The sequence below is a fragment of the Notamacropus eugenii genome, chromosome 5 (assembly GCF_028372415.1).
Source record: "Notamacropus eugenii isolate mMacEug1 chromosome 5, mMacEug1.pri_v2, whole genome shotgun sequence".
NCBI classification, from domain to species: domain Eukaryota; kingdom Metazoa; phylum Chordata; class Mammalia; order Diprotodontia; family Macropodidae; genus Notamacropus; species Notamacropus eugenii.
The window spans coordinates 269,905,153-270,481,868 of NC_092876.1; the positions used below are offsets into that span (position 1 = coordinate 269,905,153).

General features: G+C 37.0%; 1 protein-coding gene across 1 annotated transcript; it reads right to left on the minus strand.

Annotated features, from left to right (window-relative positions):
- Positions 1 to 171,093: 171,093 nt before the first annotated feature.
- Positions 171,094 to 392,597, minus strand: SATB2 (SATB homeobox 2). Its single transcript, XM_072612809.1, has 11 exons — positions 391,722 to 392,597; positions 390,191 to 390,418; positions 366,514 to 366,690; positions 305,027 to 305,153; positions 303,319 to 303,442; positions 291,662 to 291,764; positions 271,098 to 271,570; positions 246,776 to 246,988; positions 240,951 to 241,106; positions 214,022 to 214,219; positions 171,094 to 172,104 (listed from the first exon to the last, which is right to left on the minus strand). The coding sequence occupies exons 2-11, from the start codon at positions 390,357 to 390,359 to the stop codon at positions 171,643 to 171,645; spliced, it is 2,202 nt and encodes a 733-aa protein (XP_072468910.1). The 5' UTR covers positions 390,360 to 390,418; positions 391,722 to 392,597; the 3' UTR covers positions 171,094 to 171,642.
- Between the last annotated feature and the right edge of the window lie 184,119 nt (positions 392,598 to 576,716).

Genomic DNA, 576,716 nt, shown 5'->3' on the forward strand with positions numbered 1-576,716 from the left:
GTCCATATTAGAATGAAATAAGATCCTTTCAAGGAGAGCACACCTGTGCCATGGACAATTACCCTTATTCACATGTTATAAGTAGTCTACCAGATGTTCTGTCCCCATAAAGACTCACCTAAGTCAGAGCAATAAGAGAGGGCTCCTCAACCCAGAAGCCAACACGACTTTCATCTCTCATAAGTGATCATGCAATAGTCCATCTTAGTTACCAAGATCACAGAGCATGATGATGATTAATACATGTCAAGTATTTAATTCACAGAGAAATTCAGAGAGAAAGGGTATCCTGTAGCCATTATAAAGTAGAAATCTACATTAAGACTCTTAAAAGAGAAAGTACCTTCATTTCCCTCCCCGCCTCCTTTGTTCTTGCTAGTAATGAAGTTTGAAAATATGTCATTCCCAGGTGTTTTGGCAAAACCTCCAGATATAAAAACATTTCAATAAAATTAGATGAATAAATTAATCATTTTGATTGTAAAAATTAAAACAATTTTTGAAAGTTAGCATATCAAACCTATTTGAAGCTTCAGCCCACCAAAATGCTTCATCTAAATAACAATCTGACCAAAGAATTAAGTCAATCAAAAAAGATTTACTAAGCACCTACTACATACTCTACATTCAATCTGCCTGGTTCATAGAGGTAGATCTGGAAGAAACCACAGAGGCTAACTAGTCCAAGATATCATTTACAGATGAAAAAACTGAGGCCTTGTGAGACAAAGCCATTTGCCCAGGGTCATACAAGTGGTAAGCATGAAGGGTAGGATCTGAATGTAGGAAGAGCCAGAACTTTCTTCATTGTACCACATGGCCTCCATATAAGCGCTGGATGCCTGTTTGTAAGTATACTAGGAATTGTTGTTTTTCAGTCATTTTCAATCATATCTGACTCTTTGTGACCCCATTTAAGGTCTTCTTGGCAAAGATACTGAAGTGGTTTGTCATTTCCTTCTCCAGCTCACTTTATAGGTGAAGAAACTGAGGCAAACAGAGTTAGTGACTTGCACAGGGTCATGCAGTTAGTATAAGAGGCCAGATTTGAACTCAGGATAATAAGTCTTCCTGACTCCAGACTTGGCACTATATCCACTTCACCACCTAGATGCACTTGTTAGAGACAGGATAGTCCCAACTATGCCTAACTGGTATGGTGTTGTTTTGTGTTTTGTTTTTTTGTTTTCCCCAGGATACCTCAAAAGATTCAAAGTCATAACATAAGGAATGCTACACACTGGGCTAATCCAGCCTAACTCCATTCTGCCTATGATGGTGTCTCAAAGACATATTTTATGGGAAGGAATGGTCATGACCCATGATGTCATCCTATTTTTTAAGAAAGTGTTCTATATATTCTCAACATTAAATTTCCCTGATACCATTTTAAGTATTAAGGTGATCTAAACAAACTTCTAAAAATTTTTCTAATCTTTCCCAAAAGTAGGATTGAGTCATAAACAGGGCAACATCAGTTACATAGTCCTCCTGTCTTGATACTCAGTAACTGCAGAAGCTGGGTAGGGAAGATGCTCCCTGACTGCTACTTAAGCAGCTATCAGTGAGCTAAGGGATTGTACTAAGCATCCGCTACAGGGACTAGGTTTATCTTTATTAAAATAACTGTTTAATCAGCAGGTAGAGGAAACCTTGACAGATAATAGCAAAAGCATGAAGGACAACCTATATCATAGAGTAACTAGTGTCTCATAAAATACTGTAATTCATTTTCCCTGATTTCATCTGCCTCTTGTGGTAATGAGTTCTATACCTTCAGGGTCTGCCATGTGAATTAATATTTTTTTTTCTTATTCTAAAAGTTACCTGTAGTTCTAATGTTCTGAGAATCTGGAGAGAAAATCATTATTTATCTGTCTTTATCTGCCTTACCATTTAAAATTTTAAAAATTTCAAACATACTGTCTTTCAGGATTTATCTTTGGTAAGAACACTGGAATAGGAGCCAGAAGTCCAGGACTTGAGTTCTATTTGTAACTCTTGCTGACCATATAGCCTCAAACATATGGCAAAACCCCTCTCAAACTCCATTTTGTCATCTGTAAAATGGGGATAATATTACCTATACTATCTATAGAGTTATGAGAAAAACATTTTTCTCAACAAAAATGAATGATTAATGTCTTAATTACCTTTCAAAACTAGAAGAATTAGTGGTTGTGCTAGTAGATACGCTGCTAGCATTTGTTGTTGTAGCTGTTTATCTGTCCCTTTACTAATTAACTTGTCTTTCCCTAGAACATTTTGAGTTCTTTCTTGATGTGTTACCAAAATAGCACTCAAAAATCCAGTCATAGATAGAGTAAATCTAGAGTTGAAAGGAATATTAGGGGTCCTATAGTCCAATCAGGTTTCCTTATCTTATGGATAAGGAACCTGAGATGATTTCAAATTATGTATCCAGTGTCAGACCACAAGTTACTGGCAGAGTGAGACTAGAAGCCAAGTTTTCTGATACCCGTTGAATAGTGGGTTTCTAGCACACTCTGATATTTCTCCATCATATGACTAATCCTTTCTCCAGACTCCTTTAGAATTTCTGTACTGGTTCCTATTTAAATCCATGCTAGTAACATCACTGAGAAGAGAAATAGAAACAAAATAAAAACATTACAGTGCTTGTGAAGAAGGCAGTATCTATACTTGGGTATTTGAGTTCAGTTTTAGGCAAACCCACTAAGAAAAACAAAACTGGCTAGAACTCTACCTTATCTAATACAAATCTAATTGAATTATTAACGAGCTGGATGAATTTTATATAGATAGATATGTGTGGTATATATGCATATGTACAGATATATGTGTGTATGTATACATAGACATGTACATGTATAGCTACATATGTGTACAGATATACGTATATGCATGATGCATATATGAAAATGCATGCATAACAGTAAAAAGGGATAAGTCATGATCTTAAAAAAGAAATATTCAAACTAATACTAAAGTAGACATAGTGTCACTAGCTAGCTAATTGCTAACTAGCTGCTACATTGAGCAAGTCATAATGTTTTCCCATCTCCATTAATTTCTCTAATAATCACTAGCATTTATCTAACACTTTAAGATATATAAAGTGCATTACAAATACACTTTCATATGATCCTGGGTGCCATTATCATTGCATTTTACAAATGAGGAAACTGAGGCATATAAATCAAATGCCTTACCCAGTCATATAGCTAGTAAGTGTGGTAGAGTAGATAGAGTGCTGGTTTTGGAGTCAGGGAGACCAGAATTTAAATCTTTCAGTTGCTAACTATTTAACCCTGGGCAAGTCGCTTAAAACTCTCTCAGCATCTGTTTCCCCATCTACAAAATGGAAGTAATAACACCTGTCTAAAAAAGTTGTTGTGAGGACCAAATGAGGTAATTGTAAATACATTTCACCTGTAAAATGGGAATGATAATGATCTATCTCACAGAGTTCTACACATATTCTGCAAACTTTCAAGCACTCTATAAATACTAGATATTATTAATTATCACAGTATAACCCTAAATTGGGCAGCTAAGTGGTGCAGTGGAAAGAGTGCCAGGTCTAGAATCAGAAAGATTCATCTTCCTGAGTTCAAATCCAACATCTAACACTTACCAGGTGTATGATCCTGGGCAAGTCACTTAATACTGTTTGCCTCAGTTTCCTCAATTGTAAAATGAACTAGAGATGTAAATGGCAAACCATTCCAATATCTTTGACAATAAAATGTCTAAAGGGACAGGGAGAGTATGACATGACTGAAAACAGATGAACATGAATATGACCTTGAGTAGGTCACTTCATCTATTTAGGCTAATGTCAGAATGTATACAATTAAAAACTGGACTAGATGATCTTGAACATCTTTTGAAGCTTTGAATACTTTGAGCCTCAATAACACTACACTATTGGGAGCTTTGAATGCCAGGAAAAACAGTTTAGATTTGATGTATTAAAGATACTATGTGTTATTTTGAGTGAGGTAGCAGTATGCTGGAGCCAGTTAATCTGACAGCACTGAGCAAAATGGATTAGATAAGGGGAGAAACTGGAGGATGAGAAACTGGAAAAGGTGTTATGACAATCCAGTCAGTAGAGTGAGAGCAATGGGAAGAGAGAGCAAGGACAAATCCAGGAGATACAATATTTCAAAGGAACCATTGGTGGGAATTGACGACTGACTGGTTTTTGAGAAAAAATAGAGAAGAGTCATAGCTGACTCAAGGGTCTCTAGACTGAAAAACAGAAATGATGACAGAAAAAAGGAATCAGTTTGGGGTAAGAGGAAATGAGGAAATGATAAGTATGATATAGAATGAATGGGAAATACAGTAAGAAAACATCGGTGCCCACTACGTGTCTGTGATGTAAAATAGAAATCAGAATTATTAGAGGATCATCTTTGTCAAAGTCATATACATAAACACTTGATATACTGAGAAAACAAAGAGATTATTGCCAATTGAGGCATGGTTGAAAGTATATAGTTAAGGGGATCGTATCACAGAGCACAAAATTGAGGACATGGAGCAGAATGCAATTTTTAAATAATGGGAAAAGCTTTTCTGAAAAGATAAAATTTCCAGATGTCTCTGAATGATAAAAGAAAGGAACACTGATAAATTTGGGATTAGAGGGAATTGTAGATGAGGCCCAAGACAACAGAGAAGGCTCATAGGTGACAGGGACGAGAGTTGGTGGTGGAAAATCAGATAAAGGCATTGGAGCATAAGGTTTCCAAAGCACCTGTTGCTTTTATTTTTTAGAACTCGTGGATAAAATAAAAAAACATTGAAATCATGGACTCTTCCAGTTTCTACAGAAGGATTTATTTCTCCTTTATGGGTTTAGGTGCTTTTGGCAACTGAGAAAAAAACCATCCCTCATAGATCAATTTAAGTGAACCAATGTTTGAAAATGGCATTTTGAAAGGGATATATCTTCCCATTCAGTATCTTCCACTACTGGATCTTATAAAAATAAGTTAGCAGTGATTCTTTAATGCATTTGAAAACAGAAAGAAATTGATTCTGACGCTTTCGAGTACAGCTTACATTTTTAAATACTTGAACAAATTTCTCCCAAGAGCCTTGAGCTACATGACACTGAAGTAATCTGGAATGAAATCTTTCTTCTAAAAGGAGCTAATATTCTGAATGATTGTAAATTATTCCCGACAGTCAGTAGAAATCAAAGTGCTTTGGAAAGAGCTTCACACTGGTCCTCCAATATAATTGACTTTGCTAGTAATTTGCCATATAACCTTGGGTCAATGGAAGTAGAGGTGACTACTTCCCCAATCTGGTCCTCAGTTTCCTCGTATATAAAATGAAAGGTTAGATAAGAAGACCTTTAAGGTCACTTGAAGTTCTAAAACTATGTTCTTGAGATTTCTAGCTTCAGTTTCTGCATCAGTAAAACATAAGTTTTGAACTAGATTGGTGGTTTGCAAAGAGGAAGTGGGGACCCCTGAGAGGCAGGGATTATCCCCAAAGATACCATGACCTTACCCTCAAGACGTATGTGATAAGTGAGAGGGTGGCGAGAGAGGTTCTGTTTTACCTTACCAATGATAGCCAGGCCTGGAGCTTGTCTCCAACACAATATCTAGCCTTATTTCCCAACATTCCCCTAACTTCCGGCCAATGCCATGCAAATCTCATCCCTTCACATTGAGTCAGGTAGCAGACTCTCAAGGCAGTTATAGCCTATATACCACCTGAAAACTTTCAGCAGCCAGTGCACTGAGAGCCCCTACACACACACACACACACACACACACACACACACACGCACACACACACACACACACACTGCACCTTGTGGCTGAAGTAGGTGCCCTTAGATGGGTGTCATTGAGCTCAAAGGAAGTTATAACTGATTTTATATTTCCTTTTTGTCTGCAGTAGAACATAATGAATTTCATACAATGAGCATGATGGGTAACGATCTACATCTCAAACCTTATTACCTTATGTTTCCTGAGCATTCTATCAACCTTCGAGTCTCCCAGATTTAGGTGCTCACACTTAAAATCAAATATCCAATCAGTTGACAATTATATGGTTACTACCTCTATGCCATCTTTTTTCATCTGTTCCCTTCTATCAATTCACCACTCTCTTAGCTCAACTGTATCTATTGCCTTCTCTCTAATCACCACCCTGGTTCACCAACTCTTTACAATTTCAAAAGCCTCCTAATTAGCTCCAGTATCTCCTCTTTCTAATGGAGTCCTCCAAGGGCTCCATGAATAGATTTCAAGGGAGTCCATAAACTTGAATAAGATATTTTCGCTAACTTCTAGCTTTGATTTTGTAGGAAGACTCAACATTTATCAAGCATCGTTAGTGTGAAAGAGATCTAGGCACTGTGCTAAGACACAAAGATCAATACAGACAAATATCTAGTCCCTGAGAGGGCTAAAAGCCTAACATGAGTTTATGTAATGCAAAAATAAGATATAAAATAAAATTTATCATTTACTCAACTTATGAATTTTTGAAAAAAATTATTTTGAGAACAGATACGTAGGCTTCTCTAGATTTCCAAAGACGTCTAGGTTGCAAAAAATAAGGTTAAGAATTCCTGCATCTAATCCATTCTCCACACAGCTGCCCAAGTTATTTTCCTAAAGTTAAAGAATGATTATGTCACTTCACTAATTCAATAAAGTCCAGTGGTTTCCTATTGATTCTGGAATCAAATATTAGTTCACCTTTATCTCATCCATTTTAAATTTATATTTTGTACAAGCTTTTGGATATATATGAGTACTAGTACAGTTGTGCATTTATATAATTTATGAATAAATATCAACATATTAGAAATATGTGCTTTTATTTTTTTACTGACCACATGTGTGCTCAGAAAAGGTTTGGACAGGGGGGCGGAGCCAAGATGGCGTAGTAGAAAGACGCACATACACATAGCTCCGAACCCACAACCCATAGAACAACTACAAAGAAGTAACTCACGGCGAATTCTGCACCCAGAGGCCACAGAACATTGGAGCGAGGGAGATTTCTGTTCCGGAGAGACCTGCAAACCTCTCGTAAAAGGTCCTTCGTGCTACGGACTGGGCGCCGGGACTGGGAGCTGTGTACAGCCCTGCCGTGGCCGCGGCACCGAGAGGAACAGATCCGATTGGGCTTCAGGGACGGGATCTCCAGCGGCCGCACAAGTACCTCCACCCACAGGTGACGGGGGTCTGTGAGAGAGTCCCTTTGGTGGGTCGAGGGGGGAGTGGGGTGCCCCCATGGCTCGGGCCCCCTCGGGAGACAGAAGCTGAGGGGCAGCGGCAGACCAGGGCTCTCCAAGCAGGCAGGAGCCTGGATCCATTGTTGAAGGTCTGTGCATAAACTCCCTGAGGGAACTGAGCCTGAGAGGCAGCCCTGCCCTCACCTGAGCATCTGAATTTAATCTCACACTGAATAGCAGCCCTGCCCCCGCCCAAAGCCCTGAGGCTGGAAGCAGCATTTGAATCTCAGAGCCCAAACACGGGCTGGGAGGATCAGGAGGTGAGGTGGGTGTGAGGAAAATATTCAGAGGTCAAGTCACTGGCTGGGAAAATGCCCAGAAAAGGGAAAAGAAATAAGACTATAGAAGGTTACTTTCTTGGTGAACAGGCATTTCCTCCCTTCCTTTCTGATGAGGAAGAGCAATGCTTACCATCAGGCAAAGACACAGAAATCAAGGCTTCTGTGTCCCAGCCCACTCAATGGGCACAGGCCATGGAAGAGCTCAAAAAGAATTTTGAAAATCAAGTTAGAGAGGTGGAGGAAAAGCTGGGAAGAGAAATGAGAGACATGAAGTCAAAGCATGAACAGCAAATCAGCTCCCTGCTAAAGGAGACCCAAAAAAATGTTGAAGAAAATAACACCTTGAAAACTAGCCTAACTCAATTGGCAAAAGAGGTTCAAAAAGCCAATGAGGAGAAGAATGCTTTCAAAAGCAGAATTAGCCAAATGGAAAAGGAGATTCAAAAGCTCACTGAAGAAAATAGTTCTTTCAAAATTAGAATGGAACAGATGGAGGCTAATGACTTTATGAGAAACCAAGAAATCACAAAACAAAACCAAAAGAATGAAAAAATGGAAGATAATGTGAAATATCTCATTGGAAAAACAACTGACCTGGAAAATAGAGCCAGGAGAGACAATTTAAAAATTGTGGGCCTACCTGAAAGCCATGATCAGAAAAAGAGCCTAGACATCATCTTTCATGAAATTATCAATGAAAACTGCCCTGAGATTCTAGAACCAGAGGGCAAAATAAATATTCAAGGAATCCACAGAACACCGCCTGAAAGAGATCCAAAAAGAGAAACTCCTAGGAACATTGTGGCCAAATTCCAGAACTCCCAGGTGAAAGAGAAAATATTGCAAGCAGCTAGAAAAAAACAATTCAAGTATTGTGGAAATACAATCAGGATAACACAAGATCTAGCAGCTTCTACATTAAGGGATCGAAGGGCATGGAATAGGATATTCCAGAAGTCAAAGGAACTAGGACTAAAACCAAGAATCACCTACCCAGCAAAACTGAGTATAATACTTCAGGGGAAAAATTGGTCTTTCAATGAAATAGAGGATTTTCAAGCATTCTTGATGAAAAGACCAGAGCTGAAAAGAAAATTTGACTTCCAAACACAAGAATGAAGAGAAACATGAAAAGGTGAACAGCAAAGAGAAGTCATAAGGGACTTACTAAAGTTGAACTGTTTACATTCCTACATGGAAAGACAATATTTGTAACTCTTGAAACATTTCAGTATCTGGGTACTGGGTGGGATTACACACACACACATGCACACACGCACACACACATAGAGACAGAGTGCACAGAGTGAATTGAAGAGGATGGGATCATATCTTAAAAAAAAATGAAATCAAGCAGTGAGAGAGAAAGATATTGGGAGGAGAAAGGGAGAATTGAATGGGGCAAATTATCTCTCATAAAAGAGGCAAGCAAAAGACTCATTTAGTGGAGGGATAAAGAGGGGAGGTGAGAGAAAAACATGAAGTCTACTCTCATCACATTCCACTAAAGGAAAGAATAAAATGCCTACTCATTTTGGTATGAAAACCTATCTTACAATACAGGAAAGTGGAGGATAAGGGGATAAGCAGAGTGGGGGGGGATGATAGAAGGGAGGGCATGGGGAGGAGAGTGCAATTTGAGGTCAACACTCATGGGGAGGGATAGGATCAAAAGAGAATAGAAGTAATGGGGGACAGGATAGGATGGAGGGAAATATAGTTAGTCCTATACAACACAACTATTATGGAAGTCATTTGCAAAACTACACAGATTTGGCCTATATTGAATTGCTTGCCTTCCAAAGGGAAGGGGTGGAGAGGGAGGGAGCTAAAGAAGTTGGAACTCAAAGTGTTAGGACCAGCTGTAATGTTCTTACCACTAGGAAATAAGAAATACAGGTAAAGGGGTATAGAAAGCTATCTGGCCCTACAGGACAAAAGAGAAGACAGAGACAAGGGCAGAGAGGGATGATAGAAGAGAGAGCAGATTGGTCATAGGGGCAATTAGAATGCTTGGCGTTTGGGGGGGGAGGGGAGAAAAGGGGAAAAATTTGAAACCCAAAATTTTGTGAAAATGAATGTTAAAAGCTAAATAAAAAAAAAAAAAAGAAATGAATGGCTAGAAAACAAGAATGAGTCAAAAAAAATCAACTTAATGATAAAAAATTTAAATAATATTAAATTTTTTAAAAAATTAAATCTATCTAATTGAAAGAAAGTTAAGTAAATGAATTTAAATGAATTTTAAAAAAAATATTTAAAATATTTTTAAAAGCAATGAAATATTCATTTAAATATTTAAATTTAATATATAAATAAAATATTAAAAACTGACTAGCAAAAAAAAAAAAAAAAAAGAAAAGGTTTGGAGACCACTAGACTCTCTGACCTCAATTTTAAATACTACCATCCTATGACTCTGAGATTGTCAATTGTTCCTGCAAGTTTCTCCCTTCTCTGTAAGTAATGATGCTGAGCCCCATCTAACACCACCCCCAACCACCCAGCAATATCATGTCTTATAAACATTTAAGTCAGTTGAGAATAAGATATACTTATTGTTAACACAACCTGGGGAAAAGTTTCATTTTTGCTGCCTTGAAGCCTGAGAACTAATTGTAACGACTTCAGACCAACTAAAGATGATCTATCCCTGCAGAAACTAGCACACAAGACTTTAAGATACAGTAACCTAAATCAGATAATTTGATATTGAATCCATTGCCGAATTTAATTGTCTTTCAACATACAAGGTTAATGTAACTTTTTTTTTTACCTTCTGCTCTAGTTGACTTCCTCAAGGAACAATGTCTAAAACAGTGCCTAGAAAAAAGACCATCCAGGAATTGGGAAATGAGGTAAAATTCTTTGAAGTTACTCTTTGGCCCTAGAATTAGCATGAGAATTCATCGCTTGCTTTAAAAAAAGATGACTAGAGTTCAGAGGAGAGTCCTCAAGATCATTAAAGAGTGGGAAAATTTGATTTAGAAGGCAAAGTCAGAATTATTCAGCTTGGAGAGAAGAGTAAGGAGCTGTTTAATAATAGCTTTTAAGCTATGTTAAGAACTCTTACAGCTGGTCCCCATATCCAGTGATGACAGAATAGGGAAATAGGTTTAAACTGCATGAAGAATTTAGCTCTTGGAGGAAAAATAATGTCCTGACAACAAGTTGCTAAACAAGGTAAAGGAACACTGTTCATAAAGCCACAACTGAGCCTACACTCCACACAGGTCATTGTTTCAGACATTGTAGAGGAAGAGTCAAAGGGAACAGAAAATGATCCACAACTTCAAGACATTAATTTTCTAAAAGAAAAATGCCACAATAATAATTTATATTTGCATGAGGCTTTAAAGTTTCCAAGCACCTTTTTTATATGTGATCTTTGCAGCAAAGAGATTTATTTTTATTATTTCAGTTTTACAGATGACAAAAGTGAAGCACAGATAGGTTACTGCTTAGCCTATGGTTACACAGTAAGTATCTAAGATGGGCTTAGAACCCAGGTTTTCCTGATTGATTACAAGTTCAACATCCATCCATTAATATATGACAAGAACACCCAAGAAGAGTACATGTATACCAATACTGAAAAGAGCAGTGCACAATTTCTCTGAGGAGAGTCTCTTCTAGATGATGAGAGGTCAATTAGTCAGTAAAGGATCCTGAGTTAAGTGAGCTAACAAAGTGACCACTTTGCCAAGAGAAGAAAGAAAGAGTTTGCAATAAGGTAGAATGACATAGATGCAGAGGGAGGTCTTGCTTAGCCAGCTGGAGTGAAGGATTCAGCCAAAAGATGTATAGGAGAAAGAAGGCTGGAGCTGGAGACAGAAAACCTGGATTTATTAGTCTTGAAACCTGATTCAAGTAACAGAACTTCTCTGTCCCTCAGTTTCATTGATGGAAAAATGAGGCAGTTGTATCAGAGGAAAACTTCAGGTTAGAGTAAATCTGAAGAAATGATCATGTCTCTTCCCTTGCTTTCATGTAAAATTATGCTTTAAAACAGAGGTTCCCAAACTTATTTGCTCTACTGCCCCCTTTAAAAAAAATTACTCTTAGCCCCACTGGAAACTACTTTCTTTAACGCTTCAACATTTCATTTAAATTGTCATTGTTCCAAAAAATATATTTTAAATGATATCTTAAACTTAATAACTAGTTATAAGTTTGTGGGTTTTTCCTGCATTGAAATTTTGATGACACAATGTTGCATCATGTAACCATATAGTATACTGTAAAAAAGTCATTACCTGCACATATTCCTGCTGAGGCATGCTTTACTTCCCACCACTGAACTTCCCTATCAAAACTTGCTTGCTAAAACCTGTTGGTAGACTTGACCACTGATCAATTAGATTTACATTTTGTGTTTTTATTTTGAAAATAATGTCATTGCTATGACTTTAATTCTGTTGCACAACAGAGGAAACATGTGAGGTTTGCAAAATTTTCTTCTTTTCTTATGCTTCCATTTCCCCCTTATTTTCATTCAACACCCCTCAATTGCAAGCAAGGCTACGAACACATACACACACACACACACACACACACACGCACACACCCCCTACCTAACATTCTAGCACCCCCCAGGAGATGGTAACTTCACTTTGGGGAACCTATGCTTTAAAACAAGAATTTCCAACTTTTTTTTTTTTTTAACTATAGTAAGCTTACACAGTCTGGGATAGTCTATGGACCCCTTCTCAGAAGGTTTTTAAAAGCACAAAATAAAAGAGGGGGTTATGAAGATCTCTTTAAGTTTGAAATCCAATGATCCCCATGAACAGTATTCATATAGAAAGGGAATTAGATAATGAATAAATAATTGGGGAAGGGTTTTGAAATACACGCTAAAAATCATAGAATTTTAGAGTTAGAAAAGCACTTTAAAAGTATTCAGTCAATCTCACTCATTTGACTAACATACAAGTTGAGATCACCAAAGGGAATTGATTTCTCCAAGGTAACGCAGGTAGCAAGTAAAAGAACTGGAACTGGAACCTAAGTCTTTTGAATCCAGAACCAGAATTTTTTTCCCATTACACCATGCTGTCTTCTCCATAATAAGTCTCTACCCAAGAATTCAAAACAATATGGTGTAGTGGAAACAGCTCTAGATTTAGATTCAGAAGTTGTGAGCTTGAGTCATAGCAATCGTGTTACCTTTGCCTAGTGACCTAAATTCCCTGGGTTCCTTTTTTTTTCTTTTCTGTTATCTGAGTTTATAACTTGATAAAGGAGGTAGTTAGAAACTATGCCAAGTTTCTGAATAAGGTACATTGTAGAATTTCTGATTTGTAGAATGAGATGAGACTTAGAAGCAGATGAGAACCTATCTTTAAAGCAAAGGTTCTTACCTGATTCACAGGACTCCTCAGTTGTCCATAAATGGATTTGAGTGGATTTGTAAATTTTTATTGGGAAAAAATTAAATCTTTATTTCACTATAATTGGTTTCCATTTCAATCCCATGTATTTTCTTTTGCCCATTTAAAACACAGTTTTGAAAAGGGATCCAAATAGTTCACCAGGATAACAAAGGATGAGTTAGGGGATGGGAATCAACTGATCATTTCAATTTCTGTTTCCCTCCCCACCAAAGAACAAGAAATATGAGAAAAACGTATAACTCGCTGTTCATAATGGTTGATTCTGCAATACTATGTCAGTCTCCAGTCCTACTATCATATCCTCCTATTCAGAAAAAAAAAAAAATAAAGGATACCAGACTTCCTCCAGTGGCAATCCATTATGGAAATTAAGCAGAGGAAATTACCCTGAGCACTCTAGCTTAAAGGACCTCAGCTGCTTCTCCCACTCTCTGAGCCAAACAAATGAGTGAAAACTTTTGCTTTGCTTATAAATATCCTTGACACACCTTGCTTACAGGTTTACTATCTCTTCCTCCATCCCTTCATTCTGTTTCTATCACTACTCTCACATCTTTTTGCTACCTTGCTTTGCTCTCTCCTAGCACCAACTCTTTACCTTAATCCTCAACAAACTGAACATTTACCAAACACCAAAAAAGCTTCTGACCAGCCTTGATTGGCTGAGCTGCAACCCTAGTATCTATTATTTTGATCATCTTAGTTAGCATTCTAGAAGACTTTGGGCTTTACACATGATTTTTACCTTCAAATTATATGAAGCAAATTTTTGGACAAGTTTACTGATATATATCAATTCTCTGGTTGGTAGCAAGAATCAAAGGACCTGGGTTTGAATCTATTTTGCGAACTCCTAACTGGGTGAACTTTGGCAAATAATTTCACCTCTCTGAGCCTTGTGCTTCTTTATTCATATGATAAGGGGTTTGGGCTAATTACATAGTTATCTAGATGACTAGTTAAAGTCTACCCTAGATAACCTCTCCCCTTTCAGTTTTAAACCTATTTTCCTAATTTCCTGTGATAATAGGTGCAGTTAACAAAAGGTGGCACAGTGGAGACAGTGCTGGTTTTGAAGTCAGAAAGACCTAACTTCCTGAGTTCAAATCTGGCCTCAAACACTTACTAGCTGTGACCTTGTCACCCTGGACAAGTCACTTAGCATTGCTTGCTTCAGTTTCCTCATCTGTAAAATGAGCTGGAGAAGGAAAAGTCAAACCACCTCAGTATCTTTGCCCAGAAAATGCCAAATGGGATCATGAAGAGTCAAACAACTAAAATTACTGAAAAACAACAATCCTATTAGCTTTAGGAATTACTTGACAGAAAATTGCAAAAGTTCCTATGATTTTTTAGATCATGGTTTCAGGGTATCTAAAAACTTGAATAGGGAAGAAATATATCCTTATTTTCATTAACCTATAGTTGAAATTTAACATTTCCTTAGATCGTTTAAGAACATCATTCTGAGAAGGGGCCCATAGGCTTCACCTGATTGTCATATGGCTCCATGCCATATAACCCTTGTTCTACATAGATAGATAGACAGGAAGTACTGTTCCAATAACTGTCATTACATATAAAAGCAAACAAAAAAGTATCTGCCCTCAAACAAGTTACTTTTTTAATGGAGAAGCCGTGGGACTCTCATGACCAAGTTCTCTTTGCCTATCAACCCATCAAAGCCAAGTAACATACTAACAGAATGTGTTTAGCTCTCCAAAGCTGCCTAATTTAATGTGCCCTCAATACTGAAAGTCCTGCAGAGCTCACATCCACAAACAATTCACCTCACATCTATCAATCAAAGATAATAAATTTACATGGGAAGAATGAAGGTACATGCTATTTGCTGGTTTATCTACAAATGTTAAGGCTTAAGATTAGTGAAAGAAGGGCTGCTTGCTGACTTTCTATTTTGTAATTAGGAAATATGTCTGCTTGTTGATCTAATGGCAAAAAAATAAAAACCCTCCTCCACCCGTAAATGATTATACACACATGTAATTAGTGGCCCACATTCCAGAAAGAAGATGAAACTCATTAATAAATCATTAGACACTATGAATTTCTATTTTTTCCTTTTCCTTTTTACCACCCACACAGTGGTGAAGTAGAGCCTTTTGGCTGTTATTTTAAACACACAAATCTCATATTTTGAAAGATTCTGAATGCTTCTGACTCAGACACCTTACTTTTTATTTTTTATACCATAGTTCTATTGATAATTGGGTGATGCATAGGGGCTCCTTTTTGTATTATTTTGGTAAATTCATAAAATAAGAGCTTGGATAGCAAGTAATTATTAAGCCCTCATTTTGTACCAGGCACTGCATTAAGCATCAGGAATACATATATGAGAAAACTAGATGTTTCCTCCCCTCAAGGAGCTTGAAATCTAATAAGGGAAGACAATATAAAGGGGAGGTACTTAGGGAATAGGGGAAGCTGCTGAGGAGGTAGAAGACCTGGGGAATGAATTGAGCTAGAATTACACATGAAAGCAACCATATTGAAATCCACTTATCAACATACTGTTTTTAAATTCATGGATACCTTTGTCTCAAGCAGGGAAAAAGACACAGTGCTTAATTAAACATCTGAATAGAAACTCTATTGCTAAGGGTTATAAACTTTGATACTTTTCTTAATTTCCACATACCTTTCAGAAGGTTATGTCTTCTTGTCATTTGAATTAGAAACTCTTTTTTGTAGTTTTTTTTTTCTTATGTCAGGTGAAGTGGACTCTAAACCAGAAATAGCAGCATATGTTTGAAACTTCCATTTTAAAGGTCCACCAAAATGGTAAATGACAGGTGGAAAAACCCTCTCAGAATGTTCCTCTAAATCCTAGAATAATACTTCAGGCAGAGTATCTGTGTGAGTAAAGACCAAGAGTGTCTCTTAAATTTCTCCCTCTTGACCTGTTTCTAGTTCTTCTCCACCTCCCTCTAATCAGCCTGTCTACATCGCACTGCTTGTCATCGACTTCACACTGCACAGATGTTTCTCCCACGCTATTGCATGGTTACCTTTCAAGTGACTCCTTAGAGCAGATGTTCTCTGCTTCTTCCTTCCCCCATCCTCTGCATTGAAAGATTGCCTGTTACTGTCCTTTTGATCAAAAGAGGGGAAGAAGGAAAAAAAAACGTTGCCCCATCATGGTTTTCTCTTGATGTTGATAAGAATATAGATTAGATTCTCTTTTCCTCTTTTCTCTGCTATTTTCATGGAATTTTCTCCATTAATTATTATTTTTATTAAAACTTAGACTCCATCTTTGTCTGTCTATATGCTGCTGCTTAATACTTTCTCCCAGGGTCCTGTAGAATTACAGATTTATCACTGTGAAGATTTATCTTCTTACGGACAACACTGGTAAAGAATGCCAAAACTTTCCATTCTTCTGCCTTCACATTGAGGAAAACAAACAAACAAAAAACAAAAAGTTGTTCGTAACACTCAGGGTAACTTCCAGTCTGGAAAGATGTACTATTCATTAATATCCTTCTGAAACAAAATGAAACAAAACAAAAACCCAATATGCACCTAATATCAAGGGAAACTTTTGGAATCATTCTAAACACCTTTTTGTATAGTAATTAACAGTGTCAAGAAATTCACAAAACCCTAAAAAGAACACTATAAAGAGCCACCTCTTTTCATTTTGGAAGATGTTTTGTTCTGTGTTTTTTTCCTTTTGTTATTGTGAATAATCTTTCACTAATGTCCTTTTTGCATCATGGAATGAAGGTGACTGTAGCTTCTTCAGGGCTAAATCAGTAGAACACAAACCCTGACTAGTCCTATCAAGTTTGAGAGCATTCAAGTACAGATTCAGTTATAGGTTATGTATAAGTCCTTTGAGGATCAGCTGAGCCAAGCAGGAATAAAACCATCAGTAGAGACTTGGTTAGTATATTACAAATTGGGAGGAAGCAAATACAAAAACTCATAATATGATCCCCTAACGCACAGATGGATTTTGTGAATGGAAAGAGAAAGCACCCCCAATGAAATCATAGATCTTTTGGACTATGAGTGTTGGGAATAATGGATGAGTCACAGATCCAAAATGTCCCCAGATGTACAGCAATGAACTACAGAAGTAGAATGTTGCATATGTGGTAAGAATGATAATTTTATATGTTTTGCTTTACTTTTATTTTTCTTTGTTACAAGGATGAGATCGATGTGGAAAAGGGTTGTAATGGAATCTAGCTGTAGTATAAAAAAAGCATTAATAAAACCTAAAAAAATAAAAAAAACCAAAGAATGGTCCCATATGAACAAATTTCTTTTTTTGTTTCTTTTTAAAAAATAACTCTAAATAAATTGTTCCTGAATAATTCTATAACAGTTCAAAATTATAAAGTGGATCTTTTTCTTTCATTCTAGAAGAGATGATCTAGAAGTCCCTCCCCAAAAAAGTACTTTTCCCACTTAATAGTATTTTTTCCATTTACATGAAAAAATTGTTTTCAACATTCACTTTTTTACAGTACATAAAAAGTCCATATAAAACAATGCTGACCCATTATTTTTTCAACATTCACTTTTATAAGATTTTGAGATACAATGTTTCTCCCTCCCTCTTTCCCCTTCTCCTCCCCAAGACAAAAATAAATTTGATATGTTATACATGTACATTCATATTAATCATATTTCCACATTTGTTGTGTTGTGAAACAAGAATCAAGACAAAAGGGCAAAACCACAAGAAAAACAAAATGAACAAAAACATAAAAAGTGAAAATAATATACCTCAATCTGCATTCAGACTCCACAGTTCTTTCTCTGGATTTGAGTAGCATTTTCCACCATCACCCTTGGAATTGTCTTAGATCATTGTACTGCTGAGAAAAGTTAAGTCTATCATAGCTGATCATAGCATAATGTTTACTGTGTACAATCCTCTCATGGTTCTACTCATTTCACTCAGTATCAGTACATGTTTTTCTGAAATCCATTTGATCATCATTTCTTATAGAATACTATTCTATCACATGCAAATACCACAATTTGTTCAGCCACTCCCCAATTGATGAGCATCTCCTCAACGTCCATTTCTTGGTCATCACAAAAAGAGCTCCTATAAATATTTTTGAACATGTGTGTCTTTTTCCCCTTTTAATATCTCTTTTTTGATACGGTTCTAGTAGCTGTATTGCTGGATCAAAGAGTATGCACAGTTTTATGCCCCTTTAAACATAGTTCCAAATTGTTGGGTCAGGTTACAATTCCACCAACAACGTATTAGTGTTCCAATTTTCCCACATCTCCAACATTTATTACTTTCCTTTTCTGTCATATTAGCCAGTCTGATAAATGTGAGATGGTACCTCAGAGTTGTTTTAATTTGCATTTCTCTAATTAATAGTGAGTTAGATAATTTTTTCATAACTATAGATAGCTTTAATTTCTACATCTGAAAACTTCCTGTTCATATCTTTGACCATTTATCAATTGAGGAATGACTTGTATTCTTATAAATTTGACTCATTTCTCTATATAATTGAGATATGAAGCCTTTATAAGAAATACTGGCTATAAAAATTGCTTCCCAGTTTTCTGATTTCCTTTTGATCTTGGTTGCATTGGCTTCATTTTTGCAAAACCTTTTAACTTACTGTAATCAAAATTACCCATTTTGCATTTCATGATGTTCTCTATATCTTGTTTGGGTCATAAATCCTTCCCTTCTCTGTATATCTGACAGGTAAACTATTCCTTGTTCTCCTGATTTGCTTATGGCATCACCCTTTATATCTAAATCATGTAACCATTTTGACCTTATCTTGATTTATGGTATGACATGCTGATCTAAGTCTAGTTTCTGCCATATTATTTTTCAGTTTTCCCAACAGTTTTTGCCAAATAGTGAATTCTTATCCCAGGAGCTGAAGTCTTTGGGTTTATTAGATAATAGATTACTATAGTCATTGACTACTGTATCTTATGTACCTATCCTATTCCACTGATCCACCACCCTATTTCTTAGCCAGTACCAAATGGTTTTGATGATTGCCGAAAAGCACTTTTTATTATCCTATTTAATTTTGGAAGTGTTGAAGATCTATTACAATACAAAAAGTTTCTGAGATGGTAATCTGAAGTTAAAAAAAGCAGGGGCTGGGGGTGGGGGAAGAAATACCTCCAGCACAAGGAGTAGGACCTCAACAGAACATTTATGGATATGGAAAGAGTTACATGGGATGAGACAATATGGAGAGGTTCAGTACTTTGTTGACTAGAAGAGGACTTCACAGCAATGAAATTATAGATTATTCAAAGTGTCAAAGTTTATTTTATCTACATGTTACTGTCCTTTGCCTTTGACTCTGCTTTATTTCCTCCCTCGATATCCCATTTTTACAGTTTTTTTCAAGACCATTTCATTAATTGATGAAAATCTCATCTAATGTGAGCTTAGAAAAAAATAAAAAGGGGGCGGAGCCAAGATGGCGGAGTGAAAGCAACGACTCACCTAAGCTCCTGGAAAAACTCCTCTGGATATCTCTGGGGGGAGAGTCTGACCAGACTTTGGAGGTGTAAAATCCAGTGGGTGACGGACTTTGACGGATTCGGAGCCCAGGCTGGACCGGAGGGTCCACGGGAGGGATCTGTTCCGCGGGGGTAAGACCCCGGCACACAGCACAGCGCGGTCAGCGCGGCAGGGCGGAGGGGACCAGAGGAGCCCGAGAGTGGCGGGCGAGACCAGCGGAGCAGGAGATAAGCCAGGCCGAGCCGGTGAGAGCCGCTGAGTGCCAGACATCAGCGCAGCAGCCCTTAAAATCTTCAGCCTGAAGACGGACTTCGGTGGGTCACTACTTGAACTTCCAGGGACTGGGATGGCAGAGTGATCAGTAAGTGCTCTCTCCTCCCCCCTGATGACCCTGAGGGAACCATAAAATTCTTCCCCAGATTAATCCTGGATCAGCGGGAACAGCAGAAGGGGGCAGGTGGTCTCATAACACCAGAGGCTGGAAAAGTGGCAAAGGGGGATTCTTCCTACTGTGGTGGAGGCGATCTGGAGGGACAGACGACCCAGGGCAGAGAAAATTCGCACTGAGACCCAGGCAAGCCTCAGAGCCGGGAGACGAGCCTCAGGAGAGGTGGGAACACGCGTTAGCTTCTAGGCGTGCCACAGCCCTCCAGGGGAAAAGGGAAGACAATAGGGAAGCTGGGATTACCATCCCCTGACCCTGCCTTTGCCTCAAGTCAGCTGAGGAGATAGCCTGAGACCAGACCACACCTCCCACACACCTAACAAGCTAACCCCAGGGTTGATCTGGGAAACAAAAAACAAAAGCCTGCTTTTAGCCCAGACACACATCAGCTCAACTTAAAGATCTGTACCTTCTGACTGAAAGAACCAAAAGCTACAACACTCAGCCAACATCATGAATCGGAAAAAGCAGACGAAAAGTGAAAAAACCATAGAATCTTTCTATGGGGATAAGGACCAAAACACAAACACCAAAGAGGTTAGAACTGAGACTGTACTTCCATCTGAAACCTCAGATGGGACTATGAATTTCTCGCAAGCACAACTAGATTACCTGGAACGTCTGAAGAAGGATATAAAAGAAAAACTGGCCAATGATTTTAAAACCATAAAAAAAGAATTCACTGATGAGAACATCACCCTGAAAAAGAAAATTGAAGAAATGGAAAAGGAAGTTCAAAAATTAACTGGAGAGAATAATTCCCTAAAAGGAAGAGCTAATCAAATGGAAAAGGAAACCCAAAACCTAATTGGGAAAATTGATCAGATGGAAAAGGAAACCCAAAACCTAACTGGGAAAATTGGTCGATTGGAAAAAGAAGTACAAAAATTAAATGGAGAAAATAGCTCCTTAAAGGGAAAAATTGGTCAGATGGAAAAGGAGATGGAAAAGATAACTGAAGAAAACACTACGATGAAGATTAGAATTGGGCAAGTAGAAACTAATGACTCAATGAGGCAACAAGAATCAGTCAAACAAAATCTAAAGAATGAAAAGATAGAAGAAAATGTAAAATATTTAATTGGAAAAACAACTGACCTGGAAAATAGATCCAGGAGAGAAAATCTAAGAATTATTGGCCTGCCAGAAACCCATGATGAAGAAAAGAGTCTGGACAATATCTTCCAGGAAATCATCAAGGAAAACTGCCCAGAAGTACTAGACTCAGAGGGCAAAATAGTCATCAAAAGAATCCACCGTTCCCCTCCCGAAAGGGATCCCAAACTCAAAACCCCAAGAAATATAGTTGCCAAATTCCAGAGCTATCAAGTGAAGGAGAAAATACTACAAGCAGCCAGAAAGAAACAATTCAAATATCAAGGACACACAGTCAGGATCACACAGGACCTTGCAGCTTCTACATTAAAAGATCGAAAGAATTGGAACCCAATATTCTGTAAGGCAAAGGAGTTGGGACTTCAGCCAAGGATCAACTACCCAGCAAAGTTCAGCATAACATTTCAGGCAAGGAGAAAGTCATTCAACGAAATAAGGGATTTCCAGAGCTTCCTGACCAAAACATCAGAACTCAATAGACAATTTGATCTTCAAATGCAGGTCTCCAGAGAATCATAAAAAGGTAAACAGAGGGGAAAAAACAAAAACAAAAACTTGCTACTCAATTAGGGCAAACTGTTTACCTCCCTATAAGGGAAGATGATACCTGTTAATCTTGAGAACTGTGCAGCTATTATGATAAAAGGGATATATGTAGAGGGAACGGGCATAAAGTAAATGATGTCATGTCAAAAATAAGATTTAAGTATGAGAAGGGAATGTAATAGGAGGTGTGGAAAGTGGGAAGCAGAAAATGGCAAATTATATCACAGGAAGAAGTACAAAACTATAGTAGAGGGAAGGAGGGGAGGGAGATGAGCATTGTTTGAGAGGTACTCTCATCTGATTTGTTCAAAGGAGGGAACAATAATCTTAAGTAGATAAGCCTAACTAGCTCTATAGGTAGTAGGAGGGGAAGGGGGAAGAAAGGGGAGGGTGGCTAAAAGGGAGGAAAGAAGCAATAAGAGTAAAGGGAACTAAAAGGGAGGGGGGTCAAAAGAAGGAGGGGAAGGCTGCAGGAGGAGGGGGAGAAAAGTGAATACTATTGAGGAGGGGAAGGGAGACGGGAGAGCTAAAAGCACAAATGGTGGGAAAGAGGTTGGAGGGAAATACACAGATTGTAATCATAACTGTGAATGTGAATGGAATGAACTCTCTCATAAAACGGAGACGGATAGCAGAATGGATTAAAAGCCATAATCCAACAATATGCTGCTTACAAGAAACACATTTGAAACGGGGGGATACACATAGGATAAAGGTCAAAGGATGGAGCAGAATATATTGTGCTTCAGCTCATGTAAGAAAGGCAGGAGTAGCAATCCTAATCTCAGACAAAGCAAAAGCAAAAATAGATCTAATCAAAAGGGATAAGGATGGAAACTATATCCTGCTAAAAGGCACCATAGACAATGAAGCAATATCATTACTAAACATGTATGCTCCAAGTGGTATAGCATCCAGATTCTTAGAGGAGAGGTTGGGGGAGTTGAAGGAAGAAATTGATAGCAAAACTATACTAGTGGGGGACCTCAACCTCCCCCTCTCTGAACTCGATAAATCCAACCTCAAAATAAACAAGAAAGAGGTTAAGGAGGTAAATAAAACTCTGGATAAGGTAGATATGATAGATCTTTGGAGAAAATTAAATGGGAATAGAAAGGAATATACTTTTTTCTCAGTGGTACATGGAACATTTACAAAAATTGACCATGTACTAGGACATAAAAATCTCACAATCCAGTGCAGAAAGGTAGAGATAATCAGTGCATCCTTTTCAGATCATAATGCATTAAAAATTACATGTAATAAAAGGCCATGGAAAGAGAAACCAAAAATCAATTGGAAACTAAATAATCTAATTCTAAAGAAGGGTTGGGTTAAAGAAGAAATCATAGAAACAATCAACAATTTCATTCGAGAGAATGACAATAGTGAGACAACATACCAAAACTTATGGGATACTGCAAAAGCAGTTATTAGGGGAAGTTTTATATCTTTGAATGCTTACATAAATAAAATAGAGAAAGAAGAGATCAATGACTTAGGCTTGCAGTTGAAAAAGCTAGAAAAAGAACAAATTGAAAATCCCCAAGTAAATACCAAATTGGAAATACTGAAAACCAAAGGAGAGATTAATAAAATTGAAATTAAGAAAACTATTGAATTAATAAATAAAACCAATAGTTGGTTTTATGAAAAAACTAATAAAATTGATAAACCTTTCGTCAATCTGATTAAAAAAAAGAAAGAAGAAAACCAAATTACTAATATTAAAAATGAAAGGGGTGAACTCACCTCCAATGAGGAGGAAATTAAAACAATAATTAGAAACTACTTTGCCCAACTTTATGCCCACAAATTCGATAATCTAAATGAGATGGATGAATATTTTAAAAAATACAAATTGCCCAGATTAACAGAAGAGGAAGTTGAATACTTAAACAACCCCATCTCAGAAAAAGAAATTGAACAAGCCATCAATGAACTCCCTAGGAAAAAATCTCCAGGGCCAGATGGATTCACAAGTGAATTCTATCAAACATTTAAAGAACAGTTAATTCCAATACTACATACACTATTCTTGAAAATTGGGGAAGAAGGAGTCCTCCCAAATTCTTTCTATGATACAAATATGGTTTTGATACCCAAACCAGGAAGAGACAAAACAGAGAAAGAAAATTATAGACCAATTTCCCTAATGAATATAGATGCAAAAATTTTAAATAAGATTCTAGCAAAACGAATACAGCATCTTATCACGAGATTAATACATTATGATCAGGTAGGATTCATACCAGGACTACAGGGCTGGTTCAGTATTAGGAAAACTATTAGCATTATCGATCACATCAACAACAAAGCTAACAAAAACCACATGATTATCTCAATAGATGCAGAAAAAGCTTTTGACAAAATACAACATCCATTCCTACTAAAAACATTGGAGAATGTAGGAATAAAGGGAACTTTCCATAAAATAATAAGCAGTATCTATCTAAAACCTTCAGCAAGCATTATATGCAATGGGGATAAGCTAGATGCATTCCCAATAAGATCAGGGGTGAAACAAGGTTGTCCATTATCACCACTATTATTTAATATGGTACTAGAAATGTTAGCTGTAGCAATTAGACAAGATAAAGATATCCAAGGAATTAAAATAGCCAAAGAAGAAACTAAGTTATCACTCTTTGCAGATGATATGATGATTTACCTAGAGAATCCCAGAGATTCAAGTAAAAAATTACTAGAATTAATAAACAACTTTGGCAAAGTTGCAGGGTACAAAATAAACCCACACAAATCTTCTGCATTCCTATATATTAGCAACAAAGTCCAACAGCAAGAGATAGAAAGAGAAATCCCATTTAAAGTTAGGGTAGACAGTATAAAATACTTAGGAGTTTACCTGCCAAAACAAACCCAGGGATTATATGAACACAATTACAAGACACTTTTTGCACAAATAGTCAGATTTAAGTAAGTGGAAAAACATTAGTTGCTCATGGGTAGGCCGGGCTAATATAATAAAAATGACAATTCTACCCAAATTAATATACTTATTTAGTGCCATACCAATTAAACTATCAGACAATTACTTTCTAGAGCTGGACAAAATAATATCAAAATTCATTTGGAAAAACAAAAGGTCCAGAATATCAAAGGGACTAATGAAAAGAAATGCTTGGGAAGGTGGCCTAGCGCTACCAGACCTCAAACTGTACTATAAAGCAGCAATTATCAAAACCACTTGGTATTGGCTAAGAAACAGAGAGGTAGACAAGTGGAATAGACTTGGCACTCAAGATGCAGTAGGCAAGGAATATAGCAACCTTCTGTTTGATAAACCCAAGGACCCCAGCTTCTGGGATAAGAACTCATTGTTTGACAAAAATTGCTGGGAAAACTGGATAACAGTGTGGCGGAAATTAGGCATAGACCCATACCTGACACCGTACACAAGAATAAAGTCCAAATGGGTACATGATTTAGGTATAAAGATCGATACCATGAATAAACTGGAGAAGCAAGGAATAGTGTATTTATCAGATCTATGGAGAAGGGAAGAATTCTTTACTAAAGGAGAGATAGAAAGCATTATGAAATGCAAAATGGATAACTTTGATTACATTAAACTGAGAAGTTTTTGCACAACCAAACCCAATGCAACCAAAATCCGGAGGGATGTAGTAAATTGGGAAAGAATTTTTACAGCTAAGCTCAGGGATAAAGGCCTCATTTCTAGAATATATAGAGAACTGATCCAAATGTATAATCATACAAGTCATTCCCCAATTGATAAATGGTCAAAGGATATGAACAGGCAATTTTCAGAGGAAGAAATTAAAGCTATCTATAATCATATGAAAAAATGCTCTAAATCACTATTGGTTAGAGAGATGCAAATCAAAACAACTCTGAGGTACCACATCACACCTATAAGATTGGCAAACATGACAGAACAAGAAAATGATAAATGCTGGAGAGGATGTGGGAAAGTTGGAACACTAATTAATTGTTGGTGGAGCTGCGAGCGCATCCAACCATTCTGGAGAGCAATTTGGAACTATGCCGAAAGGGCTACAAAAATGTGCATACCCTTTGACCCAGCAATATCGCTACTAGGACTATATCCCCAAGAGATCATAAAAATGGGAAAGGGTCCCACATGTACAAAAATATTTATAGCAGCACTCTATGTAGTTGCCAAAAACTGGAAGTCAAGGGGATGTCCATCAATTGGGGAATGGCTGAATAAATTATGGTATATGAATGTAATGGAGTACTATTGTGCCATAAGAAATGATGAACAAGAAGACTTCAGAGAGGCCTGGAAGGACTTATATGACCTGATGCTGAGTGAAAGGAGCAGAACCAGGAGAACTTTATGCACAGCAACAACCACAGTGTGTGAGAGTTTTTTCTGGTAGACTTAGATTTTTGTAATAACACAAGAACTTCTTACCAAAAAAAAAAAAAATCCCAATGGAGGATCTCAAGGCAAAATGCCTGCCACACTCAGAGAGAGAAATATGGAAGTCACTCACATATTGTAGCAGATCATGTTTGTGTATGTGTATGTGTTTGTGTATCATGTTCTGATTTGTTATACGATTTCTTTCATTTATCTTAGTCTGACTACATAGCATGACTATAGTGAAAATATACTCAATAGGAAAGTATATGTAGAATCTATACAGAATTGTATGCAGTCGTGGGGAGGGAGGGGGGGAGTGGGGGGTAGGTGGGGGGGATAAAATCACAATTGTATGGCAGTGATTGTTAAACATTACAAAATAAAAAAATAAATAAAAAAGAAAAAAAAAAGAAAAAAAAGAAAAAAAGAAAAAGAAAAAGAAAAAAATAAAAAGTAAAGAGAATTAATTTAAAAGATTATTACTCCTGATTACAACTCTCAAACTGGAAAGCAAAAAGAGTCCAAAGAAAAACATGAGAAGAAAAAAATGATAGGAAGAAAATAATTATTGCCAACTATGTGCCAGATGCAGTGCTAAGTTTTTACAAATATTATGTCATTTGATCTTCACAACTATCCAGGGATGTATGTACTATTGTTATTCCAATTTTACAGATGAGGAAAGTGAAGCAGGCAGAAGTTAAGTGACTTGCCACAAGGTCATGTAGCTAATAAATCTCTGAGGCCATATTTGAAATCAGATCTTCTTAATTCCAGACATACTGCTTTACCAACTGTGTCACAAAGTTCCCTCAATCTTTGTAGTACTCTTTTCTTCCTTGAACAGTCAGTTCAAATTTCACCTTCTGAAGGAAATCTTTCTTAAGATAGATAGATAGATAGATGGATAGATAGATAGACAGACGGACGGACGGACGGACGGACGGACGGACAGACAGACAGACAGACAGACAGACAGACAGACAGACAGACAGACAGACAGACAGACAGACAGATAGATAGATAGATAGATAGATAGATAGATAGATAGATAGATAGATAGATAGATAGATAGATAGATAGATAGATAGATAGATACAGATGGATGGATGGATATCTCTTTCATGTGGCAGGGGTTAGGGGCATGGTGGTGCCACAATCTGGAAAATCCATGTAAAATGTTTGACCTTCCCTTTATATCAGAGAAAAAGTCTGAATTTTTTTCTCTTCCTCTTATGGAATGTTTACAGTACCTTATTGTAAAATTTACATTAAGTACTTGATCATAGGTTCTGTATCATCTGCTGGCCTTTGAGTGTCTTCCATGGCTTCCACAAAACATCCCCCAAATTCTCATTTAATTTCTTATGTCAAACTACAATATTTCAAAACCCTAGTGGGGAGAGTCAAAATGTAAAAGGAATAACTGTAGATGTATACATATATACATATGTACGTAAGTAAATAGATCCATGGACAGATGGACAAATATGAAGATGGAGAGAATTTGACTGAGCTATGGCCCATATTCTTTGCTATCTCTTTCTCTATTTTTTATTTATTGGGTATGTTTACCCTTGCTCTTTTCACCCAGTAGAAATCACAATGTTATATTGCTGCTGAAAAGAAATATATTAAACATAAAAGTAGTGGGTTTTTTTTTCATTTCCTCTATCTACTATTTTAAGCATTAAGAGGATGACTCCTCCTCATGTAATCACAACACTGTCTCTTGCTTCTTTTTGTATCTCCACTACTTAGCCCAATGTCTGGCTCATAGTAGGTGCTCAATAACTGTTAATTCATTGATTTATTGGTTAGGATTTCAACATACAGAGACAGGGAAGAAGGACATTTCAAGTATAAGAAGAAACTTGAACAAAGGAAAAACAGAATGAGAAGGCAGTATATTTCAGGATGCACAAAATTGTTCACTTTAGCTACGCTATAGGGTACATTGAGAATAAGAAGTGAAAAAATGGGAAACACTTTAAAATTGAGATGATGTGGGATAAAGTAGTATGAAGTTATGGCCTAGGGCTTTGAAAACCAAGCAAAACATTTGAACATAAGAGGTAATAAGGAGCCATCAAAGACTTTTGATAAACGTGTGATATGAACAAGTCAATGTATAAGAGTATCACTGGTATGAAACAACACTGAACTCCCCACAGAGAAAAAGAATGTATACTTTTTTTTAAATTTATTTATTTAACTTTTAACATTCATTTCCACAAAATTTTGGGTTCCAAATTTTCTCCCCATTTCTCCCCTCCCCCCACCCCCAAACTCCAAGCATTCTAATTGCCCCTATCACCAATCTGCCCTCTCTTCTAACATCCCTCCCTTCCCTTATCCCCATCTTCTCTTTTGTCCTGTAGGGCCAAATAACTTTCTATACCCCATTACCTATATTTCTTATTTCCTCGTAGCAAGAACAGAACTCGACAGTTGTTCCTAAAACTTTGAGTTCCAACTTCTCTTCATCCCTCCCTCCCCACCCATTCCCTTTGGGAAGGCAAGCAATTCAATATAGGCCATATCTGTAATTTTGCAAATGACTTCCATGATAGTCGTGTTGTGTAAGACTAACTATATTTCCCTCCATCCTATCCTGCCCCCCATTGCTTCTTTTCTCTCTTTTGATCCTGTCCCTCCCCAAGAGTGTTGACTTCAAATTCCTCCCTCCTCCCATTGCCCTCCCTTCCATCATCCCCCCCCACCCTGCTTATCCCCTTATAGCCTTATCTCTGCGAGCCAAAAAGGCTCTCTCACCAACCCTTAGCGCCTGTGGGTGGAGGGACCTGTGGGGCCGCTGGAGATTCCATCCCTGAAGCCTGCTTGGATCTGCTCCTCTTGGTGCCACGTAGCCAAGGCAGGGCTGGGCTCTGCTCTGGGTCTGGTGTGTGACAGACCTTTCGTGTCAGTTTTTCAGGTCTCTCTGGAACAGAAATCTCCTTCACCCTGTTGTTCTGTGGCTTCTGCAGCTCCAGAATTTGTTGGGAGTTCTTCTTTACAGGTATTTTATGGGCTGTGGGTTAGGAACTAGCATATGTGTATCTTTCTACTCCGCCATCTTGACTCCTCCCCCATGTATACTCTTTTTGATAACTGATTCTAATTTTAAATCATACTTACAGGAAATTCTCTGTTATAGTGCTTAATTCTGTCATATTGCATATTGCTCATTTATTCTTATCCTATTATCAACTGAGTATCATTTACCAAAAAGCAAAGGTTTTCTTCATATAATTAAACTCATAGTAACTTACTCTTTAGCTGTCTATACTTTCAACTGACTAATCCCATTTATAACAATTTTCCTTTTCTGTTTTTATTTGCCAATATTTTAAGCATCCCTGAAATTCATCTCTGAAATTTTCCAAGCTTTCCACACCTCTGACTAGATCTTAATACAGTAAAAATCTCATGTTTTCTGCATGAACACATTATCCTCCTTGCAGTTTTATTTTTGGTTAGGTGTTTTGGCTAGGGTTAAACATAGGTCATAGAAAAGAGGGGTGTTAAATATTAATTCTAAAATTATCCATGTTTATTCTACTTATTCTCCTTTAGATATCTGACATTATGTTTTCAGCCACATAACCTAATGTATATGTGCAGCTGATTTTTACTTTCCAATTGATCTATCCAACATTTATTGCCTATTCAGTATTTCTTCAGGGACTCTCCTTTCAACAGAGGAAGAAGAAAAGTAAAATAATGATATGAGGAGTAATGTTAGCCTTTGCTGTGTCTATTTAACCTTTTGTAATCTGTGATATTCTGGCATATCATGAAGGAGAGTTCCTTCAATTGAACTCAATCTTTAAAATCCAAAGCTTTTTTTCCCCCTAAATCTCAAATTGCAGCCTAAAAACCACATTTCAGGAAATTATACAAGAAAACTGCCCAGAAATTAATCAGAGATGAATCCTTATTTTAACTCAATCTGAAATGTAATCATCAAGTTCTAGAGCAGGAGTTCTTAAATTGAGGTCCATGAACTTTTAAAAATTTCATAACTGTATTTTGATATAGTTTATTTTCTTTATAATCCTGTACATTTTGTTTTATATATTTGAAGACATTATTCTGTGAAGGCATCCATAGGGTTTACCAAAGGCCAAAAAGGTACATGTTGCAAAAAAAAAGAAAAAATAAAGGTTTAGAACACCTGTTTGAAAGCCTCTGCTTCAGAAAAAGTCTTATAATATGCTAAGAGAAGGTATTTTGCGTATTTTAGGATCAGCTCAAATCACCCAGGATGATGCAATATTATGATAAATGAAAGGAAAACATATAGTAAATACCAAAAAAAAAACTGATTGGGAAACAATTTCCATTGAAAGATCAGTTATCTTTGGTAGTTGAGCAAAGAAAAAATGAACTTTTAACAAAATAAAAATCAAGTGCTTCTAATCATTCTTCTTGAGAAAGATAGCAATAACCATACTCTTTGAAATACAAACTCAAAAGATAATACCAAAAAAAGCCAGGGCATCTAGGTGGCACGGTGGATAAAATATTGGATGTCTGAGTTTGAATCCTTTCTCAGACACTTCCTAACTGTGTTACTCTGGGTAAGTTACTTAATCTTCCTCAATCTCAGTTTCCTCCTCTGGTAAATGTTATAACATTTATCTTTCAGGGTTATTGGATAGATGGAATGAGATACCAGATGTAAAGCACATTGTAAATCTTAAATACTATATAAATGCCACCTATTATTAATAAAAGTAAACAAGCCCATAGAGCATGTAAAGGTTAGTTAATGAGTAATTATTTATATACTTATAAGGAAGAGTCAACTCTATTGTCCTTAGAAGTCTTAACCTGTCCAAGAACCATTGAAGAAACAGAGAAATATTTTCTGGTATTCCTGTGAAAGGTGAATTTATAAAAATAAATGAGAGGAAGAAAAGATAGGAGGAGAAGGTGATCCGGTAATTAGTTTAAAAGGCACTACAGGTGAGTCATTCAAGCAGAACTTAGGAGGATGGTGGGAGTTGTGTGTATGTCTGGGTGTCTATGTATGACTATGTTGAAAGAGGTTCATCAAGCATATACTCATTTTCACTGAAAGAAAGAAGTATAAATAAAATTAATAGAAGCATATTTAAGGGATTCCAGGCTGATCTGAGCTGAAACAATGTGATAGAAAGGGTATGACTGTGTCTGATCATGGAGACTGGAATCAATTACTTCAAATTAAATAATTATAAGTACCTGGGATTAATTGTGTGGTGGTAGGGGTGGTGGTGGTGGTGGTGGTGGTTAAGGCAAAAATCAGGAATCTGAATATTTGCTAGGAGAAAGTAAATAGAGTGGATGGAAAACTGGATTAAAATTGTTTCAAGCAGAACAATTGAGGGGAGCAGAGCCAAGATGGTGGAGTAGAAGGATGGACCTGTGGAAGCTCCCCCCTGCCATAACCCATAAAATACCTGTAAAAAATGACCTAAACAAATTCTACAGCAGCAGAAGCCACAAAACAACAGAGTGAAAGAGATTTCCAGTCCAAAACAGCCTGGAAGGCCAACAGGAAAGGTCTTTCACACCAGGCATGGAGCAGAGCACAGTCCAGCCTTGGCCACCCAACGGGTAGGGACAGCACCAGAGCAGGCTTCAGGGCATCACCAGCAGCAGCAGTTCCCAGATTGCTCAACCTGCAAATGCTAAAAACAGCTTCAAAGGTCAGTGAGAAAGCTCTTTCACCTGGGTGAGAAGGGAACATCGTCTGGCCCCACCAGCATCAACCACTGTAGCTGCTGTGGCAGTGTGCATTTTTTGAGCCCTCAGCTTAAAGACCCTGGGGGAACTGAACAGCTGATCTGGGACTCAGCCCTCAAGGGGCTGTCCTGGGGTGAGGAGAAGTACTCACTAGTGGAGCTGGTGGAGGCTCTGGATGGATAATTCTAGTCACAGATCCTGAGCAGAAGACTGCTTGTGGTTGCTCTCAGACCAAAGTATGGACCAGGAAAGGAGTATACTCCTTGCCCTAGATTGTGCCAGTTTGGAGGAACTGAAAAATTACAGGTCCCCAAAGTATACCCTCCTCTTCACAAAGGACTCAAAAGTCAAGTAACTAGCTGGAAAAATGCCAAAAAAAAAAAAAAGAGAGAGAGAGAAAAATAAGACTATAGAAGGCTACTTTATTGGTGAACAGGTATTGTCTTCCATCTTTTCAGATGAGGAAGAACAATGCAAACCATCAGAGGAAGACCTAAAAGTCAAGGCTTCTGCATCCAAAACCTCCAAAATAAATATGTAATGGTCTCAGGCCATGGAAGAGCTCAAAAAGGATTTTGAAAATCAAGTAAAAGAGGTGAAGGAAAAACTGGGAAGAGAAATGCAAGTGATGAAAGAAAATCATGAAAAGTGAGTCAGCCGCTTGCTAGAGGAAAAACAAAGAAATGCTGAAGAAAATAGCACCTTTAAAAATAGGCTAACTCAATGGGCAAAAGAGGTCCAAAAAGCCAATGAGGAGAAGAATGCTTTAAAAAGCAGAGTTAGCCAAATGGAAAAGGAGAGTCAAAAGCTCACTGAAAAAAATAGTTCTTTAAAAATTAGAATGGAGCAGATGGAAGCTCCTGACTTTATGAGAAACCAAGAAATTACAAAACAAAACCAAAAGAATGAAAAAATAGAAGACAATGTGAAATATCTCATTGGAAAAACAACTGACCTGGAAAATAGATCCAGGAGAGGCAATTTAAAAATTATGGGACTACCTGAAAGCCATGATCAAAAAAAAAAAAAAAAAAAAGAGCTTAGACATCATCTTTCATGAAATTATCAAGGAAACTACCCTGATGTTCTAGAACCAGAGGGCAAAATAAATATTGAAAGAATCCACTGATCAGTTCCTTAAAGTGATCAAAAAAGAGAAACTCCTAGGAATATTGTAGCCAAATTCCATAGTTCCCAGGTCAAGGAGAAAATATTGCAAGCAGCTAGAAAGAAACAATTAAAGTATCATGGAAATATAATCAATCAAGATAACACAAGATCTAGCAGCTTCTATATTAAGGGACTGAAAGGCTTGGAATATGTTATTCCAGAAGTCAAAGGAACTAGAATTAAAACCAAGAACCACCTACCCAGCAAAACTGAGTATAATCCTTCAGGGGGAAAAATGATCATTCAATGAAATAGAGGACTTTCAAGCATTCTTCATGAAAAGACCAGAGCTGAATAGAAAATTTGACTTTCAAATGCAAGAATCAAAAGAAGCATAAAAAGGTAAACATGAAAGAGAAATCATAAAGGACTTACTAAAGTTGAACTGTTTACATTCCTACATGGAAAGACAATATTTGTAACTCTTGAAACTTTTCTCAGTATTTGGGTAGTTGGGAGGGATTATACACACACACACACACACACACACACACACACACACACATACACACACATACACACAGAGAGAGCACAGGATGAGTTGAATAAGAAGGCATGATATCTAAAAAAATAAAATTAAAGAGTAAGAGAAGAATATATTGGGAGGAGAAAGGGAGAAATGAAATAGGGCAAATCTCTCTCATAAAAGAGACAAGAAAATGCTTTTCCAATGGAAGGGAAAAGGGGGTAGGTGAGAGGAACAAAGTAAATCTTGCTCTCATCAGATTTGGCTTAAGGAGGGAATAGCATGAACATTCAATTTGGTATGAAAATCTATCTTACACTACGGGAAAACAGGGAAGAAGGGGATAAGCTGGGGTGCAGGGATGATAGAAGGGAGAGCAAATGGGAGGAGGGAGTAATTAGAAATAAACACTTTTGGGCAGGGACAAGGTCAAAAGAGAGAATAGAATAAATGGGGCCAGGATAGGATGAAGGAAAATAGAACTAGTCTTATACAACATAACTATTATGGAAGTCTCTTGCAAAACTACACATACATAGCCTACATGAAATTGCTTGCCTTCTCAGTGGGAATGGGTGGGGAGGGAGGAAGGGAGAGAAGTTGGAACTCAAAGTTTTAAGAATAAATGTTGAGAATTGTTGTTGCATGCAACTGGGAAATAAGAAATATAGGTAACGGAGTATAGAAATCTATCTTGCCCTACAAAAAATGAGAGAAGATGGGAATAAGGGAAAGAAGGGTTGTGATAGAAGGGAGGGCAGATTGGGGGAAGGGGTAATCAGAATGATGGCATTTTGGGGTGGGGGAGGGGAGAGATGGGAAGAAAATTTGGAACTCAAAATTTTGTGAAAATGAATGTTAAAAATGAAAAATATATAAATAAACATTTAAAAAAAACAATTAATAGGTACCAAGAATTTTTTTTTAGGTAAAATAACATTGTTGATAAAAGAGAAAATATGCTTAACAATTGCAACCTGCAATAAACTATATATCTCTAAAATGGGAAGGGGAGGGAATCATAAAAGGAATTGAAAAACAGAAACCAATATTTATTTTTGGTTATAAGAAACACTCCTAAAATAGAAGGAGTTATAAGGAATTAAAATGGGAGCTGGAATGAAATATATTACTTTTCAAGAAAAACTAAAATAATACAGGTGTGGCAAACATGATTTCAGATAAGATATCAGTAAAAATATACAATGGGAAATGGGAAATTTTGATATAAGGGTTCCCTAAAGAATAAAATATGATTATTATTTAAAATATGCCAAATGGCATAAAAGCTAAGTAATTAAAGGAAAAGTTAACTGCATTGCAAAAGGAAACTACAGAAAGAAATAACTCAAGATAATTTTAATATCCCTGCTTCATACCATGAATGAACCTGAATAAGACATTAGTAAAATTAACGGATAGAACTCTGAAAATATTGAATTAGAATCTTGAAGAAGTTTTTTCCTTTAGTTGAGGATTTTGTCTGTCTATCAGTTAATAAACATTTATTAGTAAACTCTATGCCAGTTACTCTCTGATGTAAAAAAAGAAGCAAAAGACAGTCCCTGACCTCATGGAGAAAAAATCTTATGGAGGAGACAGCATTCAAACAGATGTTTTTATACATACAAGAAATAATTAAAAGAGGGAAGGCATTAGAATTAAGATGGATGAGAAAAGGATTCTTGTACAAGGTAGGATTTTAGTTTGGACTTAAAGAAGCCAGGGCAGCTAAGAGGTACAGTGGATAGAGTGCTAGTCCTGGAGTCAGAAAGACTCCTCCTCCTGAATTCAAATCTGGCTTCTGATATTTAGTAGCTGTGTGACCCTGAGCAAATCGCTTAATCCTCCTTGCCTCCATTACCATCTGTAAAATTAACTGGAGAAGTCAGTGGCAAACTTCTTCAGCATCTTTGCCAAGAGAATCCCAAATGGGGTCACATGGAGTTGGACACAAGTGAAAAATGACTCAATAACACAAAGGAAGCCAGAGAAGCTAGTAGGCAAAGATGAGGATGAGAGTATCCAGACATCAGGGAGAACCAAAGAAAATATCCTGAGAGATGAAGTGTTTGTGGAAGTTAATGGAATAAATGAAGTAGTTTGTAGAACAGCTGGAGTCCAAGGGTATAGTAGTAGAAAGTAAGGTTTAAGAAGACTGGGGGAAAAAAAGAGCTACATGATGAAGGGCTTTGAACATTGAGGATTTTGTATCTGATCCTGAAAATAATAGGGAGAGTTTATTAAGTAGGGGAGTGACATGCACTTTAGGAAAAATGGTGGCTAAATGGAGGATGATAGATTGGAGGGGTAAGTAGCTTGAGATAGGCAGACCTACTAGCAAGCTATTGAAATGTCCAAGTGGTAGGTGGTAGGGGTCTATCAGAGTGGTGACTATAACAGAGAAAAGATCAGGGCATATTGGAGAAATGTTGCAAAAAACTAAATCAACAAGCATTGGAAACACATTTAATATGGAAAACAGGAGAACTCAATGATGATACTCAGTTTGGAGATGGGAAAGATGGTGGTAACATCAACAATAATAGGGAAATTTGGGACGAAAGGTTTGGGGAAAATATGAGTTCAATTTCAGACATGTTGAGTTTTAAATGTTTACTGGACATCAAGTTCAAGATATCTAAAAAACAGTTAAAGATGCAATATTGAAAATCAGCAAAAGGATTAGAGCAAGATAGGTAGATTTGAGAATCATTAGCATGAAATTAGTAATTAAATTCATGGGAGCTATTGAGATTACCAAGAGAAGTAGTATAAAGAAGAGAAGAGACCCCAGGACAAAAGCCTGTCCAATGGTTAGTGAGTACCTGTGGTTAGAAGGCATGATCTAGATAAGGATCAGGCAAAGGAGAATGAAAAGGAATAATCTGATAAGTAAAAGGAGATCAGAAAAGAGCAGTGTCCTGAAAACCGAGGGAGAATGAAGCATCAAGGAAAAGATGGTTATCATCTATGTCAATGACTTCAGAGAAGTTGGAGAGAATGAAGACTGAGAAAAGGCCATTGGTTTGGCAATTAAGAGATCATTGGTAACTTTTGATTGAGTAGTTTCAGTGGAATGATGAGATCAGAAGCCAGATTGTAAGGGACTAAGAAGAGCATGAAAAGAGAGAAAGTGGAGGTACTTATTAGAGATGACCTTTTTGAGGAGTTTAGCCTCATTAAAAAAAAAAAAAAACAGAAGAGATATAGAATGATAGTTAATTGGTTGGAATGATTAAGTAAGTGGTTTTTGAAAATGGGAAAGACATGAGCATATTTGTAGACAGTAGGGAAAGAACCATCAGAGCCCAAGAGATTAAAAATAAGTGATAGATTGGGGATGAAAGAGGAGACATGATAGAATGGGATTGAGAAGTAAAATTCCCTCTTCCTGTGAGATAGGAGTGAAGGAGGAAATAGTTGTAGAAGATTTATGGGTGATATGAGATGAGTAAGGGGGTAGAAGTGGGAGGAGAGTGTTTAAGTCTAACAATGTCATTTCCCTACTTAGCTAAGAGGGTGAAGAGGGGGAGGAAGGTTTGAGGAGATATTAAAAGGTTTAGAAGAGCTGCAGTGGAGAGTGGGATGATGAGTTATTAAGGGAAGTATAGAAGGATTGCCTAGCATCAGTGATAGTCAAGTCAAGTCCACATAACCTAGATTTTTAGTGGCTTTGTGATTTTTTCTCTGCTTTCACTCAGCAGCACATGTGTAGAAGCAAAGGCAATGGATCCATGACTGAGGCTATTCTGGGTATAACCTGCCATATAAGTGGGTTAGAAGCCCAAGAAAAGAATACAGTGTAGAATTGAACTGGTTCACCAATGGATCAAGATGAGGAAAAGAGAAGCTACTGGGTAGTACTAAAGTAATAACCTAGGAGAGAGCTGAGGTGCCAAGGAATTAGAGGTTTAGGTATGGATGAAGAATAAATTTTGTTAAGAGAAGGTAGAGGGAGAAGCAGAAAACCAATAGATTGTCATGGGGGGAGAAGTATTCAGAATTCTTAAATATGGAGGTGATGAATTTGTGGGTGATGGCAAGATCAAGAATATGACCATATTTTGTGTGACTGATGGGAAATAGAAGAATAGGTCATGGGGCATTAGGTTGAGAAACTGAATGGGTAGGGTATCTGAAAGAGTCAATATATATGTTGAAGTCCCCAAGTATGAGGGCAAGAGTTGAAGGAAAGAAAAAATTTCTGAATTAGGTACTGATTACAGAAAGAAGGGGAGTGATATGGAGGTCTATAGACAACAGTTGCCAGAATTTTGATTGGATAATAGATATAAATTACATGAACTTCAAAGAAGTAGAAGTTACTGAGTGATGGAGGCAGAAAAACCTGGAAGTGGCACTAGGAAGCAGAATATTACAATTCCCCAACCTTGATCAGTAAGCCAAGGTGAGTGAATAAAAGGACAGCCACTACTAGAAAGCATGGCCAGGGAGGCTGTGTCATTGGGGTTGGGGATGGAGAGAGAGAGGAAGGGCCAAATTTCAGTAATAGCTACAAGATGGAAGGAGTGGGAGAGATTTGGGATGAAGGAAAATTTGTTGCCATGACTCCTTTATTTAAAAACAATTGATCTCTCCTACAGACCTCAATGTGACAAAAAAATTTAATAAGTAACAGTTCCATTCATATTTCTGAAATGTAATCATTGACATCAATCAATAAAAATTTACCAAGTGCCTACTATGTGCCAGGTTTTGTGCTAGTCACTAGAGGTACAAAAAAAGGGAAAGGCAGTCTCTGATCTCAGGGAACTAATGGGAGAGACATTATGTAGACAAATATATATAAAGCAAGTTCAGGATAAATAGGAAACAAGAGAGGGAAGGCACTAGAATTAAGAAGGGTTGAAGAAGCCTTCCAGTAGAAGATGGGATCTAAAGGAAGCCAGGAAGATCAGTAGGAATAAATGGGGAAGGAAAGCACTCCAGATATGGGGGACAGCCAGAGAAGATGCCCCTGTTGATAGATTGAGTGTCTTTTCTGTGGAACAGCCAGAAGGTCAGAGTCACTGGACTGAAGAGTACATACTGAGAAGTAAAGTATAAGAAGACTGGAAAGGTAGGAGGGGGCTGGGCTATGAAGAACAATCAGAGACTAAATAACAATATCTTAATGAATGAGTCAAAGTAATCAGATAAATTATAGGTAATTAAATTGAGAACATTAAATGAAATATCAAAAATATGAGGTGCATTTTAAAGAATTCTCATTAGAAAAATCTGACCAAATTTATTAGCAAAAAGAAACTGAAAAGATGTCCTGCAATTGACGAATGACTAAATGAGATGTGGTATATTAATGTAATAAAATGGAGGGAGAACAAATAAACAGAACCAGAGCAATTCATACAACAACACTGTAATCAAAACAATGGCCATCTGTGTTAATTTCAGACAATGGATGATATGATATACTACTCACCTCCTGACAAATTTAGGAAGCAGGGTGGAATTTGTTTTGTTTGAATAGGCATATTTGTTACAAGAAATTTGTTTTCCTTTTTTTTTTTTAATTCTATGTGGTTGGATGTAAGAGGGAGAGAAAAAAGATTTCTTTCTTTTTAAAAAAAAGAGAAGTGGAGTACTACAGATGAGCAACGTTGCAGGCTCTTTCAGAAGAGGCGATATCGTTTGTTTCATTTATTTATTTTATTTTATTTATAGTGTTAAAATAAATTTGATTTATTCATTCTATTCTCACTATTACAAAGTGAGAATAATCTGTAAATGTCTGCGATATAAAAACAAAAAACAATAATAAAACAAAAAGAAAGGTCTCATAAATTCCACATTGAATTTTTAAAAAATAGAAAACTATCAAATTAATAAATCACCAATAAGCACAAAAATGGAAATGCCAAAACTTAAATGATAAATTTGAGAAGTTGCTAAATTATAAATAAAGCAAAAGGCTATTGTTGAAGAGACAAGCAAATTGATAAATCAATAACTAATATAATCAAAGAAATAGAAAAACTGGACTATTAAGATAAAAATTAGAAAGGAATTTTTAACTAGTGAACAGGAAACAAATGCAATTATCAGAAACTTCCATGCACCAATATGTGCCAACAAAACTGAAAAATTAAATGTACAGTTATGTTTTAAGCATATGATCTAAAAACAAAACAAAACAGGAAATAGAGAATCCAAACAAACCATCCTCATCAGGAGAAATTAAGCAAGCCATAAGTATATATTCCTAAGAGAAATAATGTTAATAACAACAACAATAGCAATGTTTCCCATAGATTTACAAATTAATCACGAGATATATTTAAAGAGATGAAAATCAAAGATTAGTACCTTCTAACCTCCCATGATACAAATTTGATCCTGATACTCAAATCAGGAAGAGATGAATTACAAAAAGAATTTTTAAAAATCAAGTTAAGTTTTAGTAGAGAGGGTACAAAAATATTAATTATGGTTGAGTTGAATGAATAATAGGAATGAAAAGATTCTTCAATCTTAAAACAACTACTAGTATCATTTTAATGACAAAAATAACAAATGTCTGATTATATCAATAGATATAGAAAAGGTCTTTAAGAAAATATGCTTATTTATATTAAAACATTTACAAAGAAAAGGAAATGAAATATTTAACATGATCAAAAGTATTTTTTTCTAAACTCAAGAGCTCACTTTATTTGTAAATAAATACTGTATTTCCTAACAATACAAAGGGTAAAGAAAGAATTGTCTGATGTCTCTGTCATTATTTGTTACAAAAGTGAATGTTTGTTATCATAATAATGTAAGAGAAAAACATAAAGAAATAAATGTTGGAGGAGAGAAGGCAGAAAGGTCTTGATTTGTGTACAATTTTAAGGTTTACTTGGAGAATCAACAAAGAAATTTTCTAAGACAATAGTTTCAATAAATTATAGCAGTATACAAAATAAATCCTCAAAAATTGTCAGTATCTCTATACATTACTAACAAAGAATAGTACACACAATGATTGCAAAATATAAAATAAGCATAACACTGATGGGCAATAAAACTCAGGTCAAATAAAACAGATGAAGGTAATATCAAACTATCAAAATCAAAGTGCACATCCATCCCAGATAATGGTAATTCTGTATCTCTTCTACCCTTCATGACAAAACTCCTAGAGAAAGCTATCAACAATAAGTGATTCTAATTTCTGTCTTCTCGTTCTCTTTCAAATTCTTGGAGTCTGGCTTCCATCATCGGATCTAATGACGTTTTTTCCCAATCCTGATCATTCTTGCCTCTCTGCAGTTTTTTATACTACAAATCATCTTCTTCCTCAGGTTACTTTATGCTTTAGGTTTTTGTGAAAATGCTTTCTCCTGGTTCTCTTCCTATGAGGCTGACTAATCTTTCTTAATCATCAATGAATCAGTCACCTTACTAAATTAAATTTAAATTATAACAGAGAAGATTCCATTTTATTCCACAAGCACCAATATTTAAGTGATTTTCATCCATGTTACGCCCAATAACTGTGGGACTCTCCCAAGGCTTTAGGCTTGCTGCACTTATTTTTTCATTCTATAGTTATCTCCTTCACATCACAGGATTAGGGTCATGTGATCCCATGATTTAGAAAATGCATATTTTTTACACATTCGTACCTCCCTTCATACCAGAGGAGTATGAATTTTTTCTTTTTCTTTTACAAAGTGTAACTTATTGTAAAATTTGGGTTGAACACTATACACATATTTCATGCATTTCTGAGTTTCTAAACTTTTTCTACACTGTCTACTGGCATAACTCCCAAAAAGTTCCCATTTAATTTTTTATTCTGGCCCACAATATATTGAAACCACAACAGGGAAAGTTGTGATGTGGAAGGGATAACTGTATATTAACTCACTTGGTGATCTCATTAGCTCCCATAGGTTCAATGATCACTTCTGTACAAATGATTCCCTGACCATATCCCCAGCTGTCTCTTGGACATCTCAGGCTGATTGTCTCATGGTCATCTTAAACCCAACATTTCCAATAAAGAAATCATTGTTTTCACTTAAAACACCCTCCCCCTTCTGAAATTCCTTCTCACTGTTGTGGACACCAATATCCTCCCAACTATCCAGGTCCAAAACCTCAGTGACATTCTCAGTTCCTCACTCTCACTCATCCCACATATCTGATATATTGACAAATCATTTTATTTCTGCCTTTACAGCAACTCTCTTGTGCGTCCCCTTCTCTCTTTTTATACAGTCATGACACTCATTCAGGCCCTCACTACCTGTTGTCTGGATTACTGCAATTACCTTCTAATTGATCCCTGTCTCAAGTCTCTCGTCACTATAATCCATCTTCCACTTGACTGCCAAAGTGATTTTTCTAACATACAGTCATAACCATACCATTCTCATGTTCAATGAGCTTTGGTTCTTTCTATCACTTTCAATATATATATATATATATATATATATATATATATATATATATATATATACACAAAAGCTCTTCTGTTGGTCTATATAGTAGGTAAACATTTATTAATCACCTACAATGTGCCAGGGCGTGTAGGATGTGTTCAAGGAGGACCAGTATCTTTGGTGTGATGGCTATCAAGCCCTTTTTGGGACTCTTTCCACCTGTGGGGGTTTACCTATTCCACCCAGCTCTCACCTATGGCTCCAAGAAGCTGCACCACACCCCGGGTAAATCATTTTGGCAGATCAGTCAAACCAGGTTGAGCATAACCAAGGGAACTCAAACCCATTGGTGAGTTGGGGGGGGGGGGGGTGTCTACCCCAAGCATGTGAAGACTTTCCTTGGTGGAATGGGCAGATGAGAATAATTTGTTCCAACGGCCATGAAGGCAGCTGAAGTAGGCAATGTGGCACCCTTAGAGCTTGGTTAAACACCTAAGAGGCCAAGGTCATCCACTGTATCCTGAGGCATCTCCAGTCTTCTTGATTCTGTCCTGCCACTGGACTGTGATGACTCTGTAGGAGACAGTGAGGCTGACAACTTGATGCAACTCTGTCTCACTTAAGTCTAATTTACACGTGAATCAAAGTACATCACCCATACCACAAAGGAAACGTAGGATGAGCAAATTTGGAGTAACCACCTCAAATATTCACACAGACTACCTGTGCTCATCTGTGGTAGAGCATTCTGAGCTCGTATTGGTCTGATCAGCCACAGTCATATACATTTAAACTCCACTTTATCATAGTGATGTCATTTTGGTCCTCTTTGAGAACGAAGGACAACAGCCAACCAGCAATGTGCCAGACACTGTGCTAAGTGCTAGAGATCCAAAGAAAGGCAAAAAACAAACTCCTTCACTTGAGGAGTGCAGAATTTAATGTGAGAGAAACATGCAATCAAGTTATATACAGAATGAAATATTTGGCATTTAAGTCTTTTCATAACCTATCGTTGCTGCCTTTCAAGTTTTCTGAAACTTTATTCCTTTCCATGTACTCTGTGATCCATCCTGTATCATAGTGGCTCTCTTGAAGTTCATAGAAAAGGCTATATCTCCCATCCCCATGTCTTTTCACTGGCTGTCCCCCATACCTGGAATGATCTTTCTCCTCATCTCTATCTCTTAACTTTCTTTAACTTAACTTCAAGGCCCAGTTAAAATTCTATCTTATGCAGAAGACCTTTTCTAGTTCTGTCAGTTCCTAGTGCCTTCCCTTTTCAGATTACCTTCCTATGCCTGTGTACTTCTACATCAATCACTACTATTTCGTTGTTGTCTCCTCCTCTATTGGCACATACTCCCCTAGGGAACAGGGACTGTGGGGTGTTTTGTTTTGTTTTTCTTCATTTTTACCTTGTTCTATACTATATACCTAGCACATAATAAGTACTTAATAAATGCTCGTTGACTGACTATGAATGATAGTCATTAAATCATGAAAGTGGGGTAAGGCATATTTGGTGACAATCACATATTAGGTGGTTCCAGTTAACTGTTTTATAGTTACTCTTGCTGGGTGAAGGGGGATGCCTGCTTGCGCATTAATTTGTAAAGATGCATTTTAACACAAAATTTATCAATAAAAATTCAATTAAAGTTTTAAAATATAACTGAGAGGGAATCTAATTTTATTTCATAGAGCAGAACTCAAAGCAGTTGTTAAGGGTTCCTTAAACCATTCAGAGTTTTGTTTTATTTTTTAATATTGTATATCAAACAGTTGAATCAGAGACAAAGTTGAAGCATTTGCCAACATAACCAACATCTACCTTTCATCCATTTGGATTCATGAATTCACAGCTTCAGAGATTTAATCATTTTGTAAGCAGAGACAGCATGTGCATAATAACTCAGCACACTGGTAGTTTTTGAACAACAAGTCTGCTCTGCATCATTCACCCATGTAAACATTGGGGTGTATCTCTTTTAAGCTTCAAGTAGGAGAGATTTTTTCCCCCAGAAATTCAAAACACCTTCAACAAGTCACATGATACTTGTTTCTCATAATGTGTGAAATTTTCACAGCTGTACTTAAAGACACATTAATCTAACTGCAAAAAAATGTAGTCCCTATAGGACTAAAGAAAGAACAGGAGAGAGAGGGAGAGAGAGGGGGGAGAGAAAGAGAGAAAGGGGGGGAAGGAGACAGGGAGAGAAGGAGAGAGGAAGAGGCAGAGAGAGCTCTTCAATTTCTTGAGCTATTATAGAAAGATTTGGAACAGAGTTGGATTCCTATCCATTGTTACTCAATGGGTACATGACATTCTGACCGTACGATAGAAAGACAAGCCATTTCACAGAAATATATAATTTCCTGCCAAACCCAACAATTAAAGCTGAAAAATTTAATTTTAAGTGCACAATTCTCACAATTTGTAACTCTGATTTTAAAAAACCATTTAACTGATAATTGGTATGTTAAAATAGTTGGTTCTATGCCAGGTTGATTTCCTGTTAGAAAAAATCTGGCTGTTAAGTCAGCCCCTGAGCACTTTGAAGGAAATACAAGGTGGAGGGGACAGCAAATTATTATAGAATTGGGGAAATAGACATTTGTTGGATTTTAAATCTATCTGCTTTACAAAACACATGTGTTCTACTGGATGTTTTCATTTCTAGCTTCTAAGTTAATCGGTCATTTAATACCTTATAAAACATCATCTCAACCTTTCAGAATTGTAAGGAATCTCACTTTCTTGTTACAAATTAAAGGTAAGCAACAATTAATAATGATTTCTATATTGAAATGGGAATGTAATAGAAATAACCTCCCAAATTATGTCAATTTGGAATAATTGCCAGTGTTTCTATTTGCTTGTTTACAGCTTCCTAGATTTCTGGTAGGATCATATGAGATTGTCATCCTGGTTAGAGTGCCAGACATGGAGTCAGGAAAACCTGGACTCATATATCTGACACTTTCTAACTGAGTAACCCTAGACCTGTCATTTGGCCTCCTTAAGACTCAATTTCCTAATCTGTAAAATTAACCTTATAATACATGTGGTACTTATCTTACAGAGTTATTGTGAGGTTCTAATGAAATAAAGCATATAAAAACTGAAAATCTTAATGTGATTATGAGGTAATTATGTCATAATAGAGTAAATCCTGCTTTTGTATGGATTTAAAGCAAATTATTATTTTTATAAATGGCAATTATTATTAGAATTCTCAATTCTAACTGAGTTCAGATTGACCTCAGACACTACAATTCTCAATTTATTCCATAGCACACTTGTAAATTCGAAGTTATTTTCTGCCTTAAAGAGAGAAGAAAAGAAAGACATACACTATTTAAAGTTGTCTTTTAGAAGGAGAAATGCAGCTATACTGACCAAATTTAAATAATTCACTTCACTCAACATTTATTAAGTAGCTTCTGTATGCCAGGTACTGTGCCAGGTGCTAAAAATACAAAGACCAGAGTAACACAGTCCTCCTTGCCCTAAAGGAGCTTTTGTTTTGCTACGGGAAGATGGGATGGTGTAACACAAGCATAACTTAAGGTAAATTGAAGAAGGAAGGATGTGCTAACAAGATCAAGGAAATGGCATCTGACCTAAGACTTGAAGGAAGACAAGGTTACTAGAAGGTAAAATTGAGGAGAGGATACATTTCAGGCACAGAAAACAGTCTATGTAAATTCATGGAGGTCAGAGATGGAGTGTTGAATTTAAGAATAACTAGTAATTCCATATGACTAGAATATAGAGTTCATAAAGGGCACCAATAGAGCAAAGCACAAGAAGAGGTCAAAGTTTACAAAAAATTCATTCAACTGCAATGAGAAAGAAGAAGGAACTAATATAAAAGGATTACAAGATTTGTCAAGTGCCCTGTGAAAATTATGACAACTAATCTGAGAAATCTTGCAGATTCGGTAGAGTTGTCAGAAGCCTGGAAAATCATTTTTTCTTACTTTTGAAAATAATAAAGAAAAAAAAGAAGATATTCAAAGTTATAGTCTTCCAAGTCTAGGGCAGCTAAATGGTAGATAGAGCAAAGTGGATAGAGTACCAATCTTGAAGAGAGGAAGACCTGAGTTCAAATGTGACCTCAGGCATGGGCTGTGTAACTCTGGGAAAGTCACTTGACCTTGCTTGCCTCAGTTTCCTCATCTCTAAAATGATCTAGAGAAGGAAATGGTAAACCACACCAGTATCTTCACCAAGAAAACCCCAAATGGGGTCGTGTAGAGTTAGACATGACTGAAATAACACAACAACAAAAAAAGTCTGTCAATCCTCCACAAATTTTTAGAATGTATTATTTTAACAGATTTTTTTTTGAACACTCCAAAAGGAAGGACTTGAAAGGTCTTCCTAACCCAATGGCTCACTCTCCATCCACTAAACCACATTGCCTTTCCTAGCACTCAGAAAGTATGTAATCACTAGGATTGAGCAAGGATTGGATAAGAGCCAGTCAGGTTACACCAGGCTAGAGTACATGAACTTTCTAATCTCTTCCAACTTTGAGTCTATGATTCCATAAGACAAGGGAAACTGAAGTTTACTTAGTTAATTTGACAATTCAATTCAATAAGCATTTGTTAAGTAAGTAGTTTGCTTAAAGCTCTGGGCTGGAAACAGTAATGAAAAGATGAAAATAAACAACAGTTCTTGTAAGACTGGTCCCTGACCCTGCCCCCTTCAGCACTGTCATGGTTTCCAACTGTGTCCTCTGGCTGGGTGCATTGGGATGAAAGAAGCCCACTCTCCCTTTCCACCTACTATAGAAGCTTTCTTCCAAAGGATCACATATTGAGTAAGCAATTTTCTCTTGTGGATGGGTTAGATTCCTCTTGATTCAGAGCTTTAGTCTCCAGTGTCATGTTATCTGGATTGAATTGAGCGGCTTTCTGTTTATATAATGGGCTCAAATTTCCCTTGTTCCAAGCTGTGCTCTTCATTGACAGAGCTTCCAGTGGGGGACTGGATCTTCCTTAGATAGCTGAGACAGCCTTAGATTTTAAAGGGGCACAGGACTAGAAGCATATGACCTTTTAAATTAGAGATAGTAGTTAGAACTTCTGGATGGAGGGCTTCTCTCTCTCTCTCTCTCTCTCTCTCTCTCTCTCTCTCTCTCTCTCTCTCTCCCTTTCTCTCTCTCTCTCTCTCTCTCTCTCTCTCTCTCTCTCTCTCTCTCCTTCTTTCTCCCTCTGTCTCTCTCTCCTAGAAACAGAAAAGTTTTCATAACCTTGTATTTAAGTTCCCCCACTGAGCCCAAGAGAAGGGATCTATTATAATCCTTTTTATAGGAATATTGTATGCTTTATATGTATATTTGGGTTATTGCTAAGGAGTCTCTTTTCCTTATACAAAAGGTCTATTCAATAAATTTATGTGCTTGTTATTTCATTAATAGTTTAATTTTCCATGTCCACAGCAATTATATATATATATGTATATATACATATATACATATGTGTGTGTCAGATTAATGTTAGTTATAGATTCAATTTCCCCTATAGTCTATTTGCTCACAGTTCTCAATAAATTTCTCTTTTCTTCAAGCAAAATCATGATTTTTTTTGTTTAACTTTTTAGCTGATCTAAGAACAAGGTCCATATTTCTCCCACAATTCCTGGCCTCCAACAGATGTAAGGCTATGTCAGAATTCACCTATAGTTGACAGAATTACAAAAGGAAAGTCTCGTTTTCCAATCAGCTGATTAGCAGTGTCCTCAAGGAACTTACACACTAACAGGATATAGACAACAGGGAAACAAGTAAATAAAATATAATTTGAAGAGATCACTAATAACAAAGGGGATCAGGAAAGGCTCCCTATGGAAGATAGGAAACTGAAGCTGAGGATTCTAAGACACAGACGTATGGAGGGTCCACATTCCAAGAAGGAGCATTTGTGCAAAGGCGAAGAGGTAACTGATGGAATGTTGATTTCAGAGTACAACAGTTGGTTGGAATGTAAAATGTGTGTGTGTCAGGGAAGGAAACAAGCATTTATTATGCACCTACTACACATGCCAGGCTCTGCTCTAAGTACTTAACAAGTATTATCTCACAAAGATAGCAATGTGAAACAAATGTGGAAAATTAGGCTGTAGCCAGATTGTGGAGAGCTTTAAATGCCAGGCTGGGAAGTTTGTACTTAATTTTAAAGCTACTGAAGATTTTTGTTCAGGGGAGAGACATGATTTCGGGAATATTAATTTGACAGCTATGCTAAAGAAAGATTAGAGAAGCGAGGGGATTGCAGGCAGGGAGGCTAATGAGGAGGTTAATCTAATAATCTAGAAAAGAAGTGATGGAAACTGAATCGGGGTAATGATCCTTTGGGTGAAAAGATCAGAATGAATGAATGGATATGAGTGATACTGTGGGGACAGAATCATTAAGAAATGGCAACTGATGAGGGATGAAGAGTCAGAGGAAAGAATGAAGGATAACCACAAGGATGTGACCCTGGGAAACTGGAGTGTAATGATGCTTTTGATATAAACAAGGACATTTTGGAGAATGTGTTACTTTATGGAGTAAAGATCTTAACTTCTGTTTTGGACATATGGAGATGTCTGTCTCAGATGACATACAGGTAGACTTTAGGGAACCACAGAAGTTCAACCATGCCTCACTTAAGTAACCAGATGACAGTGGAGGGAATGACATTGACTGAATAGAAAGAATAGGAAAAAAAGGACCCAGAAACTATCCAGGTGACATGAATTAAGCAGAAGTTGATGCTACATGGAAAGCCAAATATCAGTGAGGACTTTGTAACAGCCTGATACTCTGGAACAGAGGTGTCAAACACATGTGGCCCACAACACTCCTGAAGTGAAGTATTGCCTAAACAAGTTTAAAATGTAATTGGGAAATATTTAACAAAATAAGCAAAAATCCAATAAATTAGAGAGAATTCTATGTTTTAAAAACAAGTCACAAGGATCCTTATTTGTAGATACATGACCCCAGTTTCTATTTGAGTTTGACACCCATCTTCTGGAACCTCCTAGGAAGGACTGGACTAATATCTTGGCTTACATTAGGTTTGAATAGTAAGCACATGTCTGAAGAATAGCATAATTTAAGCACACTAACATTCTAGCCTAATATTTGGGTGGTCTTATAGCCAATCCAAAATTCCAATAATTCTCAGCAAACACTAATGCCTATTATTTGGTTATTCACTTACTGATGAATAACTATAAAATTCTTAATTGATGCTTCCATTTCCATTTCTACAAACACCAATAGACTTTGGGCACCTTGGTTTACTTTCAAATAAAGGTGAGTTACATTTAAAATAATATGAGGATAACACATTTGGGAAGTGAAACTTCATCCTAATGTTACATCTGCCACTTATTTCCCAGCTCCGTGCCAATACTTTCCCCTGAGGGCCTCTCCCTTTTCCTTTTATTCCCTCCCAATTTACAGACTTTCCTAAGGAAATATATAGCAAGGATTTCTCAAATGAGTATTTTTTTATGGCTGTCTGAGAAGGCCTGTGGCAATGGCTCACAGCCAGGGCATATTTCTGAGGGGAAAAAAAAAGATTTCTAGGCTCTTTATGGGGGACTTATGAAAAAACATAGGCAAGAATCTCCCAGGACAAGAAGGCACTGGAAGAGTTCAATTCAATTTAACAAACAGCCAAGAACCTACTTGTATGAAGATCATTATGTTAAATGTTGAGAGATACCTCAACAAAATTTAGATTGGGCAGGCTGGTTGCCCTCATGGAACTTAGAGTCTAACCGAAGAATTTGACAACAGAATGTGTAACCTTAACATATTCCAATTTCTGTAGAATTCATTCATTAATAGAATCTTGCACTCATAAAGGTATCAAAAAGCTCAGAGAATGTAGATATTCCTGGATATGCCCTACTTCCCAAAAAAACTTGCTCATAAACAAGGACCACCTGACATAACTTTGATCTATTTTTTTTATTGAGCCATAAGATCCAAATACAGGATGTGAGATACTATTTCATGAACAACTTCATGAAGAATTGGAAAATCCAAATTGAAAGTTGAAACATCAAATTCATGTAACTAGTCCATCTTCATCAGTTCAATTCAATTTTTAAAAAAGTTTTTAAAGTAACTGCTATGGACAAAGGCATTGTGCCAAGAGTTGGATATACAAAGACATGAACCAATGTCTATATTCATAGGACTTATTTTCTATTGTAAGATACAACATGTATATAAGTAAATGTGATATCATACAAGGCAGTTGAAGAGGAAGAACAAAGAGAAAATACTAGTAATGATTTTATTATCCTTATTAGATCAGTCCTGTATTGTCTTAACCAAACTCATGGGTTCTTGAGCAAATGAAGTTCTAAAAATTATGGATGTCCAAAACTAAAATGTACTGCCTCAGAAAGGAGCTAAGTTTTCCTATGAATGAAAGCTTTCTCAAGTCATCATGCATTGGGAGTGTAGTATAGGGGATTTCTCTTCAGGAATGTATTAGGTTGGATGACTTCTAAGGTCTCTTGCAATTTGGAAATGCCATGATTCTATGTCACTTTACTATTCTAAACTTCACCTTACCAGGAGTCTAAATGAGTCTGTTGGACTAGAGACTAAATGACCTCTACCAGCACTGATGTTCTGTGATGAAACTATCCCTTCTATGTAACTTTAAGGTATATAAAGTATTTTATTCAGAACAATCTTGTCAAATAAGCCAGAAAATGTTTGTTTACTTTTGGCATGAGCAAACATAGGGGAACAAGACTTAAACTTTAATCAATGTGGGGAAATCTCAGTGTGAAAACTCCATTCAGTGATACAAATCAGTATTTTATTCTTAAGTGTCTGAGACCATAACTGTTAAAAAGGGAAAAGAGGACCCTATCCACCTTATCTACCCTATCCCCCCTGAGAAATATCAGAGAGAGATTTCCACGATACATATTCCACAGAGTAATAGCAAAACTTGTCACTTTCTTTAAATTCTATTGAGTAGGTGGTTCTTCTGGATAAGTTGCCAGTCTAATTTTGATATATCTCCTTTCCCTTTCTGCTGTCAAAGCCCCAAGGGATTGACCACAATTGTGACTACTCAAAGATGGAAGGGATCACATATGTGCTCCCTGGGTGATTTTGAGATTGGACTTGGGGCCTCCAATCCTTCTTTTCCATTATATTTCTTTCCCTTAATATGTATGATCCAACAGTGATACAGAATTCATGAGTTTGAAAGGTCAGGAGAACTTGGATCCCTCAGTAAGAGCTGACTGGTGGCAAGAGTTTTCTGCAATTATTATCTTCTCAGAGAAGATGGCAGGAGGATGAGCCCAAGACTTGATCTGGTTTTCCAGAATACATAGACCTTGAGAGAGTTATTTGGATGGTGTAGACCTAAAATGAACATCAAGTGCCTAGTTAGGAATTCCATAACATATTTTGTTTTATTGTTTTAAATATCAACCTCCCAAGAGATATGGTTATTATTTTATTCATGATATAGGAAATAAGGTTATTGATTATGTTTTGTGTCTTTGTCAATGTACTCTTCAGGATTATTTGTATTTTAAGCATTTCTTTCATATGGCTGAGATAATTATCCATTCTATAGTATCTTCATTGTACATGGAGTATTTTTTCTACTCAGTTAAAGGTCTAGACAAATATGTGTACACACACACATGCATGTACACACATACACACCTATGTGCTATTTATAATATATATATTATATATATAGACACACATATGTATGTTATTATTGGTATTGTTTTGTTCTCATCCATATTGTTGATAAATGTTAGTTACTGTTACTATAGTTATATTCAACCATTTCCTGATTGCCATATATTTTAGATTGCTTGGGGCATTTGTTGCAGAGATGATACTGTCATAAAAATATTACTAATGGATTTAGAGTTAGAAAGAAGTTCAAAGGTCCTTGATTTTAATAAAAGGTAATAGCTGAGATATTTTACATAGCCCAGTCTAAATGGAATGAGAACATAGTTAAAAACTAATGACTCCCTAGATCTTCTCTTGATATGAACATCAATAGCCTCCTGGAAAAGACAAGTAACCTGATGAGTTTCCTCTAAAGAAATGAGGGAAAGACCACTTACCTGTCTTATGGGAGATTTTATTTCTGAATTTTAAAAAGAATTTTGAAGCAGAAAAGCACAGTAAATCTCAAATACTAAATGTGATTATTTCAGTTTATGAGATTTGGTCTTTGAGAAGAAGCATTACTGAGCTCTTTTGACAGAGCTGTTAGTGCCAAAAACCATCCACATAAAGTTCTCTTCTTCCTTCTTTCCCTCTTTTTTTTAATAGTTTGCATTCTATAAATAATCAACAATTTCAAACTTTTTAAAAATAAACTAATTTATTCCAGCAGTGAGTGGAAATTATTTTTATTAATATTAAATCCATTCTTCTCCCATGATAATAGCTGTTAAATAGACTAAGAATATCTTCATGTTTACTTGGTACATGGGAATTTCTGAGAAACATTAGGAGCCACTGGGAAGGGTTAGAAAGAAACCCAAGAATAGAGAAGGGAGAAACTATTTTGAACTTGTCCATTTTCCCATGTAGAATTAAAGACAAAGTCTAACTAATGTTGAAATAGTTATTATAGTTGAGGAGGAAAATATTTTTGATTAGATAGTTCAATCAAAAAAATTAAAATCTTATGGCCTTGCATAGAAATATTCTAGGAGTTCATGAACTTATCAAATTCTGGACTGATCAAATGTGAAATCTCATACCTTAAAATATTCTCCCTTTGATGATGGGGAAGAAAACTGAACATAAATAAAATCATAACTTCCAGTTCTCACATTGAAAAAATGTTTGAATGTTGAAGTGCTTCAACAATGTTTCAGCAAATGTTTGTTGTCTAAAAACAGTAGAATGATGAAGGGATCTTACCCCTCTCTTTGATAGATTCTCCTCCCCCCCCCCCCCCACCCCAGGACTGCTTTATACTTGCATTCCAGAAATTACGATATGTTGTCTCATCGTTGTCTTTCACTTAAATGTTGTTTTATTATTTGTTATTTGAACCAGTTTTATTTAGGATTTCATTATTAAATCTAAGGTCTTTTTTTTTTTTTTGCTTCTTCAATTTATTCTTGATAATATTTTTATCCAATAAAGAATGTATTTTGCATTTCTCTCTTTTTGTCTTAATTTGCAATTTCTTTTTTTCACTGAAACGTGGTTCAGATACTAAGAAATGTGTACACTCTTTAGTGGTCCCATTCAGAAGGTGCCAAAACTCAGCTTCAATTTTTTCATCAATCAGTTCAATTATGTCTCCCTTTCATTTATCTTTCTGTTAAATTTGTCCAACTTTGAGAGAAGGTAAAAATCTTCTTTTGTTATCATGCTACTATTGTTATCTCCTGCCACTCCAGTAAGTTTCCCTTTAGATACTGTACCATTTGAATCATACTGTTTGTCTGTGGCTCCTTTGAACCTAATGTAGTGGGGGTTTTTAATTGTTGATGATAACTTTTGTCTACATTGTGAATTTTTGCTTTTACTTTTGTCTGATAGTTATTGTGATTCCTGCTTTACAATTTAGCCTGATAAATAGTAAATGTTGCTCTGGCCTTTCATTTCTATTCTGTTGTCTTTGCTTTTTAGATATGATTCTTTTCAAAATTTGCACACTAATATTTTTTAGAATCTTTAATCTATTCTCATTTGAAGTTATTGAAGGTGCATTTACATTTTCTTCCATTTTTCTATCCAGTATAATTTTTTTTCTAAATTAGAATGTTTCCTTTGTTCCCCTTTCTCTTTTAAATCAGTACATTGTCCCTACAATTACTTTGATTAAACTATTTCTAATCTAATCTAATAACTGTCTTTCTCTTCTTTTTCTATTTTTTTCTAAGGATGGGGATAATTTATTTTGTTACTTAGTAGCTGTATTTTTGTATTTTCATATGTTCTGATCATTTCAAGTACTTCCAAATTGGATAATTTTTGTGCCTCTTTCTCGCTCTTAGAGGCCACTATCAGTTTTAACTATAGTCTAGTTAATGGTTCAAAATTTTAAAATCCCACAAATTGTTTAAACATTCATTTAAAGTTTTTCCAACATGTTTCCACATCTATATGCTACATTGTTAATTTTCAAGTTAACACTTAATAAGAATGGATTAATAAATAACTGACTAAAACCATGATGACTGCTTTGCTTTCTTTAGACAGTTCTATTAACCTTTGGTTTTCCCAAGAAGGCTCAAAAATTCCAGACATCTTCCCTTAAAACAAGAAAGTCCAAAGATCAAGGCAATGGGGGTTCTTCCTCTTTCTTCATGACTGTCTTCTTTATTCCAGGCTGTTTCTGAACCTCTCATTATGGGAGTTGTGACGTGTCAAAAGCGGTCCATTTGCTTATTTTCTATTCTCCAGGAGCACTGACTCCTGGTGGGAAACAAAAATTCAGTACAACTCAACAAGAAACATCGTGTGCTTGGGTTTCACCCCCAGTCTTCATGGGTAAACTTCAGTCTGCACCCAGTGTACCAGACAAGACACAAAATCAGAAATATAAGACATGTAACTGTATGGATTGTAGGAAAATAATTCAAGTTAAAAGAAAGTGGAATGCTTCACAGGGAGTTCCCCTGGATCTAGCATGGGTGGGGAACCTGCGTCCCTGAGACCATATGTGGCCCTCTAGGTCCTCAAAGTGCAGCCCTTTGACTGAATCCAAATTTCACAGAGCAAATTACCTTAATAAAAGGATCCATACTGTAAAACTTGAACTCAGTCAAAAGGCCGCACCCACAGGCCTAGTAGACCCCATGTGACCTTGAGGCCAAAGGTTCCCCACCATTGATAGAGGATATATACACCTACAAAACAAATTCATCTGACAAATTTTTTGTTCTGACATTGTGTATCCACATCCTGACTTCCCTGGCTTCCTTCACATATACATAATTGTTTTCATGTTGTCTCACCAGTTAGGATGTAAGATTCTTGAAAGAAGAATTTTTTTTTTGCCTTCCTTTGTATCCCTATAATTTAGCTTGTTAACTTGCCTTTATGTGTATACTTGCATGTTAATTTAAAAAATGTTATATTTGGAGAGTTTCTAAGAAATGTTATTTATAAACATTAGAGTAACCATATATAAATAACTATTTTGTAAATACTCAACAGAATGAGGACACCCTAGCAAGACTCTTTGTTCTCACAGAGTTTTATATAATCTCCCAAAGTTCTGCCAAGCACTCAAAGGCACCTGCAACTTGAGAGGGAAATTGTCATGTTTCTATCTGTTAGAGTCAGCTCTGGACTTACTTTCCAATACAGCCTTTTCTAGGTCATGTATTAATATCATCTTCAGAAAATTTGGAAGAAATATCCCTAGTTAGTTACAAAAAAAAACAGTTTTTCTTTTATTTCAAGAATAACAATGAAAAATATGTCATATAGTTGAAATAACTTAATCCTGAATTATTTAAACAAGTAACAGATGATCAAAAATGAGAAATGGACAACAGAAATAAGATTGATGTCATCTATAATAATTTAATCCAAAAGTTTCAGTAGTATACATTCATTACTACAACAAACTGAAAGAGCTCATTAAGCACCTTAGTCAACAAATATGACTTACTTGCCAAACAGTAAGAAATAGCTGCCAAAGACAACACTGACTTAGAACACCAACTCCTTTATAAACTCTTACGAAGAAAGTTGATTGCCAATTTTTTATGAGAATCATCTCATAAAGTGGAGAGAAGCAGTGGAGGGTAAAATCAGTTTAAAGAATGTTTGGGAAGATATCCAACCAAGAAAGGGCATTTAAGGATGAAAACAGAAAGAGGACAACAAACAGGAGAAAATGAAGAATATTTTTTAAAATAATTATAATAACTTATTTTCTTCATCAAGGAAGATTGAAATCATGATATGTGTACTCTAACATCACAAACCAGCATGCTCTTTTCAGTGACATAAAAATAGCACTGAAAGCAGCTAGATTGGACAAAGTATTTAAGAGAAGAGCTGGATATTGGAGGTGATACAATTATGAAAGTTTTTAAGATAATGAGAGATCTAAAGGAACAAAAGACAATAAAGGCATAGGGAAAAAAATCTCAGGCCTTATTAATATCCTACCCCCAAAATTGACTAAGACAACATCAGTAAGGGTTGGTCTTTAAGTCTACTCTCCCATCTAGACAAAATTTTTATAACATTTATGAATAAATTATAAGTGAATAAAATTATGAATAAATTATTCATTCTAATATAAAACTAGTGGTTTTTATAATGATGAAGTTGTAATCCATATTCAACAATGGTTCATGTCTTTATAATTTCAAACTTAATTGAGAGATACAGAGAACTTAAAATACTATTCTGATTATTTGTTATTTACAAAGTAAATGACTCAGTAGAACAATATTCTTTTATGGATTCTCTCTATTTCTATTCTATTCTTTCAATATTCTCTTCTATGGATACACCAATGTGTATCTTCTTGACATATTAAAATGCATTTGAACTTCCTTGTAACATATAACAACAAAAAGAAATTATCTTGTTCAATGACTCATTTATTATATATAACAGATCAGATGCACAAAACAAGGAGTTGTATGCTTACCAAAAATGTTTCTACAATATTGCAAGAGATCCAATACAGAATCCAAGTTAAATAGATAATCTTTACCCATAATAAAGTCCTCAAGATAGCTCTTCTTGTTTGTGAAAAAGCCTATGCTGATGTAAAGATTTTTTTACTAAACTAGAAGAGATCTATAATTACTCAGTGGAGACTGGCCTGACAACACTCACCAAAAAACCCAGCAGATGAAACATGTCCACTGTCTAGAATACAATGAATATTTGAATGGACAGCCTGTAGAGTTTGTCCATAAATATGACTATCTGGGACAGAAAATACAGACAGATAATGCATTTGGCCCCCAGTTTGAACAGGAAGAAGAGAGATACTGGATTTCCTTTGGAAAATTGCAAAATTTTTAATGTCCGTGAACTTCCCAAGAAAGTAAAGGTCCATTTTTCTAATACAAACCTAGTCACCCTGGAAGTTCACTCTACCCTTGGACTTCATACATTGGAAGTATCCTTTACCCCTGAGCATTGCTCCCTATGATTGGCTGGTTCTTCCTAGAACTTCCTTCATAAGGAGGCCTTGAAGGCTCACCTTATCTTCCTTCCTCTCTAGGTTGTCCTCCTAAATCTCTGGATTGTCTCTACCATTCCAGATAGCATCACCTCTTCCCATCTCTTCCCACCCCCACCCCACTGCACCCTGCTTTTCAGTTTCTTTATGTATCTTCCTTTATTAAAATGAAAGTTTCTTGAGGGCAGATAACTGTCTTTATGTCTGTATTTGTATTCTCAGCTCTTAGCTATGTGCCAAATGCGTAGTAAGCACTTAAATGCTTGATGAGTTATTGATTTGGTGTTGCGGTATGGCAATGACATATAGAAAAAACAGCCTCCGAAGAATTAAAAGTAAGTGTCACATGGGGGTAAGTGTCACATGACAGGCATTAGAAGATGGCAACATATAATCAATGAGAAATTCCGTAGAAGAACAAAAGTAAAAGATACCATCAAGGAATTTTACAATAGGAATAGATTACATGATCACATGATGAGGACAAAAGGATGTAGCTGAAGAATCAGAGTTCTCCGTTGGTTCTCTTATGATGTCAAGGAAAAGTGAGGAAGGAAAAGGGAAGATCTTCTACAATAACCTTAAGGTAGGATAAGAACAAGACTTACTGAGAATGGGTAGGAATGGATGCATTGCAATCTGAATAACTGAGGTGATAGAGATGACTTTCAAATTAATGAGATCACAAATCTATTACAGTAATTGAAACAGGGCAGGAGAAGGAGGGGGGAAACCAAGTCACAATAAAGAGAAATAATTTTATAGAGGCGAGTATAATAACACCTAGTAGAGTGAACTGTATAAAATATGCATATATATGTAAATACATATATATGCATATGTATGTATGTACATACATATGCATATGTATATATACATCCAACAGGTACTTAATAATTTGAAATTGATAGTGGAACAATAATTACCCAAAGACCATTAGGCTGTAATTCTGCAAGCTACTCGTAATAGTTAGCTACCCATCCTTAAGAAGGAAATTATTTTGATTGGGAAGGAAGAGGTATCCTATCCCTACTTTCCCTCAGGACCTGGGATGAGATCCCTAACTTCTCAACAAAAAGTCCTCCCTTCTTCATTTGTACAACTATTCTTTCTGGTACTGTGTGTCACTCAACATTACAATCTGTAAAATTGGTACTTTTGGTCCTCTCTCACTGCTAAGGCCCAGGATTGCTAAGAAGAAGGAAATCCTTACTACCACAACTTTCTATCCTGACCTGGATTTCAGTATGGAGAATGAAAGAGTAAGAATTTGACTTAAAACTTCCCAGGGCTAAGGCTCCCTTCACCTTCAGGCTAGATCCACCATAACAACAGAATAAGGATCAGGATTGGGATATTAAATGTATCAACTGGAAGCCATAGTATGTTGAGTGTTGTGTCTGCCTGCAACAAGATTCACTGTTGACTTTGGCCAAGTTTCTTAACCTTTCTGTAATGCAGTCCTTTATCAGCATAATAAGGGAGCAGAAGAAGATCCAAAAATCTATTTAACTCTGAGGATCTACATTTCTAGTGAACTCTAAGGTCACTTCTAGCACTGAAGTACTAGGAAGCCAATCTAGCTAATGTAAAATAATAAGAGAGAGAGAGAAAGAGAGAGACAGACAGAGAGAGAGAGAGACAGAGAGAGAGAGAGACAAAGAGACAGAGAAAGAGAGACAAAGAGACAGAGAGAGAGAGAGAGAGAGAGAGAGAGAGAGAAGATTCAAGAAAAGCTCAGAGGCAAAGAGGATTGGGGGAAAGGATAGCTATTGTAAGGATAAGTGCTAAATCCACAAAGGTAGAAATCCAGTGACAATGAACTCACTATCTGGAACTTCATGAACACTTTTTCTCTTGGGAGAGCTGAGAAATTCTAGGCACGTGTCAGCTGAGAAAGAAAAGAGCTCTAGGTAAATTAGTTATTAGTAAGTCAGTCAATAACATAGGATAATGGTAGATCAAGGTCCTAATGAAGCCAAGGTCATGCTGATCCCTGAATAGGCCAAGTTGAGTGATAAGGAAAAACATTGTTCTATAATCATGGGCTACACTCCTAACTCTCATCAATAACCTTTCAAATTTGTGCCACTGGTCACAATGAGGATGAGGCAAGGAAATATGAGTAGTTCTGTACAAATTCCTAGTTTATAGTACAGTAAATCAGTTGATCTATGATATGATCACTGTGAGTAATCCCTCCACCCATGCATATTGGAACACATGACTAACCCAAAAAATCTATCACTACTATCAGAAAATCCATGACTAATCCAAGAAAATACATAATTGCTACTATAAAACTCATTACTGCTATCAGGAAACTAACAGTTTACCAAGAAAGAAATCACTGCTACCAGAAAATCCATGATTACTACTAGAAACTGCTAATTACTTCTAAGAAACTCCAAAGATACTTTAAGAAAATCCATCACTAGGTTAAGAATACTAATCAATGCAATTAGTACTTTTCCTTAAGAACCATGCCCTATATTCAAATTACTCTGGCTCTCATAGATTGGCCAACCAAGCCCCATTAGGTAATTGTTTGGGCCCTAATAGATTCAGAGTGAATGTAAATAGCAATTGTTTCTATTTTGGTCAGAAACCCTGAGGCTCTTCCCCTCCCAGACTGATTTTTTAACTAGGTAAAAGTGACCATTCTCTACCTCATTTCTTGCCTACCCTTAATCACTGAATGGGCATTGCCTCAGTCAAAAAGACCTGTCAAAGATTTTAGTTTCAAAAGACCAAGGTCTCCCACTGCATCCAGGGTCATCTCCAGTCATCCTTATCTATATCTGGCCACTGAACTCAGATGGCTCCTGAGGATAGAGTACTCATCAATACCATTAGAAAATTAATTGGTGCCACTAAATGAATTATACACAACGAACTGAATTATATTGGAGCAGTAACAACACCTTTCCTTATTTCTAGTGGAATGAAATTGTTTTGGAGTTTGAAGACTAAAATCTAAATTTTGAGAATGAGGTGCAAACCACAAAACCATCAAGCAGGTAGATATGTAAAACTGGAGGACAGGAGAGAGGTTAAGGCATGAATATAACTTCATGGAACTTTTGTAAACCTTAGTCATTTCTATGAAGTAGAGATAATAGTCCTTGCATCACTTACCTATTTTAAGTGATCGTTATGGTGACGAAGAAAGACAATGTATATGAAAACATTTTTTTAAAAACAGATTATCAACATTTCCTAAGGAAGTAAATAAATTACCATGATCAAATTATCACCAGAAAATTCTTGACTTTTCTTTCTATTGCCTTTCATTCTTCCTCCATGAAAAACTCTTTTCATTTGTGGCATTATTCAAATTATTTTTCACATTTTTAAAGATTGCTATGTTATCTAATATTTAAATGAGGAGATTCATATTCAGTTTCTAAAAACTCCCATGGAGACTGGCCATAATTTGGAAACAACATCCAAGGACCCTCAGTTTTCCTATCTCTATACTAGGAAACATTTAGAATCTACCACCCCCAACATTTACCTCAAAGACAATTTTTCTATATATTTTCACATATCATTCTGTATAAGTTCTGTTTTTGTCTCCTAGTACAGAAAACCTTCCTTGCATATGAGAGGCACATGTTGTAAATAAAGGATTGGATTTAGAGTAAGGAAGCTCTGAGTTCAAATCCTGCTTCAAATACTTATTGGATATGTGACGTGGAGTAAGTCATTTCACCTCTCCTGACCTCAGTTTCCTCATCTGTAAAATACGGATAATAGTAGCACCTACATCACAAGGTTATAGTGAGGATAAATTAGATATTGTATGTCAACTGTCTTATAATAATTAAATTTATAATAATGAAAGAGATATATCAGTCAATAGATAAGAATGCGTTCATGCTTACAATGTTCCAGGAATTGTACTGAGTACAAACAACACAAAAAGAAAAACCTAAAACAGTCCATTGATTCAAGAAATTCACATTCTAATAGGGGAGACAGTCTGTATATAAGCAGTACATACAGAAAAGACAGAGGGAAACCTAGGAGGAGAAGGTGCTGCCCAATTGATGGGCTTGACATAAGTTAGAAAGGAAGCCAGAGATTCAAGGAGGCATAAGTGAAAAGGGGAGAGCATTCCAGACATGAGGGACAATGACATTGCAAAGGCACTAATGGAACATCCTGAGTGAGGAACAGCAGGTCAACTGGCATGTCTACACGTAGAGTTTGAGAAGGTAAGTAATGTCCTTAAATATTTCACGATATGGGAAAGGTTGAAAGAGGTCAGGTTGTAATGTTTTTTAATACCAAATGAAATCAAATCAGCAAGTCACAGCAAGTATTTATTAAGCACCTACTATGTACGCTGTACTAAGTGCTAGGAATGAAAATAAAGGCAAAAGATTGTCTCTGCTCTAAAGAAACTTATAGTCTAATGGAGGATTTAACGTGCAAACAATTATGTACAACAAGATATATACAAAATAAATTGAAGCTAAACGCAGTAAGAAGGCACTATTATTAAGTGGGATCAGGAAGGGATTCTTGTGGAAAATGGAATTTCAGCTGGAACTTGGAGGAAACCAGATGAAAGAGTTTATATTTAATCTGAGAGGTAATAGAAGGCTGATGGGGTATGGGCCATGGAAACCCACCCCACCCCCTGAACTTTCCTTGAACTTTCCCACATGATCAAGTCCCTGGCTTTCAACTGGGGCAACCAGCCCTTCCCAGATAGTTAACTGCCCTTTCATGGTGGCCCTCTTCCCCTGCATCTGTACCTACCCCAGACCACCACTCCTTAATTCCATCTAGACCCCTTCCATGTGGGCCAGGTCCCTGGCTTTGCCTGGGGCACCCTGACCTTCCAGGTCCTTCTCTGTTATCCCCAAGTCACCCCAGATTACTTGGCCATTCCTAGATCCTTCCCACAGTCTTTCTGTATATAAGGTCCGTTGTGCCTCCTGTTAAAATGCTCAGATTCCTTAAGTCTGGCTAATGTTCACATTCACTCTGGTGTGCTTGTCAATACAAAGGCATAATGGATTCTTAAAATCTCTCCCACCCTGACTAGTGTTCTAATAAACCTTGTCTTTGGCTGAAAGAAGTCTTGAGTCAAATTCATTCAAGGCAGGACCTACATTGCTTACCCTTGAATTTTGGGGTCCCAATACCCCTAGATCTCAACAAAGGCCACTGGAGAGGAGTGGGGAATATGGATAAAGTCACATCTGTTTTAGGAAAATGACTTTGGTAGCTGATAGAAGTGAGCATACATCAAAGAGCAGTATTATAAATCTATTGCCTTCTAGGCAAGAGATAAGGGGTGGAAGTTAGGCATTAATGAGCTAAGAGAATGAGGTGTATAGGAGAGACATTGTTGAGATAGAAATGACAAGACTTGATGACTGTTTAGAAATACAAAATGAATAAGAATGAATTAATGTAGTATTTACTAAGTACTTACTAGGTATAATGTACTTTACTAAGGTCTGGGGATACAATACAGAAAAAGTAGACAGCCCCCACTCTCAAAGAGTTCACATTTTAATTGAGGAGAGAATACACATGGAAGGTTTCATCTGCATGTCACATGGAAAGATTTCATAGTCCTTAGGGTACAGCAGTGAAGTAGACAGTAATGTCTCCTCTTTTATAACATTTCCACTGAAAAAGCCATATTACTTTCTGATGCTGAACTATTTGACAGTGCCAAGGACTTTGTTTTCTGGTTGTTCAATAGATGTGACTAAAGATTCTGCAGAGGCAGCTACCAGGTTATGGAGACTGAGCTGAGATAATTGTTATTCTCAAGGCAAGGGTCCTGGTCATATCCATCAACTTCTGAGGAGCCACTACAGCTCCAAAAGACTCATGATAGAAGATGCTATCCACACCCAGAAAAAAAAACAACGATGGTATCTGAATGCTCATCGAGGCACACTATTTGCTCTCTTTTTTGTTTATTTTATTTCTTCTTCTTGTGGTTCCTTCCATTGATTCTAATTCTTCTTTACAACATGACTATTGTTAAAATGTATTTAATATGAATGTATATGTAGAACCTATGTCAGATTGTTCATCATCTTGGGGAAACCAGAGGGGAGGGAGGAAGAGAAAATTTAGAACACAAAATCTTATGGAAATGGATGTTGAAAACAAAAAAATAAATAAATTAGTTCTTGTTAGTGGTAGGCTCCTTCTCCACAATGATTTTTTCCTCTTAGTGGTGACTGCAGGATCTAGGCTGGAAGCAGGTCTGGTCATCTGGTGAGATACTGATTATTTGCAAGCTCATGAGAACAGAGTCCTGGACTATCTCCATCATGGACTGAGGGAAAATAATGGTCAAAGTGGTGATAGTACTAGCCTCCTATGTCCCGTTCAGGGTGCCCTATTATTTCAGATAGCTTGTTTTGCTTATTGAACAGTCTAAGATGGCACCAAGGTTATAAATTTACCTTACTGAGAAGACGGTGTGAGAGATAAACGTTGAATATGTGGAGTCTTCTGTCCAAGACGACAAAGTACAGAATGGGACTCAGTTGAACTCTCCCAATGTTCCCCTCCAAGCAACTTTAAAATGACACCTCAAATCAAAAGTCTGAGCAATACAATCAACAAAATAGCATAAGGAAACATTTTTCAGTCCAAGACAACTTAAAAGGTCCATATGAGAGACCTGTAACACTGGGGTAGGTGAAGGCCTGGAGTGCAGCAGACCTGGAGTGGAAGCAGTCACAATAGCAGCAGCAGCTTTGGGAACTTTCAGCCCAGAGATTGTCAGGGGTAGGACAACTGGTCAGAAAAGAGATTACAGGAAACCTTTTCCTGGCTCTGGGTGCAACTGGTACTGATTGACAACTCTACTGACCATAAACAATTTTAGTCACAGTTCCAGGACAGTGAGAAGCACTTGTGGCTGCAGGAGACTACAGGTCCTTCCTGGATAAGGATCAGAGTATAGACCAGGAGAGCAATGACCCCACCTCTCCCAAGATATCAGCCTTTGGAAGCACCTCCACTAGCTCTGAAAAAAATCAGTATAAAAAAGCCTAAAACATGGGACAGTGCCTCCCTATTCCCGTGTGAGCAGAGCCCAACTTAAACACAAAGTTCAAAGTCAAGAAACAAGTTGGCAAAGTGAGCTAACAATCAAGTAAAAAAGACCTTGATCATGAAAATTTATTGCAGTGGCAGGGAAGAGTAAGACATAAACTTAGAAGACAACTATGCCAAAACAGTTATAAGCAAAGACTCAAAGAAAAATGCTAATTGGACCCAATGCCAGAAAAAATTCTGGGAGATTTAAAGAAAAAGATGAGTGGTAGAGAAAAAAAATGAGAAAAATGAGAGTGATGCAAGAATGTTATGAAAAGAATTAACAGTTTGGTAAATGAGGCACACACACACACACACACACACACACACACACAAACACACACACACAAAGTCCTGAACAAAATAACACTGTTTAAAAAAAAGAATTTGCCTAATGGTAAAAGAAACACAAAAATTTATGGGAAAATGATACTCATAAAAATTCATTAATACTCAGAAAAGCTCACAGAAGAAAATAATTTCTTAAAAATTATAATTGGACAAGTAAAAGCTAATGACTCCATAAAACATCACAAACCAATAAAACAAAGTCAAAAGAATAAAAAATAGAAGAAAATGTGGACAACGTTTTGGGATATAGATCCAAGAGAAATAATTTAGAGAATTATTGGACTATCTGAAAACCAGGATAAAAAAAAGAGCCTAGTCATCATATTTCTAGAAATTATTCAGAAATATTGCCCTGATATCTTAGATCCAGAGAGTAAAACAGAAATTGAAAGAATCAATCCACTGATTACCTCCAGAAAGAGATCCCAAAATGAAAGCTCCAAGGAGTACTGTTGCCAAATGCAAAGGTCTCAGATCAAAGAGAAAATATTCCAAACATCTAGAAAGTAATAATCAAAAGATCATGGAGCCACAGTCTGGATCACACAAAATTTATCAGCTTTCATGTTAAAGGATCAGAGGGCTAGAAATATGATATTCAGAGAGACAAAGAAGCTAGGACTATAAATAAGAATAACCTACCCAGTAAAATTTAGTAGCATCCTTCAGGAGGAAAAAAAGACATTTAATGAAAGAGAGGACTTCCAAGCATTCCTGATGAATGAGCTGACTAGAAAATTTGACATTCAAACAAAAGACTGAAGAGAACCTTAAAAAGGTAAATATGAAATAGTAATCATAAAGTACTTGATAAAGTTAAACTGTTTATATTCCTACATGGGATGATGATACAAAGAATTTTCTCAGTATTAGGTCAATTAGGAGTCTACATAGACAGAAGACATGAGTGTGAGTGAATTATGTTGGGATGATCTCCAAAAAAAAATGTAAGGGTGAGAAATCGGGATACACTTGGAAAAGGGAGGAAGGAAGAGGTAAAATGAGGAAATTTTTCTCACCTAAAAGAGGCATGCAAGGAAGAGTTTTTATAGCAAAAAAGAGAATGGCAGGGAGGGCAATGCTTGAACCTCACTCTCATTGGAATTGTTTTAAAGAGAGAAGAAATAAATAAATGTATACACTCAGATAGGAATAGAAATCTATCTTACCCGATAGGGGAAGGTAATAAGAGATATGACTGGGGGAAGGGTGTGATAAAAGGGAGAGTGGATTAAGGGAGACCATGATCAGAACCCAAAACAGACTTTTTAGGAGGGACAAGATAAAAAGAGAAAGAAAACATAAACAGAAGAAAATAGGGTGGAGAGAGAGATGTAGTTAATAATCATAACTCTGAATGGGATAAGCTAACTCATAATATGGAAGCAGATAGCAGAATGGATTAGAAATCAAAATCAAACAATATGTTATAAACAAGAGACACACTTGAAACAGAAACAAACATGCAGAATTAAAAAATAAATGACTGGAGTAGAATCTACTATGCTTCAACTGCAATAAAAAAGGCAGAAGAAGGAATCATGATCTCAGACAAAACAAAAGCAAAAACAGACCTAACTAAAAGAGATTCTTAAATATGTCTATGATTTTGTTTGTGTCATGTTTTCATTCACCAATAGTGATAAAAATCTTTCTATGGTTTCAAATTTTGTCCAATTCTTGTACATATCCTTTTATGTATTCTCCATAGAATATCTACACAGTAAGATGGAAACTTTCCTTTATGTCTTTTAATATTTCAAGTAGATCAAGTCTATTTAACAGAGAACCCATACAAAGCAGGCATTCACGTGTTGGTCAGAAGAAGCAATGCAAGGATACTCTCAAGGTCTTTCTGAAGAATTTTGGAATCAATTGCATGACATGGGAAACTCTGGCAAAGTGCCCAGCATGGCACGCCCCCATCAAAGAAGGTGCTGTGCTCAGTGAACAAAGCAGAATCACAGTACCTCAAAAAAAAAAAACATGAGATAAGCAACTTTAGAGACGTCTCCACTCCAAATGTTCATAAGAACTATTTGTGCCTGCCCTGTATGTGGTAGTGCCTTTCAAGAGTGTATTGATCTAATCTACCACAGTCAGACACACTGTACCTTGATTCTAACATACTGATGTCACTTTGGTCCTCCTCAACTAACCAGACCAACTCATCATTTGAACTGTCCATCTGCTATCCCTTGCTCTTGCAACATGGGCAGCCAATCTAATTTTCTGATTTTGAATGTCTTTCATTATGCCTTTTTGTGCTAATTGTATGCAAATCATCATTAGTAGGAAGCTGCAGCTTACGTACACCCATTATTCATCTTTCCTTGCCTTTTAGGTCACCCAAAACTTTAATTTAGGTGGGATCACTGTTTATGATGTTTCATGATATAGTCATATAGTATATATACACATATATATAGTCATATAGCATATATAGCTTATGTAGTCATATATCATATGTATGATAATACATAAGAAATGAAAAGACCATGGCTTTCAGACTATACAAAAGAGTCACATACACACAAGCTTTCTTTACAAGGGACTAGCATGAAAGAGTAAATACTGGAGGTAATATCTCATGGAAGTGAGTGAAGGAGGGGAAAAAGGAGAACTCTTAGCAAATGACCTCATTTTTGTTTTAGCAAAGTATGAGAAAATGTCCTCAACTAAGTGGGTGGGGGAGGTGCCATGGAAAGTAGAGTCTCTGTTTACATAAATTTGTAGTGTACCCAAACAAGTTTCCAGTTCATTCATTAGCATATGAATAGGAGTAAATGAGGTACACAGAAAGATAACACACGAATGGAGGTTGGCAAGGTAGTATCAGTAATAGCACAAGGGAGGAAGGAATTTGAGTGTAATAGTCAGTGGGAAGTGAAGTGATTTACTAAGGGGTTGAAATTGTGAAGGGAAGGTAATATAGCCAGAGTAATGATGGCCTGGGAAAATACTGAGAAGGCAAAGGCAACTAGATGGCATCATGGGTAGCGTGCTTGGCCTGAAGTCAGGAAGATATGAGTTCAAATATGTCTTCAGATAATTATTAGCTATGTGACCCTGGACAGGTCACTTAATCTCTGCCTGTTTAAGTCTCCACTACTATAAAGTGGTATAAAAACTCCAGGGTTGTTGTGAACATCAATTGAGATAATATTTATAAAATGCTTAGCACAGTGCTTGGAGCATATGAGGAGTTTAATAATACCAGTTTTCTTCTCTCTTTTTAGTTGTTATATGCTGGTTAATGTTTATAAATATCTCTACAGGAAAAATAAATGTATGCATGGTACACTTTTAAATTTAATCTGCACTATTAACATTTTCTTTATCATTTCATTAAGTCTAGACAATGAACAAAATAATAAAGAAAACCCTGTTTTATGATTTATGGATTTCTCAGGCATAAAATGCTCAAAGTGAAAATTTAACCATCAGCTCCAGCTCCAGATAAGTCCTGCCTTTCACTCTAGAGGATGTGAGTTTACAAATGGAAAACAATAACTTCAGTCATCTCAAAACTCAGAAAAACTTCCTACACCGTTGCTTCCTCTATGGCTGACAGCATCAACAGTATTTCTCTACAAGTAATGAGAAGTTATGTTTACCTCAGTCTTGCTAGTGGCCTAGTACATTTTTCTTCCCCAGTGAATATATAAATAATTCTGTAGTATTCTTTAGAAAGGAGATATAGGTAGATAAATGTAGAGCTAAAAGATAGAGATCGGTAGATATATACATATAGATATAGATGCAAAGATAGAAATAGGTAGATATATAGGTAAAGAAAGAGATAGGCAGAAGATAATAGAGATAGATGATAAATGGTCAGGAGAGACAGATGATAGAGACATAGATGACACATAAATGACAGATGACATATATAGATAGATGAAGATATAGGTAGATGATAGATATATAGATGATAGATATAGAAATAGCTATAGAGAGATGAAGGAATATAAAGATAGATGACAGAAAGATAGATAGCCATCTTTTTTTTTTTTACTTTTCTTTTAGTTTCACAGTATCACCTAGGTAGCCCTTTAGTTGTATATACTTGGAATTAGTTCCCTTGAAACATGGTATGGTTGAAAACTGACTGGTTTTAGAGCAAGAGGACCTAAGTTAAAATCTTGGTTGCTTCATTTTCTGCCTATTTGACCTTTATTTACCACTCGGTGATGAGAAAGTTCAATTAGATGGCATCTGTGGTTCCCTCCAGTTCTACATCCACAGTTCAAAGTATCACACTTGTCCTAAATGTACCAGCTGAATGGTTGTAAGCTCCTTGAAGGTAGGAATTAAGGCTGATTCATTGCTATATCCTCTATATCTCCTAGAATATTCCCTTGCAGTCAGGAAAATTTTGATGTTTTGATCAATAGATTTTTATTTACAGAGGATCCTAAGATTATACTCACTGTATTTGTCATGAATAAAACTCACAAAAGAAGCAATACTTGCTTGCATAATGGTGAAAATATTACTTAATGAACTTACTTTTTTTTTCAAACAGCCAAATTACAACACTAAAAATCATTTCTCCTAAATAGCTAATGCTCTCACATAAACCATATTAGAGGAAACTGGTGAATTCTGTGATAAAGTTATGGGTTCTGATTTTGGCTCTGTCACTAGCCAGCTGTGCAATCTTGGGCAAGTCATTTAGAGATTGTGAATTTAGAGCTAGAAGGAACCTTGGCAGTCATTTAGTCCAACGCCTTCATTTTAGAGATGAGGAAACTGAGCCCCAGAGAAGTACTGACTTGTCTAAGGGGAAACAGGTAGAAAATGATACAAGCAGGATTTGAGTCTAGGTCCCCTAGCTCCAAATTCAGCCAGTTTTCAACTGAAACTTCATCAGTGGGGCATCAGTGTTCATATCTATAAGAAAGAGAAGTAGTACTTTGAGGTGAAGTCAATCCACATTTCTCCACCAGGATTTCACAATGCTGATAAGAGCATAAATTCTGCTGTATGGGGAGTAGGGGGGAAGCAACTAGATTTTTATGGTCCTCTCAAGGGTCACCAATCTCTTAATCAAAATACTTCCTTTATGATTTAAAATAATTATATCCAAAGTGGGGACCTTGGCTAGACCCCCAGAGATATGGGATCAATATGATCAACCAATCAGAGAGTAGAAAGATGCCTCCCCACAATAGTCAATCATCAGTGAGTTTCATCTCCAACAATATGCCTACCCTTATCCTCTAACATTCCCTCAATCTACCCTCTTACTTTGCTTTTCAAATTTCCAACCTTTTCCCTTCTTACCCAGGGTGGAGCCCTAAGCAAAGTAATAACCTAACAAATAGCTACCTATGGTTGGTCAGGTGCAACTGGGAAAGTTCATTTTTCCAGTCATACAGGTTCATGATGACAACAATAACTGTAATATTTAATAGTAGTAGTGTTGAGGTTTGGGAACCATAATGATGAGGTCTGGGTTGCTTAGGACCCCAAAATACCACCACATCTGCCAAATGAATTTGACTCAAGCCTTGTTTCAGTCAAAGAAAAGCAAAGTTTATTAAAGGTTCACCTCATTGGATTGACTCTTAAGGAGCCTAAGCATTTGTGATGCTAAGCAGGTCAGATAGAATCTGAGCTAGTCAAGGTCAGAGTTGGATTGAACCTGAGTGCCTACCACCCTGGTTCAGGCCCTCATCACCTGTCCCTTCCTAATGGTTTTCCCTGCCTTAAGTTTCTCCCCTGTCTCTAATTCATCCTTCACATAGCTGCCAAAATGATTTTGTGAAGCACTAGTGTGAGACATGATTGTTAATAACCAATATCTTAGGGAGATTCAGAAGTCTTCCCTACTTAATTCCTCATTTTAAAAGAGCTTAGTTCTTTTGAAGGACATTACTGATACATATGTGAGTCCACTGTCATGATTGTCTCTAAGAGAGATAACCAAATGACCATCCTTTTATTAATAACCTGCTGGCCTCATTAATAAAGTAATTAGATTACCCAGAAACTATGTCTCTCAAACCTTTTTAAAACTCACACTAGTCTGACCATGTCACTCATCTATTCAATAAACTCCAGTGGCTTCTTATTGCCTCTAGGACTAAATATTATATCATCTTTATCTCATTCTTTTGTAATTTCTATTTTTTTTTTTGTCAAAGGCTTGTAATATACATAAACATTTGTATAGGGGTAGATAAACATAATTATTTTAAATTAAACAGACATATTAAGGGTGGATATTAAATGTTTTTTTGATAAGGACTCATAATGAAAAAAGTTTGGCGATCACTGGTTCCAGAATAATTGCTGTCTGCCCAGTTCACTGTTCATTCTTTCCATCCAATTTTCTTTCACTTGGCTAACCAGTGTCTCATGTATCCAAGTTCTCTGTTTCATCTTCCTCAATTGTAAAAGAGAATTTACAATTCTGACCTGGCTCACAGGAATGTTGGGAAGAACTATGGTAATTCAAGAAGTTGGTTAAGCCTCCAGCCTTTGAAAAAGCTGCATAATTGCTTAGCAAAACAATAACTGAGCCTAAAGTTGGCACTTGTTGGTGGAGCTTCAGTGCTTTTCATTATGAATTAATCAAGACGAAGAATACTGCCTGTGAACTGGTAAGACACTGCTTTTGGTTCTTGATGCCTCAATGTCTCCTTCCATAAAAGGGAGCAATAGTACGCCTAGCTTCCTTAAAATGCTTGAGGAAAATTAGGATGCCTTTGGAAACCACACTAACTCTTATAGTCTACTAGCAAAAAACAGTATACTTAAGAGTTAAAAGACATGCCTGCTGACCTGGTCCCACAACTTCTTGGCTATGGATAAAACAAGCTAACCTCTCTAAGCTTCACTTTTCTTTTTTGGAAACTAAGGAAAAGAAGTCTGTAAATCTTAGGACGTTATGCAAACGTGAGCTTTTAGGATTGGTATTCAATTACTCAATCTGAAAATATTAATTAAGTACCTGCTATGAGCTAGGCAATAGAGAAACATCTATATTATATAGATTTATCTACATAGATATGGATATAGATGTAGACATAAATAGACATAGACATAAATACAGATAATGAGATGTGGATAAATAAAGATACAGATATAGGTATATAGATAGATGTGTGGTACAATGGATAGAGCCCCAAACCTGGAATCAGGAAGACCTGATTTCAAACCTGGCTTCAGACAATAGCTATATGAACCTGGGCAAGTCACTTACTGTTTGCCTCACTTTCCTCATCTGTAAAATGAACTGGGGAAGGAAACTGCAAACCACTCCAGTATCTTTGCCAAGAAAACCCCAAATAGGGTTATGAAGAGTAGGACATGACTGAAACAACTGAATAACAAATATAGACAGATATAGTCTTAGACACAGGCATACATATTGATAAAGATATGCTAAGATCTGAGAGCACAAAGAAAGGTAAAACACAGTCTCTGCATTCAACAAAGCTTACATTCTAATGGAAGAAATAATAGGCAAACAACTACATAGATACAAATTAAGATATTTAGAGAGTAGGATGGAAGGTGCCCTGAGAAGGGAAGACAATTAGCAGTTTGCGAGACTAAGAAAGGCCTCCCTACAGGTGAGATTTGAGCTGACTTTTGAAGGAAGCCATGGAAGCCATGGAAGCCAGTAGTCAGAGGTAAGGAAGTAGAGAGAATAGCTATTGCCTTGAGTGCTCTGCCTTCGATTGTGACCAGTGTATCTGGATCATAGAATGAGGGGTGATGACTAAAGGCTAAGAAGACTGGAAAGATTGGAAAGGGACAGGTAATGAAAACTTTAAATGTCAAACTGTAGATAGGGAGCTATTGGAGGTCATTGAACATATCAGTCAGCATCATGGGCAGATCTGTGCTTTAGGAAAAATTACCTTGGCAGCTGAGTGATAGATGGTTAGAATGGGAAGAAACTTGAGGCAAGGAGACCTATTATAAGGTATTGCAATCATTCTGGGGGAGGTGAGAAGTACCTGAACTAGAGGAAAGGTTATATATATATGGAGAAGGGGGGGGAGTATTATTTGGAAGATAGAAAGGACAAGACTTGAAGATAGATTGATCAAGAAAAGCTTTATTTAATTCTCTGATGTAAAATGGGAGGTTCCTTCTCTAGTTTTGTTCTCTTCCACTTTTTTAAGTGACTGAATGAATGAATCATTCTTTCAAAGGTGTAGTCCTAGACAATAGTTTAAGATCAAGCTTTGGAAAATATAACAATGATATCTCAAACTCAACTAGTCCAACACAGAATTCACTATCTGTCCTCTTCCCTTCCCAATTGTCTTAATCTGACAAGGATACCATTGGTTTTCTAGTCACTCTGTTTTGTAGCATCAGAGTCATCCTAGACTTTTACTTTTCTCCCACTCTCCATACTTACTCAGTTGCCAAGTCTTGTCCATTCTCCTGCCACAACACTGATGCCAGTTGTTTCCTTTTCTCCATCCACATGACCCTCAGGCTAATGCAGGCCCTCATGCCTCTTCACCAGACCTTTCGCAATAGCTTTTCTCTCTTTCACTCTTTCCGTCTGTACACCATATTGCATGTAACTGCCAAAGTGGTATTTCTAAAGCACAGGGATAACTGTTACTATTCAAGAAGTTTCAGTGGTTTCTTCTTGCTTTTGGGATCAAATACAAGCCCTGGCATTTAGCTCTGCACAATCAGACTCCAGATTATCTTTCCAGACTCACATTACTCTGTCTCACACATTTTAATAGTCCTGACAAATCAGCCTACTTATGGTTGCAGATACCCACCTTTTCATTTCCTACTTCAATGCCTTTGCAGAGGCCATCCCATAAACCTAGTCTCTCTTTTATCACCTCTGCTTCATAGAATTCCTATTTTTTCTCAAAACTCACTTCAGGTATCCTGCCCCACACAGTGCTTGTCTTCATCAATCCACTTTCAAGTCTTGTCTTTTCCATCATCCCAATCACAATATAATCAACCAACTCATAACAAAACCCTTAATTTATTGAGGATCTTTGTTTGCTATGTCTATGGGTCACCGATCATATTTAATAGAAACAAGTTTAATTTTAAATGTTTCCCTTCTGCAAGATTACTGAGAGAAGATTAAAGAAAATACAGTAGTGTAAATACATGGACCCAGTGTAGGGAGGAAACTCTAGGTGAGGAAATTCTTCCTACCAAAGTAGATTTATAACTATCCTGTAATTTATAATTTTAGTGAATTGCCTAGGGCACTAAGAGGTCAAATGATTTGTCCAGGGCCCCATAGCTATGTGTCAGAGGTGAGACTTGAGTCCAGGAATTCTTTACTCTGAGGTCAATGCTATCTACCATGCCACCCCGCTACCTGAAGAGAAATTGTGTGTATTGAAAACCAAAGAAAGAATGCTTAAAACTAGACAAGTCCATCACTAAACACAAACTGAAGAAAATATATACAGGAAGCTTTTTCTCCTTTGTTACTAACTTTTCAGGTGTTTAATTTTTCAGAGCTGATGTTCATGCAAAATACAATTTTGTGAGTTAATGCATGCTTACGGACAAAAGTGATGCATATTTTAAATGAACTGTCAGTAGCCTCTTTGGGGTGAAGAACATAAATAAAAAGGATTTAATGAAATGTTACAATATGTATATGTTCCCCCAAAATAATGCTGCCTCACACAATATTGGCCTTGTTTGGTAAGAATGGCTAATTACCTACAATAACTTTTTCATGAATTCATTCCTTAAGTGCTTCTGACCAAGGCTAAAACAAGCTGTGGAAAGATCTAGAGGGTCTTCTCTATTGATTTTTTAAAAACCATTTTATTTATTAAAACACTAGAATAGAGATGAATTTGATCTGCATTCAAGTGGTAAGTGCCAGCACCTTGATTAATAGATTGAAAATATGCCTGCCTGATTTTATGGCTGTGTCACTAAGGATACTTTTCTTCTTTTAGAGATTTTCTGTTGTACTTTCTCAGAATGGGGTATTCATCCTAATGTATGAGCTGGAGACAGATTGCACTTGTCAGCTCCTTAAAGCCAGATTCCAAATCTAATAGGGCCCTCATTAGCAGAGGGAGTATGGGATAGTGGAAAAAGCACTGTGTCTAAAGGGCTCTAGTTCTGATCTCTGCTAATTACTATCTACCATTCATTCTGGCCCTAGTTTTGTGAGGAGATGATTGGTCTTTGTATGAAGGGTCAGTGGACTTACCCTTTCCCATTGTCTCTCCAGTGCTTTTCCCTAGTTAAGACACATTACTTTCCCTTAAACACTCCATATGAAAGAGCCTATTGCCATAACAACAACTACTGCTGCTGCTAATATTGATTCTTCATTTTAAAAGAGGAACAATGACATCATGATGTTGGGGTAAAATAAAATAAAATAGTACATGATGGGTAATATCTTGACTTGTATGTAAATTGGATTTGTTAGGCAAAGTTGGGCAAAGTTGTCAATCAGCCTCACTTTCTCTTCCAGAGTCATCGAAGTCCGTTGACAAGACAAAAGTCAAGATGATTGGTGATGGCCTGGGATGCAGTGATGACCTTGATGTCTTCAACATCCTGAGCGAGCTCTAATTGCTCCACAGAACCTCCTTCAGCTGCCTTCGCAGCCATTCAAACAAATTGTTCTCATCTACCCATTCCATGGGAGGAAGTCTTCACATGCTTGGGGGAGAACCCCCTCAATTCACCACATGGGTTTGAGGTCTGTCAGTTACCCTTAACTTGATTTAGCCTGACTACTGAGATGGTTTACTAGGATATGGCTACTACCATGCTACAACTTCTTGGAGATGCAGGTGAGAGTTAGGTGAAATAGGTGGATGACTAACCCTGAAAAGGACTCAGCCAACTCTCACACAAGAAGTGATAATCCTCCTTGAACACCCCATACACACCACTGCTACTACTACTGCTGCTGCTGCTGTTGCTACTGCTGCTGCTACTGTTGTTTCTACTACTACTACAAGTAATCATAATAATGTTATTTACAATGATTATCTTCAAAATGTTGAGAAAATCACTTTTCTTTGTGATGCAGATCCTTCCTCTACAAAATGAGAGGAATGACCTAGAGAACAGCAGGCAATAAATAAATACCTATCGATTAATCATATTACTACAGTACTAATCTTATAGTGCTTATGTATCATTCATTTGCTACTTCGTCATATATGACCTTTTATTATTCAGGTGTGTTTTTCTATGCGTATAAATATTATCTCTCCTATTAGACTATAACTTCCTGAGAGCAAGGACTAACTATGTCTTATACTTCTTTTTTTTGTCGCTCAAAAAAGCTAACTCAGAGCTAAGGACTTGATATGCACTTAATGAATATCTTCTGTATTGAATGATGGAGTCCCTGTTCATCACAAGAATTATTTTTGTTTTTAAAGATCTGGAGCTAAAAGCCCTGAGGGAAATAACCTATAACAGGAAATCAAGTGCCAGGAAAAAAAAGATATGCATGCAAGAATGAGCTTCCTCTAAAAGTCTAAGTCCTGAATTAATGGATAGATTAGTAGCAAGGTACTTGGAAGAAGGAATTAAATGTCAGAGATTCTTGTTATTTGAGGCAAAAGATCCACAAGTATAGGAATTTACTTCTTAAACTACAGATACCTGGTCTACTTCTTGCGTGAAAGTACCCTTCACACAGGCCTTGGTTGTATCAGTAGGGGCCCTATCTGAGATCTGAAGGGAATAGGCACACATCTATCTAAGATCTGAAGCAGGTCCATCAAAAATCTTGAGCCTGAGAGCATCAAGAACTTGTGCTTGTGAGGACCTCAGAAAGTGGGAGTCCAATCCACATGTGACTTTCAAGGTATATTCTGGATGTGCCTCTTCCCCTACTAAACTTGATATAAGGCTATATGGATTAGAACACCAGGTAATCACTGCTCAAGAATAGAATTCCCAGTTGCTACCATTCCCTGGCTTCTAATTTGGGGGAATGATAAGTCATGTAAAGAAGCAGTCAAGATGGCAGAGTGAGAGAAAGCAGTAGAGTTTAGTTTGACATCTTTCACCCCTACCTTCTCCCCCAAAAAACTTCCTCAGCAAAGATCTAGAGAGTTTACCAGACTAATTTCTGATCAGAAAAGCCAAGCAAAAGTCACAGTGAATCTTTATTTTTTGGTCCACAGAACTTGAGGAAGATAGATGAGAGATCTGTAGACACTAGGGAAAGGCCAGAAGGATACACAACAGAAAGTACTCCAAGACTTAGAGACTGAGAGGGGGCTAAGACTAGATCCAAGAACAAAAAGCACTGGGACAGAAAGAATTCCAAGGCATTCCTGATCTACTGCTGGATACAAGAACAGGTGCAACTCTGTGACCCATTATGGTTCTAGGTCATGGATAAGTGTGAAGAGGACCTACCTGTGTACTGAGAAGTTCAGGAAAGCACATAGTCCCTGGGGGTTTTAATCCCTGGACCACAGCGCAGCATCCTAAACCAAAGTACAGATGGCAATTCTGAATTGGCTCTGGACCTGCAGAACCTCCAGCAGAATAATAGTGGCTGAGTCAAACAGAAGTCCCCTGAAACTCCCAACCAGAAACAACTAAGAGACCCAAATATGGGTCAGGAACTTGTAGAAATCGGACCAAGAGGGCAGCAAACAGATGTCCTCCTCAGGTCACACCACTTTAGGAGCAGCCCCTTGGCATGATACGTGAAAGCAACGAAAGAATATAAGAGGACAGATGATCAGATCAGAAACCCTGTGTGAAAGACCTCAGAACCCTGCACTAACATATAGTCCAAAGCCAAAAAGGAGGCTAAAAGAAAGAGCAAGCAAAAATAAAATCCCATCACAGAGAGCTATTTGATCCCTCATGATATACATATTGTAGTATGTCTGGTCTGGGGACTTAAGAGTTCTGTATTTTAATCTTGGCTGTACCATAAAAGCACCATTTTATCTTAGGTTAGTCACATTAGTTCTCTCAGACTGTTTCTTGCTTTAATAGAGAGGTTGGACCCTACTATTTCTGAAGTGCCTTCCTCCTCTAAGAACTGTGACTATTTTGTGACTATAACCCATAGAGAAATGCAGATTCTATCCTTCCTCTCACTATATAAGAAGTCTAAATACTTGAGGCAAATTGTTGGGAGGGTATTAGATTAGTCAAAAGGGAGCCTTGATGAGAGAAGTTAGTAGGAAACACTCCTTATGTGCTAAGAACACTCCTAGGTAGTAGAAAGGTCATAAAAGGAAGAAAAAAGAAGCCAGATTTAGAAATAGTTAAGGAAAGAAAGAATAAATAAATGTAAAAGGGAAAATAAGAGAGAAAATGTAAATAATTTCTTGGAGCATGAGAATTAAAAAGTTCTCTGTACCAAAACTCAGCTTATTTGGTTACACAACTCCCCAGAGAAAAATAGTCTGTGACTTGAGCAAAGAATGGTAGTTAATCTATTAGCAAAGCTATCATTTAGATTTGCTCATCTTATATGGCTCTGTCTTTATGTCTGCATTTTCACAGCACAAGAAAGAAAGTGGCACATTTTATTGCCTTTTAGAATTCCTTATATATAAATGATGATTTAAAAATAATGAAAATGGACCAAATAGTCTCTAGAATACAGCATAAGCTCCTTTTGGTAGTCATTCAGTCATTGGTTGCTACCCAGTTTAACCTGATTAAGACTAAGGAGTTAATTTCCTAATTTTCTTCTCAATAAAAGGAAACCAACAATACTTTCGTCACCTACCGCATAGAGGTTGCCATAATATACAAAAATGAGAGAACAAAGATGAAGCATTTTACAAACTGTAATATTATATAAAGATGGGCCACCAATTATTATTGTTATACCAACAGCAAGACTTTCATAAGAATTATAATATTTCAGGCTGGAGGGGTAGCAAATTTAAATGACAGATTTCAGAAAGCAATTCAAGAGCCATTTCCTTATACTTATCTTCGGTGTCCTAAGTTTTTACATCTATAAAGCTATGTGCCAGAGTAGCCTGGAAATTAAAGAGAAGGAAAACCTTCTTTGCCCATCTTTGTAAATGTTCTATGTTTGTGTAGCATGCTTGTCAACATGCCCAGGTTTTCTGGTTGTAAGTACTGCATAATGCATGCATATTTCATTGGGGTAGGATGGATAAAGGGAAAGGAGAACAAGAAACAGAAACTGACTAAATGGCTGTGTCTATGGGACTCTGGAACAATCAGTCGATTCAGGGAAAATCCATCAAACCAGATGTTTAGCATCATGTAGACAAAACAATCCAGGGTTTAGCTATATGTATTTTTTAAACATTTTTAATTGGGGAGGGGAGGACAGAGGCAAGAAGGGTAGAAAATTTTCTGAGACATAAAACACCGGATAGTTCTATCCTGATACAGAGTCAGAATTGGACAGAGAAGAATATAGCATGAATATTGAATAGCTAGCCACAAGAAGAATGGAATGACCACATTAAGTAAAATAACATTAAAAAAAAACCTTCAAGCATCTAATAATAGGTCTGTGATTGATTTCTTTCATGCCTTAGCTCAATCCCTTAACTTCTTCCAATCACTTTTTTCCCTAGATATAAATAATAACACTGATCTGGTCCATTCAGCATTACCTTTCTAGACAAAACCAGGTAACTAGTGGAGCAATGGGAGCCTGAAGAAAAAAAAATTCCAAAAATTGAATTTTGGAGGAAAAGAAAGACTGCAGTAGAAGCAATCCCATAGCCAAAGACCATCAGAAAAGCTATTTCCTAAACACTTTCAAACAAATAAAACCTAATGAATGGCGTTTCGCAGTAAGATATGGTTTAGGATTGCCTTGTAAGACTCAAGATAGATTCAAGTCATATTTCAGAAAAGATTGCATTGTGATTATTTCAGATTTTGTTGTAAAAAATAAGTCATGATAGGTTCTTAGACTCATAGGCAAAAACTATTATTGGAGAAGGAAGTGGCAAATCATTTCAGTATCTTTGTCAAGAAAATACTCAGTGGAGTCATGAAGAGTCAGACATGCCTGAAATAAATGAACACTAATAACAATAAAGACTATTATGATGCAGGTATCCTAAGAGGAAAAATATTGTTTAATGTCAGAAATGTCTCCTAATCACCCAATCCAGCCGTCATTTCTAAATCTTGGGCTTTCTTCATTATTTGAATCAACTGATCACTACTAACGGAAATTTGCTCCTTGACTTCCAGGATGCCATACTATTCTGGTTTTTCTCCTACTTCTCTAACTGCATCTTCACTATCGCCTTCAATGACTTCTTATCCTAATCTAACCTAGGCTCTTAAGATTCTGTACTCGGTGATCTCAGATTTGTAAGAAGCGATTTGCCAAACTACATCTGCATGTGGTTGTCATACCAATATTTCCAATTCAAAATATCTAAAATTTCTAGATTAAAGTTCAAACAACTTTTTTTAAAACCTAGTATTCATTATCCCACTGTCTCTTGTTACCTTATCTTTCCAGGTTCTCCCATACAATTCTCCTCTATGATGTTCCCAGTTGGTTATATCTTTTCTCCTCTTGGCCCTCACATAAGACTTGACTGGACATTTCTTTATTTCCTAGGTACTTATCATGCATTACTTTGCATTATATTTATGAATTTTTATTAATGTTATGAATGTCATTTATTGAATATATCACATTCTTCTATTAGAACTTAAACTTTATAAGGCCAGGGACCATCCTTTATCTGTACTTTGCATTTTTCACAGTGCTCTACACATATTAGGTACTTAATAAATGTTTATTAAATTAAATTATTAAATTAAACTGAGTGCCATAAGATTGGCTAATATGAGAGAAAAATAAAATGACAATTCTGGAGAAGAGGGGGAAAGATAAGAACACTAGTGCATTTTAGGTAGAGTTTTGAGCTGGTCCTTCCATCCTGTAGAAAAATTTGGAACTATGCCCAAAGGAATATAAAACTCTCCATAGACTTTGACCCAACAATGAAACTACTAGGTCTATACCCAAATGACATCAAAAAAAAAAAGAAAAGAAAAGAAAAGAAAAAGACTCATATGTATAAACATATTTGTACCAGTTCTTTTTTGTGGTAGCAAAGATTTGGAAAGTCGGGAGATGACTATCAGTTTGGAGATGGCCAAATAAGACGTGGTATATGGCATATCACAACGATGGAATATTATCATGCTATAAGAAATGATGAAGGGGATGGTTTCAGAAAAACCTGAGAAGGTTCATATGAAGTATGGCAAAAGGAAGTGAGCAGAACCAGGAGAACGTTGTATACAGCAATAGCAACATTTTAATAATAATCAACAATGATCACAATAATAATAATAATCAACAGTGATCCACAACAAAACCAAAGGACACATGATGTAAAATGCTATCCACCCCCAGAGATAGAAGCAATGGTCTCTCACTACAGATTGAAGCATTTTTCTCTTTATTTTTCTGGCTTTTTTTGGCAATGTGGCAATGTTTTTCTGTGACTTCATTTGTAAATTGGGTATCATATTCCTTACCTTCTCAATGGATGAGGGAGGGGTGGACAGAAGGAGAAAATTTGGAACTGAAAATAAAATTTTTAAATTATAAAAGAAAAACATGAATTGAATGAAAATAATGATTTTTCTCTTTTTCAAATAAGGTTAAGAGGAGAATCACTACTCTGTTAGAAAATATAGGAAATAGTTACAGAATGGTAAGAAAGCTAGGGGATATAAAGTATGATGGATCCAAGCCCCAAAGTGAAGAATGAAGCAAAATTCAAACAAGTTAGACAATTTCAATATTATCAAGGAATAGAAAGCTGACTAGAAATTGTAAAATACAATGAGAAAAATCAGTATATTTCCTAGAACCTTAGGGAGAAAATTGAAATCTATTGTATGAGAAAAAAAATTTTTTAAAAGTTAAGAAAACATCTCCTGTGAGAACACAGTATGGTTATATTAAAGCATCGGTTGATATAATATAAAAGTAAAAAAAGTAAGACAAGAAGACATTCAAGTGGTCCCTCTGAATGACCAACAAACTGGACAATAGAAGAATCAAGCTACTCATTCCAGCCTTTTATGATCAGATTTGCTCAGCACTGCCAAGACATATGGTGATACTAGTCAGTGGATTTAGGATTTTTAAAAATTTGATCTAGAGTAGTGATTTCACTACTGCTAGAAACTCCTAATGGGAAAATTTCCTCCACCAGTCCAGCCTGACAATTTATAGTCTCAGGAGAATCACCTCAGATCACTGAAACAGACTTGGTCATGGTAAGGTAGTATGTGTCTAAGATAGGACTTACACCTCGGTTTTCCTGAATCCAAGGTCATCCTTCTATACATTATGCCCCGGTGTCTTAGGGAATGTTTCATTTTTGTCTTTTTATCTCCAGCACCTGACACAAAATTTTGTCCATTTTTAAAATCTTATATAGTATTTTTTTCAGTTGTATGTAAAAACAATTTTAACATTAATTTTTTCAAATTTTGAGTTCCAAATTCTCTCCCTCCCTCTCCCATTTAGAAGGCAAGAAATTTGACATAGGTTATTCATGCATAGGTATACAAAACACATTTCCATGTAAGTCATTCTGTGAAAGAAAACACAGACCAAAAAAAAGAAAAAGAAAGAGAAAGTATCTTTGACCTACATTCAGGCTCTTCCGGGTCCTTCTCTGGAGATGGATAGCATCTTGCTAGGTATTTAATAAATGATTGCTGGTTGATTGAGTGATTAACTATTGCTCTCCTAGCTCTGCTCTCTTCACTATTCTTCTCATATATCTCTGAATTCTTTATACTCATTGCATCCTAGGGCACACAGTAATATCATATTATATCATATGCATTGACCAAAATTTGTTCAAACATTCCCAGAAAGTGTTTTATTCATACACGATAAAGTATGAATACATTCATGTTCATATATGTCTTTACTGTTAAGTCTGAAAAAATTGAAATCATCAGTTCAAAACAATTTTTGTATTTCTATTATGTTATCTTTCATCTCTATTTCCTGCTCAATATGAATTTTTGAAAGTGATTAAGACAAAGGACATAACTAGCATATTTAAGTTTCCAGGAAAGTAGACTATCAATGGACACCAGAGTAATTGGCTAAGAGATCACTTATCACAGCTAGATCTGGCCAATCCAGCCAAGAGATTAAACCATATATACTTGGGTTTGCATAAAGTAGACTTTTTGTTTCTTCTCCTTTCTTTTGTGAGAGGTAGAAGATGGGAAATGAAAAGATTATTTTCTGCATGGAAGCTCTTGTAAGAGAAAACTTGGTAGTTTCACACAGAGGTGCTCCATTCATAATCAGAACACCTAACAATGAACTGGTTGTTCAGAGCTGCTTTAAATTCAAATAGGAAGATTAGAGAACATCTCTAAAGCTTTGCTAACTCCCAATCTTTTTAAAAAATCAATTGTTTCCAAAATCCTTCCTTATGTTTCTCTTGCAAACAGCTGCACAAAATAAACAAAGTGAACAGTCCTATAGTAAAGAAAAGATGTTCTGTGCATGAGTTTAAAGAAAGCACATTTTCCTTGCAACATTGGAGAATTCCTGCTGAAGCAATTTATCCCACAAGAGTGCAGGCAGAGAGAAAAGGATATGGGATAGATAGACACCATTAGATCCTAAAGAGCTGCACAAATGAAGGAAGTTTTCCACTAATCCTGATATCTTCACAGCCTCCTGATCCATGTAGCACAGCCATTTTGTACAAGCCTCCATTTTATACTGTGTATATTTTTACTAGTCATGCAAGGTATAACGTAATAAATTAGAGTAATTTAACTGCAATTGAGCGTAAATGGATACACAATTTCCTAATAAACTCAAATGAAGAGATAATTTCCTGATGCATTCTTTCTTTTTAAACCAGCAATATCAGGAACATATTCCTAATACATTCTAAATGAGGCATATTATTACAGTTGAATTATTACCAAAGACTTCTTTTCATGGAACCCTGCTGGCCCACGACAGCGGGTCACCTCAGCCTTGCTATTACATGCATGTTCACCACAGGTATTTTTATTTTTGCCAGGCTTCAAGGATTCTTCAGTTGCAAATGTCCTTTCCTTTAAAAAGTGGCTTCACACAGATACTGCAACAAACTTGGCCTAATCCATTATGAGTTTTATGCTGTATGTATCACACAGAGGATGCTATTTTCAAACTTTGAAAGGGAAAGAAATAACACCTGTTATGTGCCAGGCATGTGTCTAGGGTTTGTTGTTGTTGAATCATTTTCAATCATGTTTAACTCTTTGTGACCCCATTTGGGGTTTTCATGGCAAAGATACTGGAGTGGTTTACCATTTCCTTCTTCAGCTCATTTTACAGATGAGAAAACTGAGGCCAACAGGGTTAAGTGATTTGTCCACTGGATCTCAGAAAGATAAATTTTCTAGTCTCCATGCCTAACACTCCATCCACTGTGCCTAGCTGCCTGGCAGAAGTAAAACCATGCCTGCTCTCAGGGAGCCTACATTCTGCTGGGGCAAAACATGTAAACAGAGAAAGAAATGTAAAATGTATACAAGATGCAGTAAATGGGAGAAGGGCAGAGGTAGGGAACGCTAATGCCTGGAAGAAACAGGAAATGCCTTTGGTAAGAAGTGGCACCTCAGCTAAACCTAGAGGGGAACATGGACTTCTCCTATCCAAAGGAGCCTTGGGTTTTGGTTGCCTCAAATTTTAGATCTGCTACCTCTGGGTAAACCAGTCGCATGATTGAATAAGTCTAAGTTTGAGTTTTCTGCAGAGGGTTGATCCCTCAAGGACTCCTGAAACCTTGGAATCTTGTAACCACTCTGACACACCTAGCAGTTATGGAAAAATGTCTTCTAGCAATATTCATTTGCTAAAGAATGTGTCTACCCTATGAAAAAGCCCACTCAGAATGAGGAATATGTAGGTGGCTAGCAGTTGCTGATCGGCTCTTTCTTATATCTGCTCCCATTCTCTCCTCTGGAAAAACAGGCATGAGTGTTATTTATGGTGTCTTTCTCAAGATGGTACAAAATATATATATACATATATATACATATGTATATATATGAAAACTCTTCCTACTGGAAACCAATAACTTGTGTGTGCCACATTGGGTCCGATGTTAAACAATAGGTACAAATGTGTAGGGTCTGTATTCAGACCAAAGATGGCTTCAGGAAAAGAAGTGTTTAGTATTGTAACTGCTGCTTGTATTTGTATCCTCAGTGTTTACCATAGTTCATGGCACATAGTAAAGCATTAGAGAGGCTTGGTAATCTTACTGTCATATCAGGGCTGAGGCATAACATGCAGTGTGGACAAAAGAATAGCTAGACTTTGAGTAAAGACTCCTTAATAGTAATTATAACTAAAATGTATATGGGGCAGCTAGGTGGTGCAGTGGATAGAGCAGTGGACCTAGAATCAGAAAGAATCATTTTTCTGAGTTAAAATCTGGCCTCAGACACTTACCATGTGATCCTGGACAAGTCACTTAACTCTTTTGCCTCAGTTATCTCATCTGTAACATGAGCTGCAGAAGGAAATGGCAAACTACTCCAATATTTTTGCCAAGAAAACCCCAAACAGAGATACAAAAAGTCAGATACAGCCAAGAAACAACTAAACGACAACAACTATACATATACATATATCTTTAAAGTTTGCAGATATCTCATTTGATCCTCACAGCGATCAATCCTGGGAGGTAGATACTATTATTATCCCCATTTTACAAATGAAGAAATTGAGGCAGTAGAGGTTAATTGGCTTGCCCAGGGTCATGTGGATAAAAAAAAGTATTGGAGACAAGATTTGAACTCGGATCATTCTGATTCCAGGTTCAGCACTTACCATTATACCACCAGCTATCTCATTATTGTAATGTTGCAAACTATGTTGTCTTCCACTACATTTACCCACAAACCAAGTTTGAAGACAAAAATCTGGGACTATCTTTTCCATACATCTATGTTTGGGGCATACTGCATAGAATGCTGGACTTGATGGGCTTATTCTGCCTCAAATATTTATTGCCTACGTGACTCTGGATAAATCATTAATCTCTCTGAACCTCAGTTTCCTATTTGTATAAAAAGGATAATATTAGGACCTACCTCATAGAGTTGTTGAGAAGATGACATAACAAAATTTTTCTAACGTTTTGCAAATCCAAAAGTGCTATAAGAATGTACATAATGTAAGTGATGATGTGGAGAAGGAAGAGGAGGTTAAAAAAGATTAGCAGTAATGATAATTATTGTCATCCAAACTATTGCCTTTCTACTTATTCAGCAACCCCAGATTACCATTACCTAACTGTGAAAACTTTCTGCTTTGATATTTTATCTTTTTTTTCTTTTCTTCTCTGTGTCCCCCCACCTTTTCCCTAACCTCTTGGGACTACTATTACAACCCACTGGAATTCACAGGCTTGGCTTTGCACCCTTATCATGGCTAGAGAGGATTTTGGTCAAATCTTCTACTGCAATCCCCAAGAGGTGATGGTGAATTTGAAGCATTGTTCACTTTTTTTTTGGTAGGGGAGAGGTTAGATCTGTGGTTTCATTGAAGGCAGGGAATTTCTAGTGAGGAAACTCCTACTACAAGCAAATCAACAATGTCTCTAACATTTATATATTCTTGGAAAAGTTGTCTTGGACAATAAGAATAAGTGATTTCTCCAAGGTCATACATCAGGTGTATGTCAGAAGCAGGATTAGAACTCAGGTCTTGGAGACTCCATTATCATCTCTTGATTCTATCATATTTCTTCTTAACTAACTTCAACAATAAATATCATAATATATTCTTATTTATTTGCCTGCATACACACTGCTATGCAAGGTACTGCATAACTCTGCAGAGGCACCCAAGTACTCTTTTCTCTAATTTACCATTTGGGCAATAGGAAGTCTTCCCACCCTGAAACTCACTCATATGACTATGGGCAAGCTATTTATTTTTCAGTGCCTCAGGCAACTTCCTAAAATTAAAAGTTAGAGATGACAAGTTTCTGATCCACACCACTGGAGTTGAGTTTCCACTCTGGGAATTCCCCACATTGCTTAAATCATAGGTCTGGCCAGAAGAAATAAAGAAGATGGATAAAGTTTATTTGTTTTGTTTTGTTTTGTTTGTCTCCCCCATCCCAACCCACCCACTTCATAATGCTGACTCAAATTAAGTATACAGTCCATTAAAATCCCCATGTCTTTTTCATACAATCAATTTCACTCCCCCCTTCAACAGTTTTAGTCATGTCTTCCTCATCACCAACCTCATTTTAATCAATACCTTCAACCCAATTTTCTTCCTTCCATCTACTCATCAAACCTCTGCCCAGAGCTTTTAGAAGGTTTGATTTGAATCTCAAGCCCTTTCGTGTCCATCAGGATGTGATGAAGAATCATCTGTCCAAAAGATGATTGAAAAGCAAAAAGAGAACCCTCAAGCTTTTATATAATCAAGAGTTTGAGAATAATCACTTCTTGGTTAATCAAGAATAAGATGTTCTTACCTCACACAAATATTGTGAGAAATGAGGTAAAAGTTCTCTGGGAGAAAAGATTATATTGTTAAGGTTTTGTTTGTTTGTTTTTTATCAGATCTGTGATTTCATGGCTATAGTGAGCTCTGGAGAATAACTTTTTCAATCCATGAGATAGACATTTGTTCTGAAATTTATAGCCTTAGAAAGTTGCCTAGGCTACTGGAAGGGTAAGTGAGTTGGATAGGATCATACACACACACACACACACACCCTAGTGTAGGGTCTAGAATTCCACTACCTAGGGAACTCTGTATCCCACTCCCAAATAGTGGGGCAAGTTTGATGCCAAAGGTAGAGGTCAAGAAGCTCCAGATTGATTTTAGGTAGTAGTTTAATCAATCTGATATAATACAAAAGTTTAATTAAATTACTTGCATTGTGGCAGGATGATAAATCCCTGCTAAGAGTTTGATAGTCATTAGTCTAGGGCGATGGCCAGACTACAGGTTGGATCCCTGCAAAGACCCCAGAAAGTCCAGTGGTAATTGTTGAAATCAAATAAAGGGAGGTAGAGCTATAAAGCACATCACAACTGATTGGTGGATATTTTGGGTTTCTGCTTAGTAATGAGCTCATTTCCAAGCTTGGGTGTTAAGCCAATGTTATTGGGCAAATGTCCAAACACAGGTTTGTGTACCTGTCACAAACCAGTCACTGTGTCCACATAATGGTTATTGCCTGGTTATACAATGATATCTAAGTTGTGATTCAGTACCTGAATTATGATTTTTAACGGGTCACCATGTCCAGGCTTCCACCTTTCACAGAGTTTTAAGTTACGGCTGTCACTTCTTACTGTGTTTTATGGCCTTTTCCCCAATCAGGACCCCACACTAGTGTGGATCAGAGGCTGAGCTAGGCCTTCTCTCTATTTATACTTCTATTTATACACATTTTTCTGAAGCATGAGTCTAACTGTGTCAACCCCCACTCAACAGACTTTATAAGGAAGGAAGGAAATAAAACAAAGGAAGAAAAGGAAGGAAGAAAGGAAGAAGGAAGGAGGGAGGGAAGGAGGGCGGGAGGGAGGGAGAGAGAGAGGGAGGGAGAAAACAAGAGTTATTAAGTATCTACTATGTGCCAGGCACTAAGCTAAGCACTTTACAAGTATTATTTCATTTTCTTTTCACAACAAACCTGGGAGATATAGTGCTATTACTGTCCCCATCTTACAAAACAGAACACTGGGGCAGATAATTTGCAAAAGGTCAAACAGCTAATAAGTGCCTGAGTTCTGATTTGAACTCAGATCCCCCTGACTCCTGGTCTAGTGATCCATCCATGGTACCAGGGGTTTCCTACTTGCTCCAAGATCAAATATGACATCCTCTCTTTGACTTTTAAAGTCCTTCAAAACTTGAAGCCATCCTGCTTCTCAACTCTTCTTCACTTTACTCCCCTCCAAGGCTATACTGGCTTTCCAGCTGCTGCTCACATTTGACATTATATCTCTCCTCTCTGTATATTTTGCACTGGCTGGAACCCATCCCTGAAATGCTCAACCTCCTCACTCCTGACTCTTGGCTACCATTGCTTGCTTCAAGACTCAGCTCTAAACCTACCTTCTAGAGGAGAGCCTTTAGGTCTCTACCAACATCACCACCACCACCATCACCACTACTCTCCCCTCCTCTTGTTGGTCCTTTCCCTCTAAGATTGCCTTCCATTTATATTTATATATTTGGCCTCATTGATATGTAATTATTTGTCTCCCCCATTAAAATATGAGCTCCTTGAGAGAAATTACCATGTCTTAGCCTTTCTTTCTATTTTTAACACTTACACGGTGCCTGGTGGAGAGCAAATGCTGAAACAATGCATGTTGACTGATTAAATGACTACACTTGAACCCAGAGCTTCCCAATTGCTGGATCAACTCTGTCTAATGCTGTATTCCATAGCACACAGCTCTCTAAAGCAAACATGATTCTAAAAATGGTTCTATTTTTTTTCAATCAACTACCCAGTCAGTTCAATATGTGGGATGTAGTGATGGGGAGGGGGAAGTTGTAGTTGAGAAAGGATAGTAATTTATAGAGACGTTTAGAAAAAAAATTATTTTTGAACTTTTAAATCAGTTGTGTCATTGAAATATATATTGTGTTAATGAAAAAATGAGACAGCATCTGTATGATGTCAAGTACAATGACTTAGGAAACCTTCTTGTCCAAGTCTCTCATTTTACAGATGAAAAAACTGAGGCTCAGAATGGGGATGTACCTTAGCCAAGGTCGTAGAGTTCATTCCCAGTAGAACTGACATCTTTTGACCACTGATTTGACACTACTTCTACTAAATGATGCTATATCTTGGGCTTTTATCACATTACATCTCTGTTGCTTCAGTTTTATCATATTAGTGACAAAAATACTGTCAAGTGGATTGTTTTGGATCCTGTAAGGAAAATACCTGATATAATGACTAAAATTCTTATTTTTCAATTTTATGTTCCAAATCATACAGGTACAAATTAAAACTAGGATAAACTAGGTGGCACAGTGGATAGAACGCTTGGGATAAGGAAGATTAATTTTCCTGAGTTCAAACCTGACCTCAGACACTTACTAGCTGAGTGACCCTGGGCAAGTCACTTCACCCTATTTTCCTCAGTTTCCTCATCCATAAAACGAGCTGGAGAAGAAAATAGCAAGCCACTCCACTTATCTTAGCCAAGAAAATTCCAAATGGGGTCATAAAATATTGGACATAATTGAAAATAACAAAAACAAAGCATTTCAGACACCTATTGGGAGAAATTGCTGACAATTTCCTATTCAGATAGTTTGGAGAAATGAAGATCTATTCTACTGGACCCAATTTCCTCACTATTTTGTTAGTTTGCTACTTAATTTTTAATATGACAGAAATTGGAGATGATTCCCTCTAACAACCCAATACAATAGAAACAGAGATATTCTCCAGTAAAGTGTCATTTGAGTCTTAGAGGTAAAATGCCCTAAATGGAAAGCCTTTCATTAATTCATTCAGAGAAATAAAAATTCAGAAGTAAAGCAGCCCCTGTGCTCAAGGAGTTTATATTCTACTTGAAGGGAAAAGATGTTTGCTACCAAAGATGCCTCTGGCACACATACTACAGGCCTCTTTGCCTAAACCTTTTGTTCTTCGGCCATTATGGGGTCTTTCCCAAGCTGTTTGTTATCACTGGCATCATAGACAAGTGGTTAAAGTGCAGATTATGGAGTGGGGAAGACCTGAGTTCGGATCTTCCTTATTATATTTCCTAGGCAAGTTATTTATCCTTTCTCAGCCTCCCTATATGTAAATAGGGAAAATAATACCCATTTAATTAAATTAAGCAGAGCTTAAATGTGATTAAGTTTGTAAAGTGGTTTGAAAATGCATATTGTAATTAGGATCCTCATAATGTACTGTAAGGCATCTCTAATTCTAACCCTTTAAGGGACAAGTCTGCCTATATGTACAAATGCCAGTCATATGGTCCTTTTGTTTACGAGTACTAACTGCTTTGGAGGAGGCTGGGTGAAAAAAAAATCATCGTATGGGCACTAGCCTCTCTTAATCCTCTAAATTATCAGTGACCGCATGAGGTCATTGTTTGCCCGAGATTATTTAATTAGCTTGAACTCCACGTTCCAGATATAGTGTTAATAGGGTGTATACATCTTAGTGACTTTTTTTTCCTCCTCTACCTCTGTGTAAACTCTGGAATCTACAACTATTGTCTTGCTTTTTTATAAAAAAGGACCATGTTGTTCAACGCTTATAAAATATATTTTCATTCTGAAGACCAGAATGTCTGTGAATCTGTGAATCAATCTCTTCAAATATCCAAACTGAAATTCTTCCATGAATTCACAAGCTATTGACCATTATAATCCCATGAAAATCATATTGTTCTCCATGGCATGTTGCTAGAGAGGAACTAAGACAGAGCTAACTAAGGGGCCAGGGACATTGCTACGAATTTGTATATTTAACCTTGATTCAAGCAATAAGAGCATTGTGAGCATTTCTATGGAAGCTCAACCACCCAACATAAAGCCTAGTGGGATAATAATGAAAAACTCTTCCACCTGTACAGGCCTCTTAACATCTGCCATCCAGGGATTATTTCGGTGATACCCACCTCCCAGTTCCCATCTCCCATGCCTATTGTTCCTTATGACAAGGTCCATGAACTATTCAAGGACTTTACCCACCCTGTAGTATCCTGAACAACCTTAAGCTGTGCACAGCTGAGCCATGGAAACCTAAGGAAAGGGTTCAAAGTATAGGCATTTATGGTACAACAGTAAGATTCAATGTGAAGACCAAAGGACATAAAAGGAATGGAGATTCACAGAACAAAATGCTGGGGGTTTTATAGAGGGATTATTCAAAGAAAGGAGGATGATAAGACCACATGGTTGCCTGGGACTGCACTAAGAGACCTTACATGCTTGAAGGTGGTTTGAATGGCCTTAGTGATCCTAGGAATAGGTTGATTGCTCTAAGAACTTTACAAAGATTATGCAAAGAGCTACCTTTTCTATAGCTAAGAAATTTCTCAAGGAAATTGAAGACTTTGCAGAAATATACAAAAGGAATAATTTAAATCAATTACAACAAATAAATGCCTAATTGGTTTAAAAGCCTATGCTACGTACCCTGTAAAAAGTGAAAACTCTTATCAGTTCATTTTGGCTGAATGAAAATACGACAGAATCTCAGTGTTAGAAAAAACTAAAGATATACAGTCCAAACTGGTGCCTGACCAATAAAATAAAAAGTTGTAAAGGTGGGATTGTGGATTTAACATATGCATACACATGCATCATTTGACATAGTTTTGTGTGTGGCAATCATAGGGCAATGCAGGGATGTCAAACTCAAGGCTGCAGGCCTATGTGACCAGATTAAAATGTATCTGGGAAATATTTAAAGAAAAAAAGTTAAAATGTTAACTTGTGGTTTTCTAAGTCAATATGAAATTCATAAGGATCCATCCTATTTGAGTTTGACACTAGTGGTTTAGTGAAGAGAGTTTGCTTAGGATTTCAGGAAGATCTAGATTCAGATCCCTCCTCTGACACTCTCTGGCTATGTGACCATGAGCAAATCACCTAAATTCTATAAGGCAAGCTGTAGAACTTGAACTAGACTGAACTAATTGAACTACATTGGTAGAGGGTGTTTTCTCACTGGAAGTTCCCTATACCAATTGAATAAAAGGTCTGGTCCAGGGATGGAGGGAATATGTGCAGACACCTCTTGAATAAGAATTGAGAGCAGAACAAGCCACTTAATTATCTTCCTCCTCTACTAAGCAGGACATTCTCTTCTTTTCAGAAGCATGTTGGAAGGTTGTTCCTATAAAATAATGGATCACTATGTGATTCTCTGTTTTCTAGGAATTTGCTGAGATTTTGCAAATTTAAGAAATAAACTATTCATTTCTATTTATTTTTGTCTGTTTTTTTCTGTACTTCTTGTCTACTTCTTGGCTTCATATAGTTTTTGATATATTTTTGCTTGTGTTGGTAGCAATAATACCAAATTAAAGGCTCTGAGTGATTTTTATTGTCATATTGTGTTAGAAGAGTGATCTATGGAATTGGCAATAATAATGTGTTTCTGTGAAGGGTCCTCATTACAGTAATACCAACAAAACAAATGTCTGTGCAACACCAGGTATTCTAGCTCCTTCCCAAATCAACAGAGAGTCTTGAGCTTTTATACAGTTATGACTGAGTGACTGAATAGCTAACTATTCGCAGTCACGCAGTCTTCCTCTGTACCTTGCTCCTTAGAAGTGGCTACCTCAGCAAGCAATGAATTCCCTCTTACTAGATATCTACAAGGAAAGCTCGGATGGCTTGTCATATATAGTGTAGGCAGGATTCTTAGTCACGTATGGTTGGACTAGAGCAGGGGTGGGGATCCTGAGGCATACAGGCCACATCTGGCCTTCTAGGTCTTTGGTTGTGGCCTTTTGACTGAGTTCAAGTTTTACAGAACAAATCCTTTCATTAAGGGATTGTTGTTCTATGAAATTTGGATTCAGTCAAAGGGCTGCACTTGAGGACCTAGAGGGCTACATATGACCTCGAGGTCATAGGTTCCCCCATCCCTGGATTAAAATCTAGTAACTAGACAGACTCTGAGACACCTTCCAGCTTTGAGAGGCTTCAGTTCTCTTAAGTTTGATTAAACTGATCTTATGCCTTAGGTATTCAGAACCCTGACAAAGTTACCAAATCTAATGACCACTGTGATGAAAGACCTTCCTAAAACCTCATGAACCTTTCTTCTCCTAAACTTTCTTGCTGAGTGTCACTAGTTGTCTATTAGTATATACCTGTATTTTTGATTCCTTTTAATCTTTCATAATTGATTCCTAGCATGTAGCCCAAAAGCAGTGACTAGAAGGAGAGAAGTGGCCAGAACAAATATTTTAAATGGGAGGGAAGTACAAAGAGAAAAAATAGAGATGTTAGAATAAAGCAGACCACCAATAAAGCAGTCAAAGACCTCCACATATTTGTTTGATTTCATCCTACTTAACATGTTGGCTTTGGAATGAAGGTGACATATTGTAGGAAGACCAATCAAATTTAACTTTTTAATCTATTGATTCCTATTTCTTTCATTCCATCTGTTTCCTTGGCAATATGAAGGGGATAATGATCAATGTGAAGTGAGCTTCGCTCTGTCAGTTCAGATGATAGGAGCTGACAAACCAGGCTATAGCCTGGTTAAGGCCTTCCATGTGGGCGGCTTGGGGGTGGGGGGGTGGGGTTAGGAAGCCATGCCAGATGACATGACTCACATGGAGAGCCTGAAAAAATGCTGCAGACAATCAGGAAGCGTTTGATCTAGATTTCGTAGATAATAAGCAGGCACTTTTCAACGTGCACACTCATAGATATGAATTTTTCTGGTTAAGTACTTACCTCATCTCTGTACAGTACAGGAAGTAAATTATACTAAAGATGGCCATGTAAGCCAAAGAGTGAAATAAAGAACTAATTTTGAACCAAAGGAAAAATGCCTTACGATGAAACAAGATTTAAGGAACAACAAAAATGGCATAGGGTCACAGTACTTTAGACTGTCTCCTCAGTGCCTTTAAGAGGAAAAGATAGATGAGAACTTCAATGCAACAGGACTCCCTATGCAATGGGATTTTGTCATAACCCAGATCATCTTTGGAGACTTTTTGACGCATGTTCCTATCAAAAAGGTAGTTCTTATTCTAAAGCAGTTTCACCTAAAAAGTGATGGCCCTATGGTCATTATTTTAACATGATTTAATTATGTTGAGAAAGAACATGGCAGAGGGGATCTGCTACTGAACTTGGAGTTAAGAAGCTTGGATTAAAATTCCACCTTAGACTGAGTGTGGCTCTGGGCAGGTCACTTAATCTCACGGTATTATTCATCCATAAAATGAGGATATTAAAAGCCCTTAACTCAAAGGGTAGAGCACTTTGCAAACCTTGAAGTATTATGTAAATGACAGCCATGACTATTATTGAACTATTTTACACATTTGGGGCAGTAAGGTAGCATGGTGAATAGAAGGCCTGTCTTGGAATTAGGAGGACCTGGGTTTCAATCCAGCCTCAGGCACTTACTACCCGTATGACCTTGGACAAGTCATTCAACCCTATTTGCCTTGGTTCTTCATCTGCAATATGAATTGGAGAAGGAAATGGCAAACTAATCCAGTATCTTTGCCAAGATGATGACCCAAATGGGGTCACAGAGAATCAGACATTACTGAAACAACTCAACAACAACAATGAACCAGGTAAAGTTTACCTTTTGAGAGCCCAGGGCCATTTCTATGCCACAGTAAGACATGAGAATAGCATATTTTGGAGAAGACACTGGAGAACAGAATTTCACAAAATGAGAAGTCATGAATGGGTTATTGATATGCATCAAAGACAACAGTACTCACATTAATGACAAAGTAGGGGCATGTTAGTAGTACTAGTAGCATTAGTAGCAGTGACGGCAGTAATAGTAGTACACATTTTCAGAACCCTTTAAGGTTATAGTTAGCTTTCTTCCACTCAAATATTGCACAAATGCTATTATTCCCATTTCTCAAATGAGGAAATAGAAGCTCATGGAGGTTCAGTGACTTCTGTGTGATTATACAGAAAAAGTGACCAGAGTCAGGATGGGAACCTAGGCCTCCTAATTCCAAATCTAATGTTCTTTCCACCCCTGAAAGCTGCCTCTTGTCCGACTTGCATACCACCATCAGGATACTTTCCTAAAACAACATAGTCCTTAAAACCCTTCAGTAATTTCCCCCTGAATTCCTCCAAACTTAAGGCTCTTCAACCATCTAGACCCAGTTTACCTTCCTAACTTCACTTCTTATTTTCTCCCTATAAGTGTAAACCAAATTCATCTATTCAAATAGATGAATAAGCCTTGCAAATAAGCCTTACATTGTTTCCATGCCCATACTCTTATCCACCTCTCTTCTCTTGTGAAATCCCATTCATCCTGCAACTTCAACTCAAATCTCTCCTCCTCTGTGAAACCTTCTAGAAAATCCAGCCTTTCCCTCTTCTGAACTTGCATGGAACTTAATACATGATTTATATGACCCTTAATGCCTTCTATGATTATATTTTAGGTAGATAGATTTTATACACACACACACACACACACACACACACACACACACACACACACATATATTCCTATTTTGGCAACTAAGTTGTAGCACCTAGCATAGAATAACCAACACATATGTATTGATTGATTGAAGTAGGAAAGAAAGGAAAAGTTGTGTCTTAATGACCTGATTTTATAATTAAAGAATTAATACAAATACAAATAAGAGGTTAAATGATTTTTATCTGAGTTTAAAAGTGACAGATCTGGCTGCCCTTCTTTTGGGGGATAGTGGGTTCTCCATTAGACCACACACTAGTGCTTCCTGTTATCTTTTCTTATTACCCACTCAGGTGAGTCACGCACAGTGTTTCTCATGGAGGGGGAAAAAAACAAAAGCCTTACCTCTTTACAAAAGATGAAACATCAGCTAAAAACCCTGAAGTGGCACAGGCTAAACCCAGTGTATCCTAAGGCCCAGACCAAAGAAGGGGACAAATTTAAAGTTGTACAAACCAGAAGTGGGAGGATCATCTATACTTAGTGACTAGTCTGTCCGCGTGAAAACCTCAAGTGGGTTGTAAATACAGGGTTGATTCTCTGGGCTTTTTTGCTATTTGCTGATTCAGCTCTGACAGTTAAAGAGGCTTTGTTGTTGTTGTTCAGTTTGACTCAAGGCAGACTAACTCCACAGATTTCATGTTTATTCCTCATTTTTATTTCGCTTATCTCCGAGGAACTCTATTTTATGTGATGCTTTCACTCTCAACTGAACATGAGCATGTCTTTCTTTTCTTTCAGAAGTTATGTACCTAAATGCCTTTGTCTTTTATTCTTAATGTCCAAGACGTCATCATTTATGATGAACTGCAATTTCTTTGTGTTCTAAAAGTTCAACTGTTAGCACAGTGAGGTAGGCAATGCAGAGAGCAGAGCAGGTAGGATTATTTTGCTGAATAAGTGCATCATATCTCTACCCACATAAAAGCAATATTCAGTCATTAGTATTTAAGGGGGAAAAGTGATGCTACCCTAAAAATCATTGAGAATATTGGCAACACATTGAAACTAGCTCCCACCATGCTGCAAGTATAGAGCATTCTAGTTATAAATGTAAAGAAGAAAGAAGGAATTAGTATTTTAATTAGAGTGAATTTATTGGTGGTACCAGGTCCTTTGGGGTCTGATGTCCTCTCTTTGTGCTATGTTGGTGAACTCACTTAAGGAAGTTAGCCAGAGGAATACTATACATAGCTAAGTACTTATGTTTTTCCCAAAGAATCATCCTATTTGTGAGTATGAAATGTTGGTCCAAAATCTGAGCGACAGGAATGATTGTGCCTTCAAGTTCAGTAGAAAATTTGTACTTGTTGAATGTAATGTCAAACTAAAAGGCATGGACAAAACTTACTGGGAGGGGAGTGAGGAGTACTGAAGTGACTAATATAAAATAATAATACCTAGCCCATATAGAGCTCTTTAAGGTTTTCAAAGTACTCCACAAATATTTTCTTTGCTCCTCACAACCCTTTGATGTAGGTTTCCATTTTACAGATGAGGAAACTAAGCCACATAATGGATAGGTGACTTGCAATTAAATTTAGGTCTTCCTAACTCCTTGCCAATACCCTAACCACTTAACACAACCTCTAGTTGTGTTAAGACATGCAGAGTCGTTTGTTTGTTTGTTTGTTTGTTTTTTTATCCTTGTGGTACAGTGGAAAGAATGGTAGCTCAGAAGATCTGGATTCAAATACATGATACTCTTCATATTACATCTTGCAAAACACTTAACTTCCTTGGTTCTCATTTTCTCCATTCTTAAAATGAGTGTTGGATTAGATGGCCTCTGAAGTACTTTCTAGTTCTATAACTATGACTATTATAATCACTATTTAACATTCACAGACTTAGCTTTTTACTATAGTAAAATGTTTCACAAGTAAGGAAAAATGCTTCAAAAAAGCCCAACATCTTTTGTTACAACCCTTATAGAATTCTAATGTGAAGCTGTTTCATGTCTCTTTCTCTAGTTTGTTTTAATAAAAAAGTAAAAACTGTACAAATCACACTGGGCTCCTCCACTTCAGAAAACTCGGTTTGTCAAGTATTTGCTTCTAGGTGATGATTCTAAATGGAGAAATCAGTAAAATAAAATGATTCATTGAAACTTTTCCCAAGATGCAGAGCTGATTGAGTAAAATTCTTAAAAACCTTCCTCTTGGAGCTCCAAGATATGATGATTGGGCTCTCAGCAGGAATGACTAAGAGATCAGACAAAGGAATACAGTTGTCTCCCCTGTTTTAAAGCTTGAGACAAAAAAAACAAACAAAATGAAGCATTTATGTCTATCACATAATCACCCAATTCAATGAGTACTTTTTAAGCAGCTACTATGTGCCAGTAAAGCTATTATCCTTTCTGGACACTGATGTATTTCTGACCTGCCTGTTTTCCCAAATAATTATTTTCCAAGCCAGGGACTGCAACTGGTCAGAAGTCACCGTGTCTTTCTCAACTACGCATGCACGCATACATGTATACACACACACACACACACACACACATACACACACACACACACACACATACCACACCACACACCCACAGAGTTCTCTTCATGCTGTCTCATCTCTAATACGGGGGACGGTAGGGAGGAATAGGAGGCAGGGAGAGTAAAAACAGTAAGGAAAAAAAAACCTCTCCCATAAGTTTGATCTAAACAAAATGGTTATTCAAATAGGTCCCCTACTAATTTCACAAAGATGCGTGATAATGTCCACCATATGGTTCTAAGTATGTTTTTTAATATTAGAAATTGAATGCACATTTCAAGACATAAGTTTTGTTGATATGCTGTCGATAATACTAGAGAACTATTTCCCATTTGTTTTTAATTATTCTAAAGGCAGCCTAGGGATCATTTAGCCATAGTTGAGAGCTTTCAAGATAAGTTCACAGATGCGCCAGGGTGGTATACATGTCAGCTACTGCAGTGGGTTTCTTGGGGGTTGTTTAGACCATCTTCCTAAATTTAGTCCCACCAGACTTTATTCCTAAATACAGTCAGAATTTCAAAATAAAATGTTTCCTCTGCCAAAATGGCATACTATATGTAGCATGGATAAATTCATATGCAATAAATATTTCAAACTGATTGAAAAATGACATAAATTTCATTATAATATAATGTAAGCTTGTTGAGGGCAGGAATTTTTTTCCCCATTTGTTTATATGTAATGGGAATTAAAAATCTTTCCTATCCATTAATAGGCCTCAGGTAGAGCTATTAAGGGAAACTTGATTAGGAGAGGCTTGTTTTGCAGGAAGGCCCACATTTTTTGTTGATTGCTAATGAGGCACTGGGTCACAAGGGTCATGCCCTCCTGTTCTGAAAAATGTATATCTGTGCTCTGAGGTGAGGTTTTGCTTTGGGACGCAAATCATTGGAAGAGTGCTTGTGTGATTAGGCCAGACCAACCTCTGGGTAGCCGTTAAGGAGTCCCCCTCTCTTTGAAACCAAGATGTTGGTGTTTCTCTGTCTGGTAACGATGTAGATGTGTTGTCTATGGTCAGACAGTTGCAAGCCCTGTCTGTTGGTCTTTCTATCTGTAATTTCTCTGAAGTTTAGGGTGCTGACTTTTCCCCCTGAACTAAGTGAATGACATATGTGCTTGATTAAAGTCAGATTGTTTCTCCCTTTTAAGGTTGCTTTTCTTAGAAAAGCAGTTGTAAGAACCTGTGCGGCAGGCTTTTCTGTGTATGCTGGGGTGTTTGCTGTTACATTATATTACCACACCAAACCTTGTACTTAGTAGGTGCTTAATAACTGTCCATTAGATTAAAGAATATCAGGTTAAATGAGAGTTATTTAAACCATGAAGGCAGCTGGATGGTATACAGTGAATAGAGTGCTGGTCCTGGAGTCAGGAAGACTTACTTTCCTCAGTTCAAATCTGGCCTCCAGCACTTATTACCTGAATGACCCTGGGCAAGTCACTTAATCCTGTTTGCTTCAATTTCCTCACCTGTAAAATGAGCTGGAGATTTGATGTTGTCATTTTAGCTGTTTCTGACTCTCTGTGACCTCATTTGGGGTTTTCTTGGCAAAATGAATTGGAGAAGGAAATGGCAGCCATTTTAGTATCTTTGCCAAGAAAACCCCAAAGAGGGTAACAAAGAGTTGGACATCACTAAAAAATGACCGAACAATGGCCACAATGGAAACCACCCAAAGACTAGCCTAACCTCCCCAGGTCTCATTTCCATGCCTATACAAAGAGGAAAAAGATATCTCTATTACCTACCTCACAGGGTTTATAGAACTCACTAGATTTGGAAGGGACCTGAGAAGCCATCAAGTTCAAACCTCTTATTTTTCAAATGAGTAAAGTCAAGGTCAGGGGATAAATCATTTGACCAAGATCAAAAGTAAACATCAGAGGTGGGATTTTTATCCCAGGTCTCTGACTCTTTCCACTACATCATTGCTTCTTGCAAAGATTGTGGTTCGTAAAGCAAAAAAGCATTATATAAAATAGGGGATTCATATGAAAGAAAAAGCATTATAAAGCTGTTTTATACTAATGAAATTTACATAAAAATATGTACTCATCTCTATTCCAGGTATAGTATATCGTTCACAGTGGCTTCACTACCAATGCAGACTAAAGATTCCTGATACTGTCATAAAGACTGATTCTGAAGATCTGTGGCTATCATGGCTATGTATCACCCAATGGCTAAAGTAGTGATAGACCCCCTTAAGTTAGCTAAGTTATTCTTTAGATGACAGGCACAAAGTCTGTTTAGGGAACATATAAAGTCTTGAAATTCCAAATGGTGTTGTGCTGAAAGTGTGGAACTTGGAGTCAGGAAGTGGTTGTTCAGTCATTTTAGTTGTGTCTGATTCTTTGTGACCTCACTTAGGGTTTTCTTGGCAAAGAAAATGGAGTGGTTTGCTGTTCTTTTCTCCAGTTCATTTTACAAATGAGAAAACTGAGGCAAACAGGGTTAAGTGTCTTGCCCAGGGTCACATAGCTAGTAGGTGTCTGAGGCCAGATTTGAACTCAGGAAGGTGGGTCTTCCTGACTCCAGGACCAGAAGACATGGGTTCAAATGTTACCCCTCCACCTGACCACAGTAAGTCACAACTTCTTTGAGCCTATTTCCTAATCTACAAAATAAGGGGGTTGAACTGAGTAGCCAGTAGACCTTGAACTCTGTCACATCCTACCAAAATGCAGAGGCTTCAAAGGATGATCTGACAGTGGACCAAACCCCTGTTATCTGAGGATGAGGCTAGCTTAGTTTTGGAGCATTCATCCCCATAGGTTGAAAGAATATTTTTGGTAACAGCAATTCTTGAAACTGTCTGTAAAGGGGTAAAGAGAGTATGATCTGCATCTGTGGAGGGAGTTCTGACACTAATGAAATCTCAGCACTTCATGAAGCCTTGGTAAGTGTATACAGTATACATGAAATGATGAAAATTACTGTGCAAGATGATCATCCACCCTTGCCATCTTGCCATCCGTCTTGTTCCCATATCCCTCTCCCCACCAGAAACAAATCCTTTCAATAAATGGAGGAGGAAACTGAAGCTCCAAGTAACTTTCTTTGATGTCATGCCATTTGTAAACAGTAGTTAGGGTACCAGAAGTACTAGCACAATGAGAGCCACGACAGGGAAAGAAAACAAATTTGTATTAAAAGAGAGAAATATTATAGATGAAGTGGGATGTCACATTTCCAGCACTAAGGGTGAACCCTGGTAAAATTTCTGCTACTTAATACTTTTCTTCCTTGGGCAAGAAACTTATACTTTGACTATCAGTTTCTTTCTTTCTTTTTTTCTTTCTTCCTTCCTTCCTTCTTTCCTTCCTTCCTTCCTTTTTTTGACTAGCCCAGGGTCACACAGTTAGTAAGTTATCAGTTTCTTCATCTATAAAACAAGGATTTTAGACCAGAAGATTAGTTAAGGCACTTCTAAACATAAATTCCATAATCCAGGAGATTAGTCTACTTTCTACAGTTAAATTGTTCTAATAGACCCTGGTTCCTAGTGGTATAAACCAGTTGCTTCCTAACTACCTTCTTTTTCCCCTTAGTTAAGATGAACAGAAGCCTCTCCCAAGATACATCAAAGTGATCAGCCTGTGTAACTTCTTGAAAAATCAGAAGAGTTGAATACAACCTCCAATCAAGAACCAGAGCATGTGATTAATATTGCTGTTTTGGGAATGTAATGAAGAGATAGAAGCTGCCAGCTACCTGAAATTCTTATACACAGGTACTTTGGTTCTATTTTGAAATAAACAGGATAAAGGGCCCTGACAGAAGAGCGCTCTGCTCTTGAATATTTGTGGGACCCACGTGTTCATCAGGATAAGATCTATCCCTGCTTCTGTTTCATGGATGACTACAGCATTAGATAAGTTTTTGGAGCTATTGAAAGCACATTTCTTCCTGGCACTGTTAGTCACCATACAGAGATTTAACTTCCATTCTTTAAATCCACAGTCTGGTAACAGCACTGGGCCATGTATCACAGAACTATACTATGGGTTTCAATACTGAAATTTGGAGGATTTCCTAGATGACATGTTGTGAGGTCACTTTCTACAGAGTCCACAAGGAAGCTCTCCAGATTAGCCTTCCTAGTCTTCATCATTTGATGCCAAAAAGAACCCAGTAGTAGTCGGATTTCAGAAAAACCTGAAAGAACTTACATGAACTAATGAATTAAGTGAAGTGAGCAGAACCAGGAGAACATTGTAAATAGTAATAGAAACATTGTACAATGCTCAATTTTGATAAGTTTGGCTCTTCTCAACAATACAATGACAAATTGCATAGAAAGTCAGTTCCAAAAGTCTCATGATGGTTAATGCTAGACACCTCCAGAGAAAACTATGGAGTCTGAATGCAGATCAAAGCATATTAATTTCACTTTTTAATTGTTTTTCTTTTTCATGGTTTTCCCTTTTGTTCTGATTCTTCTTTCACAACATGTATGATTGTTTGTGTGTGTGCATGTGTGTGTGTGTGTGCGTGTGTGTGTGTGTGTGTGTGTGTGTGTGTGTGTGTGTGTGTGTATAAAACCTATGTCAGATTACTTGCTGTCTTGGGGAAGGAAGAAAGGTAAGGAGAGGGGAGGGGAGGGAGAAAAAAATTAGAACTCAAAATCTTATAAAAGTGAAGGTTGAAAAATATTTTTTAATTAAAAAATTCACATAAAAAGACCCATCTTAAAAAAGATTTTTTTTTATGTTTAAATGGCAGCTGAGCTGCTTCAAAGGAGAGTGAAACCCCTAGGATATGGAAGTGGTTGAGCCAATCACTCATTTGGATTTTAACTTCTAGGCTGAAGTCTAACTAAAGGATATCCTAGGTCCCTTCTGGCTCTTGAATTCTGGGATTCTGTGATGATTTCACAGGTCCCAATCCTGGCTTCAACTGGGAAATGAATCCGGAGTATTATACATTATAGCCCATTGGAAGTCTCTCTTATGTGTGAGTGTCCCCATCAATTTTGCAGGGGCTTTCAAACTATTATCCTATTACAGGTGGGCAGTTGTCACAAAGCATTAGATCTGAAAGAGTCTGACAGCATCACTGCAGGCTAGCTCCAGGCTCAACAGCAGACAGGGCACTTGAAGCTCAAAACCTCAAAGGCTGTGGGCCTCAAGTAGTCCAGCAGGCCCTAGGGCAAGTCACTTTGAGCAATTGCCCTTCATTGATGGTACACTAGAGGCCAGACTGTCTCAAAAAAGCACAATACAGATCTTGGCCAGTGGATCCAGTCCTCCATATGGCAACTATTTTAAGACCCAGCATTCTTCTCAAGAGGTATGAAAGCATCTCAAGAGTTATTTACTCATTGGTTCTCTATTTGGTCAGGAGTTACTCTATCCACACTTCCTCTCATAGATTGAAGACAGTTTCCTAGTCCATCAATTGCCTGATTCCCACAAATTCTTTTTCTCCTCTGCCCCAACAACTCTCTGTTACAGTTGGCGAGTCCCACCCTGCTACCACAGACCCACAACCTCCAGTTGAGGTAAATCCCATGCCAGCCATGCTTGTTTCTAACTTTGCTCTGCTATCCCCACCCCACTCCACTTCCAGGACTAATTCTTCACCTTGCGCCTTCCCCTTCCCCTTCCAGCTACCCTTAATTTGTTTTCTTCTTTCCCTAGAATGGAAGCTCCTTGAGGGCAGGTATGCTTTCTTTTTGCTTGTATTTGTACATCTTAGCACAATGCCTGGCATGGAATAGTCACTTAAACATTTTATCTGCTTTTTCTTCAATCATCTCACTCAGTGTGTCAATATGGGAAGGATTAGTCTAAAATAATACCAGAGAGTAAGTGGGGATAAGGGTGGTACGGTGAGGGAGAGACAGATTTATGAAGAGTTAGGAGTTGTCAGCTCCCTGAAATTACAGTGCACAGGTACTTTCCTTTTATATTGAAACAGACAAGTGTACATGCATAGTGGGGAGGGGGCCAAAGACTGGGGTGAGAAGAAAGGCAGACTGAGAGAGAGAAAAAGAAAGGGAAGCACAAAGACATAGAGATGAAAACAAGAAGTGAGAGACAGAAATGATTGTTCAGAATTCAAGGAAAAAAATCTCTCCTGAAGAGTTCACTCCTAGGTGAGAGTGGAGAGATCAAGTTACCCACTAGGCTCACAAAACTGGTTTTTGATTGAATGTAGAATCACTTTCTCCTCAATCTTCAAACCCTGGGTTGTAATCAAAAAAAGTCTAATGACTGCAACTGGAAGTGCTCAATGATTGAATACCCTCCTCACGGAGATGGTGGTAGCAGCAAGGACTGGAGATCTGGGGCAGTTATGGAGAGCAGACATGCAGAACCCTGCCCATCCAAGGCACTCTGACACTGTCTTTACCTTTCCAATGATAAAGTACTTCATGAGGCACTCCTGGAGTCCAAGTGTTCACAAGCTTCAGGTAGCACAAAAGTCAATCCCTTCAGCAAGCATTGTGCCCAAGCAGGTAACTCCTCACCTTCTAGAAGCTGCTATGTCAAAACAAAGGATATCCAGATGGACTGAGCACTGCTTTCCTATTAAAGGAATTCATTTAGTACCCATCTTCAGGGACCCTCTGGAAGACCCCAAAGCATACCATGACTATTTTCACCAAACATCCACCAAGCCCAGATATTGGTAGCAGATGAAAGAGGAATGTGAATCCTGAAAACAAGGGCTGGAATGAAGTCCAATGGGAGATCTGGCTGAATCTCCTCTAGTTAATTTTGTGTCTCCAGAGTTGTCCATCCCTGTTCAGAAATGGTGGCCAATGAGAGAAAAGTAAGGTAACCAATATGGACCTGATAATGCACCAGACAATTAACACAGAAGTCAATAGATCCTGGAAAATTTCCTATCTAACAGATATTAAATCTACTTAGGATTAACAAGAAGATAGAGAAAAATCATGAAATAACCTCAGAGATGCCCATCAGCCTATTTGCATTTTGAATTATCATAACTTTATCAGTTACTATTTCCAGTTCATTTCTGAGACAAAACGTATGACATAATTTAAAGTCAGTCTTGGGAGGAGCAGCACTCTCAGGGGTAACAGATGGGTTATATTTCATTTTTCAATTCTGGCAGACTACCTTGTATTTAATTACTCTGTAGTTATTAGTATTTATTCTCTTTGTATTTATTTGGTATATATTTACATATGTTTCTATCTCCCCCATTAAAGTTGAACTCCATGAAAGTAGGAATTGTTACCCTTGGATAAAAAAAGAGAAAAGACAAAAAAAGCCAACCACAGATATCTAAAATGTTTCTATTTAAAGCTCTCATTCTATTTGTTGAGTTTAGAGGTAACTGATTTCAAAATACAGATAGTGGTAATGGATTCATATAGTACTTTCACATTTGCCCAGCACTATGTATCCTTTGAGTTGAGTACAGATAAGGAAACTGAGATTCAGAGAGACTTGCATATACTTATACAACTAGCACATGTCAGGACTGGAGTTAGAACTCTGATTATCCTCACTCCAAGTCTGGCTCACTGTCCGCTAAATCACACTACCTCTCTTGATAAAGTCTACCTTAGTGCAAATATCTTGCATTATAAAAATTTATGAACTTTTTAAAGCATTATACACTTGACACCCAAACAGCAGCTCTACTAATTAAATGTGCAGGTACTATAATTCTGATTTTACAAATGAAGGAACAGAGACAGAAGTTTAAACGACCCCAGTGGCTGGGGTCTGGAGGCTGGTTATAGGATCTCTTACAAGATGCCAAAGGGTAAAGTTGTGGAGTCACGTAATTGGAAGGGGTCTAAGTGACCCCATCAATTTAATAGCATATACCTAAAATATAGCATATATAAGAAAAATTATTCCCCCCATAGCGTACCTCAAAATGTAGCCCTCTGTTTGGGGAACTTTAGTAAGGGTGAACCTACTATCCCCAAGGCAGCCCATTAAGTTTTTTTTTTTTTAATAACTGTAATTGTTTGGAAGAATTTGTGACATAAAAACTAAATTTGCTTTTTTGTTAATGATTACCTAGTAACAAGCACCCACCCAAGCACTAGGAGCAGAAAAGTGCCAGCATCCTCAGGTTCACTACTGGAACTAGACAGAATATTTTGGGGGAAAATTCTCCATTGTAACTGTTGTATCAATGATAAGTCTGTCTTAAAACCAATAGACTGGTCCGAGAACTAAAAGTGTCACTGTGAAGCTATTAGGAAAAAGTTTTACAAAGCAAAACAAACACTAAGCTTTTGAACTTGATTCAAGGCTAGTAGACAAATTCGCTAAAAGAGTACAAGACAGGTTCTTATGGAAATGGAAAGGTTTATCATTCCTAGTGACACATAGGAATATTTGCTTTATCAAATGGTATTGTTCAGTTGTTTCAGTCATATCCAACTCTTCATGACCACATTTGGGATTTTATTGGCAAAAATACTGGAGTAGGGAAACAGAGGCAAAACAGGTTAAGTGACTTGCCTGGGGTCACACATTTAGTAAGAATCTGAAGCAGAATTTGAATTTAGGTCTTCCTGACTCCAGACCTAGCACTCTATCCACTGTGCTACCTATCAGCTTTCTGTTTTCGTTTTTTAAGTATCACAAAATAAGCCTTTTTTAAAGTATGCTATCTTAATGCTTTGTAAAGGATTTACTTTCTATGTGGTTGTGGCACCAAAAGATAACTATCTTACAGAGTCTCTGTTAATACTCAAATACTATTGAGGTCTAGGGGTGTTGGGAATCCCAAATTCAGGGGCAAATGACATGGGTCCTGCCTTGAAATAATCTGACCCGAGCCTTCTTTCAGTCAGAGACAAGGTTTATTAAAATACTGGTTGGGGTGGGTGAGATTTCAAAAAACTGAATGTTTGTGATGCTTGTATTGATAAGCATGCCAGACTGAATATGAGCAAATTAATGAGGGGGCAAGATGGACCTTTTATACAGTCAGACTGTGGGAAGATGTGCATGTGATCTAGGAGTGGCCAAGTAGTCTGGGTGACTGGGAGGTAACAGTCCTGGGGGGTAACAGAGAAGGGGTCTAGAGGGAATCCAGGAATGGAGACCTAAGGTGGAGGTAGGTGCAGATGATGAAGGCCACAATAAAAGGGTAGTGAAAGGATTAACTAGGAAGGGCAGGGCACCTCAGGTGAACTCCAAGTACCTGGGCCATGTGGGAAAGTCTAAGACCTTTTAGGGCTCCTTCATTACTGCTCCATCAATACTGGCACATGTGACTTATCTAATGAAAAGTGAAAAGGATAGCACCAGATTTCTATCAGAAATTAAACCTTGTGTTAGGCTAAAATCGTTTAAGGCTCCACAAAGGCCTATGAATGTCCAACAATGGGATAGCCTAGTACGGTTATTTATTCTGTAAAGAAAAACAAGGCTCAACAGCACAAAGTCCAACTTGATTGTTTTGAAAGAAAAATCACCCAAAGTCAGTGGAGTCACCGGATGTGTGTTCAGATCCACATTCTTTTACCTATTATTTGTGTAGCCTTGGGCAAGTCACTTAACTACTCCTAGGCCTACATTTCTTCATCTGTAAGATGTGGAGGTTGGCCTAATTAAGCTCCAAAATCCCTCCCAGCTCTAAATCCTATTATTCAATGAGGTGATGAACTACCAGAGATCCCCTAACTTTTTAAGAGCACACCTAGAACCCAAATTTCTTAGCTTCTAGTTAAAGAACTTTCATCTGGGACTATGTAGATCTAAACAGACAAAAAAAGTAATTGCGTAGACTCATACCCAAAAGATAACTAGATTTAGAATGAAAGATCCCAAGCTCAAATCTCAGTTCTGCCACTTAATACTACTGTGAGTTTGGGCAACTTGTTTAATGTCTCTGGCCTCTATTAACTGATCAATGAAGGGTTTGGACTACATGATCTCTAAGGTCCTTTCTAGCTCTAAGTCTCTGATCCTAATTGACAGTTATTTGGAGACAAGAAAGGCAAATTTTATCCAAGGTTGGAAAAGAAATTATCTCTGCCTTTAGTCAATGATTCAAGAAACTTTTATTAAGTATTCACTGTATGCCAGGCTCTATGCTAAGAGATGGCAATATAAATAAAGACAAAAACATTCCCCACCTTCCAACAACCTACATTCTGAAGAGGAAGCAGCGGCCAATATGTAAGTAATTATACATGTATGGCCTCCCCACCCCAGTCTCTCTGTCTCTCTGTATATGTGTATACACAAACACACACAGAAGTACACACACACACACACACACACACACACACACACACACACACACTATTTTGTAGATGGACAAAATAAAATATGCTTCAGATGAAAACATTACCAGTATACGCAAAAAAGAAGCTAATGTCATTAGAATAAACATTTAATATAATTGAATGACATGAATATGATCATAATAACCCTAATATAGGATGAGATGTCAGAATGCCTGAATCTATATTATTTAATATAAAACATACAAGAGAAATAAAAAAAGTCAAAGTTACATCAGCTTTTTGTTGATGGTTAACAACTACAAAACCTAGAAGAGTTACAATGATAAAAACTGAGCATCTTCTAGATGTACAGACTGCAGAATGCAATCAGAAGCATACTTCTCTTAGCACGGAGGCCATTCACACCAAAGCTTCAGATTTATTTAAGGCAAGGAAAGAAAATGGAAAAGCAGTGGATAGTGAAGACACTTTTACTGCAAGAGTTAAGTATTCTGACCACTAAAAACTGAGTTAAGTCGTAAAACATTAAAGTTACCGGGGAGTGGGGGAGCGGTAAGATAAGGATGAAACAGCTAACTATCCTGACATTTTGAAGAAATACTTAAAGAACATGACACTGATCTGTGTGTGTGTGTGTGTGTGTGTGTGTGTGTGTGTGCGCGCCTGTGTGTGTATATGTGTTTAATGTAAATGAAACAGGCTTATTCTGGAAAAGGTAGTTGTTTCCAGAACTTATTCTATGAAAAAAACCCAACTGGATTTCAAGTGTCTGAGGATCACTTAGAGACTGCACCTAGGTGGTGCAATGGATGGAGTACAAGGCTTGGAGTCAGGAAGACCAGAGTTAAAATTTGGCTTTAGATACTTACCTCCCGTGTCACCCTGGGCAAGTCACTTAACCCTGTTGGCCTCAGTTTCTTCATCTGTAAAATGAGCTGGAGAAGGGAGCAAGCCACTCCAGTGGGCAGATATGGATCAGAACAACTGGAGATGGACCAGAATGCAAACCTTGGCCTTTTTTTAAAAAATTTATTTATTTAACTTTTAACATTCATTTTCACAAAATTTTGGGTTCCAAATTTTCTCCCCATTTGTCCCCTCTCCCCACCCCAAAACACTGAGCATTCTGATTGCCCCTATCACCAATCTGCCCTCTCTTCTATCATCCCTCTCTTCCCTTGTCCTCATTTTCTCTTTTGTCCTGTAGGGCCAGATAACTTTCTATACCCCTTTACCTGTATTTCTTATTTCCTAGTAGCAAGAACAGTACTCGACAGTTGTTCCTAAAACTTTGAGTTCCAACTTTTCTTCTTCTCTCCCTCCTCACCCCTTCCCTTTGGAAGGCAAACAATTCAATATAGGCTATATCTGTGTAGTTTTGCAAATGACTTCCATAATAGTCGTGTTCTGTAAGACTAACTATATTTCCCTCCATCCTATCCTGCCCCCCATTGCTTCTATTCTCTCTTTTGATTCTGTCCCTCCCCAAGAGTGTTGACTTCAAATTGCTCCCTCCTCCCATTGCCCTCCCTTCCATCATCCCCCCCAACCTGCTTAGCCCCTTCTCCCCCACTTTCCTGTATTGTAAATTAGGTTTTCATACCAAAATAAGTGTGCATTTTATTCCTTCCTTTAGTCGAATGTGATGAGAGTAAACTTCATGTTTTTCTCTCACCTCCGCTCTTTTTCCCTCCACTAAAGTCTTTTGCCTGTCTCTTTTATGAGAGATAATTTGCCCCATTCCATTTCTCCCTTTCTCCTCCTAATATATTTCTCTCACCCTTTAATTTCATTTTTTAAAGATATGATCCCATCCTATTCCATTCACTCTGTGCTCTCTGTCTCTGTGTGTGTGTGTGCATGTAATCCCACCAACTACCCAGATCCTGAAAAGTTTCAAGAGTTACAAATATTATCTTTCCATGTAGAAATGTAAACAGTTCAACTTTAGTAAAGTCCCTTATGATTTCTCTTTGCTGTTTACCTTTTCATGCTTCTCTTCATTCTTGTGTTTGAAAGTCAAATTTTCTTTTCAGCTCTGGTCTTTTCATCAAGAATGCTTGAAAGTCCTCCATTTCATTGAAAGACCATTTTTTCCCCTGAAGTATTATACTCAGTTTTTCTGGGTAGGTGATTCTTGGTTTTAGTCCTAGTTACTTTGACTTCTGGAATATTATATTCCAAGCCCTTCGATCCCTTAATGTAGAAGCTGCTAGATCTTGTGTTTTCCTGATTGTATTTCCACAATGCTTGAATTGTTTCTTTCTAGCTGCTTGCAATATTTTCTCCTTGACCAGGGAACTCTGAAATTTGGCCACAATGTTTCTAGGAGTTTCTCTTTTTGGATCTCTTTCAGGTGGTGATTAGTGGATTCCTTGAATACTTATTTTGCCCTCTGGTTCTAGAATATCAGGGCAGTTTTCCTTGATAATTTCATGAAAGATGATGTCTAGGCTCTTTTTTTGATCATGGCTTTCAGGTAGTCCCATAATTTTTAAATTGTGTCTCCTGGATCTATTTTCCAGGTCAGTTGTTTTTCCAATGAGATATTTCACATTATCTTCTATTTTTTTCATTCTTTTGGTTTTGTTTTGTGATTTCTTGGTTTCTCATAGTCATTAGCCTTCATCTGTTCCATTCTAATTTTGAAAGAACTATTTTCTTCAGTGAGCTTTTGAACCTCCTTTTCCATTTGGCTAATTCTGCTTTTGAAAGCATTCTTCTCCTCATTGGCTTTTTGAACCTCTTTTTCCAATTGAGTTAGCCTATTTTTCAAGGTATTATTTTCTTCAGCATTTTTTCGGGTCTTCTTTAGCAAAGTGTTGATCTGCTTTTCATGGATTTCTTGCATCTCTCTCATTTCTCTTCCCAGTTTTTCCTTCACCTCTCTAACTTGATTTTCAAAATCCTTTTTGAGCTCTTCCATGGCCTGAGCCTGTTGAATATTTATTTTGGATGTTTGGGATACAGAAGTCTTGATTTCTATGTCTTTCCCTGATGGTAAGCATTGCTCTTCCTCATCAGAAAGGATGGGAGGAGATATCTGTTCACCAAGAAAGTAACCTTCTATGGTCTTATTTTTTTTCCCTTTTCTGGGCATTTTCCCAGCCAGTGACTTGACTTCTGAGTGTCCTCTCCACACCCACCATGCCTCCAGATCCTCCCAGCTAGCACTTGAGGTCTGAGATTCAGATACTGCTTCCCAGCCTCAGGGCTTTTGGCGAGGGCTGCTATTCAGTGTGAGATTAAATTCAGGTGCTCAGGTTGGGGCAGAGCTGCCACTTGGGGCTCAGTTCCTTCAGGGGGTTTATGTGGAGACCTTCAACAATGGATCTGAGCTCCTGCCTGCTTTGGGAGTCCCTGTCTGCTGTTGCCTCCTGAGGGGGCCTGAGTTATGGGGACACCCCACTCCCCTCTCTGTGAGCCAAAAAGACTCTCTCACTGACCTTTGGGGCCTGTGGGTGGAGGGACCCCCGTGGCCTGCTGGAGATTCTGTCCCTGAAGCCTGCTCGGATCTGCTCCTCTCTGTGCCGGGGCCAAGGCAGGGCTGGGCTCTGCCCCAGGTGCGGTGCAGACCTTTCGGGTCAGTTTTTCAGGTCTCTCTGGAACAGAAATCTCCTCCACTCTGTTGTTCTGTGGCTTCTGCTGCTCCAGAATTTGTTGGGAGTTCTTCTTTACAGGTATTTCATGGTCTGTGGGTTTGGAGCTAGCATATGTGTATCTTTCTACTCCGCCATCTTGGGTCCTCCCCTCCCACCTTTTCAAACTAAGGTCTTTAACAGGTCTCAGTTTGACTGAGGCAGTTCCCATTCAGTAAATAAGACTTAGTAAGAAATGAGGCAAAGAATGACCTCTTAAAAAAAAAAAAGATATGGAATGGGAAGACCCTCAGGGTTTCTGGTCAAAACAGAAAAAATCTTGTTAGTTACATTCATTTTGAGTTAATCTGGGCCCAAGGACCAAGAGGGACTTGGACTGGAACCTATTGTTGACAAATGAATGACAGCCATAGTGATTTGGGGTTAAGGTTGGTCTTTAAGAGAAAACAAAAATCAGAGATTAAAATGTATGTTTTCTTCGAGCAGAGAGCACTGGTAGATAAAGATGTGATATCTTATGTGGAGAGAGGAGTGAGAGGAGAGAGAGAGGGGACAGAGAGGGGGGGGGAGGAGGGAGAGACAGAGAGAGAGAGAGAGAGAGAGAAGGAGGGAGGGAAGGAAGGAAAGAAGGAAGGAAGGAAGGAAGGAAGGAAGGAAGGAAGGAAGGAAGGAAGGAAGGAAGGAAGGAAGGAAGGAAGGAAGGAAGGAAGGAAGGAAGGAAAAGAAAGAGAAAAACGGTGTTGTCCAACTGGAAGAGGTGATGTCCTGACATGTAAATAAATTGGACTTAAGTGAGGAAAAGCTGTGCCTTTAAAGTCACCAGTCTCATTTTTCCTCCAGAGACATCTGGCCAGATTTGGATCAGGACAACTGGAAATAGCCCAGGATGCAGTGGTCTTTTCAAGCTAAGGTCTTTAACTGTTCTCAGTTTGATTGAAGCAGCTCCCATTCAGTGATTAAGTCTTAGTAAGAAGTGAAGCAAAGAATGGCCTCTTAAAAAAAATAGATCTGGGAGGAGAAGACCCTCAGATTTTTAATTGTTATTTACACGGATTCTGAGCCAATGGGGGGGGAAGCAAACAATGACCAAGTAAAGGTGGGGAAAGATGATTCCTTCAGGTGGGGGAGGGACAGAGGGAGAGGATAGAAAAGAAATGGCCCTTGAACTGTTCCCTTAAGGGTGAGAAAGATTTCTCAACAATCCTGGGATAAAAATAGTTGCTCACATTTGTATAAATTTAAGATTTTCAAAATCTTCTCCTCATAACCTCTCTGTGAGGTAGGTACTAGAGTCCAAATATCCCCAATACACACAACTGAGAACACTAAAAGACAGCATAGCCTGATGGAAATAACCATGGATTTGGAGTGAAAAGGCCCAGATTTGAATCTCACCTCTGCCCCTTACTATAAGTCACCTAAGTTCTCTGAGATCCTGTTTTCTCATGGAGCAGGACTTACTAGCTAATTGGTATAGAAGAAAGAGCACTGTCCACAGTCAAGGAAGTCTAGGTTAAAATCCTGGCCACACACATAGCACTGTGACCCTGAACACATGATTTAACCTGTCTGCCTCAGTTTCCTCTTCCATAAAATGGGGGTGATCATAGTACCTATCTCCCAGATGTTGTAAAGATTAAGATGGGATAATATTTTCAAAGTGCTTTGCAAACTTTAAAGCAATTATAATCATTATTATTGCTGTAATTATAGTAAGCAAAAACAATCTACTTGACCAAGGTAAGGAACTATCTGCTAAAAAGATACATCTGAGAAATGAATGAATTCTGCAACAGTATTGATGAGATATCCTCAGGGAGTGGAGCAAGAAGATATCAGTAGTCTCTTTCAACTTGTAGAAACAGCCAATAAATTGTTCTTTGCAGTGAGAGCAGGAAGGAAAGAAATAGCTCAAAGGGACCAGGAAATAATCAGCGTCTTCTGACTGATGGAGACGATGACACAGGTTCCAACTTTAAATAGGAAAGGTATTTGTGGATGGTTTGAAAGTTATTAACCACACCTGCTCATTTCCCTCAAACACAGCTGTGAAGGCAAACTTGCTTCAAAGACTGAAACCTGTCTCCTGTTCTCATTTAAACCTATGTACCATCAGTCCTTATTCCACCTTAGATGAAGAGGAGTTTCTAAGCTCCTTACCATTAAAAAGCGCATTTTAAAATGGTATTAAGAAACCTACAGCATGACAGCCCAAATTAGCTTTTGGATGTTTTAGAAATAGTCTGATTTTCCTCTATATCGGTTAGTTTTTGTTGATTTCTATTCCAGAGACACTGAGTTGTTTCTCTCTTTATCTCTCCTTTTCCCCTTTCACCCTTCTTCCCTCCTTTTTTCTCCTCTCACCCTTTCTCACTCTCATCTTGTATCTTTTCTTGTCATTTCTGCTCTTTCTTTTTCAATCTCTCTGTTCTCTCCTCCTCCTCCTCCTCCTCCTCCTCCTCCTCTTCCTCCTCCTCCTCCTCCTTCTTCTTCTTCTTTTTCTTCTTCTTCTTCTTCTCCTTCTTCTTCTTCTCCTTCTTCTTCTTCTCCTTCTTCTCCTTCTTCTTTCTCTCTCTCCCCCCATTGCCTTATTTCTTTTTCTCTTTTTCCTCATCACTTTCTCTTCTCTTTCTCTGTCTGCCTCTGTCTTTTTCAGAAACTTACTGAAATGGAAAGCCTAAAGGGATCATATGACAGAGAGTGGATTCTGAGGGAAAGGAAACTCTGCACTTAATTGTTAAATACTGAAGGTCAGCTGCAGACAGGGAGACAGCATGACCTAACCAAATTGGCAGTGACTAGTCGTAGATGGCACAAGTCAGGTAGCAAATTACTACATAATGGTAGGGGAGGAAGGGCTCCCTGGAGCCCTTCCCTGACTTTCAGGTTCAGGTTGCCTGCTATTTGTGGTACTTTTCAAGAGCCTATCCTGCGCAGGACCACCAACAACAAACATCCCAGCTCTGGTTTAGGGCTTGGTTTGAAGGCATTTTGATAGATGAATAATTGCCCAGGGATGTGGTTGGCTCTGGAAGAGTAAAGACTGTGTTTAAATGTCTGAAATTCCTGGTGACGCTATTAATTGTAACCTTGGCTTCAATAAAATGCACAAATAATGTTATTGAAATGTTTCCAATCACAAGGTATTATTTTTGGTCTAAAACAGAGGCAGCACTCAGTACTGAAAAGAAGGATGTCTGCATGGATTTGTCTGTTTCAAGAAAATATTGAACTGTTAGAACTTTGATCAAGTCTCTCAAAAAATAGCTGTTTCAGTTGCCCTTTGGCTAGTGTCCTGAACCTGGTTGCAAAGTTATAACTAGTACTTCTAGCATTATTGGAGGAATAGGGAAAATAAAGAGTCCCTGAGGGGGCCAAGTGTGCCCTTATTACCTGTGATCTAAGGCATTCTATGTGCCATGGGAATCCAAGCCAAAATGGACAATCCACCCTGGTTGGGTGTCATATTAATGTGGATTAATGCCAGGGAGAGGACATGAGGGTGACAAATTTAAGGGAACAGTCCCGTCAGGCACTGCAAGGCTTACATAGAAGTTCTATGGAGAGGGAGAATACCCTCTTCTAGATGTTGGTGCCCTGAGAAAAAGTCCTAGTTGTAGACTTCATAGCATGACCATTTTAATATATGTAATTGGAAGTAGCTGATCTAATCCTACCGTAAAACTCAACAAAGTGCCCCTTATCTATCTGAACCTTTACTGTTCCTTCTAACAGTTGTCATCATTCTTGACCCCACCTTCCATTCAAATTAAATCAGCAAACATACATCAAGCACCTATTATGTGCAAAGCACTGTCCTATACGGTGCACTCAAGGAGATTGTATTCTTTCAAGGGTACCTATGCCTTGTATGCTAACATGTATAATACAAGATAGGACATGTGGTGCACAAAGGCAATAATCTGATAAAATGGTATAGGAAAATTTGGAAAAGGGAAGAACACTGAGGAAATCAGGCACTTGAGATAAGGGTTAAGAAAAGAAAAAAATTGATAGGAATAGAGAAGGGGGAAGGAGATTCCATGCATAGAGGACAGGCTACATGAATTAATGTTGAGTTGAGGGAACAGCTAGTAATCTAGTTGGCTGCCACTAAGAACATAAAGGGAAATAATATCAAATTAAGCTGAAAAGATAGGCATACGTCACATTATGGAATACCTTAAATTTTGTTCCAAAAGAAATAAGTAGCCACTGAATGTTTTTGAGCAGAGGAGTACCATCTTTGGACTTATATATTGGGGGCACATATCTGCAACCTTTTAGAATATATCCTTAGGTAACGATCTTAAGAACTCTATCATCAAGATTTTATTCTCCCAAAATTCCATCATCTAGTGAATGAACTATCTAGAGTCACCCAGTTTTAGCCTAGTGTTTAAACACCATGAGTCTCTTCTGAATGAAAGCAAAACAAAACACACCCCCAAAAAAATTCCAGGCTGCTGCATTAGATTCTAGCAGGTGTTTGTGACTCAAAGTCAGTACAATTCTTTGAATGTAGGAGACATTCAAGCCGTCGTAGGGCCTACAAATTCAACAGGTTAGATGGCTACCTTTAAAGAAGGTTATCCCAAAAACATGTTCAGTCAATGCTTCAGAACATTAGCACAGATGCAGTTAGTTGCCATATTTCCAGAATATTTCATAGAGTCCTTGAATATACTAATAATGGTCTCCTAGGTACCTGTGGAAGGCATTTATTGTTTCATACACTAAGGCAAAAGGTGGGTTATTAACCAAAATCAATCAGGTTGGTGCCTTATCCAACAATCATTAGGAAAGACTTGAATCCAGGTTTTTCTGGCTATGTTTCAGCCTTTCTATAAAGAAACAGCTCCTATTGCTGGCAAAGCTAACTTCTTTAGGTACAGTAGTTCTTTCTCTGTGGCCAAAAATACACGTACAATCATGTTGCTGAAGTTAGCATCTTGTATGGGATGTATTAAAGAAAGATAAGGTATTCGACAATTGTAGGGAATTATAAAAAATTAGGAGTGAAGGAAAAGGAATTTCTCTCTTTTTTTTGAGTTAATCATAAACATTACTCCAGGAAATAAACAACTGAGACCATTGTCTCATTTCTAAAGATTGCCAGGGGGCAAGTAAAAAGCTAATTTCATTAGACACAATACATAGTACAAGGGTAGCTGTACACTCATTGCATGCATGTGGGTAAGACTGAGAAATAGCTTAAGGAATAGGAAGTCTCAAAGAGTTATTCCCTATCAGAATAAATGTAAAAACCAAGTAAACATGCTTTAAAAATCCTATCACTAGAACATTTAAGGAAGTTTTTCACACAGTGTTTAAATATAAAATATTGTGTAAATGTGGGCACTGGGCCATTATACAATCCATGTCAGATACCAGAGCAGATCTGACTTCCTGTTCAGCTTTAAATTCTGTTTTATAAAAAAAATAAGATCTAGATAACCTGTGAAAATTGCAGAGCATGTAAGGCAATCAAGTACAACTTAAGATAAGTCAAAAGCTTTTTGCTTTTTCCCCCCAGTGGTTCTATGGATGCTAAAAGAGATGGAATATCCACTGATATATAACTCCCTCCAAGGGTGTACGTTGCAAATCATCCATGACTTCTCATTCTGCAACTTCCAGGAAATACTCCACAGGGATAGCTGCCCACCATGCAAGGGGCTTCCTGTAGGTCTCATGACATTCATTGCATGGATATTCATAGAGCACGCAGGATTTTCAGCAGTTACATCATGTGCTTACTCCTTGACCAGTTCTCATCCTTTTCTAGTCAAATATGTCTTTATGTCACTTCTCCCATGCAATTCTTCATTAATAACAAGTTGCTCTGCTGTGTCTCATTATGTGCTTCTCCATTGCACTTTGAGTAACCCACAATTTTCATTCTTGGAAGATGGAGTGTCCTGTGATTCAGAACCACATAGCATCCTCATAAGAAACAGGGACGGGGGGATTGGAGCAGTCCACATATGTGATCTCATTGGTATAGGATCTTTTGATCTGGCAACTCCTTCTTTCAATGTAATTCAGCAACTGAACTTACCTGTAATTGTGTCTTACAAATTGTCTGAAGCACTTACAAGGTGAGTGACTGATTCACAGTCACACACAGAATAAAGGTCAGAAACAGGGCCAGATTCAGGTCTTCCTGACTACAGGCCCAGTACTCTCAACAATGACAGATTGTCTCTTCCATAAGAATATCATAATATGGTCAACTGGCATTCTTTATCCTCTTTTTGGATTTTTTTCCCTATGTAAAAAGTTAGGCTGAGCTTGTTTGTTTGATATTGGACCTCATTTAAAAGTCTTTGCAAAATTTCTGACCTTGCTGCAATCAGCAATATGCCATCTGCAAATAGGAGCATATCTAAAATGTTGCCAACTGTAAGAAAGGTAGAGATACTTAGGTGGCACAGTGAAGAGAATGCTGGACTTGGAGTCAAGAAGCTAGCTCAAATCCTGCTTGTCACTAAGAGAGGATAATAATGTCACCTCCCTATCAGAGTTATGAGGACCAAATGAGATTACATGTATATAAAGTGCTTTGCAAATTAATCCTAGCTATTATGTTGGAAAATAAACTACTGTTCTCTTCATACTGGTCCTATTTTAAATGCTTATCATGAGGATGGTGACAAGAGATGACCACATGCCCATGATGCTTATTATTGCCTTTAAATACATAATACAAGCAACTTTGTTTTTCTGTCTTGACCTCTCCAAGGCAAACCTGGGATGCATTCTCCCATTTAGCTGTCATCTGGTTTTGTTCAATATTGATATGATTCAATTCCTTCAGAAACATGTCCCCTTGTTGGATCCCATGTGTGGTACCACGAGTTGTCAGAGGTGTTCTAAATGTTTCATGATTCTTTGCATACTCTCCTCCTTTTCGTTTCCACCATTGTGGCAGAAACAGAAGTGTACCACACAATACTGAGGACCATTGTGGAGAGTGGGAGAGGTGAGAGTCATGAGTTGACGTATTCAAAAACTAATCACCAAATGGCCATCCTAAAGGTGATGAGTCTGTCTGTATTCAGTCAGGTTGGACATCCGATACCTAATAGTCTATGGTTGGAACGGTCTAAAACCTTTCCACTGTGAGAGAACCTGCCGGAGCCTATGCTCTATCGGCATACCTTCAAGAACCCCCAGTCATCCTCGAACCATGATGAGTTATGCCAGTAGAACTTTGTGGAGAATGAAAAGCTTAATAATATAAAAATAGCAAAATAACATTGAAGAAACTAGGATATGAAGAAGTGCCTGAGGTCTTTTCACAGTTATAAGAGAACTGAAAAGTGATGAGAAGTTATTAGTTTTTCACCTCCTAAGGGAATTAAGTGTTTATATAAAGCACTGACTGATACTACTGGAGATACACATTCCTTACATGTGTCTTTTAACCGATTGAAAGTTCAATAAGGGCAGAGATTCTGTCTTATTTATTCTTCTATTTCCCCCAGCACCAAGTTCAGCACGTAACACATCACTGTGTGCATAATAAATTATTTTCAAGTGTCATTGAATGAACTGATCCACAAGAAAGTTGAAGTATATACATATGCTACATCTGATTCTTTTTTGTTTGTTTGGTTGGGTTTTTGTTTTGTTTTTATGCTTTTTCATGTACTTCTTTTTTTTTAATTCTTTCCCAAAGATAGTTTATTTTTTTTAATTAATTTATTTGTTTTCAGTTTTCTATAATCACTTCCATATATCTTAGATTTTCCCCCTCTATCCCCGACCTTCCACCCTCCCTCCCTGAGACAATGTACAATCTTATATAGGTTCTACATACACATTCTTATTAAATACATTTTCACCTTAGTCATGTTGCATAGAAGAATTAAAATGAATGGGAGAAACCATGAACACAAAACAAAACATAACACAAGAGATAATGGTCTGCTTCATTCTGTGATCCAATTCCATAGTCCTTCCTCTGGATGGGGAAGGGATTTTGCCTCAAGAGTCCACTGGGAATTTTTTTAGGTCCTTGCATTGCTTTTACAGCTCTCTACCTGAAAAATTCCTCTCACACTGTGGTTGTTGCTGTGTACAAAGTTCTCCAACTGCCACTTCCTATTAGGGCTTTGAGGGGGAACATTAGCCATTGTCCTCTTTGCATCTCTTGGAATCCCCAGATTAGTTCAAGGCCCAACTCAAGTATCACCTGCTTCCTATAGAAAGTTTTTGGCAATTCCTCTGGATATTAACTTCCCTCAGCCATTTTGTATTTATAATATACATATATAGATATGTATGTGTATGTCTTTATGTATAAATGTGTTCATATATACACATTTATGTGTTATGTGTATATATACACATACATATGTCTATATATATATTTAGCTATATGTATATATGTATGTAGTCTACTTATCTGTGAGCATGTCATATCTCTCTCCTCCTGAAGAATGTAAGATTCTTGAGGGCAGGGACTGCCCTACTTTGATATTTCTGTCTCTAGGGATTAGAGTGCCTGGCCCATAGTAGGAGATTAATAAATGTTGTCTGACATGTAAACAGAAAAAAAATAAGAAAAAGAAATAACACTCTTCAATTGTGATGATTAAGTTTGACCCTAGAGAAGGAATCAAATAAAAATGCACATCTCTCCCTCTTTTCTTTTCCTCAAAAGTTGAGGACTCCAGGTGTAGAATATTGCATGTACTGTCAGATTGGTTTGCTTCACTGACTTATTTGTTTTCTTTGTCGTGAAGAATAGCTTATTAAAAGCAGAAGAGAGAGGGAAATATTCAGAAATGAAAGTAATACAACAACAAACAGTAATAATGAGTTCATTGAAATGTATACTGGTTGATTAAACTTTACAAGAAAAAATTCAAATATTACAATTAACATAAAATTCCATCATCAAAGAGGATGTACACTTCATCCATTCCCTTTCTAGTGAAAACTATCAACCTTGAATGCTGGAACCTCAGACTCAATTTGTCCAAAATCACACATTATTTTTCCTCCTAAAATTGTTGCTTTTCTGACTTCACTATTTTTGTTAACGTACTAGTATTTGCTCAGTTTTCTACCCTTGAAATCTTGGTTTTACTTTGGTTTTACTTCTCTCCTTCACTTCCACATTAAATTAGTTTTCAGCTTCGTAGAGTTTGTTTTTTAAATTGTTGCCCTCTGCTTTCATGTGGCATTCAGTTATGATTACCTTTCTCCTCCCTTCTATGGTGAGATTTCCCTTGTAACAATGACTTAAAAAAATTATTCAAACTAGCCAATACACTTGCCAAACCTTGTAGTAAAGATTAGTAATATTCCATGATAGTCTACTTTTCTAAATCTGCAGTAGTCTACTTTTTAATAAAGATAATGAAGGACATTTTTCTCAACTCTTTTCTAAAGACAAGCTTGATTATTATAATTTAATTATAAACATGACATTCAGTTTCACTATATTGTCATATGTCTTTATGCTTTCAGTCATTGTGTTTATTATTGTCCTGATTCTGTCTTCAATTCTTCTCTAAATCTTCAGTTTTCATTTTTTATTGTAATAAGAATCACTTCACTTCATTTCTTTTCTTCCTTTTTTTTTTGGAAGGAATTACTATACTAACAGAGCAGGAAAATATTGTAGAAATAATTTAACCTAAATTTTAGTAAAGCATTTGACACATTCTTTCATCCTTTTCTAGAAAATATCAAGAGATGTAGACTAGAGAATTAAGTGCATTCAGAACTAATTGAATGACTTTGCCTCCCAAACTTTATGCAGTGACATTAAAAGAAAAATATCACATTTCTCATCACTCTTTTCATAAAATAATCTATGAAAATCATTTTAGTTCATATTCTATAACATAAAAGTAAGAATTCATCATAATATAATAACCAGATTTTCAATATTATATAAATGGCATAACATATTTATAAAGATTGTTTTCATGCTTATAATAAAATTATAAATGAAAATAAGTTTTAAAAGTATTATCACACTATTAAGATAATGAAAGGTTTGCTTTATGGCTCAGCTTCTCAAAATATTGCATCATTAATTATATTGCTGTTCACAATTCTTTTCCAGCAATTAATTAAGGTCAATATTTTGCCTCATAACAACTGTAGCAAAAAATGTCATTGCATACAAACACAATATTATTAATATCTTATCGCATTACTTTTTTTAAAAAAGGGCACAGAATTCTATATTCATCTGTAGTCAAAAGATTTGTTGTTGTTACTGCTGCTGTTCTGATGCCTGTTTCAATATACTATCACAAAACTAGTTTATCAATCATTCTTGTTCAAATGAGGAGCAAAGTATCATATTATTCCCCAGAAAATGCCTTCTCTTTCTATTCAAATATAGAAATATTTAGGTCTTTAAAAGGAGATGTGAATTACCTCTGCAGATTGATTAATGAACAATCAGACCTTTAATTTTCAGAGCAGGTATTTTTTAAAAGGTATAGAATGTATGAAAATATTTTTAAAATGTGTTATTGTATTTCTATTTTTTTGTAAATGCTACCATTTTATCATTTTGAATCAGAATATGAATTTAAGGACCTTGTCTTAATTTTTTGTCAGAATATTCAGGGTTTTTTTTAAAAAGAATATCCATAAATTACGCATGTTTCAAGAGAAAGTATTTGTTATAAATTAACTTGCTTTATATTTCTTATCATTAAGAGGAACTGCTATTTGTTCCCTTCGCTCAAATACCCTTTAAAGCATTTTGGCATAATAGAACAGGGGTATTTCACAATAATATGGACAAAAGTAAATTTAATTGTTGAATATTTCAAATAACCATCAATCACCATTCTTGCGTTATTTCATTTTTTTAATGCAGATTTTAGGGAGAATCAATTTTGTTTTACTTATCAAAATGAATGATGTCGAGAAAAAGATGAAAGATATTATGGAACTTTTAACTTCTGTTTAGAGATTGCACACTGCACACTCACATGCAGCAAGCAGAAGAAAACACAATTCATTTCTGTTGTGAGCTGCCCTGACTGATGGTGGCAGTGGCAAACTGTATCCATATCAAGATTTCACATGTGTGCACATGCATACACACACACACATGCACACATACACACACACATTTGACCTTGTTTGCACAATGCATACTGAATAATCCCTGTCCTTCTAATTCTGGATATTTTTGACTTTCATTGAAGCTTTGTTTTCTTTGAAATGAATGCAAACTTCAATCACGTAATATTAGGCTCATATCTAATGAGATAGATTTTTTTAAATGGTCCAAAGTCATATTAACTCTGCCCTTGGAAATGTAGTTATGAAATGGCAAGTGATTATTCCTACTGTTAGAGAGCAAGACATTTCTGTAATGATGGGGGGGCGGGGGAGTAGGAGTGAGGAGGCTGTGCTAAAAAAAGTCACTTTTTTGCATGACATCCAGAGCTGTCCCACATGCTCAGGGTACAAACAAACAGCCACCATTGAAAGTGAAGATGGATCAACCACTGGTTTTTATGAGACATAAGACAAGTCTATCAAATGCAATATTTAACATGATTTTTTTAGAGGAGACAATCAGAAATAGATGTCTCTTGTACTAAGACAAAGAATAGGGGTAAAGACCACCAATTCCTTGCATTTTTTTTTTGTCTCAGAACTCTGAAAGGGGAACTCACAGTTTTAAGAACAAAAACAACAGTGAAAAACCATTATGTACCTGTGTGATTGTCTGCTTAGAGGTCGTCTCTGATGGTTTCTGGTAGACGTGTGGATCTAAAGAAGGGAAATACAGATATCACTATCCTCAAGGTCCTATTCCCGCTCCATGGGTCCTCAGGAAGCACTTCCACCTTCATCTTTTCATATTCTTGGATTCTTCCCTCTCTTCCAGAGAGCCTCAAAATTCCCCATGCTCTGAGGAAAATCCCACCTCCCCAATCTTGACCTTCTGTTAGGTGCCTCTCCTGTAAAACTGGGAAGAAATAAAACTCCCAGGGTCTTTGTGGACAGCTCAAACCTTGAGCAAAGGCTGTTACAGAAAAACAAAAAGAATTGCTTTATGTGAATGAGAGTTCCACTGAAAATATCCAGTATTTTAGGGTATACCTCACAGTTTTGGAAAGTGAATTGATGCTTCAGTACCACCTTAGAAAGAAGCCTTTAACACTTTTATTAACAACTTAGACAAAAGCATACATGTCATATCAAATTGTGAGACTACGGTCCTAGGAGTGATAGCTAATAATGAAGGACAATCTTGATGAGCTAGGAGGGTGAGTCAAATGGGATAATAAATAAGTGAAAATAATGTGAATAATCAGATGAATTCAGTAGTGATCAATATAGCACCTTACAAGAGGGTTTTTAAAGAAATGAGCTCAGTTCCACAAGTACAAGATGAAAGAGGTACAGCTAGACAATATTTCTTCTGAAAAAGATATCAGAGATTAGTAAATTGTGAACTAAAAAATGAGTCAGCCATGTGACATAACAGCCAGAAATGTACTTATTATTTTGAGCTGCAGTACAAAAAGCATAGCTCCCACGACCAAGGATGTAATAACCCCATTCTACTGTTCGACTCTGAACACACTTGTAGCACTTATTGTGTTTAGTTCTGGGGACCAGACTTTAAGAAGGTAATTGACAAGGTGGACAATATGCAGAGGAGGGCAATCCTGAATGCCTTCCTTCTACTCCGTAGATATTGTGTATAAACATAATTGTTTGAATACTGTCTCAGACTGAGAGCTCTTTAATTTGAAATGATGCCCCCAAAGTTACTAAAATGTGTATACCTTTTGGACTCAGCTAAGTCACTGTCAAAAGAACAAAGAAAGAAGAAATGGATCTATGTATACAAAAATGTTTGCAGTAGTTTTTATAGTAGTGAAAAGTTGGAAACTAAGGAACTGTATCTCTTTTGGGGAATAGTTAAACAGATTTATGTATGTGAATGTAATAGAATATTGTTGTGCCATAAAAATAATGAAAGCTTCAGAAGAAACTGGAAAGACTTCTCTCAAATGAGGGAGAGAGAAGTATGAAGAACTTGAACAATTTATACAACGATACCATAAAAGAAAAAAATAAAAATTTCAAATTCTGATCAATGCAATGAATATCCCAAGTCCAAAAGAATGAAGAAGATGCCACTCATCTTCTGCCAGAGAAGAGATGAACTTCAAAGGCAGAAATAGACACGTATTCAGACCTGGCCAATGTGGTCGTTGTTTTATTAAACAATGCGTATTTATGATAAGATTTTTTTGTTGTTGTGGCTGTTGTTCAGTTGAAAATGTGGTACGTAGAAAGGAGGGATGATATTTAAAATAATAATAATAATAATGTGAGCTCCTTTAGGGCAGGAATCATTGCTTTTATCTTTCCTTTCTTCATTTTCCCAGCACAGCACAGGCCCTAACATATAAAAATTACTTTTAAAGTATATGTTGACTAATCATGAAAAGATTTGATATTATATAAGAAAACTCATTGAAGGATATAGAAATACTCAGCATGGAAAAGGCAAGACTTAAGGGTAACCATAAAAAAAAAGTGTTTGAAGAGGAATTATACTTGTTCTTGGCCTGAAAAAGCAAAAATTGGAGTATATAGTTACGTTACAAAGAGGCAAATTTAGGCTTAAAATAAGGAAAAATTGCGTAACAACACTATTCAAAAGTGAATCTACTACCTCAGGAAAAGGCAAGCTTCCCCCTATCCCCACCACAGAGATCTGCAAGCAAAGGACAAAATACCATTTATGAGATATATGTAGAAAGGATTGTTTTTCATATATGGTAGGAATGGATGACCTCTGGGGTGCCTTCCAACTTTGAGATCTCTGATCCTCCTTTCGATTTGCTATAGGCTATTTGCTTTCTAACTGTTCCATCTTAAAGTCTTCCAGGAGATCCTGTGAGTTCTTTAAAGATTACACGAGGTAATAAATATCTCCAGAAGTGGCTAAAACGAGTGAGAATTCAGGTCCCCAAATAATAGTATCCAGGCTGCAAAGATTTTGACTTCAGACAAAGTGCCAAGACGGCCGGTACAATGTTGTTGTTTGTTTGCTGCTGTTTTCCCTGAGCCAGTAAAGAGTGTGCCAAAAGCTCAAAGACATTTTACAACTAATTCACAATGTCATCAACCACCTCTCCCTTCAAGGCCTAAATTCCAAGTTTAAGTCCCCTGATAACTCAGGATATCAGGATGGATCAGCACTAGCTATATTGGCCAAAAGAATTATTGCTTTTAGGATTATCGTGGATTTATAGGTGAGGCTTCAAAGGAGAACCAGCTGCTTGATGGACCAACATTGTAAACTGCCATGATAACCCGAGGTCCAGATAAGAGCCTTATCTAGTGACCTGAGTCCAGGACTGAGATCCCCTTGAAACCACAGCAGAACTCAGTCAGTGGCCTCTGACAAACTGCTAAAGAGCCTTTGTTGCCTCAGGCTTTGTCCTGACAGACAAAGTGAAGTGTGGAGTTAAGGTTAATTATCTTGACAAAAGCATCCTGCTGGGAAACAAGTGCCCTTTAAATTGAAGTAGATGGAGAAAACTGATCCACTTTCCACTTTATTGTGCCTACATAATCATCACATGATAGTCATAGAGTCTCTGTACTGACAAAAGCCTCTATGGTAAAATGGATGGAGTGTTCTGTGGATCTCCATTAAGGAAGATTTGGGATTAAAGCCAAATTTAGATATGCTCACCATAAGTCAGTCAATAAACGTTCACTTTATACAATATGATAAAGATTTATTGAGTGCCTACTATGTGCCAGACATTGTGTTAAGTGTTGAGGATAGAAATAAGAAAAAGACAGTTGCTGCCCTAATGAAACTTTACAAACCTAATGAGAAAAGACAATCCACAAAAGGAAGTTGAAAAGCACGGGAGAGTGTGAAGAAGGAACCCAGAGCATGGGCATAATGGTGTGGAATCAAATTCAGGGAGAACAGCTGGAAGAAAATGAAGAGTTGGCTGGGCTTCTGAGACCTATTTAAATGGAGGCTTTGGGAGGAATTTTTTGTTCTCCCTTTCCATCCTCCAATCAGAGGACCAGAGGCTGCTAAGGGCATCGATGAGGCATTAACAATAATAGCTTATAAGTACTTACTCTTGCTCCAGGCACTGGGCTGAGTGCTGGAAATACAAAAAAAGAAAAAAAAGAAAAAAAAAAGCGAAAATAGGGTCCCTGCCCACAAGGACTTCATATGAATAAATCATTTCAATTTCCTCTTCTGTAAAAGAAGGATGATAGCCCCTCCCCCCCATGTCACCAAGTTATTATAAGGGATTGAATGAGATTATATTTGTTAAACTGTTATTACTAAATATCACAGAAGCAACAATCTGAGGGATACTATTCAACCAAATCCTTTCGTTTGTGAGAAAAAACCATATCAGTCTCAATGTCTCTGAATCAAGTTAGCATAACTTAGAAAAGGCCTTTCCTAATTCTTCTAATTCATAGTCCTCTCCCTCCCTGCCCCACCTGAAATTATTGTTTTAGTGTGTAGGGGTGTGTGTGTGTGTGTGTGTGTGTGTGTGTGTGTGTGTGTGTGTGTGTGTGTGTGTGTGATCCACATTTCCCTCAAGTAGAACAGAAGTACATTGGGAGAAATGTTGCATTATTTTTATCTTTGTATTCTCCAGCACCTAGGACAGTGGATTTAGGGGTATGATAAATCAGACTAATTGCAACAGATTTTGTGCAAGTCCATTTTTTTGAAGAGGTAGCATATTGTAATGGAAAAGTCCAAATTATGGATTTAGAACTGAAAGAGACCTTAGAGGTCATTCAATCTAAACCCCTCATTTTTCAGAGGAGGGAACTGAGTCCCAGAGAAGTTAAGCAACCTCCCCAGATAGGAAGTAAGTAGCAAAAAATGAAATTTGAACCCTGGTCTTCAAATACCAAATCCTACAGACTTTCCACTGATCTACACTGAAGATCTAATACAGGTTCCATTACTTACCTGTTGGTGAAAGAATAATGAAATAATAGGAACTTTATTGTTATATATTTTATTATAACTAGCCTTTTTATATAGCACTTTAAGGTTTACAAATTGCTTTACAAATATTATCTCATTTTACCCTCATAGCAATTCGGGAGGTGGGTATTATCATCCTCATTTTATGAGGAAACTGAGATAGGGGTTAAGTGACTTATTGCCCAGGGTAACACAGCTACTAAGTATGTGAGGCTGAGTATGAATTAGAACTTTCTGACTTCAGGTCCAGTACTCTATGATACCCTTCTTTAAAGGCAGCCGAAGTCTCTGAAGTTCACTCCTAAGGAAGTGCTGAGGGAAGATGCCAAAGCAATTAATTCATCTTGGAATAGCTGCATTCACTGAGAATTAACCAAGAACTAATAAGGTATAAATGAACATATCTACACGCTCTTTAAAGAAGGGTATAGACAACCAAAAGTTGCAAACAAAGGTTTACTTCATTCCCATTTTACAGATGAGAAAAATAAGGCTCAGAGAATTTAAGTATTCAAAGTCCCAGAGTTATTATCAAAGTAAGGATTCAAACCCAGGTTTCTTGTATAGGATTCAAATCACTAATCCAAAGAGGAAGACTGAGCTCTGAGTTTGGTGTTGAATTAAAATTCCAATTTTCCAAATAATTCTGTTTAAGTTTAATTTCTACAAAAGATTTTTCAATTGTCAAAGCCATTCTAAAGCTACTGTACTAAAAATGGGGCTAATGTTTTCTCTACCTAGGAAAATTGGAATTGGATATAAAGAATAAAAATAGTTAACACAAAATTAAAATCCCAGATAAGAAAAAAGAAAGCATTTATCTTTGATGTATACATATAATAGAACCAGCAACACAATCATAAAATCCTAGAGGTTAAAGAGACCTCAAAGATTATCTAAGTTGTATGTGATCAAGATATCCCACCCCCTTACAATGTTGCTGAGCAGTGGTCAGCTTGAAGCCTTCCAGCAAAGGTGAATCCATCCACTCCTAAGGTGCTCCTTTTCTTTAACATACATCTCTAATTGTTAGGAAGGTTTTCTTTACATCAAGCCTAAACCTATCTTCCACTTTCAATCTTTGCTCCTGCTTCTGTCTTCTGGGGACCAGCCGAACAAGTATAAACCATTTCCACATGACAGCCCTTCACATGCTTTAAAATTGTTGTCATATACCCCGTCTTCTCTTCTTCTTAACTAAACATTTCCAGTTCCTTCAAAAGTTCCTTGGCATCCAATCCTTTCACTGTCCTGTCTGCCCTCTTCAGAATATATGCCTTCCTAAAATATGGTGACCTCAAACAAAAAGTGACTGTCGGATGAATTCTGAATAGCAGAACCAGCAACTGTCTTACTGGTGCTTAACACTGAGTTAGCATGGATTCGTTGTAAGGGCTCATATGAGAGTACCTATTTCTTTTTTGATCAAAAATATTTTAGTGACATTATTTGTAACAGCAAAATATTAGAAATAATCTTGGTGTCTAATGATTGGGCAATAGTTCAACAAATTGTCATACAAAGATAATGTGATTGTTATATTATGCATTTAGTTCAGGTTAATGCCATGGGTATGGTTGGTGACATTTTATGTGAAAGACATTTGACAAAGTTGCTCATGATAGATTTGTGGAAACTAGAATTAGCTGTGAAATAGCTGATAGTACTTAGGGAGACAGAATTAATTGAATGACCAAATCCAAAGATCTGAATCAATGTCCAGTTGGAGGAAAGATCCTTAATGAATCTGTAAGTATCTGTCCTTGCATCTATTTGGTTCAATAGTTTGATCACTGTCTTGGATAAAGGCATAGGCAATAAGCACAGAGCTTTTTTTTTTTTTTTTTCATATTTACACATGACATTAAACCAGGAGGATGAGCTAGTACATTGGATGGCAGAATTAGTAACTAAATAGATTTTGGCAGGTTAGAACAATGGGTTGAATTTAATGAGATGAAGTTTACTGTAACCAATTGTTAAGTCCTACTGTTAGGTTAAAAATTAAATTTACAATATATTTTATTACTAAAATTATCTTCTGAAGAAAGAGAAGGGATAGTAATCCAGCTTGATTCCTAGAATTCTCAGTTCACTGAATTTCTGGGATTCAGTTCAACCCAACAATTTATTAAATACCTACTACAAACTGGTGATAGATACTGGAGATAGTAAGAGGATGATCAGTATAGTTCTTACCCTTAAGGAGCTTACAAACTAATGGGAGAACTACATCATGTACACATATAAGTATAAGACAAAATGGAATTATTTTAATTTTTTAAATTTTTTTTAAAATTTATTTTCAGTGTTCTATAATCACTACCATACAACCTAGATTTTTTCTTTTCCTCCCTCCCCCCTTTCCCACCTACATACCCCCTACCTCCTTGAGAGGGCATACAATTTTATATAGGTTCTACACATACATTCTTATTAAACATATTTTCACCACAGTCATGTTGTATAGAAAAATTAAAACGAATGGGAGAAATCATATAACAGACTAAAATATAATGCAAAAGAAAATGATCTACTACAATCTGCAATTGAATTCCATAGTTCTTTCTCTGGATGTGGAAGGCATTTTGACTTAAAAAACTACTGGGAATTTTTTAGGTCCTTGCATTGCAATGAAGTTCTAAGTCTACCAGAAAAAATCCTCACACACTGTGGTTGTTGCTTTGTACAAAGTTCTCCTGGTTCTGCTCCTTTCTCTCAGCATCAGTTCATATAAGTCTTCCCAGGCCTCTCTGAAGTCTTCCTGTTCATCATTTCTTATAGAGGAATAGTACTCCAGAATGGAATTATTTTAAAGGAGAAATTTGAAGTGCTACAAGAAATGTTAGCAAAGAAATGACTTTTTTATCTAGCAAGATAAGGGAAAGCTTCATGGAGGAAAACTGAGCTGGATTTAGATGGAGGAAAAGATTTATTTTGTCAGGTAGACATGAAGTGACTCCAGTGTAGAGAATAAGATAGGGATAGAGACAGGGACTAGACCACGAATTTCCATGGTATGGGGAATATCCTCAATATGCCAGATCTAACTTTAGCAGCTCCCCTTCACCTTATAGAGTTGCCTTCAGTACTAAGAGATTAAATGACTTGCCTACTTAGTATATGACAGCAGCAAGACTTGAACCCAGGGTCTTCCCAACTCTAAAGCCAGCTCTCTATCCATTAAACCATGATGCCTCTCAAATTATAATTGTATAAAATATGGAAAAATGGATCAGATTCTAATTGTGGAGGCTCTTGAACATTAATTGTCTGTATCCTTCCATTTCCCATAATTTCTTCTTGTCTTCTGTGAAGCAGATAATTTGTTCTTTATAAATAAACTAGTTCTTTCATGTTCTAATGCATAATTTACAATTATAAGACTTAAAAATAAAGAATTTAAAATGATAATTTCTGTCTTTGTCGTTTTGTTTTCCCCTCCCTCTCTTCTTCTACGCAAATGAAGTTTAAATCTAGAAAAAAAATATGTTTTTGCCCAGATCTGGCTTGTTTAAAACCAAAACATAATCTTTTGTTCATTCAGTAGTAACCTGGGATCTATGGGTCAATTTCTAAGGGTCTTGAAAACTTGGATAGGAAAAAAATATACTTCTTATTTTCACTAACCTCTGATTTTTTTTTATTTCCTTCGATTGTATTTTTTTAAAAAACACATTATTCTGAGACAGCATCCATAAGCTTCATTAGACTGCCAAAAGAGTACGTACTATACAAGGTTAAGAACCTCTGCTTTAGTGGATACTTATATTTTCCCATCAAAAGTGTGTTAGTGGCACAATATGTATTAGCAGTAATAAGGTAAACCTGTTCATCTGTCCTTGTGTGTTGTAACAGCTATTTTCCAGAATTAGAGAACTGCCTAAATAAAATGTCACTACTTCAAATTTATATCACCAATCAATTAAATGTGTACTTTGTTCAAAGAATTGTTTATCCTTGTAGTGTTTATCCCTGAGAATGACACATCATTCAGATAAGGCCCAGTCCATCAATTAGTAGAAACTTCAGGCCTGGCTCTCATTGATTGGCCAACAATGGTTGTTATCAAGAGGACCAAAATGACATCACTATACTAGAGTCAAATTACAGTGTGTCTGATCAGACCAACATGAGCTTGGAATGCTCTACTACAAATAGGTCACTTGAACTTTTGGGGTATATTCTCTAAATTTGCACATATTACATTTCTTTTGAGCTACTTCAATTCTGCCTTGCTCAGTTAGTATTGCATCTGCTCTGATAAGGGCACACCTTGGGCCTAGGGCTAGGCCAGTGGTCCCATGTCACACAATCAATTTCAAGATTCTTAAGAGCAACCTTGAGAGTGTTCTTGTATCACTTCTTCTGTTCACCATGTGAACTCTTGCCCTGTGAGAGTTCTCCATAAAACAGTCTTTTGGGCAAGCCTATGTTTGGCATTCAAATAATGTGGCCAGCCCATTGGAGTGGCACTCTCTGAAATAGAGTTGAAATGCTTGACAATTCAGTTCAAGAAAGGACCTCAGTGTCTGGTATCTTATCCTGCCAGGTGATGTTCAGAATCTTCCCAAGACAATTTAAATTCAGTTTCCTGGCATGGTGCTGGTAGACTATCCAGGTTCACAATGAAGTTTGCACAATGGCTCTGGAGACCTTCAGTTTGGTAGTCAGCCTAATACTTGTGCTTTCCCACACTTTCCTTGGCCAACAATAGGTACTAGCACAAGTCTCATATGGTCATTGTTTGGGCTTTGAAGGCTCAGAGTGAGTATAAATAGCAATTGTTTCTGTTTTGTCTTCCCCTCCCACATTGTTTTTTGTTTGGGGACTTTATTTTTTTTTGATGAAAGAGGCCTGTTTGCCTCATTTCTTCTTACCTAGGCTTAATCACTTAACGGGTATTGCCTCAGACAAACTGAGACCTGGGAAAGACCTTACCTTAAAAAGTCCAAGGTCTCCCACTGCATCCAGAGCCATCTCCAGTCATCCCTATCTATATCTTGCCACTGGACTCAGATGATTCCTGAAGACAGAATGAGGCTAGTGACTTTGCACAGCCCTCCCTCACTAAATCCAATTCATTTGCAAGTCATGGTGTCATCTCCCTGATGTCACGGTCCTCTTCAAGAACAAAAGACATACAACAAGGAAGAAGAAGCTTCAGGAAGCTTTTATCAAGTCAAGAAAAAAAATTAGAGAAATTATAGAATTTTAGAGCCGAAGAGGATTGTAGAAGACATCTAATCCAATCTCGACTTATTGACTGAATGTCTCCTATAACATCAACGACAAATGGTCATGGTGCCTCTGATTTGATACCAACAGTAGTGAGGGACTCATGATCTCACATTAGGCCCCTTTGCTCCCTCAAGAAGGAGCTCATTCCATTTAGCTTTGGTTCTTATGAAATTCTTAATTATTTGTTATTCAGTCCTTTTCAGTCATGGCCATCTCTTGGTGACCACCGTTGGGGGTATTCTTGGCAAAGATACTGGAGTGGTTTGCCCTTTCCTTCTCCAGCTCATTTTATAGAAGAGGAAACTGAGGCAAACAAGGTTAAGTGACTTGCCCAAGGTCACATAGTAGCTAGTAAGTATCTGAAGCTAGATTTGAACTCAGGAAGTCTTTTTGACTCCAGGCCCAGTACTCTATCTACTATACCACCTAGCTTCCTTCTTCCTTATATTCAATCAAAATATTTCTCTATGCAATTCTCATTCATTGGCCCTAGTGTTCCCCTCTCAGTCATGAGGAATGGTACGAGATCATATTGCCATAGTGCCTTAAAGTTTACAAAGCACATTCTTCACAGCCATTTTGTGAGAGAGATAATACAAATATTATTATCTCATTATAAAAAGACTAAGGCTCAGAGAGGGTGTACGCCTTGTCCAAGGTCACAAAACTAGTAGGAAATGGAAGAATCAGAAAAGGCCTCAACCCAAAGCTTCAGATTACAAATCCAGTGTTCTTTCCATTATACCCATTATACAACCAATTCACATCTACTCCCATAGGCACTGTGCTAGATGCAAGAGATAACAAAAGTGAAAGAATGATTGACCTCAAGGAATTTACATTCTCTCGTAGGAGACACGTACATCTGGAATATATACAATATTTACTCAAAATATTGAGGTGGAGGGAGACGTGAAGAGCTGTTAGAGTTAGAAAAGTCCTCATGTGGAAGGCATCTCTTAAGCTGATTTCTGAAGAAAACTAGGGATTGTAAAAGGATCAGGAAATGAGGTGAGGGCTAGCCATGGAAAGGGCACCAGAGAGGCTGAAGATGCAGAGTCATAAATTCAGAAAAATAAAGCCATGAAAAATATTTTTTTAAATTCTACACACACTGACAGAGAGAGAGAGAGAGAGAGAGAGAGAGAGAAACCAAAAAAGAGGATTCTATATGAAAAGACAACTACTACTTACAGTATTTTTTTTCCTTTTAAATATCAAAGTTGTCCTGACATTCTGTGGTTGCTTCTGACCAAAAACAACCGATTTGCTTATATTGTAAAATATGAACAAGGTATCATATCAGAAGGCTGCACACATTTCTTACAAGTCCCCTTCATCACCACCACTAAAGTGGTGGGAAGGGGAGGAAACAGAAGAGGGGAGGAGAGAAAATAAATGCCTACCAGTTGAGAAAAAATTAATTGCAAATTTGAATAATAAATTGGAATCAGGTTATGAAGGTCTCTCATTTTTCCATATGACATTCCTTAAAGTGTTTGAGGGTACCCACTAATTCACCTTGTTTTTAGGCTAAACATTCCCAGTTCCTACAGTCACTCTTTCTGGGACAAGATTTTAAGTCTATTGGGAACCTATCTTCAATAGGTCTAAGTTGTCGATGTGCCTCTTAAAATGAGATTCTCAGGGCCAAACATAAAGCTGTAACAAAACAGAGCCAAATGGGGTTATTACTTCCTTGTATCTACACACTAATGATCCTACTAGTGCAGTTGAAAATTCCATTGATTTTCTTCATTCTTTTTTTTTTAATTTTTTTTTAATTTTTTAATGTTTAACAATCACTGCCATACAATTGAGATTTTATTCCCCCCACACCTACCCCCTACTACCCCCCTCCCTCCCCACGACTGCATATAATTCTGTATAGGTTCTACATATACTTTCCTATTGAGTATATTTTCACTATAGTCATGCTATGTAGTCAGAGTAAAATAAATGAAAGAAATCATAGAACAAATCAAAACATGATACACAAAAACATACACATACACAAACATGATCTGCTACATTTTGCGAATGACTTCCATATTTCTTTCTCTGAGTGTGGAAGGCATTTTGCCTTGAGAACCACCATTTGGATTTTTTTTTTTTTAAGAAGTTCTTGCGTTATTACGAAATTCCAAGTCTACCAGAAAAAACTCTCGCACACTGTGGTCGTTGCTGTGCATAAAGTTCTCCTGGTTCTGCTCCTTTCACTCAGCATCAGGTCATATAAGTCCTTCCAGGACTCTCTGAAGTCTTCTTGTTCATCATTTCTTATGGCACAATAGTACTCCATTACATTCATATACCATAATTTATTCAGCCATTCTCCAATTGATGGACATCCCTTCAATTTCCAGGTCTTGGCAACTACAAAGAGTGCTGCTATAAATATTTTTGTACATGTGGGACCCTTTCCCATTTTTATGATCTCTTGGGGATACAGTCCTAGTAGAGATATTGCTGGGTCTAAGGGTATGCACATTTTTGTAGCCCTGTGGGCATAGTTCCAAATTGCTCTCCAGAATGGCTGGATGCGCTCGCAGCTCCACCAACAATGAATTAGTGTTCCAACTCTCCCACATCCTCTCCAGCATTTATCATTTTCTTGTTCTGTCATGTTTGCCAATCTTATAGGTGTGATGTGGTACCTCAGAGTTGTTTTGATTTGCATCTCTCTAATCAATAGTGATTTAGAGCATTTTTTCATATGATTATAGATATCTTTCATTTCTTCTTCCGAAAATTGCCTGTTCATATCCTTTGACCATTTATCAATTGGGGAATGACTTGTATGATTATACGTTTGAGTCAGTTCTCTATATATTCTAGAAATGAGGCCTTTATCCCCGAGCTTAGTTGTAAAAATTCTTTCCCAATTTACTACATCCCTTTGGATTTTGGTTGCATTGGGTTTGGTTGTGCAAAAACTTCTCAGTTTAATGTAATCAAAGTTATCCATTTTCCATTTCATAATGCTTTCTATCTCTTCTTTAGTAAAAAATTCTTCCCTTCTCCATAAATCTGATAAATACACTATTCCTTGCTTCTCCAGTTTATTCATGGTATCAATCTTTATACCTAAATCATGTACCCATTTGGACTTTATTCTTGTGGACGGTGTCAGGTATGGGTCTATGCCTAATTTCCGCCACACTGTTATCCAGTTTTCCCAGCAATTTTTGTCAAACAGTGAGTTCTTATCCCAGAAGTTGGGGTCCTTGGGTTTATCAAACAGAAGGTTGCTATATTCCTTGCCTACTGCGTCTTGAGTGCCAAGTCTATTCCACTTGTCTACCTCTCTGTTTCTTAGCCAATACCAAGTGGTTTTGATAATTTCTGCCTTATAGTACAGTTTGAGGTCTGGTAGCGCAAGGCCACCTTCCCAAGCATTTCTTTTCATTAGTCCCTTTGATATTCTGGATCTTTTGTTTTTCCAAATGAATTTTGATATTATTTTATCCAGCTCTAGAAAATAATTGTCTGATAGTTTAATTGGTATGGCACTAAATAAGTAAATTAATTTAGGTAGAATTGTCATTTTTATTATATTAGCACAGCCTACCCATGAGCAACTAATGTTTTTCCACTTACTTAAATCTGACTTTATTTGTGCAAAAAGTGTCTTGTAATTGTGTTCATATAATCCCTGGGTTTGTTTTGGCAGGTAAACTCCTAAGTATTTTATACTGTCTACCCTAGCTTTAAATGGGATTTCTCTTTCTATCTCTTGCTGTTGGACTTTGTTGCTAATATATAGGAATGCAGAAGATTTGTGTGGGTTTATTTTGTAACCTGCAACTTTGCCAAAGTTGTTTATTATTTCAAGTAATTTTTTACTTGAATCTGGGATTCTCTAAGATCATCATATCATCTGCAAAGAGTGATAACTTAGTTTCTTCTTTGGCTATTCTTATTCCTTCAATATCTTTATCTTGTCTAATTGCTACAGCTAACATTTCTAGTACCATATTGAATAATAGTGGTGATAATGGACATCCTTGTTTCACCCCTGATCTTCTTGGGAATGCATCTAGCTTATCCCCATTGCATATAATGCTTGCTGAAGGTTTTAGATAGATACTGCTTATTATTTTATGGAAAGTTCCCTTTATTCCTATGTTCTCCAGTGTTTTTAGTAGGAATGGGTGTTGTATTTTGTCAAAAGCTTTTTCTGCATCTATTGAGATAATCATGTGGTATTTGTTAGCTTTGTTGTTGATGTGATTGATAATGCTAATAGTTTTCCTAATATTGAACCAGCCCTGTAATCCTGGTATGAATCCTACCTGATCATAATGTCTTAATCTCGTGATAAGATGCTGTATTCGTTTTGCTAAAATCTTATTTAAAATTTTTGCATCTATATTCATTAGGGAAATTGGTCTATAATTTTCTTTCTCTGTTTTTTCTCTTCCTGGTTTGGGTATCAAAACCATATTTGTATCATAGAAAGAATTTGGGAGGACTCCTTCTTCCCCAATTTTCAAAAATAGTCTATATAGTATTGGAATTAACTGTTCTTTAAATGTTTGATAGAATTCACTTGTGAATCCATCTGGCCCTGGAGATTTTTTCTTAGGGAGTTCATTGATGGTTTGTTCAATTTCTTATTCTGAGATGGGGTTGTTTAAGTATTCAACTTCCTCTTCTGTTAATCTGGGAAATTTGTATTTTTTAAAATATTCATCCATCTCGTTTAGATTATCGAATTTGTGGGCATAAAGTTGGGCAAAGTAGTTTCTAATTATTGTTTTAATTTCCTCCTCATTGGAGGTGAGTTCACCCCTTTCATTTTTAATATTAGTAATTTGATTTTCTTCTTTCTTTTTTTTAATCAGATTGACCAAAGGTTTATCAATTTTATTAGTTTTTTCATAAAACCAACTATTGGTTTTATTTATTAATTCAATAGTTTTCTTAATTTCAGTTTTATTAATCTCTCCTTTGGTTTTCAGTATTTCTAATTTGGTATTTACTTGGGGATTTTCAATTTGTTCTTTTTCTAGCTTTTTCAACTGCAAGCCCAAGTCATTGATCTCCTCTTTCTCTATTTTATTTATGTAAGCATTCAAAGATATAAAACTTCCCCTAATAACTGCTTCTGCAGTATCCCATAAGATTTGGTATGTTGTCTCACTATTGTCATTCTCTTGAATGAAATTGTTGATTGTTTCTATGATTTCTTCTTTAACCCAACCCTTCTTTAGAATTAGATTATTTAGTTTCCAATTGATTTTTGGTTTATCTTTCCAAGGCCTTTTATTACATGTAATTTTTAATGCATTATGATCTGAGAAGGATGCATTGATTATCTCTATCTTTCTGCACTGGATTGTGAGATTTTTATGTCCTAGTACATGGTCAATTTTTGTAAATGTTCCATGTACCGCTGAGAAAAAAGTATATTCCTTTCTATTCCCATTTAATTTTCTCCAAAGATCTATCATATCTACCTTATCCAGAGTTTTATTTACCTCCTTAACCTCTTTCTTGTTTATTTTGAGGTTAGATTTATTGAGTTCAGAGGGGGGAAGTTTGAGGTCCCCCACTAGTATAGTTTTGCTGTCAATTTCTTCCTTCAACTCCCCCAACCTCTCCTCTAAGAATCTGGATGCTATACCACTTGGAGCATACATGTTTAGTAATGATATTGCTTCATTGTCTATGGTGCCTTTTAGCAGGATATAGTTTCCATCCTTATCCCTTTTGATTAGATCCATTTCTGCTTTTGCTTTGTCTGAGATTAGGATTGCTACTCCTGCCTTTCTTACAGGAGCTGAAGCACAATATATTCTGCTCCATCCTTTGACCTTTATCCTATGTGTATCCCCCCCGTTTCAAATGTGTTTCTTGTAAGCAGCATATTGTTGCATTATGGCTTTTAATCCATTCTGCTATCCGTCTCTGTTTTATGGGAGAGTTCATTCCATTCACATTCACAGTTATGATTACAATCTGTGTATTTCCCTCCATCCTCTTTCCCACCATTTGTGCTTTTAGCTCTCCCGTCTCCCTTCCCCTCCTCAATAGTATTCACTTTTCTCCCCCTCCTCCTGCAGCCTTCCCCTCCTTCTTTTAGCCCCCCTCCCTTTTACTCCCCTTTACTCTTATTGCTTCTTCCCTCCCTTTTAGCCTCCCTCCCCTTTCTTCCCCCTTCCCCTCCTACTACCTATAGAGCTAGTTAGGATTATCTACTTAAGATTATTGTTCCTTCCTTTAAACAAATCAGATGAGAGTACCTCTCAAACAATGCTCATCTCCCTCCCTTCCTTCCCTCTACTATAGTTTTGTACTTCTTCCTGTGATGTAATTTGCCATTTTCTGCTTCCTCCTTTTCACACCTCCTATTACAATCCCTTCTCATACTTAAATCATATTTTTTGACATGACATCATTTACTTTATACCTGTTCCCTCTATGTATATCCCTTTTATCGTAATAGCTGCACAGTTCTCAAGATTAACAGGTATCATCTTCCCTTATAGGGAGGTAAACAGTTTGCCCTAATTGAGTAGCAAGTTTTTGTTTTTTGTTTTTTCCCCCATTTACCTTTTTATGATTCTCTTGAGACCTGCATTTGAAGATCAAATTGTCTATTGAGTTCTGGTGTTTTGGTCAGGAAGCTCTGGAAATCCCTTATTTCGTTGAATGACTTTCTCCTTGCCTGAAATGTTATGCTGAACTTTGCTGGGTAGTTGATCCTTGGTTGTAGTCCCAACTCCTTTGCCTTATGGAATATTGGGTTCCAATTCTTTTGATCTTTTAATGTAGAAGCTGCAAGGTCCTGTGTGATCCTGACTGTATGTCCTTGATATTTGAATTGTTTCTTTCTGGCTGCTTGTAGTATTTTCTCCTTCACTTGATAGCTCTGGAATTTGGCAACGATATTTCTTGGGGTTTTGAGTTTGGGATCCCTTTCGGGAGGGGAATGGTGGATTCTTTCGATGACTATTTTGCCCTCTGAGTCTAGTACTTCTGGGCAGTTTTCCTTGATGATTTCCTGGAAGATATTGTCCAGACTCTTTTCTTCATCATGGGTTTCTGGCAGGCCAACAATTCTTAAATTTTCTCTCTTGGATCTATTTTCCAGGTCAGTTGTTTTTCCAATTAAATATTTTACATTTTCTTCTATCTTTTCATTCTTTAGATTTTGTTTGACTGATTCTTGTTGCCTCATTGAGTCATTAGTTTCTACTTGCCCAATTCTAATCTTCATCGTATTGTTTTCTTCAGTTAACTTTTGCATCTCCTTTTCCATCTGACCAATTTTTACCTTTAAGAAGCTATTTTCTCCATTTAATTTTTGTACTTCTTTTTCCATTCGACCAATTTTCCCAGTTAGGTTTTGGGTTTCCTTTTCCATTTGATCAATTTTCCCAATTAGGTTTTGGGTTTCCTTTTCCGTTTGATTAACTCTTCCTTTTAGGGAATTATTTTCTCCAGTTAATTTTTGAACTTCCTTTTCCATTTGTTCAATTTTCCTTTTCAGAGTGATGTTCTCATCAGTGAATTCTTTTTTTATAATTTTAAAATCATTGGCCAGTTTTTCTTTTATTTCCTTCTCCAGCTGTTCCAGGAAAGCTAGTTGTGCTTGCGAGAAATTCATAGTCCCTTCTGAAGTTTCAGATGGAAGTACAGTCTCAGCTCTGCCCTCTTTGGTGTTTGTGTTTTGGTCCTTATCCCCATAGAAAGATTCTATGGTTTTTTCACTTTTCGTCTGCTTTTTCCGATTCATGATGTTGGCTGAGTGTTGTAGCTTCTGGTTCTTTCAGTCAGAAGGTACAGAACTTTGTGTTGAGCTGATGTGTGAAGAAGCTAAAAGCAGGTTTTTGTTTTTTGTTTCCCAGATCAACCCTGGGGTTAGCTTGTTAGGTGTGTGGGAGGAGGGGTCTGGTCACAGGAGATCTCCTCAGCTGACCTGAGGCAAAGGCAAGGTCAGGGGATGGTGATCCCAGCTTCCCTATTGTCTTCCCTTTTCCCCTGGAGGGCTGAGGCACACCTAGATGCTAATGTGTGTTCCCACCCCTCCTGGGGCTCCTCTCCTGGCCCTGAGGCTTGCCTAGGTCTCAGTGCGAATTTTCTCTGCCCTGGGTCCTCTGTCCTTCCAGATCGCCTCCGCCACAGTAGGAAGAATCCCCCTTTGCTATTTTCCTAGCCTCTGGTGTTATGAGACTATTTTCCCCCTTCTGCTGTTCCCGCTGATCCAGGATTTTTCTGGGGAAATATTTTATGGTTCTTTCATGGACATCACGGGGGAGGAGAGAGCATTTACTGATCACTCCGCCATCCTGGCTCCCGGAAGTTCAAGTAGGTGACTTACCGAAGTTTAGTCTTCGGGCTGAAGGTTTCAAGGGTTGCTGCGCTGATATCTGGCGCTCAGCGGCTCTCTGGTCTCCTGTTCCGCTGGTTCCACCCGCCACTCTCGGGCTTCTCAGGTCCCTTCCGCCCTGCTGCGCTGACCACGCTGCGCTGTGCGCTGGGGGCTCACCCCCGCAGAACAGATCCTTCCCGTGGACCTTCCAGTCTAACCTGGGCTCCGAATCCATCAAAGTCTGTCACCCACTGGATTCTGCACTTCCAAAGTTTGGTCAGATTATCCTTTCAGAGGTATCCAGAGGAATTTGTCCAGGAGCTTAGGTGAGTTGTTGCTTTCACTCCGCCATCTTGGCTCGTCTCTGATTTTCTTTACAGTCATGTCATGTTAACTAAAATTCATTCAACAAAACAAAACTGCCACATGATCTACTTTTAAGTCACTTCTCCCTTTCTCTGCTTGTACAATTTATTTTTTAATCCCTTGACAGGACTTTACATGTGTTCCTATTAAATTCTAACTGTTTTGTTTGACTCAGAGCTCGAAGGACCATAGATTTAGAGCTTGAAGGGACCTCAAAAAGTTGTATAATCCAATCCCTTCATTTTATAGAAGAGAGGCCCACAACTCTGTTGTTAGTTACTTCACCCAAAATCTCAGAGGAAGGAAAGCGTTCTGACCTCAAATTCAGATCCTTTAAGAGAAGCCACCATCTTAATTTCTCTTTGATATGATACTACAGGAGTCATAAATATGCTCCATATATGCTAGTATATACTACAAGAGTCAGGAGAACTGAGTTTGAATTTATTATTCAGTTTATAATTTTGTATCTTTGGGACCTTGGGCAAGCTGTATGACATCTCAGTGTTTTTAGCTGGGACCAATGAAATTGGTCCAGGAAATTTCTAACAAGGAAACTTCCTTTACTAAAAGAAATCACTCAAAAAAATTATTAAGAATATACTGTTCCAATCACTGGGGATATGCAGAAAGGCAATTACATGATCCTTGTCCTCAAAGAGCTTACAGGCTAACATGAGTGACAACAGGCAAGGGATACACACCAAAACATATATGCTATTAATAGGAGGTAAATGTAAGTAAGTTGGGTTATAAGCATCTGCTCTGCAACTTATAGTCTGAGAGAGTTGTCTGGTGCATTAAGAGAACAAGTGACTGGACATGTAGGGCTACATGTCCAGTAAGGTAGCTAGGTATCACAGCTGGGTCTGAAAACAGAAGATTCATCTTCCTGAGTTCAAATCTGGCCTCAGATACTTACAAACTGTGTGATCCTGGGCAAGTCACTTAAACCTTTTGCCTCAGTTAGATTATCTGTAAAATGAGATGAAGAAGGAAATGGCAAACCACTCCAGTATCTTTGCCAAGAAAACAGCTGACAAGAAGTGAGACTTGAATCCAAGCCTTCTCGACTGTTGCAAGGCTAGTTTTCTATCCACTATTCTTGCTGCTTCTTAAACCTCAGGTGCTTTATCTATAAAACAAGGCAACCAACTTAGATAATCTCCAAGTTCTTCCCAGCTCTTAAGCCTTTGATTGGAGCAGTCACATGAAAATAAGTCATTTTTCACCTTTTTGACATACTGGTAGCAAATCCAACATTTTCTACTACTCTCTACCATACTCTCTTCCTCTTATTTCCACCCTTCTTGTGGTATTCATCTCCTGAATTCTTTAAAGTGTAAGGATCTCAATATAACAGAACATTCCTAATTGTAACCTGCTCTTTCTTTTGCAGTAATGGACCTTTAATTAATGTAGAAACATCTTTCATCCAAATTCCCTCTCTTAACAGCTTCATGATGAGTTCATCTTGGCAATGAACATGACAGGCACATTTTAAAGATTTGAATACCCCTCTCATCTCAGTATTTTAGGGTTTAATGTCCAAATTAAACCCCAGAATATCCCCAGTGAGATTAAGAAGCTATCTAAGCAGATTCATTCTTTAAGTTCCTACCAGTGTGGGCTGAAGCTGGAGTGTGTGGTCCTGAATGCTCAACCTTAATTTGGAATTTCCTTGTTTGGTGGATTTAAGTCCTTAGCATTAATGCAATGCAGTTTTGTCTGTGTGGTTTATGTGCTTGAAATGTACATTTTTCACACAGATATGAATGTACCAGCAATTCATGCGCGTAATCCTGCCCAGCACAGTAGGAAATGATGTACATGTGCTCTTGCCAGATCTACAGAACAATGGGGGTACATTTACATGTAACATAATGCCTAGCAAAGGGGGTCTCTTACAAGCTCCTTATAAAACACCTTCAGGATAAATGGAAAAATACAAAAATGCATCAGAGGTAAGGGAGTAATAAAATCCTAGATCTATAAATGTTAAATCTTAAAGTCTGTCTAGGGGAGGGAGGAGAGTTACAAGTCATTAATCATGAAGAACTTGGATAAGGTCAATTTTTCTTTCTCCCCCTTCACTGCACAGAAGTAGAGTTAAATGGGTAATCTCAATATGTGAGCCATAGAAAAATGTTCCCATATTGTTATCAATGGCAAGAAGCCCTGTTACCCTAGTGTAAAGGACATTCTATAGTCTTCTCCCTCACCTTTTGCCACCAAATGGGCACTGGGGGTATATACAGAGGCATAAACAGTATTCAAACCCCAAAGACAGCCCTGAATTATCAAAAGGAAATGGAGTAAAGAGGTATAGTGGAAAGAATACTGAACTTGGAGTCAAGGGGAACTTTGGGTTTGAAATCCTCCTTCTGCCTCAGTTCTTTCCGATATAAAACTAAAAGTTTGGGACTAGATGACCTCATCTACCTAGTCACTTCCATCTCAAAATCTCTGATCTAGTGACTGTGAGTCCTGCCTCTGATACTTAAAAGCTCTCTGACCAAAATGCAAGTCTCTTAACCTAAAAGAACCTCAGATTACTCATCTGGAAAAATGGGTTTAATATCATGGGTAATACATATTTCACAAGATTATTGTGAGGATCAAGTGAGACAATATATGTTAAGTGTTTTGCCAGTAATAGAACAATACTTACCAACTATGATTAATTGCTAAACTTCCACAGATTAAAATTTCCTCCAAAAGTATGATATGTTTAGTTGAAATCTTCCCAGGGTAAAAGAGATGGCAGAATAAGAATAAAGACAAATTAATTGAATTTAGCATTAAATTAAGAGGCTCAGTCTCTATGTTACATCATAATCAAGAACAAATGCTATATAGTTTCTTACAATGAAAGGTGGATCTGTATGTGTGAAGTTCCAAATTGGGGGTGGGGGGAAATGGGATGACATAGCCTCTAAAGTATCTTCCAACTCTAAATCTGTGAGCAATCATATTATGATACCTGATTTTTAGGTAATTCAGGTCTGATGTATTAAGCTCTTGTGCTTCAATTTCTTTTTACCTCTCTGTGTAGATATGTCTTCAGCAAATTATTCTGTGGAGAATATGGGAATGAAAAAGGGGTTTGTAGGATGGGAATACCATTTAGAACCACTTAAGCTTTAAAATCTCCTTTGTTACTAGATGGTCATCCATGATGTCCGCTGGGTTCAGGGAGACTTGCAGCAAAGGACTTTATTCATAATCACTATCTCACACATTGATCTAAGCTCTCCTCTGTGATGGATCAATTTACATTAGGAGATCAGGATTCTCGTATAGCTGTTCATTATATTCAGTTACAGACCCAAATCAATTATTCCATTCTCTGTATTTTGCAACACTGAAATCAGCTATATAGCCTAACTTTATGCCAATTTTAGGTCAAATCCTTGGAAATATCTTACTCCTTCACTAACAAAAAGAATGATTTTACCCTCTTTAGTCACTTGTTCAAAGATTCTCATTATGTTGTTTTCTGTCACTCAATCCAATTGAATGATCTGTGCCTCCTTCAACATGAAAGAAATAAAGGACGTATGACACAGTTAGAATAAATGGAATCTTTGTGGCCCTACCCGTAAGCATAGTTCCTAAAGGCTAAACTGCACTTTTGTGAGGAAATCACCAATGCAACCTACTACTTCATCATTCTGTGATCCAAAGACCCTGGCCTCCTGGCCATTCCTCAAACAACACATTCCAAGGTCAGGCATTTTCATTGGCTATCCCCCTTACCTGGAATTCTCTCACTCCTCATCTCTGTTTTGGAGCTTTCTTCAAGTTTCAGCTAAAATTCTGCCTAAGAGACCTTTCCCTATTCCCCCTTAATGTTTTTGCCTCCCCTCTGTTGATTCTTTCCAATATATGCCACGTAAAGTTTATTTGTACATAGATGTTTGTGTTGCCTTCCCTACTAGACTGTGAGCTTCTTGAGAGCAAGGATTGTCTTTTTTCTTTTCTTTGTATCCCCAGCCCTTAACACGCTGCCTGGTATCTAGTAGCATTAAGTACCTAGTAGGTATTTATTAAATGTAGGTACTTATTAAAAGAGGGTGCTTAATAAATGTTTATTGACTGATAGGAGAAATGTCGATGACATTACAGTTGGGGGGTTCTGGGTTTTGTTTTGTTTTGTTTAGGGATAGAGACTGGACTTTTGATTTCATTGGTATAGGAAACCCCCTTGTGAGGAAATTCAAATCCTTGAAAGTCATCACCTTTTTTTGTAATATATATTCTTGGGGGATTGCCTAGACCATGGAGAGGGCAAATGACACTCTTGAGTGCCATCAAAAATAAATCAAAATGTAATTGGGAAATATTTAATGAAACAAAAGTACAATAAAACATAGGTATAAGTCAATATGTAGCCCTCAAGGATCCTTACATATGGATTAATGGATCTCATTTCTATTTGAGTTTATACCACTGGCCTAGAGCACTAAGGAGTTAAATGACTAGCTGTGGGTCTTACAGCTGCTATGAGTCAGAGGCAGGTTTTCCAGTCCCAAGTCTGACTCTTTATCTTCTATACCATGCTGCCTCTTTCCTGGGCTGTGTTATTACTTCAAAGTGACCTACAGTTTAGGCATTTTGTAACTGTGTCTGCAGTCCCTTGCCATGCTAATCTTGGGTCACTAAGGGAAAAAGAAATCTCAGTTAGCTCTGAGCTTTAAAATCTTTATTCTTTATTTCCTCTTGCGTCCCAAAGAGAAAGATGACTGAATCAGGGAAAGAAAAACACTGTAAATTCAATAAATGTCCCTCACCCTTCTTAGTCCCTAATAAAGTCTTATAAGAAACCACCAATTATTATATATATGGCTTTAAGAATTATCTTCATTTTAGCCATCTGGTTTACTCTAAATCAAGTGTATGTATGCATGGACTGCAAGAATAAGACAGAGGAGTGTATTGTTGTTATCTTGATCTATTTCAACATGTGAAAATAATTGCTTTTTGTGTTTGTAATACATATAAAACCCACACAATGCAACTTTAGGGCAAATTTTTTGTCCGAGATTTATATAGAAGAGTTTGACTCTGACATTCTGTTCTCCTTACACAAATAGAACTGACTAGACACTCTGAGACATTATAGGAAATAGTTTGTTGGGGTTTTTTTTTTTTGCCTCAGATCAAAACCATAAATGATAAAAGAACATGAGGGGAAGGATTAGATCAAATCCTATTGCATGTATAGCACTAAAGTTGTAGCTTGGGATAAAAAAAAAATGATGGGAGGGGTAGTAACTCTAAAGGGTGCTTCTTTTTTGGGAAAACTAGATAAGTGAATATATAGATTTAGATTTAACCAGAAACCAGAAATTATTTGCATAAACAAGGGAATTCTTCATTGAAAAAAAATTATCTCACTTCAAGTTTCCTTTAAAGAATGCCTTTTGTTAAAGAGATTTAAGTTTTTAAACCTTAGAATTTTAAACCTTAAAATTTCCTATTTAAATCCAAATTTACTGAACTCCAAAAACAGTTCAATTTCATGCTAAGAGACCTTATAGTATAGTAGTGGATCTGGGATCAGAAGATTTGGATTCAAATCAAGACTCTGTCAATTATTGCCCATTTGATTTTGGGGAGAAGAAAGTGAGGTTGGTGACCTTGCACAGCCCTCCCTCATTCAAATGAAAGACAACTGTAAGTCATGTCATCATCTTGATGTCATGGTCCTCTTTGAGAATGGAGGACAAATACAACAGTTTGATTTTGGGCAAATTTCTAACCTCTCTGGGGCTCAGTTTCCTCATTAGTAAAATAAGAAGGTTGGACTTCAATTACTCCTAAGATCACTTCTAGCTCTCAACCTACAGTCCTACCTCCTATCTTTAGAACCCTAGACAAGTAATTTAACCTCTCTGGGTCTCAATTTCCTCATTGTATACAAGGAAAGTTAAGCCAGATAATTTCCAAGGGTCCCTTCTAATTGTAAATCCTGAGATGTTGCATAAAACAAGACACATCGATATGGCATTTGAACTTCAAGCTATGGATAAAAACTCACATTTACTCTTACATTCATATATGCACACATAAGAGATTCCTTTTAAAAACTGCTTCATTGAATTCAGGATGGAGTTATCTATGAAATTGCTATTACTTCTTTAAGATCCAGTAAAAAGACATGTTAGTTGGTTGTTGGAGCACTGACATAAAGAGACAAAGTTAAAATAGGTGCTGTTGGTTCAGCTATTGACTTGGTTATTTAGAATATTAGAAACTAGAAAATATAAAAGGTGATTGCCATAGCTTCAAATTTCCCCCCTGAGTCTAGTGACTTCCTTTAAAGCAGTAGTGTCCAAAATGGGGTCCACTGCTTGATCCCAAATGGTGGATGATGAACCAGAAGGTAGGAGGATGGGTTATATCCCATCCTTCTCCCCTTAGTCATTAAAGAACTCTACATCAACCTCTTCAACACCCTGCTCAGTCCCATTGAGCAAAATAGGGGCACTGTGACTGTCAATATGACAGCTCCCTCTCAGGTTCCCTTGACAGACTTTCTCATAGGTATATAGGAGTACTTTACTGAATACAGCTCTAAGTAGTATGTGTAATTTTAAAATCATAATCTTCAAATATCTCTCTATAATGTTCAATCTGAGAGTTGGCCTCAGTGCTTTAGTTCCTACCCCTGACACATACTGACCTAGTCCTTCAGGCAACGGCAACAGGGAGTCTAATGGAATCCCAAGCTACATGATCAAGAGAGTTAGGAATTATTAACCCTTTGCAGCAGCTTTTCTTTTGAAGGACATCACTAGCATGCAATAATCTACATTCAAAATTATAGTAAGTTCATCTTTCTCTTACAGTTTCCTGAGTTTGTCCACTAATAGTTTTATTGTTTTTAACTACTGCTCAGTCAGATCATGGGACAGATGGAGATGAAATTCTTAAGAAATTAAGTAAATGGAAAATTAAAAGAATAGAAGTTATTAAGAAAAAAAGAAATTGAACTTTGTTTTTCTTTTAAGCTTAATAAAAAGAAAGGGGGAGGATTGGGTGGAACTTTTAATAAGTAAATCCATTCATCTAATTGGTTATTGGACCAAATCAGTGATTATATCCACCTAAGTTCCACCAGGTTCAGGAGTCTCTAATCTGGTCAAGTAACCTTTGACACCTGAAGCTTGAGTTCAAAAAGACAATTTAAAATAAAACTACTCTTCTTTCCTTTCCTGTTTTCTATACTGTGTTTCCATGTTATATAGGTGTTTACATCAACTCTCTCAGAGACATCCTAATAAAATATAGAATGAAGTTTGAATTCCCCATGTCCAGGAAGTATGATGTTAGGCAGCAGCCATTTGCTTTCTGGAGGACTATTGTTTAGGCATCAGTTTACCCCTTGGTAAATGGAGTTGAATAATGTATACCTACTACTCAGTAGTAAATGAATATTGAAGATCTTTGGATAAAGAGAGCTATGAATATGCAGGAGTACCAAAGACTGTAAATCAAGAATTCATGACTTAGTAAAAGCTCAATATGTTGATAAGGCTTGAATTTCTGCAAATGCTGCAATGTTTAGCTATTCTTTGAAATATGGAGTAGTCTGTGTTTGAGGTGCAGCCAATGAGGCTTTATGCAAAGGAGTCACACACATTTGAAAGTATGTACAGTAAAAGTTGTACATCTGGCATATTGGGAGAATGAGTGGAGACACCAAAGAGTCCAATGTTCTGTCCAAAAGGTAATTTACATTGCTCCAGGAGTCTGTCCCTACTAAGACCTATGAGCAGATGAAAAAGGCAATCGTTTTATTCCATTGTTTGTAAATTTCCTTTGAAAGAGTCATCTTACTTTCTCTCTAAAAGGAATACCAACAGTAAGTTTAAATGGCATAACCGAAACACAATTAACAATAATGTCACCACGGCTTTAGATATACTTTCCGCTTTGTCTGGAATGCATCTCCTACTTTAAGAATCCTGGCTTCCTTTGAGATACAACTCTAATCTCTGCTTCCCTACATCAGGCTTTTCCCAGTCTTCCATTTTTACTCTCTTCCTACTGACATGATATGCATATATTGTGTATTATTTACTTCTATATATGTTATTTCCTCTAGTAGACTGTAAGTTCTTCAAGAGCAGGCACCATTTGTGGTTTTCTGATCTTTTTATCCTTAGTGTCTAGCACTATGTTATGCAAAAAGGAGATTTAAAATCAGTTTAAAAGTTTAAACCAGTTTAAGAGTAAAATTAATTGCAGATTTTTAGCAAAAGAGAAATTCTCTACCAAGATAGATTTTCTCTGCATTGGGTCCAAAGAGTAACAACATGTCTATCTCCTAATACCCCACGCTGAGCCTAGCATCAAGGCCTTGACCTTGGGGGTCATTTTTTTTCACTTGGACAATATTTAGCTGGGCCATTTTTGCAATGATATTCGCCTGTCCAACCCAGCCAAAAGGGAGTGAGGCTCTTTCCTTAAAAGGATTCAGTTATAAAGTAAAGCAAAACAAACAAAAATCAGTTTCTGAAAAAAATAAGAGCCTAAATCAGGGCCAAAAAGCAGTGAAACCATCTGTAGAGCACTGGATCAAGAGATAAGGAGTTATTGAGACAGGCACACAATGTCAGACAATGTGCTTTACTCATCTGATCAGGCCTTGTCACTCTTGTGCATCGGAGGACTCTGCATGCCTCTCTCTTTCCACTTAGTGAGCCAGAGCTGCTTCTTATGCAGGCAGTAGTTATTCATCATTATCCAAATAGATAAGAATAATAGGGATACTATATTTGTAGGAATACAGATAGGAACATTGTACTTGAACCTATGCAAATGTATTCATGATTTAGAGCATATAATATAAAAAGTTATCCAAATGCTCCAAATTGGTCATTGTATATGTGCAAAACAGCACTTTGTCTTTAAGGAAAAAAAATATCCTGACAAAGGGAGGTTATATGATTTCCTTGGGAATAATGTATATTTTTCATAGTTCTTCCCCACCTAAGGAGATTCACTTACATTTTCTTGCCCCTTAGTTTCTCAATTTATAACATAAGGGAAATAGTTCAACATAATTAGTGGCTGCTTCGTGCAGGAAGACAAACATAGCACATACCCCACAAGTAACTGGAACAGTACCCTTAATGTCCTTACCTCTTCCATCTTAAGCAGAATTATAGTCCATTGTGGCTTCCTCTAGAAACCACCAGGGCAAACTGTAAGCCTGCCACACCTATTTGATGCTAAACTCCTGGTTGAACAGGAGCTTCTGGGAATGTTGCTTTTAAACCATTCTGGCCACTTCCCTCCCACTCACTGCTAACCTCTATTAAGTTGCTCAGTGTAAGTAATTAGTGATAATTTGTACCAACTAGGTGTCAAATCCAAGCTCCTTTAGTAAACACAGAGATCTCTGTAAGACTTTTAAAACATGTTTTTTGATTTGAAATGAATACTTCAATAGATCTATGATCTCATCAAGGGAGTTATTTCTTCTAATAGTAAAAATCACAACCCATACAAATCTTTTTATTTGATGCCATTCTTGTCTGTGTTCTCCCACAGATCCTCTACAGTCAGTCCATCCATTGTGCCAGATGCCTTCCTTTAAATCTTTTCATGTTTCATGGGTACCAGTGCAGTCCTTCTGTGGGTCATATGTTATCTTTTGCTCTCTACATGAGTGCTCCATCTCTTTTTCTAATCATCTTTCTTGAATGATATCCCTTATGTTGCTTCACAAACACAGGTTATCATTGGGTATATACTACACACTATTTGTGCATACCATGAATATGTTCATTGACCTTACCCCCATCTTTGATTCTTTTGAAAGTTGGTGTTTCAATATTCACAAGCCTCTAGTATCACCAAAAAAGAATCTTGGTATTTAAAATACAGACCTTTGTTTAATATATAAATAGAGAAGACAGAGAGAGAGAGAGAGAGAGAGAGAGAGAGAGAGAGAGAGAGAGAGAGAGGACCTGAGCAGGCCTTGGGGAAACTGACTCTCTCACACCTGTGGTGGTTTCCAGATTTCATGACCCCAAAATGCTGAGGATTAATTGGAAGGTCAGTCAGAAGTCAAAGGAGCTAGGATTAAAACCAAGAATCACCTACCCAGCAAAACTGAGTATAATACTTCAGGGGGAAAAATAGTCATTTAATGAAATAGAGGACTTTCAAGCATTCTTGATGAAAAGACCAGAGTTGAATAGAAAATTTGACTTTCAAACACAAGAATCAAGAGAAGCATGAAAAGGTAAACAGGAAAGCGAAAACATAAGGGACTTACTAAAATTGAACTGTTTACATTCCTACATGGAAAGATAATATCTGTAACTCTTGAGACTTTTCTCACTATTTGGATAGTTGAAGGGATTATATACATATAGACAGAGGGCACAGGGTAAGTGGAATAGGAAGAGATAATATCTAAAAAAATAAAATTAAGGGGTGAGAGCAGAATATATTGGGAGGAGAAAGGGAAAAATGGAATGGGAAAAATTATCTCTCATAAAAAAGGCAAGAAAAAGCTTTTTCAATGGAGGGGAAAGGGAGGAGGTGAGAAGGAATAAGTGAAGCTTACTCTCATCACGTTTGGCTTAAGGGGGGAATAACATGCACACTCAATTTGGTATGAAAATCTGTCTTACACTATAGGAAAGTAGGGGAGAAGGGGATATTTGGGGTGTGAGGGGGTTGATAGAAGGTGAGGGCAAATGGGAGGAGGGGTAATTAGAAGTAAACACTTTTAGGGAGGGACAAGGTCAAAAGAGAAAATAAAATAAATGGGGGGCAGGATAGGATGGAGGGAAATATAGTTAGTCATTCATAACATGACTTTTATGGAAGTCTTTTGCATAACTACACATGTATAACCTATATTGAATTGTTTGCCTTCTCAGTGGGGATGGGTGGGGAGGGAGAAAGGGAGAGAAGTTGGAACTCAAAGTTTTAACATGAATGGTAAAAATTGCTTTTACATGCAACTGGAAAATAAGAAATACAGATAATGGGGCATAGAAATCTATCTTTCCCTATAAGAAAATATATGAAGGGTAGGGATAAGGGAAGGGAGGGGTGTGATAGAAGGGTGGGCAGATTGGGAGAAGGGGTAATCAGAATGCATGGTATCTTGGGGTGGTGGAAGGGAGAGATGGGGAAAAATTGGGAACTCAAAATCTTGTGGAAATGAATGTTGAAAATTAAAAATAAATTAATTAATTTTAAAAAAATAATAAAGAACTTTGGATTTGACTGTGTGACATGGGAGACACTGGCACAGAACTGCTCAGTATGGCATGCTCACATCAGAAAAGGTGCTGTGCTCTATGAACAAAACAGAATTGATACAGCACAAAGGAAATGTAGGATGTGCAAATGTGGAGTAACCACTCCAAAAACTCACATGGACTCTCTGTGCCCAGTCTGTGATAGAACATTCTGATTGGTCTGATCAGCCACAGTTGGACACACTGAAACTTCACTTTATCATGCTAATGTCATTTTGGTCCTCTTCAAGAACGAACGACAACAGCCAACCAACCAACACCCAACCACTTCTTAGTTCAGGTAGTAGTGGTGTAAAGGAAAGAATAATGATTAGAGTCAGAGGACCTGAGTTCAAGTCTCAGTTCTGTCATTTATTATCTGTGTGATCTTGGGCAAGTCTTTTAACCTACTTAGTTCTCAGGTTCCTCAACTTTAACATGAGAGGTGAAGTGGATACCATGTAAAGTCCCTTCTAGCTCTAAATCTATGAGCTTGCCCCTGCTCAGGGTAGGAATTAAACTCTAAAATATCCATAGTATGTCCAAAAACAAGTTCTCTCCCATACAACCTGGCCTTCTTCCTAACTTGCTTATTTTTTTTTAATGGAACCACCAACCATCCTCCCAAATCACCCATGATCAAAAAAATCGGAGTCCTCTTCAACTCTCCTCTTCCACATCTAATCAATTACCAAATCCTATGGTCCAACATCCATAATATCTCTTAGAGCTATGACTTCCTTTACATTTCTACAGACATTGCCTTCATTGATTTCCATACTTCTGGCCTTCATTAATCAATTTATTGACCAGCGCAAGGCACTGGTCCAAGTGTTAGGGCTACAAAGAAAGGCAAAAACAGTCCCTACACTCATGGAGCTCACATTCTAATGAGGAAAAACAACATGTAATTAACTAAGTTCAAACAACATGGATGATGAGTAGATGGACGATAATATGAGAGGGGAGAGCATCTGGATGATTTTGATATTCTTCAAACTGTCTGCTCCACTTTTAACCTTTCTTTGCTCCAATCTCTCCTTCACAACCTGGCTGGAGGATTCTTCTTCCTCCTGATTATCTCCCATGGCTCCCAGAAGCCTACAGAATAGAATTCTAACTTGTTGACTTGATATTCAAAGAGCTCTACAATCTACTTCCATACTACTCTTCTAGTCTTATTTCAGATGATTCCCCTTTCACATACCATTCCCTGAACTCATCTTGCCCTATGTTATTTTCAAGTTTGCTCACACTCTCCCTTGTGCCTGGAAAGCACTCCACCACCACCACCACCCATGCTTCATGGACTAGCTCTGGTTCCAATTTATTTTGTGAATGAAGTCTTTCATGATCTTCATAAACAGAAATAATCTCTCCCTCCTCAGATCTCTCATTCAAAAAACATTTAGTTAGTCCCTGTTGTATACAGAGCACTCTGGCACCTGAGTAAGGTAAAAAGCTTAGAGAAAATATTACTTTCTGCTTTAAAAGACCTTAATTATTAGAGTTTAGAAAGTCATAAAAAAAAGTCATTTTAATTTGAAATGAAGGATTTAGATCTGGAGCCCTGGAAACTGTCTCCCATGTATAGGTCTGAGATAAAGCTTTTAATTTATAGGAAAAGTAGTTGAGGATTGGCTAGATTTTGGATTTTTTTATTATTGTTTCTCAATATGGTAGCACTGTTTTGTGTTTCTGATGTTTGTAGTAGGTAATTGTATTAAAATTAATTGGTTAGCTGTTCAACTTTGCTACTGGATTGGAATCTCTCCATTTTTGTATTTCCTTAATGCCTACCAAAGTGCCATAGATGGGGTGGGAGTAGGAGCAGGGCAAAATACAGACTTCTGCTGATGTCCTCCAACCAAAATAAAGGATAGAATCTAGGTCAAGTAGGTGGAGAACACTGACTATGTCTCATCAATCTTTTAAAAATATCTTATTCTCATTAACACCATTTTAAACATAACACATTAACATCCTTCCCTGTTATCCACTAATGAAGCTATTCCTTAAAAAAAAAAATTTAAGAAGCAGTTCAATAAAATTAACCAATACATCAATTATATCTGAATGGCATATTCCATATTCCATATCCATAGTTTTCACACCTCTGATATTAAGGGGAGAAGGTAAATTTTCTCAAATCTTTTCTGGGGCTATTTGATCATTATATTTATTCAGCATTCAGATTCAACTTGTTGTTATTGTTGCTCTTTCCACTTAAAATGTTAAAATCATTTTTTTCTGGTTCTGTTTACTTTATCAGTTCATATGAGTCTTCAAATGCATCTCTGAGTTCTTCATATAAGTCATTTCTTACAGTGCAGTAATAGTCTATTACCTTTATGTAGCTCGTTTTTTTTTTGGTCATTCCCTAATCAATGGGCATCTACTTTGTCCCAAGTTCCTTGCTACCACAAAAGGGCTAATTTGACTATTTAGTATTTACGGAACATGTATTTCTTTGTTTGACCTCCTTAAAACATAAGCCTCACATTGGAATTTCTGAGAGTTGTGGATATTTAGTCATTTCAGAAGAATTGGAATAATTTGCAGCATGTATTTTGTTCTGGCTCAAATTCATTCTCATGGCAAACCACAGAGGAGTTTGAGAATTTCTAGCGCTAAGTCAAATAGTATTCTGGACTGAAGGACTTAAGAAGAAACCTTAGCATTATTCTACCTGACTTTTGTTAGTTGGCCAAGATCTAGTTATGGCTAAAGAGATCATGCATTCATTCATCTGCTATTCATGGTTTTCAAAATAGATTCAACTTTCCATGGCATCTTAGGGAACCATAGGGTAGTGGAGAGGACACAGGACTTAGAATGAGAAATGCATGATTTCAAATCCTATCTCAGACACTTACTAGTATCACTATGTGATCCTAGGCAAGTTATTTAACACCTCTGGCCTCAGTTTACTTTTCTATAAAATAGAGGACTTAGACTCAGCATTTAAGGAACCTTCTACTTCTAAAATCTATGATCCTATGATCTGTACCTCTCTCCATCCAATGGAAGGACTGTGCACATTAAACAAACATGTTATCCCTAGTTAGCTCTTATCATTTCAATGAATGAATCATTGTAGACAGTGCATTTTTTTTATTTAGTCTTCTAAAAACTTAGCATTTTGCATGGACTCTACCTTCCACTCTTTTTTCCCCTATAAACTTTCCCGTGCATACCACAGTTCTCAAAGCAAGGGTTCAGTGAGGGGAATCAGAAGACCCTCAAGCTCACTCAAAATATACCTTATGAGAAACCAAAGGGACATATAAACTGGAGGCCAACCATATTCAGTTCAGTAAGGATCCCCAGAGCGTAGAGGACTAGATCTCACTGTCATATGTAAACTCTGCATCAGAGAACCATGAAATAAACCAACATATTGGACAATGGGGTCTTTTCTCATTATTCACATAGCAAGTATGATTGTCTTTCTCTTCATATGCCCTTAATTCCACAAACCCTTTTTTTTAATAGATTCATTTTTACCCCAAGCTATATTTCTCAACTCCTCAAGTCCACAACTACTAATTGAGATGGATCAGAAGAAGATAGCATGCAAGTATTCCTTGTGGAGATGGAGGGTACCTATGATACCTGGTGGAAGAACCCCAGGAGAGGGGAAGGTTAGAGGGCAAAATGACTGCTATCTTTGACTCTCTTTAGAGGGTATGATGTGTAAAGGGATTCAACTTACTCTTTACAATCCCAGAGATCAGGAGGAGTATGTGGATATGATAGGGAACCAGCTTTTGACCAATATAAGACAGGATTTTTTAATTAGTGCCCCCCAAGAATGAAATAGGCTGCTTTGTGAAATATTGACTTCTTTTTCATTGTTGGCTGGTTAGTTGCTGTCCTTCATTCTTGGAGATGACCAAAATGACATCACTATATTAGAGTCAAGTTACATTGGATCCAACTGCAACTGATCAAACCAATATGAGCTTGGAATGCTGTACCACAGGTTGGATAAAGTAGTCCATGTGAGCATTTGGAGTGGATTCTCCAAATTTATGCATTTTGAATTTCTTTTGAGCTATTTCAATTCTGCTTTGCTCACAGAGTACAGCACCTTTTCTGATGAGGGCATGCCATGCTAGGAGGTCCTGTACTGGCATCTCCCAAATCACATAATCAGTTCTAGTGTTCTTAAGAGAGACCTTGAGAGTATCCTTATTTCACTTTTTCTGTTCGCCATGTGAGTGCTTACCCTATGTGAGTTCTCCATAAAATGGTCTTTTTGGCAAGCCTATGTTTGGCATTTGAACAATGTGGCCAACCCATAAGAGCTGCACTCTCTGCAGTAGAGTTTGAACAGTTGGCAGTTTAGTTTGAGAAAGGACCTCAGTGTCTTGTATCTTATCCTGCCAGGTGATTTTCAGAATCTTCCTAAGACAGTTTAAATAGAAGGGATTCAGTTTCCTGGCATGGTACTGGCATGATGTCTAGGTTTCACAGGCATATAAAAATGAGTTCAGCACAATGGCTCTGTAGACCTTCAGTTTAGTAGTCAGTCTTCTCCCCCATACTTTCCTTCAGAGCCTCCCAAACACCAAGCTAGCTCTGGCAATTTTCAACCTCATGAGGCACATCCCTGGAAAGTACACTACCAAGGTAAGTGAATTCATCCACAGTATTCAAAACTTTTCCATTTGCTGTAACCAATGGTTCCACATATGAATGATGTGGTTTTGGCTGATGGAGCATTTGTGTTTTCTTGGTATTAAATGGCAGGCCAATATTAGCACAAGCAGCAGAGAATCAATCCATACCTTGTTGCATCTCAGCTTCGGAGGTTGCATTGAGTGTACAATCATCTTCAAACAAAAATCATGCACCAACACTCCCTCCATTTTAGCTTTGGCTTGTAGCCTTTTCAAGTTGAAGAATTTATGGTCAGTGACATAGCTGACTTTGATGCTATGTTCATCCTCATTGAAAGTGTTTGACAACATGGTTGAAAACATCATGCTAAAAAGCATGGGAACAAGCACATAGCTTTGTTTCAATCCATTGGTGACTGGGAAAACACGAGAGCATTGTCCATTATCTAGAACCTGGGCAAACATGCCATCATGAAATTTACATACACTACTGATTAATTTCTCTAGGCAACCAAAATTTGAAATGATTTTCCATAAGACCTCATGACTAACAGGATCAAAGTCAGATCTACAAAAGTTGTGTACAGACTTCTGTTCTCCTGGCATCTCTTCTGTAGTTGTATGGCAGCAAACACCATATCAGCCATTCCTTGACCCTCTCTGAAGCCACATTGGCTCTCAGGTATGTGACCATCTTCCAGGTGAAGGATCAGTCTATTAAGGAGGACTTTGGCAAGAATCTTGCCAGCATAACTAAGACAGAGAGATCCCCTGTGATTGACACAGGACAAACTATTTCCTTTACCTTTATAGCGATGGACAATCCCCTTTAGATAGATGGATTATCCCCTTTGAACTCCTCGGGAATAATCTCCTCCTGCCATGAAACTTGGAAAATTTCCATCAGCTTTTATATGAGCAACCTATCTTGTAAATCTCAGCTTGAATAGAATCAGCACCAGGTGCTTTGCCACATGAAAGGAGCCTAACGGCCCTCAAAATCTTCTTCAGTTGGTACTTCAGCTAGGGAGGAATTGACTTCAACTTGAGATAAATGGTCAATGGCTTCACCATTGATTTATGATGGTCAGTTGAGAACACTCTGGAAGTGTTCTTTCTCTAGGATCATGTTCTTATCACTAATCAATGTGGCTCCATCAGCATTGTGCGGTTGAGACACACCATAGGTCTTTGGTCCATAAATAGCCTTTAGGACATCATAAAAATGTTTTAAATTATTACTATCATCATTACATTGAATTTCATCTGCCCTCTTACTGAACCAAGAATCCTTCGTCTCTATAAGCTTCATTTTTACTTTACTTTTGATGGAATTAAATGTTTCCTTCTTAAAAGTGAATGAATAGTCCTGCTGGTAAATCCCATGGAGTTCTCATTTTTAATTGAGCAGTTTCTGAATTTCCCCATCATTATCATCAGATCAATCCTGATGTTTGTAAGTATTCTGACTCAACTGAGCAAATACAGTGCTGTACACCAAATCTCTGAAAGCTGACTACTTCTTTTCTGCTACACTGTTGCCAACTGTGTCTTGGCTCAATTTTCCCTTCAGGTTAGCAAAAAACTGTTCCCACGCAGAAAAACACTCTAATCTGTTTACATTAGTTCTTCTGGCAGTCATTTCGCTTTAGGACTGCCACTTTTGTTGAATGTGAATATTTAGCTTAGAGAGGATAAGTCTATGATCAGTCCAGTACTCTGTGCCATACATTACTTTCATCACTTTCACATTCTGTCTGTTTGTCCTCCTTACAATCAGATCATCTATTAAATGCCAGTGTTTGCTGTGAGCTTGTACCCATGAAGTTTGATTGTGTTTAGGTAAATGGAAGACAGTGTTGGTGATGAGAAGGTGATGAGATGTACAAGTCTTCAATAGTAAATGACCATTGTTGTTGGTGTTTCCAATTTCATTACTCCTTAGGACTCCCTGCCATGTCTGGTAATCTGAGCTTACGCTAGTATTAAAGTCAACCAGAATTATAAGCTTGTCCTCTTTTGTTACATTGATGATAAGGGTCTCCACGTCTTCATAAAATTTTTCTTTGATCTCATCAAGATTCACCATGGTGGAAACATAGGCACTGATGATGGTGGTGTGGCATTTTCTGCAAGTGGCAATTACATTATCCTAAACCTGTCATTCACATTTTTCAGTTAGGTATACAAGCTTGTGGACTAGATTAGTTTTGATTGTAAAACCTGCCCCAGCTTCATGGCACTCCCCTTCACTGTGGCCACTCCAGAAAAATATATATCTAGCTCCGACTTCAGTAATCTGGCTTTCATTTGCCAGCCTTGTTTCTCTCAGGGTTCTTTTTCAGATGTGATACCTGCTGAATTCTCTTGTAACAAAAGTTGTTCATCTTTCAGATCTATTGGATTTTGTGTTATCTATAAGTGTGCTCACATCTCATGTACTGATGGTAAGTGGAATTATCACTGCAAAAGTTTTTGTACTTTTTTTCATGTTTCAACCATGGCGAGAGATCCCTGCCTGCTGTGTAATCAGGCCAGGCTTGGGTAAGCAGACAATTTTTAGGGCACTTTTTCTAGCCCTTTCCTCATACCAGGAGGTGAGCATTGCCCTTAAAAGGTTGTTTAGAAACCCAGGGGGCTCCCAAATCTCACTGATGCTTCTAATGAGAAGACAACCTTATGTCCTGAGCCACATTTGTGCAGGGTTGTAACTGTAGTTCCCAATGTATCCACACCTGCTGCTTCATCACTTGCCTGTCACTACGGGACTTAGAGATAGGTAAACGGCAAATGGTAAAATAATGTGGGTGATGTCTTGATTTGTGTGTAAATTGGATTTAAGTGAGTAAGAGTTGCATGAAGTAATTAACCTCAATCTCTCTTCCAGAATTGTCACACTTCAGAGGCAGGACAGAGTCAAGGTGACTGGTGATGCAGTAGATGACCTTGGCTTCTTTGATGTCTAACCAAGTTCTAAACACTCCACAATGCCTGCCTGCTTCAGCTGCCTTCATGGATGTAGGAACAAATTGTTCTTTTCCACTCATTCCACCACAGGTATTCTTCACAGTTTGGAATAGACATTCCCCTAATTCACCAAGTGGTTTGAGATCCCTTGGTTACCATCGACCTGGTTTAGATCATCTGTTGAAATGCTTTAAGGAGGTGTGGAAGCTGTGCATACTACAGCTTCTTGGAGACATGGGTGAGAATTAGGGGGATCAGATGTACACCAAAGGTGGAAAGCAGCCCTAAAAAAAGCTCAGCAGCCCTCACACCTGAGGTATTAATCTTCCCTAAACACACCATACACCCCTTTTCCTTGTAAGTGTACAAACAGAGGGTCTGAACCATTGTAGAGGAGATTCTTCCAAGAGGTGAGAAGTTAGACAAAGTGACATCTAAGATCATTTCTCACATTGAGATCCAATGATTTTGTGATTCTACTTTTAGAGAAAGCAAATAACTGTGATATTAATAATGCCAGTCTTAAAATTCTAATGAAGACATATTTATTCAGATTCATATCCTAGGTGCCTCAGTTTGTTCTCCCCCCCCCTTTCTCTCTCATATGCACATACATACACACACACACACACACACACATACACATATATATTTCACAATTTCTGTCTTATTTTTTTTTCTGACCTCCACCAAAATCTAAGGTAGAAAGACTTGGAGTTGGATTATCATCTGGGGACCAGCTGAAATGAATGGATAAAAGATCATCTCCAGGAGGTTGACCACATAATGAATAAGAGTCACTCACAATTTCAGCTGAGGCAAGAGGATTCATAATCTTCACTGGGAATAACCATACCAATGAAATGAAAAATCTTTTAAGTATTGACATCCAGATGCTCTTGACTGCAGATTACATTGGGCTGATCATCGTAAACACCGGAATGCTGCAAAATGCTTTCCAAAAAATAATCACTCAAGAGTTCTGAATTAAATAACCCAGCTAGGAAGATTCAGGTGGATGAAGAACACTTATTCAACTTCATGTGTGTATATATACACAGATTTATATACATATATACACATATATTGTTTAAACATATGCATAAGGCAGGTACCGTGAACATGGGACATGAATCTCTGAATAAACGTGTCTCCACTAGAATTTTAAGACTGGCATTATTAATACCATCATCATTTGCTTTCTCTAAAAGTAGAATATATGTGTGTATGTATGTATGTATGTATATAATCAGTTAAGTGGCACAATGGCTAGAGAGATCTGGTCCTGCAGTCAGAAAGACCTGAGTTCAAATCCAGCCTGAGACAGGTACAAGCTGTATGATGCTGGAGAAGTCAGTGAACTACAGACTACCTCAGTTTCCTCAACTTTAAAACAGAGATGATAATAGCACCTACTTCATAGGGTTACCGTGAGCACCAATTAAGATCATATTTGTACAATGCTTAGTCCAATGCCTGGTACATAGAAAGATTATTATATATATGTGTGTATGTACAGACATAGATATAGATACACATACACATATTTACACCCTAGTTAGACCCTGCAGGTGAATGATGGGACAATGAGTTGGGTCCAGACTATTACAAGAGTAGAAGAGAAAACTATATTGTATTGTATTGGCACAACACTTTAATGCTACTCAGAAACAAAACAAAACCAAAAAAATCCCTTTTTTAACACCAAAGTTCTTCTGGTGATGCTATATGGCTTCAGATCTAGGAATTCCAAAATCTGCAAAGAATCACATTTGTAGACCACTCAAAGAACAATGGGGAGACTCATATTCGGCATTACTATACCATGGCAAAAACCCAGTAACAAATTGCACAAGAAAGTAGGAGAAAAGATATCTTCAGAAATGTATGTGGATGTGGACCAGTTAGGTTATAAGAAAGCCTGAGGGATTTCAAGTAGACAGTCTGTATACTCCAGTGGACCTTGAAGAAAATCTCCCAACATGTTGGATGAATCTTCAAGGGAAGTTTGGGAAGAGATTAGTGTGAGTTGAAATTATGTGCCCCCGTAGAAGGTAAACTTATGCCAATGGGATTGTATATAGAATGAAGCACTGGGGTGCTAGCATATTAGTTAGCTAAGGCAGTCAAAAAGTCCAAGGCTCCATTCACTACATATACCTCCTCAATTTTCTTCATTTCCGCAACTGTCATTTTCTAAAATTTTCAGATTGGAGCTGGCACAAACTTCTTGGCAGCAATTATGCTACTCTGAAATAACAGAAATGGCTACTATGCCATCTACCCCCTGGCAGAGAAGGTCCTTCCCTTCCTATATTCAGACTGAAATAGACAAAAACAAAGGGGTACATCTGGGAAGTAGAGAGAAAAAAATATCTTCTTTTCCTCCAGGGCAGGTTGCTATGGCTCTCCTAGACATGAAGTAAAGAATCAAGCTATATCTACAGGCAATTCTCCCATGGTTCACTTAATCCAAGCTATTTTGTGTTAAAATGGGTATATGCTTTTTAATGGGTAATGAATAAGTTATGGTTACATCTTTAATTAATCATTACTCTGCACTACCCATTACGGTGCTAATGGAGATATTTTTGTGATTATTTTTTCAACTTTCAAGATAACTTTTTTTGATCTTTGGAAAAGTCACCAAAGGAGTTACTTTAGTATAAAGCAAATTATAAAATTTAGAGATGATTCCTTGATTTTGGAAGTGAGGCCCATGGGCTTACAGTGCACAGATACCACATTGACCTTATAATAGGGACTGGCCCTGTGATTTAACTAACATAAGCAACAACCAGGTGAGGAAATCCCTTCTACCAATGTAGATCTCCAAAACTAAGGTCTCAGAGTTGTGTAACACAGCACTGAGTGGTTCAGTGACTTACTCAGGGTCACATAGCCAGCATGTTTCAAAGGCAGGACCTGAATACAGGCTTTTTTTGGTTTTGAGGCTGGCTCTGCATCCATCAGACCAAGCTACATCTCTTCAGGGTTATGTAAAGTCATCTCACATTGGACTTAAGTTTTTACTAAAATTCATTTTACTTGGACTTACTCAAAAAACTATCTCACACAAATGTAGTTGTGTTGTGATAGTCTAGCATTTTTTCCTCATCCTTCATCTATTCTTACTAGTCAAGGGAATCATTACCTTCTCTGTCCACACTGGACCTCACTACTACCTTTCTGTGTCCGTTATTATATGACAGCGACCCACTATCTTTCTCAGGCACTCAGTCTCCCCTTATCCTCAATACCTACACCAAACTCCCTAGTTCTCTAGTATTCTTGGCTTTGGAGAGTAAATCCCTTGGGAGTAGGGATTGTATTTACCTTTCTATGTATCGTTAGGACTAAACACAGTGTCTGGGAGTAAGTATTTAACAAATGCTTGACTGACCAGAGAATCCATTACATCTGTTTGTCCTAAACATTTCTAAATCAGAACAATGTCACTGCTTCTTCCCCCTATACTGATCAGATTTATAGGTCTTTACTTCCCTTTCCTGTTCTTGTCTGGCAGCCTCAGAAGGTAGCAAGAATAATGCGGTAAAATAAAAACAACAATTCAAAATAATTCAAAAATATTTGAGGTCCTATGTAAAATTGAGCCCAGTTATCAGATGCACTCCTCTTGCCAGACATGTGGTTTCTGAGTTTTGAAATCTTTTAAAGCTTTTTTTAGATCCTAATTTGTCCCATTAAGATAATTCCATTAGAACATTATTAAAGTCAGTGAATAAAATGCTTTATAAAATGCATAAAGCATCACTTGACATCTTTCAACTTATTTATTTCACCCTGCTTTCCTAAATATACTCTACATTTGTTAAATGCCTTTTCCAGCTTTGCCCAAACTTTCTCTGAAATGCTTTCTCCCTCTAGTCTCCACCAACTTAAATCCTACTCATTTTTCAAGGGCCAGTTCAGATGTCATTTCTTTCAAGGGAGCTTCGTGGATTACCTGTATTGATAATACACTTTTTTGTTTTAGTATAATCAAGTGCCTCTGATTGAATAATGTGATTAAAGAAGATCTTCCCCATCCATTAATGGGTCTAGGAAGATTTGTAGGAAGGCCCACACCTTTTGTTAATTAAGCACTGGTTCTCAAATGTTGCGATGCTGTCTACCTCTGAAAAATGTATAAGTACTCTGAGGTGAGCTTTTATTTTGGTGCTTACTCATTAGAAATGTTTGTTTGGCCAAAAGAGACTCTGGGCAGCCCCTAAGGATCCATCCAGCTTTGAAAACCCAGATGTGGGTGCTTCCCTCTCTGGTTACCATGCATGTATGGTCAGACAGCTGCATCTGTCTGTTGATCTATGATGTATGTATTGCTTATGTCAGGCAGCCTTGTCTGTTGATTTGGATTTCTCTGCATTTTCTCTGAAGTTCAGAGTGCTGACTTTTTCGCCTGAACTAAGTGAATGATAAATATGTTTGATTAGAGTGATTGTTGACCCCCTCAAAAGTCACTTTCCTTTTAGAAATGCAGAACTAAGAACCTGTGATAGCAGGTCCTCCTGTGTATGTCAGGTGTTTTCTGTTACATTATCCGAGTCAGAAGTGGTTTCTCTTCTCAAGCTGCGTACCTCTCTACTAAATAATTAAACTGAGCAATTTGTGTAAGACCCTGCTACTTGTTAGGAATATAAAAATTGGAAAAAAAACCAAACAGTCCCTGTCCCAAAGGAGATTGCATTCCACTAAAGGATTACACATAAGCAGAGAATACACAAACACAAAGAACATGCAAAGCCATGTAGAGAGAGAGACAGACTGAGGGAATGCAAACTGGAGGGACTCCAGTCCTTAGGAAAGGCCTCAGATAGAAGGTATCACCTGAGCCGAGCGCTGAAGGAAGCTAGAGATTCTAAAAGGTAAAGGAGAAAAAGAACATTTCAAACATGGAAGACTGCCTGTGCAAAAGTGAAGAGGCACATGGAACACTGAAGGTGAGGAACTACTGAAAAAGCAGTTTATCTTGAAGTGGAACAGTATGAAAGACTGGAAAGGTAGATGGGAAACAGATGGTGGATGGATTTAAAACTGAAGATTAAATACTTTTCCTAGAGGTGACAGCGAGCCACTAAAGATTGTTGAGAAGGGGATTGATATCATCAGATCTGTGCTTTTGGAAGATGATTTTGGCAACTGTGTGACAAATAGATGGAAGAGGGGAGATCCTGGAAGCAGGGAGACCAATAGAAGTCTTCTAGAACAATCTGGGCATAGGCAATAAAGGTCATAACTAAGGTAGGTGTATGAATGTAAAGCCATTGCGGTTGTTTCTGTTGCTTTTGAGTCACTTTTGTCATGTCCAACTCTGCGTTAACTCATTTGAGGTTTTTTTGCCAGAGATCCTGGGTTGGTTTGCCATTTGTTTCTCCAGCTCATTTTAAAAATGAGGAACTGAGGGAAACAAGGTTAAGTGACTTGCCCAAAGTCAAACAGCTAGTGAAGTGTCTGAGGTCAGACTTAGGAAGATTAATCTTCCTGACTTCAAGTCTGATGCTCTGTCCATTAGACTCCAACTTCCTTGAGGTAGTAGACTATTTTATTCATTTCTGAATTCCCCATTACTTTACACCATGTCTTCTACATGGCTGATCACAAATGTATGTCAAATGAATAAATTAACACTACTGTTATCTTACATTTTGTACAGCAGATTCACAAATATTATTGAATTCATTCCTCACTATAATCCTATAAGCTAACCAGGGCATGTGTTACTGTCCCCATTTTATGGATGAGAAAACCAAAGATCCAAGGGATGAGATGGCTTGGCCAGCAGTCCATGGAAGTAAATATGTGTTCATTCCATGGATTAGGAAGCTGGTGTTCAAAGAAAGGGGATGTCTTGCCAAAGTAAAATGGGAAGTACTAAAGAGCAAAGCTGAGATAACATCCCAGTCTTATGACCTACAAAATCTGGGGAGAGTTTCATTAGAAATGCCATTAAGGTAAAAATGAATATTTTCTTCCTGGACATAACATGTTCTCATTAAGGAAGAAGAATTTTGAGTCCCCCTTTCTGACTTAAAATTCTTTGCATCTCCCAAATCACCTAGCAAGATGCTCTGAATATAGTCCATGCTCAAAAATATGTATTGGTTGACAAATCATAGATTTAGAACTGGAAAGGACCTAACAGATCATTTAGTCCAGCCCACTCATTTTATAGATGAGGAACCAGAAGCCAGAGAGGACTGGCCCAAAGTCAGACAGGTTTTAAGTTGCAGAACCAGAATTTGAACCCAGTTCCTCTGAATTTAAAATTAGTGCTCTTTCAGTTATTTAGAACTTGGAATTTATTTTAGGACACATTTAAATAATTGGATAGAAAAAAGATTACAAAATACCTCCTCTGGATCAAGGATAGGAATTAATTCTAGAAACAGGTTCCCCAAATCTCCACATGGATTAGCACCAGGAAGATCCACCCCCATCACAGGAATTGTGCTCCTAAGCCTTCATTGGCCCCTCCCATCAGCTCACATGCATAAACTGGGGTGTATGAGGTGTTCAGGAGGACTAGTTCCTCTTGTATGAGTGCTGCCCATCCCTGAGCATTTGGTGTCTACCTATTTCACCCAGCTCTCACCTGTGACTCCCAAGAAGCTATAGCATGCTCAGCAACCACACCCAGGTAAATCATCTTGGCAAGACAGGTTACACTAGATTGAGGGTGAATGAGGGGTCTCGTACCCTTCAGTGATTCAGGGGGTTATACTCCAAGCATGTGAAGTCTTCCCTCAGCAGAATGGGCAGATGAGAAGAATTTGTTCCGAGGGACATGAAGGTGGCTGAAGCAGGTGCTGTGAAGTGCTTAGAGCTTGGTTAGACATTGAAGATGCCAAGGTCATCCACTGCATCCCAAGACATCTGCAGTTATCTCAACTTTTTTCTTGCTGCTGAGCTCTGATGACTCTGGAAATAGTGAAGCTGAAGACTTGGTGCAGTTCTGCCTCATTTAAATCCACTTTACTCATGAGTCAAAAGGCATTGCCTTACCATTTTAGTATTGCCCCAACCAAAGAAGGCACTGTCCTCTATGAGTAAAGCAGAATTTCAGGAGTTCAAAATCAGGCAGAAGGCAAGACAACCTCATGATGTCATTGGCCCTCTTTGAAAACGAAGGACAAACAGCATTGGAGAAGCTGAATTGTTTTGTAGACTGAACAGACAATGTCAGAGAGAGGAAGGTCTGACTTTGGATTAGTCTAACTCTAACCAGTAAATATGCTGAAGTGGGAATTAATTTTGCTATCTTGCTCTGCTTAGTCTAAATCATCCAAGCCAACCCACGTGTTCTAAACCTGATTATTATGTGAGGGCTAACTTCTTACAGCTTTATTTTGCTTAACTTTCCAATCAGTGTCAAAGTATGTTGACATTTCCACCAGCATTGAATGACTTTTAATATTCCTAGGGTTATTAACACAGATGGGCCTTAACCCATGATTTTATGTCCATGGGCTTGTCATAAAACAAAGGTTATTTTTTTGGTAGGGTGGCAGCAGGATGACAGGGAACTAGAGAATGCAGCAGATGGTTAATATGAAGTGTGACTGAGGTAGCAAGACCACTTCCATCTTTAGGTTAACCCAAAGTAATAAAATGGGCCAGGGAGAGAGGGAAATTTACATTATCAAAGAAAAACAAAATAAAGTTTTAATCTACTCTCTCTTTGTCCATTGTGAATCAGGCACTTGTTCCTATCATATTCACTTTAGTCTTCTGAGCAGGTTTTTCCATTGTAAGCACTTTTTAAAAAATCATTTTTACACATTTCTTGAGATACATCAATCCTTCCGGCATTCCTCCATGCACACATTATGATGCCCTGTCTATAAATATAAAAGACTTTTATTATGTCCATTAACCATGTACATATGTGTTCCAAAAGTTTCCTGACACGCAGTCATTTGTGGCTTTTTAATTATAAACAGAAAATATTCCCTAGAAAAATAAAGGAGAAAGCTCATAAATATATCTTTATACATTTGAGTTGGATTTGCATACTAAGGAATGATTGGCTAAACGGTCCTCTGAGCCCTGAGCCACAGGAAGTGTGCGTGCATGTGTTTATATACACAGAGACACATCTATGGACACACAAGCAATTAAATCCATGCATCCCATAGAACTTAAACATCTGTAAATGCTAATATGGTTGTCCTGATCATATTTTGTTTCTTAAATGAAAGAACTTCCCACCCCACCCCCACCCTCAGGTTTGCTCACTTGAAAAATTCAATAGCAATGAAAGCAAGGCCCAGTAAATTACTTGACAAATTAAGTCATATTTATTGAATGCGTTTTATTTCAACAACCAAAAAATTCTAACAGCCTAACAATGCACATAAGTTAAAAATTAATTATCACTTAGTGATAACAAAGATAAAGTTGATTTACATGGAAAAAAAAAGAACATTTACAATATGTTAATCCTTATTCACATTGTTGATACTGCAATAAAACACAATTTGTTTTTTTTTTATTTCACAAAAAAGGCGGAAAATTGTGCTTTGTCAAGAGGCACTACAAGAGAAAGTTTCTTTTTCCAAATAGATATTATATGACAGATATTGAATAAATAGACATATATGCATTGTAATTCGCAAAGTTCTGGCAAGACCACAGGCTAAAATGCCCACAGATTCACTTTGAACCACTGCCGACTTGGCAGTGAAATTAAAAATAAAAGGCAAGACTTAGCATTGAAAAATACCTAATAAATTTTTGGTTGAAGTGTAAAAGATACCAAATGCTGATGCCATCAATAGATGAACCACCTTGCAAGAGCTTGGCAAAAATCATTTTCCATTACATGTACATAGTGATTTCAGCAACAGTGTAAGAAGACAATTTTGAAGGAGTAACTCTGAGGAGAACGTAAAGCAGCAACCATTGGAACTTGGGATCAAAGCTGCAGCATACTACAGAAAAAGAAAGGATGAGCACTGGGGCTTCATAGCAAACAACCATCCTTTTGCAAAGGTATGTGACGTTCATGTTAAGATAAGTTCTAAACATTTTTATTTGAAAAAGTACAGGAAAATGTCCCTTTAAAAACTCCAGAGGTTACTGAGCAGCTAGAATTAGCTTGTATTGCAACATGTCTTCTCCCTGTATATTGTAAGTTCTGAGTAAATATCTACACATAGAGGTTTTTTTAATCCTACCTTTTATACCTTTCAAATATATAAATAGTATTAACAGTTATATTACAATGCTTGTGTAGTAAACAGAAAATAACTTTCAAAGTGATATTGCATGAGGTCTTTGACAAGGTTGCATGAGAACACAACTTAAAAAATCAAAGCACGAAGGATGACCATCTGCCCGCCACTTGAAAGCAAGGATTCCATTCATGTAGACTAGCATGGAAAGTGAAGTCTCCTCTTGGGTTTGTTATCAATGGAAGCTGGAATAATGTTACTGAGGTTTGGGGGTGGGGAGAAACAAAGCTCTAAAAGATCAGAAACACTAGGAGAATGGAGCTTGCCTGCTCATTCCACAGAAAGGCCAGTCAACCTGCAGAAGTCCTGTTGGCCTGAAGGAATCTCTGTGCTAGCTAGCTAGGTGACTTCGGGGTGGGGGACAGGGTAAAGTATTCACTGGTGACCAATAGATGACTCGACTGAAACGCCTTACTGTGTTTTTCTTTTCCCAGATCTGCACAATTGCTTAGCAAAAGGTTTCTCTCAGGAGGGCCAGTCAATGTTGGAAACGTGCTGCTGTGTGTGACAGTGACTAGAAATGTTGAGTTCCACTGACCAAAGGGGGCCCATGGTTACCCAGGAATAACTCTGAAGGAGAGAGAAACCAGGTCTCTGAGTAAGAAAGCCTTTCAACTGCACCAAATGTATTTTAACCAAATGTATTTCTCAGGCTGTAATTTTCTCACTTGCCATTCTACAGGGGGAAAAAAAATGATTTTTTTCCATTAAAAAAAAGAAAAGAAAACATTTTCAAATGATTAGATTTACTCATTTTAAGCTCTGAAGCTGAGAACAGGTAAATAAATACCATAATAAAACTTGGTTTTATAGTATGAACTCCATGCAGCCAATCTCAAAATGCTATTTTATCACGACCTCACTAGTGGACAAGCTTTTCCATACTGAAGTTCAGCTTTGCTTGTTTTGACTTCCACTAAAGTTCATCTGTTCACTACAGGAAGGACCAGTTGAGTAACGGAACATGTTGAATCATTTTAAGTGTGCATTGTGTCTTAAAAGTAATTGGACTTTGTCTTCTTAAGGTGCCCTGATTTTTTTTTCCGCTTCATTTTCTTTTCTCTCTCTTATTTTTGGCAGTGTTGATTTTTTGTGTTAAATAGATACCTCAATAATTAACCATCAAGCTGCCAGCTAGGAAGGTAGAGAATAATAAAAAAAAAATCAGGGACAAACATAGAAAATAAATAGGAATTCAAAAAATAGTCACCACACCCTGAGAGCAGGCGGCAGTTTATCAAAAAGCCAAAGCAACTCATTGTGAAGTGGTTTTAATACATAAACAAGTCTTGTCTTTAAGAACCCATTTCACAGTCTATTCTTTCAGATTGTAAAGTTCTCTGTCCCATGCAATTTTAATATATATATGTAAATATATATATATGTACATATACATATACACATACACTTGTAGTTTCCTTCATTTATTTTATAGATCTTTTCTTCCGAGAACTTGCTTTTCATTTCTTCCATAAGTGCAAGGTTAATGAAGGCATAGTTTTACGTGATTACAATTATTATTCCAGTCAAATGTAAAAGTGTAACACTCAAGTGTCTGTGTCAAGATGATGACTAATTCGGCAATACTGAACTCATTCAGTCTGCACGTGGATCCCGTGCAACAAAGAAATGTCAAAAAGGGGAAGAAATTTTTTTTAAAAAAATACGAAAAAACAAACCTAAAAACCAAAATAAAATAAAAAAGAAAATAGAAACAGAAAATCCTTGGACCAATGTCTTGCTTTCCATGTTGTGATTTCACATTATCTCTGGTCAATTTCTGGGGGAGCCGGCTTGTTTTTGTCAGCATTTTCTTCCTCAGCTTCCACTTTGTACATTTCCTCCGAGCCTTCTTCACTTTCATTTTCTTCTGATTCAGTCAGCAGCTCTTCATCCTTGTACTCAGCAACGTCAACCCCAGTGCCCAAATGCTCTTTTAATTTCCCATGGTGCTTCACATGGTACCGCTGGTTCTGGAAGAATTTGATGATGGTGTGTTTGGGGAGATCCAGCTGAGCAGAAAGGGTATGGATAGCCTCTTGGTCGGGATAGAGACCCACATCATGAATAAAGCTTTGAAGGATTCCCAGGGCCTCTAAGGAGATCTTGGTGCGAGACCTGGGCTTTTTGGCACAACTGTCCTCAGCAGGAGGAGGTGGAGGTGGGGCTTCTTCTCTAGGAGGGGAACTTTCCTTGGCTGGCTGAGACTGCTGTCTATGAAGAACCTAAAAAGAGATATTCACATTTAGTTTTCATCAGCATGCTTATTTCTAATAAAAAAAAAGACTTTAAAACTCTTGGACAATGACCTCTTAAAAATGCAGATAATAAGTATTGAAATTCATGTTGTTTTGGAATCTAGCTTCTGCTGAACTTAAATTCCATGTGTACAAAGAAGACTCTGAGAGAGTCCTTGAAGCAACACTGGTAGTGAAGCAGAAGAAAAAGCATATTACTGTTTTTATTTATTAGTTATAGTAATATAGTAATAATATTATATAAAAAAGGGGTTTAATTTTTTTTCTTAGCATGCAAGTTCTACAGACAAATTGTGATTCTGATATTCAGAAAGCATCAAATAGTTTGGTTAAGTAAGTGTTAAATCTTATACAAATATTTTTTGATTATAGCTCTAATCATTTGAACATGGTCATCATTTGTTATTATAAATACTTAAAAATAGCAAATATTTATGTGGCACTCGACAGTGTAGAAAGCACTCTTCTCAACAATAACCCTAGAACTCGTTTATGTTTTATGTGAACTTTAGAAGTCTGACTATGTAACTTAGCACTTTCTAGAGAAGAGGGGAAAATTCAATTTGCCTAAGTAGTAAGCAGTGCTTAATTATTAAAAACAAATATATAGATTTTTGCCTTCACTTTCCCCACCACATTTCCTAGCTAAAATATTACAACCTCCAAAACTGGTACTTCAATTAACCAACAAAAATTTTAAAAAGTAAATAAATAAAATAAAACTCATTCCCCAGTCCCAAGGCCACATGATAATAAAATGGGTTTCCACTAGAATAAAAATGAAAACCTTTTGTTGAGAATTAGATAAATTATTTAGTGCAAATTCAGAAAATCTCATTCCCTAAAAACAACACAACAAATAAAAGAGATTGAAACTCTCTGTATAACAACAAAATCAGCCTAAAAGATGTCAAAAACATATTTCCAATAATACGTTAATTGCTGATAGAACAGAGAATTCTACAATATTGAGTGATAAAACACTAGTGCTAAAAACCCATATGAGGTTGACCATTTGAAAGGAATGTTCCTGGCACTTTCTCTATATCACTTTCAACTAAGAGTAAATTCAAGTAGTTCACTCTTGCAAATTAGCATCAGGAAAAAAGTGAAAATTAGGGTACTTCAGCATTCTAATTATACTCAGCCGAAAAACTTTCAGCTTCATGTGAGGCTGTACTACTCAGAGAAAAGTCTTGGTAATATGCAGATATTCATACTTCTGATATAATCCATGGACCCGGAGAACATTCTAATAACTGAACCTCCATAACAAGTAAGAATTTTTTTTTTTGTGATAGAAATTTTAACATATACTTCTATACATGCACACTGTGTCAAATATATAGTCTGGAAACAAACAGTAAGCATGCTATTGGAAATTATGCTAATTTGAAAACTAAAGAGAATTTAAAATCTCTTTTTTTCTAAATTATATCTATCTTCCCAGTGAGGAATCAGCATAAATATTCCACTTAATTGAATAAGTAGACTGCTCTTTGGGATTTTTTTCCATTTTCTACGGGTTAGACTTAAAGAGATTTTATAAAACTAAATTTTGAGATTGATCTAACATTTGTATAATAGGGTTTATTCATCATAAGCCTAGATGACAGGAATATGTATTCTATTTTTTTTCCCCTTTCAACCTGAAATTAGTTATTTTTTTTTTAAAAAAAAGGAATTTAAAAAAGTTGATGGATTGTCTTCTGCTAGAGACTATGAACAAATGAGAGGATATATTTCAACAGCCCATGAAACTTCTGAACTGGGCCTAGCCTAGGCAGATGCTGCTGTAGTCAAAGCAGATATCAGAAAATAGGTGTGCTGGTCCTGTCGCCTATTTTTTCAAAACATAATCTTCCTAATAGAAACTAACTATATAGAAGCATATTAGGCATTTATTTGGTCAGTCAACAATTTTTTAAACCAGGATTAGACAGCATTTTAAGACACTTTGCCCAAGGATGACAATGTGATAAATCTACCATATTTGAGCAATTCAAAATTCCAAAAATATAGAATGACATTAACATAGAAATGATCTTTCTTGCTCTGATTAAAAGAGAAATCATTTATTCACAAAGAAATGAAAAAGGATTTTTTTTTAATATTTAGGTATCTTTCAACAGTCTGAAATCTTCTGAAATATCATAAAAACAGAAAAGGTCATTTCAACTTGCAAAATGAGTTATGTTCCCAAAGTACATTTGTAAATTTATTACTTAGTATTCACAATGTATTTTCCCATAGAAACATTATGAGATGTGGTATATATGTTTTCAGGCATGCCCACAATTGCCCATTAAATCTTGAATTATAACAGTTCATTAATAATAGGGCATAATATAATTACCATTACAAAATGCATTTAAAAGCTAATCAGTGATACCTAGTAAACATTTACTTGTTGCAGGTCTGGAAGGTAGACTTAACACTAGATCCCAGAGGATCAAGTCACTGACTGGGACTCTCAGGACTTAGGACAGATGTTCTAGCAAGAAAGGGGCTGAAGAGTAGAGATGAAGCAGAAATAAAGTATCTAGAAACTTAGGGGTAAAAAGTTATGGAAATGATGTCATCTAGGGACAGTTGGGTGCTAAAGCACCAAGCCCAGAGTCAGGAAGAACTGAGGTCAAATTGGGCCTCAGACACTTAACTGTGTGACCCTGAGCAAGTCACTTAACTCCTATATGCCTCAGTTCCTCATTGGTAAAATGAGGACACACTGGAGAAGGAAATGGCAAATCACTCCAGTATCTTTGCCAAGAAAGCCTCATGGACGAAGTCCATGCGGTTACATGGAGTTGGACACAACTAAATGACACCTGGTATGGCATGTTATCACTACTCCACAACACAAGCATATCACGTTTTCCTTCTACATATTCCAGCGATTGGCCTGGCTGTTTCTCCTTCTGCTAATATAATGTCTTGCACATTACAGGTGCTTAATAAATGCTTGTTGAAATGAATGCTTGAATTGGATATCTAGAATTCTTGTTTCCTTTCAATGAGCTAAAATCTGCTACTCTGAAACTTCAGACTATTAGTCCTAGTATCTTCCCTTGTGGGTTAAGTTGAAAAAGTCTAATCCTTCTTCCACATGACATTTTAATTATTACTTCCTAGTAAGTTTTCTATGAGAGGAATATGAGGTTAAAAAAAAGCTACAAGCATATTCAAAACACAATTTGAAACCTGCTTGCACTCAAACACCCCCCCTTACGTGCAGTTACACACTGTTTGCCTTTGGTACCAAGTGATTTTAAAAACAAAATGGACAAAAATGCTAATATGACCAAAGTTGACAAAAAAGATAAAGCAACTCTTCCTAAAGCCCTCAGTGCTCAAATATGTTTTCAAGGCCACAATGAAAACCAGCTGGGAGCCATGTGCAAAATATAATATAAGCCTTCAGGGGAGGAAGTAAGATATTAAATGATTAAGTTTAGGAAAATATATAATGTAGTGTACAATTTTGGGGGTACTCTGGATTACTTACAAGCAAAGGCTATGGCCTTTTTTAAAATATAAAGCAAGAAATTATAAAGCAAATGATTTGTGATGTTTAAAGTTGGGTAGGTGGGGACAAGGGTAGGGCCAGGTTATAATAATGTTACATAGGTAATTAGGGGAGCTAAGTGGCGCAGCAGATAGGGTGCTGGACCTGGAGTCATGAAAACCTGAGTTCAAATACAGCCTAAGACAATTAGCCGTGTGATCCTGGGTAAGTCATTTAAAGCTCCATTTGCCTCAGTTTCCTCATCTGGGGACAATACTAGCCCCCACTTCCCAAGTTGTTGTGAGGGTCAAATGAGATAATACGTATAAAGCACTTAGTACAGCTCCTGACATATAATAAGCATTATATAAATGTTAGCTATTAATTACATCTTATTGCTAAGAAAAAGCCCTTGGATGAGTAACTTGGATTCAGGTCAAGAACAGTAGTGTAAATCTATTCATAGACAATATGGACAAAATAGAATATAGATGGTCGTGATTGTTCCACTACGTTAGCATTCGGCACAACTCAATACCCCTATGACATTTATTTTCTACCATTCCCCCTCCCCTTTTTTTTCTAACTATAGAACTATTATGGTTAAACTCAAAGGAAAATATCCCTCATCTTTGTATTGCAGTAAGTGGGAAGAGTATCAGTCCAGTTGTCAGATAGCCTGGGTTTTAGATCTGGCTAATGTTGGTCAAACAATATTAAATAAACAATAAATCTTTAAAAATATTCTGTATTTCTCTAATGTTAGTAAGAAAACATTTACTTTGCAAGAAGCATTTGCTATGACTGCTCTATTTGAATATTTGTGGATATTGTTGAAAAATATTGAAAATGGGCTAATTATGACTTCCTTTTTGGGGGAATATATATTTTCCCATGTAAACTATAACAATGAATAGAAATCACTTGATGTAAGAATTGTTTTACCAAGTTTTTGGTACAATGGATTTTATTTCTTTTTTATTAAAAGCTATCTTCTTTCTTTCTCAAAAATTTCATTGTGCAAAAATATGCTGTGTGGAATTTAAATATCAATAGTTACATTGTCTTGTATCATTTTTTCTATTTCTTAAAATGGGAATTTTAAGAAAGAAGTGTGTTCTTTTTCTGTCTGCAAGGTGATAAATTCATGGTATGAATAAGAAATATCTTTTATGAATTAGTGACCCAGGTATTCGAAATTTCGCTACCATCTTTCTGAGAAGGGAAAAAAAGAACTTATGCTGAAGTAGAGGGAAAAATGTAACAAACAAAACCTGGACTTGGAGTCAGAAAACTGATCAAATTCAGGCTTTACTAGTTATGCGACCATGGACAAGAAGTCTCTTTACCTCCCTAAGCCTCAGTTTTTCCAGCTAAAAAATGGAAACAATAATTCTTGGCCCACCTATTTCACCAGGCTATTATAAAGAAAGTACAACATAAAAGTACAACATACTTTTCTAAGCCAGTAAAAAAATGTGAGGAACATTAAAACTAGATCAGACATCTATTACGATATCTTCTGTTTAGGAAATTTTCTAGGGAAACAACAACCAGGTCTTTTAAAAAATAGCAACATAGATGACAAGGAACATTAGCATCCTATTACATCATGTGTAAAATCCTATCATAATCTTCGGTCTCTCAAGTAACCATTTTATGAGGCAAAGCAACAAATCCCAGAAACGTTCTACGCTGATCACGACTGCAAATGGCCTGATGTTCCAAGACTATCATTCCTCATTCTACTCCACAGTATTCTTTAACAATCAAAACCAATCCTCAACATACTTGAATTTTTAAAGCTGACTTTTTGGAAGACGTCTCTCATAGTGCTATCTGATGCACAGCAACACCCTCCCCACAAAGGATAACAATGTTTTCCACCCAAAAACTCAACATAGAACCCAAGGGTAAAAACAAAAATCCCCATAAACTAAGCCGCTTCAGGAGGGAGTATAGGATTCATGCAGGTGAAATTGGATCACACATTACTATCTGCCCTGCTGCTTTTCGATTTAAAACGCTGTCACCTATAAAACATATTCACTCAGATAAATAGTTCAACACTAGTTCTAACTTCAATTGAATTATTTTCCTTGAGTTAATCCTTATGGTTGTAATTTCACATGCTGACATAATAAGACTGTATTAAAGATTGGTGTTTAGCTCTGTTGCCTAGGGATAGGGGGGAGGAGGTAGGAAACGGTGAGAGAAGAGGAAGGATTACACTGTATCCTAAGGTCAAAACTCAGGAAAATCTGTTATTAAAAAAAAAATCTATGAAGTGATGACAAATTGCAGACTACAGGTGTTAGATTACATTGTGACTTCAGGCAGGTTTAATATAAGTTGGTTTCCTTTTACAATTGCTCTTAGCAAATACTGCTATAGGTAGGGGATTAAAAAAAGACAGTACTCAATAAAAGAAGACCATGTCAAGAGAAATCGATACCAACGTGCAAAACGGTGGAAAGCTGGACATGGAAATGTGTGTTCAGTTTCATCCAACCTTAGCTTAGTCTGATTTTCCTTTAACATTGTAACTAAAATGCTACTGTCACATCTTTTTCAATGTAGCTTCATAACTTTCTGGAAATATACGCTGAGTGCAGAGAAGAGAAACGCGATAGCATACATTGTAATTAATGTATTGATCAAATTTTTAAAAAATGGTTTGACAAGTATGGTCTTTCACTTGTGTGAACTTTATATTTCAAGGACCTCGGGTTCTATAGCCAATATTTTCTCCATGGAAGAAGCTTGTCTCCACAAACTGGTATCAATTAAAAATCCATCACCTGATAGTGGACCTGGAGATGAGCCTCTTGAAGGTTAAAGAAGTTTATTCTCAAACAACAGACAAACTTTTGCTCAACGACACCTGACAAAGTTTGTTTCCTGACTTAAACAAGCTCAGTCCAACCCACACCATGAAGAAGCATCGAGTACAATTTTGATGGTGATTCCTTCTAATCATAATATAAATACCATCAACCAATGCAGATAAGCAACCTGTCTATAATTTATAATCTTAGAAAGTTTTCTAAGCCACTGGGAGGTTAATTCATGGCCACATAGTGTTTTTATTTTGTAGTAGAACTTATACTGAGACCAAGGTCTCTATAGGCTAAGCCACTCTGCTCCTGAAGGTACCAATATTTGAAGTTAAAGATAGCCATGGATAAGATAGGTAGGTAGATAGATAAACAGACAGACAGACAGACAGATAGAATATTTTCATCTGTGTTATATATTTTATTTATCTCTACAGATAAAAACACAAAACACATATATAACCATATATAAAATAAATACTCAAATATAAATTGCTTTGCTTTTTTTATTTTGTTTTGTTTTCAGGTGGAAGGCACCCACAACTGAGGAAACAGGAACCTTGAAACAAAGTAGGTATTCAGAATAACACGGTGAAGTTGGAGGAGTACATTTCAGGAATGGAGGTAGCAGAGGAGAAAGACTGTGAAAATGCGTAGGGCCAGGAGATACAACGTCATTCCTGAGGAACAAAAAGAAGGCCAGTTTGGTCATACTTCAGAATGATCTATTAATCTCCTGCTATGTGTAAGGCATGGTGTTAGGTGCTCAGGAAGGAAAGCAGATGAACAGAATCTCTCCTCTCAAGGGCTTAGATCTTTGCATGATGTCTCTAGAGTAAAATTCTATAAGCACCCGGACTCAGACCTACTTAAATTCTGCATGACCATCAGCACCTAGCATAATGTTCTATCTACAGATAAATAAGAACTTAATGATATATCATGGTCAACTAACTAATGCTATTGGGATCAAACTTGGGGACACTAGGAATGTGGTTATTTATGTTGTTTTTATCCTATACAGATAGCTATGATGAATGATGGTAGGTCTTTAAAAAAAAAAGGTTTACGATGAATAAATATGTCTCAACTGAAATGAGAATAAGGGCGACAAAAAAGGCCCCTCTAGACAGAATTTAGACATGTGGTAATTCACATATAAATATTTAATTTATTGTAATTATAGCCTCCCTTTCATTATCATGATCATCTAAACATTTTTACTGAGCTTTTTAGGGCCTTACATAGGTTGGCTGTTCTACCAAAACAAATAAAAATCCCATGGAAAATGCAGCTTTCTGATGATAAGGGAAGAGGAAATAACATAGGCATTGACAAAACTGGCTATAGCTAGAGGGATTCAGTTGTTTTTGTTTTTTTTCTTAACAGAATAACCCAAAACACAAGTCTTAGAGAGGTTGCTTTGTTTTTGCTTTTATGATGGAAAGTAGTACAGATCTGACACAGTGCCTTCAAATTAGTATGAAGGAATAAAGCGCCCATTTTGTAGTAGTGGTTGTGGTCCTATGACTTTATTGGTTTAGGGATCTCCTGGCATGAAAACACAATCAACCTATGCAGATGAGTAACCTGTCTGGAGTTTATAGTTTTAGAGTTTTCTGGGCCAGTAGGAGGTTAATTCATTTGTCGGTTATCACATAACCATTTTATCTTTGATAAAACTTAAAATGAGACCAGGGTCTCTACGGGCTGAGCCACTCTGCTCTTGAAGGTATCAATATTTGAAGTTAAAAATAACCACGGATGTATAGCTTTATGGATGGAGCTAAAAGCTGAAGAGTTAGAGTAGACTAGAAAAATGGTATGAGCAACGCATCAGCAAGCTGAAGCTTAAATTGCCTGAAATTTAAATGACCAAAGACATGTTTACCAAAGTATGCAAAATTTTGATTTTAAAGCAATGATCCTATTACACTCTTTTACTAATTAAACAATCAGTCAATTACTTGGTTTCAATAGATTTTTGGAAGGCCTACGTATAATTTCATTATCAGCACACCCAGAACATGTAAGCACCTTGAGAGTAAGAATTGTTTAATTCTTTGTATTTATGTCCTTAGCACCTAGGACAGTATCTATCACACAGAAGGCATCTAATAAATGCATGTTAGTTGCTCTTCACTGAATACCACTTATCAATGAATTAATGGAATCTGAATTCCTCAGTTTTTATTCTTAAATAAATAAAAAATAAAAGCAGGAAAAATATTTCTTTTAAATAATACTAGTAGAAGTAAAAAAAATTGCTTCAGAAAACTGATTTTTTTTATCCAATAGGTAAAAATGTTAGAACGAGGTTTAGGGTCTTTTTAACTTTTAAGTGGATGGGGTAGAGAATGGATGCAGTTTATTAAAACAGACTTCATAGGCCCAGCCAAATAGTATGTCAATGCAGACTTTGATAATGATCAGTTTGGATAAGTACCAAGGAGCCAGGATATTTATTCAAACCTCCTCCCAAACTTCTTGGATTTATTAACCCTATGTTGGAAACCTCCCAAGAAATGAAACTCATTTGTAAAAAGGTGATTTATATTTTTTTTTACATTCCCAAATACCAGGGTAATAAGGGTTTATGCCCCCTTTTAATCATATCTCACAAGCAACAAACAAGTCAAGCTAGAGGTGGAGCAATAATAACTATTTATGTTTTTTACTTCAAAATATCTTTATAAAATTTGAATTCTGATATTTTTCTCTTGTGAATATATTTAATGATGGAAATCCACAGTGGTATAACTATTAATTTGCAAAATTTCTTGCCATATTCTGTAGGTCTTGCTCTCTTTAAAACAACCCTACAGTGTGGATAGGCATTACTAACACTGTTCTGCATTCTACAGGAGCAGAAACCAAGGACAACTTTATGTTCTGATTTAAAATCATGGGGAAGGTTTTGATAGGGTCAGAATCAAGTGTAAATATCTACTAAACTATAACCTATGACACTTCTTCATAGAAACGTGCAAGAAAAAAGAGTGAAAAAAGTTCTGATTAGATGCAAGGTAAATTGTGTGGAAAGGTTCTGGGTTCTTAGTTAATCTGAAATGATTTACCTCACTTCCAATTAAAATTCAGGAATGACGATCCAAAGAACAGAGATTATTTATAAACTAAAAAGTTGCATCTTTGACTAATTAAATAATTGGATATTTTTAAAAAACTTAAAGAGGTTATACCCAAGTCCTCCTACAACTGCAAATGTCAGATTGAAGGGTTACATAAAATAGGGTTCTGTTGTTTGTTTCTTGTCTCTGCCAAACTAAGAAAAGCTGTTTTCCTGATTTTATCAGAAATTTGCTCAAAAACTAAATGAGAGCGTCCATGACTAAACTCTGGCAAGTAGGATATTTAAAGCAAAGACATGAGGTTCATAACTTTGATAACAAAAATGGCATCACCTTAAATGTGTAGTTTTCTAGCTACTCATATTAACTGAAGGGTTTGGATTATCTAAGAGAATATGTTTAAAGAAGGCATTTTATTTGAGGAGAGAAAAGACACTAAGTCTTAACACAGAGCTTTTTAGAGTCCCGGAAGAATCTAAGTTTTCCTTAATTACTTTTTTTTTTAACAGTGGGGGCACTCAGAAGTCAGAACAACCTGACTGTGATAGTTAAGGGAAGTGATAGATGTTCACCAATAAAGTATTACGTCATCAGAATTTATTTTTTGCTTTATAGCACCACCAGTGCACTTAATACAGGAACTTCAGAAAACTCTGTGTGAATCAAACATATAAAAGTATAAATCTTCCTTTTATAGAAAGCAAATCTCCAGAAGTACTTTATAATTAGCTACTATGGTTAAACACACATATGTATAATATATATATAACAATATATAATTACATATTAAGCTTTATTATACCCCTAAAGTCAAATTGAGTAAATAAAGTCAAATTATCAAAGAAGATTTTTCTCCATAGTAAATGAAACAAAGGATAGCAGTCTTTTGAGAGTAGAATAAAAACAATTCTTTATGGTTTAGCTCTTGAAAAGAGTGATGTCACAATGAAACATTACCTAATTTCATTAGTTCTTTTTTGTTTTCTTCACCATCTATTTCTCTGTTAGATTTAATGTGTTTGGCATGCTTGACTTTGTGGGGATGAAAGATATGTAAAATGGGGAAAAGTTGGCATTAATATGGACTTTCAATTTTGAGAGTGCCTACCACAATCAAACTATTTTTAAAATTCTAAATAACTTATTTCTATGTGAGAATTCTATTGTATCCCTTTAATGCTAGTGTTCTTCCAAATAAAACAAAGGTGCAGCAAACTAATTTATCCAGAATCTCCAAACCGTAGTCCTTAAATAACTTCAAAAAAATTATGTGTGCATTATTCACATCCCCTATCTCACCCCTATTTTTACAAACTTCTTGAAAGCAGGGACTAAGTTACTGTTTATCTTTGTACCTCCAGTGGCTAGCACAGTGTCTTGCACTTCGTGGATGCTTAATTAACGTATTTTTTATTTTAATTCTGCAATGTATTTTCATAAAACATACTAATATCAGAGCGTAAAATTAAATTTCAGAGGTACAGAATAAGCAGAGATTTAAATCAATCTCTAATTTATAGCTTAAAAATCTGCAGTACTATATAATAAGCAATGTTTATAATTCAGTGGGAGAACATAGCACATGTCTTCAAGATGCTTATAACAATGATGACTGTGATACACTCTGATATACTGCAAAACCCCAAAGGGTCTTGTGAGTCATCACAAATTAAACTGTGTTCCATAGAATTTCAGCATTAAATCTATTTTGGGGGTGTATTACAACAAATAAAGCTTCCAGGAGAAAAGAGATGATCACACTGCTGATCAAATCTGATCAAACCTTATGTTCAGTTATGGATGCTACATTTTAGAAAGGACATTTAAAAGCAAGAAAGTATTTAGAGAAGAGACACCAAGAACCCAAAGGGCTTAGCTCATGATGCATAAGGACCTGTTGAAGGGACTAGAAATATTTAAGGGAAGGGAAGGTGAAAAGTATTTATCAAGCACCTACTATGTGCCAGGCACTGTTCGTTGTAAACTCTTTATAGATATCTCATTGAGTCCTCAAAACAACCCTGTGAGGTAGGTGCTATTATGATTCCCATTTTACAGTCAAAGAAACTGAGGCAGACAAAGATTAAGTGACTTGCCCAGGGTCACACAGATAGGAAGTGTCTGAGACCACATTTGAACACAGGTCTTCCTGAATTCAAGTCTGGTGCCCTATTCACTGAGCCACTTTTCTACATAGAAGACTGAGAAATAATAGCTATCTTCAATTATGTGACATGCTTTCACTTGGAAGAAGATTAGACTTGTTCTACTTGGCCCCTAGGAATAACAGGTTGAAGATGTGAAGAGATAGATCTGGGTTAAATATAAGGACAAACTTCCTAAAAACCAAAGCTATCCCTCCCATCCCTTGGGAAGTTGTGAGTTCCTTCTCCTTGGAGGTCTTCAAACAAAGGTGAGATAACACTCAGTCACACTGTAAAGGGCATTTCTTTTCAGGACTTAATTGGATTAAGTTCCTTCCAACTCTGAAATGCTATGATTCTGTATATTTAATTTCATTCTAGCTCTAAATGTCCGTAACATATGTGACACATATAGTAACTCAATTAATCAGAAAATTAGAGTAATTAAAACACCATGCCCCAACCTTAAGTGGGAGTTTACCATAATCACTAAATCATAAGAATGGTTTAGAATTATAGAGTTGGAGAGCTAGAGTGGGCATTAGGGATGATCTAGTCCAACCCTCTAATTTACATGAAGAGACTCAGGCCCAGAGAAGTAAATTTACTCAATAAATCTCATACAGCTATTTAGGTCAGAGAAAGGTCTTCTCTCAATTTTTTTATCCACTGTTCCATATTGCTTCTCACTAATAAACAACCAAAGTGAAAACTATTAGTTATTACTTACTAGGAATTCAAATGATGAAAACACAATTATCAAGTATCTTGAATAAAATATAAAAATTACTAGACCATGTTTCTCTTATGACACTAATATATAATTTGCTGACCAATTTTTTTTCTTCTAAAAACAACACTATTTCTGACCAGTCAATGGAGGTTGAGCAGTGTGGCCAGAAGGCAGAATTAAGGCAGGATTCTAGAAGCTAAAAATCCTGTTTCTTCCCTTGATCTATACCACAGCACTCAGGTTAAGCCTTTTGGCTGTATCAGTAGAGAAGAGGCATTATGATGAGGAGGACCATGGTTTAAGTAAGAAGCTTTATATCATAAAGAAAAGAGGATTGGATTTAGAATTAGAGAACCTTGGTTTAAAACCCAGTTCTCCTGTGTGACCAAAAGAAGTCACTTCCTTTCTCTGGCCTCTTGTTTCCTGACCCAACAAAAGAGGATGTTGGCCTAAATTAGCTTTTAATAGCTGTAAATCCCATGGATACCTCCACCACAAGCTCAAGGTCTCACAGGAGGCAGTTATTTAAGTCCTTAGTCTCCTACATCTACCCATGATAAGATAACTGGGTTGTCAGATTCCTTTCTTCAGGTTATTAAGGCTCTAAGCTATAAGACCAGCTGCTAAACAATGCAAACGATTTGGTGCCCAGTTAAGTCAAAGTACTGTAATATATGAAGCATTCTTATGGGGTTCACAGTCCCTCACAGTCTTCAAGTAGAGACTCTGACTCTTTGGCAGTTCTAGGCAAATCTATTCACCTCATAAAAGTCTTCAAAAACTACAACTAGCCATTCTCCTTGCTTTCCAGAGTCACTTGACTACAACTAGGTTTGAAATCTGTTGTTTAAAACTCATTGCAAAGGCATGTGGCAAGCTAAAATGATCATAGGCCTATATTATGACCCCGCTAATGGTTAACTGTATAAAAGTTCAAGCTTTCTGAGAAACTTAAGCAATGTAGCTTTCCTGTTTAGTAGTATAATTATCTTATTCCCACTGAAGCTTACTGTGTTAACAACAGGGAGGAGAAAATGCATGAAAATTTTTAAGTTGAGATGTAAAATGAAAGCTTTAGTTCATGTGACCTCCTCAACCCTATATTGAATGGCAGTGCTTTTAAAATACTCCTTATGCTACTGAAAATAGCCGAATTTTAATGGAGCATAATAATTCTATATATGCTTCTGTTATACACATACACACACACACATATTAGCTAGCATTTGTATTGTGCTTTAATGTTTGCAAAAAACTTTACAAATATTAACTTATTTTATCCTCAAAAAACCCTGGAAACTAGGCGTTATTATCATCTCCATTTTACAGATGGGAAAATGGAGGCAAACAGGCTAAGTGAGCCCTCCAAGTTCACACAGCTAGTGACTTTCTCAGTCTGGATCTGTATTCAAGACTCCCACTTCTATAGGATTTTAAAATTCACAAAATCATGACAACCCTGTGAAATCAGTCATTCAACTATTATCATCCCCATTACAAGAATGAGGAATAGATGCCTTGAGAGAAGTTCCTCAGCCATTACTATAAACAAAGCTTATAAGTGCTGGAGGTAAGACTCACATGTTCTAATTCAAAGACTAATTCTCTTTCACCTATGCCAGAGAATCAGATACAATCTAAGATGAAGAGAGTAGAATTTACACAATCTAAAAGGACTGACTAACTGAAATCTGATTATTAAATAGAAAAAGATGAAAAGTGAAATGTAAATGAACATAAAATACTATGGGTGTACATCACCTATAAAAATCAGAAAAGGTCCAAACTTTAATTTAAACTGGAATGATGAAAGTCATCCTTCACGTATGTGTGCTATATAGGGCTATGCGGAGAAATGTTGAACGATTAGTAAGGAAAAATAATCTAAATTGTTCATTTTCTGATTTAACTTTAAAATAGGCTTCTCTACATTTACTGCTCCTCCCTTCCATCCCAATAGAGCAAAGCAGATTGTCTAAAGCTAGAGTCAAACTTCCCTTGGGCTTCCTGCTTGCCTGTCTATATAGTGTGACTGAGATTTTGTCAGGATGTGTAGTATATGTATAACTGTTCACTCCAAGGTTACTAGTGGTCTCTTAACTGCCAGATCCAATGGCCTCTGCTCATCCTCTCTGCTGCTCACTCTCTTCTCCTTGATATTGCCCTCTCTCTAGGTCTTGGTGATATTGCTCTCTCCTCCTGCCTGTCTGATCTCTTCTCATCACTATCCTTTGCTGAATTTTTTCCCAGGTCACATCTGCTAAGGGCTCTGTGCTGGGTTATCTTCTCTTTGCCTGCTACACTATTTCTCATGGTGACCTCTTCAGCTCATATGAATTCAATTATCATCTCTATGCAGATGATTCGCAGATATATTTATCCAGCTCTAATCTCTTTCCTTACCTTTCTCTCCTCTGACAGTGCCACCAACCTGAGCACAGTCAGTGTCTTATGGTCTCAGGTCTAGATTGCTGCAATATCATTTTTGTTGGTATTCCTGCCTTAAGTGTTTCCCTACTCTAGTACATCCTCCACTCAACTGTCAAATTGATCTTCTAAAGTTCAGACAGATCTGACCATGTCATCTATCCTATTCAATAGGCTCCATGGGTACCCTACCTTTAGGATGAAAATTGCAATCCTTTGTTTGGCTTTTAAAACCCTTAATACTGGGCCTTTCCTATCTTTCCAGTCTTATCACACCTTACTCCCCACCATGTATTCTATAATCCAGTGACATTTGGCTCAGGCTGTCCCCCATGCTTAAATATAGTGGCCTATTTGTCCTTCCCCACACAAGAAACTCCAGCTATCAAATCTGGACACCTTCACTGTCTATCCTCCATGCCTAGGACTCTGCCCTTATCTTTGCCTCCTTGCTTTCTTCAAGTCTCTGCTAAAGTCCCATCTTCTACAGGAAATCTTTCCCACTCTTCCTTAATCTTAGTGCCTTCCTTCTGAGAAAAATCCCCAAATTACCTTTGCTTTGTCTTGTTTGTACATAGTCATTTGCATTGCCTCCCCCATCAGACTGTGAGTACTTTGAGAGTACAGGTGTCTGTCTGTCCATCTTTCTCCTTTTTTCTTTCTTTCTTTCTTTCTTTCTTTCTTTCTTTCTTTCTTTCTTTCTTTCTTTCTTTCTTTCTTTCTTTCTTCCTTTCTTCATATCACTAATTCTTAGCATTGTGCCTGGCACATAGTAAGTATTTAATAAATGCATGTTGACTTCATTTGACTCATCTAATGTTTGAATTCTCCCTCTGTGTCCCTCACCAGCACAATATTCTAATGCCATAGGTGCATAACATCTGTTGAAATTTAAATTCCATTCAAATATTCAGTGAGCACCTAATAGAGTACTATATTCAATACTGGGAGAGATGCAAAATTATGTATGACATAGTCCCTGCCCCATGAAGCTTATCATGCATTGGGTATAAGACACAAACAAAGGTAATAGTAATGTGTAATATGAGATTAAAATATATACAAGAGTTTCAAAACAAAGTGCTATGCAAGGTCTGATGGGAAGGTAGCTACTGACCAGAGGAAACATGAAAGTATCCTTGACAGAGGAAGCATTTGTGCTGGCTTTAAAGGATGGGTAGCAATTGAACTGACTAAGGCAGATGGGGAAGGTTTGGAGGCAGGTGAAATATTTAAGCATGGGGAACAGACTGAGCCAAAGCATGGAGGCAGTATTAAAGGTAGTAATATTCATTAAGGTGCAAAGATAGAGTGGTGGTCATTTGGGGAGGGTCATGAATGCCAGACAAAGTAGTATGAACATGACTTAGGAGGCAGACGGCATCCCTAAAGATTTCTGAGCAGAGGAGTAACATGATTATATCGATGAAGAAAGAGTGCTCTGAAAGTGTAGTATATATGGACCAACTAGGAGGGAAAACTAGGGAATTCCAGATTTGGGGAACTCCAGCTTAGATTCCCAGTTAGGATCCTAATCCCAGTGTGGTTCCAGAGGCTAACAACTTTCCATAAGCATCTTCAAAAACTTTGCCTGAGAGAATAAGCATATGTCCCTTATTTGTGGCACAATACAGAGAGTGGCAAAGAGGGAATTAGGGGATTTGTAAAATATAGAGCTGGATGACCTTGGATCTCTTCCAGCTTTTCTAGTCAATGATTCCCCTACATCACATACACACACACACACAACACAAAAGCATTGTTGTATAGTAGGTATCAAGCAATCATCTAAAGAAATTTTGCAAGGCAATGTGGTCCTTCTGGTCTAAACTAAGGACAGTACTTCCTAAAGGAAACCTCTGAGGTCAACCAGCAATTAACTGAAAGGTTTTGATTGAAAATGCTATTGACTACTCCCCCATTCAACAGCTTCCTGTTTATTATACTTCACAGGCTGACTAGGTGCCAAGACATTAAGCTGTCAATAACGTATTAATACTGAGGCACAACCCTACTGCCCTCCCCCTTTGTCCCTTCAGGCAAATGTATTTAAGCTAAGGAGCTGTTGAGAGTCAATGCAAATTCTGTAGCCCTGGGATGGAAATTATTTCTTTACTTGGTTTCAGTTTGTATATGGTCATCAATGTTCACTGAGCATTGTAAAAATATGATTGCAAGTTACAAATGCTCACTTAGGTGAGGTTAACTAACATTTGCTTTTTAACAAACTGCTGAAATGATGGGTAACATGCCCTGAAAGCTGGCTCTCTTTCCCAAGCCATATTTAACAGTTTCTAAATTGAATTTAATAAACACTTTACAAAGAGAAATGAGAAGTTATTTAAAATGCAGTTTTATAGGTCCCTGCCATTCAGCATCTGGAAAGCAGTTGTACATTAAAAAAAACTTTTAATGAATTTAATAGAGAAAAGCACTTTAATTAAATGCTGTCAAAGAGGATTGTATTAATGACTGTACACTGAGGAATTTAAAGCAAGCCAAGTTTATTTAGCAAATAGAAACTGGTCTTTCAAAGGCTGCAACTATTTATTTTGCTTCACTCACTGTACAGCTAGGAGATGGTGGTGCCAACTAAAACCAGTTAAGTTATTAGATATGATTTTATTTATTGTGCATTATTAAAATCTCCAATTCCTTATGGGGATATAATCAGTACATTTCTTAAATGAAACAGATTGCAGAATATTCCACTTGTCCAGGAAGAGTTAATAAAAATTATTCTTATTTTAATATAACATTTTTTTCTATAAGATAAAATGAGTACTTCTCACCTTTTTGATCCTTGTGCCAAGAAAGTGAGGAGAACTTCTCCTCTGTTCATCTGGTGGAATGGCAACAGCTATACATTAAGCACTGAGTCACAGTGGCATATAAGTCATTAAGTATGTTTCCCCCATAACATGTTCTTTCCTCCTTTCACTCTCCTTTCTTCTACAGTTGCTATATGTTGCTACCAAGAGTAATTTATTCCATTGCACATTGAGTTGTTCTTTTTGAAAATGCCCAGGGTCCTTGAAAAATATCCTTTGGTACTGATTGTAACTTTTTTAGTCCAAAGCATGAGATGGCCAAATTCTGAATTCTACAGAGAACTATGTCAACTGCTGGATGGAATGTAGGGGTAATGAGAAAGATAGGCTTCCTTTTTGGTACCTGTTTTCAGGACTTTGAATACAAGACAAAACTACCATTAATCAAAAAACAAACGAACCAAAAACAAAGACCTAATGCATGAAAGCTGTAAAAGATTGGAAGACTGGTATGACTGAAAAACATGAGGTGTGTGTCAAAATGATTTTCTCTAGACTTCATAAAAATGCAGTTACCCCTGGGCTTCTAAGAGGGTGAAGGATTTAAAATAAGTCTTTGGGAAATGCAAGATCCTTCTTGGACCTGAGGCCATTGTGACTTCCCTGACATGACAAAGCAAAACATACATACATATACCCCATTCTATCTGTCTGTTTTTGGATTTTAATTCAAAACAGGAGGAGGAGGAGGGAAATAAAATGCAAAATCCGGTAACCTATTTCCTTTCAGTAATATAATGATCACAAATGGTGACTTTAAACTTTCCAAACAAATAATCTAATTTTTAATCCTCCCCTTCCCAAGTTATTTATTGAAGTCATATGTTTGAACTCTGTCTTTGTAGTTCTGTGACCACTAAGCAACTTATTCTCCCCATCTGTACCATGTCATTTCAGAACATTTGCAATGCTGCAAATGAAGATTATTAATAGAGAATAGGCATTGACTACATATAATTCTGGGCACAAAGAATGCTAAGATGTAAAGCAAACTAGACTGTGTATTCATATAGACCATACTGCATGCCTTTTTGATATGTTATAGCATTTATATTTAAATAAAGAAACTCTATGGAAAGCAGCCCATATATCTCCTAGCATACCTGAACCAGTAGATCTATACTGGTTTGGTTAATTGAATCTTGTGAATAAAATGTAGATAACAGCTGGTTAGTACTTTATATGTTGGGTCAACTAGGGGGTGCAGTGGATAGTGCAAAGCCTTGGATCAGGAATTCATCTCCCTGGGTTCAAATCTGACTTCAGACACTCACTAGCTGTATGACCTTGGACAAATAGCTTAATCCTATTTGCCTCAGTTTCCTCATCTGTAAAATGCTGGAGAAAGAAATGGCAAACCACTCTACCATCTTTGCCAAGAAAACTCCAATAGGATCACAAAGAATCAGACACAACTGAAAAATGACCTAACATTAATATATTATAATCTACCAAGGTACTATCAACTAGCTGATCATTTGAGTCAAATTATGTCTTATAAATGCTAAAAATGAACAAATTTGCTCTCTCTTTATGCAGCAGACAACTAAAGTACTCTCCTGTGCTGATATCAAATCAGTTTCTCATTTTTCAATTTTTTTACTACATCATTCACATATGTCCCCTTCTCTCCACTCATGTAACCACCAACCTAGCTCAGATAGACACAGACAGATACATAGATGATAGAATGCTTATGAAACGCTTATATGACAGTCACTATGCAGTTCAGGCCATCATCAACTCCTACCTGGATTACTGCAATAGTCTTCTGATACATCTTCTTACTTCATGTCTCTCCCTTTTCCAAACCATCCTCTACTCCAGCTGTCAAAGTGATTTTTCTAAAGTACAGGTTTGACTGCGTCATCCTCCTGCTCATTAAACTCCAGTGGCAACCCATTACTTCAAGGAACAAAGATGAGGTCCTTTGGCATTTGAAGTTCTCCACAACCCAGTTGCTTCACACTTCTCTAATTCTCCTCTTCTCTATGCATTCCACAATCTAGCCATATTGGCTGGCTTGCTGGTCCTTTCTCATGATATTCCATCTCCTCTCTCCATGCCTTTGTTCTAGCTGTTGCCCATAAAAGAAATACTCTTTTCCCCAACCTCTAACTTTTAGAACAAAGACTTAGATCAAACAGCACATCCTCTAGGAGATCACAGCAGCTAGTTCTGTTCTCTCTAGATTACTTTTCATTACTTCTGTATTTATCTTCTATGTTCTGATTTATGTTTTGTATCTTCCCCAATAAAATGTAAACTACTTGAAGGCAGGAATTGTGTTAGATTTTTCTTTATATCTCTAGCACAGGGCTTGGCACATAGTAAGCACTTAGTAAATGCTTGCTGATTGATTTTATCACCTTTCTAGGGCATAGTTTTTGGGGAGGATTTCTATTCTATTAAAAAAAAAACTCACTTAAGTTAGATTCTTTCTTTTCCTAGTAGCTCAAAATTAGTCCCACAGTTACAGTCATCAAATGTCAGCATAATTACAGTCCCAAGCGCCAATCTAGATACATACTAGAAGCCTGATTTACAGTGAAAAGAAATGAAAACTAAAACAGTATTCCAAACATTAATTGAATATGGTTATTGTACATGCTTTATAACCTGCTTATACTTAGACACTTTATTAAACTAAATTATCATAAATTCTGAGTATCCTATATATTAGTCCTTAAGAACCTACTTGTATCACAGGCTAGAAAGTCTCTAGATTTAGAACACTTACTAAGACTGTCAAGTTTTCTTTTTACTGAATCAATTAAAGCACCAAGTAATTGGGGGATGGCAGAATCAGTATGCTCCAGATTACTCAGTTTTGGTTTATACAGTTGGGGATAGCACACAAAATTACATAAACAGAAGCATCTCCTGAGTTCCATGAACAGGCACATGAACAAAATAAACATGAAAAAAAACCCCAAAACTGCAATACTTGAAATCATTTTTTAAAAAAAAATCTCCGGATAACCAATGAGAAATGACACTAACCAGTTTTTCAGGTCTTGAATTCCCAATGCTGGATGATTTTTATTGTATTTTTTTTAATATGAAATGGATGTTTCATGTATGACACTCCTATTGTCACAAAATGACGTTACTCAGTGGCTGCTGTAGAAAGGATAATCACTTAGCCCTTCTAGTGAATTTCATCCTGCACTAGGGGTTAGAGATGCCTAGATTTTGAGGAGTAAGGGACCTCAAAGATAAATCACCTAATATAATCTTTCGTTTTACAGATCATAGGATCTTTGGGTCGAAAGGACCTTAGAGGCTGTAGAGTCCAACTCCTTTATTTTTTGCTCTTACACTAGAGGAAAGTGAGGTTTTGAAAAGAGAAGTGACTTATTCAATATTACCCAGGTAGTAAATTAGGCTAGCTCTTTCCAATAGTCCTGAATTCCTATACCCTAATCGCAAATGGCTCTAAGAGGTTACTGTAGCCAAATTCCCCTAAGAGTCTATGGTTTAGCCTTATCCCATTTGAGTATATAATAATATCTGTATATTTTTCATCTTTATAATAAATTTCCTTACCAGCAGGGCCCCTCCCTCAAGTTGTCATTGTAATCTCAATGTACACAGTGTTTAGGGTAGAGTGTTATATCTACACACAAGTTGGAGTTTTGTGTCCTGGGACCTAAAATAACATATGGAAAAGTCACATGCACATTCTCACTCTGCCCCCCACTAGCTGTGTGATCTTGGACCAGATCAAACTTCTCTGAGCCTGAGTATCACAATTTGCAAAACAGGCAAAATAATAGAAACTACCTCAGAGAAATGTTTTAAGAATTAAATTTATATCCCCAGCACTAAGTGCTGTGACTACCATATAATACATGTTAAATAAATGCTTTTTCATTCATCCATTCATTCAAAATGAGATCATTTGAAAATGATATGTATTTAGAAAATGTCATATTCCATTTTCAGACCTACTTATACTGTGTAGCCAAGGAATTCTTAAACTGGAGTCTGTGGATAGATTTCAGGAGGTCCATGAACTTGGATAAGAAGAAATAAAAATCTTTATCTCATTTTTACATGATTGCACATGCATAACTAATATCTGATTGCTAACTGTCTCAGAGAGGGGGGAGGGGAAGGAGAAAGGGATAGAATTTGGAATTCAAAACTAAAAATAAATGTTAAAAATTGTTTTAACATGTAATCGGGAGGGAATACAATATGTTAAAAATAAGGCATGCTGAAATTTTAAAAAAATCTTTATTTCAACATAATTGACTTTCTTTGTAATTTTATGGATTTTATTTTATTCAAGTAAAAACTCTTCTGAGAAGAGGTCTGTACTCTTTACGGATTGCAAAAGAGGTCCACAACATATTAAAAAAGGTTAAGAACCCGAGTCTTGCTTGAACTAATGTAAGATTTGTATGCTATTCCCCCTCCCCCCCAACTCCCCCACCTCTCCTTAGTTCCCATGTTATCAGGATGACCCATGGAACAATTCAGTAAAGAGACTCAGTCTCAAAAAGTTCAGGGTCAAATGATTTGCAGAAGATTACATCTAGAATCTACTTGTGCAGAGACTGAACTTGTGACCTGGGAGCTGTCAAATCTATCTAGCTTGCTTGATCTCCCATCTCTAGGGTCAGATGGAATAATAATAAAATAAATTAATTTCAGAACTTTGGCAGGGCTCCTTTAATTGAAAGAGTGCTTTACTATCATTACAAGGGGGAGTTCCAGGCTTCAACTTAATACAAATCAGCAGCAGTTTTCAGCTACATTAGATTTCCACACTAAACAGAAACAGCTGAGAGGGCACAGTAGGTAGTTTTGGCTACAACAGTTAAACTCAGTGGCTTTCCACTGCAATTGTAATAACTATCCATCATAAGAAATTCAATTGGTTATCTCAGAGACTGATACTCAGAGTTCATTATTTGTTACTGTTTGTTGGCTTTTCTGAAATGCCCATTAGCTTCCATGGGGCAATATCTTTCAGATACTTTCTGGTTTTAGAAAAGAGTTTGCCTAGAGGGAAGCAAAAGAGAGAGAACTGGTCAAAATACTCACTGAAACAGAACCACCACCCAGCGTAGAGGCCACTTTTTTACGTTTTTTTTGTAAATGAAGGAATATTTGAATGGATAAAAATAAAATAGAATAAAAAAAATAAGTGGCTCTCACTGGGTAAAGCCTACTGCGTAAAAATTAAATTTGTTAGCCTGGCATTCAAGGCCTTCTGCTAAATGGCTGGACCCTACTTTGTCCAGCCTTATCTCCTACTATGAATTATCAAGTGATTTACAATTTACTATATATAGCTCCTCGCACTTGGATAACTCTTTTCCCCTCCAACATGGCTTGTACTTCTGCCTCATACTTTTCTTTGCCTAATATCTTCCCTTTGTTTCTTTGACTTTTGAAGTTCTACCCATCTTTTAAAGGCTAACTGAAATGCCACTCCCTGCAGGAAGCTATATAGCATATCATATTTCACTTCTATAGTCAATTCACTATGTAATACTTTGCATTGTAATTGTCTATATTTTCTTCTTATCCCCTTACTATATTGTAACCTCTGTGAAGCCATGGACTATGTCATACACATACACACACACACAAATATCTATATTTGTATCTCTCTCTCTATATATGTATGTATATAAACCTATATACACACATATCCTACTCTTGTTTCTAACACAGAGCTCTCAATTCCACAGCAGGTGCTTAATAAGTTTGTTGAATTTAAAAAAAAAATAATGCAAATACTAAAGAGGCAGCAACGATGTATAGGGGAAGTCCTACATAGTGGGGAATTGAAGATGTTGTCTCGTCAGTGAAATTTAAGCGAAGCCTAGACAATCATTTGAACTATATATAAATAAAACTATATAACATGCTCCTCGTTAGAATATTCATCATCAGTTCCTTAATCCAACTGCATGGGATAGCTCTGCTTCTCTTTTGTGTGTAACATATAGATATTGAAAAGCTGGAATGTTTCTCTCCTCTGAGTTTATCCAAGTTAAGGGTCATTATGATTTCTTCTTTTGTGTCTCCCATAATTTTGACATAGTGCTGGATACTCATTAGATATTTAACATGTATTGATATGACTAAAGAGATTTGTTCCTACATATAAGTTTGATTGTATCTATGTTTTTGGTGGATTTTGGCATGCTTAGAGAATTAACAAATAACAGAAATCCAAGAGAGTATTAAAAGAGGGTTATTTTTTTTTCATTTTTTAAAGTTAATAAAATATGATATTTAGCATCTTTTTGAGTACTAATGACATTTTACTGTCTTATGGGATTTGGTTCCACAAGAGGTAGAAAATGAATTTAGAGCCGCTATAGGTTCTCATTTACTTTTCCTGTGAAAAAACAGTGAAAAGAACACAGGATCACAGATCAGGAGATCTGGTGTCCTTTCCCAGCTCTCCAACTAACTTATTGTGTAACTTGAAGCAATTCTTTTGCCTTCTCTACATCTGTTTCCTTATCTGTCTAGAGTTGGTATTAGCCCATGTGCTGCTGAGATAAGCATTAGTGATGGCATGGGATGAGATGATCTCTAAGATTCCTCCCATTCTAAGAGTCCATGTAGTAATATCTTTATTTTTTTGAAACCCTGATAGATTAAGACCAAAGAAATGAGGCATTATGCAGTAATTACATATAATATGCACTATAGCACACTTTGGTCTGTGATTCTTATTAATTACAAATTCATAATTCATGTGCTAACATGGTTCTCGACTAAACTCTGAATTTTCCTTTGTAGAATTGGCTCTTATCTTTCATTTTAGGTGTACCAATATCAAAATTAAGTTACACTCAATTCCAAGCAAAGACACATTTTGATGAGCTCAAATTTTCCCACAACTGAGTTACTTAATTATTAAGTGGAATTACTATTTAAAAGATCTAGTCATTTTCACTTTTAGCATCTCAATTATTATGAGATTCCTACCTTTACTACCCAAAGGTATGCAATAGTTGTATTACTTTATATGGAGTAGAGATGTCAAGATTATGTTCTTTGTTAGTTATTATGTTAAACACACATGCATGCACACACTTAGAGTTCCCTGTATATGCTTTGTCATGAACCTCTAGCAAGTTGGAGGCATATTGGAGGAATGAGAGTTGTTGAACATGAACAAACACACACATACAGACACAGACACACACAGACACAGACACACACAGAGCCAAAACAGGCCTGCCGAGCAACCTCTGTGCCCTGTTCTAGTTACAAACATTTCCCAGATTTATGATCATCTTTAGTAGCTCAGTCTAAATCAAAGCACTTGAAATAAATATCTCTGTTCTGGCAAAAATCTAAACCCAAAATGAGAATAGCAGGGTTTGGAAAACCTGTTTCACCCTTACTCCCAGAATATGTATTTTTGTTTCTTTGATAGAGATATCAATTACTTTTGAATCCACATGTACCTATGAGCCAGAACAGATCTGCTAGATAACTTATGGAGAACACAAAAGGCAGGCTTTACTCGTTCTTTGAATAGCAGGTGCTTTCCTATACCAGTGGCTTCCTCCTCATGAGGATCAGTTTGTACAGTCTGATACACTGGGGACAACAGCTTGATTCAGCATAGTCCCAATTGAGGCAGATTTTTTCAGCCCAAGCAATTAACAATGAATTAGCCCCATATTAAAGTGCCAGGCAATAAGGAGAGGTCACCAAAAAAGTGAGAGGAAAATGAGGAATCAAGAAAGAGGAGGAGGTGAAGAAGAAAAAGGAGACAGGGGAGGAATATGAGGAGGAGGGGGAACACAATCAAAGAAAAAGAAGAGAAAAATATATTCACTGTTGACTCCCTACCACTTCTTTCTGAAAAATTCTGGTTAATCACTGATTAGCATGTTGTGAGGCTTTGTAGTATCATACACAGTGCTGTATCACTTTGGACACTATGAAGTAGGTTCAATAGCTCTGTGAGCTTTAATACCTTAAAATAGCAATGCATTTTAAGGTAATCTCAGCACACCACCGAGAAGCTCGACTCATTTTACAGACATTAGCCAATTCATCCTGAAAACATTCCAGTCTTGCATCTAGGAAAAACAGAACATGGAAAGGTTGAGGCTTGTACAAAAGTAGAGATAGAAACATACTAACATCCCACTAATTCCTAATTTAGCCCAGCAAACTAGTCAGCTAAAAAAAAAATCCCTCATTTGATACCTAAATGCAGTTTCAACCACCTAATGTAAAAACATCCCAAATACTTTTAAAAGTGATTGTAAAAATAATAATTTTGCTAACTTGCTTTTGCATGGTGCTTTGAAGGTTTCAATGTGTTTTCCTATCAATTATTTCATCTGAACCTCACAATGGCAGGGCAAATATCATTATGTCCATTTTACAAATGACGAAATTGAGGCTTGGAGAAGTGACTTGCCTGAGGGTCATCTGGCTAAGCGAGTGATGGAGTCGACTCAAATGAGAGGTTCCTGCTCCTAGTGCAGTGCTCTATTCACTCTCATGACACCTCTGGGTCTGTCAGTGAAAATACTCAAAAGAAGGATTCCCTATGCACTTCTCCCACTCAATCCAGCAATCCCTGTTGTTCAGGTTGGCTACCCCTCAAGATACCTATGACAGAACAAAGGTAAGCTCTGAATTCTCTCCTAGGATACATGATAAAACATGGTTCAGATTCTAATGCTGTTAGTAGGAGAAAAGATCAGTGGGCATATTCACATATTCCTTTTTAAAGGTTCTTTCATTTTCTAAATATGTTAACATTTTTCTCCATGTTCTTGCTCTCTCCCAACTTCTCATTCCCATGTGTTTTCTTAGCTTTGACCTGCTCCATATTCTCCATCTTTATTTATCTAAAGTGTTACTAGTCTTTGCACTAGATACTTGTTACACTCTAGATCCTTCCAAAAAAAAATAGTATTACCTAAAATACTAATAAAGCAGAATCAGTTTCAATTCTTGCTTCATTCTTCAAAAGAGATGCACAAAAATACAGAGAGCAATAGAGTAATGATGGATGTAATCTATGACAAGTACGACAGAAATAAGTGTGTCGGCAGAGTCTACCCTCTCTAGACAGTTCAACCACAGTAACTAACAGTGGAAGATAAAGAAAAAAGATTGGTTTGCTTGTTGCTGCTTTCAGTTGTTTTCGTCCTGCCTGACTCTCCATCTCATCATTTTTCACTATCTTGCCAAAGATACTGAAGTGGTTTGCCATTTCCTTCTCCAGATCATTTTACAGATGAAGAAACTGAGGCAAACAGCTAGTAAGCATCTGAGGTTACATTTGAACTCAAGAAAGTGAGTCTTCCTGACTCCAGGTCTAGCCCTCTCTCCATTGCAACACCTAGATGTCCCTATTATGCATTTATACACAAATGTAATCTTTAATCAAAACAAGTAATGACTATTCAGACAAAAGTTTAACTTTATAAATATCATTCCCTTTTGTATTATCACCAGAAGAAAAGTGACAAGAAAATGTACTGGTGGGGGGAAAAAAGATGTTTTGTTAATATCTTAACTACTAGATTGATTGTTGGAAACTTGGTCCCTGAATTCTGGTTTTGCGTCTGACTCAGAAACCCTGATTCACAGACTGTCACTAAAAGGAATAGACCTTCGTGATCTAACTCCCAAATTCTAATGGTAAAAAAAATGAGGTTAAGCATTAGCCAAATGGAGCTGGATCTCCTAACTCTGAATCTTGTGTTCTTACAATCACAGCAGCATGCTTTTTGGGCCAACAAAATATCTTGGGCTCCATTTTGTCATTTTTACTAATTGTGTTGGTCCATATATAGGTTATTTGTGGTTGTAGACCATATACTTAAAATCTTGCTGACTTTTAAAAACGGGAATGTAAAATAATTACACAAAATAACTGTACAAAAAAAAAAAGAGGTGGTATGTTGCAGTAGGACTTGGAGTAACAAGTCCAAGTTCAAATCCCAGTTATACCAGTTCCTACTGTGTGACACTGGGCAAGTAATACCTTCTCTGATCCTTATTTTCTTCATCTACAAAATGAAGACAACAGTATTTTTATTTCCTATTTCAGAGAGTTGTGAGGATAAAATACTATAACTCATATAAAACACATAAATATATAGGGAGTTGTGCAAGCGTAAGCTACTATTCCATATTTCTTTCCATTCAAATGACGATATTTTATTCTATCGATTCTATTCATTGATCATTTCATCTTTGCAAATACTTGGACTTCCCCAGCTCAGCTAAAACTGCACTTTTCCACGTTACCAAGAGCTCTCCCAATTGCCAGATCAGATGCCCATTTTTAAGTCCTCTTCCTTCTCAAACATCTGTTGTATTTCACAGTGCTGAACACCTTGTCGCCTGGAGACTTTCTCTTCTTTCAGCTCTTTCTCTGTCTCTCTCTCCCTTTCTTTGCTCTCCCCCTATCTGTCTGACCTTGCCTCCATCTCTTTTGATAGTTCATCATGGCCTCTAATTATAGGTACTGTCCAAGGATTTGTCTTAGGCCTCCTCCTCTTCTCCCTCAAGATTCTCAATAACATGAGCTCCACTGCATTTAATTATTTTCTCTAACCAGATGACTCATATATCTATACATCCAACCTATTTCTCTCCTGTATTTCAGTCCCACATCACTAATTGTCTATTGGACATTTCAAACTATATATTCTGGAGATTATCTTAATCAAATGGAAAAGTTATTGAACTTGAAATTGGGATCCTACGATTTGGCATTACCTCAACAAGCCCAAAAACTGGACTCCTTATCTTCCCCAAACCCTCCACCCCTCTGCTGAAGACACTGTTTTCCTTCTATTTTTCTAGGTTCAAAACCTCCTATTAACCTCAATTCTTTCTTTTCACCCTCACACATCCAGTCAGTTTAAAAATCTTGTAGTTTATGTTCCCACATCATCTCTTACAACCTATTCTACTTTTTTTCTCACAGAAATAACACCTTAGTACAGAGTTCTATCAGCTTTTGCCTATATTATTATAACAGCTTCCTAGTTAGTTTTGCTGACTCAGGTTTCTCAGCATTCCCATCCATCCTACACACTGTTGCCAAAATAATTTTCCTGAAGTTAAGACTTTATTGCCTACAGAGTCTTACTTCTTATTACCTCTAGGTAACATGAACTTTTCATTCTACCTTTTAAAGCCCTCTACAATTTGGTCCCAATATATCTTTCCAACCAAATTTGACATTGCTTATCTTCCTACATTCTGTGATCCAGTTAAACTGGACTTACTTCTGGTCATCCTCCAAGTCTCATCTCTATGCCTTTGCTTCAGCCATCTCCCATAACTTGAATTCAGTCTGTCATCAACTCCCCTTCACAAAGACCTCTTTCTTTCAAGTACCATTTTATTCTTGAAGCCTTTTCTGATCCCCTAAGTGGCAGTGCCCTCCCTCCCTAATTGCTTCGTATATAATTACTTGGCATTTATTTGTACTTATTCATTTTGAATTTATTCTACATAGACTTATATATGAACTTGTCTTTACCATTTGACTATCAGCTCCTTATGAATATGTATTTTTTTATTTTTTGTATTTGTATCTCCAATGTTTAGTGTAGTTCCTGGCACATAATACATGATGTTCAATAAATGTTTCTTGATTTTCATTGTAATTTTGTAACTAAGAACACAATTATAGGCCACACTCAGGTATTGTTAAAAACGAGGATCACAGATGTAAGGGCCAAAAGAGAACTTAGAGATCATTGAGTCCAATGCCCTTATTTTACAGAGAGATTAAATAAGTTGCCCAGGATCACAAAGTTAAGAAGTATGTGAGACACTATATGACCCCATATCTTCCTGACTCAGAAACCAGTACTCTATCCACTAAACCACATTTCCTCTCTTGAATCAGATTTGGAGCAAAAGTACTCCCTCAACTATTGTCAAAACAGTGACTTAAGGAGCATTTTACAATATGCCACAAGTTGAGATCTAGTGTAGGAATTTGTCAATAATGTAAAGTACCATGAGGCTATTTTAAACAAAACTGTATCACTTGCAGAAGGCCAAATTTTTAGGAAACCAAAGTTCTCTTTGCCCCATGTTATAGAAATACTTCTGGAAACAATAATATGAAGTCATCTGATACAATTTCAAACAGTGCACTGCATGTAGTAGTTAAATTTACAAATGACTCGATTTTGGGGGTGGGGTGTACAAGATAATTATTATAATAGTCAAAATAACAAAAACAATCCTGCATCTCTATTTGATAGAGGATGTTAAATGAATTGCCAAAAATCACATCAGTTAATAAGTGGCAGAGCTAGGATTATAAACAAGCGTAATAATGAAATTTAACCACCTGCAGGCAGAAGAAAACTAACTTTAACTAATAAAACTGATTTATCTTATGAAATGCTTTCTCAATTTAAGTGAAAAATCACAGTACATAATGTTCCTTGATCGTCAATAATTTCCTAGGTAGTCTATGCTAAATAAACATAATTATCTCCACAGTACAAATTAGTTTTCAATATAATATACATATTGATTCTAACAAGGCACAATGTTAAACTTTCAAATAGAACTTGAAATTGTTATCCTGCAACTTGGCATCATCTTATTTGTTCTCAGCATTGAACATAAAAAGAAAAAAAAAACCTTTTCAACTTTGCTTTGAGATGGAAATCTTAATATTATCCTTGATTTTTCAGTAAAAAAATCTGGAAACCCTAAGAAGGTGACTGAGTTAAAGATTTCCCCAATATAAAAGACAGAGACAGAGAGACAGAAACAAATAATAGAAGTGAAAAGCTCCCCAAACAGAACACTCCAATGATAAGAATAAGGTAAATAAAGGCCACCTGTCCAACTGAAAAATCAATGAAGACCAGCTCACAAGAAGTCCTATAACTTCAATCTTCTGCAATTTTAAGCACCCAACTGTTGGAATTAATAATTTCTAGGAGAAACTCTATTACGAGGAGAAGTTGAAGCTGACACTTCACAACAACTGCCTCAAGGTTGTAGTAGAATGAAAGGGGGCATCTGTTGGGGAAGACTAGAAATATATTACTGGTGAAAAATAATGATTAGTAATAGTAATAACAGTGTTTATATGATACTTTAAAGTCTGCAAAGCACTTTACATGTTATGTCATTTGATCTTCACTACATCTGAGGTAGGTGCTAATACTGTCCCCATATCACAGATAAAGAAACACACTGAAAAGTTAAGTGAGTGTCTAAGGCAGGATTTGAACTCTTCCTAATTCTTAGCCTAGCACCCTCTCCACAATCTCCATACCACAGGAAAAAAAATCTATAGCTAGTAAAAAGTAGGATTGATGAGTGGCAAAGAGAAGCAAAAGCAAAGACTTCCCAAAGGGCTCTCAACTCCTCTGTCCACTCTTTGAAACACTAGTGAAGACTTACATTGGGAGAAGTGTGGAAAAGGTAAAGATGGAGAGTAATGCCAGTTTGAGTGGTGACTCAAAGAACTGCTGTTCCATCTATGCATCTAATTCCACCCTCACTATTAAGGGACACAAACCCAATCCAATCCTGGTTGTCTCAGAGAACAGACTAGGAGAGTTTGGAGTAGGGAAGGAAAACAATAATAATAATACTGAGCCTCCTAGAGGAAAAAATTCTTAAAAAGTACTTTTTTTTTTTTTTTTGCAAATTTCCTATAGAAAAAGCAACTCAGTATTTAAGACAGACAAAAACCATATGAAGAGTATAAATTAATAAGCACTTGAAGAAAATAATCACCTTGTTGGAAAGTACTTTGAGAAGAAAAATGTGTCCAGTTCCCCTGAGGAAAGTGAAGTTATCAAAACAAATTTTGCAAGGCTACTTGAAATAATAATAGATCAACTTCAAGAACTTCAGGAATGATCCAGGAGAACAAACAAAGAATTAAGAGGAAATTTCAAAGAAAAAGGAGAAAAGTTAGAGTTCATAAGGAAGAAATCAAAAAGTCTAACAAGACACTATTGGGGGGGGGGGGGGTGAAGGAGCTCCACAGAGACATTCTATTAACAATACATTTTTTTCCCCAAAATAAAGAAGTAGAGTTAAAATACAAAAATACAGAAATAGAAGAACAAATAATGGAGCAAAATAAAAAAATACATTGGAAGACTCACTCACAGATGAAGAAGTTGGGTACATATCTGTAAGGCAGAATGCAGGTAGGGTAGAACAAGGGATTATACAAAGCATAATATCAAAATGAATAAGAGAAAAGGAAAAAAGATAGAGTAGCTCTGGGCAACCAGACTAGGGTTTAGAACATTTTTCTTTATATCCCAATAACTAGCATTCTCAAAAATTCTACAGAATCTTTGAAGGAAAAGAATAAGGGAAGGGACTGAAGGAAAACATCACTTTTCAAAAGGATCATTATAAATTAACCTCACTAAAACAGAAGAATGGATGGGGGGGGAGGAAGGATTAACTGTACTAAGAAAAGGAAGGGCAAAGAAAGCAAAAGAAAGAGAGAATAACAATAAAAGCAAACCCAAGGAGACTGGAATCGGGTAAGAGCTAAAGAGGTAGGAGAGCTTTGGGGAAGAGACTGATATCAGATCATTGTAAGCAAAATAAACAACACAAACTGAAACCGGTGAGATGTGTATTTTTCTATGTGATTAATGGAAGAGGATACAAACTTGAGTATCATAACCCTAAATATGAATGAATTAAATCCTCCAAGAAAAAAAGAGATAAGTGGATAAGAAACAAGCCCCAAGAATTTTCTGCAAAGAAGAAACATTTTCAAAACACTGATACATGCAGGAATAAATAATGGAAGAATAGAATAAAATCTGTTAAGCTTCAAGTGATACTGAAAAAGCATCATGATCTCCAAAGAGGCAGTAAATAAAAAGAGACAGTGAAACTATATTATGCTTTAATGCATCAGAGATGATTTTTTAAAAACTAGCCGTATCAAATGTATATGCACCAAATACCATAGTGTTGTATTCTTAAAAGAAAAACTAAGTGAATTACAACAAACATCTTTGATAGAAGCACAATTACAGGCAGTTGTTACTTTAATATTCTTCTCTTGGAGTTGAAAAAACCCATCAAAACAAAAAGGAAACTATAGAGCTGAACGAATCATTGGATAAGCTCAATTTAACTACAGCACAACTACTTCTTAATGGAAATATTAAAGAATATAAATATTCCTTGTCATCCTATAGTACTCTTATTAAAATAATCATTTGCTATGGTATAAAGGAATCATAAATAAAGATTAAAAAGGCATAATAATTACAATTTTATAAACCATAGCACAATTAGTAATGCTTAAAGTTATAATAAATAAGTATAGATAAGACATAATAAATTCATACCTTATAGATCAAATCATAATAAAACTAGCAATATGTAAAGGGAATATGAGAAAAAGACACAAATCTAAAGGCAAACTAAGTAATGACATTACAAATAATGATTCAGTCAGAGAACAAATGATCAAAACTCCAAATAATTATGTTAAAGATAACAATAAAACAACACATCAAAACTTTTGAAAGCTAACTAATAAACTTCTTGGAGAAAAGTTTCCGTCACTTATAACTTATATTACCAAATTAGAATAAAAGAGAATCAATGAACTTGGTGTGAAGTTAAACAGAACAGAAAAATAACAATCCTAAAAAAATTATAAAAATTCCAAAAAGGATATCTTAAAAATTAGTTAAAGAAAATAAAAAATGAAAAGATTATGAAATTGGAGGGAAAAAACCTAAAGGATATTAAAATAAAACTAATCAACAATTAGACAATCTAGTCAAGAAAAAGAGAGGAAAATAAATGTACCCAAATTTAAAAATGAATAAGGTGAATTTGTAAGACACAGAAGAAATTTTTAAAAAGAACTGTCAGAAAGTACAAAAGACAATAAAATGAGATTTAAGAAAACTGATTTATAAAAATGACAAAATACCTAAATCAACAAAACAAATAGAAATCTTCAACTTCCTGTTCTCAGAAAAAGAAATATAATATGCCATAAATGAATTCTTGAAGGGGGGAACTAAACAACCTGGATTAGAAGGATTTTCAAATTAATTTTCTGTAAGACATATAGAAATAATTAACATCTAAGATACAAAAAATTCTCAAAAACAGAGACAAAAGGTACTCTATCAAATTTCCATTTTGATACAGATTTAGTTGTAGGGATGAAACAAGGGAGAGAGAAAACTGAGAAAGAGTTCTTAGATCAATTTCACTAATGAATATTTATAAAAATTATTTTTTATAATTTTAAAATTATTTTTTAACAAATACTAATAAGTTGTCTACAGAAATAAAATCAGAATAAAATTCACTATAACCAAGTTAAATTCATGTCCAAATGTAAGGATGGTTCGGCATCAGAAAAACAATTAGCATAATTATTTTTTAAAATAATAAAGATATCAAAAATTATATTATTCTCTTAGACTGGAAAGATATCAAAAAGGCCTTTGATCAAATACAACTCAAGGAACCATATTTACTATGATTTTTAAAAATACATATTTTAAAACATTAGCTACCATTGTTTATAATAAGAAAAAAACACATAGGAATTTTTCTAGTATGAAAGGGCAAAGCAAGTATGTTCCCCCTCTTCACTAATTATTTCACATGATTCTAAAAATTCTAGCTATAACAATAAAATAAAAGCACAAACTCAAAGGTTATACCTATCATCAAAGAAGAGATAAAATGATCTCTATTTCATGTGGCATAATTGTATACTTAAACTACTCCAAGGAATCAGAAAAAAAAATTGTGATCAATAGTAGCTTCAGTAAGTTAGCAAGACACAAAATTAATTCACAAATGATGTGAATAATTTACACTGATAATTGAATTATCAGTGTTTATTTTTAGCACTAAACAAAAGTAGGAGGGTATGACAAGATAAACTCTATTTAAAAAGAAATACAAAATAAATAAATCATCTGGCAGTTAACCAACCAAAATGCACACCAGATTATATAAATACAACTTAAAAACACTGCTTACAAGAAAGGAAGCTATATAAATGAATATTTACTGCCAATTATTAACATTACCATACCAACAAAATAAAAACAACATTACCTAAATTAATTTACTGATTTTGTCCAATACTGATCAAATTTCTTGTAAGATATTTTAAAAAATAAAATAATAACAAAATATATTTGAAAGAATAAATGGTCTAAGATTTCAAGGGGCAGTATGAAAAAAGTTCAAATGGAACCAGGCTTCAAATTATATTGTAAAACAAGTCATCAAATGAATAGGTCCTGATTAAAAAAACAAAAAGGATGATGGTAGAATGAACTATATAAGCAAGGAACAAAAGAAATCAAAACAATAGTCCAGTGCCTGATAAATCAATAATGTGAATTACTGGAGAAAGAGATTCTTTTTAGACAAAAACTTAAGTAAAAACTGGAAATCATGTTAGCAGAAATTTCCTTTGGGGAAGCATCTTACATCATTTACCACAATAAGCTCAAAATGGACATAAAATCTGAATATAAAAACTCTGTATATAAAAAAGGAGAAAATAATTGGTTACCTTCTTCAGCTATAGCTAGGGGAAGAAGTCTTGAACATACAAACCATAAATTCAAAAGAAACAAAAAATATTGGACTATATAGCATTTAAAGATTTTTGCAAGAATAAAATCAATAGAGATTTAAAAAAGTAAAGTGGTGAAATATTTGCATCAAATGTTACTGATAAATTTTGAGATTCAAAACATATCCATATGAGACTTGAATATGTAAGACCAAGAACTCTTCTCTAAAAGATTAGTGAACAAATGACATGAACAGGCAGCTCTGTAAGACATTTCAAAGTATAAATGAGCATATGAAAATATGTTCGAAATCACTATCATTAAATTTCAAATTAAAATAGGTTCGTGGTTTCACTTGACATCATGAAAATTGACAAAAATGATGAAAGATGAGAAACACTAGTATTAAAGTGTCTGTGCATAAACCCAGTGTAAACACACTGATGTATCATTAGCAGAGCTATGAAGTGGTTTCAATTCATTACCAGATGTAAGGATGGTTCAGAATTAGAAAAAAAAAAAAGCATAATTAATTTTGAAAATAATAAAGATATCAAAAACTACATTAATATTCCCTTAGATGCAAAAAAATACAGCACTCATTTACACGTATTAAAAAAACTAAAAGCAAAGAGAGGGGAAAATCATGGAAAGGGCCATCTTTATTATGATCAAAAAACCTATATTTTAAAATACCAGCTAACATGTTTTTACAGTGAAAGGATAAATGTAAAAATTTTTCCAGTATGAATAGGACAAAGCAAATATGTTCCCTCTCTTCACTAATTATTTCACATGGTTCTACAAACGTTAGCTATAGCAATGAAATCTACAGAACAAAACGAGAAGTTATAACCATGAGGAAAGAAGAGACAAAATTATCTCTCTTTTCCTAGAGATAATAGGAGGAAAGAGAACAGGATCAGGAAGCTATTTCCTATTTGGTCAAATTTGGCCTAACATTAATTTCAAGTTAGAATTATGAAAAATCCTGATAAGTTGTCTAGAGAAGTATATTCCAAATATAATTCACTATGACCAAGTTAGATTCAAGTTAAGATTGGTTCTCCTATTTTTAAATAGCTTATCAACCCCTAGGGGCAGGGAGATCTGTTAGGAAACTACAACAATAGTCCAGGGGAGAGATTATGAAGGCCTTAGAAGCAGGAAGAGGGGGATGAGAACAAGAGACATTGTCGAGGGAGAACTGAATGGAAGGATGATTCTGTCCCCCACAGAAAGGCAAGTTCACAAGAGGTAAAGGTTTTGAGGAAGAGATAATGAGCATCATCACTAGAAAGGGTTCATTCTGGAAGATGAGAGAGTGAGACAAAAGTAAACAATAAAAGATTTTTTTTTTTTTTAACAATAAAAGATTTTAAAGGAGATCAAATTTCATAGAAATATGAAATGATTTGACCTAAGACACCTAGAAAAAAAATGAAAGCAAAAAGGAAAAAAAGGCAAATTTTTTGACTACTTATTCTAATTATTCTTCCTTCAAAATTTGGACATCAACAAATGAAGATATCCAGGAATGGCTCCTTTCTAATCTTTCCAGGTTGTTGTGAGGGAAAGGATTAGGATTAGCCCACCCAAGAATGTATCCCCTGATATTTCCCGAATCTCTGTGGTGGAATGACAGACAAATTTAAAACCTTGATCAAGTCAAGCAGACCAGATGCCCTGGGGGCAGGGGAGGGATGCTTTTTTAGTTTGAAAGAATTGATGTAGATTTTTGTTGTTGTTGTTGGAGGAGATGGGGCAAGAAGGATTGGGAGGATTTGGTCCTGTGATTTCATCATGTAAAGGACCGCCAGTTAGGCAACTCCCTCTCTTAGTGCAGATTTGCAACCGTTCTGAACCTTAGAGTCTAAGAAAAGTACGTGGAGCTCAGAGAAATTAAGTGACTTATCCAGTGTCACACAACTTGCATGTGTGAGGCAAAACTTGAATCCAGGTCTTCCTAAATCTGACTCTCTATCAACACAGAACTGAGTAAATATTCAGAAGTTAGTGTGGTCTGTCTTTGTTGGTCAGGCACTCCTCCAACCTCCCCAAATGAGAATAAAGCACCTGAACATAACTACTGCATTCATCCATTTAAAATAGCAAGTGTTCATTTGCATGTGTGCACTGGCCTGGAGCAGGATTTCCAAACCCTGGAGCCACATTCAAACAGCAGGCTTTGAACACAGAGCCTGGGATGAATCTAAGAAGGAAGAAATCTGTCTTCTAGTAACCAGGTGCCTGGATTTGCAAACTTCCTTTTCTCTTTATTCATTTATGTATTAGTAATTTGCCTTTCTTTTTTATGGTAACAATTAACAAAACAAGTTCTAAGACATGCTGGTGATGCAGGTAAGAATGATGGAAGCTTCAAGATGGTAATCTAAACGCAAAATGAATTTCAGGATCAGAATAACATTCTCATACTGAGGGTGGGTTTGATGCCAGCAGGATGCCAACTCACATGGACAAAAGTGAAAAATGCAATCATTCCAATTATTTAGTGTTAAAAAGGACACTGAATATACTTAACGAGTCCAGACATGGCTACGTTTTTTTTTTTAATTTGCTTTAGATGAATCACTAAAATCAATGCTGTTTTTTGTGGATATTGCCCCTTGCCATCCTTACAAATTGCTGTTATTTGACTACTTAAATACCTCTAATAAAATTAAAAGCAACTCTTATACCCTAGTTTTTTTTTTTTTTTTGATTGATCCTTGGATTTTATCAGTGTAGAAATCTTCTAATGAAGCATAGCCTCTAGGAAATTCAATTCAGTATACACTGTGTCACATAAAGGGTTGCCAGGAGGCACGTAGAGGTTAGGTGACCTGCCCACAGTCACACAGCCAGTAAGGATCAGGAGCAAGTCTTCCTAACTCCAAGACCAACTCTTAATCCACTATGTTATGCTGTCCTTCTACACAAATTATAAGAAATTTAAATGTGTGTTTTTAAATCCCTGAACAACTCAATTTGGTCAGTAAATATTAAGATAGGACAAACTCTACATGCTGGTAACTGTCACCAATGACATCCATTCTGTCCTCATTTAATATACAGAAAAGAACTTTAAGAAAAACTCTAGCTCTAAAACCATAGCAGCCGCAAGCTCAAGATGAACACGCTTACAAAATAACTCATGGGGAAAAAAAAACACTCTGGTGGAAACCTAATAAAGCAATAAGGCACAACGGGCGCAGGCACAATTTGGGCAGGGCCCCAAATCAAGCCTGTTCAGTGACCCATTCATACTGTGAACAATACCCTTTGCTTTCTACCACATTAAGAGAGAAACGTGGTCAAAGCACAGACTAGCAGCCAACACCTTTGGTTTTGCAGTCTCCAATCCTGACTTCAGGCAAGGTTTAATGTTTCTGCTCTAGTTTTCACAACTAGAGGTGGAGTTGCTAATAATGAATACTTTGACCCAATTGTTTTTTTTTTTTTTTGGTCACATCAAGGATATTCATTCGTTTCTGGGGCCTCAGGTTGTAATAACAACTGAAAACACAGTTATAGAACTATAACACCATAATACTTGAAATCACAAGTAATAATTAGGCCCCAGACCTGTTGGGATGAAAAAAAAAATTATTCTTTTCACTTGATGTTTGACTACATCTTATCACTTATACTGCCTAAAATGGAACTATAAACTCCCAGTGTAGAGATCATATCTACTTTACAAAGTATTTGTGATGCACTTTGTCCATGATAGAGGAAAGAAAAGTGATTCTTAACATTTTAGAGAGCTGAAAGCAATGTACCAGGGGGATATACTGAATTTGATACCATATATATAAAGAGGGTTTATTTCCAGCAATCGGTGGGTGAGTGCATGTGACATAAAAGCTTTATGTCACTCTACAGAGTGATTTCATGACTTGGAGGAACTCCCAAGAACTGTCTCATCACCTCAAGGAGGTGACATGGGATGAGGGAGGGAAGGAGCCTCGTGGCCTGCCTTGTGGAGCCAGACAGTGGAGGTATATATATGGCAAAGGTCTTTCAGAGAATAGTCCTCCTGCCCAGATCACGTGTGCTGGGCCAACTGTATTCAACAGTCTCAAGAGTTCTGCTATATTTACTTGCCAGCTGGTTCCACTCATTTTTCTTCATTTTTCATATTATGATTGCAATAAATAATTAATCCACAGCTTTGTAACTTGCTGACAAATACAAATGTAGCAGTGTCACTCAGAGACACTGTAAAAAAAAAAAAAAGGGTTTTTTTTTTTTCTTTTTAAGCAGGCTAAATTATCAAGGTCATCAGTTAAAAATAAAAATATAAAACCTTATCTGTAATCACTGTGAGGGCAAGATCTAGTTATCAATATCTAATTTATCAATTAATCACTGTTTAGTTTTACATGACTCTTTACAATTTACACAGTATTTGATCATAACCTCAGGAGCCAGAGCTCAAATGTTATTATCTTCCTTTGGCAGATGAGAAAACTGAGACTCAGAGAATTTAAATAACTCAGCCACAGGTATACATGAGTTGAAAAGAAATCAAAATAAATAAATTACCAAACAAATAAATTCCTGATGATTTTCTTAAGCATGTAAAATGCTTTTAGTTCTACGTTTAAAGGAGTCTATGAGTTCTGGCATACCATCAATAACATAGTCAAGCCCACAGATCCACCAGGCATCTATTGATACTATTTATTTCATGCAAGCAAAGCAACTTAAAAAATTTTTTTGGAAGCTCACAGTAACAAGAAACTGAGAATAATGAATAAGGTGAACAGGAATGGTTCAGGAGTCTTCGTCAAATTTATAATATCAATCCTCTCTGAACACTGAGTTTAATAGTTATTTTATAAAACACATGTTCACTGGTATCTAGAATAAGGTACTTTTCAGTTATTACCTATTCATTTCAGTCTGGATTATAATTGTGCCCTAGACTTGCTGTCCTCGAAGTACAGACTATCAATGTTCCCTTGATTTATCAAGCTACCAAGTAGCTTATTTAAAATTCTACGGTGAGATGTTCTGGTATTTGGGTGAGGCTCCTGTCTAGACCAGGAATGGAGAATAATGAATAGCCCTTAGCTCATGGATGCTAACTCTTATGACTACTTCAGTATTTGCCCATTGCTTTGGAGGCCACTGTGAAAAAAAATATATCGATACCTGGTAGGAAAGATTATTGCTTTTGGAATCAGTAATCCTGACCTCCAGTCCTAGTATCACTAGGACTAGACAAGTTTCATAACTTGAATAAGTTACTTCACATTGCTAGATCTGTTTTCCCATATATAAAATGAGTAGGTTGTGCTACATCTGGAGTTTTTAACCTTTTATTGTGTCACAGACCCCTTTGACAGCCTGCTGAAGCCTATGGATTCTTCAGAATGTTTTTTTTTAATTTCTTAAATAAAACAGGGTCAAAAAAGAAACAAACTGGTCTGAAATACCATTATCAAAATATCTTAAAAACCAATTACTAGACCACAAACCCTTGGGTTTGATGATCTCTAAAATCCCTTCCAGATTCAATGCCTACAATTCTAAGAGGGAGAACTATTTGCTCTGAGTTTTCTTTTGGGAATTCACAAACCATTGCCTGAAAACTCTAAGCAGAATAATACTCAGCTTGGCTAAGAAGGTATGCATGAGACCCACTTTGTTCTGGGCTCTTCACCAAGGTGAAGGTAGCCACCCCTGACAAAAGAGAAAAGGAAGCACTGAGAGAAGGGGAAGAATGGAAAGGAACTACATCTGATATCAACTGATGAGCCAAGTCATATCAGAAATTCCAGCATCCTTAGCTTTTCCTTCTTGTCTGGAGCCCAACAGTGTCTGCACCTGAAGCTACGCACTTCTTTTGTTTTCCCTCTCCTTAGTGGTTCAAAGAACCACGAGTTAAAGTGGGCCAAAAGGAGATGTCCCTAGAATTTCTTCTTCAGTGGTCGATGGTGGTTGGTGTTCTGCCAGATCTGTCTTCTAGAAGTATTGGTCTAAGAATAACCGACATGTTCTATCTGGGATAAATCAACTTATTTTAGAAATAAATGCCCTTTCTCTCAAAGAAGATGAAATTAAGAAACTAAAAACATCCAAACTATTTAAAAAATTGCTATTTCCTGATTTTGTATATAGACAAGTCCATTTGATTATGATATTGATAGAACATCAAAAACCTAGATATCAGATGACTTAAGTAGAACATTAATAAGTTAGGTTAAGACTCCTCTGGTAGCTACTTCCTTCCCCTGTCTTAGCTAAAACATTCCTTGAGGACATTTCTAAATTAATGAAAATCTACTGTTGGGATTAAAACCATCATCTATTATGCATAGATATGATGTTCCGTGTGAAGTGATTTTGCATGATGATATCATAGATAAAAATAACTCTAATTTGGCAGCGGTGTAATGAAAAGATGGCAGCAGTCAGGGTCAAGGGATCTATATTTGAATCCTGACTATATCATTCACCAAGGATGTGAATGGGTATCAATTAGCTTAGAATTAGCCCACTGACTAATTGATCTTTGAGATCTCTTCCTGCCCTAAATCTTCACATCACTATTTCTGTGCAACTGCACAAACAGGTGGGCATTCTCAAAACTCAGGATATCTGCCTTTGAAATGTGCATTAGTGTACCTACACACATTCTGCCAGACAGCCTACAAAACAGAAGGAAGCTGGAGCCTGGTTCTCCCTGGACCTTTTACAGCAGCTACAAACATAAACTCTCATTCACTAAGAAAGTTACTGCTCTGACCTGCACAGGCTCAGGAGTGAGCTGGACAACATGCTGCATGCGCTCACTGTGATGATGCCTGGACTCCTCCTCATAGATCACATCTCTTTCATGCTGAGGAAGGTTCAGGAAGCGGCGGATGGTGCACAGGTTTTCCCAGAGGGTGCGGTTTTCTGGACTTGGGTTTTCCTTCCAGCGGAGTAGCTCACACAGCCAGCCCTACAAAGAGAAGGTCACAGGAGTTAACTTCCAAAGGGCAGATGGATCAGATATATTCTTGATCTCAAAAGAAATGCAGGCTCTACTCAAGCATTTCTAAGTTCTTCCCCTCTACCTACATAGATAACTCATGTTATACTCTGAACTCTCTGAAAACCCAAAATCACAATTGCTTATTATGCACCATGGGTGAGGGATTTAATTATTTTTCTACATATCCTACAGAACTTCAGAAACCTTAAGTTTAAAGTAAGTGAAAAAAAGAGAAAAAAGATTATACTGACCCAAAATAATAATAATCCAGACACTCAAAACATACCCTTGGTGAACTATAGTTCAAAGACACATAAAAAATACATCAGTTGACTTTTCAATCATAAGAAAGGGGTAAAAACCAAATCTGTATTTCAAAAGGGCAAGTTCTGAAAAAAAGATACAACCAAATAAAGAATACTAAGAGAAATGGAGTTTTCTTGTAATTGCTATAAACACTATAAAATGAAAAATGGCACTCAAAAATGGGCTAAAAAACAGAATATTTTCTCAATAATTTTCTTTTTTTGATGACCACAGTCCAGTTGTTAGTGACTTTAGAGTCAAGAGCTGCTTAAGTGGTACCTTTCTCTAAGGATCATGACTTACATGAAGATGACCAAGATGGTTTCCTTCCTTGCTTTGGTTGGGGTGTTCTCTATCTATTGCAACTGCATAAGGAAGGAAGAGAGTGTAATGCAAATAATGATGGATTATATGAAAATAATAGAGAGGATGCTGTCAACATCGCTTACTGACTCATGTCAAAATATTTTACCTACTAGCTTTCTAGCCCATCATTTCCAAGCTATAGCTCTAATTTTTTTTTTTTAAATCAAGAAGTGCCCTTGTTGTTCTTGCTTTTCCAAAATAATAAAGCTTAAAATCAATTACCTTAGTATTCATGAAGTTATATTAACTTTTTTTAAGAAAAAAAAGGAAAGAAAAAATCCATCTCATAACTCATAAGCCAATGAAAGCTCATGACATGCATTATAAAAACTCCATATAATATCATAAGCCCTTGTTTGTCTAACTCTCCACTGTGTCTTCTGCCTTTACCCAAAAAAAAAAAAGGCAAGATTTGATTATCTCCGCTGCATCAGCCAAGACAGCAACACCAGCTGTTCTCATTGTGCAGCCTCTTCCTCATGGCCTACATGTTAATAACCTGATCATTCCATTTTCTCCTTCAACTGCCGGCTGCAGCACAGCAAAGAGACAAAAACCCAGGCCCATCTGCAGCAGCTGTAGGCACTGAACTGTGAAGCCACTGGGGATTTATAAACTAATCTGTAACACAACACTGCCTTGTTTTTACAAGTGAGAGGCCACATTTGCGCAGACCTGATCTTTTCTTGCAGTAAACTGGGAGCTGAGGGTGGTGAGAGGGTGAGGAAGAATGAAAAGGAGATATCTGATCATCTGCCTGGAATTTTTCACTCCCAAGTATTTTCATAGATATTTTGGCTCCCAAAGTCAGGTGATGACTGGCATTTGAAAAACATTATATGCTTACTAGTGTGTGTGTGTATACGTGTATGTGTCATATATATATATGTGTATATGTATATATACACATATACATTGTGTATATATGCACACACAACTATGTACACTTGCATATGTGTATCTGTGTACTCACATGTACATATGTGCATAAGAATAAGTGTTGTACATATATGTGTATGTCAATAAAAATTTAGAACTCCACAAGTTTTGTCCCTGCTAAAAAAAATTGGAATCCCAAAGTGTTTTCTTGGGGGCTTCTTTGTACAAGGGAAGGAATTTCTGAGATGAAAAATTAAACCATCTGTGGAAAAAATAAGCTCTCTTTCTCTATCTTTTCAGAGCTGAATAAGTCTCCAACTGAACTCTTTCAAATGTTTCAAACAGGTATGTTTAACATCTCCCAGGGGATGCTAGAGCATGAAGGCCAATCATTTAACAGAAAATAAAAACAAAAACCTACATCTGTTAAAAGATGAAGTTCTGAAAGACCCAGACCTTAAGGAAGACAGCACCTGCTGTTCTGATTGAGGCATGAATTGCATTGTGGGAAGCCTCAGCTTGAAATGAGACAGGTGACAGCTGAGTGGTATCTCCACTTATGAAACTTGGAATGTCTCACACAACAGTCATTGCGGCATTTGATTTATATGCACTGCTATAATCTGCACTCATTACAATCACTTAGAACAACACTACAGGCCTCATTATGGACTGTGTGCTCTCTGCCATTAGTCTTTAAGAAGTATAGTGCTCAATTTGCCCAGCAACATGCAAGGTCCTGACCTTGAAGCTATTAGGGAGCAGATTAGACACAAGTGTGACCATGTGTGCAGACATAAGCAAACCAAATTAATTTCTGGCACAGGGCAGTATCAGGCAAGACCCTGTCCTTAGGACACTGGAGAACTTTCTCAATTCCCGGATGGTACTACGCTAATGGCATGTTTAGGAGAACCCAGTTTTGAAGGTGAAGCACATCCGTGGTATTTAGAGGGTTATTAATCTAGTTTCCCCACAAAGTATTTGCTTGGCTGATCAGATTAAGGGATCTAGCCTTCAACAGCACACCCCCACCACAGCAGGCCCCAAGAAATCTGTGATACTTCACAGCCTCAGACATATTGCACCATGTGTACCCAGCTGCTACAATAATTAGCTTATGAATGTATCAGCTGGTTCTGTGATTTTTATAAATAATAACTAACCTACAGAGCAGAAAGATTTTCATGAGCCTAATATTAGCAAGAGATCGCAAGGTGGTCCTAACTCTAACTTGTCATTCTACTAAATGCCCGATTTACATTCCCATGTTTTGTACTAGTGGGTCTCCCTTTGATGCCACTTATAAATATTTATTTCATGTCTCAAACAGCAATTTATTTTTGTCAGTTTTCTTTATAACAGTCATTATTTGTCTCCCCCTCATTCTGATGTACCCTTTTTACTCTGTGTATTCCTCTATTTATCTTCAACAAATTTATCCATTCACCTCTTCTCTCATCCCTCCCTCCAGTTACTTATTCATATTGTCCTTCACCCCACTCATTTGAGATGCTTATCTGTCTTATACATAATGGCTATCATTAGCTGGCATAGTAGCTAATATGGGATGGGGGAAATGCCAGTACTGTTGCACTACCAAAAAAATAATACCTTTAGAATAGTTTGGAAACCCCCGCTAGAAGAAATGAAGTCCGCTGCATTGGCTTGGAGATTTTTTTCCCCCTTTTTTCATTTATATAATCTTTGCATGCCATCCAAGAAAGTTTTGCAGGATCAGGCAAAAAAAAAAGTGTAAATGTCAAATAAAACAGTGACAGATGACAGTATTCTCTATTGAATAGCACTGTTTCTGTCGTGCATGTTCAATGGGAACTCATGAATTATTAATAAACAAATCTCCTTTTTCTGTTAAAAATCTCAAGTAGTTTTTGTTGTTGTTGATACAGAGCATTCCAGGAGAATTGTTTTTCATGTCAGAAATGCTGACGCAGAAGTTCATCGAATGTCTGATCTCGGCCAGCTTGACGGGCCTTTCACCACAAGGTCTTCACCATAGGTCTGTGCAAATGTTCACAATGCTCTCTTCTCTGCTTGGGTTAGTTTGACATTATGCCCAAAGGTGAACTATACACTACATGTGGTCAAGCTAATTTTTTAATATTATACTTCTTTCAGACAATAAAATAAGCACACTTATGAGTGTTTAATAAGTGGCTAGTACTCAAAGCAGCATGCTAGCTCTTCAGTAGAAATACTAGATTCTTAGGATATGTATAGAAGTTAGAGGTAAGTAGGATCTTAGATCATCCAGTCCATGCCACGCCCTCTCCTCCCAACCCTGCCATTTTATATAATGAGGAAACTGAGATCCGGGAAGATGAAGAGATTTTTCCAAGATTGTACAAAGATAACATGGAAAGAGACTAAATATGGAGTCTGGGTTCAAATTTCACCTGTGTGGATTTAGGTAATCATTCAATCAAAAAGAATTTATAAGATACCTACTATGTGTCAGGTATTGTCTGACATTATAGATATCAAGAAAAAAATGAAACAGTCTGCTGTCAAAAAACTGACATTCTAATGTGATTGATGGAAAGTAGGAGGGGCAAATTAGTGGATATATGCAAAATAAGTACAAAGACCTTTAGAGAAAGAAGATATTAGCAGTTGAGGAACTCAGGAAAGGATTTTTAAAGAAGTTGGTGCTTGAGATGAGCCTTTAAGGTAAAGTAAGGGATTCTAAAAGGCAGAGAGAAAAACAGAGCAGACATGGGAAATGGCCATTGATGAAGCAGAGAGAAAGGAATGTGAGGAAAACAGCAAGATGTCCAGTTTATCTAGACAGTAGAGAATAATGTATAATAAAGCTAGTAGGATGAGGGCAAATTGTGAAGGTGATTAATAGTCAAACAGTTGAGTTTACATTTTATCCTAAAGGCAACAGAGAGCCACAGGAATTTACTGAGCAATACTGGGTTTATTGGGCAAGTCACCAAAACTCTCTAGGTCTCAGATTCCTTTTTAAAATGAGCAGGTTACACTAGATTTTCTCCAAAGACCCTCGCAGCTCTACAATCTATGAAACGCAGGTTCTAAGCAGCAGTGCTAAGGTTCCAACCAGGTCTTTGGACTCCAAATCTCAAGTGCTCTTTCCATTACAACATACTGAACCACTACCTCTAAAGTACCCTATTACCTTAATGGAAGCAAAGCATACAAAGAGAGCCATTCCTGGCTTACTATACAGGAGCACATACTAGGGACTGTCAAAGAGATCACAAATCTGAAATTTCACAAAAGCGATTAAAGATCTTGCTCCACTTCTAGTTCTAACCTAAATAGATTAATAGTACCCCAATATTCAGTTCATAAGCTAATAACGTCTATTATATACCATTTTCACCATTTCATTCCCTTAGACAAATATATCTACTAGCCTCTAAAGAAAACAATGCAATCATTGTTGCATTGTCAAACACATATAGAGTAGTACACATTTGTCCTATTAATGCTTGTTTGCAAGTGTATTCCACTCAAATAATCAAGGAATTCCTGAATAACAACATAGAAAGCTAATGTTCACAACTCAAATTGTATTTCACATTCACTAAGAGAGCTTGTTATTTAAAAGAACTTAGTGTAATCCTTCCACAAAGCTAATAATTAGCCTACAAGTCACTTTTTGTGTAAAGAAGCAGTTTCATATAAGGTCTAACTAAAGTGAAATACTTAAGTCTCACAATTCCAAAGCATTTTAAAAGAAATAGAAACTTCCCTCCCCTCCAACAGGTTCTAATTAATAATGACATGCATTGAAGTATCATTGCTCAAATGTGCTCCTTTCTCATTTCCCTTAGGCTTTTTTTAATGTAGAAAAGTCCGCTAGATCACATTATCAATACATAAAACCCTGAAAAAGTACTTTACTTTCTTTAGAAAAAACACAAAGTCCCAAAACAAGGCAAGCTAGTCACCATAAGGTGCACAGGTAACCCTTTTTTCCCTAAATCAAATATGAACTGCATCATATAAAAAGCTGCTGATTTAGAGATAGAGCTTTTTACTGGCTTCAAACCAAGTCACTTCCTCCTTTAGCCTTAGATCTTAATTTTCCATGAGAATCAGAATGTAAGGTCCTTGAGGAAAAGGAAACTTCATTTTGTTTCTGTACCTTTAGGATTTAGCACTGTACCTAAAACCTTTTTTTTTTTACCCTGTTCAAGACCTGTGATTCCATTGGTGTGGCAAACTCTCTGACAAGAAAATTTCTAACGAAGACCAGGAAGCATTCCATAGTTCATAGGCAGCGAGGCAGGGGGAGTCATAGTTTACTGTAGTCACTCTACCTCTGTGGGTTAGAGATGAGTTACAGATAGGATCTGAAATTTAGGTATTCTTGACTTTGAAGTCAATCAACTAACATTTGTTGAACACATATTATGTCTTTAGGCACTGTGAAAGGTGCTGGGAATATAAATGTAAGAATGAAACAATCCCTACTTTGAAGGAGTATAGAAGCAGACAACAAGGACATGTATAAACATATACAGAATAAATGTAAAGTGAATAAAAACAAATATATGTGCATATATAATATAGAACTGTACTATATATAACTAGATTTTAGCATATATATGTGTGTTGTGTTCATCCTTCGTTGCCAAAGAAGACCATGCCATTAGAGAAGTAATGACATGACTTGCACTTGACTTTGTTTTGAGTGAGGGAGGGCTGTGCAGGTCACCAGCCTCACTTCTCCTCCAGAGCCATCTGAATCCAGTGACCAGATATTCATCAGGATGACTGGAGATGACCCAGGATGAGGCATTTGGGGTTAAGTGACTTGCCCAAGGTCACACAGCTAGTGAGTGTCAAGTGTCTGAGGTAGATTTGAACTCAGGTCCTCCTGATTCCTGCACTGGTACTCTTTCCACTGCACCACCTAGCTGCCGTAAGCTAATATATGTACATATAAGCTATATGTATATCATCTATTTGCATATATGCACATATGGTGTTTTTCGTTCATTCTCATAAAGGACATGACATCAGGAAGATGATGCCATGGCTCGCAAGTGAATTGGATTTAAGTGACAGAGACCTGTGCAAGGTCACCAGTCTCACTTTCTCCTCTAAAGCCATCTGGGTCTAGTGGCAAATTATAGATCAGGACAACTGAAGATGTTCCCTCATAGATGCACATATATGTTAAATATGTATATATAGTATGTGATATAGATTTATATAATCTGTGTTATATGTATATGTACATATATACATATATCATGTTATACAATATGTGAGATGTGTACATATTAACTATAGATAATATGAATATTGTGCATGCACATAAACACATAGACTGTATTCTATATGTATATATGTCATGTGTTTACATTAGCTATATATGTATATATATGCAAATGTATAAACACACACATATATACTAAAAAAAGGCAGTATGGAAAGGAGGGCACTAGCAATTGGGGAGATCAGGAAAGGATTCATGGAGAAGATGGTCCTTGAACTGTGTCTTAAAGAAATTGAGTGACTCTATAATGAAGGAGTGCATAAATGCTTATTGAATGCATTTTGGGAAATCCTGTTAATGAATATTTACTGAAGACCCACGATATACTCTATACTGTAAAGACAATGGTAACTGATCATTCTCTAGGTTGGAGCTCACAATTTAAGACATATATACTACAAATACCAAGCATATTATCATGCTTTTTAAAGGTTTTTTAATTTATTGTTATTGGGTTTTCTTTTCCTTTCTATTTTGCTACTGCTTATTTGATGAGTTTTAAGAAGAAAAAAACTTTGTTTAGATTGAAAATAAATGAGAAAGGGCAACTGTTGGGCAGAGGAAAATAAGAATATTCTGAGGGTAATTAACCTAATGTGGGAACATTTTAAAAGCAGTATTAAACTTAAGAAGGTGAGGCGATTAATAGTAAGGAAATATGAGACTTGACTAGGCCTGTGGAACAAAGCAGAGAATAAAATAGGGTAGACTAGATTTGTTTCAATGTATGTAAAGGTTCTAAAAGTAGGTTCTCTGATTTGCCTGAGAGTCTCTCACTGCCTCAGAATTGTCACTGGGAAAATAGTGATAACGTTATTTTTCCTTCAAAATTAATATCCACTTCAGAATTCTCCCTTATAAGGGAGAATAAGCTTACCAGTGGCATAATCTCTATGAAAGTAGATATAATATGGAATATATGTATGGAAAATCAAGAATGACCACTCATAGAGTTCCTAGGAACAAAGCTGAAATGTTAAAAAACTAAAATGTCACTGGTTTATAATAGGGAGTCAGATGAACAATATTAGGAAAAGCAGATGACTGAAAAGTTGCCAAAAAAAACTGAGGAGGATCTTGTACTACAGAATAAAGATCACTGAATCTGGAGTCAAACAAACAGAGTTTGGCTCCCAAATCTATTATTTACCCACAGTGTGACCTTGGATAAGTCAATAGGTTGGATAAGTTTTACTTCAGTAGGTAAAACCTGTGAAATGAGGAAATTAGACTAGATCTCTGTGATCCCTTTCTAATTCTATGATCTAGTGATTGTAGAAAATAAAAACCTTGAGTATGGAATGGGCATGGAAAATGTTAATAGCTCTTCCTTTCTTTTAATAGGGATGGATATACACACACACATATGTACACACACATATATACACAGCACATCATATCACATCACATCAGATGAGCTGGAGCAAAGAAAACGTTGTGACTAAAGGAAAAAAGTTGGGAAAATAACACCCACTGATATAAACTATATAAAAACTAATATACATATGACATATAATGCATTATATAAATATATAAAGTATTATATAACTTTTTAAGGTTTGCCAAATGGTTTACAAATATCATTTTGTTTTATTCTCATAACTACCCTGGAGGATTGGTGCTATTATCCTCCCCACTCTATAGACGGGAAAACTGGGACCAAGAGAAGCTAAGCGATTTGACCAGGCTCACACAGTTACTGAATGTCGGAGTCAGGATAGATACTCAGGTCTTCCTGACTTGAAGACCAGTGCTCTATCCACTGAACCATCTAGCTTCCTATGTAAACACGCGTAACTACATACATATATACAACATACATATACATGCCTCTAACCTACCCCACCTCTTATGGACCTTTCAGTTCCTGAGTTATATGTAGGGAGCAGAAATCAGTGTATCGGACTGACAACAAGGTGAAACTAAAATCTCTAAGAGAGAAGCAGTGGAAACAATGACAAAGGAGGAAGTTAAGGCTTGGGAGGGACATTTCAGGGCCAAGTGCCCTTTAGCACATTTCATTTTATTATTTTATTATTAACCAGTCTGAACCCTTTGCCTTTAAAATGGTGATCTTAGTATTTAAGTGTTTATTTTTTCTATTACCACATTGATCCTTAATATGAAAGCATTTAGGGCAGGTGGGAGTGTGTGTGTATGGACAGATTTGATATAGGCATAAGATTTCACTAGTTAAGGAACTACTGAAATGGGAAACTTTTCATCAATGCATACCCTAAATCAACGGCTCCTCTGTAACTTATGTTCTTAGAAAGTTGCCTAGGGTTAGATGACTTGCTCATGGTTACACGGCTATAACATGTCAGAAGCAAGCCACAAACTGAGGTCTTTCTGACTCCAAATTCACCCCTCTATCCATGATACCACATTGTCTCCCCATACAAATATAAACTATTATTATTATAGTCCAAAGACTCAGCATTCCACAAAGGTAAACAACTATGCCCCAATAACATGTGAGGCATCAAAGATGTATAGCATGTCTTTACCTCAAACAAGCCAAATGTAGGATTAAATTGGCTTTGTTTCTCTGATGGATCATTAGCTCCACAGCAGCCAAGTCTACATCTCATTCTTCCCTGCATCTTATCTATCACCCAATTATTCTACACATAGTAGGCACATTGTAATTGTCTGCTGAATTTGTTTGTTGAATATAACTAAATATAAAAATGACAAATGTAATTTTTCTTTAACTGATATTCTCTAGGAACTGCAGTGAATGAATGAGTAGGCAAATGAACAGTTCTGAGGAGAATGATTCAAGACTCCTCACAACATGGATATAAAAGGCCATTTCCTCACCCACATCTTCAATGCAGAAAATGTCAGCATATGTAACCAAAAAGAAATGCTTTATGGGTGTCTCAAAAGAAAAAAAAAACACATTATTAACCACAGACAGATCGCTTTCTAAATGGAAGCACACAAAGTCCCAAAACAAACTTTTATAACTGTGAAAGGATTTCTCTTCAGATGGTTGCGACTCTTCTGAAGTGTGAAATGAGCCAGATAATATTCAGCTCTCGTTTCTTAGTCACCGAATTCTCTTTTCATGAATCCAATAAATGTCTATTAAAATAAATAAAGCCCCTAATGATTCAAGATAACCTAATCAAGAAAGCTGAAATGGATAAAAGGCTAACTACAAGGGAGAGTCGTCAAGGGCTTCAATGTATTCTTGACAAGGAGGTCATCAAAACTTTATAAAAAACTTTATACTAAGCATTTTGTTACAGTTCAAGGTTAATTATTTTATACCTTGAATGTAGTAACTCAAAATGATCTGCTTCTTTTTTATTTTTCAAAATAATCTCTAAAGTTCCATGTTGTATTTTCACGGGAACCAATTTTCTGCTGTCCCCTCTGCTACCTTCAAATCTTGGTATACTCATCTTATCTTTCACAGTTGAACATTTAAGTGGATATGCTTATAAAGACTGGATCTGTAATTGAGAGTAATGGGAATTTTATTTAAGAAGAATGCTACAGTTTTTGGTGACTGAAGGGACATAAAACTTAAGGCAAGCAGGACCTCACAAAAGCTAACATTAAGCTCCTTTTTTGGAGAACAGGGCAAAGCAATAGCTGAAAAATACATCTACTACTATGTAAAGAGGAAACTGTTTCCTCACTTAAACTCTGGAATGAATTTTCTTGATGTTTTTGTCTGGACGCCTGATTTCCCTAGTGTAGGAATCATTCAGTGTGAAGACTTCTATAAATGTAGATAAGCCATTTGTCAACAGCTTGCAAACTCTACTTCTGCATAAGTCACAAATTGGCTGTGTGACCCCTGGCAAGACACTGGAACTCTCAGAACTGTAGGCAGCTCTTACACAGCAGAGTTGCAGAGAAGGCACTCATCTACACTGATAGAAGGAATTGGCTAATCAGGGAGATACCTGTGCCAATGAATTCACAGATCCAGTACCTAGCCCTACTTCTAATGACAAATGTATAGTCTTAGTGTGCAGCAATACCAGTCCTTGAACGTAGGTCTTCCCAACTCCAAGGACAGTCCTCTCTCCTCTATTCCATGCTGCCTCCCCAAAGAAGGAAAGTTGAAGTCAAAGACGTCTTTTAAAAATTGAAGGAGAAAAACAGCCCCAAATGAAAACAAATGAAATGCCTTTATTCTAACCTTAACTTTACATATCAGAGTTGAGGTCCCATGCCATGTACCATACTATCAGGAATTTTTTTCACCAATAAGGAGAAGTGACAACTTTAGGGACCAAGATCAAAATATTAGTTGTAAAAATTATTTTAAAAGAGAATGTCAATATAAGATGACATCATAAATTAGAGGAGAAAGCAAGAAATTACCTTTTGGATCTATGGATAAGAAAAAAATTCATGATCAAATAAGAGAAAGAGCATCTCAGAAGATAAAATGGACAATTTTCATTATATAAAATTTAAAAGTCTTTGAAAGAACAAAACAAATTAAAACTAGAAGAGAAATAGGTAACTAGAAAAGACTTCTGCTGCAAGTTGTTCTGCTATACAAGACAAATAAGATTCAAATTTTAAGAACAAGAGCCATTTCTTAATGGGTCTATGGTCAAAGGAAATGAGCACATATTTTTCAAAAGAAGAAACCCAAAGCTATCAACAAATATGAAAAAAATTCGCTAATAATTAGATAAATATAAATAACGAATGCTGAGGTTCCATCGTACACCCAGCAAGTTGGCAAAGATAACAAAAAATAAAAATGCCAATTACTGGAGTGCCTGTAGAAGAAGAAGCTCATTAATACCCTCTTGGTAGAGACACTTTGGAGAAGGGAGAAGAGGAAGGAAATAAACATTTATTAAGCATCTTCTATGTGCTGAGCACTTTACAGATATTATCTCATTTGAACTTCACAGCAATCTTATGAGATAGGTCCTCTTATCATCCTGATCCTACAGTTGAAGACCCCGAGGCAGATAAGGGCTAAGTGACTTGCCCAGACTTGCATAGCTAGAAAGCGGTTAAGGCTGGATTTGAATTCAAATCTTCTTCACTCCATGCCCAGCCGCATTCTAACTGTGACACTTAGCTGCCTCCCCTCCAGAAAACAATTTGGAATTTGGCCTCAAAACTCACTATACTGTGTACACACCTTCTTCAACTCAGCTTTACCACTACTACATCTCAAATAGATCAAAGAAAAAAAGAATTATATATACAAAAACATAGCAGTTCTTTTTGTAGTAGCAAAGTACTAGGAACTAAGGGGATACCCCTCTTGGGATATTGGGAAAATATTAAATTATTTGTTGCTCTGTCATGTCTGACTCCTCATGTGGAGTTTTTCTTTTCTTTTTTTCTCTTTGAATATTTTATTTTTCCCAATTACATGTAAAAATACTTCTTCACATTCCTTTAAAAAAATTTTAAATTTCAAATTCTCTCCCCCCTTCTCCTCCCCTTTTCCTGAGATGGTAAACAATTGTGTATAGGTTGTACATCTACAATCGTGCAAAACATATTTCCATATTAGTCATGTTACGAAAGAAAACACAGACCAAAAAATACAACCATAAAAAAATACAGAAAGCAAAATAATAGTATGATTTGATCTATATTCAAATTCCATCAGTTTGTTGTTGCTGTTTTTCTGGAAGTGGAGAGCATTTTTCATCATGAGTTCTTTGGAATTGTCTTGGATCATTACATTGCTGAGAACAGCTAAGTCATTCATAGCTGATCATTGTACAATATTGCTATTACTGTACTGTGTTCTCCTGGTTCTGTGCACTTAACTTCGCATCAGTTCAAGTAAGTCTCATCTTGCTCATCATTTCTTATAGCACAATAGTATTTCATTACAATTATTTACCACAACTTGTTCATCTATTCCCCGATTGATTGATGTGTCTCCAGTTTCAAATTCTTTGCTACCACAAAATAAGCTGCCATAAATATTTTGCACAAATAGGTCCTTTTCTCTTAAAAAAAAATATCGTTGGGAGATAGACCTAGTAGTGATATTGCTGGGTCAAAGGGTATGCAGAGATTTACATCCTTTTGGGCACAGTTCCTAATTTTCTCCAGAATGGTTGGATTAGTTTACAATTCCACCAACAATGCATTAATGTCCCAATCCCATATCTTCTCCAACATTTATCATTTTCCTTTTCTGTCACAGTAGCCAATATGATAGGTTTGAGGTGGTATCTCATTGTTGATTTAATTTGCATTTCTCTAATCAATGGTGATTTAATTGGACTTTTTTTATATGACTATAGATAGCTTTAATTTCTTTGTCTGAAAACTGTCTGTTCATATCCCTTAAACATTTATCGGTTGGGAAATTGCTTGTACTCTGTAAACTTGAGTTATTTCTCTATGTATTTGAGAAATGAGACCTTTATCAGAGATATTTGATGTGAAAAAAATTCTCTGCTTTCTGCTTTCCTTCTAATCTTAGTTTGTGTGTGTGACAGTGTGTGTGCATGTGCAAAACCTTTTTAATTTAATATAATCAAAATGCCCATTTTAAATCTTGTAATGTTCTTTATCTTCTGTATCTCTTATTTGGTCATAAATTCTTCCCTTTCCATAGATCTAATAGATAAACTGTTCCTTGCTCTCCTAATTGGTTTATGGTATCACTCTTCATGTATAAATTATGTAACCAATTAGGCCATATCTTGAAATAAGGTGTAAGATAACAGTTTCTGCTTAGTGTCTGCCATACTGTTTTCCAATTTTCCCAGTAGTTTCTGTCAAATAGTGAGTTCTTGACTCAAAAGCGTGGGTCTTTGGGTTTATCAAACACTTGATTACAACAGTCATTTACTATTTTGTATTGTGTACCTAATCTAGTCCATTGATCCACCTCTCTAATTCTTAGCCACTACTAGGTTATTTTGATGATTCCTGCCTTATAATACTGTTTGAGATCTGGTACAACTCATTTGGGGTTTTTCTTGGTAAAGATACTGGAGTAGTTCTCTATTTCCTCCCCCAGCTTATTTTCTAAATGAGGAAATAGATGCAAATAGAGTTAAGTGACTTGCCTAGAGTCACACATGTCTGAGGTTGGATTTGAATTCAAGAAGATGAGTCTTCCTTATTCCAGACCTAGTTTCTAGTCATTTAACCACCTAGCAATAGCAACAAATTATGAAATTATTTATGGATGACAAGATGAAATTATTAATGGAATGGAATAGTTTCAGAGGAATCTGAGAAGACTGTATGATTTAATGCAAAGTGAAATGAGTATAACCTGAACAATATACAATGACAAAAACATTAAAAAAGAAACAATTTTAGAAGACTTTACAATTGTTATCAACGCAATAGGCAGCTACAATTCCAGAGGACTGACAATGAAGCATGCTACTCATATTTTAATGGGGAAATGATGACTCAAGATGCAGAATAAGACTAGACATTTTTGACACACATAATATGGGAATTTGTTTTGTTTTATTATGTATCTCTACTACAAGGACTTTGTTTTCTTTTTGCTGTCATTGTTTTCTAATGGAAATGAGGAGTAAGAGGGTGAGAAAGGATTGGGTTGGGTAATGAAAAAGAGAATCATTGAAGCATTTTTTAAAAATACAGAGAAAATAAAAGTAATGAAGGCACAGACATAGGGGACAGCTTTGAAAACTACAGGTTGGACTTTATGTAATATAGATATTATATAGATGTATATATATGCGTGTGTGTGTTTGTATTTGTGTGTATATGTATACACACATGCACACACACACATATACATTGTAGTTTGTCCTTTGTTCTTGAAGAGAACCATGACATCAGGAAAATGATGATGTAATTGAACTGGATTTAAGTGGGGGAGGGCTGTGCAAAGTCACCAGCCTCACTTTCTCTTCCAGAATCATCTGGGTCCAGTGGCCAGATATAGATCAGGACTACCAGAGATGGCCCAGGATGCTATCTATCTATCTATCTATCTATTTGTAAAAGAAAAGAAGGGGTACATAACAGAAACCCAAATTTGATGTACAATGTTTTGGTGCTATTCTATTAGGTATATGGAAGTGGTCAATTTATTCAATGTAAGTTAAGTTCAGAATCAAAATATATTTTAAACAAAGAAAATGTTAGACTAGGCAGTTGGAGGTTATATGCCAAAGTCACAGAACGTTGTTGATCTAAAATAAGTTTCCTTCTCAAACCCTCCACCAATATAACTTCATTGGTTTTAATTTTATATCCTTGTTAGCTCTTCAAATCATGTCTCAAAAAGTGGGATATAATATTTCAGACCCCAACAATGGGCAAATCATCACAAAGTAGAATGAACAGAGTCAAGGAAATGTGATTTAGGTGGTACTGAAATATTTAAAGGGATATTTTCAAGGGATATATGTGTAGGTAGATCAGTACATAAAATATATCCATGAGTACGTGAAAGCAGTGGTTTGCATCCTGTGCTTTTAAAAACACATTTGATCTCTGTCATTCATCTTCATTAACACCTAATTAGGTACTTCCCCAAAGGATCGTTTAGGGGCATGAAACATTGCCATAATTAAGGAACCATGATAGGGGAACCCAACTACAATACCATGAAGGTTAAGACCCAAACTGAGATGGATACTGAGTTTGATTTAGCTATATACTACATGATTTCATGTGTTGATCCTAACTCCTGGCATAAGACATCCTTAGTTTGTTTGTTTTTTTTTCCCTTGGGGGTTGGGGTTGGTAGTAGGGAGAGAGATAAAAAGAAGACCTTATAATTCTAAAGGACAAATTCTGAGTTTAAGCTAGACAACACTGCTTGCAGATGGAGGTTTAGATTTTGAATAACTTTAATTTGTTCAATTTCAGTAGTATTTTGGTATAACTTTTTTTAAAGCCTTATATGTTTTTCTTTTTGAAATAAATGTTTTGTTGACTTTTATTCTAATCATTGTGTAAATATATGTATATCTTTGGTGGTAATTCACTTTAATTTGTAAAAATAAACTTTGGATTTGTTCCAGGATGATAGCCCCCAAACTAAAATACATTACATTACAATTATTATCTCATTTGATCTTCACAACAACCATGTGAGATGGGTGCTGTTATTCCAATTTTACAGTTGAAGAAACTGAGACAAACAGAGGTTAGTGACTTGCACAGGGTTATACAGCTAGTTAGTGTCTGAGGTCAAAATTGAACTCAGGTCTTCTTGAATCCAGGACAGCCTACTGCACCACCTACATGCCACCAGTAGATTGTATACTTGGGGCATTAAAGAAATGAATAATCAGTTTTGATGGAGGCCTTATTTGAGGAACCAAGACCAATTTGGGTGCCAAAATGTATTGTTCACAGTTAATTTGTATAATTCTAAGTTGTCTATAAGCATTCCCAAGTGTCTCCAATCTTTATAAAACCTCCACTTGACCCTATCATCCCACTCACTTCTTAAATCTCTTCAATCTGATTTCTGACCCCACAATTCTACTCAAAATGCTAACACCAAGACTACCATTGATCTCTGGATTCCACTCCTAATTCTCCATATCTGCTCTACCATGATACAGAAGCCACCTCACAACAGAAGTTCATTCCACCACTGTAACTCTTTCTGCTAATTGGCTGCTTCCTCCTGAAATCTCAATTTTAAGGAAAATGCTCATGCTAGGTATGTATTCAGTGTTCTCTAAATTACCTTACCTTCTAAAAATATCCCCTTCCCTTTTTTTAAAAATCTTTTTACACAATCTCTTATCCCACTAGAATATAAGCTCCTTGGGGGTAGGAACCACCTTTTTTCTTGTATTTGTCTTTCCAGCTCAGAACATTGTGCCTGACACATATCAAGCACTTAAAAAAATGCTTGTTGATTTGTTCAATCTGATAGCTTTTTCTCAGTACTCGTACACCAGGATATCTCTGCAGTTTCTGACATTATCAACAGCTCCCTCCTCCTGGATACTCTTGTTTTTCTGCTTTCTTGACAGTACTTTTAGTATCTGTCAAACTACTCTCCAGTTCCTTTTGGTGAATCATAATCTATTCCCCATGTACTAATAGTGGGTAGCCTTCTGTTCTATTCTCTTTTGTTGTTGTTTAGTTGTTTCAGTCATGTCCAGCTCTTTGTGACTCCATGTCAGGTTTTCTTGGTAAAGATAATGGAGTAGTTTGCCATTTCCTTCTCCAGCTTATGTTACAGATGAGAAAACTGAGGCAAATAGGGTTAAGTGACTTGCCCAGTGTCACACAGCTAGTGTCTGAGACCACATTTGAACTCATGATGATGAATCTTCCTGATTCCAAGCCTGGTGCTCTATCCACTGAACCACCCAACTGCCCCTATATTTTCTCTACACTGTCCCTGTTTTGGCAATATTATCGTGGGTTCAGTTATTATCTCCCTTCTGGATCCTTACCAGATCTCTATGTTGAGCTCCAATCTCTCTTGGGTTCTATTTCTGCATATCCAACTGTGAGTTGGACATCTTCTCTTGGATAATGCATCAGCATCTCAAATTTAATCTGTTCAAAGGTAGCTCAATATCCTCCCTACTAAACTTACTCTTTTCCACCATTCCCTGTTTCTAGTAAGAACACCACCATCATCCCAGTCATTTAGGTTCATGACTTTGGAATCATTTACAGACTTCCATAATATCATTTCCAACTAACTTTTCAGACTTATTTCATATCATTCCCCTTAGTGTATTCTATGTCTGAGCCAGACTAGTTCACTAGCTATTTTCTGAATCTGACATTGTATTTCTTACGTGTCTTTGCATAGATTGTCCCCCATGCCTATAATGCACTCCCTCCTCCTCTCTGCTTCTTAGAATCTCTAGTTTCTTTCAAGGCTTACCTCAGGTATCTTATCACATATAAAGCCTTAGTACTTAAGAGACTTACTAATGAATACAAGATAAAATATATACAAATAAATAGGAATGCCAAGAGAAGTGAGAAATTTTATGAGATGAACAAAGTGCTATCAGATTTTTAAAAGGAAGGCAGGATCATAGCTAACTGAGGTGAACTGAAGGCTTTCTATAAGAAGTGGAACTTGAACAAGTCCTTGAGATACAGGTGGTATTTCAACTTGGTAAAAAGTTAGGGAACAGTATTCTAGCTATATAAAGTAGCATAAGCAAAGTCATAGAGGAGGAAAGGTATATAATCCATTTCAGCTGTTGCATAGGGAAGTAGCATGACATTAGGTTGGAAAGGAAGTCTGGAGATAGAGTGTATAGAAGCTTAAATGCAAATTAAGGAGTATTCTAATGTGAATTCTAATGGGAAACCAATACCAGGTTTTGAGCAAGAGAGAGATGAGGACAGAGCTATGTATTGAGGCAGTTTGTTTGGCATCAGGTAACAAGGTGAATTGGGCAGCTAGGAAGCACTGTGCACACAGCCCTGGGCCTGGAGTCAGGAAGATCTGCATTTCAATGCCATCTCAGATACTTACTACTTGTGTGACACTAGACAAGTTATTTAACCCTGTTTACCTCGGTTTCCTCATCTGTAAAATGAGGAGAAGGAAATGACAAACCACTCCAGTATCTTTGCTGGTCACAAAGAGTCAAACGGAAGTGAAACAACTGAATGACAAAAAGATGAATTAGAGAGGGGTAGAAATAGAGGGAACCAGCTAGGGGGCTACTGAGCTACTGTGAGTGAAGAGTAAAGGCCTGAGTTAGGGTTGAATCAATGGGACTGAAAGGAAGAGGATAAGATTAGGAAAGATTATGGAAAAGGAAACATGGATCTTAGCTGGTTACGGGGAGAAGAATCACAGATGAATGAGAAATTTTGAACACAGATGACTACTACAAGGCTGAATTTGACACTAAAAGCAATAAGAAAGTCCTAAGAAAGAGATGTGGGAGACATTCATATAGAGATAAAAGTGGATGAGTGAACCTGGAGGGGTGCATGAGATTGCTAAGGGTAAGAGTATATATGGAGAGAGACAGACGGAGAACCATAAGGTGACACACAAGAGACAGAGAGACAGAGGACAGACTGGAGAGTCCCAAATGAAGAAACTGTGCAGCTACAGAATCTGAGTATTAGAAGGAGCTTTAGTGGCCATCTAGTACAATTTAGATATGAAAGGAATCCCCACTGTAACATACTCAACAAATGGCTGTCTAGTATCTGCTTGAAGACCTCTAAAGAAGGAGAACCCCCCACCTCTCAAGACAATCCATTGCTTTATTGAAGATCTTTAACTGCCAAAAAGTTTTTTGTGGACATAAAATCTAAATTTACCTCTTTGCAACTTGATTGCAAAAGTTCCTTGATCAAAAAGAAATAAAGATGCATTGTTCACTAGCTGTCCTCTATACCTGGAATGCTCTTCTTTGCCTCTGCCTCTTAGCTGCTGTGGCTTTCTTCAAGACTCAGCTTAAATTCCACCTTCTGCAAAAAGTCTTTCCCTGCCTCCTTCAATCAATGTCAGTGCCTTCCCTCTGACAATACCTCCTTTACCTTATATATACATTGTAGGTATGTAGCTGTTTGTACTTGGTTCCCCTCACCACCACCACCATAAGTTCCTTGAGGGTGGGGACTATTTCTGTCTTTCTTTGCATCCCTAGAGCTTAGCACAGTGGATGAAACATAGTAGGACTTAATACAGACTTGTTGACTTGACTTGATAGATATTCCACTTGGAGAAATGTGGACTTGTCTTAGAAATGCGTATTCTAAAGTTTCTATGTGGCATTAGAAAATAGTATAAGTAGTAGTGGACTTGGAAGACCTGGGCTGTAGTCTACTCCAGCACTGTATAGTTGTGTGTCAGCAACCCAAACCTCAGTTTCCTTATCTGTCATTAAAAAAATAGAATTATACTACTTCTACTAACTACCTCCCAGGGTTGTTGTAAGGGAAGTATTTTGTCAACCTCAAATGCTTCTGTATTCTAAGATTCCTTGGTGAGGGGTTTCTCTGACTTGTTAGGACCTGGCAGGAACCTTCTATTACCTTGAAAAAGCCTTTGAAAACCAAATGTGAACTCCAGACTATGATGAGGCTCTAACCAAGGCACACCTTAAAATACAACATAAATGTGAATTGTTACTATCATGCCATCTTTATTTCTTTTTAAGTAAAGAACATATATAGAATTTTAAATTTGTTTGTGGTCTGGACCTTTGATTTTTGACGATGTGAGGAACTCCCAGGAAAGGAAATTCTCTGATTCAGATCAGCAATTCTTCTTTAATATAAGAAAGTAGAAAAGTTTCTGAGGCACACAGAGATTAAGAAACTTCTCCTAGTCACACAAGGAGCACAAACCAGAAGCAGGACTTGAATCCACATCTTTGTGATTCCAAGCCCAGTTTTCTGTTCAATATTCCCTGCTGCTTCTCTCACAAAGTACTGTGGATAATAGAAGGGTATGAGATAAATGTTCAGCATTAGAAGTCAAGTGGTGCAACTGACAGAGTGGTGGACTTGGGATCTGGAAGACAAGTTCAAACCTTATCTCAGTTACTTATAATATCTGTGAAACCCTGAGTAAGTCTCTTGCACACTCTTGATCTCAGTTTCCTTATCTTTAAAATGGAAGTAATAACACCCATATCACAAGGTTGTTGCAAGGATCAAATGAGATAATATAGGTAAAGTAATTTGTAAATTTTAAAGTGTTAACACATACGTGTGTGTGTATATATACATATACATACATATGTGCTAGCTATTATTATAGTCAACAAGCTAAGAATAGAATATTGACACCCTCCAAAAGAACTCTTTTTACTATTTTATATTCTTACTAAATGAAAAACTTATGATCTGAAGTCCTAAATATGATACTTTCCCAAATGATAGCAACTCTATAGAAATTCAGTCAGTCGAGGATAGAAACTAATTAGGGATGTTGCTCCCTCTAAAAATGATCCCAAGTGGATACTTTTTTTTAAACCAGGTCTTTGCTACTTTTTTATACTTTGCTACTTTTAAATACTCTAATACTTTTTATATTTGATACTTTGAAATACTTTGATACTTTTTTAATACTTTGATACTTTAAAAAAACAGGCCTCTGCCAACGGAACTTAGCATCTTAGAGAGATGCCTAGAGCAACGAGCCCGCCAGTGTATGCCAAAGGTGGGACTGAAACTCTCATGTTTCTGCTTCTGAGGCCAACCCTCTAACCAAAACCATTGTTATTAGTTTTTCATTACACTCACTACACCAGGAAAAGAGCATAACAAGAGCTGACATTTATATGTTTAGGCTTGAAGGTTTATGAAGTATTTTACATACTTTATCCCTTTTAACTTTACCTATAATCCTGTAAGGTACAAACAATATTATCCTCATTTTTCCAGATAAGAAAATTATACTCAGAGAAGCTAAGTGATTTGTCTCAGTTCTATAAACTCTGTCTCCTCTAATTCCATGTGTAGCCTTCTTTGGATTATACCACATTTCCTCAGGAAAAAATCTATGAGCCATTTGCCATGTTACAAGGTCCATGGTAATGTGCCACCAAGGTACCTAAGGAGGGTTAATCTGGCCCAGACTGAAAACAAGGTCAATGCTTCTGTGCTGATCAGTTACGGGACTGGGACCATGAGTGGCCCCTGTACTTCTAGCTTGGCTGAGGTAGATACACCAGACTTTAAAAGAGGAGGGAAAGATTTTAACTATTGTTTTTATTAAACTAAAACAATGAAGACCTGCATATTTTAAATGGCTTATACTGCCAAGCAATTTAGACAAAACTCACAGCCTAGAATCTTAAAGAAATGGTTTCATAAAAGCAAAAATAGTAATAAAAATTAAAACTTATCCAAACTTCTAGCACTAAATATTTCTTCAGATCACTGACAGATGTGATACATTAACTGAGTTACACAAAGTGCAGTCACTGAAAATGTCATCTTAGTTTATGAAGAATGGTAATATATAAGTACAAGACAAATCAGTGGACCTGGAGGGATCAAAGAAAGCTTCATAGAAGAGGTGACATTTAAATGGCCTTGAAGGTTGAGAGTTTTTCAGACTCTCTACAAAGACAGAGTAATAATGGGCTTAACTAAAATGTTTGATAGGACTTTATAATTTGGTATATTTTTAATTTCAAAGTGACTTAATTACATCAGCTGTTCATTCTGTAACACTCCATGATTCAGTGGTATTAATATGTGGTATCAAATTCCCCTTTTTTGTATCCAGTGCTTCGCAATGACTTCGTACTACAGACTTGACAGACGTTACTGGGAGGCACATAGTATAATTGAGTGAGTGACATACTTGGAGTCAAAGAGAATTGGGTTCAAATCCCACTTCAGACACTTCAGAACTCTGTGACTCTGGACAAGCCCCTTAATGTATCTGTGCCTCAGTTTTCTTATTTTTGAAATGAAAGAATGAAATTTAATAGTATATAAGATTCTTTCCAGTTTAAGTCTAAGATCCTATAAAGAAGACTCACAAAAATAGATGTGAACAAGACCCTCAGTCTTCAGGGGACAAGGCATGTTGCCTTCAAGAACTGAAATTCCAGTGAATGTTATACTGGACCATACTGGTAATAATGGAGAGTGAGGAATCTTTCTCTTCATTTTATCTTTTTGTCATCTGAGTGAAAGAGGGATGGGGATTAAATGAACTGGAGAAGGTAGACAAGACTAGCCTAGGCTGAAGAGACTAGGCTAAACTGAATAAAGCTGAAATCTGAAGTTTCTTCCAAATGTCCCAATGCGTTTACCTGTCAGTGATTCTCAGTGCTCTACCAATTGTCAACTGAGCACTAGCCAAAATTACCAAGAAGGTCAAACATTGATTTTATATCTGTCTCTTACCCATCTCCCTATCCTCCAAGGTAATCTCTAGCTGCTGAGAGCCTCCACTCCAAAAAGATATTTCCTACAAATTTCTCCTCCCTCTGCTCTGACCTCAAACCAACATTCCTATTTCCTCACTAATCTAGGAAATGATCCTCTTCGCCTGATAAAAACAATTCACATTTTAATAAATTAAAGCTTATTCTCATTTTAAAGCAGATGTCTTCTGGGGGCATTTGCATTTTAAAAGAGAAATTTGTTAATCCCAAAGGATTTCTAATTACTGGATAAGGAGTGAAAATCTTTTTTGAGGGAGAAGGGGGCTAAGAGGAGAAATCTCAGGTATTGCTTGCCCAACCAAACTCAGTCCATCCTTGCAACTCCTACCAGTGACCCTCCCTACTCCACTTTCCTAATCTCCTGCATATTAAAATATTATTTGTCATTTTTTTTCCAGGGGAAAGAAGGCATCTGACTTTGATAGTGAGTTGCCTAGCCCTGTTTCTCTAAATGCGTATGTCTCTTCCCTTGGGAGCATCCAAAATGTAGAAAAGAGCACTCTCCTTCTGGTCCCAAAACTGAAAGATAGACACACTGGAAATCAGTGTGAGAGTCTTATTTCCATAGCCAAGAACTTTAAGTAGGGGTTACTATAGGACGGAGTAATGGAATTATAAGATTCAAAGATAGATAGATAGATGGGACCTAAGAATTCGCCTAGTGTAAGTATTTGATAAATGAGTAACTGAAGGGTGAAAGATTAAGTGACTTCTCCAAAGTCATAAAGATAGTAATAGAACCAAGGTATTCTCATTCCTAATTTGGGGCTCTTGCCATCACCCTCTGGTAGCCCCAATTTTTCTTCATGATGTTTAGGTACTACTTTCAACAAACAATAAAGATTTACTGGCTGTAGGATTATCCCTGTAGTCACACACCATCCATCCTTCCACTTCTCCCCTTTCCAACCAACCCTGCACTTCCTGAACCTGTGTATAAATGGTGATGTTGCATTGAGGGGCAACATGATTTGGCACAGTGAACTGATCATCTGAAACCGAGTCATGTACTTACAAATGCAGAGCTTCTCTGCCACTGGTTGTTGAGACAGGCCAGAGCCAACTCCTGAAAAGATGACACGGCCTATCTCATCTTCATTTATCGTCATATCCCTGGCTCATATCATTAACCGGAAAGAGCAGCAATAGAATGCAAACTCCTTGAAAGTGGGACAACACTTAACACCATGCATGGGATAAATGATGAGAATCAAATAAGAACATATATAAAGTGCTTTGCAAACCTTAAAATTCCATAGTGATGCTAGTTACTATTATTATATGCTTACTGAGTTTTACGTAAACTCAGGACAAACTAGTTGAGACCATTTAAGTTACCCTATATAATGGCCTGATTGTGTACTAGCAGGCACTCAAAATGTTGTTTAGTAGTGATCAAATGCAAGCAAAAGACATTAAGTCAGAGAATGTATTGTGCAAGGTATAAATTCCTTTAATGAATTGTGTGTTTGGGTTTTTACCAAACTCATTTAGAAAAAGCTCAAGGCTTTATGAATAAGTAATAAAATATGAAAGGGCAGCTAGGTGGCACAGTGGATAGAGTGCTGGGTCTGGAGTCAGGAAGACTCAATTTTGTGAGTTCAAATCTGGCCTCAGACACTTACTAGCTGTGTGACCCTGAGCAAGTCATTTAACCATTTGCCTTAGTTTCCTCAGTTATAAAATAGCCAGAGAAGTGACTGGCAAACCACTCCAGTATCTTTGCCAAGAAAACCCCAAATGGGATTGTAAGGACTCAAATGTGACTGAAAATGAACAACAAAAATAAAATGTCAGAGTAAACAATTTTCATCAAACTGTCAACATAAATAGGGAACATTTTGCAAAGTATTGTCTTGTTTAAAAAAAGTTTGGCCACTTACCATCTTTAGAACTTGTTGCTAGGACTCCAATTCCTAAATGAGAACTTTAAAAGGTGCCCCCATTAAAAAAATGTATCTCCATACCTCTTTACTTTAATGTAGCTTTCTTTCATTTGGACTCAGAGTAAAATCTAGAAACTGTCTTTTTCTCCCAAATTCTGGGAAAATTGCTACCTTAATTCTTAATGGAAAATAGCAATTAGTGGCAAAGCTAAGATTTCACTAATTGGCAGACACCAGAATCACTGAGCTATCAAAATTATTTTGGGTAGTTTCGTGACTCCTTATTTCCAGGGCTCAGAGCATAAAATCCACAGGAAGATTGTTGACATTCTAAGTAAGCTTCACAGACTGTGGTCCTCAGTTATTCTTGAAGGTTCTTTACCAAAGTATGCATTTGGAGAACTATGTAAAATGCTGATATTTACATGAAGTGGAGAATAAGGCACACGTTTGCAAAATCAATTGTGTAGCTTTTATCCACACTGCACATTGACCACATATGTCATTTATTACATAGTGGAAAACCATTAAACGCACAGTAGTTTTGCCAAGTGGCATTATGCATTTAACAGCTTTATTCATTTAGCAGCCCCAACTCTCATTATAGTTTGCCATGTGGTACTTGGGATTTTATGCATTTAACTACTTAAGAGGTTTGGATAGCATTTTCTTTTTATGTATTCCATAATATTTCTGGACTCCATGCTTTGTAAGTTATAATTCATGGATTTCAATGATAAGAATAAACATTTTAAGAGAACACTAACTAGAATGTAGAGTTAGAACAATCAAGTTCCATTTTTTTAATGAATACCACTGATATTTTTCCCTAGATTGTACCAGAAAACTAAATCACATCATATTACTCTCAGAACAATGTGAGAAAGCTTATCCTCTAAGTATATATTGTTATTTGTAATGTCTTATTTCAATTTCTTTCAATTTTGTGTTTCTGTGCTTTTATTAAAAACTGAATTATCTTCTTTTTTTCTTGATTCAAAAATATATTCAATAAGCTGTCTTTCTGTTCAACTAAAGACATGGTAGATGACAAACTTCAAGCCACTACTGAATAAACAGAAGAATGGAGAGGTCTGTTATTCATTCAAGGTCAGAGAGATAGTCAGAGCCAAGAATCTAAGTACAAAGAGAATACTGACTCAGGCATATGCTTTCACCAAATTGTGTTTACTCCAAGATATATCTTTCAGAAGTGTCCCCATCATAAGCAAATATGGGCTTAAATATACTGGTCCTGGGACAGGTCAGAAGCTACCCCTTTAAACAAGTTTAGACAGATAATATCCTATCAACTAGAGCTGCTTCAAAAGTTAAAAAAAAAACCAAAACCTAAGCAGCTGTCTACCCTTTTCCCCAGAGTACCACTTTCACCACATTTCCCATACTCTGAAAAATGTTACTGGATAAGCTAGTTCTTTTCCCTTTAAGGATTTTAACACTTACTCTGGACTCCCCCATGTATGTTTTCTGCATGAAAAAAACTACACATAAAAGAAACACCTGACATCCCAAGGTGTCTCTAGGGCTTGTGAGAAGTGGTTATTATAACAAAGTAAGTCTATCCCCTGCTGGGAATAAGAAAGGAGGGGATGTTACCTGGCTATAACCTTGTAAGTATGCTGTTTTGCTCATTCAAGATTTAGCATGAAGAAGAGCAAATCTGAGAATTTGGAAAGGAGGAAAATGTAGGGCTGATTTTTGTCATATACATGCATATACGTATACATGACAAAAGGCATATGTACATATACATAGGCATGCATATAGATGTATGACAAAAAGGATGTGTATACACATGTGTATACATGTAGATGTGAAAAAAGGTAGCCCCACATTCTCCATTATATATTATACATGTATAATAAAAGTTTATATATATAAATAATACACACATAAATGTAGATATAATATTTAAATCTGGATTATAAATTGCACTCTGTTTATCCCCTGTTGAAAGTAAAAGCAAACCATAACATAAGCCATGCTGAAGACAAAAGGTGTAACATGACAGATTCCCTAGGGATTATTATTGTTATTATTATTATAGGAACAGATGTATTTTTATTGGTGGGAGGAGGAAAAAGGTCTAATTCCAGCCCTAGCATTTGCTCTTTTAAAAAACCACTCACCTGACTTTTATTGGCAGCCACTTTGGCAAAGAGGGCCTGAGACACCTTGGCCCTTTTCATCTCCTGTTGGATCTCGTCATAAATGGCAGCTGTGATGTTGACGTTGGCGCCTTCCACCTTAATGGGGAGGTCTGTTGTCGGTGTCGAGGTTTTGGCCTACCAAGAGACCATGAAAATAATAATTAAAAAAGTGCTGCTTTCAGCCCAGCCATCTGTGCAGAAATTATCAAAGGATTTCAGTCAGCTGATGCCAAACTGCATTAGCTACAGAGGGACACTTCCTGTCCATTATTCTAATCAGGTTAATTGTGATTGGAAATAATTGCAGTGCATTCCTATAGGACGTTTAGGGCCCTGTCAACATTGTACTCTCCCTCTCACTCATTGTGTACTGAATGGATCACAGGTAAGACAGGTAGCCTGGGCACTAAACTAAACTATCAGCAATTATTAAAGTCTGATTGGAAAACTAAACCATAAAACACATTGAGTTACTCTTTTTCTTCCTAAAAATGACAAACCTTGAAGGAAGAACCAATTCTCCCATAAAAAATGAGTAAATGGGAAGAGGTCTCTAAATAATAAATTATTACTCAATTTAATGCACTCCCCTGAGTCTCTCTCATTCTTTATTAAAGCTATACGTATGTCATTTGAGTATGTATGGTTTCTCATCATTATCATCATTATGCTACCCAGACAGTCACCTAATTTCACCTAGGAAATCAGTGGAAATGAAACAAAATTTCATTTCATAAAAGCAGGCTTCAGAATGCCTTTGATATGCCTTTTTCATTTTCTTAAACTCATATTGAGATTTTATGTATTCTGTCGTGCTCGTTTTAATTGAATGATTTCCCATCAGCTTCAGAGGCAAATGAAGGACAATATAGAAGGTGTCTGTGCTCCTCAGGACTTGCATAACCCTAAAATGTTTCTATCAATTTGATCCACAAGGCTGCTACATGTTTTTGCTTCCCATTTCAGTAAAGGTCCTTTGCAGTAAGTCTTTGATGAGTAGTGACAACAGGCTGGGGGCTTTACAACCTTTAACTGTTGCCTTCTTAGAACCACTGTCAGTGGCTAGCATGTTGAGCAACAAATTATATTCAATGCCCTGGGTTAGTGAGAACTGATAACATATATCATCTAAACTTTGGTTTTCTTAGAGGAAGGAAGCCTACTCTCCATAGAATCCTCAATCCTCTTGGTGACTCCCTTACAAGAAAGAATATCTCATATTTTCTATCCACTATACTGCCCATTGATAATTATTCACTGACTTGAACTATACCTGTGTCTGGAAGGACATATGGTACAGAGCTATTTACAAATTTAGAGGAATATGTAAAGCACAAAAGATTTGGGGCAGGGAGGGGGCACTGGGAAATCCACCTGAGAATACCTACAATGGCTTCTCGAAGCTGACTGTAGCAATCTCCTTACATTATCAATGCCTTCCTTCCCTTACCTGAGATCTCTGTTAAACAATCATAAATTGATGCTGAACAAGTGGAAGGTAATTTAGATTAGAAAATAATAACTCCATCCATACCATCAATGGTCTAACTCACCACCTTTGTTTTAATAATAAACTAAATCTACTTCCTCAAATAATTTTTTTTTCAACAAGTCCATTTCCTTTTTCTCAACCTCCCTGTCAGCTCTGTGGTATAGCTCTGTGGAATAACATCTAGCACATCCAAAATGCCCCCTGGTAAAGCTTCAAGGACTGTTGACTTCTTTTCTGATTGAAAAGTCTATCTTCCTCCTTAGGGCAGACTCAAAAGATTTCTCCATCTCCTTCATAATGAGGAAAATCCCTACCCTTAAGCTCACAGGATCATGGCTGTAGAGATGGAAAGGATATTTCTGCAAATGTGACTCAAAATATGCTTTCACATGATGTTTAATAAGTGTTTGCTGAGAAAAGTTGCAGAAGGAACTAAAGAGATATCCAATGGAAATTGGTAGCTGTCAATGGAAGGGTTAATTAAGAGAAAGAAGGTAGTGAATGTTTCAGATTTATTTAGGAGGGGAGGTATTTATTTTTAAACTTATAATACTGTCATTTCTCTGACTGCACTTGGATACTATTCCAGAAAAAAAAAAAAACACAGGATAAGTAAAAAGAGGATATAATGTCAGGTGATCAAAGTCGCTGAGTGAGGGAGGGAGGGGAAATAAGGTGACTTCTCCAGACCATTTGTCATGACAAAAGCCAAGTTTTCATTCTATTCTGAATAGACAATGCCATAAGTATTTTGAAAGTATAATTATTCACCTTTTACTCAAACATTAAAAGGAACAAGAGACTGATCAAATAGTGTTTTGACTACATTCATAGAAGACTTTTAAGTAGTCAAAATTATTTTCAAAAGTGTTCAGAAACCACTGAAATTAAATTGGTCTCCAAAGGAAACATGTCTAGGAATTTTCTAACTAGAATTTTTGACTATGTGGAGGAAGTAAATAACTATTTCTACTTATGGAATTGCAGAACGTTTCATGCTTGAAAGATACTATGTCTTCAATAATGTTCCTCGAATACAATTCTGTTAGAAAGTTGCCATAAAGGATATAAGTACAAAACAATCAAACCAGCGATGTGGTTAACAAGTATTAATAAATATATGGAAAGTACTATAATAACTGAATGAAGAAAATGTGATTGAACTTTTTTGGAAAACACTGGCTTTGTTTTTAGTGAGTGAATAAATATTAGTGAATAAATGGAATAAAAATTAAGAACTCTTCCAATTAATAACTAGTGCAAAAATGCAAATGAATGCCAGGCAACACAACTCCAAAGCAATCAAGAAAGAGAATCTTTTGTTCCAATAGTCTTTTTTGTACATGAAAACCAAAAGTTAAAATTAACCAAAGTGCAGACATCCTGATATTAGCAATACTGAGAACCTTGCCTCATATTTTACAGGGAAAAAAAATTGAGGCCATTTGCTGTGAGCTTTCTCTTTTCTGCTCTTCCTCACTTTTCACTCAAATGCCTTTTGGAACTCTCCCTTCATCTCTCATGTGATAAAGTGAACTTGCTCCTTTGTCAAGGGTAATGCTCTGCTTGTTCAGGTAATCCCATTCTAACCCATTTTCAACAGATTGCCTCCTCTGCCATCCCTACTTGATCACTTATCTTCAATCTCACTCCATCTACTGGATCATTTCCTACTGTCTACGATATGCCCATGTCTGTCCTGGAAAAGCTCTCACTTGATCCTTCCATCCCTGCTGTCATCTCTTCTGCCCTTTATAGCTAAGCTCCTTAAAAAAGGTCATCTACATTAGGTGCCTCCACATTCTCTCCTCAAACTCTCTTCTTAACCCTTTATAATCTGACTTTTGACCTTATACCACCAAAACTGTTTTAATAATCTCTTAGCAGACAAATCAACAGTCTTTTCTTAATCCTCCTTCTCCTTGACCTCTCTGCAGTCTTTGACAGTGCTGATCATGCTCCCTATCCTGATACTCTCTCCTCTCTAAGTTTTCAGTACACCAGCTCTCCTGTTTTCCTCCAACCTATCTGACCTCTCTGTCTGGATCCTCCTTCAGATCACACCCTCTAACCTTAGGTGTCCCTTAGGGTTCTGTCCTGTATCCTCTTCTCTTTTCCCTCTATACCATTAGCTCCCATGGATTGAGTCTCAAATCTACCTTTCCTGCTCCAATTTCTTTGCTGTCCTCCAATCTCACATCTGCAATTGCCTTACAGAGATCTTGAACTGGATATGTAGCAAACATCTTAAACGCAATATGTCCAAAACAGAACTCATCATCTTTCCCTCTAAACCCTTCCTGCCTCCTACCCTCCCTATTACTGTAGAGGGCAACATCAGCTCCCCAGTCCCCCAGGTTCTCCACCTAGGAGTCATCCTGGATTCCTCAATGTTTCTCATCCTCCATATCCATATTGTTGCCAAGACCTGTCAATTTCACCTTTGCAACATTTCCCTTTCTCTCTTCTGACGCTGTCATCACTCTGGCACAGGCCCTCCTCACCTCACACCAGGATTATTGTAATAGACTGTGGGTGGAGCTGCCTGCCTCAAGTCTCTCCCCATTGCAATCCATTCTCCATCCAGCAACTAAAGTGATTTTCCTAAAACATAGATTGGATCATATCACCACCATCACCCCAGTAAACTCCAATGGCTCCTTATTATCTCCAGGAGCAAATATAAAATGATTTATTTGTCATTCAAAACTCTTCATAAACTAGTCCTTTCTTAACTTTCTACACCTTACTCCCTAATTCATACTCACACTCTTTTATCCAGTGACACTGCTCTCCTGGTTGTTCTACAAAGAAGACAATCCATCTGGAAAACTCTTCCTCCTCTGCTCTGACTACTGACCTCTATTAACTTCCTTTAAGACTCAACTAACATCTCAGTTTCTACAGGACACTTTCCCCAACCCATCTTAATTCTAGAGACTTTCTTCTGTTAATTATTTCCTATTTATCCTATATATAATTTGTATATGTGTATGTATGTGTGTACATATATGTATACACGTGTGTATACATATATATGTGTTATATATGTATTTGTTTGCATATTGTCTCCCTTCATTAGACTGTTAAGCTCCTTGAGACTGGAGACTGTTTTGGCTTCTTTATGTATCCCCAGAACTTAGTGCAGTACTTGGCACAGTACGCCCTTAATAAATATTGATTGATTGCTTGATTGATTGATTGACAGAACACAGCAAGCAGCAGTCTGGGTTCAAATCCCACTTCTGATAGTTACTAACTGTATGACCTTGGACAAATCATGAATTCCTGGAAGTTGAGTCTCATTATGTGTGAAATGAGAGTGCTAGTCTAGATGGTCCCTTATCTAGTTCTAAATAGTGGGATCCATAATATTTGTAGAGTACATTTTAACATATACTAAAATGCTGAGATGTAGATGTTACTGAACAACCTTAAGTATTTTTAATAAAACAAAACCCTGTCTGTGTTCAGATGATATTCTGTCAATAATCAGAGTATTAAAAATTTGAATCAGATTTAAAACTGAGTAAAAAGTCTTAGATATGGATACACATGTACATAAGAAACTTATAACTTATCTATGTTATAGACGTGGTACAAACCCTAAAACAAGATGGCCATGCCATGTGATTACTAAAAAAGTAGGAAATGGGAGGGAAAATGCTGCTAACTAGAACTGAGCTTCTCAGGTCTCTATTAGAACTTTTGGTTCAGACTTCTGCAATTGCCTTGATGTTGGTGAGCACATATGACTTCTAAAAGCAGGTTTCTGTGAGAAGGTTGTCAAGGAGAATAGTGTTTACAAATATATACTTTGGGTAGAATGATGAATGACTCACTGAAGCTTACAGAATCCTATAGATGGGCCAACCTAAGAAGGTAATCTCAAGTGATAACAAATAGTTACCTTCCTGCCTCACAAGACTCATTTTTTCTATACTTAGGGAAGATCATCATTAAATAGCACTGTGTAAAATTCCCAATTATTTTTGAGCTCCAACTATCTAGTATCCCTCCCTATTTTGCTTCCTCTTTCACAGCTATATCAGGGAAGAGCATGTATGACAGAGGTTGGAATAATGAAAACTGCCTTAACGAAAACTTCTAAAAGAAAGGAATTCTTACATCATCGCATAGTCTTTGTTGTTATGCACCTGTGTTTATCCAATCAAAATACTGATTTATTCAATGAATTATGGTTACGTATGGCTCATCGTATCCCCATATTTGGGGAGTGAAGTGTATCACTTGTGCCAAAAAATTGTCAAGTACGAAAGATAAAAAGAGGCTAATGGGACTACGATCTTACCTGGGGGGTTCTGGAGGAGCTTGGACTGCTGGAGGCTGAAGATACCATGCTCACATTGGGGTTCATACTCCTCTCTCTCTCATCCTGATAGATACGATCCCTCTCGACTTCAGGCAGATTGAGGAAATTTTGCATGGCCCTCAGATTTACCAACAGAGATTGGGAGGCTGTCCTAGGGTCTTCTTCCTTACGCAGAATCTCAGACAACAACCCCTGGTTCAAAATTAAAAAAAATAAAAATTAAAGAAGTTGCATGCGTGTATGTGTATGTATGTGTGTGTGTGTGTGTGTGTGTTTAATATGTTTGTTATAACCAGCTGGGCTGTGATGTCAGGAACCTCTATCTGATTCCTAAGGGTTCTCCAGTAGAGATATTTTGTGGGAATGTGTTTATCTTCTGGGGGCTGAGCTTTATTTTGGGACTGTTCTATTCTGACACTTTATCATCACTGTAATAATCATCTGTGTGCAGAGATGCCAGATAGCAAGGTAGGCGCTTGGGAAGAATTGTGAAACTGCAATTACCACCAGGTGCCTCCTACAAGTATTTCAGGAACTGTTAGAACTATCTCTGCTTGAAACTGGGAACACTTGGCAGTCCTGCTCAGCTTTACATATCTGCCAAGTTTGGTAAATTTAGTTCCGACATTTAAACGGCACAGGAGATTTACATCGATTAAAAAAAAAAAGTTTGGCTGAGTTTCTGTGTGACCGGCCACTGTTTTCTCGTGGATGTCACTTGTGGGTAAATTTGTGACAGAAAGCAAAATGTAAGACCTTCTAGAAAAAGCAAAAAAAATGTTAACCTTTCAATTGCTTCCATGAGTAAAGATAAGATAGTTAAATCTAAGGATAGCTAGTATCACTCAAAAAGCAGCAGGGAAACAACAATAAATCAGATCAAATATTTAGAGCTGGAAGAAATCTCAGAAGTTGTCTAGATTAACCCCTTTATTTTATATTTTATTTCCTTCATTTTCATGAAGAAAAAACTGAGGCTGAAAAAATTTTAATGACTTACCCAGGGTCACACAACCAGTAAGTAGAAAAATTGGAATATGAACCCAGGTCCTAGGACTGTAAATCTAATATTCCTTCCATATACTGGCATGTACCAAGTGCCACCAAACAGTCAAATATGCATTGTTTTGTGAATGTTACATTCTTTCCAAAATACTCGATCAAAGGTACAGGTTAAAATGAAATGTTATTGGTTTATACATGTACAGAAATAAGGGTAAATGCTATAGTTAAGATTCGCAGAGAAATTATGTAAAGCAAGTCTGGGTAATGAAAAACAGGCCTGAAGATGGGAGAGTCTCAAAGAATTGGAATCTAGGCTACTCCAAAAATCCACATGTTTGGAGTTTTTACTTGGAAAATTAACAAATGGAAGCATCACTGATGGTCAGCAGTTCCACTCAGATCACCTACATAGAGAATAATAAATAAAAGTGTGAAAAAAGCAAGCTAACACTGAAGTACCCTATCTAATGATTAATATATGAGTACGAATAGAAAAGAAAAGCAATAATGCAAAAATATGATACAAATAATAGGAATGCATAATAGAATTGAAAACACAAAATCACATGACTGTGATCTACAGGCAATATTCTATAAGATAATCTAAATTTGAGTAAAATATATATCCATGACATAAAATGAAACAACTGGTAGTTATGGGAATTCTGACATGAGTTACCACTGCTCAAAAATGGCAGGCAGGGAAGGAAGGGAAGGGAAGGGAAGGGAAGGGAAGGGAAGGGAAGGAAAGGAAAGAAGGGAAGGAAAGAAGGGAAGGAAGGAAGGAAGGAAGGAAGGAAGGAAGGAAGGAAGGAAGGAAGGAAGGAAGGAAGGAAGGAAGGAAATAAAGAAGGAAGGAAGGAAGGAAATGAAGAAGGAAGGAAGGAAGCAATGAATAATATCTTATTACACCTGATATGCTACCTATTATCTTTGTAACTTGGGTGGCAAGATACTTTGAGGTGTGTTAACTTGACTTGGAAGAGCTAGCATAACTGATTCTTAGTAAGAAAACCATTTATAAAATTTACTAGAGGTGGTCCTATTAAAAAGTGATTGAATATCTTTCAGTTGAGAATGTAACTGACGACAAAGGTCTTACTTTGGAGATAAGAATAAGAATTCAATGTACAATTTTGTGAAGCTTAAGAACATTTATAGAAGGCCATGTGTGCATGCACACATTTGTGAATATGCATGTAAAAATAGCCTGTAAGTGAATGGGTTCTGGGGAAATCCAGGCTTCTTTTCACACTCTTAGAAGCAGCAAGTGGCACTCCTGGCTCCCAGAAAAGCTTGTACTACATAACTTGTTTTTTCTTTCTAAAATCAGAAGTCAATTCTGCTTTAAGTTATATTGCCTCCAGAGTTCATCTCACTATAAACTTCTAGCATCATCAAAGATGAAAAGAAATTATCTAGTGTATTCTTAAAAGAACACTGTTATGGAAGGAATGTTTGAGTTAATGTGCTTTAGAAAATCTCAAGTTATTAAAACTTGGTTTCTCTGTGTCTCACAATAATTTTTGCAATAGAATATCTAGTTTTATTATTTAGTGGTAATAATCAACATACCTCAGACATATGTTAAAAGCTAAATTTCTTATGAGATGACTCTGGTTAAGTATAGCCAGGGCAAACTATGATGCACCTTTATGTCTTGTACAGAAGATGGACAGATTGTAAAAATGTTCTTTTCTGTTTTATGCTGGCAAACTGAGGCTCAAAATTATATCTTTATTACTACTTTTAACTAATTAAAAATCATGGACCTGTTATGGCAAACTATACTACATTCATAAGTGGTTGCATTCTGTATGACTTTTAAATATATCTGGCCTTCAAGTCACATATATTATTTGGTTTCTGACTTGCTGGAGAAGTTCATAAGAAAATAAATTTACATATATATGAAAATGAAGATACGGCTTCTATGACAATTAATGCTCAATCAGTAAAGGTTTTAAGGTGACAGAGAAACATTGATAGTTTAAAATGCTACTATTTCCTGTCTTACTCATCTAATTGAAGGTCTAATCACAAATATAATTGGATAGAGAGCAATACTATATAGTAGAAGGAATATTGAATCTGGAGACAAGAGGACCCAAGACTAACCTTTGAAACTACTCATCGCCTGTGTGAGCTTGGGAAAGTCACTTTACTTCTATGAGCTTTCGTTTCCTCACCTGTAAATGCCATTTGGATTTGAACTGGATGATTTTTAAGGTCCCCTTTCCAGCTCTATAAGTCATAGCTTCATAAGTCAGTTAACTATACATTTCGGAACATGGACATAAATGCACAAATGTAAATAAAAACATAAATACATTTAATTGAACCTTTGGCATAACGGCATTGTTTTCCCTACATACATTCAATAGTCTACGACTAAAGGCTGGTAAGAAAGTGATTTGCTATGCATGTGCAGGAACCCCTTTGCTTATTTTTATTTAGCTCTTTAAGCTCAGAAGGTGCAGGCAGATTTAACTGATGTTATCTAAATTTGGAGGGTAGCGAGGTGGCACGATGGAGAAAGTACCTGGAGGCAAGAAGACTCATCTTCCCGAGTTCAAATCTGGCCTCAGACACATACTAGCTGTGGGACCCTGAGCAACCCACTTAAAACTGTTTGCCTCTGTAAAATGAGCTGGAGAAAGAAATGGCACACCAATTCAGTATCTTTGCAAAGAAAACCCCAAATGGGGTCGTGAAGAGTTGGACATGATTAATAAAATGACTGAACAACAACTGAATCTAAATTTTTAATCTCATAAATTGCAAAGTCGAGCTGGCTGGCTGAAAAATCATCAAATGGAAGAAAAACTGAACAAAATCTACAATATAACAAATCATTAAAGAGTATGTGGCATAATGTTTAAAGGGTGACATTGGGATCAAAAAAACCTAATCCAAGTTCATGTGACCATGGGTAGGTCACTTAATCTCTCAGTGCCCCAGGAAATTCTCTAAGACTAAATGAGATGCCCCCTGCAAAAGTGGAAGGAATTATCACACTGTAAATTCGTCGGATCATAGGTCACAATTGAAAAACAAAACAAAAATACAAATAATGTACAACAAATAATAATAAATCACTGAACTTAATTAGCAAGGAAAATAAATCTATGTAAAATTAAAACAATTTTAAATAAACCTCAAATTAGTCATTTGTCTAACAAAAACATTTGCTGCCATAGTATCTAGAGCTTTGATTATTAACCAGGATGAAAGTATCATTTCTGACAGTCTGATTATGTTGCTTGAGATAAAGGAAATGTCATTTAATACCAAAATACAGCAAACCTTTTTTTTTTTTTTTTTGCTTTAGAAGAGGTGAGTGGAGAACTCAGAAAAAAAGCATGCAAATACTGAAGAGATTATAAATTAAGAAAAATTCATAAATCAACTAGGATATGGCTTATTAAATTTTTGTATCATGATAATAAAACATATTGCAATTATTGAGTAAAGTGGTCATTATGTATTTTCCTCATCTCAGGCAACTAGCATAGCCATCTCAAGGGACAGATGATTACAGCTCCTTCGTCAGATAGCCAAGGATATGTAAGCCTAGGAAACATGTTTATTGTATGGGAGACGACATTTGCACAGGGCAACAGAATGTCTAACACCAGTTCTCTGTGGGGCATCTTTGGATATGAGAATGTGCCAGGGCACATAGGGTGTTGAAGCGATAGACATACGATGAACATTAAAAAAAAAAAATCCCCATAGATCAATCCTAGAGAGTTCTTAGTGTTTATAATATTTCCAGTAACAGTATAGAATGAAAAAAATAAGAATATGGGGAATATTCGATAAAAATTAAGTTGTTCAAGAAGTAAAAGTAAAGATCAATTAACAAGTATTTATTAAAATGGTACTATGTAGAAGTTATTGTGCTAGCTGCGTAGGGTTGATTTTTATTTATTAAGCATACATGTCAAACCAGAACTTCAGTTCACTTATTTATAAACCAGAAAGAATGTCTCATGTAGGAAAAGGGTGCATAGATGCAAAAATGTGTATAATAGTTCTTTTCATAGTAACCAAAAAAAAAATAGAAAGGAAGGGGGTGCCCATCCACTGGGGAATGGCTAAATGAATTATGGTAGAAGAACATAATGAGATATTAGAGTGCAATGAGAAATGACAAAATAGTTTCAGAAGAAATTGGGAAGACCTCTAATGAATTGATAAAGAGGTAAGAGAGCAAAATTAGGAGAACAATTTATATGACATTACAAAGGAAAAAAAATTTTAAAAGACTTGAGAACTCTGATTGATGCGATCATAAACTGCAAATCCTGAGGACCACTCCCCTCCTACTAGAGAGGAATGGACAATTGGTGGAAAGGGTTTTCCATTTTTTTAACGGTTTGCTGGGGGCGGGGGTAGTCAGTGGAAGTGAGACATAATAAATTCTTATAAAAATAAATATTTTTAAGGAATGTGCTCTCTCTCTAAATATATATATACATATATATATATAAACACTGAAAGTATTCTGTAAATTTATTTAAACCAATTGAAATCACCTTATTCTTTATTAATTTTTCCTGCTATTAATATATTAAATGAAATAGTTTGTTTACATTATTGTAACATACTTTTTTCAATAATCAACATATTAACTCCAAAACATTAAATTTTCTGTATTACTGAGGAATTATTCTTTTTTAAAAAGTATCATTGCTATCTCAGCCATGCTTGCATAAGAACCCCTCTCCACTGTAAATATGAATATTTAGCTTAAAGCCCTAGTCCTACACAATCTGCTAACCCAATGTGTAAGACTAGGCAGCACTTTTAACTCTGCCTGCTTCTCCTTCAACTTTGATATTTAGATGGATCTGTGACCACGATAAAGTATCCCTCACATAACATGGATTACAACTCATCCATGTTCTCTAATCCAAAACTTTTGTTCGTGTCCTCCTGTAAATACACTACTGTCGTGGGAGGTTTCCTTTGCATCTCTTGACTCTGGTTGGAAACCAAAGGAGCAAACGGATTGTTGGGCAGGTATCCCTCACTTTTGCCACAGTTGACCCACCTCCTTCTCTATTCTGCTGATAGTCTTGAATGATATTTTTTGAGTGAAGTATTTCAACTAACTCACACCCACAACCCACCTCTTCAATACCCTCTGGGTAGTGCCATTGTAGTTCTATAGTTCCTACTGTATTCTATTACATGCCACCATGCAGAATCACTAGAAGAAAATTGTTATGAAAAGAAAATAAACCTCCATTGAGGCTTAAATGCCTAAAGGTTAAATGGCAGGTAACTGAACAATTTCCCAAAGGCTATTTAGCCCACCTTCCTCCCATTCAATTTAGGGCCCATTTCAGTATCCATATACTGTGTTGGAGAAAGAGATGGAGATAGAGATACATAGAAGATGAGCCACTTGTATGGGTTGTCAGACACACATTGGGGTATTAACAATAGGCATTGTTCATTCAATTCATCAAATTCTAGTTACTGTTGTTTTTCTGCCTACATCCTTAGGCCAAACTCTTTTAATGATTAAAGATCTAATAAAATAGTCTCTGCAGTGTTCTGAGGATTAATGCAATCAGCACAAAGTCATGTGCCAACAGAAACATCTGGAGAACATTACTAATGTACATAGAAACATTTTTTCTGGATAGAACTCTGGACCAGACATTCTCTATGACAGTGGCTAAGTTCTATTGACATCATTTCTCTCCCTATTTTATGTCTCATTTGATACTAATAATTAGGGGGTCAAGTAAAGTTATTTTTGTTATCACATCTTCCAGGAGTAATATGATTTTAATACATTAATAAGAACCACTTTGTTGGAAATGTTCAGTGTTTTATAGTCTAAAATTCATTTAATTCTTCCCTTCTTACTTGTGTTGTTAAGTCATTTTTCAGTTGTGTCTGACTCTTTGTGACCCCTTTTGGGGTTATCTTGGCAAAGATACTGAAGTGGTTTGCCATTTCTCTCTCCAGCTTATTTTATAGATGAGGAAACAGAAAAACAGGGTGATGTGACTTGCCTAGGGTTATATAGCTAGCTAGTGTTTGAGGCCAGATTTGAACTTAGGAAGGTGAGTCTTCCTGACTCCAGTCAGGCTCAGCATTTTATCCATTGTGCCACCTAGCTGCTCATCTTACCTATAGATGAAAGCCATATGAGTCATTTCCCGTTATTACAACATGAGCTCCTTGAGTGCAAGAAATGTCTTATTTTTCTCTTTGTCTCCCTGGAGCTCAGCACAGTGCTTGGTTCATATTATGTGCTTAACAAATTTTTTTTTTCATTTATTCTTCCATTTTATTCCTGCTTATCTAATCTAGCTACTCCTCCTATCTTTGTTTTCTTTATTTCTACTTCCTTATGTAGCACATCAGAGACTATATTACCAGAGTTCAAATACTATGGATACAGAAGTTTACTTTAGAATTATTGGCAGATCTTTTCCATTTTTTGACTGTTGTCCTCCAAGTTTCATTGTCAAATATCTGTGGGATGATTTTACTTAGTTGGGTGTTTCAACAAACTATATACAAACTTGTTATACTACTTCTCATCATTTCATGAGGCAATACTGCTCATATTCCTATACTGCAATCCTCTATAAGATGATAATTGCAACAATAATTATTTAAGTAGTGCTTTAAGACTTACAAAGTATTTTTGCATATGTTATCTTATTTGACAGCCTTCTTATATAAATGAATTTATACTTCAACAAGTATTGTCTTTGGTGGCCATATCACTTGTTTATCAGCTGAAGCAATTGTCTAGGCTCATTTTTATATATTTCCCATTTTTCCGTGTGAACACCTTGTTTTAATCTCCATAGTGACACTAGATGAGTCACATGGCTCCCTAGACCTTCAAAGAACACCTGACATTCCCAAAATTTCTTCTTCCCTGCCTCAACTAGTGCTATTTTATAACTCTTTATTGACAGAACTCTTATAAAGAATTTTAAAGTTTTTTTAAGCTGCTGTTTTGGGTCCTTTTCTCCCAGAACTCACCCTGACAAGCTTCAAAAGCCATGATGTAGAACAGTGGAGTCAGAAATACTTCTAAAGTCCTTCCAATTCCAAATCATAGAAATGGGTTCAAAGTCCTAGCTCTGACACTTTGTACTAAGGTGATTATAACTCTCAAAGTGTCACTTTTTTTTCCACCTACCAACTGTAATATTATTTGTACTAGCTACCTCCCAGGGTTATTTTGTAGAAATATTTAATAATGATTTTAAAGTTATTACTCTAAAGCCATACTCTAAAGTGGGATGGAAATGTTAGCTACTTCTGTGTGTCCTATGCAAAATCTAACATTGTCATGTACCTCAGATGGGGTGTGGGTTATGAAATGGGACAAGCTGGTTAACATATCTCAATTTTTTCATCTGTGAAATGAGTTGATTGGTTTAGATACATCAAGCCTCTCCTAACCTGAAAATTCTAGACTTCAAATTAGTGTGCTTGAGATACTTCTTAAGAGTCTTCCACCTACTCTCCTGAGCATTAAAAACTATCACCTGAGACTACATGGTGCATTGAGATTAGACTTAGTCATGCATCTCAGGGTCAGTTCTCCCACCTACATATATTTTGCTTATCAACCCCAACACCATGATGGCCTTTTCAAGTCTATGGATGGAGCTTTTGTCAATGTTGTTTGTTAAATATTACGAAGGAATCTCTTTAAACATTTTATTCCAATTTAAGAAGTTAAGAGCCTCTTGAGCAAACAGTGTGGAATCAAAAAACTCCCTTTTTCCTAAATGTCCAAAGAAAATAGAAGAATATCATAGCTAAATCAACAGAACATAAAAATGATCAAGTTTTTGATGACACAATGTTTTAAATCTTAAAACAAGATATTTCACGTTTCTATAATTTTGAGCTATTGAACTTCAGACAAACTAACAAGGAAAAAAACCTCCCTCCTCCCCCCAAAAATGAAGTGATATTAGATAATCTGTTCAGCCTTTTTGTCACCTGCAACAAATTAGGCTTTCAATATGCAAAACATCTTCCTTCCAGAAAAACAAATGATCATGATTCCATTTAATTGTAATTTAATGAGGCATAATTTATTTTTTAAAGTGATATACACCAGGTGTGTGCTGAGGAAACTGGTCCAGCCAAACCTAAGTGTTTCTGTTTAGATGGAGGCTCAAACTAGCTGGAGATTGTTTTCATTTCTGTAAATTATGTTTCTACTCATGGCAGTGGAGGTGGAAGGTAGTAAAGAGAACCTGCGATGCTCACACATTTGTTGTAATATGTATATTTGTTACAACATTCCTTTGATAAAAATCACCTCATTCCAACAAATATTCACTTACCATAGAGAAAAGTTTGGTAATTTAAACATTATTTATTAAATCATATAAAGCTAAAATTTAACTTTTATGTGCAGCTGGTTATGGTGATGGGGTGACAGCGGGAAAAGTCCTATTATTATGGCTTTTTAAAAATACTTGCACATTGCAAATTTTAAAGGCAAACATGTTCTTTCTCATCATATTTTAATGACTTTATTCAGTGATTAAGATTTTCTGATTAAAAAAACAAATAAAATTCTTAATGACTGTCCTGTTCAGAAAGTTCCTTTTATGTGTATGGCATAATAGCATATTTGTTTATATTTTTAGTTAAACTAAAATCTTCATTGTTTTCTCACAAGTATATGTTATTTCATATTAACACACTACCCCCCCGTACATGGCAGGGAAATCGCCACTTCCTTTGACAATAATTTCTTTGAAGCAATATGCAAACAGGCAAATAAAAATCTATAGATACAAGATTACAAAGTATTCTTAAAACAAGGTCATTTAAAAAAAATCTGAGAGTCACAGTTCTGACCACTTTCCTACAGACTTAAAAATCTCAGTTTTTAGTTCTTAGGTTCTCTACTTATGCCAATTCAAGCCCTATCTATTATGGTCAGAATTTGACAACAAATTTCCATGATATAAAATCCCATAATTCATCCATATTAAATGTCTAATCATTAAAAAAAATCTCTGTGGGGCAAACAAAACTATTTTGGCTTTCAGACACCATCTACACTGGCACCAGATGCCACCTATACTACTGCCCTGTCATAATATCAGTAATTCTGCCATTTCCTCAAACTCTTATGGTCAATAACCTCACAAAAGAGTAACCTGCTACAGGAATTCTCTGCCATTTGTTTTCCCTGGGAATTAAATGTTAGCATCCCCTATAAAAGTTACACAGTAGAAGTGCTGAGTTGAAGAAATGAAAACATATAATTCCTGTTGGGAGTCCTCTGCTCTACACTCATGCAGTATCTCATTTTAATGACTTAAAGAGTGGATCAGATTTCATAGCATTATAGTCCTGGGCTGGAAGGGACCGTTGAGAAAACTCAGTTTCATAGGTAAGGAAAACTGAGGCCCAGATAAGTGAAGAAGACTTATCCAAAGTCCCAGAGGCAGAAAGTAACTGACCTGGCACTCATATCCAGACCCTCTGATTCTAAATCATTTTATTCTACTTTGCTGCACTTAAACCTGTTGTTATAATAATAACGCATTTTTTCATTAACTTTATGAAGTAAACCAAGTGCAATGTTTTAGCCAACACCAACTAATCCACACCTTTACAAAAGGGATAAGGTGGTCAGTGGTGCTTTTAATGGTTTTAGATTCTGATTTAAAATATCCAATAAGGGGCAGATGGGAAAGGGTATCATTAAAAGCTTAATTTTAATTTCACTCACTTAAGAACTTAGTATTTTCTAAAGAATATTATTAAGAGGAAACATTTTCAAAGAAGTTCAACAATTAAATAATTAATATGTTTTGAAGCACCTGCTATGTAATGTGTGCTGGGGAAAAAAGTCACCACTGAACAGTCTCTTACCTTAAGGAGTTTACATTCTACATTCCAACGTGAGGAAGAAACACAACATGTGCAAAGATAAATACATACTAAAACAGATACTAAGTAAAAACCAGCTGTAGCTGTTTTTAAGGGACCAGGGAAGAACCAAAGGCCAAAGTATGGTTAATAGATTAAAATTCAGCTTACTTTTGGGCAATATATATATTTGAAGGATAATCACTATCAAAAGGATAAATCACCAGTTGAGACCAGCATCTTAACCCACCAGTTTTCTAGCCAAGGACAAGCACTCTCTTTCCCCCATAATCTCTACAGGGTAAACCAGATCAGATACAATAAAGGAACATTTTAAGTTCTTTTCATTTAATTCATTTTTGATAAAGAATTACATATTAATTATACTTCATATGGAACTACTATAATCAATAATTTGCTTTGACTGTGATAGTTTTTCATTCCAATGGCAGACTAAACCCCTCTTGCAGTATTCATACTCAATCTCCCCAACAAAGCATCCTTAGACAATGAGTTACTTTAAAAAGATAAAAGTATGCTCCCTGAGTGCATCTAACCGGTTCACCAGTGTTCTTGGTGGCTAATGTATTTTCATTAGTCTTCATTTTCACACACTTTTGAAATTCCTAGGTCCAGCTGGGATCACAGCCAGAAAGTACTGGAATTCTCATGAGAAAGCCTGTTCATACCAAAGGCCCAGGCCAGGCACAAAAACTGAACTGCATCTCTTAGATTTTAGAGGTTAATCCAGGGTTAGCTAAGACAATGAAAAATTGTACAGCAGTAGAATGCTTTGACATTCTACCATCCAAATAAGTAACCTGACTTCCTGAGCTGTAGACAATCTTCTCCCTCTTTGTCTTCATTCTCTTTCCTCTCTAAATACCTCTGATACTCATTGTTCCTCTTGTGATCCAATATGAAAAAAAAAAAGTTTCACCTTGGATGCATATTCACAGCCTACAACTCTGCTATGAACCTGACTCCTAAAGCTCATTTGTCTAATGCTAAAAATACTTCTCTCTCTGGAGAGCCTTGCTTAGCCACAAAGCCAGAGTGTGTAGTCTGATTTGAATAAAATGTATACAGGGCACAACAATGACAATTTGATTTTTATTATTAAAAATGAAGTGTTAAATCCTCAAAGAAAATGTTGTTATTGCATTAGTTTAATAAGGCCTCTCTTTTATTACAATATTTCTTTATTAGGAAAGACAGATGATGCATGTCTCTTTTTTTTCTGTAGGAGAGGGAGTACCTAAAGCAATGCCCTCTGTATGTATAAATGTGTGTGCATATATGTATACACAAATGTGTTGTTATAGAAATATATTCATGATGGAATTTAGAGACTCATATCTCCAAATGTGTCTATATGAATACACATAGCAGCACTACTCTTAGGATATTAAAGACATACGGCAAGTGAAGCACTCACAGAAGAACTGCATGTAAACATTAACGAATTCCCCTGTTTCTAGGGAGGAGAAGTCCTCTCTGCCTAGCAGTCAGCAGCAGGCTCTCGTTAGGCATGTACTAAAAGTCTGACTCACAAAGTATTCAGGATCTTTTCATTCAGCCTATTGAATGCAATTAAGTTAATGGAAACTGAAATTTGGGGCAGTGTGAATTCTGCTGTTGAAACAAATATTCCATATTTCCAAATCTGCAACTTATTAAATTAAGCACTTTCTTTACAGACAGTATTTTCCTTCTTGTATATGTAGGGAAATCTCACTTTTGCCACCTTACACACAGGGTTTATAAAGCAAGATGACATGAAGAGATTTCAGTATATAAAACATTCTTGAAACTAAAACAAAGACTAGGCCCTCCTAGACACACTACTTCTATAAAAGCCACAGTTAATGATGCACAAAGAAGTTACTTAGAATAAACTTCAAGCTAGGCTATCATTTCTATCTGCCTATATTCATCTAGTGAGGTATAGTGAAATAAATAGAGCCATCTTTTACATCTTCTTCCTCTTTCCCTCTTCCCTCTCTATCCCAACTGTCTTTAAACTACAATTACTCATAAAAAAAAATTGTGCATTAGGCATGGAAATAGTGGTGACTTACAACCCAAGGCAACAAACTTTAACCATATCATACCCAAAAAGAAAAAAAACGAAATAGGTTATTTTAGACCCACATTACAAGTTGTTTCCACAGATATGGGCACACAGAAAACTTGTAGAAATATCAAGTATCTGGCACTATGACTATTTCATTCAAAAAGTTCAAGGTTCCAGGTTATTCTTGGTTTCTGTGGATGATTCAACAGAACAAAAGTTGGCTACTTGCCCAATTTTTTTACATGTTTTGGTTGTGTCAAGTTTCCCTTTCTCTGTTCCCCCCACCCCCAAAAGACTTCCCAGGAAGAAACCAAAAATCTTTGCATCTATAGGAGGAACTTTATCAATGCATTAGAGCATCTGATGCTCAAAAACTCTCCCCCCTTCCCTGGATTTTTGTAACTCTCTTTTGATTCTTATCTTATCTATCTAACAATCCTTCCCAGTCTCCTTTGCTGGATTATCATCTTTGTTATAGTCACTAACCTGCTCTCTAAAGCAGGATTTCTTAACATGTTTTGTGTCATGGACCACCACCCTGCACCCTGAGTTTGGGCAAGACTCAGAATAATGCTTTTAAATGCATAAGATGAAAAACATACAATTACAAAGAAAACCAATTATAGTGAAATACAGTTATCAAAATACATTGTTTTGGTTTTTTTTTTATAGTTCACAAACTCAAAGTTAAAAACCTCTGCTCTATACTCTCTCTTGCTTGGTGAGCCCATAAGCTACTATGGGTTCAATTATCACCTTTAGGCAAAACACTGCCAGATCTATATATCCAGCCCTAATCTCTCTCCTGAGATCCAGTCACACATCATTAAATGACTGTTAAATATTTTGAAACTGGATGTCCCGTAGGCATCTCAAACTCAACATAGCTATACAAAGCTAATCACCTTTCCCCACTACCCATGTAAACCTCCCTATTACAGTGGAGAGCATCATTCTTATAATCACTCAGGTTTAAAATTCCAGTGTCATCCTCAACTCTTCAGTCTCCCTCACCTCCTATGACATAATCCAGAAATTCAAAAAGTATGGTCTGGGGATTCCTGAGGGTCCTTGAGAGCCTTTCAAGGGGTCTATGGGGTCAAAACTATTTTCATAATAATACTAATACTTTAATTTCTAATATGATAAATATTCTATCTATATTTTTAACCCACATGAATTAAAGTTCTTTGGGGTCCTCAATAATTTTTAAAAGTGTAAAAGGGTCCTAAAACAAAAAAAAAAGTTTGACATATCTAATCTCTTGCCAAATCTTGTCATCTCTATCTCCAAATCTCTCATCTACATTTTCTTTGCTCTACTCATACTACCAATGAATAGGAATGAATGTGCCTACCCTAAAATAATAATGGGTTAATGATTTTCAAAATTATATGTACATTGTATGTTTATATATACATACAAACATATAAAAATATAATCTCATTTGATCCTCACAAAAAAACTGATGTTGATACTATAGATAACATTTTCCAATTTTATAGTTAAGGCAGGTTTAAACAGGTTATATGATTTTCCCCATGGTCCTACACCTAATAAATGATTGAGGCAGATTTTGAACTTAGATTTCCTTGTACTTTATCTACTTTACCATGATTCTGAGATTATATTAGCAAGGTAGCAATCACAAAGACATCTGAGTAGAGCCCAAGCTCTTAGATCAATCTCTGAATCCACATTAGCAGTTTCAAGTTGTGTCTCCAGAGGGTAGTTACTACTAACTAGCAGAGACTTTAAAGACATAGAGGATGGTCTTCAAGTACTCATAAACTTTCACAGGTGTGCTTCCCCCACTGAATAGTAGTTGATATCAATTAGCCAGCCAGATTCAATTAGCTTTTAGTTGGGGGTATTAAGATAGTAGAGTAAGGTAAGGAAGGTAGATGGTATGAAAGTCCATGACACATTTTCCCACAGTATATATAGAGTTCAGGGGAAAGTGTGATCATACTTCAAACACATGTGGCAAAGGGAGTAACTCAGAAATTCTTGTTCCACTTTGTCAGTGTTTTAGCAGTATCCTGAAACTGACACTGCATCGGATGTTCCAGGGACACTCCTAGGATGCCAATAGGAAATCTGAAATCTTCCAGATCTTTTAAAGTTCTCTGTTCAAGGGGATGGGAGGAGGAGAGAGAGACTGTTCTCTTCTTCCCTAAGTGATTCCCTCTCATGAGCTTAACTGGAATTGATGTGTCTTGGCTTGACACTGGAATTCCATAATCTGAATTAGTTTGCCTTTTAATACATGTCCCACAGAGCATGACTATGGTTCCTTAGTCCAAACCTAATATACGTAACTTTGCTTCTTTTAACAGCCTTTGTTCCTTCCAGAATTTCATCAAGGATGTTTATTACACCTCATTTAAAATGCCTTTGATTTATTGATTGGTTCAATAGAAATGTCTGGGCCTTCTTCACCACTAGTCATACTTCTAAGTGATTCAAGTAGCCTGTGCCTCTGTCGTTATTAATGTAAGGGAATGGAGCGCTCCTCTTAGACTAAAACTGTTTTGTGTTATAGTGATGGCATTCTAAACACAAAAAGTGTTAGCAAATGATATCATGACAACTAATTGTAATTTATCTTCAAACTATCTTCAGACAGATTCAATTATATTTTTCCCTGTCTGCATTTCCTATGACTAAATTCATTTCATTAATGTTACTAAATGCACATTTAAAGACAGTACAGAATTATCAACTGAACCAGTAGACTAGGTTAGGAAATTTCTTTGTTTATTTTATATTTTTTTATAAATAAAAACCAAATATTTTTAAATGTTTTAAATAGTTGGGAGAAATGGCAAGTGTATTATTGCTTACTTTTATAAGGATTCTAGCTTATATTAGGTCTATTTTTAGAGATTTAACTTTTTTAAAAAATGTGATTGTAAATCTACAATCTCTCTCTCTCTCTCTCTCTCTCTCTCTCTCTCTCTCTCTCTCTCTCTCTCTCTCTCTCTCTCTCTCTCTCTCCAATTTGCTGTAATTTGGGAAATTGGCCAATTAGTACAATAAGAAATATTTCATACTTATGATATTGGTTTAAATCTGAATATATCATTAACAGAGGAAATCATTATCACATGATGGAGAATCCCTGATTTGTGAGAAATAAGCTGATAATCTCCTCATGGCAAAAACATAAAACCACACACACAGAGGACATCTTTGCCATTTTTGTGAAATCTGAATTTGAAAAGTCAATTGACCCATTCAAAAGCATATGGGCATATTTAGTGTTTAAGGCTATCAGCCTATGAAATAAAAATTCTCTCTAATCCAGGTAAGAACTTTCATATATTTATAATTTGTCCCTCTTCACTGGTTCCTTTTCCCTGCCTACAAACAAACTCAGCATTTCAACTACATTATACTATTCAGCTGAGCTAATCCCTTAATGTATGTGCCCCTGTTTCTGCATTTATTTCATTGCCAAACTTCCAGAAAGAAGTTGTTACACAATAGATGCTCCCATTTCCTCACTATGCCTTTGCAATTTGGTTTCTTATCAAATGAGTAGCTCTAATATGAGATAAAAGGGAAGGGAAGAGCAATCTCACCTGATGTTTCTGGTGATGGTGGGAGAAAGTAAGGGCCAACTGAATAGATGAATTCATGCAAGACTTAGAGCTTGTTATTTTTAGCACCAGATAGTGCAACTGACTCTCCTGCAGAATCACTGGTCAACATCTGGTCACAAAGTGCTGAGGATATCTTTGCCTCCTTCTCAGAAAGTTGATAAATGTGTCATTAAGATCTTGTTGAAATGAGAGAATGGAAGGTGCCAAGATTCCAAACTATAAAATATTAATATAATATCCTGGGCATACAATTTTGTATGTTTGTGTCTTATTTTAGTAAATGTTGCTTCTTGACATCTCCATGTCTCATAAATGTACAGTGCACATGGGTGTGCGACAACCATGTGTCCATGGAGGATTCAGGGGGGACAAAGTAGTCTGCTTAGGTCTATTATTGTTGGGAATGCTTACTGCAGATGTATGTCCTTGGTATTAAAATGCTCGCTATTTTTTTTAATTATTATTCTTTAAGCAAATAAAATAACATTAACAGCTTAGGCTAAATGATTTTCCAAGTTCCCCTTCAAATCTAAACCCATTGAAACTTTGGGGTCTATATGTCTAGTCCCACCATTCTTCCTTAGTGCCAAATCAGCATTATCAATTACCTGGGAAACATTTCCATTTGGAAGTCCTGCCAATGCCTCAAACTCAACATATTTACAAACACAGAATTCTCCTCAAATCTGTATAATTATTTTGAATTTCTATTTCTATTAGTAGCATTCTCATCATCCAGATCCAAAACTTCTCATTTTAACCCTTCTTTCTTTGATTTTATATGTTCTTTTTATCATAAATTTAATCATCAATAAACATAAACATTTTGATATACAAAACACACAGTATACAATCAATCACTAAGTCTTGTAAATTCTGTTTTTTCCATTGTCTTCTGTATCCATATCTTTCTTTTCATTCTCACTGCTACCACTCCAGGTATCTTTTATCTTTTGCCCCAGACTATCATGATAGCATTCTAATAAGTCGCTCCACCTCTGCTCTCTCCATATCCCAGATCAGTCTAATACCACTATTCAATTAATCTCCTTACTCTAATCATTCCTTTCTCCACTCAAATTTATATATTAAAAAAAAAAAACTTCAATGGCTCCCTATTGTTTACTAAATAAAATCCAAATGCCTTACTCTGCCAGGCAAGTCGTTCTACAATCTGGCTCTAGAGCACCTTTCCAACTTTATCTCACTCTCTCCTAAACACACACACACATACACATACATACACACACACCACATACCAGTTAAGTTTTCTTACTTCCCAGTGTCTGAACATACCTCCTACCTTTGTGCCTCTGGTCTTATCTTTGTATATACAAGCACTTACTCCCATACCTGGTCCTGCTGAAATTTTTATTCTTTAAATGCCAGCTCCAGTTGTATTCTTCATGAAAACTTCCTTGATTTCCTCAGTTTTAATGTTTTCTCTTTCTTCTCTGTACTCCTTCGCTTTCTTATGCACTAGATAACTTCTCCCTCTCTCTCTCTCTCTCTCTCTCTCTCTCTCTCTCTCTCTCTCTCTCTCTCTCTCTCTCTCTTTCTCTCTCTCTCTCTCTCTCTCTCTCTCTCTCATGGTAAGCCCCATGAGGGCAGAGATTATGTCTTCTTTTTATATGCACCTCCCTCCATGTCTTGTACATAGTAGAAATTCAATAATTATTTGTTTTGGTCTCAAAGTCCAGTTAACACCCATTTCTCAGTTGAGATAACCAAAACCAGGGATGAGTTAGATAAAAGTCATAGTTGTAATAAAAGCACATTTAGGCAGTAGGAAACAAGAGTGTCCAAGTGAGGAAACTGCAGTCGGAAAAAGCATGGATCCTCCAGTTGGATCACCATCCTGCTATCAGATGTTGATAGTTCCTAGACTTTGCTATTCTGGAAGATATTAATACTAACATAATAATCTTTTTAATCTATGAATTCAAGCCAGTGAGTCTGAAATGAAAGCTTGCTATTTTCAAAAGCAAGCAGTATCATGTCTTCCCACTTTATTAATTTAATATTTTGGAGTCAAAAGCTTGTATATTATTTATTTTGAAACTCAATAAAATGTTCATGCCTGATCTGCAACATTTCATATTTAGAATTCAATGGATGGACTTCCTTTTCCATGCAGGTTTTCACCTGTAATCTTATAACCAGAGCACTGGACCATGGAGTCAAGGCTCCTGGGATATACATCCATCTCTGTTAGTGTGTGACTTTCTTGGCCTCTGTAATGTGAATGACTATAAACAGTGATATCTACCAGCAGATATCATTTGGTAATAGGGTCTGAACACTATGCAAGAAATTTTCTCTTTCTGTATAATTTACAAGTGTAATGGATTTACTACTTCATTAAGCAGACTGCATGACTAAACAAAAGAGTTCAAAGGCATCTTCCCTAAAAAACTAACAAACAAACAAAGCTTCAGTTGACAGACTGGGATCGTAAAATCTTTTTATCCCTATGATTCCAATATATTGCCACACGTTACTCCTCCTAAGGGCCCTTTTAATGTGTCATTTTCAAATACAAAATGTTGATCAAGAAAGGCCTGGTGAAGTCTTAAGCTCTGGTAATTTGGGGCATGTTGTATGACACAAACAAATTGTAAGCAAAGTATGAAAGTCTAACTAGTGCCATCTTACATGAGAAATTCAAGTTCCTGGCTTTTTAACATAACTGTCAGCTTCTGTGATATCCAATTTTCCAACTCATTGAAAACATTCTCCAGTTGCTGTGTGATTTCATAAATTGTGTTTGTGATACTGGTGCTAAGTTCCTCTTAATAAGTGATTCTGATGAGTAAACAGCAGCTTTAATATGTTCCCGTAAAAAAAAAAAAAACAGTAATCAAACGAGGATAGGTCCAGGTAAAGTTGCTGCATGAAGAAGGATTTTTAACACACTATCAGAGCAGACCTAGGATGCATGTTTTCCCTAATCACCCAACAAAGGTTATAATTAGTGCCAACTGAGTAATTATCTTCAGTTACTAAAGCAAAAGAGAGATACTGAATAATAGTAAACTTGTGCTTCCCCCGAAATTGTAGCATTAAGAAATTGACCCCATGAGGTTATCCATCACACAAAACGACCATTAAACTTGGAATATGCTAAAGTTTTGGGGGCTAAGATGAAAGTGGAGAGAGGGGATAAGGCAACAACCTTGAAAACTATTTTATATATAATTCAGGTGTTTGCAACTACTTTATCTAATAAAAACAAAAATAATGTAATGGCTTTCACTGATATGATAAAAAGAAAAGGACTAGAATATCAGAATCCCCCCAGTAATTTACCCCAAATTGCACTTTTCTGACATTGTATTGCTCTGACTCACGTGTGATAAGGCATTTTTTTCCAATGGATTTGGCATAGTTTGGATCAAAGCATCCTCTACTTCATTTAACAGATTTGTTCAGATGGGAGGTCCTGAGGGAGAAACAATGCTAGGAAGAGGGGGTTTCTGAGCATCTGAATATGTAGGTCATTGGATTTTCAAATAAATTATAAAATAGTTTATCTATTAAGCAATTTTTGCTGTGCATATTTTATGAAGCTGTACTTAATTATGGGTTAATGTATATCCCAAAATCACTCTAAAGTAAAAATTAAGCCCTTACACAGTCATAAGACTACAGTTACTAAAAACTGTATAGAAAGGCAAGGGGTCAAATAATTCAAACTGAGATACTAGGACAGTGTCAATGTGGTAAAGTAGGCAAATAAATTACCAGGAGTCCATAGGTCTAATCTGTGAAAGAGAGTACGTCAAACATAGAGAATTTCAGACTGCAGCAAAGTCAGAATGGATGATTTTAAAATACAACCCTCACCTAGTGTGCTGGCATTGGCCTTTAGGTTTCTTCATTCCTATTGATTTCATCAATGGCATTATTGACAGGATACTGTTAACAGAACTAGTAAAAAAATTATGACTTTGCTTATAGTTTGTTTCCATTGTGCACATGCTCCAAAATCTAGCTAGTAATATTCCCACAAAATTAGATATTCAGATATATTAAGATTTTTTTAAAAATTTAAATGAAGTTGGGTGGCTATCACATCACCCCAGATCCAATGTCTTTTTTTAGGAGTGGGTGTTACAAGAAACATCTAAGATCTGAAAAAAAAATTTTTTTGTTGATTTTGATAAAGAATATCAATCATTCTTCAAACTCAACATGGGATAAAGTACACTATTATTTATACAGTCCTCCTGAATTATAAAAAGATCAATAGGACATGTAAGTTAAAGATAATGCTGATGACGTTTTTGGTTTGGGTTTTTGCTACCCCATGTTTCCTTCTGCCATCAATAACACTTTTGCATAGAGGAGAACTTAAAGATGAAAGACCATTACTCCCCCCAAAAATAGACTACAGTGAACTGTGATTTTTGAACAGAGAGTACTACTTGAACTGAAACCACTGAACAAATCATCTCACTTTGTCACCCTGACACAATGCTTGTGACGTTATCATTCATATAATCTACAAATCTTATTAAGTTACTGCTTGTGTGCATGACACAGTATTATAGGTTCATCATAACTCTACATTATCTCATCATTTTTCAGAAACTATTAGGACAGAAATTCATCTGGCATTAGTCTTCAGAAATAGAAAAACATGCAGGTAAACTTCTCATTCAGGACAATTATAAAGTAAATGGAAGGAAAGCCAGAATGTAAAATAACATGCTACTGAAGTACTACAGTATAAACATAGGTTCTAATCCCTGCTCTGTTATTTTTTAGTTGTGTAAGTTTTGGCAAGTGATTACATATCTCTGTCCCTCATTTTCCTCATTTGTAAAATGAGGTGGTAAGAGTGAGGTCCCATACAGCGCTAAATCATATGCTGTTCTGATACCCAGTGGCACTAACCTGAAGCCTAAAACTATTCTTTGATCAAGAGTCTGATGATCTCCCAGAGACTGCCACTTCAATTATATGAATTCTGTACCCATGTCACAGATCTGGTTTGCTGGTATGGTGGTTTTCAGGATTGTTTATAATGTGAATTTAATCCCCCAAGGCACTGTTAATCAAGTCTGATGTTTCATATTTCTAAGAATTTTTCCTTCCCCAAAACAGAAATTTCTTATTTTTATCTTCTTTTTCAGGCAGTATACATTTGTGTCATCAAATTAAAGGAGATGATATAAGAAAAAACATAAACGATCATATTGATAAAGGCTAGCTTCATGTGACTCCACAAAGAATCAAGGGTAGAATTGGCCTTAAAGTGTAGGTGGAGGGTCAATTTCTCAAACAAGCTGTATTTTTGTGATTTTTTTTTAAAAAATGAGACTTGATTGATTAAAATTCATTAAAGACAGTCTTGAAGGGGGGAGCTCTATTAATTCATTTTATTATTTTACATCATTATTTAACTGAAAGAGCTAAAGAGACATGGGTCAGATTTACAAGGAAGCATTTGGCTTAATTAAACACTTAATCTTTACAGACGTTGCTTCTTCAAAAAGGTTAGCTATTATGAATGAATATACTTTGGTTAAAGTGTTTTTGAAAAGAAAAAGCAGAGAAGCATTTCACAATGCTACATTTTTCAATTGTGACTATTATACATAAATTATTTTTAAATGCACCATAGCTTGTCTTTCTCTGCAAATATCTAAAGGATTGTGGAAATATGAATTGCTGAATAACAAGATATACAGAGCATTTTATATTAGACTTGATATTGGACATAGGAGAGATGTTACTGAACTATTTCTGGACCATCCCAATGAATTAAAAGTATATTACATTAAATAGCAAACCAACTAAATTCAAAAATTATAAGTTGCTCTTGGTGTCCATTGAAAATAATAAGATGGTTTTTAATTCTCTATGCTGTCTGAAGATATGAGGCAAAGATTCCTTTCAAACAGGAGTTATATTTTGTTACTATTCTGTCCTGCGCTAGCCCTGTTTTTTCCTTTAAGGTATTATAACACATATAAATAGCTGATTCTACTAATTGGACTTCTCATAAAAAGGAGTCTGATTTCTACTTACTAAACCTGATAGTAAAGCTCAGTCATAGGCTCAATGACTTCCTGCTTAAGTTCAAAATATGTCATTCTGTTAATATCATCTACCTTGATTATGTCATGATTTATACACAACAGGTTATGATCCTCATGCGATGAAAAGGTCTCTTAAATTAGAAACAGAATTTTAAAAGGAAATACATATTACATTCCTATCTAGTTTCCATTTGATACCTTCAAGGTTAGTCCATGAAGTCAAATTCACATTGATTAAAAGTGATTTTTTCTGGGTAGAGCCATGTGAAAATTTTAATGGAAAAAAGAAAAAAAGCAAACTTGTGCTTCCACAATTCAATCAGAGTCTTTTATACTTGTTATTTTCAAGACGGCAATGCCCCCCTCGCAAAATCATTAATCCATAAAAATGGGCAAAAGATATGGGCTAGGAAAGACCTTCAGGAGACCAAACTATATAACAACATGCTGATAGGGTCTTTAGTCCTGCCTCATTCCATTTGGATAAAAAGTATTACATCCTGTATTTTAACATCCTAGTCATTGACTAACCAAGCTTCTTACACTATAGCCATCATCCACAATTCTCCCACCATCTTCAAATAGCCTTGGATGCTTCCCTGGGTCACCTGACTCCACAGATAAGCTTTTGTGTTCTGTCTTGTGGAAATTTGGCTCTGTGATGCCTCTAGTTATCATTCAAAAATCACTATATTCTCCCTATATTCTCTCCATATTCCCTCTGCAACCTTAGAATCTGCCCCTTGGTCTTCAGTTCTGATAAGCCAGCTTCACCTTAAGCCCTTCTCAAGTAATTTCTACACTCACACCCCATTCTCCATTCACAGATTCCCTTTATCTATTGTCCTCCTCATCTTAGAATATGAGAACTTTGGTTGCAAGAAATATCTTCCTTGCTTTATTTGTGCCCCTGTGATTAGCACAATGCCTAGAACATATTAAGCACTTAATAAATCTATTTTCTTTAACTTATTCACCTATCTTTTAAAATTCAAAGCAATATACAACCGTGTTTCCAATTTTTATATATAGCCAGCACATAAACAAACAGTTTCAAATAAACCTGGAAATAAAATGTTGATTTGTCAAGAAATGCTTCTTCATATGCATAAATGATAACTCCCAGAAGCAAAACAAAGGAGTATATTATAAATGTAAAAAATACAAAATTGGATTCTAAGTTCAATTCTTCTGATTTTAGTTTGGGAATAGTTTACCAGAGTGGATTGCAATAGTATTATTAGAGATGACTGCAATCTTCCTTAACAACAATTCTAATCACTATAAACTAGGATAAAGCTGCTAAAGGCCTTTGGTGTTCTTTAGTGGAGAGAAATGTAGCAGTTAAAAGGAATATTCACAAACCTTCTTTGAATAAAACTCATTATCAAATCATCTAAAAATTCTTTGAGAAAAACTTATAAATAATGAATTTAATATGATTTTATATTATTTTACCAGTAAATATAACCATCGTATGGATAATGTGAAGCCACTAGCTATAGATATTTAACTGAGCTGAAAATCTCCCTACTTCATATTAAAGGATTTATAGCACTTATGTCAGATTGTCACAATTTTCTCCCAGGCATTTTCTTATCACAGAATGAATCAATCATTTACCCCCTTTAGCATCTGTGATGCAAGTACAAAAGTAAAGAAAATAATACCTGTGTACGGTTGAATGCCACTCTAGCAAACACAGCTTGAGAAACACTGGCTCTCTTCAGCTCATCTCTGACTTGCTGGTAGATATCTGGAGAAACTTCAACTGAAGAGTTTGTTGGCTCTGGCTTAACTGCTCTGGGGATGGGGGGATGATTCAAGAACTGTTGATTGATGGCTTGAGGGTGTTGGTGAGCCAATAGTCGGCTGACAGCTATCTGTTGGTTTATCAGGTGGGCCATTGCTATTTGTTGCCTTACCAATTGTGGACTAAGCTGGGGAGAAAGAAGACCAGGGCTCATGATGGGCTGTAATGTGGGCACTTGGTTTCGGATTGGAGTACTGTGGTGAATTTGGCTATGAGGAGACTGTTCGTTAGTTTTTCCCAAGGTTGCCAGCTGGTTCATATTTGGTAAATGCATTGGACGTTGGCCCAGAACACAATAGTCTGAAAGGTTTTCTCTTTCCACTCTTTCCACTGTCAAAAGATAAAAATGAAATTTCGTCATTTTAAATCACATAGTTGCTACTAAAATCGTTAACATTGAATTATCATGCTTGTGTCATGAGTATGTTCAAATAGACCTTTTTTCCCTACTTCAAAATGTGTACAAAGGTAAACAGAGTATTGTAAGTGAAAATAACTTCCACCTACATGCAAAAGTCTCTTCAATTAAAACGTACTAGAAAAGATTCCAAATCAAAACTACTGACTGCTTTCACATTGTTGAAATTATTTGAGGAATACATTTTACTGGATAACCAAGAGAAAAACCAACCACTATACAATCTGAACTCTTTCCATATTCAAAAGTCCCATTATCTCCTTGGGTTACTTTCAGGTAAAAAGTACCAGGTGCTTTCTCTGTGAAGTTTGTAGGCAATAGCATAGTTCATGATTATCAGGAAATGACAAGGACAATATTTCCTACCAAATTAACTGTTAACCAACTTTATAAAAACTATGAACACCACAATAAACAATTTCCTAAAACAGTATATCTTCATCTATCTATTCAACTGCTTTTAGAAGAAAACTATTTGAAGAAAGAATTATGTGTTTCTTTGCTTTTCAGAAAGATTGAGATATGAATGTAGACCAAAAAAAAGTTTATCAAAAATCTCTACATACAATTAAATTTACCTTAATATGGGTTATCATTTTGTATCTATTTAGTGACTAAAAGGATAAGCTCTTGAAAAGGAGGAAGTAACAGGTTGTATTGCTTGCTAAAATAAAAGGGTTGGGATGCAACAGAGAGAGAAACCGACATATGTCTTATAAACTTTTCAAGCAATCAACAGTTTACTTTGAATTTTTTAAAAGTTGAATTTCTAATTCAATCCCCTCAAAATTATTTGGTTTATGAAAGCCCACAATCCAAGAGCATCCCACTGAGGATTTTCTATCACATTTTTTATGAGCAACACCTTTCAACCATCTCCCATTTAAGGAATATATATTTATTAAATGAGTTAAGTGTTCTTAGAACCAAACCCAGGGACACACATATTCAAAAGAACTAGATATCCTCTGTTAATGTATACACATTCTACAAATAACTATTCTTATTCTCATTATGCAAATAAAGTAGAGACATCATGAACTGAGGATATAGCAAGTCCAAGCCTTGTGTTCAATCTCCTGAGCCAGGCTCCCAAAATACAATATATATTTTCATCTGAGCCAAGATCAGTTAGAACAATAAATGATGTTTGATCTTAAAAAGATTCAAAAGCAGAAGATTCACCATTTTTTTCTTTCTATTCAAATGTCTTCTTAAGGAATTCCCAAATATTGGTGTTCTAGAAGAAAAATCTTTTAGTAATTCCACATTCTTTGATCCAATACTAACCACTTTCTAAAATTCAATATTTAAACTCTCAACAACTCTAAACAACAACAACTCATCCTCTGTGATGTTTATTCTCTCCTGACATGGCACATTTAAGTCAAAGAATATTCCATCAAAAAGAGAGAGAAGTGGTTTCCAAATATTCTGTAGTGATAAAACCTTCTATTCTATACAAGTTTCAGCAGAGCCCTCGGAGTATTTTTAAAATTTAAATGCTTCCTACTCTCTCAGCTAACATAGGGCTGGCTTTTAAAAGCTTATAATTCAGATAATTCTAATAATTCACATTGTCATAAAAATAACACATATACAACACTTAAAATACTTTCATCATATCCTGTGATAGAGGTAGTTCAAGTATTATTATATTCATTTTACAGATGATTTTAAAAGTAGTAAATACTGGTGTGAAGATCTGAACTCCAAAAACATTGATTCCAGTGTCCATATCACTACACAACCAGATTCTTAGATCATTTTTCCCCCAGAAAGTAGCCATGATGCAAAGAACTTATCTAATAATAAGGATGTGATTTCTTGTGATCAATGAATATTTAATAACTGCAAGCAAAAATAAATAATAATTCCCCTTAAATTATTTTTAAAGACAAATGTCATTTTCCTTTTTACTTGTAGAAATGTGTATTTTGAGGGGCTGTTTTAGTTCACCTTATTTTTCTTTTAAAATTTTGAGGATTTCATTTTCAGAATCACTGTGATGTATATAAGTGTTTTTTGTAATTTTGCTAGAACCATCAAACTTTAACAGAAAAAACAATGTACTGCTACTATGCATCAGAATACTAGAAGAAAACCTAAACTGGAGATACCTCTAGTGATATATGCATTTGGTAATTAAACTAGGTTCAGAGATTTGTTTATTTTCTATTGTTGGTATCTTAGTTATTTTCTTATACTTTAAAATTTTTTAAAATTCTTAAAAAATTTCCACAGTGAACAGAAAGTTTCTAATAAAAGTTTCTTATGTCAAATTGCAGGGTGGGATAAATTGCCTTTCCAACTTTATGCATACCAGCACAGTCAGCTTCCAAAAGAGTATGAGATGCAGCATGATGATAGAGTGACAGTGATTCTACTGTACAGGAAGATACATGCATGGTGAGGTCATTCATAGGAGCAAATCACTGGTTCATAAGACTTTAGTATTCTACCACCCATGACAGTATGAGAAATGACTCACTGACACTCCTCCTAGTTACAGCATTGAACTAAAGAAAGATCTCTAGTGAACCTCCATAAGTTTGGGGCCTCCCCAGTATTTCTGATTGGCTCAGGGGAGTCCAGGAAGATTTTGTTTCAGATCAGACTTCACAGGACTTAAGCTATGTTGCTGACTGGACATTCTAAGTACTTTAAGAGACATTATATTACAACTACTCAGGTTCACATAGCGAATCTTCCAATCTCCACAGCTGGCCCATGAAAGCTATGCTATATATAGGGTTTCAAGGTTATAGCAATTTCTCAAATTCCTATAAGCCATTCAGTTTTACAAAGTACATTCTTCATAACAACCCTGTGAAAGGTAGGTAGTATAAGTCTCATTTTTTCCCATTTTGCAAACAAAGAACCTTAAGTTCAGAGACATTATGCGTCCCTCCCATGATCACCTGGCTACTTAAGCACAAAAGCATGATTTGAACAGAGGTCTTCTGAGTCCAAATTCAGAGGACCAGAACAAATGTGCTCCAGAATAACTCCTAAGCATTCAAATGATTCAAGGCTTCCAAGCACATACATGATTAGCTAGAGAGTTAAAAGTCTGTGGGAATTTCTTTAAATTACTAATGAGAGTGACTTTGCTTCAAAATTACATTCTATTTCAAGGATTTTCATAGCACTGTAGATAGCCAAGAACATTTTTAAAAAATCAAGTTATATCAGTGTTTAGTGTCAATATAAGAAGGGCACAAGGAAAACAAAGACATACTTGGGTGCAGTTTTCCCCTAAGTTGCATTTAATTTAAGTTGTTCATATAATAATTTTTATTATACTCAGCGACTATCATTCTACAAATCTGAAAGCAACTTCCTCCTTGCATTCATGTGTATTACTTTGTCATAACCATCTTTCTTTTTTAATCTATAAATTCAATTATTAAGAAGAAACTACCCTGAACTTGAATGGAAATTTGTTATTTTAAAGTAATAGTCAATTTGATTCTATTTTATATTATTACAGTAACCTGTGATTACCAGTCGGAAAGAATCAAAACCATTTACAAACATATCATTAGTTCTTATGAAAGCCTTGCTAGGCAAGCAAATTAGCAATGTTTTACTATGGAAATAAGAAGTAAAGGGTGAGGTTCACTGTGTAGGGTCATCTGATCAATTCACAGTTTTAATGCAATTTTTTAAACACCTAATTAGAAGTTCTCTAGATACACAGTAAATTCTCAATTAACTAGCGTCCAAATAACCAAAATCCTCTATTTACTAGATGAAAGTCTCCCCCCCACCCCATTCTCTTCTTTCAAAAGAAAAACAGATGGCAAGAGAATATAAAGAAAAATTCTATTCTTGCTGTTCAGTCGTTTTCAGTTATGTCTGACTCTTTGTGGCCCAATTTGGAGTTTTCTTGGCAAAGACACCGCAGTGGTTTGTCATTTCCTCCTCCAGTTCATTTTACAGATAAGGAGATGAAAACAAGCAGCATCAGGTGACTTTCCTAGGGTCATATAGTTACTAAGTGTCTAAGGCCAGCTCTGAACTCAGAAGATAAGTCTTCCTGACTCCAGGTCCAGTACTCTATCCACTGTGCAACCTAGCTGTCCCATGTTCCAGTCTAGGATAGAGCTTAAGTTCAGTGTATATGCAGCATTACCTTGTAGCTTTAAAATTATATAATGCTAATTCACTACATGATCTACAACTACAGAGGTACTCAGTAAGATTGGCTGTTCAGGATGAGACACTATAAAATCCTGAATTATCAAAGACAGAGCCAATGGGGTTAAGAGATAATATTACTATGGCAGAAAAGTGAACTAATATATTTATAAAGATTTTCAACAAAAAAATTAAAGGAGGGAGGCAAGTTAATTTAAAAAAAAAACAAAAGGTTATCAGAACATTCTAATACTAAGCATTTCAGCTAATCCTCTTGTAAATATAACCAAACATCACAGTTGACAAACACCCTAAAGGTATTTAAAACAAAATTGTTAGTATATTTAGAAAGTTCACTTGTGAACATATATGTACCCTGATGCTTCCCATTATTTCTCAGACCTTCGGGGAAAATAAAACTTCATGTTGTCATTTTGCTCTTAAAAGTCATGGTTTTAAACTTGCATATATTTAGGGAAAGTTTTTGCTATTTCATCTTTCATTTTTTCATTTTTGTCCCCTAAGATTATGGCAACTTCATAAGAAATTACTTATTTCTTCAACTAACAATACTCACACAATGAGCACTTAACATTATCCAAAATAACATTAGATAGTTAATTTCATATTCCTAAAATTATACAAGTGGCTAATCACTTGTAAACTCCTTGGGAATAGGTATTGTTTCATTCACTGTAGTATTTGAATTCACAGTACAGAGCCTGACACATAGCAGACTCATAATAAATGCTTGTTGATTGTTTAATATCTGCCTCTTTAAATGTTTTATTGACCTTCGTAAGGGTATAATAATTACAGTAATTAACAGGTTGAATTTCCTAGCTAATTCCAACCTGATTTAGTTGTTTTAATCAAAACACCTACTATTTGTAAACACATTGGTTTACAAAGAAATGCAATTATTATTTTAACTAGTCATATTTTCCTCAAATACTTTTCAAAAAACAAATTTGGAAAAACTTTTACCACAAGATAACAGTAGGTTTTATAATTTTCCTGAGCAAAATATTTGAGATCTGGGGCTCTCCATGGGTTTGACTTAACAATTCTAACTTGACTCAGAGACATAGACAACAAAAATCATCTTGCAAACAGTCATAAAACATTTGGAATTTTATCCACAAATATTTATACACGAACACAAAATACTTTTAAAAACTTCCCATCAGACCTTCTTTGATTTGATTCACTTATTCTTCAACTTAGAGCAGGTAGAAGAAGATTTCAATCCCTGGAAAAGCTGTAGACCATTTCAAGACCTCCCTTTCAAACTCAGATTAGGACACCTGGTCATGACCCATCCAGTCTTACAATGGTTTTGTCATAGTACATGATTCTTCATGGGTTCAGGAAAAGAGAAACTTAGAATCAGATTCACTTAGGAACTCAATAGAATCTGATAGGGAGGATTCATCCCCAAAGCCCAAGTCCAAGTTTTGACTGACAGTTTCACTAAGGAAAACAGGCATAGCTTCAGAAACTGCATACTCAGTTCAACCAGAATCAATATATTAAACCCAAAGATGCTCTAACTACCCAGAGAAGTAGGAATGACCTACAAAGAGAATGCTTTCAAGATTCCCAATCCATCCCTGAGGAATCCTCAGAAGAACTCAAGTTATTGTCTAATCCATCACTTCCTGGAATTATAAAGGACAGAATCCTACTTATCCAATGAACAGAAAAGATGATGAATCCTGGGATTTCTTCTCTCATTTCAACCACCATCAACTGACAGCTCAGTTCTCAAATGGTGATCACCAAGAAACCGTTCCCACTTTTTCCAACCCTGAACTGCAGACTGGTGGAATTCCATAAAACTATGAAATGGACTAATCCCGGAATTTATGCTCGTATGACATGAGGAATGTCAATAAGAAATGAATAAGAAAAATTACCAAGTTTGAGAATTTTCCTCATGTTAACCATCCACGGTAGGCCTGATTTATGACCACTCTGAAGCCAACTCAATGACTGGTGAATGCTACTTGTAATTTTGGTATCATCAGAAACCACAGCCAAGCAGTTCATTTCCATTCTGCCTCCCTCTCTAATCTACTGAGGATGGCCCTACTCACACTGGTCATCATTTCCCACTTGGCTACTTTCCTGGATTTCATCACTAACTCCAGAAATTCATCTTCCTGTAAGTTGGAACCAACTGTAAAACTCATAACTCAGTACCCTAAACCTCTGCGGCACACTAGGTGGAACAGCAGATAGAGTGTCAGGCCTAGAATTAGGAAGGCTTGATGTCAAATTCAGCCTTACTTACTAGATGTGTAAGTCACAACTTTTGTTTGCCTCGGTTTTCTCCTCTGTCGACTAAAGATAATATTATAGTACCCACCTCTCAGGATTGTTGTAATGAACTAACGAGATAATAATTGTAAGGGTGTTTAGCATAGTGCCCAATATACAATAAGTGCTATATAAATGTTAGCTGCTATTATGATTATTTGATGATGATGACTAGATGGACATAGGAAATTGTTGGGGGTGGAAGCTCAATTCCATGTGGACAGTCTCGGGCGGGTAAAGGTGGGAACTTCTAAATCTTAGAGTTCTCATGAGGGCCCCCATGAAACACCAGGGAATCGAGGAGTGAGACCGAGCTATCGCGTGTATTTCCGCCTCTTCCCGTGAGAAACGTGATGGGAGGAGCATCCCCGCCCTCGAGACTGTCCCGGATCTGGGCACACCTATTGTTATCTAACAGGCACGGTATTCAGGTGCAAACTACACGGCCGGAGAGCTTAATTAGGGTCAGGAAAGCCTGAAGGCTCTCTTAGCGCGGAGGGGCCCTGACAGGACAGAAGGCTCCGTTTTTCCTCTCTTCGCTCTCCCCTCCCCCTCTCTCCCCACTTACACTTCTGCTTCCAATCTCTTACCGTAAGATCTTTGCCTCCTTGGGAGACTTCTCTCTCCCTCCTAAGGAAGAGTTCCCCCTGCACATGTAACCAGGACCCTGAATAAAGCCTAACCCTTGTTCGACTCCGGAAAGTCTCTTCTCTCATACGTTTATCCGGTTTGGCCAACCGAAGACCTGGGACAGGTAAGGTAAGACTCGGGTAGCCCTCAGGCCTCTAGGCCTGGCAGGAAATCTCCTCCCAGATTCTCTATTTAAGGAGGGAGTCCAAGGCAACAACTGACTGAAAGACTTCAAATATACCCTTGAGCAGGGTCTCCTCTCCTTCTTCCCTCCCTCCTTCCACTTTTCAGATCCTTTTTTTCTTACATACTTCTTTTCCCATTACATTGTGAGATCCTATGAGCCAAGACTGTACTTTGTCTCTCTTTGTATCCCCAGCACTTAGCACAGTACCTGGTACATAGCAGGCACTTAGTAAATGTTTATAGTTTAATAAAACAAAAACTTCCCATCTACAATATTCTATTGCCCATTTCTATGCCTTTGCCGAGATTGTCTGTCCCTCATAACTAGAAAGCACTACCTCACAATCCCTAGTTTTTTAAAAGGTTGAACACAAATACCACATCTAACATGAATTCAATAAAGCCAACAAGCATTTATAATGTCCTTTGAATTGTACTAACCACCAGTAATGCCTTCCCTTCATCCCTCCCTTTAACAAGCTTCTGGTCCAGTGGGGAAAACAATGTATTCATAAATCAGTATCTACAAGATAAATACAGAGTTGATGGAAAACAGACTTAAAATTCTCCAAGCAGCCTTCTGTGATCTGGGCTGTGCAATAAGGATCCCCTCTACATCAATAAGTACTTTGTTTACATCTCTTTTATGCCTCAATCACAAATTATTTTTATTACTACTTATTTACATACATATCCCTATTTTCCTATAAGACCATGTAACTTCATGAGGACAAAAAGAATTTCCTATATATTGTTTTTATAAGTTCACTGACCTACAAACAATAGATGCTTAGTTGATCTATGCTATGAGTTTTAGAATTGTGTCTATAGGGCACCAAATATCTGCAGGAAAGGAGGAAAAAATGAAGTGTCAGTTGAACAACAGATTGTTTTAAAGGCCATAAAGAATCCCCCAGCCAGTTCTGGACTAAATAAATGAGTCCTTCTCATTTAAACTGTCTGATTCCTAGTCCCTAAAAACAAGTGATCCAAATCAAATGTATTTTCTCCCCTCTAGGCCCGTGTATTTATCCTGATTGGCTCAAACTTACTGCTGATTAACAAGCAAACCAGAGATTATCTTTTATGAAACTTGAAAGTTAAGAATAAGAATTTTCCTTTTCAAATATCTAAATTTGAATTTCTAAATTCAGGATGCAGAGGTAGATCACTTATTGGTTCCTGCTTCTCCTATTACTTCAAGAAAATATTTAGCTCATAGCTCTTCAGCAAGCAGTAATGTTAGGGTAAAGGGAAGGTAGCAGTCTTCATAAGACAATTTCTCCTTATAATACTTGCCTCCTCATTTGAACACCCTTTCAAAGGACATAAACTTTTCCTAAAATATCTTTCCCCAAAGAAGATATTCTCACAGTAGCAACTCACATGTACTAAGTGCTTTCCGCTTTCCACAGATCGCTTCCCTCACAACAACCTCCAAAATGGGCAGTATGATCATTATCCTCCTTTTAGAGAGGAGGAAACACATGCTTAGACAAGCTATGGGGCTTGCCCAAGATGAGACTGCAAGTAAATAACCAAGTCAAAATTCAAATACCCATCTCTTGACTGCAAAGCTATAACTCTTCCTACTGAGATACGGTCCATTATAAAAGCCTAAAATTATCAATAGAAAGAAAAACTTTATGGAGGATCATAACTGTTTTGTACCTAGAATTTCATAAGACCAAGTTCACTGAAGAGACTTAAGCAATAATTCAGGTGAGAATAAAAGCATATATAAGAGAGATAACAATGAGAATAATGGAAGGAACAGATATGGTGGGGTTGGAATTGATAGGATAAGGTAAATGACAGTATATGAGAGGTAAGGAAGAGTCAAAAAATAATCCCAATACTCCAAATGATAAGATATGGTGAATCTATTATCTCCTGAGTTTACAAAAACAACTTGCATGTAAAACCCTGAGTACCCTCCAATCAGAGGATACTGATGAGAACAAAGAACTCATCCCAAAGCCTCCATTTAAAGATAACTCCCAGACCAATCATCTCTTCATTTGAACTGGATTCCATTATACCCTTCAACTCAGTATCTTCCCTGACCCCCTACTTTTTCAGTTTCCTTTTATGTGCTGTCTTCCCCCATTAAACTGTAAGCTGCTTAAGGGCAGGAACTGTCATTCTTTTTTGCATTGTATTTCCAGTGCTAAATATAGTGCCTGGCACATAGTAGGTGCTTAATAAATATTTACTGATTGATTGATTTCACAACTAAGAGATAGATCAGAAAAATACTTTGGAGCAAAACCTTCATTTTATAATGAAGACACTAAGTCTGAGAGAGAATAAGTGACTCACCCAGCTGGTTAGTAGTGAAGCCAAGACCAGAAGGCATAGTAACCTTTTTGGCACAGAGAAAGTAAGGACTGCCTGATTTATGTGTACATGTCTAAAGAGAAAGTCAGATAAAGATGTACTGTAGCTCATATACACAACAGGAATCTAAAACGTGAGTATACGAATTGGCATATGGATAAGACTTAAAGAGAACGAACACTAAATAAAAAAGGAAGTAATTCTCCTATCCTAGTCTTCAAATTCAACAAAATCCTATTACAAGGCAAGAAAGTCTCACAAATATCCTCTCGTAGTGTTCTCTGTTTTGTCCATCATAATTATCAGAAGTTCAGGTATCTTTATGTCTACAAAGCCAGGGCTGTAACTTAATAAATGATCATTGAATAAATATGCAAAAAATTTCAGTGTCAGTCCATCGATAAACATTTATTAAGTGCCTACCATATGCTAGACACTGCGCTATGCACTGGGGATACTAAGAATGGTAAGAGACACAAGGAGCTCACTGTCTAATGGAGGCAATAACAAGCAAACAATTACGTACCTGAGTCTGATGACGAATAACCCTGAATCATTTTGAGCAAATAGGTTCACAGGCTGATAAATCTGCCCCATCTGCAAAAAGGCTAATTTCTTCATATCTATGATTGATATGTGTACATATCAATATGTATTGATATCTATATCTATACATATCTATATGTACATGCCCACACAAATTTAGAAGGTAAAAAAAGCAATAAAAGATTAATGTATGACTTCCTGGAAGAACTCAGGGTAGCATATTCTAGAAGACATGTCAATGAATTAAGCAAAGTTAGGGAAAAAATGTGAACTTTTTCCATCACAACCAAAAAAACCTGGCCCACTGACTCAGCAATTTGACTAGATTCACCATTTGAATGGTGCCTATGAAAACACGGACAGCCATTTGTTCCACACAATCCAGATGTCTGGCCCATGTAAATGAGCATAAAACATGTGACCAAAACTTCTAGCTGATGTAATTCCATAGCATAGTTTTAATTTCTGGTTGGTTAGTCATGTATTTTAGAAATTTATTTTAGTCCTCCTCAGTTAGAAATGATATTGACTAATGACACTGACTAATCTCAATTTTTCCTTGTTTTGTTTGCTTTTAAAAAGTATATTAAAAAACTTGTTTATAAAGAGGTATGATGTGATTTAAAGAACATATTAAAGAGGCAGAACGATTAAGTAGAAAGAACAATTTACTGGGAGTCAGCAGATCTGGCTTTGAATTCTGGTTTTGCCAAGTCTAGTGGACTAATCCTTATCTTCCAAGACCTCAAACAATTCATCACTAAAAAGAAGTAGCTGAACTAGATATTTCTTTGAAAGTTTTAAAGTCAAACCAGAATAAGAAGGGCAATTCACTTGAGACAGACAAATTTCAAAGAAATAAACTCTTAAAATACTGGAGAAGGATCACAGCTATCAAATGCTGCAACTCAACATTGAGCAAAGCTAGCCTTCAACCAGTGCCCTTCAATGTGTTAAATTCACTTGTAACGGGACTCTAGAGGTGATTGTCTACATATCTGCAGAAATTATTTCCCTAGTTATTCTCCTCCTCCACCCCCAAGATTTGTCCTCACATCTCACATTGATTTAGCCTAATTTTGACTGATAAACTAACAGAAGATGCAAAAGAAACCATAAAGAAAAGCAGGCATAGAGATTCCACAACCCTAATCATGCAATCAAATTTTTCACAAGATTTCAGACTGGACTGCATTGCTGGAACTATTCAGGATTCCTGACACCTCAGCCTGAGATTTTTCCTTGCCTTCTCTTCCCTTTTTCTTTCCTCTCTGAAAAGGGCAGGCACATAACACCTTCCTGGAGGATACAAGAAACTTATTCTGCTTTTTAAGACTGTTTACATTTCTGTATTTAAACATGTATTTTGCTTCTTAAGCTATTAATTTGTGGGAAAAATTGTTAGACAATCACTTTACTAATCTATATGTATATTTTTAGGAGCCCTTATTAGGGTAGTATTGAGATGGAGGGGCTTTTTGTCATTTTCCTTCCCATTGTGTTCAGAGGCTAAATCTGAAAGTGGTTCTTTCAGAGGGGGAGGGGACCAGGAAGTGACTGGTGAGAAAAATCACACCCAAGGGAAGGAATGGCCAGGAGTTGGGGAGAATAAGAGTAACAGCCCACATAGTACCACCATCAACCCACTGCTAAACACAAAAAAACTTATTTCACAAAAAAAAACAAACTGTTTCCCTGATGTACTAGAACAACATCTCATAGCCCTAATGCCAAAAATACCGAATCATTGAAGAAAAATTCCTATTTGCTTTCATGAAGGGAGGTAATTTAGGGGAAAAATCAATTTCTAATATGAAATCGTTTCAATGTTAAGACAAGGAGAGTTTGGAAGAAGCAAAGACTCATGCAGTATCTTTTTTTTTTTTTCTCAGACATCAAACCAACACCATTAAAAAAAAAAAACTATTACCAAAAGGTCTCACTAAATATAATTAAAGAAAATGTAAGCAGTTTGAAGTGACTAGAGGGCAAAAGAAAACGAAGCTTGGCATATGGGTATCTTTTAGGACTCCCAAACCTAAAGGGTTTTTTGTGTTTTTTTTCACCCTCTAAATTTGTTAAAGAAAATTTGTTTCTGTGTTGAGACCTAGCTTGGAAAGGCTCTGCCTCAGGCTGAATAGTCAAAGCCAAGTTATAATTCCCTAATAAAACAAGCCTTGTAAGGGAAATGCTTCCAGCCCTAGAACCAAAGCTGAAGCAGTGGGCATTGTGATCATACCACATGACTGGTTTTCTTAGGTGTATTTTCCTCTTATTATCAGCATCCTTTTTCCATCATATAAACCCCACAGGAACACATACCTCGACTATAAAGCAATTTAGCTTCAGATTCCTCTGCCAATTTAGTAATAAAAACCTCAAACTGTTATGCTGCCTGGAAAAAAAACTGAATATTTTCCCTTTACCAGCATTATATTCTCAATTCACCTCTTTGGAATACCATTGCCGTTTTTACTTTAAAACTGTTCTCCATTGTCAGCTTACTTCCTTTACTGATTAGGAATTTTCTAGAAAATCATGTGTAATACAAATACTTACATGGCTAATTATATTTTGAGTTGGTTTCTTTTTTAATTATGAAGCTGTGTTCTCAATGAAGGAGGGGAATAATGTGCTTCATTACGTAATGAGAAATCACACTTAAATTATGAGGGACAAAAGGGAAAACCCTGAAATATTAAGAGAAAAAGAAGGTTTCCAATAAGTTGAATAGTCTCTCTAAGAAAGATTTGTAGGGACCATGTATGAGAAGTTATGAATCGGTTATGTATGAGCTATATATTCTTACAGTAACATATCCATGAATGGGGTGTCCACAACCTCTCCAAAGTGCCGAGGAAGTCTAACACAAACCCAGTAGAATTCTCCCTTTGATCAATGTGCTACTTATGTAATTCTCCCATATAGCCTTGGAAACAGAAGCTAATCAAATGAGCATTAACCCATACAATACCTATATATTCATTAAAATCTTACCTTTTGTTTAAAAATATAAATTATTTCAGTTTTATTGAGAAATGAAAATAGAATGAGACCTTAAGGGACTTGAATATGAAAGGTCATTATTCTAGTTTTAGGTTCTAATGCCATTCTTGAGTTAAAAAGAGTTTTAAAGATTAGCTTTCTCAAACATCTTAAGCAAACCCTGATATGCATCTAATAAGAAATATAATACAGTCACTAGCTTAGATTGTCCTACTACCAGCAAATGTTAGTTAATCCAAGGGACTAGTTAATAACAAGAGATCTCTCTTAGAACCTCTTTTATCTCCTTCCTGTATTGCTGTGATGTTCACTACTTTAGGAAGTATTTTCTGCAATTAACAGAATGTAGTTAGCGGCATGCTGTATTCAGAGGTCAAATATGAACATTGGTTTACTGCTACAATTTACCCTTGCTAAGTGACTATGTTCATACCTAAATTAATCTAAAGAACAAAAAATAGTAATAGTATTGGGAGGGATGTATCTAATGTTCAAAGAGCATTTCTCTTGCAATATCTGCCAATCAAAAGGTGTTGAAGATATAAACCTTTTGTAGCTTTGGTTTTGGGGGTAGGAGAGAAGCATGGAGTGGAAATAGTCTTTGAGGCCCCCAAATATTCAGGTTAGGATCAGAATTTGTGAGAAGGCTGAGATCCAGTACAGTCTAGAACTCTCCTTCTACAGTACTTCTGAAATATCAGCTATGCCTTTGAGCTATTTTGAGCATTTAAGAGGAGAGGGAAGGAGCAAGCATTTGCTATACACTTGCTATGTGCCAAGTACTGTGCTAAGTGCTTTGCAAATATCTCTGATTCTTACCACAACCCTTCGAGTCAGGTAGAAACTGACTTCAGAATTTAAGGAAACTAAGGCAGAAACAGATGAAGTAACTTTCCTAGGGTCACACAACTAGTAAGTATCTTAGGCAGGTTTTAAGCTTAGATTTTCCTGGCTCTGGACCCAGCACTCTATCCACTTGAACCACTATGTGCTTTTGAAATACAATAGACCTTAAAGACTTTATAGGCCTTCTAACAGACCCTTCAGTTGGTTCTTTAGTACTGATATAATTCAGACTCTTATCAAATTGTAAAAGCCCTCACCAGGGCTCACTCAAGGATACTAGAGTGTTGGCCAAGGAACCTGAAAATCTTAATATCCCAATTAATCAGATACTTTAAAGTATGGCAGTGTAGGATGGTCTCCCCCACCCCCACCTTTTCCCCTCCTGGCCATCTCCACATAATATCTATTCTGGAAGACTTTTGGTTTTAATTTCATAAAACTCATCACAACTCTGGGAGACCAAGCATACATCTTGATTTTAAGAAAAACAGAACATCCATCAAGATCAAACTTTCCAAACCTGTTGAGCTAAGGGAAGGGGTGTGTAAACAGATAGACATAGACATAGACACACACACACACACACACACACACACACACACACACACACACACAGAATGAAAAAAGAACAAGACTACTCAACTGCTGCAAAGGAAATGAACCCCATTGTAATATACTTTCATAACTTTTCATGGCAAATTCACGTGGCCTTCTTCTTTAGAAATGCCAGGGACCAGAGAGAACTGATCACTGGCAAGTCATTGACATGTTTTCAATGACTAGACTGACTGCCTTCATAGAATGGGTCACTAACTGAGGATGTGCCACAACTCTATCTGCCCTCCCTCCACACTCTGTTGGTCCGAGTATCCCTTGTCATTTGAGCTTCAAGGATAGGCAGGCAGCTGGTGTTCCATTTAGTTTTTTCTCCCAGTTTACTAGAAGGAGGATGTTTCTGCAATGCATTCTTAACAAGACCAAGCAATGTAATCAGGTGGCCAAATTTCCCTTTTTAAATACTTAGACATAAAGATAACATAAACATCAATGTTGTTTCCTGCTTCTTTGGTCTGTTGTAAATGACAATATTCTGACCAAACAAGCACCTGTCTAGCTAGAACTAAGCCTTCTTATGTCCAAGTAGGGAGAAAAAAAAACACTTTATTATTTTAATCTGGTCAGAACAGGATCTGAAACAAGGCCATTCAGATAGTATTGTAATGATATTAAAGTGACTGTCCTACCTGGGACCCAAGGCCATTCAGACAGGATTGTAATGTTATTAAAGTGATTGTCCTACCGTATTTAAAGAACTGAACTCTCTTGTGGCATAAGCCAGAGGAAACACTGAATTTTCTTTACAATATTGAGCCACCACTTTATAAATGACAGAATCGGTTTAGTGTACAAGAGGTGCTTTAAATGTGGTAACTTTATATCATTTCAACTATAATGATCATAATTACTTATTTCTTTTAATCACGACCCACTTAACCACTTTAGTGCAGAGGAATAGTTCAAGGAGTTTAATTTCCATTCAACATCTAATCTTCATGTTTACCAAAACCCTTCATGGGCTTTGTTTACTGTCTGCTCGCTGGCCTGGACGTTTGATCTTACAAGACTGGATCAGACAGGGTCAGATAAAACACTGATTACTGGAATAAGGCAGTCATGGTAAGTAACACTGGTTTTTGAAAATCACCCCAGCTTCCACATTTTACAAATAAACTCAAATGCACAAATGTGACAGTTAACGATCAGAGATTTATCTTGCAAAATAATGAGAGGGAAAAAAAATGGCAGTAAAGTGATCATGCATTTTTTACCTTAGCTTCGTGGAGGGCATGGCTTGAACACTATGTCTAGGAACAGTATTATATGACAAACAATTTTTGACAGCTTCACCAACATTCAGATGAACTTCCAATGACCTCTTAATTAATTCATAGGCTATACACGAGATAGAATTTAAGATTATAAACTGTCCGAAAATTACAAAGCAACCTGCTTTATGTTCAGTAGTAGTAGAAGAAAAAAACTTGAAGTACAAACTAAGGTGTTCCCATTAAAGCTCTAATTCTTCATTTGTACCTGATTTAGAAGTATTCTATATGAGCATTTGTTTACTGGAAAACACTCCTGTCCAGCACCTAGCACAGAGCATGGAATGCAGAAGGAGTTTAATAAAATGCTTTCCAGTTAATAAATTGGCAAATTTAAAAATGATATTAAATTAATATTTATATATAGTATAATAATGCATTATACTATATATAATAATATTTAATTAAATTAATACAGTCTGGTTTTCTCACAGAAGCAGGCCACAATAAATGTTTAGTATTTGATTGTGTTTGTGAACCATGTCATTAAAACTGTATAATAATAAAGAGGTCAAAATTAAAACCAAGTTCATGCTGTGGTGAGAACAGCTATAAAGGGTGACAATTCTTTAAAAGATTTACTCTTTCATCTTGATTGATCAAATTCCTTAAAACTAAAAATTACTATGGGCATAGGGCACATTTCTTTAAAATAATATTCCAAAAATCTAAATATTTCAGTTTCACAATAGATTATCTAGTCAAGCAACACGAAAAACAACATTTGGGATTGGGAGCAAAACTCTCAATAATTAAACAATTGGGATTAGGAGCAAAACTCTCAATAATTAAACAATCATCCCCATGTTCTCTATAGGAAAACAATAAACCCCAAATTGTGAGCTTACAAAAGAGCCAGCTAGCTATATGGGGGCTGACCTTGTAGTACTGTGTGTGGAATAATAAGGAGTCATTTCTTAACCATTGTATCACCCTCCACAATAGTATGACATGACAAAACAACTAGGTGCCTGGCTTAAAGAATTAGAGACAGAGACTTACAAAAGCAACCTATTCATTAATTTTTTAAAAGCATTAATAGTAACTCCAATACCTCTGGGTAAACCATAACTGTCTCTGAAATTAAAGGGAAAACAATCTATCCTAATGTGATCATTACAGAAAAGAAAGTTAACATACTAAGCGAAACTGACTTAGGACTTTTTAAAGAATAAGGGTAAATAGTGAAGCTATATTTACAGTAAGTCCAACAAAATGCATACTGAGAATGTTTACTTCAAATCTCATACAATTCCACTTGTATATAGTTTTTACATCTGTTGTTAATGATATCAAATTATTGATTATTCACTTTCTCATATTTATTTAAGCATTAGGTATAGAATCTGCAATCTGATGCTTTTTTCCTCCTTCCAGTGGACTTTTATTTTTGCTGGGTTTTAGTCATATTTTCTTTGATCTTTCAGAGTATATAATTATTTTACTGTTTATTTATTTCTATGAGAAAGGGAAAAAAGCTTGACCTAAGAGATCTATATGTGGCAATTTGTAACGGAATCACATAGCTTACATTTAGGAAATCATGGTTTTGATTAAGAAGCGACCATTTAGTTCCCACTGTTTTATTAAAACAGACATTAGCAGATAATAGGAAACATATTTAACACTGTACCCTGAATTTAGCTTGTGACATCACTAAGCTTATTTTGAAACTCTCTTCTATGTTGCATATCTTCCATTGTACATAGAAACTGGCTGCTTTGGTATGAGAATGGAGAAAAGCTCTTTGCATTCCCAGGCAGAGTTCTGTTTGCTTTTTTTTTTTTCTACTACCATTTTCCAGATTTGGAAAATCACAGATCTCTTCTAAATTTTGAAGGAAAAAAGCATATATGAATTAGCAATTTATGAACTAAATTATCTTTTACATGTGAAATATGTCTTATTATAAACTAAACCTGAACTGAAAAATATTAACCACACAAAAGACATTGTACTAAGCCAAATACACCAAAAATAAATGAAACAATTCTCTTTTATGAGAGTTGAAAGTTATTTAAATGAAGTTCTCTGGATGTTTATTTTACATATATCACTATACCTGTCATGAATTCTTTATTTTTCCTCCCACTCCTTTGGTTGATGAATCAACACCACTTAAACTGTTTTATGGCAGCTTGTGTTTACTTCACACATACCTTAACCTTCCCTTTTCTCCTCCTACTCTCTCTCTCTCTGTCTCTGTCTCTCTCTCTCTCAAACACACATACACACACTTAAATGTGTGCATGTCACACCCATACACACAGTGAAATAGCAAGGAGTAACTACATTACTTTGAACAGCATGTGTACCCAGTTTCAGGTAAGCTCTTTAGGTTTGGATCCTTGACCCCTTGATTGAAATCAAGGTCTCATTCTGATTTTACTGCACTTAAAGTTTTAACTGTGCACTTACTAACTAAAAAGAGAGAGGAGGAGCTTAAAGAACTGAATGATCTAAGACAGAAAGGAAGAAAGTGGAAGATACACACACACACACACACACACACACACACACACACACACACACACACAAAACACTTGGAATCTGTAGTGGTAACTATGAGAACACTACACTGAAGGGCTTCCAGTCCCTCTAAAACTGGCATTACACCCTGGTCTATTGAAATAGGAAGCTCGTTGCAATTTGCTTATAACAGCAAGTAAATGTGATCTACCAAATGACCTTGAAACTATATAACTCTTTTGATTTTTAGCCAAGAGGATATGTTCAAGCACTTTAAAAAAAAAACTCCCTTAAAAAAAAGAAACTTGGAGACATTTACAAAAAAGAAACACTTGTGAACCACACAATAATGTTTTATAATGAGAAGGAGCTATTCATTGTATGCAACACAAGGGTCAATATTAATAATACCATATAGAAAGTACTCAAACCAGAAAAGAGTCCCAATGATTTTAGAATAAGTTGAAAAGAAATATATCAATTCAATTTCAGTGTTTAATTTCCCATATGTAGGTCAACACCTTGACTTTTTCATAAACATAGTTCAAATAGACAGGTGTTATTCTTTTCATGCATTCAAAAATATATCCACAGTATTACAGTTCTTAAAAGGTAACTTTGTAAATAGATGTTCACTATCCTACAAGAATTTTCTTACAAGCTTGCCTTTCCAAAGCAGATCTCCAGGTTGTAAAACAAATTCATCAAATTCATCTCCTCAACCCATCATAAACTGGCACTTGCTCTGGCATAGGGGGTTAGTTAGCTGGTGATAAGGCAGTATTTACACATACATATAATGAGGAAGGAATTAATAAGGACCAAATATATGCAGAATGAAAAACACAACCTTTTAGCCTGTTATCTTTGAAAAAATAAATCTCTAAAGATGTAGGGAACATTAACTTAAATGCATTATCACTGCGTGCTCATCAGCATTTTCTAATACCCCAAACAATTTCATAAGGGAAACTTTAAAATAAAAATAATATTTTAAAGGGGCTGACACTTCAATACTATGTGCAAAAAAAGTCCTTTGTGGATTGGGGATATCAAAACTCATTGTATAGTTACTTGTAAATAAATATGACACTGCCACTTGACTAAATTCTGTCCGATATAACATCATAATCATTCCCATACATCCAGCATTAAACAAGTACTCCTTCAGCCCAGAAAGACAAATATATAGTATTCTTCAACAAAACCTAGTAAAAATATTTTCTATACCAGTTGTACTTTAAAAAAATACTCCATGTAACAATACATCCTTATATGTACATATAGATAAATACATGTATATTTATCTACCTATATATGTCTACATAGATATAGATATAGGCTTGAATCTCTTGACAGGTGACTATTCTGTGTAAACTATCAACTACATCCAATGCAACAGAAACATTTTCTTTAAATAACTTTTCATTCTCACACACCTAATTTTAAAGCACTGAATTTAAACACAGTAAAGATTTAAATATCCTCTTTTTAGGAGAAATTACGTATGTGGTGCTGTATTTTTAAACTATTACGTGCTTAATATTGGTACTAATATCAAAGAATCAACAATTCATTTGCTTAAGAAAGATTTGAGAAGAGACTTTAGCAACAATTAAGGTGAATTACCTTTAATCTTCTTGTACTTTTTATACCATCTCCCAAACTCCTGGCACTTGGTTGCTGACACATTGGCATAATATGTGCTATTTACAATGGATGAAATCATGCTCTAGAAAAGAGAAAAAAAAATTTCTAAAACATCTTCTAAAAAATCTTTCAATGACATTAAAGGGCACACTATGTTACACCAAACATTCCTTGTCTTCTAAATCTAAAATAGTCTCATAAAAAAAATCTTTATTTCCTGTTTCCTTTCCCTAGGCACAATTGTCTGAGTTCATTCCTAAAGTGAAAAGAAAGGGGGAATGAGCCTAGATTTAGGGGCATTTATATTTGAATAGTGTCTTTTCTCTAAAAAGTCTATTCAGCGGCAGTCTCATACAGGGGTACAGACACAAAGATTAAACACAATGGGTGAGAATAATTGTGATTTAGGAAGCAGATCCTAAAGGTAAGATGAGATGCTCCAGCATGCATAATCCAAATAATGCTTTTCAGATGTTTTCTGTTCCGCTTCCAACTGCAACAAGACCACACAGCCAAGAATCTGAGAACATTCGTGCTACTCACTGCAGAACAACAGTTAGGCAAATAAGTTAAATTAATATAATTTATAGAAACGTGTGATTAGCACTTGGGTGAAAATTCACCAAATGAAAAAGTTAACAGTACTATTTAGTGCAAAGTAAACTAAACATAATACTGCATGGTTTTAAACCATCCAAGCTGAAACTTTTGGATTACTCAGTTCCCTTGTCTCTCCCATGTCCACCCCATTCTTCTCACACCCCCAAAATTTTCCATTTTGTCAATCAACTTATTTGTAACTGCTGCTTGATAGTACTTATGTATAGATGATAAACATAACCTGAATCTGAGACCTCAAATAATAAATAATAGTTGTATATTTAAAAGATTGTTTTTTCCTTTAGAGAAATACATGCAGTTAGCATGAATGTTATTAGCGGCGTGTGTATTTGAACAGAGGGAAAAGATTTGTGCCAGTTTCCAACTTTATACCTTGATTGGCTGTGTGTTTTAGTTTGGTGCTATTTTTTTTAATTCTGCCAGAGCGAGGGTATTTTTATCAACCATGTGTGGACATAAACAAACCAAGAAGTCAAATGAACCATGAAGAGCTTTTACATCTTTTCTTGAAATCATATCTTTCAGAAAAATCATCCACAGACATGCAGGAGTTCAGAAAAACATCTAAGTGTCTGATGACATCTCTACGTCGTGCTAGGGATAAAGGGGTATGGCAATAAATCAAGACAAAGGCAAGAGATTTACCAGAAGATTCAAACTCCAGCAGTTCCCTGTAAGCTGACATTCAAAATACTACCCCTTTGCAAGATCAAACTCACATGTCTCTTCTTCTATCCTGATATTGTTTTCTAAGACCCTGCTCTTGGCTTCCACTTCATGCTTGGCCCAGGGTCTTACTCCAGTCCAACCTCAAGTGACTCCCACTTTTTCCCGATTTCACAAGGTTCTGAGGCTTTTTTTATCTTTTATTTCTTGTCTTTTCTGATGCTGTACTTTAAAATCAGTGCTTTAAAAGAACCCACAGAAACTAGCTCCATTCACAGAAAAGCATTTCCTGCCCCTTTTTAACACAGCAGATGACTACCAGCCTGGTGCTGAATACATCCTTTGACACCAATTTCTAAAAAGTTAGCCTTTATCAAAGGAGAGATAACATGATGAGTGGATATGTTCATCCCAGAATTTGAAGAGTCCAGTCTACAACAAAGTGTTCATATCATCTAACTTTAAGTAATATGACTCAGCAATGTTTCCATTCCATCAGAGGATTAATCCTCAGAATCCTAGGTTCAGTACTCTCCTTTCCTGATCATTAAGCAGGTTGGTAAAGTTGTCCCATAGCCCTCTTCACCTTACCATTTCCTTGTTTCTGAGCTTAGATTTAGCATAGCACACTGGAAAGAAACCCTGAACCAGGAGTCTGTGGATCTGAATTCTATTTCAGACTCTTCTGAGAACTTGCTATATGACCTTGAGCAAGACATTACCTGTCTCTGGGTGTTAGTTTCAAAAAGTGAGTACAATTGGACTAGAAGATCAAGCTCCCTTCCAGGGCTAATATTCTAGGAGATTATGAGTCCCTCTCTTCTGATATACTGTTCTGGTATAGGAAAATCAATCAACAAGGATTTATTAAGTGCCTACTATATACTGGGTAAGGCACTTACAAATACAAAGATTAAAACAATCCCTAGTCATAATAAGCTTACATTCCAATGAGGGAGATAACAAGGACATATGAAGATCAGTAAGAGATAATTTTAGAGTAGACAGGTAAAAGGGAATTGAGGACATCTCACATTGCAGAAATAGCATTATTAAAATTTTTATATGAAAGTTGTCTAAAAGTAGACAAAAGTTTCTACAAATTCATGCATGCCTTTGTGCAAATGTGCAAATGCCTTTGTGATGCTTCTATTTTGTTACTTCATCTGGATGAATGTGACCACCTGGCAGGCAGAAGAGGATATATACCTTTAGCTGGAGTCATGGTTGAGGTAGAAAGACCACTGAGCTCAGCTATGTGGCCAACTGACTACAATGCTACCCAAAATAGGAGATGCCTCAGGCTTCACTTGGAGCCATAGCTGTATTTTTCTAAACCTCACATCCAAATTACCCTAGATCTCCATGATCGGCTTTTCCTTCTATTTGCTTCCTTCCTGATCTGGCCTTTAATCGTGAGTGGTCTAGTATCAGTGGCTGTATACAATAGGGAAGAAATGAGTATGCTTCTGACTGGTCCGTCAGCAAAGTTTCAGTACTGGAGAAATTTCACATACTTCATTTAAAACAAAGAGGTAGGTTACTCTCACATACAATAGGCCTTGCTTATTTTCCCAGCTTATTATTCAGAGGTTGATAATAAACTGGTTTCCATCTCTGACAGCACAGAACAAAAAGATTTAAAGTGTAGAGTAAAGGAATTAGGTAAAACAGGAAGAAAATTTTTCCTGATAATGAAGTTTTTTGAGATGCTAAAAAGAATTTCCCCCAAAAAATGACTTCTCCTCAGGAGAGCTTTAAAAATTGCATAGACATATTTGGGAAAGTTGAGATTATCATGAAGATAAAGGGACATAGTAGATGGCTTTCAAGATCCTTTTCTGCCATATTATTGATTAAAACATATATGAAGTGGCCCTAAAACACATTGTACATAATTTCATAACTTGAATCCAATCCCATGGAACCTTACCATAAAAGCTTTTAGGGGTCCATTCTATAGAATAATCTTAATGTTGAAAATAGGACTTTTTCTTTTAAAAACTTCAGTAACCAACCCACCTTTGAAGGATCCAAGATAGAAAGACCTCAAGCCAAATCCTATTCTTTAAAGATCCAGGGTTCAAGATTTCAATGTCCCTTGGTACAGTTCTCTGACATTCACTTTCAGATAGCAGTCATAGGCTTTTTCTTCTTCCCAAATATAATTAGTATGGTAGAACACACACATTATCCCTATTGCCTGGAATCTGAGGCTGGTGGATTGCTTGAGCTGGGGAGTTCTGAGCTACAGTTGGGTTAGAGTCAATAAAGCACTCATACTAAGCCCAATACCAATATGATGAACCCCCAGGTTGGGGGGGCAGGCTGATCAGGGTGCCTAAGGAGGGACAAACTGGCCCACATCAGAAATGGAGGTCAAAATTTTCATGCCAGTCGATAGTGGGATAGAGCCCACGAATGGTCATGATAGTTTCAAAATGGGCAAGATAGGGAGATCCAGTTTCAAAGGGAAAAATATGTATATGTATTTATGTAATATATATGTACATTATATAAACATATAAGTATATTTTCTATATGCATATAATTACATTACATACATACACATATGTGCTCACATAAAGGGGGTCTCCCAAAAATAATAGAGCCATTCTACAAAACGCTACACTGACGACTGTAGCAAATGATGATTCTAGCAATAGTAATTAATGATATAGCTTTTCATGTCTAGAACGAACTTTCCTCTAATTACCTCAAATTACTTTATAAATTAGTTTATTCCATGAATATTTACTGACCAACAGGATGTACTGCCCCTCTGACAATGAGGGGTGATATCTATTTTAAAAGAGAGGACACAAACACAGAAAGAAGCATACTAGCCAAGGTCAAGTAGAACTATAGTCATCTTTTGTATGCATTAAAGCCAGGGGTGGGGAACCTGTGGCTTTATGGCCATATGTGGCCCTCTAGGTCCTCAAGTGCAGCCCTTTAACTGAATCTAGACTTCACCGAACAAATTCCCTTAATAAAAGGGCTTTTCTGTAAAACTTGGACTCAATCAAAAGGCCACACCCAAAGACCCAGAGGGTCATATGTGGCCTTGAGGCCACAGGTTCCCCCCCTGCACTATGCCATACTATTTCAGATGTTTCTGAAGGTTAAGGATGGAAACACTCATCAAGTAAGGGAAGGATTATCAACTTCATCAGAAGCAGTTATCTCTGCAGCCAACAGTGTAGTAGCTTTATTGAGAGGAAGCTAGAGAAAAAATGGCACACGCTAAAATGTAAAATTATAACCCCAGATTATCTGTAAACAAATCATAAGAAGTTCAGAAATAGATAAAATTTTGTGACCTAAAGACAATTTTCAAAGTTTATAGGAACAGCCAAAATGAATAACTAAAGTTAAAATTATTTGTGTAAAATACTTGGAAAAAAGTCTTACCAATAAAGAAACAAAGATACAAATAAAGAAATAAACTCAGATTTCCCTCCCCCGACAACCTTCCAAGTTTTAGCTTACAAGCCATTATTGGTTTGAATGGCAACTTTACGCTAAGGGCATCTAAAATGCAAGGATATAATATAACTAGGTTTTTTTTGTTTAAAATAATAATTTTGGAATAAAGTAAATGATTATATTTCCCATTAGTAGTAATGTGAATCCCCATCTAAGCAAGGAGAGGACCTCCTGAGCTAACAAGTTGGTCATCACTGGCAGGAAAAAAGTTGGCATAGAATGTTCCCCGTTTTCACCCATGTATGAGGAGAATTTGATACATATAGAATATAAAGCAAGACTTAGTCTGTTGTTTGTCTCCGAGGAGAATGCTTTGTAATTTGCTGTTGTCAATAAGAGAGTCAGCAGGGAGGTGGGGGAGAGGGGGGAGTCTAAGATGACATTTCATATTTGGTAACATTTCAAAAACTGATTTGGATGAATTACAATTTTTTGGTAAATTCATACAAGACCAATAAGCAGCCTTCACCTGTCTATGTATCATAAAAGTAGAATTCTAAAACTTTTTAAATTCTAATTTAAAAAATTAGAGATTTTAAAGTTGTCACAGTCTCAGTTCTTGTGTCTTTATTAACAGTTTGATAACCTAGGAAATGATTGTTTATAAAGTCGATACTCCTTTAAAACAGGCCTGCACAATCTGCAGCCTATGGGCCACTTATGGCCCATGCGCACACCAAAGGATTTTCAGAGACCCAGGAAAATGTAAAGAATGTTTTCCTCCACATTTTTCAGTCACCTGAAATCCTTCAGTGTGCTACAAGTACAGGTTGTGCAGGTCTGCTTTAGAATGATGTGTTCTTCAGGATGAGCTGGGGTATTGATGAACAAAATGCAATATTCCCATGTCATAAAATAGATTTTAAATATCATAGGTAACTGGTTAAAATAAGAGGAGAAATGAACTCAGGTTACACACATGAATTTAAGTGTTCCATAAAACATACAGTTTTAGACTGTCCATGGGACACAAACGGGGCGGGGGGGGCAATGTGGCCTCAGTCTGGAGTAAGAAGCCTGGCTCTGATACCAGGCTTGAGTAAGTCATTTTTGTTCTCAGGGGCTTAAGCTCCTCTTTGGCAAAATAGGTGGGAATAGCTAGATTAGTATCCCTAAAGTTCCTTTTACATCTATGTCCAATGAGAAAAATTAGTTAAAAATAAAAACATTTAGGTTATCTGCTTTACCTAAAGAAGGACAATTGATTTGATTAGCTTTCCATTGACTTGGCTAGTAGTTTGACCTCAATGACCAAGCTAATTGATTCTCTTATTTTGGTTTTGTATAGACAGGATTTAAGTGTTCTCAATGATGCATGCTAGGTCTTGTATTGAATGGTTTAAAAAGAAACAAGTATCATGGAACTTACTATTGGAGAAGAACACAAAAGGTAAAGGTTTTTCCTCCTAGTGATAGCTTTTCCTCTCTCATACTTACTGACCACAACTCATCATACCAGAAATCTGGGAAGACCTTTGCAATGCCTGTAGCTTTAATATATCCTGATATAAAACTCTAACAGTTCCAGGCTAAAGAACTGATTTCCTCAAATATTGCTTCCAGGATCAAAGAAGGGACGAGTAAGTGGTGTATGCATTTGGGTAGGAGCCACAGAAAATCAGAGCTCATTCTTTTCAGACTAACCCAGACAGGAATCCATTACCTAGAAGAGTCCCTGTAATGTGTAGATTATAGATTAACCCTGAATTATCACACAAACTAACTTCTAGTAGGCAGAGCTGTCCCTGGAAAATCAAGGAGGCTGCCCTACACCCTGAGCTTTATGGGGCCCCCCTTTGCTAATATAGGGACCAGAAAAAAAGAGGTAACTGGCACACAGAGAATGAAGTTTAAAGCTGTTGCTTTAAAAATTATTGAGGCTCACGTATACATACACATAAAAATCAATAAAGTCTCATTATCACACAGTACTAGACTGATACCCTGACTACAAACTTCTCCAACATCCCTTTCCACATGCAGACTCCATAGCCTACATGCTGCCATTTTGTGTGCCATCTTATTTTCTCCTTTGAAACTGTTTTTACTGTCTATTCTAAACAAACTACCTATATCATATTGATGGTTTTGGTTTTGGTTGTTAGTAACGTGGTCATATTTGGGGACAAGGGGTAGAGGAAGAATAGATATGAACCTACAGAGTATAATTTGCCCTGGAGATCGGTAGTTATAATTCAAGTTTAACCTCAGTTGAGGAAAAACTGCAAAAGCATCAAAACAAGATTAGAGCACCTTTCTCTGCCTTCTATCAGTATCATATAAATAGGAATTCCACAAACTTGAGAAAACAGATACTGCAGATACTACCTTTCACAAGCAGTATTACTGCTAAAGTTTTCTAATCTCCCAAGCTAGATCTTGAAAGAAACTACCAGGTGCCAATAGTAAAACTGCTCAATTTCCTATTTAGATGTTAGGAAAGTACTTCCAGAAAAAAAGAGGGTGGGGTGGGGATAATCATTTCTGATGTGTATTAATTTCAGTCAGATCAATGCAATAACTGGCATGAGGAAGCTGGATTAGTTGCCCCTAGTCTCTGATCCAAGTCCCTTGAGAAGTAAACCTATTCAAGTCTTAGAACTCCTATCCTGAGGCTGAGTGACCTTGAGTGACTGCAGACTTACCTTATCTTACTACAACAAACTGGCCACGAACCAGACTGTGCTTCCTATCTCATCCAGTCATCTCATTTTATCCACTCATATCTCAACCAGGTCATTTTACCATCAGCTGCCATCAATCTATGTCCCTTATCTAGTAGGATCTTTACAATCACAGAAAAATGTCAAGTTAAACAGTCAAAAAACTTTGCATGAATACCACAGGGATAGCTATGATAATCCATTTGTAATCATTCAAGTATATAAGAAAATCAAATCAATGAATACTGAATCATTCTTTACATAGCCAATTTGAGAAATGGCATATATTAATATAGATGTAGTGCAGGGAATTTTTTTAGGAAAGTATGTAACATAGTCATTATTGTTATATTGACATATTAAAAAAAATTGTCCAGTAAGAAGATATGGTGTGGTGCATTTAACTTATATATGAATAAGTTTTAATCTTGAAATTATACTTTCTTGCTTTAGTTACAGAAGTATTAGACTTCTGCTTTTTTATATATATTTTATTAACATCACTGCTAACAATAATTAATATTATTGATCTTGAGAAAACATGGTTTAAGATGAAATAGCATTACAGTAGTGGGGTATATCCAGGAAGTTCCAGAGTAATGGTCAAAAATGGATAATATCTTCCTGGGGAGCCAAAATTTTACTGTAAGGGATTTAAATTGATATTTATAAAGCACTGAGATTATAACAGGACTGCTCTGGGGGGTAAGACTAAGACTACTTGGATACCTAACAAACCTAGGACGTTGCAATCATCCTCAGAGGTATGACGATTTGGGAATAGAGATGGCAAAAAAGAGGGGAAATAAGGGATGGCTGGCCAAAGGACAAGAAGCAAAGACTTCAGCAACCTACTCAGAACAAGATGCCAATGCTTTCCTTACCAGGAATTTGCTAAACCCTGTTCTGAGATCTAGTCAGCAAATGTAGTGACATTGACAATCAGCAGCTTTTAAAATAAGTGTATACATGTAATCTACATACACATAATCATACGTGTATATATATATGCTTATTATATGATGCATCCATCATCATGCATGCATTACACACATAATTGAGACCCCTGAGGTAAGGACCCAGGCAGGACCCATGTTCCCACTCCCCCATCACAGGAACCCAGCAAGACCCAGTCAAAGTCTTAAGAAGACACCTCCCTTCCTCTTCCCCACTCCTCTCCTTGCAGACCGCCCCAGATCCCGTGAGGGTCCATGAAACACTTCAACCAACCACAGGTTATGCCAAGCAGAGTGATCTCTCCCAGAGTCTATCCCCAATCTTCCTGGAAATCTCCTCCCTTTTATATTTTCACACTGGCATTCACCCACCCAATCCCCACTCCTGCTGGAGGGAATCCCCTCTACATTCTAACCTTTAGGGCCACTTATCATTTCCCAGCGTTTGTGGGCAGCTCCCATCAGACACTCCACTATCCTAAGGATTGCTGGGCCTTGCCATTTGCACTGTATCTACACTCTATCACTTGGAGGATGAGTTCCTTAAGAGCAGGGGCTATTTCTGTTCCTAGCATTTCACATAACACTTGGCACAGAAGGCTTTAGTAAACACTTTTTCATTCATTCTTTAAAAAACTGGAAGAGTGAATCAATCAAAGTGGCAATAACTTTGAACTTGCAGAAGTTTAGCTAAAAAATTTTAACATTCTCATTAATTTTTCTATACTTTTTTGCTTTACATTGAGAAGCAGCTTGGTAGAACAATTAAGTTGATGCTTCTTTGCGACAGCTAATAAGGGCACAGATCTTATAAGTGAGCTAATTTGTCTAATCAATTTACCATCTCGTGGTCCATAACAAATGAAGAGCAAATATTCATACTGGGCCAGTTGCTCTGGATTTTCAAAGATGTATTAGGAACACTATTGAAGGCTGTGGGTCAGGACAATTTTATGTAAGGGATGATTGTCCTTACTTGAGTAATCCAACCTCAAGTCAAATTACCTTTTTCTCCCTCTTTTGACAAAGGTTCCCTCTACAAAAAGCTACTAATTCAAATATTTGGCCTTTTTGTTTTCTTCCAGGGTTCAATCCGGCAATAAAAACTTTCTATAGTATTTTATGTTTGAACAAATTGATGCATAGTTCCACCTCCTAGATTCTGAATAAGCTCTGGAACTGTGAAGAGCTAAGTAGAGTACTCAAGGTGACTAGATAGGTGATTAAATTTATGTAATGTATTTACAAAGTTATCAATCTGCTTTTTAAAGAGCTGTCCCTGTGGTTTTACCACATGTGTCAATCGGCTCCAAGCACCAGACAATCAGATAATGAGTATAAGCTTAAATCAAGCGAAACAAGAGGCAAAACCACTTGATTGTGTTAATGTGGCTGAATCCTCTGTTTTGAATAAAAATGTGTTGTTTGGCAACCATTAAATCATTGCCCCCAGAGTTTTTCTCATTTCCAAAACACTGTTAGGGTCATTATATGGACATTAGACAGACACATTCAGATTTACAATTAACAATGACAACTGAAGTCAAGGTCTGCACTAAAATTTCTATATGTTCTAAATGTTCTGCCTAAAAAGCTCACATTCATTTGTGTGTAGTTTAGGTGTTTGCCTACATCCAATCAAGGCTCTCTTTGATGGGGGACAAGTAGAAGGCGCCTCCCTAACTCACACAAATAACCACATCATCTATGATTGCAACTTCCTGTGCCCATACATTTAAAAAACATACTGAGATTTAGGATAAGTTTGAAAATTTACCCCAAATTTATTCTTTGTCTGGCCCCAGTGTGTTACAATAACCTTCAATGTTTATTTTGTGTGTGATTTGATAAGCATACACATCTGTAAAAGAGGAAAAAAAATAGAAATACAGGCTTTTTGACTGGCAGTCAGGTTCTTCAAGACACCTCAAGAAGTTCCATCCAGACTTTTTAGAAACAGGGAACAACTTTCCATTACAAGGGCCTTCCCATATAGCACTGTAGGGCAAGCACATTCTACCTCAATGGAGCCATATTCTAAAATTAACTTTAGGACACACATGTAAAATATTGAGTCTGCATGTAGGGTATCCTAATAGGTTCTTCAAAATCAAGATATTCATCCTATGACATAATCAGGTTTCCAGGCTTCCTTCAATCCTTTTTTTGGTCTGTTTTTGGGGGAGTCATCTGGGGTTAAGTGAACAGATTTGAACTCAAGTTCTCCTGACTCAAGGACCAGTACTCTATCCATGGTACCACATCACTGATCCCCCACTTCAAATTAAGCTGGACAGCTTGTACTATCATAGCCCTAAAACTGGAAGGCATCTCAGGGACCACATAGTCCAATACATTCATTTTACAGAAGAGTGAATTGAGGCCCAGGGAAGCAAAACAACTTTTCAAAGGTCACACAGGTCATAAGCTTCAGAGGCAGGATTTAAAGTTAGGTCCTATGACTCCTCAGCTAAACTCTCCTATACCACAATGCCTCCAATGGAGCTAGATCCTTGGTTAAATCAAGTTCAGAAAATCCCATTAGGAAACAGAATATGGAATATGGCTTTCTAATAGTGCCAACATAATAAAAATGCATTCCTATTTCCACTGCACCCATCTTGAGTTGCCATAGGAAAATGTTGCCCAGTGCAAGTACAGACTATGAAAAGGAGTTTTCTTTCACTCCTCTCTCCCCACAATATTAAATAACTATTCATATGTATGTATACATGTGTATATGTGTCTTAAAAAATGAGTAGAGATAGCAGGAGTTAGGTTATAGACAGTTCACTAAAAATTAAGCAATTAAGTGTAACAATGGATAGAGCTCTGGGCCTGGATTCAAGAAGACTAGAGTTCAAATTTGACTGAACAATCGCGACTAGTATATTTTCATATAGATAATTAGCCACAGAATCTGAAGTTATCTTCAGAAATGTAAAGTAGAAAAAATTATGTCTTTTCCACTGGGAAAAGGCTAATATTTAAAAAAAAATATTTGAGAAAAACGCAACTACAAATTGCTGATTCATTACTTTACCATGCCACCATTCCTAAGATGTTCTACTTATGACCTATTGGAGCCCCATAAATAAAGCGAAACAAAAGATAGAATGTGGCCAAACAGAACGTAAAATTTTCATTTCAAAACCCCAAACTGGGGGTATCAAGGAGGGAGAAGGGGGAAAATTCTTTTCAATTTTCTGTATTGCTCAGAGCAGCAACTTGCAATACTGACCTGGGAGAGCGGGCATTCTTTGGCTAACGTGCTCTGATTCATCTCTTTGAGCAGCTCCTTTAAGGCATTGCGGACTGTGGCATGGTTCCACTGCTCTGCTGGCAGATCTTCCAACTTTGAACAACTGAAAAACATAAGGGGAAGAATGAGTGAAATGGAAATGCCTACTGAACAAGGATTTGCTCTCTTAACAAAAGGCCAATGCACCTTCATAGAGTCCCTCTTAGACTCAGATTTTTCCTTCAAGGTGAACTGTTGTTAGGAATTGACCTTGCTGGGAATAAGAGAATGACCATATATGCCAAGAATGGGATCCAATCCTACTTAAATGATGTAACATGTGTACAAAGCTGCTTCCTCTGGGGTTTGATGGAGCCCAGTGCGGTCTGTTTAAATCAGGCCACACAAATGCCTGGGAAAAGCAGTCACTGTAGACATTAGGCAATGCAACTTTTGTGATGGGGAGGGAGGGGAAGGAGGAGGGAAAAGACATTTTAATTAATCTGGATATGAAAAGTGGGGTGGTAATATGAGTCTAAACATATGGAACATGATTTTTGTCATTTTTAATTATTGAATACGATGTAAGAAAGTTTACAGAAAATCTTAAATCCTCACTCACTATAGTACAATTTGAAAACTCTAGTTACACATTTACAGGTTGGCTGTTGAGGTACATAGCATTAGAACAATCCTACGAAAAGAACAGGGTTATTAAGCCTACTTTGATAGTCAAGGCCACTAAATAAGAACCCATATATATTTGATGTTTGTAGTTGCAGAGCATGTGACTTACATTATCTCATCTGGCCATTACAACAACCTTATTTTTTAAAGCTGTTCAAATATTATTGACCTCTTTTTATATATTAAGGCAACTGAGGCTCAGAGGAGTATTTGTGACCTGTCTAAGGTCACATCTACCAATTGGCAGAGCATAGCCTAGTGTCCACAGCTCTTGATTCCAACTTCAGCATTCATCCACTATGCTACTTGCTTCTCATGTACCCAATTTAACCTTCCCATGCCAGTGGGACAAAAAAATTCCAAATCATTAGTAAATGGAAGGTGGTGTCACTGAGGGTGATATTACCAGAAATATCCAAAAGAGAAAAAGATGGATCTGCTGAAAAGATATGGCACTAAGTCAATATGATAAAAAACAGAATTAAGTTTAGCTGCATAGTTGTTCAGGATGTCAGATAAGAGGAAGTAATTCCCAGTAAGTCAGAGAAATAGCTTTCCTCCTTTCTGGAAAGTCCACCACAGACAAAAGAAAAAGTCTCAAGCTCTCAGCGAGGCATCCTAAGCATGTTGCAAAAACACAGTCTAGCCCCTTCAAAATTCAAATCCTGGAAAAAGCTGAGATGTTTATTTTTCAAATACAATGTGCTAAGCATTTAATCAGGCCTGGAGGACCCATTAAATTAGAGGTTGTGGAAGTTCCCTTTCAGGGCTGATGATCTTTAATGATTGATCAAGCTTCCTCCAGGTTCCCACTTCAGTGCTTCAGAAAACAAAATAAAAAACAGTTGGAACGTAAACTGTAAAGATGCTTGATGAAGCACCCTCTTCCTTTCATTTTCCTTTTCACTTCATCAAAAGCCCTGAAATTAATGAAGACAGGATGTGCTAATCTCTGTAGAAATGCTATGATCGACAGAGCAGCTCAGAGAATAGGAAAGGACAGATGTTCAGAGACACCCACCTTTGTAATTGGATTTTCAATGTCACAACATGATAGACGTCTTGTAGCATGTCGGCTACTGTCGCATCTGGTGCATCAGTCACATAACTGAGGGGGAGAGGATTCCACCTCCCTAGTTTGATTATTCCTGAGCAGAAAAGAAAAAGATAATAAACATTTATCTGCTATTTATTAAACCTTTTCAATGTTATGGAAGTGATAACAATAGTCAGCATTTAAGGACTGATTCAGAGATATTTTTATATCACAAAGCAATAAGCAATTTCTTTCTTCCTGACAACCAAACCCACCTCTGCAGGAAGGTAAGGATAAAAGACGAGGTTTGCAATCATAATTCTTAATGTTTTTCCTGTTTCCTTAATTGGTCAGAAAACCAAAAAGATATTAAAAATGCCTTCCTGCCGTTTCCCAAAGTCTTTAAATTCTAACTTAAGACCAACACTAAATATTCTGGACTACTGATTTCACAGACAAAAAAAAAAAAAATTAAGTAAATACAAGATTTGGTTTTGAATTGAACAAGAAAAATTCCTGTGTGTGGGCTTAGCACACAGTTACATCCTGACTGTGGTGTGATTCCCAGTGAGAATAGCATTTGGAATTGATGAAGTAGTTAGAGTTCACTTCCAGATCTGTATTTCACCAGCCAGAGGGTTTGCTTTCCTTGGCAAAAAGTAGCAGTACAATACTTGACCACAGATCAAAAAATAGCAGAGTTGCCTTCAAGTTCCTTTTTATACTCCAGCTCTTTGTAGTGACAATAGCACCTTTTCTCTGTGTGTTTCCTAAAGGAGGCTGTAAACACATGCCAACAGAAGAAATAATATGGTGCATGGGCAAAAGAGCTGTGTCTGCAGTCAAAGGCCGAGTCTGAAGCTCAGCTCTGCCAGTGCCTGTCTGTGTGACCAAACATGAGCAAGCATTTTAGTACCAAGGACCTGTTTTGTCATTTGAAAAAACGAGAAGATTCAACTAAATGACTTTCAAGGTCTATTTCATTGTCTCTAAGGCAGATTTCATAAAATTTTTTGACATATTTTAGACTATTTATCAAATCAGATCAAACGATATAGCATTTGTAAAGTGTTTAGCATTGTACCTGGTACATAGTAGGTGCTTAATAAATGTTTGTTCCCCTCCTTGCACCTTCCCTCCCCCCATTTAGAAACCTTCATAACAGAAATTACATTCATGAAAGAGTCTAAAAGTTTTTGTTTGTTTGTTTTAAAAGTGAGGGAAGGAAGTGTGGGATTATTATTGAGATGATACTGTCATAGGCCAATTCATGATGTTGGGATCCGTGCAGTACTGATGAAGTTCAAGATATAGCACTCATTTTCTCCAAGCAAGACAGCTTTTTTATTCATATGAAATGTCAATCTAATGGTTACAATTTTATTAGAAATTACTTATTCTATGTTGCAATTAAGTTTCATTGATAAATCAGAAACAGACCAATCCAGTGGCTTAATATCACAAGTGATGTCATTACAAATGCATCTATAAACCACTAAACCTAAGTTTTCATTATCAAAGACACAGGGCACCTGAATGCTGAAATAGATTTTATAGAACATCACATCACATAAACATCAAGCTACTAGGCAATATTGCAATAATAGAAAATGAACTTTCTGGAAAGGGTAGGGCCTGTCCAAGATTGAATAAATGAATGTGTAATGCTTGACATCATGCTTGAAAACAGGGAATAAACAGAACAAAAATATTAAAATGATGCACTGTTTCAGTATTAAGATTTAACAATCTGGTGCTGAATATGCTGCAGTATAAATAGTGCCTGGACTCAGATCCAGCAAAGTAACACAGATCTCATTCATATCGCCGTATGTCTCTAGTTCTGGCTCCTTAAGTCATATTTCCCTTGCCAAGAAAAGCTGTTTTTCTTGTGGGGATAGTTTTCTTAACATTCTCTCTCATGACAATGAAAAGTGCACAGCACACAACATATATCAGCCAAGAAGTGAACATCAAGAGTCCACCAGCCAGTCACACAGTGAGACGTGGTTTAGTGGCTTTTACTCTTATAAATTATCTCAAAGTCAAAAACAAGCCCCCTCCCCAAAAAAGATAACACAAAAGATTTAAAAGAATACATAGATACCTATTTTTAAAAATACTCCTCAGTTTTAAATGTAATGTCTTTTTTTAAGTTAGCATGCATTCCACAGATAGCCCATAAGATGCATTTAAATTGATCCCATTTAAAAGGCCTTTTTTCCCCATTCAATTACAGACAGCACAAAAAGAGAATTCCATCTGCAAATATGTGCTGCTGACAGTATTGGAGTGAGAGAAGAAGAAAGGGAGGGATGATTACTAAGGTTATTTCAGTTACTAAGAATGAATTCCACACTGGAAATGATCCTCTGAACTAAAAATCAGACTGTAAAGCTCTAAGAGAAATAACATGCAAATTGCCTTACAGGAAATGCTGAGTTTTTTACTTAGGCTGATTCTCTACCTATCTTCATAAGGACACTGTTTTGGCTGGAATAACACACACACACAGGTGTTACAAACCTTAATGCCTTCACATAGAACACCTGCCTCAGGTTCTTTACATCTTGGAACGAAGCTGCTGACGCATGTTATTTTCTCAAGCAACTTCATGTGGTATGTGCATTTTCCTGCATACCATATTGCACTTACCTACATGGTTGTTAGGAGTCTGAGCTTGAGAGTAGTCTATAGGTAAAGGATCTTACGTCAATGCAGTGATGTTGTCCACCCTGTATTTACTTATATGAACAATGTTTTTTACCTAATCCATGTGTGCAAATCCTTTATATAGAGTTACATTTTAGAATTCTCCTTCCATTTTGCACACTTTAATAACATTGAGGAGTTATGTGTGTTTACATCAAGCCTGATTTGTCATGTGGAAAACTCCACCAATTGCTCCGAGTTCTGCTCTATGGGGTCAAGCAAAACAAGTCTAATTGCTCTAATACATTATAGGTTTTCAAATACTTGAAAATCTTTTATCTTTCAGCTTTTGAAACTGTTGACTGTGCCCTCTTTGGTTTTCCTCCCTTAAAACTTACATGGCACTGAATCATCACTGGTAATTACCTACCTCCCTGGCTGCTCTTTCTTTTTCCTCAATATTTACTCTTCCTCCTCCTCCTATCTTCTAAACTAGTGGTAGGAACCTATGACCTCGAAACCATATGTGGCCCTCTGACTGAATCCAAACTTCACACAACAAATACCCTTCATAAAAGTATTTGTTCTGTAAAACTTGAACTTAGTTAAAAGGCCACACCCAAGGACCTAGAAGGCCACATGTGCCTGTTCCCCACCCCTGTGATTGGCATGCCCTAAGATTCTGTTCTCCTCACTCACCTTTTCTTTTCTGATTCCAAAATCACATCAAAATATACATTTCAATTGATTAGAGAAATGCAAATTAAAACAACTTTGAGGTACTACATCAGACCTAGCAGATGGGCTAACACAATAAAACAGGAAAATGATAAATGTTGGAGAAGATATGGGAAAATTAGAACTCTAATGCATTGTTGGTGGAGTTTAGAACTGATCCAACCACTCTGGAAAGCAATTTGGATCTATACCCAAAGAACTATAAAATTGTGCATACTCTTTGATCCAGCAATACCATTTCTAAGTCTGTATCACAAAGACATCACAAAAACGAGGAAAGGACCCATAAATATTTATAGCAGCTATTTTTGTGATGGCCAAGAATTGGAAATTGAGGGCATATCTATCAACTGGAGAATGGCTGAACAAGTTGCAGTATATGAATGTAATACAAAACTATTGTTCCTTAAGCAATGATGAGCAGGTAGACTTCAGAAAAACCCGGAAAGACTTATATGAACTGATGCTGAATGAAATGGGCAGAACCAGGAGAACATTATACATAGTAACAGCAACATTGTACCATGACTAACTTTGATAGACTTAGATCTTCTCCACAATGCAAGGATCTAAGACAACTCCAAGAGACTCGTGATGAAAAATGTTATGCACATCCAGAGAAAGAACTTTGGAGTCTGAATATAGATGAAAGCACACCATTTGCTCTCCTTTTCTTTTGTTGTTTTGTTTTGTTTCTTCTTTCTCATGGTTCCTCCCATTAGTTCTAATTCTTCTTTATAGCATGACTAATGTGAAAACATGTTTAATATGAATGTATAAGTAGAGCCTCTATCAGACTGCACACCATATTGGGGAAGGGGGAGGAGAGGAAGGGAGAAAATTTAAAACTCAAAATCTTATGGAAATGAATGTTGAAAAATAAAAATTAGTTAATTATTTTTTTGAAATGTGCATTTCATAGATGGCCTCTATAAAAGGACTCTCAAGTCAGAAACGTCCTAACTCCATTCCTGAGCCGTAGGCACACATTCCAAACTGCCAAATAGATATTTCCTTCTGAATGTTTTGCCAGCTCTTCCAATTATGCACTTTCAAAACAACTCATATACCACCAAAAATCAAGTCAGCCTGGTGACTTCCTTATTTCTAACAAAAAAGTACCATCATTCTCCAGGTTACTTTGACTAAAACATGAGAATGATCATAATCTGTTTATAAAGAAGTACTTAAGAAGAATGACCTTTTAAATTGTTACTAGTTAACACATAAACAAAGCTCCTTGGATAAACTTTATTGCTCTTAACAGGAATTTTATCACCATCATTAAATATTTACTGAGTTCCTATGTGCTGAGTACTATGTTTGATAGGCAGATAGGTACTGTTTGAAATCTTTGACTCCACATTACAGAACTAAGTTTGAGAGCTGAAGTTCCTACAAAATAGTTTTTAATCACCTTAATTTAATGCAACATAAATTAAAATCATGTATGTTTGGATAAAAACTTTCAAAAAATCAGATATCAAGCCGTACCTTAAATATCTGTCAGTTACACGGCTGACACTTATTTAAAAAAAATAATTATGCTTATTTGAGTGATTTTTACCCCAAGAAACTAATTATTAGACTAAATGGCTATAATTTATTACAATTAACCTCTTGTATGCAAAAATATTGATAACTGGCTCGTTTTAACTGTTATATATTAATTAGCATTTTGAGTTTTTTAATGTATTACTGCTTTCTGAAGATGAATTAAAATCCACATATAATTTAATCAAAAGGTGAAAAAACTTTTGTCATCCAGTAAATATTATATATTTAATTATTTATTGAGTATCCATAATATATTATACCATTTTAGGGTTTGTTGGAGATTAAAAAAAAAAATATGTTCCCTGCCCTCAAGAACTTTTCCATGCCTTTGTAACTTTTATTTTATTCTGTTTTAACATTTTTAAGTAACTTTCAGAGAGGGAGAGACAGAGAGAGTGAAAGTGTGTGTAAGACAGAAGTATGTGTGTGCATATATACATATATATATATACACATATATATGGAAGTGCCTTAAATATACACAATGTGTCTGTATCTAAAATCCGATTTTGTCCTAAAGTTTAGAACTTTTAAAACATGACTCTACGCTCATTCAATACAGTTTTGCAAGTCACTATGAAAGATATTAATATCAACAAATTCAGTCTTTGCCCTCAAGGAACATGCCATCTAGTAGAGGAGTCTATCTCTGCTAACCACATCATATATACACTCTCTATACACTCATATAATACTGTTGCTGGAGGAAAACTCAGATTATTTACTCCAACACCTCTCATTTTCAGATAAGGAAACTGATGCCCAGAGAAGACATTTGCCTAAGGTCACATAAATCAGAAGCAGAGTTGACATTGAGGATTTCTAACTCCTACCCTAATGCTCTTTTTTGCTATACTATACACAAATATGTATGTTTATATCTATATTATTTGCTTTGATAAATAATAAACATAACTATTACAAGTTATTAAACTGGAGCTTTTGTTTTCAGGAACTGACTTAAAACTGTGGATAATGTTGAACTTTCTGCTTGCTATAGCTTGTCTTAATGAAGCTCAACAGCATGCTGGGGGGAAAGGAGCAGATTTTCAGTTGAATTCAAATTGTTTTCAATAGTTAGAGAGAGCAAGACTAAACATGAGCCACAAGTGCCTAAGTCAGTAACACAGCAACCTGAAAACTGGGTCAGACAAAGCTCCTGCAGGATCACAAATAACAAACAGCTTTCGAATTAGAATGGACTTTACATTTTAGTCTAGTACTTTACAACTGAGGAGACTGACCTGACCAAGATCACACAGGTAAGTAGGTATGAGAGGTAGGATTGGAATGCAGGTCCTCTAAAACAAGAGTCAATCTGAATAAAGCACAGACAGGACTCTAAGCTGCATTAAAAAAAATTTTTTTATTGAATTTCTTATAATCCTGCCACTGTTTATTCTCTCTTTTTTAACTGGACAATCATGATTATCTTCAAATTAGAGGCTAGAAGATGGTTCACAAAATAGTGTACACTTAGTACCTGTTCTGTTCACTTGGGCCTTCAACTAACATAGGAAATGAGAGAGCAATATATGAATATGTTTGAGTTTTATACAAGAGATTTTGCATTTTTCTCTTCAAATCAATGGGAAAACTCTCTTCCCTTTCTATGTTGCATTTACTTTTTTTTTCAAAGAACTTTCCTATATTATATATTTAAAGTGAGCCTTATAACGCTTAGATATGTAATCATTACTCTTTTAATATGTGGGGAAACTGAGGCACCAAGAGATTAGTAGTACTCGAATTTTAGAGCTGAAAGGGAACTTAGGCAATTTCAAGTTCCATCTCCTCACTTTTCAGCCATTCACCCTAGAAACTTTTTTCTATCACCCATGATACAAAGATAAGAAACATCATCCCCTTTGTTACTAAAGAATGTTAATAAACCAGTTAGTTTAAAAAAAAAAAGGCATATAAATGGATCAAGCAGCACATGCAGAAGAGCTCTGGGTAAAGGAGGCCTATAGTGTATCTCAAAACAAAATCCACAGGTCTATTTTTCAAATTAAGGACATACAGACCAGCAAGAGTAGTTAACAGCAACATTTCTTGTTATTGTGTAAAAATGTCATTTTGCAAATAATTTCCCTTTAATCCAGGTGCATTTTAACACTGATTTTAATAGCACAGTGAAAACGTAGCCCAGGGAAATGAAACAGTGGAATTAACATCCAAAAGCTGATGTTTATATATTTCATAACTCCCTGGTAAAAATCTCTACAAATGCCTGTCAATAAAAACTCTGGTCTCAGAATAACTAAGCCTTGGGGCTCCCAGTTCACTGCATTATTTCCACAATACACCAACTGCTGATGAGGCCCCTTGTAAGACGGGTAGACCCTTGTGACTCCGATTGCATCTGTTTATCCTCTTCAGAGTGGTCTTATCCCTATGCTGGAGCATATAATTTTCTGTTGTTCAGCTGTGCTTTGTTAAAGAAATTAAAAACTGTCTGTCCTATATAATAAGAACACAGAATTATTTATCCATAAATCAGTTCACAGGAAATCACTACCCAGCAGTATATAATAACTCAGCCTGTGTTTCTAACCTGTGGCCTGACTGTAGTATATCATCAAACCATAGAAGCATAAAGGCATAATTTGTAGTTATCATTGTTAAACCAGTGTTGGGAATGACTTTTCAAGGAGGAAAGAGAAAGTAGTAACAATGAACATGTTTTCTGAGTGCACATATTTTCCATTTTAATACTACTTATTATAATTAAGCAAACTCTTCAATACCCTCTAGGTTATTTTTCAGGGCTCAATATATTTTAAGTGGCTTATATTGATGTGGAGGTGGATGGAAAACAAAATAACACTCTTCAGTGTTTTATACGATATAAGGGACTTTACATATCCTAATGAATAAAACCCACAACATCCTTTTCAGGGAGGCTACCCTTTGACATATTGGTGAGTTGGTAACAATGCTCCTAATCCTATGTTTATAATAATACCAAAAAAAACCCCCACCAAACTCTGTACTATAATAAATAATTCAGAGATAGGCAAGAATAAATTATGAGATTTTATTGTGATGTAAACATTATCTAAAATCAACAAGTACACCCACACCTTTTGAATGAATAATATCCTGTCCCAACAGACAACTGTACATGTACCACTTGAGGAATTATTCACAAAGGGAAGCCAAATAATTTAAAGGCAGCGGTAGGTGTTTGAGGGCTTTTCTGTCCCTATGTATAACAAGGGAGCTTTCTGTCCTGATAAGAGCACCTATTTTTATTCCTTTATAACCTAGACCTCTCTTACTGCAAGGGAAATGGCCACCTGAAAGGTCATGAAACTAAAGAGCAAATTTTAAACCTGTCAGAATAAAAAAAAAATAGTGCTATCATGTAGCTGCACAATTAAGCTTTCAGGTTTTTTCAGGGTTGACCGCTTTTTTTGTGAATCTAGTCTAAAGTCTTCTAATTGAAACATATATATACATATATACACATATATGTATTTTAAATATGCATACATGTATACGTATATATTCTGCATATAGGTGTATAAGGGTATTTACATACATTTGTATACAATGTATCTATATGAGTACGTGTATGTACACACACAAGCATATATACAGTACCATTTTGGTGACTGTAACTCTATACATGCCTTTACATTTTACCATGTAAAGATTTTGTCTCATGTAATAGATGCTGCTTCACATTTGGGAAACGTTATGTTATAACCCTTACTTTTATTGGATTATTTAATATAAGCACTAAGTAACAAGGCTAAATTAATAAAGACCCTATTGAAAAAAAAGAACAGAATTTCCCAAATTAAATAAAACTTTGTGAAGTTGGTATTTCAGAAATCTTTATTTAATTTTCAAAATTCCAATTCTTTTGAAAAACAGCCAAAATATTGGTCAGGATATGGAAAAAACATGGTTGATGTTCATTTATTTATTTTATAAGGTTGTTGTTTAAAATGAATATAACAAATGAAGACTATAGCCTTGCACAAAATTACTTCTCCTATTCTTTCCAAAATTCTATTCATCAACCTACTACCACAGGATAAAAAATAACTCATCGAGCACATATTTTCATATTTTATGTCCTAAAATGAACAGAATACTGGACATAAGCTTTGCTAACAGACTAACTTTTAGAAGGAAAAGGGTAAAGATGATTTAGTTTTCCTTTCATATTGAAAAATAAATTGATACAAAGAATTCTCTTTCCATTATTTTGCACAGAAAGCATTACACTAAATGTTTTCAGTAATCAAAATTATAGCAAAAAGTTTACTGACAAAGATGCTACGCTGCATTTTAGCAGATGCCATTCATAACTCCAATTATGCCAGCGTTCTCAGAGGCTAAGAACTATCAATGGGAATTTTAAAATACAGTTGCTTTTCATTTCTTCATGCCAATTACATGTATTCCCTCTGCCAGTGGCTGAAACTTTTCAACAGTATTTTCTTTAGTACCTCAGTGTTTGGAGGACATACAATCATCGTGTTCACCATGATTGCGAACACCATCCACTACGTCGGTTGTGCAACTTATATATTCTAGTCCTCCTTCTGGCATACATTGTTTTCTACTTCTATAAGGTAGCATGATAGGCTGTACTATAATGGCATGCTGAATGTTAAAGAAATTGCTGCCACTGGACACAAAGGTGAAAAGTACACTTAATTTACATTTTGCATTTTTATTCATTTTCTAACTCAACTGATGTCACAGTAATTTTCTAAGAAGCTGTAATACGAAGAAGTAAGTGTGGTAGTAACAATTTCAAAACGCCAGTGTGTTTCTTTTGGGGTTTCTGAATAAAAGGGTTCCTTCAAAAATATTCTGGGAAAAAAGAAAAAATTTTAAATACCTGGCAGCTCCTTTATTGTCTAAGTTTTAACGTATTTAAGTTGATAACGTGTCTTTTTTCCCCACATTTTTCTATTCTATTTTCTCAACTCTTGTGGGGAAACTCAAGAAGTTAGATGAATAAAGAATCCTAAAAATGCCAAGCCTTTTGCAATATACAGCAGATGGTAGCTTCTCCTTTAGGTTGAAGGGATAAGCAATCACTTGTTTAGATTTTATTCTGTCAGCTGATTATTTTCCCCAAGCTTTTTGGTTACAAGTAACTGACCTAGAAGACTTCTTCAGATCACTTCCAGCTCTATGACCATAAGAAAATTGTTACTACTTAGTTGTCAATATTTACCAAGTTCCCAAATTCTACATATTTCAGTGTACTCCCTTTGTCTTTCTCTATCTCTTCTCTATCAAATGTGAGCCTTGAATATGAAGCATTTTTTCTTTATTTTATATTCAAAAAAGATACTGCATGAAGCTGTAAAACTCATCTCTTATATTATATGAGCTATAAAGGAACAAGATGAAAGGGCCCTGTTGACCTTGAACTCCATGACAGCAAAGACCATGCCCAGCTTAATTATCTGTCTTTTTCCATCTATCATAGTGTTTTTCTCTGTATAAGAACCTAGTGTGTGGTTTCTTTTGAACTAAACAAATGAATGGCTCAAGCAGGTCTAACTTTAAAGACATTGATATTTTTCTCTGAATTGATTAAAAACACAACTTGCTAGGAAAATTCCATGTCCTAAATAGTTTGCCCAGGTTTGTCTCCACAGACACACATCCTAGCTTTCAGGAGAAACCTCGGATGAGGTAGCTAGCAATGTAGTGATTTTTGAGGCATAATTGGTTATGGAGTTACCACAAAGATGAAAAATAAAGCCAGATCAGCTGCTGAGACCAGCCCTAGTCTTGAGATGCCTATTTCTAACATCTGCAGATATTCTGAAAGATTCCCAAGCTGAAAAATTATGAATCCCTACATCTGCATGATATGAAGTAGAAAATGGAGAAGCTAAGATAATCACAGAGCCACTGTTTGGGCACCATGATAATTTGTCACAAATAGTTGCGTCCTTGAGAGAAGCTTCCCTTGAAAAGTTCCCTGGTGTTACTGTTCAAAGCAAAAGGAATAGGAAAGTTACACATGTCTAAGTCTGAGATTTTTATTTCCCAGGAGTAGAAGGTGGAGGTATACAATATTTTAAGTCCACAACTGAAGTGGCATGAAAAAGATTTGACCCAGGTTAAATGATAGGTAAAAATTATGAATGACAGTATTTTATGGGTCAGTAAACTTTCAAAAACTACTTACCATCTATTTTAGACTATAAGCTACTAAAGGGGTCATGTCTGGTTAATTTGATTTATACAATCCCAGTACAGAACCACGCACTTGTGGTGGCTACTTTAAAAAAAATTGAGTGATTATGATTGTGACATGATATGATATCCATCTATGATGAGCAAAATTTTCTCAAGGTAAAGGAGATGAAAGTAAGGTTGAAAATAAAATAAAGATGAAAAGTCACTTTTAGGTTAGAGAAAAGCATGAATCTCATTCACTGGCCACTGTGTTACTTCAAGATATCTGCTGAAACAATTATATCACTTAAAGGTGACATGGCTCAACAAGCATCAACAAAAATATATGCCTCATCTTCAGGGACTTGGTCATCCTTATTTAAAAAAAACAACATGTCTAGCTTTTAAAAATGAGAGAAATAATGTCAATATTCATTTGATAGATTGATTTTTTCTTTCATTCAATTATATTTTTTTTCAAAAATGGCATGCAGCCAGTTTTTTTTTTTTTGTTACTTGAGGTGGTTTCATTTTTAAACTTTTAAAAAATAGAAAACAATTTCTAAATTCAGAGAAGTTGATGATGTGCCAGTTAACTGAGCAAAGCAACGTACAATAAAATACTAAGCAAAAAAAAAAAGCAACCACTATTACTCAGATCAGGAGGTGTGTGTTTTTTTTAATGGAACTTTCTACTGACCAACAATTCTAGCTAAAAGGAAAAAAGTTGCTTCCTGTAGACCTTTGTCATTGTTGTTCAGTCGTTACAGTTGTGTCCAGCTTTTTGTGACCCTAGTTAAGGTTTTCCTGGCAAAGATACTGGAGTGATTTGCATTTCCTTCTCAGTTCATTTTATGGATGAGGAAATTGAGGCCAACAGGGTTAAGTGACTTGCCCAAGGTGACATAGCTAGTAAGTGTCTGAGGCCAGATTTGCACTCAGGAAGATGAGTCTTCCTGACTCTTGGCCTGGTATTCTGTCCACTATGCTACCTAGCTGCCCTGTCAGGCCCTTAGCAGGCTAAATTTACATGAATGAATATGAAATTTGAGTTCATTACTTTCTGATGTTAATTACAACCTGAGTAACAGATCTGTTCTGAAGAGACTTATATGCTTTAAAAAAAAAAAAAGTCATACAACCTCTAGGGCAGATGGGCTATGACCCGATCAAATGTCTGCTTCTATGGTGTTAAGGTAATGAAATGAATGATGCAGCTACTATGAATCTGATAAATGGACACATCCTCTGCAGAAGTGTCTTTCATCCAGCTACCTAGCTAGCTAGATACATACATACATACATACATACATACATATATATATGTGTGTGTGTGTGTGTGTGTATATATATATATATATATACACACACACACACACATATACATATGGGACAAAGTGGAAAAGAACAAGGATTAGAAAAGGAACTAACTTTTTTTAATCTTCCATATTTAATTTCACCAAAATGAATGAACATTGGTTTATTCAAGCAAAAACAGAATGTCTCTCTTATTAGAAATCCGATGATTTTCTCCCCTTGATAATACATTTAAGAAGGCTTATGTGGAAAAACAACACAATTGATTTCTAAGATCCCTTCCAGCTTTAAATCTATTATCTAAACTGTGCATTCAGTGAACATGGCCTACCACAACATTTTAGTCCTAGGCCATTCACAAGGAAGTAACAATCCACAATTATAACAATAACTAGGAAGTACTAATGAGTTACTGTAAATCTTACTTAAAAGTGACCTATTGATATCCCTTTCTTCCCCTTTAGGTTTATAATTCCTCAGAGTTTTAAAAAAAGGGGGGGGGGGAGTAGAGGGAATCACTGGTGTCACAGGATTTCATTTTCTGATCCCTGAGAGACAGAGTTGGAAAAAATCTCCTGCCTCCATCCCCCAAAGGAATCTGATACCTTATGTCTTTATCTTTTAACCCCTAGAGCCTTGATTTAATTCCAAAATAAAACTAACACCATGAATGATGTTTCATTGCAAATCCCATATAAAACAGCTGTCATTTTTTTCCCACAGGTCTTCTAAAAGGAAAGGAAAGAAACAGAGATTGTACATATGTTCAGGCATACAGGACTAAAGAATCAATTTCTCTGCAAAAGTTTCTGCCACAGGTCTTTCCATTTCAAATGTTCTTTAAAAAAAAATAAATACCAAATTATTGGTGGAGATATAAAAATGTTCACTTGTCAAAAAGATTAAGGGCAGAGACTGGTTCAATATTGTCTTTGCAATAGTACTTGACACATGGTAGGTGCTTAATCAATGTTGAACAAATTGAATTGCCTATATTTATGTTAAGTCTTATATAAAGATAGAAAATAGCACATTGATTAAACAAAGGAGGTTTCTGTGTCTTCCTTCTCATCTTCAGTTGCAACTATTTCAGTTTTGCTTTGTTGCTGCGACAATTTAATAACCAGCCCACCAAATATGCACTATGACAAAACAGCTGGGTGACCCTCCTCTTCTCCCTGTCCCAATAACGTATGAGATTAAGATCCAATGGCCAAATTGGTAACAGAACAAATGCATTTCCAATTCCTGATTAAACGAAACGTTCTAACATACTATACAATCCAGGGCAGTTAAGAGACCTGAGAACACTCCCTAACTTGTTATGCCTTTCAAAGGTGGTTGTATTTCAAGTTAGCACAAACAATCAGTGTAAAACATGATCGTTTTCTAGATGCATCCTTCCTCCAGTAAAAATTATCTAAATTTTTTAAATGTCAACATCACATAATTTTTAATGTTTATTATTTTGCCAAATTCTATTTAAAATCAGGCAGCAAAAGGGTGTGGGTATATAACCTCTCAAATAACTTTTTTATAAGAATCCTTCAAGAACCCAAACATATTTCTATTGTATTATTTTAATTTTTTTTGAAGGGGGTGTAGGAGGGAATTACAGAATCCCAGAACAGAAAGAGTCCTCAGAGATGATCTGGTCCAATTTCTGAGCAGGGTAGAAAAATCCCATCTACACTGTTTCCCAATAATGGTCATCCATTTCCAACTTAAAGACATTCAGTGCAGAACCCCTACCTACCAAGGCAAACCATTCTGCTTTTTGGAAAATTCTGCTTCCTAAGAAGTTTTCCCTCATAGGGATCTGAAATCTGCTTGTCTGGGACTTTCAAACCTATAGTCCTCCTTTGGCCATTTCAGACCAAACAAAGCAGTGGAATCCTTCCTCTAGATATCACATGGACATTAAAATGTCTGAGATCAGCTAGCATTTCCTCTAAGTTTTCTCTTCTTCAGGTCCAAATATCTGTTTGCTACAACTGATCATTACATAACATGCTTTTGAGTCTTCCTTCAACACCTCGGTCACTCTCCAATTTATCTTGCCATTACTAAAATGTGACTCCTAGAACTAAACACAAACTCAAGATGTGATCTGACCAAGGTAAAATACTGCAGGCCTAAAAACTCTTCATCCTGGGCACTATAATTCTAATCGATGGAACCTAAGATCATGTTAGCATTTGGGGTTGCCATATCACACTACTAAGTCATATGGAGCTTGTATGACCAGTTTTGTTTTTTTGAACTATCATTCATTATGAACTGTTGTCTAGTTATAATCTTTAGGTCCTTTACTTATGCAATAAAATATTTGAAAATAGACGATGAATTCTTTAGGCTTTAAAGGTATTTCATATGCACTGTCTTAAAACAACTAGTTAGATGAAATTACTAAATACAGATACTATGATGCCCATTTTTTAGGTGGAGAGATTGAGGCACAGAGTAGTTGTGGTTTGGCTGTGGTCACATAGTTATTATTAAATGTCATGGAGAAGTCTCAGGTCTCTCTTGATTGAAGGTCCAAAGTATTTTATACTATATCATGTAGATTCCAATTTGAACTCAGGTATAGGACTTTACATTTTATCCCTACTAATGTTTATTTTATTAGATTTAGTCCAGTATGCTTTAATCACTTAATGTGGTATGCAGAGTACTTTGCTAGGTCTTGAGGTAGTTTAAATAAGACAATCCTTGTCCTCATCAGGGTTTAAGTCTAATAGAGAGATATGAGATATACAAAATAATTCCAATAAAGTATTTAAGAAGGTACACTCACAAGATAAGGGAGGAGAGAGTTCATTACTGATTAAGGTGATCAAGGAAGTCTTGGAGGAGGTGTCATTTTTAGTTGGATTTAGGTAGGAATTTAAAAGACAGAGAAGTAGATAGGGGGTAGGTTTAGGTAAAGGGAAAAGCATGAAAAAAGTCATATAGTTGGTAAAGCAGAAGGAAGACCACTAATACTGCAGGTCGACTGAAAGAAAAGAGACAATGTGAGAAAAATTAAAAGGCAGAGTGGCACCAAATTATGGAGAACACTGAAAGCAAGGCTCAGGATTCTAAACTCTTCTCAAAGAGAAATCTAGTAGATGAGTGATACGACCGAGTCATCACAAAGGGATGACTAATCCACAAGTGGTGTGAATGTTAATAGGAGAAGTGGGGAAAGGGAAAAGTAGAAAGAGTAAAGCTAGAAATCTTTTCAGATCTCAATTCTGAAATCCAATATATCTGCTACCTTTCTAGTAGCAGTTATTACAAATTTGATAGGCATGCTATGCTTTTTTCTAAATCAGGGACAACAATTCCAAGCAGAATGAGCCCCTGTCAAATCTAAATCCCCCAAACAGGGTACTCTGCTAGAAGCTCCTTTCAGATTGGCTCATATCCATTTATCCTAACTCTTTTCGTCAGGTCCTGGTACAGTTCTGAAAACACCTGTTACTGATTCGGCCGACTCTTTTTATCTTTTCCAGGATACCAGTGATTGAATATAAGTTTAATGTTAAAAGAAACAAACCTTTCATTCTCACACAAAATAGATTTTTGAAGTCATTATCTTGAGAACTTACAAAGGAAATGTTTATGAAACACTCATCGCTACTTCTCTTTAGGATTCGTCTCTAACTATGCCAGAGTGTGAAAACTCGGGACGTGGTACTTTACTTGGTAATATGGATACATGTGCAGGAAAAAGTAAAGTCAGCCTTTATTTATAAGAGATGTTGGCCATGCCACATTTTCTGTTTCCAATTTGGAGTACATTTAAATGGCTGACTTAGATTCTTAAGTCTTTGTTTACCATTTTACTTTGCCCAGTGTCTGGAGACAGATACAAACTACATTTGAAGTTCTCAGAGCGATGGGGCCTGATCTTCATTCCCTGGGCTTCTCTATGGTGCCTCAGGAACTTCTGCATTCTTTAGGATCCTATCAGCCCTGGATGCATGCCTCATCTGTAGTATTCATAGGGTCCCTCCCACTGGAGGGCAGGGAGTAAAAGCTTCCTTCTAGAACCTCTACTTCAGTAGGGTGCCCAGGTCACCCACCTCTTCATTTTCCATCAACTGTGTTCCTCTGAATTTCATCATGCCCCCAGGCCTTCCCTTCCTGCTTTTCAGCTTCCCTTTTTTTTTTCTTTTTGCTTTGCCTTCATCCATTAGATTATAAACTCCCTGAGGACAAGGATTATCTTTCTTTTTCTTATTTGTATTCCGCAGAGTGCCTGGAACAGAGTAGGTATTTGATAAAGGCTTACTGCCTAATCTTTAATAATAACAATGGCATTTAGTATAGCATTTAAGGTTTGCAAATATTTGTTATTTGTTATTTAATCCTTAAAATAACCCTATAAGGTATTTACCCTTATTTACAGATGAGGAAAGTGGGATTGAGGGAGGTTAAATAACTTGCCCAGGGTTACACAGCTGAAGTAGAATTTGAACTCAAGACTTCCTGACTCCAGACATAGCATTCTTACCCATTGTGCCACTTAGATGCCTTTCCTTTCTATCCATAAAATAGTTGTGTTCAAACAGATATTTAATATTTTTACAGTACAGCCATAAAATCATGGCTTAGAATTTCCTGTTTATTTTCCCTATCATTTCTTAGTTTGGGGTATCTAATGCATCTTATACTCTACCCTGCAAATTATCCAGTGGATTGATCCAGCAAAACAATTACCAAGAACAAAAACCTCAAATGTTCACATTCTTTCTATGTAATTTCAAGGTACACATTCCTTTATAATCTCCCAGAAAGTCCTATGATTGGGTAAAATTAACAAAAACATGAAATTTTGCATATGAACAGTAGGGATAAATTCCCTTACAAGTAGATACAGTGACAATGGAGGTCCCCCAGGCCACCAATTTCTAGAAATCACAACTTTCTTTAAAGGCTAGTCCAAAAGAAAGTGGGAGGTAAGGAGGGGCAGAGGGAGGAGAATGGAAGGTGGATTAACAACTGTCTGGTTCTGATCTCCCTCACCTGCAAAAAGGGAACCTGTCATAATGTGTAATTTGACTCCTGGTGATTAAGGAGAAAATAAACTCCATCATAACTTATGCCTAAAAAGTGCAATTAAAATATAACCAAGAATGGGCTCAAACTTTGCCCAGCTGAAGGCCATATTAGCAACTTGACAAGAGTCTGAGGGCCATACCTAATCTGCATAAAATGGAGCAGATTGCAGCCGCCCTCATCTTTTTTATTTTTAAACTCATTTTTATTTGGTTTTTGAAGCATAACATACATAAAACCTCAGAGGGAGAAAGCCAGAGAGTTGACAGCATATGTATTTTCCTTTAATTCTTTAGTTTCATGCTTTTTGCATAAAACATCTTCCTAGATGGATATTTACTGACACAGCAGTGACACACCACCAAGATAGGTGTTAGAAAAAGGAACACACAGTAAAACCAAATTGCTGGAACAAATATTCAAGGGACTTCTTCTTAATAGAAATATAGCCCCAGAATACTCTTGAGGTGTTACTGGAAATTAATTTTAAATTAGTTCCTTTACCGTCTATGAAAACAAAGCTAATAACAGAGGTACACATTTGAGGAAAAGATGAGCTAGTAAGTACTATATAGGTATGTACTGGAGCCAGCTAGAATCTGTTCTTGAAAAACAATTGTTAACTTTTTTTTTAGTGTGAGCGTTTACACCTGAGAAATTAGCAAATACTACACATCAGGGATTGATTGGTTTTGTTCATCATCTAGACTAAAGAAAGTGATAATAAAGAAAACGTTAATAGTGGAAATTAAACTAAAAAACATGTTTTGAGTACAACTCTTCCCAAGAACTAGTTGGTTGTAAAAGATTTACTACCCTACCCCAGACAATAATATAATATTAACTCACATCCCAAAGAGAAGTCTTCTGGGTGTAAAAAGAGTTCTTGTCCCCAAGTCAGAACTCCTGAGGGTCCACTTGCATCTTTGCCACCAAAGCACCCTGAATGAACCACTTCATGTCTTATACACCTTGCTTTACTTTCCTTTTCTGTAAAATCACTAGGTTAGACAACATTAACCTTAACCAGGGGATCTGAGAACTTTTCTTAAAAATGTATTTTGATGACTACATTTTAATATAATTGGTTTCTTTTATAATCCTCTGTATTTCTTTTATTTGGAAAACATTCTGAAAATAAGTACTTTAGTTTTGCCAGATTGCCAAAGAGGTCAATAGCATAACTAAATGTTGAGGATGCTTAGCCTATGTATGTGGGTATGTATGTATATAGGGTCTCTTCCACTAAGTAGTGAGGAATTGGGAGAAATGTTATTTCACAAGTTTACTTATCAAGGGTTATATACCTCGCCCTCACTTATAGATAACTACGACAACTGTTGACCAGAATAATTTAAAGAGATGAGACTCTCTCCTTTAGGGATTTCTGATCTCAAATATCCCACACTGATACAGATGAGGCAAGACAATAATAATTGATCAATACTAAATATATATGTGTATATATATGTGTGTGTATTCTGAATATATACTAATACATATATGTGTGTATATATATGTAGGTGTATATATTTATATGTAAAACATATATAACTAAAATCACATCAGTGGTGAGCATATTGGAGGACTGTGGAAAGTAGTACAGAAAGGATATTCCTATCTAGGTAAGTCAAAGATAAAAGGAGCTATCTGCAATAAGCTCAAGAAGTTCTCTTAGAAAAATATTGATTCTTCTGACTTTTAATTTGGAGAATTGAAAAAAAGATAACCTGCAGAAGCTGGGTTGGGGGTGGAGGCAGGATGGATGAGAGTCCAGATTCAAAGTAATCAAACATCTTGAAGAAAAGTAATTTTGGGAGGAAAAAGGGTATGGGATAGAACCCTAAGTATGGATTAATTGAGAGAATGAAAAAAAAAATCCTACAATTTCCCACCAAAATAATTTTAATCATAAAAATAGAAATATTATATAAAATACTACACAAATAAATGCTCTATAAAACTTAGCAACCCCACATTTTTAAATGATACCAAATGAAAACAGGATGAAAAGTATCTAGAAAGAGATTTCTTTGACTTTATTAACTTATTATATATGCGTACATATACATTTTAATTCCAATTTGATTACTTAAAAGGGTGTGAGCAGTCAATGCCACAGATGTCACTTCATCCTATTTAATTCATTTCTGGCAAATTTGTACCCTATTTGAATGAGTAAAATGTGAAAGTTACACAGAAAATGGAATTGGGCTGTATATAATCATTGAACTTAAATTTCATTCTTTTAGATCTAAAATGATAGATGCTATCTATGTTCAGCAAAAAAAAAAGGAGCAAAATTATTGAATAGTAATGCTTTGCAACCCCTTCCTTAAACCTTCCTTGACTCCCACTATTCCCAGTTCTATGAACTCCTTAAACAATAAAGCAAAAAAGTATTGTTGTTACTCCATGAATTCTTGTAACTTTTGGTGATCCAGGGTTACATTTCTGCATTTCTCCTCAAGACAAGGAGTGTTGGACACTTCCCTCAATGACTGGCCCTGAAGAGGGGAAGATGAAATGTAGAACAACTACAAGTTTAGCCCGACTGCAGGTTAATTGTGATCACCAAATTAAACTCTCTAAAATTCAAAGGAAGCATCATTAAAAAAAAAAACATTTAAGTGAAAAGCAGTAAAGCAAATTTTCAATTTACAAGAAAGTTAGGTTTGGTTTAGTTTTGTTTTAAACCACTAGCGTTTTCCCTCAGAAGCTATCTAAAATGGTTAAGCAAAATACCATTGACCACTTTAAAACAAACGGCATCTTCAATCAATTGTACAGGTCCAAGTTTCTCATAGAAGTATTTGTACTTGAAATGCCTACATTCTGATGAGAAATGACTTCTAAAGCAGAAGCCCTTGGAATAATAAGAAAAGTAAGAATAGTTAGCATTTATATGGTATCTACTATGTACCAGGCACTTGCCCTAGATCACACAGCTAGTGTCTTGAGGCAGGATTTGAACTCAGGGCTCCCTTACTCCAGACTTCTCACTCTGTCCACAGTGTCACAATATTGAAGAAAACTCACAAGCAAAAAAAAAAAAATCTTTAATAATGACTTCCATAGAATTAAAATGGGGTAACTAGGTAAGTGATTCAGTGGATAGAACACTGGGCATGGAATCAGGACACTCATCTTCCCAAGTTCAAATCTGGCCTCAGACACTTACTAGCTGTGTAACCCTGGGCAAGTCACTTCCCCCTGTTTGCCTCAGTTATTCATCTGTAAAATGAAGTGGAGAAGGAAATGGCAAATCACTCCAGTTTTTTTTTGCATGAAAAGCCCAAAATGGGGTCACAGAAAGTTGGATATGACTGAACAACAAGAATCAAAATAGTCTTAACCTGGAAGTACAAATGTAAGACTTTTTTTTTAATTTACAATTCACACTGTACACATTTTTTGTCCTAACTATATCATATATATGTGTGTGCATATGTGTATATATGTATTATGTGGCAGCTAGGTGGTGCAGTAGATAGAGCACTGGACAGGATATTATTAGCTATGTGACCTTAGGCAAGTCACAACTCTATTTACCTCAGTTTTTCCTCATCTACAAAATGAGCTAGAGAAGGAAATGGCAAACCACACCACCATCATCTTTGCCAAGAAAACCCCAGATAAGGTAACAGAGTCAGACATGCCTGAAAAATGACTCAACTATATATATATATGCATATGTATGTATGTATGTATGTATGTATGTATATACACACATATATACACATACATATGCATATATTCATGTGTATATACATATATCTATACACATTGTATATGTACATATTTATACATATATGCGTAATATGGCAGTGAACCAAGCTGTGCGGTGAATGGAAAAAGTTGAACAGATTCTGTTTTCTGGCTGGGAAAAACAAGACACATATATGTGGAAACTAGAAACCAAATTCTAAGTGAGCACAGAAGAACATGGTAGCATGCACCCATGTTACATAACTGGGAAAGTGCAAAATAAGGAAAGACTGGTATAGGATAAGGTTAATTTCGAGAAGGGGCAATAGAAGGAACAGAAGGCTACTAATGCTTCCATTCACTGTTTTAGAAATCAAGTAAGATACTACCTTCTAGGAGTTAAGAGGCTAGCACAGAAAACACTGAAGACAACCATGGAATGGGACAAAACCCAAATGCTAAATAAGTGCTCCGAAGAAATAATCTAAATAATATTATGTACAAGCAGAGAGAAGACCCTTACACTCCAAGGACACATCCCACATGAACCCAAGTCATGACAATGTCCTGTCTTCAGAGATTTAACTGAGTTTCATGCTGTGGACTACCTAAAACGTTATGTTAATACGGAGAAGAGAGAATATAAGTGGCACCTCTAATTGACATAACCAACAACTCCAAGTTAATTGTCACTTGCCTTAATTAAAATGGTACACATTACTTTGAAGAAAGTTTAAAAATACCATGGGGAAGAGCAATGAAAGCTATATTCCACATGGGGACTCTGTATAATTTTGGTTGCAACCACAGAAGAAAAAATGTATCATTTAAGCCAGAAATTATTCATTTACCATGCTTTTAGTATAAAGAAAGTATATTCATTTAATAAATATGAATGCTGTAGATATTGCTACGGTACTTTATATATCTCTTTATTCCAAAAGAACAAATGCAATATTTGTGAAAATGTTTTATACTTAGAAGTTTATAAGTATACTTATACTCTTAAAAACATCAATGTAAAGAGACTATTTTATCCTGCTGCTTTCTTCCCACAAGTTTTCATATTATTTCAGTCGGGTTAAGTGACCACGCAAACTTTTCCTCACTTTAATTGTGGCCCTGAAATAATTATGACAGTAACACAGCAAAAACCTCTGAACTAATACTTGTAAATAACACTACACACACACACACACACACACACACACACACACACACACACACACACACACACACACACACACACACACTACACCAAATCTTCTATCAAAATATCATGAAAGCTGGAGCTATAAAATAAAATCTGTTAACAGCTGAAATCTTAATGAGGTTCTACAGAGAAGTGGCTTTTCTGCAATGACTCAATGCATGGAAACTGTTGAGTAATTATAAATGCATGGACTGAATGTGAATTGGCAAATAGAATACCACAGAATGTACCCTGAACTAGGGTTGTTCTCAGTTCAGACAAGACTGTTGTACTTGTACCATTAAAGACACAGAACTACCCTGAAATAAACCAGCAGCCTCGCCTGATCAAAGTCGCCACTGCTTCACATTCCCTGAAACTGCTTTGCATTCACCATGTATTTATTTTTATTTGCTTATCTGTGCACCCAGTTTGCTTCTACAAGACTGTATACTCTTTGAGGGCAGAAATCATGTCTTATTTTTGTCTTTGTATTCCTAAGAGCCAAGCACATTGCCGCACAAATAATAGAGACTTAATAAATGCTTGTTGAATAGGATTGAAGTAAGTCAATATGCTATCATACCATGACAGCGTGTTACAAGGGGGGCAGCGTGTTAGAGGGGTAGTGGTAATAATAACAGTGACAACAAAAGGACATTTATACAATGCCTAATATGTGCCAATTACTGTGCCAAGAGTTTTGCAAATATTATCTTACTTGATAGGCACCCCAGGGACGTAGGTGCTATTATCATCCCCAATTTACAGATAAAAAACAATTGAGGCAAACAAAGATTAGGTGATTTGCCCAAGGTCACACAGCTAGTATCTAACACAGGCTTTTCTCAGGTCTTCCTGAACTTAGGCCCGGTGCTCTATCCACTGCACCACCTAGCTACTTGGCTCCACTAGTATAGTAATACACAAACAGACTCTAGAGCATGGATTCTTAACTTGGGGTCTATGAACTTTAAAAAAAATTATAACTGTGTTTCAATATTGGTTTCCTTTGTAATCCTATGTATATTGTATGTATTTAAAAATAAGAAGTCTATGACACAAAAAATGGTTAGGACCTCCTACTCTAGAATCAGAGAATCTGGGTTTAAAATCCTATCCCTGATGCTTACTACATCTGTGATCTTGGGAAAATCATTTAATTTCCCTGACCCTCAGTTTCCTCACCTGCAAAATAAGGAATTGGAACCAGATGGTGTCTGAAGTTCCTTCCAGTACTAGGTCTATGCTCCTCTGATTCCTACATGATATAGAAGAAGCTCAATAAATGTTTCAGAAGTAACCACCATGTTTTCTTCTAAGGAAAGGAAAAATCTTCACCTATGAGACTGCAGCATTAAAGGAAAGGTACAATACCAAGAGGTGACTGGCCCGGGAAGAAAAGAAAGATAAATTGGGGGAAGGAAGAAGAGCAGGGAGATAAGTAGAAAGAAATGAGGTTTTCTTTTTCAAATTAAACAAAAATGACTCTGGCCATCCCCCTCCCCCAATTTTTCTAGACCTTGAGTAAATCAAATGGGTTAAACACAAAATACTGTAATTTGGTTATTTATGATAAAAAGTCAGGCTTAATTTGCCTATTTCTCATTCTGTCTTCCAAAGACTCTCAAAGCAAATACCTTTCAAAGACTTTTTGTAGATTTTTTTACACTTATAATATATGTACTGTTTTGTGCTTTCATCACTATGGCTGAATGTAGTGTACTCTCAATATCTTTAACATAAAGTTAGCAACCTTTTGGTTCATGTTTCAAAAATAAAGATTTTTGGAGATACATCTAAAATCATGTTAATTACTGACTTCCCATCGCAAAACAATAAACTCTATTAATACTTTATTATATAACTATTTCATGAGTCATGCTAGCAAATTATGTTGTAATAATTGTCATTTAATTATAAATTGGAGGGAAATAATAAGACATATAACAAAGAAGTAAAATTAAAACATAGAGAAACCTTTCACTTACATAATTTTAATTTATCTCTCCCCATAATGTCCCTTTTTTTCCAGAGTCATTAAATTCTGGTTAATATCTCTATTGCACTCTTTTCAAACTGCTCCCTAGAAAATAAACATGTTCCTAAATAAAGTATGAACGTGTACGCCATGACTTCTTCTTTGAAAACCAAAGGAAACTAATAGCCCAGAGGAACCCCACGTTCTCTTGGAGACTATCCTGGATGAGGAGAATATTCCCAATAGACTATAAGCTTCTTGGAGGCAAGGATTGTTTAGTTTTTGTCTGTGCATCCCCAGTAGCAAACAATTGTTGAATGTAATTAAACTAAAATTCTATCATCATTATTTGACTCATCACTTGCAATACTCAATTATTCTTCAATTCTGCTGATTTCAACCAAAAAAGAGGAGTAAGCCCTTATTATGTAGGTGTATAGCAGATCATACAAAAATCACACGTAGAAGGTGCTATATAAATGCTTATTCCCTCTCTTTCCTCTCTGCTATGAATAAGGCACTGTGCTGAGGAATGGGGATGCAAAGGTAAAAAGTGACAGTGTCTATACTCAGTGTTTATATACTACTGGTATCAAAGTATGACAAACAATATTTTAGTTAATTTATTAAATTCATCTTATACCCCCTACTATATCATTTCCTCCTGTTCTTAGAAATGTATAAGAGTGATTTTACTATAAATGGAGGTGTCTTTACAGGAAACAAAATCAACTCACCCCTCAAAATCCAGAATATTTATAAGAAAGTAGTAAAGGAATTGCTACCCTGTATTTAATTCTCACCAATCAGAAAGAATTGGTTAGTGATAGAGAAGTCAATCTGTTAGTCAATTAGCATTTATTAAATGCATTACTGTGTGCCATACACTGTGCTAAGAAAGGCACAAGACAGTCCTGACTCTCAAGGAGCTCGTGGTCTAATGTAAACAACTAGGTACAAACAAGATGTATAAGTAAAAACTGAAGGCAATCAAAGGAAGGAAGACACTAGCATTAAGGGAACAGGGAAAGGCTTCTTGCAAAAGATGAAACTTTAGGTGATATTTGAAGGAAGCCAGGGAAGATTGAAGACACAGATGAGGAAGAAAAGAGTTCCAGACATGGAAGGGCAGCCAGTGAAAATACCTGGAGTCAGCAAATGGAATGTCTTATGTTAGAAAGGGTAAGGAGGCTAAGTGTCACTTCAGGTTGGGGATATTCAGCATAAGGTAGAAGGATATTAGAAAGGTAGGAAGGGGCCCATTTACTGGAGGGTTTTACAAAAAAGAAAAAACAGAAAATTTAATATTTGATGCTATAGGTAACAGGAAAGCTACTGGAATTTATTGAATAAGAGCAAAGACGTGATATGGTTAGACCTGAGCTTTAGGAAGATCAATTTGACAACTGAGTGGAAGATGGCCTGGAATAGAGAGAGGTTTGAGGCAGAGAAGTTCACCAGCTGCTATTGCAGTACTTCAGTTGGGAGGTGATGAGGGTCTGCCACAGTGTGGTGGGAGTGTCAGAGGGCAGGAGAGATAGTGAGATGGTAAAAACATAGGACTTGTCATATGATTGGATATGTGGGATGAGAGAGTAAAGAGTTGAAGGTGACATCTAGCTTTCAAGCCTGGGTGACTGGGAGGATGGTGGTACTCTCCACGATAAGAAGGAAATTAGGAAGAGGGAATCTTGACAGAACACAGTATTATCTTAGAATTGTAACTGCAAAGAAAGGGAATATTAGGCATAGTCTGACATGCTTTGGAAAGCCAATTTCAGTTAGTTTCCAGAAAGAATGAGCCTTAAAAATCTAAAAGGGAATCTAAAAATCTAAATAACAAAAGGAATATCTAAAGAATATCTAAAATCTAAAAATACCTAGAGAAACTAAAAAGATGGCCGAGGTTCTCCAAGAATCATGGTAAGTTTATTTTAAAACAAGACATGAAAAATGAAAAGAAGGGCATGTACTTGAGAATAAATACAAAGGAGTAGCACAAAACTACAAAAGCAGCAAAAGGGTTAAGGTTTTCAAAATGTGCTAAGGACAACAACAATAATAAAAATGGGGATAGTTCAAGGTATAACAGGAAAAAAAAGAAAAGGAATAGGATCATTGTTTGAGAAATATGATAAAATATTAACAAATTTAGCAGGGGAAAAAAATTCAGTATTAAACTCTTAATTTGCTTCAGTCTTTTCCAAAAAGGTCAATCTTCAGAATGGAAAAGTAGAATTGTCATTATTAAGAGTAAATTCAAGAGCCAGGCATGGTGTCACACAACTGTAATCCCAGCTACAGGGGAGACTGAGGCTAATGAATCTCTTGAGCTTGGGAGCTCCAAAGCAGAGTGGACCATGATGATTGGGTGCCTATGCTAAGTTGAAAATTAATAAATTGAGCCCCTAGAAGGAGGGATGAGTCTACCAGATTACTTGAGGAGGGATGAACTGCACAGATTGGCCTAATCATATTACCCACATGATCTCCAACTCATTACTCCAGGGGCTCACTATCACCACTGAGATCAAATATAAAATTCTGTTTGGCATTCAAAGACCTTTGAAATCTTCCCTCCTTCACCTTTCCAGTCTTCTTATACCTTATACCACCCCCACATAATATTTGATCCTGTGACACTGGCCTTCATTGATTTACTTTAAACAAGACACTCTATCTTTTGAGTAGGTACTTTTCAGTGTCCCCCATGCCAGGCTGTCCTCATCTCTGCCTCCTGGTTTCTCTGAACTCATTCAAGTCCCAGATAAAATCCTACCTTCTATGGGAAGCCTTTCCTGATCATACTTAATGCTAATGACTTCTCTCTGTTGATTATTTCTAATTTGTCATGTATATAGTTGTCTCCCCTTGAGACAAAATTGTCTACTAGACTGTAAGGTCCTTAACAGCAGGGATTGTCATTTGCCTTTCTTTGTATCCCTGATGCTTACCACAGAGCATGTTACCTGGTAGGTGATTAACAAATGTTTCTTAGTGATAGATTGGAAATGGAGCAAACCAAAGCCTCTATGCTGATCAGATCATATAAGCCATGAGTAGCCCTTGCTTTTCCAGCCTGGGTGATTTTTTTTTAAAGGAGGGAAAAGGAGAATCAAGGTCTCAAATAGCAGATAAGCCAGTAAGAGAATAGTTAACAATTTTATTATGAATTATAATCCAGAGAATTGAAAGAACTTGAAGATATGGCTGGAAAACTAGTCAGACATATCTGAGAAATTGTAAGGGTTTCCAGAAAACTCAAGAGGAGCAAACGTCTTGATTTCCAAGAAAACAAGAAACTAAAGACAAGCAAATTGTACATAGATACCTGACAAATTTCTAGAATATTACTAATACATAATTCTGTGAGCACTTGGAAAAATAAAGAGGTGATCACTAGAAAGAGGCATGGGTTCACTAAATCATTTCAAAGAAACTTCATTTCCTTTTAGAAAAGAGCTGCTAAGCTAATACAGAGTGTTTCAAAAATCTTGGTGCAGTTTTATATTATTAAAGTTTAATATATTTGTAAGAAAAGTAGCATTCATAATAGATCTTCACTTCAATAACGTATCTAAAGTTAATCATATTCTCGTCTACAACATGGGAATTGAAGAGCTAGCACAAGTACACATGTAGCTATACAACAAAGTGATAAAAAAAAAGATGATTTAGATGCTGCAACAGTCTTCAGTTATATGAAGGGTTACGAAGTGAGAAAGGATTTAGACTTTAGATTTTAGATTCTAGAAAGCAAAATTAGCAACAATTGGTTATGGCTTACAGGGGTACAGATTTTGGCTCAATATGATGAAGAATATTCAAACAAAAGAACAGTCTGCTCTCCAAAGCAATGAAATTCTTATGCTTGAAGGTATTAATGAAGAGGTTGAAGCTATCAGGAATATGCTAAATGGAATTCCTGAACTGACCTTTAGACTAGATGAGCTATAATCACCCCTTTCCAATTCTAGGATTCTGAAATTTTATCCTATAACTCAAAGATTTAATTTGAACCTTTCAGCCTTCACCATCAGTCCCCTAAGCACAGCAAAGCTGCAATTTTACTACAATTGTGTGAATTTTACTAGAGAAATTTGCATTTATTTGAAAATTGAGATGCAGCAGGCATATAGAACATATCCATAAAAATACTATAGAGAAAATGTATTGGTGCAAAAAATAGATAAATAATAGTTAGAAAGATGAATTTAGATAATTTGTAAACTTGAGAGCATTTTCCATAGAGCAACATTCTCCATAAGTCATTGCACAGTGATGCTACCTCCCTCAGCTATTTTTCATGGACAAGGCAATAAACTAACACAATTATAACCACTAAATTAATTTGTGCCCTCCAACTCTGCCTATTTCACATTTCTAAATACCTTGCTTTTAAAAATCAAAATGAGATTTTTCTTTCCCACCATGCCTTAGCAACACCTGCAAAGAATGACAGAATCTCCATGAAGGATCTTTGTTGGAGCATGCATTCACTGTTTAGTATTGTTTTGTTTTTAAAGATTGGTCCCAGTGTGATAGTCCTTTCTACTGTAGGGGGTAACATTAAGAAATTTAACTTCAAAAGACCTTCTAGCTCATCTTCAGAATGTAATGACACTGCTTCTAAGTCTGGATTTAATTACAAGTCTGCAAAGAATCACTGTGAAGTCTTATGTGAATCAATCTCTCTTTACTTCCCTTCTTTCTACCTCTCCTACCCCCCCCTTTTTAGACCAAGGAGTCATTAATAACTTGTGCAAACAACTTCTTATGGATATTACTAACAACCTTTCTTTTTTTTTGGTGTTCGTTTAGAAGCTGAAGTATTAGAGGGGTTGAAGTAACAAAAAAAAAAAAAACCCAAAACCTTTGCCTAATTATATTTTAGTCAAGTTGTTCTCTTTCCTTCCTAAAGTTTTCCAAAGACTTTATAAATTTTGGTTTGAATAAGTGACTTAGCAAACTTGAACAGGATTCCCAGTCTCTGAGATTAATTTTGTCATGAATAGGAGGCAGTAAACATCACCTAAGATGATGTTTTGGGTCACATTGTAAAACATCACTGTTCTTCATTCAAAGCATGTTAATTTCACTGGAGATGACACTGGTCATATATTGTAAATAATGGGGTCTCACACTTCAGATACTGGAGACTCCACAGCTGCCTAAAAACTATTCCCATTTCATGGGTCTGATCATGTCACTTGCCTGTTCAAGAAATTCCAGTGGCTCCCTATTGATAAAATATAAAACCCTCTGTTTCTTGCTGTTTCCCACATACAAATTCCTATCTCACATCTCTGTGCCTCTGAAAACTTGAGTTTTAGGTGAGAGGAGGATAATATATCCTTTGCTAAAGCCCCCATAGAGGGCTAGAAAAATATCAACAAAACAAGAAAAGCACATTCAATAAGACAATTCTTCATAACAGATGCGAAGTTCTATCTCCCTCCCCTTAACTGGCATATATGTGAAGAAAACTGAGCAAACACCAGGAATGGGGAGAAGAGGTGGAGAATTCATATTCTAAGAGTGCCTATGTTGCAGCTAGAACCCTTTTATAGAGTCCTAAACCATTCCTTCAGTGAATCTAGAAAGAAGGATGCCCCAGATTGCTATAGAACAGTTTTCCTGGAAGCTCCCTAACTACTTAGCAGTGACACAGACAGCTCTCTCTGCATTGTGCTATCAGCTGCTTCAGGCTCACCTTTACAGCTATCCATGGTAGCTAGCTCCACCTCTATAATCATTCCATTATCCTAAGGCAGTCCCTCTGCAATCAATTATCTATATAGTCTCTTCATCCTTCCTCTTTTCCTTTCCCACATCTGCTTGGTGTCTGGCTTCTTATGCTGCCATTCCAGGAAACTTTCTTCTTCTATCTGCTGTTTCTGATTCAGGTCAGTGTTCTTTTAGCTTTTTATCTCCCAGGCTTCACATCAGAGGAGCTATTGTTTAATGATCTTTTGGAGTCAAACTGCCCAGGCCTCAGGCCTTCAATAAGTACTATTAACACTCTCAGAGTCATGTGTCATGTCTCTGGGCTATTCACATTATTTGATCAGCCTTCTTTTTTTTAAACTTCTTTGGGCTTTCTTCACACTTCTCTTTTTGAGTTCTCCTATCCTGTCTCTCCTTAGTCTCCTTTGTTAAATCATCATCCATGTCCCATCCCTTAAACATGGGCATAATCCCTGGACTCTGTTCAAACCATCTTCTTTTCTTCTACATTTTCTTTCTTGGTAATCTCATGTAATGCCATGGATTCAATTACTTTCTCCCATATTTATATATTCAGTCCTCTCTTCTGAGTGCCAGCCCTACAACATCAATATTGGATATATCCAATTAGATATTGCATAGGCATCTCAGTCTCACCATATTTTAACACAGAAATCCTTATCTTTCCAACCAAGTCTACCATTCTTCTGAACTTCTGTTCCTGGTTTACTGAAATAGCCTCCTAATGGATCTTGCCTCCATACTCTCCCTTCTCTAATTCAGCTGCCTAAGTAATCTTCCTTATTTACAGGTCTGACTATATCACTTCCCTATTCAAGAGCTCCAACGTCCCCCTACCGATAAAATAAAAAACCTTTTATTTCTTGCTATTTCCCACAAACAACCTCCTATCTCACATTTCTGTGCACCTGAACAAGCTGTTTCTATACCTGAATGTCCTAGCTCCTCGCCTCTTCCTCATGGAATCTCTGCCTTCTTTGGAGGCTCAACTCCAGTGCCACCTCCTACCGAAGCCTAGTCTGACCCTCCCACTTACTAGTACTATACCCTCCTCACTTTTATGGAGACAGTGAGGTGGCACAGTACGCCTGGAGTCAAAGAAGGCCCGAGTTCAAATGTAGCCTCCATACAGTCACTAGCTGTGTGATCCTGAATAACTCATTTAAGCTGTTTACCTCCATCTCCTCTAAAATAAGGATAATAATAATGCCTATCTTGTTGGTTGGTTGTTGTCCATCGTTCTTGAAAAGGACCAAAATGACATCACCATGATAAAGTAAAGTTTCAATGGGTCCAACTATGGCTGATCAGACCAACACAAGCTCGGACTGCTCTACCACAGATTGGGCACAGACAGTCCATGTGAACATTTGGAGCAGACACTCCAAACCTACGTTTCTGTTGTGCTCTGTCAATTCTGCTTTGTTCATAGTGCACCCTTTCTGAAGTGGGTATGTCATGCTAAGCCTATCTTGCAGAGCTGTGGTGAAGATCAAATGAGGTAATATTTGTTCAAAAAAAAAAAACACTTAGTACAGTACCTGGTAAATAGTAGGCACTATATAAATGCTAATTCTTTACCTTTTTGTTCCCATTCTTGTCATTCCAGCAAAGCCTTTGTCCTCTTTACATATGACTAACAGATTTTGTGCTTTCCAAAGGTTCAACATGTGTAGTATATCTTTCTAATATTAGTTCTTTCCACAAGAAAAACAAACTATTAGAGCTTTACATTTTTATAAATCCTTTGCCTTGTCCTAAGATTATAACTGCAGACTTCTAAATGATGCTTTCCATTTCATGTTTTGGTCTTTTGAAGCACAAATGCAATATTTTACACCATAATTCAGAAAGAATGTACATTCTATTATTCTTTCAACTGGCTGCTCTTGGTCATCATTCAATTTTTTTAATGCAACGTACAACAGTGATGATATCACAAGCCTATCATAAAATTATAAACTATGATAAATTTTCCTATTATAACTATGCAGTTGATAAGTTTAAAAAAGAGAACAAAACTAGAAATTGCCTACTTGTTATTTGGTTAAAAACGCAATGCTCCCCTGCTAGTAAATCCAAAAAGAGAAAAGCAAAAACATGAAAATCCTCAAGACTTTTTATATTCAGCAGGTAACCTTTCTTAAGAGTCCCTAAGTAACCTTGGAAAGGTGAAGACTCTTCACTGAGAATTCCAAAGCGTAATAGCTATATATAATATTTCTTTAATCTATGCAATTCATTTTTTCTGAAGATGTCAAATAACCTCAGCATTCTGACCACTTTAGTTTATATCAAAATCCCTCCCCTCTTCTCACACTTTCCCCTTCAGTCTGACTACAAGTCTCCTTGCTGCCCTTTCATTCCCCAACTTGAGATTTCCTTTCATGCGTTTCTTCTTACTCCCCCCCTCCTCATATAAAACCTAACACAAAATCTATCTACATTCAAATTTATCACTATAATTGGCACTTATTAAACATTTAGCCTATTTACTTACCAACAAAAATGGAAGGTCCCACCTCCCCTCTCTTTTCATTGATATTTTCATCCCCAAATAAGGAAGAATGGAGAGAATCCAAAGTTTTGTAAATATCAAGGTCCTAATGCGCTGTCACTCTTGGCTGTAAGCATTAGAAGTTCACATTCCCATTTAGTAAAGAAGAGTACTTCGCTCAGTAACAAAAATTAGAAAGTGAATGTTTTTCTTCTTTGGCAATTATCCACATGGTAAAAGAATACTTTAAGGATTTACAGTTGCTTGTGAGAAAAAGAAATGAAGTACAGTATTTACTTTCGGAATTTTCTTTCTTTACAAGCATAGAATTAGAGGAAGAACCAGACAACTACAGAATCCCCAACACCCCACCCAGGATCCAAAATGCTTTGGGCAAGTTAAGTAAAAAAGAAGAGAAGTATGAATGAGAAGGAAAGACATCAAAAACCCTGTGCATCTAGACCAAGGGAGGAAGTGAGACAAAAATAAGGAGAGAAAGAGGCATCTGGTTGTCATAAAGGAGTAAAAGGAAGAGAAGTGTGTTCTCTCTCTCTCTCTCTCTCTCTCTCTCTCTCTCTCTCTCTCTCTCTCTCTCTCTCTCTCTCTTTCTCTCTCTCTCTCTCTCACACACACACACACACACACACACACACACACACACACACACACACACACACACACACACACACACACACACTCTCCTAGCCAGTGGCAAGCAGCTGGCTTCTCTTTTAATTTAATCCTTTGTTTGTCCTGGCAAGGACAAAGTACATGCTGCTTAGCAAAGTCTGCTAGCAGCAATAGTTGCCTTTTTTCCAAGCTAGGGATGGGTGTTCGGAAAGTAGAGGAAAAAAACATCATTTTTATTCTCAAAATAAATATGTGGGGAGACAAGAAAATAGGGCAAAAAACAATACTGTACTCAAATGACAATTACATAGACTGTTATCTTAGGTAGCATTCACAGACCACTACAAAAATATGGTTTATTCCTACATGAAAGACATAACACAGATGGATGCCAGCTAACATGTAAAAGACATGCTGAAAGTAAAATACAAAATTCAAATGGATATTTAGACAGGCAAAACCAAAACTTATTTTAGCTGTGCAGATCAAAGGTAAATGCATGTTCTAACCAGGAAACAAAAATAAACTCAAAATTTGATGGAAAGCTGGGTGTGGACAGGGTGGGGAGTGGGGTGGGGGAGGAGGAAGAACATTGTTACTACACATTTAAATAGGGTAGGTTAAAAGAAAGTCAACATCTCCCCACCGAAGAACCTAGGGAAATTCCTTAAAGGAGATTTGGGTTTTAAGAGTAATTTAAGTGAGAATTAACTTGATGAACAAGGGGTGGGGAGAGACAAGTGTAATCAATTGAAACTACTGCTTTTGTGAAAGGAAGGATCCTAAATGACCAATACATGTTAGTGGGTAATGAAACACATTTTCTCTCTGCTTGATAGAAAAGTAAGACCTAAGGAAAGGGCTATAGCATATGATGTCCGATACAACAGCCTTGTCAGTTGGTAACATGTCTCATTATCCCCATTTCATAGAAGAGAAAAACTGTCTAGGGTCACATAGCTTTGCAGGTATCTGGGCAGGTTTCTAGTTCAGATCTCCTGACTTTGAATCCAGCACTCTTTCCACTATTCCTCAAGTCTTTGCGTATTTCTGCCATACTAAACACTTAGTACCCTTCGTCTGAGGCATAGTGAATAGAGGGTTGGACTTGGAGTTAGAAAGAGCTGAGTTTCAATTTTGCCTCATGCACATCCTAAGTATACCTCCCTGAGTAAGTCATTTAACCATTCTGAACTTCAGTTTCCTCATCTGTAAAATGGGGATAATAACAGCGACAACCTCACAGGGTTGTTTTAAAAGCCAAATGACAGTACATATACATAATACTTGACCAACTTAAAGTCCCATGTCAACGCTAGTTTTTGCTGTTATTATTATTACCTACACTACGCTTGCTTTTTGATTGTTCCATTTGTATGTTAGCCTTATTATTCCTTGGCTATACCATAAGCTCCTCAAAGGCAGCAAATGTTCCATTTTGTATCTTCCTAACTCCCAAGCAAAGAATGAATGAAAAAAGCATTTATTTAGGTCTTACTACAAGCAAATCACTGTGCAAAATGTGAAGGCAAAGAGAAAGATAAGACAGTCCCTGTTCTAAAGGAGCTCACATTCCAATGGGGGACATGATAAACATGGATTTTGATTCAGTCACATAAAAAGGCTCCAAGCAGCAAAACAGTTGATTATGTTATCATTTTCACTTCTATTTCTATTGATTAAAAAAATCCACTTATTAGGTTTCATCATTTGATAAGATGAAGGACTGTGGTGTTGAAAACTTTCTTTTTCCTGTCTTTAATAGCAGTAGCTACTGATGTGATGAGAATTGCAGACTCTGGCACCAGCAAAGGTGGTGGTTACCAAGTCTTATCTTTAGAAGAATTGATTCCCAGATGGTGGCTGAGCTAAAAGCAGGGGGAAGGGGAAAGGTAAGTCTGAGGGGAGATGGTAATTGTAGTGGTTTGACTTCTCTCACACATGCTTCCAGCATAATATATGCAGAAAGGAAATATATCTATTAATAAGTAGGATCAGAAGATCATAGGATTTTGTGTTTGAAGGAACCTGGGCCAATTCTTCCATTGACTGCTGACTAATTGTGAAATTAGAAATATGGGATGTCTCAAAAGCTACTAAAGCTTAAAAGGGCACTAAGATTTTAGGGATACACTATCTAAAGTGCCCACTATAAAAGGGAACCTGAGTTCGAATGAAGGTTACATATGAAAGAATGAAGCCTGCCTTTGTTTAGCAGGAGCACCCCAGGGTAGAGCTATAGAAATACGTAAATAATGTGATTTATCTAACTATCTTGAAGTATCTTGAGTATAGACACACTCTAAATAGATGCTAGTATAGCAGGAACATGCTAGATTAAAAGTAAATCATTTTCCTCAAGCTTCCTCCATTTAACACAACCCAAGTAGGACTGAATACAAATGGTCATAGTCAAAGTTCAATATATTTATTTTAAATGTATCCATTTTTACAATATTTAAGTTTACCACATTAAAAGAGTTTTTCAAATAGGATCTATTTCTTTCCACTATTCCTATTTCCTTTGTTGCAATTCATTCAGCTTAGCCAGAGTTGACCCAGAGAACAATATCACAATTACACTAAAAAGTGTACTGAGTTCATTAGTTGCTGTAAAATATTTACAAAAATAAAATTCTAAATCTGAAACCAAATTATGAAGGAATCAACTCAACTATAACAAAAAGTTCAGTCTTCTCTTAAATACATTCTCATTTCTCTGCTGCCTAAATAACTTTTCATGTAAAAAAAAAAAAATTGAGCTTAGTTAGAAGTTCTTAATAGACACGTCAACCTTTACTACTTTGAATATAGATCTCTCTGATCCCCTGGAGTCCAAGCCAAAACAGTAATGAGTTGTAAGATACTGTGTGTGACAGACAGCAGGGGGAAAATCAAGTAAGCTGGGCTACAGTTCAGGCTGCTATATTGTTTTGACACTACCACAAGTGATAATGGGCTGTTACACAGTGTGTCAAAGCACTCACTCAAGAAAACATGCACCATCCTCCCTTGTCACATGCCACAGTCTGCATGTGCCTTTTGCTTTGAAGGACTGTGTGGCTTCTGTTCAGGAGAACACTGCAGCCAGCCAGCATTCTTCTCCCTCATCAACTCTAATGAAGCAGCAACTCAATGAATTCAGGTGTGAGCAAGGTTTCAGAAAAATAAGGACAACAAAGCAACTGTCACATCAGAGGACAGCAGAGAGCATAAGAATGGGTCTAATCCAAGAGAAAGTGTTAACAGGGAACCCATTACTCCCTAAACATCAAATTCTTCATCTAGAACAATTGAGATCACTGAACAATGCTAAGGAACCACAAATGGAGATTTTTTAAAAAGGGAAAGAATGAAAAATGTCAATCTGTAGAGCAAGTACAATAGAGCTGGTGAGAAATTTAAAGACAATAAAGGAGACAAAAATAATAACACAAATAAAGAGAAAACATAAGATTTTAAATACCAAAAAAATGGCCTAAAATTAAAGCTGTTTCCCATTTTTGCCCATATTATATATACATGGCATCATAAACATTCATAACTATTGACCACTATGGAAAACACATTTCAAATGTTTACATCAGTAGAAATATTAAAAATAGGTATATTTACAAATAATTCCTTATAATATTAAACAAAAAATTATGAAATGCATAATTAATGAAAAATTATAAGTACTAACAGTACTACATAGTTCTGCAGAAATTGTTTTCTAGTAATGGAAGGTATAAACCATTTAAAGTATCCTACAGTTGTATAGCATTTCTAAAATTAAGGATGTTACTACTACAGCATTATATCGCTAATAATTCATATTTCCAAATTTAATCATTCATGTATACATTAGGACAAAATATATGCATGCTAATATTTACACTTTCAAATACAAATAATTCATTAGAAAGGATATAGATGATACATATATAGAGTAATACATCATTTGATCAGCAAAGTACTTAATAGCCATGTAGTAAAGTGGAACCTCACCTGTCTGGCTTCTATCCATTTGAATTTTCTTGTCATCTGAAGCATTTTGGGCAGTGACAAGAAATGGGAGTTTCAGGGCTTTGTCACCACTGACATAATCTTAGTCCTTCAACCTGAGCTATCATGCTATGTTTCCCATAGCTTTCTGTATGTACCCAAATCCCAACTCCACTCCCCTCCTCTGCCTTCCTTCCCAGCCTGCTTTGCTGCCAGGAACAAGCACCAAAGCCCTTCTTTACACAGTAATTGTCTCTCTTTTACCCAGGAACCCTGAGGGCCTTCTTTTTTTTTTCTTATTAAAGGGGCCATCCCCTGGGCAATGACTTAAAAAAGCCTGTTCATTGAATGGGTGTCTCTCACTCAAAGTGAGAATGCTGTAAGACCTTAGCCTGCAAGGGCCAGGGTCTCCCAGTGCATCCTGGGTCATCTCCAGCCATCCTGATGAATATCTGGTCACTGCACCAAGATGGCTCAGGAGAAGAAAGTAAGGTTGGTGACCTTGCACAGCCCTCCCTCACTCAAATCAAAGTCAACTGCAAGTCATGTCATCATCTTGATGTCATGGTCCTCTTCAAGAACAAAGGACAAACACAACAACCTAGCTCCCCTTACAATGCCACTAGATTTCACACTATATCTTTCTCTATTACTACTTCTATGAGTTGAGGTGAAGTGGTGGCCATTGGACTAGATGTGCACAGCAGGGGGGTGACTGGGACTTAACATCTAGGGGCACAGGGTACAGGAAAACTCTGTTCCAGTCAAAATGGCCTACCTACACTTCTCTGTGAAGCATCCTTGATCTCCCACCTCTGTCCCATGCCTGGAATGTATTTTCTCCTTATCTCTAAATTGTAGAATCCTCAGCATCCTTAAAAGCACAGTTCAGGCTGTACTACCTATAAAAAGTCTTTCCTACGTTACCCAGTTGTTAGTGCCTACCCATACACAAAAATAATTCCTTTGCATTTACTCTATACGTGTATCTATACATGTTGTTTTCCTCTAATATCATAGGAATTCAAGCTCCTAAAAGACAGGAATTACATGTTTTCATCATTGTTTCCCCCAGTGTCTGGAAATGTACCTGGCACATAGTAGGCACTCAATAAATGCTCAATGAATTGAATTGAAGTAGAATATCTTATTTTAGTCCAAGTTAGATAAATAAATAGTATTCTACCATATTTGATTTTGGGGACAGATACAGTATTTCTAAGAAGGCTCGCCATGGTCCAAAAACTACTTAGTGACCAGTTTACCTCTCAGTGTTTAATTGAACCACTCCTTAGGCAAAAGTCTGTTAACTTCTCAACTTGGTACAACCTTCCATGGATTATGTTCCACTAGTGCAGCATTAGAAAATCCAAGGTCACCTCCACGCTGCAATGAGGCATTTGAGGATGATTTGCTATATACCTGAATCATCAAGAACCATAATCTCTGAAGAATTAATTAACATTGTGAGCCACCCAAGGGGCAATGTAGAGACACAAGGGTATAATAGGTTTGGGTATATTACCAATGATGACTTTCATGCCAGAAGTAGAGTAAAATATATCATCTTGGATTGAAAAAGGATGTGGGCTGGTCATATGGCAATAGCTAGGAGTAAGAGATGAAGGGTTCAGATGTGGCACTGGTACCCACAAATGCCAAAAGAGGTTTCTACCTTTTGGGGTAAATCCTCCATAGAGGACTCCTGGAAAGATAAAGACAAGAAGTACCCAGATTGAGAAGATATCAATGGCTTGTGCATGGTACCACTGGAGGTAATGCTCACATAAATGAGGTCCCAGATCCACCAACCTATTTCAAAATGCTAGTGAAAATCTAAATGCAAATGAAAAATCTTTGTGGAAATTGAATAGATAGAAATAAGTAAACACACTGCTGAAAAAAAATAGCCTTTCATTTAAATACAGCTCAATTATTACTCTAATAATCCAAAATATGAGTTTATTATTATATTTGGCTATGAAATATGTATCCTTTTTATTTCTGGTTTACTCATCTCACTACATTTTTTTTTCTTTATCAATTACTAAAATGAGCTATCATTATATACATACTGCTACTAAAAGTACCAGGTACCAGTCAACAGTGGGAGGGAGTATGGGCCAGAAGGTCCAAGGCTAAGAGAACAGAAATTATCTGAGAACTTAAAATTTATCCACAAATTTAAAATGAAGTAAATAATACACATTCAAATTCTTACAAGTTGTCTATTCAACTATGCCTAGAATAAGCTATTTCACGCCCTGTGCAAACTCTCCTTGGACCTTCTCCTATGAGCTACATATAGGAGAGAAGAGTTGTAGAGAGGAGAGGAAAAAAGTATTTAATAGACTTGGGATCCAATCAAGTTCCTGTCTGAGAGCTGTTTTACCATGAAACTGTCACAGTGCCTATTTGCTACTTTAGCAAATTTATTTTGCTACTGCTTTAGCAACACATTATGGGATGCAACAATATTAACATATTCCTCAAACTAATCCATTTATGATCCTTCAAGTGGGGGAAATGATAGAATGGAGAATCATAACACTGCAAAATGTGGTTCCCACAAAATCCAGCATTATAATGACCTAAATGGTCTACAAATGTCAATATATCCAAAGTAAACCCCCATCACTTCCTCTAACTCAGTAATCCTTCAAATGTTTTTGATGGCAATTCTACAACTGAAACTACTTGAAAAGTCTAGGAAAGATCTATAGGGATGGGGGGAAAATCATTTTATAGGATGAAAGGAGACTGTATCCTGGTTAGTCAAGATGCTTATTATATTGAAATAAGATTTTTTAATAGTAGTGTAAATGCTATATTTGACTACCTGACTATCTTGATATTTGGAGATAGTTTAAATATACAAAAGAGAAACAGGAACAGTAGAGCACACATGTCTGCCACTTGCCTAAGGAAATTCATAACAAAAGTTCAGTTTCACATAACACTTTACAGTTTATAAAGCACTTCACATATACTATCTTATTTGATCCCCATAAAAATACTGGAAGACAAAAAAAGTGGAATTATAGCCCCCATTTGGCAGATGAAAGAATCCAAGTTGAAAAATATCAAGTGATCCATCACCATTATACAGTTAGGAAGTGAAAGAAACAGAGTCAGGAGAGAGTTAGGATATTGCTAGTTGTTACCATACAAACACCACTTCTACTCTCTGAGCCTCAGTTTGCTCATCTATAAAATGGGGATAAGAAGACATGCTGCTGTAAGGATCAAATGAATACATATACGTAAAGTGTTTTATAAACCTTTGTATTAGCATAGTGGTCTATTGTTATTGTCATTACTAATCTGACTTCAAATCCATTACTATTAGCATAGGACATCTGCCTGACTTGTTGGAATTTTAATTCAGTAACTAAAGTTAGTTAATTATAATATGTTGCACAATTTCCAGCCAGATAATTTCAGTGAAGAAATTCCTCTAAAATTTTCCTGCATCTAAGATTAATTTATTTCATACTCTTGCAATTTATCTGAGGAAAAGTTATGGTGCTCTGTTTTATTTTTCTCCTTCCAGATAGTTATACAACTAAGCAAAGCAACACAATAAGACCAGGCATATTTTTTTTAAATCAAATAGGTAAAAAAAAAATCTAATTACCACATTCATGAAACAGTATAGAGAAAATTTTTAAATGCAATTCAATACCTCCACTAAAGTTGAATTCAATGCCTTAACAAAGCATGGAGGTGACCGTAGGTTCTCAAAGGCTATGCTAGGTAGCATAGGATAATTTCTGGCAGATATAACCTAAAGCTGGGAAGGCTTCAAGTGTGTGAGAAATGATATTAATGAAAAAGTACTTAATAAGTGCTAGTCAGTCAGTCAATAAGCATGTATTAAGCACCTACTTTGTGCCAGACACTAACAGAAAAAAAGTAAGACAGACCTTTCAGAGAGCTCGTGGTCTAATTGAGAAGAATTTTTGGCAAGTAGGTGGAATGGAAGGCCCAAGAGTCTTTAGGTTACATAAGTAGGTCAGATGACAATGCCAGGAGACTGCGGGTCATAGAGGCAGGGGAAATGGTAAAAGAGCTTAGGAGAGAGTGTCAGAGCAGCTGATAAAGCTGAGAGGTCCTTTAGATTACTAGAAGGACCAGAGTTGACTCTCATATCATTCAAGTCATGTGGTTAGTCAAGCAGCAAAGGGTGGGGGGGAGGGGAGCACCTTCAGATATTCCTATTGCCTGTCAGTATTAGATGGGTTCTAAGACAGACTAGAGCCTAGGTTTGGAGAAGAGGAAGGAAAAGACAGGAGAAAGGGTATTCTGGTAATAAAAAGCTTAGTTTCCAATACACAGTACCATTAAATCTGTGTCCTGAATTTTACCTAGTAAAGACTACCAGCCTCAGTCCCACTGTGGCTCATAATGGTAATATATTTATGAAAGCTACCAGGGCAGACTACTTTTGTACTCTGAAGACTAGCCTTGTTAAGTCTTGAGACATATAGCAATTCATGAAACAATCTACTAAAGATATAGAGAGGTTTTGATCTTTACCAATGAAAGGAAAGTCCCTACCAATGAAATTAGATCTTTTGAAGTCTTGGAGCATTGATAAATTATGTCAGAATCTCAGAATTCAGGCTATTTAAAAATATAATAAATGTAATGATACAAGGCTTCTGCACAGCATGAAAGTGAAGGAAAAAGAACCAATCATTGCAGCCTTTTCTAAGGCTAACAGTCTAATATACAAACAGTCTAACACACAATTTTATGCTAGGGTCTATAGACTGGGACTTCAAATCAGATTAACTATCACAATTTAATCACTGTTTCTTTAACGGATAGGTGTGGTTGAAAAAATTAGGAAAAATTATCACAGCCTAAATAACTTTATGGAAAAATATACTGATATGTTTATTAATGTAAACTGAAGATTAATAAAAATAGCAACTGATATTTACATAAATTTGTATTTAATTATATATTTAACCAGATTAGTCAGTTTCATTTCCCGTATAAGAAACTGTTTTATTCATATTCTCAAAATGAACTGTTGCATTTGGGTGTATCATAAATAGTGACAAATTTCTTATAAATTTTTAAACTGACTCTTTGTAATATACTATTTTAAAAAAATAATTATATTTCAAAAAATACTACAGAAAGCAACAATGAAAATTAGTTATTACTAGGGGAAAAAAGCTAAAGGGCAGGCATACATAGAACACAACTGTCCCAAAAGATGGTAGATGAGAGATTAGATGGGAACATAGATTGATAGAAAAACAAGGGATGACAGACAGCCCACCAGAGTATCTCACTATTGCCTTCACAATGTCAGGAAATAGTTAAGAAAGACATCTAATTTGTCCTGTGCACCCTCCCTGTGGTGAACTTTGGGAAAACATGGACAGGAGTCTCAGGATGATACAGAAAGATTGCTATTTGCATAGTTGGAGAAAATTACCAAGGCAAGGATATTCATTTCAGTAAAAACAAAGAAATGGACTTAATTCCTATTGACTCAGGTCAGTTTGCTCTGAGAAAAAAACATTCTAAAACCAGATATTCTATTTCTAACCTTGGGTCATTTGTTTTATGACTAGGTATCATTAATCAAAGAAAGCTAGGCAAATGAGTATTGTTGACTCATTCAAAAACCTATCAATAGACTTAAAAAAAAACAATTCGAAAATATACATCCTATTGACATCATATGTGAAATATCTTTATTATTTAAAAGTCAACACATTGATTTTTCCATAAAACTACAAAATTTCAGAGTTGAATGAGAACTTAGAGGTAAATCTGATGAGATAACCAATGTAAAGGGCTTTGCAAACCCAAGCACTATATAATTGCTAACTATTATTATCTAGTGCATTGCCCTTATTTTAAACGTGTGTGTTCGTCCTTCATTGCAGAAGAAGACTATGCCATCAGAGAAATAATGACATGACTTGCACTTGACTTTGTTTTTTTGAGTGAGGGAGGGATGTACAGGTCACTAGCCTCACTTCTCCTCCAGAGCAATCAGGAGATGACCCAGGATGAGGTAATTAGGGTTAAGTGACTTGCCCAAGGTCACACAGTTAGTGAGTGTCAAGTGTCTGAGGTGTGATTTGAACTCAGCTCCTCCTGACTCCTTCACTGGTGCTCTATCCACTGCACCACCAGCTGCCCCCTTATTTTAAATATCATCAAACTGAAACACAAAAAGTTTAACTGACTTGGCCAGAGTTACTCAGTTTTCTAGTAGGCTAGAATCCAGGTATTCCAACTTCCAATTCAAAACACTTCACACTGCACCATGTTGCCAGGTACACATACAGAGTATATCTGGTGTGTATGTACACATACCTACATATATACACATATATGGGACTTGATCTATAATTACAAAGTTTGTTAAATCTCGGTTAATATAATTCTGTACATTACAGTCATTCCTTTTCTTTTTTTATTCAATCCATACAAGTGAATATAATACCAAAAGATCACAGAACTTTTAGCTGTGCTTAAACTCACCATATTCAAATTCCATATTTTCATATCCCTACATTCCTCAGATCTAGAAAACATTCATTTTCTTGCCCAGTAAACAAATAGGTATCCAAACTTACTGCACGTAAGTGACTCTACAGAACAAAGTATCTAAGTTAGCAGGTCAGTGGCAAATTTACCAGTGTACAAAACTTGTATTACCAAAAAGGTTTTTACTTCTTTAAGCCCATAAATTTAAGAATCACATTCTTGATGAACAAGAGAAAATATGGTCTAATTTATTTTGATTTATGTAAACAGGAAAAATGTATAAGAACAGACAAACCTTCAGTGTTTTGGTTCAAAGGTTGAGGTCACCATAACACCTGAGTAGGATGATGTTGCTCTAAATGGGGACATATTCCCCCACTAGTCACTAAACTGCCAGAGTAAGACATGTTCCTTTTTAATGATGTCACATTATTTTATTTATAGTAATCATGAACTTCAAGATTTCATTTTCATCAACATAATAGTCTGAATAATACTACCAAAATATAAGAATGATTTCAACATGTGTGAAGGTATGTGTGTATAAATATGTACATATATACATACATGCATGCATGCATAAATACATTAGGCACATTGATGATTTTACTCAGCAAAAATAACAGTGAATCAAATGTTCCTCCCTACTCCTAATAATGAAAATGCAATAGAACACAATTAAGGAATGGCTAAACAAACTGTGGTTCATGGATATAATGGATTATTATGCTGTAAGAAATAATGAATCTGATAAATACAAAAAAGTATGAAAAGATTTATATGAAGTGATACAAAATAAAGTAAGCAAAAAAAAATAGGAAAACAATGTATACAATATAAATGTTAAGAAAATAACAAAAAGTTAAACTAAATGCTCTAAAATGATGATGGCCAAATTTGTCCCCATAGAAAAGTCATATCCCTTTGCTTCTTTGAATCAGGGGAGAAATGGCAGGAGGAAGGCTGTAGGGGTGTGGAACACTGCACATAATGTCAGACTTTCTTGATATGGTGGTTAGTTTTGATAAACTGCACTTTTTGTAATAACAGATGAATGGCTCCCTAGGAGAGGGAAGAATACATTGGGAAATACAGGATCAAATGAGAACACATATAACGTACTTTGTAAATTCTTTAAAGCACAGTATACACATTTGTTATTAATAGCCATCTGATGATTTCATTACTATAGGGAACTTCTCATGAGCAAAAGCACCATAGCAAAACAGATCAACAACTGTTCTAGAAGATGAAGTCTCCAAAAGCTGACCGGGACACTGAGGTCTCAAGTGATTTGCCCAGAGTCACACAGACTGTATGTGTTAGCAGTTAGACTTGAACCCAGGTCTTCCTACTCTAAGGAAAGCATTCCACCCACTCTGCTACACCAGACTTTCAATAAACACATACATATGTATTACATGCCTATACAACTTAGAAATTTTCAGCCAAGAGTTTAGACATTTTACTTATCTGTAACATAAACTATGTTGGGAAACACTACTCTGGGGAGGAGGGGGGATCAACACATGTTTTTCCAAAAAAAATTTAAACATAGGAAGAAATAATTTAACAAAAAATATCACTGTCACTTGAAATGATTCATTTACCTCAATGGGATAAAAGGAATTATTCCTAAAGAGTAGCTTATTTTTTTTTAAAAGACTATTTTTAAGAGAGATAGGTACTCTGACTTAAACAGTGTGACACAGATTTTAGTTTGCAAGGGCTCCTTATTTTTTTCTTTTAATGCAGGTTATAAATCACCTAAGGACACCCTGTGTGAAAGGCAATGAAAACAGTTTGTGTCATATTGCAACGTATTCAGCTACTCTATCCACACAAATGGCATTTGTAATGAAAACACTGCCATATATCTTGATTTGTCAGAGAACAAATCAGTTTTATCTGTTCATTTGGTGGTTTAGTGTCATAGGTATTTTAGAAAACATAATTTATAATCCCTTATGCAATTATATATGAAATTAAATTATCTCACTTTTCCAGACACATTAAAATATTTCAGGTTAAACAGAATGAACTCAGATTGCTGTGGTAGTAGCAGAAGTGGGGGGGGAGAGAGACAAAAAATTGTTTAGCACCTCATTTTAGTTTGTTCCTTTAGAGTCAAGCACTATACAGGTTCCTAATGTTTTAATTAGATTCTTGACAATGATCAACTGTATTTTTAACTAATCATGAGAAACAAAACAAAATTTAATATCTTATGAGGCTATTTATTAAGGAATGCCTGAATTAACACTGAAAATAACAGAGGTTAAAAGAAAAAGAAAATAACAGAGGTAACTGGACATTACTGAGTCAATCCTACATGGGGGCAAGAGAAAAGATACAGTGCTTGAGAGTGCTTTCCTGTCTGATAAATTAACTCCTTTGGGGTACCTGAAGACAATATGGTTAACTATGCCCTACTGAATATTAAATAATACCTTGGGGAAAACAATTTACTCCCAAGGAGATTTTTAATTTTAATCTTTCTGAATTTACAACAAAACCAGGCCGATTCTTTTTAATTCAACTAATTAAATTAATAACTGCCAAGAATTTTAACCAATATTTATTATCCTATCATTATTTATGACTCGAAATGCCTTTAAATAAAGTAGAAAACCAATTTAGCCTTTGATGTGAATATAGCTTTCATATTTATTTTTAAACTGTAAACATGTATACATTTAATTCTGCTATTTCTCTTTTATAGCTCTTTCATGAAGCATTGAGTGGACCCATATTTTAGCAGGTGGAGCACAACAATCAGGTGTCAGAGTAAGAGAAGCTGAATTTGAATCTTGCCTCTGCTACTGTCATTTAACCCTGGGCCTCAGCTTTCTTCTCCTTAAAATGGTAGGGGGGTTGCACTAGATGGCCTTTGAGGTGCTGCCCAACTCTATGTCCAATATCCCATGACTGACCAATACTTGACTGATATGAATACACATCAGAGTCCCACTTGAGCTCTGGTATAAAAAATCCGCATTTTTTTAATAAAAATCTGGAATTTTTTTTAAACTGACATTAAAAAACAGACAAACTGTCATCAGTCATTAATTCTGGGACCACAGGACACCTTTAACACAGGGCCATTACTGTGAAAGTAGTAAGCATTCAGTACCTAATCCACACAATGATCTGTATGGTTGGACTTTTTCTTTAAAAGAGGAAAAAAGGTCAAAATGTGGCTAAGTATAAATCTATTATAAAAACAAAATGTGAAAGCAATTAACCAAAGCATCTTGAATGACACAATGTCATTAGCCTTCTCCTAATTTTAAAATGTAATTCTATAATACTAATGTATGTAAGAAAAATAGTCAATGTCCAGAAAGAACTCCTGAAAGAACTATTCATTTACCCTTGGATGAACCAAATTTAAGATAAGCTTATTTTCAAGAGAGAAAAATATTTACTGTTTGAGCTGAGGCAGATCATCATCATGATCACAGGGAACTGTAGCACCAGATACATTTACTGGTGCCCTACAAATATTCATTCATCACTTAAATGGCATCCTTCTTTAACACTCATATACATTCCAACAATTCCAAATCAAGGTGGCAGGTACATGCTTAGAAAGTAAAAAGTAGCTGATCAGTCATACAAAAATCAAGTCTAATCCCATCTAGGTTTATTTTTTTAACACACACAAAAAAAATGCTGTATCTAGATGACATAATCTAGATCCCATGTACTTCAATTTTGTCATTTAAAATGACAAATCCATTATTTAATTCAAAAATTACTGATGTCAAGCCCCCCCCCAAAAAAATCACAAAAAAAATCACTATAAAATGATTATTATTGGTTCAAATTGTGGCCTTGGGAGAAAAATCTTTAATTCCAAAATTGACAGGTATTTTGGTCATGCAATGCAACTGAATAGACTCTTTTGCTTATATGAGATGAATACATACACAAACAATCACATTCCATTAAAAAAAAAGTTTAGGTTTACTTCCTTAAAAATAAACAGTAGTTTAATCTGAAATACTTTTAGCAAAGCCTCCTAAATCCAGACTCACCAAGAACAAAGTGTTAAATAAATTTTCTAAATGTATGAAGCTTTTCCTTTAGGTGCGAAAATTTGACTTAAATATTTGGAGTACAAATCTTTTTTTAAAAAAATTACATTGGCATTCTTAAACAGAATATACTAAACATAAATAAATCTTTTCTTTATTAGGTTTGGGGGAGTTATCATTTTTAAACAATTACAGTATTGTGCACTAATGAGCTTTTTTTAAACCAATAGTTGTTTGATTAAATTTGACTAAAATTTTAAAAAAAAACATCCAATACTTTTATAGCACTTTAAGGTCTGTAAAGCACTTTCTTCACAGGTTGGTAGAATTTCATTAAATGATGAGAGAGGGCACTGCAGTACCTTTGGAATAGTACAGGATTTGGAACTCCAGGGCCTGAGTTTGAGTTCTGGATCTCTTACTTACTAGTGACTTAACACTTCTGGGCCTCAAATTCCTCACCTCTTAAATATTTAATGAATTTTAAAGTCTCTAATAACTCTGAATCTATGATGCTATGACCTTAGGAGCTGAGGAGCTATGAAGGTCTGTTTGCTTTTACAATAAATAGCTCCAGACTGCTGTTACTTCCCTCCACTGATAGCTAGTCAGTTATTACTTCCTGCTGTTGTCGGTGTTCTGTGCCTGCCTCTGATCTGTGCCCTAGTTTGATACAAAGGTGTCAGGGTGAGGGATCTAACAATGGCCCAACGCTTCTCTTCTGAAATAAAGTACACAGATTTTCTGATAGCTATTTCCTGCAATGCTTCAAAACCTTTCCCCCCTTACTTATGATTTCAGGGAAATGTTCTAGAAGTCAAAGGTTGACAAATGTCTGATTTCTAAATACGTAGTATGGCAATATAATGCATTATCAATTGCTAATTTTATACACAGAGATACAAAACACATAAATAGCCCTATCTTCCAAAAACCACCATGGGGCTTGGAGTCAAGACCTGAGTTAAACCAGCCTCAAACAGTTGCTAGCTGCATGACCCTGGGCAAGTCACTTAACCTTTATTTCCCTCAGTTTCTTCTACTATAAAGTGAAGATAACAACACCTAGCACAGAGCTGGACACATAATTACTATAAATATATATTTCTCCAGTCCCTCCTGCATCCCAGCAAATAAGAGTACTTTTCAGAGAATCAGAGTTTTAAGGTCTCTATCAGAGTATGTGGGGGGAAAAATTCCCCTGCTTTAATTTTTCTCCATGTAGAAATACAAATCCTTTGACCACATTTCTTCAAGGATTAATGACCCCACAGAGTACTTTTTCCCCCAAATCAAATATTTAATAAGTATATACATATGTGTTATGTAGCTTTTATATTATACAGATAGCTAGAACAGGTTCTCTTCAAAATTTAAAGTCCATCATTTTTAAGAAACCACTGTATTCATAATAATATAATACGACATGCAAAATTATTATTTATTACTGTGGACTTGGGACCGTACAGACTCCAGAAGAATCATCATCTGAAGTTAGTAAAAACTAGTTTGAGGTTGTGATCAAGAACAGACTGAACTTTTAGCTTGGCTCCTACTACGCTGAGCGCTGCTTTTATCTAGGAGATTATTAGGCCCCTTACAACCAAATCACTGAGAGCAGAGGTTTGAAATTTGCTGAATGCTTTTCAGCATGTCATTCTTTGATTTAGAAAACTGACAGAAAGAATATGTAAAAAGTATTTCTCTGAAGAGTGTGAAACTGTAAGCTGTGTGAGACATAGGGTACTAGCTATTTGCATATCTCCTGCAAGCAATCCTTTACAAACGTAGTAAAAGGTTTGTAAAACAGCAGCACAGATTTGCTGTTATGTCCTGGGTGACATTTGTTCATATAAAAGAAAGTCAAACAGACAGACAGACACAGAAAAAAAACCCTGCATGTTTTCTCTTGGTGACCTATTCTGAATTTTGCCCATCTATTGCTTTTAAATAAACACAAGGCATTTGGGCTCTGGTGAGATATGGCAGGGTCACAATGGAGATCTAAAAGCAACCATTCAAATACAGCACATTTCCAAGCACTGGCATTTAAATCATCCCCAAAAACATGTGAAATCTCCAAGGCACTTAAGGAACAAAACCATGGTGCCCAAATGTGTTCAGGACGCTCTTTTCATCCAAATACCATTGTGTTTCTCCACCCCCCAAAACCACCACCTCCATTCAGACACATTCCGTGAGAAAAGTGGAAAAATCAGTGACCTAAATGTTCAGAGTCCTCCTAAGGGCCACACACTTTTGAGTTGCTCAAATATTTAATTAATAAACTGTCAATTGACTGATCTTACTTAGATAAATGAATAATTCTAAGACTGGTATATTATTAACTTGGCACATTAAAAATTGAATATAGCAGGTATGAAAATATGGGCATTAGTATCATACCAATAAAAATATGTACAGTCTGAAATTCTTGAAAGCAAAATGCTATGAACTTGAAAGATTAAAAAAAACTGAAAATATCAAGCATAAATCCATATGAAGAATGATGGATGGGAATAAAAATGGAAAAATTAGAAATGTGAACATTTTAGTCAAGCCATCTAATATTACAAAATGCTTGGAAGCTAGAAACACTTCCCTGGCCATTATGGATTTATTTAGTTGAAAGTCAGACTGCGAAGGTGTCACACCAAACTTCTTAAGCTGTGTATTTTTATAAAGAGTGTCTTAAAAAAATTTTAATGTTACTCAAAGTGGTAACAAGCTCTTTTAAGGATTTACAAGCTTTTTGATAAATGTGATTTTACAAAATGAGGACAAATAGAATACAGTACAAATCACTCTGAAGTATAAACAGCTTGGAATCTTCAAACGATTCCAAGTAGCTCTGTGCTTTTAACCTCTATTATCTATGAATTAACACAAAAAGCAAAGTGGAGTAGCCACTTAATAGAATTTTGTTAAATTGAATAACAAAGAAGTTCTAAGCTTAGAAGTTTATAAGATCAATGCAAATCATATAATAAAAATCATAAAAATCCACTTAATTTTCCCCCTATTGCCAATGCATATATATTTTTTTAAATGAAACTATAACTTTACATATCGAATAAAACATATATTTAATAGGGAATTCTTTAAAAAATACAATCTCAATTCATTACATGAATACCATCACTTAGAACTCTGATGAAAAGCTCCTTTAAGGGCCAAGAGCATTTCCCCCGACCTTCAAGAAAAATGAAAGAGGGGACAGAAGTGGAGTGAGTGGGCAGACAGAGTAGAAGAGATAAGAGTACATTTACATCATGTTCTTATTTAGCTCTGTGTGTTAACGTTAGCATATATGTTCATCTCCAGAAATGGGTGAAGCCAAAGGAAAGGTGTCAATTTTTCCTTTGCATTTAGTTGAAACTAGGATTTCTGGTCTTCTGTGACTACAAAGCCAATAAGAGTAAAAAAGGGAATCATTAAAGGTTTGTAGATCTATTTATTATTTCAAAATGTGATCACTGGAACTTTGACAAAGGTTGGCACATTTTAAAAAGAATACTGAACAGTTCTTTCTACTCTCTTACACCTTGTCAGAGCAACAGAATTGTTTTTTAAAGGCAGCTTGTTCATTAAGACTTTGTTCCAAGCTCTCAAATTTATAAATATGCACCTTGTTTCCAATGTTGTCCTTTTAAGGACAGAACTGGTAAGAGTCTCCCAAATGTGGGTGGCTTGAATTCATTTTAAAGCCTCTTAAACATTTCTAATTGGGAAAATGGTCTTTAAAAATCACTTTAAAGTCCCCTCAATCTTTCAGAGCATGGAAAAAAAAATGTTTTGGTTCCAAACACCACGTTGTTTTTAAACAAACCAAAAAAGGGGCAGAAATTGGTAGAAACCTCTCATTTAGGTTACTAGCACACTTCATTGGTTTTTATGTCATCCAATAAATATTTATTGAACACTGGAAGGCAGGAATTGTTTCTTTTTCTGTCTCTGTATCCTCAGTGTCTAGCCCAGTGATTGATATATAGTTGTTACTTAATAAAGGCTCCATTGCTGATTGATACAAAGTTAAATACACTGCAGGACATGCACTGGAAGCATAGGAAGCAGAACAAGAAAGCAAACTAAGGTCATAACTGATGTAAAGGAAGGTGCAGAGGTAGTATAGAAAGGAGAATCAATTCTAAAGTAGTACTTTTCATACCATATTTCACTTGATCCTCATAACAACTCTTGGAGGTAGGTGCTAGTATTAGTCCCATTTTGCAAATAAGAAATCTTTTATAAGATATCTTTTTTTATTTACATATGTTATCAACTGAATTATAAACATTACTGAATCCAAAAAAAAAATAGAGAAAAATAAATTTAAGAAGACACCTTGCTGGTAATGAAAATTTAGAGAAAAATAAACTTAAGGAAACACCTACATTTAAACTGGAAGTGTTTTCATCTAAATAGTGAAAATTAAAATGAAAGCTATTTTTTCCCTGAAATTACTTCTAACTAAATTTTATAATGGCTTTTAATATTTTTGATACTTTAATACTTTTTAAGGCTATAATATTAGAGGACCAAAAAATTTCATCTTTCTCACATACAAATTTCCTTAATGCTACAGCAGTATGCTCCACTCCCCCTCCCCTTTTATTTAGGTTTTCTCTATCTTCCTAGGCCACTCTGTTGTTGGTGCTCTTCTGCGCAAGATTCTCCTTAGACTGTGAATTTATTATACATCTATAAGCACAATTACAACGCCTAAACTGGTAAGCAAAGCTTTTGCTAATGACCTATATGATGATAGGATTCAGAAGTATTTTGAAAATAATTCTGATTTGTTCTTTCAAAGGTTATTGTTACCCATCATTTTCCACTTTCACCATGATAATAAATTAACTGGGGAAAGTTATAACTTTTAAAGTAAACTAATGTATTTTTTTCAAAAATAAGAATTTTTACAAATTTGATGAGACCCCATATGTCAGAAAAACAACATTCAAAGTGGAGAAAGAGTTGATTCATAAAATGGTATTTTAAAATGTTATATTTCTGTAGTAGCTTCCTTCCAAAGGGCTCAAAATATTTTTCAGACTATGGATCTGATCCTATTGATGCAGTATACTAGGAAGTGCACTGGTCACATTTGGTAATATATTCATTCTTCCAAGACACTAAATGCTACCTTTGTGACTTGAAAGAATGCATGGGCCTCTGAAAACAGAATAGTTTTTAAGAGTAGGATCAATTTAGAACTAAGTATAGTTAGTCCTGTTTTACATCTGGAGAAAATGAATGGGGAGAGAGGTGAAAATGGCTTCCCCCTAAGTCAAACAAAATCTTGATTGGCTGGCAATGGAACCCACAATTCTTGCCTAGTGGTCTAGATCTTAAGATCATGAGAGGATAAAGGTCAAGCATTTTTTAGTAATAAAAGAAATGTTTAATTTAAAATCAGTACCCCATAATAGGAGGGGGGCAGGAAATATGTTGATAGCTAGCCACTAGGACACTCAATACTTCCAGGCTGAGAGAGTTACAGCTTCTCCTAAATGAATCTAAGACTAAGCCCTCAGGTTGCATGCTCATAAAAGCTGAAAAACTATTTTCCATCCATCATTCAAATTTCCAAAATAAACTAAAAAAATTGTTATAAGTACTGCCACTGGAAAAAAAAATTACCCTTGAATTTAATGTTTAGCTAATCTTAGTGCGAGGTGTGAGAATAGAGTGTTTTAAACCTAAAGAGTCCTCCTTGCTTCAAGGTACTAGTTTTAAGCTGTAAAAGTTTTATTAAATAATCTGAGTATTAGGATACTTGGGAGATCATGTCTTTCCTTGGACATCATATAGAAATCAAATACATCATTATAATCACTTTCAAATTTTATCTCTCATATACTCACTATGCCTAACTGTCCTGGATACCATGCAAATCACACACAATCCCTGCCTTCTAGAAGCTTAAGACTCACTCTGACTGACTCTCTCTCTCTCTCTCTCTCTCTCTCTCTCTCTCTCACACACACACACACACACACACACACACACACACACACACACACACACACACACAGTAACCAGGCAAACTTAAAATAAAATGTACTGTATTGAGAGAAAGTGGTTGGAATATAAGCTAAGAGTAAATAATCATATTATTTATGAGCATAAGGAGTTGTCATCATGAAATGTTGAAAATATGGGCTGCTTGCTAGAATTAGAAGCAAGGAGAGAAATAATCACTTTCACATGGTCAGGGAAGACTTCCTAGAGGAGGTGAAATTTCAGGAATTTTTTTTATAAAGAAAGCATTAAGAGCTCCAAATTGATGAAATAGATAAATGAGGAAGTAAATAGGCTCATTTAGCAAAGCAAATAATTGAGAGACAATAGAAGTTAAATAGTCCCTATTACAATGATAAATGACCTTGAAATTCTGGTTGCACAAATCATGGCACAAGTATCAATTTCCCTAGGAGATTTAAATAGTGATGGGGGGCAGGGGAAGGAAGGATGGACAAAAGGGATAGATAAGTGAAAGGAAAATGAGTAACAAAGGAGTACAATCTTACCCTTATGTGTGATGGACAGATACTAGAGTGTCTCACTGAAGACAGTGGCATGGTCAAAGTTATTCAAGGTGCTTCGACCACAAAAATGCACCTCAAATGCTGACTTTCTCAGGGCATTTAACCTGCTTCATTGTTTCCCATTCTGCTTCACCTCTTGTCCTTCTACTGGGGGACTTCAATAATCCTACACTGATACTCTCTCTACATCACTAATATTCCAGTTCCACAGAAACCTTAAATCCCATGACCCTTTTCTCTACCTCAGCCACATATAGGAAAGTGAATACATTAGATCTCACCATTACCCACAAGTATTTCTCTTCCCAAATTAGAAATTTACCTTCTTTCATCTGATCATAACGTCCTATCAGTCCACCTCTCCCCATGCCTCGGAAAACTATATTTTGCCCTCACTGTGACCTCCAATCCCTCTCCTCATCAGTATTTTCTCTGGTCATTGCCCTTGCTCCAACTTCACTTTCCTCCCCTTCCAGTCTGGACCCACTTGTTAATCATTTCAACTACAATCTCCTCTGCTCTCCAATTCTTCACCCTCTTGTCCTACTACCTCTTAATCTATTAGCAAACCCCTGTCCTGGATTATTCCCATTATCCCCTTCTTCCACTCCTATTCATCTGCTACTGAAATCACACAATTGGTGTCACCAGATAGTCATTCTGTCCAACTTCAAATGAACTCTCCCTGCAACAATTTTTTTAATCTCTTCCTGATTCTCTATCCCCCTTCTTAAAGAAGCTGTTATAAAACTTTTCTTCCCTCATGAAGCCTCCCATGCCTTTCCCTCCCCCATCTCTCAGCTGAGGACCTTACCTCTTAATTTACTGAGAAAATTGGGGTCACTTGAGATGAGCTCCCTCTTCTCCCATTCTTTCCAACTCCAATTCCTTGACATCATTTTCCACTCTTTCCTCCTTTTCTGAAGTCTGTGATAATGAAGGAAGTGGCTCTTCTACTTGACAAAGACAAACCTTCTACAAATGCCCTTGGTCCCTCAATTATCCCTTCCCTCTATCTCTACTTCTCTCCTTCAACTTTTCTCTAATTACTGATTCCTCCCCCAGTGCCTTCAAATATGCCCATCTTCTCCATTCTTAATGAACCTACACCATAGCCTACCATCCCCTCAAGCTATTGTCAGATATCTCTCCTCTCTTACACAGCCAAACTTTTTGAAAAAACTATCTAAACTTGCTACCTCTACTTCCTTTCCTCTCTCACTCATTCTTCAACTTTTGCAATCTGGCTTCTGACCTTACTCAGCTGAAACTGCTCTCTCCCTCCTTCTCCATCAGCATCCACAATTTAACTTTCATCTCTACGCAGGTAACTCATAGATCTACATATGTCCCTTGAGCATTAGTCCAGCATCACTGATTGTCTAACATTCAAACTGAATGTCCTGAAAACATCTCCAACTCAACATGTCCAAAACTGAATTCCTACCCTTCTTTCTCTTCTCCCCTTCCTCTTCTAGACTCCACTATTTTTCTAAAAGACACCACTATAATTCTAATCTCCCAGATTCATAACTCCAGCATTATTCTGAACTCCTCACTTTATTTCACCCCAAAGAATCCAGTAAGTTGCCAAATCTTGCTTTTTCTACCACCCCATGTCTCATATCTGACCTTTTCTCTCTATTCACTCAGCTTTCACCCGAGTCCAGGCTTATTAGTTCACCTCTTATCTATATTATTACAAGAACCGCCTGATGGGTCTTCTTGACTCAGGTTTTTCCCCACTCCAATCCATTCTACACACTGCTGTCAGTGATTTTCCTTAAACATAGATCTATCTATGCCACTTTCCTGTTCCAATTCCAATAAACCCTATTTCCTCTGTGATAAAATAGGAACTCCTATTTAACTTTGAAAGCCCTTCCTCATTTAGACCCAACCTATCTTTTCAGCCTCAGTCAATCCCCATCTTGCTTTCTAAACTGACCTTTCAGTTTCTCATACATGACACTCCCCCTTCCATCTCTGGGCCTTGATCCTGGCCATCCTCCATACCTAGAATGTACTCCTTTGTCCTTTCCACTTCATTTCATTGCTTCATAGAATGTATCTCTTTTCCAACATGAAGCCATTTTACATAAAGCCTCCTTCCTCTACATGAAGCTTTTCCAGATCAGCTTCCCAAATCCTTTGTATTTCACTACTTTAAATTTGTTTGCATTTATTCTTGGTATATTTATTATATGTTTACTTATTTATCTGTTTGGTTGTCTTCCACATTAGAATGTCTGTTTGTTGGAAGAAATGATTGTTTCATTCCTTGTATTTGTGTCCCCAAAGCTACCATAGTGCCTAACATATAATAGTCTCTAAATAAAAGATTGTTAATGAATTGACTGATGGGGGAAATGCCCTTATTGCTAAGATTTGCTTTATGATTCAAGAAAATATATGTTCATTGAATCTCAAAACATAGCATCAGGCATATCCTTTCCCTCTGAATGTGACTGTACTTTTCAAAAGAAAATTTGGGTTTAAAATGTTGTTTTATTCTTAATATTTATCCTCCTGAGTGAAGGTAAGTAGAAATGCTTTGTTTATCAGTAAATAATTAAAGTACTAGTACTATTATAAGTTGTTATTCATATTTACTATTCTCATCAATGCAAACAATTAACTTTAGCAATTCCAGAAGTAACCAAGCAGGTGGACACACAAATATTCAATAAGAAATTAGAAACAAACCTTCATAACAGTGAAGAGGAAGAGTTACTAGCCATTAGGAAAATAGGGAGGAAGTCCCCGATGATCAACCATTCTAAACTTTTTATAACTATCCCTTTTTTTTGGCCAACTGGATTTCTGCAAATTTCTAACCTACTTCTAAGTCATTACTCATACTAAATATTCAATTACTCAGTCAAGAATTAACATTTTCCTAACATGTCCTGTAGCTGAAACATTTCAGGCTTCAGATACTATTTCTTTCAGAAATGCTTATGTATACCATTTTTTAAAATAACCCATGAACATCACTAATATGTATCAACACACTATATTTAGTCATTGTACGTGGAAAAATGTTTTAAAATAATATTTAAATAAAATACTTATTGTACATACATGTTATACAAACTGTACCTTCTAGTTAACTAAGAGCATTTACAACTTTCTGAGGAGAAACAAGTCCCAAGAGCCATGATCACCTATTGAAAGTAAGGGAAATGACTAAAATTCCATTTAAAAAGAGGTGAGTTTTGTACACCAGAAATACAACAAATGATGTGGTGAAAGCAGAAAGTCTGAAACCGTCCTAAACCTCTGTTATCTGTATTCTAGGGCTAAATTAGGAGGATATCTAAATTAGGAGTCAACAACCTTGAGGTGGTTGATCATCACTAAGCATGCCTATGCATGCTTACGAATGACTCTGACAAGCCTAGGATAGAAACAAAAGAGAAAAGAAGGTAGAAAGGAAAAGAGAACAAGAGGAACAAATGAGGTGACAGGGTATAAGAAGAAAGAAGAAAAAGCACTCATATATGGTGGGGAAGTGGTCGTTAGCTGGCAGCCATTGCTTCAGGTACCACTGAGGGGCAGCACTGCCACAGGTTGCCTATTCCTCTTCAAATCATTAGAACTTCCTATGAATCTATAGATTCAGGCTTCAGTGGATAACAAGATGCTATCTGCTTCCTCAAATGGTATCTCTCCTGAGATAAGTAAAAGTCTGTCATCATTCTCTTCTTGGCAAAAACATAAATAGCTGGTCAGATGACTTTTGTTAATCACATGCTATGGAATTACAGGCACTGGCATCATGGCAGTAGGGTGAAGTTAGGAGGTGGGAACCAGGAAAACAGGAAAAATTCAAAAGCCAGTTTCTGTGACAGTGCTATCTATACTCCCTATTCATATCTGTATAATAAGTAGTATTTCATACTTAATTTGCCTATGTGGTAAGGTAACTGTTCAACTAGGCTAAGTAACTATCATTTTTTTTCTGGGTACCATTTTGTTAATTGTATCTCTTAGCAATAAATAGTTAAATTTTTCAAAGGAAGACTCTCCTATCTAAATAAGTGGATTTCTCTGAGTGAAAAGTATACTAAAAATGCTTAACATACTAGGTCTAATGATTAGTCACAGAAACTTTTACATAAAGTGAGCAATTCAATTTTGCATCATTTTTCCCTAAAAGATTCCCTGAAATCCTTTGTTAGATTCTATTCTTCAAAATTTCTCCTATTTATTCTTTTATTGACAAAACTTCTCATTTTGAGAATGGACCCAGACAGGAAGTGACATGAGTCTGTTTACTTTTGTTCCAATAGGTAACAATTCTCTCAAAATTCAAACGGCAATTTTAAAATGATTTCTAGCTCAGACACTTGGGGCAGTTTTCACATTCTCTAGCTATTATGAGGCCATCAGTATTCTACTAATAATAATTATAATTATTGCTAACATTTATATAACACTTACTATGTGTTAGGCACTCCATTAAGATCTTTACTTGTCATCTCACTTGTTCCTCACAACAACCCTGGGAAGTAGAGTGCTATTAATATCCCCATTTTACAGATGAGGACACTGAGGCAATAGGAGTTAAGTGATTTTCCCAAGGGCAGACAGCTAGTAAGTGTCTAGGGCCAGATTTAAACTCAAATCTTCCTGATTCCAGATCTAGTGATCTATCCACTGCACTACCTACTTTTCCCATTCACTTGGGGAAAATTGCTTAAATAGTTTTTTAAAAAAACACTTGATATTAAATATTATTACTGAAATTTTACAACTGCTTAGTAGCATGCCTGTACTTACAATCATATATGTGTTGTGTTGTTTCTCATAGTCAAACACTAAAAGACTACCTAACTTTAAATATGTATGTATGTATGTGTATATGTGTATATACACATACATATGTAATCCAGTATTATATATGCAACATTTATATAAGTCCTGAAAAATACTTGTGCTGTTTGTCCTATTATAATTATAGTGCAAATAGCATGTTTCAATTATCTGGATGAAATTAAGATTAATAAATTAATATTGAAGTAATCCACTATACTTTTATTCACTTAAGAAAGATTAAGATCTGTAGCCTATATATTTCCAAGGCAATAATGTCTAGTGTATTGAAATGCAGGACATAGTAAGAGAGGTCAAATAAAGGGAAAACAACTTTTTCTTGCCTACAGAATAAAGTATCTACATCTGTAGTAGTATATAGGGTACTTATTCAGAAAGGGGGGAAAAAAGATAGAACATACAGATATTTGATATTTTTCATTTGCTGACTTTTTGAATCAGCATTCAAAAATGAAATAGTCTCTTGTTAGAGAAACCAGTATTTGCTTTTATGGGGGTTTTTTATTCCCTCTGTAGAAAATATTACTAAAGTGCTTCTCCATTGCTCTAAAGAGTAGGGCTTCTAGTCTACAGAACCAAGCTTAGCAGAGTGCTACCCTGTTCTAAGTTGCCAGTGAAGCCCTTTTCTTTACTAGGTGCCAAAAATCAAATCTTGGCCACTTAATGCTCTGTGTTCCACATGTTAGCTCACAACATGTTGAGCAGCCGTGCTAACTGAGATGGATAGTGCTGTCAAACAGGAAGCTGGCACAACAGGATGGAAACAGTGGGATACGATGACCTTTACATTGAGAGAAAAATGTCCCTGAAATGGCATGAAGAGTTTAAGAAAAAAAGAAGGGGGGAAACCCTTCTTTTATTGCATTTAAGTGCAAAGCATGAAATAAAGCAGTGTCGCCCTGTATGCAATTTGCTTGGGATCAAATACTGAATCCCTCTCACAAGAAGGAAAGTAGTCAGAGGAAGGAAATGAATCACCCTTTATCATGCTGCTTTTAAAGTAGTTTGCTCTAGGATTAAGCTAGCATTACTACACCCAAGCTTGCAGTCCACTTGAATTCATACTCCACTGGTGCTCTCTTCCAATATGGAGAACACATTAGGTTTTTGGTTAGGGTTCTTTAATCTTTGTTTTAGGACAAGGGAGAAAGGAAAATGGCATATCAGAATGACTAAGTAGCAGTTAGAATAATTTAAACATGTTCTAAAAGTCTGTGATTTATTTACAGAAATAAAAAGTCCATAACTCAGGAGTTTCTATCTCTATTTCTCAGTTACAATGTAGCTTTGTTTTTAGCTTCTTACTGCTACCCTACCAGTAAATGGGAATAATATTACTGACCAAACTTAAAAGAATATTGTGAAGAGGAATTCATAAAAATGACAATGGAAACCTCTAAACATAGAAAAAAATACACAAATGTTAAGTAAAAGTAATAATTTGACTTCTCTATGACAGTCTTTATAAAACTATCATTCAGACATCTCTCTTGCCACATAAGGATAATCATTTTAGTGGGACAACTTCTTTTTCAGCCTTCTCCTAAAGGGTTTTGTTTATTTTGTATTCTGTGGCATTGTAGAGCAATGACCCAGGCTATAGAATGAAACAATGGAGTTACAGGACGGCTTTATAGGATTATGTCCACAGGATAGTAGCATATGCTGAAATATGCCATTTTCATTAAAAGGGAAAATGAAATCATAAAAAAGTAGCACATTTTTTTACACAGAGGCCACAGAACAATAATAATTGGCATTTATATAGCATGTTAAAGTTTACAAAGCACTTTTTATGCATAGAGCTGCTGTCTTTTTTTAAAAACAAGAAAGAGTAAGGGTACATGTTGTTTTTATTATTATCATTATTAGTTTAAAAATCTGTCAATTAAACTTAAAGGTCATGAACCCAAAGCAAAGAGAAATAAAGGCTAACAGTCACATCATATAGCAATAGCTCCCTAACCTTCTAGGTGATCTGATGTTTAATCAGGTTGGATGAGTGTGAGACAACAGATCTGGGGATCTGGATAAGAGAACAGTTATAGAAAGGCGTAGGGGATGTGGAGGAGGAAAATTCCAGAAAGACCACTGATACTTCTAGAAGGTTCGAATCTAATGCTTTGCAGAATACACAAAAAGCATAAGGCTTTCCAGTGACCAAATGAGAAAAAAGGTTATATTAACTGTTTCTCCAGAGAGTAAAACTACAAATCATCCCTCATCCCCTTCACAGAAGATGATTTCAGGGAAACTTATTTTCTCAAATCAACACACAGAGCATGAAAAAAGAGAATACCTTGTGCCTGAGCTGCAGAACTGTGGGAATACCCAAGGGCCAAGAGTGCTGTCTCCACCAGCTGGCTGAAGAGCACGTCTTTTCGAACCAGTACAAACTCTGCATGTTCTTCTCTGTTGTCGTATTCAAGAGAGCTGTCCAACTGCTCCACCACGCAAAAAACAGGAATCATCAAACCTGGATGGATTTTTAAAAAGTCAAAAGCAAAACAAAAACATTACAAAGTAAGTATCAGCAATGATGATGAGGGAGAGACAGTTATAAAAGTCACTCATCTGTGCTTGAAAATGGTTTAGATTAAATATGCCTCCTGGATGCATCAACCTAATGGAAATCTGTGGGTGTGGGTGAGTGTGTGTGTGTGTGTTTTCCTAATCATTACTAGCACACTGCAACATATTAGCTCAAGGGCTGCAGTATAAACCCTATCACTTCATTTAAAACTAGATTGGACGACTCATCGGTATACTGACTGTAGGACTACAAGTCAATGCTAGCAGAAAGATTTTGGGGGCCTCTGCTTTTCTATAATTTGAAACTGTTATTGTTCAGCATTATCAGGCTTACTTTTGCCTAGAAGTCTATTTAAAAATAAACATAATTTTAAAACATCGACCATGGTTATTCTATTATTTCAGAAGCAGCACTGTTCTGCTGAATGTTCAGAGAAGCAAAAAAAGTAACAAAAATAAAATTCCATTCAATATCTATCAAGTAACTGTTGTGTATGGAGCACTGTTCTACATATAAAGTTTAGATGAAACATAATTTGTACCTTCACAGAACTTACAATCTAGTAAGAAGTTGGGGGGGAAAGGTGCCTTTTAGTTATTTTTATTATTCTTATCAAACCTCATGTTAGAAAGGAAAGAGTAATGAATTCATTTTGAGGACCTGCATTCAAATTCTAACACTGCTACTTACTGTATGTATAACCTTGGCAAGATAACCTCTCTGGGCTCAGTTTCCTTTGCTAAACTAAATGACCTCTAAAGTCCCTTCTATCTTGAAGTCCATGAATCTATCGGTCATTAATTGACATAAAAGAAGTTCCATCAAGCCCCTGACCCTAGATGTTTTCATCTTAAATTGAACTTATGTTAAAATTAGCATACACTTACAAAATATTTTGATAAAATGCACCATCAACAGCAGGTGCAGCTGAAAAAGGAATCTCTTTTTTTGGCTTTTAGAGGCTAATTGGAAATCTGTTGTCATTGAAATGTTTCTCTGCTTTGTATTAAAGTGTGAAATGTTAAGCAATGTGTAATTCACTAGAGGTTTTTTTTTTTTAACTGCTTTTTAGTGTAAACAAGTCAGAGGGACTTTTAAATCTAAACTGAGCAGAGACATTAGAAGATCAAGGCTATACTCACAGAGAGGTAATGAACACTGATATTTTCTGACAAGATCCACTGTTAGTGATATATCATGAAACAAGAACCTTCACTAGAGTTTTGGCTTTATTTATTTGCTGGTATCAGCAAAGTAATGCAAAGTTGGAGGGGTAAAGGGGGGAAACAGAAGGAAGGAGAAACACAGAGAGAATATGAATCCACATTTATGTATGCATTTATTTGTATGCATCATTTATGTACTCACAAGGTAGGACAGATGGGAAAGGATACCTTCTGAAAATGACTTGTTTTATAAAAAGCACCTGTAAATCTAAGTCACATGTAAATGCACATTATCAGGGTGATTTTGAAGGTTCCTTCCTCTGATATCTCCAATAAGAAATCTACTGACTCATTCTGTTCTTCTGAAAACCAAAGGGTAGAAGAAGACAAGCTGGAAATTATAGTGAAACAGATTTAGATTTTTGTTCTAAAGATAACAAAATGGTTCAACTAGTTCCCATGGGCTAATTATTATTATTAAAGCTAATAAGTATTGGGTATAATTATTAAATATAATCATTATTAATAGTAATAATACTTATTAAGAATTGTTATCACTAAAATATCATGATCATTATCATTAAGACTACACAACAGTCTAACAAGTCACACTGTACCTATGACTTACTGCTGAAGGCTAATTTTTAAGAACAGCAATATAGCATTAGTCTTTACAGTGTCTGTACATACACACAGAGATGACTTTGGGTAAAGACAGGAAAAAAAAAACAGATTAATTTATTTTCTTTTTTTTTTTAAGAGAAACAAGAACTCTTAACCTGGATAAATGACGTGGTATTAAATACACTGTTGTTCTAGCTGTGTGTGATTATTAGAATATATGAGAGAAGGCAATTGCTCCATAATTGTTCAAATCCACAAACTTGTGAGAACTAGCCAAAGAATTATAAAATTTTCCTGAGTAAAAATTAAGAAACTTTCCTCAACTCTTCACATTACAACTTGACTGTCATGCAACATCTCCTTATTTAAACTTAACTCCTAGGTCTATTTCATGGAATCCTGTGGACAAAAAAAAAAAACAAAAAACAAAACTGAATTACCTGGGAGGCCAGCTTTCTGGTATTGAATGATTCTCTATATAAGCTCAGCCAGTCATTAGATAGCCACTATGGTTGATCACATGGGCCAAAACAAGTACTTTACTAAGTCCAAATTTCTTACTACACCAAAAATAATAACAACCCTCATTAACACCATGATTCTGCAATAGAATGGCAAATCAATGAGTACCACAATCGCAGAAAAATCAACTGGCCATAATGACAGGCTTCAGCGCTTTCAGCAATGACATCTTCAGAAACAGAAATCACATAAATAACAATGAGGACTTGCACAACTAGAAAAGGACATGGGGCAGTTCGTTATTTTTATATCAAGACAAAAACCAAGACAACCTAAGAGATACAATGGTACACCAGAGGAATATTTTAAACATCAGATAGTACCTCCAACATGTTGAGTGGATGTGTGTTATGTGTAGGATTTCTAGTTTAGATAAGTCTCAATGGGAGGGATTATTCATGACAATGAAACAAACAGGTGACCTCTCAGATAAAAACTAGATGATCCTTTTCCAGCACTTAGCACAGAGGCATACACACAATAGACACTTAATATTTGTTGAAGAAAGCCTATTGATTCCTAATGATTCAAGAACACATAATACATACAGTGGTGCCATAAAGTTTATAGTGCCTGAAGTTATTTCATTGCCAACACCTCTGCACACATAGGTTTCATAACTATAGATCTATTTCTGATTCTTGGTGTAAATAATTAAGAGACAGTCAGAAATAACAAATAAATAATTTTTAAAAATTCAGTTTCTCTGAACTTTATAATATGTTCAGTGACTAGGCCTTCTTAATTCTCTGGATAACTGAAAATCTTGAAGCCCTGTTCTTTTTTTTCTTAAACATTAGAATTTAAGTGAAAATGTGTATTAAATTAAAAAACAAAGAACAAATATGAGCTATCTATATGGGATATTATTTTCAAAGACCTAGTTGTGATGGTGATTTCAAGTCCAATGATATTTTTTTAGGTATTTCAGATCCATGTCATCAGTGAAAATTGCATGGAGGCAATAGCTAGTTGTTGCCAAAGGTTAAGATAGCCCCATGAATACATACGCATCTAATAAATGCTAGCTGCTATAATGACAAAACAACATGACACTTTACATTCACATAGTGCTTTTAAGGTTTTCAAAGTGATTTCTTTGTAACGAATTTGTGAAGTGCAAGTATTATTTATACTTCTTTTCCTGATGAAAAGACTGAGGCTCTGAAAGGAAAAGTGACTCACACATGATACAACTAATAAGTATCAAAGGATAATAGGACCTTAAAGACCACCTAGTTCAACCTTCCATATTTTATAAATGAAGAAACTGAGTCCCAGAAAGATTGAGTTACTTTCCAAGATCACAAGCTAGGATTTGAAACCAGGTCCTATAGCACCAAAGTCAGCAGACTTTCCTTGTAGTGTGAAGCTCTTGGCCAGGCTTGACTCTGACAGAAGTAACCATGAGATTTGGAGCAAGTAACTTTCACCTTGCTATGCTTTAGTTTCTCTTTTTTATAAGAAGATGGTGATGACACTTGCCATTTATCTCATGGATTCAGAGATAATTTCTGAATATATTTAAAATAACTGAAGGCCTTTACATGAAAGGGTAATATGAAAAAGAATTACAATTGACCTTTGTTAACCCCTGAGAAAGATGCTTTTTAACTGGTATATGAAGTAAAAATAAAAGTTTCATAGTATCGAGGCAAAAAGAAATGCAATTACTGAGTATGACCACAAGGGAAATGGATGATACTGAAACACAAGATTAGGCAGAAAGAAAGTAGAGAGGTAGACTCCAAAATCCTTTACTAGAAACCCCCTTGTAACAAACTATAAAGAGAGAAGAGGAGAGGAGAGGAGGGAAAGGGAGGAGTCAGAAAGAAACAGAAACTCAAGTACTCTTGAGTAGAAAATTGTTAAATCATAAGCACAACCAAAGTGTGAAAGTCACCATTCTGGAGAAAATATTTTAGAATAGGAAAGTACTTCAAAGATTAATTTAAAATAAAAGGGGGTTAAAAATTTAAATTAGAATAAGCAAACATAGAAGAAGTAAATGAAAATATAATGACAGCAGGAGTTAAAGGGATAGGAGATAAAAGAAAGTCATCTTTCCAATCTTTCTACAGCACACAACTTTCCACATTTTTAAAATTATAGCTCATTTTAATTGTGCTATATATTCTTCAGAACAACATTATGAAGCAGGGATTACCCCCTGGTCACCCCAACCCCCACTAACTTCCCACATTAACACTCTGAAATGGGGTAGTGTGAATGGACTGCCTTATCTGGGATATATCCAGATGATCAATAAGAAAACTCTGAACCCTTTGATTATAAATCTTAGTAAGCTCCTTACAACTGAGGCACTTGAATTTAGAGGATAGTCCCACCCCTCCAAATATCTGCTAAAAATAAATGTCGTTCTTGCAGCTGGAACAAATGGTAAATTTCATTGTCATAAAAGTATAATAAACATGGGATCCCCTTTAAAATGAATACTTATTTTGCTAATAATTATTTGTTCCATTATTTGTGAAGATTGATTTGTCATTTGTGTTATCAAATATTAAAGTCAACTTTCCTAAAACTGGTTTCTTGGCAAAGCAGTTACCAGAGTTTTGTGTGACCTCTAAAACAACCTTATGAAGCAAGTCATTATCATACCCATTTTAGAGATGAAGAAAATGAGATTGTCAGATATTTCCCAGGGCTAATCTAAAACACAGTAAGGTATGAGGTCTGATACTAAAGTCTACCATGAACAGATCACTTTGGTCCACCCACTGGGGTACATTGAATAATCCTCGGCACACTACACATACCAGGATTCTTATCATAACTCATATCACAACCTTGATAATGAGTCCAAGAATAAGACTGGTAATATATGAATGGTCTCACTCATAAATGCTGTGAGAAAAATTTCTTAACTTATACAATTTGTTGTATGACAAAAGGGGTAGTACCATTGATAGCATCATAGTAAAAGCTAACTAGCAACATGCAAATATCAGCAAAATGTTTCAACAGAATACCTCCCCACTCCAAAAAGGATGCCTGAAAATATGGATATGACTATACTTATAGTCATCCCAGTTATTTCTCTCCCTCTGTTCTTTATCTCTAGGGGCTGAGAAACATCACATATCATTCTAACACTACAGGGTAAATCCCAGAAACAAAATAAGAAAGTCCATGAGAATCATCCAATTGAAAGCTTGTTAGATTTGGAATCAGAGGATTTGCATTAAAATCCCACCTTGGGCCAGTCACACATGCTCTGGACCTGCATTTCTTCATCTAAAAAATTAGGGGCTTAGATGAGGTTTCCTTCCTCTGAGATCCTTTAAAAGTCTAAATCTATGATTCTATCCTAAAATGAATGCAGTTTATTTTTTTCTATTCATAGCTAGAATAACCTAACTTTTCCAGTGTTTTTTCTTCCTTCTCCCCAGTAAATGAAATTCTTAAGCCAGGTTTGTATAGTTTACATAGCAGTGAATAGCCAAGTGATTTTGAAAATGGCCACTTTGTAATGTTACGAAGGTTGACCTAGACAATATAAGGTTGAAGTGAGGAAAAGCATAATTTGGGGGAGGGGGATGTTCTGGCACATTCATTGAAATGATTAATTTGTCACCTGCAGGATCAAAGTATTGAAGTCATCATTCATCAACTATCTGTTTAAAAAAACATTTATGAATTATTTTAATTGTGCTATCTATTCTTCAGAATAACATTATGAAGTAGGAATTACTCCTTAGTTACCTCTACCCTCAATAACTTCCCACATTAACACTTTGAAATAGGGTGGAGCCTTATCTGAGATGACAGACAGATGTTCAAAATCTGAAAACACACAAGTCCAACATTTGGCATTGGGGGGGGGGGGGGCAGAAAATCACTAAGTAAGTACCTCTTTGAAAGTCTGACATGTAAATGTTAGGTGAAAGTATACTTATTAATGATATAGAAAAAAAAAACCTAGCAATTTTTCAGTGTTCAGTGGAGGAATAGGACAGGGTAAGCAAGAAAAAGTCTGATAAAAATATAGTCTAGAATAGAGTTACCTTTCTTTCACCCACTAATGATTTTATACAATCTTCAAAGCCATGCTTTATTCTTAGAACTGCCTCCCAAGTGATAGGAGTCCAGCCTTTCAAAATGATAGGTATCTAGCATTTCTCCTCCCTTCTGAAAAACTCCTAAAAACCCATCTGTTTCCTGAAGAACTGCAGTTACAAGGACTAGCTCCCACTCTCTGTTGCCTGTATCATATCTGGGTGTTTCACCTTGTATGCTCGTAGTATTGGCTGCAGATTATAAAGGTTTTGAGGCAGGGTTTTTCATATCTGTCCTTTAAAAATAAAACTCAGCCTGGGATAAAGTACTAAGGACATTACAGCAGCAAAATAAATAAAATATGGAAAACTACTGCCAGAAATACGAAACCTAATTCTACCTTAAGGAATCAACTAGTAAAATAATTTAGGTACCTTCAGACAATTCTGCACTCTTGAAGGAAAAATTTTTCTAGAAAAATTTTTCTATTGAAGATTTACAGAAAGAAGAATAGTCAGCAAACTGTTATATAACTTCTTCCACAAACACACAAAGATAAGAACAGAAATATCTTGCCAGCATTCACCATCAAACCCAGTTCCCAGCACTATACATTGAATACAATCTCTGGTTATGTACACTGAAGAATAGTTTCACTCAGAAACAGAATTTAAGAGAACTCTATGAATCAAGAGCATTCCATGCTACAAAACCTCCCTCCGCCACCCCAGGACCTCCCAACTTTACAAGTAGATTTGTTTGCACTTTAGTTGCTTGGAACACATTTTCCAGTAGAAAAAGGTGGGGGGGGGAGGGGGGCACAAAAGATAATTAGGTTCCCTTGAGTAACCCAATTAAACCAAATTAATTAATTAATTAAACAAACCATAATGCTAAACTATGAGTGAATTAATGAATGAATGAACGAATGAATGAATGAAAAAAATTACTAACTCTTTTCGAAGCACTATGATAACAACTGCTGGGAATACAAACACAAAAGTGAAGATCTAACATAGAAATATTTCATGGCTCTAATGACATTAGTCTGAGTTTGGGGTTAAAAATAATAAACTTACATGAAAAAATTCCTTTCTAGGGTGTGAAACTAAACTTAGGCAAAAACTAAAAATAACATCAGTCAGAGACATCCTTCCATATCTCTTTTTGTGTGGCTTTTTCAGCTTCTCACCAAGTGCATTCATGCTACCTAAGACTTCTACTGTGGAATCCATTTCAGCCCTACCTTCCTTCCCTGAAGTGCTTCATTCTCCAAAATTATCTGCCTGTTCTTTCTCTGTCAACCCCCCCAAAAAACTTGCATTCCTTGGGGTCCTAATACTTCAGTTAGGTATTAGAGTAGAAAGCAATTTTAATGAATTCATTCACACTAAGGGGTGGGGTATCCATCTATAAGCCACTTAGTCAAAGCAAAGGGATCTACATTTAAAGAAGGGGAAATTTCACAAGGAAATATTTTTGAAATTTCAGGCAAAATTTCACTGTCAAGGCAATCTGATCTACAAATGATGTATATCAACAGATTTTGCCATTGTCCTTACACTACCCTCTCCCCTGCCACCACACTTGTTGTCACTATTATGGGAAGAAAAGAAAAAAACCAAAGCTTGGATCTCTTGTTACCTTTGTAGCATCTCTAATACATGCCCCCTCATCTCCTCTGAAACTGTCACCACCCAGGTGCAGGCCCTCATCGCTTTAGCCTGAACTACACAGCCTATTGATTGGTCTGCCAGACACAAGTCTCTCCCCACTCCAATCCATTGTCCAATCAACTGTCAAAGTGTTTTTCCTAAAGCATAAGTCTGTCTATTTCCCCCATGCCTCCTCACCCCCTTTCAATAAACTCCAGTGGTTCCCTATCACCACCAGGATCAGATATAAAATCATCTGTTTGGCATTCAACTCCCTGCCCCACCTCTAACACCCTCCCCTGTATTCTTGGATCCTCTGGCCTCCTTGGTATTCCTTGAATAATATGCTGCATCTTGGCTGCAGGCAGTTTTACTGGTTGTCCCCCACAACTGTAACGTTGACTCTCCTTGGTTCTGTTCTCACAGCCCTGGCTTCCTTTAAGTCCCAAATAAAATCCCACCTTCTACAGGAAGCCTTCCCCAACCTTCCCTTCCAGGTCCTATTCATCCAGTATCTAATTTGCTTTGTAAATTAGCAACTCCTCTAGAATACGATACCCTAAGGCTTAAAAGTAGGTATATAAGTAATCCCTGTTCACTGATTCCAGCCACAGTCAATCTAGTTTCAGAGAACCCAGTGCTTTAAAATGACCCAAAAAGGTGTCAAGCTTAGTCTGGAGGGTCTAATGAGTTGAGGATTAGACCATATGCAGTTCTCCTAAGGTTATTTTCAATGTGGCTTGCCTACACTGAAAATGGAAATTTCATAAAGTTGAACCTAGAAATGATCAAATAAAGTCTATTCACTGTAGAAAGAAAAAGTCCTTCACAGTTGTTTTTAAACTAATAATCAAAGGCAAGTCTTAACTACTTTGCCACGTCCAACCTGACCTAATCCAACTCACAAGTCTCTTCAGCAAAAAATATGAAGTTGACCCAAGGCATAGAAACAATGAGATGTCCTAAAGTCTCTAATGCACCACAACATTCAGGCTTCTAATCAGGATGTATAAAAATAATAACAAACCTTTTCCTTCCTTAAATAGCTGCCTATAAAAAGCACACTGAAATTCAGTTAGATATCCATCCTGACTTCAGGGGGCTGCCTGGAGCAATCCATTACTTCAAACACTAATAAATTTTGCTTTTCTTTTAGAACTGTTCCGTTATCTTTACACATGGGAAACACTTCTGATGCCCAAAGCACTTTGACCCAAATATGCTTCTAGGCAATACAAATGGAAGAAAACCCCTTCCCTGAGATCATCAGCTCAAGTCAATGAAGGAGTTTTCTCCATCTTATCTGACAAAAGACAAACAGATCATAGGCCCATACATGATCACTGATGGCAAACAATATTTGACTTATCATCTCTAAGGCATGCCTTTTCATTGATGCAGAATGCCATGGCACATATTGTGCACTGGTATTGTGCATGTAGAGATCTTGAAGTCAATGATAGTTACACCTGCAACTCCATCCAACTCTACTCATACACTATAATAACATAAACCTCCTAGATTCAAGTCTAGTAAATGGAAGATGGTCATAGGAAAACAGCAGAATGCTGTTTGGAAGTCAACATAAAATGTAAATCTCTGACAGCTGTTTAAAAATTGCCAGTTCAAAAATAATTGGGATTCTTTCCTCCAACAATATGGAGGGATACAATGCAAATCTTGAATAATTACAATTAAAAAAAATCTATAGTCTTATCCCTTAATGACAGGATTTCTGTTCCTTGTTCATTCTGCAAAAGAGATTGGACAGTATAGGTCCACAGAGAAAAAGTAATAAAAGTGACACTAAACAAATGATGAAGCTAATGGAGGTCCCTATGTATTTTTTCCCTCCATCCACTGTGGGTTGTTTGTTTACCACCAATAAATACCACAATTAGAGTAAAAGCCCATAACAAGTGCCTTCAGATTAAAGTTAATTTGTTCCAAGTCCAGGTTTCGGGTCTGCCTGGGTATTATTTCAGCTAATTTAAACAATTTCACAAACAGCTTGATTAATTTCAACATTGTGGTATTATGGAAAGATCTGCTGTACTTGGGTTTTCTGGCAAGGAATTAATAAAAAAGCCAAGTTCTCAGTTCTGAGCAAGACAAGGTTTTAAGGCTACCCAGTCTTCTAGTGGGAATATAACAACGTACAAGCATGTTTTCTTCTGGGAGTTGAGCCCACCAAAATTATTAAAAATTGAGATCAAATGCTGGTACAAAATCCCAAAGGAAATCATACTGTAGTGAAGAGATTTTTATCAAATAAAAAAAGTAGAAAATGAAGTTTTCACAGCACCAGACAATGCAAGAGAATGCTTCCTGTAAGGAAAAAAACTGCTATCTGATTAGATGTATAAACAACAGATAATTTATTGATACTTAATATATTTCTAGAGGACTATCACAACAAAATGAATGTAAGATTCACAAAACTTTAAACAAAAGGACCATTAAAAGCTAGTCTTCCAGACATTCTGAACAGGTGTGGATTCTGACTTTTGCATCAGAAATCAATACATAGAAAGATAATCCTAAATCAAGCTCTCAAAAGGGCAAATATTTGCAGGGGATATGGATGGAGGAAGAAGAGAAAAAAGGAGGTAAGAGCAAAATTACTGTATAAATATTCTCCACTTCCCTTAGGGAATATTGGCATCTCTGGTTTGTAATCATCGAGATATTACTATTGTGACTGGGACTGGTTCAATTAAAAACAAAAACACTGCTTTAAAAAGTAAAGAAGCAAGAATACAAGTATCCCCACAATTATAACCATAATCACCATATTTATATATTCAATTATACCATTAATGGTATTTTCTTATATTAATAAAAAGAAAAAATTAATAAGAAATAGCATCTGACTAAAAAAAGGATCAAACATTTTTGTGAAAAAGTCAAATGTCCTTCTCCACTTTATGATTGTAAAACATCTTTTTTCTTCAGTAGAATTATTTATCCAGAGACAGGGAAAATATTGTTCTTTAAGAAATAAACAAATAGAGAAATGCACCAGTGCAAAAAAAATAACATTATACAAAATCCTTTAAAATTCTATTTTTATTCTAAACTGACTTAGTGGTATAACTTTTAACACCACTGATACAAAGAAGAATACTACTTTTCGCCACTAAATTTGAAACACTCCACCAACACACAAGGCAATTTTTTAGGCTAAGAACAAACACGAGGGCAAGTCCCTATTTCAAAGAGAAAAAAATATACTGTCCTCATCGAAAGAGCACCAGCTGGAGAATGATTTTGCTCAAACTTTGAGTATTTCTGAACCTGAGATTCTTCAATGATCAAAGAATTATCTCATTTCTTTCAAATTCTTGACATTCTATAGTTCTTTAACTTTTTAATAATAATAATAATGTATACACACATATACATATATGTATAGGAAGCTACAGTTTCAAAATCTCTCACTTTAGTACGTCCACTACAAAAAAACTGAATAAAATGTCAAAATTCCTTTTTAAAAATAATTTGGGGACATGAAAGATTTATTTTAGGATTGAAGTATGTTTACTATGCTCTAATGTGGTCCAAAATGCTTTTTTAGTATCTATTATGGTGAAACAGTTAGCCGGGTTATCTTAATGCCATTTTGTTTAATTCAATATATTGATTCATCCAAAAAGATTCTATACATAAAATACCTACAGGACACAATTTTAAAATACAAATTCAGCATACAAAATGATAAAATAAAATAGATAAGAATTCTCCATTTTTGAAGAATAAATGTGGCAATATTATTTATGCTTAAGAGGAACTGATTGTAAGAAAGTTGACTTTACCATGTGACTGTATCAAAGGAAAAAATGAAACTCAGAGAGCCCTTAGTAGGTAATAACTATCAGTTTCTTCTAAACTTACTTTCAAGTTATGCATCAATCTTCAATATAATTATGTTTGACATAATATAAGCTGTTGGCAGTTAACTTGTTTACAATAAATGCTGGGTTTGGGTATATGGACTATATTTCAGCCTTATAAATATCAAACACAAACCTACAACAGTCCCATTATGGGGCTGAGAATCATTTCATTGTAAATCTTTTTATTGGGGGCCTGGGGAATTACTTTGCGGCTTGTTTTTGACTAACTACTTGGAACAGTGTGAAAAGAGTTACATTTACACACCAACTGAGTGTTAATTGGAATTCTATACATTAAACAGAAGATTGCATAGTGTCCATCACAAACCTATTTGGCTTACCCCAAATAGCTCACAGCAGTCAAAAAGCTTGGTAAAGTCACAGCATTTTTTCCTACAGTTCCTACACTTTTGAAAACCAGAACTAATGGACATTTGTGACAACTCTGGCAGTCTTTCAGTGATTATTTTTTTTTTAATCCTACTCTTAGGGTCTTTATAAGTCAGTTGTAAAAGCCTGTTTCAGGCTCCAACTCAAAGTCTGAGATTATTAACAGAAATTCATTTTGAGGGGAGGAGTTAGGCGGTAGAAGTAAGGGACTGAAGGGACATCCACCTATAGCAAATTTACACTATACTATTGTTTAATGATTTATAGCAAAGAAAGCCAGGGACAACTTGTTCATCTTCTAAACTGTCTTATCCTAGGTCTTAAGGTGCATTAAATTTCCAAGAGATTACAATTCTTTTTGGAGGGATGAAGAGAAGGGGGGGGCCTCCCTTCACCCATGTACAACTTATAGTCTTCTAATGCCCTATCTAATAAACAGAAAAGGTAAACTATTTCTTTATACTACTGAAACTTGAATGGAACATCTCTATCCTGTAAGCTGGGCAAAGCTGGCTACTATAGTAGCACTATTCACAACCTCACTGACACTCCTGTGAACTGTCCTTCCTCCTTGCTCTCATCTACATAAGGGTTTCAGAAGCTGTTTGTTTTTAAACAGATAACTCATAAGTTTTATAGTTCAAAACAATTCATAATGTACCAATATATTCTTATTCCTAATAGATCAATTTCTTCCATCCTACTGAATGTCAATATGAAAGTTCAGCATATAAATAATCTGAATTTGCTCCATTTTCTTCAGTTTCTAACAAAAACAAACTACAGGAACTGGTTATCAGGAGCTCAAAGAAGTCATCTAACGCAATTCTGTCAAATAATTTTTACCATGTAAGTTCCTTAGGTCATAAAGTGTCAATTAAATAACAACAAAAAAGAATTAATTATTACTGGGTGAAAAAATAAGTAAGGAATACAAATTATGACAAAATAGTTACAAATGAAAGATAGCAAAAGTATCTGAAAAAATATACATGCATTTCAGCTGTTTTCCTAAAATTAAGGAACCAAATTTTTTTTGTTTTTTTATCAGAAGCACTAGTTTACAATATGAATTCATGGAAAATTACTGAAATTTTCCCACTTTGGATTAGAATGGTATTTTAAGGTATATGTAGACTACTAATTTGTTTACTTAGGAGGGCAGTCTTATGTATGCATGAAAAAAACCTTTTAAAAATTATTTAATAAAAAAAATTCTCTTCAGGGTGAAGAAACTACAAGTGGTTTCACCCAAAATTAACATTTATGGTTAAATTATGACAACCTGAAAAATGGAACCACTTACAGGGCATAACTTTTGCAGCGTTAGTCAATGGTGTTATGAATGTAAATTTTAAAGTTGAAAAAACTTCACTAACAAAAGTATTTTAATGAAATCATTATTAACTAGTCTTCTGGTATTGAAATTGCCACACTGGGATGTAACAACAAGGAACAGAATGGGGACTATTGCTAGATTGTGTATTGGGGGTAGAGGTGGGCACTGGGAACTTTTTTCTGTGAAGGATACGGAGACAAGTTTTAAACATTCCTGATATTTTAAGGTTTCTACCAAAAATTATCAACTCGAGCTTCTTCCTTTACTTCCACCAGTCACTTCATGTACCATCCAAGAAAAGTGTTAAACTGTTGGACCAAAAAAAGGGTTCACTGACAAAAAAAAAGGAATTTATAATGTACACCTGTTTGTCAACTGAGTCAAAATTTGGGTGTCAGTTATTACAAAAACTGAGAACTATTTCATGCCATAATGTCTTCCTACTACCATGGTGTCTTGAGCCACTTCCCAAGCTCCTCATAGCTCAGAGTCTGTGTGAATAAATTAAGAAATTCAAGGTCTAGAAAGGTGGAAAATTGACCACTGATTTCCTTCCTGTTCCCTAACAAGCTGTTGAAAGGACACCTCTGGGGAGCGTCAGCAAGAGGCCCAGCAATGTTAGAGATTATCAACTTAATGGTCCAAATTATTGCTGCTCGAGCTCAGAGCCTGCTATGTCTCGTGTGACAAGTAGAGTTATCCTGATATGTAAAAGGAAAGGCTTCAATTTCCCTCCCTTCATCTCCCACCCACCCCCAAATACGTACATGCTGAAGAAAAACAAGTGTATAGGCCCTGTTCAATCAATAAAACCCTTTCACTCTATCCTTCCCCTTCAATTGGGTCAGAAGGTGGGGATGGAGAGTGAAAGAGCACTACATTCATAGCTAGCCAGGTCTTTCATGAGCTACAACCTTTGTGTGATGGAGGCAAAGCTTCTACTTAAGTCAGCATGGGGTAAACCTGGGGTTACCTGGATGGTTAAGCTTCCTATCACTGCCCCTTAGAAAGGGCTAGGGGAGTGGGGACTAGAAATGATAGGTGAACAAGAAAAGGTAAACTATTCTCCAGACTGGAATGAAAAGGCAACTACTTTTAATGTCTCATTAAGAATCAGTTCTCATGGACTCCTTCAGTGACCTTTATAAAGAGTGAGAGCTGAATGTTCTTTTCCACCAAGCCAATTTTAGCTAATAAATGTGATAAAGTAAACCAAAAGCACTCCAGTTACTCTGCATCTTCTCTGAGTCTAAAAATTTGTACACTGTGTGACAGGTCCACCTCATTTTTCTTAATGATGTTTTTATTATTCTTTCACTCAATTAAAGCAGAAATGGATATTGCATCTTCTGACTGTATAATTGTTATTGTAATCTGTTTTCGATCACTGCTTGGGAAATGGGTCCAAAACAACATAAACTATCCACTGCCTCAGAATACAAGTCATTTTCTTTTACTACGACACTTAAAGAGACATTTATCATGTTGCTCTGATAGCATCTTTGGATTATGACAAAAGCAAGTTCTTGGTAAGTTGGAATAATGTCATCTAATTCAAGGAATTTTTAAATGGGCACATATTTATCTAATAACTATTTAAAATGTTAAATTTTGTCCACTTTAATGTTATGAAATAATGGAAACATCATTTGAAGAAAATATTGTTTAGTTTAAAACACAGTTTAATCACTAGATAAGAAAACAATGTTAACTGTGTCTCCTTTGATATTGCTTTTGAGTTTGTGAAATGGTATAGGTTTGCACATTCTGAAAATCACATTGAAATGCAGACTAACAGTTTTGAGTGCAAAAAAAACCCTTAAAGGCAACAAAATATTGATAATATTTAGTTAAAAGTAGCTTAATACATAAGCTTCCAAGCAAAAGGCAAAGTCAAAAAGCAAAAATTATCTTTTAAAAGAAAGGAAAACGTATCTGTGATCAAATTCAAATTGCTATAAAAGTATTCCTACTAATCATCTCTGTCAGATTTTCAAAACTTTGAAAAACATTTGTTCTCAGCAGAATCTCTAGGCATTTCTCCCCCATCTCTGCATAAGTCTTCAGTGGAACAAAGGAAGACAATGAATTAGCTATGCATATTTTAAAGACTGAGCAGCCCTTAGTGGACGCTATACACTAAGGTATAAAAGGCATTAATTTCAGGTACATGGTGACTTGAAAGTGTCTTTTTTTATTTCAACTTTTAATTTCTTATCTTTGCTGGTGCAATTTTCAAATATCTTATTCAACTTTTTAAAATTATTTAAGATTATGTATAAATTATATACTGTGTTAAGGTTTTATTTTTTTTAATTGTTAGTCTGACTTTCATTTTATTAATCACCTGATTAGTTTCAGCACAGAACTCTTCTCATTGCAGTTGACCTTTTATTAGTAGCACTTTTCTCATAGATGCCAATTTTAATGCTTTGTTTTCTCCATTGTATTTTAATAAATACATTTGAGCCTCCACTATGACAGCTAAATGACTCCTTCCTATATTTTATATCTAGTTAGGATATAACTGCATAGTACCTGGCAGATAGTAGACAGGTACTTAACAGACATTCAAGTAGTTGGTTTTCATAGCCTCATTCTTGCTGCATTTGTTTTTTGACAAAACAAGTAATTACAACTTCAAGTAATTTTAACTTGAAGAGTAGACAAAATTTAAAAGGAAAAAAATGGTCACCAAAAGATATGTTTTATTCCTGCTTTTGAAGATATTCCGATTACATCATATGAATTGAATGTTATAGTAAAATAGCTGAGAAAAGTTCAACCTTTATTGGTTCCAGTCATGTCTCCTTTTCCCCCTCACAGTAAAAAGATCTTCACAAATAGAAAGCCATCATGAGCTCTATCTTTCACTTAGACATGGTAGACTAGCTTCTTTTCATTATTCTTGCTGAAGTTTAAATGTTAATTTTTAAATGAAATAAATTTTCTCATTTAGCACAATTTGATTTAAAAAAACTAAAAAGTGACATGTCTTATGATGTCAATAAAGTTTTGTATAAGTTCTTTTATTAGAAGTACATTTTCAATATTTCACAATATTAAACATTTTTATGCTAAGTAGAAAATGTATATTTACTACTTAGAAAAGAAGCCATTATGAAATATAAAAGGGAAAATAAGATGTTTGAGGATACAAACTATTTCCCTCCCAAAATCCTTAAAGATTCAACTTTTTTGTCTTGCTGTATTGCACTTATAAGATTCACTTTACTTTGGAGTATTCATATCATTTCAGTTATGTGGTCATATCACAAACCCATTACATGTTAAAAGACAATTTTAATACCCCTAAATGTTTTAGAAACTTCAAATGTATACTGCAACAAAAGGAGCTGTTTTTCACATGTTTCTTTATAGGCACTCTAAATTACTAAGGAACTTCAGGGATTGCTACTATTAAGAACTAGTAGAATCCAGGTTAGTATTTACTTTACAGGGAATTATTTATAAAAGAATTTAAACTAAAGGCAAACTTTCTAACTTATTTTAAGCTAAACTGAAAGGTCTCCTATTTGAAACCATTTCCAGTTACTGCAGAAGTGATTCTTTTATTCAAAAAGAAAGAAGGATAAGGAGTTAAAAATATATGGGTCAGGTCCAATATTTCACTGCTGTTCTTATCCTGTGGGGGTGGAGACAGGGGATTGGGAAAAACTTGCTGCCAAAGCTTCTGAAAAGATAACTGGGCTGCTAATTTTCCGTTCACAAAATTTAAATTCTACTTATGCATCTAACACTACTCAAGAAATAATATGAAACAGTATTATATCACTGCAAATTGAGACATTTTTATCAAAATAAAGAGTAACAGTGCCAGCGTTTCATTTGTCATTTACCACTTGTCACTTTTCACTGACAAACTGTTACACATACAACTTTTGTCACACACTCCATCTTCAAATATGTTCCAAAATGCCATTGTATCTCAGCATTCATGGGGGAAAAAAGTAGGAAAAAAATGAATGTTCAGACCTTGGCACATTGGTACAAAGGTGGGGAGAAAGTTCCATTTATTAGCAGAAATGAGATTAAATATTTTCTATTGCATTGAGTACTATTAGTAACTAAGCACAAACTTAGGCTACTGACATAAAAAGTAAGCTGAACAATTAATATTGTATACATAGTATGTTGATAGTTATAAGTTCATAGGATCAAAGATACAAAGGACATCAGAGACCATCTTTCCACCCTCCAATAACATACATACACACACACACATATACACACACACACACACACACACACACACTTCAGAATTACTAAAGTGGGAACTACGGACTAGAGAGATTAAGAGAATTGCCAAAGTTCTCATAGATAGTAAGTAGGGTAGGACAGATTTGAGCTAAGGTCATCTAATTCTAGAGCAAGTGTACTAACCTATGGTATTTTTTGCTTCTTGGGGTATTTTTTAGTAGCAACTTAAATTGGAGTAGAATGGTGTCAGAAGTAAAGAATGGTCTAAGCAAGGAGAGAAAAAAAACCTTTTAGAAATTCTCTATTACTACTAAATGCATTCCACTTTCAACTGAAGATGGTGATGCCCTGACATTTCACATTAAAAAAATAAACGTGAGAATAAATTTATCAAAGCATAGCATAATTTTCCTGCTAAATTCCCCATTGCTTTCCACTTTCTTAGATGTATCCAACAATGACCAAGGGTCTAGTGAATTATTGCAACTTCACTAATATCAATAACATTTAGTTCAAGTGCCCAATAAATAATTGTCAATAAAGCTGCCTTTCTTCCTTATTGATGTAAATGGCACACATCCTCATAAAGGGAAAAAAGAATTAATTAGCACTGGATATCCCAACTGTTCTGGGTTTACTCACTGCTGTCCACATGCTGAATAAAGTGATCATTTTCTGTGAGGAAAAGATATGCCTCAAGTGACTGCTAAATAGTTTTTTTTTTAATTTTAACATACATGATCTTGAAAACTCAAACATATAATGGTCAGTGGGTTTCTCAAGATGGAATTTAAAAGTTCCAAAGATACTTTAAACATCAAATTATGCCTAGGACATTGGATGGGTGGATACCCTATATTCTATTTAATGTGCATGTTCAATTGCATATATTTTAACCAAATATGTCTTTATTTTAATAACAGGCCAAAGACTGAAAACACTTAGGGCTATTTTTCTATCTCAGCAAAAATATAGAGGATATGCTGGATGACCCTACAGGCTAAGTTGATTCTATTTAAGAGATCTAAAATGAAGCCAGAAAAGAAGAAGGAAAAGAAACCTTTTACAGAAAAAAAAAAAAAAACAACTCTTTTCTCTTTCTAGGAAATGACATTGAATTTTATCATAAGGAGAATTAAATATTATGCTCATCTTTTTGTTAAAATTAATTTGATGAGTTTTTTTGTCCAAGCCTACATTAAGATGATAATATATTTCCAATTCACCAAGTAACTTGCAAACTTTCATATACACAGTCATTTCATAAAGGAAAACTTCCCACCATAATAGTTATTATGTTTATACTTTACCTGACCTGACGGATATGTAACATCTATTACTTTAATCCTTACTCTATCTACTTATAAGGAAATGTTCCACATGTAGACAATTAAACTAACTGTTGTTGCAGATAACATTCAACTCTAAATGAGATTCTGCTGAATAGTCTTGATCACATTTGCTTTTCTATTTGCACACATCAGTATGTATTATATAACAATTCTTTTTCCCTACAACAAGACAGTTATGTCTTTGAAAGGGCTGCATGGTACCAGAGAAGGCTAGCTCATCTACTTTGGGGAAGCTATCTATAAAAGAGCCACTTGGATAGACAATCTTTTAACAAAATAAAAATCATCTTTTTGAGAAGCATATTCAATCCTAATTCAGGAACAAAACAAATATTGTAACATTCACACCCTACACCTAAATAGATTAATATATTTTCTTTAAAAACTGCACCAAAAAATCATGAAAAAAAGATGTGAAACTGAATAAAGTCAAAAAGATATCTGTTTAAAACCTCTTTTGAATAATGAAATAACTTGGAGTATTCAAGTATCATCCATACAGTTAAAGTAAATCCATATGAAAGCCATTTTTTATTTAAATCAATAACTAAAAATTAAAAGGTTTGCATTAATAATGTTATGAAAAACAACAATTATTAAAACTCTAGTTAGTCTATTAATCTGATGGGGGGGAGCACAATGTTTTGTTGCTTTCTCCCTAATACTTCATTGGCATTGCTATATATTTCTATCCTAACTTGCCATACTGAAACATGTACAGCAGAATGTTTTTAGTGCATATGTTAAGGGATCCTTAAACTCTTATTTTTAAAATCCTTAATAACGTTCTTCTTTAAAAATATTCAGATTCACAAGTCTTAATCAATGATTTCACAAATATGAATATCCTAACTATTAATCATCCCTTTTTTCAAAATCCTTATGGAGTGAATTACTAACTGTGAGGGGACGCCAATTCTAGTAAGTGAATGTTACCCAACAGGGATATAAAGCTGTCAACACCACAGTGCTCTTGCTTGCTCTAAACTCTCTCCCAGGCTTCATATGTTTTTTAAAGGGATATTAGCCTTTTTTCTGAAGACCCTCTATAAAACCTGCCAGTCACACACATCTGAACATTTATATTTTATTACATACATGCTTTAAAAGAATCTGCCTAGATAACTGTTGAAACATCCTAGAAAGTGTTGGACTAGACAAAGAAAAACTGATCTACTTTCTAGTATATCCTGCTGCCATCAGCCACATTGTAAACATCAAACTTTTAAACACCTACAAAAAAGCAACCTTAAAGATACTGATTATGTATCTATTACCTAGACTAATTTACTATGGTTACCATAATAATGTTTCCTTTACTTGCATTTAATTTTTATAAAAGTCACTCCAAAAAACTAAACAATTGAAAAACATCAACTAGAATTTTCCATTTGCAATAAAAAATACGTGTGTGCTTCTCCATCTCAATCCTTGTCAAAATCAACAGCAGAAATAATCATTTCTAATGCAATTTCAGTATTTCTACCTTTCTGAGTTTTTTAAAGCCCTTTAAAGCTGATTAAATACTTCAGTTTCTCTAAAATAACACATCTCACTCTCTTTTTGCATTTTTTGATTATGTCTGTCTCCACAATGTAGAAAAGATCACTGAAGATCTATAATATGCATTTCTGAACTAATATAAATTGATAATACTTCTGGAAGAAAGCTAAAGTAAAAGAAGACAGAGTGATAGAAGAATGCTCTTTATCCTTTAATACCAGAATTAAAGTTATAAAGTGTTTTAATTATTGAGGTGATTATATAAAAACACCCCAAGATAGAATATTTTAAATTGCATATAAACATTTATATACTTTTAAAAATGCAGCTTTAAATATGTGCCAAAAATTGTTTCAAAATGTAATTTAATTATGTTGTTCTCCAATTTATACATCTGATCAGTGTTTTATCAGGCCACAGGTATTACTATAATAGTGTATACTTTGGAACCTCATATGAATTTAAATCTACAAAATAGGTGATAGTTTGCAAATTCTCTTCAGTATATAAAACTTTGAATGTACTTGCCTATTCTGAATAAAAAGCAAAAATTTAAAATAGCATTTTGGAATATAAGCAGAAATATTTTATGCTATATTTGCTGAGAGCTATGTTTTTAAAAATCTTTTGTCATCCCACCAAATGTATAACATAACTACTTTACCAAGGATTATTGTAGATATTTTAAATGTAAATAAAGTACATTTTTTCTATTTTGTTTTCAGAAGCATTAATAAATGAAGAGTATTACAAAAGTCAGGGAAAATGAAAAAGCACAAGAAAAGCTTAGTAATACATAACATCCTTCCCCAGACATCAAAACTGCAGTTTAAATCAAACTTATAATATGTCATATGATAAAGAGTACATACTATTAGGTTATTTTGTAATCCTTAATTTTAAGCATGATGGTATTCATGGAAAATTGAATGAAATTCTTCTCCTTTAAATAGGTCAGCTTCAATATGAACCACTAATGTAATCACAAAACCCCTTACATTTCTTTTTGCAAAGTAGAGTTATCATTATAAAACAAAATGTAGTCTAAAAATGTTCTGCCATTGTTTTCTCATAAGGGAAATAAAAAACTTTCATGCTCCCATTCTTTACTTAATCACAAAGCCCCTGGAATGTTTCATTCTCTCTCAAAAAGGTTGCTTATTTTTATTTTCCAAGCTTACTGGTGTATTACAAATATTTTCAAATCAAATAAAAAATGGTCTACTACTATGCAGTGGTGAAGAATTGAGACTTTTTTTCAAATATTGTCTCACTAGAATACTTCAGGAGACTCATGGTCAAGTTACACCCTCCTTCTTCTTTAAGACACTGGCTATTAATTTTACACTACTGAAAATAGGGAATCATAAAGATTTCTTCTTAAATTTTCAAATCACAAAATTCTCAGTTTGTGACTAAACTACAGAAATTTTAGAGGTAAATATCTCCCACATGGGAGGGCAATTAAGCTAGGTAACTATTTAAAGTGCTACACTTCCACAAGAGAGTAATGGGGAGGGGTATTTGATGGTGAAATAAATAACAAGTTGTTTTACACAGTTACAACTTATTTGTTTCTTCATTTAAAAAAAAAGAGCTGACAGAATTAAATTATCCACTTAGAAACACACAATCTGGACACCTACAACAAAGCCAAAAAAAAAAAAAACCTCCATTCTTTCCATCAGATTATGCCTTCTAACATCCCCTAAAGAATATCGTACAATAACTACTTGAATTGAATTACTGACTAACAAAAAAGGGAAAAATGAAACTATTCTTATAGTAAGCTGTCTCCGAAAGCTCTCAAAGTTTCAAGTCAAGCAGAATTTGATGTCTAAAAATGAAACACAAAGTTGTAGAAACAAAAATTACTTTAAAAATATACAATTTCCTCCTACGATCACCCTTAACACAGATAGGCCCTGGAGTATTTGGTTTTTTTTCAGGCTACTTTTTTTTCCCATTCAATTGCAAAGGAACTATGCTTACAAGCAAAATACTACCATAGATTTTCTTCAAATGAAAATTTCAGGAATGAATGAATGAACGTGCCTGATGCCCATAGTCCATTAATTTTAAAGGCTATGATACAGTCTATAACTAAGTTACAAATTCATTATTTTAAAAGCTTCAATCATTCTTTCTCCCCCTGCCCCCAAGGAATTATTGGCATATGGGAAAAGGTAGCAATAAGTATCCAGAGAACCAAAATGAAATACAACACAAATTTTCTGTGACCCCCCCCCCTTTTTTTTACTTTCAAATTCTCAAAGAAGAGTAATAATGAGATTATTCTACCTTAAAGCATTGGTACAGTTACAGAATGAGGCTGTGGAGCATATTAGATTGATCACTACTGACCAGAATGTGAAAGCAAACACACCTAAACTTAACTCTTCTGTAGACCCTTTTAGTCTCACGAAGAGAGTAAAATCGTTTAAAAATGCTCTCTAGGAAAAGCTAGAAACAGTTAGCTGGCTGTGACATAAACCTGCCAACACCTCAGCACACAATGGCAAAGTGCCCAAAAAATGCCACCCTCTGGGTAAACCACTTTCTGTCTTAACTATACAGATGAAGCTGCTACTTGCTGATGAGAGGCAAGTGGGGCATTATTTAACAATCTGGAATCCACTTCCTGTAATCCTACACCAAGAAGGAAAGCTTAATCAACATGAACCCTGACACCCTGATGCCATTATTACTTTACTGCCAGCCTGTTATGTGAACGTTAATACTATTGGATGGTTACCTCCCACTGACTTGGTCACGGAGCCATTGGGCCTCCCTCTGGCTCCCATGGGACTGCCATTCTGCTCGAGCCTGGCCACCTTCACGGGAGGAGGACCTTTGACATCAGGGCTGCCGCTCCTTCTATCTGGGCTATCCCTTAGACAGGGACTCTCGCTTCTCCGCTCCATGCTACTTTGACTCGGAGACAAAGTTCCCACAGGCAGATCGCAATAAAATGAGCAAGGACCTAAAGGGAAGAGGAGGAGGGGGAGGGAAAGAGGGGGGAAAAAAGAGGGAAAAACTGCTCACACACGTGATAGATGTTCAAGCCAGTTATACATTGCTTTACAAAATAAATACAAACTTCCTCCTCCCGCGTTAGCCAAATAAAGTCCAAGCTGCAGAGTGCATACAGCACACAAGCTTGCACTTGTCAGCCAGAAGTGGATCGGAAGCTAGTGCTTTTACCCTTAAACTAGCCCGGCTCCCTAGGACGTCGTAACTGTGAGTCTGGGGCACGGGCAAGCTCCAGAGGACTCCCAGAAGTGGCCCATTCATTTGAACTTAATTGGCATAAATCATTCCTGGGCGTGACAATCTCACCGTATTCGGGGTGAGGGCGGGAGATGAACCGAACTTCGGAAAAGACTACACATACACATACACATACACCGAAAGGGGGAGGGATGTGCACATACACATTCGCACATCTATCAAGTCCAGTTCACCAAATGATGAATACACTCGATGCTGCGTGGCCACGCTGCACTAACCTGAGGACACTCGGCATCCTTTAAAAAATTCCCTTTATCTTTTTCAGAATCATTTTTGGAGTGAAGAAAAAACAAAACAAATACAAATACACAAATGATTTTGTAAAGACCCAAATCTATAATAACAGTAATCAGCATTCAAAGTGGTTCTGGGTATTTATCAAAGTAATCTCTATTACAGAGAGACTACAATTATTATTTTGCAACATTTTTATCTTCCTCTAACCCAGAATTTAAGGGGGAAGGGGACCCACACGACAGCACAAGGTCAAAAATCAGTTTTGACTTATTGATGAAATGTCAGCCTACATATAATTCATATTCAGAAATCGCTTCAGAAAGTTTTCTTGGGGCTTTTTCACTTCCCATGTTCTCATCACCGAACCTTCAGGTCGCACCAATTATGGGAGCAGGGTAAGGAGGAGGCCTTGGGATGGGTGGAAATAAGGGGAAAATTCTCTTAATTAAACGGCGTTCACGTTTGCCAGCTGACTTCACAAAGTAGTAAAAACACAACAAACTGCGCGAGAAACACTCGCAGGAGGATTTCACCGGTTGATACAGCCGCATTGATAAAGATTTTGGAAACCAGGTGAAGGTGGGAAAGAGTAGGAGAGGTGACTGCGTACAGGACCAATTCATTCCCAATTAATTCAGCTGTTAGAAGGAAAAGGAAGGAGGGGGAGCCAAGAATGAAGCTATATCTGACCCAGCGTGTTTTATCGTAATTCATAAAAGATGGTTATACAGTAGGAGTGTCTTATCTTCTGTACTTACTGCTTATAGTCTGTCTGTAACTTGGCTGAGCTGAGCTCTGTCCATGGATCAAAAGTAGAGAATCCAGGGTGGAAAGTTTCTTGTTTCCTTTTTTAACGTTCTTGTTTTCTTCCTTTCTGTTTCCTTGCCCTTTCCTCTTCCTCCAGTCCTAATGTTTTAAGGTCCTGGGTCAGGATGTCTTCTTCTTGTGAGATGATTGTGATGATGGTGATGTTGGTGATGATGATGATGGGGGGAGGAGGAGGAGGAGAGGAGAAGGAGGAGGAGGAGAAGAAGGAAGGGCTTTACCAAAGGGGCAACAGAGCTCGTGGCTGAGGGGCTGGGGGAGGGAAAAGGGGAGGGAGAAGAAAGACGAAGGCAAGGGGGGAAACAGGCTTTTTCACACCTTCAGGAAGGAAACCAATACATAGAAAAAGCAGGGTAAATCGAGAGACCGCGGCGGCCGCTGCTGCTGCTAAAGGGGCTGCTATTCTGGAGAGGAAAAGCAGTAGCAGCAGCAGCTGGAGCGGGTGCTACAATCAAGGAGAAAAGTAGTGGGGAGGTGGGGAGGTGAGGGGGGAGAGGGAGAGACTAGAGCAGCAGCCCCAGATATGTCACTTTCAGTCTCTCCCTCCTCTGCCGCCGCCAGCAGCAGCAGCAGCAGCAGCCCGAGCCGGACTCACTGACACGCCACAGAGAGAGACACTCTGAGAGGGAGATGATTATTAGTTGCGTTGAGTCATCAGGCAAAGTGAGTCCTTTTGGGTTGTCCTTGGTTTCCGATTTCCTTCCCCCCCCCCCTTTCCGTCCCCAGATCTAGCTCCTTCAAAATAATAATTTAGAAGGGAAAAAAAAGTCTCTGGGATATTTCGGGATCAAGCACAAAAAAAAAAAAAACCCAAAAACTCCAATCCAGACTCCTCCACCGCAATGAGGGAGGGAAGTGAGTGGGGGCAGGGAGGGGGATTGGGGAGGTTTCGGGGGAGGGAGAGAGGGAGGGAAGGGGTACCCGCCTGGCAGGAAATTAAACATCAATCAATCAGTCTTACATTTCGGAGCAACCCAACTGCACCCGGGCTGCAGAAGCGGGGCGGGGGGAGGGGGGTACGGAGAATGGGAAGGGAGGGGGTAGAAGAGGAGGGTAAAGCGGGAGTCTATGGGAGCTGGAGGGTGAAGAAGCTCAGGGCAGCCCGGGGAGGGCTAGGAAAGGGAGGGAAGTGAAGAGAGGGGTGGCACCACCGCCGCTGAAGGAGTAGAAGGGGACAGACAACAGAGACACGAAGGGGGGGAGGGGGAGCCGAGGACAGGGTAGGGGATGACCCAGGACTAGCGAAGCGAGCGCCGGTCTCCGATGTGGGGATCCGCCGCCGCCGCCGCCGCGCTCCGCAGAGAGGCCGCCTCTCCAGGACTGCGAGAGGCGGAGGAGGCGACAGCAGCGCCAGCGGCAGCCGCAGCAGCGCCAGCGCCGAGCCCCGCACCTCGGCCGGAGGAGACCCAGACCAGCCCGCTTCTTTCTCGCCGCCTCCTTTTCTGTCAACTGCGCTTAGTACTTTCGACTTTGGAGATAGGAGGGCGATCCCCTCCTCCCCCACCGCGCCCTCCCCCTCCCCTCACTCCCCTCCAGCTCCCACCTACCCCGTCCTCCCGCCGCCACCCCTTTCCTCCGCCCCTGCGAGTAACTTTTCCCTGCGTGTTGGGGGCTTTTTCCCTCAGCCCGGAGCATGCCGTCAGGGGCCAGCTGAGGATCCAGTGCCCGAGATAGACACGTATGAACGTTCACGCTTTATACGGGAAATGGCAAAGTGTCCGAGAACAATAGCGGGTGACAGGGCGGCGAGGTGCTCTCGTTCGGCGCCGAGGGCTGCTTCGGAAGCTCCCTCGGTTCCCGAGCCCGGCCGCGGCAAAGGGAGGCCGGGAAGGAGAGCATCACTAGGGGCGGTGGGACAGATCTGGGGGAGGCTGTATGGAGAGTGCAGCGGAGGCGCTAAGAGTGGGTGGCCGGGGATCTTGGCTGAGCCAGGGTAGGACGGCAGGAGGAGGCGGCGGGTCTGTCTCTCTCATTCTCTCCCACCCACCCCCATTCCTCGCGGCCGCAGCCGGCACCTCGAGTGCCCTGGCTTCCTTGGGGAGGATCAGGCCCGGGTTCTAGGAGGGTTCGGGGGAGCCGAGTGCAGGCAGCACAGGGCTCTTGGAGCCGCTCCTACGGAAGAAGCGCCACTGGGACAGGGCAGGGAAGAGCCTGGGCGGAGATGGAACGAGGGGACGGAAGCAGCCTGAGGTCGGTCTCCGACAACACCCAACTGCACCCCAAACTTTTCCTTGATAGCTCCCTTTCCCGGGAGAGGTCCGTATCCCCGCCGTGGCAGCCGCCGCGGCGGCGGCTTCAGCCTCAGCCCCGATTTAAGGTGGAGCGAGCCCCAACCCGGGCAGGCGCTCCCGGTCAGCGCTATTGTCTCCGCGGGCCTGATCCTCCGGCCCGGGCTTCCTTAAAGAGTGGGCACGTGGGCGAAGGGGTCCCGGCCCCCGCTAGAAGCCGGCCGGGCACACGCGCCGCGCCGTGGGGGGGTGGGAAGGAAAGGAAGGGGGAAGGGAGGGAGGTTGGGGAGGAAAGGGGAAGAGCCGGGAGATGCTTGGGGGGGGTTCCCCCTCCCTCCAGAAAAGCCGGCTGAGAGAGCCTTCGCATCCTTCGTAGCTTTCTCTCCTCCCCTCCCCTCCCCGCCTTACTTCCTCCCACTCTCTTTCTCTTTCTCCCCCACACGTCCACCTCTCCCCCAGGGCTCCCTGCAGCCTGTGGTTCCCAAAGCAGACGGTCCCCCTTAAGAAGCATTGCCTGTATGGCGGCGCCAGAGGGCCAAATCAAGTTTTGTTTAGGGAAACGCACTCGAGACGGCACCTCTGGAAAGCCGGGCTAGGCTCGGGGGTGGGGGGGGACCCTGAACTTTGGAGGAAGGGGTACGTTTCCACCCGCTGTCCACGAAACAACAGCGGAGCCTGCTCTGGTTACCCTCAAAACGCGAAACTGAGAAAGGGAGAAGCTTTGTTTGTTGGAGAAAGATCTCCGTGTAGCTCCAACTCCGTAGCCGTGGCCCCCAGCACATCTGGCCGGTGCCCCGGAGGAGCAAGCCTCCAGCAGCCCAGAGAAAGAATTGGGTTAGGGGCCCAGCGAAAGGATTGTCAGGAAAGAAGTGAACTGGATAGATTTTTTTTTAAAGCCATGCTACCCTCTTGCCCCTGTCCCCCGACTCTTTAGTCTCCCATACAGCTGAGTCAATTGGGTAAAGAGCATGCAGAATTTGGAGTCGGTGAAAGCAGATTGGCTGAATTAAATCAACCCGAGCTAGTACTTTAAAAGTTTAACTTACTGGCTGCAAAGAAACTAAGATGGGTGACCAACTTATTTCCCCCCCGTAATATCACGTCGGAAACTGGGTCAAAGAAATTGAACAAAAACGTAAAACTTTGTACCGTACAAATTGGAAAACTTATTTCTTGTTAATGCCTTAATAATGAGTAATAACATACTGTTTCTTTTCTTACCTTGCTGATGATCTACGAAATCCTCCAGATCAATGTCCAGAAACTTAGAAGAATTGGTGATATTAGGACTTCAGTACTTCTGGAAAAAAAATGCAAATGATTTAGCCAGAATCTTTCCTGTCTGATTCGTCACTATTATTATAACTGATGATGCGGATGGTTGGAACGATTCAATCCAAAACCATTAATGAGCTATTTTATAAACACCACTGTCTGAAGATCTTCATTTACATTTCTCGAATGAGATCCCATTGCTAGCCTAAGAGAGTTATGTCGACAGCACGATTACAGTACTGGTTAAACTTCTATAAACAACACAACCGTATTGTTAATCGGTTAATATTTTATAAAGTGTAAATATTTTATAAAGTTTTCCTGGAAACTAATATTCTAAATGATTAAATTCAGGAGCAGGGTGATTTAAATAAAGCATGCAGTTAACGTAGATTACAGGGTTTGGGTTTTTTTTTTTTTTTTTACTATTTTACAAAATTTTAATCTATTAATTTCTCACTATTAAAATATCTTTTCTTTTTTGAGTTATTTGCTCCGTCTAACTCTTTGGGAAGAAATAAAATAATTTAAACTTTAGATTTGCACAGGGCAATGAGTCAATACGTAACAAAAAAAGGGGAATAGAATTTATCACTTACAGGAAAAAAGCTCACAGTTAGTGCATATATAATTGTTTGATACTTTTTTTACACTTTCGATTTAAAATAAGAATTCTAGGAAGTTTTGTGTTTTCCTGTTTTTCTTTTTTCTTGCTTTTCTTAATAAAGGCCATTTCTGTTTCAAATTACATACGCTTTTCAGTGCATAATTTTCACATTCAGCTGAAGCAGCCCATCATTTCCAGCGTATTTATTTTTTACAATAAAAAAATTTCAAATAGCATTTTATGTCACTATAATTTTCTACTTTTTAAACACAGTGGACGAATGGATGATTATTATTCTTTTGCTTGGTTTCTTTTTCTAATCCTCAAGTGGTTTACTTCCAAAGATTTTCAAACAAAATCAGAGAAAGGGTTTGGTTTTGATTACCTCTTTCTAATACATTAATCCGAAGTGCATTTATTCTGCTTTAAATTCTGTGATCTTGTGTTATCAGGTTGAGAAGCATATAAAGTCAAACTCCCACATTTGGGGATCATTTTTTTCCCTTTCAGAAATTCTCTCCGATGATTATCTGGTGCTTATCAGAATTTTTTTTCCCTCCCGGAGGGGAAAGTTTTTCGGTCATTTGGTCAGCAAGAAAACGTACAGCAGCCAACTATCCCTTACTAATTAGACTCAGATTTCTTATTTATCTGGTACCTGAACTCAAACACGTTGACTTTTGCTGTTTTTAAAATATTACTTTTATTTCCTCTTTCTTCTTCTTTTTCTATATTTGCCTTTTTGCCTTCGACTTTTAGTGATAGAATTTTTCTATTAACCTCCTCTCCCACCCCTTTGGGAGGGCAGGGTTTTCTCGTTATACAATCCTCTGATAAATAATCTTTCTTTTGGTGATGATACTTCGGGCTGCTCAAGAGATTCTGTCTAGAAAGACTGCGCAGCTTCGTGCTACCTTCCCGACTCCTTGAGAAATCTAAGCAACCCATCCCCAGACTCACAGGCATCCCCGGTTGACCGGGAAACCTTTTTCTGTTTTATGTGATTAGTTAAAACTTCCCTGGAGCTTGTGCCCGATCTTTCCTGACCTAACTACTTGTGTGCAAAACATGCCAGAGGAGTAAGATCAGATTGCATTTGAATGCGCAGGAGAGTGGGAATGGAAATGGGTCCTTCTCTTCTTGCGAAAACTTAGCACTCGGAGAAGGAAGAATTAGAAGGAAGAAATGTTTCCTCACAAACGCGGCCCTCAACTTCAGCTCATTAGTGTCCGCTTTTTTCTGCTCACTTCTTTGGAGAGGTACTACAGCTTCTCTACGTTCGGCATTACTGTGGCGGAGGGTGGGCAGAAGGGAAAAGAAGTGAATCTGAGCTTGGCACGTATCTTTCGGCATCCTCAGGCTGAGCCGACGGCCCGCACTGGGCCTTGGCAGGCGCGCCTACTTTAGAAAAGGAAGGGGAAAAACAACTCTGGACAAGGACTGGTTTCCCAAGCTGCACCGAAGGGTGGTGGAGAACCTGAGATCGGATGGGGTAGGTGGAGGGGGTAGGGGAAAAGATTCTTGGGGAAGCCAAGAAAAAGGACAGACAGTCCACGTATTTCATTATCAGCCCGTATCCCATGTTGATGACAGGAACCAGACAAACTTCTAAAAGGGGCAAGCAAAAAAAAAAAAAAAAAAAAAGCATCTCATGCTACTAGGATGGAACAGGGTGGAGGGAGGTTTGAGGGGAGGGGTGCTGAAAGAGTAGATAGCTAAATACCCTCTGCTTCAGAGATAAAGTTATGTATCAGTTGTGACAAGCTGCTTCCGGGACGCGGACGGAGGAGGACGGGGTAGGAGAGTTAGGTTTGGGTAGGGTTTTGATAGAGACTGTGAACAGAATAAAGGAGATGGAGGTGGGGGAGAAGAAATGGATCTAAGAAAAATAGAGAAGTGGGGAATCATGACAGATGAGAAAACTGGAAGTCTGGTCTTCGAAAACAGGCAGCGTCAGGGATCAAGGAACTGGAAGAAAGGTATGGGAGGTTTGAATACACCAGGTAAACGTATAGGGAGAGAAAAGCGAGAAAGAAATAAGTTTTGGAGAAAAGGGCTGAGAATTTCTACGTCTTTCTCAGTAAAGGTGAAAGACTGAAGCAAAGGAAGAGGATTCTGGGGAGAGCTCCAAGTTCAGAGAACTAATCACCGAGAACAACTTGGTCCCTGGTTTATTTCATTTTTTTTTTTAAGAATAAGCAGCTTAATTGCTACGTTGGCATCTGCTAACGACGCAGGAGAGAAAGCTTTTCTGTAAATCAGGTCTATTTGTAAGTAAATGGGGCGGAGGAGGGGAAGAGACCCAATGGGAAGAGGAAGACAAAACACCAAGAAATGGGGCTCCACTCTTGTCTCTGAATCAACCTGGGTCTCAGTCGGGAGAAAAGCTGAAGCCTGGGTATTGTGTTTCTCCTTCGAAAAAAACATTTTCGTGCAACTGAATCGCACACTCAATCCTTTCTAGCAGTTGCTGACGCGTCTAAACCCCCAGCCTAGCGTGGGTCCTCGCACTCACCCCCCGGGCCACGACTTCACTTCTCTTTCGCCCCCAGATGACCAGGCCCTGCTCCTTGTGCCCGAGGCGGCTCCCGTCTCCAAACAGCGCCACCGCGTGGGCTATAACCGGGAAAAGCGGCACAGAGTCAGCTCTGAGCCAGCTGAGCCCGGTCCTGGGCCAAGATCGCCCGCAGACCTCACCTGCATTTCTCAGCCAGCTCCACTGAGTTTAAAGATGCACCTGGGTTAATGACTCCGGAGCCCATCCGGCAAAACGATGCAGCAGAAGCAGCAGTAGGTTCTGCCCCTAGCTAGCAGATAGGAGGACTCAGTATCTTAACCCCCAGATACGCTCGCGCAAGCATATAGACAAAATCTAATTTATCAAGAGTGGTGGAAATTCGAGTCTACGAGACCCCCACGTACTCCTACCCTTTTTGCTAATCCTTTACAACGACTGTCGGCAAATCTGCAATTCTCTTGTCCTCTAAAGCACTCATTTAGGCAAGGAAGGGGGGCGGGCGAGGGGGTGCTTCACATTCCTATACCTGACCTGGCTTGACTTTACACAAAACCTAGGAAGGTGGGAGCAGGGAAGGGAGGGGTAGGAATAGGATGAGGGATTATTCGCGCCCTAGGAGAGAAGAGACCGAGAGCAAGAGTATGAGCCAGTCCCTACCTGTCTGCCCGAGATCTCTCTGTCTCTCTGTCTCTGTCTCTGTCTCTGTCTCTGTCTCTCTCTCTCTCTCTCTCTCTCTCTCTCTCTCTCTCTCTCTCTCTCTCTCTCTCTCCAACTTCCATTCCTCTCCACTCCCTTCGTTCTTCTTTCTGGCCCTCTCCCTTTTTCTTTTCTCTTTTTCTCTTTTGTCTTCCCTCGCTTCTTCCTTCCCTTTCTTTCCTGGTTCATATCTCTCCCATTCTCTCTTGTCACCCATCCTCTCCTTTATTATTCTTTTATTAAACTGACCCTCTCCAAACTCTCTCAGAATGTCTGAGGTTTAGAATCGTGATTGAGAAAGTGGGGAAGGGGGACCCGGGGACGTTGACAGAGGGAAACCTGATTGCAGTCAGGTCCTGGTTACATCCCATACACCACTGCACTGTCTCTGGCGTAGAGTTGAGGCAAAGGCCAGCTCCTCTTTTGCCTCCTGGGGTTGAAGAGTTGGGCCTTGATGTCTCGATTTGCTTTATTCCCTCAGAGCTCTAGGCCACCGGGGGAGGAAAAAGCACGAGAGCCTGGAGTGGAAAGCGTCTGCGGCCAGGTCTGAGGTGTTTGATTTTTAATAAGTTAGTTCATTAAAGGGAAATTTAAGATTGATAATTCCCCACAAAAAGGACAGAATGCTTGGAGAAGGCGCAAAAGAGTGCCGCTCTGCGTATCCTTCCAAATACGCTCTCGACACAAAAGAAAATAATAATATTCTTGCTGTTAATAAAATGTAACGTGCCCTTCCATTTTGTGATTCAACCAAAGGCTGATGAAGATAGGAGTCTCGAGGCGGGTGCCGCACTCCCGCCTACTGGCAGTCTCATTCTCGCTTGTCAGCACCTGGCCGCGGCCAAGAAAGCTGGGGACGGGTTGTCTGCTGGTCTGGGAGCATTCAACAAAGGTCCGGAATCTTCTTGGAAGATCCGAGCTCCCTGGATCAAAAACCAGTGCGGCCCGACCCTTTCTGTTGGCACTCGACTTTGCTGCACTACACCGCGAAACTACGCGCTTCTTTGCAGACAGCCCAACCAAAGCAAGGCATTTTGGCCCTGAAGCCATATTTTTCGTTGCTTTAAATACATACATACACACATATGTATATATACATACATGTGTGTAGGATATACACATATGCATTATATATACATGTGTGTGCATGTATGCGTGTACGTATGTATGTATGAAGATCAGGTTATGGAGCCTCCAAGGTTTCTCTCTTTCTCTTAAATGCAAAGGATGTGAGGGAAAGTTTCTACCACGATCTCTCACCTCTCCCGTACACCTTCTGCCCTTGGATAAAAAATAAAGGGACTTTGATGACGGTGCTCAAAATACTGGCTAGGAACAAGCAGAGAGAAACTGTTACTTGATCCCATTCCCAGATAAGCAGTTAAAAGAACTGTGTTTTTTTAAATAACAACTTTTACCAGTAGTCCAATAAAACTAAGAAATAAGTGTTCGTTTGTTAATTGAATAAGAGTTCTAAAACTTGTACTGTCTTTGCTTTCTCAGGAAGGACTGAAATTTGGAAAACGCATATGAGTTTTTGTGCGTGTGTAGAAGTAGTTTTCTAAGAAAGCTCTTGACCGGGGTAAAAAGGATCAGTATCTCCCCTATATTGTGTCCAGTTATGTCGGGAAATGTGGAACTGTGTCTCGGTGTTTCTGAGAAGAAAAATTATGAGAAACAGTTCAGAAATAATGAAATGAACAACATAAAGGGATTTGTATAAAGTTATGATGTTTGCATACCATACATAGAAAAACAACTAGATTTTCCCATCGAGATAGTTATAAAATGCACTTGCTAATAGAAAGATATTTTACTACATTTTGGTTGGTCAAATTTTGTCCTATATTGAGATTGTGCTGTGTCAAGTAAGCTTTCAGTGATCTTATAAATTCTAGATGTTTGTTTTAAAATAATTTTTCCTTTTCTGACAATCTTCAAAACTTTTCATGCATTTTTTCTACCTGGGCATCTTGCCTCAATCTCCCTATTTAAACACATTCTTATCTATAACCATTGCAAATGTATGATTGGTAAGTTCCGGTGGAATTCTGCATAAAAACTGAAATGAAATCAAAACTCAATTTTTGCCAAACGTTAGTGGCAAAACGCCTTTTAAGGAATATACACAATTCGTTCTTCATTTTTCTTACATTCTGCAAGGTAAGAGGGGGACAACAGGTTTGGGGGATAGAAATGTGTTAAATCTTTTCCACACCTGAACAAGTCAGTGGTTACTAAACTAGAACCCCATTAGTGTAATACACGAGAAATGAAGAGTAATATTTCTGAAACAGATATGTTAGACTCATATGTTAAGCACTCAATTTTAAAAATCGAATCCAAATATGTAAACGAATGAAAAACTGGCCTCATTCGGGAAAGCACACATATATAAAATGTGTCACATATTTATATAATATCTGTGTGATGTGTATATGATACATGTAATGTGTGTACATGAATGTATGTGATATATATGTATGAATGAATATATTATTTCCTGAGCCATCTTAACTTCATATTATGAAGAGTTAGAGACTCTGACGATTGAAAAACCCATTGGATTTCTTTTCATTTTTTCTCCTTCTTAACCTGAAATTACTGTTATCATTTTTAGAAGATTTGGATGCAGGCTATTGAGACCCACTGGGGAAAATATGTCTGTATCTCTCCAGGAATACTGATTTGTGAAGTTGTTGGCACTGTTCATGTGAACCCGCTTCCATAGTACCACCACTTTTAAAGTCACTATGATGACGTAGGAATAGTTCAAGCTTCTGTTTTCCCTTCAACTTTCAAGAGGGCGAGCCCCATCAAAACACTCTCCCTAACCACTTTTTCACAGCCTTGATTAATTTTCTCTTCCCCCCAACTTTCACATCAGGAGGGGTGGGGCGCGGCGGCGGAGGGGATAGGCGGAGAAGGTGGCGATCTTGAAGCCACTGAGATTTAACACTCATTTCTCCCTACCCCAGGGGAACCAAAGTTTCCTTCCATGACCTTCTTCCCAACTGAGTCTTGCCTCACATTGCCGCAACCCGGCTTCTGCCTTCCCCAGCACCTAGTCAGAGAGCTCCACTGTGGCCAAGGCAAGGCTTCTTGGCTAGCAACAAAGAAGCGACAGCAGGAATATCCGAAGGGTAACCAAAGGGCAATGACTGTAAGACACCCCACTGTCAGGAGCAACCTGAGGATCTGAGCCAGTGCTAAAAATAACTGGAACTGGTAAAGGAGGGGTTAGGCATCGGAGAGGAGGAGGGAGAGAAGGGAGGCGGTTAGAGGATTGATACTCAGACTGGCAGCCCCACAGTATCAAGTAATGCTCTGAGATTTTACTATCTCAGCACTTCTTCAAGCACACCCAGTGAAATTGTCCCAAAGTGTAATCATTCTTGCTTTCCTTTTTTTAGTATATTGGAAGGTGACATAAACACATACTGGGAGAAGAAACAAAGCTTGCTAAATTCAATACCTTCCTGACACCATCACCTGGAGTTCACAGGAAACTTTTTTTCTTTCACTTTATCTAGGCTAAAATAATGATTTCCCCATGTCACAAGTTTCGTTCTCTCTCTCTCTCTCTCTCTCTCTCTCTCTCTCTCTCTCTCTCTCTCTCTCTCTCTCTCTCTCTCTCTCTTTCTCTCTCCCTCCCTCCCTCTCTGTCTTTGTCTGTCTGTCTGTCTGTGTGTCTGTCTCTCTCTCTCTCTCTCTCTCTGTCTCTCTCTCTCTCTCTGTCTCTCTCTCTCTCTCTCTCTCTCTCTCTCTCTCTCTCTCTCTCTCTCTCTCTCTCTCTCTCCCCTTCCCTCCCTCCCTCCTCTCTCCTTTCCTTTTTTTTTTCTTACTAAACAGCTTCAAGATCTGGCTGCAACCAGACACAGGGAGACCTGCCCAACTTCTCTATGGAAGAGTGAGAAGTGATTTGTCTGTTTACTGCAGGTTTAATTAAAGTATTTATGCACCATGAACTCTTTGGGCCCAATCAATGCACTTTGATTTGGAAAGTCAAACAGAATCAGATCTTACATGTTTGGGGCCTCAGTCGGACTCCGGCTCCAGGACAGACACTAAAAGTTTACAACAACCCTAATAAGACTTGAAGCTCGAATGGTTGACCCCTTGACTGGTTTGCCACTGAGCTGACCAGGTGACTGCCTTCTTTAAAGTGAGATATCTTGCCCCTGAATTTTGCTTATATTTGTCTCAGCAAATCTTACAATACAAAGACTGAGGTTGTAGTACCAAATTGTTTAAAAGGATGTGGGCAAGTAGAGAAAGACTGTTTATCATGCTCAAAGAAACCAGGCTCCTTATAATCCTGCTTGCCAGGGTTTCCCTGCTGGAGACATTCTGGTTTCCAGCCCTTTTGGTCTTGGTTTCTTCTAATTCAAGCACAATAGAAGGTGAGAAGTATTGGGGGAATGTGGAGAGAGACATTTCCTTTTTCTTTTTCTCTTCTTCCTCTCCTCCATCCCATCTCATCTCCCACCCCCCAAAAAAGTACCTGGTTCTATAGATGATCAGTTTTTTTAAAAAATCTTACTTATCCTTACAGAAAACTCTAGACAGTGTAAAACTTTAAGGGTTTCCTTCCAATAACTTAGCATATAGACTTGTAGGTAGTCACTGAGGAAGAAGAAAGGTGGAATAGGGAGAGAAATGAAAAAGTCTATGAAATATACATATAAACTTTCTCAAAGCATTTACAATTCTTTTATCAACACCAACACTTACCCACCCCTTCCTTAAACTTTTTGGAGTCTGAGCAAAACATGCATCCCATTGTGAATAAATCCTTCAAAAAGAAAGGGGGTCTGTCAGTAGCTGACTGTTGTGAGTGTTCACTGAATCGATTTCTCCAGAGGGTCTCTATATGGGAGATCCAATTGGCAGAGGCCCCTATAAAACTGAGCTAAATAGATGGTATCCCTTCCTGGTCCTCATGCAGAAAGTGTGCCAGTCCATCTCCTTCAGAGCCACTACACCAGTAGATAAAAGCAATGACATTAATACTCCTACCAGGTCCTTACATAATACTGCTGGGGTGTGAAGGAGGCTATCTCTCTCCACCTCTCACCTGGATATCCTTTCAGCAGTTCCCATGAATTAAGTCCCACCCCCTCCAGTTTTCAACAGATCTGTAATCTTAAAAGTGAGGAGGGGTGAGCCACAGACTTAACTTTCTGTAAAACTGAGAAAGAAACAGTTGTTTCCTTCTCAACCAACTGCCTCATAGAAGCTCCTTGATCAGTATACCCAGCAGATGGGGGACTGCCTTCTACTGTTTATTTTGAATTTTGAGGGGTTTGCTTTTGTGAGACTACAGAACAATTCCCAGAAGGTTCCCAATATTCTCTCAGAAGACCCAAGAAAGGAAAGATCAGATTTTCCCCTTTCCTCCCACACCTTTGTTCTTATTCATAAAACTACTGAAAAGATGCTTAATAATTCCTAGTGCCTAAAGGCAGAAAGCATCTCAAGATCAATCCATTTTGAGGGGAGGTGGGATGTGAAGAAAGAAACTCCAGTCTTTTAAAGTGGGCTCTTAGAGAGTAGTCCCAAGAACTCTGAAGCTCTTAACTCGAAGTGTGGAGATAGGAAGGTGCTGTTCTAGTCTCCTCAGTTAAGAATGGGGCCCTGAAGGTTTGTACATTTATTAATTTCTGGTTACTAAGTGAGTGAGTGAGCATGTAGATGTAAGTAGGTGATTCCTGTAAACCCATCCCCTTTTCCTTCACTATGATCAAGTGTGGTTAAAATGAATAATAAACTGTTCAGTCGTTGGAGAAGAAGCCAAGGGTTAAAGGAGTTGTCTACAGTTGCTTTCTGATTTCTCTTTCCCCTTCGCTACCCGCCCCACCCCCACCCATAGCCTTTGCCTCCTCTATCCCTCCTGCAGCGGTTCCCTGACTCCTGACAAGCTTTAGGTGGCCAAAGGAGGTCCTGCCCCAAGCGCTGGCCCATGGCCCTTAAGGCTTCCAGCTTCAGGGATCTCTGCACTTTGTCATCACGCGGGAGTATTTGACATTCGCAATTATCTGCAAATACTCCGATCGTTTTGTATATGAAACACTTTTTTTTTCTTTGCCTTAAGGTTGGAATCTGGTAAATTTCATGGAAGTAGTTGCAGGGGGAGGGGGTGATGAAGGGGTAAAGCGGGTGTGGGGGGACCCATAAGCATCGCCCAAGCTTCCTCCAAACTGTAGAATTTTATTTTGCGGAATTCAGTGCTCTTCGGAACTGTGGCTATCAATCTGTATCGTCTTCCCCTCCTCTAAGAAAAATCTAAGGAAACACTTGCATGACTCAATAAACCTAGGTCATTCTATCAGTAAAAAGTACAAGATCAAATACCTGGAAATCGGTTACTTCCTTCCCACACCCCAAGAAAAGACGTAGAAACTAATAAACCAAAATGACACTTGCAGACTTTTCTCCATCAGGGAAAAAAGTAAGTTGCCATCTGAGACGTCTTTCAAATAAACTTCCCAAACGACCATTTTTTCCAGTAAGATGCCAACCAGCCATCCTTCTGCTTGTCTCATAGCACCCTCTTCTCTCAGATATAAGTGAAATAATGTTGATCATTTAGAACATGCTGATCCTCATTCTCCCTCCCTGCCCCTCCTAAGCAAGAAACACAAGCATCACTCAGGATCACTGTCACAAACCCCCATCTTTGGAGAAAGAGAGAGAGAGAGAGAGAGAGAGAGAGAGAGAGAAGACAGGAGAGGAGATGGATTACCTGTCTGCTTCTTCTGCCTTCTTGAAAGCATAGACAGTAATAGTCACCTAATTAGCCCGCCTTGCCAATATAGAGATTCCTGCCACTCGCAATAAGCCCATTTAGAGATGGTGGGTCACATGCTGGAGCATAAATAAGGGTGGTATATAACCCCATAGGTACTCACCGCATTAGTGCATCCGGGAGACAACTTGTAGCTTCTGCAGCTCTCTGAACAAGGTGTTCTCTCTCTGGGAGACCTCAGACCGGGAGACCCGGTATCTCAGATGTAAACAAGACAAGCTCCTATTTTTAATGGGCACCTCGGTAACTTCAGAAAGAAACACCAGATTCTTTAAATAAGCCCCCTCCCCTTGGGATGTCTGTGGCGCTACTAGACACAATGAATTAGTTGCCTTTCACATACATTACCCACATTTTCCGCAAAAAAGGGGGGTGGGGTGGGAGGTATTGTGCCACCTCCAACGAAAGAGGGGGGGAAAAGTTTGGGAAGTCTTGATCCGAATGACTGTCGAAACACAATATCACTTGGGTATGTGGGAAATAAAGGTGGAGAATATAGGGGTGGAGTGGTATAAAGCTCCCAAGAGGAAACTATCCTGAATATAGGTAGGGATCCACCTTTGAAAAATAAAATGGGTTCGACGTACATCAGAATGCCTAGTTCAGATCAGCCTGAGAACCTGTACAACCAATGCGCAGGAAACTAACCCGCTGCTCTTTACTCCTGCTAGGACAGGTAGTAAGGTTTAAAAAAAAAAAAAAACTAAAGAATTGTGACCCGTCTCCCTTCTTGCTCCAAAACGTTCTTTAAGAAGAAGGTGAAGAAACAATGACTCTCTCTCTCACGTTTCCGTCTCACCTCCCAGAGTGTGACAGGGGGCTCCTCCCGACCATAAGCTACCCAGTCCTGGTATCTCCAAAACTACCCTACTCCCACAGAGATAGTGTAGGTCACACCTGCGTCCCTTTCACCAAAGGTATAGGCAAGGTATAGGCTGCTCTAAGAAGTGAGAGGAAAAAGAATTCTTTTTTCAGATTCCGGGTCTAGGGTGACCACCGCCCGTCCTTCCTAACCTGAGCAAACCACCCCAGAATTTAGGCCCGGGCCCTTCCCTCCCTCTCAGGTGATATTATGAGGCAGTGGACTGTACTAGCTGGGCCCTGGGTCGGAACACTGTGATCAAGGCCTTCCCTGCTCTGGGGCCTGACTCACAGAAAAGGACAACACCGTGTCCTTACTTCACATGCGGCTCCTGAGAAAACCACAGGCAGGCTGGACGAAGGCAAAAAACACCGACCTATAGATCTGCCTGCCTTGTCAGAAAATAAGGACCCCTTTATTTTACCTTCATTTTTTTAAGCTTATGTCCTTGTTTGATATATTCTGGCTTTAATTATACGTGAGTTTAACCGAGGAGATGGTTGTATTTTCTCTTTCGAATGGTTTATTCTTCAAACTCCGTATTTTCTTTTCTCCGGGACTCACGCCACTTTGCAAAGGTGACACTCCAATCCTGGAGGTTTGCGTGAACCCCAGAAATAGTACTCCACACACACCCGAGGTGGGCCTTGGTACGCGGTCACCAGGCGTCTGTGCAAGTAGGTGTTCGACGGGGGTCACATGCTTTCCTCAAGACACCCAGCAGACGAACTCGAGTTCTTTTGTCACCAGATCTCTACCTCCAGGTGCGTCTTCACCTAGCTGAGACGAGCCAAGGCTAACTAGAATCTTATAGCTGAGGCCAAGTAGAGACCAGAGATAGAATAGGAAGGGATCTATTCTATTCCCTGTATTTCTGGTTTTTCTGCAAGGAGACGTAGACACCTCTCGGAACGCAACATTAGCGATCAAGATAGTTGGAGCCAGGAAAACTGCTATTACATAGGGGACCTTCTAGGTGGTTGGAATGTCAACTCATACGGCGAAGTATCTGATTCTAGCAAGGACCAGAAGTCAGAGTATCTATAGGTGACTGGGGTGTCAAGAAAGGGGATATGTACTATATGCACACGATTCTAGGCCTTACACAAGCCCCTTCTTAACCAGGACTGGCGTCGTGGGTGACTGAGCTACAGAGAACATGCACTTAATCTCCAGGGACAGCCTTCTACTTCTTCAGAAACTTAAAGGAACGCTCTCGTCTCTGCTTGCGTTCAGGCAGCAACCTGACCCTCGTTCCCTCCCCCACACTGCACCCCTCCTTTCTTCCTCATTGTTCCCCTTGTCACCCCTGAGCTGCAGAACACGGGGGAGCTATTGTGCACTTTGTTTACAAAGTGGCTGTTTCGAATGTTTATTCGGATCTAATTGCATTGTGCAGGAAAAGGCTCCTTCCAAGCCTGAGTGGTTGGATGGTGCGCTCTGCCTGCAGCAGCTCCATGGTTGCACCGACTGAACCCGAGGAGGCTTTGGGAGGGAGGGAGCCAGCCAGACGGGCGAGCGGTTTTACTACTTTTGTAACCGCCACTGACATTACCCCTGGCTTTCTCTAGGGGGAAGCATAACAAGGCGCCGCTACCTCATTGCCCCCTGCCTCAAAGAAGATGGAGAAGGCCAGAGCCAGGCTCCCTAACCTTCATCCAGGGGTCCGCAGCCATCAGTGACAATACTTCAGCCAACCAAAAAACGGAGTGCCTTAGGTCACCTTACCTGCCTCCGGGGACAGCTCCTGTCTTAGGAACCCCTCAGAAAAGGGGAAACTCTAGGATCCTCCCTTGCCAAAGAAAGACAATACTTCTAAAAGAGGAAACTCTAAGAAGAAAACATGAACGCAAAAACTCAAAGAATTTCAGAATTGGAAGGAACCTCGGAAACACTAATTCAATCTGCACCTGAAAGAGAGAATGAGAATCCCTACCACAGCTTGCCGGAGGCCGGGCGCTGTGGTGGAAAGTAGAAAGAGAATCTGCGTTCAAATTCCCTCTTTGTCATTTACAACTTGTGTGACCTTAGGCAAGTCACTACTTCTCTGTGCCTTAGTTTACTCATCGCCAAAAAGAGGACGTTGGACTAGAAAGCATCTAATGTCCTTTCTGGCTCCAAATCTGAGACTGTTACCCAAGAAGTGGTCTTGGACAAAGGCAAAGATAGAGTGCTCGTCATTTTATATAAAACTATGACAGATGACACAAAGTGAAAAGGATAGTCAAAGCAGCACTGTATAACACAGGAAGGATTCCACAAGATTAGGCTAGGATTGTGGACCAAATACAGTAAGATGACAATTGATTCTTTAAAAAAGATCGCCAAGGGCAGAATAAGTCAGGAGACCATCTTTCCTGTCCACATCCAAAGAAGAAAAAGATTTGTTTGGTTGAGAACTGCTTTCCGTCATTCAACTTGTTTTTTATATCTATAGTTGGGGAGATTATTTTCCTTTTTACTACTAATAATAACACATTTATATATAGTGACTTAAAGTTGTGAAAACACTTTCCTCCTAACAACTGTGTCAAGAAGAAGCACAAGAATTAGACCCATTTTACACAGGAGGAAAAGGGGGCTTTGAATGATTCATTAATGGTTTCCCAGAAAGTGTCTGAGACAGAATTCAAATCCAGATCTATGGACTCCTAGTTCAGTATTTTTCCTGCTATTCAGTACTGTCTCATTACATTTTTCACCGATTATTAATTCTCAAAACATACATTGTTATAAGCACTCGTTAAACTATGAACTAGTTTTTACCATGTAAGAAAGCCTTAGGATAATACATTTAAAACTGGAACCAAAGTTTGGGGGTCATCATAGACTTTCAAGTGGAAGGAAGCTTGCAGGTCACTTAGCCCAAATCTCTCTATTTAAATATGAGGAAACTGAGACTTAGAGAGATGAAGTGATTTGCCCTAAATAATATAGACAGTAACTCACAAGGCAAAGATTCAAAATTAGGCTCCTTAATTTCAAATGCAGCACTTCTAATACTATATCATATTTATACTAAGTTATAGCCCAAAATGTTTTGCTGTCCACATAAATGCCACTATAATCCCAGCAGTTCCACAAATAATTTCTCTTTCCTGATAGTATAAGCCAGAGATGGATTCAGAAGCTTTCAACTTTTAGTTTTATATAATTTTTATGCATTTTCATCCCAAACGTATAATTAGCTTAGGCACTGAAAAGACAGTGCTAATAATGACAAGGGCATATATTTGATCAGTTTTACTCTATATACATAGATATTGTTATTGTTTGGTAAGGTATTCTGTTGATCCCACAGGATTCCCTGTGTGACTGACAGGACCTACACTTGAGAATTCAAGATGAGGGCAAATTTATCATCACTAGTAGGGAAAGATATAAAAGGACAGTTCTATTGTTGAGATATTCACTGATACATAAATTTAACTGCCAATAATTAAACAAATACTATGCACAAAGAAGAGTTTGACAGATTAGGGGAAGAAAAGGGGGACTAAAAATTAAGACATAGTTCCTTCCCTCTTAGTGTTTTTAACCTTTTAAAAAAGTTCATAATCTGGTAGAAAGATCAGTTTTAATATTATACCTATCTCCACACATTTTTGGATTCTGATGCAATGTATCTTGCAAAAATTCAAAGTCATACATGGTCATGGGCTGGCAAATGTTTAACAACCATCACTCTAAAGGGGTGGGGGGTGTGAAATGCACCCTTTTAAGTTTAATCTGTATTATTAATATTTTCTCTACCATTTTAAGTCTAGAAAATCAACAAAACAATAAATTAGGTTCTGATATGCAGTATTTGCCTGCTTCTAAAATGTAAATGATCACACTGAATATTTCACAATTGAGCAGTCTCTAGCACACCCCTGTACATATTATATGATATAAATGTCAGATTATTATCATTGCAGGGGGGGGGGGGGGGAAGAAGCTTGGACCTATAATTTCACTTGTATAGGGAATTCCTAATGAGGAAACCTCATCTGCCAACATGATCACAATTTGTATTCTTAGAGAATGTCTGGAGGCACTAAAAAATTAATAGGCTTGACACACAACTTGCACAAACATTTTTTTGTGAGGAAGGTCATTAGATTGATCTATCACACTTACTTAGACCTTAGATTTTTGTAATTGTGTCAAGCAAGATGGCATAGTGGATAACAGCACCTGCCCTGGAGTCAGGAGGACCTGAGTTCAGATCTAGCCTGTTATCAAATAGCTGTGTAACTTTTGGCAAGGAAAGAAAGAAAAAAAATAAATCTCTGGTCATGTAGTTAGAAGACTTGGGTTTGAACTTTAGCATTTAGTAGCCATGTCACCTTGGATAAATGATCAAATTTTCTGTGAACCTCTGCTTTGTCACCTAAGATGCGATATACTTGTTCTCCCTCAAGGCTGTTGTCCCCAAAGTATTCTGGCAAGGCAGCATTGAACTTGGAGTCAAAATGGTTTGGGTTCACATTCTGTCTTTGCTATTTATTATTGACCTCATGACCTTAGGCAATTCTCTCAAGCTCTTGGTCACTAAATTCTACAATGTAAAATGAGAGTTAAAATACTTTTGTAAGCCTCCTAGGGTTTTGTGAGGCAAGCATTTTGTAAATCTTAAAGTGCTATATAAATGTGAGATGGTAGGTAATAGCTGAAAGACTCTTTTACCCTATCACCACCAGCAGCAAAGAATCAACAGAGTTTATTGAATAGAGAGATGATCTTGGAATCAGGAAAACTTGAATTCATATAGATTCTGCAACACAAAACAGCCGTGTGATCCTTAGCAAATCACATAACCTCTACATGTTTCAGTTTTCTTTATCAGTAAAATGAGGATAATAGCTTCTACCTCCCAGAGTTTTAGTGAGGACAAAATGAGATAATATTTGTAAAGGGCTTAGCACAGTGCCAAACACACAGTAGGTATTCAATAAATTCTTTAATAATAAAGAATTCTTTAATATAATATTTCATATAAAATAATAAAAATTCTTTAATAATACATCTTTAATAATAAAATTGCTAAAATTTAAAATATCAAAAATACATTTCCCCTTTTACTCTCCTTCCATCCTTCTCTCTCCATATATATATACACATACATGTCTTTATATATGTACATATATACATACAAGTACATATGTAGGCATGTATTATATACATACATATGTAAAAGTTTTCTGAGTTCAAGCTTTTTAAAAATGTTATTTATGGAGGTACACTAAAAGATTTCCTTGCTTCTTCTTGTTCTATAGTAAAACCAGATAAATCTGTCAAATGGAGATGCTTCAGTCTCTTTCCATAATGAACAACTATTCTTTAGAAAATGGGCTGTGATATTACTGCTGTAGGTATGACACAAGTTCCTGGTCAATTTATTGATTTCCACTTCTAAAAGTCCTTTGGGAATGGTGTAGAAGAGGAAAAAACACAATCATGGCTGAGATGTGCAATACTTATCCTGTCAGCCAAAATGACATTTGGCTGATAAAACTGAGGGCTCAGAAGTCCTTGTTACACAAGTGCATTACAGGGTGGGATTGGGGCATCTCATATCCTCTCCTTGTCTTTTCCCCTACTCATACCATTTTATTTCTCTATCTAATTTCATTCCCGTTAAAATAAGAAAATAGTGAAAGAGCCATTCTGGGGAAAAAAATATATCTTTCTAGGAACTTTGTTATATACTTAAATGAAGGTAGAAAGAGTTTTATTTGAAAGAGGAAAGGAGCCCTTGTTTTGAAATAGACTCCCCCATAAATCCTATTGCTTAGCCCAACCATAAGACTCAGCTTCATTGGAGAGCTACAGTGACTTTTCTAAGCACAGACTTGATAGGTCAAGAAATCAATTTCCCAACTGGGGGGTCCCCAAACAGCCTCCTGTGTCCCAAACCGGTGATGGTTCAGAGCTGATTCATGAAAATAAAGAAAATTAAAGCTTCTCTGATTGTCTCTAGTTTTTAGGAGACAACTTCAAAGCAGGGCTCTAGTCAGCCCCAATCAACTATTGGGTTTTTTTTTCCTTTGGGGGGGGGGGGGGAAGAGAAAGACTTATAATCCAAGTCCTGATAAAAATGCCAACTGAACCTCCCAGAGAAACTGCATTGTAACATCTGCCTTGGAATTACCACATACTCAACATTATCTACAGCAAAGCTACAAATAAATGGATAAACACAAACCTCAGACTTCCTCTCCCTTAAAACTCTGTATGGGTGAGCTGGACAAAATAACAGAAAATTTACTATAATGTATTCTAAATGCAACTTCACATTAGCTATCTTGTTTTTCCTGCTTTGCTTAAAACAAAACAAAAAAAGATGTAAATATCTTTTCCCTCCAGAGCTTTCCATTCATGTAACTAAATCCTTTGTGCTTAGCACCATGATCTAGGAAAATCCTACTCACCATGTTAAGTTCCGACCTTATTCTGCCTTCTTGCCAGATACTCATCGCACAGTCTGAGTGATAGAAAGAGCCTGGGAGCACTGTCATGGAGAGGAGGTTCAACCATATAGGGAAGGTGTGTGTTTCCGTGGCATGTGGCACACTTTATCCCAATCATGGATCCCCACTTGGGGCTAGTTTCCCCCTTTCTTCTAGAGAGACTGGATTAGTGCCACCTAGAATGGAGGAACTTGGGACCAACCTGAGAACTGACTTTCTGGCTAAAAGGTTATCATTCAGATCATCACTCCCCCTTATGCCCCAAATAATTTTTTTAAATGGCCAGATAGCAGGTAGATAGTGGTCATGGTAAAGGAGATGGGGGCTTTTTGGAATCTAGAGGAGGCTTATCCCCAGCTATGGTTATGGTTAATAGAAGGGAAACTATTGTTTTCCTGGAGAGGACTGAAGCATTTTTGTTTGTTTGTTTTGTTTTTGCTCTGGGGGTGTTTTTGTTTGTTTTAATTAGAATACATAGGTTTTGAAAATAAAATATTTTTGTGATAAATTCTTGGTGAGGTTAATCTAAGTGATTAATAAGAGTTTTTCTTTCTATTATTTTACAATTATGAAAGAAATGAAGCTTTCTGTTTTGAATTTCTTAACTTAAATACACTGTTGTATATGATAATAGAGCCATAGGTTTCATGAATGGATTTTTCTTCTTCCTAAGGGTCACACTCTAAAATGTGAATGAGGAAGTGGACATTTTGCTTCAGGTGGTGAAAAACAGCTGAGTTTCCTTAAAACAAATAGCTGAAGGGTCATGCTACTTGGGTATCTGACAGAAAGGTGAATATATTTTATGCCTAATCCTCCTGAAACCTTCCCAGGAAACCCCCTATTCCTGTTCCTTTGGTAAGGGTTCCTACCTGGAGTAAAGTGAGTTAGTTATGAACTGGCAGGCATTTTCTAAGGATACTCTGCTAATTACCACAGCAAATACCCCTATCAGGGTTGGAGCAAGGGCAAAATTTAGCTGCATATAATTTCTCATCATCCAGTTGTGGAAATCAGTCCTAGTATGCTGTTTGTTTTCTTGGAATACGGTAGGTAATAATTCTTGGGCAGGCTGTTAATGGCTTAAATTTCCCTGTCCTACTATGGGGAGACAGAATATTATCCAAAACTTGTCCTTAGCATTCACCTAAACATTGAGCAACTCTTTAAGAATGATCAGTGTTATAAGTGGCACAGTGGATAGAGTGCTAGCTTTGGATCCAGGAACACCTGAATTCAAAACCAGCCTTTAATATATATAACCCATGTGACCCTATGTAATAGCTCTTACCTCCCCCCCTCCCCCTGGTTGTCTTGAAAATCAAATAAAATGAAAATTCTAAAGTGCTTAACGTAGTAACTGGCACATAAAGTTCTATATAAATGTTAGTTATCATAATTATTATTCAGAATATTAATTTTAGAAAACTGAAGAGGGAGGTATTTCTTTTTGTAGAGACCAAATGGTTTTCTTTAAAAAAGAATCAGTCACAATGGGTAGGGAGAGGTAGCAGGCTCCAGGTATCACAACTGAAACAGCCTTTCCCTGTTATATTTCTCTGCTTCTTCCAGGATAAGGTCAGTCCATTAAAGAATAGACTGGGACAATACAGAATAGCCCAGAGAACAGCTAATGCTCTGATCTTGACCACCATTTAACGGCATGGGTCTCCAACAAGAAAATCCATTTTGAGTCACCCAAAGACTTGACTGCTTGGCACTGAGTGGAAGCCACTCCAGTTTTACAGGTTATGGTTTAAAGCCCATTGTGTTCATTCTCCCTTGGCATCCTTCCATTTCTCAGAGTTCACACAAAAAGACAAGCCATCTTTCACTTACCTCATCTCATACCTTCCTACTATTTGCTGGAACTGAACTAGGAGCATAGGAACTTGATGGATAGAAATTCTGGGGTCCAGATCTAGAACACCAAGAAAGGAAAAACCCAAGGCACTGTTTGGTCAGTTTCTCAATTTGATTCACTGTTTAGCCTTTTATGAGCTCTGTCTACATGCTTGCATCAGGCCAGACAATAAAATTTCAATGAATTCCCAGATCTTGTTCACGCCCACAAACCAAATGCTTAGTGATATTGTATACCAGTAAATAATGTATTGAATATGAAGAGAACATGCCAGTAAAAGGTCAGGAATACATACACTAAAGTGAAAATTGCTGGGTTATTGTAGGCCAATAGGGTTGTTATAGATCTCCTGAGGCCATAACACACTGTTCTCTCCCTTCCACTCCTGAAAAACAATCATCTGCTTTATTATGAACATGCATGTTCTTATTTGGTGGGAAGATGGAGAGAGAGAGAGAGAGAGAGAGAGAGAGAGAGAGAGAGAGAGAGAGAGAGAGAGAGAGAACGCAAAGGCACAGAGAGTCACCTACAAATGATTCTGACTCTCTTCCAAAGAGTTGCATCCTGAAAAGAGTAGGGAACTTAGAATCAGAAGAGACATGGGCTGCAGTCCCACCTCTGGCACTTACTAGCTAGCTTGGTGACTACTTAACTTAAAGGCTTGGAGACTAAATTTCCTCATCATTAGAGGGGAACAATAATACCTGTAGCCTTTACCTAGTAGTTGTTCTGAATGATAAGATGTATGTAAAGTGTTTGTAAACCTGAAAGTGCTTTATGAAAGTCAATTATTATTATGTAGGTGATTAGGTGGCCCTATTGCTGGAGCACTGAGACTGGAGTCAGGAAGATTAGAGTTTAAATCTAGCTTCAAACACACACAATCAAACATCTGCTGTATAACTATAATTCATTTCAGTCTTAAGAAGATAGGGCGGCCTGAGCAAAGCAATGGATACAATATCTAGGAAAACAAAATACACAGTAAGTCCAGCAACAAATATAGAATAGAAAATAAAATGAAACTAACGAAGTAATTATGATGACTAAATGATTCAGGAAAGGAGACAGAGGTAGGGTTATTGTCAGTGTTGTTCGTCCTTCCTTCTTGAAGAGGACCGTGACATCAGGAAGATGATGCAAGTGAATTGGGTTTAAGTGAAGGAGAGCTGTGCAAGGTCAAAAGTCTCATTTTCTCCTCCAGAGCCATCCGGGTTCAGTGGCAAAATAGAGATCAGAATAACTGGAGATGGGCCTCAGAGGTAAGGGACTATGGCTATATTGTATATCACATCATACACGGTCAATGTGTTGGTTAGTTTTGCTGAGCTGTTTTTGTTCTTTCTTTAAAAAATATTAAGATGGATGTTTTGTTGGGGAAGGGAAATGGGAGGAATATATTTAGAAATGAAGGTGACATGATAATGCTACTAATAACAACTAACATTTTATAGTGGTTATTATGTGCCAGGAAGATTCGCAAACACTCTACACACATCTTTTTAATAATTGCATTACCATTATTATCTCTTTGGAGCCTCACGTCAACCTTGGGAAGCAGGTGCTATTATTATGCTCACTTTACTGATGAGGAAACTGAGGCAAATAGAGGTTAAGTGACTTGTCCAGTGTCATACAGCTAGTAAGATTCTGAAGCTGAATTTGAATTCAAGCCTTCCTGATTTCAGGGCCTGGGCTCATCTACTGTACCACCTGGCTGTCCCTGGAAAAACAAAGGACATTAATAAAAAGAAATTTTTTAAAGAAAATATTGTTTTGAAAAAATAGCATATCAGTAATGTGTAAAAAGATTGGAGGAAAGAGATACTGGAAATAGAGAGATAATCTTTTAGAATTCAAGTAAGAGTTAATGAGGATCTGGACTAGGAAGGCAATAGTGGCACAGTGGGAAAAGGAAGCAAAGGTAAGAGATGTGCCAAAGAAAGAATTGGTAGAGGTTGGTGACAGATTAGATAGAAGGCTTGGAAAAGTGGGAAGAATCCACATGGTGACTGTGGCCTGGGAAGCTCAAAAATTGATAATTCCATTGATGATGTAATAGGGCAAAGGAATTAGTTTGTGGTACAGAAAATGCATTAGTACCAAACAGTGGAAAGTAGGCTAGGAGTTAGAAGACTTGACCTCAAGTAGGATCCCTATCATTAACTATCGATGCAGTGTTGTGCTTTAGTTTATTTATCTGTAAAAACAAGGTAGCAGAGACTAGATTATACCTTAATTATATTTCTAATTCTAAAAATTAAATGGTTCTATGATTTCAGTTTTAGAGATTCTAAATTTGAGGTGATGGTAGGACATCCAAATTGAAATATCCCATAGACAGCTGGAAAGAAAACTGGAAGCACAGCTAAGAGACCTGGGCTAGCTTTGGGAGGTAACTATATGGAAGGGATGTTAAAAAGTATCATTTAATAGAAAAGGGAATTACATTTGGAGTCAGAAGATCCATGACTTTATTACTCACTACTTGAGTAACCCCATACAACTGACTTTAGTTCCCTGGGCCTCAGTTTCCTCATTTGTAAAATGAAAGAGTTGGACTCGATGATTTCATTCTAGGCTCTAATTCATATGGTTTTTAGAAATCATGAAAGAAGATGAACTCTAAGAGACCATGTGCAAGGTTGCTGTTGTTGTGTTCGTCCTTTATTTTCGAAGAAGAACATGACATCAGAGAAACGATGACATGACTTACACTTGACTTTGTTTTGTGTGAGGGAGGGCTGTACGGATCACCAGCCTCACTTTCTTCTCCTGAGCCATCTGGATCCAGTGAACAGATATTCATCAGGATGACTGGAGATGGCCCAGAATGCAGGATTCAAATACTCACATAAAGTAAGGTAACACCCATTCACTGAATAGGCCTGTTTAAGAAGTAGTCAGGGAATGGCTCCTTTAACGAACAAAAGAAAAAAAACAACTAAATCATGGTGGGAGGGAAAGAGCAGCAGTTCCTATAGATAATCACTCTAAGCCAGTACAAAGAGAACAAATGACTGAAGTCAGAGCTTTGAGATTTAATAAATGCTTATTAATTAGTTGATTGAGCAAACGGTTTGTAGGGAAGGAAGAGAAGGAGGAGGAGGAGGAGGAGAAGGAGAAGGAGAAGAAGAAGAAGAAGAAGAAGAAGAAGAAGAAGAAGAAGAAGAAGAAGAAGAAGACGATACACCATAGAAGAAAGGAGTAGTCAGGGAATTAGGAGATGTCCCAATATCACAAAAACAAAAAGAGGAGAGTTTTTTTTTCTTTTTTTAAGTCTAGGCGGATCAGTAGTTTCAATTACCATAGAGCAGTTAAATAGGATATAAGGACTAAGAAATGGTTACAAGAATGGAGACCTTTAAGAGAACAGTTTCATTTAGTGGTAGAAAGAGACATTAGTTGTAAAAGAAGTTTAAAAAATTTTTGAAAATGGCTATACACTACAAAAGGAAAGATATTGCTGATTTTTTTTTGATTGGGAGAAACTATAGAGATTGTCCAGTTCAGGAGTTTTGAACCTTTCTTTGTGTTATGGACCTCTTTGGCATTTAGTGATAACTGTGAATCCCATCTAAACTCAGAGAAAACAAGCTATTTCTCTTTCCTAAAGGTAGGAAGCTAGGTGGCAATGGATACTTAGCACAGTGCCTGGCACATAATAAGTGCTTAATAAACGCCTGTTCCCTTTTCATCCTCTAACCTTTTCACCTCTTCTTTACTTCTCATTTGTTTTCTCCTCCTTTGAGTATTTTCTTCCATAATCATCTTCCACTTTCTTCACCATCTTCAAACACTACCTCTATATGGGCCTCTTCCTTTCTGCTTTCAGACATGCTCAGGGCTGTAGCATCTCCACAAACTCCTTTTCTTGAGTCTTCTAGCTGGCAGAAAGAGTCCTGGATTTGCAGTCAAAATAATTCTTGTGCCTCTATTTATTACCTATGCCACCTTTAGCAAATTATTTAACACAATTTGGCTTTTGAGCTCTCATTTCCTCCTTCCCCTTCAGATGAGAGGATTAGACAAGAATCAGCAGTTATTCATCTGGGGTCCATGAACTATTTTAAAAATTTTGATAATCATATTCAAATATAATTTTTCTTTGTAATGATGCTAAGTATTTTACTTTGTGCATTTAAAAAATGGATCCTGAAAAGGGATCCATAAGCATCACCAAACTGCCAAAGGGATCCATAACACAGGAAATTTAACAACCTCTAAACTGGATGATTTCTATGGTTTTTCTAATTAAAAATCCAGTGATTTCCTTCATACCCATTCACAATATATTTTTTTTCTCATCCTACTCCCCTTACCACTGATGTCTGTTTCCATCACTCAATGAAACTATTCTTTTGAAAGTCTCCAATGACTTTCTTGTAGCTACTTCTAAACCCTCCTTCTGTTCAGTTTTTCTATATTAATTGAAACTATTAACCAGCTTGGTAGGCAGCTAGGTGGCTCAGCAGATAGAGCATTGGGACTAGTATCTGGAAGAACTGAGTTCAAATCCAGCCTCAGATACTACCTATGTGACCCTGGATGAATCACTTAGCTTCTTTTTGTCTTAATCCACTGGAGAAGGAAATGGCAAACTACTCCAATATTTTTGCCAAGAAACCCCCATTGACAGCATGGTACATGAGGGTCATGAAGAATTGGACATAATTGAATTGACTGAATAAGAATAGATTTTATTTTTTTTTCTCTTTTAGTTTTTATGGCACTGAAATGTCTAATTCTTTGCCCACTCCTATCTTCTACATTGTCTTCTTCTTCTCCTCTTTCTTTTCTTTCTCCTCCTCTTCTTCTTCCTCTTCCTCTTCCTTCTTTTTCTTCTTCTTCTTCATCTTCTTCTTCTTTCCCAAACCCTTCACTCAATCAACCAACCAAAAAGCATTTATTAAGTTTATATACCTGAGGAAGGAGAGCACTGGGAACCAGGGTGAAAGAGATGTGGGAGACAGGATGTTAAAAACAGTATGAAAGGAGAAAAAGAAAACAAGGGAGCACCAAAGACAAATTTCAGTTGTTTTTCAATTTTCCTTAACAAACCTGGCAGGGACTGTTGACCTGAAGAGGAAAGGATGGATTCAGATGAAAAATAAAGTAGCCACAGGGCTGTGAAGTAAAATCCAGGCAAGTCTGTTAAATATCCCCATGGCAAAAGATAATGGTGACTTAAAAAAATATGTCCATGTTTCTGGCATCAGTTTATATTTGTCCACTGTGGTAGGAAAACTGAGCCTGGGAGAATGTTATGGATGGATGATGAACAGTTTTTTCTCTCATCTAGTTATCCTGCTCTCTAATCATACTCAAGATCTAGATGGACATTCATTGAGATATCCATTTTGAGAAGCCTTATAGGTTCAATTTTTGAAGAGCCTGATTATGGGGATAATGTAAATAACATCAAAAGACATTCAAACTGTGATTAATACATTGACTAGTCTTGGCTCCAGGATACTGATGATGAAATGTGTCTCCCTTCTATTGGCAAAGAGGTAACAGACTATAGATTCATAATGAGGTTTACATTGATGGCCTGGCTAGTGTGCTAGTTTGTTTCACATACATATATTTCTTTGGTAGACAGGAAAGCTTTATGATGGGTCAGGAATCATTGGGAAGTGATGATGATATAAAAAATAATAAAATATTACTTTTTTTAAAACTGATTTGTGGGAGAAATTTTAAAGCGTTAGCTTTGTATGTCATTTGCATACATACGGTAGGTAACATGAAGAAGAGAATGACATTAATTAAAACCTCCACTGTAGATTTGCTCTACTACTCATGTCACCAGTTTCAATCATCTTAAAGATGATTGTTCAATGAAATATGCAACATGACAGCTATGCCCTCTTATCCCTTCATTTCTAAAATACTAGTTTGAAAGACTATAACCAGAAAACTTTGTCTAACCCCAGTTCTGTTTAAAAGTACAGGCATCATCACAGTGACTACCACAACAACAAAATCATAAAGCGTTAACAAAATACACTAGAATCCAAGACAGATTCTGCCAACTCAAGACCAAACTTGTCCTCTCTCTCCCCATTAATTGTATTAAGAACTAATACATTTTAGAATGGTTTAGAGCAGGCCTATTAAAATGTTCTCATCTCAGATCAGGAAGAAATGACCTAAATAACTGTTGTAATCAGACCCAAACCACAATGGCTTGCAGCCCATTACAAAAATCAAGGCCAAGTTAGAGAGGCAAATCTTTAAACCAGCAGCCAAAAGAACTGTCAGCCTACTGGGTCTAGATGTTTTTCTCTGCATGGGAAGGATAGTGTCAGGGCCAGCCCCAAGTAAAATTCTGAAGCACATAAAGTCTATATAATAATATTAGTACACATCTATATAGCACTTTATAATTTTTAATGGCTTTATATTATTTTATTTGGTATTTGCTGTAAAGTTCTGTGGTCAGTATTATAAATATTATCATCTCCCTCTGTCAAATGACAAATGTAGAACTTGAGGCTGAGAGATTATAAATGACTTAACCAAGATCACAAAGTAAATGACCAAGCTGGGATTTGAATGTGGTGCATGGGAATTTAAATGCAGTGTTTTTTCATTCAATAGAACTCCCTTTTTGTTGTCCTTGTTGATCCTTAGACACTAAAGGCCCTCTGGCTTCCCCAATCAGTATCCTCTTCCATAAGACTGGAACCCCTCTATTCCTTAGCAAACAATCATTGAGTTTCTTTGAATAAACAAACAACATTATCTGATAGCCTGCCTTATGGGGATGAATCTATCCAAATTTAGATAGACTGGTCTTCAGACAATAAAATACAGACCTTGCTTGGTTAGGGAATGCACATGTTTCTAGATTACAGGGGTCAGCAAACTACAACCCACAGACCAAACCCGCTGCCTGTTTTTCTAGGGCCCACGAGCTATGAATGTTTTTTTTAATTTAATTTTAAAATGTAAAAAACATTTTTAGCTCACTGGCTGTACAAAAACAGGTGGTAGGACTGGCCTTGACCCTAGGGCTATAGTTTGATGATCCTGGACTTAGAAATACCTTGGTGAAAGATAATAACGATATGAATTTTTGGCAGCATGGCAAGTGAGGGTAAGTATTTTTTGAAGAGTTAGAGAATCATGGAGTTGAAAGAAACCTCAGTGGCAATTTCATCCAATCCCTATGTGAAGTATGACTCTTCTTTACAGTATTATCCACCCTCTTCTTGGATACTTCTCAGAATGTGGACCTCACCACCTATTGAAGCAGACCATATGCAAAAATTCTAATTGTTAGAAGTTCTTCCTTACATGGAACTAGTCTGCTTTCCTAGAATCTCTACCCTTTGGTCCTAGTTCCATTCTACCCCATTCTACCTGACAATTCTTCAGATATTTAGAGACAAGTCATGGCCACTATGGCTCTTTCCTTGGATCATTTAAGGGATCTGTGCTAAATAGTTATTAGCCATGTAACTTGGTCATATTAGGTCCTTTTCCTGGGCCTCTGTTTTCTCTTCGTCAATGAGATGACGTGGCCTATACTTATCCTTTCCACATCATGTCTTTTGAGTTAACACAAGAAATTACCACCTATATGCCAGCAACAGCCCTTCTACCACTCCCACCTCCTACCACTAGAGGAGTAGCTCTGTATGTTCACCTCCTCTTCCTCCAGAATTTTTATATTTATTTGTATTTTTTTATTTTTATATTTATTTGTATTTTTAAAATTTCTTTTCATATAGGATTTTTACTTAACATTGACATGCATGTAGCCTATGACCAAATACTTAACCCAGATTTTACAATGAGTACTATACACAAGTCATAAAAGAAAAAGAAAAAAGTCAAACTTCTCTGATACAAAGAGACGGCCAAAAAATTTCACTCAGATTTTCCAGATCACTGGGATGCCTGTTTTTCACTCCCATGATGTTGAAGGAGAAGTGTAGATTTCTCAGGTCCCCGTCAGCTTTCACATTCTGTGATTGCACTGTCATTATTGCTGGTGATGTCAGGCTTTTTTTGACCAACCTTTAAATCATTATGTATATAGATATCTTCATTTATGAGGGCTAACCTCTGTCTTCTTTAAATTTTGGGGCAAGATAAATAAACTTTAATTTTTAGCAGTGAACTGACCTCTGAGTATTGTTAACAGATGCCCTAGTGGCCTAGGCTCTGATTCTGGGAAATGCAGCATGTCTGCACAGTTATCATGTGTTCAGCATTTGGGCACTTTTACCCAACCCCATCCCCTAAAGCCTGAGCTATTATGGCATCTTCAGAGCTATCCTTGCCTCGGTCAAGCAGGCATCAAGTCATTTGAATAAATTTAAGAACTATGCTAGGAATTAGGGTTTCGTGCTTGCAGAGGCGGGTAACAGGCTTACTGATTCAGTCTACGGACTCTGATCAGATCCAAACTACCACTGATTCTTGAAATCACCCTGGCCTTTATAGGGAATTTTAAATCCAACCTCATTGAACATCTTAGAAGATCTATGGAATGGAATGGAATGAAATGGATCTCTTAAAAAGAGCTGGTTCCTGAGTTCTAGACCCAGTGTCTATATCCCAGAGACCTGGCATATGTTAAAACAGCAAAGTGGTATAATAGATAGATACTAGACCTGTAATCAGAAAGACCTGAGTTCAAATCCATCCTCAGATACCAGCTAGCAGGATGACCCTCAGTAAGTCACTTAACCTCTGTCTATCTCAGTTTCCACACCTGTGAAACTGGGTAGTTGCAAAGATAAACGCACTTTGCAAACCTTAAAATACAATATAAATGATAATTATGATTATTATTTGTGGGCATTATTAGTTTTTATATGTTAGACTGGTCCTTTCTACCGGGTCATGGCATATCCAATGTTTTGTAAATTGCCTCCTAGTATTTTTTTACCTGAATATTACACCAAAATGGCTTTAGTCAGAGGGTCAGACTACAACAATCATACTAAAACAGTAGTACCTTTCCCTATATTCTTTCTTTGCCTGAGGAGGATTTGGAAGACAAGTAAGATAATATCTATAAAAGTACTTTGTGTCTTTAGGAAAAGAAACAGTGTATACCACTCTGGTCTTATTTGAGACTACATCTACTGGGAAGTTTTGTCTTCCTGATCTTTCATTTCCCTTTTGTGTGCCCCTCTTGACTCCCTGGCACTAGCTTTTGGCTACCAAAAGGGCCCCTTTTATGGAGCTCCATTTGAGAACTATTGAATCTCATTCTTCCACTTTTTCCCACAACAAAATATGCTAGGGTTTTGCTTCATTCTCTAGAAGGGCTCTTACAAATGACAGCTGTAATCTGATAAGGAAATAACAACGAATGCTATTTCATTAATTTATCTGTTCATTTGCTTATTCATCAATGGGCATTTAAATTTCAACAGAGAATTTCTAGAGCATGCAATGATTTAATTCAAAGGACTGACTCTACAATGATGGAATGGCAAGCTAGTAGAAATATATGTATGCATGTATGTACACACACACACACACACACACACACACACACACATACACACACACACATTTCCAGAAAGGAGTTACCTTTTCTGATATAATAACAAGAGGTCTGAATTTGGTCAGGAGACCTTTCTTTGGATCCTTGTTCCGATACATACTAAGCTACTTTATCTTTCTCCAAGCTTCAGTTTCCTTATCTGTAAAATGGGGATAATATGTACACTTCCAATCTCACAGAATTTTGTAAGGAAAGAGATTGATAAACTCTATAGACATGTGAGCTATCCTTAAGACATATTTCATGGGCACATGCCTGCTTCACCATCACAAAGCTGGCCATAGTTGCTACCATTAATGTTTACATGAATATTATTTTTATGAGCTCTCTATTTTTCCCAAACTCTGAACTCATAAACTGAGGAAATGGACTCTTATCACGGTAGTTTCATTAGTCTTGCCTCCCCTATCTTGCCTCCCAGCATGCCCTGGGGACAGTTGCCAAGGAGTTTAGAATTCCCTGCCAGCATTTTCCTACTGTAGATTCCCAGCACCCTCTGCTGGGCTCTCCTTGTAGCTAAAAGCTCCTTTATTGACTTCCCTGACCAGAAATATCATTGGTAACTCCGTGTGATGCAACGTATATCTGCTTTGAAATTTAGAACTATGTCCCCAAAGTTACTAGACTATGTGTATTCTTCGACCCAGCAATGCCACTACTAGGCATTTATCCCAAAGAGATCAAATAAAGAGGAAAAAGAAAGTGCATGAAAATATTAATAGTAGCTCTTTGGGGGTGGCAAAGAACTGAAAAGTAAGGGAGTACCCATCAATTGGAAAATTTCTGGACAAATTATGGTACATGAATATAATGGAATACTATTGTATTGTATGTGAAGTAGGTAGGCAGTACAATAAATGGAGAGTAGAGCCTGGAGTTAAGAAGATCTGAGTTCAAATTTGGACTCAGACATTCACTAGCTATATGACCCTGGGCAGATCACGTAACTTCTGTTTGCTTCAGTTTCCTCATCTGTAAAATGGGGATAATAATAGCCCTTACCTCCCATGGTTGTTGTGAGGACCAAATGAAATAATAATTGTAAAGCTCCTGGAACATAGTAAGCTCTATATAAACGTTAGCTATTATTATACTTTTGTGCTATAGGAAATAATAGGGATAGTTTCAGAGAAACTTGGGAAGAATTGTATGAACTGATACAGAGTGAAGTGAGCAAGATCAAGAGAATGATTATTCAAAAAAACCAAAATTACAAAGTAAAACAACTTTGGTCAACACAATGACCAACCAAAATTTCATATACTATACTACCTATCTCCTTACAGAAAAGTGAGGAACAAAGGTTGTTGAATGAGATATATTTTTTGGACATGGACAATACAGCAATTTGTTTTCCTTGCTGTTATTTGTTACAAGGGATTAGTTTTTCTTTATTTTTTTCCAATACGTTAAGTAGGAGAAAGAGAAAATAGATTTTTGTTCATTAAAAAAATAAAAAAACCCAAGTAAACTTTAAATGTGTATAAAGTATATATAAATACATACGCAGAAATATGTTTATATAATGTATAAAAATGTAAACATATGAAATATGTTTAGATGTTATAACATATTTTAAAATAGAAACAAAACTAGAATGTAATCTCCGATGAGAAGAGTACTAGCAACTGAGAGATTAGGACCATCCTGAAGTCAGAGGTAGCACTTGAGCTGAGCTCTGAGGGAAATGAGGGAGTCCAAAAGGTGAAATCCAAGAGGGAATGGGTTTCAGGTAGAAGGACCAGCCTGTTCAAAGGTATAGAGAAGGGAAATTCTCTATACAGTAAATGGAACTGGGCTAGGTTGCTGTAGGAGCAGTTACATGGCACAGTGGAGAGAGTGCTGAGTTTTGAAGTCAGGAAAACTCATCTTCTTGAGTTCGAATCTGGCCTCTGACAGATTATTAGATGTGGGTCCCTGGGAGAGTCACTTAATCCTGTTTGCCTTAGTTTCCTCAACTGCAAAATGAATTGGAGAAGGAAATGAAAAATCACTCCAGTATCTTTGTTAAGAAAACACCAAATGGGGTCATACAGAGTTGGATACCACTGAAACAGGTGAACAACAAAAGCTTACTGTAACAGAAAGTGCATGGAGAGTAATACGCATTAAGTCTGGAAATGTAACCTAGTGCCAACTTGTAAATGGCTTTAAATGACAAGAAGGAGTTTTATATTCAATCCTAGGGGCAATTAGGAGCCACTGGTGATTTTCTAATAGGAGAGTAACAGAGTTCGACCTGTTCTTTAAAAGTAGTTATTTGCCACTGTTTGGAGAATGGGTAGAAGAGAGGAGAAACTTCAGATAGGAAGCCCAGTTAGGACATTATTATACTAGTCAGGAGAGAGGTCATGAAGGAATGAATTAGGATAGTAGTCATGTGACTGGAAAGAAGAAAACATATGTAAGAATGTTGTGGAAGTAGAACTGAGAAGACATGTCAGCTCATCAAATATTGCAGAAGAAATGAAGGAGATCATTTGAGGATGATTATGAAGTTGCAAACCTAGTGATTTTTTCATTGTTGGATTCCTCTGATTGTTAAAAAAAATTCTGCCACACATTGATCCAAAACTCATTTCCCTGTCACTTTCACATACTCCCAGTTCTATCTTCTGGAATTACCTATATTACATTGATTCCCTCCTGCACATAACAGTCTTTCAAAGAATGAAAGATAGTAGTTGATCAGTCAGTCAACAAGTGTTTATTAAGCACTTAACTGTGTTCCAGGCACTGTGGTGAGTACTGGGGATAGAAAGAAAGGCAAAAACAAAATCTCTGCCCTCAAGGAGCTCACATTCTAACGAAGGAGAAAATATATAAACAATTATGTATATTCAGAATATGTACTTTACAAATGGAAAGTAGTCCCAGAGTGAAGGTATTGGGAAGGTGGAGAAAAGATAGGAAAAGGCTTCTTGTGGCAGCTAAGTGGCACAGTAGATAGAGTTCTGGGCCTGGAGTGAGGAAGACTCAGCTTCATGAGTTCTAGTTTGACCTCTGACACTTTTGTGTCAGACTCTATTTGTGTGATCCTGGTTATGTCACCTAACACTGTTTGCCTCATCTGTAAAATGAACTGGAGAAGGAAATGGCAAACCACTCCAATATCTTTGCCAAGAAAATTCCAAATGGAGTCGTGAAAAGTTGGACATTACTGAGCAACAACAGAAGACGGGAATCAGTGTTAAGTCTTTTAAGTTTTATATTCTCTAAATAACAGGAAGGAAACACACTGATTAAGCATCTACTACATTCCAGGCACTGTGCTAAGTGTTTCATAATATTATCTCATCTGATCCTCACAACAACCTTGTGAAGTAGGTGCTGTTATACTCATTTTATAGTTGAAGAAACTGAGGTAGACTGAAGTTAAGTGGCTTGCTCAAAGTCACACAGCTGGCAAATATAACTAGATGCCTAGTTCCTTTAACTCTTTTTTGTTATAGCATACTTTCTACATCCTTCTCCACTCTGATCACTCTTCTCTACACACAATCCAGTTTCTCAATCTCCTTCTTAAGTATGGCACTCGAACTGAAAACGATACTGAGGATAAGATCTGATAAATAAAATCTCCATTTGAACTTCTGCCTCTCTTACTTGGATACTTTGCTTCTATTAATGCGGTCTCAAATGGCATTACATTTTTTAAAGCAATCAACTCACCTTGTGGTCTCAAGTTGAACTCACAATCAACCAGGTATTTTTTTCATGACCTGCTTGAATGCCAGATCTTCTTTCATCCTGTACTTGACTAACTGATGATTTTAACCTCAATTTAGAATTGTTGAAATGATTCCAAATTTTCATTTTGTTATCACAGTATGAATAAGTCCTCTGAGTTCTGTATTTCTACAATATTTGACCAGCAAGTTACTGACAAAAACTATTGAAGGGGATAGAGATGAGGACAGAACCTTCAGATTTGGCCCTGGTGACCAGTCCCTTTACATAAATAATCAGTTTAATAATCAGGATTCTTTGGACTCATTTCTTTAAGTTTAGGGTGTCCCAAAAGTCTTATTGTCCCTTTTTTCTTTTAGCTTTAGTAGCTTAAAAATAGATTTAGTAGTTATTAAAGCTTAACTTTTGGAACAACCTGTGTAGCATGATTTTTAAGACAATTTAAAAAAACAACACAAAATACAAACAAACCAACCCCAAAACAAATGGTCCCTGCTTTCAAGGAACTCACAGTCTAATAGAGGAGACAACATGCAAATAAGTATGTGCAAACAACATATATATGTGTATATACACATACACACACACACACACATATATATGTGTATATATATACACATATACATACAGGATAAATTCAGGATAGTCTCAGAGGAAAGGCACTAAGATTAAAGGGGACTGGGAAAGGTTTCTTCCAGAAATTAGGACTTAACTGAATCCGGATAGTCTAGATAGAACAACATTGGGCCAAATCCAAGAAGATGATATGTAATAGGGAGATATATATATGTATGTATATATGTGTACATATACACACATATGTATATATACACATATACATGTATGCATATGCTCACACATACAAATTTATAATATATAATAAGAATATATTAGAGAGAGAGAAAGAGACTCCCACTTGAATTAAAATAAAAAAAACCCTCAAAAGTGCAAGACTGGGAAATATGACTAGATAGATTTTCTTTAAAAAAATAAAAGCTCTTAGAGATTAAATGGACTACAAGTTCAATATGGATCAACAGCATGCAGCCAAAAAAAATAAGCTAATGTAACCTTGAGATTGCACTAAAAGAAGTATAGTATCCAGGGCTAAGGAAGTGAAAGATCTGCTGTACTCATACTTGATCACAACACATCTGAAGGACTATGATCAGCCCTAAGAATGTTAAAAGGGTGATTATAATCTGGGAAACTCCAGAGAATGAAGGGCCTTGAGTGTCTGCAATAGAACAATTGATTGAAGGAAATAGGAATATTTCTTCTGGAGAAGAAAAGATTTTGGGGGGCATAAAAAGGGTCATGATAAATGTCTGTGTATTTGAAGGACTGCTCCACAGAAGAGTAATTCAGCTTGTTCCATTGGCATGACAGGCAAGAACCAGAAGCAGTAAGTAGAAGTTGCAGAAACACAGTCATAAGATTGATGTCAAGAAAAACTTTTTGGGTTATCCCAACAATTCAAGTGATCTCAACAAGGAATGAGTCACCTCAAGAGATCCTGGGCTCCCTCTCATTAGAAATCTTCAAGCCAAGGATGGAAGGCTACTATTAGGTAGTGGATAGAGCACCAAGCTTAGAATCAGAAAAACGAATCTTCCTGAGTTCAAATTTGACCTCAAGCACTTACTAGCTGTGGGTCCCTGGGCAAGTCACTTAACTCTACTTGAGTTTCCTCATCTGTAAAATGAGTTGGAGAAGAAAATGACAACGTACTCCAGTAGCTTGGCCAAGAGAACCTCAAGTGGAGTCACAAAGAGTTGGGCATGACTAAAATGACACAACAAACAACAACAGAAAAGACGCTCATTTGGGTAAAGGACTAAATGACTGTTGGAATTGTGTAAAGAAGAAACCTAAGCCCAAAATTCTCAGTGATTTTAGAGATTTATTTCTGTAACACCTTTTCTTAACTGATTGGGGCAGAAAATGACGGTTGGGAGTCTACTGACCACATTTGGAGGAAGAGAAGGCTGGTTTGGGTACAAGCAGAGGGTGAGCCTGCAAAACATTTACCTGTGTGAATAGATACCCAGAGTAAGTGGTATGGGATGGTACAGAATGAACTTTGATACAAGGGAATAGGAACACCAAAATGGCAACTGAGTACGAAGCTAACCTGATTCTCCCCCATTAGCCATTTCTTTAGGCTAAGTCTTTGATAGATAGGTTGAACCTCATTTGATTGTGAACCAAATCCAACAGAAAGCAGTGAATAAATGCAATGAGTTGAGAGTAGAGATTGAGGAAGGGATTAGCTTCTGATCTGATTGTCTGATAAAACCCAGTCCCAATTGCCTTGAGATTCAGAAACCACCCGAAAAGCCCCCAGTTCCCAAGTCACATCCACTGGCTAGAGATCCATCTTCTGGAAGAGTTTTCCACGAATGGAAGTACTCTAGGCTATGAACACCTGCTATGTTTCCACAAGAGTGACAGAGAGAAGGAGATGAACTCTCAGGTTTCTGCTTTTCTTTAGACAAAGCAAGGTAGCTGTCTGGTCTGGGGAGCATTCACAAGCTGGGAAAATGTGCTTCCTCAGGTGGCATTGAAGAATTTGGTTTGGCTCATTTCTAATATGACTAAAGAGTAGTAGTTAGCAGGCATTTGTGAATGACTCCAAAAGTTGAGTAGCATCAACAGGTCAGAAGGTGGAGTTTGTTGGTTGGTGGCAGCACAGAGATCCAAGAACCCAATTGGAGCAGAGTTTCGTACTGAGAAGTGACTATGAGATCCAAGAGCCTGACTGGATTCAAATCATTTAAATACAAGAAGATGTTGGGCCATGACCCATGAGGAGCAGAGCCAAAAGGGAAACTACAGAGACTTCGGAGCTGTGGCTGATACACAATAGTGTCCTCTGATGCCGAGGAGTGTTTGCACAATAGCTGGAGTAGTTGCCGTAGTCTTTGCTACCAAAGAGAATTAGGCAATGGTCAACCATGCCCCCACCCACGGTATCCTATTTCAATACCCCCCACATAAAAAAAGTAGATAAAAGGGAAAAATCAGTATTGTAAGAAAGGAAATACAGAAATTTTTTAACAAAATAGAATTCATGACAAAAAGAGTTTAAGGAGGAAATGTAGAAAGCAGATGAAAGGGAAAAATAAATATTGTAAGAAAGGAAATATAGAAAGTCTTTAAAAAATAGAATTCATGACAAAAAAAATTCTTTTTCTTCTTCCAAACTCTTCCTAGGTAGAGTCAGGGGTAAACTGACATTGCTGAAGAGGAGAAGCAGAGAAACTTGTCTCTTGGACGAAATCCCAAAGCCCGGAGCAGAGGCATGAGTTTTGGCTAAGCAAGGGAAGTCAAGCAGCAAGCTACTGTTTCATTTCTCCCTTGCTCTGCTGTGATAATATTGGCTGTCACTTTAGTCTCACGAAGGAAGAAGGGAAAGGATTAGAGAGAATGGACTTTGTGGAAGAGAGGTGAGGGAGGGGCTCTGTCACTTCCTAATTCTGCTCTATCAATTTATTTGGTAAAGTAGTGATGGAAAGGGGGTGTACGAGCATAAAAAACCCTTGGTAGGATAGAGTGGATGATGGCAAGACTTAGAAAACAATGACTAATGGAGAAGAAGAGGTGACAATAAGTCGTTGGGTGAAACATAGTATCTTTCACTCTAATTCCTCTAGTTAAGTCTGGCAGAATTAAGACTATTGGCAACAGGTTCTACTTCTAGCTCCTAACTGAGAATACTCCTATTTTGGCATGGAATTTTTAAGCTGAAATTTTGATGAGGCTATTTATCTCCCCCAGGCACTAGTGTCCAAGTTTGCTAGCCTTCTCAGTTTTTTTTTATCCCATGCTGCGAAAGGAGAGAAGAGTCAGTCGACTAGCTTCAGTGGTAAATGGTTTCTTGTTTCTTTATAATGTTCCTGTGTTTTCAAAAACAATTAAAACAGGGGTGGTGAGAATAACACAAAAGGCATGGGAAGAATTTAGCCTAGTCTCGGACTGACAGACCAGTCTGGCACACCAAGAAAAGAAAAAAAAATCTCTTCTGGGCATTATGCCAAACAAAATTTCTTACATTTATTCAGTTAAACTTGTGATTTTCTGTAATGATATATGGGTGTGTGTAACATACATACATAACACATATACATTCATTTTTTTCTACATCTCCAGCACCTGGCAGAATGCCTAGAATAGAGTAGGTGCTTAATAAATGCTTGCTGATTGATTGATAATGCATGAAAATAATGATAGCTAGTATTTATATATTGCTTTAAGATTTGAGAAACACTTTGTCTATGTTAATTCATTTATTCCTCACCAAGACCCTAAGAGACGAGTGCTATTATTGTTCTCACTTTACACAGGAGGAAACTGAGGCAGATCAAGATGAATTGGTTTGTGCAGGATCACATAGGTAATAAGTGTATGAGGTGTGAGTTTTAGGTCTTCCTGACTCCAAGTCCAGCATTTTAACCACTGTACAACCTAGCAGCCTCAAGACAAATCTTCCGGAATGCTGTGTCTGAGACAGAATTAAGGTCCCTGAGCTGATTCATTACCTGGGCTTCTGCTCTCTTGGATGATTTTGTTTGAATTGATCAGTGTGAGCCACTTAGAGCAAGTGATAGCAGCCTCACTCACTTTAACCTCATGACCAACGGCTTGGCATTCTGTTAGTTGAAGTCCAACTTTGAGGTATTTACTATTATCATTATTACTCCACTTTGACCTGTACCCTGGCTTTGGTACATGTGCCCAGGTCACCTATGTGGTAGATGCTAGGAGCCTGCTTCTGGGAGAAGACTTTCTGTATGAGCCTATTATGTTTGGGAGCAGCCTCTTTCCATTGTCTGCTTAGCGAGAGCTGCCTGCTCTTTAATTTGCCTCATTAAGGTCTAGTTTTCTCTTTCATTCATTCATAGCAGAGACACCCGCCAGTCAACTAAAGGAGGGGATGACAAAGAGAGTGGGGACTTTCCTTTCTCTTTATGCCCTGCAGCAAAGAGTAATGGCCTTCGGATTTTGGTCTGTTTTGTTTGTTTGTTTTTCAGATCTAGGTGCAGGAAGTCGAGTCCCTAACTTAGAATCTCAAGCCACCGGACCTTGGAGCCCAGGATTCCAGGCTGGAAGTTGCAACCAACCCAGCAGGAAAGCTCTAACAAGCCAGAGCCCTGGGACACAAACCCCTTCTGGGCTTTGGATTTAGCATTTTGGTGGAACTAATGTTTCGTAGGAATTGAGTTAAGCTTTGCAAACCTAATCTCCTTCTCCCCCGAGACTCAGGTGGCGTAGGGAAGAGTATGCCCCTGAGGCATTGGGGGAGGGAACATATTTGCTTCAATATACCTTTGAAGTAAATAAATGTTCCTATCTAAAAGCTAATCTGTTCAGTGATTTAATATAGTCAAAGTGCTTAGATAACTAAAATTTGGGGGGAGGGGGCACAATCAGTGGAAGCTTGAACCACTGGCAGAGATGAGACACCCCTCTTTTAGGTACTGGAAAACCCTGGAAGTAGGGTGAAATGTAAGAACCTGACCTTCAGATAGTGGAGGTCAGAGAATCATTGTCACAGACCCATGTTTTATCCTGTAGACCTTAAAATTGAGCCACACCCTACTAAGTGCATCAACTACAGCTTGGAAATCATTTTTTAAAATTGCATTAACTCTTTTAGGCCACTAAGGTACACTTTCTGGAGCAACTGATTCAAAAGAAATCCGGAGACTTCAGACTAGATTAGAACTGATCAGTCAAAGTTACCTTTCCCAGAAGCCTTCGGGGAGAAGAGAAAGCTCAAAGAATTTCACTGGGAAATGACACTCAGTCTTGTAGATGAGGGTGTGGTTGGTTTTGATGGACTGACAGGAAGCAGGTGTCTCAGAGTCTCTCTTTGTCCTATGTGTGTGGGGGTGGGGGGGTAGAGGGAGACTGTTACAAATGGGAGAGGAAGAAGTGCATCCCTAACTTTGCCAAGTTTTGTTTTGTTTTGTTTTGTTTGACCAGACCTGTGATTTCTCAGGTGTAGGGAACTCAAAAACACAAACAAAAAAGCAAAAAACCAACCGTCTCTACCAATGTACATCAGCTCTACAATATGTAGTCTTGAAAGTTAGAAGTTAAGTTAATGCCCATATCCCACGACCTGTAAATGTCAGTGGCAGAACTTGAACCCAGATCTTCCTGTTGTCATCTCTCTACTTACTGAACACAATGCTTCTTGATCAAGTTCTAAATGGAACCTCTACTCCGTACCCAAACTTCAGTTTTCATCATAAGTTTAAGGGTTCAAACACTGAAGCAAATTGGTCTTCCATCCTTTTTATTATCATATTAATAGGAATTTAATAAATACCAACAAAAACACCTTATTATACAAAAAAGAATAGAAAAAAAGAGGATTATATGTGTATATATTGTGTGTACTCTAATTATAGCCTTCCATTTTTCAAAGGCTGCTTGCTGACTTCTGTACTAACTGTATTCTTGACCTGAAAGAGTTAACTAATGAAGCTTTCCAAAGTACCCAACGCCCAGGGAGCCGTTTATAAACTGGGAGAATCTGACTCATGGACTAGTATAATAAATATCCTACATTAAATGCACCTAGTTATCTGTAATATAATAATAATCCTATTGATTTAACAGCTGATAATACTTGGATTATGGATTTATGCCATGTTACAACTGAGCTTGAAAAGAATTTTAAGCTAACCCTACTGTGGGCAGGGCCCTGGTGGGCTTGTGAGTGCCAGTTTTAAAGGAAAAAATGTGTGTGAGAAGCATGTGATGTTTGTGCTGTGGTTTGAGGGTTGGGCTTGGTAATTATACTCTCGAATGAGAAAATCCAATATGGCATAATGAAAAACACACCTCTGATCGGCTTCCAAAAGGAAGCCCCAATACAGGATGGACTTTGCCCAGCTGATTATATTCCATAAAGCACAGGCTTTCTCCACCCTCAAACCTATAAAAATGACAAGGACACAAACAAGAGACTACAGCCAGCCATGTCTCCTCCTTTTGTTTTTATTAAGGACTCTCCCCCTCTAAGCAATTCTTTTATTATGTTCATTGCTCAATCTGCTTATTAGACAACTGTACAAAAGTGACTGGAATAGAGAGAAGAAAGGCTGTGTGGGGAACCAAATAAATAGCATAGTTAAAATCATCTTCATAAAACAGTATTCATTAAGTGACCAACTGAGTCCATGCTTCCAAGGATGAAGCCACTAAGAGGTGATGCAAGAAATGAAGTTGGTGATTTCTGATAGGCTATTTCTTCAGACTCAAATAAAAGAAGCTCAGCCGAGAGGGGGTAGGTGAGGGAGAGAGGGAGGGAAGGAAGGAGAAAGAGAGAGAGAGAGAGAGAGAGAGAGAGAGAGAGAGAGAGAGAGAGAGAGAGAGAGAGAGAGAGAGACGTGAGGAAGGTGGAGTGAGACAGGAGAAGGAAGACTCAAGGCTAGTTTCTGATGAGGATCTTCCCCAGTGGGTCATAGATTTAAAGCAGGGAGTGATTTTAAAGCTATTTTAGTCCAGATTCTTCATTTTACAGATAGAGAAATGAAGGGCCTGAGAGATTAAATGATTTGTCCAGGGTTACATAGCATTAGTGGCAGAACTAACATTCAAAATCATTCAAAATGTCCTTTGACACCAAATCTGATGGTACCATGGTGTCTCCCAACTGTTTTGTCCAAGTTGTCATATGCCTATCATTAGAGTACCTCTAAAATATAGCATAGCAGTTGAAGGACATGACCTCTAAGATTAGATATCAAAGTTTAGATATGTTTGAATCTGTAGATCCTGATAATTTCAGTACTAGGATTTATAAAGAACAAATAGATAATGGCAGAAACCAATAGCAATGATTATGGATGGCTTATAGAACACCAATGTAGACACCAACAACTGGAAAAAAGTCAGTGGCAATAAGAATATTTTTTTAGGGAGATGTAGGGGGTGGGCCTAGAAATTAGAGACTAATCATATTAACTTCCATTCCTGGAAAAATGCTAATGTGTGTAGCATTATGAAAAATTGATTTGCAAATGGAACCTCTCTCTTTAATTCGTTTCAGACCCTCATTACCTCTTGCCTAGACTATGGCAATAGCCTTTTAACTTGTCTCCCTGCTTCTAGTCTCTCCTTTCCTTCAAACTATCCTGTAAACTACCAGCCACCAGCTCTGCCACTTTCTGACTGTATGACCTTGGGAAAATCACTAAACCTCTCTGATGAAGTTTCCTCATATGTAAAACCAAGAGGTTTAGATTAAATTATTTTAAGGTTTCTTTTCAGCTTCAACATTTTGTGATTCTGATCATCCTAAGGCCTAGATGTGATCAATTCAATTCAATTCTACATTTTTCAAAAGCCTACTATGTACAAAGCACGAGGCTAGGCACTAGGAATACAAAGTTGTTTGGGGTTTTTTTTTTTTTAATGGCAAAGTCCCTACTCTCAATGAGTTTATATTCTACTGGGACTGGGGGAGAGGAGATGGCACATATCCAAGTCAATTTAATTTAAAGTAGGGAATGATAGAGTTAGAGAGCTCCAGGAAAAGCAATGAGAAGAGAGAGAACACTTTCTAGGGTGAGGATTGGAACATACGGAGCTATAGACTTGGCTTAAACATAGGAGATAGCGCTTGAGCAGGTCCTTGAAGATTTCAAAAAATTCTGAATGTGAATGAGAAAGGAATGTATTCTAGGTAGGTGTGTGTGTGTGTGTGTGTGTGTGTGTGTGTGTGTGGATGTGTGTGTGTGTGTGTGTGTGTGTGTGGATGTGTGGGATGGGTGTGGGTGTGGGTGTATATACCATCATTAAAGACACAGAGGCAGGAGAATCTTATCTCCTTTTGCTTGAAAATCTTAAATATCTTTTCATTACCTAGTGAATAAAATGAAAACATTCATCATTTCAAAGGCCTCCATGATTTAGTTAAAAAGGATTCTTTTTAGCTTATCCTTTAAACTACTAATAGAGCCCTTTGTCCTCTCAAGTCGAGGACACAAGCATTTAGTAAGGGCTTGCAAGCACACTGCTAAAGCCCAAAGAATACAAGTACAAGTGAAAGAAAGGTAGTTCCTCAAGGATCTTAAATTCTAATTGGGGAAAGCCAAGACATAGAAGGAAGCTAAAAAGCATGAGTGAATGGGAGGAGAGAAGATACCCATACGCTAGATGGAAAAAGAAGTCAGGAGAGTCATTGAATGGAAACTGGAGAGGAATGAAGGAGTGAACATGGCTGATCTGAGCCATGGAGATTCCAGGAGGAATAAAATGGAGATTCCAGGAGGAATCCACTAATCAGAGAAAGGGGTTACATGATGCAGGTATCTTCCAGGATAAGAAGGCTACTGGAACATGGTAAAGAAAGGAGCTTTCTCTTATTCCTTCCGTTGATAATGACTTTTTCTCCTTTGGGCCTCTTGAGGGACTTTGCTTATACCTTTCTTATGCACCTGCTAGTATTGTGGTAGAGGTAGTGAGTTTAACAAAAAGAACAAGTCAGAAGACCTGGGCTTGAGTACTGTCTAAGACATGCACTTTGAACAGCAATGCTACAGGTTGGTCTTTTAGCTTCTTAGATCCTCAATTTTTTTATCTGTAAAGGGAGTAATAATACTTGTACTACTGCCTCATAGAATTGTTGGGAGAAAAGTGCTTTGCAAGACATAAGTTACTATAAAAATATGAGTTGAAGTTTGAGTTTGAGGCATCTTCAATGCCTCTCTTTCCACTGGTTTATTCCTATATGTCTACAGAAGTGTCTATGCACTCTCAGTCCTAAAAACAACCTTTGCTTTGGCTTCCTACCTAATGCATCTATCATCTCTTTTCTCCTCCACTTTGCTGTTTAGCTGCTTTAAAATATATCTTTAATTGATGCCTCTACTTCATGTGCTACTCTTTTCCTGAACTTTTTATAATCTAGCTTTTGTCCCCATTACTCTATTGAAATAGCCTTTCAAAAGTCACAAGTGACCTTCTATCACCAAATCTAATGACATTTCCTCCCCCCCACAGTTCTCAACATTTTTGATCTCTGCAGCTTTTGACATACTGACCTACTCTTCCAGCTGAATACTCTCTTCACTCAGTTTCAGATTCCATTCTTTCCTGGTTCTTCTCCTACCTTTCTAATCATTCTTCTGTCTCCTTCACTGTCTCATCCTATTCCTAGCCCTTAAGGTAAGCATTCTCCAAGGGTCATTTTCTCTTCTCTCTTTACACTTTGCAATTCCATTTACTCTCATGGTATTAACCACGTCTACGCAGGTGGATCCCAAATCTTCATCTCTAGCCCTGACTCTTCTTTTCATTTCCACACTTGAAATCTTCAAATGCCTACAAGATACCTCCACCTTCGCTGCCAGTCCCTCCAACTTCAAATGTCTAATAGTGCTTATTACCTTTCCTATTAATCCTCTCAGTGTCTCTATCTCTGTGGTACCACCACTTGACCTGCCACAAAAATCTTAGACTACTTGTAATTTTCCCTTCTCTTTCACCTCTTCATTCCAACCACTTTTCAAGATCTCCAAGTTCCAACTCCATAGAATCTTTCTCATCTGCCCTTCTTTTCTATTTCCATTTCTATCACCCTACTAGATTATTGCAAGTCTACTAACAGGTTTCCAAACTTTATTCTCTCTCCCTCTTCTAATCTATACTGTGACCAAAATGGTATTTCAAACCTCCTCCTTCATTAGCTCTTTATTTACTACCAAATAAGTTCCGATTTCTGAATTGGACAATAAAGGTTCTTTACAATCTGAAACCATCTTATCTTTCCAACTTTCTTTCATAACATATTTGTATAGAGGGGTAAACTTTAATAGCTTAAAAATGCACTGAAACTTTTGAGATGCCCTGTATATACTCAGTATTCCAGCCAAATTTGGCTACCTTGCACTCTCTTGCTTGTGTCTTTGTTAGCAGTATTTCTTCCCACTCTTTGCCCCTTTGAATTCCTACCCATCCTTTAGAGCCCCAATCAGATGATCTTGCCTCCAAAACCCTTGCCTGCTCTACCTGGTCAGAAATGATCTTGCCCTTCAGTCTCCACATAGTACTTGTTTTGCAGGAGTAAAATGGTTATCATTTAATATTATGCATTAAAGCCACCTTTCTTTGAGTCTACTTTCCCCTTCCCTGATCCACTACTTTAAATCTTGGAATGGCAGGGACCTTGTCTTATCCCACCTTTATTTCTCCCCTAAGGTGTACCACAGTGCTTAGTACAGAGTAAGGGCTTAATATGTATTCATTCAATGAATGAGTAAATGGAATTCCTGCCTCTCATCCTCTCATCATAACTTCCAAGCCCCTCTCTCTCTTTTTCTCTTTCTCTCTTTCTGTGTGTGTCAAGTTCTCTCTCTATCTCTGTCTGTCTGTCTCTCTCATTCTTTTAAACTACCTATTCTTTAGACTCAGGCTGCCCAGCTTCCTCCCCTCCCACCCCAACACATACTTCATCAGGGTCTCCAGTACATGACCCAGACTCTGGTCCTACTTTCCCCTCATCATGGTCCTGACCCAGCAAATTCCCTATTCACTGGCCTCTAACCTTGAATCTCTTGATAACTTGTCCTATTGAAGCTTATAACTTGCCAACTTCAGTCCTGCTATACCCACCATATGTCTTTTGGCTCCACTTTCCAAAGGCACAATGCTTCTAGAGAGTCACACAACTGTGTTGATAGGTTTCTGCTGTAACTTTATTATCTAATTTCACCTGGGCTTTCACTACTGCACACAATTTCATTCTTTCATGACTATTACACTCCTCACAATGGCTGTCTCACTTCTTTCCCACTAAGCAGAAGACCTTGGTTCCTTCTCCTTTATGAAGAAAAGAAGCCATCTCTTCTGAATTTTTCCTTCTCCTTATTCCACACGTGAAAACTCATCTAAAATGTTTCCCATTCTATTCACCTTTGCTTTCGTTTCTTAGAAAGGTGGCTTTTTCTTACCAATATCAGCCCCTTGTATGCTCAAATAACATGCATATAAAGGGGCTGATATTGGTAGGAAAAAGAGTCTGTTAGACTGTGGGCTCCTTGAGAGTGGGTAGCAGGTTTTGTTTTGTTTTATCTTTCTTTGTATTTCTAGAGCTTGACAAATGCCTGACCCACAGATAGGAACTTAATAAACTTAATAAAAGTAGCTGACTGACTTGATGCCTTTCCCTTTTGAGGCAACTTTCCTCCTTCAATTATTATTCATTCACTTCTTTCCTTCAAACTTTACTGATCTACAGACTCCTTCCTTTCTGATTCTATGTCCAGATTTTCTTATCCTTAAAGTATAACAAAACAAAACAAAAACTCCTCCACCTGATTCTGTCATTCCCTTAAATTATCAACCTGTCTTTCATATTGCAGACATCTAGAGAAAGTCCCCTACCTATTTTGCATTTATGTCCTTGCCTTGACTTTACAGAATCATAGAATTTCAAATTTGAGAGGGGTCTTAGAAGTCACCTAATACAATCCATCTTAAAAAAAAGGAGCTTCTAGCATTTGCTGGAAGATCTCCAGGATGAGAGAATCACCACTGCTTAAAGCAGCTGATTTCACTTTTGGATAGTTCAGTTAGGGGCATTTTTTTCTGACATCAAATCTAAATTTGCCTCTTTCAGTTTTTAGTTATAATTGCTCATTGTTTTACCGTTGGGGGAAGATCAAAAGAGAAGGCGTCTAATACCTCTTCCACAATATGGCTTTTCAAATGAAGACAGCCTTCCTGATCCCCCCTCTCCATTAATTTTCTTTTCTATATCCTACCCATCCTCAGTTCCTAAAATCAGTCCTCAGATGGAGTGAACTCTAAACCCTTCAGCATTCTGATGGTTCATCTTTGCACATGCTCTATCAGTTTATCAGTGTCCTTCCAAAAACATGGGGTACAGAACTAAGCACAATACTCTAGGTATGATCTGATCAAGGCAGAGTATAGAATGTGACTAATATTAATTCCTTATTCCTGGAAGCCTTGGCAAACAAAAAGGCCTCTTCATCAAAGGCTGTATTGAAGGTGGAGATAGTAGGAAGTGATAACAAAGTATTAAGAGAGGAGAAAAAGAGCAGAAGGAAGTCATGAATATGATATTTGCAGTAAACATGCTCAGGAATTGTCTTGGCATTATTTAAGGGCTTTTGTTAAATAACATATAAAAATATATCTCTGACCTATGACTATGAAGTGACAAGGTTTTTTTGTTTTAGTTTGGTTTTTTGAGAATAGCTTATGGAATCAGTCTTTTACCTTCATGGCTTTGCTGTAGGTATTTATATTTTTCAGCAATAGAAATCATTTACAGCTTTTTTTTTCTTTACTGTCTTGCATTTTATTCCCTGGGAACTCAGGGGAACAAGTTTTCCACAATCATGTAGAAGATCGAAAGCCTGAGATAAATGTTAACATAATTTGATAAAGAATAAATCCTATCAGAAAACTAACTTCCTTCTTTGACTGATAAGACCAGTCAATTAGGAACATTATACACATACACATATACATATGAGTGTATACACACACACATACAAAAATACATACATCATACATCTATATTTCTTGACTTTCGAAAGGTAGGGATTAAAGAATACGCATCAATAACCTAGTTTAAAGTCAACTTAAAATCCCTCAAAAGTTTACTATTCATATTCATTAATTCAACAATTATTGCTGATGCATGATGCTCTATGCTAGGAGCTGGAAGGAATACAAAGAGGTATGAGACATTGTCACTGATTTCAAAGTGCTTACAATTCAGAAAGGGAGATAAGATGTGGATACCACCAATCACTTCCCAATTTATGGCACGAATATGATACAAGCCATGCTACTTGGATGAAGAAGAAGGAGGCATTTCTGATAGGACTGATCATTGAAGATTTCATTGAAAGAAAAAGTTGAATCTTGAAGAATAGTTGAGTTTTCCTCCTCAAAGAAGTACAGACAAGAAAATAAATGACATATGCATTATTTTGTTTTCACTGTGTGCAAAATGAAGTCATTTACATTTATAGATTATTCAGTTAAGTTACCATGGTAGGTGCAGATTTGGCATGTGGTATGAAGTGGAATACATTAATATCAAAGGAGATATCCATAAAGTGCTCTAAGAAACTTTCAAGAGTATCATGTATTTAGAGGAAAGCTAGGCGATGCAGTGCTATCCACTGCCAGACTTGGAGTCAGAAAGACAGTTAAAAGTGTATGGGAGATGGCTTAGCAAACTATTACAGGATTTTTGCTAGGAAAACACGAAATCACATCACAAAGAGTGGGACACGACTGAAAATGACTAAATATAACAACAAAATGGATTTAGAGTGAGAAAAGCATCACACATTTTACAAATAAAGAAGTTGATACAATGAAGCTAGCACTTTGAAGGCAGGAACTGTTTCCTTTTTATTCTTTGTATCCTTAGGTCTAGCACAGTATCCACAATTTGACAGGAACTTAATAAATATTTTTGAATTACATTGAAAGTTGAGGAGAAGCAAGCGTTTAAAGGGGAAGATAATGAATTCCATTTTGAAGATAGAATTTTATATAAGGAATTGTCCAACTAGTTCTGAAGGACTGGAACTCAGGAGAGCTATTAGGACTGGATAGATTCAGTAACAATTTACCTAGTAATGATAACAAAAAAGGTTTGAGGACAAAGAACATCTGATATCTTAATCCTAAATTTACAGGCATTCAAACCTAACACAACTATAAAGGTTTCCAGCTGTGAAGTTAGTGTTACTCAACTCATTCAAACTAATCATGTATGTTTTCTAAGGAGGCCCCTACTAAAATTTCTTTGTAACCTGAGAAAACAGGTCCAAAATCCAAGCTAGAATCCAAACTCTGGCATATTAATTTGCTTTTTGGATTCCTACATAAACTTTCCATGTTTAGAATCTTTTTGAATTGTCCCTTGGGATATAAATATTTGTATTACACATATTCTATGTCTTTTAATAGCAACATCTAGGAATTCAGTAGGAAAAAAACTAATGCCCTTGTAAATTTAATCTCTTCTGCAAACATAAAACATTCTTTGGATTACCTTCCCCCATCCCTTCTCTAGATTGACATTACTAAACTATCTTCCATTCTAGACACTCATTTCCAAAGAAACTTCTAACTTACATCTTGCACACTGTACATGCTCTGCTGAGCACTTAACAAAGAATTAAGACACAATGTATTTTTAACTAAAATATCAATAGCAAAGTGCATTCTAAGGGAAAATTTTTGGAAGGATTACTCATTTTAAACATGGTTTCAATAGAATTTATTTATAGCAATGAGCAATGAGAAAATACACATTTGAAAAAATATCCAACAATCTCTACTTTTTCACATAGATCATTAATGTTAAGACAATTAGTGGATCAAACCCCGCCCCTACCTCCACCCCTCAGAAAATATAGGAATGCATTTTGGAAGCCTTGAATTAACCCACAAATGACTTTTTTTCTTTGCTCATTGAGTGTTCAGGAAGCCACCTACACAACATATCTGCACATCTCCCAGGCAGGGGCAGCTATGCTCAGGGAAGTAGGATCATTCACTGCCATGGATTCTATTGCTGTAACTGTGTGCCATAGAAGTCTTTCAGGCACCCCTGAAATGTCAGTAATGGGCCTTTAAATAGTAGGACATAATGATTCTAATAGTTTTCTACAACCTCCACTCTCTATATAGCACAAAATGAAGCAAAGATAAAAGAGTTACTGAAAATCTATGACTCTACCCTTGAGGACAGAGACTTAATCACATTCAATTCATGCATGTTGTGTTCAAAGTCCTATATTAAGATGTTAGGAATAATAGAAATTCATGATCTCATTTGTTCTTCATGGGAACCTGAGAAGATAGGTAGCACAATTAGAATTTTCCTCTACTTTCAGATGAAGAAACTGTAAATGGAGAGAAGTGACTTTTTCAAGGTCATTCAGCTAACAAATGGCAGAGAAGAAGCTATGCTTTCTGCCACTAAAACATGCAAATCTTGAGCCAGCTTATTTTCAGTATGAACATTTACACCTCCAAAATCAGCAAATACTCCAAATCCAGGCTTAATTTACCTTTTTTTTTGTCGGCTGTAGAGTCTTAAGAAAGATAAGGAGAAAGTGCTAATAATGCATATTGAAGTTACAAGTATGGCATGCCTTTTCTCAAAGCTAGGTGTTAAACATTTATCAGCACACCCCTGCTTCCATATACATCCTCTTTTCATTATACCACCAAAGACCTCTATCTATATCCAGTCTTCCACCACTGTAAGTACCTTAAAAGTGTTTGTTGAGTGAGAGATGACCAGATGACAAAGAAGAGCAAATTCCATTGGCAAATGGAATCAAATTCCAGTATTCTCATTCAAAACTGATATTCAGGCCCTAAAGTAGATTTGGGGGGGGGTGGGATCATCATTGGATAGTTACTCAAAAAAGTGCATTTTGAGACTTAAATTATAGATTAACTAGATGATAACTAAATCTATTTTATATTGTACAGACAGTCTCTGGAGAGGCTGGATGGCTAATGGATAAACAATTACAGAAATTAAGACTTGGGTTCAGTTCCAGCCTTTGACATACTGGCTGTGTGACTGACTGTGTAACTTACCTCTTTACCTTCTTGTGTCCCAGGAGACTATTTTAAGACTATAAGGTGTGGAACAGTTAGTCGACTTCACTGGTAGAGGGAGTTTCCTTACTGGAAGGTCTTTATTCCAATTCCTAATACCAGTGAAATCACAGGGCGAATCTAAACTAAAAATGATAAAACCTCAAACCATCTACCAGCATTGGGGATGGGGAGAGAATAGAAATAGCTTAACTTCTAAAATCATGTCCTTATACAGACTTCTAGGGGAAGGCAAGGCTAGTCTAGCAGAGTAGGTCTCTCCATGGCTGAACATTCTTTCAGAGCTTATTGGGTTGGTTATTGGTATGACTGAATCAGGAAGAGGCATATCAACATAGCAAACTATCAGAATACATGCCGTTCCTTTTTTCTTTTTAAGTCTAAGGTCTGAAACATTGAATCAGGCAAACAGTAAACTGTCCTGTCACTTAATCTGGAACTGGCCTCCCAGCCCAAGCCTCTGCTTCTGTATCGGATCTCTGGCTTTTGTTTCTTCTTGGATTTTGGCCCCATGAAGAAACTCTAAGGCTGGCACAGCCCAGATTTTTGGTTTTTCCATTATGGAATTTTGATTTAGCCCCTTGCCTCTCTTTCCTGGGAGAGGATTTCATCCTCCTCAGTCAAGGTCCTTTTTCCTTATCCCTGTCACTAGTTGATTCTGCTTTCCCCCATTCCAAATCCCCTTGGTGGAATATGACACAATCCTTCATATTCACATCCCATAGGAACCCATCTAAGATCCCTAACTCCTAACAGCATTATCCTTCATTGACATAGTCAGCCCTTGACTTCCCTCCTTTTTATTCATTATATATTTTTTTATATAATAATTTAAAATTATTTAAAATTGAAGATTATTTAAAATTTTATATATATATACACACACACACATATATATATATATATATATATATATTACATAAAGCTTGCAGAGCAGAGAGGAGAAATTCAGTAGGCTGCCTTCCAGGACAAACACTTGGCTATCCTTGCTTTTACCACTCCTCTGCCCTGACTCCAGCTGCTTCCCTGTGCAGAGAATGTGAACCTCGTTGACAGTTGGGGTCTGGCCACACACACATAATTATTGGATCCATGTTTAACTGTGACATTCTTGTTCATCTAAAAACATGTGTGCACCACACAAGTCCACTTTGGTGATAGGGACTGATTGAGAATATCAAGGCTGAGTTTACCCTCCTACCAACACATCCCATTCTTCCTCCCATTCCTGCCTCCTCAAACCACTGGTTAGCATCAGCAACACAGGGTCAGGCCACAAAAATCCAGATTGAAGGGGTAAAGGTGGTGAAAAGTAAATCATAGGCAGTAAGGAGATAGCATTGAGTGACATATTGAATGTCACATTAGAAATGCTTAATAAATGCTAGTGGATTGATTGATTAATTGATGAAATATGAAGTCTGGAAACTTTGGTACTGTTCTGAATAAATTTTAGGCATGATTGTTATGAACATTCCTATTTTGTGGCTTTGGAATACAACTCAGAGCTCAGCAACTTGTCGAGAGAGATGTCTTAGTATTGGTAAGTTAGAAAGAGTAATGGTCAACTGACTAATGCTTCCAAATAGAAATGCTTTGTGGGTAGGCTAAAGCCCTCATATTCACAGTGAGTAGATAGTGGGGGAGATGGATGGACTGTAATCTTAGAGTAAGGATTCTCAACCATTTTTTTTAATGACATGGCCCTTCTGCAGTCTATTGAAGCCCAGGGACTCCTTCTCAGAAATTATATAATAACTTTTTCCATTCATAAAATAAATAGGAATTAAAAGGAAACTATCTGTATTGACATAAAGATATCAAAAAAAATTTAAAAATCCAAATTATGGACCCCAGTTCAAGAACTCCTGCCACACAGGAAACCTTGAAAAGCACTGGAATTAAAAGTCATAAAAACCTACCTTTGAGTCCCACTTCAAATAGTTTGCTACATGACCTTGGATAAGTCATATAATTTTTCTAAGCCTCAATTTCCTAATAGGAATGAAACAAGTGTGGTTACTCCCTATGAAGTGGCAGAGTTGTGAAGAACAAAAAAATCATATATATAAATATGTATACATATGTGTGTATATATGGTAATGAACATAAAACTGCCTTGCAAATATTTTGTATTTACTTATCTGTGTATATGCTGCTTCCCTCAGTGAGATGTAAACTCTTTAAAAACAGGAACAATTTTTTTTTTGTTTTATATGCTGAATACCTTAGCACACAGTAGACACTTAATGAATGCTTACTGAACTGAATTAAATTTGTAGCCCTAATATCAATGAAAACAGTTCTTTAAATTATTCCTATGGCAGTACATCCAAGGTTAATTTAAATTAGATTGGACACTTTGAGTCTCCTACTGCATGACTGACTATGAGCTCATAATTTCCTCCCCCTAACTTGCCCCAACTGTGTCATTTGCATGAAAGAATAGCCTAGAAGGAACTTGGTCAAAATCTTAACAAATAAAATGCAGCATTCCCTACTTCCTCAACTCCCAGCTGGTTCAGTAGAAGGAGGTTGACTATTTCTCCCTTCAGGGTTTTAGAGTAACCCCAAGAGATTTGGGTTTCTAATACTACTGCTCATAAGCCCTTATTGGTACACTATTATCATCAGTCAAAGTTAATTTCTTTTAGAAAAGGTATTTGCTAAGCAGGTAGAGCAAAGACAGTTGTTCCAGAAACACCTACCCAAACTGGGGGCTCACTGTCCCCTTGTACAAACAAGGTCCCTGGGCAGAGTAAGCTCAAATTTACATGTATAGCTCCTGGGTATTGGAAGTCCTTTTTGTTTTCAGTGGAGTCCTCATAATTTGATTTTAGCTCTCTGCTGAGCTCCAAGGGTCGGTGCCTCTATAGAGGTCTAAAGCTGGTATATCTGGTGTATGATACAGATGCTGCCATCAGACATTACCACTCTGGAGGCAGTGTTACTGACTTCAACTCAGATGGAAAACATTAGATCTTCTTACATTTTGATGTTCACAAGGTCATTTACTTGGTCAACTTTATGGGGAGTGGCTTAAGAGAAACTCAATCCATTCTTCCTAAAGGAAATCTCCCTCAGGAATTCTTCACTACTGGCCTATTGTTACAATGTTCAAATCTGAACTAGCTTTCTGGGCTCCCTGAAGTATGTCTCAGCTAATCATATAATATTTCTGGTGTGATATCATCTGTCTTTATCCAACCTAAGCCCTTTATTCCAAAGGACATTCTTTTTTTTTTTTTTGTAACTGCTATACACCTTTAATGGACTGATTTAATCCAGCTGTCTGAGTCTTCTGTGGTTTCATTAATCAGAGTGGTGATTAAGAAAGGAACAAGGATGTCAAGTAATGCCTGAGTATATAGAAAGTTGGTGGTCACTTGCTTGGACTTGGATCAAGGATATGGGCTATTTTCTTTTGCTCTAATGAGAGACAAAGTGGTACATGGCAGTAATGGAAAGAGCCCTGGCTCCAGAGTCAGAGGACCTGCCTCTGATACTTCCTACTTGTGAAGGGAAGGTAAGTCATTTAACCTTGTCTGGGCCTGGTTTCCTCATCTTTAAGATGAGTGGTTTGGGCTAGATGGCCTCTGCTATGAGTCTATGGGGTCACAGCCAGAGAAAATGAAATGTCTCCACAATCATGAGAAGTAGAAGAAGCACCAAGACCACCTCATAAGCTGCTGTTGCTCTGCCTCAGACTCAGTGACGCAGAGCACAGAACCAGTGGCTGGACACTTGCTAAGAATTTCAAAAACTTCTCTGTTGAAGAGAGTCCTAAATTATTTCATGGGAAAAACTCTTAGGGAGTCCAGTGACCCCAGTGTAACTGACTGATTCATGAGCTCTTTGCTATAGGATTAGTTAAATTACCCTTTCATATGCCATCCTGGGAGAAAGGAGTGAGCAAGATCAGGGAAGCTCCTCAGATTCCAAATCTCTATCCCCCAAGGTCCAAGCTGTTCTTAGATGTGTGACACAGAGCTTCAGCCCCTCATCACCAGTTACCTTTTAGATGTCTTGAATTGGATGTCTTAGAGATATCTTACATTCAACATGTCCAAAAGCAAAGCTCATCATCTTTCCCCCAGACCTCTTGTTCAGAATTTTCATAGAGGGTGCCACTAATCTCCCAGTGACTCAGGCTCAGACCTTAGCATCATCTTTGACTCCTCGCTCTCACTCACTCTACATATATGATCCATTGTCCAAACTTGCTTCTTCCTTCACATCTCTCAAATACATCCATCTCTCAGATATATTCCCATCTTTCCATTCACAGAATGACCACCTCTCACCCGAACTACTGCAATAGCCTTCTCATTTTTCTCTCTACACCAATCAGCTGCAGGGATTTTCCTAAAGCACAAGATTAACCATGTCATCCCCCCATTTAACAAAATCCATTGGTTTTCTATGACCAAAGATCAAGATCAAATATCAATTTCTCTATTTGATATTTAACATTCTTTTTTACTTAGCCCCTTCTAGGTGGCACAGTGGCTATAGCATAGGGCCAGGAATCAGGATAGATCCAAGTATAAATCTGGCATCAAATTCTTACTAGCTGTATGACTTTGTGCAAATCACTTAATCTCCATTTGCCTCAGTTTCTTCATGTGTAAAATGGGGATAATAACAGTACCTGTTCCCTAGGTTTTTTGTGAGGATCAGATGAGTTCATAATTATAAAGTGCTTAGCACGTAGGAAGTGCTATATAAATGCTGATTATTTCTTGTTGCTGTTAATGATCGCTATTATTATCTTACAATGTTATCTTACTTCCATTCACGTCCTCCATACTCCAGCTACTCTGGCTTTTCCCTCTGTTCTTCACAGATAACACTCAATCTCCCATCTCCACACCTTTTCACTGGCTGTTTCACATGCCGGGAATGTTCTCCTTATTTCTGCTTCTTTCAGGACTCAGTTCAAAGCAAATCTTCTGTGAGAGCCCTCTCCTGGTTCCCCCAGCTCCCAATCTCTTCCCTTCTGAGACTTTCTTCTATCTACTTTGTGTATATCTTTCCAGATTTAGTTATTTAAATGTTATTTTTCCCATTAGAACCTGAGCTACTTGAGGCAGGGACTGTTTTTGGCTTTTTATAAGATCTTAGTACTTGTTAGCCTAGTGTCTGGCATTTAGTGAGCACTTAATACATGCATGTTGACATTGACTGACTGAACACAGTTTGTCCTTTGAGATGGTTTCACTTTTATACTCATATTCTAAAAGGAATTGTAACAGGTGACCAAATACAGGATTGACACTCTTGGGTGGGGGAGAAGACTGGGAATCATCTTACTAATTTTTTTCTATTAACCACCCTAAGCCAAATACAGATAAAGGCAGAGACAAAAGAAATTTCTAGAAACAAATAAATTTAGTCTCTATAGAAACAAAGAAATTGCAGCCATAATATTCAGGTGCCTAAAACAGTACCAGGCAAGAAAAACCCTTTGTTTTGTCTCCATTTATGGCTGCAATTCTCTCACTGGCTGAGAGGTCTTCTCCACTGCTGTGGCATGCAGTCCAAATATTAGGCATTTGAAGAAGAAAATCATGGGGCAAATCTCCAACCTCAATATAACTGGGTGGAAACTTGAGCTCTGAGTTTCTAGTTCCTTTTTCTAAAAAACAAAAAAAAAAAAAACCTATTTATTTATTTTTAACTTTCATTTTAGAAAATTTTTTGATTTCCAAATTCTTTCCTTCCTTCCTGCTCTCACCCCACCCATTGAGAAGGCAAGCAATGTGTTATCAATTGTACATGTGAAATCCTGCAAAATATATTTCTGTATTAGCCACATGTTACAAAAAAGGCAAGAAAAATAAAGATAGTGAAAAGTTTATGCTTCAGTCTGCACTCAGACTTCATCAATTTTGTCCCTGGAGGTGGACAACATTTTTCATCTGTCTCCAAAAAAGTCTTTTCTGAATAGCCAGGAGAGTGAATTATTGGGCTTTGTTGGCCAGGGTTGCTAAAAGAAAAGCATAGTTATTCTACTGAGCGCTCTCATTGTTCCTTCCACCTACTACAAGTTGGACTAGATGCCCTCTTAGGCCACTTCCAATGCTGAGATTCTGAGATTCTCCTGTCCCAAGGATTTTAGAGTATCAGGCTCACAGGTCTGTCCTGCCTGAAAGTCCTAAAATCACTTATTCACATGCCCTTTGTCCCTTGGTTCAGGTGAATATGTACTTGAATCAATAAGTCTTAGTGAGACTAAAATAATTTAGGAGAATGAACATATACATGCTACACACAGATGTATGATCTCAAACTGGGACAGTATAGTTTTAAGTTGTCAAAATTGTTAAAACTTAAAATTGGGGACACCACATATTAGTTATATGTTTAAATATTAGGAGAGAAATGACATATACAACTGAATAGTAGACTACAATTGTAATTCTGAGACTGATTTGATATAACTAATTAAAAGATAAAATACATTCATACTTCCATTATTCTGTTGGACCTCTCTAAACAGCAGTCATATTCAGATCTCCAGTTCTCCAGTATTCTTTACACTCATTCAACCATAAAAAACATGCTATTCCTATTTTTAAAATCTATGGGACTGTCCCTTCCTCTCCAGCTCTGCTGCCACAATTTTCATCCAGGCATCTATTTTATCTCACTTGGATTACTGTAATCTCATCTTCATGGGTTGCTGCCATTTGTCCACTGTTACTCATTTAAACCACAGCTACCAAAATAATTTTCATCAAGTGCCACTCAGACCTCATTCTTGTCCTACTTACATATTCCAGTATCTCCCTATGGCCCTCTGAATCCAAAGAAAACTTTTTATCACTGATTTCAAGGCTTTATATACACTGACCTCATCTTAAATGACTGGTTTTATTTCAGATGATTTTATTAGTCTTTACCTGTGACATGACTTAATATTATTATTAAGAGTAATATACTTTATTAGCATATGTGATACTTAAAACATTTCCTGAATACTCCATTATTATTGTCTTCATTTTCAGACTTGTACCTAGTGGTGATGGAACTTTGATCAAATGGAAGATAGGGAGAGACCAAAGCAAAGAGAACAATCCAACTGTAGTGGAAATAGCACCAGAAGAGTGGATGGCTCATCCTCTTATAAATCTATCCATTGCCAGACTATTACCATCATGACCCCCCCACTCCCTACTGCCAATTAACACTCTGGAGGAAAAATCCCCTTTATTCAGGAAGTTAGGAAGGCTTTAAGTCCTGTCTTTTACATACAGTGACTATGAGACCCTGGGCAGGTCGCTCAACTTCTCAGTGCCCAAGACAGTTCTCTATGACTAGAAGTTACAGAACAATGACCAATCTATATTAGTAGAAGGAATTTCTTCAACAATGAGCTCTGTACTAATGTCTGGACCCTCTCCCTCAAATGAATGAATGAATAGGCAAGTATATAAATAGAGAAATGAATGAATGAATACATGAACAGTAAATAAATAGATAAGTAAACCAATAAATTATATATAAGAATATACTGTGTTATGCAAGGGCCCTCAGGGACTTTACAAGTTACCTAGGGAAGATGATAAGGCCTAAATAGGCCACAATACAACACTGAATATGAGGAGGCAGAGTTAACTTCTGCCCTACTCAAACATTAAGTCACAACATTTTAACTTTCTGGTTTTCTCCACTTCTGCCTCTTCATTCTCCTGTTTATAAATCTGTACAATTCAGGAACAGAATTCTTTTGACCTTCATCCACAGTTTCAGGCTGTTGGGTTGGTTTTTCTAAGATTTAAATTTATTTATTTTTAGTTTTCAACATTTATTTCCACAAGATTTTGAGTTCCAAATTTTCTTCCCACTTTTCTCCTTCCCCCCACCCTGAGATGGCATGCATTCTGATTAACCCTTCCCCCAGTCTGCCCTCCCTTTTATCATCTCCCCCTCTTATCCCCTTCTCCTTTACTTTCTTGAAGGGCAAGATAGATTTCTCTACCCCATTGCCTATATATCTTATTTCCCAGTTGCATGTAAAAACAATTTTTTTTTAACATTTGTTTTTATGTGTAATAAAGCAAGACAATTTAATGAAATTAGGGAAAATATGGTACTATTTCATATACTCCCAGGCTAGAGTGTGACTTCATTTCCCATGCTCCCTTTGTGCCCATAGTTGAGAAAGGCACATGACATTCTCATAATTTCTGTATCCCCATTTAGTAGGACAAAGGAACATCTCAGACACTTAAGAAAGTAAACTGATAGTAGTTCCTGGAGTCCATTGATGGCTCATTCTGCACTGTTTTCTTGGTCTTTTGTGTGTTATCCCCCCACACCCCTCCATTAGGTTGTAAACTCCTTGAGGGCAGGGACAGTCTTTTTTTTTATTATTATTAATTTTATCCCCATTGCTTAGCACAGTGCTTGACACATAGGAGAAGGCACTTAAAAAGTGTTTATTGGATTGGATTGGTCTTGCAGAATATGACTGAAATTCTATCTGGTTAATTTAGTGCCTCAAACATAAAAAAGGACTATTAGACCTCAGAAGGGAGCCCTGGCTTATCACATATGGTCATAACCATGTCAATCTCTCTAACCTTTATTTTCTCCCCCATTTCATCACTTCATTCTTCCTTTGCCTTATTACACTCTGAGGTCTAAATGATTTTGGATAGTTGGATCTAAATAGGGAAGAGTTTCCAGTAGATAAGAGCCTGAGACAAGAACAGATGGAACCTAAGCTCCAAGTAGACTCTGGAAGTAGCAAAAAAACAGTGCTGAGGATAGTAACACCCCAGCCCAGTCTACCCTATACCTGTTATACTTGTAAAGTACTGTGTAAATTATACAGTGTCACTTTATTATCTTAAATATTCATTATGATAATAAATCACATTTTAATAATACTTTTTTACTTACAAAGCAGTAAGTTGTCTTGGGCTGGGAATTTGTTTCACTGTCATTTTGTGGTTTCTGTAGTTCTCGAATTTATTTAGAGTCAGTTTTAACAGGTATTTGGAGGGCTTTGGGGGAGACCTCAGGGAAGTCCGTGCTTTTACTCTAGAAACGTTAGATAATTGCAAAAGAAAGTAACTAAAGGAAAAGGATCATAAACTTATCATTCTACAATGAAAAAATGTGGAACATACAGAAGGTGAGTTAACTTGAAGAAATTAGTCCTTGATTTATATTCAACCAACCTGCTACTCTTAAGAGTTTCTAAGGTGAATATATAGCAGTAAAAATTTTGTGAGTGAATAAACGAGGGTATAGTTAAGAAAATGAACAACGAGTGTTCATCCTATAGGGAATAATGTTGAATAAGGAAAAGGAAGAAGGCCCATATTATGCCATTTAACTTTTGTGCTTGAGTTAATGTGGTCAAAGTTGGTAATTATACTGAAATGGGATTGAGTTTACTAGATTGTAAGCCAGGAGATTGAATTTTCTAAGTTTAAACTTAGCATAAAACTCCTAGGCTTCCTCCCACTTCATTTCTTAACTTTGTAAAAGTTATTCATTCTTTTGGAACCCTATTTTCTCCATCTGTTAATACGGTAAAAAAAATAAAAACAATTTTCCAATGGAAAGAAAGCTCATATATATCACTGGGGCACTGTAATTCTGGGTAGTCATGTGAAAAATACTATGAGATCTCTGGTAGAAAGGGAATAGAAGAGCTAAAAATCTGGTGGTGATTTTTTTTTTAATTGTTGGAGTCAATAAGGAGAAAAACACTCCTGTCAGGATCAATTCATGAGATTTTTCTGGTGAATTCAACACTTTTAATTTCCTTCTATCTTTGCCATGTTGATTTTGATGTGGTAGGCATTCCCATCTGTGGATACTGGTGTCCTTTTTCAGTCCTCAGCAGTATACAAACTGCATGGTTTTTGGAAGTGCCTTGCTGTTAGTTACATTTGCTGACAGGGTTAGGAATCTCTGGACAGATGGCTACATACTCAGCCCAAATTGGGCTATAATTATTCAAAATTATTTTTGAAATGTTTGGTTGTTTATAGGTCTTTTCTGGGGAGGGGGGAGAGAGGGAGCCATACACATGTGTATATTTGTGCACATATGTGTATGTATGTTTTAATGCCATTGACCCAGAAGTCAGTTTTATAGGAAGAAGGCAGATAATCCCAGCTACTTCTTGTGAGAGAAGAATAAGAATGGGTCCAGTTGATCTCTTCATTTTCTGGGTCCCAGCATCCTTGTCAATAGAATAAGGAGGCTTGACTAATAGCTTCCTTAAGGTTTCTTCCAGATCTAAATCCTATAACCCTATAGTTTTCAACTTTTTCTAGGCTGGCACCGTTTGTGAGAATTTCATTTCTTAACATGGCTTCAGTTTCATGTTTGTTGTACATTTCAAGAATGATGCCAGCTTAAATGATTTCATATGAAAAATGGAAGCCTCCTTACCTCTGTTAAAACAAAACCATAAGAGTTTGTAATTCCTAATTTCCTGTATACACCCTATACATCTCCACACGCAAACATATCCATATAATCTGACCACACATCCTCCCACATAGAAAACCCCACGGATTCCATACATATATGGACATAAACAGAGAAACACATAGTAAGCTAGTCATAGAATTACACTGGCTACATAAATAGAGAAAAACATACACTGTCCTATCTGCTTCCGTTCACAAGTGTGTTAGTTAGGAAAAGTCCCTTCATAGAGCTTCCCCTTTCTTTCAATTCCCAAACATATACACTTCAATTTTATTTTTCTGTACTGTTCTGTTTTTTTCCAAACATCTTTTACATCAAAGGTTGGTTGAAAGGGAAAAAAGTTTTGAAATCAGAGACAGAATGTTTTTGTCTTAAGTCATCAGTGAGGTAGGGAAGTAGAGCTTTTGATTAGGGTGCTGATGAATGGACTGAAAAAGGAGAGATAATTGGAAGAGGAAAGAAAAAACACCACAAAATGAAGATAGCAAATAATCTATATCAAATGTTGTAGAAGATGTCAGAAGATTAGGCAGCAATAGGTTCTCTCAGAAGCAGAAGGTTAGAATTCAACATTAGCCAGAGGATAATAATTTATTCTCATAAAACTCGAAGTGAATATGGAAACATCTTAATGAAAAAAAGAGGATTAAAATAAAAATTTATTTTCCAATTTAGTAGGGATGATTCAGTATGATTAATAAACATTTGTTCACTATTCTGTAATAGCGAAATACGAGGGCCACTTGATGCAACTATGCAATGCTCTTTGTTCTTGCCCTAAATTATATTCTCCTAAAATATACCACCAATAGACTTACTCAATCAAGGTTACAATAACTCCAGTGAAAAGGTCAGGCCAACACACAAAGCTATGCTTGGCAACAAGGCCAAGCCACAAGTTCAGTTTATATCTACTCTGCTCTAACACAGGACTCCAGAGACCAAAAAAAAGAAATGTCATGTCATCAAAGTCTGACAGATTAACCTCAGTGACCTCCAAAATGACATGATTCTGAGTGGAGTGAGAAAATAGAGGCATTAACAAGACTCTGCATTTCCTAAGCTGATAATCCCATTGACTCAATGATGAGATCTTTGTAGGTCACTGAACATCTTTGTGCTTCAATTTCACAACTGTTAACTGGGGTCCAGAATGTGGAACAAATAAATGACATTTGGAGGAGCTACTGGAGATGATATATACAAGTCATCAAATGTGAGATGTGAAATAAAGAAGATCATACAGTACCTTTCAGGTTATAGGAACTTAAGAAGAAAACTGTAGGAGTCTTAGGTTGGATATTGATGGTGATAACTATGATAACAATGGTTTATAAATGTCAACACAATTATAACTAGCAGTTTTGGCACCTGGAACAAGCAGATCAAAAAATGTCTCCATAAGCAGTGCTAAAAGGTCCTCAAATGAACTTTTCATAATGTGAAAAGAATACAAGAAGTAATTAAAATAAATTCAATTGAGTAGGAGGGGGAATTAATTGCTATAGAAGTGTGAATCCCTCCCTCCCTCCCTTCCCTCCTTCCTTCCTTCCTTCTTTCCTTCTTTCCTTCCTTCTTCCCACAAGCATTTATTATGAAATTGCTATGAATCTAGCACTGTGCTAGGCACTGACTTTGTGCTAGGAAATGCAGGGTCTTGTTTATGTCTCTATTTTCTTACTCCACTCAGAATCATGTCATTTTGGAGGTCACTGAGGTTAATCTGTCAGACTGATGACTTTGATGCTACTGAAGGAATGAGTTTAATAAATTGTTGGGCTCTTTATTGGGGTTTTTTGGGGTAAAAGTCTGGTGACACTACCCTGGGCTCTTGATGTAAGCATTTTTATAGCACTTCATGGTTGCAAAGTGTGTAAAAATATTAAAACTATTGTTTTATTGTGTTCAAAAACTATTAAAACCTCATTCGAGTCTTTAAACAAACCTCTTAGGTAAGTAGTACAAGTATAATTATCCCCGTTTTACAAATGAGAAAACTGAGATGCAGAGAGACCCAATGCCTTGCTAGTCTCATAGCCAGTAAGAAGAGAAATGGATGGGAGTAAAAAGAGGAAAAGGTACTGACTTCCTGATGGGGTCTCACATCACTGTAAATTCTTGATAGTGAGTGTCTCTTAGTATCAAGTATGAGGTTTTTCTGTCTTTCTGAAGTATGTAACACAGTAAAGGTAGCCTGAATTTCCACACAGGAAAAGAATAGATGATTTTTAGACTTAAAAATCTTGATCATTTCCTTTAAAGGAAAGCAAGAATTCTTCCACAAGATGTGGTAGTTTAAAAAAAAGACTCATTATTAGGATATAAAATTCAAACCTTATTAGGATTACAAGGCCATAGAAGTACAGTTTATCCTCTTTCCCCTAAAGACATGTTTATTGGCATCTTGAGTGAAAACGAAAAAAAACAACAAAGGGGGAGGGGTCTTTGGAAAGCCCCAAATGTATCCAAATTAGAAGTTAAAAATCCACAATGTGCATATGCCGCATCAAAAGAAGTATTGTAATTTAAGGACTGTGGGGGTAAAAATAAAACCCAAATCTGCCACAGTTGCATAGAAATGTGTTTAATCCTCTGTCAGAGCTATTTGGTAGGAAACATTGCCCCACGCCCACATCCTTTTACACAGGGCTGGGTGGAAAGTCAGCTGGGCCACTGTGTTCCTACAGGGTCTGTGGTAGGGTTGGCCACTTTTCCAACTCCCCTCCCACCCGCACCCTGGATCTACCACATTTTGAATAAACTCGTCTGCCTTTTAAAAGATGCTCTACAGACAGATAGCTTGTTTGTTTGCACTAGTATTTCTGAAAAGAAAAACTGCTGCTAATAGAAAAGTTGAAGTAGGAAACTTCTCCACAGATCAAGAATCAGGTAGGGAAATCCATTTTAGTAACATGTCCAATGTGCCCCAGAAGGGCATTAAGCTTTCTTCTACTTGGGACTATGACTGCTCTTCAGAACCTAGTTTTCACTTGTAGGTCTTTTTTACTCTTGTGTGACATACCTAATTTTTACCTTAATAAGTCTTTGGGGGGAAGAAACTTTTAGAAATTATGTGGGTGCCTTCAGAGGTGGCATTTTTCAAGGTGACATTAGCATTTTGTTTTGTTTTGAGTTCCAGTGCCCATTCTTCAGAATGGAGCACACATGTCCACAACACAAGGTAGACTTGAGATACTACATGTCTCATAGGACTGTTCTCATTCATGGTACTGTAACCTCTACTCATTCATCCTACCTCCACTCTCTGGGACCAGTAAAACAAGGATATTACGTTTCCCAAATGGTATCTCTTAAAATATTTGAAAATATCTGCCATATGCCCTATATCATCTCATCTCCAGACTAAATGTCCCTAATTCTTCTATGCAATACTCCTCTGAGATAATTTTGAGTTCCCTCACTTTCTGATTACAAAAGTGTCAATGTCCTTTCTGGTTGTCTCCCTCTGGCCAAGTTCCAGCTTACCAATGTTCCCTCTAAAATCTTGTGCCAACAACTGAAAATAATACTGTAGATATGATCTAGATATGGCAGAGGATAATGGAAATGCCACCTACTTCACAATGGTCATTTTAGCTCTATTAATTCTAAGATCTGGTTAACTTTTAAAAAAAATTTTTTTTTGGTTACCATATCACGCTGTCTATTCACATTGAATTTTAAGTTCATTATATCCCTTGAACAATGGTGTGCTGGTAAATAGCTAACAAATGACTCTATGGAAAAAAATACATCCAACACACTTTTCAGTTAAACACACATTACTAACCTTTTGTCCATTACTTTCTTAAATCTAGACAATCAACAGAACAATAAATCAAGCCATCATTTATCATGTTTGCCAATTCCCAACTGATAATTTAATTAGTAGCACTTATGAGCCTGTTTGAGCTGCCTCCAATACATGCCTGCTTTGTGGTCTTTTTCCTATGAAAAAAGCCATAATCAACCTCATTTTGTACTTTTGTCAATTCTTTTTTTCTAATCCCAAGTTTGAGATGTTACATAAAAATATATTCCTATTAAATTATCTCTATCTTCCCATATTTATACTTTTATTGTTCTCTTGGGAGTTTTCCAGTCCAAAAGGAAGCACTTTCCTGCAGAAGGTCTTCACTTATACTATTACACCTGATTTTTACCCAACTGAGTGCTAGAAGTCTTTATACTAAGAATTTTGGCTTGCTCCCATGCCAAAAGACTAGACTTTTCTTTCCTTAAATTCATGATATCTCTCTTACCTTTCTTTTTTATTCTGAGTTTAAGATTAAGAGACATGTTTGAAAAATCTTGGCAGTTCTTGTCCGAAACAGCTAAGCACATTTCTATCCAATATCCCTACTGTAAAGTGAAATGGCTTGTCTGAATTCAGAATTCCTTTGTGCTACCATTTTATATAAAGATATGAAGGAACTGAAATTTTGCCAGAAAAGGAAGTTACTAGAATTCCCTCCAGGAAGGGAGACCCAACCACTCATTATTTATTAGATTAAATCCTAGGAAGTTGCCTGATGCTCAGAAAAGCTAAGTGACTTACAAATGATCACATAGTAATTAAGTTTCAGAAGTAGAATTTGAATTCAGATTCTGAGTATAAGCCTGGGACTTGATTCAATTACGCTTCACCAACTCTCCTCACATAATCTTTAATATTCACACGCACAAAAATCTGCTTTTACTTGTGAATCACATTCTAAGCAGCATTGGTTCATTTCTGGGCATGGATCCACAGAGTATGAAACAACAGAAAATCGGTATCACCCAGAGGGCAGTAGAGAGGTGCATGGTGGGTGTGGTATAGCTAAAGGCCATTATGAAATAGGGAACTACAAGAAGAAAAAGAAGAAAATGAACAACAACAAAGCAAAGAATTTCATCAAAGAAATGTTTGAATGAAAAAGATGGTTTTCAAGGCTGAGAATGAAGGATGAGTGATGGAGAGCCTTTGCTCTCTATTGGTAGCATTGTGATACAAAGGAAAACTGTGGAAGACCTTCAGTAAATTGGGTGGGACCTACTGTGGAAAATAGGGATGAGAATTGCTCAGAATAGGTAAAAATGGATTAATTGTGAACTATGTCATTGGAGAGAATTCCCTCATCAATGAGAGCATAGTCTCAGCTACCTTCTTGCTCTAGAACTTCTACTACGCCAGCCTTCTTATCCCATTGGCGAATTCCTTTTTTGTTGTTGTTATCCAATCATTTCAGTAGTGCCCAACTCTTCCAGACCTTGTTTCGGGTTTTCTTGGCAAAGATACCTGAGTGATTTTGCCATTTCCTTCTCCAACTCATTTAACAGATGAGGAAATTGATGCAAACAGGGTTAAGTGACTTTCCCAGGGTCACACAGCTAGAAAATCTCTGAGGTCAGGTTTGAATTCATGAAGCTGAGTCTTCCTGACTCCAGGCCTAGCATTCTATCTACTGTGCCACCTAGCTACTCTGAGTTTCTTCTAGGGCCTCTGTTTGGGGACAAGCCCAGGCTGGTCATGCTTCATTCCTCTCTAGGTTGTGTTTCTAATCCCCTAGACTTCACTATCATGCTGCAGGCAGGTACTCCCCCCCCCATTATCCCCTTCCCACAAGCTCTCACCTAAAGCATGCTTTCTACCTCCCTTTGAGTGTTATCTTTCCCATTAGAATGTAAGTGGACTGTTTTCCTTTCTGTTTGTATTTATATCCCTAGTGTTTAGCTCAGGACCTGGCTTATAGTAAACACTTAATTTTTAAAGTAGCAAACACAATTTAAACTTTAAACACTTACTTTAATTTTTAAATAGTAAACAATTTAACAAGCACTAATGAATGCTTGCTGTCTGCATCACTATTGAATATTTGAATAAATGTATTATGATAAATGAAGAAATGTGCATGCTGTAGACATATTTATGCAAAAACATAAAGAATCTGGGTTTTTCTTAGGGTAGGGAGTTCCTGGAAATCCTTCAACCAAGCATACCACAACTATCTATGATTTAGTAGATTAAGTCTTGCATGAGCCTTAAAGAAGTTAAGTAACTTCCTTATGTTTACACAGCTGAATATCAGAAGAATTAGAATCAAGGCTCTTCCTGCCTCCAAGTTACAGAATTCTATCCACTAGGATCCATTGCCTGTATCAAAATTGTATCATTTTGCTATTCTCAACAATCCATTTGAGATCACAAATTCATAGTCTAAGTAGGATCAATTCATTTCTAGAAGACAGAAAAAAGATAAAGTATTGAGGAAGAGTACTAGTGGTGATCGTAGGACTGATGATTAAAAATGCTGTGATATGCATATATACATGGTCTATAGAGATATTTCTATATGTATTTTATATATACAGAGAGAGAGATCTATCACATGTCAAGTGGATGAAATAACAGGTCTGAATCACCTGTGTGTGTATGTGTATATGTGGTGTGCATGTATGTATATGTGTGTATACATGCATACATACATATATGTAGGATATAATTATAAAATAGTAGAATAGACATGTGAGATGCACAAGTTTAGAGATGTCTAAATGTTTGTGCCCCACCTGCGGTAAGATCCTGCCAAGTTTGTATTGGTCTGATCAGCCACAATCAGACACTCTACCTTTACCCTGACACAGTGATGCCATTTTGGTCTTCTTCGAGCATGAAAGACAACAACCAACGAAGAATAGTGGGGAAATAATCTTCTGGGATTATTACTTCCGATTTATGTTCGCTGTGTGTGTGTGTGTGTGTGTGTGTGTGTTTCACACCTGCAATTTTATCTATGTGGAGAAGTGTTGTTGTGACAGTTCCCTCAGCTGCTGTAGATAACAACTATTATGGCACTTTAGAGTTTTAGAGTTGCCAGGGATTTTCAGAGAGCAGTGGTTAGCTGTATGATTTGAACCCAGGTCATCCTGATTCTAAGGTTGGCTTTCTATCTATTTTGTCCTATTGACTCATCTGTACATATGTATATATGCATGTGTCGTGGTTTTTCTGGTATATTCCATTCAAATTGAAATTAATTCCTATGTGGATACTACTGCCTTCCAGATTATTAATGATTTCTGTTAAGGATAACAGGAATGATTGCATGTGACATTAAGTTGTAGAAGCACCTAGTATTTCTGAATAATGAACTATCTTGTCAAGGTTTCTTTAATAACCTCTCATCTGGAGTTTGGAATCTCAAGCAATTTGCTTGAGGCTAAAATTAGTCATTTATTTATTCCCCTGATTATTGTGATACTAAGGAGAGCTTTGTCTTTGAATTCTAAGGCACTTATTTCTGCAGAATTACACAGAAGAACAATTTCTATCAAAGTGTCATAGAAAATTTAGTCAACAGGCAATCCTGTCTGGGGCAATTATGGTAATAAATAATTATTCTCCCTAAAGAAACAAATCAAAGATGGCTAAGAACACATATGCCAGCTATCTTCTTCCCAGGGAAGAACAAATAAATCAAGAACAAAAGCACTTTCTATTGTATTGTCAGAGAATTTGTGTTTATCATTGTCTTCTGATGCCAAAGTCTCAGTTTCACTGAAGTTCAAAAGACATGCTTAACCCCATTAAGCACAATGTTATATTTGACAGACTAAGGACTTCAGTGACTATGCTACATGTGAATAAGATCATCCTGTAATGATTGAAAATGATATTGTCTTACTTGCACAACATACGCCAAATCACAAAATTATATATCCTCCAAATGCAACCATCTTGAGACATGGCCAATTTTTATTTTCATCATTTTAGAAAGGATTTATCCTGGGTCCCAAGTAAAAATACAAACCACAATCAGGGTACAATGCGCACTTGGCATATTTCAATTTGGTAGGACATCTGTAGAAATGTCCAGGATCTGCCCAAGAACTGCATATTCAAAAAGAGGGATCAAGTTTGTGGCCAAATTCTCATTAAAAAAAATAACACATATGAAAAGAAATGAGCTGAAAACATATGAACACAAATGCAAAGTCCTCATGATGCATCTGGCCTTTTGGCACCATGATCTGTGGGCATCCAATTGCAGAATGTGGCAAGACCTAGGGAAGATATGGTGGGATTGGCCAAGTGATTGCCACTGGGCAAGCCTGTGCTTGGGTCAGTCCAGACAGGTGTGCTGTTGTTGTTTTTGTTGCTGTTGTTGTTGTGTGTGTGTGTGTGTGTGTCTCCAGATAAATGCCAACTCCAGACTTCTTTTCCTCAATGGATTCCATATACACCCCCCACCACCAGCACCCCTCAGTTTCCTTTCTAATGCCAGAAGTTGGCCTGGTTTTCCGACATTTCAATATTCCTAATTAAAAGGGGATTGTCTTTATCAGACTGGCAGATGGTGCTGTGGCAGAGTCTGTCTCAAATTGAAATGCCTCTTGTGAAGCACTCTCTGTCAGATATATAATGGTAGAAACAAATGTATTCGATGCTGTGTCCCTTCTAGGCACCAAACTGCTTACAATTCCAAACTTAGGCCCACCAAAAAGAAATGCTAGCGGGTCTGAAATCCTGCCTGCTTAAAGCCCTGCTCACAGTCCATAAATATTCTTGGAAGTTTAATGCTGAGGATAGTCCCCACATGGACATCAGATATTTGGGAAGACTCAAGATGTTGCTATTCTCATTTTACAAATGAAGAAACTGGGACAATAAAATAAGTGGTTTGCCTCCAGTCATACAGCTATTTAGTGGCTGTCGGGACTAAAACCTGGCTGTTCAGTCTTCTTGTACATTATTCTTTGTACCACATTGTCTTTCTTGATCACGCATTGCATTGTCTTTTGCTTTAATAGTTTCATATCATGTAGAATCTTATTAGAGGATCATAGATCCGGAGCCAGGAAGGACCTTGAAGGTCATTTTACAGATGAGGAAACCGAGACCTAGACAGATTAAGGCATGTTCAAGATTAGTAAGGAACAGAACTGTGATTTAAATTCAGATCTTTTGTCTCTATGTTCATTAGTCTTTCTAGGCTGAGACTATATATACTTACAGAATAAAAGGTATGTCCATTGGGTATCTTTCATCAGTCCAAGTGCCTAACACAGTGGCACCCAATAGATACTCAATAGACACTTTGTGAATTATTAACTAATGGTGCTATTAGCAATGTACGTGCTTTAACTTATGCTTCCAGAGGAACTATCTACCTCCTAGGCGTGTTATGAGGATTTTGTTGTTCAGTCTTGTCTGACTTTCCGTGACCTCATTTGGGGTTTTCTTGGCAAAGATACTGGAGTGGTTTTCCATTTCCTTCTCCAGCTCATTTTATAGATGAAGAAACTGAGGCAAACCAGGTTAAGTGACTTTCCCAGGGTTCCACAGCTAGTTAGTGTTTCAGGCCAGATTTGAATTGAAATGAGTCTTCCTGACTCCAGGCCTGGCACTCTATCCCACTGTGCCACCTAGCTGCCGCCTGTTTCTAGGCACAAATGAAATAGTAATTGTAAAGCACTTAGGACAGTTCCTGGTCTGTGGTAGATGCTTAATATATCTTTTTCCCTTCCCTTACTCATTCCCTCTATATTCCTTGGTTCCTTTCTAAGAGCAAATATTTAAGATGATGGATGGATTCAGGATGTGTTATAAAGGTGGGAAACTAATTTGCTCTGGCCAACCTAATGAGTTCATCTCAGGATCATCTAAGCAATGAATGTGATCTTGAAAAGTTTACTAAGTTTCCCTGAAGCACTCTCTAATGCAGATCACAATCTATCTATCATGCCACCTTACACTAGGTCATTTTTTGTCCATTCCTTTCCATAAATCCTCTATAGAGAATCTACCCTATATGCTAGAATCTGTAAATGTTTAAAATCAAGATTTAACATCACCTGAAAAAAAAGGTCCATCTCTCCCTCCAGAAGACTCTCACAATCTAATTGTTCCTTTCCTTCCTCTTCCCCTTCCCACTTCCTCCTTTCCTTTCCTTTCCTTTCCTTTCCTTTCCTTTCCTTTCCTTTCCTTTCCTTTCCTTTCCTTTCCTTTCCTTTCCTTTCCTTTCCTTTCCTTTCCTTTCCTTTCCTTTTTCTTTTCTTTCATTTTTTTTTTTTTTTGGAATGGGGGAGATATGTCTGCTATTTCATCAGCATAGCAAACTCCTGGTATGAAAATTCCCTTCCCCAGTGCAGGTTGGCAACTCATTTCAAACCCAATACCTGAAAGAGTTACCTGAGGCACTGAGGGGTTAGGAGACTTGCCCAAGGTTAGTCAGAAGCAGGACTTGAACTCAAATCTTCCTCACTTCTCTGGCCCTTTATCCACCTTCTGATGTTTCCTCTAACAGAGCTAATAGATTCTTTAGGCTGGTATTTTATTATGAGACCTTTGTAAACATTAGATTCATCATATTCTTGCTTTTTTAGTCAGCTTCTTAAATAGGTAGTTAAAGAATGTTTCTTCTTAAACCCTGGATAAACAAGGGTCCTTTTGGGGTTTAGCATAGCACCACGATGGCTGTCATACACAACTACCATGAGGAATCTTTGCTTGGAAAAGTCAGTGCGCCAATTTGGACCTTTGCTTGACTACCTCATTAAGATCCCTCAAAGCTGAGGTTGCTGAGCGCCAGCCTTATGACAATGAAACCTTGCCCTAAAGTTGTAATGGATTTAGGACTCCTCAGGCTGAGTAAAGCCAAGATGGGTGAAATGCAATTGAATGAAAGTTTTATGTGTTTTTTTTTTAAACAGTCATAAGGCACTTTGCTGTTATCTATACCTCCCTCAGGTCTGAAAGCTTTTGCCTTCCATCTACAGTGCTGTACTCTTATCTTAGGCACTCCTCTTGCCACCTTATTTTGATACAAGGAAGTAGGAGAGGTAGCAGAACTAAACATACTTTATTGAAATTTTCAGCGACCAGTAAATAATTTCTTACTATGATTATGAGAAAGTTTTTTAAAAAGTGAAAGAATGCTGGCTTCCCTTTAAGAATAAAGAGGATATAGCAGTATGGTTCAGGGAAAAGAATGCAGGATTTGGTACCAAAAGACCTGGGCTCTGAATCTTGTGCTGCTATTTACTCCTGATATGACCTCTGTTCATTCATCATGAGGGGACCTGACTAGATAACCTTTCAGGTCACTTCTAATTACAAACCAATGCTCTCATGAAATCAAATACTTATTTTTAAAATCATCTTTTACAAAAGAGACAGAGTAGTATAGTGGATAGAGATCCAGGCTTTAGAGCCAAGAAGGCCTGGGTTCAAGTTCCATGTTGTACACAGACTGATTGTATGAACTTAGATAATTCTCTTAAACTCTCTGAGCTCTAGACCTGACAATTCTCTAAAAATTCTCTAAAACTGCTATTTGGCAATTTGTTTGTACGAGGGGGAAGTGGACTCATCTAAGACTCCCCTAATACCTATGAAATCCTAAGTTGAGAGAGTACCTCTTCTTTTCTGAAAAAGGGCAAAGATGTCAAAAAAAAGATAGGAGTGATTTGTGTTGCAGAGGTTGTGGAAACACATACACACACTAACATTGGTGGTGGAGCTGTGAATTACTCTAAAAAATCTGGAAAGCGACTTGAATTATGTGAAGAAAGTAATTAAAATATCCTTACCCTTTAACCCTGAGATTCCATTACTAGAAAGGTGATGACAAAAAGAAAATATCTTTATAGGACAAGGTACTTATAATAGCTCCTCTTGTAGAAGCAAAGAAATGGAAAGAAATGAATTTCCATAGATTGGATAAGAAATAATGACTTGGAGGGATATTTTAAATGTGGAATATTACATGGGATATAATTCTTTCTTATGTATGACTTAGTTTTTCTGAACTATTTTTCCTTTTAAAAATTATTTGTTATGAGGATTGGCTGTCTGGGACGGGGAGAAGGGATGGATACATTAGGAAATGTAGGTAATATACAAAAAGGGGTCAATATTTTTTTATTAAAAGGAAATTTTCTACTACTCAGTGAATTATAATGGGATAATTTCAGACCATATTATTCATGCTCTGGAGAAATCTTGTCATAGTGGGATTGACTAATTATATTTTAAATATATTTTTAAAAAGTAACCTTTAAAATCTAAGAAGTGAAATCAAACAAGAAAATGCCCAGGACAATGCTGATGCCCTAATGGAGAATGATCCTGATGAAGAAGAAAAATGGGAGATGTCCAAAGAAATTAACATCCTTGCTTGAGGAGCTCTCAAATGGGTTCAGATTTTTAAAGGACAAGTATAATTCAGAGAAATACAGGACAAAGAAAAGATAGTATTAATATCACGAAAGACATGTATAGAAATGAATTGAAGAAAGCACCAAACTAGAATCCCATCAGAATACTCATTCTCAAATACTGTTGCATTGTGTGGGGGTGTGGGGGAATCAGCTTCTGCTGTCAGTGATCTGTGTGGGTCTTGCCTAATCAAGGAAAATTTATTTTTCATCATTTCATGTTGAGTTGCTGCATATGCAAGTAATTACTGAGGTTAGAGATGGAAAATGTTTATTAGGTCATTTTGATCATCCTCTAATTATGAAAGGGGGTGCTCAGTAGCACCTATGATTAGAAATTTAATTTTACAGTTTGATATGCCACCATACCTCAGTCTCAAGACAAATTACAGAGAAGTACTATTCTCTTCTTTTAGTTTCTTCCTCCCCTTATCCCCTAGCAAGATGGATGTTCTAGGTAGTACAGTGGATAGACTGATGGACTCAGAGGTAGGAAGACCTGAGTTCAAGTCTTAGACATTAAGTAGCTCTTTAAATTCTCTCTGCCTCAGTTTCTTCATCTATAATAGAAGTTCCCAAACTTATTTGGCTTACCACCCCCTTTTAAAAGAAATTACTCAATGCTCTCCTGGAAATCTTTAACCCTATATGATGTTTAAGATTTTTTTGAAATTTGTGTCTGAATCAAAAAATATAAAATATTTTTAAAAGAATGGTGCATCTTAAATTTAATAATTTATTATAAATTTTGGGAGGTTTTCCTGCATTGAAATTTTGATGACACAATATTACATTATGTAACCTTATAGTACTATATTATAAGCAAGTCATTACACTCACCAGCATTCCATGCTGGAATTCCTGACAAGGCTCAACATGCTTAACTGCCAACACTTACATGTTAAGACTTGTCAGTGGACTTGATCACTGGTAGTTTATAACTTCTATTTTGTGTGTTTATTTGGAAAATAATGTAATTACTATTACTTTAATTTTGTTATACAACTGATGAAACATGTACCAACAGTTTTTCAAAATTCTCTTCTTTCCTTATGCTTTCACAGCCCCCTTATTTTTATTCAGTGCCCTCCAATGGCACCTGAAACTACTACTTCCCCAACCAGATTGTTCTAGTGGCCCCCATGGGGGGTGGTATCACCTAGTCTGAGAACATCTGAATAAAATGGTAATAATAATAGCACCCACCTGCCAGAGCTGTTGTGAGGATTTGATGGTATATATGTAAGGCACTTTGCATACCTTCAAGTGCTAGATAACGCTAGCTAGTATTGTTGTTATTTCTATGTCCTTAAGACTAAGAGACAGAAGAAAAGGACTTGAGAGGGTATTGCAAAATAAGATAACTGATTAAATAGTAAGAATGAGTTCAAGTCACTAGGTCCAGAAGTGTTTGTTATATGTCAGGATACAGAAATAACTGTTAGTTATGATAGAGGAATAGTTCTTGATGATATTTTAAAGATTCCAGAGGGCAGGAAAAGTGCTGTAGTAGTAGAAACTGGTAAAGATTGTTCTAATATTCAAAAGAAGGAAGAGGAGGGCATATTCCACAGATTATTCACTGGTGATTTTGACATAGATTCCTAGCAAAAATGTAGAATGAATTATGAGCCCCGGAAAAGAGAAATAGAGGTCATCAGAAGCTAATTCAGGTCCATCAAGAATAAATAATACTAAATTCATGTAACTTCTTTATTTTGACAAAGTTACTGGATCAGATGATCAGAGACACGCCATGGAAAAGAATATCTGAATTTTAGCAGACAGACAAACTTTTATGATGCCTTTGGGGACAAGATGGAAGGAAAGATGTGGCCTGAACATCTACAGGCTTCTTCCTTGATGTCCACAAACAAGCCAAGGATTCCCTCATCATTAGGAAAAAAAATGCCCTGTTTTATACATCTCTCTTCTCTTTCATAGCCAGAGTACTAGAAAAAAAAATGTGTTTAGTCCTTACGTCTTCTCTGTATTCTTCAGCTAGAGGCAGCTAGGTAATACAGTGGAGAGAGTACTGGGCTAGGAGTCAGGGAAACCTGAGTTCAAATTCAGTCTCATTTTTATTAGCTATCTAGCCCTGGGCAAGGCACTCAGTTTGCCTCAGTTTCCTTAACTGTAAAATGGAGATAATAACAGTTCCTACCTTGGAAGGTTGTTGTGAGGATCAAATGAGATATTTGTAAAAAACACTTAGCACAATTTCTGGCAAATAGTAGGAGCTAAGTAAATGCTTATTTCCTCTCTTTCCCCTTCTCTATTTTTTTTTTTTGCTCATTTTTCAGTCCCTTACAATTTGTTTTTTTACCTCATCACCCACTCCAGTGATATCTTAATTGTCACATCTTACAGCCTCTTCTCATCCCTCATCCTTCTTGACCCCTTTGCTACATTTTTTTTTGGTGGGGAGGCAATCAGGGTTAAGTAACTTGCCTAGAGTCACATAGCTAATACCTTTGCTATATTTGACCCTGCTGATCACCTTGTTCTATTGGATACTCTGTCCTCTCCAGGTTTTCATGCAACTGATCTTTAGTGGCTCTCCTCAGTTACCTTTACTGGGTCACTACTCATGTCCCTTCCCCTTATAGGTGGTTATTCCCCCAAAAGCTTTGTGCTGGACCACCTTCTTGTCTTTCTCCACACTCTATCTCTTGGTGATCTCATCATCTTCCATTGATTCAATTCTTATCTCTATTCAAATGTCTCTTAGATCTTAATTAACAATAATCACTTGTCTCTGGAGATCCAGTCCTCCACTACTGCCTATTAAGTATTTCTGACTCAAATATTAAAAGCATTTTGAATTCAAGATGCCTTAAATTCATTAACTTTCTCGCCAAAACACTCTTCTCTTACAAACTTCTCTCTTTCTGTCTAATTGATCAGTAAGCATTTATTAGATGCTTCTTATGTTTCAGGCACTATACTAAGCAATGGAAGTACAAAGACAAAGGTGAAATAGTTCCTGACATCAAGGAGTTAACATTTCGATGGGATAGACAACATGTACAAGTAAAAATAAGTATAAGGAACAATATAACATGCAAAAGAGACACAAGTATTTTGAGGAGGGAATGTATTATCTGCCAGGGGAGACCAGTAAAGGCTTCATGTAAATGTGCAATATCTTGAAGAAAGAGGCAGGAATAACGATGACGAGGGAGTACATTCAAAACATGAAGGACAGTCACTGCAAAGACTCAGAGATGGGAAATGATGGAGCATGTGTGGAATGATGAGTTGGTCAATATGACTGGAATTGCAGAATTTGAAGAGTAGTAATGTATAAAAAGACTAGGAGGGTAGAATGAGGCCAAGTTTTAAAGATAGTTAAATGTCTAAGAAGAATTTCTGTTTGCTTTGTGAGACAATAGAGCCACTTCAATTTCTTGAGTAGTTTGGGGGGGAGGTGAGGATGATTTGACCTGTTCACTTTGGAGGATGTCCACTTTGCATGGAGGATGATTTGTAATGGGAAGAGGCTTGTCAAATGGGAGACTATAGTCCATGAAAGAAATGATGAGGGCCTGATGTAGGGTCTTGGCTACATGAGTGAAGATGAGGGAATGTATAAGAGAGATGCTGTGGAGGCAAACATGACAAGATTGGACAATTAATCACATTTGTGGTATGAAAGAAAGTAAAGGGTAAAAGATGATGCTGAGATTTCTGTCAAGGGCATCCCTATGCTTCCAGTCCTCCAGGTTTGCAACCTCGCTCATCCTCAACCCTTCACTTTTCATTCTTTTTCATCCCCTGCCCCACTCCAATATCCAACCAGTTGCTCAATCTAATTGATTCTACCTATTAACATCTCTTATATCACCTTCTTTCTACTCCTACAACCACCCCTAGTTCAGGTTCTCCTGAGTTCTCTCCTGGATTATTGTAATAGAAGCTCTCAACCTCAACCCAGCTGCCACATTGATCATCCTAAAGCCCAGGTCTGACCATGTCACTCTCTTATTGGGGAAGTTTCAGTGACTCCCTTGGGACTGTACACAACTTCTTCTGTTTGCCATGTAAAATCCTTCACAGTCTGGCCTCAGTTTATATTTCTAGGCTTATTGTATATTACTACCCTTCCTGTTCTTTTTTTCATAGCCAGGCTGACCTACTTTTCTCTATACGACTCTCCATCTTCTGTCTCCATATGGCTGGAATACATCCTTTCTTTGTCTCTGCCTAATAATAATAATGAAAACATTCATATCTTGCCTTACAGTTTGAAAAGTACTTTATAGATATTATTTCATCTATCCTCACAGCATCCCTGAGAGACAGGTGATATTATAATCCCCATTTTACAGATTAGGAAATTGGGAGCAGACAGAGGTTTTCTTGACAACTTAGCTCAGGCTGAACCTCCTATACTAGGTCTGTTCTGATGACCCCAGTTGCTAGTGCTCTCTCCTGGGAATTACTTTTTTTCAAATGTGTTTTGTATTCTCTTGTCTGTGTTTATGATATTTCATCCAAATATAAGTTACTTGAGTACAGGGACTATTTTCTTTTTGTCTTTTTACCCTTAATACCTAGTATAAGTGTCTGGCATAAAGCAAGCTCCTAATAAATGCTTTTGATTGCTTGATGACCTTCTAAATTCTTAAATACAATTCTTCTGTCTCCCCTGCAAATATCCCTTCCCCCTTTCACAAATCTTCTCTTCTCCAGGCAAAATATCCCAAGTTACTTCAAATGATCCTTGCATATCACATAGCTCCAAATTCAGTCCAGGCATACTCCAGCTGTGACTGGGCCTGAGCAAAATACCCCTGGCATGATCTGGAGGGAGAATAGTAATAAAACTCATATCTATACTGTACTTTATGCTTTATAAAGTACTTTGTTACATCAGTGTTGCACACATGGCATATATGCATGCCCTCCCAATCATGTATCAGGAGGATGACACAACATTAAACGCCATTATTCTGATGGGGTAGCTATTGGAGTAGAGGGAATGAGTTAGTTGCAAAATATATTGTGAGGATAGAAGTAAGTAAGACTAGGCAACTGGTTGGCTATGTGGGGTGAGAGAGAAGGAAGCATCTAAGAGAATGCCAAGGTTGCAATCTGAGGGACTGGAAGAATGATGGTACCCTCAACAGAAATAGGACAGTTGGAAAACACAAGAGATGAGACTTATTCTACATGACCCCAGAAGGCTGAACTGGGACCAATGGGAAGAAATTACAAGAGAACAAATCTCAACTCATTCTAAGTACCCAGTTCCTAATGATTAGAATGATCCAGAAGTAGAGACAACTAGTTGTCATTGCAATTAGAGTACAGGACTTAGAGTCAGGAAGACCTGAGTTCAAATACTGCCTCAGTACTCATTAGCTGTGTGACCCTGGACAAATCACTTAACTTTCTTCAGCCTTGATTTCCTCATCTGTGAAATGGGGACAATAAGAGCACATACCTCACAGGGTTGTTGTAAGGATCAAATGAAATATGCAAAGTGTTAGATAAATGTTAGTCACTTTATTATTGTTATTGTTGCTGCAGCTGCTGTTATTGTTATAGAATGGACTGTTTCATAAGATAATAAATGAGATGCTTGTCAATAAAAGTGTTCACGCAGAGACTTTTCGGTGATATAATAGAGTCCTACTTTGGGTAGGTAATTGCTAAGATGATGTCTAAGGCCCTGAATCAGGGGTAGGGAACCTGTGGCCTCGAGGCCACATGCGGACCTCCTAAGTTATCAAGCACAGCCCTTTCACTGTTTGATTCAGTCAAATGGCTGCACTTAAGGACCTGGGAGGGGGGTCACATGTGGCCTCCAGGCCACAGGTTCCTCACCCTTGCCCTTAACAATGCTGAAGTTCTTAAAAATCAGAGCTCAAGTCTAGGATTTCCTAGACTTATTAATATTGGGGGGGGGGGGCTTCCTAGGCAAGTCTCTCTCCTTGGAGTGTGAAATCTTTTCAGACACTCATAGGAGGTTATACTATGCTCCAATGATTGTCTTTTAGCCAAAGAAGACAGCTGCCTTTAAGCTTTCCTGTTGGAATAAGTCATCTCTCCAACCTTCATTTCTATTAGTTTTACCCTAAGTATTTTCCAGTTTGCTGATTTTTAACTAGTCCTATAATGAGGAAGGCAGTTTTTAGTGGTATGAAGATATTCTCAGAAGTCTCATGTAGACAGGACTCTCCAGGATGTTGGCACCCTAAGCTAAGGCTCTCCTCAGTCACTCCAGTGTGGCTCTATTCACTGTTGTTTCATGAGGAAGTCTGTCGCATATTTCCTCAAGTCCTCAGGTCATGAAAGGCACTTAATACATATTAAATAGTTCTAACAGTTGTTGCCCCGCTTTGAGTACACAGATGGGAGAGTTAGGGGTAGAGGTGGGAAAACCATGATCTTTTCAAAATACTGACATATACTGACCGAGCTGAAAAGCTCCAACCACAACTGGACACAGACCCTTAGCCAAGCCCTAGAGCCATCAAGAGGAGCATGGAACAAATGCTGCAGGGAAAATTAAGGGAAAAACTGTGGGGCTAATGAATAGTCATTGCAAGTCCCTACTTTACAGTATTGGAGCTGTTGGCATAGGTGGTTCAGGGACAAAGATCAGTGTAGGTGCAAGTGCTATTCAGCCCAACAGATGTCTATTATGTGCAAGGCTCTAACTGTGCAAAGACAAAAATAACATAGTCCCTACCCTCAAGGAACTTCTGCTATGAAAGGAACAACACACACAGAAAAGCAAGTACATTCAAAGTAATTACTAGAGGGAGACAGCACAAAGAACTGTGGGGAGCAGGAAAAGCCTTGGACAATAACTGAACTGAATCTGGGGGAAGCTCATATGAGCTGGTTTTAAGAATCTCCCATCATTCTAATGGGAAATCTCATAAGTCAAAGGAGAAAAATATTTTTCTGCAATCTTAAGATTTCAAATATCATCATCACTATTATTACTATGTCAGTCAAGAACATTAATTCAGCACAAGACGTGCAGAACAATTAAAGAAAACATACTGAGCTACTTTAAAATAAAATGGATTTTCTTCTTCAGTACTTTACATCTATTGAATTTTGACAGAATTATGCTATTGGATAACAAGAAATGTCTCATTGTCTTCTACATTACATTCAGTATTCTTTACTCACAATGTTACAAGCAGAAAAGCTCATAGACCTTCTTGTACTTGTTGATCCATATAATATCCCTAAGAAGGTAGCAGCAAATTAATAAATTCCTTTGTTCTAGTGGGGAAATTGAGGCAGGTGAAATATGAGATAGTTTCTCTAAATTATACTGAAACAATGGGGCAATTTAGTCCCCAAATTGCTAATTCACTATCTCTCCCCACTCCCATCTCCCTCAAAAAAAGAAAAAAAGTCAGTCAGACCAGTAATTTAACTTAACTGACTTGATACCTCAGACCAAATGTGTGGTCATTTCCAGCCAGAATTTTCCAGTAAAAGCTCATCATAATGTCCCTATCTTATGCTCTGATGAGTCATCATGGGGCCTCATGTAAACAATGGATAAAAAGAGTTTAAGGACCAATAACCTGAATTACTCTGTCTTTCAACTAAAGCTAAATCCTTTAAGACAGAGTATCTTAGGAATACAGAAGTAAAAGTGTAAATCTTCACACCAAAATTGTGCTGTAGGATGGAGTTTTTTTACCTGTAGTAAGTGAACTTGTAGATAGGTATATAAATTGATAGGTAAACTACTTCAATATAATTGGTTTCTCTTTTAATCATCTGTATTTTATTTTAGGCATTAAAAAACCTTCTGAAGAGAAATCCATAGAATTCACCAAACTGCCAAAGTTGTCCACACAAAAATGACATAAGAATCCAGGTTGGGAATCTCATCTCTAGGGTCCTATCGCCATACTTAGCCAAGTTAAACAAGGGAGGCAGCATTATATACTAGATGCCTTGCTGGACTTTGAGTCTGCAAGACTTAGATTCTAATCCTCCCTCAAACACTTAGAAGCAATCTGATTCCAAGCCACTAAAGAACCCACTGAGAAGTCATGGTTTCTTGATCTGTAAACTGGAGGTAGTAATAGCAGTTACCTCACAGGATTATTGCAAGGATCACATGAGATGACATATTTAAAGCATTCAGTCAGTCAATAAAAACTTAGCAAGCACTTACTATGCACTAGGCACTGTACTAAGTGATGGAGATAAGGAAACAATGGTAAAACCAGTCCTTGCCCACAAAGTGCTTACATTCTATTAGGGGAAACAATATGTTAAAAAAAAATAGATACATAGTAGTTGAAAGCTAATCTTAGAGGGAAAGACTCTACCTTTAGATAATATTATCTCACTTCATGTAAGGGGGAAGCATTGCAAGATGTGGAACTTGTTATCGTAATGTATACATAGATTAAACATTTCCTCTCCCTTTATCCCTAATTTTTAAAATTATTTAGATTTCATTTTTGATTATAAAATAAACCAGAAGTTTAATAAAGTATTCTACATGAGAACGTCCCCCTGATATTATAGTGTGGGTTCCTATGGCATTCTCTTTTCCATGGTTTATTCCGTCTTCTTCTTCTTAATAAGGACTAACATCTGTATTCATGTAAATTGTTCTGGCTCTCTAGAAGAGAATGATGCATTCCTTTAGAAACCCGGGCTGTGCTGCAGTAATAGCCCAAAAGACAGAAATGGAAATAATGGGCACTGGCAATCAAACTGTCATTATAGGTACATTATGTGCGGGTGCTCAATTGGTGGGAGCCCTTTATTTTTAATTTCTGCTCATCTGTTCACCATTATTAAACGAGCTCAGACACCAGAGGAGATTTAAGAGTGACAGAGGGTAATTATACACTTTAGGAAAAGATATTTTTCTTCATGGGGTTAGGATAGCAGCAAGAGAATAACCTATTCAGAATGCAAGATAAGAGCTCTCTGTCAGTGCTTATATTCATCCATATCTATTTCTGTTTTGGACTCTAGGTTCCTCTTTTGAATTATACTCTTTCTATTAGATTTTAAAATTTTAACAGAACACAAATTCACGATACATTTTTAAAGTATAAGATTTCAATTTGGGGATTTTTCTTCTTTTTATATATTGCCTTTAATTTTAAAAAAAACATACAAAGCATTCCTAATGTAGCTTAAAGAATTTTCAACCTTTCCAATAGGATTGCTGCCATTTTGATCCATACATTGAGTTTCTAAAATGAAGTCAGATAATCTGACATGTTCTTGGTCTGAGGTATAAGAAGATGGTCTAGACAGTGTTTTTTACGTGATGTCTTCATCTTATGATAAAAAATATCAAAGGCCTGGCTTACTATTTCTGTCTCTTTCTCTCTTCTAAAAACAAGCTAGTGAGTACTCTGATAGCACCAACCAACTGAACACTGAAGTATATACTATTCATCATTTCTCTCTAACAGTTTAAGCCAGACAAGACTCAGGTTTAACTCTATGAACTTCCCCTCAGGAATAATTTGAATCTTCTTGTTCATTTCTCTGTGAATTAAAAATATCCTGGAGAAAAACCTAGGAGGTGTTAGAATGAAGAGAGTAGGAGAAAAGGATTAGAAGACACCAGCCTACTGTGATGATTCAGGTTTACTCACCAAAAGCGAAGATATCTCTAGTTCTGACCTGACCAATGAAGTAGAGATGCGCCTTTTCCTCCCAGGCTTTGCTCTGGGCCTGTAATAAGCCTTGTTCTTAATAACAGTACACATCCTAACAACACTTTAAGGTTTACTAAATGTTTTATATCCCTTCTCCCATTTAATCCACACAATCTATGAGGTAGATGTTTTTATTATTACCATTCTATAGATGAATAAACTGAGACTGGAACGTAAAATCACTTGTCTAGAGTCACATAATGAGAAAAGGTCTGAGGCATCTTTGAACTTCTAGTCTAGCACTCCATCACATTGATTCTCTTATTAAGGACTCATGATCCTTATTAAGAACTCAATCAGTTCAGGTTAGGCAGCCATAGCCATAGGGAGGTTCATTCAGACGCAAAGGACTTAGAACCTTTTTACAGTTGCAATAGAACCCTGGTTTCAGAGTCCAAAAACCTGGGTTTGATGCCCAGTTCTTCCAGTTAGAACCTGTATGACCTCACTCCAATCTCTTCACTTCAACTCTTTGGAAATGTTTCCTGCTCTAAAAAAATGAGGGACTTTGACTGGATAATTTCTGAGGTTCTCTTGGATCTTATGATAATAAAATGGCCCTCTTTCAGAATAAATATGGGTGAAGCACAAGAGAGAAAGTAAGGTAAACTGGGCCTGAAACTAGAAAACAAAAACTAAAGCATCAGCACAAAAAAGAAAAAAAAGCACTTGAAGAGCTGGTACAATGTGGTGGAGGGGAAGGACCAGGCCTGTCAGAAGGAGAAAGTCCTCACAACATGCCTTGGTTGGAGCAGAAATGCTTTCCTGAAATTATTCAGTTTCATGACCCTCTTCATGGTGCCAGGCTTCCAAGATGTTATCCTTGACCAGCTACAGAATATTGTCAGGAAAAAAAATGGAGAATAACTTTGCTCTCTTGAATGTCTTCTATTCGAAACCTATAGCAAACTACCTCAAATTTACCTTTCTAGGCTTATATTAGCCTGCTATTCAGTCATTTCAGTTATGCCTGACTCTTCCTGACCTTTTGGGGGGTTTTCTTGGCAAAGATACTGGAATGGTTTGCCATTTTCTTCTTCAGCTCATTTTACAGATGAGGAACCTGAGGAAAACAGGATTAAGTGATTTACCCCATCACATAGCTAGTGTCTAAGGCCAGATTTGAACTCAGGAAGTGGAGTCTTCCTGACTTTAGACCTGACACTCTACCGTACCTGTCCATTGTTATCATCAGCCTTGAATACCTTATGAACTACCCAACTATACTTCAGAAACTCAAAAATCATTTAAAAACCAAAAAACTCTTCATAAGTACAGAATGGAAGAGGGGTGCTTGGATGCTTCTGGAAGGAAAGGTTGAATTGAGAGTGGTATAACGTCCAGAACAAGGGCGGCAAGAGATTTTATGTACTGTCCACTCATCAGACAACATACTGGCTTCAGATCCAGTTGCTACGTTATAGGAAGAACATAGACAAGTTGCAGCAATGCAGTGAGAATATGGTTAGAGGACTTCAGACCATGTCACATTAAGATTTCATTATAGAATTGGAGACATTTAGTCTGAAAAGGAAAATACCTGGTAGTAGTTTGGAGATGAGTGTTATGCATCGTAATAGGGCATATGTAAAGACTATGTGTTTAACTCAGGCATAAGGAAAAGAAATTAGACCTTGATCTGAGAGGGCACAATCAAGGACAATGATATAAGCTACTAGAGCACAGAACTAGAAATCTGACGTAAGGAAAAATCTTCCAAATCAAGTCACCCAATGTGGAATAATTAGCTTTGGGATGTGGCAAGGTCTCCATTGGAGGATTTCAAGTGGTGATTGGGTTGACCACTTTGGAAGAATATGGTAGAAGGAATTATTGATGAAGTATGGGTTAGACAAAATGGTCTCTGAGTTCCTTTCCTTAGATTAGTTCCTTAGATTCTGTGGTTTTATTTCTACCTGACAATTAATGCACATATTTTAGTACTTTCCCAACTTCATGCTGTTCTTTTTACTCAGAATATTCTTCCATTATTTACCTACTGAAATCTTATTCTTCCTTTATGATTCAGCTCAAATTTCATATCTTTCCCGAAGCCTTCTTGGTGATGTCAGAAATTACATTTACTAGAATAAAAGCTTCTTGAAGGCAGTGGATTTTTTTCTTGTCTAATTTTTTTCTTATCTCCCATAGGGCCTAGCAGAGCATTCTGGACACAGTTGGTACTTCGTAATTTGTTTTTATTTTTATAGTTTACTCAGAATAATTATGCCTACCCCACCCCCTCCATGTCTTGGAGTTTATATACAATCTCATAACTTTGCCATAAAAGAACTAATTTTAGATTAGAACAAAAAACTTTTAAAATGGGGTATGTCCCTTGGGTCCAGAACTTCTACTGTAAGAACCTTTGGCCCTTGGCCTTTATACATACATATACACACACATATACACACATGCATGTAAATGTGTATATGTATGTGTATATGTTATATATGTTTATGCATATGTAGAATTATTAGTTATATATATTGAAATACAATTATATATGTATGTATATATAATTATATTTAATTGATTCCTTTTGTAATCCTATGTATTTTATTTTAGGCTTTTAAAAACATTATTCTGAGAAGGGATTCTTTCAGCTTCACCAGACTTCCAGAGGGTTAGAGAAAGAAAAAAGTTTCAGAACCCCTATTCTACTGAGTTAAAGATAATAAGGGTATCAATGTGACATAGCTATTAGGAGATAAACTTGTACAACTCGTGAAGGACACATTTTATTACCACAGGGATGCTTTAAGTGAACTAAAAGCTCAAAGGGCAACTGAACTTTGTCACCATCTTTTTTAAAAGCCTGTTTCCTAATAAACACACACAGCTGCTTACATCCTCTCCCTGGAGAAGGAGCTGCCTTTTAAAACAATATCTCAGAAAACCACTTTGTAATTTCTGGCTCTCAGGTGAAAGTTTATCAGCAGATCTTAATACAGGTCACAACCACATAGTTGTACCACAGATGGGGAAGTTTCTGAACTAAAATTATTTGGACAAATCTCATCCAAAACCAGATGATGAAAATGCATGTTTAACAAGGAAGGAAATACCACAAAGAAACTTTCACATTCTATGAATAAAGCCTGGTGTCCTTTTATTGAGCTAGAGGAAATAAAATCATGGCTTCCAGTCATGAAAAAAACTCCATATATATGTGTATACGCTCATACATCATATTGGCATATTGGAAAGATGAGATTTCATGTTCTCCCGTATTTCCTATTACTATAAAGGGCAGCACCATCCTCCCAGTCCCTCCCAAGGCCTCTTGATTTCACCTTTGCAATCTCTCAAAGATGCCCCCTTGTCTTCTCTGACCCCGCTACCCTCTAGTGCAGACCCTCATCACTTTACGCCTAAAAATAAAAAAATCTATGTCATGCAGACTAACACCAGGGTAGGTTACTTTGTCAACACAATCACATACATACACACACATACACATACACATTTACATCAGTCTGGAATACTGTCAGTTTCAAATGAGCAAGAAGCAAAACTTTCATGCCAAATCCAGTTCAGTCAAAATCAAGGTTTGTGAGGATGAGTGGAAACACTAGTGTCCAAATATATACCACAATACTAATCCAACTTGAAGAGAGTTTTCATCCAGATTGAAATCTATTTACTGGTCATCTCATGAGAGGGTTCATAACAGTTCCAGCTGTATATCCCAATAATATAAGTTTTGTGGGCAGCTAGGTGGCCAAGTGGATAGTGTGCTGGGCCTGGAGTCAGGAAGAACTAAGTTCAAATCTGGCCAAAGACTTACTAGTTATGTGATCCTGGGCAAGTCACTTAATCCTGTTTGCCTCAGTTTTCTCATCTATAAAATGAGCTGGAGAAGGAAATGACAAACCACTCCAGTATCTTTGCCACAAAAATCCCAAATGGGGTCATGAAGAGTTGGAAATGACTGAAATGAAGGAAGGGAAAAAATAAAGTTTTACTATCTCTGCGATAACTAAGGAATTTAACAATTCTTATAACGAGGAAGTTTTCCCCCCTATATCTAGCCCAAATCTTTCATGCTACATGCATTCCAGATCATTTCCTCTCTTTCTTATCCTGAGTAGAGATTAGAATTCACTAATTTTCATTTTTCCATGTAGAAAGCTTTCATGTGCTGCGTGTGTATTACTTGTCAGCATTTTCAAGCCTAGAAAAGGCTAATTCCTTTAACTGTGTGCTTTATATAACTTTTTTCCCCTTGAACCCTTTAATTAACCCTGTAACCTTTTATGAAGCTTCTCCAAAGTTTCCACATCCCTTAAATCAGAGTGCAATTAAGCAGAATACTGTGATTGATACTGAGTATAGCCCAGACTTTACAGGGCAAGTGATAGACTTAGAAAATTTGAATTTTAAAAAAATGATAGGAAACACAGCTAAAGATCTAAATAATAACACAAAAATCATTGGACAACTTTGGTTCATATTATTTGGGGGAAAAGTCTATTATACTTCATAAAGTGACTGTATTTCTTGGACCTTCAAGTACTCATACTCATGCCATTTTGCAGTGTAATGGGATATCCAGTACACTTCTCCAGCCCATAGGAAGGACAAGAATGAGTCCCATATGTACCTTACTCTGTGTTCCTGATGTAGCACTTGATTAGGCTGTGGGCCACACAAGTTGCACTACCATGCGTCTCAAAGGATCCTGTTGTATTTCACTCTTCCAACTCGTGTTGGCAGGCTGACGACAAGAGCAGTTGTTCTGTCTGTTCCTTCAGCCCCAAGGTTTTAAGTACTTTGGGCTGTTTTCCTTATTCCACTCTAGCTCTCTTAAGTGGTGGTAGCTGTTCAGAGTAAGGATAGATCATCAATCATATCATTATTGTGGAGTCTTTCAGGAATTAGAAGCTGACTATGGCTCATCCTAGGTCTGGAATTTGTCAGATGAATGGATTTGATTATTTATCTATCTTCTTAAGACTATTGCACTGTAGAGAATATGTTTTTTAAAAAAATCTATTCCCTGGCTCTTCTTGGGTCAAGATTGGAAGTCCTGAGGGAATAAACATTTTAATCCTGGGCTAATATCTCCCCCAACCTCATTCATTTTTCTATTCGACCTTGAGTAGTGCCTTGAGGTACCACTGCCTAGGCCCACTGAAACTGAGGTACTGTATCATTCCTTGTTATATACCCAAGCATGTGTTTTAAACTAGGTTTAATCCTGAAGAGCCCAGCCCCTATTGGAGGTGGTAGTGGGTTTCTAACCCCACTCCTTCTTCAACTCATTAACAATTCTGCCCTGGTGCCTTGGGAACCATGTGGTTGTCCAAAATTAGGAGTGGTAACTTTGGCAATATGTCTTCTCACTCCATCTGAGTTTTTAATCTTACAGACTAATGATTATTTCATGGATTTGTCTTCTAATTATTCCACAAAGATTAATGGCAACAAGTAAAGTACATTTATACCTACTATATCCAAGCTAAGTATTGATTGGCAGCTTTTTCTGCACCCCATTTTTTCCCATCCATGGCCTTCTCTATTCTATATATGCAAGACTATACAAGGATTCTGGAGTCAAGTATGGCATTAGTTCATTATTGACTGGGGAGCACTAAAGAATCTTGAATCACATGTGAAACTTAAGACATTTCCCAATTCACATAGTTTGGGATGCCAACAAATTTGTGTGCTTGAATTAAGCTGTGGGCATAAATTATTTTTGAAAAGACCAAAGCATTGCACATTTCATATTTGTTTTCCCCTGATAATCTGCTGCAAATAGAATTAACTCATCTCTCTCCTATCTCTACAATCTTCAGAACCCCTTAATCCAAGCTGATAGTGGTGGCAAAAGACCTCCTACATAATTAGATTAAAGCATATGGATTTCTGGATCAAGATTAAGAAAAAAAATTAAGGCCTTTATTGTGTTGAAATTCTCTCTGCCAATTTTCTGCTAAAAAGGAGGATTCAAAAGGTCAGGGCTTTTGCAGCACAGAGTTAGTGGTATATTCGTTACAGTAATTCAGCCTGAAAATTCCAGCAGAAACAAATACAATGGAATGCCATGAATTACATGAACCACAGCTTTAATCAGCTCATGGGAAAAGAAAAACATGCATTTGGCTATTGACAGTTGATAAACTGGATCTTGAAGTATGTGTAAAGACAATGACCACAGAGGGTTAGCATTACTTTTTGGATATCTAGGGAAACAACTTGAACGTCTTTCTTTTGCAAGCTATGTTCTAATGAACACTTGAATGAACACTTGAAAGATACTCCAGGATTCTACAGTCACCAAGCAGGGGAACCAGGATTGCTGGACAATGAGTAAAAGAATGAGCCAGAAGAAATAATATTTACCTAAACCTAAAATGATATTGTACGGGATAGTCTAAACTATGGCCATTAAGAATGTGATGGAGCAGCAGTAATACTAATAGTAATCACTGGAATTTCTATGACACTTTGTAGTTTGCAAAGCACTCTACTTTTGTACTCTTGATACAACTCTGCTGATCAGTAGACGTGATTATTATCCTTATTTTATAATAAAGAAACTGAGACTTAAGAAAGATTAAATGACTTGCAACTACTCTATAAAGTAGGTACTATTATCATTCATTCCCCTTTCAAGGAGGAGGAATCTGAAGCAGAGGTTAAGTGACTTCCCCAGAGTCAAACAAGTAGTAAGCTTCACAGCAGAATTCTAATTCAGATCTTCTGGGCTCCCAAGTCCAGCATTATGTCACCTAGCTGTCATTCATCTATACCAATGAAAGACAATTTTATATACACATAAGTATATAAATATGTATTTTAAAATGCAAAAAAAGCCCTAATTTTAAGATTGGAATATTTCATAGACCCTTGATTGTCTACTGAAATGAGAGATCTATTAAACTTTTGGAATTTTCAAGACATTAGAGGAGAAACATTGTAGGAGCATAGATAAACAACTGGAAAAGAACCAGAAACAGCAGTTAGATGGTACAGTGGCTAGAGTACTGGATTTGAAGTCAGGAAGGTCTGTGTTTCAAATCCTGCCTGGGGTACTTGATTAGCTGTGTGGTACTGGGGAAGTCACTTAACCTCTGTCTGCCTCAACTTCCTCTCCTTTAAAAGAAGAAGGAATAATAATAACCCCTTCTTTACAGAGTTGTTGCCAGGATCAAATAAGATTACATATGTAAAACACTTTGCAAAATGTAACGTTTTATGTATGTATGTATACACACACATATATGTGCTATATATGTGTGTATATATATGTGTGTATATATGTATATTTGTGATTTGTACCACCTACTGAAAAAAAAAAGAGAGGAAAAAACAGGCTATAGGGTTCCCTGAATTCAGCTCTCTTATTTTACATATGAAGAAAGTGAGGCTCTAGATAATTAAATGATTTGCCCAAGATTACCCAGAGAGCAAGTGGCAGATCAGACTTTGAACTTTAATTTCTTTTGAACCTTTGGCTTTTTTTTTTTAATAACTAACATCCAAATTATTTTTTTCTGCTTTTTTCTGTGAGGATACTAATGCCAATCATAGAGTCATGGTTTTAAAATGGGAAGAGATCCTAGAGGTAATCCAATTCAACTCTTTCATTTTAGAGATGAGGAAACTGAGGCCCAGAGAGAACCATGGCACGTCCAAGGTTCACATGGGAAGCAAATGGTGGGACTGGAATTCAACTCCATCATTTTTTCCATGGCATTATTCTTTTTCCCCTGCGCAGCTGCAAGCAATAAGAAATACAAGACATTTTACAGCTATAGACTATTTTGTGAATTCTTAATCCTATTTAGTAATTATAATTATAAAATTAATATGCAATACACATTTCTCATTTGTTGTTTAGGTCCTCACTGACTCCTAATTTCCATTGGTTCAAATGACATAATTCTTCCAGAGGACTCTAGATTTTTGGCACAAGCCTTTTAAAAATATGTTTCTTCCTGTGTAAATTACTTTGCAACGGAATTAATAATTGACTCCATATCTCTGGGTCTCAAAGAAGTTCCTGCAGTGGAATCCAATAAGCTAATGCTTATTTAGGCAGTTAATAAAACATGCCTAGTTGTTACCCAATAGCCCATTAGAGCGCCTTCAAGGCCATTAATGTTGATCTTGTACCTACAGCAGACTGTACTATAAACGTGTGTTATTTCCTTAATAGGCCATAATGATTTCTTTGAATTGTTACAGTCTGTCACTTAAATCTCTACCCAGGGTCTGTTTAAAAAGTAGACATTGAGCCCGGCAGAAGGTAATGGCTTCTATGGTCTATTGTGACCTTGGCATTCCTCTTATACTTCTAATATGGTGCTATACTCTTCCTGATTTCTGGCTCTGAAATGATTAATTATGTCAAGTAGTGACTATAAGTCATTATCACCTGACCAGTGAAGGAAGTGTTTCATTGGGTTCCAAATTGGTTGATGATTTGAGGATCCTAACCATCCATTAAATGAGGATTGAATAGTGCCCTTCTAGGACTAGAAGAGAAATCCTAGGAGACCAGACACCTCTTCATTAAGAGCCTCATTTTCTAGAGCCCTAATCCTTTCCCAAAGTGGCTGCCATTGTCAAAGACTGAGGGTGCAGATTCTGTGAGTAGAGGTCACCTTTCTGTTTACTATATGGCTGTAAGGCAGAGAAAAAAAAGGAGGATATGGGAAAGTAGGCTGGTTCTTATTTCAGAAATAATGTATGCAAAGTGCACTGTAAATGTTAGAGTACTAAATAAATGCTAGCTATTATTTAGAGCTTTATTCTCAATTCTTTTTAAGGTAGGATATGGAGGTGAGACTGAGAAAGGGGCTCAAAACAAGAACATAAGGAAAAAGGTACAAGTTAGGGGTAGAAGTGTTTTAAGTGGCAACAGGTTATGAATGTGAATTGTAAGAACTGTCCTAGAGACCCTGGACAAAATGAACCAAGAGTCTTTATCAGGCTATGAGGAATGAAAGCTTGCTGAGGCTCATGCCAAGTCTGCTTGGATATCATCAGAAAGACCTGTCCAACTTTACACCCATCATATTGGAAGAGACTACAAAAATGGAAAATGACAAATGTTAGAGGGGTTGTGGGGACACAGGTACATTTATATATTGTTGGTGAAATTGTGTAGTGTAAAGTAATTAGAGTTTATATACAAAATCTTACTAAACAGCCATGACAACTCAAGGTAATGGAACTTAGATCTGCAATTTAGAACTATGCCCTCAAAGTTACAAAACTGTGCATGTACTTTGACCCAGCTATACCACTGTTAAGCCTATACCCATAAAACATCAAAGAAAGGGGAGAAGGTCCTTTATGTACAAAAAATAATGATAGCAGCTCTTCTGTAGAGGAAAAAGCCTGGAAACTAAGGGGATGCCCATCAGTTGGGGAATGACTGAGCTGAAGTATTATACAAATATGACAGAATGCTATTGTTCGGTAAGAAACTGGTTTCAGAGAAATAGAAAAATATATAAAATGATGCAGAATAAAGTGAGAAGCATTAGAAGAAAAAATATGACACCCATATTACAAAAGCAATTTTGAAAATTTTTATAAATTGACAAAGATTGAAATGAGCAGAATGAAGAAAATGATTTGTACAGTAACAACACTGAGAAAGAAAAACAACTTTAAAAGATATTAGAACTCTAATCAATGCAATGACTACTTATGATTCTAGAAGACTAATAGTGAAACATGCTGTCTACCTCCTGGAAAAGAGGTGATGGATTCGAGGTGCAATTTTTTTTTGAGCATGGACAATGAAAGAATTTGTTTTCTTGACTATGGATATTTGTTGAAGGGAATCTTTCATTTTTTTCCCTAGTGGGAGGGGGTAAGAGGGAAAGAAAATAGATTTCTATTCATTAGGAACTAAAACTTCAATTAAAAATACAACATTAACCATCAACATACTCAGGCTAAACACAAAAGACTACACAATGGCATTATCTTGTCAAGATTAAAAGGAAATCTCCCTTTCTTTTAAGAAACAGCTGCATGTACCTTCAAAGTTATTTTTAGTGTTAGTTAATAAATTGTTTTGAGGGGGTATGCTTCGTAAATTTATATTTTTCTGTTTTTAAAATTTATTAATAAAAACAAAATTGACTTCAAAACAAGCCAAAAAGACATAGTCTAAAAGAGGTTTTTGCAGTGGGGAGTGAAGGCTAAGAAAGGTATTTTTGGCCTTTTTCAGGCAAAGACAATAGAACCAGATAATCAATCAGCATTTATTAAATACCTGCTATGTGCCAGACATGGCACTAAATGCTGGACAATGATATATCCTAAAAACCTGTTTTATGGTCAATGTTATTTGGTGCCAGGTAAGAGTCATTGGATTTTGATAAGGTTAAACCACTAACCTTTTTTTTCCCCATCCTAGAAGCCAACACTTGATTCTTGCTCTTCAAAGCCAGGTGTAGCATCAGGGTACTATGAATCAGTTGGTCACCAAACATTTATTAAGCACTGACTGTGTGCCAGGCTTTGTGCTAAACTCTGGGGATATGAAAAGAGTCAAAAGACAGTCTCTGCCCTCAAGGAGCTTACAAGCAAACAAATATGAGAAAACAAGCAACCAAAAATGAATGTGTCTACACATAAATCAAAAACCATCCTAAAACACTTCTAAAAAATAGTTCCAAACCATGACATTTGCAATTAGTTTTCTGGCACAATTCTAGTATTTAAGAATGTTTTTCAGTCAATCAAGCATGTATTAAGTGGCTATTATGTACCAGGCACTTGCTATTTGCAAAAAGATATATACATATACACACACGTGTGTGTATTTATGTATATGTACAAATATGTTTATGTATGTACACGTGGATGTGTGCATATGCAATTATATTTGAATAGCCTACTTTTTACTTTTTAAACATCTTTTTTTCTACTCAAAGAGTGTGATTTTTAATCCTTAAAAAGGCTTGGATGGCAAGTCCTATTGGGGCTTTTCAACTCCTCTGAGGTATGACCAGCTGCTGTAAAGGTGTATCAGATTCGCATCATGGCAAGATTTCTACAACTGGAAGATATCTCCAAGGTCATCTAGTCCAAATGCACTTGTTTTGCAGATGAGGAAACTGATCGACTTGCCCAATGTCATTCCCAAGGTGGTAGGCATTAGAGACAGAACTTGAATACAGGCTCTTTGACTCCAAGATCAATTTTGGATTTTTTATTTGTTTGTTTTCATTTTTACTGTACCACAGCCTAGGCACCATTACTGAATTTTTCAAGCATGGATAACTGAGAGAAGCAAGGATGAACATAATAATTTAAGTTCAAATATGTACTACTTATACTAATTCAGGGCAGCAGGATAGAGAACCTGGCCTGGAGTCAGAATGACTCATCTTCCCAAGTTCAAATCTGGCCTGAGTAACTTACTACCTGTGGGACCATGGGCAAGTCACTTAACCCTGTTTGTCTTAGTTTCCTCATCTGTAAAATAAGCTAGAGAAAGAAATGGTAAACTTCTCCAGCATCTTTGCCATGAAAACCCCAAATGGAGTCACAAAAAGTAGGACACGATGGAAAGGATTGATGAACAACAACACTCATCCAAATACTGATACATTTGTATGTGGTACTTTTAAGTTTTCCACTCAATAAACATATGAACTGAGTAGTGCATATATTATGGAAACCATTTTATAAATGAAGAAACAGACTCAAAGATTAAGTCATTTGCTCATGATCTCCCAGGTAGTGAGTGTCTGAGTAGATATTTAAACCCAGATTTACTGATTCCAAGTTCTAGGCTTTTTTCAATGTATGGCTACAGGCTCATGAATATATTTAATAAATCTTAACTACAATAATTATAAGATTTTTCATTTGCATAAGTGTGAATAAAGTGATTTATTTCTTTTCTCTTTATAAATTATGGAAAATTCCAGTTAGGGCAAGAGCTAAATGAAACATAGTCCCTAAATACAAAATTAAAGTCCTAAAGAACTTGTCACCAATAGCTTGCAAGTCAATGTAGTATCATGGAAAAAAATAAAACAGTAAGTCTGAGGTCAGACCTGAATTTGAGTCCCAGGCATACAGCTAGGTAATACAATGGATAGTGCTGGGCCTGTAGTCAGGAAGGACTGAGTTCAAATTTAGCCTCAGAGATTTACTAGCTATGACCCCGGTCAAGTCGATTAACCTTTGTCTGCTTCAATTTCCTTAACTGAAAAAAAAGGATAAGAGCAGCATCTACCTCCCAGGGTTGTACTGAGGATTAAGTAAGATAATATTTGTAAAGCATTTAGCATAGGGCCTAGCACATAGCAGGTGCTTATAAATATAATACTTATAAATACACGAATGAATGAAATGAACAAAAGGTTGTTTGAGGAGGAAGTGTACTAGCACCTGTAGGGATCTGCAGGGACCAAGAAAGTTTTCATATAGAAGGTGGAGTCTGAGCTACACCTAGAAGGAAACTAGGATTCCTACAAGTGCAGGTAAGGAGGGAGTGTCTTCCAGGTATGGGGACAATCATGCAAAGTCATGGCATCACTGAAGTCCATTCTCTAAACTCTTAAAAGTGATCCTGTTTCTTTAAAAACACGAACTAGAATATTGATAACATCTCAACAACTGGCAAGAAGAAATTTGATGCCATAAGTAGACTTCAGATAGACTTCAGTAAAATTTGAAATAAAGAATATTATATATAGCATTTGAAGTGGCAATATAATATGCTGGAATGTGCACTTCACTACAAGTGCAGAGATGTGGATTGTAGAAGCACCTCTACCACAAATCAGTTGTATGAACTTGGATGAGTCATTTTATTGCTGTGGACCTCATCCGTAAAACATGAGAGGTTTGGACTAAATGATTCTGGAGTCCTGTGAATTCATTCTGTGATTTATTATGCTAGCGTTCTCCTCTTGAGAAGTAATAACATTAAGTATTTATATGTGGCATTTTAATTTATTCTTTACCAGGTCCCTGGAAACTAGCTGAAGAAAATGCAGTTCAGACTGGTTCAAGTAACAAAATGAGTTAAATCCCAGAAATTAAATATCAAGACTTTGATTCCCACCCCTCCAAGTGAACTCTTTGATATAGCTTTGCATGTTTACAAGAAACTCTAAAGATATGAGTAAATTCTGAAAGAAATAACAAGGTAGGCTAAACTACTGGTGCTAATACTGGTGTTCTCTTGGCTTCTTGCTTTCATTACCATACTGGTTGACCACAAAGGTGTGTGGAGAGGTTGGGGAATGAGTGTAAGCTCCCCACGGGGTTTTGGGGTTTTATATCCCCAGTGCCTGGCACAAAGTAAGTATTTAATGTTTGCCTAATTCAATGGAATTAATTGCACTGAATTGGTTGTTATATCTTTAGTCAAATTTAAAAGATTTTATTCATGAAACTAACGCAATTTTGAAAGTGTCCTTTAAAAATGCTGAGCATTAGGGTAGGTTGAGGGAGGATTTTTCCTTTTAAAACTAGTTTTTGTCCAAAGGTAATCAATTCTTTTATTCTTCTCTAAGACAGGCAGTGGAAAACTTGGTGGCTAAGTGGATTGGAGTCATCAAGACTCATTTTCATGAGAAAAATTCTGCCTTAAACATTTACTAACTGTGTGGCATGTTTGCCTCAGTGTCCTCATCTATAAAATGACCTGGAGAAGGAAATGGTAAACTACTCCAGCATCTTCGCCAAGAAAACACCAAATGGGGTCACAAAGAGTGAGATACAACTGACCAATAAGAAGACATCCAGTCTGACACAAAGGGTAACAACATGGATCTGGAGGCAAGGAGGTTTGAGTTCAAATCCTGTCTCTGATAGCGGTTAGTCATATAACAAGTCATTTAACCTCTGGGATCCTCGGATTCCTTAATTATAAAATGGGCAATAATAAGACCTACAGCATTTACCTCCCACAGTTATTATGAGACTCAAATCAAATCATGGATTTAGTATGGGAAGGGCTGCTAGCGGTCCTCTATTCCAATTACTCCATTTTATGAATAAGCAAACTGAGACACAGAGATTAAATGATTTTCCTGAGACTATACAGGCAGTAAAACACAGAGGCAGAATTTGAATTCAGATTCCATTCCTCCAAGTGTTCAAACTTTAAAGAACTATTAAAACATTGATTATTGTCTCTACCATTTATAGTTCTGTGGCACCTCTGCTCTCCCCAGTGGGAAAGACAGATATATTAAGTTGGATTATTGATGAAGGAAACTGGTCAAATATCTTCTGTAATATTGAACAAATTCAGGGAAGATTTCCCAATGAGACGGTGAAGATGGAAAACAATAGAAATCTCTCTCAATGTGAGAGCAATTCCTTAGGATTTTTTCCCTATAGTAAATCATTTAAACTTTGTTTATCATGATAGGATAATCATTTTAATCCAATTCTAAAGGTTGAAGGCCACCCACTACCTTGGTTAGAGTTGCTTATTTAAAATAATTCTAGTATTTATTCTGCCTGCAGAGCAATTGCCCTGGGAGGGTTATCCTGAACAGCCTTGTCAAGATGCCAGAAGAATAGATTACCAAAATACCAGCAAAGAATGGGGTAGAGCAAAGCCACAGGCAAGAAAATCATCAATGTTTTTTCCCCAATTGATAAAGCTACTTAAAATTTTTTATAAATAATTACAAGATAGGGAGCTCATAAAGGTCTGTATGATGTGAAAGAGGACTGTAGAATGTTATGCTAGTATGATCAAACAGTTTGTAAAGCCACCTTATCAAAGGGTTAAAAGGCTAAAAATATCACAATGGTAAATTCTTGATAGATTAAATTTGGCCATAAGCAGTGATGGCCTGAGAATTACTCATTCTGGGAGTCCTGGTGATGACACTGTTAAATCATATGTAAAATCATCAGTTATTTACATGCTGCTGGATCCATGGGGGTATTAATAACTTACATTTACATAGCACTTTCCAGGTGCAAAGCACTAAACCACAATTTGGTGCAATTGAATCCCGTCCCTCTCTCTACCTATTCCCAACCATTATCATCTCTCTAGATCCAAACTGGCAAGCCTTCAACTATTCCTGAAAGGTTGCTGGCTCCTATCCTGAATTGTTCAATGAAGGCAGGAAGGAAAGTGATTAGCTCAAGGTCAAACAAGTCAGGAATGGAATCAGAAATGGATGCAAGATTTCTGCGTATTCATTGTCTGTTCCTTTCTCTAAATGGTTCTTATAAATCTCTAAGTTTCTTTTTGTTTGTTTTAAAATAAATTAGAAAACACTTATCTATTTGAATACATATGTAAGCATATTAGAAAGGAGGCATGCTTTGCCTTTCTTAACTGTAATTTACTATTGTTTGTATTACTCAAATACATCCAAAGAGTATATTTCCTTCACTAAAGATTAAACAATGAAATGAAATCATATAATAATAGCTAATGTTTATATAGTTTTTTAGGTATGCAGACACATTTGATGTTGACAACAGCCCTGTGAAGTTGCTGGGGTTATCACACTTTTTTTTCCCGTTTTTTTTTTTTTTTTTTACAGATAATGGACCTCAAACTTCAGGAATCACAGCATTGCAACTCAAAACCAGGTCTCCAGGAGTCTAATTCCAGTGCTTTTGTCACCAGTCCACAGTTGATTTTAAGAAGTAGCATATAAAAATATTCAGTCTAAGTTATGTTGCTTTTATTATTATGCATTATGATGCATTCTTCATCTTTCAGCAGGCATGTTCTATGCCTACTATTACAGAAGCACAATTTTAAAACTTTTTTTATAACTAGTTTATCATGGTTAGAATGTAACCTTGGGCAAATCTCTTTATCTTTCTTGGACTCAGTTTCCTCATCTGTCAGAATGAGTGAGCTGGACTGGTTGATTTCTGGAATCTCTTCCAAATCTGCCATTCTCTGATTCCAAGCTCCAGTCAGCTGAATTAAGCTCTAGGAAAACCCAGCGAGTGCATAACCTTCCACTTTCAACATTCATTCACAGAAGTTGGAAGCTTGAGCCAGGGCTGCTTTCTAAAGCAGCTTGACAACAATTAAGCTAGCTGCGGTAGGAAATTAGTTCCTGCATGTTTTACTGGCAGCTACAATTTTGGTTAAGAGGATGGAGAGCGTAATCTCTGTGATTCCAAAATGGAAGTATTACAGGCCAATTCCAGTCCAGTTTCATCTTATGGCTATTTGCAGAATCACTGATACTCCACATCTGTATACAGCTTTCTATATAATATGTTAATAGCACAATAATAGCCTGATGAACTGGGGAAGAGGGTGGCGGGAGGGCTTCGTGGGGGTGGAGAGATGTGAGCTGTTCAACGCTAGGAGAGGAATGATGTGCCCTTACTATGATAAACTGATCCCATTCCATTAAATCACAAAGCTGTCTCCACTCTTTTCATCCCATATGAACGGCTGAAGAAAAATCATGGAATTGCTAACACTCACTGCAGCTGTCAGGAAATGATACTAATTAGTTTAATTTGCAATAACACAAGCACTTAACTCTCCAAATAATCTAAGTTAGTAAGTCAGTTTTTATATTATGACAATGACATGTTTAAGAGACTCAGAGCACTGCTTTTTTGACCTTTGACATGCATTTCTGATAAAAGAGCACATCAAGGATGTTTTCATTTTCTCCCTCTATTATTCTTTCATCTGTTTCTTTGAGAAATTATTTGATAAATGAGACGTTTGGTAGCTTTACATAACAGAGGGGAAGCTGCAATTGAGGTTTTATAACATACATCAGAAGAATCATTATATTTGTAAAAGAAACCATTACTGTACTACTATGATGACACCTTCCTTAGATCACTAGAGCCCCTCAGATCTATGAGTTCAAATTGAATTTCACCATTTTCCCCCACTGATATTTGTCAGCTTGGGACAGAAAAACTTGGCTGGTGAATTATACTTTCACTTTATGGTTCATTACCTCTTCTGATTCACACACATACTAGCACATGGCTACTATGGCTATTCCTCCACTGGATAGGGGAATGTGTAATGTCTCAATCTTTCCCTCTCTCCATACTCTATCCCTAAAATGGTTTTCATTGAACTAGAAAAAAATGTTAAGGGGGAAAAAATATTCCTGCTAAATGAGCTTCCCTAGGGAACTGAATTTTTTTTTCAGAGACTTGGAAGGTCATTGGTGAACGAGCTTTCTGTGTTTTTCAGTAGTGATTTTAATTTAGTGTCATATTAGGTTTCATTCAAAGTGATGTCCAGGCTTTGTGGCAACCACAAAGTACCTGAACAAAGCCACCATATAATGGAGTTTATGTCTGGTTAATGGTTTAGGTCGGAGGTTCTTAACCTTTTCCAGGTTGTGGACATTTTGGCGTCTGGTGAAGCCTTTTGACCCTTCTCAGAATAATGTTTATGCATAAAATAAAATACATAAGATCACAAAAATACCTTATCATATTGAAATACAATTATCAAAATATATTTTAAAAATTCATAGATTCCAGGTTAAGGTCATAGACTCCAAGTTCATAGCCTCCTGGCTTTCAATTAAGGATAAAATGGACGGGAAGTTAGGATTTCTGCTCCCATGTCCCAATTCTATGAGATGAACCCAGTTACTTTTCTTCCTTGCGCCCATCTTTCACAATCTGCGGTATTTCTTCCTAGGAATAAGTCTCCATGTTGCATCCTCAGTTCTGCTGTGACATCATCAATGTCCCACCCAAGATAAATTGATCAACTGCAATCTAAACATCATGCTATTTGACTGGATTTTTGATACTCAACAAGCACTTTCTCAGCTCCTTCTGTCACCTCTCCTCTCTGATTGGAGGACTAAAGTACTCCCCAAACCTTCTGTTATAGATGGCTGGGATCTGAACCTTCCAGGTAACTCTCTACTTCCCATCTGAAGCTCTGCTTGGTTTTAACTCCATGGAAGTACACCCCTCCTTTATTTCTGCCCTCACTTTGTAGCTTCCTTTTGTGTGCTATTTTCCCTTGACTTTTGCCTTACCACTGGACTTCACTGACTCTGGAGGATACAGTGAGGTTGAAGACTTTGCCAAGATCTGCCTCACTTAAGTCCAATTCATTTGCTAGTCAAGACATCAACCCTGCTATATCATTAGTTCTTTTTGGGAACAAAGGATAAACAACAACAAAATTGGTCCCCCATTGCAAGCTCCCTGAGGGCAAGAACTGTCTCTTATTTGTATCTCCAGCACTTAGCACAGTGCTTGGCACATAGTAGGCACTTAATAAATGTTTATTGAATTGAATAGTGAGGCTTAAGTGGGGCTTACAAAGTACATTGACATTGTGAGATCATAGCATTAAAGAGCTAGAACTGGAAGAAACTTTAGTTTCCTAGTAGGCTTTTTGTTGTAAACCAAATAGGAGCAATAGCTGACTGGGAAATTTCGATTTGTCTAAGCTTAGTTTGGGGTAGCTAGGTGGCACAGTGGATAGAGTGATGACCTGGAGCCACTGAGTTGGCTGGTGAATTATACTTTCACTTTATGGTTCATTACCTCTTCTGATTCACACACATACTAGGACATGGCTACTATGGCTATTCCTCCACTGGATAGGGGAATGTGTAATGTCTCAATCTTCCCCTCTCTCCATACCCTTTCCCTAAAATGGTTTTCATTGAACTAGAAAAAAATATTAAGGGGGAAAATATTCCTGCTAAATGAGCTTCTCTAGGGAACTGAGTTCAAATCTGGTCTCAGACAGTATTACCCTGGGCAGGCCAGTTAACCCCATTAGCCTCAGTTTCCTCACCTGTAAAATGATCTAGAGAAGGAAATGGCAAACCACTCCAGTATCTTTTTCTGAGAAAACCTCAAATGGAGTCACAAATAGCTGTACATGACTGAAAACATACTAAACAAGAACAAGTAGCTTAGTTTGAGGTAGGATTCTCTAAAAGTAAAGCTTAACCTTTCCTTTCTTTTCAGAGCGGGGGAACTAGGGTGGAAGATTATTGCATGCATAGTCAGACCAGGTTAATTCTTGAAATTCTCTCTATCTGCCTCCAGGCTTTCCTGGCTTCCTTCAAATTACAGCTAAAATTGAACCTTGTGTAGGAAGTCTTTTCTGATCCCTCTTAATTCTATTGCCCTCCCTCTTTTGATTATTTCCAACTTATCATATATAGAGCTTGATCATACATAGTTGTTTGAATGTTGGCTCTCCTCCACTAGACAGCAAACTCCTTCAGAGCAGAGACTGCCTTTTGTCTTTTCTTTCTGTCTCTAGTGTTTAACACAGTGCCTGGCACACAGTAGGTGCTTAATAATGTTTATTTCCTGTCTTGTGCCTAACTACGTTTTTTCTTTTAAAAAAATTTTTTTTGTTACAAGGATTGGGGGAAAGATATATTTAGAAATGCAGATGTAAAAAAGGATCGACTTTTTTCTAAGTAAAATTTAGAAAAGTCTTCGAAAAGTCTTTCACTCTCTTGTTCCCCTTAACTATTGTGCTGAAAGATATAAAATGGCATCTTCTTTCAAAAGTTCATTCATGCAAGTTACATTTAGAGTAAAGTAGCAAAAGTCAGCAAGAAAGTGGCATGCTGCTTTTTGCTTTCTTGAACTAATTATTGGGGAAACCATCGGACAAATTTCGTTTTCAAAAAATACCAAAACATGAAGGCTTCTTTTTCAAAAATGGGTAATGTTGATGTCAGATCTAACTCTCATTCCAAGTATGGCTCCAATGTCCTTATAATGGAGGAACTAGACCGAATGCTGAGACAAGAGTATTAAAATAGATTCTAAATAATTTTAGCATTTGCCAGATTCGGAAATTCTACCTCATTGGGGTCAGTATTACTAAAGCCACTACAGTTAATATACTGTCAGTGTTTCCATCATAAATAAGCCTCTATGCTGAAAGCTTTATAATTTGGCCATAAAAATTTGCTTTCTGCTACAATTCAACAGCATACACAAGATCCAATTGTTCCAGAAAGAAGTTTGCTTTTGAAAGAATTTGGGAGGAATAAATAAAAGAAGATTAACATATTTAGAAACGAGAATCAGTTTTCTACCATACTTTTTTTTTTTGAAACTGGGACATAGCTGGAAATTTTGGGCCACAAAGCCAAAATTTTAGGAAGGGCTCCCTCAACCATTATTAAATGCAAATTAAACAGATCTTCAAATTACTATAGTCCAGGGGATATATACGTAAATATATATATATACACACACACACACTGTCTTTAACCCCTCTAGAGAGAGAACAAGATGTCAGAGATTGGCTTCTTGGCTCTAATTCAATTTACTCTCCACTGCCTATAAATGTTCCATGCAGACCAGTGCTGTCATGGAAGTAACTAACACTAACAGTCTGAATAAACCAATTAAAAATAGATCGAAGATAGCTGCAGTAGAGATAATACGATATACTAGAAAGAACATTAGACTAATAATAGTAACTAGCACTGATATAGTACTTGGAGGTTTACAAAATGTTTTATAAATATTATCTCATTTTATCCTCACAACAATCCTGGGAAGTAGGTGCTCTTATCATTCTCATTTTAACAGATTAGGAAACTGAGACAGAGGGTAAATGATTTGCCCAGGATCACATAGCTAGTAACTGTTTGAGACCAGATTTGAGTTGAGATCTTCTCAACTCCAAGTCCGATGCTCTCTCTGTACCACCTAGCTGCTTAGACACCTCGGTCTTCTAGTTCTGATTCAGTCACTAATTAGCTAGCTGATCTTGAGGACCTAGAGGGCTACCTCTGGCTTCGAGGCCACAAGTTCCTCACCCCTGGTCTAGTCACCCCTTCATTTTACAGATGAGGACACCAATGTGCCGAGACATTAACAATTTGCCCCAAATCATAACTGTGTTATGTAGTTGAACTGGGGATACAAACCCAAGACTGCAGGCTCCAGATCTGCTGCTTTTCCCACTATTTCGTTTTATTTAGAGGTGTGATGATTGGTTTTGAAGACTTTAGTTTTATTTGGCTATGAGCCCATTCAATGCATTGCTATTCAGAGAATGCCATAGAATGTCAGAGACCTGAAAAACCTCCACAAACAGGCCACAAAATTGTCATGTGGCTAGGCCAAGAGAGCATTCTGGAGACAAGACTTAGAGATGTAATTTCCATTTTATAATATTTAAAGTAGCTTTATACAGGCATCACATCCATTCTTTTTTTTTTTTTTAATGCTTTCCAGAAACTAACATGGTAATGTGAACGTACAAAGCATTTAATAGATAAGTGCTGAATACATGTAGTAAGGAAGGAAGGATGGAATGGAATGATGTCAATCATTTGCAGCCCAAGGCAACCAACCTTTCCTGCAGGAATAAGTGGCCTGAGGGGATTGACTATATTCTTGCTTTATCAACCAGCTGTCCCTACTTAACTTTCTACTTTTCTTCAAGATGTTCCATTTGCACTGTTCTATTTTTGTTCCCTGGTTCTAGCATGTGAATCACATTCAAAAAAGTCATTTTATTGTTATACAGTTCCTAATGATATGACCTCAAAAGCTTTAGAACCCAATTCAAATGGAACGCAAAATGATTAAGAGTTCCTCCTGTTTAAAAAGAACACATCAAATCCTATCAAAAGAATTTTGGGAGTGTATTCTTGTGGGAGAAAAGAGCTTCATACTGAAGAAGAAGGAAGAAACTGATTTTCTCAAGCTGCATAGTGAGTCTGAGGAGGAAAAGACCATTGGATCCATGGCTTCTGGTTCACAATCTATTTTCTTACATATTAACCCATAAAAGAAGGATATCTGGAATGGGAGCTAGAACCTGACATTTCTGATCAAGAGCATAATGTCCTCTTTCAGACAAAAAGAGGATAAGCCGAACAACAATGCATTCCCTTACCAGAAATATTCACCAATTTTTGCATCATAAATCAGTCGTTTTAAATCCCCCAAACTAGTTATTATCTTCTCAGATTACTTGAACAACCACAACAGTGCAGCAAAACTCACAGCTTGGTCCTCTCCTGGGGATATGGCCAGACCTGCTCGGAATGGTACCCACAGCCATACCCACAGTGGCTTGCATTATGATTTTGATTCTTACTGATTCATTACTGTTCAGGACGTGTGATGATTAAAATAACATCCCTCGCTCCTTGGAGGTAGTCCTCTCTTGAGCACTGATTAGTTTTGCGCTAAACAAAAGTCGCCAACAGCTTTTGCGTAATGCAGACTCAATTCACGGTCTATACTTGTATATTATAGGCTCACAAAGGATACTAGAATTCCAAAATGCACAATGCAACATGCAAAAATTCCTCTAGATGATGGAATTAAAAAGACAACACCAATATTCTTTATTCTTTTCCTTTCTTCCCTACCTCAAAGTTTCCCTAGTCCTTATAAAAAGGCTGTACAGATAGATACAGATAAATTGCCAAGATGAAGTGCTATTATCTCATTATTCCTATTCTGTAGATTCTAAGTCACCACTGGATGCTTATTTAATGGCTAGGCTGGCTCAGGTCACCTATTATATGCCAACAAGGTTCTGAGAAATTTGATCACAAGCATGGGTCAAGCTATTGCTGGCCCTTCCGTAGAGCTCAATCTCCTTGAGGGCAAGGGCTATTTCATTTTTGTCTGTGCATGTCCAGTATCCTACACAGTTTCTAGCACATAGAAGGGGCTTAATAAATGTTTTATAACTGATTACTTGACTTAAGTATTCAAGCAGCAGTGACTTACTACACCTAGCCTCCTAACCTCACTTCTTCTATAAGACTGAAGCATAAACTGGGGTATAAGTTCAACTTTCTATGCATGTACAGAAGACACAATTCAGACAATCATGATTAGATGACCCTAAAGCTCAGTGTATCTTTTCTACCTCCAAACCAGAAGATTTTTTATAGACCACCAGAAGTGATATGTATCTGTCACTGCCCTCCTTGAGAGAAAAATGCTCAAAGATGAAATGTACTCATTCAAAACAAAACAAAAAAAGAGTAACTAAATCTGTTCTTAGTCACCATAACCCATAATTTAGAAACAATAAGAACACTTTTCTATAGAATTACAATGTGGCTGTCTGATACATCAAAAATAACCCATTGCCAAAGCTTCACTTATAATCAGTATAAGAAATTCTGGATGATGATGATGGCTTAAGAGTTTATGAGGATGGAGAGAAAGAGTGGGGGAAGGAAAGAAAACTATCAGCTAGTGGAAGGAAGCCAGCTATGCCACATCAGCTCAGACTAAAGGAGTTTCACTTATTTTCTTTGATCACATCAATACAAATGAAATTTCCCCCTTCTTGGATTGCTGTCACCTTTCTTGGCATAGATGACTGGCACAGTAAATCAGTAACAGATGTACTAGGCCTGGAGGAGAGAAAACAGAGCTCACAGGGCAGTTATAATATTGTTCAAAACTTGTCCTAGAGCTTTTACACATTTATACTAAGTTACATCAGAATTCATGCAACAAAGGCTAACATTTTGATTATTCTGCCCTTTAACTTCAGTAACAAGAGGGAGAGAAATGACCAAAAACCTCCCCAATAGATAAGTGACCAAAAGATTTGAATAAACAGTTCTCACAACAAGAATTGCAAACCATTAACAAAATATGAAAATGTTCAAAGTCACTAATGATAAGAGAAATGCAAATCAAAAATTTTTCCTCACACTTAGCAATTTTGGAAAGAGAAAACAAGATGGGAATAGGCAATGTTGCTGAAGCAGAAGAAAGACAGACCTACTAACACATTCTTGGTGGCTTGGTACAACCAGTCTAGAAAGCAATTTGGAATTATATGAAGAAAGTAGCTAAAGTGTAGAATTTATAACAACTACACACACACACAGGATTTACATAGTATATATATATGTATGTATACTCCAGTATATATATACACCATGTGCATATAGATATAAAATGCATACTTTAGTATATATACACAAGAGACATATTTAGTGTATATGTATATATATGAAAATATTTGTAGCAGTACTATTTATAGTAGCAAAAAAAACTGGAATCAAAGTAGATACCCATTGATTGGGGAATGATGAAACAAAATATGATGCAAGAAATATCGCAGTGCTATAAGAAATGATAAATATGACGAATATAGAGAAGCATAGGAAGATATATTAACTGACACAAAATAAAGTAAGCAGAACCAAAAAAAAAAAAAAGATAACATATACAACGACTATGATATAAATGGAAACAATGGCAACAACACAATTATAAGTGAAGGCCAAAAAATTATAATGGTTGAGTTTAACCCCAAAGAAGAGATATACACAAAGGCACTTCATCTGATATTTTGCAGAGGTGGAAGACTATGGATGTGGACCACTATGTATAATATCAGACTTTTGCAATGTGCTGGTTAATTTTGCTAAATTTTTTTTCTCTTTTTTATTCTTTGCTATATGAAATGACTCTAGGAGGGGGAGGGGAGGAATACATTTGGAAAAAAATAAGTCATAAAAAAATTTATTTTGAAAAGAGGAGAAAAATATTCCACAAAGTAATTCATACTAATTTGAGTTATTATGGAATTCCAATGAATTTGAAGGAAACATGAATCAATATGAGAAATAGACCTTATGTTTGATCTGGATACCAATTATCTATTGTCATTTTATCCCAGTCACACATGCTAACTTGACAGCTTCAGTCCTTTCCTGTGGGTTCCTTAAATCAAGCAGAACATGTAATCTTACTTTTATAGAAAATATGCATTTATTTCAATCATATCTAGGTTGCAACATGCAGCTCTTGTTCTTTATCCCACCCCTAGCAAAACAAAGCAAAGCAAAACAAAAAATCCCCAAAAATGTTCAGAGAAGCATAATTAAAAATGACCCAGGGAATGGAAGGATTTTCCTGTGAGTACTAAGACATTAGTACCTTTCACGCTGGCAAGACTGTGTTTCATAGCTTTTTAAATAATGAAAGAAACTGGACTTCTTCCTGTTTCTCACAGCTGATATTCTATTTCCCATCTCCATACCTTTTTCACTGATTGTCCCCTATGCCTGGAATGAACTCCTTCACCTTTACCTTCTAGAATTCTCTAGTTTCCTTCAAAACTTAGCTGACATGCCCTCTCTACATACGGCCTCACCTAATCTCCTTAATGTCAGCTAGGCGACACAGTGGATAAAGTGGATAGAGTGCGGGGCCTGGAGTCAGGAAGACCTAGTTCAAATCTGGCCTCAGACACTAGTGGTGTGACCCTGGGCAAGTCATTTCACCCTATTTGCCTCAGTTTCTTCATTTATATAATGAGCCGGAGAAAGAACTTGCAAACCATTCCAATATCTTTGCCAAGAAAGCCTACAAAGGGTCAGATACGACTGAAAAACGATTGAACGACAAAAGTCGCTTCAAATTAAAAAAAAAAAACATCTAAAGCTTTGAAAATGTATTTAAAGGTATGTTAATTATATCCTTTAAGTGCATTATTATTCTGTATAATTAACATATGTTGTCCACTTAGTCAAAGGCTGAAGACTCCCTTGAGTGTAGTGAAGAAAATTAAGTGAAAGGTCTTTACAAATTGTTCCTTTTGATTGAGTCTCACAACTCCACTGGAAGGAAACTAAAGTTTTATTGAAACTTATTGACTTCTAATCCCATAAACTTTTAAAGTGATAAAACTTGAGAACTTGACTTACATAAACATTGTATCTTTCCAAGAAACTTGGAAGTGATTTAGCAAATAATTCAGCAATGATGGTCTCTTTCCTCAATGGATTCCAACTGGTGTTTAGGGCCAGAAGCTCTACTCAGGTTCAGCCACAGAATGCCCTTGTTGCATCCTGAAAGAGTTATGGCTGCATTGCTTTTTTTTTTTTTTTTGAGAATTTGGATGATGGGTAGTCAGAAAAAGGGAGGGGGGGAGGCACTATAATGAAATGGAGCCCAGATAACATTTAACCATTTTCCCAAGGAGAAAAGAAATGAAAAGCCTTACTCAAACTGTTGAAGTCAGAAACAGATTTTTTCCCCATCTTTGTGGTAAAAAGATAACTTCGCGGATTCATTTATTTATTAAGCACCTGCTACGTGCAATGTATTGTGCCAGGTTGCTGGATGAGAGACAAAGATAAATAAGACAAAGTCACTAGCCATGGGAAGCTTAAATCCTAGTAAGGAGAAATAAAATATGTACAGAGATTAAGGACCTTGAGAAGAAGGAAGTAAGGTGTAGAACTAGGAGGTTGAGATATCTCCTAACAGCATTGTGGGCTTGTCAAGGACTTAGATAAACCCTCAAGAGTTGCCTGAGACACTTAGAGGGAAAGCAAAGCATCACTCAGCTAGAAAGTAGCAAAATTGGGAAATAAATCCAAACTCAGAACTTTGTCCATTTTGCTTAAGATGCCCCACTTGGACTATTTAATTAGGAAAGGATTTGCTAAAGAGCTGGGTTTCTTCCTTAGAATAGTTATGAAAGTCACTGAAAAATATAGCTAACCTAGGCTTTCTTTGATCTAGGAGATAGAATACAGGCTTTGGAGTGAAAAAGACCTAGGTTTAAATCTTCTTACACTTACTAGGTGTATGAAACTAACTGGTTCGAGATTTATCTGACCTTTTAATCAGTTCCATCATATGTAAAGTGGGGATGATAATAGCTCTTGCCTCCCTGTTATGAGAAACAAATGAGCTAACAAATGTGAAGTTTTACATAAATGCCAAGTGGATAGAGGGCAGGATTCTGAACCAGGAAGTCCTAGATTCTATTCCACCTTCTGACACATAATTGTTCTGTGACCCTGGCAAATCTCTTAAACTCTCAAAGTCTCGGGCATATCTTGCTATAGAGGTGATTTTCTTCCTTAGGACTCTTACAGAAGCTACTGTGCAAAGCACAAATAATTCTAGAGCTCTAGATTTAGAACGTCTAGTTTCAAATCCTCCTTCATTCCCTGTGTGATCTCGAATAAGTCACTGTAATCTCCCTGTCAGTAAACTGGAATTTATTCATTCACTCACTATGTGCCAGGCATTTTACTAAGCCATGGAGATACAAAGAGAAGCAAAATACAGTCTTGCTCTTAAAAACCCTACAGTCTAATTTCCTCAGTTTCCTCATGTGTACAATGATGGTGATGGGCTTAGATGGCCTCTAAGGTTACCTCCCAGCTCTGATTTCGTTATCCCATGATTGGCAGAGGTAATTTCCTCATTGATCGTATACCAGTGAGATCACAAGTCCACTGGGAAAATGTCAGCTATTATTTCTGATAGGAGCCAGGTCTCAGGACTTCATTAGGCCCAACATCCTGATGCGCACTTGGGAATATGGAGCAAAGGCAGAAGGCATCGCATTCCCGGTTCCAGAGGTGGAGAAACCTATGCCTGCTTTCACAATTTCAAAGTGAAAAAACCAGATCTGAGAAGGGATGGTGGTTTCCCCCTTGTAAGTGTTAACTAAAAAGCATCTTATCTCTGCTACTGTCCAGGGTACCTCACTAATTCTGGTAGCCAAGTCGTGCTGCTAAAAGAATAGCTGATTTAAACAAAGCGCGCGCGCGCACACACACACACACACACACACACACACACACACACACACACACACACCACCCCTATTCAAGATATCTAATTATGCAAACTGTGAACAAGAAGCTGCTCGCTTTGCATTAGCTCCTCCGCCTTGCCTCCTGGGATAATCACACCCCCCACCCCCCCTTTTTTTTAGCAGCCACTAGGAGCTCTTTTGCTGGCGCTTGGAGTTTCGGGCCGGCCCGGAGCAGGTCACCAGTGGCGGCTGACTGAGGTGCGGGGGCTGCAGTTAGGCAGTGCGGCAGGATCACGCATTGATTGTCATGCAGATTACGGTGGTTTGCCGTGCTGCGCGATTCACAGATATGATTGCCGCTCATTTCAGAAATAAGTGTCACCGTCTGCTCTTTTGTGTTGGCTGAAAAGCCCTTCCGACGGCATTCAAATGACTGCTTGCCTCTGCCACCCTGGAGAAATGAAAAACGAGCCCACCCCGGGGCTCAGAAGCAACTTGCCTCCTCCACGAAGGCACCTGCTTTTGTGAAGCCTAAAGGCCCTTTTTTTCCTTCCCCCTGAGAAGAGAGATGCTTGGGGGCCACTTCTAGAAGCCCCTGGATGCGCCCAAAAGTGTGCGCCGCCTACCTCCTGCTTTTAGAGCGGTTCGGCTCTCAGTTGCCGTTGTCCTCTCTCTCCCTAGCTCAGTGACAGCACAATGCTGACTTTTTAGAAGAAAACATCCTCGTGTAACTAACTCCTTGGAGTGAAAAAAAAAGTTGCCAGACACTATGGTCCATCCCTGGTTGGGGGTAACTTGGTGAAAGCAAGGGTCTCCGAAACTCATGGGGGTTTCTTGCAGCCTCAGTTAGTCTTCAGGTCAACTAAGATTATTTACAATAATCCATTGGTATATTTCGTTTGACCTTTGAGGACTAAACTCAATCCTTTTTGTTTGGGCTGCATTTCTGTAGAAGGGGGCAAATCAGAGGCATATACTTTTCCACTTGTGTGACCACACACACAGTCCTATCCCCTTCATGAAATCAGCCTCCCCCAAGTTTTAGTATGTATCCCCTAATTATGTGCTTTCTTAAATGTTTGTTTTCCGTTGATCTAAGCTCGGTTTTACATATCTCTCTGAAAAAGCCCACAGGAGCAAGTTAACTATACTTTTCATTCCAAACAGAAATTAAACCAAGGTAATGAGCCCTTTGGCAGCAAAATGGTGGGATTTCCCAATGCACCACACTGAGGCAAAGAATTGGGAGAGCCAACTGGGTAAACTTGGGACCGACAAGAACACAAAGGTTAATGTAAGGTAACAGCTGCAAAGGGTCTTTGGAGAAGTAATCAGCTCTTTAACCCAAACACATTTTTTTCATCGTGACTCTATAAGTGAACTTTCCAATCTAATAATGGCTATATCCCTCTTTCCACCCACTCCCATCTCTCTTCCCCCTCCCCCATTTTAACTTAACTCAGTGAGATTCAGAAGTGTAAGTATTGGTGTGGGAATGTAGAAATGGACAGCTATTTTTTTAACTCCATGGAACCTCATCATAGGGCTGATGTTTATGGGCGGGACTCATTGTTGTCTTCTAGACTAACCGTTTGTTTATGTCTCCAGTAGATCTTAATCTCTGTCATCTATTGTCCTACACTATTTTCTAAGAAATAATAGAGGTAATGGAAAGAGTCTTGGATTGTGGACACCAAGAACCTGTGTTTAAATGTTAGTACTGCTGCTTAATAGCTGTATGATCTTGGACAAGTTACTTAACTTGGGGCCTCTGTTTACTCACCTGAAAAATGGGGACAATATACCTATAGCACTCTCAAAGAACTGTTGACTCAAAGTTGATAATATATGGAAATTGCTATAAAGTGGTATGTAAATGTCAATTATTATTTTAACTTTTTCAATGATTTACTTTTAAACTCACTCTGTATTGCATGTCCAATTAGTGTGAATAAAGAATCTGTCAAGTGGTCCTACTGAATATTTTCATTGGACTGGAACCAATGACTATATTTTACATAACTGTAACTTAGAATAGTGAAAATTTAAATATATTTGGCAATTTCAGAGAAGTCATTACCTGCAGTAATTGGGACCTATTGTATTTCATTTGCACCAATAAGAGTGAGAAGAAATTACCTTTCACGTCAACAACAACCAAGGTTCCTAGAAGTTATTTTTCACACTATAAAACTTAAAACATTCTAATTATTACCTATTTTCCAAAAGTGACTTCACTAACTTATGCTACAAAGGATAAGTAGATACAAAGAATAAAGTAGATGAATGGATGGAATCCTTAGTGAGACAAAAACATGTCTTAATCACAAGCACAAGAGTTTTGTTTTGTTTTGTTTTTCCTTCTAGGGAACGTCTGGGAAGCGTAGTGAACAAATTGAGGTGACAGACACAAGGATCATGGAACCATAGATTTAGAGTTGGAAGGGAGCCCAAGGACTATCTAGTCTTTAGTAGGGGTCCTTAATTTTTCTGTGTGTCATAGACCCCTTTGGCAGTCTGGGGCAGCATATGAATTCCTTTTCAGAATTATATTTTTAAATATATAAGATAAAATACATAGCATTATTAAAGACACCAATCATACTGAAAGAAAGTTACAAAATGTTTTTAAGAACAAGTTCATGGATCCCAGGTAAAGAATCTGACAATCCAACTCTCTCATTTTACAGATGAAGAAACCGAGACCCAGAGAGATGAAATCACTCATCCAAGGTCACATAGAGAGTAAATAGCAGAGTAAGTGTATTCAGTCTCAGGTTCTCTGAGTCTAAAGCTATCTTTCTTTGCCTTTTCCAAAACTGACTACTGAAGCAGCTAAATGCAGACTTCTTACTATTGTCTCTGATATTAACATCTTTCCCTTTAAAAAACAATTATTGGAATAGTGAGTCTCCTTAAGAAATAATCTTTCCTATATTTTAACCATTATATTTTTAAAAAATAAAATATTTTACCTTTTTTTCTTCTTCTTCTAGCTGTTAGTAATCCACAAGATAGGAAATCTTAAGAGTCCCCAAGTAAGCTTTTGAGAAAGGGAGTGGTAAAGCAAACACTAATAAAACGCCTCTTCCCTTGTCATTATTTTCAGCTTTTTCTTGCCCAAAGGTTTCTCTCCATCTGAGGCCTGAAGCAAGACAAGAGGCCGTAAGAAAGAAAAATCAGCTCCCACTTCATAAATCCTTAATTCTGTAACAAGAATCATGGACTAGATTCTTTCCATAAGTGTTACACAGAAAGAAAAATCTATCCTCTGTAATTTACTTGCGCAGTTTTCCTGTGAGGGCACTGATGGGAGTGGGGAAGCTTGAATGGGGCAAAGGACCAGGATTACAGAAAGGATTTTCCTCAGGGCTAAGGGGGGGGGAAAGTTGGGTTTGAATCCTGGTTATCAGGTATCGCCTCAACACCTCAGAGCCTCAAGCTTGCCATTTGTAAAATGTGGAGATAAGCCCTCTTCTTCACTTCATAAGGATAGGATTAACTAGTACTCTAAGGTAGTTAAAAAAAAAAAAAGACTTTCTCCCAGACTAAGGTGAGTGCTTTACCAAGGGAGGGGTTCTATCTTAAGAATGATTTTGGGTAGGGACACAGCCTTCAGAGTCCTAAATTGTGCTTCTCCCTCCACAATGCAAAAGAAATATAGACTCCTTCCAGATTGAATCAAAATGAGCCTAAATGAAATTTTCAGGTGAGCAGACACAAAGGTATTCCACAAAATAATGTTTCAGCAGAAATTGATGGATTTTACTAGTTACAGAAGATGTCCATATTTTTGAAAATCAGAACCTTACAAGGGTAACTGGATCTTTGACACAAAACAAATTAAATTTAGCAGCACCATTAGCATTTATACCTCTTCAGGTGCTTAGAAACAACTGAACACAGTACCTTGGCAGCAAAAATAAAGTAGAAAGCTATCAGACTTAATGCTTCCTCCTTCAGACACACTTAAGTCCAGCAATGCTTTTTGCCAAATTAAAAAGGGTAGGTTTTCTGTGTTACCCTTACAGAGCAGGAGGCTTAACCTACCACTATCCTTTTCCCAATTTAGCGAGAGAGTATCTTTTTTTTTATCACCGTAGAAAGGCATAGTCTTATAAAATCCTAGAACAAGGAGGGGTGTTGGAGATCATCTAATCCATATTTCTCATTTCACAGATGTGAAAACCAAGCCCTCCAAAGTAAAATGGCTTACTCAAGGTCATGAACCAGAATTTGAACTCAGGTCCTCTGACTCCAAATCCAGAACTCTTTTAATACTATGACATAAGCTGCTTGTCTGATCTTGAGCAAGTCACAACTTCCCTGGCCTTTGATTCAGAGTATTGTAAAAAAGAGGGTTAGACTACAAAGACCTCTAAGTTTCTCTCTAGTTTTAGATCTGTGATTCTAATACTCTAAGCCTGGCCATAGCAGAGAATCCATGAGTGGAAAGGAGAATAGCTCATCTCCCCTCCATCTCTGTGAAAGTAATAACTAGATATTTTGAACAGAACTGAAGTCCTGCTTTTAGAACTGAGTTATAAAAAAAGAAAAGAAAGTAGTGTGTATGGTGGAAAGAATCCTAGATTCAGTCTTGGGTTTGGCTCTGAAACATATGACATTATGAGACCATAAGCAAGTCACCTTCCTTCTGTAGGCCTCAGTTTCTTCATCTGCAAAATAAGAGGTAGAAGAGATGGTTGCTTAAAATCTCTTCCAGCTTTAAATCTGTGATGCTATGACAGAAATCTTCCTTAGCTAGTAGATTCCAGATTTCCCCTCAGATATCATCTTCTTGGATATCCTGTGTTCAAACACTTGTGAACATTATACTTACAGAAGTTATCATCCACATTCGATGGAGTCTGGGTTTCCTTTGCATTGCTTTTGAGTAATACGTTGGCAATTACAAGATGCTTTTGGGAACCCACGCTACACTGTGCCAGGGTATTCTGTGTTTCTAGCAAGCATACAGAAATAGTAGGAAGTTTTCAAACCTCTTTTAAAGGCTAGCTCATGATTGCAGAATTCATCCTAAAAGACTTACACCACTCTTGAGTTCAATAGATTTCAAAAGGAACACTGGTGGAATACGTTTTTTCATCACTAGAGAAATACTTCCCCCACCCCCCCCCCCCCCGCCCTGTTGTCATCTAATCAAAAACTTGAAAGTGAAATCAATTTCCCTATCCCAAGTTTTCCCTCTATCATGATCGCACACAGGTCTAGCTTTTGTTATTTTGGGATCACTCATAGGCTGATGGCATTGATTTTTTTAAACATTAGGAAAAAAACTATAAAAGCTTAACCCACATATGCATACCCACACACATTGGATCTCACAGTGGTGAACTGTAGCCAAGTCAGAAGAAAAGAAGAGAGCAACTTTGTAAGGTCTACATAGGAGAGAGTGAGGCAGAAGCCACGGATCTATCATGTTCCTGATAGGATCAATCATTATGAATTTATTCTTTGCATTTTACTGCCCAGATCTGACAAATACAGCCAAAATACAAAAAAATTATTTTGAGTAGGTGCTATATTTATGGGAATGTTTATAGAAAAACAAAAACAATCCTCACACTTTTTTGTTGTTGTTCAAGAGGAAAACATCCAGAAAATCTGATTTTCATAACAATTTGAATTCCCAGGCATTCTTTGGCAATAGACTATGAAATATGCTTTGTATTAGTTCTATTGACTTTCTATTCAGATTTTCTTTTTCATATTTTGTTGCATTTCCCATTTTTTTCCTATTGTATGCAGGTAATTCTCTGTGTGCTCCCTTAGGTAGCTAAAATTACACCTGTAAATTTCTGAGACTATTAGCAAAGTCAGCTTAGCCCATAGGATAAAGTGTCCATCTTGTATTTCAGACATATTGTATTCCAATACCATTGTGGTTAAATTTTTATTAAAAATTTTTCATATTCCTTTTCTCTCTGTGCCAAAGAGATCGCTATGTTTTCAACACTTAATCATCTTCATCATCTAAAAATACTTCCATGTTAAATGAAAATATTTAAACTGCCTCTAGATGCAGCAGAGGCTACACTGTAGGAAGCCTGGTTTTCATAAAGGTCTGTCTGCAGTCAGGCAGTAGGAGGCTAGAAGTCATTCCATCATAAATAACTGTCAGGGTTAGCCTTAGGCAGAAAGGTAATGTCTGGTTCCAAAATGGTCATTTCTCTGAGAGTTTTTAAAAAGTTACTTCTGCAGAGAAACTCTTTTTGTTTTCATGAAGAAAAAAATAGCAGTCAATATAAATCTGTGAGCTAATGAAAGTCCAAGGTTAGATTTAGTCTTCCATAAAGTTACAGTGTAAAAGAGATACCTGTTTCCTAGAAATAATTGATTTTTGACTCTGTGGTATGCTAACCAAAAAAGGTTACTATGACCCCAAGCTTCAGTAAGACAGGTATAGTATTGATAATTATGGAGTTGCCCTGGTCAGACCACACCTGAGGTACCATTTTCACTTCTGGGCGCTATATTTAGGAAGGGCATTGTTAAGCAAAAGTGCATCCGGGGGAAAATTACCATCATAGCGAAGAAACTTATGATCAAATGATATGAAAACTACCTGAAAGAACTAGAAATATTTAGCCTGAAGAAGAGAAAATGGAATGGGGGCCTAGATGTCAATATCCAACTGTTTCAAAGGTTGTGATGTGGAATAAGGCTTAGACTTGTTCCACTTGGTCCCCAGGGGCAGTAATGGGTGGAAACTACTGCCAGGCATAGTCTGGCTCAGTGTAAGGCTAACCTTGGTTTGTGTAACATATGGCAAAACTTCTCAACATTAAAGCCATGCAAACAAAGGAAGAGCTGCTTGGGAGAGTAGCGGGTTTTCTTCACTGGAGGTCTTTAGGCAAAGGCCAGATGACCAAGCATCAGGTATTTTGTAGACAAGAGGTGTGCTGGTAAGTAACTGTGGGAGAAAAAATGTAAGCTACAAACACTTTTAAATTTAATGTGCATTATTAACATTTTCTCCATTAATTCCTTAAACTTGGACAGTCAACAAAACAATTTATCAAGCCCTGATCTGTAGTGCTTGCCAATATCTGAGGTGGAACTGCTCACATTGTAAATTTAATGATTGGCTTTCACAAGTCGGTAGAAGCTAGTTCCAGCAGCACCTCCCTCTCCATCCCCCACTTTTGTAGAGGAGATACTTGTTCAGATGTGGACTAAATGACCTCTGGGGTTCTTAACTCTGATATCCTGGGATTCTGGGAAACAGGAAAAGGGCAGAAGAAGCTAGAATAAGAAGCAAAGGAATGTGTGTGTGTGTGTGTGTGTGTGTGTGTGTGTGTGTGTGTGTGTGTGTGTGTATGTGAAAGAGAGAGAGAGAGAGAGAGAGAGAGAGAGAGATTGAGAGAGAGAGAGAGAGAGAGAGAGAGAGAGAGAGAGATCTTCTTTAAAATAAAATGATTACTTCAGAAGTAAACGTTGTAAAATCGTAAAAAACAAGCATATCAAAGAAGACACATGAGACAATATCCTCATCCCACTTCTCTACAGATGTGGGAGGCCTACAAGAGTGGTACCTTGAACATATTTTCACCATGTTTTGCTCTATTGATCAATTTTGTGATTTCCCCCCCATTTTTCTTTTTCATTTTGTCTTTGTAAAAAATATTTGTTGTTATATGGGATAGCTCTGGGTTGGGAGTAACACTGGAAGAAAATTTGGTGAGGTTAAAAAATATATTGATTAAAATTTGTTAAAAAACAAAACAAAGCAAAACAAATGAAAAAGAATATCTTTTTTCCACACTTTCAGTGTTTGTCAATTCAATGCACTTAGAATAGCTTTTCACTGAATTTGGCCTATAATAATAAAGCAGATCTTTTGCCCAACCCATCAGAATTAGCAACTTAATGGTTTTAACCACTTCTTGTTACATGATTTTATTGATTTCATGCTGAACCCCAGTCTCTTCTGGGAGCTTTCTTAATGACTAGGTCCTAGTCCTTCTGTCTGTCCATGGTGGATAATATTGAATTTAATAACAGAGATCATGTGATTGAAACATATCAAAACAAAATATAAAAGTCTTCCTGATCCTGGTAGTTAATCAAGGCGCTCTATGGCTATCTACAGCTCAGTATTTTTAGGCAAGGTAGGGTAAGATGAAATCATTTATGATACCCCAAAGTGAAAAAAAAGCATCAAGCCAATCTCATGACACAGCTGCATATACTGTAGAAGAATGGCTTTACTAAATTCAAAGTCTTTTAGTGACTTCATTCAAATCCCTTTCCTGTCAGTAAAGAAGCATTTATAAGTTATAGTAAAATCTCACTTTACCAGAACCTAAGTAAATCAAAGCCCAAGTTAGTTAGCTGGGACTTACTTTCTTCATCATGCTTTTAGAAGAAAGAGGAATAAAGAGTAGATATCAACTGATATCTAGCACTGAGTAAAGACAAATGGGCAGGGCACACATCTCCCAGGATCTTTATGGATTTGCTCCTTCTCTTATATTGACCATTCAGTCCCATTATGTACTACCAAAACATTGGCCTGCATTCAGCCGTGTGCTGGAGTCAGCTCAAATCAGCTTATGAGAACCAATTGTTACATCTTCAGTGTGAGCATTTGCACCTCAGAAATCAACACACTTACAAATCACTATTGTTTTATTGATTGTCTCTGGAATGGAGAATCTGTGGCCTCAAGACTGTAGGTTCTCAAACCCTAGGACTCTAGACTTAAAGTGGTGGAGAAAATGCTAATAATGTAGATTAAATTTAAACTTAAAAGTGTATCAGCAATACATTTCCTCCCCAGAGAGCCAGTTGTTAAACATTTACCACTGTTAAATAGATATTCCACGGCCTATATTACTCAGAATGGGAGAAATTACATTCCTTGTAGAACCCCATCTCCTAGGAATATACAAACACAGGGTAGGAAGAGATTTTGAATTCATCTTTTACCTATTTTGCATCTATTTATATATGTACATATTCTATTTCCTGGCTATACTGTAAACTCTTTTAGGGCAGAGATTGTTTTCATTTTTTCCTTTGTATCACCAGCACTTAACACAGTACTTGGCATATAATAAGCCCTTAATAAATGCTTGTTCATTGATTAATTTAATATTCTGATTCCATTTTAGATCCATTTTAGGAAGCTTTTGAACAATGGTTGAAAGGAAAATAGTATATTTTTTTTGCTTTGGACACTTAGTTAACAAGAAATTTAAATGCCATATACTTGAATTTTTCTCTATTTAGCACTCCTAATTTATACTGAGGTTATTTGATGGAATCTATCTTACAGAAAAAGCTGTTTGTTAGTTAGACTCAATCAGATTCAGGTTCCATGACCATCCTGGCTGAGAGTGAAATAGGCAATGCTAAACCCAGATCTAAGAAGAATAAAAAGGGGCAGAAGATGTCTCATCAGCAAAAACAAATCTATCAAGTGTGACAAGGAGTTGACTCTGCATTAAGTTCTCTGCATACCAAAGGGGAGCCGATTGTGAATTTATTCATACCAAATCATAACTTATCCATTGAACTGGTTTTCCTAGTATGGCAGATTTCTAAGATATCACATCTTTATAGATTGAAACCTTTTCTAATATGGACAGAGGCAACATGGTATAGTAGGCAAACTGACAGAGATGGAAGTCAGAAAGATCTGAGTTAAGATCCTACCTCAGATAGTTACAAGCTGCATGAGCCCAGGTAAGTCATTCAACCTCTTTTTGCTCCAGACTTTTGTCTGTAAAATGAAGGTATTGTGAGCTCCTTGAGAACAGGGATTGTTTTTTGCATTTTTTTGTATCCTCAGTGCTAATCTGACTGCCCAGCATGGTGCTTGACATGAGGTGTTTAACTTATAGTAACTGGATAAAATCTAGGCCTAGAGTCAGGAAAATCGGAGTTCAAATCTGACTTTAGAAACTTAATAGCTGTGTGACTCTGGGCAAGTCATTTAACCCTGTTTGCTTCAGTTTCCTCCTCTGTAAAATCAGCTGGAGAAGGAAATAGCAAACCACTTCAGCATCTCTGCCAAGAAAACCCCAAATGGGGTCACAAAGAGTCAGAAAAGACTGAACATCAACAATGAATTGATTGACTGACTAAAGGCCTTTCCAGCTATGATCCTGTGATGTGAGTGTTCAGAGAAGGAATTAGGGACAATGATAATAACCAGCCCATGAATAGACTTCAACCATTGCAAATCACCTTACAATATATCATCTCACTTGAATCTTACAAGACTAAAATCTGTGCCTTGCCCATGATCACACAACTACTGAGTATCAGAGGTAGTGTTTGAATACAGGTTTTTCATAGCACTGGATTCTTCCAAACTTGATGCAATTTTCCAGTGCATTTAGCCTGAGAATTCCCCCAGGTGGATGCCTTGTATATACCAAAGCCACATGCCAGTCACATACAGATGATAAGCCATTATGCCAGATTCTACCATGCTGTCCCAGAATAAAGGAGAAGCTGTGCTTTTGTCAGAAAGCTATCTACAGACATTATCAGGAAGAGAATTCACCTACCAATTACATGTATAGATCATTCGTCTTCCTGCTTCAGTATCTCAATCCAATGGATATGGCCTCTAGCAGGAAGTCATAATCCTAGAGGCATAGACTTAGAGCTCATCTAATCCAAACCCTTCATTTTGCAGATGAGGAAACTAAAGCCTAGTGTGTTTAAGTGGCTTCCATCAGGCCACACAGGTAGTAAGTGATAGAGGCAGAATCTGAACCCATGTCCTCTGACCTGAAACCCAGTATTCCTTTCACTCCTGACAATTTAGGGTTCATTCCATCCGGGAGAGGGCAGTATTACACACAAACAAGCCAGTATGTTGTACCGTGTCAAGGCTGATGAAACAGGATGAAACAACATCTGTTAATTGATGGATTGTGAATCTTGTTTTAGCCACTGTCCCATAATGTGACTCTACAGTAATTCCAGCATGAGGAAACAAACAGTCAACGGAGAGAGTCCCATGAGCAAGTTACATAATTGTTCCTCATATGAGGAAGTTATTCCATAAGGAGGTCTTTTAACAATGGGAAATAGGGGCTTTTTTGTTTTTGTTTTTTTATCCTGAGGATGCCTCAAAGAATCCTACTCTTCTAAGAGCTGCAAACAGTCAGGCCTTGCCTGTCAAATACCAGTTAGTTTTTGACATGGATGTCTTAAATTTCTGCTGACTTGGCAATCCACAGGCACTCTCTGGAACTTCATAATATCTTAAAGACTTCACAGCTAAGCAGTTAGAGGGGATTTGAGGCTTAATTCAGCTCCCCGACCTGTTTAAGGAAATAACGGAAATAAAACAATTTTCGGCTAAAGGCCTTCATCGGCCTCTCCTCTCCTGAAAGACTCTTTGTACCAACGTCATGAATCAAAAGTTTTGTCTAAGTCGCTATTCTGTGCCACCAGTGAAGGCCGTGCAATGTGGCAGTGAATCACATTTAATAACTTGTGGTTAGCTGTCACGAACACTTAATTTGATGCTAAACACAAACCCTGCACAGAGGGGTGGGGAAGGTGAGGGTGAGGGGGAGAGGGAGAAAATATCAGCTCTAGGTGTCTCAGGTTCTTTTCTGCTATTGAACTGATTCAGGGATGATGTGGAATCCCTGTTCTTTTGCCTGCTGCCTCTTCTGTAGCAAGGCTGTACTGAATTTTTGGGTTTTACTCTTATTTTTGTTTTTTTTTTCTTCTGGCCTAGAGCTCCCCCACCCCCTACCCCCCACATAAAGTCTTCCTGAGGTCCTAATTCAAGTTCCATAATAAAGGCACACTCGAGGCTCTAAGGACTTTTCCAAAGTGCTATTGGAGAGCTGTCAGACCAGTTGTAGGAATTCAGAATGTTCAAGGGAACCCACAAAAGATTTTTTTTTTTTTGCTGCTTTTTAGCTGTCTGGCAGGCAATTGAAACCCCTCTTGTGTCAACTGCTAAACAGTGCTGTCCCTGTGTCCTGTATGGAATGCGTCAAAAACTTGTGAATACCACAGCTTCACATGCTGGCCATGTGTGCTGGCGGCAGTGGTCTCCAGTCGATTCAGACGTTTTAATTTGTCACTCATGAAGCAGATGTGTCAGGGAGTTGGAAAACTTGGGAGGTGACCACACTGAACTCCCCGAGGGGCCCAGAGAACAAGGACCCCGATGAGCTTCTTCCATTCTGCCAACCATTTGGGGATGTGGTGGTGGGGTGAGGGTGGGGAAGTAGGAGGAAAGGCCACAGTGGGAAAGGGAAGCACATGTTTCTTTACTGTCTCTTAATGTTTACGTGATTGAGCTACCAGAGAGCTTCCTATGTAGACCTGGTATGTATCTTCCTTGTATCTGTAGTTAAGCTGGGATGGGGGAGGGGGGGAGGAGGGGGAAGAGAGGAGGAGAGGAGGCGGCATTGGGGTGGGAATTGTCTCTGCACAGCAAGGACCAATGCCAGTTATTATGATAATCATGCACTGTACCCTACTCACGGCATCTTTCTTTCAGAACCCAAGTCTCAAAAGCACTTTACCCACATTATCTCATTAATCCTCATTTCAGACAATAGTCTCTTGAGATGCACAACTGGGTTTCAGAAACCCCCTCCACCCCAAACTATGCATAAGGAGTCTTTTAATATAATGTAGTGATATGAGCCAGGGTTCCAATAACTTCAGTGCTATTGAGACATGACGAACCAATTTCTAAGGAAAAAATAGCACTCATCAGAAAAATGTCAATTCTCGAAACATAAATGACATATAAGCATATAATAGTGTGTATTTCTTTTTTTAAGTAGACAGGATTGTGATATATCCAAATGAATTAATATCATTGTAACTCCTTTGAAGGAGATTTCATTCCTATACATTACATCTGGAGAGAGTATACTTAATGCATGAAGGAAACTCAATGTTGCTGATTTTTCTCACTTTTGTTTAGTTATACCCTAAGATGGGAAACAAATGTTTAGATTTTTCAAAATCTAAGGCTGGGAAATCAACAAACCAAACTATAGCTTTGAAAAAGAGCAAATCTAAAAAAATAACCATGAGCACACAAAGAAACAGGTATTGTAATCTATACTGCATCGTGTACAATCAAGTCAAACTAGGTACAACTCATGAGGCAATAAGAGGAATCTTGATAGAAATAGGGCAATAAAGCTATACTATTAGATCAATAGCAAAGGGTATAACTTAACTGATTTCACTTCTTGGAAAAGTAACCTGACGCAGGCATTGCCGGTACATCTGCTTGGTTTTATTTGTACATGCTGAAGCATTTAGTATCTTTGAATTTGTTCCATGTTTGTAAGAAAGACGTCATTATGCCCAATTTACAGATTAGGAAATTGAGGAAAAGAAAGGTAAAGTGATTTGCCCATAAAAAGAGAGTAGATCTCTGGCAGAGCTATCATTAGAAACCTGTTAAAACATTCAAGTTTTTCGACCATTATGAATTGGTTTAAATACGTAGATAAGCATATTAAGAAGCATTTTAAAATTCTTTCCTTCTTTACTTACTTGCTAAGACTCGAACACAGGGATCTATGTTGCTTGTGCTCTAATGGTTGATGGGACTGATTTTTCCAAGCTGTAGGACTAGGCCTCCATCAGAACACTGTTGTTTGCTGTCTACCCAACAAGGGTGATGGGTCAGGGATTGAGTAAGTGAAATAACTGGCTGGAATCTCTTCTGCACTCCCCGTCTCCAAGTTTGTGCTGCAGTGCTAACCTTGATCCTTTCTGTGCCGTACCTGTTCCATGAATACACTGTTTATCGGACTCTGACGCTGTTGATCTGACACTTCTCACAAGTTCTACATTCTCTTACAAGTTTGCCTAAAAATAGAAAAAAAAAATGGGCAAAACTCAAAACTCAAAACTAAAAGATTCTGCCCAGTATAGCAAAAATCACATCCTTTATAACCTTTCAGTCAACAGGCTTATTGTAGACCATAATCTGTTTAGAGATCCTATTATAAGAGCCACCAGACACTATATTTGGTCCTAATTATAGACCCAGAACTAACAGTTACTTTTTCTTCCCTATAATAACAACAACACTTTGTATTTATCTAGCGCCTTTCTTCCAACAAGCTCAAAACCCTTCACAGACATTAACTCATTAATCACAATCCACTGGTGATATATACACAGGAGTAGCAGCTATCCCACATTTTGCATCTGGGCAAATCAAGGCACAAAGAGGTAGAAGGACTTATAGTCCTCGATGGGGAAATTCGGTTTAGCTCGTACTAGGAGAATATTTTCTCCTTATCTTAGCAACCTAGTACACTATGAATTCCTTACAAAAGATTGGACTTGAGTCTAAGGATATCTGCTTTGAAATTCTCTCTGTCTTTGTTCCTTGATGATGCTTCTGGGGGAAAAATGTCATGCACGTTTAACTCAGTTGTTGGTTGCTAATTACACCAATTACAACAATATGTGTAGTAATCCCAGGAGTCTGTGTGGATACCTCCAAAAGGAAGGTTCCTTACCTGTTCCCTCCTTGCCCCATCCCTATAGCAGGGTATTTCTGGGGGCCAAAGGTAGGAAAAGATTCCTTGACCAAATTGAGTTGGAAGTTAAGGAGAATACTGAAATTTCCACTTTACTTCTGCGAATTTCCAAATGTACTTCCACTCTACTTCACTTTTTCAAAAGTGCTTGAAGATATAGTCATAAAATCATTGAATTTTTCATTTGGAAGACATTACAGAACATCGTGTCAAACCTCTTGGACTATGCAGTACTCCTCTTTAAAGCATCCCTGACAAGTAGTTATGCATCCTGTTCTACTGGGGTTTTCCTGTGCCACTGTTGGAAAGATCTAATAGCTAGAAAGTTCTTTACATTGAACCACAATTGTCCTCCTTGCCAATTTCATCCATTGATCTTAGTTCTGTCCTCTGGAACTTCACAGAATGAGTTTAATCTTCCTCTACATATACTCTCCAATTATTCATGATAGTCATCAAGTCTTCTGTAAATTTTCTTTTTCCAGGACAAACCCTCCCAACTCCTTCAATTATCCATCATATGACATTGGTTTTCAGACCTTTCACCAGCCTGACCACATTACAATTTGGCAATGTCCCCTTTAAGATGTGTTACCCATAACTGAACCAAACACTCTAAATGTGATCTGACAAATAGAGGATACAGTAAGACTTTTCCCTCACTTCATTTAAACAATACAATATATTTCTATTAATATAGCCTAAGAATTAATTAGGTTTTGTTGTTATGGGTTTTTTTTTTGTTTAGTTTGTTTTTTTGTCTTTGTTTTAGTTTTTTGTTTTGTTTTGTTTTTTGGTATCCATATCATGTGAGCAGCTAGGTGGTACAGCAGATAGAAAACTGACCTTGAAAACTAGGAAGACCTATCTTCATGAGTTCAAATCTAGCCTCAGATACTTTCTAGCTGTGTGACTCTGGGCAAGTCACTTAACCCTATTTGCTTTAGTTCCTCATATGTAAAATGAGCTGCAAAAGGACATGGTAAACCACTTTAGTATCTTTGTCAAGAAACCTCAAAATGGGGTCACAAAGAGTCAGGCATGGCTGAACAACAATAAACTATCATATTTTTCCTATGCACTTTGTGGTAAACTAAAAGTACTAAGTCTTTATTCTCATGGACTTCTCATTTCTCTCTCATCCTGTATATAAGCAGTCAACTTGCTTTTTTATGTTAAGTACAGGAATTTACAATTATCTTGATTAAATTTCATCTTGAAAAACAATGTGGTAGAGAAGATAGAGGACCACCCTTGGAATCAGGAATACTGTGACTCAGATCCTGTATATGAAACATACTGTGTAAGTATTGACAGGTTATTTAACCCCTCACCACCCCTGGACAATTTGCTTAGGTGATAAATTATAGATAATTTGCCAAGATGTATGTGTGTGTGCACACGCAATGGTATGTGTATATGTACCTCTCTCTCTCTCTCTCTCTCTCTCTCTCTCTCTCTCTCTCTCTCTCTCTCTCTCTCTCCATATATATATACACACACACACACACACATATGTGTGTGTGTATGTGAGAGTATATAATGGTATATGTGTATATATATATATGCATATAGTGTGTCTGTATCTGTGTGTTATGTATATATCTATCTATCTATCTATCCATCATCTCTCTATCTAAAATCAGTGGTGTAAATATCCTAGGAGTTGTCTAAATTAATGAAATTGTTAACATAGTCCAAAAACCATTAAATAAAATTCAGACTATGATTCCAGAATACCAAGTTATTTTTAAATCTTGATATTATCGTCTATAATATGAACTATCCTTCCTAGATGTGACATCAATATATTTAATCAGCTGTTCTTTTATACACTCATTAATTTAAAAAAAAAATTTTAAAAAAAGACCCAACCAAGTGCTGAGCCTTGTGATATTTAATAGGCATCTCTCTAGACTGATTAAGATCTGTCTTTGGAAATGGTTGTTCAGCCAACTACAAATCCACCTAAATACATAATACATATAGTTCATGTTTCCTCATCTTTTCTGCAATGATATCACAAGAGACCTTGGTAATAAACTGCTAAAATTAAGATACATCACATCTCTGATATCTGTAGTTCTTCCCCAGTGCCTAAACAATGCCTTGCACATAGTAGCTACATTGTTATTATTATTTATTAAATGAATTAAAAGATTTCCCTGTTGGAGAAGATGTGGTAGAATTGGAACACTAATTCATTGTTGGTGGAGCTGTGAGCTGATCCAACCATTCTGGAGAGCAGTTTGGAACTATGCCCCAAAGACTATAAAAATGTGGATGCCCTTTGATCCAGCAACACCACCTATAGGGCTGTATCACAAAGAGATCATAAAAATGGGAAAAGGATCCACATGCACAAAAATATTTATAGCAGCTCTTTTTGCGATGGCCAAGAATTGGAAATCAAGAGGTTGCCCATCAATTGGGCAATGACTGAACAAGTTGTGATGTATGAATGTAAAGCAATACCATTGCGCTATAAAGAAATGATGAACAGGCGGACTTCAGGAAAACCTGGAAAGACTTATATGAACTGATGCTGAGTGAAGTGAGCAGAAACAGGAATAGATTATGTGCAGTAACAGCCACAGCATGTGAGGACTGATTTTGATAGACAGCCCTTCTCAGCAATGCAAGGATGTAAAGCATTTCCAAAGGACTCAGGATGCAAAATGCCATCCACATCCAGAAGAAGAACTATGGAGCTGAATTGCAGAATGAAACAGACTGTTTTCTCTTTTATCATGTTTTGCTTTGTTTTTCTTACGGTTTCTCCCATTTGCTATAATTCTTCTATGCAACATGACTAATATGAAAAATGTGTTTAATTGGGATGTATGTCTAGAGAGCATATAAGATTGCATGTTGTCTTGAGGAGGGAGGAGAAAGGGAGGGGGAGAAAATTTAAAAATTGTGGAAGTAAACATTGAAAACTGAAAACAAATAAATTAATAAATTTGGGGGAAAACAAATAAAAAATAAATTTTTAAAAAGGATATGGCAAAAAAGGAAAAGATTTCTCTTATCATAGGTCTATTTACCATTAAAAAATAAAGAAATGGCATAAACATTTGGCATGGCTTATTTTTAGTGAACTCACGGTGACTCCAAATAATTACTACTCATTTTCTATGTATTTATGAATTCTCCATCTAATCATCAATTCTAGAATTTCACTAGGGAATCACCATCAAACTTAGTGATCTGAAGTGTCAAATGCCTGATACATATCATCAATACTACTTCTCTGGGAATAATTTTATTCTTGGAGCTCTAGATTTGCCTTGAGCACAGTTTACATTAATGTGTAACCTTCTAATTTTGAGTTTGAGTATTGACTTAGAAACAGTATGAATCTTGACCCTGGAGCAATATTGACACATACAAATGTCCCCTATTCATAATAACAACGATGACAAGAAGGGAGAAAGATCCAGTCCTAAACAAGGAAAAAAGCCACAGACAAATCCTACTTCTTTGCTTCAGCCTCTCTATCTTATACTCATAATACTATCACTACCCATCATCCCATACTAATCTAAGATATGCCAGCCCCTTCCTACCATCTGGTCACTTAAATACTCTAGCAGAAGAGCTAGTGCAAAAAGTCCACATGTGATTTAGTTATTTTCTGAAGTCCTTGTGGAAGGTCACATCCAGGAGAATCTATCATATACTCAACAGGATAGTACCTTGATACATATATATATATATATATACATATAATATATATATACATACATACATACATACATACACACACATATACATATATACATATATAAATTTCCGAACCTTGCTGATAACATCTGCTATATCTTTCAGCATTCTGACATTTTATTCACTTGGACCTGTCCACTTAAGCTTCTTTGAAACAGGCAGTATTCTCCCACTATCTTCACTTACCTTGGGCTCTAATCCCTTCTCAACAATGTTTGTCATACAGTTTTAAGTTTGAAAACTATTCTCTTTCTCTCTATTCTCCTTGGTAGAAAAGAAGTGAAAGAAAGAATAAAATTAAGTAATTCCGCTTTCTTTTCATCATTTTTTTTATAGATCTTCCTTAAGCAGCAGATCCCACTCTCCACTGCTCATCTGTTTTTCCTCTAAACATGCATTTTGCTGTTGTTAACATTTTGTTTTACCAGCCTTAGCTCATTTGGAACTTTAGCTTTTTTTAAGTTGGTGCCTTCCTTTTGTGTACATCATTGATTCTGTGCTCCTTTCTATTTTTTGTATATACTTTCATCTTTCAATACATCTGTTACTTTATTGATGTAATAACAATTCACATTCATATAGCCCTTTAGGGTTTGAGAAGTATTTTCCTCGATGATATTTGTAACTCATGAGACCTTTTTCAGTATTAAGAGGGAATAGATAGATAGATAGATAGATAGATAGATAGATAGATAGATAGATATGGAGATAGAGATAGATATAGATATAGATAGACATAGATATAGATAGATATATAGATATATAGACAGAGGGCACAAGTTGAGCTGAATAGGAAGGCATGATATCTAAAAAATAAAATTAAGTGTTGAGAGGAATGTATGAGGAGAAAGAGAAAGGGAGAGGTAGAATGAAGCAAATCATCCCACATAAAAGAAGCAAGAAAGGGCTTGTACAATGGAGGGGAACAGGGAGAAGGTGAGAGGGAATAAGTGAGGCTTACTCTCATTGGATTTAGCTTAAGGAACACTCAATTGGGTATGGAAATCTATCCTACCCTACAGGAAAGCAGAGGAGAAGGGAACAAGAGAGAGTGTATAATAGAACAGAGAGCATATTGGGGGAACAGGTAATCAGAAGCAAACACTTTTGTGGAGGGACAGGCCAAAGGAGAGAATAGAATAAATGGAGGGTGGGACAAGATAGAGGGAAATATAGTTAGTTTTCCACAATGTGACTTATGGAAGTGTTTTGCATGACTGCACATGAATAACCTATATTGAATTGCTTGCCTTCTCAATGAGAATGGGTGGGGAGGGGGAAGGGAGAGAGTGTGGAACTCAAAGCTTTAAAAATAAATGTTAAAAATTATTTTTACATGCAACTGGGAAATAAGATGTATAGGCAATGGGGTATAGAAATCTATCTTGCCTTACAGGAAAATAGAAGGGAAGTGGATAAGAGAAGGGGGGATGAGAAAAGGGAGGGCAGATTGGAGGAGGGGGTAATCAGAATGCATGCTGTTCCAGGGTAAGGGGAGGGGAGAGATGGGGAGAAAATTTGAAATTCAATATCTTGTGGAAGTGAATGCTGAAAAATAAAAATAAATTAATTCATTTTAATTATTATTAAAAAAGAGAAAAGAACTTTCCTCAAAATTCTCCCCAATCTATACACCCTGGAGGCAGGTAGCACAAGTATTATTATCTCCATTTTATAGATAAGCAAGATAACGACCTGAGAGATGAAGTGACTTATCCAAGACTGTGTAGGCAGTAACTGTCCTAGGTAGGATTTAAGTACCATTATCCTAACTCCATGTCACACTCCAATGATGCAGATGGCAACCTATTTGTCTACACTTTCTCATCCTTTGGGAATCATGTTCTTGAGGGTAAAATGGTTTATACATTTTTAAAAATAACAAAATTTTATTTTAAAATGTAAAAAAAAAACCTATCTGTATTTAGCTTATACAAAACAGTAAGCACTAGTAAATCATAATTTGCCTGCCTTTTTTCTAAGCAATAGGCATTGTTTATCCATTTACTTTTCCCCCTTTCAGTAAGTTGTTAGGATGATCTCTTTTCAGTGGTCCTGATCACAATTTTTGTAGATATCTTTTAAGATTTGAGATGAGTAGAAAGGTCTCTCTTCATCACCACTGGCTTCTTTATATTCCTCCCCTTTTCTTTCTCATCGAAACCATTTTGAACAATTTTTGTTTTCAGAGTCTCCTATTCCTCTTGAATCAATTTGCCCTTTAAAGCAAAGGTTTTTAAGCTGCATCTGTTGATACCATTTCTTGGCAAAATGTTTTTTAAATGTGTAAAATATAATAGGATTACATAGGGAAGCCAACTATATTGAAATAAAGCTATCAAAAATATCAGGGGGAAAAAGAAGTTCATGAACCCTAGTCTAAAGAGTTCTTGTTATAGAGTTTTAAGCTATTTCTTCTCTCTGAATTTTTTTTAAAAATATGTTTTTCTAAAGTATAGGGTGTAGGCGCAAGAGATCTAGCCAGATAACTATGACTTATTTACATGTGCTAAACTACACACTGCCCACTAAAATATGACCAGAGACTGAAGGATGGCTAGAGTTAAGGTCCTACAAAATGCTTGGATCTATTTCTTCTTACATTGAACAGCTGCCAGTAGTTCAGAGTAGATCTTGTTTGACTCCAAGATCCTTGAAAATAGTAGCTCTATAGAAAGTTATTTCAGGCAGGTGACTTCCCACCCTTTTCCCCTGGTGGGGCAACCTGGCTGCTGGATTGATTATTATATACTACAAACAATCACTGTATTTGGTAGAATTTCCCATGGGAACCAGTGTGGAAAAAAGCCCCCAATTTGGAGTTAAAGTGTTTAGGTTCAAATTCTGACTGTCATTTACTACCTGTATGATTTTGGACAACTCCTCTTACCTCTCTTGGTCTTGTTTTCTTCATCTTTAAGACAAAGGGGATGGTCAAGATGACTTTCTAGGATTTCTTCCAGCTCTAGTTCTATGCTGCATACCTCAGCTGCTAAATCCCATTAGCCTACATGCCACTTTTTTTTGCTATGCCAGGTGACTACTCCAATTCCCCACCTACTATGCTGTTAACAATAGGATAGCTCTCAAGTATTCTGTCCAGTTCAACTTTAATTACATGTGAGCAGTACCTTTTTAGCAGAATCCTTTACTGATATTCTCCTTTGCTCAATCTCATCCATTACTTCTAGTTATACCCAATTGACTCCCACTTAAAAATACTCTGCCACTTTAGTGAATGGTTAGAATTTGCTGAAACAAAGCACATAAGAAGGACTGGAAGAATGTCTGTATCCTGTAGTGACTGACTGAATGGAATGAATAGATTGAAAGTATAGCCAAAGTCATGAGGAACAAAACTTTAATGTAGTACATATAGTCAGTTTAAATTATATGCCATTTCCCAGGATATCAGATCTAATAACTCTGGGGACAATTGACTCTATTGTCTTCAGTTTAGTCTGTTGGACTATTAGTGATAGACATTGTCAATCCCTTGATAGGTGGTAGACATTTAAAATTGATGAACTTTTTCTTTCTTTTGGTTAGAGATGGAAGGGTCAGAGGTACCTAATGCACTTTTCATAGCCAGTAGTAAAAAATCCTATTTATTTTAACAAGCATGGGAAGAAAGAACTGGAAAATAATCTATTCTCTGAGTGTTTAGAAGACTTTTTAACTCCTTTAGATTAGGGACTATTTTTTTTATCACTACAAAGTATCAGAGATTGGAGGAGAGTGTATTAGTTTGAACAAAAAATATGCCAGTGGCTGTGTTTCCTTTAGAAAAGTGGTATCCCATTGGTGCCAGGACTACACAAGTTGTCAACAATCAACATGGAGAGACCCTGGCTACTAAAATCACCAAGGAACTATACTAGAGACAAACGTAAGTTTCTGAAAACTTGGCTACTGATCACTTTTTGAATATTCAACTAGGCATATAGAAAATCTATTGGGTCTTTTCTGTCTTTAGGTTACCTTGTTTGGGAAAGTATATATGTTCTTGAATGATTAGAAGCTGCTAGATACTGATCAATCAGTCAATCAATAAGCATATATTAATTTCTAGGCACTGAGAATACAAAGACAAAATTAAATAGTCTCTGACCTCAAAGAGCAGCATCGAACTTAGTATAATAATATGTACTAAAAGGGACGACCAGCCTGTTGTCCACATGCTCACTTGCTATTCCTATAGAGTCACTTTTATTTGTAATTGAAGTTGTTGGCCTCCCAAGGTGTGTGATTAGAGGGGCTTCAAGCAAGTCCTCTGCCCAAAAGCATCTATCTGTCCACCAGTTGGCCCATGCGTATACCCAGAGTTCAACCAATAGGAATCCCTTCTTTTAGGTTAAATGTTGCTTTCTATGAAAGTGTTGACACCCTTGGACTGGATAGCATGTCAGTCATTAGCATGTTAATGGGAGTTTTTCTTATTCCAATGCATCATGTTGGCATGAAATAGTCCTTGATCCTTAAGAAAGAGCTCTCAAGTCACAGAAACTGTACAGGAAAAATAGGTCTAGGTTGTAGTAAGAAGACACTGTATGCCTCACATAAGAATTGAATAAGATGAGGACAGAGAGGAGTGGGGAGAGAGAAGGTGGGAGGGTACCAAAGAAAAATTTCACAATTTTTCCCAGAGCAGTAACAGGATCAGCCACAGCCAAGACACAGAAGACATCTTTAAAGGGAACACATCAGGTTGATCCCTCTTCTAATCAAGTTGAGGTGGCTCTAGCAACTAGTCAGGTAGTTAACACATCACCACCTGTAAGATTTCAGTTTGTTTTTTAAAATTCCTGTTCGTGGAAAAAAAATCTCTAACACAGTGAGGTGACAACTTAACCCTAAGATATCTTTGAGGTCTATATATGCCTCCTTTAGCTCTGCATTTGGCTGGCTATTCAGGCCATCCTAAGGGTTAAATGCCAGTATCTTTGCAAACTTGAAACTGTACCATAAGCTTAATATTATTTTAAAATTCAAGTGATTTAACATGACACCAAGCTTGAGTTAACATTCTACATAGTTGCGGAGATATTAGGGTTTAAACAGATGTCAGCAATATTTTTTTAGAAAACGGAAATTGAGTTCTACAGATGGTGAAGACTGGGGAGTTGAAAGTGGCTGTGTTACATAAAAAATGTACATTCAAGGACAAAAGTAATTATCTTTATATTCCAAGTTTGAAGACGCCCTTTTCATGATGAGGATAATTTTCAAGCTGATCAGACAGAAATCTATTTACCTTTCACTTATATATCATAAGTTTTCCTGCTACATTTTCTAATTATGGAAGATATTTGTGTTGAAACTCAGGACCACTCGCCTTCTGAGCTCCCTGACTTCTTCTAGTTTTTCAATTCACATAATGATGTTGAATCTGTCACATTCTATTAATTTTCATGCCAACAAGCCATGATGTCATAAACATCATCACCTTTTGTATTTTTGCTTCTATCTATGGTTGGGGTTTCTTTTGGAAAGTTGTAATTTGGGTGCTCTTATTGGAGGGTTGCCAGCCCATTGTGGGGTATTTTTTATGGATTTTAGAAGATTGGTATGAACAGTCAAAAAATTTTGTGGAATGAAAAATCCACCCAAAATTATTATCACTACTTATGACAACATTAACAATCTTAAACCCACATGTTTCAGAATTTTAGATAAAAGAATAAACCAAGTGTATATTGCTTTATTACATGTGGAAAATTTTTCTTGATCATTATGGATTCCATTTATCACTTTCTGACAAAAAGTCAAATAGATTTTTTCCAGATATATATTTTGCTATCTTCCCCAGTTAAAAGACTGGTTGCCAAAGCAGCTCAAGGAAATCTACCTATTTGTCTATTCAGTTCTAAATAACTAACCATCAAACTAGCAAGGGATGCACTGGAGCCAACTCAAACCAAGAGTTTGAGGTATTTGTTAAATTTTCAGTGTAAGCATGTTCAGATCTTGGAAATCAGCAAATGCTACAAATCAGAGCTTGATCTCTTGTTTTAGTGATTGTCCAGACTTAAGAAAGTGACAGGCAGAAAATGTCAATAATGCAAAATAAACTTTAAAGTGTGTACTTTTTTTTTCTTTAGTGAAACAGTTGCTAAACATTCACCAGGACAATACCAGCAAAGAAGTCTTTCTTCTTTTATAATCCCTGCTACTAGACTTTCCTTAGGACAACTTCCCACTTTCCTCAATCATATCATCAACTGGGTCAGTTTTCTTTCCCATCCAGTCTCCTGCCTCAGGCTGACTTCACTCCACTTGTAGTTGACTCTTCCACTACTTGACTTTTTTTTTTTTACCTTTTTTTTGATCTTGCAACTCATTAATGGTCTCTATTCTAATACCCTCTATTTCCATTCTACTTCAACCATCCATGGATATTACTACAACTGAGACCTCATCATCACCTAGAGCTGCCTCATCTCTAAGATCTCAAGTCCTCGAATCTCCTTTGACAACAATTCTTTCAATTTCTCTTATTCCCTTAATTCTATTAGAATGCCTAGGATAATTAAGGAACTTGAAATATATCATATGGGGATTTGCTGAGAGAGAAAAAAAACAACTGGAGATATTTATGCTGGAAAAGAGAAGACTTTGTGGTACATTATTGATGTCTTCAAATATTTAAAGGAGGGATTAGATTTGTTTTATCTGACTTCTGTGGGTGGAATGAGAATGAAAGAGTGGGGCTTACAAAGTTCTCAATTAAAGTAAAAACTTCCTATCTATTAGAGCTGTACCACAATAAAGTGAGCAGCCTCAGGAGATAGTACCTTGTTCCTAGAGATTGTCAATAAGATTCAATTCATCAAGCATTTTTAAACACCTTCTACATGCAACACACCATACTAGGGATCAAAGAACAGAATTAAATAGTCCCTATTCTCAAGGAAATTACATTCTACAATAAAGTAACAACAATGATAATATCTTGCATTTACATATTATTATTAAGGTTTATACATGTAGCCTCATTTGACCTTGTTAGGTAGATGTTATTATTATTTCCAATTCATAGATAAAGGAATGACATCACCATGATAAAGTTAAGTTTCAGTGTGTATGACTGTGGCTGATCAGATCAATGTGAGCTCGGAATGCTCTACCACAGACTGGACACAGATAGTGTGGTTATTCCACATTTGTGCAGCCTATGTTTCCTTTCCTTTCCATTCCATCATTCAATTATGCGTTGCTTATAGAGCACAAGCACCCTTCTGGAAATGCCATGTTGGGCATTCCTGTGCCATTGTCTCCCATTTCGCACAATCAAATCCAAAGTTCTTGAGAGAGACTTTGAGAGTGTCCTTGTATCCCTTCTTCTGGCCACCTTGTGATCGCCTGCCCCATGTGAGCTCTCCACAAAATAGTCTTTTTGGCAAGTGTACATTTTGCATTTGAATGTGGACAGCCCATTGGAGTTGCACTCTCTGAAGCATAGTTTGAATACTTGGTAGTTTAATTCAAGGAAGAACCTCAGTGTCTGGTACCTTATCCTGCCAGGTGATCCTCAGAATCTTCCTAAGACAGTTCAAATCGAAGTGATTCAGTTTTCTGGCATGGTGCTGATAGACTGTCCATATTTTACAGGCATGCAACAATGAGGTCAGCACAATGGCTCTGTAGACCTTCAGTTTGATAGTCAACCTAATACCTCTTCTCTCCCAGACTTTTCTTCGGAGCCTCCCAAACACTGAGCTAGCTCTGGCAATGTGTGCATCAACCTCATTGTCAATGTGTACATTCCTGGAAAGTATACTTCCAAGGTTAATGAACTTATCCACAGCATTCAAACTTCTTCATTTGTTGTAACCAATGGTTCCACATATGGTTGGTGAGGTGGTGGTTGATGGAGCACCTGTGTTTTCTTGGTGTTAATTATTAGGCCAAAATTAGAACAGGTAGCAGAGAATTGATCCAAACTCTATTGCACCTCAGCTTCAGATGCTGCACTGAGTGCACAATCATCTGCAAACAGAAAATCATGCACCAATACTCCCTCCACTTTGGTCTTGGCTTGTGGCTTTTTCAAATTGAAGAACTTACCTTCAGTATGGCAGTTGACCTTGATGCCATATTCATCCTCATTGAAAGCATTTGACAACATGACTGAAAATATCATGCTAAAAAGCATGAGAGCAAGCATGGGAAACAGCCTTGTTTCATTCCATTGGTAACTGGGAAGGCACGAGTATTGTTCACTATCCAGAACCCAGGCAAACATGCCATCATGAAATTATGGATAAAGAAACTAAGAATGAATGAAGTTAAAATGACTTCTCTCCCACGGTCACACAGCTACTATATGTCTGAGAAAGGGTTCAATCTCAGATCTTACTAATCCTAACTTGAGATCTCTATCAAATAAGACCTACCTAGCTGTCTCAAATATGTTAATGGACCATTTGTTGAAGATGTTATGATGATTCTTACTTCCTATATGAGTGGGACTGAGAAAACTTTACTTTTTTTTTAGCTTTAAGACTGTATGATACTATTTTAGACCTGTCTTTAGGAAAAAGACATCATGGTGCCATGATGGGAAAGACAGAGGATCAGAGTTCAAATCTTGCCTCTGTCACTTATGTCTTGTATGATCTTCGGCAAATGACTTCACCTATCTGGGTTTCAGTTTCCTCATCTGTAAAATGGAAGGGAGTTGGAGTAGATGGCCTCTAAGGACCTTCCTAGTTCTAAATCTATGATCCTATGATCCTGTGGTTCCTATAACCTCTGAATTCTTCTAGTCGATCAACACTCTTTTGACTTCCATGCCTTTCTAACCAGCCCAGAGTTCATGGTCACTTATTTCACCAATGTAATCAATATCACTGTATAATTCCTGACTCCTTGCTCTAACTTTAGGTTTTACTCAACTATTGACTTTTCTTTCTCTCACAAGAGTTCTTTCAGCTGCCCTTTAATCCAAATCCAAATTTCTTTATCCTTATCTGATTTTTCTTCCTTTGTTCTTGTCTCCACGGAAACAGTGGCCCTTCTTGCCAAGATGATGATGCCACTTTCATTCTAGATTCTAACTCTAAGTGTCTTGTTCCATATAATCATACCCTCTTTCTTATATCTTCCATTTCTCCCTCCCCAATAGCTTCTTTCCCAATATATACAAACATGTTTAATTTTCCCTTATCTTAAAAAACAAACACAAAACTGCATTTTTTTTTATTTTGCTATTTCTTCAGTTATAGTACTATCATTCTCCTTCCTGTCACTAATAAAACTCATTGAAAAAAAATCATTTTACCTGATTATTCATGAACTACTTAACTGTCTTTCCCCCAATTCTCATCCTCTTTGACCTTTCTGTCATATTTGGTATTGTTAGCGACCATCTCCTCAGTCAATAAACAACCATTTATTAAGTGCCTACTATGTGCCAGGTACTATGCTAAGTACTTCTCAAAAACTCTTCTTTTGGTTTCTGTGAAAACAACCTATCTTAATTTTTCCTTTTAGTTCTGTGATTACTCTTTCTCTGCCTTCTCCCTGGAATCCATTTCTTCTTTTCACTCCTTAAATATAGGTATTAATATTGAATTATTAAATTAGATAATATCTATACAGCCCTTAGTACAGCACAGTGACAGATACATAGTGGTCATTTAATAAATGCTTGGTCTTTCCCTCCTCTACTCTCTTCCCATTCTCCATTCTTTCTTTCAATTGGTTTTTTCATCTATCCCCATCTCTTCCCAGATGGATCCCAAATCTATATCTTTTAGACTCATAGAATTTTAAATTTATGAGAGATCTGAAAGACTAGCTAATCTACTACCCTGCCCCTCATTTTATAGATGGGAAAGCTGAGGTCATGGCCTAAAGTCACATAGCAAAGTAATACCAGATGAAAGTCTAGAACCTGTCTCTTGTATTCCAGCCTAACATGCTTGTCTCTGGGCTCCATTGCTTCCTCTCTAGCTTTAACTACTTTAGAACGCTAGACCTGATCTCCAAAAGCCTAGTTGACACCTTCCGTTTCGACATTATACTAGCACCTCAAACTCAGCATGTCCCGAATAGGAAAGGGCAGGGAAGGGAGTAAGCATTCACGTAGGTTCTGCTATACGCCAGGCACTGTGCTAAGTGCTTTACAAATACTATCTCATTTAATCTTCACAACAACTCTGAAAAATAAGTGCTGTTATTATTCACACTTTAGAGTTGATGAAGCTGAGGCAAACAGAAGTTAAATGACCTTGCCCAAGATCACACAATTAGTAAGTGTCTGAGGTTACAAACTCAAGTCTTCCTGACTTCAGGACCAGCTCTCTATTTACTGTCACTTAGCTACAATCAGTTGACAAATTCTGTGAATCCTATGATTCTTTGGCTTATGATATATAAGATTATGAATCTTCATCTTCTAGACTATTGGAGCAGTATAGTGGACAAGAATGTCAAACTAGAAGTCAGAAATTCTAGGTTTAATAGGCAAGCAATAGATAACTGTTGAATGAATGGATGATTTCACTAATAAATAATTGAAATACCCTTCTTCTTTACATGTGTATATTCATTCCAGTATAGATTCTAACTTATTCACTCCAAATCCTGTTTTGTTTTTGTCCATATTTTTCTACAACTCTTCCAACAGGATTTCATTCTGGAGGATTTTCTCTGATTTTTATTTTTTTCTTGCAAATGAGTGCAGAATTTGACTTATCCTTCTGTTACCATTGCTACAGTATTATCTATCTTATTTTCTCGTCATGACATTCTCCATCCTATGTTTTATGCCACTTCTCATGCACAAAGTCATCTTGGTAATATGCTACAAGCTGCTTCAGGTCTCTCCACTCTAATATCAGAGCATCATAAATTTAGATCTAGAATTGATGTTACAGACCCTCTAGTCCATCCCTCTCATTTTGTAGATGAAGAAACTGAGGTCTAGAGAGTTGAAGTGGCTTTTACGTTTCCCTTGCCCTTTCAGCAACATATAATCTATTATCTTTACATTGAAATTGTCATGATCCCATGACACTAAGGTGAATATTGGAGTATCCAAGGCCATGGAGCAATTGCTGTCGTAGTATAAGAACACAGCAAAAAAATAAAAATCTAAGTTCTGGCTTTAGAAGCTAGGGATTTGGGCACAAGCCCAAATAACCATTATTCTGGATTAAATTCTTAAGGTTCTGTAAAAGATGTAGGAGTTTAAATTCAGTTTTGTTGAAACTGAACCAAACTCCAGGACTATCTCGGTTTGAGATTAATTTCCCAGTGTTTGCTAACTTGAATTAATCAGGAGAACAATTTATACAATAATAACAACATTATAAAAACAGACAACTTTGAAAGACTTAAGAACTCTGATCAAGTTCAATGACCAATCACAATTACATAGGACTCAAAATGAAACATGCAACCCTCCTCCTGATAAAGAAATGATTGACTCAGAAAGCAGACTCATACACACACACACACACACAATGTGTGTGTGTGTGTGTGTGTGTGTGTGTGTATATATATATCAGATTGAGATATATACACATGCATACATATACTATTCAACATATATATGTATATGTGTATATACATATGTGTGTATATATTCATATATTGAATTGTTGAGTATATGAATACATATATATGTATACACACACACACATATTCAACTCCAGTGGGTTGGCCACGTTGTTCAAATACAAAACATATGCTCACCAAAAAGACTGTTTTATGGAGAACTCACACAGGGCAAGTATTCACATGGTGGTCAGAAGAAGCGCTACAAGGACACTCTCAAGGTCTCGCTTAAGAACTTTGGAATTGATTGTGTGACATGGGAGACGCTGGTACAGGACTGCTCAGCATGGCATGCCATCATCAGAGAAGGTGCTGTGCTCTATGAGCAAAGCAGAATTGAAACAGCTCAAAGGAAATGTAGGGTGTGAAAATTTAAAGAATCCACCTCAAATGCTCACATGAACTATTTGTGCCCAACCTGTGGTAGAGCATTCTGAGCTCGTATTGGTCTGATCAGCCACTGTCAGATACACTGAAACTTGACGCTAGCCCAGTGAGGTCATTTTGGTCCTCTCTGAGAACGAAAGATAACAACCAGCCAACCTATATATATATACATATGTAGATAGATAGATAGATATAGATAGATAGATATATACATTAGTATAGTATATTCAATATGAATGATATACTCAATACAGGAAATTGTTTTGCTTGATTGTACATATTTGTTACAGTGGTTTTGTTTTTCTTTCCTTTTCAGTTGTGGAGGGGGAAAAGTAAGGGAGAGAAGTCAGACTTTGGTTAATTGAAAAACCTAAAATTTAATTTAAAAAAATCAACAAATTTTACTAGACCACACATAGGACATATGTCCAAGTCCTACAAAATTGTGAATTAGATGTGGAAATTTTTCAGTGACACTGTCCCTTTCAACAATCTCCGCTGCTGTGACTGTATGTGATGCTCCACCACTTTAGGTCTGTCCTCCATGGCCTAGTGACTTCATTATGCCTCCAAGGCCTGCCCCAATTTGATATCCTCTCTCCATTTGAGGAACCTGAAGCCTCGCGGCCACATGTGGTCCCCCTAGGTTCTCAAGTGCAGCCCTTTGACTAAGTCCAAATTTCACTGAAAAAGTCCCCTTAATGAAAGGATTTGTTCTGTAAAACTTGGACTGCACCCAAGGACCTAGAAGGCCACTTGTGGTCTCAAGGCTGAAGGTTGCCCACCCCTCCATACTATCCTACACTTGTTCCCACTCAAGCATCACTGTTGCTGTGCTTCCTCCACTCCACCTACCTGACCCCATTGAAACAGGATAGAGTCCCTGTGCCTTCTAAGATAAAACTAGAGTCACAAGATTAAGAGTTAGAATGGATATCAGAGATCATATAATCTAACCTGGCTTCTTATAGAGGCAACAGCTGAGGTCCTGAGAGACTAATAAAGGATTTGAGTTCCAACAGCATATTTAGTGACAGAGCCTGGACTAGAACTTGGCTCTCAGATATAGGGAGAGTGGGAAGTGATCATCCCTTTGTAGAATGACTTCCTTCCCTCTCTTTCTCTATCACTTAGCAATAAACCTGCCCAGTGCTTAAGGTTGAATTCATTTTTCTTTTTCTAAGGAAGTAGTTGATGTATTAGCACAGTGTTGTAATTAGACTGGAGGGAGAGAGGGAAGAGAGAGATCTCTTGATGTGGAGGAATAAGCTAAAAGACAACAGTACTGGGGTGTCTCCAGCAATGAAGTCTTCATTTGGATTTCATTTCTACTCCTTTTCCACCTGATAATGGGACTCAACCTTTGGAACAATTCTGGATTTTTATTCAGTTTCTGGTGTCTATACACACTTTATGGACATTTCCAGCCTTGTTATCCTACCTTTGGTAGCTTTCTTCTCCCTCTTCCTTTCCCAGAACCTCTTTTATCTGTTATTTCCCTACCACCACTAGAATTTAAGCTTGTAGAGAGCAGGGGCTGTCATATTTGCTTGTATTTGTATCCACAAAACTTATTACAGTGCCTGACCCAGTGTAACGTTACTTAGAGAGTTAAAGATCTTCCTCACCCATTGATGGGCCTACCCATTAAGGGAAGCTTGATTAGGGGAGGCCCACATCTTTTGTTAATTTCTAATGTACTGGTTTTCCAGGCTTGTGATGCCCTCTGGCTCTGAAAAATGTATAAATACTCTGAGGTTAGGTTTTACTTTGGGGCTCACTCATTAGAAGTGTTTGTTTGGCCACATAAGACTCTGGGCAGCTGCTAAGGAGCCCCCTGACTTTGAAAACCCAGATGTCAGTGCTGCTCTCTCTGGTAACTATGTGTGTATGTAATGGTCAAACAGCTGGATCTGTCTGTTGATCTGTGATGTATGTATTGATTATGGTCAGACCGTGGGAAGCCCTGTCTGTTGGTTGATCTTTGTTTCTCTGAAGTTCAGGGTACTGACTTTTCCCCTTGAACTAAGAGAATAATATATGTGCTTGGTTAAAATAGATTGCTGACCCTTCAAAAGTGGTTTTCCTTTTAGAAAAGCAGATCTAAGAACCTGTACAGCAGCCCCTCCTGTGTATGCTGGGGTCTTCACTGTTACAACTAGAGTGAGCACTAAATGGTCTATCTAGCTATCTGCCCATCTAGGCTGCTCTGTTGGCATGAGATGAGGGGAATCACATAGATAGTAGCAAAGCATGGACACAAACCCTTGTCTTCTGAATACTTCCCCGTATATTGCATGTAGAAAAGTAGGAGAAATAGAGCCTTCCATCTTCCTTAGGTAACATGAACATGTTTGCTGTGATTCTCTAAAGACAATGATCTACTTTATTACTTAACCTAAAAGGATGGCACCAATGGTGAGAATATCAGGAGGGCAGAGTAACAGCAAGGCAGTAGAAGGAGATATTCTTGGGTTGACAGGACTTCAAAGCATCTCTCAAATCACACTGCTATAATCTATTTTATGTATCTACATAGATACTCCTCAGTTAGCCAATAGGGCACCTAAAGATTAGTCCAGAATTAATCTCCTGGGGAGGCTAGCAAAGATGGTAGAGTACAAGGGAGAGTATAGCCCAGTTCTCTCCATTTTTATTCCAGAATGAATCTTCCACAAGACCTTGGATGGTAGAATAGATATATTATATTAAATAGATATATTTAACTTCAATATAATATGGCCATCTTAATTAGGAATAGAATTCAAAAGTATACAGAGAGAAGAGACTCTTCCTCTTGATCACTAATGTCAAAGACTTTCTTTAGTTTGCACCTATTCTATAGAAATGGGTAGAAATGCAAAGGAAAGATCAGACAACTCAAAGACTGGCGTTAGAGAGAGAGCACATATCAGATTTTCAAGCCAAGAGGCAACCAAAAGGCATTCCTTTCATTCCTCCTCTTCTTCCTCCTCCTCCTCTTCCTTTCCCCTTCTCCTTCTCCTTTCCCTTCTCTTCCTCCTCCTTCTCCTCCTCCTCCTCCTCTCTCTCTCTCTTTCTGTCCCTCTATTTTTCTATCTCTCTGTTTCTGTCTCTATTTTTGCTATGAGCTGAGTACATCAATAGCATCTCTTACAAGCTTTGATGCCCCTTTGGCAACAGCTTCAGCTCTGCTGTATGTAATGACACATCCACAAAACGGCAGTTACTGTCTCATGTGGGGAAGCATATTTGTGGTTGATAAAAAGCTGCTTCAATAGAAAAAAAGGGGGAATTGATTATATTGAGCCTCTAAATGTTACAGTTGTCACTTTTCTAAAAAACTGAGGAATTATTTCTGTTTCTACACTTATTCCACATACGTGCTGATTTTTAATTATGGTGAAATCTTATTGAAAGAAATTCAAATTTCAGTAGATTGACAACATAAGAAGTGGAATTCTACCATATAGGGTTACATTTGGGGCTTTCTAGAGGGCCTTGGAAATCCTTCTGGTTTGTGCAAGATTTGCTCATATAAGGGTTCACTATAAAGAGGCCTTTACTCGGTGTAATTATGTGCTGAATAAGAAACAGCATGCTAAAGAACTGGACTCTTCTCCTAAAGCCTGAGCTCTGACAGAAGAATAAATGCCTCCCTACCTCCTGTACAGTAGCAATCAGCTTGACCTTTGTTATGCTGTGGCTTCTGCCTTCTCCTTCTCCTCTTTCCTTTTATTTTCTCTTCCTCCTCCAATGTTCAAGGGAATTGCTTTTGTAAGGCAGTCCAACCCTCCTTTAGGCAGCTATCAAAGTTCTTAATGGACATATGGGACTCTCTCCCCCAAATACTGGTGAACTTTCTAGGTCCTCCAGGCATCCACAAGATAGCTCTGTCTAATCTGCACCTTTTGGACTCTGAGTTTAAGGAGAAAACAATCTTTTGGCATAAGATCTACTATTAAATATGGACAAGTTCCCTACCCTCCTACTGCCTCACCCCCCCTCCCCAAACAAAAATAAAAGAAAACTTTCTATAGCAATTCTTTCCCCTAGGACTGCTAGACAATGATGACTTATGTTTTCAGAAAATACTTTGGGAAAATCCCTAGAAAATAAACCATCTTGTTCAAATGTAGGTTTTTCAGCAACAGTACTTGTATGATTTTTGCTTGTTGATAATTATGATTTTTAAAATGGGATCATTCACTACATATTGTCACTGAATGGATATTATCAATAGGGCTACTGATATCACTTAGTGTCAAGTACTGTGTCCCTGAAAACTCATGTGAACTTTTAGACTACAGGACTCTAACTCCAAGGTGATGTCCAAAGAACCTCTTTTTGCTCTTTATCCACACAAACCCATTTCATTGTCTCCCCAAAAGCTGTGTTCAATTCTCTACCCTCTTATACACCTGTTGGTTTTCATATTTGAATATTTTCCCTCGTTTCTGTCCCAAGCAATTAAGAAGCAAGTATTCATCCTAAGTCCCACATTAGTTAAAACAATCAGAGAACCATCTTTCCTGTGCCTTACTCTTCTGATCTGTTAAATGGCATCTTGATAGCAACCTAACTTCTGTTGGTACAAGACTGAATGAATGTTTATTAAGTGTTTTTGAGATCTCTGGTTAAAGGTATTGTAAATGTGCCAAGCATTATTATAGAAAAAACATGTAGATGGGGGTGACATATGTATGCCTGAAATCCCTATTTGCTGTAATTTAAGAAAATAGATACTGTAATGGTGCCAGGATCTCTTATTTCTGAGCTACTGTTCTGGCTCTGTTAAGGGGAGAGTATGTGGAACTCACAGGAAGCTATAAAAAATTAGCTAAGTATTGATAGAGTTTGGTGTCAAATGGAAACCTGTTCTATGAAAACACACACATACACATATGTGAAATCACATTGTGAGATCAAGATACTGGATTAACAGATGCGCCTGATTTTTTGATTTCCTCTAGATCTTACTTATTTCACAAGAACAAAGATGAATGAGAAATGCACAAAACTGATTTTGGATGGCAAATTGTGGGAGTGGGTCATGAATCTCAGTGGTGGCAATGGAACTCACAAAGACATAGTAAAGTCATGCATGTCTCTACTTCTTTGGAATACACTATGATTTCTGTTATTTTTACATACAACAAATGGTAGAATATTTTTATTTCTAAGTCAGAATTCTAAGGCTCCCTTCCTCCCTAAAAATGTTTTAATTCATTCATCATTTTTTTTTTCTTAATTCTATCCTCACGTTTTCAAGGTATGGAATAACAGCCAATTGATTATTATAAAACAAGAGAAAGAAAGGAATATCGACATTAGGGAATGAATACTGGAAAGACACCATAAAAGCCATTCAGATATCTCACACTCTATATCCAACTTTTCTTTCATGAATTTCCAGAGGGTTCTTGAAATCCCTTATGCCCTACTCCCTACTGCATCCCTCTATAGATAAAAAAAAAAAAAAAAAGATGAATTTTGATGATGTGGAGAGGCTTTCCCTGGTTTTTGTGTGTAAGTTTAAAATCATGGATTTAAAATCCAAATCAATTGTTTAGTAACTGTGTGACCTTAGCCAAGTTTCTTCTCTTTATTGGGCCTTGATTGCCTCATCTGTAAAAATTCCTCCCTCTATATAGATGATTTATTTCTGAGTTCCCTTCCAGTTTTTCTCTTTTTGTAGGGAGGTGGTGTCTGGGGGTTACTCCAGATCTGTGATTTTAGTGGTAGAGGGGACTCCTGAGGAAGAAACACCTTCTACCAAGGCAGATAGACAATTGCTCTGTGACTTAGTTTCCTGGAACTCTAAGTGAAGTGATTCACCCAAGGTCACACAGCCATTGTTGTCCAGTTGTTTTAGTCATGATCTCATTTGGGTTTTCTTGGCAAAGATACTGGAGTAGTTTGCCATTTATTTTTCCATTTCATTTTACAGATGAGGAAACTGAGCCAAACAAGGTTAAGTGACTTGCCCAGAGTCATACAGATTGTAAATGTCTGAGACAAGATTTGAACTCAGGAAGTAGAGTTACTCTGCCTAGCTGCCCCATCATATAGTCATATATGTCAGAAAAATAAACAAACAAACAAAAACCCTTAAACCTAGATAGGTCTTCCTCACTATGGTTTTCACACTATCAATTATGATACTTTGCTTCTGCCCTTTCTCATTTTAAATTCAATCTTCTCACGATATCTGTTAGCAGGAGGGTCAGTCAGTCAATGAACATTTATGACAAGGTTCAGACACTGGGCTAAGTGCTGATTACACAAAGAAAAGCAAAAGATAGTTCCTGTCCTGGAGGAGCTCACAATCTAAAGAGTCAGAAGATGATCTTCAGTGACTAGAATTAGCCTCAGGTCATCTGGGAAAGATTGTGTATTCTACCTCACTCAAGGGTATATAAATGGATAACAATGAAGCTAAGGTAGAGTCCACAGATGTTGTTGGAGATCAAAACTGCCCTTAAATCAGGGGAGGAACCTCCAGGTTTGGTGTTTCCCACTATCCTCTTATTCTGAGTTTAGGCCAAGGTACAAGAAGGTGAATGGAGCACTGGATATAGTCTCAGGAAGACCTGAGTTTAAATATGGCCTCAAATGTTTAATAGTTCCATGATCCTAAGTAAATCACTTAATATCTCTTAATCTCAGTTGCCTCATTTATAAAACCGGAATAATAATAGTACCTACCTTCCAGGGATGTTGTGGCAATAAATGAGATCATATTTGCAAAGTACTTTGCAAATAAAGTGTTCTATAAATGCTAGATTATTACTATTATTACTGTTTACCCTCATTCTTGTTATGGAGTGGATCAAGTGAAGAGAAAGAAATAGAGAAGAGGGCAGTCCCCTCATGGGCTCCTAAGTGCAGCTGTGCGATGAAGGACTCCAGTAGCTTCCAAGTTCCTTCCTGCCAGACATAGTTCTTTATATCTGGTCTGGCAACCACTGGGTTAACATGCCTGCCCCTCTCAGAGCATTCCCTTATACTAGTGTTACGTAGAAGCCCTCAAGGAATCTTTGTACACCTCAAAGAAGAAAATGCTGATTACTTAAACTTAAAAGGGGTGGTGAAAATGTGGGGGACCATGCACAGAGAAGCAGTTCCAGAGTCTTCTAGTCCTCCACCATCCTACACCACACAAAGTTCTACTATAAAATCATAGTCATTCCCATCACTGGTTAAAACTCTGCAAATTAGCCAGACTATGGTGATCATTTCTATAAGCTGTTAGCTTCGAGGAGAAATTTAGCAAAAGTTTGCAACTTGTACTGTCATGGTTGGTCTGCTTCACTGTTTGATTTTATTCAAGAACAGAAAGAGACAGGGGAGTGTGACCTATTAGACAGAGTCCTGATCCAAATGGCAGGGGGGTTTGGATTTCAACACTGGCACCTCCACTGAGAAGTTAATCCCAGAAGGAGTCACTCGGCCTCTTAATTTTTTCTCTCTTCCTTTCTAAAATATCACCAGGTAAAGAGGTTAGAGATTCAAAGCACTGTGCACCCATAAAGTGCGTTGAATAGTTGAAAGAAGTTTTATTTGGCCTAGTCTATCAGCAAGAGAGGCATCCAAGGACAAAGATACTCTTTGGCCAGGCCACACGCCTTCCTTAGCCACATCCACCTCTCCAGGGGAGGTCAGCTACTTCTCCAGAGGCACTGAGCTGTTCTCAGAACCCCCTGACTCCTTGATTGCTGCCATTTGGTGAGCAGGAGAAGAGAAAGAGAGAATTGAAAGAGGAAAAAGAGGGAGGAGAAAAGGAGGAAAAAAAAACAGCTCTCCAATTTCGTGACACTCACTTACGTGCGGCTCCTGGCTGCTGAGGGTCGGTTGTGAGTGGTTCCTGAGGCCCTGGAGTGTGACCACCCCTGCTATAGATTAATTCTTTCCTCTTATAAAGTTGGTTTTCAGTGTAGTTAATGAGGGAGAAATAGGATGTGAAATATTTTTTTCAGAACCACTCCAGTATGATCTGCAGAATGATTAGCATGGCTCAGCCTCAGTTGGGGTATTATGGCTTAAATTATTCCTATTAGTTTCCAGCTGACCTTGGAACACAAACATTACATCTGATTTTAATGAAACTTTAGACTTTGTTGTTTTCAGTCAACTAATGAAACAGCTGAACCTTCCCATGACTCTCTGTAATTATAATAAAGGGTAAGTATTATCACGAATAATGCAAACTGATTTACAACATGTCAAATTGATCTTCTCAAACTTGGGCATGCAGAAATGCAAAAATATGAACGGAGGACTGAGAAAAAAATGCAGCACCATCAAAGAGATGACTGCTTTGCTGCAGAAACCCAATCCTACCTGGCACCGCTGCCGTCAGTCAGTCACTCTTGGCATAGCCAGCTGGTTACATGTAGTTATGTTAACAGGAAAAGCCACTTTAAAGTCTGTTTGATGCTTGAAACTCTCAAGTACACACCAAACATCTAAAGCAATGGTCCAAACTGATTAAAGCATTTATGGAGAAGAAAAGTATCTTGCCATAGAGAAAGAGGAGAGAATTGTTGATGTTTGTTTGTTTTTATCAAGGTATAGGGGGGACCCCTCAATTTGACAAGTTCCAATTCAAAGTTGGAACTATACTAATTCAATATATTTTGTAATAGAACAAAATAAGGCCAGAGCTTCAGAGTCTTTATCTATAAAATGAAGGCATTGGATTAGAGGTCCCAAGATGATTACATAACCCTTTTGTAATGAATAAATATTCAGCTCTCAGAGGAAAAGTGTCCCATCTTATAACTCACTTTGTATACTGCCTAACTGCTTAACCATATACAAACCAACAACAAGTTAAAAAAAATCTTTTGATGGGAAAATGCCAGCTACATCCATCCAGGCTATTATAGAAGAGCGCTCTCATCAATATGTATAAGGAAGAGATTAAATGAATTCAGGAGATTATTTTAGGTCTCACCTTTTAGATAAATCCTATGAGGTCAAAAGGTAGCCACTATAGGAGGACAACTGAGTTGGAAAGTTGGCAACCCCACCTCCTGTGAATAAAGTAGAGACATGGACAGTCTTATCTAAAGTTTTCAAGCAATTTTGAAATAATCACAATGTCCCATTACTATACATTTTCTTTTAATAACAAACAAAAGAGTTAAGTATGATTTTGTCTTCAGATCATCTCCCATCACTACCCCTCTACACAGGCTTTCCCCTGTGCCTGGAATACATTCTCCTTTTTCTGCCCCCCCTTATCTCCACCTCTTAGAATCCCTAGCTTATCTGTCAAAGCTTAGCTCAAATGCTATCTCATATATGAGCTCTCTCCTGATCCTCTGCTGCTAATTATTATATATGTGTGAGAGTGTATGTATGCATCCAGGACATTTCCTTCAATAGAATGTAATTTGCTTTAGAACAGGGAATATATCTCATTATTATCTTGTTATCGCTAATATCTAATATAGTACCTGGCACATAGTGTGTACTTAGTAAATTCTAATTGATTTAACTTATTTCAAGGATATTTTTCCTTATCATCATTATTATTTTGAGCCAGTCTGGGTTATTCTTGAATTACAGTAGTGTGGCTAGAATGCCATGTTGGGACAACCTGAATACCTAGGGATGGGACTAGTGCCTCAGTTGGACCATGTCACTTTCATTTAAAAAATTTAATTTATTAGAAGACTATGTTTTCCCAAGACTTTTAAACTTGTTTTGCAAAAACCTCATAGAAAGAATTTTCTCCAAAGTTCTGTTCTGGAGAAATATCATTTTCCAGGCACCAAAATACTCAAAGGAAAGATATCACGAAAATGCATTGCTAGATGCATAAAACTGAAGTTGTTTTGCAGTTTCTAGGAAAATAATTGCTTTTATAATTAATAGTTGGAATAATATTGTTAGATTCCACATCAATGCCTCAGATTGTGTACAAATCAATATCGCAACCTCTCAATAAACATTAGACAGCAACCAACAATAAGTGGTCAGTGCATGAATCCCGATCGTCATATTTGAGCCATTTTAGCATCAGAGTGCTTTAGTAATAATGCCTCTGTCATGGAAACTAATATTTTTAACTGAGGACCTAAGCTCTGACCCTGTAAGATTTTTCCAAGTGGAATCTGCCTATGAACCATGGTGACCAAAACTTCTAAAAAAAAAAAAATGGAGAACATCTAATTCATTCTGGGGGTGTTGGCTCTTTGGGAACTCTGAGGGCAGAATGTCTGCATCTGAGGTTGAGTGGAACAGGACTGTGACCGTAAACCTTCGTGAGGTGTGCCATATAGGTTGGTGAGAGTTTTTGTATGTACTTTTTGACGGGGAAAGCTATCACTGGACAGAAACTTTGGCATGGCACAGCCTCCAAATTGTCTATAAGGTTGGAGTAACCATCCTCAGATAGCCGTGCTCTGGAGCTACTTTCCCTATTCCCACTGGCTCCTCAGTAAGTGGTTGCTGTTCCTCTCTTCAAGTGTCTAGGGGACCCTTGGACACTGGGAGGGGAGTTTCTAATTCTATAGCCTCATTCAGTATATGTTCAACATTGATTATAAGTTGATATCAACTACTTAGCTAGACTTAATTAGCTTTTAGAAAGTTTTGGGTTTGTTTTGTTTTGTATTTTTTGGTGGGGTGGAGTTGTTTGTTTGTCTTTACTAAAGTGGTGTACAAAGAATAGTTGACCTAAAACATTCTCCAAAAAGATTCTCTCACCAGCACATACATAGAAAGTGTAGGGGAAAATGGGTTCAGGTTTAGACAACAAATGGGTTTAAGCTTGAACCATGAGGCAAAGGGGATAACTCATACCTCCTGCACTCAAGAGTTTCCCCTTAGATGTGATATACTTTTCTTCTAGACTCCTTGTAAAATTCTGAAACTGACTTTCCTCAGAAAATTTAGATTTCTTCATCTCTCATTGTAGACACTTCTACCCATCTCAGCTGTTCCCTGGACCCTGCTAGAATGCTGATGAGGAGTTCAAATACTTCAATATTCTCAAGTTCATAGGACCATCCCCAGGTCAAGAGATGGGGAAGGAGACAGCATGAACTCCTCCCCTTTCTTCCAAGTGATTGTCTCTCAGGGGACTTGATTGGAACTGCTGCCTTCTCTAAGCTGCCAGACACTTGAATGCTGACTTCCAAACTGACTTGCTGTTTTATTGAAGATACACAGACTATGATAGGGTGTACACCAGTTTGATGTCTTTAATTGATTCAATAGAAATGTTTTAATCTGATAAAAGTAACGGTGTTAGAGTATTTTAGCTAGGCTACAAGTATTTGAATAGTTTGTTAGTTACTTTAAGTGGGATAGGGGTGATTAACTCAATCGACTTTCATCCTTACACTAAGTACATTGTACCTTTTACCATAAGCTCTATTTTATAAAGGGCCATAACTAGCATGGAATGAATGGGGATTTACCCTTTAGTAGGTGGTTTGCTCTTTTTATGCTTTCAACAGCTGGACAACATTAGGTCCATTATGAAAAGTGCCAATAAAGGAAGGATATGGGAATATTCCTGAAATCACACAGCAAGCCAAAGGGAGAATGAAAAGTATTAACTCCCTAGCCTGGGCTTGTCAACCTCTTGCCTTACAGATTAACCCCCTACCTCAAGTCACCCCACCCCATCCCTAAAATCTAGCATTACTTTCTACAGTAACCAAAGCAGAAACAATGATCAGACTTTCTCCTTTCCTTTTGGTACCCATGATTAGAGTGTCCTCTGTGCCCCCTGTCCCCCTTCCCATCAGAGTTATTTTGTATGGAACCATAGCCATGATCTACTTAGTATGTGTGGAAAAGCAGAGATGACATAAGGTTAGAGGAAAGGAGAAGAAGGATTCCTTTATGGTAGATGACCTGGTATAGATTGTGACAATTTTTTTCTCCTTAGGTTTCCTATCTTTCTTCAAACAGTATCTCTACTCTTCTGCTTTTCTGGTTCTAAGAAGTAGTTTTTCAATACAATTAGTTTTTCCTCAAACAAAGTCAGTATCCCTTGTATTCTTGGCGCCTGAGGGACTCAGCCCTTTCCCCTTCAGTCTCATTTGCACACATGTTAAAAATAAAGGCTTCAAGGTAAGACCATTTGTGTCACAAAACATTTGGTAAAGATAGATGTGTACAAGGTACAGAAAGAGTCAGAAATCACAAAAGTACCAATCAGGTTTTTTTACAGATCCAAATCAGACCAGTCGTTAGGCCTTGCACTTTGGGGCTTAACATTTTTAATAGACAGAAACCTTCTTAGGGTTTTTCAAATGCTGGTTTACTTTCCCTATACTCCCAATAGCTGGACAACATTAGGTCCATTGAAGAGAGAGGGCAACATGAGAAGGATAAGGAATGTTCCCGAGATCACAAAGCAAGTCAATGACTGAGTAAGAAGGAGCACAACTCCTTGGCCTGGGCTTTTACCACCAGCCAACACTCTCTCTGTAATTTCTAATGCCTGCCTAGGGAAAAACAGATGTCACTCCACAAGTTTGTATTTGGTGGTCACGCAGTTTGGCCACCACTGTGACAACCTCTACAGTGAAAGCTCAAAAGAAAGAATAGAAAAAACTGGGGTTCTGCCCCCCAATCTCTTCAACTCCCCCTTTTTCACACAGAAGAATTGTATTTCAGTGTGGCTATTATGCAACCCACCAATTTGACTCTGCCTGGAAGCTGAGGGGGGTCAGGACTTGAGTTCTTCCATCTTTCCACGAGTTTATTTTCTGCTTTGGAAACTGAACCACTGAACTGCCCTCGTTAAAGAAGTTAGTCATATAATCATAGAAATTACAGATGAAAGAGGTCTATTAGGTCATCTAGTTCTTCTCCTGCCAGTGTGGGATTTTTCCAAGCCCGACAAACATAATTTCTGATTCTTTATCCAGTCCAGCTTTATATGTCCCTAGGGACTCTACTTCTACCACTTCCCTTGGAAAGCTGTTTAACAATCTAATAGATTTCACTGTCAGAAAGTTGCTTCTGATAGCCTCATTTTTTCCCCCTCCTAGTTAGGACCCCTTGGATCAAACTAAACAATTCATCTTCATCCATTACAATTATATCCTGTTATGTTCCCTCTTCCTCTTGTTTTTCTCCTAGCTGAGTTGCATATATTTTGTTATTTTAACCTCTTAGTAACTTTATGCATTTTCAGGGTCAGTCCTTGGTCAAAAATATGAAAAAGGCAAAAATCTTTAGGACCACCTGAGTCTCCTTTCTGCATCCTTTGTTCCTTCTCTTTGATGCTTTTCCTACTCTATTCAGGTAGTGAGTACCTTCATGGTCTCTTTGACCTCCCCCATTATAAGGCCTTCTTTGAGGAATTATCTAATATCAGTCATATTAGTAAGCATGAATTTGAGTTACTGTATGATTGATCCTAAGAGGATTTTTCTTTTGAACCTTTTCTGAAATGGTGGGATGAAAGATTTCATCCAGTCATCCTCATCATCATCACCATCATCATCATCATAATGTGGGCTAACATTTATACAGCCCTTTAAGTTTTACAAAGTACTTTATACACATATTGTCTCATCTTATCCTCATTCAATCCTGTAAGGTAAGAGCAATAATTATTCTCATTTACAGAGGAGGAGCTTGAGTCAAACAGAGCCTACGTGACTTGCCCAGGGTAGCACAGCTAGTATCTGAGGCAAGATCTGAATTTAGGTCTTGATGACTCCTATTCCAGTGTTCTAGCCATGAATCGAGATTTAGGAAGCCAAGTTTGGGTGGATTATGCTAGAGGTCTAGGCAGAGAGGCCTTTCTAGCTATTCTGCTATCCTACCTACTGATAAGATAAGCTTTGGTCATTTGGATTCTTTCATTTCATCCCACCAATATATACAGTGTCTTTCTTAGGTCTCCAGATTTAGAAAATTTAAATCCAATTCTGTCAGTCAATAAATACTTAGCAAGCATCTGTTACATTCCAGGTATCATATATGTTAAGTTGTGTCTGTTGATAGCCAACATGGATAAATGTGGAGAAACTCATCACCCATGTAGATGCAGAATAATTCGTTTTCCCAACACAGTTACTTTCAAAGACCACTTAACAAATCATAGAAGAATTACAATCTGAGTTGAAAAAGTAAAAGTCCACATTGTTGAAAACAGAGATTGTTAAAGGATTAGAAAGGGCCAAGAGCACTGTACTAGGAGGTAGGGGAGATGCTGGGTTTAGATTAGATACTGTTCCTGTTCTCAGAAGCCTACAGTCTAGCAAGGAGAAATAACAGATTCAGTTTGGTTCAAATATAAGCATTTAGTAAGCGCTTACTATGTACCAGGCAAGATATTAGGCTTTGGAAATACATAGGCAATATAAATAACCATAAATATACACAAATGGTTGGTTGGTTGTTGTCCTTTGTTCTCAAAGAGGACCAAAATGATATTACCATGATAAAGTGAAGTTTTAGCATGTCTGACTGTGGCCGATCAGACCAATATGAGCTTGGCATGCTCTACCACAGGTTGGGTACAGATAGTCCATAATGAATTTTGGGGGTAGATACTCCAAATTTGCACATCCTACATTTACTTTGTGCTGTCTCAATTCTGCTTTGCTCATAGAGCACAACACCCTTTCTGATGTGGTCACACCATGCTGAGTGATGTTGTGCCAGTGTCTCCTATGTTGTACAATCAAACCCAGAGTTCTTGAGAGAGACTTTGAGAGTGTCCTTGTATCACTTCTTCTGACCACCTTGTGATCACTTGCCCCATGTGAGTTCTCCATTAAATAGTTATTTTGGCAAGCAGACATTTTGCATTCGAGCTACCTGGCCAGCCCATTGGAGTTGTGCTCTCTGCAGCATAGTTTGAATGCTTGGCAGTTCAGCTCGAGCAAGAAGCTTGGTATCTGCTACCTTATCCTGCCAGGTGATCTTCAGAATCTTCCTAAGACAGTTCAAATGGAAGTGATTCAGTTTCCTGGCATGGCACTGGTAGACTGTTCATGTTTCACAGCTATACAACAATGAAGTCATCACAATGGCTCTGTAAACCTTCAGTTTGATAGTCAATCTAATACCTTTTCTCTTCCATGCTTTTCTTCAGAGCCATCCAAATACCAAGCTAGCTATGGCAATGTGTGTGTCAACCTCATTGTCAATATGTACATCCCTGGAAAGTACACTACCAAGGTACTTCTCCATTTGTTGTAACCAATGGTTCCACATATGCATGGTGGGATGGTGGTTGTTGGAGCACCTGTATTTTCTTGGTGTTAACTATTAGGTCAAAATTAGCACAGGTAGCAGAGAATTGATCCAAACTTTGTTGCACCTCAGCTTCAGAGGCTGCATTGAGTGCACAATCATCTGCAAACAGAAAATCATGCACCAATACTCCCTCCACTTTAGTCTTGGCTTGTGACCTTTTCAAATTGAAGAACTTTCCATCAGTGCAGTAGTTGACCTTGATGCCATGTTCATCCTCATTGAAAGTATTTGACAACATGGCTGAAAACATCATGCTAAAAAGCATGGGAGCAAGCACACAGCTCTGTTTCACTCCTTTGGTTACTGGGAAGGCATGAGAGCATTGTCCACTATCCAGAACACAGGCTAACCTGACAGCCAGTATGGCTTCAGAAAGGGCCAAAGAATAGTCAATATGGTGTTTGCTGCCCAACAACTGCCGGAGAAATGCCAGGAACAGAACAGAGGTCTGTAGACAACATTTGTACATATGACCAAGGCCTTTGACACTATTAGTTGTGACAGCTTACGGAAAATTATGTCAAAATTTGTTTGACCAGAGAAGTTCATCTATATTGTACATCAGTTTCATGATATATACAAAGAGTGACAATACAAAATACAGCATAAGTACATAAAAATGTGTGAGCAGTATTTATGAGGTCCAAGATAAATCTTAGATTATTTTTATTATATCTATTACTGTGTATGCATAATTGTTTATGTTTGTTTTTGAAACACCATTACCTAACTCAGAAAGGTAACTGAAAGTGGCAACATTTGTATTAGGTTTTAGAAGACAGACAGGAACTAAACAGGTGGAGGCTTATATGGTTAGGGAGGGTATACTAAGGACAACTAGATGGCTCAGTGGATAGAGTACTGGGCTTAGGGTCAGGAAGATCTGAGTTCATCTTTAGGAGCTTAAATTCATCCTCAGACACGTGCTAGCTATGTGACCCTGAGCAAGTCACTTAACCTTATTTGCCTCAGTTTCCTCATCTGTAAAATGAGCTGGAGAAGGAAATGGCAAACCATTCCAGAATTTCTGCCAAGACAAATGGGATCATGAAGAGTATGATATGTCTGAACAACAATAACAAAATGTATAGGAAACAACATAATCAAAGCATAGAGGGAGAAAAACACAGGGTTTTCATGAACTGTGAGTAGCACAGTTTATTTGGCACCTCAATTTGGAGTCAGAGTATGGATACTCTTAAATGCTGGGCTAGAGAGTTGGGTTGTTGTTGTTGTTTTAATCCTATAGGCAATAGGGAACCACTGGATGTTTTTTGAGCTGAAGAGTGACATGTTCAGACTTAGGAATTAGAAAGATTAATTTGGCAACTAACTGGAGAATGAAATGGAGAGGCAAAGACTGAGGTAGGGGAACCAGTTATTAGGCTATTACAATAGTTCAGATAAGAATAATGAGGGTCTGAACCAGTGTGTCAGCAGTGTGAGTGAAGAGGATAAGTTTGATAGGAGAGATATTTTGAAAGCTGAATCAAAAATAATTTCCAATTTTTGATCCTGGGCTACCATCAACAAAAACAATGATATTAGGACAGGTTTGGGGAGGTAATGAGTTCATTTTGTTCAAGTTAAATTTGAGGTATATAAACTATACAGATCAGTTATTCTATGTTTTCCCTAAGGCATGAACAAGCAGAAGTTGATTAAAAATAGCAAGAGAGATTTAGGTAAAAAGCAGAAAATCAACATTTTTATCAATAAATGTTAAATACCGGCATGGAATCTTAAAAAAAAGTTGCCCAAACTGGATCTCTCAGTTCTTTTGATCCTCCATTTCTGGGATGGTCTGGATAAAAGTCTTGCCAGAAGGCAGAAATCTGGATTCCACTCTATCTATCCCTGTGTTTTTGTTGATGGTAGCCCAGGATCAAAAACTGGAAATTATTTTTGACTTTTCTCTCTCTCATCCCCCACATTCTACCAACTGCCAAATCATATTGATTCAACTTTCAAAATAGCTCTCCTATAAAAGTTATTCTCTTCACTCACACTGTTAACACACTGGTTCTATCCCTGTGGTTCTGGAATCCTTTGAAACATTAAACGATAGTCTTTGGCACAGTGGGAACTGAAATCACATAAAACCCAATCAAATTCTCAAATTAAGCCTCTCTATTTTATCTTCCTTTATGTTATAATGCAATTCATGTGAAGCCTGAAATAGCATTGCGCTATGTTGTGTTTTTTTTGGTTGTTTGGGGATTTTCCCCCAAACTTCCAATAAGCACACATTAAAATTTTCCATTAGTGACTCAAGACTTCTTTGGCCTTATTCTTTGGCAGATATCTTCTTCCCATAAAGTCCTCACACATGCTATTTCCCTAGCAACTTTCGCCTCATTCATACCTCTGATGGTTTACAAACCAATTGCTCTTACTGCTTGAGTTAATGGTCTCTCATAGTCAAACTTTTCTTTCTATTCTTTTTTTTTTGGCAGGATTGCCAACAGAGGAAAACAAACGAGATGCAATCTTTAATACAAACTGAATCCCTCTCTCACCAGAACATTTCTTAGCGTTTCAATGACAAGTACTTCAGAGGGGGCTTGTCAAAAATGTAAGATAGAAGATGGACTGTCTTTGTATTTATAGAAACAAAGCCCATGTAGGCCCTGTTCCATGGAACCAGGAGCTGAATATTGCTCTGGTTTACTTGGAGTTTTTCATTGCACTCCTAGGAAACAAAGGGGAGAAGGGGTTGAGTGTAGGTTCTCCATAGGCATGTTAATCTGAATGCCACAGAAATTGTTTTTCATTCATCCATCCATCCATCCATCCATTCAATTGATTCAGTTCAAAAGCATTTATTAAGCACATGTGTGGTACAATGGATAGAATTATGGCCTTAGAATCAGGATGACTTGAGTTTAAATCCTTCCTCACATAATAACTAGCTATGTGACCCGAGGCAAGTTACTTAACCTTTCTTTCAAAGTCTCAGTTCCTTATTTGTACACCTAGTAGATTATATAGCCTCAAAGATATCTTCCAGCTCTAAATCTATGGCACTATGATGATATTATGTGTAAGGCAAAGGTGAGGAAGGAGAATCTTGGATATTAATTCTTTAAGTTCAACCTGGCCTAGGAGCCAGTGTTTTCAAGAAGCTTATATTTTGGTTAAGTAGACAAGAGATATGAAGACAAAATAAGTAAATAACAACACAAGTAACATATAACTAAATACCAAAATCAGTAGTGCTGGCAATGAGTGCTACAGAGGTTCAGCAAAGAAGGTAGATCAGGGTTACTGTGGTTAACAAAGGCTGAATGGAGGATCTGAGAATGGAGGCAGACTCTGAAGGCCCAGCAGCATTTAGGTATGTAGACAGAAGCTAGAAGTCATTCTTCAACAGAAGAAAAAACATGAACAAAGGCTTTTAGAGGAGAATGAGTATGGCACATTTAAGGAATAACACTGAGGATACCACCTGACTCTTGAGAGCTATGATTCTGGTTTATGCAGTACCTGTCTATAAATCCTGACCTCAGCATAGAGTTCAGTAAATATTTTATATTGTAAAGTTTGGAATGGACTTGATATGATAGGTAGAAAAGAATCAGATTGTGGAGGCAGTATGGTTCAAAAGAAAGAATGTGGCACTGTAGTCAGTCAGCAAGTATTTGTTAAGTGCTTACTATATGCCAGGAACTGTGTTAAGCCCTGGGGCTACAAAGAAAAGCAAAAACATAGCCCTTACCCTCAAGAAGCTCACATTCTAATATTCTAATGGGAGAAACAACACCAAAAAAAATGTACACACAAATTATATACAGTGTAAATGAGAAGCAATCTCAGAGGAAGGGCTTGGCAGGGGAGAGTGACCAACAAGGAAGGCTCTCTTGCAGAAGGTGGGGTTAGTGCTGAGTTTTGAAGGAAGTCAAGGAATCTAGAAGGTTGGAGAACATTCTAAACATGGGGAACAGCCAGGGAAAAGACACAGTGCTGGAAAATGGAATATCATGGATGGTACAGCTAGAAGGCCAGTGTCACTAGATCCTCATTGACCTAAAGGTGTTCCATTAAGAGGTAGTTAATAGGCTTACATACTGGCATACAAAATGCTTATAATGATTGAGGTACAATTTATCACCACCAATGATCATAGTGTACGTGATATTGATGTACCCGCATTTTGTAAGGGAATAGAGGTAGCCATGGTTCACAGAACTGCTGATCTGAAGAGAGGACCACATTTCTATCTGATGCCAGAACTAAGACTGTCCCAGCCAGAAGGACTCTTAGAACAGAGAAATGAAGCTCTTGTACAAACACTTACGTTGCATTTGTAGTCAGATGACTGAGGTTCAATTCTTCATTCTGTCATTTTATAGCTATGTAATCTTGGGAAGTTTCTCTTCTCCCTCCATATCACTTCACTTGATGATCCCATCAGCTCCCATGGATTTAATTACCATCTTTATGCTGATGATTCACAAATCTATCTTTCCCGTCCCAATCTTTCTGCTGACCCCCTAACTCAAATCTCCAACTGCCTTTCAGACATCTCAAACTAGTGTCCAGTAGACATCCTAAATTCAATATGTCCAAAACAGAACTCTTTATCTTTCTCACTAAACCCTCCCCCTTCCTACTTTCCCCCTCACTCTAAAGAGTGACACCATTATCTCAAGTCCCTCAGACTCCCAACCTTGGGAGTAATCCTGGATTCCTCACTGTTGGGGGTGTAAGCTCAGTTTTCACGTGGACAGTCTCGGGCAGGTAAAAGTGAGGACCTCTAAACCTCGGAGTTCTCATGAGGCCCCCCAGGAAACAGCTGGGGATTGGGGCGTGAAACACGGGCTATCTCGTGCATTTCCACCTCTTCTCAGTGGGAAACTTTCTGGGGAGAGCATCCCACCCTTGAGAGTGGTCCATGGTCTGAGCACACCTGTTGTTAATTAGCTAGGGGCTGAGAGCACTCATGGTATTCACGTGCAAACTATGCGGCAGGAGAGCTTAAGTAGGGACAGGAAAGCCTGAAGGCCTTCTTCTGGATGTGGAGTCCCCTCCAGGGGCTCTTCTTGCTGTGGGGTCCTTGGAGGGAAGAGGGTCCCTCCCCTCTTCCATTCCCATCCTCTTGCTGTATGATCCTTGCCCCTTGGGAGGAGGAGGATTCCTCTCTCCTGAGGAAGAATTCACCCTGCATATGGATACATAACTAAGACCCTGAATAAAGCCTAACCCTTGTTTGACTCTGGAAAGTCTCTTCTCTCAAGACGTTTATCCAGTTGGCCACCGAAGACCAGTGAAAGGTAAGTAGACTCGGGTAGCTCATCGGCCTCTAGACTGAACACCTCACTATCTCTCACTCACCATATCCAAGCTGTTTGTTACCAAGACTTCTTGATTTCACTTTTGCAACATCTGTAGAATATGACTCCTCTTCTCTGACACTGCTACCACTCTGGTACAGACTTTCATCACCTTCCACCTTGATTATTGCAATAGTCTGTTGGTGAGATTCGAATCTTTCCCCACTTCCATCTATTCTCCATTTACTTGATAAAATGATTTTCCTAAAACACAGGTCTAATACTAGTAGTCACCTCACTATTCAATATGCTCCCTGTTGCCTCCAGGAGCACATACAAAACCCTCTATTTGGCATTCAAAGCCCTTCATAACCCTGCCCCCTCCTACACAGTATTCTTAATATTCTTCAATCCAATAACACTGTCATCCTAGCTGTTCAATGAGCAAGATACTCCATCTCTTGGCTCTGGGTATTCTCTCTGTCTTTCCCCCTGATTGGAATGCTCTCTTTCCTCTGCTCTGACTATTGACCTTCCTGGATTCTTTAAGTCCCAGCTAAAACCCTCTTCCTACAGGAAACTTTCCCCTCTTAATTTCAGTGTTTATATACAGCTTGTATTATGTATATATGTTTTTGCAAGTTGTTGTCTCCATTAGATTGTAAGCTCCTTGAGGATTAGGACTGTCTTTTGTCTTTTTTATATCCCTATCACTTAGCACAGTGCCTGGCACATAGTAGGGACTTAATAAATGTTGTTAAATTATTGAATTGTATTGAGCTTCAGTTTCCCCAACTATAATTGACTTGATGATTTCTAAGGTCCCTTTTAAATGTAAGTCTGTGACTTGTATAAGAGTCTTGAAATGACAGGTAGGATGAATTCAGGGGTAGCCTTTGAAGATTTGTGAGCAGGTGGGGTGAAATTTTTGTTTTATGAAAATCAACCCAGAACTTGTATGAAGAATGGGGACAGTAGACAAAGGGTCTGTAGGAAAGACTCTAGTTGTCATAATAATACAAATGGAGTAGGATAGTACCGGGGGGGATAGAAATGAATGAATGGATTCAAGAAACATTACAAAGAAAGAATTGGAAGGACTGTGGAAAATGCACCTCCCTCCCTTTGTTACAGAGGTGGGGGACTGTGGAATGTTGCATATAGGATTGGATTCTGTTGATGTGTTGGTTACTTTGGGTGATCTATTCCTTTTTTAGTCTTTGTTACAAGGGGAGCTCTCTGTGAAAGGGAGAGGAAAGGGATAAATCTGGACATAAAAATGATGTTAAGACATAAGATAATTTTTTAAAAGAAAATTGCAGAGGCAAATAGTTGTTCAGACTGGGTGGTTCTGTGTTCTGGTGACTGGATGTGGGAGACAAAAGGAGAAGTCAGAGATGATTGAGGATTCAAGACTGACTGACTAAGGTAGGGACTGTAGTATTGGAAAAAAGGGAATGGATGCCAAAGAACTTTCAACGGAATACTCAATAGCTCTTGTTGATTTTTGCCATCATCACATCTCCTAACCCAAGTATCTGGAAAGACTTGGAAATTTTTGGTCCCATCATGGACCTAGTGGAACTCAGTCACAGGCATAGGGTGCCATCATGTGAGATGTTCTTATACCTCGATGGCTCACACATAGCTCATATTCATCTAGAATGGTATAATGATTATAGTACTGGGCCTACAATTAGGAGAATCTAAGTTCAAATACAACCTCAGACCCTTAATAATTGCATGAACCTGGGCAAATAATTTAACTTCTCTCAGCCTCAATTTCTCAGCCAACCATTTCTCAACCTCATCTGTAAAATCTGGGTAGAATGGGTAAAATTGGCTGTTTAAGGGTCAATGAATTTAACACATGTAAAGTTCTTTGAAAACATGGAAGTACTATATAAATGGTATCATCATCACCACCACCACCATCACCACCATCATTAGTGTTATTATCATCACCTTTCTGGGAGGTCTCCTGGAAGGATCTGAATTCTTTTGAGACCATACCGGGGAATTAGTGAGAAAATCCACAGCAGTCACTGGAGCTGTGAGGAAACCTTTGCTCCTTGCTCATAATGGCTGGTACGGGGGCCTCCAATAGCATCATGGAGGAGAACCCGGGGCTCTGTCTGCAGTTGTGGTTTAGAAAATGATTGGGGAAAATCTTCTATAACTTTTCTATTGCCAGTTTCTCCATTAGTTCCCCACGATCAGCTTCAGGGGAATCCAAAGCAGCCAGGAAGTCTCCAACAGCTCCAGACTAAACTGTGGAACTTCAGCTCACACCTATGTAAAACAGACTTTGACAGCTTCCTGGGGCCTACACGGCTGGAGCAGGGACTCCTGATTACTTCATGGGAACTTTAGAGACTTCAGGATTGGTGCCAGAGGGGCCAGAAGTTGCTGCATGAGAAATTCATAGGATTAGAAGGTCACATATTTAGAGCTATAAACAGTACTTTTGAGTTCATCAATTCCAATCATCTCATTTTATAAGTGAAAACATTGAGGTCCAGAAAGATTAAGCAACTCATTCAAAGCCACGCAGATCTCCATAACCTTCAGGATAAAGTCTTCATTCCTTTGTCTGCCATTCAAAATAGCTAGGTAGTACAATAGTTAGAGTCCCAGGCCTGGAGTCAGGAAGATTTGAGTTCAAATCTGATAACAGACACTTATCAGATGTGTGACCGTGGGCAAGTAACTTAATCTCTGTATACCTTAGTTTCCTTATCTGCAAAATGGGGATAATATTAGCATCTACCTCTCAGGTGTTGTGAGGATCAAATGAGAAGATAATTGTAAAGCAGTTAGTATAGTGTCTGACACATAGTAAGTTCTACATAAATGTTAATTGTTAATATTCAAGACCCTTACACAGACTACAGACTTAGAGTTAGAAGGGATCCTAGAAGTCATCAAGATCAATCTCCTCCTTGAGGCCCAAGGAGGCTTAGTGATCCACTTTCCCAAGTAAATGGCAGAACCCAGGCCCTCCAAATTCAAAGCCGGGAGTCTTTCCACAAAATTATACGGCATCCACCACACGGAAATTTTGGCATGTGATGATCCTCAGGAGCAAAAGCACACTATCTTGCAAACTGAAATAGACCTCTCCCAGAAGAAAGGAGAGAAAGAAGAAGAGAGAAGAGGAGAAGGAAAGAAGATCCAGGTTTGGAAGAAAATGTATTAATTTCAAACAGAATAACTTTAAGTTGAAGGCTGATTTTAACAAGGAAAAAATGTCTAACTTAATACAACAATGAAATAGAAAAGAAATCTGAATATTCAAGACATTACTAACACCCTGGGAGCTATCAGAACCCTTACAAGCTATAATAAAGAGACTTCACTGAGAGAGAAGTTAGAGGACCAGACAGACCCTACTGGACCCTTTGAGTGACCAAGAGAGAAGTAAGCATGTGCTAGAGGTCAAAACAGATGCAAATAGGAAGAGGGGCAGTGATTGAATATTACAGGTTTGACAGAACCATAATTATATATATATATTTTAAACAGGATCTTCCAAATATCTAATTCTGACAAACAACTCAGAAATAGCAACTGATCAATGGGGTTTTTTTGTTTGTTTTATTTTATTTTTCTGATTTGCTCTCTTGGATATTTCGTATTAATTTCAGTGTTGAAATGCTTTAAAACAGCTTACAAATAGTTACTTTTTTTCTAAATTCTAATTATTATATTATTAGAAATAGTCAATTTCTACAATCCACAACAGTAATACATATAGGCATATGTAATTGTGCCTGTACATACATATTGACACATGTATATACATATACATGTGTATACATAGCTAATATTGAAGGAGGCATTGTGACTGTGACTAGTTGTGAGGAAGAAAACAGAAGCCAGAGGTGAGAGCAGGCAGTGGAAGAGAGACAGAAAATAGGAAAGAAGAAAGAGGAGACTATTCTTTTTGCCTCAAAAAAGATGAGAGTGCAGAGAAGAGAAGAAAGGAGAAAAAAATAAGTTAGGGAGGGCAATACACACATATGTTTATCTATCCATCTATATGTACAGCTCTAGCTCTGTTCTCTAGCATCTATATCTTATTTATTCATCTATCTATATCTGTATCACCTATCATCTACCTCCACCTATTTCTATATTTATATCATATCATATATCTATGTATCCATGCATCTATATATCCATCTATCTCTCTATTTACCTATGCCATATATTTATATATGTATTTATCTATCCATCTACTTATCTGCCTTAGACTATAGATGGGTAATGAACTAAGTCCACAATTGAATAGGAGGAAGTGGATTAGTTTATCTTTGGAAAAATTGTGCAGTGCTTTTAAAGACTGCACACTTGTCCCTGGAACAAACTTTTCCCCCTCTCCACCCCCTTTAAACATCAGTAACCCTCCGTGGTGCTGCATGGCTATAAATAATAGAATGGCATTCTATTGATAGAATTAAAGTTGTAAATCACCCAAAGGGCACCAGTGAGAGGCACATGATAGGAAAGGGAGAGAAAAGGGGTAGGCTGCCACATACTATAAATGAAAGTGCAGCAGTATAAAGGATGTTCTTGGAAGAGTAGATGAGCAGAGAAGGAAGTGGGAAGGTCATGAAGGCAGAGGAAAAATAACGTCCTATATGCACCATCATTATCTATGAGGCAACTAGGTAACCCAGTAGATAAAGCACCAAATTTAGAGTCAGGAAGGTCTGAGTTTAAATGCTGTCTCAGACACTTGTTATGTGATCCTGGGCAAATCACTTAATCTCTCAGGGCCTTAATTTATTCATCTATAAAATGAAGATAACAATAGTACCTATTTCACAGGGTTGTTGAAAGGATCAGAGTACATACATACATACATATATATATACACACACACACATAGATATGTGTATATGTAAATATGCATGTGTGTATATATATATAATGTATATATATTAATAAAACTTTTCAAATCTTAAAGTGCTTTATAAATGTTAGTTATTAGAAGACTAAATATTTTTGGTGGATCTCTGTGGAGGTTTTTGAACAGGACACAGACAAAAGTTTCACAGGATATTCAGGCATAAAAGAATTGTAAAAGGATTGCATTTTGGAAAGCGAATGCACCACCAATGAGAACGCAGATCCCTCAAAATACTGAAGTGCCCATTTCTAGTAAATTTTACCATTCTACTTATCTGTTTCACACAAATCTTGAGGTGGAGGGCTTTTTAGTTAAAACTGCCAAAACACTAGGTGCCAGCCAGCACTAGGAGACAGAAAAAACCCAACAAAACAAAGAGCAGCAGCAAGATTCTTAGCTTGGTTTATAGAAGCTTAGTTCTAGAATCCTCTTAACCCTGTAACCACAATAATAACAAGTGATGATGGTCATACATGACAGTTACCATCGTATATGGTTATGTGGGATTTCGATCTCAGGCTATTGGAGTAGGCATGGTAACAATGGAAGATGAAGCCATGGTTTCTGACAAGAGGAGATCGATCATTTCCGTACAGTGCAAGCTTTGTTTTATCTGTGATGAGGCAGTCTAAAATATCATGAACATTTACATTGCAAAAAGCTGTTTCATTGTACATTTCTAAAAACTATTCTTAATTTGAATCTACAAACCAGTTGGTAAAACTAGGATGTATGATCATAAATGTTTCATAAATTGTCAAAGGGATCCCAATGCCGAAGCTAAAAGTAATAGACCACAATTTATTCGTGAAATGAAATATTTTCTTACAAGAGAATCAGTGAAATAATTGTATTGACTCCTTTTCTGTCAGTCTTTCTGGTTAAATTTCAACTGATAAAAAGATGTACAGATTTACCTAGATAAACAATATTTGAATTATCTAAGGAAAATCACAGTGGAAAATTTTAACCAGGTGTTACCTATTTCAGGCTTTCCAGAGTTCCCCATCCCCCAGCTTATTGCAGCCTCTGAAGCTGAGGTGCAACAAAGTATGGATCAATTCTCTGCTGCCTGTGCTAATTTTGGCCTAATAGTTAACACCAAGAAAACAGAGATGCTCCATCAGCTACCACCACACCATCTACACATGGTACCATTGATTACAATAAAAGGAGAAGTTTTGAATGCTGTGGATAAGCTCACTTACCTTAGTAGTGTACTTTCCAGGGATGTACACGTTGACAATGAGGTTGATACACGCAATGCCAAAGTTAGCTCAGTGTTTGGGAGGCTCCGAAGAAAAGTTTGGGAGAGAAGAGATATTAGACTGACTACCAAACTGAAGGTCTACAGACCCATTGTGTTGACCTCATTGTTGTATGCCTGTGAAACATGGACAGTCTACCAGCACCATGCCAGGAAACTGAGTCACTTCCATTTGAACTGTCTTTGGAAGATTCTGAGGATCACCTGGCAGGATAAGGTACCAGAGACTGAAGTCCTTGCTCGAGCTGAACTGCCAAGCATTCAAAATATGCTTCAGAGAGCACAATTCCAATGGGCTGGCCAGGTTGTTTGAATGCAAAATGTCTTCTTGCCAAAAAGACTATTTTATGGAAATGGGGCAGGTGATCATGTGGTGGTCAGAAGAAGTGATACAAGGACACTCTCATAGTCTTTCTCAAGAACTTTGGATTTGACTGTGCAAGATGGAAGACACTGGCACAGGACCTCTCATCATGGTGTGACCACATCAGAAAGGGTGCTGTGCTCTATGAGCAAAGCAGAATTGAGACAGCACAAAGTTAATGTAGGATGCGCAAATTTGGAGTATCCACCCCAAAAATTCATTACGGACTATCTGTGCCCAACCTGTGGTACAGCATTCTGAGTTCATATTGGTCTGATCGACCACAGTCAGACATGCTGAAACTTCACTTTATCATTGTGATGCCATTTTGGTCCTGTTCGAAAACAATCCTTTTGCATCTCAATCAGTCAGCCTAGTTGACTGTTGATCAAGTAGTGTTTATCAAGTGACTACTATGTGCCAGATACCATGTTAAACAATAAGCATAAGAAGAAAAGAAAAAAAATAGCCCTTACTCTCCAGCAGTTCACAGTCAAATCAGGGAAACAACATGCAGAGAACTAAGTACAAACAAGGTAAATATAAGATAAATTGGGGGCAGTCTCTGAAGGAAAACACTATTATTAAGGAGGACTGTGAAAGGCTTCCTGTACAAAGGTGGAACTTTAGCTGAGAGACTAGAGTCAAGCACATCCACCAGCAGGCTATTGAAATACACCAAGCATGAGGGGATGAGGTTCTGTATTAGGGTGCTGGCAAAAAAGGAGGAACATACAGTGGATGCTAAAAAGGTAGAAAAGACAAGACTTGACAACTGATGGCTATGGCAGATGGGAGAGAGTGAGGAATTGAGGATGACAACTAGGTTGTGAACCTGGGGGACTAGCAAGATAGTGATATCCTCAAGGGTAACCTGGAAGCTTGAAAGAGGGGTGAGTTTTGAGGCAGGGAATAATAGTTCTGTTTTGGACAAGTTGAGTTTAAGATATCTATGGGATATCTAATTAAAATAATAGGCAATTGGATTGGACAAGTAGATCTGAAAGTCATCCACATAGACATGATAATTGAAACCAAGGAATTTGATGAGATCACCCGGTAAAATACCATAGAAAAGAGCAGAAGGCCTAGAAAAGAGCTTTAGGTTACACTCACTGATACTGGACATATCCTGGATGAAGATCCAGCAAAGCTAGATCAAAACAGTGATCAGAAAAGGAGGAGAAAAACCAGGAGAGAGCAGTATCATGAAAATGAGAGAGAGGAAAAATCCAGAACAGGGTGATCAACAGTGTCAAAGACTATATAAAGATGGAAGATGAGCATTGAGAAAAAAGCTATTAGGTTTAGAAATTAAGAGATCATTGGTCAATTTGGAGAGAGCATTTTCAGTTGAATGATGAGGTTGGAAACTAAATTTCAAAGAATAAGAAGAGTCAGAGGAAAGGAAGTGGAAGCATTAACTGTAGACAGCCTTCTCAAAGAGCAGTTTTTCATATTCCTATAGAGAGGTATGATTTCTTCATCTGAAAATTGCTTTTTCATATCCTGACCATTTATCAATTGGGGAATGGTTTGTATTCTTATAAATTTGAATTAAATCTCCATGTATTTGAGAAATTAGACTTTTATCAGAGATACTTGCTGTAAAAATTGTTTCCCAGCTTTCTGCTTGTAGGTATTTTGTTTGTATAAAAGCTTTTTTAATTTTAATATAATCAAAATAGTCTATTTCACATTTCAAAATGCCTCTAACTCACTTAACTTCTCTTCTAAGAATTTGGATGCTATAACACTTGGTGCATACATGTTTAATATTGAGTATTTAGTAGCTTCATCATCTATGGTATCTTTTAGGAAGATGTAGTTTCCTTCCTTATCTCTTTTAACTGGGCCTATTTTTATTTTATTTTATTTTGTCTGAAATCAAGATTTCTACCCTTGCTTTTTTTTAAACTTAAGCCGAACCCTAATAGATTCTGCTCCAGCCCCTTACCTTTACTCTGCATATGTGTCTTTCTGCTTCAAGTATGTTTCTTGTAGGATTCTGGTTTTGAGCCACTCTATCTGCTTCCATTTTATGGGAAAGTTCATCCCATTCACATTCACAGTTTTGATTACTAACTATGCAGTCAATTCCATTCTATTTTTCCTCCTGTTTGTCCTCTCTCTCCTTTCACCTCCCCTGATCTACTCTGCCTTCTGTCAGTCCCACTCTCCTGTCCTTTTACTTAATCTTCTCCCCTCCTACTTTCCTATCAGGTGAGATAGATTTCAATATTCCACTGATTGTGCATATTGTTCCTTCTCTGAACCAATACCTATGAGAGTAAGGTTCAAAGGATGCTCATCATTCACCTTCCCATCTTCCCCTCAACCCCAATAGGTCTTTCTTACCTCTTCATGTGAAATACTGTACGCTATTCTTTCTCTCTGTTCCTTCTGCACCTAGTGTACTCTTCTCTCTCATTCCTTAATTATTTTTCATGTCATTCCTTGAAATTTACCTTATGCCCATACCTTCTATGTATATTCCTTCTAGTACTATGAGTGATACAATTTTGGAGAATTACAAGTATCACATTCTCATGTAGGGATATAAGTAGTTTAGTTCTGTTGAATCCCTAGTTTTCTTTTTCCTTTTTACCTATTTATGCTTCTCTTGGGTCCTGATATTGGAGTTAAAATTTTTGCTAATTCTGATCTTTTTCTTAAGAAAGTTTGAAATTCTTGTATTTCATTGAATGACCATTTTTTTCTCTTGGAGTATTTTGCTTAATTTCACCAGATATGTGATTCTTGTCTGTAGTCATAGGTTCTTTGCCTTCTAGAATATCATGTTCTAAGACCACAGATCCTTTAACGTTGCAGTTGCTAAGTCCTGTGTGATCCTGACTTGTGGCTTCCTGACATTTGAATTGTTTCTTTCTGGCCACTTGCAGTATTTTTTTCCTTGACATGATAGTTCTGAAAGTTGGTTATAATGTTCCTTGGAGTTTTTATTTTGAAATCTCTTTCCTGAGATAATGAACAGATTCTTTCAATAGCTATTTTGCCCTCTGGTTTCAGGATATCAGGGCAGTTTTCCTTGACAATTTCCTGAAAGATGATATCCAAGTCCTCCTTTTGATTATGAATTTCAGGCAGTCCAAAGATTCTGGTATTATCTCTCCTGGATCTATTTCCCAGGTTAGTTGTTTTTCTCATGAGGTATTTTACATTTTCTTCTTTTTTTCATTCTTTTGAATTTATTTGATTTATTCTTGATGTCTATAGAGTCATTACTTTCTACTTGCCCAATTCTAACATGCAAGGAGTTGTTTTCCTCAAGTAGCTTTTATGCCTTCTTTTCTATTTGGCCAGTTGTACTTTTTAAGGAGTTGTTTTCTTCAGTGGATTTTTGTATCTCCTTTTCTATTTCACTAATCCTACTTTTTAAGCAATTCTTTTCTTTCTCCAAACTGTTGACTCTTTTTTCATAATTCTCTTTCATCACTCATTTCTTTTACCTCTCTTATGTGGTGTTTAAGTTTCTTTTTGAGTTCTTCCATGCGTTCTTTCTGGGCTTGAGACCACTTCCCCTTTTTTCTTTGTAGTTTTGCCCATAGGTGTTTTGACCTTGTGGGACTCTCTTGAGTTTGTGTCTTGATCTTTCCTGTCACCATAATAACTTTCTCTGGTCAGATTATTTTCTGGTTGATTTTTGTTCATTTTTGGCCCTTTTCTTTTCTCTTAAATTTGATTTCTGATTACAAAGGGTACTGTGTCAAGCTTCTTGTGCCAGAGGCTGCAAGTTCTAGGTGTTTATTTGGTGCTCCACAGATGTTGCTCTGTAGTCCATGGGAGACCTTCATGCCTAGTGCTGCATGGAGGGAATGGGAGGAGGGTGGGGATTGGCTGGTGCTCCTGGAGGCCATAGGGAACTGGTGCTGAGCTGGGGTCCTAGTGATGGGATCTGGCATGTGTTGAGGTCAGTGGGGTGTTTCTGAATTTCTTTAGGGAATACACTGAGGCATTTAACAGTTTGGCCACTGGCAGGTGCCTGTTTGTCCAGGGTTATGCTGAAGCAAGTGGCAGGCCCAGAACTACCTGTTTGCTTAGACACTGCTTAGGTACAACTGGTCAAATACAAAAGACAGTACAAAAGCTAATTTAGGAAAACAACTCCTTAAATGTTAGAACTGGGCAAGTGGAAGCTAATAAAAAATAGAAGAAAATGTAAAATACCTCATGGGACAAACAACTGACCTGGAAAATAGATCCTGGAGAGACTACCTGAAAGCCATAATCAAAAAGAGGACATGGAGAACATCTTTCAGGAAATTATCAAGGAAAACTGCCCTGATATCCTGGAACCAGAGGGCAAAATAGGCATTGAAAAAACACACCCATCACCTCATGAAAGAGATCCCAAAATAAAAAATCCAAGGAACATTATACTAACTGGTTTGCCTGGGGCTACACTGGAGTATGTGGAGGTCTGGCTACTGGAGGTTGCCTGTTTGCCAGGGGTTACACTTAATTATATGACATTTCTCAAAACTGGAATCTGCCCAATCCCCTAACTATGCCAAAACATGTTGGGGAGAGGGGTAGGGCCTGATGTTCATGTTGATCTGCTCCAACACACTGTGGGGCTAAGGATCTAGCACTGGTTTGCTGAGAAGCAGCTTTCTGTTGGCTTTCTGTGATGCTGGACCAAATTTGTAACCTTGGGATTATTCTCATTTCTTCATTTTCCATCACCCTTCATATACAATCTTTTGCAAAATCTTCATGTTTCTACCTCCTCCATAGTTCTTGCATCTGGCTCCTTCATTTTACTCTCACAGTTGACACCTTTATCCTCTTATTACCTTCTGCCCAGATTATCATCAATCTCCCAAGTCTCCCTTTTATATAATCCTTTTTGGATACCCTCAACTGCTAATGTCCTCCCTCTTAATTATCTTGTATTTAACTACTTGGCATTTATTCTCTTTCTATTTATTCTATGTATATTTAAACACCTTGATGTTTCCCATATTAGAACATTAACCCCTTGAAAATAGGGATTGTTATTATTTTTTTAATCTGCTCAGTGCCTGACACATTTGTTGTTCAGTCATTTCAGTCATGTCCAACTGTTTATGACTCCATTTGGAATTTTGGCAAAGATACTGGAGTGGTTTGTCATTTTCTTTTCCAATTCATCTTACAAATGGAGTAGGGCTGATGACTTTGCACAGCTCTATGTCACTTAAATCCAATTCACTTGCAAATCAAGACATCACCCTCCTGATGTCATTGATCCTCTTTGAGAATGAAGGATGAATAACAACATATATATTCCCATAACAGATGAGGAAACTGAGGCAAATAGGAGTGACTTGCCAAGGGTCATACAGCTGGTAATTGTCTGAGGCCAGATTTGAACTCAAGTTTTCCTGAGTCCACCTAGTTGCCCTGAATCTCACACATCAGACACAATAAATGCTTGTAGGTTGATTGAATGGAATTGAACAACACTTTGTTCTAAAATACTAGTAATTCTGTTTCCTAAGTAGGTAGAATAAAACATCACAAAACTTCAGCATTTTTTGTTATGTTTAGAGCATATTAAAACACAAAAAGAAACATAAAGGAAGTTTTGAGGGCTTCAACTAGGATTCCATTTACGTGCCTACACTTAGATACTTAGAAAAAATACCTACAGTATTTTATAAGAACAAAGTAAAAGCAATTATATGAACTATAGGTTTGATTTTCTACTGACAAGAGGTACAAGGCCAGAGAGCAATGTTGTTCTTTGAATAGCAACATTCTTTTTGAAAATATAGATGCATTTGAAACAAAACACTTCACCATCAACATCTAAAATGTCAGATGACAAAACAAAAAGAAAGGCAAAATAAATAAACCACACCTTCTGTACTAAAGGGATATCCTTATAGGCTAAGAAACTGGTTGTGAAAACTCATGTTTTTCACTTTGTATATGTATCTCCAGCACTTTTCACAGTGCCTTATATATAGTAGGCGCTTAATAAATACTTATGGGATCACAGGTCATTGTGATACAGGGAGAAAAGTGCTGAATTTGAAGTTAGAGGATATAGGTTCAAATTCTAGCTCTCTTACTTTTCAGCTTTGTGATGTTGGGCAAGTCACAGATTGTCTATGCTTTGGGTTCTTTATCTGTAATAACTAACATTTATATAGTACTTACTGTGTGTTAAGTGCTTTACAAATATTATCTTATGCAATTCTCACAACAACTCCATGCGGCAGGTACTGTCACTTTCCCCATTTTACAGATGATAGTTAAGTGACTTGTCCAGGATTGTATAGCTAGTAAGTGTCTGTGGTCAAATTTGAACTCAAGTTTTCCTGACTCCTGATCTAGTATTCTATCCACTGTACCACTTAGCTGCCTGATAAGAAAAATAAGAAACAGAGAACCAGAGAAGTAGAGAATCTCTAAGGTTCTCTCCAACTCTAATGTTATGATCCTATGATCTAGAGGAGAGTTCTTGTCAGTGGCTTTGACCTAATCAGAACAAAATCCACTGAATATTTTGGTCCTGTCCTTGAGACGTCTCAGACCTAAAAACAAAGATTATATTCTCCTATAATTCTTCATGAGCAAATAGCCTTCGTGTCAAAAGAATAAGAATATAAGGTATAGGAAAAAAGTGGGGGAAAAACGACCCAGAATTCCAGATTTCAGGCTACTTTTTGTTCCACTGTCCTGATTTGTGTGGTTGTCTTTGGAACTATGGCTTTTACAGGAAGTCTTGCAGATTGCTGAATAGTAATTACACAAATTGCATTGAGTCATCTCACTCCAATAGATTCAACACATAGACCTACAAAGTACTGCCAGGTCTGGTTGGAAATGTGTGATTTCTGAGCTTTAGAGAAAATAACTTCTTTCCTTCTCTCAAGTTTTCAAATGGAATTCTTTGCCAAACTAAAGTGCGCCATCCATCCGTCCATCCATCCATCCAAGCATCTAAACCATTTGATTTTAGCAGCTTTTTGCATCATCCCAGACATGATCACAATTCTTTCAGCTTGTCTTCCTTCAAAGCACACCTCCATTCTGACAGGATGGATGATTTACTGTGGAAGGATTAAACACATTTCACATCTTCAGGGACTGGATTCCCCAACTTGCCAACAACACTGCCATCCTTGGAAATCTCTCATTCATTCATTGTTCAACAAACATCATAACAACAAGAATTCATGCCAGTAGCCATCCTCATAACAGATCACAATTTGAATGTCCTCAGCAATTTAAATTCCAAGAAGAGGACAATGATACATCATTTGACATAGAGTTCAGTAGCTATTGTACTGGGTTCCTGGTATGGAACAACAACAACAACAAAAATCATTAGAGTAACATAATGACACAACACTCCAGGGCATAAACAAACTGCCAAGATAAATATAAGGACAGTGAATAACAAAAGAAAAAATATCTAATCAATAAGAACTAGTGAACAGAGCAACACTTTGAGATAAAATTGCATTTTTCAACTATTTTTAAAATGTTTTCTATTTGGCAAAACCCCAAATGGGCCTTGCCAAACACTCTTTTCTCTTAATTTTTAAACCCATGTGTATTTCATGGAAAATTTAATCCATATGTTCCTCACTCATTTACACAATTTATCAAAATGTTGCTTTGAATGAGCCATTTAATGTCTAAGAAATCTGAAGATCATGTCTCTTTCTCAAAATAAAATAAGTTTTACCTTTTTTTTTTCTATTTGAAGCAAAAAAATGTGTGCAGGGCTACAGGGAAAATTAAAATTTCAATTTTGCCTTAAAATTCAGAATTAACAAAGCTTTTCCCAGTTCAAAGAAAGATTTCCTTAGGGTTATACTTTTTTAAAATTTACATAAGTATTCCTTGATTCATATAGTTTTACAAACTGACTTTTCTTCCACTTATAATGACCTCAGTAATTTTTCTAATTATATAATTTTCTTTTTGTTAGTTCATTCATTCATTCAACAAGCATAGATACTAGGAAGGGGATACAAGGATAAATAATACGTTTCAGTCTGGCTACCATTTGTATTGTACTTTAAGATTGGCAAAGAACTTTATAAATAATATCTCATTTTATAAACCTTAAGTAGTAGATACTATTATTATCTACAGTTAATAGTTAATAAACTGACAGTTTATAAATGTCTAAGGTGAAATTTGAACTGATGTCTTCCCGACTCCAGGTCCAATCCAAGCCTTTGTTTATGAGCTCCTTTAAAAACATTTTTAAAAAATCAATGACAAATGTCATTTTGTTTAAGTGTAGAAAACAATGGAAAATTGGATTTTTTCTGCTGAAATGTGATGTTCTGTGCTTTGCAGGGTGGGGGGCAGAGATTACATTTAAAACTCAGCAAGAGATGCTTGTTGCTGAAGCACTGGACCCCAGGGACCAGAGACCAATTAAAAGAGGGAAGGAAAGGAGTAGGCCAAGTTACATACTAGGAGATACTCAATAAATTGCCCTGTTGAGTCAAACCAGTTCATGGAGTGACCCAATGCAAAGTCCAGGTATGAGGCAGCAGGAGGGGATAAAAGCATCTGTACAAGGTTCCAGAACTGGGAGAGCCAGAATGGAGTTGGGACCAATACCAACGGAGGAGTGGTGGGTGTTGATGAAATGATTATTTGCCTCACAGGAAGTCTCTGCCTGGGACAATGCTTTGGCATTCTAGGTGTGTCCTCCCTAAGTATTGTCATTGACCCAGACACTGAAAACCAGTGAATTTACCAGAATAACCTCAAAATTAGGCAGAAACTTATTTTTCCCAACCCATGACATACTCTCTCCCTCTCTCTCTCTCTCTCTCTCTCTCTCTCTCTCTCTCCCTCTCTCTCCCTCTCTCTCTCTCTCTCCCTCTCTCTCTCTCTCTCTCTCTCTCTCTCTCTCTCTCTCTCTCTCTCTCTCTCTCTCTCCCTCTCTCTCTCTCTCTCTCTCTCTCTCCCTCTCTCCCTCTCTCTCTCTCCCTCTCTCTCTCCCTCTCTCTCTCTCTCTCTCTTCTCTCTCTCTCTATATGTGTGTGTGTGTAAGTATATACAGATATATATATGATTATAGATGGAAAGAATATATCTTTACAGTATATCTATCAATCAATGGCATATGATACCTCATTCCATGTGCTGACACAGTAGTTTGCTCTTGTGAAACTCCTTTTGTAAAACATTATCCAAATCCTTTTCTTTGCCAAACTATTGTTATCTTTACTTAGCCAGTTAAGAAATAGATGCCCAAAGAAGTGACTTACTCATGGTCCCAAAGCAAGTCAAGAGCAAAGCTAGAAATAGCTCCCAGGTCAACTAACTCTGTTTTGTGGTTATAGGGTCGCTATATTACCTCACTTACTTTATGGTTTGGGGAGGGGGAGGTTCAGCAGAGCCATTGGAAATCAACTCAGTCTTGTGAAATGATGTCTTGATGGGTTAAGTAAAAGTGAATCGAAAACACATGGAACAAGCTTTCCTTGAAACATAAACCTTGTGTATAAAAATCAAGGCAAAAAAGTGCTTATGCTGTTTGGGGTTTTCTTGGACCCTAAATGTTACATTGAGTGAGGCTCAAAAGTGATCAGTTTCATTGTTCCTTACTCAAAATTGAAATAATTGGAAGGCTACTTGGAGAAAAGGCATATGGTGGGGGTGGGAGGAGTAAAGGAAGAAGAAATGGTCCATACTAAGAATAGCTTTCTCTAAACGGTGAACTATTCCCATGCAACTTCACTTGATTAATTCTCTTAATTTGGTGGTATCAGATAATGATTTTCCCAGACTTTTTGAGTGCTGACTACATTTCTGAGAGGTTACAGGACTTCTGCATTAAAAAAAGGCTCTGTCTCAATGTTTGTTACTATTGATGTGTTAATTTCAGGGATTTTTTTGTTTTGAGAAGACTCCTTGAAAATTGGCTGAAAAATAGACTTATTTTTTGGGAAAAAATTGGCTGAAAAAAATGGACTTCTAATGCTTGAATCTCTAATTTTACAATTATGAGTATGATATTTTTGGGGAAAAGAGCCTTCTGGAAATTTCCTACATGATATAATGATGTAGGACATCAACTCTGCTTTCACTCAAGGGCAAGACTACCGTTCAGGTGTTTGAATTGGATTATCACAAGCTTTCTCATTCCCTCATCCTACATACTATTTGTATACATGGCCATGAACTTTAGCAGAAAGGACTAAAATAAACAAATATGGCTGTAAATAAAAGAGGCTAGTCCCATAATGTACACTGGAAAATTCAGGCCATTCTGTTAGAGCTACCTCTTGGATATATATGTGGATATAAAAAGGATTTTCAAGCCATCAAATACTTATTTGTTTACTGACTCATGGAATTGGAGCCTTAAAATAATTTTAAAATCTTGGAGAGTAAAGGAATGTCAGTTAAAATATAACCATCATTTCTGATTTCCCCAAGACTTCAGAAGACTTACTTATCTAGCTGATTCCATATTTCATTACTATTGCCTTTGTACAGACAGTTGCTCTTGTCTAGGATGCACTCACTCCTTAAACAATGCTGACATTCAATCATCTCAGTCATATCTGACTCTTTGTGACCTTATTTAGGGTTTTCACCGCAAAGATACTGGAGTGGTTTGCCTTTTCCTTCTCCAGCTCATTTTATAGATAGGAAACTGAGGCAAACAGCGTTAAGTGACTTGCCCAGAGTCACATAACTATGTCTGAGCCCAGATTTGAACTTGGATCTTCCTGACTTCAGGTCCAGCACTCTATCCACTGAGCCATCTAGCTGCCTTTTATACACTGGAATATTTACTTTGTAGGCCTCAGTTTCCTCATTTATAAAATGAGAAAGTTAGACTAGATAGACCTGAGGCCCAATCCATAACTAAGTCTATGATCCTATGAATTAGTAAAGGAAGAAAACAACCAAAACAACTAGTCATTATCCTGAAGTTCCAATGCCTCTGAGGTTCTGCTAATACTTTATCATAATAACTTACATTCAGTTATCACTTTACTCTCAGTAATCCTATGATATATAAGTAGGTAGTACAAGGATTATTAATCAACCTCTTTTGCTGATGAAGAAACTGAGATTCAGAGGAGCAAGTAACTTGTTCAAGATCTTAAAGTAATAGAAACGAGTTTCAAGCCTAGTCTCTTGACTTCCAGTCTAAAGCTCATTCCACTGTACTCTTAGAAATCGGCTCTTAGAAACATTCACGATTCTGGGAACACCTTGAATGGCAAAAGAGCAAATGCCGCAATGGAGCAAATACTTCCAATGTTTATTTATTCATTCCAGGTACAACTTGTAAGAATGACATTGTCCTATAGTGATAAGGGTTCTGCCCTTTGGAGTCAAAAGACCCAAATTTAATTCTTGCAAGCCTAGAAAAATTATCTAATCTCTTTGAATCTTAGTTTCATCATTCATAAAATGGGAATAATACTTATTTCTGCAGGGCTGCCATGACAATAACACTTTGGACAGCTTAAAGATCTATAGAAATAGAATTATTTCATGCATATGTATTATTTGTCAGGAAGATGTACAATCAATATCTTTTGCATGCTGGATGAGTCAAATTTATTTTTGTTTATATCTATTTCAACTTATATTTGTATGTCTCCATTTCCTCCTTCTGCCCTAAAATGGTATTAGCCAATTAACCTCCTAGGCAAAGAAGGGACAATGGAAGCCTTAAATTCCCCGAATATTTACCTCTCAATATAAGTATAGTCTTGCATGAAGGGGAGAGGGGCAGGACAGTTACAACTCTATCCATAGTCCCCATTGAATGATATGAAATTGGTAATATTCCCCTGGAAGAAAGCAGCTCAAGAATAGTGTATTGCTTTGACTTTGTGATTAGCCCAGGAAGCTTTAAAAAAGAATAAAGCGTTTGAGCAAAGTAAGGAGAAAATTGTGCATTTTGATGCATGTGATTTCACTAAAAACAAACTAAACTGTAATTATTTCTATGTACTTTCCAGTAGAAATCAGAATTCTGAGTGATATTTTGTCATAATCACAATGAGTTGTTAGCTCATTAATGACCAGTATGATCAATACAAAATTATTCCTATGCGATGAAAATGGAATCATTAACAATAATACTAAACATAAAAATGCACTAGTAATAGATCAATGCTTTTTTCTCAGCCCAATACATTTTACTCTATCATGAGGTTACATACATTTCTAAGTTACTAGTGGAGAGACAGAGAGACAGAGACAGAAAGAGAATCAAGACAGAAAGGAAGAAAGGAAGGAAGGAAGGAAGGAAGGAAGGAAGGAAGGAAGGAAGGAAGGAAGGAAGGAAGGAAGGAAGGAAGTCCAATCAGTGCTCCACTCACTAGAAACATAATTCCCTAACAACCTCAACCACTAGAGAAATTGGGAGACCACCTAGGTTCCCCAGCTGCTCTATCCCGTGGCAGAATAGGAACCCAGGAAAGAGAGCCAGTTCAGTCTGCTGATCCTTGTGGCTCACCAGAAAGAAAAAAAACAAAGATCAACAGCAAATATCCCAAAGAAACTGGCTGAAGTTCAGTCTCCCCCTTCTAAGGAGACTAGGTCACATGATTCCAGTTATTTGCTCCCCTAGTATGACCCAAAACTCTACTTTAGATTTGCCTCCTTTATAAGAACAGCCTTCTACTGCAAACTCTTCCAGGAAAAAATCATCATGAATCTGAAGGGTTCTGACCCTAATGTTGCTTTCTCAATCCAGTTCATGTGACTTTTTGGGTATCCTATCCCTGGATCAAGGGGGGCCTATTCTATATCTATTTGTATGTATCATAAAAAAGTTCCCATCTAGTTATTCAGTCAACAATAACTTATTAATCAATAAACATTTATAAGTACATATTATGTGCCAGTCACTGTGCTAAGTGCTGGGGATAAAAAGAAGGTCAAAAACATGGTCCCTGGCTTCAAGGAACTCACATTCTGGTAAGATAACATTCAAATAATTATGTACATGCAAGATACATGCCTTGTAAGTGGAAAATAATCTCAAAGAAAAGGTATTGGATGTGTAAGTGTTGGGGGCAGGGTGCTGGGAATGGCCACTTGTAGAAGGTGGGATTTGAACGAATCTTAAAGGAATCCAGGGACACCAGGAGGAAGAGTATTCCAGACATATAAGACAATCAGTGGAAAGGCATAGAGATGGAGTGTCATAATAGAAGAACAAGAAGACCATGGTAGCTGAAATGTAAAGTGTATGGATTAGAGTAAATAACACTAGAAGAAATCAGACTGTGATGGGTTTTAAATAATAAACAAATGATTTTATATCTGATCCTGCAGGTAACAGGGAGTTAGTGAGGTTTATTGAGTAGGTCAAAAATGAGCTTCAGAAAGATCTCTTTGGCAACTGAGTGGAGAATGAACTGGAGTGAGGAGATACTTGAGGCAGGTAGATCAACCAGAAGGCTACTATATTGTCTAGATGTGAAATGATGAAGGCCTGCATGAAGGTGGCTGCTATGCCAATGGAGAGAGGGACATATGTGAGAAATTTTGTAAAGGTAGAAATTAAAAGAATTGACAATAGATTAAATATATGAGGTGAATGTAAGCAAGGAGTAGAGGATCGTGACTTATAGGAGAACATACTTATACAGGGAGCAGCTTGTTGGGTGGAAGGGTAGGTTCTTAAACTGTCCACATCCCCATTAAAATAGACATTAGAAGTTGTCACATCTAACCACTATGTTACCAGGTATGAGAAAAACTAAGGAGATTCCCTAACAATGCGTATGTAAGACATGAAAACTGATCACATTGACCATATGGGATGCAATTGGCTATTTCTGAAGTCAGTCCAGACTACCAGCAGAGTGACCTGTCTAGTACAGATACCATGACAACTTTCCCAAGAGATTTCCAGACCCTAAAGTACCAGGAATTGTGGACTGCCTTTTTTGCTATATGTGCCATATGTGCCACATGCCATATATATAACCTCACTACCACTGTAATCCCAATTTAAGCCCACACTTCCCATAGACACTGTGTAACTTTGTGGGAAAGTATGTCTCCAGGCTTTGGGGGTAGAAAGGAGAATAGGAATATTTGCACCAACTGTTCTTACTAACAACTTTTCTAAAAATTGTATTGAGTCTATTGGCTGATTATTAATGGGAAGCACAATGATGGGGGTTCAGGGGCTACAGAATTCTAAGAGTTGCCACACATAGGTCATCTCTAGAACTCAAGGTACCATAGTCCTCTGTGGGCTGTATTCCCAATATTCTCTTATACTCAAGGATTTGGTCCCCAGAATGACAGCTGCCCCTGTGAAGAGTTGGAACTTCTCAGAGCCTAATCTACTAAAATTGTCTCCTAATTGGTCTCCCTGCCTTTCCAATCCGTCTTCCACACAAGTCTCAGAGTGACATTCCTAAAGCTCAAGTCTGACAATGTCAGTCCCCTATTTAATAAACTTCAGTCACTCTGTCACCTCTGGGGTCAAATACAATTCCTCTAATTTGGCATTTAAAGACCTCCACAATCTGGTCTTAACTTACCTTTCCAGGCTTTCTATTCATTACTCCCCTTCAGAGATTTTATCATATAGCTGAACCAGTCTTGCTGTTTCTCACAATACCAAATTCTATCTCTGCCTTTGTATGTATTCCCTTTCCATCTATGTACCTGAGAATTTCAAGT

Excerpts from the sequence above, each read along its gene's own strand:
- SATB2 (XM_072612809.1), bottom strand. The coding sequence starts at position 390,359 with ATGGAGCGGAGAAGCGAGAGTCCCTGTCTAAGGGATAGCCCAGATAGA. Across the intron at positions 305,154-366,513 it reads TTCTGCAGCTCAGGCACAAG|GAATAATCAAACTAGGGAGG; the intron begins GTATTCTCTTTT and ends TTTTCTGCTCAG. Across the intron at positions 214,220-240,950 it reads TGGCTGCCAATAAAAGTCAG|GGCTGGCTGTGTGAGCTACT; the intron begins GTGAGTGGTTTT and ends TTCTCTTTGTAG.